At 38.5% G+C, this 576,716-nt stretch overlaps 2 protein-coding genes and 1 long non-coding RNA gene across 5 annotated transcripts; 1 reads left to right on the forward strand and 2 right to left on the reverse strand.

Moving 5' to 3' along the window:
• Positions 1-121,212: 121,212 nt before the first annotated feature.
• On the reverse strand, positions 121,213-293,622 carry LOC109447443 (uncharacterized). The gene is made up of 7 exons (XR_012498336.1): positions 293,147-293,622; positions 280,355-280,449; positions 276,800-276,876; positions 242,730-242,805; positions 136,578-136,676; positions 133,077-133,226; positions 121,213-123,338 (listed from the first exon to the last, which is right to left on the reverse strand). It is a non-coding gene; the product is annotated as an uncharacterized LOC109447443 (long non-coding RNA).
• On the forward strand, positions 213,978-341,846 carry PHYHIPL (phytanoyl-CoA 2-hydroxylase interacting protein like). Of its 3 annotated transcripts, XM_074339442.1 has the most exons (6): positions 213,979-214,127; positions 279,713-279,774; positions 325,948-326,144; positions 327,955-328,129; positions 331,471-331,588; positions 333,486-341,846. In XM_074339442.1, the coding sequence occupies exons 3-6, from the start codon at positions 325,980-325,982 to the stop codon at positions 334,018-334,020; spliced, it is 993 nt and encodes a 330-aa protein (XP_074195543.1). In that variant the 5' UTR covers positions 213,979-214,127; positions 279,713-279,774; positions 325,948-325,979; the 3' UTR covers positions 334,021-341,846. The 3 variants fall into 3 exon arrangements, with proteins under 3 accessions (XP_019587393.1, XP_074195543.1, XP_019587392.1); XM_019731834.2 differs by lacking the exon at positions 279,713-279,774 and having other exon boundaries at positions 213,978-214,127; XM_019731833.2 differs by lacking the exons at positions 213,979-214,127; positions 279,713-279,774 and adding an exon at positions 293,440-293,819.
• On the reverse strand, positions 334,527-444,032 carry FAM13C (family with sequence similarity 13 member C). The gene is made up of 14 exons (XM_074339443.1): positions 443,865-444,032; positions 437,471-437,527; positions 433,262-433,457; positions 402,231-402,349; positions 384,819-384,882; positions 371,460-371,544; positions 355,631-355,841; positions 354,379-354,517; positions 349,551-349,632; positions 347,904-348,115; positions 342,331-342,426; positions 340,836-341,035; positions 339,258-339,359; positions 334,527-336,111 (listed from the first exon to the last, which is right to left on the reverse strand). Exons 1-14 carry the CDS (start codon positions 443,924-443,926, stop codon positions 335,988-335,990), a joined length of 1,749 nt encoding a protein of 582 aa, XP_074195544.1. The 5' UTR covers positions 443,927-444,032; the 3' UTR covers positions 334,527-335,987.
• Between the last annotated feature and the right edge of the window lie 132,684 nt (positions 444,033-576,716).

Raw genomic sequence — 576,716 nt, forward strand, 5'->3', positions numbered from 1 at the left:
TGTGGTTCTGCCCGAACTCATTCTCAAGCAGAACTGATACCATATTACTAATCCTGAGATTTGTCTGAACCTCGAGGAAAACCTAACCCTCCACCCATTACGCACCCAGAAATATCTCCACTTCTTAAACTTTTTTTCCTAGCACAAGAGTTCTTTTCATAACTGAAATCTTATCTGGGAACCCAATGTTAAATTATCATCCATTCACTGGTTCTATAAATATTTAATGAGGGCTTAGTAAGTTCTGGGACCTGTTCTAGCAACAGCAGGGAATGAAACATAAACCCTCGTCCTTACTAAGCTTTCATTCAAAATGGAGAAAGGTACAGCTGAGGAAGAGGGGTTGGAGGATGGAATCTCCCCCTCCCTTCAACACAGCCTCCGTGTGTTTATAGTATTCTGAGGAAAATCAAGTGCTGTCTAGAAACCCCACTTTAAAAAAACTTTCAATTAAATGTATTGGGGTGACAATGGTTAGTAAAATAGGTTTGAAGTGTACAATTCTGTAATACAGCATATTATACATTGTGTGTTATGGTGATGAAGAGTCAGTTCTCCGTCCATCACCATATATTTGGCCCACTTTACTCTGCTACCTCCTCACCTCCTCCCCTACCCTCTGGTAACCAAAACTGTGGTCTGTGTCTGAGTTTTTGTTTGTCTGTCTTGTTCATTTGTTGCTTTTAGTTTTATATCCCAATGAGTGAAATCATATGGTTCTCGACTTTTTCTGTGTGACTTATTTCACTGAGCATGATAATCTCAAGATCCATTGTTGCAAATGGCAGTACTTCGTCTTTTCTTGTGGCCAAGTACTATTCCATTGTATATATGTACATCTTTAGCTAATCATCTATCGAAGGACACTTTGGTTGTTTCCATGTCTTGGCCACTGTGAATAATGCTGCAATGAATATAAAGGTACATATATCTTTATGGATGTTTTCAATTTTGTGGGATAAATACCCAGAAGAGGCACTGCTGGGTTGTATGGTGATTCTAAATATTTGCAGGAGCGTCCATACTGTTTTCCATAGTGGTTGTATCAATTTGTATTCCCACCAGCAGTTCCTTTTTCTCTACAACCTCTCTAATGCTTGTCACTGTCTTGTTGAAATAGCCATTTTTACAGGTGTGAGGTGGTAGCTCATTGTGGTTTTGAGTTGCATTTCCCTAATAGCTAGTGAAGTCGAGCATTTCTTCATTGTATTGGCTGTTTGTATGTCTTCTTGGGAGAAATGTCTGTTCAGGTCCTTTACCCACTTTTTAATTGGATTGTAGAAACCCATTTTTGACAAAATTCTTGAAAGTACCTATCCCACAGAAACAGGCCTGTGCTTTCAAATGCAAAATATTCACCTGCCAGGCCTCCTTTTTTTGTTTCAGAGCTTAATCACATTTTCAACGGCATGTGTGGACTAAAGGGTTATGATTCACAGCTTTATAGTTATAACTACGTGACCCATCCTTTCTTAGATTTGACTCCAGGTGACTCTGCAGTGTTTATAAATCAGGTTTACCTTGAAGCAACACGAGTTGTCTACCACTGAGGATATGCCAAGAATGCAGTAATAGAGAGTAATGGCACCAAGATGGTGACATAGGTTATTCCTGACTTGGTTCCCCCTTACAAGAAGAACTAACAACTATCATGGACAAGACACTGAGAGAATCCTAGAACATGGGAGTGAGGGTTCAAGTAACCCCCTTCATCACAGAGGCCAAGACAGACTGCAGTAGAAGGGAACAGGGAAAGGTCACACGCTGACTTCATTGCCCTCCCCACCCCCCAGGCTGGTGCAGATAGGTGTCCCCTGAGCCTACAGTTTCTCCAGTGGGAAAAGAGCCCAGGGTTGAAGTCCAGCACGCCCAGCATTGTGGGTCACTTCATTGGAGCCGCTAGTCTGGTTTTACCCCTGGGGATTGCAGGGGAATCTGCAGGGCTCAACCACTGAGAATCTAACTCCTCAAAAAGGGGCAGAAGCTTCTAGCACTTGTCTTGGCAGACAGATGTCCTTCCCACAGAAGCCAAGCAGTGGCCAGAACCAGTGGCTTTGCTCATCTGCAGAACCAAGTCAAGGATACAGTCACATCAGGGAACTTGGTGGCATGCAAGCTATGCCTGATATGCCTCCAATGAGTTTTGCAGGCCCTGAGCCTGTTACGCCCATACCCAGGCAGAAGGGCTAAGTCATAGCCCCATCGTTTGCAGAGCATGGCTTCCTTCTCCTCCTGATCAAAAAGCATGTTTGGGAAAATTTGGGAGTTAGCCGCAGTAAGCCCTCCCACTCCCTCCCAGGCAGGAGCATGGCCTTAGGCCTATCCGACAGGGTTTGCTGGAACCTGAAAGCCACTTCATAACCAAGTAATGCTCAAGCCAAGATCATGGGAAGGCAGAGATGACTACACAGCAAGGCCAGTGACCCTGTTCAGCCAAGGAACTTGGAGCATGGATCAGCTAGAGTCAAGTGCCAAAGCGCCTTAGTGGCCTTGGAGCTGCTGCTTCTGCTATGCAGGGAAGGAAAACTATTTCATTGCTCCACTCCTTGCTGAATAATGGCCCTAGGCCCACCCACCTGAGGTACCTTACCAGAGCACCCGAGAATCTATACAGACCCTCCAACAACGATGCTTACAGTAGTCTTGAAGAGTGAGTACAGCCTGCGGCTTTCGCAATATGCAGAGCCAAACAGTGGCCTCATCTGACCAGGACATTCAGTGTACATCTTACCAGATTCAGATCCCCAAACAATAAGCCATGCAGGTCCTGGGCAGCATCCTACTGCCCTGCCAAGGCAGGAGAGCGAATTCACAGCTCCACATACTGCTGAGGCCTTTGGTCAGTCCTGACCATCTAGCAAGCCTGACCAAAGAACCCAGGCAATTTCAGAGCCCTTCCTCTAGTTTCACATGGGCAGGAAACCAAGTCAGCTGTCCTACACAACTGTTCTCAGCCAGTGGCAACCCCCTTACCCTGATATCAGATCTCGAACAGTTGCCTTATCTAAAAATAGGCCTTAATAGCAGGCCCCACTTGCTCAGGGACATTATCAGCAGACACATCTAGGAAACCTAACTGAGCTGAGTAGTGAAGGACTGTCTCTGCCAAAGTGAACCTGCAAACTCTAGAAGAGGAGACGACTTGTTCAATGAATGTGCAGATACCACATAAGGAATAAGATCATGAAAAATCAGAGAAATATGACACAACCAAAGGAAACTAATAATGCACTAATAACACCCTAATGAAATGGAGCTCTATGAACTGTCAGGAAAAGAATTCAAAATAATCCTCTAAAATAATTTGATGAACAAACTGACACCTAAACAAAATAAGGAAAACAATGTATGAACAAAAGAAGAAGTTCAACAAAGAAATAGAAACCATTAAAACAAAAACATTGAAATCCTAGAGCTAGAAAATACAATAACTGAACTGAAGAATTCAACAGAGAACTTCAGAAGCAGATTCAACCATGCAAGAGAGTCAATGACGAGGAAGATGAGACTTATGGAACACAATGAGAAGAAACAATATTTATATTATGAGAAATTCAGAAGGAGAAGATAAAGAGGACAGAAAGAACATTTAAAGCAATAATCGCTGAAAAATTCCCAAACCTGAAGAGAGAAATAGACATCCAGATCCAAGAGGACTAAAAAATCCTGAAGTGGTTGAACTCAAATAGTGTTACACCGAGACACATTGTAATTAAATCATTAGACGTCAAAGACAAAGCAATAATTCTAAAAGCAGCAAGAGAGAAGTTGCACTCAAGGGAACCCTCCTAATACTATTTGTGGATTTCTCAACAGAAACTCTTCACACCAGAAGAGAATGGGATGACATAGTCAAAATATTGAAAGAAAAACCAAAAATATCATGCCCAGTGAAACTGTCCTACAGAAATGGAGGAAGACACTCCTGAACAAACAAAAGCTGAGGGAGTTCATCACCACTAGACCTGCCTTACAAAAAATGCTAAAGAGAGTTCTTAGAGTGGAAATAAAAGGACCCTAATTAATTAAATAAGGTAGTGTATAATGCACAGGTAATGGTAAATATGTAGTCAAAGTTAGTCTGTAATATGATAATGGTGGTGCTTAATTCAATTACTAATCTAGTTTAATAGTTAAAAACAAACATAGTAAAAATAATAACTACAACAATCTGTTATTAGTTACAATATAAAAAAATATAAAAATTGTAACATCAGTAACTTAAAATGTGAGGGGGAGCAGTAAAAGTATAAAGCTTAGGAATTCTATTGAAATTATTAATTTGAAATAGGGTGTCATGATTTTAAGATAGCTCATGTAACCCTCATGGTAATCACAAGAGAAAAACCTGTAGTAATTACACAAAAGCACTGATAAAGAAGTCAAAGCATACTGATACAACAGGATGACAAAACACACACAAAAAGAAAGCAGGATAAGAAACAAACAATGGATCTACAAATCAATTAAAAAACAAATTTTAAAAAGGACAATAGTAAGTCATTACTTATCAATAATTACTTTAAACATAAATGGATTCTCCAATCAAAAGACATAATGGCTGAGTGGATAAAAAATACAATGACATGCTGCCTATAAGAAACTTAACTTCATCCTTAAAAACACACACATTCAAGAAACTAATTTTGTCCTTAAAAACACACACAGACTGAGACTGAAGGGATGGAAAAAGATATTTCAGCAAATGTTAACCCCCAAAAAGTAGGGATAGCTATACTTTTATGAGACAAAATAGACTTTAAATGAAAAATGTTAAAAAAGAGACAAAGAACGTCATGATATAATGATAAAGATGTCAATGCGTCAAGAAGATGTAACAATTATAAATATTTATGTGTCCAAGTCAGAGCACCACAATATAAAAGCAAAAACTAATAGATTAAATAGCAGTTCAATAATAGTTGGGGACAATGAAACAGACATATACATAACATTTTATCTAACAACAGCAGACTATTCCACACACACTTGAGAAGAATGTGTATTTTCTAGGATAGACCATTTGTTAGATAACAAAACAAGTCTTAGCAAATTTAAAAAGAGTGAAATCATACCAAGTATCTTCTCTGACCACAATTGTATAAAACTGGAAATCAGTAAGAAGATGAAAAGTGGAAAATTCGCAAACACATAGAATTTACAGTGTTCTCCTCAACAAACAATGGACCAAAGAAGAAATTAAAAGGGAAATTAAAAAGTATCTTGAGACAAACAAAAATGGAAATACGACATAACCAAAATTTATGGGATGAGCAAAAGCGGTTCAAGAGGGAAGTTTATTAGCAATAAATGTCTACATTAAGAAGAAAAATCTCAAATAAACAACCTAATTCTATGCCCTAAGGAACTCGAAAATAAAGAACACACTGAGCCCAGTGTTTTAAGAAGGAAAATAATAAAGATTATTACAGAAATAAATGAAAAAGAGAACAGGGAAACAATAGAAAAGATTATGCAAACTAAGAGTTGGTTCGTTGAAAAGATTTTTAAAAAATTGACTAGATGAACCAAGGAAAAAAAAGAGAACACAAATCAACAAATTTATAAATGAAAAAGGAGACGTTATAAATGATACCACAGAAATATAAAAGCATCATAAGAGGCCACTATGAACTACTATGAGCCAACAAACGTAGTTCAGTACTACCAAGAGCCATCTACAGAGTCAATGCAATCCTTAGTAGCATTTCAATGGTATTTTTGTAGTAGAAAAAACAATCCTCATATTTATATGGAATGACAGAAGACCCCAAATAGCCAAAGCAATCCTGAGAAAGAAGACTAAAGTAAGAGCATCACACTCATGATTCCTTGAAGAAGTGGAAAAATTCTTAGAAAGATACAAATGACCAAGACCAAAACCAGAAGAAATAGGAAGTCTGAACAGACCAGTTACTACTGAGATTGAATCGGTAATCAAAAATCTCCCAATGAAGTAAAGCCCAGGACCAGATGGCTTCAATGGTGAATTCTACCAAACATTTAAAGTAAAATTAATACCAGTCCTTCTTAAACTCTTACAAAAAATTGAAGAGTAGGGAACACTCCCACACTCATTTTATGAGACCAGCATTACCCTGATACCAAAGCTAGAAAAGGACACTCCCAGAAAACATTACTTGATGAATATAGGTATAACATTTCTCAATAAAATACAGCAAACCAAATTCAGCACCAAATTAAAATGATCATTTAGCATGAACAACTAGGACTTATACGTGGGATGCAAGGTTGGTCAGCATACACAAATCAATCAGTGTGATATATTACATTAATAGAATGAAAGAAAAATGACCATATGATCTCAACTGAAGCAGAAAAAGCATCTGACATAATTCAACATCGGTTCATGATGAAAACAACAAATCAGGTATGTGAGTATAAGGACGGTACTTCAACATAATAAAGGTCATATATAAGAAGCCCACAGTTAACTTCATACTCAATTATGAAAGGTTTTTTCTCTATGATCAGGAACAAGACAAGGGTGCCCACTCATGACTCCTATTCAACAGAGTCCTGGAAGTCCTTGCCAGAACCATCTGGCAAGAAAAAGATGTAAAAGGTATGAGTTGGAAAGGAAGAAGTAAAACTGTCTCTATTTATAGATAACATGATTTTATAGTATAAAATATTCTAAAGACTCTACCACAACAAAACAAGACAAAACTTAAGGTTTAAGTAATGAATTCAGTAAAATTGCAGGAAACAAAATTAACATACAAAAATCAGTAGCACTTTAATACACTAATAACACATCTGACAAAGAAATAAATAAAACAATCTTATTTACAACAGCATCAAAAACAATAAAATAATAATAAACCTAATTAAGGAGGTGAAAGAGCTGTACTCTGAACACTACAAAAAACCTGATGAAAAACATCAAAGAACATACAAATAAATGAAAAGGTATCTCATGTTCAAGGACTGGAAGAATTAATATCGTGAAAATGTCAGTATTACCAATAGCCATCTACAGATTCAATGCAATCCTTATTAGCATTTCAATGGTATTTTTTGTAGTAGAAAAAACAATCCTCATATTTATATGGAATGACAAAAGACCCCAAACAGCCAAAGCAATCCCGAGAAAGAAGAACAAAGTGATAGCATCACTCTCATGATTCCAAGCTATATTATAAAACTATAGCAATCAAAACTATGGTACTAGCCTAATCTATTACCCCTCTGACATTGTATATAGCTGTTACAATTCCATTGACTCTGTTCCTATGCTGTACTCCACATCCTGTGACCATATATATATATAATTATAGTTGACATTCAATATTAGTCAACTTCATTTTCAGGTGTACAGCACAGTGGTCAGGCATGGAGGGGGGTTATCACTTTGTGAGGGATGTAAATGTCTATATTACATTGTTTTGTACACCTGAAAGTAAAACACAAACAAACAAAGAAAAAACTATGGTACTAGCATAAAAACAGAGAAATAGATTATCGTAACAAAATTGAGAGCCCAGAAATCAACCCAAGCATATATGATCAGCTAATATTTGACAAGGGAGCCAAGAATTCTCAATGGAGAAAAGACAGTCTCTTCCATAAATGGTGCTGGGAAAATTGGATCTTTACATGGAAAAGAATGAAACTGGATCCCTATGTTACACCACTCAAAAATTAGCTCAAAATGGATTAAAGACGAATGTAAGACCTGGAGCCATGAAACTCCTAGAAGAAAACAGGAAAGAAACTCTTTGACATAGTTTGGCAATGATTTTTTTGGATACGATACTGACAGCACAAGCAAGAAAATAAAAAAAAGTGGAACTAAATTAAACCAAAAACCTTCTGCATAGCAAAAGAAAACAATCAACAAAAGGAAAAAACAACCTATGGTGTGGAGAAAAATATTTGCAAAGCATATATCTGACAAGGGGTTAATATCCAAAATATATAAGTAATTTACACAACTCAACAGCGAAACCACAAATAATCCAGTTAAAATGGGGCAAAAGACCTAATAGACATTTTTCCAAAGAAGAGATATGAATAGCCAACAGGTACATGAAAAGATGCTCAACATCACTAGTCATTGGGGAAATGCAAATTAAAACTACAATGAGATATCACTTCTCTCCTGTTAGACTGGCCGTCATCAAAATGACAAGAGATAACAAATGGAGTGAGAATGTGAAGAAAAGGGAACCCTTGTGCACTAATGGTGGGATTGTAAACTGGTATGGGCACTATGGAAAACAGCTGGAGGGACCTCAAAAAATTAAAAATGAGACTACCATATGATATCGCATTTCCATGTTTGGGAATATACCCAAAGGAAATGAAAACCCTAACATGGAAAGACATCTGCGTCCCCATGTTTGCAACAGCAGTATTTATAATAGCTGAGACATGGAAACAACCCACATGTCCATCGATAGAGATAAATGAACAAAGAAGTTGTGGACTTCTGATTAAGATGGCAAAATAGGTAAATGCTGTACTTGCCTCCTCCAATGGCCACATCAAAATTACAACTAAATTACAAAACAACCATCAATGAGAACCATCTGAAGATTAGGTGAACAGAAGTCCTGTAACTAAGGATATAAAGAAGCCACTAGGAGACTGGTAGGAGGGGCGGAGATGCGAAACAGGTAGTTCCTACACCCACACATGCAGGAAGGGATACGTGTGGGTGGGAGGGATATCTCTGCTGTGGAGCTCTCTGAGGTACGAGGGGTCCCAGACTCACACCCGGCTCCCCATCCTGGGCACCAGTGCTGGGAAGAGGTGTCCCCATAAATCTGGCTGTGAAAAGTAGAGGGATTGCATCTGTGTGAAACGAAGGGCTGCTGGAGTCCCAGGCATTCCTCTTGAGGGACCACGCATGGACCCCCTCACTGACATTCACTCTGGACTCAGAGCAGGGGAAACTCATTCACTCTGGGTCCCGGTGCAGGGGAAGCAGGTTGAACAGAACCCGGGACATAACAGTGAGGAACTGAATTGACTAGCTTCAGGGCAGGACTGGAGGAACGGGTTAGGGCAGCTTTGTCCAGGGACAGAAGTGCTGGCAGGCACTGTTGCTCCTTTTTGAGCCTTCCCCCACCAAGCGGGCAGGGACAGAAAGACACCAAAGCTCAGCTCTCCATTAATTTGGATAACATGGTTAGCCCTGTCCTGGTGATTCCCTGAGCTCCTGCATGACTCAACACACATACTAGGCTGGAGACCCTTTCAGTAGCTTTTCCACACAAGATGCCTGTTTGGCTTATGCTGCATACTTTCCTAAAAATATCTCAAAGGTCCACAAACAGCAAACAAGCATCAGCTAGCCTCTGCATGCCCTGTACCTCTTGCTAAGTGGCCCTAAGCCCAGCACAAACAGCGACCGACCACAACTTGTGTAATAATTCCCATGAGGTGGCCCCAAACCTGGCATAAGCTATAGCCAGTGTTTGCTTGGAAAGTAGCTTCAACTAAGCAGCCAGAAACCCGGCACAAGAGGCAGCTGACCTCAGCTCACATGGTGGTGCCCACCAAAATGTCCCAAGCCTGGCACTTGGCTGGCTCCCAAGTGCCAGCTAGTCTCAGTTCACAGAAGGACCTCTCCGATGTGCCTCCAAGTCCAGCACAAGTGGCAACCAACTGTGGATCACTTTGTAGCCCCAAGCTGAGCATACACATCAGCTGACCTTGGTCCCTCCCAAGAGGCTCCAGAACCAATACACACCTGGTGGCCAGCTTCAGATCACACCACAGCACCACCCAAAGGGTGAACTGGCCTGGCATCAGAGACCCATATAAGCAACTCCTGCTCCAGGGGTTCAGCCCCCATACAACTTGTCTGCTGTAGTCACAGCCAGCCCTCATAGCCCGTCAGCCTGAGGATCAATCCCACCCACTGATGTGCCAACAGCAATCAAGGCTCAACTACAACAGGAGGGCACACACAAACCACACAATGCAGACTTCTGGAGCACCCAGCTCAGGTGAACAGGGAGACTGTGCCACTCGGCCTCACAGAACACCTGCTGGAAAAGGCCACTTTGCCAAGAATGGGAGATGTAGCAGCTCTCCCTAATACATAGGAACAAACACAGGGAGGCAGCCAAAATGGGGAGACAAAGAAATACGTTCCAAATGAGAAAACAGGACAAAACTCAAGACATTGAAGACAGAAATTGAAGAGGATACAAATAAATGCAAGGATGTGTTCATGGATAGGAAAAATTTGCATTGTTAAAATGTCCATACTACCCAAAGCAATCTACAGATTCAATGCAATCCCTATCTAAATACCAATGGCATTCTTCACAAAACTAGAATAAATAATCCTAAAATTCATATGGAACCACAAAAGACCCTGAATAGCCAAAGCAGTCTTGAGAAAGAGCAAAGTTGAAGGTATCACACTACCTGATATCAAACAATAGTACAATAATTAAAGAAATCAAAATAGCCTGACACTGCTATAAAAACATACATAGATCAATGGAACAGAATAGAGAACCCAGAAATAAACCCACGCCGATGTGTTGAATTAATCTATGACAAAGGAGGCAAGAATATACAATGGGGTAAAGATAGTCTTTTCAATAAATGGTGCTTGGAAAACTGGACAGATGAATGCAAAAGAATGAAACTGTATCACTTTTTTATACCATATACAAGAATAAACTCAAAATAGATTAAAGATTTACATGCAAGACCTGAAACTATAAAGCTCCTAGAAGAAAACATGGGCAGTAAACTCTTTGACATTGCTCTAATATATATATATGTTTCTTGGATATGTGTCCTTGGGTAAGGGAAATAAAAAATAAACAAGTGGGACTACATCAAACTGAAGAGTTATTGCACAGCAAAGGAAACCATCAACAAAACAAAAAGTTAACCTACTGAATGGGACATTTTGTCAATGATACATCTGATAAGGGGTTAGTATCGAAAATATATAAGGTATTCATACAATTTCACACCAAAAAAAAAAAAATCAATCTGATTAAAAAATGGGCAGAGGACCTGAAGAGACATTTCTCCAAAGAGGACATTCAGATGGCCACTAGACATATGCTCAACATCACTAATTATCCGGGAAATACAAATTAAAACTACAGTGAGATATCACCTCCCACCTGTGAGAATGGCTATCATTAATAAATCAACAGTGTTGTCGAGCATGTGGAGAAAAGGAAACCTACTGCATTGTTGGTGGGATTGCAAATTGGTGCAGCCACTATGGAAAACAGTACGGAGGTTCCCCCAAAATTAAAAAATAGAACTACCGTGTGACCCAGAAATTCCACTTTTAGGTATTTATCCAAAAAAATCCAAAAAACTAATTCTAAAGATATATGCACCCCTATGTTCACTGCAGTATTATTTATAATAGCCAAGAAATGGAAGCAACCTAAGTGTCCATCGATAGACAGATGTATAAAGAAGATGCGGGACATATATACAATGGATTATCTCTCAGCTATAAAAAAGAATGAAATTTTGCCATTTGCAACAGCTGGAGGGATCAGAGGTTATTATGCTAAGTGAAATAAGTCAGACAGAGAAAGATAAATACCATATGATTTCATTTATATGTGGAATCTAAAATAAATAAGTAAATAAATGAACAAACAGAAGCAAACTCATAGATACAGAGAAGAAATAGAGTGTTGCCAGATGGAAGGGGGTTGGGATATGGGTTGAAAAGATGAAGGGATTGAGAGGTACAAATTACCAGTTATAAAAATGGGGATGTAAAGTACAGCATAAGAAATGTAGTCAGTAATATTGTCAATAACTCTGTATGATGTCAGATGGGTACTAGACTTACCAGGGTGAATCTTCATAAATGATATAAATGTCTAATCACTATATTGTATATCAACTGTAATTGAAAAAAAATTAAAAATTAAAAAAAAGAACTTGTGGTATATACATACAATGGAATATTCAGCCATGTAAAGTGAGGACTTCCTATCATTAGTGACAATATGAATGGACCTTGAGAGTATTACACTAAATAAATCAGACAGAGAAAGACAGATATGGTATGATCTCACTTGTATGTGGAATCTAATTAAGAAAAAAGTAAAACAAAACCAAACTCACAGAAAGAGAAATCAGATTTGTGGTTACCAGAGGACATGGTGGGAGTGTGTGGGGTGAGAGTAAACTGGAGGAATTTGGTTAAAAGGTATAGATGTCCCTTTATAAGACAAATAAGTACTAGGGATATAATGTACAACGTGATGACTGTAGTTACCCCTTAGTGACATACATGAAAGCTGTTGAGAGTAAATCCTAAGAGTTCTCAGCACAAAACATTATTTTTTGGCTTTTTAAAATTCAATCTGTATGAGATGATGAATGCTAACTAAATTTATTTCAGTAATCAATATATACAGAGGGTGCCAAAAAATGTATACACATTTTAAGAAGGGGAAAAAAAAACTATTAAAATTGTAGTACTCAATATATACCAATAACAAAAGATGAACATAAGTCATGTGCATACGTTTTTTTGGCACCCCTGGTATATATATATATGTTAAACCATTATGCTATACCCCTTAAATTTACTCAGTGCTGTATGTCAATTATATTTCAACAAAACTGGAGGGAAATGTGTTCATACTTGGAAATTAATTCTAAAAGTACAACCCCCAAAAGACACTCAACAGTGGAATAAATGGAGTCTGCTTAAATGACTATTTCTGAGGGAACTTCACGCTCTTTTGTAATTCAACCCTGGTATGCATTATTAAATTAGCTCGGGATTTGTCCTGTCTTGAATACTTCTTAATTACACATATTCAAATATGTTCAAGTGCATTTAAACTAAGTTTGATAATAAACTAATGTGTATTCAGTATTATATAATTCTAGTCATTGCCAGAAGCCATGATTCTGTTTTCTCCTATACGCCTGCTCCAGGTAAATCAGTGTTCTTTCCTCACCTTGAATAGCCTTTCAGGTAACTTTCAAGTAATCTGGCCGAGAGGTGAAGAGGTTAGACTTTGTAGTTTTCTCTGTGCCTCAAAGTCCTCATCTGTAAAATGGGAATAATGTCCTTTTCCTAGCATGGCTGGAAGGATAATGAGAGGCCGTGTGTAAGTTATCCCACGTACATAGTAGTATAAGGCACATAGTGAGCAGTGCATCAGACTGATTGCTATCTGGATATTCCTTTCACTGCACTGTGCTCCTTTGCCCATCAGGAATTTTCACTGTGTTCAGATGACTTATGCATCAAAAGAAGCGCCCATGTCCTATGCCAGAATGTTAGTCCTGAGGACAACTGTAAATTCCTGTGCCAGGGACCTGCCTCCAGACCGATATGGTAGATATCAGAACACTTTCTTGAATGTTGAAGGTTAAGGGCTTAAACTTCGTGTACAGAAATCTATATTGTACTTGATTACTTTTTATTGTGATTCTTTTAAATTTCTGACTCACCCGAATATTGATAACGGGTTCTGCGTATGGGTAGGGAGAGTGAGTAGCTAATTTTAACAGCTATGTATTTTGTGCATAATTGTCATATTCCCAGAGAGTTCTCATTACTTCCAGGAGGCTTTATTTTCCCCTAAAGTCACCTCAATCCCACCCCCTTGGTTTTGCCTAATTTCTCCCACTTCCATTGTTGTGGACCCACCACCACTTTGGAATTTAATACCAGTTTCCTTTGTGTGTGTATAATGAGCTTTTATTTTCTTTTGAAGGAGCCATTTGCCTATATTTGTGCTAAGTTTAGTAGTTTTCCACTTTAAGAAGTTAACTGAGTTAGATAATATTTGACCGTTCTTATGGATGTGGCCAGGACACATCAAAAACACTTCATCAATGGATTTCACATTTTTGTTGCTTTTTAAAATACCTTGAGTCAGTCTTGAAGTTCTCTTTCTCAAGGGTTAGGCCATGAATGTGTTTTGGAACAGATTTGGGGAATTGGATTCTGAATCTGACTTTGGATGCAGAATTTCAGTGTGAGAACCAGAACCTTTAGGAAAAAATTACAGTAATTGAAATGTTTCAACTTCATAATAGAATGTTTGGATGCGTTACATGAGGGAAAAAAAGAGCAGCTTAATAATTTGGTGTGTGTGGCCTTTTTTCCCCCAAAGGCCAGAGAAAACAAATGACTCTGAACTCACTGTGTTCAGTAGTTCTTAATCCTTAATAGAGAGGCTGTGGGAATTAGACATTAAAAGAATTTAGCAAAAACATCTAGAAAACAATTTATGTTCAAACAAAATTTTCACTGAAGCACAATTGACTCTTTGTCCAAACTGCTGATGCAATTGGATACAAAGTCACTACGGATAAAATTTTCCAGCTTTTTAAGTTTCGGAATGTGGGTGGGTGACACTTCCTATTTCCAACCCCCACCCTTTGCCAGATCTTAAACTGACATTAATAACAGCCACATGAAATTGCTCTACATAAATTCTTCCTATGGATTGAAAAAGTTCCCACAGTGAAAAGTTATGCTACCTTCTGTTTCACAAATCTGAGTTAAATTCTTAAAGGAGGGGAAATTACATTCTATTACTTTCTTTTTATATTCAAAAGCTGGAAAGTTACAGCTTTACCTGTCATGTAACATTTTAAATCAGGCATTTCAATATAAGGAAGACGTCTTTAAAAAACTGACTTGTTAAAAAATATCAGAGAACACAGAATTGAGTTAGAAAAGAGTATCATGGGAATCATAAGGGTAATATTTATCTCCCATGTATTTTTATTAAACCTAGTACAAATACAAACTTTTTGGAATATCCATGTATTAGGAAGTGTAAATATGAAAAATGGATTCATTACTGTCTGGTCATACTACTTTCAAGGCAATGATCAATTAACAGAAGTCAGTTAAAGAGTTAAAGAAACAATTTAGAAGCAAAACTTTACGTGTCTAATTTTATGTCCTTCATTCAGTATTTCTCTATGAAGTATTCTGTATTTCTGTCAGTTTGTTACAATCAATTAAATCTAGGTGATGCATGACCATGGGTGCTCGGCCAGTGCTTCTCAAACCATATGTGATGAAAATCCAGTTTTTTTTCCAATTTCTTTCAGACTAATACATTAGTAAGATAGAGTAAAAATGGTGTGGCAGTATAAAATTGTTATAAAAGTTTCTAAATGCTTACTCTCACTTTCTGTATATATCAGAGACCAGGAACAAACAGTTCTCAGTTTCACACGTGTCCACAGACTGCTCTTAGAGGAGTATTCAATTCTAAAATTTTCATAATACAAAGCTTAAAAATGTACTAAAATATATATACAGGGAATGATCAAGTGTCGGCTGCATGTCTTATGAGATGCATCAGCCTAGAAGGAACTTGACTGTGCTTTCACGTGTCTTTAGCATATAGTAAGTTGTATAAATCTCCTAGAGAAATATCAAAATGTGCCTCCCATGTGCGCTTAATGTCAATGTACTTTTTTGATTCCTGTTCTTTTGCCAGCCCTGTGGCTACTACTGCAGCTTCCTGTGTGTTTAATGTATCAAATTCTCCCTCTTCTGGTTTCTCCATCTCACGCTGTCCCATTTATTTATGCTTTCCCACAATTGGGAGGAAATAGCATTTTCAGTCACTTGGAGGAGAGTTTATTTTGTGTGGCAGTACCTCTAGGATCTGGCATGCTCGAGAAGTGGAAAATATTTCCTTTGATGTTCTCAAGATGGTGGTGTGTGGGGTTCCAAGGCAGAGGCCAGCAGGGCGCGCACTTACATTAGTACAGCATTTTGGAGGCAGGCCTGTGGCCATTTTCACCCTTGCAAGGCTAATCCCAGGCGACTTTGTTCAGAGCCAGTCTTTCTTAGCAGATGTTAGAACTTCACCTCTTTCGGATGCTCTTGGAAATTGATTTTAATGTTCTGCTAAAGCAGAGGAATCATCCCAATACTGACAGCAGGCAGTGATAAAGATACACTTTCAGCAGCTAAGAGGAAAACCAAATCCCCAAAAGTGGCCACTCCAGCCTGCAGCCTAGAGAAACGAGTTGACAGCCTATGTGAAGAGAATGTCCAAACCAATGTGCCTGCTGGGGCCGAACCGAGCGGCCATGTGGAGTGACGGTAACAAACCAACTACAAGCTGCTTGGGAATTATGAGGACCAACTGTTCACACAGAAGGGAAAGGAACCAAATAAAATACTCCAAAAGGAAAGGGAAATTGGGGAAACATGCTACAGGAAGGCCTACGGGCCACAACACGAAAGAATGAAATCCCTGGGTTTGTGTCTGTGGACCTTGGATGTGTTCTGCTTTCAGACCCTCCAGCCATGCAGTGGGAACTGCTTCCGCCCAAAGAGACACCTGAGATGACAAGGCTTGTGAAGCAGCTTCCTTTCCAAGGGCTGCTTGGGCCTTCTGGGATTTCTCCCGGGAATTGGCAGGAGAGAAGGGACAAACGAGCACTACTGTCCCCATGGTGGGAGGAATGGGGGAGACCCTGTGGAAGTTTGAAGATGAGCCATTGTTGAAGTCTGCACACAAAATCTTCCTTTATAAATCAGTAAGTACACACCCACAACCACACCTACAGAGCCCTGCCTGGTGTGTGGCCTGTGTGTAGCATGTTTGTGCCAGCTTGGAGGGTCTTATACAATGATACCTTCAGTCCTGGCTCTCAGCCCCAGGTCTGCCTGGGTATACAAACATAATTTCAACTTTGTGCTTGGCTTTTTGACTTATGGTGCTTTTGCCCAGATGTTTATTTTTAATGTTTATTAAATCAAAACCAATACATTTTTATAGAAATACAGATTCCCCAGCTCTACCCTAATGACTGAAAACATTTCTGGGGGAAGGTTCATGTAATCTGTATTTCCTGAAATCTTCCCAAATGGTTCTGTCGCATCAGGGCTAGAAGCCCAGTCTCTGGAACCATCCGACCAGACCACAGTTAAATGTTCATTTCTAATTTAACTCTTTTCTATAATTCTAAATTCAAGTCTAACTCCATCTTTTAAATACTATTTAAGACTCTAGGTAGGGGATGCATTGTAATTTTCTTTGTTTTGGAAAATCCACTCCTCAAAATGTAAATAAAAAGGGAAAAATAAGGGCTCTGAATGGGGCAATCGTGAGGAAAACCCACTTTAAGCTTCTGTCAAGCTTTAAAAACATCTACTATCTGTATATCAGTTGCAAGATAGTACAAAACCAGTAACAGATTCCTTCAGGATTTGTATAAGGCAGTGGTTTGAAGAATAGATTTGCAGCTTGTACACCATACTTGGAAGCATAAAGTTACATTATTGGAATTCTGCCTTTCAGACGGGCCTCCTTTCCCCCAAATAGTGAAGGCCCCCCCACCCCACTTTAAAATCGAAGTCCACGCTACTAAAGTTCCTTTGGTATGCCAAAATCTACATCTCCATGTACTTAAATTCATGATAGAAGCAATGATTTGCCACGTACTGTCACAGCCATAATCTTTCTTTCCTGTTTATGCACCAACAAATTTCTTCTGACAAAGAGAAGATGCTAGTAGTGACCTACAGAGAAAGTGGCCTCTGGGAGCCGAACACAACCAAAAGGCAGCTCCCATGATGGGAGCCCGCCCTCTGCTGGGACTTAAATATTTCTCTTTCTGGACTGTCAAGGTACAGAAGGCCACCATTAAATCCGTCTCTTTGGGCTAAGACAGGTGTGTTCCCTAACATACAAAAACAGGACGTGGAGATGGGAATCTGAACCATCGTGCTTCTTACCATACTGGATCCCTTCATTCCGGGCAGGGCCAGCGTCACGGACATGGGACCAGTGCAGCTACTGAGGCTCCTATGCTTACATCGACCCTGCACTTGGTTCAACGCTCTGCTGTTGTCATCTTGAAATTCTTAATTTTGAACGGAAGACCCCACATTTTTATTTTGTGCTGGGCCCACACATTATGCAGCTGTTCCTTCCGCTAAGGTTGATCCAGCTCCCTAGGAAGGTTCAGAGACACTTGGCCAGTGCAACTTCCTTTCCATTTTTGTGGCTGTCACATTAAACTGTTCAGCAAGATGAGAGGAGAGGTGGCCTGATTTGGGGGATTAGACATAGGTCTTCTCACTGGCACAGCGGTGGGGAGAATGCTTCCTTTGGCCCATTGCCCCTTCTTGGCAAGACACACAGAGCTCCCTCCGAGCCACACACTTGGCCCACAAACTGGGCTCCCTTCAATAAACAGCCTATTTGGCATATAACTTTATCATTATTGTTTTTGTGGAGAGTTTTAGGGAATGCAGAATATCAATAGAATCCTTTCTCCCTTGCCTCCTGCTCAGGCTGGGCCATGGTATGTGAGTGTGAAGTAAATGATGGACGTCAGGGTTATGTGGTCTGGCCAGCGACTGCCATTCAGCTCTCGTGTCACTCTGCCTGCCTTTGTCAAGGAGACTGCAAGTGTACTGTTCCTCCTCCTTGGATCATCTGCCTCGTTGTGACCTTTACGCTAAAACTCACTTCTTTTCCCCTAACCAGCCTTATAGTCCCACCAAATGGGACCTCAGGCATAAAATTAGAGGTGAGAGTACAGGGAGAAAAGAGATGTTGGACAGGACAGAGCAGATCAGAGGAGAAGGAAAACTGTTCCCTTTTGCCCAGGGCATCAGGCAGGAAGGTGGTCGAGTTTTACGAATCAAATGGAGGTTAAAACCCCCACCCAGAGTTACTTGCTGAATCCTCTCACGAGCCCACAATTTATGTTCTAAGATATCCTGGAGTTGGCATGACATGTGTCAGGGAAGAGAAAGGTCCGATGAAACAGTCAATGTGAGACACGGCATTGGGAGGAAGTACACCTAGCTAAATTCTGAGAGTTGCAGCGATCAGAAGCAAGTCAAAAGAGGAAAGGATGATGTAGCTGTCTTGGTATTTACCAAGTAATGGCCTGCGAAGGGGAGTCAGTCTCTTCCAGGGTGCTTTGCACTCACCAGATCTGAAAATGGGCTGGCAACTGTCTATTGAGCTCTTGCCATGTACCATGTGTGCTAAGTACTTTAGGTAGATTGTCTTATTCTTCACGATAACCATAAGAGATATTAGTCAGCACTTCAGCACTTTTTAGGTTGCAAGTGACAGAAACTCATCTCAACTGTGTTTAAGCCAAAAGGGGAATGCATTGGCTCAGAGAACTGAAAAGACTAGGAGGCGTCAGGCACGGCCCAGCCCTGTATTCACCCATCAGAGGAACCTATTTTTCTCCAGCCCTCAGTTTTGCCTATCTTTCTGTTGGCTTTACTCATCAGCTCTCCCTAAAATGGCCATTAGCAGCTCCAAGCTTATAGCTTATGGAAAGAAGATGTCTTCCACAGTATTCCAGCAAAAGTCCTGAAGCAGACCTATCCATTTACACTGGATCATATGATGACCCCTGACCCGGTCTTTGACTCTGATTAGCCAGTCTTGGATTACATGCCCACCCATGAAGCCTCGTGGTGGGTGTAGCCCAAAGAGCCACCTAGTAGGGGAGGAGTAGCTCCCCAAAGGAAAAAGAGGGGCTGTTATTTGACAAAGGTAGAATAAATTACAGTAGGGAACAAAAACCTTCCATTGTATGGAGGTACTATTGTCATCGTTTCTTACGGATGGTAAAACTGATGCAGTCATGTTACCTAATTTGCCAAAAGTCATACAGTCAGTGGGAGATCAGCTGGGTTTTAGAGACAAGCTCTTTGACTATAGAAGTAGAACCCACTATGCTGAGCTGCAAGAGATCTGGGGCAATGCAGACTGATTTGGCTGGTCACAAGCGGTCTGTTGGTTTTTAGAGGGAACTGTGGTGAGAAGATTGGAAAACGACTTGAAAACAGAACCTCCTTCTGTCTCTCTCAGAACAGATAGGAGGGCAGCATTCTGTGCAGCCTGCCTACTTCAGGCAATGCTGAGAAGTGTTGATGAGAGCACTTTGTACAGGTGAGGGTGGTAGCTGAATGTACACAGCGTAGAAGTGGCAGCATCTCTTCCCGACTGTGTGCTGAAAACCCTTGACCTGGGAGAGTCAGATATGGAGTAAATGTGGAAATGTGCTCTCCTGGCCCTTCAGCCCTCTTGGGGGATTTGCATGCTCTGATTTCTCTAACTGTCATGGAACCTGAAGAAGCCTTGACATGGAAAACAATGTAAGGGCGGTGGCTCCCACGTGTACTGTTTTCAACCAGTGGAGAAAAACTTGTAATTACCACAGGAAGGAAGGAAGAAGGTAGGAAATGAGTCAGGTCTCCCCTGTCCCACTTCTATACCACCCTCAGGGTGGGGAGAACATGCCTCATCGTCTCTGAATCCCTCCAGTAGCATTGCTAGGAAAGTGATCACAAATATTGTGCTGTGCCCCTCCTAGACAGCAGATGGGATTTAGCTTTGCTACTGACTAAATACTGACTACTGGATTTAGCCCACTTAGCAGGTCTTCATCACTTTGGGCAAGTTATTTGGCTTCTCTGACACTCAGCCTCCCTGTCTGTAAAATGTAGTTAGCTATCTATTGCCCAAGGTTATCCTGAGGATTAAGTAAGACAATTTGGGTTGTGAATTTCATCCAGTGTCTTTCAATTAACATGTGCTCAGTAAGTATTCATTTCTTCTTCCCTCCTGCCCTAGTACAATGATCTCTCTAGGGCACCATTTAAAAAACTGCTGGGAAAAAAAACAATTACTAAAGTTATTTGCATAGAAATGGCATGTTTCATAATCTGACCTACAGGGTTCCTTGCCTCTTCTGAAGTCAAGTTGCACATCAGGTGTTGACGCCCTCCAGCCATTGTTGTCTGGAAACACCCCTGTAGCTGACAGCCTGGGTTTATTCCCCACAGCAGGGAGGGAGAACACAGAGGGGGAACCACAAAGGCGCCTCAGGAAGTGGGGATTGGAAAGGCCTTTGAGGATTTAGCCTGGTGTTAGGTGATTTGGAGGATGGGTTTAAAGGAAGAGAGATTTCGCTCTGTGTTGGATGCTCTCAGGAATCAGGTAATTCTGACTGGGTCTCTTAATACTTGTAATCTAGAAGGATGTAGGATCAAGCTGTAATATTTAAAGAAACAACGAGCAGTCACCCATATTAGCTAGGAGAGGGGGACGTTTGCAATTTTGAGGTTTGGACACTGTTTAGGTTTTGTCTGTGTTCAAACATGATTAGGGAATAGTCTCATTTTTGTCTTGCTCCATTACAGTCACATAGAGGCCTTGTCTGATATTGTATGCAAAACTGTTTATGTCCAATATCTGAGAGCTTCACAATACCTCTGCTAGGTTAGTATTTTTGTTACCCCCATTTTACAGATGAGTAGACTGAGGACCGGAGAGGTGAAATAGCTTGCCCAAGGTCACACAGATCCTGGGTGGTAGAGCTGGGATTCAATGCTAGGCGATCTGGTTTCTGAGTCAGGCCTCCTAAGCTACACTATGGCAGGCAGGACTGTGTTTGTCCTCGAAAGCGGCTATCAGGGTCCTTCTCAGTGACCTTCCTCCCCTGTACTACCCCTCGAGCTTCACCTGCTTGCTCTTCGGATGGCTAACACAGTATGTCCAGGAGGGAAGAGATTTGTGAGGTGGCATTTCTTGAGTGCCCTGACCTTTGGGAATAACCCTTCAGAACCAGTCCTGCAACAGCTTTGGAGAGAGAGACCAGAGAAGGACAGGAGGAGAGTCAACCACAAAGAGTTCTCATGGTTCACTCAGGGTTTTTTAAAGTTATCCTTTGAATTTTGCTCCTCTTGGAGCCTTCTCATTCCATCACTGAGCCTGGATCCTCTGCATTTATTCATTCAAAAATCTTGATCGAGTATATACTGTGAGCACATGGTGTGTGTGTGTGTGTGTGTGTGTGTGTGTGTGTGTGTGTAGTCCAGATGTTGCCAGGCCTTCTGTGGGCTGTCTCCCTTCTCTGCTGCACCCATGTCGAAAATGTACACCCCAACACCTGATTATGTCGAAGCAAGAGACAGGTCACTGTCTTGTTTAGTTGTGGGCAAGGTGGATAGTGAGTCTTGGGGCATGACGAGAAACAGACCCCTGCCAGCACTCTGCTGTGTTGCCAACACCTGCACACTGGGTTAAAATGTTCACGTCCCAGAAAGCACTAGCCCAATTCCAGGTGTTGCTCAACCACAGCACCAGAGTGGAAGATGGGCTGATTAGGATGGCTGATGCGACGCTCACTGCTAGTTTTGTGTTGGGGTCGGAGACAGTGGAAAGAGGCTGTACAGCCTTCCTATGCGCTCAGTTAATGGGCATTTGCCTGAGATTTCTCTTGGCAGTGCACCCCCAAGGGAATCAAAATAGAGACTCCTCCTCAAGCTAAGACCACCAGCATCTCTGTTGTTTGCATTGTTTCTCTGGAACAAAAAATGCAGGCAAAGACCCAGAAGAAAATAGGAAATACATGTGGAAATTGGAAAGATAAACTCAAAGCTCGTCAAGATTCAGGATGTTTGCTTCTAGGGGGTCAAATATCCGTGAACAGAAAGCTCACTCTCCCTCCAGCAGCCCATTTTGTAGCAACTACTAGAGGGAATTCTTCCTTATATCCCACTTAAGTCTCTCATGCTATAGTTAATTCATCACTTTGAATGCTTAGCCCTCGGAGAGAAACAAAGTTATCAGTGGGAAGAACTGTAGAACAAATACTTAATTCCTGATCAGCTCTGCCCTCAGCTTTCCCTCAGTCTTCTCGGAGCCTCCAGTTTCCCCTCCTAGATCTACTTTCATAGGCTCCTGAACCTATGTTCCCTTCTTCAACAAGCTAGTTTTGCTTTCAAATCAAACAGGCACTTGGGGGAGATGGGGGTGGGGCGAATCCTACTTAGGTGTCAATGGCAAGAGACGCGTTTAGTTTTCAAAGTGACTGTAAGTATTTTGTCTAGAAATACTGACAATCCACTGGGTTGAAGGACTAATGGTGGACAACCAGGCATCAGTTGTTGTTTTTCCTAGAAAAGATTTTCAGTCTAATTTTCATAACCTTTGTGTGGTTCCAGGAAACCGGGTACCTACTCGGTCTCTAAAAAAGGTGTCTCCTGTGGAGAATTGATGACCATCATTAAGTGAAATAATGCATCTTCAAAGTACTTATCAGAGTCTGTCTCATGGTTAGTGCTTAATGAAAGGAAGTCATAATCATTATGATCTACTAAATTGCTTTTCACCTACTTTGGCTATTAGTGAAATGGGCAGGGTGGTCTCAGGCAATTGAATCTGCCCCTTGAGGTCATAATCTTGTAGAGGAAGAGATTCAATTTGGTTTTGGGGTCTGGGAATGCCATCTGCCCCCTTCCACTCTAGAGTATCCTTTCCCACAGGACAACTGAGTGTATATTTGGGCCTTGCTGTGCTTTTTGTAACAAACCATGGTGATCCAAATTGCTTGTTACGGGGATATGACCCTGATTACTTACTCTCTGGCAATCTGAGCTGTAATATTGTGGGAACGCCATCCAGAGCAGAAGTGGACAGAGCTTCTGGAACTCACATTGGACACACACCAAAGATGTCTGGAACCAGACACTTCTATGGAGAGTTGTGGGGGTTTGGGCCAAGTCATGGCCCAATTCTGACGTAGTTATTAGGGATGTGAGGTTGTCACAGGATCACTCGGGGGGAAGGGAAGCCCCTCTCACAGCTCTCCTGGGAGTTGGAGTGCTAACCCTGATCATGGCTCTCAGGTCAATCCAGAAGGACGGGCTTAGCTGCAAATTGCAACATGGAAGCCTCCTGGGTTAGACCTGATGCTATTTGGAACAAGTTCCTGCCGAGTAATTGTGCTCCTCATTTAAGCTCCTACTTGAGGGTAAATGAAGAGTACTCCGAGAAGCATCATTAGGGATGTGACATGAAGACATGTACGCAATATATTGATGACTACAGTAAGAATGATGTAAAATTACAAGTCAAAGAAGGGCTAAATTTCCAGTGGTGGTTGTGGCTCCTTTCTTAGCTTGGGGTCACTGGAAATTAGAGGAAAACCTTTTGTGTTAACACTTTACTGGGAGTGCATTCACAGGCAAGAGGGAGTGAAGATAAAAGGGTAGTGAGTCAGATAAGACAAGACAGTAAAGCTAAGGGATTCCCAAGCTGACCACAACTTTGTGACAAGATGACCGCAAGGTCTAGTAGGAAGTCTTCCCGGAGGCCATATGGATCTCTTGCCTCTGTAAACCAGCCTTTGGAGACGGGGCAGAGAAACAGAGAAGAGCTCATCTTCGTCCTGTATGCTATTGGTCAGATTTATGCTCCCTTGAGCACCGACTCCCACATGCTTCTGGGTTGCACATGCGTGGTTGTCAAGAGAGTTCCTCGGTGTCTTGTACCTCAGAGGTGACAAGCAACACCACACAGATGGTACACAGTATAGGCATGAGCAAGACATGGTCATGACAGACTCAAGAGAGACAGAAAGATCAGGACAAGCCGACCCAGCAGGACCTGCAACGACAGCAGGACAGCTGGCGGCAGCAGAGGCCTGGCTCCCTGACCACCGGAACAATGCAAGCAGATGTGAGAGCCCCTCAAGCCAGAACACAAGACAAGGGCACATATCTGGGGTGAGGTGTTTCCCATCTTCTCTCAACACTCTGGAGGGCACTAAAATGAAATGAAAGCAAGAACGTTTGCCTTTCAGCTCCTAGGTCGCCAAGAGTCAAGAAAGCTTAAGTTTAGAAGAGGTGACCCAGCAATTAAAAACACTAGGGACAATGGCAGTATTTTCATTGCTCAGAACAATGGGATAAATAAAGAAATCAAAGCCATGGAAGCCAAAGATGGCGCTTGCAAAGCAGCAGAAGAGTCCATGAAAGATGTCATCATTTGGAAGAAGGGGTTGGGACAGTTAATACTTTAAATAATATCAGAATCTTCATAATTCTATTAGTAGTATATTTTGTTTACAATGTAACATGAGAGAAAAAAGACAACAAGAGGAGTAGAAAGGAAAGATATCATGAATGGCACTTTTTTGGAGAAAGCTAAGACATTTAAGGAAGACAGGTGGGGGCTCCCGAGAAGTGAGTATTGATCAGACTGATAATTCTGAGTTGGAAGGGGAAATGTACAGGGTTAGTAAGAAGAAATACAATGGGTTGATTCCGAGTAATCTGTACAGATTACAAAAGACCTTGTGGAGAAACAAATAAGGACAGGGCTGTGCAGAAATGTTGAATTATGTAACCACAAAGTAGAGTAAGCCGAGAACACTGTGAAAGTTAACAGAATAGAGGTACTTGTGCTGGAAGGGAAGGGCATCTGACAACGGGGCTCCTCTTCATGTTACCGACATCATCACAAGAATAATGCCCACATGCAAATGAAGTAAGTCATTATTAAAGGTGTCACCACAGATGGGAATTCCAGTGATGGATTTGACAGCTGTTTATCCACAGATAGGAAGAATGAGGTTAAGGGGAAGAATATGAGTTCTGCAGAGTTAGATGGAGCCTGTGTGATCATGCAGTCCCTAGGCACATCTTATAGCCCTTTTTTTAAAAAAACAACAACCACTTCATAAAAATCGGGTATGTATTAAAAATATGATGTAGTTGCATACCCATATAGCTTCCCAGGTCTTCTTCAGGTCATTGCTGCCTGAAAGAACCATGGGACAAGAAATTGATGGAAACCTTCTCTCCTGGTGTGTGGCCGAAGGGGAATGAGAATTACAGAGGCTGGGGCATAGATTTTCCCTGCTTTATTATCCCCCAGGAGGATGGTTTGGCCCACCCAGAAGGGAAAGTGAGAGCAGAATAGGAAGGCCTTGGGGAACAGTACCTAATTGGAAATGAAGTGTTTCTTCTTATTAATAGCTAGGTACATGTCTAACATAAACCCCAATTTCCCTTTCCAAAGAGGGCTTCTCTGATAAAACTGAGTTTGGGAACAAGTTTGAACCAAGAAGTAGAGTGAGGCATCCCCCTTGACACTGGATGGCTGGGTTGATGGAGCACAGTCTACGTTCATTCCCAGGGGCCAGGCCCTGGGTACTTATCACATGGACACAGGAAATAGGAAGAGGAAGTGGAAAGAAGGCCCAGTGGTTAGGGACCAGAAATGACAGGAAACAGGCTAAAGCCTGGCACTAGCCTCCTAGGAAAAACAGATGAGCTGAATGCTTTAGCTCTGCTAATTAGATGTGTAACTTCTCCTTTTGTTGAGAGATGTCATAGGGAGGGATACATATATGGGAAAGAACACCCATTAACACTTCTCCCCTATACGTGAGCCTATCAAAAATGTGACATGTCCCCACCTCCACCCTCCCCAGCTCCTCAGATCAAGGACCAAGTCCCTTATCATAATTTTGAATACCATTCGCATTCCATTTCTAGCCTTATCTTCCAAGACTGATGACACACACCCTCTGTCCAGCCTAATTAAACTGTTAGACTTTCCTTAAGCACATTCTCCATGCCCATGAGTTTACTTACACTGTTTCCTCAGTGTGGAGTGCCCTCCCTGACACCCTCTGGTGTAGAAACCTTATCCATGCCTGCAGGTCCAATTCAAAGGGCAGCTCAACCATGTAGCTTTCTTGATTACCCAGGGAAACATATCTTATTCCTTTCTTGAATTCTTGTAGTTGTGTGTACCTCTCTCACATGGTTCATCAATGCTGCTTTGTAATACAGTCAGAGGATATATGCTAGCTTTCATTCTACTTTCTATTGCCTTACAGGTATTAGGTTGGTGCAAAAGTAATTTCGGTTTAAAAGGTTAAAAATTGCAAAACCTGCAATTACTTCTGCACCAACCTAATATTGAAGATATTGATTGTGGAATAGTAAGAGTTCAGCAAATATTTGCCAAAATAAATTGAGTTCAAGGGTACTTGATGGAAAATAAGGAGAGGGTGGAAAATAAAGACAGACAAGCAGAAGTGACCAGCATTTTTCTCTTCTGCCACTGCTTAATAAATGTCACTTCATGCTCAGGCCTAGTGGAGGAGGTCCTGGAGGTGACTGAACTGAGGCAGGAAGTGGAATGATGGAAGACATATGAGATCCAATTACGTTTTTTCCAAATGCAGAATCTGTTTTCTTAAAATGGGCAACAAGTGTGCTCTGCTGCAACCCAGAGTCCTTCCACAGCATGACCCATCTCTTATAATTGCTCTGTGCCCATTTGTTCTGATATTTGGTCTGATGTGTGTCAAAGTCCAAATAATGAAACCAATAAGAATTAGTGAGAATAGCCCCAAACTGAAAGGAGGAAATGGCACTTAGAACAAAAATGAAACATACGTGGGAGCAACTGGGGAACTAGCTGGCAGTTGAAGATCATGCGGGAGTGTATTGGGAGTCAGACTTGCTAAATAACACTTAGCAATGAAGACTTTCATTGGCCTCAGGGGAGGTTGAAACTAGAAACCAGGAAGTCTAAGTTCTTTTCATAAATCTAATCTCTAGCAAATAGTTTCAACTGGCCTCCAGTTTTCCATCTATGAACCAGTTCTGAGATACTGCAAAGCATCTATCCTCCAGAGAAGACAGAGCACACAAAAGACACTCCTCTTCCAATTCATGTCCTGAGCACCAGTGGCCTTTAATTTTGTTAGAACAACAGCTCATCCAGGACAATACATTTGTGTCCATGCATTCCAAAATTATTTCATAATCAGCTACTGTGTGACAGGCTCTGCAGTATGTTTTGGGACTAGAAAAATGAATAAGACAGAAGCCATTTGAGTCCAAATAGCAGTTGATGTGGTTCTAGCCAGGTTTGTTTTAGGAGTGCGACCTTGAGCACCCTGCTTTTCATCTCTAAGCCTGTTTCCTCATCTGTAAAAATGAGATGACAACAGAATCCAATTCAAAGAATTGCTGTGTGGGTCATATAACATTAAGGTGTGCCAAGCTCTCAGCAGAAAGTCTGACGCATAGAGGCCACTAGCAAATGTGAGCAATGATGACCGTGATGATAACAATTTGTGTACATCGGCGAGACAAAGCAGCTGCAGGTTAGAGGGAGGCATACAGACCAGTCTGCATCAATCACATGGCAGCTTTTTAAAAAGCAGATAAACTGTGGTGTGTTCAGACAATGGAATATTATTCAGTGATAAAAAGAAATGAGCTGGAGACTGACGTCACCAACATGGCAACATTGGTCATTCCTGACTTCGCTCTCCATCATAAGAACCACTGACAGTTATTCACGTACAAAACGCCACTGAGAGAATGAAAGCTAGAACGTGGGGGTCAGGCTGAAGCACGCCTCTGCACCACAGAGACCAAGACAAACTGCATTAGACGGTAAGAGAAGGCGCTGCACGCTGACTGCATTGCCCCTCCCCCAGGCCGGCGCAGCACCATGCAGAGAGGTCTACCCTGAGCCTACACTTCCTCCAGTGGGAAAAGGAGCCCACGGGGTACATCCAGCAACCCCAGTGCTATGTGTAGCCCTGTGGGAGCCCCTCGTCTGATCTCGCCCCACTGGGACTGCAGGGAAGTCTGCAGGGCTCAATCACGCGGAATCTGACTGTGCTGGAGAAGAGGGGAGGGGACTTGAAACAATTGGATCTCGGCAGACTGAATTCATCCCTGCGGAACCCAAGTTGTAGTTCCTATCGGCAGCTTTGCTCATCTGCAAAATCAAACAAAAGCACTAACTCAAAAAGATATCTATATCCTCATGTTCATAGCCGCATTATTTACAATAGCCAAGACAGGAAAATAACCTAAGAGATCACTGATGAATGAACAGATAAAGAAGTTGTGATATATATATATATATATATATATATATATATATATATATATATATATATACATACATACACACACACACACACACACACATTCATACATACATATACACAATGGAATAATACAATGGAATAATATATTTATATATTTACAATGGAATAATACTCATCCATGCGAAGTAAGGAAATCCTGCTATTTGACAATATGGATAGACCTTGAGGGCATTATGCTAAGTAAAATAAACCAGAGAAAGACAAATACTGTATGATCTCACTTATATGTAAAATCTAAATAAATAACCTAAAACCCCCTAACTCACAGAAAAAGAGATCAGATTTATGGTTGCCATAACTGGGGGTGGGAGTGTGGTTGGGGGAGGGAGAATTGGAAGAAGGTAGTCAAAGGTACAAACCTCCAACTGTAAGATAAATATTAGGGATGTAATGTACAACATAATTATAGTTACCACTGCTGTAAACTATATATGAAAGTTGCTAAGACAGTAAATCCTAAGGGCTCTCATTAATTAAAAAAAGAGCTAATAAGCCACAAAAAGACAGGAGGAAACGTAAATGCATATTCCTAAGTGATAGCGGCCAAGTTCAAAGAGCTACCTACTCTATGATTCCAAATACGTTACTTTCTGGAAACGAGAAAATTAAATAAAATGATCAGTGGTTGCCAAGGGTGGAGAGGAGGAGGAAGGGATGAACAAGCAGAGCAGGGAGGACTTTTAGGGCAGTTAAAATACTTTGTATAATATTATAATGATGGAAATACGTCATCATACATTTGTCCAAAGCTACAGAATGCACGCCACCAAGAGTGAACCCTCAGGTAAACTATTGGATTTTGAGTGGTTATGTGTCAATGTTGGTTCACCCTTGGTAGCAAAGGTCCCATTTTGGTGAGTGATGTTGATCATGGGGAGGCGCTGCATGTGTGGGGGCAGCGGTATCTGGGAAATCTCTGTGCCTCCCTCTCCTTTTTGTTGTAAACTTAAAACTACTCTAAAAAATATAGTCTATTTTAAATAATTCCAATGTCCTGAATGAAATCCTTTTCTTGGGTTTGGTGGCTTAAAAATTCTCAATGTGTACACACTTGCAGCTGTTCTGTTCAATGTTCAGGAGTTCCAAGATTCACCGCTTTGGTGTTGAGTCTCCAGCTTCTGCTGTTGGGACGCGGAAACCATGACCTTGGTTCATGACAGCTGCCCATCGTGCAGAAAGTTGGGGAAGGGTGAAGAAGTGAGCAAGGGCATCCCATGGGGGATGCTTTTATTTTCAGCTTCCCCAACATGCCATTTTCTGTATTTGAGAATAATATACAGATAACAGTGACAGAAATTGAGATTCAGAGAGAGTAAGTGACTTACCCAGGGTTCCTCATTAGTGCCAGTATTGGGATTGAAAGTAGAGTCTGACAACTCTAACTCTAATGCTCTATTGTGGCACCTTACACTGAGTTTGTTGCATCGTGAATGATGGAAAAGGACCAAGGAGAGTTTGGTGGCCTTAAATCTGTATCTCTCTTGATTAGTTCTTATCAACAAGTGCAAACAAGTTGTGAGGTTAACTTTGCATAGCATCCAAGATGGTATGGTCCTACTCTGCATTCTGGAGGATCAGCCCCTGTGTCCTTCTGTATACGCCAGAAGTACTTGTGCTTTTCTTTCCATGGAGCAGCAATGTGCTAAGGGAAGGTGGGCCCCTCCACAGGAGCAAGGAATGACCCATGATATGTCTAAAGCCAAGTACAATAATCCTAATAATTGGCTTAGTTTTGGCAAATGAAATACAATATATTTCTTGGGGACTTGTGGGAAAAAAATTTCCTCTCTGACAAAAATAAAAAGGCTTCTAATTAAATTCCTTCTTGTGAGAGAACAGGGAAATTCTCCTTTACTTCCTACCTTTGGATCTTGTCATGATGATGAGATGCTGTGGCAGCCATATTGTGACTATGAGACAAAAACCAAGAAATTAGAGAAGTCACTGAGCTGTTCAATTGCTCAACTCTGGAACTTTCTATCTTCAGACTTTTTTCACGAAATAAGACCACTAATGGTTTTCTATTGTTGTTGGTTTTTTTCTTTTAACTCTATTACTTACAGTCACAAGCACTCTAGATGATGGAGGAGATGAGAACTAGCCCTTGAAAGGTAGTAAGATTAAGGAAATCATAAGTGAGGTGGGCAGATCTTCTATTGGAGGATAAGCAAAGTCAAAGGAAAGGAATTAGCCTGGCCCATGTGGCTGGTGGGAAGGGGACTTCTCAGATTGCTGTGCAGAATGTCAGTGAAATAACTACCTTTCTCTGAACTCATAGTATTTACTTTTAACGTGTGTATACGGATTTGCAAATATTTATTTGCTTACAGATTTTTGTCACTAGAAGGAGGAAAATGATTGGCTCAGGTGCTCAAGATATGAGAGGCCAGCACAGTCTTTTCCCAGTTCTTGGTCCCTGGCCTGGCTCCACAAACTTGTGTTTATGGAATCTTATGGAGAGTGACTATACACAGAAACTAAAGGAACTTTTCTCACAGGGGATTCTGTGAGACTGACCAACATTACAGCTTTGGTTTCCAGGTAACTTGACTCCACAGAGCTGTGGCAATGTTTACACTGTGAGGCCAGTGTTAGCCAGCTCGAGGGCAACAGGGGGCAGGGCATGGGGCTCCATCAGCCTGCCCTGGAGGGCATGAGCAGCTGTACAGGGGGAGCCACTGTTCCCAAGGGACTGCTCTGAGTTGTCACAACATGGGCAGGAGCCAAGCGAGAAAGCCTACATACACCACATATGAATTAACTTGAGATAGCCCCTGAGACACAGAAATGACAGTAGGACACTCTGCGGAGAATAAAGCACTTCACTATGCAGTTGTGGGCCTGATTCTACTATGAAATGGCAGTCATTGTAGCTAATGTGGCTCTTCTGGAGTCCTCTGTCAAGTGAGGCTACATCAGGGTTTCTCATGATCAGCACTATTGATTTTTTTTGGCCTGGTGATTCTTTGTTGTGAGAGTTGTCCTGTGCATTGTGAGGTGTTTAGCAGCATCTCTGGCCTCTCTACCCACTAGATGCCAGTAACACTTTTTCTCCCAAGCTGTGATGACCAAAAGCATCTCCACACATTTTGAGAGCAATGTCTAGAAAAACAGGGAAGAGTGTGTGTGTGTGCGCACGTGTGCATGTGTATATGTGTGAATGTTTTGTTTGCGAGAGAGAGAATATATCTGTTATTCACTTACATTTATATTTGTTGATCATTTGGATTTTTACCTTTTCACTTTAAAAAAGCTTCAGTGAATATTTCCTTAGTTTGTCAATATCTTTAATTATTTTCTTGGAATAAATTCCTAGACATGGAGTTGTTTGGTGGAAGTGTGGCAGCTTTAAGGTTTTTTTTGTTTTGTTTTGTTTTTAACATATATACATATATACAGACTAAATGGCTTCAAGAAATACTTTTCCAATTTAGATTCATATCAAATTTGATACATTTAAAAAATCTTTACAGAGTTTAGGACCAAATTTTGCACATGGTGGTACTCAATAAATTGTTGCTAGTTAGTTGATTGAATGTTGGTTGAAAGTCTCCACAAATAATATCTGGGCACGGTGGTTGTGGGGACAGAGCCCCAGAAGGCAGTTTCCAGGCTCTCGGCCTCACATAGAAAGGTGCTGGCTCAGGTAGTAAATGGTCATCAGCTGTGACTAGTTGGCCATTGGCTGTTACTGGTTAGCTATTAGCCACTGATATAACTGCCGTGGCTAAGCTAGCAAGGTGGTGGTGTGGTGGTGTGGTGTCCTTGCGTGGTGTGGTGGAGTGTGGATTATGGATTGCAGAGAGATAGATTACAGCTAACAAGAGAGGTTGGTTGGCAGAGACAAGTGGACGGCAGGTTGCGGCTCATGTGGCTCCTGCCTCCTGTGTCTCCAACCCAGCCGCCAGTGAGACTTTAGTGGTATGACTCCCCTACCTATGGCTCCGTGGGTGTTCCTTTTTGGCCTCACCATATCCTGCGTTCCTATGTGGGGAGTGGGACCAGAGACCCCACGTGACATCCCACATGACAGTGGTATATGGCATTTCACAATAATTTACAGTTTGGGACTGCAGAAGGTACTGGTTTTTATATAACATTTTTAAATTATATATCTAAATATAAAATACACTATTATATAGAATTATTTCCTGTAGACCCATGCCTCTCAAAATGTGGTCCCTAAACCTGTGGTCACAACCTGGGAACCTGTTAGATGTGCAAATTCTCTGGATCCACCAGACCTACTCTGTGTTTTCAAATCCCTTCAGGTGATACTCTGAAAGCTCATGTTTGCGAAATACTGCAATAGACAATAAAAATGAACGAACACTGCTCTCACAGAGTGGAAATTACTGTTCCCTAGACATTCCCTCTATAATAACATCTTCTTTGTGGGAGTTGACCAGCCTGCCCTTTGTTCATTAGAGGGTATGAGCCTTCACAATCTAAATATGTGTAACTCCATCTGGTGCCTGGTTGGTCTCTGAGACGCATTTCCCATGACATTTACCTTACACCAAGGCCCAACTCTGCCTGCCTGATGGCCCACGGCCTGTGAGCCCACAGCTGGGATGTTTAAATCAAGAATGAAGCGTGCGTGTTCAACCTCATTTGCTAGATTGCTTGTTAGCTAAATAATGCCCTGTCTTGGCCAGATAGGAAGTCCACTGTGAGTGGTGGCCATCTGTTCAGGGCTGGGTCCTTGTGATATCGTCAGAGACTGCAGGGCTCTAGCAGGCACCTCTGCCAGAAAGAAGAGCAGCGAGGTCCCTGAGGCTGAACCACGTGGGTGGCTATGAGCGAGGCAGCGGAGAAGGTGGGGATTGCACACATATTGGAAGGCTCACAAAGCCTTTCCTCCATATGGGACAAGCCCAGGGCCCCCAGATGCCTTCCCAAAGAAGGTCAGGAGGCCAATTTGGAAGGGAACAGCTGCAACTGCAGAGACTTTGGTGCTTGAACACACACCTGGTTCCCCTCCTCTGCTGTGGGTCAGAAATGAGTTTCTGTACTGAAAGTTTCTGACATCTGTAATCCCTGGGGCTTGCAGGATTTTGTGTGTGTGTGTGTGTGTGTGTGTGTGTGTGTGTGTGTGTGTATAGGTGCAATTCCCTAATTAGATTGCAGCATCTCTTAGACAGGAGCTGTGCCTCTCACCACATGCTCAGCCTTGCCTGTGATGGGGATTTTTAAATGGGACTGACTACACTTCCAATGCTCATGAATTAAGGTACCCCATCTTCAGGTTTCCCAGAGTACTTGGAGGTCCTGCCCGCAAGGCACATACTTCTGAGAAGCTAGCTATGTAAGGGATTGAAAAACTTAATGTAAAGCAGTTAGTCAAAACTCTTCATTGTGGCCAGTTCCAGGTACTGCTTTCTCATTGAGAATTTGTTCAGTTGGTGAAACGCATCAATAGCAGCTTATCTGGGGACCAATTCAGAATTCAGCAGCTCAAGGGCATAGGGTTACATTCCAAACAAGGTAGGAAACTACCTCTCCTCTGGCTGGGAGGAGGCAACTAGGAAAGTAATTTCACTGGATTTAAGCAGACCAGGTCAGTGAATAAAGCAGTCATTCTAAGGAAATGGGTGCTGCGGTTACAGCAGTAAGAGCTGAAGTGGGAGGCCAAACAAAACGCTGACGGTCAGAACACGTTTGCATGACTGGAGGCCTGCATCGCTGCAAAGGGCACTACTTTGCAGGAATGGAATGCACTGGAAGGAAGGGAAACCAGGCTTCCACAGTGGCATGTTGGCTAGTGGCTCTTCTTGCTCTTATTTCTTGGCAGTACCTAGCTTTCAGGCTCGATCGCTCACTCCTGAGCAGCCAAGCAATGAGACCCTTCTTGACCCACAAGTAAGATTCATGCCTCTACCACGGTCCCAAGGAAAGTCCAAAGCTGTCCTGGGGCACCCCTGAAGCATGAATGAAACCTACGCTGCTTACACTCAGGAAAGGTCAATAGCATATCTTTGTCTTACATGTATACTTTCTTTTCACTAGCTTCCTTTTTTATCAGAAGGCCAGAAAAAACACATCATGGATTCTAGACAATTGTTCTAAGCCACATTCCTGAGTCTTTCATAGAGCAGATCATGCCCAGGTGTATCATTCATATCTTTTCATTAAACACTTCATACTGCTGGTTATGTGCTAATAATGTAGAGCTCAAGAAACAATATGGTTGTTTCGTGGCTATGAGATCATGCCTCTTTACCCCACTGTTTGAACATTAATTAGCCACCTACAGTATGCCATGCCTGTGCCAAGCCCTGGGAGAGCAGATCAAGTAAGCATAGTCACATGACACTTGCATTATGGTGAGAGAGAGAGAGAGATTTATCAATGAAGATAGGACCGCATAGTAGAATCTATGACAGAGGCATGCTAAGGGAAGCACGTGGAGTCCCAGTGGAAGCAGGGGAAGAGGGGGACATAACACAGCAGGAGCTTCTGGAACACAATCACACCAAGCTGACTCTGGAGCGGTGTGTCAGCCAGATAGATGAAGAGTAGTGGGAAGGAGACCTCGTCTCCCGTCCCTTCTGATGTTGTCACTGCAGCCTGTACTTTATCACTGCAGACGGTAATTTAGCCCTGACCTATGCATTAGAAACTCTGAAACTTTCACATGAAGGAACACAAATCCCTCAGTTTCTCATAGTGCAATAAAAGAATGTGGAATCTCTATGCTTCACAAAACTGTGACACCATATCGGGTGGTTTTGCTCCACCCTATATTCAGGCATGACCTGTAATTTTACTTTTTGGCTTGTTCCCCACCAACCCCTCATGAGACAAGGTTTGCAGCTGGAGTGGATTACCATGGGTCTCTGAGATTCAGAAGACATACCATTTCTATGATGCCCACACCCTCATCTTTGGCCCTGACCAGGGAGTCTACAATCACGGGAACAGGGGAAGCAAATTTCATGAGAGAGGAGTTTTCTGCTTGGAGAGTTCAGGCCTGTGTAAGTGGCAAGAGACATTGCTGGACAGTCAGGGAACAGTATAAAGGTTTGGGATGTCAGGGGAATACAGGAAGAGAATAGGAGGGAGCCGATAAGGGAAACAAAGGGAGCTCCAAATATAAACTTGTCCTTGCTTGGGGCATTTTTTGTGGCGTTGATTATGTCATTAACTAAGCTGTTCTGGTGAACAGGAAATGAGATATAGCTTCTCTCAAGAGACAAGAAGGCCTTCCCAACATCAGCACTTGGAGCCGAACTGCAGGGACTCCCATCTCTTTCCTAGCGAAGGACCCTATTTTCTGGAAATATTTACTGTTCCTGGAAAACTGAAAGCTCTCTGCAATATTCTAGGCCTGGTCCTGATAGGGTCTGCGGTTTCAGTGCTGCGCAGCTGCAGGTAAGGATGGATGCTGTAAGATGGGCCTAGTGGCTGAGGTGTGGGGCGCCCCTATTCTCAGGGGTTCAATTTCACGCAAAGTTCTTTAATACTAGTTTCTTGCCCAGGCTTCACTGGATGCCTGTGATTCTAACCAACCATTATCTGAGTCTCAGGTCCTCATATAACCTCACCCCAAATTCTGAGCTGGGATGGAATCCTGTGTCCAGCATTAGAATTTCAGACGAAGGCCAATTACAGAAAAACGTTGCATCATCCCTCAAGTTTATGCTTCAGGGAAGTCCAAAACAAAAACCACAGACTGTTTGTGATTATTTAATAGTGTTCTAGTACATGGCCTACTCAAAAGCAAAACAAAATGCAATTTATTCCATTATACTGAGAAATAAAAAAAGCACTTTGCAATTATTAGCAGAATATGTTAGGAGAGAAGATGATTTGAAGGAATTTTTTTTCTTTTAGTCAAAGTCACCTTTTCCAATGTACGTACTTCAAAACTATGTAACTGATACCGATTCTAATTCTTTTAAGCAAAATGGTGAATGAAAAAGTAATTTCCCTTTTGAAGAATAATCCAATCAGAAGAATGTTACACAATGTTGATAGTAACTTTGAAATCACTTGCGATGATAAATTTAAAGTGCTGTAAATATAAGGTGGTATGACTATGCAAGAAGAAAATAGAAATGAGACAACTAAAGAGTAGGCAGCGTATTTCTGTAAGGAATTCTCAAAGGCTGTTTCAAAAAACAGAATCATAGTTATCAATCCAAGGGAACAGTTATAGCTGACATTTCACCACCTCGAGAACTTGTTCTGCCCTGCTTTTTCTTCCATCCGAGTTTGTCCTTGAGACTAAAGGATTCATTTCCTCTTCTAATTATTTATTTACTTGAAGAGGAGCCTAGCTAAACATTAAGAACTGAGGGTGACCGCCACAAGAAGATGAGTCAGGAAATAAAATGGGCAGCACCTTGAATCATGACAGAAATAGATTGATTGAGGAAATTTAAGCAGCTCCTGCTCCGTCGTGGAAAACAACAGGCCCTTATCTGTTATCATTGGTGAAGCAGTTTCCTGAACAGACTGATGGATCTGGAAAATCACTGGATGTTCTCTTTCCTTCTCATGTACCCAGAACTCCCTCATGGGCAAAAACTACTTTCCTTCTTGGCTGGTGACCTCTGGTGATTACAGACACTTGAGGGCAAGGCGGCTGTGGTGCCTGCCACTCATTGCCAGGCTTCCTGTGACTGATATGGAGGGCAGGTCCTCTTCCTCAGGGTTCTTCTAAGTATTTTCTTTCTGTTTCGTTTTGGATGGTCCCTATTGTTATGTCTTCAAGTTCACTGATCTTTATATCCACAATGTCTAATCTGCTATTATTTCTAGGAAGGGCGTAGTTCATCTCCTGCATTATAGTTTTCACCTCTAGAATTTCAGGGAGGATTTTTTTTTATGTCTCCCATGCTTATAATTTTCCTGTATCTTTTTGAACATATGGGACAGTTATAAAAGCTTTTTAAAGTGCTTTTAGGCTAACTGAAACATGTATGGGTGGGTCAGTTTCAATTTTTTAAATTTTTCTTCTTATTCAGGGTTTCTATGTTGTTTCTCTTTATTAACTGGCAATTATTTAATGGGATGACAGACATTGCAAATTTTACCTTGCTTGTTGCTGTATACTTCTGTATTCTTGTGGGAATAATTTGATCATTTTAGGTGCTGCTTTTAAATTATTAGGTGTGACCATAACAGCATTTATACTAGGGATAATTAATATCCACTGCTGAGGTCAGAGCCTTCTTCTATTCTACCCAATTTCCTCTGAATTACAAGGTTTTCTAGTCTGGCTGGTGGAAATAGGATTCAGGAAACAATGCTACATAAAACAATACGACATGATCAGGGTTTTCTGAACAAAGATTGTTGGTACCTGGATTAAAGGATATTTGAATGACAAGCCTTGGGAGTTAAAGTTCCCTGGTGCTATTTAATTGAGTTAGGGATTTTAACCCTTTATCCCTCAAATAGCATTTGTTTATATTAAAAAGCAAAAATTTCTTTCCTGGTCTCTGGAGGCGGGGCGGGGGATGTGTCATCTCTCTTGTACAAACCCCATGTACACACAGGTCATTTATGCCCCCATTGCATTGCTCTTTGTGGTACTGGAGCATGAGGGACTGACAAAATATATTTGCAGAGTAATTAAAAATTTGTCTCTGATATAGGAACCTCATGTTTTCTGTCAGAAAAATTAATAAATATAGATCTAAAAACTTAATAACAGGCACTATTCCTAGTCCCATGTGAAGTCTACATTTTTTCTAATCCTTTTGCCTGGTTCTTTCCCTAGCTGGGCTGTTTTCATCACAAGCACGTGGTAATCAGTACTCTGCTGCAGCCCTTTGCAAATCTCCAGAGTTCTCTCTCTCGCTCTCTCTCTCTATTCCTCCCTCTGTCATTCTGTCCTGTGAATTTTAGTTACTTAGAATCTTCTTGGATCCTAAACTCTGTTTCCTCATCTTAGAGAGCACACCAAGTTACCCCTTACTTGTGCCACAGCATGAAAATTCTTTAAAGGCAGGAAACAAGAACATTGGAGGATCACCTCGTTTTGTGTGTGTGTGTGTGTGTGTTTTTGTTTTTTGCTTTTTTGTTTTTGGTCTCTCAGGATCACTGTTCTTTGTTGGCTGATGTCCAATGTCATATATTGTTTCATATATGTTGTCTAGTGTTTTACTTGTTACAGAATGAGGATAACTCCAGTACTCCATCTTGGGTGAAAGTAAAAGTGATATTGCATCATATTTAATAGAGAAAATTGTAAAAAGAACCCACTGCCTATGTTAGGATAACAAATAAATACATTTTTGGATAATCTTACAGTGATATACAATACAGTTTAAATGTTAATGAAAAATCTCACATATAAAATAGTGAGCTCCAGACATATACCTGGAGCTCACTATTATATATGTGAGATTTATATATACAACTGCCTCCTTAATATCTCTACTTAACAAAGGTGCAAAAGTAAGTTGTAGAAAATATATTTTATTATTAGAGATTTATCATACAAGATAAATCTGATTTAGAAAGAGCAAATCAATACTATATATTAATTTTGAATACATACACATGGAGAATAAGTATACAAACTTCTATTAGAATGATGAATCCAGCAAAGATATCCTTTAGATATGAAAGAGGAATAAAGACCTTTCCAGACATACAGAAGCTGAGGGAATTTTCTAACACACGATCTGCACTACAAGAAACACTGAAGGAGGCTATTTGACCAGCATCAATAGGGATAATTTGTGGCAACCAAAACATAAAAGGGGGGAGAGTAAAGGCCTGAACTGGTATATGGGAATGAAGAAAGTAAGCATGCTGAAGAAAATGGAATACTCTAAGTATCAAACTTTATTTTATGTAAACTAAATGGTAACCACTCAAAAAAAAAATAAAAATCCAGAACTGAAATATATAACATAATAAAAGAAGAAACAGAGGGAAAAATCATAAAATACCACCACACAGAAATAACAGACAACAACAAAAAGGCAAAGAAACAATGGAGACACGGTCTTACCAGAAAACTACAGATAGAACGATAGGAATTTCTCACATATCATTAATCACCCTAAATGTAAATGGACTGAACTCACCAATAAAAAGGCACAGAGTAGCAGATTGGATCAAAAAACTAAACCCAACCATATGCTGCCTCCAAGAGACACATCTCAGCTACAAGGACAAACATAGACTCAAAGTGAAAGGGTGGAAATTGACACTCCAAGCAAATGGTACCCAGAGAAAATCAGGTGTATCCATACTGATATCAGATGAAACAGACTTCAGGATAAAAAAGGTAACAAGAGACAAAGATGGACATTTCATAATGGTAAAGGGGACTATACAACAAGAAGACATAACAGTCATCAATATTTATGCTCCCAATCAGGGAGCACCGAAATATACCAAGCAACTACTAACAGAACTAACGGGAGAAATTGACCAAAACACAATTATACTAGGGGACTTAAATACATCATTGACAGCTATGGATAGATCATCCAAACAGAAAATAAAGAAATAGCAGCCCTAAATGACACATTAGATGAAATGGACATAATTGACGTTAATAGAGCACTTCATCCTAAAATGTCAGACTATACATTTTTTTCTAGTGTCCATGGAACATTCTCAAGGATAGACCATACACTGGGACATAAAACAAGCCTCAGCAAATTTAAGGAGACTGAAATCATACCAAGCATATTCTCTGATCACAAGCTTTGAAATTGGATATCAACTGCAAAAAGAAAGCAGGAGAAAACACAAATACGTGGAGATTAAACAACATATTTTAAAGAACGACCAAGTCAAAGAAGAAATAAGAGGAGAGATCACAAGATACATAGAAACAAATGACAATGAAAATACATCCTACCAAAATTTTGGGGATGCAGCGAAAGCAGTTTTAAGAGGGAAATTTATATCATTACAGGCCTATCTCAAGAAACAAGGAAAATCCCAAGTAAATAACCTTACATTACACCTTAAGAACTAGAAAAAGAACAAATGAAACCCAAGTTCGGCAGAAGAAACGAAATAATAAAAATCAGAGCAGAACTAAATGAAATAGAGAAAAAAAGACAATAGAAAAAAATAATGTGACAGAGCTGGTTCTTTGAAAAGATTAATAAAATTGACAAACCCTTGGCAAGACTCACTAAGACTAAATGAGAAAAGACACTAATAAACAAAATCAGAAATGAAAGAGGGGAAGTTATCACCGATGCCACAGAAATACGAAGGATCATCCAAGAATACTATGAAGGACTATATGCCACCAAATACAATAACCTAGAATAAATGGACAAGTTCTTAGAAACATATAGCCTTCCTAGGTTGAGTCATGAAGAAATGGAAAATCTAAATAGACTGATCACCAGTAAAGAAATTGAATCAGTCATCCGAATCCTTCCCCAAAGCAAAAGTCTGAGACCAGATGGCTTCACTGATGAATTCTACCAAACCTTCAAAGAGGATCTAATACCTGTCCTACTCAAACTCTTCCAAAAAATTGAAGAAGAGACAATACTTCCTAACTCATTTTATGAGGCCAACATTACCCTGATACCAAAACCTGGTAAGGATAACACAAAAAAAGAAAACTACAGACCAATATCTCTGATGAATACAGATGCAAAACTCCTAAACAAAATTCTAGCAAAGTGAATGCAACAATGCATTAAAAAGATTATTCATCACGACCAAGTGGGGTTCATCCCAGGGCCAAAAGGATGGTTCAACATATGCAAATCCATCAATGTGATATATCACATAAACAAAATAAAGGACACAAATCATATGATTATATCAACTGATGCAGAAAAAGCGTTTGACAAGATACAACATCCATTTATGAGTAAAACACTTAATAAAATAGGTATAGAAGGAAAATACCTTAACATAATAAAGGCTATATATGACAAACCCTCAGCTAATCTCATAATTAATGGTGAAAAACTGAAGTCCTTTGCTCTACATTCGGGAACACGACAGGGCTGTCCCCTATCACCTCTGCTTTTCAACATAGTGTTGAAAGTCCTTGTCAGAGCAATCAGGCAAGAGAAAGAAATAAAAGGCATCCAAATTGGGAATGAAGAAGTTAAATTGTCACTCTTTGCAGATGACATGATGCTATATATAGAAAACCCTAAAGACTCCACCAAAAAGCTATTAGAAACAATCAACAAATACAGTAAAGTTGCCGGCTACAAAATCAACGTACAAAAGTCCATTGCATTCCTATATACTAACAATGAAATCTCAGAAAAAGAAATTAAAAAAACACAATTCCTTTTGCAATTGCAACAAAAAGAATAAAATACCTAGGAATAAACTTAACCAAGGATGTGAAAGACCTATATGCTGAAAACTATAAGACATTTTTAAAACAAATTGAAGAAGACACAAAGAAAGGGAAAGACATTCTGTGCTCATGGATTGGAAGAATCAATCCATGTTAAAATGTCAGTTAAAATGGCCATATTACCCAAAGCAATATACAGATTTAATGCAATCCCCATCAAAATCCCAATGGCATTTTTTAAAGAAATAGAACAAAAAAATCATCAGATTTGTATGGAACCACAAAAGACCACGAATAGCCAAAGCAATCCTAAGAAAAAAGAACAATGCTGGAGGTATCACACTCCCTGACTTTAGCTTGTACTACAGGGCAACAATAATCAAAAGAGCCTGGTATTGGCAGAAAAAACAGACACACAGACCAATAGAATAGAACTGAGAACCCAGAAATAAGCCCATATAAATATGGACAGAAAATTTTTGACAAAGCGAAAAACATAATGGAGAAAAGACAGTCTCTTCAATAAATGGTGCTGGCAGAATTGGAAAGCCACGTGCAAAAGAATGAAACTGGACTGCTATCTGTCACCATGTACCAAAATTAATTCAAAATGGATCAAAGACTTAAGCATAAGACCTGAAACAATAAACTGCATAGAAGAAAACATAGGTACTAAACTTATGGGCCTTGGGTTCAAAGAGCATTTTATGAATTTGACTCCAAAGGCAAAGGAAGTAAAAGCCTAAATAAATGAATGGGACTATATCAAACTTAAAAGCTTCTGCACAGCAAAAGAAACCATCAACAAAATAAAGAGGCAACCAACTGAATGGGAGAAAATTTTTGCAAACAGTGCCTCCAATAAGGGGCTAATATCCAAAATATATAAGGAACTCATACAACTCAACAACAACAACAAAAAACAAACAACCCAACTGAAAAATGGGCCGAGGACCTGAAGAGACAGTTCTCCAAAGAGGACATACAAAGGGCAAATAGACATATGAAAAAATGCTCAACATCACTAATCATCAGAGAAATACAAATAAAAACCACAATGAGCTACCACCTCACCCCAGTCAGAATGGCTATCATCAACAAGACAAATAGTAACAAGTGTTGGAGAGGCTATGGAGAAAAAGGAACCCTCATATGCTGTTGGTGAATATGCAGACCGCTGCAGCCGCTATGGAAGGCAGTGTGGAGGTTCCTCAAAAAATTACGAATAGAATCACCGTATGACCCAGCAATCCCTCTCCTGGGTATCTACCCAAAACATCTGAAAACATTTATCCATAAAGACACGTGTGCTCCAATGTTCATTGCAGCTTTATTTACAGAGGCCAAGACACGGAACAACCAAAATGCCCTTCGATAGATGAATGGATAAAGAAGTTGTGGTATATATACACAATGGAATACTATTCGGTGGTAAGAAAAGATGAAATAGGACCATTTGTGACAACATGGATAGATCTTGAGATTATAATGCAAAGCAAAATAAATCAGACAGAAAAAGCAGAGAACCATATGATTTCACTGGTATGTGGCATATAAACCGAAAACAAACAAGACAAATAACTGAAGGAAGAAAAACTCAGACAATAGTTCAGGGATTACCAGAGGGTAAGGGGAGATGGGTGAACGGGGCTCTAGAAGAGGGTAAACGAGGTCTAATATATGATGATGGAAAGAGAACTGACTCTGCGTGGTGAATACACAATGTGAGATATAGATAATGTATTACAGAATTGTACACCTGAAATCTATGTAACTTTACTAACTTTACTAACAATTGTCGCCCCAATAAACTTTAATGAAAACAAAAAAGAATGACGAGCATCTAATTGAAATGTGTTGATCAGTTACCTTTTGGGAATAGCACATAGTTACAGTTTTATTTCCTAAGATACTTAGTTAGTACACAGATATCTGATTGTGGCCAAAGTAGCAGCTCTCTTCAAAATGTAGCTCTGTTGTACTTTTTTGGAAATTATTTAAGGAAGCTAGATTTTAATCTGTTACTTCAACAATGCCTTTGTAATCCATGTAATATCCTATATAAATCACTTTCTGCTTAAACTAGAGTAGATTCAGGTCACTACCATTAAAGCTTGACTAATACAAAATATCATTCAAAAAAAGAAATGGGCTATTAATGATGTACAAATTTAAATAGAGATGGGGGTAAGATATTGTAGGTAGAGAGAACAGTAGAAACAAAGGAGCTGGAACATTTCCATTCATAGTTAAACGTTTTCAACTCACTCACATCTTAGAAGGGTCCACTTTCCTCTCTATATGCATACACCTGTCTTCTGCCAATTAACCTCATTCCATTAAATTACTGGACAATTTTAGTCTTTAACTTACTTGACCACTAAGTATGTTCATTATTCCACTTACAACATTCTTTCCTCTGGGCTTATAATATTATACTCTGTTAGTTTTCGTCTGTCTCTCTGGCCTTCTTAGCCTTCAATGCAGAAAGCAGGCTCATGTATTGGGCCACTTAATGGGGTTCCTAGAAACCTGGCAGTGGGTTGTTTCCCCACCTTACTCTATACTGTCTCCCTAAGGAATCTAATTTATGTTTACATTCTCAAATATATTCATGCATAATAAATTTCAAATTTCTATCTCTTGCTATGACATCTTGTATCTCTCTCGCTCTCCCGCTCGCTCACTTGCTCGCTCTCTCCCTTGCTCTCACACACACACACACAAACACACACAAAATTACCTACTTAGTAAATGTCTCCACTCAGTAAAGGCTCAACTCAGCATGTCAAAAATTGAAAACACAATATTTGATTTCAGCCAGCTATGCAGTAAGGCCCCAATTTTGCAGATGAAGGTAATGATACTTGGTGAAATCAAGTAGTTTGACAGTCACATGACCTAGTAATTTAATGAGGAAAATAGATCTTAATATTTGTCATCATTGGTTATACTGTGTTTCCCGAAAATAAGACCTAGCTGGGCAATCAGCTCTAATACATCTTTAGGAGCAAAAATTAGTGCAAGACCCAGTCTTATTTTACTATACGACTGGGTCTTATATAATATAAGACCAGGTCTCATTTTACTATAATATAAGACTGGGTCTTACATAATTTTTGCTCCAAAAGACGCATTCGAGCTGATTGTCTGGCTAGGTCTTATTTTCGGGGAAACACAGTATATATCATGAGTGTATAGATTACAACCTCATTCAGAACTGATGATCACCTGATAACAGCACAATTATTGGTACAATGATGAGAAATATTGTTGAAATTCTAATTTCTATGAATGAGTCTGGTGGGAAGTATAATATTTAGATTAGTGAAGGCAATTAAGAGACATACATGCATACATCTTTATAGAAACATATCTAGGATGCCCACTCCCTCCACTTTTACTCAACACTAGTATTGAAAGTCCTGGTCAGAGCAATTAGGCAAGAAATAAAACACATCCAAACTGGAAAGAAAGAAGTAAAACTGTCATTATCTGCAGATGACATGATATAGAAAACCCTCAAGATTCCACCAAAAAATGGTAAGAATAAACAAATTCAGTAAAGTTGCAGGATATAAAATCAATACATAAAAATCGATTGCATTTTTATACACTAATAACAAACTATCAGAAAGAGAAATCAAAAAAACAATCTCATGGTCAATTAATGTATGATAAAGGAGGCAAAAATATACAATGGGGTAAAGACAGTCTCTTCAATAAATGGTGCTGGGAAAACTGGATAAGTACATGCAAAAAATGAAACTGGACTACTTTCTTACATCATATACAAGAATAAACTTAAAATAGATTAAAGACTTAAATGCAAAACCTGAAACCGTAAAACTCCTAGAAGAAAACATAGGCAGTAAACCCTTTGATATCACTTAGTAATATATTTTTTTTCGACATGTATTCTTGGGAAAGGGAAACAAAAGAAAAAAATAAACAAGGACATCAAACTAAAGAGTTTTTGCATAGTGAGGGAAACCATCAGCAAAATGAAAAGACAGCCTACAGAATAGGAAAAGATGTTTGCCAATGATATATCCAATAAGGCGTTAATATCTAAAATTTGTAATGAACTCATAAAACACCAAAAAAACAAACAATCAAATTAAAAAATAGGCAGAGAACCTGAATAGACATTTCTCCAAAGAGGACATACAGATGGCCACTAGGCATATGATGAGATGCTCAACATCACTAATCATCAGAGAAATGCAAATTAAAACCACAATAAGATATCACCTCACACCTGTCAGAATGGCCATCATTAAACAAATCAACAAACAAGTACTAGAGAAGATGTGGAGAAAAAGGAACCCTTGCACACTGTTGGTGGGATTGTCAATTGGTGCAGCCACTATGGAAAACAGTATAGAGTGTCCTAAAATATTAAAAATAAAACTACCTTATGATCCAACAATTCTACTTCTGGGTATTTATCTGAAGAAATACAAAACACGAATTTGAAAGATATATGCAGCCCTATGTTCATTAAAGCATTATTTACAATAGTCAATGTATGGAATAAACTTAAGTATCCACCGATAGATGAATAAAGAAACAGCACATATATCCAACGGAATATCATTCAGCTATGAAAAAATGAAATCTTGCCATTTGTGACAAAATGGATGCACCTAGAGGGTATTATGCTAACTCATAAGTCATACAGAGAAAGAAAAATACCATATGATTTCACTTACCTGTGGAATTTAAAAAACAAAAGAACAACCAAAATAGAAACAAACTCATAGATACAGAGAACACATTGATGGTTACCAGATAGTAAGGGGGCTTGGGGGAATCAGTGAAAAAGATAAAGGGATTAAGAAGTACAAATTTGCAATTATAAAAACAGTTACTGGGATGTAAATATAGCACAGAGAACATAGTCAACAATACTGTCAGTTACTACGCATGGTGTCAGATGGGTACTAGACTTATAGGGGTGCTCGCTTTGTAAGTTATTCAAATTATCTAATCACTATGTTGTACACCTGAAACAAATATAATATTGTATGTCAACTGTAATCTAAAAATAAAAAAATAAAAGAAAATTTGTGGGGAAATAGCCAGGAGTGCAGTTTCCAGGCTCTCGCCCTCACATGGAAAGGTGCTCACTTGGGTAGTAAATGGCCATCAACTGTGATTGGATGGCCATCAGCTGTGGCTAGTTGGCTGTCAGCTGTAACAGTGAGCCATTGGCCACTAATATAATTGCTGTGGCTACGCTAGCAGAAAAATGGGGGCTAGCAAGAAGATGGTGGCTGGGCTGGCAAGAGCGGATTGAAGTTAGCAAGTGAAGTTGGTTGGCAGAGACAAGTGGATGGCGGATTGCGGATCGTGTGGCTCCTGTTCCCTGTGTCTCCAACCCAGCTGCCAGCGAGACTATAGTGGTATGACTCCCCTGTCTATGGCTCCGTGAGTGTTCCTTTTTGGCCTCAAAAAGGAGGCCTTTTTGGCCTCCTGCACTCTTATGTGGGGAGCGGGACCAGAGACCCCGCATGACAGCCTGCATGACCAAATCCCTTTTGTAATTACATCAAAATGAATAAAATACCAAAGAATAAATTTAACCAAGGAGCTGAAAAATCTGCACACTGAAAACTATAAGATATAAAAGAAAAAGAAATCGAAGAAGACACAAATAAATGGAAAGATATTCCCTGCTCATGGATTGGAAGAATTCATATTGTTAAAATGTCCATACTACCCAAAAAACTTTACAGATGCAATGCAATTCCTATCAAAATTCCAATGGCATTTTTGACAGACGTAGAAAAAACAATCCTAAAATTTGTATGGAACCACAAAAGACCCCAACTAGCTAAAGCACTCTTGCAGCATCATGCTCTCTGATTTCCAACTAAATTACAAAGCCATCAAAACAGTACGGTATTGGCATAAAAATATACACATAGATCAATGGAATAGAGAGCCCAGAAATAAACCCACTCATTTATGGTGAGTAATTTATGACAAAGGAGCCAGGAATATACAATGGAAAAAGGACAGTTTCTTTAATAAATTGTGTTGAAAAACGAGACAACCACATGCAAAAGAATGAAATGGGACCACTTTCTTGCATCATGGAAAAAATTAACTCAAAATGGATTAAAAACTTGAACATAAGATCTGAAACCATAAAACTTCTAGAAGAAAACACAGGCTGTCACCTTCCTGACATAGGTTTTTGGTGATGATTTTTTGAATCTGACACAAAAAGCAAAAGCACTAAAAGTAAAAAATAAACAAATGGGAGTATCTCAAACTAAAAAGCTTCTGAATCACAAAAGAAATCATCAACAAAATGAAAAGGTAAACTATGGAATGAGAGAAAATATTTGCAAATCATATATCTGATAACGTTTAATATGCAAATAACTCATACAACTTAGCAGAAAAAAATCTGATTTTCAAAAAATTGGCAAAAGATCTAAATAGATATGTATGCAAAGACGACATACAGATAGCCAAAAGGTACATGAAAATGTGTTCAACATCACTAATTATAAGGGAAATGAAAATCAAAACCACAATGAGGTATCCTGTTGTACCTGTTAGAATGGCTATTATTAAAAAAAAAAGAAAAGTGTTGGCAAAGATAGGGAAGAATAGGGAACCCTTGTGCACTGCTGGTGGGGATATAAATTGGTGCAGCTACTATGGAAAATAGTATGAAGATTCCTTAAAATATTAAAAATAGAACTATCATGTGATCTACTATTTCTACTTCGTATCTCAATAAAAGAGGAACATCTATAGGGTGGGTTTAATTTGGGGAAATTACTAATAAATTAGAAATAGTACAGGAAAAATGAGAAGACAGGTAAAAATGGATACTCGTATTATTTAAGATACTTCTTAAATATGGGCATGTAATAGTTGTTTTCTCTGTTGGGCTGATAAATAGCTTTTTGTCATGAATGAATGTTTAATCTGTGGTAGAGTTATAGAGAACTGACATGTTCCATATAAATATTAGATTTTTTTCAGGAAGAAAATTAAAAATTAGAAAGAACAAAACAATATTTCATAACATGTAATTAACAATGTTTCATATTTGCTTTGTCATTTTTAAAGCAATTAAATGTAGATAAAACTAATATAGCTATGTATGTCACTGTTCTTTTTGCAGACAACAGAATCCACTCTACTGGGTTTAAGCAGAAAAGGCTTTTTTAAAGGGTAATAAGGTAGCACATAGCATCTTGAGGAGGGCAGAGAACCAGGCTTGGATGCTACATAACCAGGATCAGTGCAGCTAGAAGCCTTGATCAACCATACCATGGGGTTCTTCTAGCAGAAACACCACTGCTGTTGCCACCCATTACCCAGCACCTATGATGCTAGGTTTTGGAAGCTAGAACTTGGCCACAATGCCTCAGAAAAATCAGACGCTTTCACCATCATGTATTTCTCCAGGCAGAACCACCATCTCACAATGCTCACTTCCCTGTTGCAATCGCACACAGGGTCTGTGCATGGAAGAATCTAGGCCATGTTAAGAATCCTAGTTGCAAGACAAACTAGAAAAGGATAGCATGAGTGTGGAGCAGCCAGTCAACAATGTTTCCTCCGGTTACTTTGACCATCACAACTGGTCTTTTTCCTGTAGCCCTTTATCTTCCCACCCCCTTAAGTAACCAACGTACACATTTATCTGTAAACAACATATAACTTAGTTTACACACATTTATGTTCTTTACATGGTTCTGTAACTTGATGTTTATTTTTCACATATTTGAGACCTATTCATTCTGGCATATTATTCATTGGTACCCTCCATCTGAATTTATGCCTTTTTTTTTCATTCACTTCTGATAGATATTTAGTTTAATGTTTTACTATTATAAAGACTGGTTAAGTTAATATCATTATACATATTTCCTTGGACACATTTATACAAATTACTCTAGGACAGAGTTTTACAAAATTCCCTGGATATAAAACCACCTGAAGGCACTTATTACCAATATAGCTTCCAGGCTCCTCCATAACAATCAAGGGCCAAGCAGGGCACCAGGAAAACTCAACGCAAAATACCTGCTTAATATTAGGCTTAATTACAAGGGGACTATCTACAGAAATATGGGTATAGATCATGGGTGGGAAAACTTTTTCTGTAGAGGGCCAGCTAGTAAGTATTTTAAGTTTTGTGGGCCACACGCAGTCTGCTGCATACTCTTCATCACCATCTTTTTTATAACCTTTTAAACATGTGAAAAACATTCTACAGTAAGGGCTATAGAAAAGCAGGCTGGTAGTTTGCTGACCTCTGGTTTGGTAAAGCAAGGAATAGGATAGTCATGCAAAGCTTGTAGCAACTGAGATTTTACTACCCACACCTGAAGGGAAGGGAGAAGTTACTGGGACTTGAAAGGAGAGAGGGTGTCCTGTAGAGTCAGAGGTACACCTTGAGGGGAGCAATGAGAGAGCCAGCCTGCGGAAACTTTCCAGGAAGGAATTAAATAACTGAACCCTTCTCCTGTGAGTTCCTGCCAGGGCTCCCCGTTTGCCTAAGCCAACCCTGACGCCAGGGGAAATGGAGCCCTGTTATACCACCATGTAGTCCACCCTTCGGGGACGGAGAGCAGGGTGGGCAAGGTGGAGTGTGGGTTTGGAGTGAACAGAAGTTATCTGGGAGGCTTCAGTTGGAGATACAGAGATAGGACAGCTGGGATGGAACCTAGGAATTTGTGCATTTAACAGTAACTCATTGTTGATACTGGCCAAAGTTTGAGAAACACTGTTCAAGCTCAAAGTCAAACTGCTGAATCATAGTGTATCTGAATTATCCATTTTAGAGCTAAATTATTCTCCAAAGTAACCACATCAATTGAATCTACACCAGCAGTATACAAAAACAACGAATTTTCCCCTCAAGCTGACCAAATACTTGATATTATCAAACTTTTCCATTTTTGCTAATTTAATGGATGAAAAAGGGAAATTTCTTTTTCATTTTGTTGTAAATAGCATTCATCTGATTTCCAGTGTAGATGAACATATTTTCATTTATTTGTCATTCCAATATTCCTCCCTTTCTAAATTTATGTTCTTTGCTCATTTTAGTACTGTATTATTTTTCTTGTCCTTATTAGTCAGAATTCTTTATATATTCTGGATATAACCTATGTTTAATATATGCTACAAACAAGTTTTCCTAGTCCATGGCTTATTGCTTTTCATACTCTGTAATCTTTTGCCACATAGGATTTGAAAATTAAACAAATGATACATATTATTAGTTAACACCTGCCCATGTTTAATTTTTTAAGTTAAGACATTACACCCATTTAGGCTAGGATATCCAGGAACCTCCAAATCTCATTCTTGACCAACGACTCTTCCCCAAGAAGCCACAGAATGAAGCTTGCACACAGGAGGCAAAGGAAAGCAAACAGAAGGCAAAGTAACGCTTAAATCCTAGCTGTGGTCTTACCTGGCAAACCAGGGCTCAATACAGTGACACCAGTTATCTGAGCAGTTGACATACTTGGTAGCACTTCCTTCCTTAAAAGGCCTGGGAGTTAGTCAAGTAGGCTGGGAGGCAGGCTTGCTCTATTTTTTCCTACCTATGCCAGAATCATATACACACTGACGGGATGGAAGTCCAATCGCAAGCCACCCTGCCATCACCAAAGAACTTGAAACCTCAAAACAAAGCCCAAAAGAGAAATAATTCCTCTCCTGCCAAACTGATGCAGGGAGGAGAAGCTTACCCAGGGAGAGTGAGCGGCCTGTACCTCTTCCAGTTTGAATCAGTCCCCGGCTTTTCCAGTTTCAGTCGCAAGGAAACAAACAGAAGAGACAGAAAACTCCCACCTACATGTGCTGACATTTTAATACAACGGTTCTCAGCCTGGCTTTATATTGAAATCACCTGGGAATCTCTAAGACTCCTAAAACCTGGGGTGGCATCCACAGAAATTGATGTAATTGTCTTCAGGTGCCTTGAACATTAGGTGGTTTAAAATTCCCCTAGGTGGAATATAGATGAACAATTCTGAAACTGCTTTTTCTGTGTACTGGAGACAAAAGTTAAGCAATGGATGGTGGCAGGCAGTTTTCTCAGTTACAGAAGTTACAACTAAGCAAGAAGGGATGGCTTGAATGAACCTTGTGCTGCTGAAGTTGGATATATTAGTATGAACTTGTGTTTACACACACACACACACTTACAGCTATGTACTTATACACAGGCTAATATATAAATGTATATTACCTAGCTCTGTTCACTGAAAGTAATGACACGCCAGTAACAATAAGCATTCCCAATTCCCAGATCTCGGTTTCTTTTTACCATTCCCTGAAAAAAGGAACCACCTCTCTTTGGAGCAATGGCTGCTTCTGGGCCTGGGTAGGGAAAATACAAAATAAGCCTGCAGCATCTTATACTACTCAAAGTAAAGCAATGTTCAAGACACTGAAAGGATGGGTTCACGTCAAAGGGACACAGGAACCAACTTGAAAGAGCTCCCAATGGCCAAAGCTGGCAATGTTTCAGCAACAAAATAAAGAGCATAGTTGTGGGGACAGAACCAGGAGTGCAGTTTCCAGGCTCTCGGCCTCACATGCAAAGGTGCTGGCTCACATGCAAAGGTAGATGGCTCAGGTATTAAATGGCCATCAACTGTGATTGGATGGCCATCAGCTGTGGCTAGTTGGCCATCAGTTGTAACCAGTGAGCCATTGGCCACTAATATAACTGCTGTGGCTACGCTAGCAGAAAATGGGGGCTAGCAAGAAGATGGTGGCTGAGCTAGCAAGAGCGGGTTGCAGTTAGCACAGCGGGTTGCAGTTAGCACGGCAGATTACAGTTAGCAAGTGGAGTCGGTCAGTTGGCAGAAAAGCGGACAGCAGGTTGCACATTGTGTGAATCTGGCCTCCAGTGAGACTGTAGTGGTGTGACTCCCCTACCTATGGCTCCGTGGGTGTTCATTTTGGCCTAGCCAATCCTGCGTTCTTATGTGGGGAGTGGGAGCAGAATAAATGGCTTCCACTGGCCAGAGCAAAAGATTAAAAAAAAAAGTCTTGATCCTGAATCACAACATTACTTATGAGATAAAATGGCAGTATACACTTTAAAATCTTGAAAAGTTGTACAGTTCTGGCATAAGTTAAAAAGGTATGATAATGTCCCATTTATATTACTTTAACCACCCTTTGCAATTATGTTCTGTACCATGAGGGAAAGAAGAAATGCTCTTAAGATGGAAAAAAAAAGCTACTTTTTGTTTCTCAAGGATTTATTTAATTTCACTTCCTGAGGTACAGAGGTATTTTCAGAAAGCACAACTTTCCCTCTTTACATGTCAGTGAAAAATACATTTTCTTAGATCTCAAGAATTTTTGCCATCCCCTGGGAAATGTGGTAGGGCACTTCAAAACTTTATTCCTAAGGCCAAATCCATCCTGGCACATGATCTCATGGCTTACGTTTTCTGTGGGAGAAACAAGACTGAAAATGTATCAGAGAGAGGAAAGAAGAAAGAGGAGGGAGTGTGATTAGGACTGAGTGGTGAACTGTGAAGCAGGAAGAACCAGATGGTTCCTGAGAGTCAGCCTTTACTTCTTCTGTCGGGGAAACTGGTCCTGGCCTGAGAGGAGGTCTGAAAGGACAAGGGGCAAAGAAAATGCCTTGAGAAGATTTTGTCCAGGACCTCTCCAAGGAAAATATTTTGGAAAAGTTAAACAGCTGAGATTTGTCATTCCCCCTGGGGCCTTTCATTTTGTTGTTTTGAGCTGAGAAAAAGAGGATTGAGGCAAGGTAGGCTCACCACAAACAGAAGTGCTCATATGCTGCCCACTCCCAAAATTCCTGAGCACATAGGGCAAATGTGGGAAGCTGGAGTGATGGGAAATGTGACCCAAGGATGAACTGAAGGAATGAAGGGTGTTTATCAACTTCAAACTAAGCATTGTGGAATTTGTCTTCCCAGATCCTGACCATAATGGAAAAATCTTTCATTATAAAAAATAATATCTAATAAGTGGTTCCTTTTTTTTTCACTTATTGGCAAAATTTTCCTTGACATACAAAAAGCTGTACATAATTAATGTATGCAATTTGATGAGTTTGGAGATAAGCGTCCATCCATGAAACCTATCCACTATCTTCAAAATCGATGCCATAAACCTATCTACCATCTCCAAAGGTTTCCTCCTGCCCGCTTTAGTATTATTTTGTGATAAGAACACTTAACATAAGATTTACCCTCTTAGCAAATTTTAAAGATAAGTGGTTCTTTACAGGGAAGTCAACTGACTAGAGGGCTGAGGGCTAAATGATACTGTTAAGTGCATGGTCGTACTGGTGAAATCTGAAAAGCAATATGAGAGTCCATTGGATACGAGTCAACGTCTTTCAAACCAGGAAAAACTGAGGAAAGGTAATTTCTTTCCTAAACAAAGCTGAAAACTAAACTCCTTGGTTCCAAGTATCCTATCAGCCCTTTTTAAAAGGGAATTTATCATGCTTAAAGATTTAAGAAAAAAATTATATTAAATCACAATGAGGCTTAAACGCTACCTGAATTTATTAGGCTTCATTAATCAATAATTCTTCACTGAATACCCACTATGTCTCAGGCACTGGGTGAGGCACTGGGGAAACAAGGGAAAACGAGAAAGAACATCACCTCTGTTTTCCTAGCTTATAATTATCTCCCAAGTAGCAACAGATTCTTTGAGAATGACATGAATTTAGTTCTCATTTCAGAATCTATAGAAAGTACAGCTCCGGATTTCTGGTAATACATGCCTGGGGTTCTGACACACAAGGATGGAGACAAGTGTTGTATTCAGAGAGAAGGACCGACTTCTAAAAAGATGAAACATAGGCCTCTATCATCATTAAGAACATAGACATTTAGGATTTGTGCAAGTGGTCAGAAACTTGACCAGTCTCTGACATTTTAGAGTGAGTATGTCACTGTTGGAGTTCACTCCTGTTTTAAATAAAGTGGTGGGAACTTGTGAAAGTATTTACCCTCAGAGCCTCTGTTTCCTCATCTGTCGAATTGGGATAATACCTACTTCACAGAGTAGTCATATAAATAATTATAATATCTGTCTAGTGCTAAGTACACAGTTCATCCTCAAAATGGTTTATTTTTCCCTTTTTCATTTTTCACAATTAAATGGCTGACTGATGACATGGTAATTCCTCTGTATTTGGAAATGTTCATACCTTAGAGGCTGAAATGGCTAGTAATTGACAAAGACGACGTAGAGACAAATCATTTATTGGGAAGAAATGGTGCGCCTCTGAACCGTTTTCCAACTCTGAGATCTAGAAAAGCCTTGATGAGACGTTGTGATGGAACTGTGCCTTCCCTGTCCTTAATAAGCAAGTTCCGGACACCCAATCTATGTTAGATCTATAGCTGAGTCCAGCTGTTTGTTAAGCATCTCATGTGGGAGGCACATTCCAGGTGCCTCCAATACGTTACAGCATTCAATCCTTTCGACAACTGGTAAGAAAGGGATTTTAAAGGTGTGACGACAAAAACAAAACCAAACCAAACAAACAAACAAACAAACAAAAGCTCAGAAAGGTAAAAATTCAGTGTCAATTAAATATAATCACATTAATGTAAAAATTCATTATAAACTCAATGAGTGAAAGAGTGAGGATTTGAACTCAAGACTTTCTGTTAATTCAAATCCACATCTTTCCCCCTCTACAATACTCAAGTTAACATGCAGTTAAATTGGAACTTGATTTATTTGGCAGAAGGGTCCATAAGCAATGGGTATTTTTTAACTTTTTGCCCCTCGTAACCAAACTCTGCATATTCTTAGCTAATTTCACTACAGCAAGGGCCAACCATTTCTCCCCATTGCTGAGGCGGCATTTTACCCTTTAGGTTGTGGGAGCACAGGTGTGGGAACAAGAGTAAAGCCAAAAATGTAACGATGTTGAACTCTCAAAGCACCGGGCTCTGGGCTCTCAAGCCCTTAACTGAAGATATAGTGGAAATAATGACAGGCAGCTGTATCATTTTCCATCTTTTTTAGGTTTTAGAAGGGTGCAGGGCAAAGGAGGTTATTGTAAGTCATGTTTATTTGTAAGTCACTGGCTTATTAGAAAAGACCTTTAAATATTTTGTCATGTCAGAGTTGAATGTGAAATGTGAATTCCATTTAAGTTTTCTCATCAAGCCTGAAGAAAACAATTTTGCCCAGAGGCATCCATCTGCAACTTCAGCAAACCAGGCACCAGCTATATTTCATGACAGGCTGGAGAGATACCCTAGGAAACATGGGTGCTCTGGCAGAAGTGCTAATTCTTATTAAGTCAACTGTGAATGGCAAGAATTCCTCCGTGAACCTGTGCAGCCCATTTATCCAGGAAAGAACCTCATTTTCTTTTCCTTAGTGACCAACAGAGGCTAGGAGAATTGAAAACAGAGGAAACCAGCTCTTTTTAAATGTCTGCTGCATTCTAGTTGTTAAACCGACTGCATCTAGCAGATTATTTAGACACTATCTTGCATACTGAACCCCAGCTTTGCATTAAATATTTGCAGCCTTGGAAGGTTTTATATGTAGACAATAAAATCCCCCCACCCACATCCCCACCCCAAATTCTCTGCTGTCTAAGAAGTAAATGAATCCTACTCCAGGATTTGCTATGACCTTTGTGTTGTTGGCATCTTGTGCAGTTACTATGGCAATGCCAGGTCTAAAAAAACGGCTATAATTTCTGTTAGTACTGAAAAAATGACCCCACTTAGCACTGTGAATTGGTTGAACCCTGCCCTATAATTTGGTAGAAGACCCAAAGGTCTCCAATCTCGTTTTACTGCTCTTCTTATGAAAAGCAGTTGGCTCAAATGTCTTGAGTTAGAGAGTATTAAAGAAAGGCAGTGGTTTAGCTAAAAGCTAGACCATATATTTAAGGCAGCATATTTCATTAGAATTATAATATCAAATGATGATTGATTTATACTGGAAGTTTAGGAATGTGAAATGGTTAGCCAACCTCAACTGATAGTATGCCATTTAATTTTACTTCGCAATGAGAAATTATCATTTGCTATCCATTGCAAAGTTATTCTGAGTCTCCAAGGTAGGCAGAGAAAAAAAAAAGTTTAGAGTCTGGGTCACATTTGAATTGGCTAGGAAATCACAGAAACAAAATAGATGAAAGTTGTTATCAGACTTGCTATTTTTATCATTTCAAATATGTCTAAACTCGTTACTGTTCAGACTATACATTTCATGAAGGGAATTGACACATAAATATACACCACGGTGATTTGAGTATTAGAGAGTTGAGATTCATGCTTTCCTATTTGCTGATGGGAGGTGAGCAAGCTGTCAGGGAGGCAAAGAACCCTGTCAGGCAACTAGGGGAGAAATGTTTTGTTTCGAATTGTATTGTTTGTTTCCACACCTGGGCCACCCAATTACTCTCAGAAGCCTTCAACCACCTTCCTACTTGTTTCAAAGATGTGATCCTTCTTTGCCCTTTGTTTCATCTCAAGGCCCTCACCCCCATGCACCCAACACAGACCTATTCAAATTCTACTCCTATACATCCCAGATTGCAAGTTCTTTGTGATGCTGTCTCAGCTGCTCCAGCCAGCATCATTAAAATTTCTACAAATAAAACTTTTTCTTCATACGGCTAAGCCATTTATACTCTATAGCATTCATAGAACTTTCCCCCAATGAATCCAACAGCCTCTTGTTAGTTTTCAGTCCTGTCAATGTCTCTGCATCATTCAGCACCATTCACCAGACACCTCTGCCCATGCTGTGATTCTGTCCTCTCTTGGTTGCCCCTTACCTCTCTTAATGCTCCTCCTCAGGCCCCCGCTGTCTCACCTTTCTTTACACATTTGTTCATTTTTCATTAAACAAACATTGTTCGTTTATTCATTAAACACACATTTATGGGGCACCTAACAAGTGCTGAGGATCTGCAGATATAATGATGAATAAAGGTGTTCTCCTACATCAAGAAGTATGCAGCCTAATGGAGAAGAAAGGTCAGCAAACCAGCAACCGTGGCTTAATCAATGATTTCTTTTGCAGACGTGTGTAAAGTCCATTGCTTATGAGAGCATAGAGGAAGAACTCCTAAAATCCAGGTAGGAGAAGGAATCGAGGAAGGCTTCTTGGAGGAGCTGACCCTTGAGCTGAGTCTTGATGAAGGGGTAAAGCTTATTCAGATGAAGGAGGGAGTGAGTTTTTTAGGCAGAAGGGACAGTACGTGACATGGCATAGACACACAAAATTGCATGTTTGGGGAAAACAAGGAGCTTGTGGATTGACAGGCAGTGTAGCATAGTGGGGAAGATTAAGTCCCTGAAGTGAGATATGGGATTGGATCTTGGCCATGTGACCATGGACAAGTTGCTTAATTTCTGAGAGCCTCAGTATTGTCACCCATAGAATGGGAATAATAATATCTACCTTGTGATGTTTGGGGGGATAGTTTAATAATAAATAACATAAGGCACCTGCATGATATCTGGCAACGTGGTATATACCCAGTAAATTGTAATTATGGTCATTATGGTAATGATGATGTGATGGTTAATTTTATGGGTCAACTTGCTGGGCTACAATGCCCAGATATTTGGTCAAACATTATTCTGAATGTTTTCTGTGAAGGTATTTTTTTGGATGAGATTAACATTTAAATTGGTGGACTAGAAAAAAGCAGATTACCCTCCATATGTGGGTGGGCCTCATCCCATCAGTTGAAGGCCTTTAGAGAATGAAGACTGACCTCCCCTGAGCAAGAAGGAATTCTGCCAGCAGACTGCTTCTGGACTTGAATTGAAACTGTTCCTTGGGTCTCCAGCCTGTTAGCATACCCCATCAGAGTTAGCATACCACATCAAGCCTCTATATCTTGTGAGCCAATTCCTTAAAATAAATCTCTCTCTCTCTCCCTCCCCCTCTCTCTTACACACACACACACACACACACACACACACACACACACCCTGTTGGTTCTGTTTCTCTGGAGAGCCCTGACTACTACACAAGGCTTAGCAAAACCTATATCCAACTGCTCATTCAAAATCTCCACTCAGATATCTACTAGGCATCCCTAGTTTAATATGTTCTTAACTGAGCTTCAGATTTACACCACACCCCGCCCCCGCCAAACCCTACTCTTCCTGCAATCTTTTCCATCTCAGTTAGTATCAACTCCATTCTTATAGTTGTTTGGGCCTCAAACCTGGATGTCATTCTAGACTCTTCTTTGTCTTACACTCTACATCTGATTCATTGCCAAGTCACATTAGCTCTACATTCAAAACACATCCAGAATTCAACCATGTTTCACCACCTGCACCATTATCCCCATGGTCCAGACCACCTGGATTAGTGGAATACCGTTAGAAATCGTCTTTCCTCCTCTCCTTCTCAGAAGCCAGATAGCTCCTGCCATTCTCTGCTCAAAACCCTCCAGGGTGTCTCTGAGAGGAGAAGGGCTGACGCCCTTTTCTGGCCCACAGGGCCCTACACGAGCTGACCTCTTTTCCTCTGGCCTCATCTCCCATTACCCTCCTCTTGCTCACTGTTCTCAGCCACTCTGTCCTCCAAGTTGTCCCTTGAACTCACAGTGCATATGTCTGAGGGCCCTCCCACTTGCTATTCCCTCTGCCCAGAACGCCTCCCCCAGATTTCCACACGGCTCTCCCCTCCCCTCCTCCAGGTTTTGGCTCAAGGCAGCGAGGCCTTCTCTGAAAATTCTAAAACCGCAAGCCCCTTCTCTCAGTCCCCTCTCCACACAAAATTCCTATCCTTTGTTGGCTTTCTTTTCCTCCTTAGCACTTATCACCATCTAACCTACACGATTTTACTTATTTCCTTCTTTATCCTCTCCCCACTAGAGTTAGGTCACATGAAAGAAGGGGTTATGGTGTTTTTCATTCAGCGCTGCAGCCCCAGTGCCTAGAACAGAATGTGGCACATAATAGGAGCTCAATAAATATCTGTTAAATGGTCAAATGCTCAAGATAATGAGGAGGAGGAGAAAGAGGAGGAGGAAGAGGAGGAAGGGGTGAAGGAGAAAGAGAAGAAGTAGGATTACCTAAAATAGAGTCCAGAGCACCCACTGGGGTCCTACTGTGCTCTTTGTAATATGGGAACACGTCTATGTCTCAGATCTCCCACTGTCAGAAAATCCAATACGTCAATGTTGGGTCACGGCCCCTTCCATTTCCACCAAGAATGCTTACTTCAAAGTGCTAATCACTGGGTCTTCTGGCGATTCTGATTCAGCAGGTCTGGAGGAGGTCTGTAAATCTCCGTTTAAAAAAATGACATTAATGCAGGTGGTCCTTGGACCAGACCTTGGAGACACTGACGAGGACTGAGTCCCAAATTGTGTAAGCCACGTCTGGCTCACAGATGTATTTTATTTGGTCCAGAAAGTGTTGGCTCACAAAGTACTTATGAAAAAAGTACATTGCTTTTCAACATTTAAAAATTAAAACATTTTCTATATCATCCTTACTTCCAGATTTCTATTTTAATTTGATGACTTGGCAACACGGGACCCATATTCTGATATGGCAATAATTGGCTAACAGTGGCTGGCAGCTGCAGATTGCTTTTAAAATGGACATGTGAACCCCAGGTTACCACAGATGCCACCCCTTCTGACTAGGCCATACACACAGCAATCATTAACATGACTCAAACATCCCCAGAAGGCATTGGACCCTGGGACCTTTCGCCTCACCACACCAAATTGGATGAGAATGGTCTCAAGTAGGCACAACTGCATCTACTTTCTCAAACTCAGAAAGGCTGTTGCCCACCGCCTGAAGCCAGGAATCCTAGAGCAGCAAACACGAAGGCCATTTCTGTGAGACGCATAAGAAAATTGCCTTTTTGTTATTTTGCTGGTGGTTCTGTGCTAGAGGGAAAATAAACCGTGGGGGCAATTTCTATACCAAATGTTTAACCCCTTAGTGAGTAGTTTTGTTGGTAAGGAGCAATTGGTTTTGCATAAAGATGTAACAGGTGTACATAAAGATGTACACTGAGTTTCTCCTCATTCACCCATAAGAAATAAGTGATCAGTTCTTGGCTCCTCACTAGGACCCCACTCAGCTCCCCAGAAGAAAGCCAGACACACTCTGAGAATCATGCTCCGAAAGGAATATTCTGACTGGATCAGGCACCTGCTCTCAGGTACCAGAGTTCTCTCCCCAGACACTCTCTCATAGTCAGTTTGGCAGAACAGTTTTTGTTGTGATCTGGGCTGTGCCACTCAAATATAATCCAACCCAGTCCTAAGTAAACTTGTGCCAATTGCCTCCAGAGTGGATTAAAATAAAACAGGCAAGTACTCTTTGGAGAGTCCAATACAAACACCCAGAAACCCCAGTCTGGGAGTCTTAGCCTTTGAGGGACTGGCGGTCCTGCAGCAGTAGGAGCCACAGCTGTAATATCGAAGGACCGTCATTGGCAGAATTGGCAGCTCACCAATCAGGCCACCGGCAGTTTGGTGAAATGGGACTTTGAGGTACCACAGGTAGACAAAGGTAACGGGCTCTCAAGTGGCACACGGAGGCAGTTGGAGCTGTCCTAACGGAAGGGAGGACACTCTAGATAGCAGTGACTGTAATTTGTGGAGACCTACGCAGAGATATTTTCCATTGTCATTGTCACCCCTGGCTTTGACTATCTCCCCCCAGCTTCTAAGGCCTAGGAACTAGTGGCTACGTAGACCATAGAGCCAGACTCAAATATAAGTTCAAATATCACTCTTTTCCTATTAAAGGTAAAAACCCTGAAGATCCTTGTTCCTTCATTTTTACAGGAGTTTTAAAACACCCTTGGTCCATGCCAAACCCACTGTATTAAAATGGTTACTTACGTTTTTACACATGTCTGTGTAGGACCGACACTGCTGAGTGCATTGTTTGGGTGTGGTGCCCGATGTGAGCCCTGGCCACAGCTGGCAGCCCTACCCCAGTCAACTGATGCGCTGATGTGTGCCATTTTATATTATTATTGGTCACGAAAGGAACTCAACAGAAGAGTACAGACCAATGAAAGGAAAGACATTCCACTCCTGGAAAACCATCTGAGGATGAATGACATTTCCTGTTTCCATGTGAAACAGCAGCATGTTGGAAAGGGCCTATGTTCTGAGGTTTGAAGGACTCCGGTTAAGATTCAACCTCTGCCACTTCCTAGAAGTATAGCCTCTAGCACTTTATTTGCTCTCCTGAGCTTCAGTTTTCTGATCTGCAAAATGGGGTAATAATTAATACTATATGGGGTTTCGGTTGAAATGAACAACAACGTATGTAAAGGATCTCGTCTACTGCCCGACTCACCAGGGCTCCAGGAAGGGTCATTACTTTGGTTGTTGTAGTTGTTCCTATACAAAGAATATCACAGGGAATCAAAGACCCATACAATTTAAAGGGATATAGTTTTCTAATCCTACTCTCTTTATGAAGCACAAAGTATTTCAGATAAGGGATTATCCAGCCTTTGCCTCAGCTTGTCATTTTCATCCATTAACATTAATGATAATATCACCTAACATTGAGTCCAGACTATGTGTTAAGCTCTGGTATCTAATGCTCACTCTGAACATATGACATGAGTACGATCACTATTATCTCCCTGCTCTGTAACTGAGGATTTGGAGGCTTAGGGAAGGTCCATCACTTGCCCAAGTCACAGTGCTGGCTCTGATCCCTGAGGCTCTCATTACTTTTCTATGTTGTCTCCCATGTTCAGTTTTGCCGCCCAGACAAGTCCTTCTTTTGTCTTTCTGAATAAAATCCAGACCAATGGAACACACATATCTTGTAGGCATACAAAGCCCCTGCTGACACGAGAACCACAAAAAAAGGAAACACATCTGATTCATCAGCCTTCTGTTTTTTGACCTCTTTTCATTCTAGCTCTGTCCTACCAAATTCAGAAGCTAAAACAATTTTAAATGCCCTTGGCTTTTTCTGTGATGACATGAAACGGGGCAGCCTTGCTGAAATCTCTGTCTTAGAGACTCTAGTTTAAGGTTCCACTTCATAATTTTACATGTGGAGGGGCTACATGATATATTCAATTGGGGTATTCCAGTGTAGGTTCTAATGGAGACAGTGTTATAGGTGCAGCGCTGAAAAGGTGGACAGAGAATCTGAGGGACAAGGTGGACTTGGCAGAGCCCTTTCGGATAGAATCTGGTTAGAGAGATGCTAGGGGTCAGATCAGTCCACAGGGAGGTAGCGACATTCACTTGTGGATCTGTCGCTGGTGCACAGGCAGAGGCTGGGCTGTGGAGGGCAGGCCGCTCTTCTGTAGGGATCCAACCTCTTCACGTCTTCAGCTGCAGGGGTTCAGATTATCAACAGGGATAGTGGTCTGGCTCTTGAGGGGAAGAGTGTCTGGCTTATACCAACAGTAGGCACTCTATTCGTATTTATGGGATCAATGAATAGAAATAGCTGATGAAAGGAGAGAAATGTGAAGACAAGGAGAATGATCTCATTGGCAGTGGCAGTAAAAAAAGGGACACTTGGGGTGACAAGCAGAGAAGGAGGCGACTCTTCAGGTCAGGTGGCCAGGCTTTAATGAAAGTTTCACTATAAAAATATGACACAAAACACCATAGTAAGTTGTGGATGGATAAGTGGACAGATCCATTCATAAAAAGTTTATATTGTTTATAACTGTGGGGTGGGGATTAGGGATAGTTTTATTTCCTCCTTGTTGTTTATTATTGTTTTATTATTTCATTTTTTTCTTCAGGTTTGTTAGTGTTTACCTAAACACTATGCTTGGGTCTGCCGCATGTTGCAATTAACTCTGATAAAGACTTTGTCCTTTTCTCTCAAGGGGAACTGCCTGAAATCTATAGGTTAGTTGAGCGTTAATGAGGAGACTTTTTCTTAACTTATCTAAGGTTTGCTTAACTCTGTTTATCCACATCATCCAACAGTTGACAAATGCACCTTTCTTTTTTAAATTTATTTTTAAATTTTTAAAAAATATAGTTGACATACAGTATCATTAGTTTCAGATGTACAAACATAATGCTTTGATATTAATATTCCTTTTGAAGCGATCAACACGATACGTCTAGTACCCATCTGTCACCATACAACGTTATTCCAATATTATTGACTGTATTTTCTATGCTGTGCACCTTTGTTAATGAATCTTTTGGTCAGTTCTTCACATCCCTTGTTTTGAGTGCTTTTCTCAGCTCTCCCAGACATAAGTTATGAAAAGGAGATTTACACTAACTGCTTCTCTGCATGAACAATGCCCCATTTTATTTTCTTCTACACAATTCCATGGATAATAAAACCTATTAAATTTCGGTAGCCATTGCAGATACTTACAATGATATAGTATAAGAAAAGCTGTGTTCCCAGCCCAAGTGATTTGAGAATAAATGCCATTGGCTTTGCTGATGAAATGGATCAAGCACAAACCTTGTCTTCGGTATTTTCTTCCTTGTCTCGCCTTCCTGATTTTAGCCTAGGGATGGTGTTACCTGGGGCTGGAGGCCAACGCTGTGGTGCTTGGCAGGATAAAAAGGCCTGAGGAGAATGTTGTTTGACATTAAAGAATGTTTAAAGTTTATTATTTCTGAATGTGCTGCTGTGTACAGAGCAATTATGCTGCACCCTGCTGTCTCCTTTTTTGCTTGGATTGTGTCTTGGCTCTGACCTGTCTGATGTTTATCTACATTAAGTCTCTCTCTTTCTCTCATGCTCACACTTGTTTCTTTCATAAGAAAAATGTCTGAAGAAAACAGAGGTGAAGAATGGGAATGGGGAGGAACGTGTCTGGAGATTTTTCTGTGTAATTACTATAATTTGAGGAACAGATGTGGGGGAGGATTCTACTGCTTTCTGTTGAACCTAAAATTCAGGCTTGTGTGTAAACAGTTTGGAATCCACGGAATTTCCATTTTTTTAAGAATAAGTCCTGGTGTGGTCAATAGCCACATTTTATAGTGAATGCTCCATAATCTGGATCTAGGAAAGACTAGACTTCAAAGGATGAAGTACTGGGTTTGGCTGTTCGCTTCCTCTTGGTTTTCCCTTTCTATCCCATCTTTTTTCTCCGAGGGACTCCTACCCTCATCAAGACCTGTCCCCTGGAAGGAACTGCTATCAGGCATTTATACCTTCATGTGAATGAAAGTCTCTGTGTTAGCATTTGTGGACATGTTGAACCTTGTGTCTCATTTTGTATAGGTGATGGTATACTGAGAAAGCATTTAGGAAGAGACGCGTCAAGTCTGATGAAAGTTGATTAACTCCTCAAGACCCTGTGTTTGTTAAAGTGGCATTTAGCAGAGGTACCAAGGGAGCAACGGATAGGTTCTGTTCAGGCATGGATAAGTGAGAAAAGCAAGGTTGTAAGGTAGTTTTTTGTACACAAAAAGAATTATATATTAAGAAAAGGACACATGTTTATTAACTTAGGTTTCCTAATCACAAGTCAATTGCAAGAACAAGAATATAAGCACATGTAAACCTGACAAAGTAGAGTTTTTGTTTCTCTTGTTTTTTTCCTACTTCAAAGTGATAAGCAACACCAAGCTAATTATTTTTTATACCTAGAAGAAAGTGATTACTATAGATACATCTCTGTATCTCTGTATTTATTTTGTCAGGGATAATGATAATTAATATGTTTCTCTTTCCCCTCACCTGATAAAAATTTTTTTTGATATTTTCCCATGTTCTCTCTTGCCCCCTCCCTCTCCCCCCCCTTCTCTCTCACCAGGCCTCTAAGAAAAATTCTCTTTGAGTGCTGAGTTTCTGGGTCTTTGTAATGCAGAAAGCAATGCCATCAGACATGGCCAATTTCACTTTCAAAAGTAATGATTTAAAGAAAAATATCAAAACCCAAGAAAGGAAAAGTGAGGTAGACTGGGGGAAAAAGGGAGAATAGGGAAGGGTTGAGGAAAAGGTTTGGAAGCATAGAATTGGGAAAGAGAATTTTAAGAAATAAATTAGTGTTATATATTGATGTCCTTTGAGAGACGAGAATAAATATGTTGATTCATTTTGACTGCTAGGGTGTTTTCCTTTGAGTGAAAAATGTTAATAAGAAGGGACCATGATAAATCCTCCATAAACATAAAACAAACATAAAAAAATGCAATCAGAGCTTCACAAATGCATGCATATATATTCTGAATTTCATGTATCAGAGATGACCCTCTAATCTAGGACATTGATTTTAAGATGCACCATTATTTCAAGTACCAACCTTTGAGAAAGAAAAAAAAAAACACTTCCAATTATTATTTTAATAAATCATCAATTATAAGATGGAGCTGTTTCAGAGATGTTAAAATGCGAAAAATATGTGTATTAATAATAGAATATGTAATATTCTGGAATAAAATACACCAAAATATTAAGAGTACTTATTACTAGATTTTAGAATTGGAAGTTATTTTTGTTTTCTTTACTTTTATGTATTTTCAAAGTGTTTCACTCTGATTATGAATCACTTTCCTAATTAGAACCCAAAACATGGTTCAGATGTAGTTTTGCCAGAAATTCACAAAGAATGAAGCCCTTCAGTTCTGGGAAATTCTGGTCTCATTGGCAACATCCTTCAACTGCTACCACCATCAGATAATTTTGTTCCAAGATCCAGCAAAGAGTCTTTGAAATTATTGTTACAGTTTGTTCTCTGGATTTGCCAGGACCTAGTGAGTGTTCCTGCCAATAAAACAAAACAAAACAAAACAAACACACACACACACACACACACACACACACACACACACACACAAACACCTAACTTTACTTGGCATAATTTATTTGTGTGCATCGATCAATGTAGGCGTATCCATTTACAAAACGCAATAGTGAGTCAGTTTCTAAATAGTACAGTACACAATTCCTTTTCAATGGCCAGTAGAATGTTCAAGTCTGTCAATGTTCCTTAGGCTTGTCTGCCTCTCTTGCTTTCTTTAGCTCATCTGATGGTGCTGTGGATTCGAGGTTTGAAGAGTCTGCCATGTAACCGGGGGGTTTAACTCCAGCCCCCATCCACACTGATGGATTCTTCTGGAAGACTAGGATCAGGGGGTTAAAGGGTACATGTGCCAACTACCGCTTTCTCTTAGTGAATAGCCCAATGTAAGAGAGAAGCTGAATCAGGAAAAAGCTTTCATATTTCCTATGGCAGGATCTCCAGCTTGAGCCAAGTTATATTTGCCTGAGAATACCAATGAATTGGAGTTAGAAGGGTAGCTTGGGAGACAGAAGGATAGTGACTACATTTCTGAAAAGCATTCCCCCAAATCACCATCTTTTAATGATTTTTAAAGATCAAAACACCTCCAGAAAAAAGTATCTGAAATATGCAATAAAACATTAACAGTCAGTGAGGTACGCAAAGGGTGGTGGCGGTTTTATGTGCTTGCTCCCGACCCAAAGTGTTCTCACTCCCACGACTGTCAGAACCTCAGTTTGCTTATGGTCTGGGCATGTCTGGAGGGCCTGGAGGGGTGATTCCTGGGGGAGCTGAATAGGAAAGATCCATCCATCTGGAAGAGGGAGTCGGGTTCTCACGTTCAAGCCAAGAAAAATAGGTTGGAGTCAGAGGGGAGAGGTAATTTTGAGTACAGTGTAGTGTCTTCCTCTCAACATGCCTCCGGATCATCCCTTGAAGAGTCATGGATTGTTTCTGGAAAGAAACTACTTCAGTAAAGAGGAAGTTTAAAGAAAAAATAATACTCTAATGAAACCTCCATAAGACCAGGAAAGCCGAAGGCAGTGCTGTTTAGCAGAGAGTGCCCGTGGGGATGAAGGCATGCGTCTTGACTCTAGGATGCCTTGGGAACATGGGACAGACAGTCTCACATTTCAACTACAGATGAGAAGTCAGGCAGCTGAGCGCTGCGGCAGCCTCTGCTCAAGAAGCTCTGCCATACAAAAGAGTGCATCTCAAGAAGTTGAACAGCAGAAGAGAGGACAGAACTTAAACTGCAGCCTAGAGGGTAGGCTAGTGAATATGTGATGCATTCCTTAAGGAAATTTGGGGGCAGTCAGAGGTGGTCAAGACAAACTGACCTTACATACAAACCAGAGGGCAGAACCAGAGAAATACTCTTTTAATGAGACTGTCGTGACGTATAGAATCTTTTTAATATTTCAATTCTTAGCATAGTCTTTTGAACCTCTACTTTCTGGCTTATCTTTGAGATCATGTTTTCTGTATGATCATCCACAGTTTCAATCTAGAAAAGAGTTTATCCAGATGGAACTAGTCAAAACTATGTAAATGGCTCTCTAGGTGGAGTTCTCCAATTTCATTATCCTCAGGACATGAAGGGAACTTCTGAGGTTAGGCCACCTGGACCCCTCATGGCCTTGGAGAAAATGTCTCAGCATCTTATTTTCATTCAGTCTCTTAAATTTCACTCTACATCCATTTTTGTTCTCCAGGTTCTCTTTCCTTTCTCTCATTTTTGCCTACACCTAGACAATGATATAGCTCTTAGACAATTATTATATCTCCTAGACAATTATATAGCTGCCCAATTTTATTGTATTAAACACTTACACAATGTTTTGCTCATTTCCCTTTCTTCTTTCTTCCATCCTTTTTTCTCTTCTTTAACTAGTAAAGACCTCTGAAGACAAGGGAGGCAGCCATATGAATGCATAGCTGGTGAGAAAGCTTTCCAAAGAGGAAACAGCAAGTTCAAAAACAGCATGGTATGGCCAAGGTGGATTGAGCAAGGACAAAAGATGGAAATAATAAAGTCAGAGATCAACTAGACCTTTATAAGCCATGTGAGGGCTTTGGCTTTCACCCTGAGTGAGATGTGACGTCATTGGACAATGTTGATCAGGTTTAACCTTCGATATTCAGATGACCACACAGGTAGATATGTTGAGAATATACTATGAGCAGCAAAGAAGGAAAGGTACAAGAGTGGGAGCCAACTGAAATAATCCAGCAGAGGGACGAAGCTGATGCAGACCAGGTTAGTAGCAGTTGTGATTAAAGAATTGTTTGGATTCCGGATATATTTTGAAAGAAGAGCCCACAGGTTTTGATGACCAACAGGATGTGTGGTGACGACAAAAAGAGAGATATCAGGGATAGATCCAAGATTTTGGCATGAGAAGTTGGAGGAAAAGGGGTTGCCACTAACTGAAATGGGAATGGCTCAGAGTAGTACAAGCTTGGGAGCTCAGTTTCTTTGGATATATATTCACATTGGATTCCTAATATATATCTGAATAAAGATGTTAAGTAGCAGGTAAATATATGGGTCTGGACTTCAGGGGAGTGTTCTAGATTGCATGTACAAATATAAGAATTCTTATTATGCAGATAGTGTTTGAGGATGAGAGAATGAAGGAAATTACTAAAAGAGTAAGCGTATAGATAAAAAGGAAAGGCGGTCCATGGACAGTAGCCTAATGCATCCAAGTGTTTTCATGGATTATGTCCCATTACTGTAAATATCTCACTGGCATAGTCTGTCCTTTCTTGAAGGGAAAATGCCCAGAGAATAAACATCTCATCTGGGTTGTTGTTCTTTTCTTTTTCTTCCATAGAGCCTACCTATTCACTGAAAATGATCCCAACACAGGTGTGTTTGCCTGTGTATCTTTTTGTGTTTGTATACCTTTTTCTTCTAATTTTGAAATACGTTGAGTGTACTGGATTGACTGGAAGGATAATGTATTGTAGGAACAAAATAGATCAAGATTCGTTAGAAGGAATAAAGTAAGTTAACTGCTAAGTCTAGAGAAAAGTGCACAGTCCCAGGATCCTGTGGAGAAACTAGTGACATAGGAGAGGGATTCAGCTGACTGTGGACTCCCTGCCGTGTCACAGGAGTGAGGTGAGCAAGAACCCTGTTACAGCCTGACCAGATGGAGGAAACGCTTGGCTGACTGCACAGGCACCACTCCTGGTTGCCTTGGTTACAGGCAACTCATAACATGCAAATGAAGCAAGTGGTAATTAGCAGTGCAGCCACAGGTGACTTAGCTAGTTCTGCCTTGGGGCAAGGTGGTCTGGCAGGAAAAGAATGAGGACAGGAGACAAGGAACTCACTGAAAATAACAAGAGCAACGTGGGGGCGGCCTGTTCAGGAACCTCCTCAGGGTTATAGAACTTTTTATATCTGCCGTGAACTTCAGTCAGCCCCACTGTAGATAACCTGCAGCATTGCCACCCTGGTCCTGTCTGAGGCCATTGCTGAATAGAAGGGCACCCTAGGGAGAACAGGGTAGGTGGGTAAACAGTTATTTTTATAAATCTTTCTTCTTACAAAATGGAAAAGAGCATTCTGAAAACACTCACAAGCATTTTAGCATGAATTTCCTTGGAAATTTCTGGGAGTGGGTGCATACTCCCAAATATTAGCTATGCATTATTCCAACGTAAAATGAAATGGAAAATAAATCATTTAATAGGATCTATGCTCATGGTTCTGAGTGCTTAAACCTTCATAATAATTCAAATCTCACAAGTAACACAGGTAAAAATTTAAGGAATGAGAATGTTACTCCCATTTGGTAGGTTGATGTGAAACAACTCTGAGTGTCTCTGGAAGCCTAGGCGTGAAATTAACTCCCTCTTTTTTTGCCTCAAGGGCCTCCTTGGGTTAATGAAACCCCAGGAAGAAGCTGACACACTTGCTGGGAGGGTCATGACACAGCTTCCCAATTTGGAGTGATCAGAAGCCACAGTGAGTATAACAGTTGGGGCTCCTCCTTGAAGCGTTCAGAGCCAATTTGATTTTTATTCTTCTTCCCGGCACAAAGGTACTTTGGAAGCTATAATTTGGACATTCCAATATTGGATTTATAGGAATCTTAAAATGCTTTGAGGGTTGGATAGAGGAAATGAAGGAAACAAGAAGCCGTATTTCTGTTTTTAATGTGATCTTCTGCCACCTGGATAGAGCGTTCACGAGGGGGAAAGGATACATGCTGCAGATTTGGGCCAGCAAAATTGGGAAGTCGATGATATTCGTCCATGTGGTTTAACCAGGGAAGGAAGAAGATGAGCTAGTGAAGGAGCATGAGAAGAGAATGAGGTGTGAAACATGCATCCACAGTGATGATTGCACTGGCCCGTGATGGGAGCAAGGGCAGAAGCTCCAGGTTTTAGCACAAACAGATGCCATTTCAATTTCCATTCTTGCCAAAATAATAAACTCAACATTTCACAGCTTTAAAAGCTTTTCAAATTATTCATCTTCGGGTACTGACCTAAACATCAATTCTTCCTGTTTAACGTTTGTGCCGATAGGAAGTACCTTGTTGCTAAATAAAGCCCACAGACACACACCAACCACAGTGCATTATGGATGCTCTGTTTAGGGGAATACTTGCAATCAATGGTGTATCTCTGCCATGACACAACATGGTTTTTTCCCCTGTACAATCTGAACAAGAATACCCACAATCTGCTGTTTCAGAAATAGCATTAATAACTGCTTAAAAAAGAAATCGATATGTGTGGAAACTAACTGCTTTAAGAAGACTCTTTCTTAGTCAAAGCAAAAAGAAAAAATGCATTGGGAAATCAAAGGCATAATCTTATTTTATTTAAACGAGATGGAAGGAAGCAGAGAGTATTTATTTAAAGCTTGACTTTGTTGCATATACACTTTCAAAGAGAAAATGTTGAAAGACACCATTTCTTTGTCAGGACATTTTTTTAATAGGGATGTTACCCTCATGTAACCCATACATTCTTTTTATGCAACAAGCATTGATTGGCTGCTTATTATTATTCTCTTTATTAAGAGTCTGTACCATTCACTTTATAATATGGTACCATCCACTTTATCATCAGCTTTCATGCTGAGTGCCTTGTTCTACTGCTTGAGAGAACTTAGCACAGTTAGTTTTCTGACTCAACTCAAGGAGAGAAACTTATACAGATGTTTCCAATTTAGAAATTACTGTAGCTTACTACTTAGAAATTACTGTAGGTACTTGTTATTTACATCTTGTTGTTCAGATCTCTATGTGGGCCGGCCTTGCTATTTAGCATATTAAACATATATCACTATATCTTGAATTATGTTTTTTAGATATCTTGTATTTGACTAAAATTGGATTCCTTTGTGATTTTACATGTTATTTTATGTATTTAAGGACCTTATTCTCAGAAAGTGTCCATAGGTCTCAGCAGAGTGCCAGAGGGACCAAGACACAAGAAAAGGTTAAGAACTCTAATAGTCCCCCCCCTTTTTTTTTTCTGTTTTTGTCTGAAAATGTTTCCATCTTGCTCTTGTTTTTAGAAGACTTTTTTTTCTAGATATTAAACTCTAGGTTGCCTATTATTTTCATTCAGCATATTGAATATATCTATCCATTGTCTTTTGACTTTCAATATTGCTATTGAGAAGTCACTATTAGTCTAATTGTCACTACTTCAAAGATATTCTTTTTTCTAACTGCTTTTAAGATTTTTCTTTCATCGTTCACTTTCAGTGTAATGGATTTATATGTGTTTTCTTCTTTTGTTTGTTTCTTTTCTTGAAGCTATAGCTTGCTGTCTTTCAATAGTTCTGGCAAAACTCTGAGAACTATCTTCAAATTTTGCCTCTGTTCCCTTATCTCATTTCTTTCAGGGACCTTCTCACTCTATGCTCTGTGTCTCTTACTCTTTCTTCTGTATTTTACATCTTTTTGTCTACACTTGCATTGTTTGGTTATTTTCTTCTGGTCTATGTCCCGGGTCTGATTATTTCCTCAGCTGTAGCTAATCTATTGTTATCATTATCCAATGAATTCCTAACTTGGGTTATTGTATTTTACAAGTCTTTGTTCTAGAATTTCCAATTGGTTTATTTTCAAATCTTTTGTCACTCCAGTCCTTGAGTTACAGCTTTTTTTCACCCTCCCACTTTCTCTTTTCCAATCATGTTTTCTTTCCCTACATTATTGATCAGAATCACATGTAGATTAAAAAGCACAATTAAGCTTTACTTTAAAAAATTAGTTTAAAAACACTGAGATACTACATTAAGCAGAACTTGGGTTAGTGGAACTTCTCTCTGGGCCTCAATTTGCTCATCTGTAAAATGAGGGGATTGGGAAAGATCAGTGCCTTCCATAAATTTTGAATTTTACAGGCAAGTAAAATTTCTAAAACAAATTTGGTATGCTTTAAAGGGTTGTCAAATTTTTATGTTTCTAAATGAGGATCTTAGCAAAGCCACCATCACCATTATTTCAGAAAACAAAAAGCATTTAATAAAAATAAATTTTAAAATAATGACTGATCCTCCCAAAAGAAAATCAGCTGGTATCTATTACTTTGTCCTTATTGTTCTAATTTTTCTGTAGATCAATCCTGGAAAGAACAAGTCCTTAGACCCAAATTTTGGAATCACGGGAACTAAGGATGTAAATTTCCTTCTAGAATTTACATTATCTAATTTCTAAAATAAAGTAATAATTATGTAGAATTGCTAAAGCACATAATAAAAGATCCAGAAGGGAGAAAATATGGCTTAACTTTGATGAGGAAAATTTAATCGCAAAGTCAAGACTTTTACTGGAACTGGTCTAGTTTGGACTAAGAATGATCTGGAAAATTTTTTAAAATCTCAAGGCTCGGGCCAATGTCATTCTAATTTAATTAGAATTTTAAATTAGGGGTGGATCCCAGATGATTCAAATGGGCAGCCTGTGTTGCGAACCACTGAGGAAACCTCATGGGCTTTGAAATCAGGTTTGAACTTTAGGCCTAATCCCATTACTTATTCGGTGACTTTGGCAAGTATATGAACTCTCTGGTGCTTAGTTTCCTCATCTGCAACATAAGAATTGTAAAACCTATTTCACTGGATCAAATAAGATCAAATGCGATAATATATGAAAACCCTTTGTAAACTACAGACTATGGTGTAATAAATAATATGATGATGTTATTATCATTCATTGCCTCAGTGAAGCCAGACAGGCCGGAGAGAGTCTGGTGTGTGTATAAGGCTGACTGTAATGGGAAATGGTGAAAAATAAAGACTGACTGATCATTGAGTATTTGGCAGAGAGGTTTCAATGTAAAGCAAAAGTTTTATATTACTCACTACAGTGAAAATTGTTGTGTATAAGAGCTATGATTGGGTACTTTTTTTTTTTTTAATTGGGAACTTACTACCCAATTTGGTGCTAGGTGTATTACTTCTGTTATTTGCAATCCTCAAGACAGCCCTACAAAAAGGTCTGATTATCATGATTTTACAAATGAGGAAACACCCCAAGAAGCAAAATAATCACCCAAAGGTTACCCAGCACATACCGTGCAGAACCAGGATTTGAAGTCAGGTCTGTCTTGCTCTAATCCTGCGCTCTTTGTGTAGGTCAGGACGCCAGAGAGGCAACTCAATTCTGGTGTGGTCAACACTCACTCTAACACCTTATTTGGTAAGTTGGATTGTCAATTCTTAGAAGACAGAAATGTATTTTAAGCCAAATAATGCAAACTAGGTGGATGTATTATTCACCCGTGGACACAGCCCTGGGGTTGGTGCGGCCAAAGTTATCAGAATGGGGCTGATTCAGGAGAGTCCTCCTTCCCTCCCCCATCAGGTAATCCTCCAATTAGGGAGGTTTTCTTCATTTCATTTTCAAGAGATTCACTAGAAACTAAAACAAAATAAGGGATTGTTGGGCAGCAATTCGAAATGCTCCCCTTCCAGATGGACTTGCATTTTAACAGGTGATTTACCAAGCTTGAAATACCTTTGGGATCCAAACAAATGGGATCCCTGTCATGAAATTCAAGAAACTATGGTCAGCAGCTGGGGAAGATACTATAGGACAAACTACTTTTATTGAGAGACTCTGGAATCATAGCCCTGAAATGTACAGGAAAATGCATAGTTTATGTCTATAAGTGGTGGTTTGTTGGAAGGAAACGAGGAGAGATGAGAAACATTTCAGGATTGAATAGTTAGGCTTCAACAAAAGCAAGGATGTCCCTCACAATTACAGACACAGGAGTGGCCACAGGAGTCTGAAGTCAGGGCCAAGATCTAAACACAACTCGGATGTCTAAAACAAAGTACTAATTGTCAGTCAAATAGTGTTCAGTGCTCTGGAGTGAACTCTTCAATCTCTGCTCCTCTCCATAGGCTGCTTACCAACTAATTTTCTCTTGATTCTCTTTCTCTCTGCTTGTCTCCACCTGCCACCTTCTCTCTCTCTCTGGGATTTCCTACTTGGTGCTACTCAGCTTACTTTCACTGTAAATCCCTTTTGAATACTCCAAAAGATAACTGATTAGAACTGCTACCATCTGGTATGAAAAGGCCCTGCTGGGCAGAGGTCTCAAGGTAGACCAACTCAGAGGGACAGATCATAGATAACTGTCTCTAGCTCAGATGTCAACCACTGGTCAAACTGGGTATGACCAGATTAGCTAGAACCCATGATACAAAGTGGGGTCACTTTTGGGTAAAGAACCACTAAAAATGGACTTATAAGAATGACAGGTACTTAGTATGAACTGATAAATACATACTCTGTGTAGGCACCAGCCTGTTGCACCTATTTCATAGTTGATTCCTGTTCAGATGTCCTACTGAGCAGGGCTGCGATTAGGGGGAGTCAATAGAGGCCTGGGTGCAGACTTTTAGGAAGCACTTATTCTCAGGGTCATGCAAGGGCAGAGTTGGCATCTAAGAGTGAATGTCTCCTTACATTTGGTACCCTAGGCACTTCGCTTGCCTCACCCTAGTCCTAGCCCTGCTACTGAGAGGCAGTGTCCTTTGTTTTTATTTCCTTTTACCTCTATTACATTAATTTTAGTAGTGTGTCTACCCTAACCCTGTTATTTCCAATATGAAAATCCACAGGCGCTCCAAAAATCTGTCCATAGGTTTGCATTTTCTACTGAGAAGGAGCATTTAGAAGCCTTCCTTAAAAAAAAATCAAATATGATCAACTACAGGTTTTATTTTACCTTGATTAGAGTTAAATAACAATAGTAGACAGTTTGGGAATTTTACCATCAATTTTGCTTCCTCTTGTATTTGAAAGCAATGTGACAGACAACCCATGTAGCTATTTTCTGAGCTGAGCTCCAGTGAACTGTACAAACTTGAACTTTTCACAGGTGAAGAATGAAATATCTTGTGGGAGAAGGGTCAACTATTCTTCACAGAACAGAAAAACAGGACAGTTCCCCCCCCCCCCCCCAGTGGATTGCTTAAAATATTTGAATCATGTGGTCTGCAGCTAGAATTATTTGCATCCAGGCTATAAGCTGTTGTCAGTAACTGCTGTATTTCTCCAAAGATGAGCCATTATATGACAGCTGAAGGGGCAGTTCTTAAACATACGGGACTTGGAAGTAAACTAAATGGCAATTACAGAGCAAGCACTAAGGGCAAATGACAATTTCTTCCCTACTAAATTAAATGTGGTTCATAAAGCTTTCTGTGGTCAAATATAGTAAGACCTGGAGTGAATGCACCAACTAGTCCCTCTGTAGACATTTGTTCCTCCAGCTGGTGGAGTATTAGCTGCTAAAGGCTCATGACTATGTTCTTATTTTGGGAATTGCTCTCAGCCTACCGCAACTGCCTTGCTCAAGGTATGTCTCCTCCAAGGGAGCAGCCTGCATTCAGTAACTGGCCAATGCAGGGAGACAAAAGCCTGAACCTCTTGTGCCTTTTACAGGTATCTCTAGAGGGTCATCCCATCTTCTGAGCTCTCTGTAGGATCTACTAAGGGCACTGCAATTGCATCACAGTTCAACTTCTCCCTCTGCCCAGTCTTCACCTTACATCCTCAGACGTGTTGTTCCTGAAAGCATGCCTCAAAAAAATCTCTCACATGTAAACCTCAGAATTTCAGTGTCTGTTTCCTGGGAACCCTGATCTGTGAAGGTTGGGGCCATAAATGATCCTGCGAGGTAGACTCTGAAATTAAATTTTGAGCTGATTAACAAGCCCCCCTGCCTTCCCCAACACACAAACACACACACACCCAAGTTGAATAGCAAGCAATGAGAACTCCATCACTGGTAGTGGATGGAGGAAGAGTAGTTCCTGACATGCTATAGAAATGCAACTGTTAATGTTTCATTGGTGGGGAACTGTAATGTGATACTGGCAGAAGAAAAAGCATTGAGAGGTATAGTATTTTATAGTACAAGAGATATGTGGTATGGTGTCTTTAGAACATTGCAGGATTTTTAGCAGTATCTCTGGCTTCTACCTACTAGGTACCAGTAGCAATTCCTTTCCCCTAGTTGTGACAAAGAAAAATGTCTCCAACATTGCTGTGCTCCCTGGGAACAAAAGTCAGCCCCACTTAGGAACCACTCCTTCAGATATATCCAGTTCTCAGCCCTTTAACTAACTCCAAGATGTCTGAGTCTTCCCAGCTTATATTCCAGACATCGTGAAGAAAAGCAATTCCTCCCTACAGTACCATGTCCAAATTCCTGTCCTGCAAAATCTGTAAATATACAAATATTGTTATTTTACACCAGTAATTTTGGGGGTGTTTGTTTTTAATGCAGTAACAAAGCAAGGGAGAAATAGTTATAATGACTATGGAATTGAATGGCAATAGCTGGAGGCAATCAATATATTGAAGAAGATAATGAAAACTGAGGATGTCTAATCACCACTTAAAAAGTGATCGTAAAATATGGAGGAGGAACACTGAGATATGGCATGGGGTAAGCTGGGTTGATAACTGTCCAAAATCTTGTATCGTCAGATTCTCCTTAACCCGCTGGACCTGAAAAAGTAGTCTTATATGCTCTGCTAAAGTTCTGTTTTCTCCAACTGCTTTAAGGTGATGTGCAGTCCTCTGCTTTGTCTTCAGTTCCCTGCCTAGTCACCAGGTCAGTAACTAGGGCTAAGCCACCACCCAGCCCAGCTGTGAAAGTCTTGGGACTGATAAGAGAGGAAAGGGCTATCCTCTGAGGCGCTGCAGGTCCTAACCAACATGTGCCAGAAGGAACTGGGAAAACATGTAATGAATTGAATCCTGGGATTGCTGGATCAAGCAGGAAAGATGGGAGAGTTTACATAGGAGCACTTTGGGGTAATACAGGACTTAGCACCTTGAAAGTACCTTAGGAGATAGTGTTAATGCTGCCTTTGAAGATGGTTCTTAGAAGCTTGGAGGAAGACAGCAGCACTAAGTGAAAAATGCCATAGTTACCACGGCAAATAGAGAAGGTATCAAAAAGCCAAGTTAACTGGACATGCTAGAGTGGATATGCCACATAATTCAGGAAAACCTATCAGTCCACTATGTTCTGTGGGAGGACCCAGAAGATACTCTATCTACCAATGACATAAGGAATGTACCAATGAAAGGGGAAGAGCATTGATGAAAAGCTTAGTTATGATCCTCCTCTGTAAGCCATAGGTAATGATACAAGATGCTGTGTAGAACTGGGCCCCCTGACAGCAATGGAATTGATTGGAGAGTGATAAGTACAATACTGGATTCCACTCAATGTCAGTGATAAGAATTACCGTGAGAATTAAATTAGATAAAATATGCCAAATTGTTTCCTAAACTGTAAATGCTATTCATATAAATGTCCAGGATTGTTACCTATTAACTTATGAGACTAAGTCCTATTAACTCCGCATTTCAGTCAAATAGCAGAGTGTGTGAAACCTAAAAGGAGCTTAATAAAGGTTTGTTGATTAAATTATTATGAAAATTTACCATTAATGTGCCAAAAAAATCTGATAGGTTGATGACATAAAAGACATAAAACACTTATATTTTATTATTAATGTTACTTGGCAACAATCAATCCACATGCTTATCATTATAGAGTCAACTCATTCAATAAAAAATAAACATGCAATTTTTAATCTCTCCCTTTGAAGACAAGCTATAGTTGGAGACTATAGTTGGAGAGACAAGGCTCAGCGCAGAAACAATAAAAGAAAACATTAAACGTTCTGTAATTCAGAGACGATGGTGATCACTGCAGGTTGAACTAGCCATGAAGGATTCCAGGAGGAAGTGGGATTTGGGTTGGGTTTCAGTGAGAAGGGAGGGCACTGGGCAGAATGAGTGAAGTTGGGGTGCTGATGGGAAGAGGTGGGGTGTGGGAGGTTAACCAGATGGAAGACCTAGAGGCAATGCTGAGCCTGGTGAGCTTATGGACAGAGGGAAACAGATTCCACTAAAACTCTGGTAGAGTGTATGCTGCAGAGTAGCGGAGGATTTGCTGTGGTAAGAAATGAGGAGTCATTGAAAAATTTTAAGCAGTGGAGGTAGCCATGTGCTGTTTCTAGCTCCTCAATCATTTACCCGTCACTGTACAATACTTCTCAGCAATTCCAGTCACCAAGATAAATCATTCAGTGCATTTTAAGATTTCTCTGTATTTTTATAATAATGCTTAGTCTTATATCATTTGAAGATAAAATTAATGTATTTTCTCTATTTCTTCTGTATCTTGCCGCTCATCTATAAAGATGTGAAGGAAATGGCACTTAGCATCCATCTCTGACCTGCTTCCCCAGATCTTTCTCACTGGCTGGGTACATTCCTATTTATAATGATCATCACTCTGCAATTGCAATGGACTCATTTTGATCTAGTTATTCTTTCTTTCTGCGCATTTTCACGAAATGTTTCTGGGGTCAAGCATTAGAGGGCTTATTGAGATTTAGAATGGTCAATGTCTAAAACAATTATTTGAAATTATAGAAATTATTTTATTAGCCAAATTGGTTCTTTAGCATATGTTAAAAATATGTACCCTATTCATTCAATTTCCCAGGCTTGCATATTCTGTAGAATATATAATTCATGAATAAAAATATGCCTTTATAAATGTCCTGAAACTTAACAGCAGGTTTTGCTTAAAGGAAGGAAGGAAAGAAGAAGAAGAAGGAGAGAGAGAGAGAGAGAAAGGGGAGGGAAGTTGGGGGGAGAGAGAGAGAGAGAGAGAGAGAGAGAGAGAGAAGGGAGTGGGAAAAGAGATAAAGAAGAGTCATGTCTGACATGGGATCTGTCAATGTGTATTAAGGTTGCATTTAGAAGATTTATCTTTAGTGGCTAGTTTTGCTTAGGCAATATTCATGGAGTTTGGTTAAGAGACATCTGGTGGAAGAGTCTGTCTTTTTAGGGTAGGACAGATTTCTCTTTCAAATTATTCCAGGCATGAAAGGTAACTGACAGGTACCAAAGCGTACTCTTCTGTGCTCAAGTATATCTTTAAAAAAATTAAAATGTAGCCCTTTATTGTTTGAATAATGATGAAGCTTAGAAAAGATGGAATGTGATTTAAACAAATGCCATTAGGAGGCACAAATTGGCATATTCTCTAATCCCAACCATTTACATATTGATTATCTAAAACTGGAGTGTCTGTGATCTAAGCTATAAACTACCATAAACTGAGAGTTCTGGTTATTACTCTCTGGAACAGGTTTTCTTCAATGGGTGAGTGACAGATTTCCTTCCAGCTGCTTGGTTACTTGCATTTCATTTGTTTACTTCGATTTCCTAGTTTGGACCCTATTTATCTGTGTCATGTGACTGTGGGAATGCTCGTGGTTTCCTGAAGAGAAATGCATTTTAATGAGGGGCCTATTTCTACAAACTCTGACTGAAATTTGCCATTTTGTAGTTTGCCCCTCAAAATAATGTGGTAATCCAGAGAGGGAGGCAGAGAACAAGGAAACACTAGAGTGATAAAGACCTTTAGACATCTATAGTTCATATCATTCATTTATAATGATAAAAAAGAGACCAAGATCTGTAGATCTACCCACAGAGATTGGAGAAGAACTCAGAGTTCTTAACTCCTGGGTTATTTTTTATGTTTTGTCTTTAGCTCTCTTCTCCTTACTAAATGTTTCTCTCTTCAACTCACTCTTATCTGCTTCCCCCCTCACAAATAAACATCACCACTGGGATGTTCTGTTAAAACATTCATCTTGGCACATTCTAACTTGGCCTTATCAAATATCAATGGCTCAGATAAATTTCTATCAGAATATTTTCTGAAAAGGGTGTCCCTGGCCACCATAATTCAAATATGTAATATTAATAAACAATATGTAATAATATATGAGGGGTTATATGTGGCCTTTCGTGTTTTTTTAAACAATAGTCTACTCATAGAAAACTCTTAATGTGGCTTTTGATTCTTACACCCTCAGATAACTTTTTCTTTTTTCTTTTGTGTGTCCTACATGAACTAATCTTTAGAAGCTTAACATTTTTTAAGTTACCAAAACTAAAGTGCTCTTTATTTATTTGCCTCCCCCTGATGTGACCCTTCCTTACCAAGCATCAAATTTGGATCGATTTTTGGCTGTCAATTTCCTTTTGTAAAACCTCCTCCCCTCAACTTTAACCATTATTTAGGGCTGGTTAAATATATGGATCTTTAGAATGTACTGCCAGAAAACAGACAGCTTTTCATTAACTCCACTGTTGTCAATGAGGAGAATGAGGAACAAAGAAGGTAAGTAATTTACCCAAAGTAAGTAAGTGGCAGTCAACATTTGAACTCAGGCCCTGCCTCTAAAACTCATGCTCTTAAGCTGTATGTTATTCTGGCATTTTATATACACACATACCCAAGACACACCCTTGTGGAAAGTTGTTCACAGTATCTTCCTCTATACTATATGTTATTAATAAATATGTTTTATTATTAAAATAAAATTAATAAAAAGGGTCCTTGTTGGAAAACTTTTCAGCAATATTTTAAATTACTTTACTTTAATTTTAATTCTGATTTAAATATAGACATTGAAATATATGCATATGTATGCATAACTAAAATTTATAATGTGCACTTGGGGTTAAATACCAAGTTTCAGAAATATAGATTTTAACTTTCATAAATTTAGATAGTTTAGGCTAAGTGTTGAAGCCTTCACTAGAAAACAAAGCCTTTTATTTTTTTTTTGCAGACTTTTGCCCACTGATGAGCTTGTTTTCTTTTTTCCTAAGTACCTGAAATTTCAAGCTGAACTGCTATTTCTTGAGATTTGAACTGCATACCAAGAGCACAAGATTGAATATATAAAACAAGTTTCTGCTTAACAATATTTAAATGCACAAGCAAATGTGTGTGTGGTTGGTGATACGTAAGTAATGAAAAGGTTGCAAACATGAATGACACAAAAAGTCAGAATGAAAAATTACTTAATGCTGGCTTATGGTAATGAGGTTTAAGAAATGAAAACACTTTTGATGTAGAAGACTAGCCATCCAACAAACACCAGGAAATACTACTGCTTATTGACACTAACCCAGTACAAGGTAAAAGACCTGAATTCAGATGATCAAACACCTCCTTGTCTTTGACAAGATGAAGTCATACCGCTCTGTCATTCAGGCCTCACTGAGTGCATTAGTGCTTCCTACACTCCTGGAAATTGATCTTTCCTTTGGGTTTAGGAGGCTTTAATCGCACCTCTTACTCACCTTGATGGGATTACTGTTCACTGTTAGGTATAAGGGGGCTCCAGTCTTTTGCGCCAGTGATGCTTCATTTTCTAAGTTTGATTTATGGATCTGAGGAAGGCAGCAGGTGATATCTTTTGAGTGCAAAACAGTAGGATATTTAACCTACAGTAAATCTATGGGTAGGTCATAGTGCCCTCATTCATATAAGAGGACACTCAGGTTGGAGAGATGAGGTCCCTGCATTCAAGGAGCACAAAGAACACTCAGGAGACTGACAGGCACTCCCTCTCAGACACTCCTTCCCCTCCCCCCATCCTGCTAACGTCTTAAATACTTAATCTTAAAAAGCTCGGTCACAGGAATGTGATATAAATATCTGTAACAAGAAAAAATAAAAAAGACAACTCCACTGATACCCTTGGAGATATTCTCATTATAGGACAGAGGAGGTGAATAATATGCAAGGACTATAATTTTAAGTTCGCAAACTTGTTGCAACGATGTTGCTAACCTTTTTTGATATCAGAGGGATTATTCATTATGAATTTGGACCAACTGGACAGTTAACCAAGTTTACTGTTTGGAAGTGCTGAAAAGGCTGCATGAAAAAATTAGACGACCTGAACTTTTCACCAACAATTCATGGCTCTTGCATCAGGACAATGCACCAGCTCCCACGGCACTGTCTGTGAGGGAGATTTTAGCCAGTAAACAAATAACCGTATTGGAACACCCTCCCTACTCACCCGATCTGGCGCCCAATGACTTCTTTCTTTACTCAAAGATAAAGGAAATATTGAAAGGAAGACATTTTTGATGAGACAAACAAAGAGTTAACGGGAGCAGGTTGGAAGCTAGCAGGATAGGACAGGCAAAGAGTTAACTGGAGCAGGCTTGTAGGCTAACAGGAACTCGCTAAACATTAACCGCTTGGCTCTGACTCCCCTGGCTAGCACTGCACCTGCAAACTGACAAGCACCTGACATCCATCATAGGTAGGAACAGAGCAGTTCCCAATCACAACAGCAAGCCCCTGCAAGCTGATAAGCACCCTACATCCTGCTTTGAAAAATGTAAAACCCCAGCACTCCTTCTCATTGGCGCAGCTGTCCCCATCGTGATCTGCCCTGGCAAAACTTCCCTTTGTCAGAACTGTCTCTCTTTGACTTTCAATAAATCTTTTCTTACTCTTGCACACTCTTGTAAATTCTTTCTGTGAATGACTAGTGGTTAATTTTATGCCAAGACAATTTTGATGACATTCAGGACATCAAGGGTAATATGGTGACAGCTCTGATGGCCATTCCAGAAAAAGAGTTCCAAAATTGCTTTGAAGGGTGGACTAGACATTGGCATCGGTGCATAGCTTCCCAAAGAGAGTCCTTCAAAGGTGACCGTAGTGATATTCAGCAGTGAGGTATGTCGCACTTTTTCTAGGACGAGTTTGCGAACTTAACTGTCAGATCTCATATTAGCTTTTATATTGTCTGTTTTTCCCAGAGCACTAACAGTAACAACAAAAACCAAGATATATATAGTACTACTCTATGTTTTAAAGGCTTTATTTATATATAACTTCAAAACCCTTTCTCTAGTGAAGTTCTTGGGCTCCAAATAATTCAATATGCCAGAAAAGCATTATTAAACGGTTATTGTTAGCTGGCTAGGAATCCCTGGGACAATTCTAATCCCTCCTTGTTCTGGCTATGGATTGATGCCATCTGGGAACAATGATTCTGGGTCCTGAAAGCCTGGCTGAGGATTCCAGGAATCTCCCAACTAGGTGACACCACTGGGATATGTGGCTAGAATTCTAGGGACATGGCTGGGCTGTGAGGATGGAAGTGAATCAGGTTATGTGTGAATATGCATTATCAGGAGAAGTGACATCCCAGAATATTTTTTTCTGTATAAGCGTACTAAAATCCTAAGGTAAGTATTATTATGATTATGATGATGATGATGATCCCCATTTTTCAGATCAGGAATGTGAGACATTGTTGAGAAATTGGCTCACACAGCTAGGAAGTGTAGAAGCTGAGACCCTAACCCAGGAAGTCTGGCTCTGTTCTCCTGCCCCTTTGATCTTCGTCTACCCTGTGACACCCAAGGACAAACCATGTATCTACTGTATTGTGAATTGTTACCCAGGACCCACCCACCAGTGTTCTTCAAGTGTTTTGGGAATGGCACATGGATTTATTATTGATTTAGGCAACAAAAGAAGATGATTGCCTCTCTGAGAGAGGAAGGAGAAGAGGGAGAAACAGTCACGTCCCTGATGCTAATTCCTGAATGGAGCTTCCGGAGGCCTAGCTCTCTGGTGAGGACTGACTCCGGAAGTCTGGCAAAGCTAGTCTGCAGTGTGTGGAGTCATGATCCTGTCAGTGGTTAGACCAAAGTCTCCCACAGTCAATCCCATCAATATTCCTGCAGCATGGCAAACCCAGCAAGGTTCCAGAGTGCTAACTTGGTAATAATTACTGTGCTAGGGCTATTCTGGTTTTCTTTCTTTGACTGAAAAACATAAATGAAATTACGTTGCCATTCCTTTTATTCTTTATGTCTTCTTACTGTTAGATTCTGTCTTTCTACTCTTTCCCTGCTGTTAGCAAGATGAAAAAGGCTGTGTATTCTAAGGCTTTCTGTTGACCTTTGAAACTTAAAAGTCTCCCCACAAGGGAAACAAAGCGTCCCTGAAATAAAGGCGGATTCACAAAATACCTCAGGCTTGTGGAGGAAACCAATGCCTGGGTTCTTTTCAACTCAACTGGCACACAGCAGACAGGAAAGCAGCAATTTGAGATTTCAGTGAGTCTGGGAGTCTCAGGAGATAACGCTGAGGGTGGGCAGTCACAGGTCCTGTGAAGTGCCAGTACTGCAAGTTTAAAATGTTCAGACTTTGCAGGGTTTGAACCAACAAGGCCTCCATCGTTTATTAAATTCAGGCGGTCGGTGTAATTTATTTTTTAATTTATTAATTTGGGGGGGATTTCCCCAGTTTTTCTTATTCTAATTTGGCAAGGGCACACCACCGATTGCACACATTCATAAAGAGTTCTAGAGAAATGAAAATGCTCCGCCGTAAAGAAGAGGCAGCATAGTGTAGTGCAAAGCTCATCAGCTTGCAAGGAAGACGGGCTTGGGTTGAACTGTGGATTGAATGATTCATAATTCTATGTTCTTGGGAAGTCACTTAATGCCATCACTGTTCCTGAAGTAGTACAATGCACTCCCAACTTGTTTTCCTTCATCTACTCGCATCTGTCACACTGAGGAGGAACTCTAACGGTAAGTATGAAGTCCTCACTATGGCCTACGAGGTTCTACTTCTCCCACCTTCGTCCTGATTACCTCCCTGCTCCCTTCCTCTGCTCTGGCCACACTGGCTTCCTTGTTCTTTACACACACCAAGCACAGATCCACCTCGGAGCTGTGGATTTGCTGTTTCCTCTGCCTGGAGGTTTTCACTTGGCTGGCTTCTTCACTGCTTTCTATTCTTTTCTCAATTTCATCTTTTAAGAGCAGGCTTCCGAAAACTAGTTATCTACAAAGGTCTTCCTTGTCATTCTCCATCCCCTAACTGTGCTTCATTTTTCTTCTCAGGTCTTATCTATGTCTAAACCTGTGTTGGTTTCCGTGGTTGCCCGTCTCCCCACTATATCATAAACTCCACATGTGCTTGTATCTACTCTGTTTGGTTCACCACTCGATCCCAAACGTCCAGAACAGTGCCTCGTACATGAAAGGCACACAGTAACTATTTATCAGATGTTTCTTGGTTTCTCTCTCTTTAAGGTGAAGATAGAAGAAAACCTTCTTGCAGTGTTTGTAAAGGTTAAAAATAATGTATTAAATGCAATCTCCAAGTCCCCTAGCACATTGCTGTGGAGTCGGTACTTCCTTCTTTTCCCCAGACTTTACCAACTGGGTGTGCTCTAGTCAAGTCCAACTGCCAGCGTATGCTGCTCTTTGCCTGAGAGCTACTTCTAAAGTCTTGGAAGGACAGAGTGCCTGGGAAATAACAATCATCACTCAGAAGCCCTCAAATTGTGACTCTTGGGTGTTGGTGCATAAGTACCCTCGATTCTCTCTACCCCCTCAGGATAATTCTGAGGCTTGTGTTTTGCATCCTTCCCAAAGTTTCTCCATAGGATCAAGCTCTAGCCAATCACTGTGGTGGCTAGCTCAATAATACGTCCTTTATTGGCTGCCTTTCATGTCCTTTATCATTTCTCCACTCCCCTACTCTTGATTCCCAGTAAAATGACTGCATTAAATTATTGTCTCAGGATCTGCTTCTGGGGGAACTCACCTGAGCTATTTAAAAAATGGTAGTTATTAATATCTAATGACATCTATTAGGTAGAAGTCAGACCTTTTAATGTCAAATACTGGTGTCTGTGAAAATGTGTGCCATTCTACAGATCTTAATAATTGTTAAAAATAATAGTGTATTTCCCTAATATTTTATCTTACATTGCAATGCTCACTTACATTGCAATGCATATTTATTTTCTTATGCTCCTTCCACAATGATTAAGAATGTATCATTTATATTTGGAATATTATTATGTGGCTCTCAAACCCAGCCCTCTTCTAAAATAATTAATATCTTTGGGGTTGGGGATCAGGTATTGATACTTTAAAAAATTTCCTGGATAATCTCCTGTGCAACTAATGTGGTCAACTTACCAAAGTCTTCCATAATTTTCCCCCCTTTTCACAATTTTAATAATTTTCTTTTTTCCTTCAGAGCCTTTGAAGTTCTGTATAATCATAGAGCTTTATTTTTATCTTAAAGGCCTCTTTTCTCTATTTTGTTAGCATTTGTTTATGGGTTATCAGAGTTTTAAATTTAGCAATATTTAAAATGTTACTTTAATCATTTAAGTCTTTAAGCCTTAAGATTTTATAACTCAATAAACTATAGATTTCAAAGTATGTGAAATACATTTAAAGTTAATTTATAGACATTTTAACCTTCATTTAAAAATATTAAGCATTAAAAAATGTTATTGGCATGAGGATAGAAATACAGATCAACAAAAAAGAATAGAGTCCAGAAATATATGGGAGGGGGTTTGGGGGTACGTGAGAGAGGGGAAGAGATTAAGAAGTACAAATTGGTTGTTACACAGTAGTCATGGAGTGTAGGGTATAGCATAATTAATATAGTCAATAATATTCTAATAACTATGTGTGGAGTCATATGTGTATTAGATTTATCCAGGTGATAGATGGGCGGGGGGTTGGGGGGCAGGATGAAAAAGATGAAAGGATTAAGAAACACAAATTAGTGGTTACAAAAGAATCATGGGGATATAAAGTACAGCACAGAGAATATGGTCAATCACATGGCAATAACTATGTGTAGTGCCAGGTGGGTACTGGACTAGTCAGGGGGATCACCTTTTAAATTATTTAAATGTCTAACCATTATGCTGTACACCTGAAATTAATATAAAATAATATTGAATTTCAAAATAAATAAATAGTGTAAAAAAAAAAAAAGTCCTGGGTAAGAAAAGCATCTCTGAGAATTTTCTTTGTTTATGTGTATTCTGTAACTGAAAACCAGCACGGACATTGAACTTCATCAACGCAGACATTCTGAGGCAAAATAAAGCTTGCTAAAATATAGGGGGAGAAAATCTAGCTTTGAAAATGAGCCTCCCTTTCAGTGACTTTTTTCTTTCTTTTTTTTTTTTTTTTTTTTTTGGTAAATGACAACTTCTTCGAAATGACTCCTTGGAGAGTTATCATGCGTCAAGTATGATAATAGTCATTAATATTCTGGCCACAAATGCAATTCATTTGGTAAATGCCAGGCTCTTTGAAGCATGAAGTACCTAATGTAATTGCATTCTGCAACCAGGATGTGGCAATGGACCCTTGGGTGGCCAAGTGGATTTCTCCCTTGAAGCACTGGATAGAAAGCTTCATGTATGGCCCTGAAGTGGACCTGTTTCAGTTTCCATCCCTTCTCCCACCCCATTTTCTTTTAGACTACTGAATTATAGTCAGAATCAAAGAGGAAATAATATTTTTTTTCTGTCTTTTCATCTCATGGTCCTGACTGAAGGTGAAAATATTCTGGCTGTTGAGAAGGGCAATGTAAAAAACAATTTAGTTTCTCACATGTATTAGCAATTATTATAAAAGCAGCAAGGGGTAATGTGAAGGCAATTAGGTTATCACCACAGTATTATATTGCCTTTGCTTTCTCCTCAGATTTTAGCCTTTTCTTTAGTGATGGACTGTGGGGATACATTGTCAATATATCTCACCCGAAAATACTTTCCCCATCAAATGCAGTTTTTATTTTATTTTTTCCTTTATTTGCCATTTAGCTTTTGTTAAGTACAGCTGGGAATGGCATTCTGCTCTCCGATAATAGAAGAGAAATTAAATGTGTTGGAAAGCTCTCTGTTGTCTTTTCTAGAAGTGTGAGGCTCACTGTCATGCATGAGCCTACTGGTTGACTTCTGAGGAAGACACAGGAGTGTGATTCCAGAAAATCCCATTGTGAGTGTTGGGAGCTCAAGACAGCCGGCCAAATGGCTGCTGCTGCTCAGGCATCCCATCCTCTGCATTTGTTAAATTGTATTTCTCATTAGAGATAACATTTTTAACAAGCCAGAGGAAAGTAGGTCTCGCTGCGGCTTAATTTGAGGAAATTGAGTAAGATAAATTTAAGATGGTGCCCATCTTAGAGAAACATGAAATAACTCATTATGAAAAGAATGCAGTGCTTGCTATTATTCTGATGGAGAGCAATTTAACAAGAAAATTTATGCACTGTTGAAGCCAACTTCTTGGCATTTGAATTTTGCTTGGTGGTGCCTAAAAAAAACAATTAACTCACATTAGGAGGGGATCAGATGTTGACAGAAAAATTTGGAAAATACACAAAATTGTTTAAAAAAAATAATTTTATTGTTAACATTCTGATGCATGTGCTTCCTATGTGTGCATGTATAGACTTCTGGCATCACATTTCATACACTGCTTTATATACTGCCCTATTGTCACCTACTCTTAGATTGTAAACATTTCCCAATGCTACTAAAATTTTTTCTCAAACATATTTAGTGTTTGTATAATGCTATGTTTATTTATGCACTATACTTAACTATTCTTTTATAATTGGACATTATTAAGTTTACCTATAATACTCTAATAATCTTGATCCATCATAGAAGGCCTAAAATATTTGTGGAATGTCCCATCTTTCCACAAATAAATAAATGGCAGGTGGTGGCTTCTGATCTCCAAATAACAAACTCATTTCTTGAGAAAATGCAAAATGTTGACTAGGAATAAGAACTGGTTATTTGGGGAATGTCTTTGTGTTACATTTGGGGTTGATTGTTGCCAGAGTCACCTCCACATATGACATGAGTGGATTACAGCAGTTCAATCTTTTCTGCACCAAGGGCAGCAGGGAAGACATGGAAGAAGGTTTATAACTCCAAGTGTGCCAAACTGTGGAAATTCATTGGAAAGTCTGAGCTGGGTTTTGAGTAACTCTGGTCTCAGTAACTTCTCTGGTCGGGTAGGGAAAAGGAGCATTGGTCTGTGGTGAGAAACACAGAAGTCAGTGAAGTGGCTAGGGCTTGACATAGAGATCCTTTGGGAAGAGAAGTAATAAAGTCAACTTTTTACCAGATAAAAGTTTCAGATCGTCTCACACTGTAGATTTTGGCTGGTCATCTTAGAGGCTAATTTTGGAGTGGTGAAGACTCAACCAGAGTTGCAAACTGAGAGTCTAAGTAAAGGGTTGAGCATCATGGATGAATGAATGAATGAATGAATGAATGTCTCTGATTCTTCAATTCTCTGACACAAACTGCATGTTCAACATTTCAAAATTCAGACCCCACAGGTTAAGCGTTCAGTTTCAAAAGACTGCCCCCCGCCCCACTTCAGATGGCAGTTGTAATGAGGTACCCAGGCTATCTGAACTTCTGTCCAAATTTGGGGGTTCTCACAACCCTCCCCCACCTCCCATCAGATTTGATAATTTGCTGAAATGACTCACAGGACCTAGGAAAATTCTATACTTATTATAGTTTATTATAAAGGATAAAAATAAATAGCCAGATGAGGAGGTACCTAGGGTCCTGAGTGCAGGAGCTTCCATCTCCATGGAGTTGGGGGGCACCACCGTCTCCACCCCTCGATGTGTTCATCAACTTGGAAGCTCTCAGAACCCCATCATATAGAGGTTTTCATGGACATTTCATTATGTAGGAATGATTGATTCAATAATTGGTCATTAGGGATTGAACTCAATCTGCACCCTGTCTCCATCCTTCAAAGGGATTTTATTTTAATTGAGAAAGCAGCTTAAGCTAGGTCAGCTTCACCCTATAAAAAGTCCTTGAGACTGCCCTCCAGCTATGGAGGGGAACTTTTCAGGCTTTGTCTGCTATCTTCTCTCCCAAATCCATTTGCTCTGCCCCAGTTCCTTCTCTGAAGCATCTCAAAGAGGCCTCTTGATAGTAACATTTTGGTCCCAGTCGATCTGCCTTTGGTCCATACTCTGCTGCCACTGGCAAGCTCTGCTCCACACTCTCTCCTATCTCAGACTCCTAGAGCTCACCCAGGTCCAACACATGGGGCCTTGTTTGTTCAGGACAAGAAGGGAGCACAAAAAGTAACGTACAGAGTAAGTCCATTCAGTTGCAAACTGGCACTTTGCCATAATAATAATAATAATATTAATAACAACATTAAAAGCTGATAATATTTATAAGATCTTACTAAGTGCCACCCACTGCTGTAAGCACCTTATATGCATTATTTTAATTAATTCTTACAACAGCCCTATAAGTTGTCATCATCATTTTACAGATGAGGAAACTAAGTTACAGAGAGGTTATTCAGACGGTAGGTGGAACAATTGGATTCAAACCCAGACATTCTGACTCCAGTGCCAAGGCCACGTGAGATTACACTGATAGATCAGAAAAGGAAAAGAATGAATAAAAGGTTTCCTGGAGGAAGGTTTGTAATTTCTCTAAGCAGATGAAAGCCTGAGGACAGGATGGGAAGGGGTATTGCACATTAAGGAAACACTGTGTACCCATGTTCCCAGAACCTGCTGTCATTTCTCTCAGCTTAATGTCTTTGCATGTGCTAGTTTCTCGATTTGTAATCTTTCTCCCTTTTATTCACTTGCCTAATTCCCATTCATCCCATCAAACTGAGCTCAGGTACCACCTTATCTTGAAGCCCCCTTTGCATGCAATACTCTTACTTTATTGCTCCCTACTATCCCTGGGCTGACTTCTGTTAGAGCTTGTGGTAGATTGATTATAAAATATGTCCCCAGCTTTCCACCTCTCTCTGTATCTATGCACTTTGCCGTGTAACTTTGCAGTCTCATCATGGGTGGTATCTCTTCCCCCCAACTCTTGAGTATGGGCTGGCCTTGTGACTTTCTCTGGCCAATAGAAAGTGGTTGGAATGATGATGTGCCTCGTTTCAGCCTAGACCTCCAGAGATCTGATGACCCCTGGTTTCTTGGAGCCCTGACTCCCCTGTGAGAACAGGCTAGGATGCCCTGCTGGAGGGGAGCATAGCTGAGCCAACTCCCTTGAAACAGAGCCCTTGGCCAACCTGTCAGTTGATAGTAGATGCACGAGGAAATCCAGAAGATAACTGTCAAGTCTGGCTCAGATCAGCAAAACTGCCTAGTCAACCTGGAAACTCATAAGAAACAACAAACCTTTGTTGTTTGAAGCTGGTAAGTTTTGAGATGATATATTGTTCAGTAATTACTGACGGATACAGAAATTGATGCCCATAACAGAATCCTAAAGTATGTGGCATTAGCTTTGTGTCTGAGTGGTGAGTGGAGGCTAGAAAAGTGATGGGTAAACTGTAAGCTAAGGCTGGAAAAAATGGTGAGGAGTTTTAGGGGAGGCTGGAAAAATGATAACCCACGTTATATAGTAATGAAATGACTAGCAAACTGTCTGTTGTACCTTGGAGGATGGAACATGTCCCTAACTGACTTTTGGATTTCTAAAGACAGCTCTAGGCACAATGCTGAAAGTATCAGTTAGCTGCTGCCTGATGAACATGATAAGGCACAGAAAGAAGATGAGCTAAAAGAGAACTGATCGGCTTGCAAATGTGAAAGTTGGAAAATAAAAATGTTTATTTCAAACCCCTCAAGTCATTAAAAGATGAAATACAGAGTGTACCAGAAAGACATGCCCTTGGGGTAAATATGGATATGGAAACAGAGACGTGATATATAGAATCTAGGTAAACATATTTTGGTCAACTAAAGAAAAGAACATAATTGGTTAGTGGTGAGAAATTAATATGCAAGAAATCTAGACAGCTCTGCGGTATCTTTAAAAAGTTGAACATGCACTCATTTCTAAATCTGCCGACTTCTTTTCTTTTATATATCCCTCTAAGTGTCACCCTTTCTGCTTCTCGTTCATTTGCTCTGTTTCTTTTTGCTTACTCCTTTCCTATCTCTCAATGATGGGAGCAACATGGCAAGGTAGATATAATGACCTTTGTAACATTTCCCCAAACCATCCTTTTTATGTAACAGAATGCTTGATGAGTTTTAAATATAATTGTGCTAAATAAATACCTGGTAATTTGTATCACTGAATAAATTTTTACATTTAATTAAGAAAGTATAACTTAATACCCGGATATTATCGTGGTGGGCAAATACTTTTTAAGTTAAAACCTAAAGGTGAAAAACAATTTATCAGATCTGAGGTGTCAACTGAAAGTCCCTTAAAATGGAACATTGTGAATTTATTTTTCATTTTTTTGGGTAAGTAAAAGAGTTTCAGAGTACTTTGTTTTTTTTCAAACACTTGTGGAACTGGGTATAGTTTGAAGCCTAACTTTTTGGACTCTTGCTTTCTACAAGTCACAGGGTGGGGATGTTTCTGTTTGCCAAAATTGAAAAGGCCAGAATGAAAAAAAATCCTATGTTGCAATATTCAGTTCCCATTGCCATAGCAGGCTCAGCTCCTTCCTGGTTAGATGAGGTCAAATGGAGACCTCCTGAGTCACTTCCAGGAAAAGCTATTTACAGTCTCCCATATTTTCAATGAGCAGATGCTGCTGTTGCTGGTAATGATGGTGATGATAATGATGATTAATAATTAAGACTTTTCTGAATAACTCTTGGAACACAGTTTCCCGTTGCACAAAATAGGTGAAAGATATGATCATTGCATTAAGAATAGTACACCAGTGTGGTGTGGTGGCTTGCAAGCCAGAAAGCAACATAGGATGCATCTACAGAAGAAAAAACAGTGAGATATGATAAGCAAGTGTCTCCTTTCATCTGAACTTTCACTGCTAAAAGTTCACCCGAACTAGCACGCAGTCCCAAGTCTCTGTGCTCAGGAAGTTGTCAATATGTTGGTGGGGTATAGAAGCAAGCAGGCAGAGTCAGAAGTTGAGTCTAGAAGGGATTTAAAGGAAGGATTGAAGAGTGTCTAAGACTACTAACAGTATTTGAGTATCTGCTGGTCGCAAGCATTGGGTCAGGAACATTTCCTGACCCATTAGGACTTCTGTTTCTGGCGTGATGGAATGACTTGTATCAAACTAACTTTCCTTACAAGACAAACTATGAAAGTTGAATAAAACAATAATTCGAAAGCACTGAGGAGCAGTTAAGTCAGCCAGGACTTGAAGGGCCAAGACCTCGGACAGAAATGAGGTGCACTAGGAGAGCTCACATTTCCTGCCACATATTCCCCTGGGTCATTTGCCAATTTTTAGATCAGGAAATAGAAACCTAGCAGGTAGAGGCAGCCTACGGTTTTGACATTCTCGTTAAAGTAGGGAAACAGATGTTGAAGCTTGAGGCTGCCAAGGAAGCAAGGAATTGAAGACCCAAAGTCCTGGAAAGGGGGAATCTTGGAGAAATTAGTCTCAAATTTTGTGTGAAATTTCCTCTGAGGCATCTACTAACTCCCAGCTGTGCTCACATGAGATCAAGTAAGCCAAATCTCTGAAGAAAATGGTAGATTGGGAAGCAATTGGGAAGCTAAGTAATTGAGCAAAGATATTTGGCAATCATCTAACACTGAATAGACAGAGGTTGGGGTTCAGGCCTCAACAAGATGGAGAAGCCCGGGGAAATGCCCTCATGCTTTTAGCTGGGACTCCAGAAGGAAATGCACTAAGGGTTTGAGCTAAGCCATAGCATTAAAGGCAATTCTGAAATACACAATGTTTCCATTATCTATTACTATTTTTGCAAACCATATCAAAGCTTAGAGGATTAAGATAATAACTTATTAGCTCTCACAGTTTTAGAGGTTGACAGACTTTGTTGGGTGGTTCTTGTTTGAGATCCTTTATGTGTAGCCAGGCAATATTTGAGGTTGAACTCATTTGAAAGCTTTCTCACTCCAGTATCTGCAGCCTGGGTTGGGAAGTCTGGAATAGCTGGGGAGTGGTTGAGATGAGAATTTATTTTTGTAGGCATCCTCTCCACCTGACCAGTCTGGGCTTCTTCATACAGAGAAGTCTCGGTCAGTTGGACTTCTTACATGGCAGCTGGCTTCGTGCAGACCGAGCATTTAAAAGACAGGAAGTAGAGCTGGATGTCTTTTAAGACACGGGTTCAAAAATGGGACAACATCACTTCTGCCATATTATATTGGTCAAAGCAGTCTCAGAGCCCACCCAATTATAAGAGGAGAACTAAACACTTCAGCTCAAGGGGAGGAGTGTCAAAGATCTTAAGAACGTCTTTAATATGACCAACTAGCTTTAATAAAGCTTTAAGCCCAGCCTTGACTGGGTGAAGTAGATCTTCACACACTCACCTTAAATCCTTCAAGGGGAAAGATTACTTCATCCAGATCCTACAAGTTGTTCATATACAATGTTTAACATTCAATGAAAACTGACGAGGCATGCCAAGGAATAAGACCAGACCAAAAAGAAAAAGAAAACAATAGAAACAAGTTCAGATGTTAGAGTTATAATATAGGGAATTTAAAATAACTATGATTAATATAATCCAGAAAAATTTTTTAAAAGATGGAGAGTTTTACGTGAAAACTGGTATCTATAAACAAGAATAGAATCAAATGGAAACTCTAAAACTTAAAAATACTGTATCAGATATTATGAATTCAGCTGATCCAACATGGAATAAGAATGATAATTAAACTAAAATATAGATCGATAGAAAACATCCGTATCTAAATATACAGAGAATAAAAGAATTGGATACAGAGAATAAAAGAATTGGATACACAGAATGAGTGTAAGAAATATATGGTAGATAGTTAAAATGACTACCATATGTCATTGGAGTTCCAGGAAAAGAAGAGATAAAAGGAAACAAAAATAATTCATTTGAAGGAGTACTGGCCAGAAATTTTCCATAAGCTGGAAAACATCAAGCTTGCAGAGTCAAGACGTGCTATAAAACACAAGCAGGATTAACACACAAAAAGGAGCACATTTAGATACATAATATTCAAACGGATAAAAACAAAATATAAACAGAAAAATCTTTAAAGTAATGAAAACTAGACATCCTCCTTCAAAACAAGACTGACAGTTGACATTTCAACAGAAATGCTGAATGCCAGAATTTAATAGGTTGATTGATATCTTTAAAGTACCAGAAGAAGATAACTGCCAATTTAAAATTCAATATAAAGTGAAGCTATCCTCATAAAATGAAGCAACATAAAGACAGATTTATACAAACAAAAAAAAGAGAATTTGTCTCCAGAAGGCCTGCATGAAAAGAGCTACTAAAAATAAAATTTTATGCAGAAAAAGAAATATATGATCTCATATGGAAAATGAAATAGTGCAGGAAAGAAATGAAGGTCGCTGTTGATAGGGGAGATAGTGGGCAGATCTAAATAAATATTGATAATTAGAAAAATAGTGACAAAATACATAGTGGTTTAAAACATATAGAGAATTAAAATTCATGAGAACAATAGCATAGGAGGTAATGAGGGATCAGAAAGACAGTTGAAGTGCTGTAAGATTGCATTCTCGGGGAAGCGGTGAAAAAAATTAATGTTAGAAAGACTCATTAAAATTAAAACTTCATCTCGAAATGTCTAAGATAATCACTAAAACCACTACTAAGCGAAAAATAGAAAAATACTTTTAAAGATACGTGATTGATTCAAAAGAAGACAATAAAGGATAAAAATTACAAAAGCCGATGCAATAAATGGAAAATAAATAATCATTCAATTTAAACCCAAATATATCAGTACTTACAGTAATGTAATGTAAATGAGCTAAAATACTAATTAAAAGACAAAGATTGCTAGCGTGTATACAGAAAAACAAAATTTAACTAATTGTTCCTTACAAAGTGCAAACTTTAAAACACAGAGTAAAAGTATGAAATAAGAATATTATGCAACACTAACCAAAAGAAAGTTGATATAACTATTCCAATATAAGACAAAGTAAACTTTAAGGCAATAGCATTACTAGAGATAAAGAGCTATTGTATCATAAGGAGATAGGCACACATATAAAGCAAAAATTAATAAATAAAAGAAGACTTGAGAAATCCAAAATTATAGTTGGAGATTTTAACACAATAGTCTCAGTGAAAGAACAAGCAGACCAAATATCAAAGTAAAACAAAACCAAGAATGATATAGACAATCTGAATAACATATTAACAAACTTGAACTAATTGGTTTATATAGAACAGTGCACCACAAACTAAAAAAAAAAATTTAAAAAATGTACTTTTCAAGCACACATGGAGTATGTGCCAAAACTGACATACGTTCAGTCATAAAGAAAGTCTTAACAATTTTCAAAAAGATGAAAATTTAATACTATATACTCTAACAAGAGTGGAATGAAGCCTGAAATCACAAACAGAAAAATAGCCAAAAATCCCCACCCAAACTTAGGGAATTAATCAATACATTTTTAAAAACCTAGGGGTGAAAGAAGAAATTACAATTTGTTAGAAAATATAGTTAACTGATTAACAATAAAAATACGGTATATCAAGACATAAGGGTGTAGCTAAATCAAACAAAAAAAGTGTACAGCCTTAAATGCCTGTCTTAGAAAAGAAGACAGGTTGAAAATCAATCATCTAAGCAAACATCTCAGGGAGAAACAGAAGAGCAAACAAACTTAAAGAAAGTGAAAAGATGTAAATAAGAAGGAAAAGACTAGAAATTAAATAAACAATAAACAAATACACAATAGGAAAAATTAACAAAATCAAATATTGAATCTTTGGAAATATTAATAAAGTTGGTAAACCTAGCAAGACTGATCAAGAGAAAACAAATTATCAGAAACAATAAGGGAGACTCAATTCATATCCTACAGACATTCAAATATAATAAAAGAATATTATGGCAACTTTATGCTGATAAATTTCACAATATGTATAAAATGTACAAATTTCTTGATAAAAAGGAATAGAAAATCTGAACCTTCCTGTAACTAGAAAAGAAAATTCCAGAGTCCGGTGGCTTCACAGGCAAACTCTACCAAACGTTGAATAAAATTATCATTGTTGTTAGCCAAACTCTTCTACTCTGTTAAATGCTAAAAACACAAAGAATAAGACAAGGTCCATTTCTTCAAAATTAGTAAGGTAACAGACCTGCAAATAATTACAATAGAATGCATATAGCACCATTGGAGAGGCATAAGAATAGTTTTTGGATTGTATGCAGTTGATTTATTCTGGACCAATCTGGACAGCTTTGCAGAGAAGGTACAGTTGAGTTGGGTCTCTAATGCTAGGTAGCAGAACCTGCCAGAGAGAAATAGGGAAAAGAGCTGGCATTCCAGGAAGGGAAAATAAAGAGAACAAAGGCACAGCTTAAGTGAGCATGGTCTGGTATGTTAAGGTCAGGGTGAGCAGCTTAGTGTAACAGACGTAGTAGCATGAAGCGGGTGGTGGTAGTGAGGAAAGGTGATCAGTGAGCCACCCCAACCTCCCCACCGTCTTATTTCCTTCACTTGTACTTTCTAGACTCTTACAGTTAAGTTCATTGCTTTTTTCCTCTGTGCCAGTTTGAGGTGAAGCAAGCAAGCAATATTTAGATAACCTTGGCTGGGTGTAGGGAGCAATAAAGGGATGAGGGTGGAAGGATTCTAGGAAGTAGGGAGAGGGAAAACAGTTAGTATTTGCCGCTGTCCCAGATATGTGATTCTGCTGCCCCCGTGATGACAACTGCACTCTAGCATTGATGCAGAGTCCCAGCCATCCTCAATCCCATATGCTCCAGTTCCTGCAATTTGGCTTCCAATTTTGTTCTTCGTACTGATTCTTGATCTTTTCATGCCCAGTCTCCCAAGAACTAGGCCACAATCTGCAAGGGTTGGGCTAAAATTGACATGTTATTGGATGCGTCACTGGGATGACAACATCAAGGCCTCCAAATTGGACCAGGGTATTTTCACCTTATCCTTAAGTCATAATGGAACAATCAGTTGTGCTGGCAAGACCAGACTAATAACCATTAGAGGACAAAACAATGTAGCATATAAATAAGCTATTATAGTGTTGGTATAAGATCCAGCCATGAGGAGCAAAGTCACAAAGAACAGCCTTCGGAAGTCAGATAAAGCCTCAAATGGGTGACGTTTTTATCATTACCACCAAGGAAAGAACACAGCTTAGACACTTGTTTTCATAAAGAAATAGTTATAAAACATGGAGAAAATACTGGGAGGGGAAAATATTGGCTATTCACGTCACTTAGACTATATCAATAGGAAACCAAAACAACCAATCCATGTAGTTGAGGTAATGTTGAAAGAAAATATCAAACTTGCTGCTTAATCAATTTTGTTATTTGACTGAGTTTGACATGGCGTTGAAGAATCTCTTGTCTTCAGAAAATTGGGATAGGTTCAAAAGCCATTCAAAGAGGTTAGTTTCAAACAAATAGTTTGAAAATCCCAGAAGTGAGGCTAGAAGTGAGGCCAAAGAGCTTGACTGCTCTCGGTGATTTTTCCCTTGATTAATTAGCCTCAGCCAGACTTTTGTTGTGTTTTTGTCTGGGGTTATTTTGGATGACATTTTGCTTGTCATATATCAAGACTTTGTAGTGGGATGCTGCTGGATTCTTACTAGTATCTCCTCAAATGCTTTGTATTTGACATAATTTTTCTCTTCCTCCCAAAGATGAATTCAATAAGCCAATTAAAATGTCAAGAATACTCTGTGTAATTGACATGAGGAAACGCTTGGCCTCTTTTTGACTAGTTGGCACTAAGCTCTGGACCAAAGTCGTCTAACTGCCTACAAACATTTTGTTGACCTGAGAAAATTTTGTTGACCTGAGGAAAAATAGGTTCACGGAACCAAGTTACATTTTCTGATAGAGAAACACTGTGGTGAAAGATGTGGGTTGGTCATTTTGGAAATTTTGGCTCTCATTCACCGGTCCAGTGGTTATTGAGCACCTACTATGTTTCAGGTATGATATGCTTTATGGGAATATTTCTCACAGTGTTTTCCAAACTGAACATCAAGATGTTAACAGATGTTCCTTTGACAAAATGGTTTCTGGCTAAATGAATTTTCAATATAATAAACTGTCGTCTTTGAGTCATAGACCATATTAGAATAGTAAAGTTTCAGAGAAGTCTTGCAGCAAAGAATCTGCTTATTTTTTTCTTTGATTAACCCAGTGTTTTCTTAAATTATTTCTGATCATGGAACCCCTTATTTTGGAACAGCCATTAAATCTCAAGGGACACAGGGAATTCTTGAAAGGGGATTGGATTAGCCCTCTCTGCTTCCTCCCCCAGAGCTGTATTTATTGGGGGATAGAAATTGAAGAACTTTCATGATACTTCACACATTAGACATGTGCCCAACAGAAAATGGTTGTTATGAAGAAATTGTAATAAAACATGTGTTACTAGCAGTAAAAGATCCATGTAAACCTTTAACCAAACTTTTTTTTTTTCTTATTTTCTCTGTCTCCTTGTTTTAATCTCTGTTCCCTTTCGTGGGCCTTAGACACGGAAAGACAGTAGTTCCTTTTTCTTAAACTGTCTTACTGAAAGCCGTACTGCTCCTTCTCTTTCTACCAGTTTTTTACATGATTTTTGATGCTAAACCTACAACCTATGTTTAAAAGAGGTTTGGGTTTATCTTCTCATTCATGATGCATGACCAAGCCTCATCAAGTCAAAAGCTGACTAACAAGTATGAAGATGATTTTGGAGACAGATTCCCACTACGGTTGGTGGGTGTGCAGCCAGAAATCTGTCCCAATGATGAAGAATGTCCTGAGAGTAGGGAGAAGAGCAGAGAAGTGCCCCAAGTGCAAGACCAGGTTAGTTCTTGCTAAGGTCAAAGGGACCATTCAAATCTTAGGGGTTGTGGGTCAAATGGTCTGTTAAGTGTGGCAGCACCCTTGGGAACATCGGACATATTGAATGGAGAAAAAAGTCTCAGTTGAAAAGAAGAGCATTGGTAGCTCTCAGAATTGTGTAAGAGTGAAAACACTTCCCTGCGAACAAAAATGGCTCAGTTTAGGTTTGTTTGTTTTGTTTGTTTTTTCAACTTTGGACTTAAATATAAACTTTAGGAAAGCATCTGCTTATAGGAATGTGCTCTTTCTGTGAATGTTCAGTTGCCTCCAGGCATGAGGGTGGTGGTATCTTGTCTTCTAATGGAGTTCAAAGCCAAATAGAGCTGTATTGAGCAACTGTTTTGAAAATGTAAAACAAAACAAAAAAAAAAACAACCCACTCAACTAATAAAATGTAGTATTGCTAGTAAATTGGGAGTATTTAACATATGATCTCCCGTTTGGTTTGAGGAGCCAACTAAAGACATGTCTTTCTCCAAAGCTTGGTTCTCATTCAGGTTTCATCATGGATCTACTGATGGGCAGTTTGCTAGGATCCCAGCTCTGGAAGGGCATCCTTCCTAAGAAGAGGAGACAGACTGTAAATAGACTCTGTCAGGATACTGCTATAATAGGAATTTGTACTTGGTGTGGTGGGAGCATAGAGATGGGAGTGATGGAGTCTACCCTGGGTTTGGGGAAGAGACAGATAGTTTGGGGTATTCAGAAATGGTTCTCTAGGGGAGAGGATGCTTAAGCAAAGTCTTAATAGAAGAGTAGTTTAGACCGCAGGGGTGAAAAGAAGAGATTGGGAAAGGCACTCTGGGTAAAGGAGGCAGCATTAATCAAAACATAGACGCAGGAAATCTAGCTGTCCTATAAGGCTGTGCATAGAATACAAGCGGTTCTGTGGCTCAGGCAGTGCTTAGTTTTCTTATCCTGCCATGACAAAGCCTCACAAATTCAGTGGCTTAAAACAACACAAGTTTATTATCTTACAATTCTGAGGTTCTCACTGGACTGAAAGCAAGGTGTGGCTGGGCTGCACTCCTTTCTGGGGCTCTGGGGGAGAATCTCTTTCCCTGTGTTGTCCAGCTTCCAGAGGCTGCCCACATTCCTGGGCTCGTGCCCCCCTTCTTAGATATTCAGGGCCAGCAATGTAGTATCTTGTGACCCTGATTGTTGCATCTCTCTTTTAGTAACCAAAGCTGGAAAAGGTTCCCCGCCTCTAATGAATGCATATGATTAGAATGGGCTTACTTGGATAAACAAGGATTATATTCTTATTTCAATGTCTGTAATCACATCTGAGAAATCCATTTTGCCATGCAAAATAACATATTCACAGCTTCTGGGGATTAGGATAGGGGCACATTTGGGTGTTGGGGGGTGGTCATTACTCTGCCTACCACATCAAAAAAATATGACAGTTCTACATATATTCCCTTTAACCGACCTAATTATATAAATTTATAAAGGTGAAATTGATCCCAAACAGTTCTTTAAATTATTTTATTCTGTATCTTATAGAAGACAGCTTTGAGAAAGTCCAACATATCTCAAGGTTTTTTCCCTCTGATGAGGTGGCAAGGACCACATAGTGGGTGGGAGGTCCGGTGTTCCTTCCGTGCATTGGGGCGAGGTTCTGATTTCTCTTTTCCAGTTTGGATTATCTCCCTTGCCAGTGCTCTGCTATCTGGGGGCTGAAGCTGATCTCTGATCTCTGTGGCTCACTGACAAAGGGAGTGATTGAGGACTGATTGCTATTCATTACCCTCAGTGGTGCCCTGACCCTCTCAACTTAACCCCTGTACAGCAGTAATTAAAAAGCTATTTGTCTCCTCTTCACCGTTTATCTGAAGACAAACATCAAGATAACAGGGACTTTGATTTCTACAGATTCTACGGAGTTTTTGTTTCTACCAGCTATTGCCATCCTTTCCCTTATATTCCATTTTCAGTTAAGTGCACATACAAAAGATATGACAGATTCTACATATATGCCTTCCAACTGACCTAATTATGTAAATTTATAAAGGTGAAATTGGTCCCAAGCAGTTCTTAAATGTTATTCTGTATCTGATAGAAGAAATCTTTGAGAAAGTCCAATATTTCTCAAGCTTTTTTTCTTTTTCTACACTGTTCCCACGCTCAAACGTCCTCAGTAACATGTCCCATAAAAATGAGTGATTCTCAATGGAACATAATCCACAGTGTGAGAATAGCTGATCTCGTCACTCTCTATAATTTTATGAACTAGGAAACTGATACTCAGATAGGTTAAGTGCAACTTGACTAACATCACATAGCTACTTAGCTGAACATCCAGGATCTGACTCAATACTTCTGTGTACACTTCAAAGCTTTAGACTTTATATCAACTTAGTTTCAAATTTAATTTTATCTCAGGCTTTCCAATTATTCATTTGTTAAAAGCAAAATAATGTTTGCATTTTAGTCTCTTGAGTTATTTTTTTCTTAGTTCTATATTTTAGAGGCTTTCCTATCTTGACCAGAAAAGTTACATTCAAGGTCCAAACATGGACACCCAGTCTCTTTTCATGACCCATCCTTTCCTTTTCCTTTTTTCTTTTCTTTTCTTTCTTTTTTTTTTTTTTTTGACAAAGAGAGAGATTAGCTTTGTTGGCTCATCTTTCTTTTTTTATCTTGTTCTTTTTATCTTCCTCGTAAAACTCACACTCTTTTTTCCTCACTACTTCTAGCTCTCTTCCCTTTAATAGTATCTCACACTGCACAGGCCACTTTGTCTCCTCCTGGGTCTAAGATTAACAACGGGGAGACACAAACAGCTGCAGCAGCGAATGTTGATTTAATTGTTTGGCCACATTTTTATTTGGGTCTTCTCTGAGTCTTTCCTCCAGATTCTTATCTAATTTCTTTTTCCTTCTAAAGAAAATGCACCTACCTCCATCCACATCACAGTTTTCTGTCAGCATAGCCGTGAAGTTAGCTTCCCAAAAAAGATGACTATATTGAGCATTTATGTAGCACCTTCCCCCTCAGCAATTGAAAACCTTCAATAGGGGAGAGAGATGCCATCTCTATTACATTGCCGACGAGAAATACAGGCAAGGAGTAGGAGGAGAAGGAGGTGGGAAAGAGATATATTGTTAGTTACACTTTACAGATGGAGCAACCAAAATGCAGATTAGGTCCATCCAACTATTTCCCTTTCTCATTTGGGGTCTTAGGGGAAATCAAAATGTTCGAGCATCAATCAGAAGATTGGCTTGTCAAGAAATGAATCCATTTTGTTGCTGAAAAATGGATTCTTGGTATCATCACAGGAAAGAATGCAAGGACACCCCAAATAAACCAAGCAGGCAATGGAGTTTTTAAAAGAAATAGGATAGCTGCAATGAACATTGGAGCATATGTATCTTTATGGATAAATGTTTTCAGATTTTTTGGGTAGATACCCAGGAGAGGGATGGCTGAGTCATATGGTAATTCTCTTCTTAATTTTTTGAGGAACCTTCATGCTGCCTTCCATAGAGGTTGCACCAATCTGCATGGCCTGCCATAGATGATTGGATAAAGAAGATGTAGTATATATACACAATGGAATACTATTCAGCGAAAAGATGAATTAGTGCCATCTGCAACAACAGGGATGGATCTTGAGATTATTATGCTAAGTGAAATAAGTCAGATAGAAAAAGTTGAGAATCATATAATTTCATTGATATGTGTATTTAAAACCAAAAACAACAAAGGAACAAGACAAACAAATGAAGAAACAAAAACTCATATACACAGACAATAGTTTGGTGGTTACCAGAGGGTAAGGGGGTAGTGGAGTCATAGATGAGGGTAAGAGAGATAAAATATATGGTGATGGAAGAACTGACTCTGGGTGGTGAACACACATGTGATATATAGATGATATATTACAGAATTGTACACCTGAAACCTATGTGACTTAGTACTAACAATTGTCACCCCAATAAACTGTAATTTTAAAAAAAAGAGGATAGTGCACCTCTGACATAGTGGGAGTGGGCAGTCCAGGAGAAGATCAACTGCCCTGAAGAGCAAAGAGGCTTAGGATTTTATTCGAATAATGGCGTGAAATATTCAAGATTTAGTGGTGGCATGATAGGCATTTCCAGGCGGGTCCTCGCTGACTGCTCCTTCCTGATGGGAGGTGGGGTTCCCTTGCCCTTATTTGGCCCTTGTCAGAACTGTCATGGCAACACAGAGGGTGGAGATTTTCCCTGCCCTCATCAATGCTAGTAGTATTATAATCCATTATAATTAGCTAAAGTTCACCTTGAGGGGCAAGATGGCGTCCTTGGTCTCCTCTCCGACACCAAAATCTACTTCTGGCTGGTCTGGTCACTGCACCTTTTCCTAAGAATGACCTCATCTCCTTCTCGCTTTGTCTCCCCTTACTTCCTCCTTCCTTTCCTCCCCTTTCTCCCTGCAGCCCTATTCTTTCTGCCTACAGTAACAATTCCCCTAGTGAAGATACCTAAAGTAGAGAGATGTACATTTGGAGCACAGGGCTTAATATTTAGGCAGAACCAGCTGCTACAGAACATACCATGGCATCATAATGAAAGGCATTGGGTATGATGGCTGTAATGTTCTGGGTTTGGACCTTATTCAGTCCCTTCCTCCTTAATCTCCATGAGCTTCCATTTTCTCATCCTTGAAATGGAGAAAAGCAGACACACATTTCAGGCTTGTTTGCAGGTTTAAGTGATGAAAAAGTCTTGAGCACATTTAAAAGCTGATGGGAAAGAGCCAGTGTAGAGCAAAAGATTGAAGATACAAGAGAGAAGATAATTCATAAGGCAAGGTCCCTTCCTGATACAGCAGGCAGGAGAGTGGTGGAGGGGTAAGCCTTAGTTAAAAAGAAAGGCCTCTCTTCTGTAGCAGCAGGTTGCGAGATGGAAGAATGGCTGCATAAGTGCACGGGTTTGCAAATGTGGTGAGGGCGAGTTGAAGGTTGGCCCCTCCGAGGGCCTCTGTCTTCTCTGTGAAGTTGGAGTTGATGCCACCTGCTTTGAGTATTGAGGGATGCGAAGAAGTTGGAGGATTGAGGACAGTGGAGAAAGTATGGAATCCCCACCGTGGGGAACAGGAGAGAGAACTATAACATTCGGTAGAATTCCTTGGCAGTGCTTCATATCCTGTTGAGAATGCAGACTATGAACACAGAATGACCACACTGCCTGGGTGGTTTCTCTGCAGTGACACTCAGCAACGCTGGTTAATAGTTAGATTCACTTGATCAAGTTCAGTTCGGTGTGATGAAAGGAGAGTGGGGCAAGGGAATTGAAGAAATAGCTGAGAGTGGTTGAAATAATAGGATATTGAATATAAGTAGGACAAGGAAGGCAGGACACTGACAAGTGAGACATTGTGAGGTTGGTCAAATGAATTCGAGCAGCTGCTTCATAGAAATAACTGAATGAATCACCTGGAAGAATAAGAGGTGTGAGGTATCTGAGTTCTTGATTTTGAAGGTAGAAGAACTGTTCTGGGTGATAACGAGATCCAGAGAGTGGCAATGAAAACACACAACCAAAGTTGGGAGTGGAGGAGAAGGTATAGAGATGAACAGTGCAAGGAACCCAGAGGCCAGGTTGTTGGGTCTTAATATCCAAGTTGACGTCACGCAGGCTGTTGACATTAGAATTGGGATATAGAGACTAAGAGTTGGTACGTCACCGTGACAAAGAGGAGCACAGGAAGGTAGAGTCAAAAGCATGAGTCTTGATGGGACAGGAGTTTTTACAAGAGAGTGTAGGTGTAATAGCGTGGAAATGGCTGTGTGGGACCAGGACAGCACTGCTCCTGCCTCCAGCCTCTGGGCTATGTGCTTGAGCAAAATCCTTGAGAAAACTGTGTAGAAAGTTGTATCTTCAAGAGAGAGCAAGCATTCTACAAACTTGGGGCAAAATACCTATACTGTGGAGTTAGCAGGATTAAATAAGATAGTGTTATGTTGAAATGCCTGCCATATAAAATGACTGTTTTGTATATTTAAAAAAAAATACTATGTGCAATGCGCAAGATACTATATTAAGTACATTGCGTGCATTATCTCATTTAATCCTAACAGTCTGATAGGGCAGTGCTATCTGTCCTTTATACAGGAAAAGGCGGAGTTTTGGCGAGGTTAAGTAACTTGCACAGGTTTCCCAGCTCAGAGGTGGCAAATGTGAACCCAGGAAGTCTAAGGCCGGAGCCCATGCTTTGAAACACTATTATATACTGACTACTTTTGTTTTGAAAACTACTGTATCAGGTTGTCCATATGAATGAACTCAAGATAGAAATTTATTTTGAAATCATTTAAGGTAAGCCTAAATTAAGTCAGGAAAACATTTTTTGGTAAATAGGAAAATTCTCAAGTGTGTAGTATTTATGTTATTTTTACCATGGAAATCCCATTACTGTCATATCCTACTTGTAGGGCCAGTAAGGGGGATTAAGGCCAGTAAATAATTTTTTCAAGACTGGTGGCTCGAGGCAAGTCTGCAAGGCTATTTTGGATTGTTTGATTTTGATTGATGACTATGAAATAACAGGGTGAGTCAGGGAAGAGATGAAAATGGATTTGGAGTACATGTAGCTAATAGTAGGAGTAGATGGAAATAAAAGAAAATATGTTGGCAGGTGTGGAATGACGGGAGGACCAGAAAGGGTGAGTCAGACTTTTCACCTGCATCTCCTTAGAGAAAGGATGGTGGAAGGGGCTGAGTGCTATTATGTCTCTCGTGGGTCATGGGTCATGCAAGGGAAGAATGGTCACTTGCATTGAGCTGTGTCTCTAGGCTATCAGGAAAGTCAGTATAATTTAGAGTCCAGAGAGTCCAAGAACTTGGAGTTCATTCCTAAGGGGGAAATGGGGGTGGTGGTAATGACCAAATCATAGGAAACTTCACCTGGCCTTGGGCACTCATTGGACCTCCTGGTTCTCACCCCATACTGAAATTCTGGATAAACATTCTCATTCTTTCCTTCTCTGAGGAGCATACTTCTACACAGTGCTCTATTATTCTGTCATGGGGATGGTACAGTTGCCTTCAGCCATGGGCAGTGTTAAGGTGAAAGGGGAGCACAGAGATTCAGGGTCAAACTAAGGACATTCTGGATCACAGCAGAGGGTGGGCTGATGGTGAGCATTACTCCCACTAGTGGTTGAGAGTGGAGGAGAAATTATCATGAGAAATGATTGAGTGAATATTATTTCTTTTAGTGTTTTATTACTTTTTTCAATGGTAAGATTTTTTTTTTTGTCCTAACCCTGAAGGGACTATAATAGTACCTCAACTGATTCCTAACCCATTGGGACGTTCTACTATTTTCCTCATCAGGTTTGTTCCAGAGGTATGAAGTAAATGTAAACGTGTTACTTTTCCAACTTCTGAAACAAAATGACCAGCTTCAACGTGCTCATTAGCTGGTGGGACCATCTTGAGTAAAGAAGATTTCTGAAAGTACATTCGGAGCCGGAAAGTTCCAGGGAAATTTTTCTGAAGTACCCAGTGAGAAATTTCAGACAGCCACATCTTCTTTCCTCTGTTTCACAAGCCATCACTGAAGTGCTAGGTTCTGAGAATCGTTAGAGAAAGATGAAACTCTTCCTGGCAGGTTCTGAGATGTTTGGTTTGTTTTGACTTTGCATTGACCCCAGAAACGTCAAGAAACATGTTTTCATGCAAACCACACTTTAATAAAAAGATGACTACGGTTGAATCCAGTCCCATGGGGCAGCTAAAAAATAAAAATATGCATATATTGGAAAATCTAGTGCATCTGTAGCCAATTCTGCCAGGTTCACAGAGGGGGGCTTTTTGGAAGGTTTTGTACCAATTCTGTCTATTCTGATTAGGATGGCAGTTCCCAGCTTTTTCAATTATGGTTTGTCAGTTTTTCCATTAAAGATCACGGCTTCTCGGAACACAAACTTCTGGTGTGTTTCTAATCCCTCCAAGACTTGCTGATGGCATGCAATCCCATGGCATGCAACACACATCCTGCACCATATCTTTGCCTAAAATTTTGGTGTGAAATTCCAAGGTTTGTAAGTCTAGTCTTTCCCACATGATCCCGTACAGCTGTCTTCAGCTCCAGGAAATCCTTGGACAGAAAGCAAAAATTCAGATCCTCTGCTTTTTGGAATGTGAAGAGCTTTCTACAAGGGGGTAAAAGATTCCTGGCATGTAAACTGGAACAAGTCTCAATAGTTCCATTTCATTTTGGAAAAAGCCAGTATTGTTAACCAGATGCACTCTTGTTAGCATCCAGAATTACAATAAAAAGTAAAAGCCTGATTTTGTCAGGAAGCCTAGATGACAATTTGAGCCCCTCCGCTGACTAGCTGCATGGCCCGGGGTGATCACATAACTCTCCGTGGGAAATGGCTTCCCCTTTGGTAAAATGAAATGGTTGGTTGTGCTGGAATCTCAGTGCCTCTAGCTTTCAAATCCAGAAGATTCTGGAGAAAATGACTTGTCAGAGCTTTCACAGTACTACCTCATATTTCCAGTAGATGGCAGACTTGCATTGTAATCTGAAATGGATACCACGACGTGATATTGGTACGTCTCAATGGTGATGAAGCTTACCGAGGTAGGTGTAGAATAACGACCGTTTAAAAACATGTTGGTCCTCATCAGCAGATAGATTCATGGACCCCAAGGCAAAGATTCTCTGTTTCCATTAACCTGACAGGGTCTCCACACTTTTATAAATGACATTTAAAGGCAATATATCCACGGGAGCAAACCATGCATTTCTTCTCTCATTCATATTTATTAATTAATTCAACAACTATTTCTCAAGTCCACTGTGTTCCAGATCCTGCGATAAGTACTAAGGATACAGAGATACACAGAAAAGATAAATCCCAGTTCTCAGGAAGCTCAATTGTCATTGTGATGGGAATCTATAGAGGAGGACGCAGTAGACCTTGTGACATGGGTACTGAGAGGGAGAGGGGTGTCAAGAATAGCTTCCTTGGTGAGGTACTGAATGTTCAAGATTGAGTGAAGTTTGGTTTCACAAACAGGAAATTCTTTGGGGAAATAAGTCCAGGCAGAAGAACAGCAAGTGCAAAGATTCAGAGGCAAGAGAGGGTAAGGGGCATTCCAGGAGCTGAAAGAAGCCAGAATGACTGCGGCACAGAACCAAGGCAGAGAATAGTATGAGATGAAGAGACTAGAGCACATGGAGCCTTCTAGGCCATGAAAAGGAGAACGCTGTTTTCACGGAATTCTTGATTTCCCCATTGGCAAGGGCATTGACTCCTTTGGCAAAGGCAATTTTATCAGACGTATTAGCTGACATCTTGGTGGGCAGAGAAGCCTGGTCCAACAGTAAAAGAACAGGCTCATTCTGACTGGGAAGTAGAGGGGAGGCACACCGAGATCTGAGAATCAAAATTGGCTTGGACCGGTTTAAAGCAAAAGAATATTCATTGCATTTCTAGGGTTAATTAACCGATCCCTTGCTGGCCAGCCCTCAATATGGCAGCAAGGAGCCTGTCCAAGTGATGCAACAATCTCTATCACGTCTGTGTGACATTTGTTTTTTTCTCCTTAACACGAAGGAGCTACCCAGTGTGCCAGATACTGAAATTGCTACTTTCACTGCAAGAATCTGCAACACTGTGGGACCACAGAGCTTGGCTCAAGAGGCCTGCGCCACCTTTTATGTGCCTCCCAGGCCCTCACTCATCATGACTCTGTATCAATTAAGCAATTGTTTTTCTCTGAAAAATCTCAGCTCTTCAATAACATGGCCGCTCAGCAAATGACACTGTGAATTAGCCCCTGGAGTGTTTCCACACAGTAGAGGGAACAAATAGCATGCCATTATGGATTTTCTGGCCATAAAAACCAAGGCAGGTATTGGATCTTAAAGAATTATAGGCTGAAGACAGGTCATCACTTAATTTTAAAAGCAAAGGTAGGTCTGTGATCTGCTATAAATCTTGGAGTGCTGATGAAGTTGACAGTAAACAAAATGGTATCTGTGAACTCAAATGACTAGTCCATACATACACTGCTCTCTCCCCCCGGTTCTGTTTTAAATGCCCAGAGCAGTCACTATTGTGTACCTAGACATTTGCTTTACAGCATGCAAAATTCAAAGTCAATGACTCTTTTTCTCACTGCCTTTATGTGAAGCTAAGCACATGAACAGAATGGAATTTTGAGTGTGAGAAATCAGAGATGCTTTGGCCAACTGGAAATGTTTCATTGAGCTTGCCGTGACATTCTTAGACAGCCCAGCCAAAACACCAAGCACTATTTCTTTTCAGGGCCTGGCTGAATACAGTGGCAGAGTACAATGGCCAGCCATTTATTTTCACCTATCTCCTTGCTTGATCTAACCAGATGTCTGACTGTAGGTTACTATCAATATATTGAGGAGCTCTTTGGGGAGCCCAGAATCTCAGACAGTTTTATTAGTATTCATAAATATTTATGTTCCAGATATAATCATATTATTATAGTTTTGTATATACTCACACACAAAATTCATGAGGCTACTTATTTTATCAACTCAGCCATGCCCTCACTCCTAGGCAGCAAAATATATTAGAATGATAAAATATATAAGAACTTGACAGTAGCTTGGCCACACTGCTTCAAACAGAACCCATCTTCCTAGAACCATAGCGCTTAGGGTCATCCTGACCCATTGGTGGGTCAATATGCCCTCCCCTCCCCTTACTCTTCTGTCCTTAGCCTGAAACCCCCACCTTTAGAGACAATCATGGGTGGTACCATCAGTTAAGAGACTGTTTTCCACTGGAGGAGACATGGGAAATGACCTTCTCATGCATTACACACAACCATGCGCTATCTAAAGTTATGTATAGCTCCCAGTGCATTAATTAAACACTACCCTCTTCCTTCTGCATTCAAACAATACAACTGTATCTACTCTAATTTATATAAAAAGTGAACTGTTAGCAAACCAAAACATAAAGTAGTAGTAGTAGTAACGAATAATCTCTGATATATCTTGGTGTTCAGGAGGTCCAACGAAAGATTCCAGAAAGGAGTCTAAAGGGCTTCACGGGCTACCTGAAGAATCGTGAACTTCACAGTAGCAGTTTCTGCTCTAGGATGCTAAGGGGCAGGGAAACACCAGCCCTGGGAAGTTTCTTAAAAAGTAGAAGTGAAGATCGAAGCACTTTCCCAACAGAACTTGTGAGTATCAAGACAGTGGATTTTTCTCTGCATATGTCCAGGCACCCCGAGCTGGACACAACGGGGGGCACATGTATTGACTCGATGACTTTGAAAGGTCAGATACAGGAGGGACCATGAGAGCCATTTTCTACGTCTTGTTCCACCGAGAGGCTGACAGAAGGTTAGAGCTAGAAGACACTTATTTTAAGAAGTCTCCCTCAGTTTTCAGGTAATTGAACCAAATCCAGAGAGGCTGAAAGTCACATAGGAGTTGTGACACAGCCCTGCTAGTCCACTCTTAATTACCAGTGAGGTCCAATTTTTCCACACTGCATAGAAAAACAAGCTGGAGAAGCAAGGTGAATAAAGAAACAACAGTTTAGTTGCATGCCCAGGAATTCCTTAGCTTGCTGAAATGGATACTTTCAGGAAAGCAATTCCCCTGAGAAGAAACAGTAAAATGCTATCCTCAGATTACCCTGGACTAAGTGATGTAATACACTCTGAGACTTTGGTGTTTAGGTCTGCTGGGTACAGTCCTATCCGTCAGATAGTCCGTGGTCAACGATCTGTTCTCTTTGTCCATCTGCTTTGTACACACACAACCCTGGACCCTATGTGCCTATTGGAATGCTTCACCCATACCTAATCTCCTCCTTCTTTTTGGCCAAAACGAATAGTTGCTTCCAAATGAAACACATTTTTAAAGTATGTTCTTCAAGGCCAGAAGTCTTTTGTCCAACAAGTCTCTAGCTATACAATCTGTTAAACCTACCACGTCATTATGCTGAGGGGGTCTAGAAGGCATTCCTAGAGCCGTCCTCCCCTGCCTAGCCACCATGCCCTGCCCATCTTCTCTAGCAGCATAACGGGAAGCCGGACAGGAAGACAGAACTTGAGGTTTAGCTATATGACCTTGGGCAGGACTTAATGTCTTTGAGTGTCAATGTAAAACACAGATTAAAATCCCCACTGTCTGTACATTACAGAGTGGTGAGGTCCAAATGTGGAGAGGTATGTTAAAGAGCTTGATACACTTAAAGCACTTTGTAAATTCAATGCACGGTTAGTAGCCCCGAGGAGTGACACTTTGGTGGGAATCTGAAGGCCAGTACGGAGAACTCCCAGGTATTCTTAAGCTCCATGCCCTGCTTACTCCCCGCTCAACCTGCTCAGAGAACCAGGTGGGCCTCTAGGTTTATCTAAGAGAATCTCCATCTTCATGAAGATACAGAAATTTACATCATCCTTTATACATCATAGACATAACCTCTTCCCACTGCTACTACTAACCCAGAAACAGAGGTAGTTTGGGAAAGAACAAACTTTTTCTCATTATCAGGCAACCACGTGAGCTGTCCTTATGGTATTTTTTGCAAAAGATGTTTGTCTGAAGCCTCAAAACCTTCCTTGGCCTCCCTGACTCTCTTGCTAATTCCTTGACAGAAAGTTCATCTGATATCCCCTTTTTCATTTGTTGTGTACACTGTGCAATAGAAAAATGTTTTTTTGTTGTTGTTGTTTGTTTTTTTCCTAATTGCCTTCTGAGGCAACAGCACCAAAATCTGGTCCCTGCATTTTCTGAAACTTTTCTCTGAAACAAATCTTTGTAGTAAATCTCTCTTGAACCTGGCACATCCTTTTCTTTTAACACATTTACCCTATAAATTCACATCTCCGTTTTCTCACCTCTCTGACATCCTGACAGACGGTATAATTTACATAGTGAATTAAAGCTGCTCTGCCTTTGCCCTCCACCGGATGCCATCTGAACACAGGCCAAGCAGCTGCCCTTTCTCACCTGTGACGTTTGAGGCAAGAGCTCCATCCGTTAATCGTGTCCGCCCCCTTTCACATCCAGTTTATGCTTGATAATCTTGGAATACAAATCAGATCAAGTGTTGAGTATTTGGCAGATCATTTGAACTGCCAACTCAGCCTGTGCAGAAACTTTGGGAAATAGGTATGTTCAAGTAGGCGAAAGGATTTGAAAAATATTAAAAGTTTAGGTAAGTGGGAACATTTTGTATGTCCAGTAAATGTTACAGGGAACCTGGTAAAGTTCAGGTAGTAGCCCCAAAAATTGCTGGAGACATCTCATATCTCCTACAACCTTTGATCAGAGTTCTTCTGAGACTATGATTTTTAAATTTTTTTTTTTTGCCTTGTCAAAAGGATACGTTGAATAGTTAAACACATTCCATAATGAGAACTCTGTAGAGGGATTGGATATTTCTACATATAACAAATGAGAGAGAATGTGCAGTGGTAGTCAATTTCAGTTTCCCTTACCTTTTATTGAAGGAATAGTTATTATTATTATTATTGTGATTTATTTTCACATCAACTTTTTATTTTGAAAAATTTCAGGCCTACAGAAAAGTTTATAAAATGTGCAATGAACTACTTGCTATCTGTCCTTCACCCAGATTTACAATTGTTAAATTTTGCTGCATTTGCTTGATCTCTCTATATTTCATCCTTTTCTCTGAAAATGAGTTGCAGACATCATCATGCTTTACCCACAAATACTTTAGGGTATTTCTCCTAACCACCATATCATGATTATATCCATGATTTATTATTAATATAATTTAAAAATAATTTTTTATTGAGATATCATTTACGTAAGAGAAATACTCAGATTGTAAGTGTACAATTCAATTGGTTTTGACAAATGCATATCATCCATGCCCCTATCAAGACAGGTTCTGTGAAGATAAATGGCATTTGCATCACCCCAGAAGACCCACTCATGCTCCTTCCCAATCTTCTGTACCCCCAGAAGCAACCACGGATCTGATCTCTGTCACCATAGAGTCGTTTTGCCTTTTCTAAAACTTCATGTAAATAGAGTCATACAGTATGTATATTTTAGTTTAACTTTTTTTCTCTCATATTAGATCTGAAATATTCATTCATGTTGTAGGGTGTATCAGTAGTTCATTTCCTTTTTTTATTGATTAGTATTATATTTTCTAAATATAGCAATTTGTTATCCATATCATCTAGGCTATTTTGAGTTTTAGCTTATTATCAACATTGTTAAATAAAATTCTATGGACATATTGTACAATAATATTGCCTCATATACAGTCTATATTCAGATTATCCCAATCGTCCCCCAAATGTCCTTCATGGCTTTTTTTTTTTTTAATTCCAGGATCAAATCAAGGATCACACATTATATTTGGTTGTCCTTTCTCTTTGGTGTTTTTAAAATGAGAATAATCCCACTTTTAAAAAGTATCTTTTATGACTTTTTATGAGCACCGAGACAACTCTAAGCGTGTAGTCAGCACAGATAATGCCCACTGAACGTAACTTAAACCATTTTGTGTGATGATAACTAAATTGACTGACTATACACGTGGCTTGTTGTAGTATTACATAGGTTTTTTAAATTTTATGTTGAAGGTAAAAATCCTACCCAAGCCTAGGGTCGTTTGAGGCTTCTTTCCTGTATGCAAACTGCTAATTCTAAGCAATAAAGACTATTGAACCCTTTCTGTTTTGTTTAATGATTTTGTCTCGATACCGTCTTTCACCTTTCCTTTATATCAGTGGTTCTCAACTGGGGGCAATTTTGTCCCCAGGGGCCATGTGGCAAAGTTAGGAGATGTTTTCAGCAGCATGACTTGGGAATGCTATTAGCATGTAGTGGGTAGAGGCCGAGGACGCTACCAAACATACTGCAATGCAGGAGACAGCCACCCACAACAAGGCATTATGTGGTCCACATGCCAGGAATGCTCAGGATGAGTGACCTGCTCTATACACTTGGTCTAAGTCACCCTCTAATACAAAAAAGTGCTAACCTGAGTAAAATGGGGAGTTGGGTAAGTGATGATACCTGAAAAGAGTCCTTGAGTAACATAAGCAGTATTACTAGTAATGGTAGCTGAATCAAATTTCAGGAGCAAATTAACAATACCTGGGTTACTGGGAGAACTGGATTCCACAAAGAATGATCTAGAATGGGTATGATTATTTTGCTGCTCTCTATAGGCTTTTTAAGGGAATTCCACCCCTCCACCTGTGTTCCTTCTTCACTTGGGTACATCTGCGGGTGAATGGTCCTGCGGCCCAGGAAAAGATGCCTTTATCCTCTCCTTGCTTTACAGAGCCTTTGTTTCCATACCTGGCTTGACCTACCAGTTCTCACCTTTTGGGTCATAGAGTACTAACTCCATTCTTGAACAGTTGTCACTCCTACTCTGCTTGAAACCCTGCTTCGTGTCACTAGGCCATCAGCTGCCTCCAGAGGCAGTGAGCAAGTGAGGTCACACAAACTGTGGTGGCAGAGATTACCCCAGTTCTTTTGCATTTGGCCTGGAATCCCATGGGGCATTCAATCCCTTCTCCTGTGGTGTCTTTGTGGGTCTTCCCCTAACAAATGCCTACTTGTTCTTCCTCAAAGCTCACAGGGTGTCAGAAGCCAAGGCTGAGCTCTCGTTTGCATTCCTGGCGCCCACTGGCATGACCTCAGGAATCCTGCAGCTGCAGCCTGAATGGGACCATTTGATGGTTTAGCTGAGGGCTTAAGTGGAGTTGGATGGCACAGAATCCTCCCATTAACAGCACTGTCAAATCTGCAACCAGACTCAAATTAGTGCTCTTCGGAAAAATCACTGGCTTGTCTGAGTTCCCCACCTTGCAACTCTGCAAAGAATGAATATCTGAGATCTGGATTCTGCTCCCCCAGCACCAGCACTGGGCTTGGGACAGAGTGCTCAGTCAATATGGGTGAAACCAAACCATGGAAACCAAAGTGCTAAAATGAAGTCTTAGAGATTGGTTGGTAATATAGAGGAGGAATAAAGATAAATAATCGTTTCCTCTACCCATTTTAGCTTTTTTGGCTGGGGCCCTGTGAATCAGACTGACAAAAGACAGATTCACAAGAGAAAAACCAGTTCATTAACAGGTGTCTTATGCGTACACGTGGAGCACTCAGGGATGACTAACTCAAATGGGTGGTTAGAAGTTGGGCTTATATAGCATCTTAACAAAGGAATATTACATTTTTAGAGAAGGGACAAAACAAGGGGAAAAGACTGAGTTTCTAAGGGCAGCAAATTGTGGAAAGGCAAATATATGGAGAAACGAATGATAGACAGGGACTAGACTTAGTAGATTCTGGCTCTGGGCTGATAAAGGTCTAGAGTTGTCTCCAGTGATTAACTTATGTCTTGCTTGGCAGAGACTGGAGTGGGGGACCCCTTTTCCAAATTATGTCTTACTTTTAGGCAAACAGGGAGAGGGCAGAGAGCTCTTCTTGTACCTGCTTTTTCTCAATTGCTTTGCAATTACTTAAAATAACCTTCATGCCAAAGTGGCATGTTGAGGTGACATATCCTGCTACCCGTTAGTATTATTTTTATTTATCTCCACATCCATACTTTTGCCTCAGTCTTTAGTTTAAAGAGCAGTCTTTCATGAGAAGAATAATTTTCAGTAAGAGCAATAATATTTTTTTATAGTCAAGGAAATCCCAGCCTTAACACCAGGCAAATTGTTCCCACACCCCAAAGCTTATTTCCGTAGGACCAACAAACTGATGATTTTTTAAAATGCAAACTGAGTGTGTCCAACCCTCAAGGAAGACCCACAGACCTTAGACAGGTTCTGGAGTCTTCTACCACTGGTCTCTGTAACTCTCTAGCCTCAAAGCTCGTCACTTCTCCTCTCTCTCTAACACCCATGCTCTGAGCTCACTAAGCCTCTTTCCATTCACTGAACCCATTTTGTTCTAACACTGAGCCTTTGCACATTCTGTTGTTGTTGTTTTTTTTTAAATTATTTTTCAATTACAGTTGACATTCAATATTATTTTATATTAGTTTCAGCTATGCAGCATAGTGGTTACACATTTATATAATTTATGAAGTGATCACCCAATTAGTCTAGTACCCACCAGGCACTATACATAGTTATTACCATATTATTGATTACATTTCCCTATACTTTATTTTATATCCCTGTGACTATTTTGTAACTGTCAATTTGTACTTCCTAATTCTTTCACCTTTTTCACTGCCTCCCAATCCCCTCCCACCTGGGCAACCATCAGTTTTTTCTCTGTATCTATTGTTTCTTCATTTATTTTGTTTTTCAGATTTCACATATAGGTGAGCTCATATGGCATTGGCCTTTCTCTGTCTGACTTTCTTCACTTAGCACAATACCCTCTAGGTCAATCCATATTGTCTCAGATGTTAACATTTCATTCTTTTTTAATGGAGGAGTAACATTCCATTGCATAAATGTACCACATCTTCTTTATCCAATTCTCTATTGGAGGGTACTTAGGTTGCTTCCATATCTTGGCTATTGCAAATAGCTCTGCAGTGAAAATAGAGGTACATATTTCTTTTCAAATTAGTGTTTTGGATTTCTTCAGATAAATACCCAGAAATGGAATTGCTGGGTCATCAGGTAGTTTCTATTTTTAATTTTTTTGAGGAACCTCCAAACTGTTTTCCATAGACAGATGCACGCAAAAAAAAAAAAATGAAACTGGACCACTTTCTTACACCACATGCAATAACAAACTCAAAACAGATTAAGGACTTAAATGTAAGACCAGAAACCATAGAAGTCTTAGAAGAAAACATAGATAGTAAACTCTGACATTGCTCTTAGTAATATTTTTTCATATATGTTTCTTCAGGCAAGGGAAACAAAGGAAAAAATGAAGAAATGGGATTACATAAAACTAAAGAGTTTTTGCACAGCAAAGGAAGCCATCAACAAAACAAAAAGACAACCTAATGAACAGGAAAAGATACTCACCAATGATACATCCGGTAAGAGGTTAATATCCAAAGTTTATAAAGAACTCATACAACTCAACACCAACAAACAAACAATCCAATCAAAAAATGGGAAGAGGACCTAAAGAGACATTTCTCCAAAGAGGACATACAGATGTCCTCTTGTCTGTTTTCAATAGACATGAAAAAATGCTCAATATCACTAATCATCAGGGAAATGCAAGTTAAAACCACAATGAGATATCACCTCACACTTGTCAGAATGGCTATCATCAACAAATCAACAAACAACAAGTATTGGCCAGGGTTTGGAGAAAGGGAAACTTACTGCACTGTTGGTGAGCCTGCAAACTGGTGCACATTCTGTTTTCAGTAACACTCTTCCTGCTTTTCTTTGTGGGACTATTACGTAGGCTGCATTTTGCTTAGGCCTGTGATTCTCAAAATTTGCTGCATATTAGCATCACTTGGGGGAGCTTTTCACACCCTATCCCAATAAAACCAGAATCTCTGGGAGTCGATAGGCATCACTGTTGTTTTCATTGCCCAGATGATTCCAATGTGCAGCCATGTTGGAGAACCAGTGGTTCAGAGAAGTATTTCTCAAACTTGAATGTTCACAGGTATCATTCTGACTCAGTAGATCTGGGGTGAGACCTAATATTCCACATTTCTAGCAGGTTCCCAGGTGAGGTCCATGTTTTAATGCTGTGGGCCTACAGACCATACTTTCAGTAGCAAAGGTGGTTCCCCCAGAAAAGTGGCTCTCCAAGTGTGGCCTCCAGACCAGTGGCATCAGTACCACCTGGAAACAGGTTAGAAACGCAAACATTCAGGCTTGACCCAACACCGACTGAATTAGAATCTCAGGGGTGAGGGCCAATAGTCTGTTTTAACAGGACTTCCAGGTGATTCTATGCACACTCATGTTTGAGAACTGTTATTCTAGAAAGTATTCCTGAGACCACAAGACTAAGTTGTTTTAGCTCCATCTAGCCTCCTCTGCCTTTCCAGAGCATTCTGTGCTTCCCTCTACTGTCGTATCTTTTATATGTATTGTTTAGTTGTCTGTCCATTGGCCTATATCCCAAACTAGAGGGAAAAGTCTCTGATTGTTGGACCCAAGAGATCCCCATGACCTAGAACAATGGCTGGCACCCGATAAGCAGTCAGTAAATATTTGCTGAATGTATTAAAGAAAGACAGAAAGTTAAACTGCATCTTCTTGCATGGTGCCTTCCAGGTTATTTCCTCTGTGGCGAGACATAAAGAATGGGGAAAAGAGAAAGGACAAGGTCATAAAATACCATGAAAATCATCTTAGTTCCTGAACTTTGTCCCAAAGAGTGACCCGTAGAGGGCAGGGTCCAGGTTTCTCTGATTCCTCTTTCTAGCAGAGCAACAAATGGCAGTTTAATAAATGCCTTTCTGTGAGGAGGCTGAGCCTTGCAAAAATAAAAATTGGGGAAAGGGGAGGGGTAGTTGTCTGATAGATATTCTGCAGAATTACCTGTTCTTCCCTGTTATGCTACCCTATTTCCCCAAAAATAAGACCTAGCCGGACAATCAGCTCTAATGTGTCGTTTGGAGCAAAAATTAATATAAGACTCAGTGTTATATATTATTATATTATATTATATTATATTATATTATATTATTATATTATATTATATTATATTATATTATATTATATTATATTATATTATATTATATTATATTATTAGACCCAGTCTTACATTATAGTAAAATAAGACCGGGTCTTATATTAATTTTTGCTCCAAAAGATGCATTAGAACTGTCCGGCTAGGTCTTATTTTCGACGAAACGCGATACAACATGAAGAAGAGAACGTAATTCAGATTCCCTTCACCTTCCACTCTCTCAGGTTTTTTCCCCTGCCTGATGGGGTCATCTCCCTGATACTCTTCTCAGTAGCAACATCTCCATTTCTGTTAGGGAACATAGGCGAGGGCATACTGATCGCTAGCGCTCATAAACACCACTGTTTTAGCAGTAAGATAAAGGGAGAGAGACTCATGCCATCCCTCACACACAGCCTCAAGCAGGTTCCAGAGTGTATCCCTAAGCAAATTCATTATGGGTGGTATCATTCTGTTGGAAGATGTAAAACTGCTTCTAACCTACCAGGAGAGGCATAGCAGGCATCCACAATTCTCTTCCCTGGAATCACAGAATCCCAAGGCAAATGTGCAGGCCTAACTCTAGACCAATGAAATCAGAATCTCTGAGAACAGGGCCTCTGGTATCTGCATTTTTAAAGTGGCCCAGGTGATTCTAATGTGCAGCTTGAGACCCATTGGCCTGGTATTAAGACCGAGGTGGGGCTTAGAAATTACCCCACTCAATACGTTGGTTAAAATGAGTGAACTAGATCTCTACACTGAACAAACCATCACAGTGTGGAGTGGAAAAAAAACAACAACAAACAAGTTGCAGAATAGAAGCGCAGAAAGATACAAATTATAAAATGCACCCTCAATATTAATATATTCTCTATATTATTTATTTATACGTGAAAGCCTGCAAGAGGATTAGAGGCGAGTGCTTTAATTTCTTTCAAGCCGTTGCCTCTCAGGGAGGGGGAAGGGGCTAAGGAGGGAAGATAAAGGTGCTAAAAGAGACATCCATCTTGTGTTGAACTTGGCTTGTATTTTAAAAATAAGTCTTCAAACAAATATTACAAAACGTTAATAATGGTCAACTTTGGCTAGAAGGTATGTACATCATTATATTCTCTTGAGCTTTTTTTTTAAGTTCTTAAAAATGATAACATTAAAAAAAATAAAGATCTAGCACCTGGGTTTTTCTAAATGTGAACTGAGGCCCGTTAGCCTCTTTGGAGCGATAACCATGTGAGGGGCGGAGCCTGGAGCTCTGGACTCCCTCCCACCTCTGCCATTGACCGCTGAATCAGAGGTCTCCCTGCCGGGAAGTCCTCAGCGCGCCCTCGCAGCATCTCCTTGGGTCCTCCTGACAGAGGTTCACAGCCTCCGCCTCGCAGGGGTTCTCGGCTGGCTGGCGGCTGCAGGCTGCGTTCCCTGTCTCGGTCCCTTTCCAGCGCTGGGGGTGCGGCAGATGCTGTGCGCGCAGTGACCCGCTTGCCCCCTGGGCACCGAGGCGTGACCCGGTAGGCTGCTGCTGCGTTTGACTCTGCCGAGCCTGCGCTCAGGTGGGCGTTCCCAGGCGGGAACCCTGCAAGGAAGGCAATCAGTCGGCTTGTATCCATGCTGAAAAGCCCCCTCTGAAGGCAGCGACTCAGACACAAAGCTTGAATGACTGTGCTTCGCTGCAGAGGGTACAGCTGGATTATTGATTGGGGCTGAGACAGGCGTTGAAATGAATTCGGGAGACTCAGGAGATCTGCTTTTATGATTTGGGCTCTCCCAGGATTTTGCAGGCCCCAGAAGGATTTTGCTTTGGTCCAGAGCAAAGGATCTCCCTGTGATCCTAGCTAAAATTTGGGGGAGTAATCTGCACAAATCATTTTCTCTTAATAAAAAGCAAACCCACAGTTGCACATGCTGGGTTTCTCCCCTCCTCCCATGTTCTGATGTGGCTGGCTCACTTGTCACTGAGCTGTTTGAATGAGCTGTTGTGTTTTTACCTCTTTCCTAGCAAGCCCTGATGTAAAAGCAAGCCAGTGTCTGAGAGCAGTTGAGGAGCCATGTTCATAGAGTAGGAGTACAGCCCGCAATTATGCCAGGCAATCAGAGGCTTTAATGGATGAATAGCTGTCAAAGCACGTTGGGATGTTTGATAACCTCTAGGGCTGCTTATTGTGAGTGGAAACCACAAGGTGAAAAAAGAGACAGGGATGGATGAGCTTGCGTTTCTTTTCCCTCCTTGCCTCTGAAGAGTTTGACAATACTGCCAAGTACTCCCTGGGGAGAGTGCTCTTGGGGGCCCAGCAGGATTCTGGTTTGAAGAAAGAGGAGGAGAGGCACATAATTAAGGAAGAAAAAGCAGAAATTGGGGGCAAGAATGTACATTTAATGCAGGAATTCAAGCACAGAAGTACCATGGAAGGGAAAGGGGAAGAAGCCTCGTTATCCAGTATCCCAGAAGAGGAGCTGGAGACAGTTAAGATGAGATGGGAGTAACCCACCCCCACCCCAAGTCTCCAGCCAGAAAATAGAGAGATGGAAGCATCTGCCTCATTTTTGAATCAGTCTCTCCCAGGATTTTGCCAGCTCCAGAAATTGAACTGAAGTTGTGTTCTAGGCATCAGAGTGTTTTTTTGCTGGGTTGCAGTATGAGGAATTTTCCTTAATGCCTGGAAACAGGAGAGCATTGACTAATGCAGGGACATCGGACGGAGCTCCATTTATTTGCCAGCTCTGTTGAATGGCAGTGGCTCGCTGGCACATTCAGTTGGGAAGGGTTTTCAGGCCAGATCCAGGCTCTGCGGCGGAACAGTGCTTGGCTGATTAGTGATGTCTTTCTTGGACGAGGAATGGTAAGGGAAGTATACTCAAATGAGTTTCCTATTTGTCATTTCTGCTTGGGGATGCTTTTCCTTCTGCAGGGGCACCACCACCACTGACATCGATGTAATGATCTTTGATCTTTGCTGTAGACTCCTCTGCTAAGGAGCTTTCAACCTAAATGGGAAGGCAAAACAGGTCAGCAATGACATTTTTTTCTAGGTTCTCTACGTCCTATGGAATTGGCCAAATGTATGACTCAAGCGGCATCGAAGTGCTCTTCCCCTGGCTTGCTTGTTACCAAAATGCCTAGAGACCACATACCAGAGTGAACAGACCTTTGTTCTTGGCTTTATCCTCTGAAAATTAAACAGATCTCTATACTTAGGCTCATCTCCCCAAAATTAAACAACCAGAAATATGCAATTAATTATATGACTAAAATAAATGTTCAGTGACTATCTCCTTTCCAGGGTCTGACGCAGGTAGTTTTGCGCACAAATCCACTTATGTACGCAATAGGTCCTTGGGCTTCTCATGCACTAATGTTGCTTATGTTGAAATAAATAAGGAAGGAAGAGTAGCTGGAACAGAATTCTGACACCAATGTCTTGCTGCCTGTGGGAGGAACAGAGAGCCCAGAAAAAAGGACTCAGACTTTGAATCCAGACAGAGCTGAATGGAAGGATAGGAGCGGGGTAGTAGAGAGAGGAGAGAGAAAAGAATGTGAGAAAGACTCAAACCCTTTTTGCAGACAGTCCCAGCTCGATACACATGTGAAATATTCATGTTTATCTTTAGCGCCTGTGGTGGGCTGAATAATGCACCCCCCTCTCCCCCCAGCCAGATGTCTATACCCTCATACCTGGTCCCTATACGTGGTAAAAGGGACTTTACAGACGTGATTAAATTAAGGTTCTTGAGATGGTGAAACTGTCCTGGACTACCTGAGTGGGCCCAGTGTAATCATAGGGTCTTTATAAGAGGGATGCAGGAAGGACCACATTTGGTGAAGGGGGTGTAATAATGGAAGCAGAGGTCAGAGGGAGCAGGGCCAGGAGCTAAGGAGCATGGGCAGCCTCCAAAAGCTGGAAAGGCAAGAAGGGATTCTCCCCTCGAGTCTCCAGAAGGAACACAGTCCTGCAAACCCATTTTAAACTTCGGACCTCCAGAAGTACAAGAGGATAAAAGAGTGCTGCTTTAGGCCCATAAGCTTGTGGCAATGTGTTACAGAAGACATAGGAAAGTAAGACGGGAGCCCCTGGCTGACTCATGAAGTGTCTCCTCCATCCCCATAGCTTTTAGGCTTCCTGAAGTCTCACTCCCACAAACAACTGTTCTTAGGAGAGAAGTCCCCATTGCGTGTTAATTATAATCATTTTATTCACACATTTCAATCAACCTCGACAGTGTTTGACTATTGGCAAATTGTGTCCATGTTAAAGGAATTCCAAGCACGAGCATCCATTCCTGATACCCTCTACACGTCAGGCTGCCAGCTTAGCACCAAAGGAATATCTACGTCCTGGATAAGAAGAATCTTTAAGGTGGGAAAATCCCCCAAATCCTAGCTTGTGAGATATGTTTGCCATGATAAGGTATCAGAACCTCTATTTTGAGTAATTTTTTACTGTTCTGTGTCAGTTAGGAGGCTACAAGACCTATCTTTATATCACCCCTCTATCATCACAATGAGGGAAATAATTACTTCAATTGGGCATATGGACTAAAAGTATCTTTTGAGGCTAATTACGGTGAAGTACACTGAAAACGTCTTTCAGAGAAATAGGCTGTAGGTTCCATGAGGCCAAGACCAGAACCCATCTTTAACTGTCAGTGAGTTCCAGCAACTAGCAGAGCACCTGGCACAGAGGAGACATTCAAGCAATATATCTCAGTTGAATAAATGAATGAACTAAAGAGTAAATACTCTTTGATGGTGGTTGTTCACTAGTGAATTTCCCTAAGGCTAAATGATACCTGTAGAAAACGCTAAAGGCTATTGCTGATATTTGCAAGAAATATAGTGGTCTTTAAAATGGAAGAAAAAAAAAAAAAATTTTCCTGCATATAACCCTTGGTGTAATTACAGGAGATTTTAATTTTCTCCTTTATTTTTGTCTGTGTTTTTAAATGTTGCATATTGAATGTGATTTACATTTATTATCACAAAACCAGTTAATTACAAAAAAGTAGGTTCTTGAGGAGTCTGGTTAGTTGGCTACAGTTGGATGACTTTCCTTGGGGATGGTTTTAGTTGTCAGAAAGAGGCATTAAGTTCATGAATATAGTTGATTATTGACCTCTGGTTTTCTTACCAGGGAAGTGAGACGTGGAAGTAGTATATTATGGTAAGGAGCAAGGACTTATCAGACTTTGAGTCTGTCCCCTACTAGTTCTTCAACAGTAAACAAGCTACCTAGCTTCTCTCAGCTCTGCTATTCTTATCTGTAACATGGAGTAAATATATCTCACAGGACTATTTGGAGGTTAAGGGAGACATAGGTTATAAAGCATTTAGCTCCATTCCTAGCACATTATAAGTACTCAATACATGTCAGTACTTATTTTTTTTATTAGGAACAAATTGGACATCTTTGGCCTTGATGCTGATTTTCCCTGCTGATACGCAAACTGATTTTTCAGTGCCCACAAATGGAGGGCGTTGGGAATTCCTGTGTTGTTTTTTTTTCTAGCAATAATTAGAAGTGACAGAGTCATTAGGAGGTGAGAGGACATAATTAATCTCTTTGGCGCTCAGCACTTTCCTTTGTAACAGAAGGAGATAGAACTGGAAGACCTTTAAGAATCTTCCCTGCTCTAAAATATTGTGTTTATAAGGTTTAGTTTTGCATTGGAAACCTTCATTTGAAGGATAATGACTTTTTGTAAAATTCACTTTTTTTAAATCAACTACAGTCTAGTTAGTCCCTTCTACAATCTGTTTTCCCAGATAAATATCTCGGAACAGAACAAAGATCCTGGTATCTGGCCAGTTGTCTTTGTATTCCATACACAAGGCTGGAAGTAGATTCTAACTTTTTGTTGTTGGGAAAAATTAAATTATATTTGTCTTGGCAATGGACTAGAGGGTGCCAAAGGCTAAGAATTTTAAATAACCATGTACTGTTAAAGAATATGAGAGCTAACCATTTCCACGTAAGCAACGGCTAACTTTGTAATGAAAAAGTCTCAGATTACACCTGACTAAAAATGAGTAGTAACTTTTTGTTTTATAGATGACTGCCCCATGGCTGCCCAGGGCTACCAATTATGGTGCCACCTCATCTAGCCTCTCATTCTATCCCTTTCCCTCCTCATCAAAATTTACCTGCCCAATGTTTCATTCCCTCCAGGGCCTTGCTTCCAGTTGCTATGGCAACAGCTAGCTAATCCAGGCTTAATGTGCCCTTTCTGCCTTCTCAAGCAAGGGAGACTTCTGGAGACAATCTCTTCCTGGAAGTGAAATGACACTAATGGGGGAATCTCAAACTAAGACGTAAGACTAACATTTTGAAACAGGTAGCCTGCTGTCTCTCTCAAATTACAACATGGAAGCAGTCTTCCACCCTACCTACCTGTACAGTTAAGCTGGTACCTTGTTATTCTTGTTCTTTCCTTTTGCTAAATATCTATGTCCTGTCGGCTGTGATAACAGTGACATGCTGACTGTGGCCTGTCCTGTGAAGAACTACTGAGGGCTGTGACTGCAGAAGTGATATTCAAATCCAACCAGCCAGCACCTTTTCCTGAACTCTCACTAATGCAGGAAGAAAGGATACTGTAGAAAACAAACAAACTAAAGAGTCTGGCAATTTCTCAATTTCTCATCTTGTGTCTGATTGACCTCTTTTACACCAGGGGAAGTATTGTCAAACCACCGACCCCCAGAGCTGTGTTGTCTTGGAGATGCTAAATTGCAAAGGAAAAACATCGCAGGGTTAAGGAGGAAGACAGCTCTGGGTGTGGAATGTTTACAAGGGGGAGTAACCTTCGCCAAAGTGCTGTTCTAGATCATTAGGCTTACACACCAGGGTCCTGGTTCTAAGATGTCCTAGTTGACATGCACCAGGGAGGGTAAATGACAACAACAGTTTAATGTTACCCATCCCCAGAGGTATTAGCATTTTGACATGAAATAGAGAGGCAGTTCAAAATACAATAGAGTTTAAGCATAGAAGCAGGAGGGGATGGAAAGAAATTGGAGATGCAGATGATTTTGTAGATCAATAACCTAGAGTGTGTCCCATCTGCCCTTCTGTCTTTCATTAAGTTACTTAATCTCTAAACTTCCATTTTCTCACCTATATTAGGGAGTTATAATTGCTCCTATCTCATAGAGGATGTTCAGAAGATTAAATTATATTATCCATATAAAAGGTTGAGGGATTGAGTAAATGCTTAATAAATGAAGGTTTCTGTTGTAAATAAAGCTTTAAGGGAAGGAAATTAAAACTGGTTGTGGGATTTAAAACAGCCTTTCTTCAACAAATACTTACCGAGCCCTTCTCAAATGTATCCAGACACTGTTCTAAATGTTGGGCGGGGAGAATAGCTGTGATCAAGACGGACAAATGCTCTGCCATTACTGAGCTTACATATTACTGGGGGAAGGCAATGAATACACAAAAACATACATAATACAACTCGAAGTAGCAATAAGTACTATGAAGAAAAGTAAGCAGAGTAAGGGTTTGATAAAGGGTGATATGCAGGGGGCTATTTTAGATGGGATCATCAGGGAAAATATATGTGAGGAGGAGACATATGCACAGAGCTTTAAACGAAATTAAGAGAGTGAGTCAGGTGAGGCTCTGTCGGAAGGAATCAATAAACCAGTCACATATTGATGGACTGTTTTTTCTGGGTATTTGCTGTTACCTCTAAAATTCTATCAGTAGATGGAAATTTACATAGCTAAAGGTAAGATCAATCTTGAATCTGAAATTAGGACTAGAGGAAAGAAGGACACCAGAATTTGCTGAGTTCTTATTATACGCCAGAAACTGTACTCCCTGCTTTAAACAGGTTCATTTTTTCCTCTAACCACATAATCACTCTGTCATTTTTCATAACAGCCCATGATGTGATTATTCCTCTCCCAATGTGGAAACTGAACCTTGAGAATTTTCAGCAACTTGACCCCAGATAACAAGAGGGTGAAATGGAATTCAAACAGATTTCACTGATCACAAGTAAACTCTCCAGGTCGTATTATGACACAGGAGGACCAGCGCGCCTTAGAACGCCTTGGAAAAGCAGCCCTCCACTCTGCACCCCCACCCCACACACACACATAAAGCCTGTTGGTGGGGGGTAATTTATTTTAAATGATCTTAATAATTTTTATTTTTCAATTCGAGTTGACATAGAATATTATATTAGTTTTAGGTATACAAGATAGTGATTAGACATTTATATAACTAAGGAAGTGATCACCATGATAAATCTAGTACCCATCTGACACCATAAATAGTTATTACAATATTATTGACTATATTCTCTATGCTGTACATTACATCCCTATGACTATTTTGTAACTACAAATTTGTACTTAATCTCTTTCCCTTTTTCACTCATCTGCCCCACCACTCAATCTGGCAACTATCAAAATGTTCTCTGTATACATGAGATTGTTTATGTTTTGTTTATTTATTTTCTTTTTTTCTTTTTTTAAGATTCCACATATAAATGAAATCCTATGGTATTTGTCTTTCTCTGGCTTACTTATTTCGTTTAGCATAATACCCTCTAGGTCCATCCATGTGGTTGCAGATGGTAAGATTTCATTCTTTTTTATGGCTGAGAAATATTCCATTGTATATATGCACTACTTTTTATTTATCTATTCATCTATTGATGGACATTTAGGTTGCTCCCATAACTTGGCTATTGTAAATAATGCTGCAGTGAACATATAGATGTATGTGTCTTTTCAAACTAGTGTTTCGGGCTTCTTTGGATAAATACCCAGGAGTAGAATAACTGAGTCCTTGTCTCTTGTTATAGACTTTTTTAAAGGTATATTTTGTCTGGTATAAGTATTGTTATTTTAATTTCTATTTTCATGACATTCCTTTTTCTATCCCTTTACTTTCAGTCTGTGTGTGCCTTTAAAAGTGAAGTGAGTCTCTTGTAGACAGCATACGTAAGGGTCTTGTTTTCTTATCCATTCAGCCACCTTATGTAAATGGTGCATTTAATCCATTTACATTTAAAGTAATTGTTGATATACAGTTATTGCCATTGTTTTGTTTTTAATATTTTTGAGCTTTTTCTTTTCTTCTTCTTAAAGAAGTTCCTTTAACATTTCTTGTAATATTGGTTTAGTGGTGATGAACTCCTTTAGCTTTCACTTGTCTGAGAAGCTCTTTATCTTTCCTTCCATTCTAAATGATAGCTTTGCTGGGTAGAGTAATCTTTGTTTGTAAGTCACTGCTTTTCATCACTTTGAACAGTTTGTGCCAATCCGTTCTGACCTGTAAAGTTTCTGTTGAGAAATCAGCTGACACTCTTATGGGAACTGCCTTGTAGGTAACTAATTGCTTTTTTCTTGCTGCTTTTAAGAGTCTCTCTTTGTCTTTAACCTCTGGCATTTGAATTATGATGTGTCTTGATGTGGTCCTCTTTGGGTTCATCCTGTTTGGGACTTTGTGCTTCCTGGGCTTGTATATCTATTTCCTTTGCCAGGTTAGGGAAGTTTTCTGTCATTATTTCTTTAAATAGGTTTTCATTTCCTTGCTCTCTCTCTTCTCCTTCCGGTACATTTATGATGTGACTATTGGTATGCTTGATATTGCCCCAAAGGCCCCTTAAACTCTCCTTATTTTTTTTCGATTCTTTTTTCTTTTTGCTATTCTGATTGGGTGTTTTCTGCTACCTTATCTTCTAAATTGCTGATAATCCTCTGCTTCAACAAATCTACTGTTGATTCGCTCTAATGTATTCTTGATTTCAGTTATTGTATTCTTCATTTCTGACTGATTCTTTTTTATGTTTCCTATCTCTTTGCTGAAGTTCTCACTGAGATCACTGAGCATTCTTACATGTGTTGTTTTGAACTGTGCATCTGATAGATTGCTTATCTTCATTTTATTTAGTTCTTTTTCTGGAGCTTTGTTCTGGTCTTTCATTTGGTACATGTTTCTTTGTCTCCTCATTTTGGCTGCCTCCCTGTGCCTGTTTCTACATATTAAGTAGAACTGCTATGTCTCCTGGTCTTGGTAGAGTGGCCTTATGTAGTAGGTGTGCTGTGGGGCTTAGTGATGCAGTCTCCCTGGTCACCTGAGCTGGGTGTTCCAGATGTGTCCCTTGTGTGGGTTGTGTGTGGTCTCCTGTTATATAGTTGAGACTTGGCTACTGTTTGCATGTCAATGGGAGGGACTGACTCTCAGGTTGACTGGTTGTGAGGACTGGTCCTGACTACAGTGGAGGAGTTGTTATGCAGAAGCTGACCCTATGGATCAAGATTTGCTTTAGTGGGGCTCTGGTGCCTGCCAGTCTGCCCTTTGGGTATGTCATTTGTGGAGGTGGCTGGGTGGTGCTCTGCTGTGTTCTGAACCTGGCTACTGGGTGTGTTGATTCTGGGGCCTTTGGGGAGGAACTCTGGTGCAGTCCAAGGTCAGCCGCTGTCTGTACCCTGCCCAGGGCCACTTGGTATGAGCTACAAAGTGATCTGCAGATGGTTGCCATTTGTGTTGAGCTTGGAGGTGACTGGGAGAGGCTAAGTTTGTGAATTGAGGCCAGATGCTGCTAGTGTCAGGCTTGGGGCTGCTTAGCAATGCGTATGGGGCTTGCCAAGGCCAGATACTACTTATTTGGAGTTTCTGAACCATTGAAAGGTTTTAGGAAAGTCCACAGGATGAGCCAAGACATGCTGTTTGTATGGAAAAGCCAGTGGAAACAGCTTGGGTGGGAATGCAAGTTGAATTGGGTGGGGTTTCGGAATCATCAGGGGTAGGGCGAACGGTGTTATAGGTTGATGGAGACTCAGATATAGTGTCCACCTGAGTGTGCAAGCTGGGTGTGGCAAGGGCTCAACAAAGGAACAATGGCTTTTGCCAGCAATTCTGTCTGGGAGTAAGCTGCCCCTCCACCCCTCACCTTGAGGCCAGACAATTCAGTTCCTCCCCAAAGCTTTTTGAACTGCTGTTTCAGCACTGGAGCTCAGAGTGAGTGAGTCTGTCAGCAAGTAAGTCTGTGCACGGCTCCTTTAAGAAGAACGCCTGGGACTCCAGCCACCCTTCATCTAACTCAGCCACAATCTCTGCTGATTTTCAGAGTCAGAAGTTATGGAGACTTCTCTTCCCAACACTGGAACTCCGGGCTGAGAAGGCTGGTCTGGGCTGGGACCCCTCTCTCCTCAGTGGGGATTTCCACATCTGAAATATTCCTCCCAATTTTTAATCGCCACACATGGGTGTGGGAACAGCCCATTCCTCATCTCCACCCCTCCTACCAGTCTCAACGTGGCTTCTTCTGTATGAGGTCTGATAATTAAGTTCATGAACTTGTCGCCATGATGTTGCTAACGTTTTTTTGATATCAGTGGGTTTATTCATTATGAATGTGTACCAACTGGACAAACAATTAACCAAATTTACTATTTGGAAGTGCTGAAAAGGCTGCATGAAAAAGTTAGATGACCTGAACTTTTCACCAACAATTCATGGCTCTTGCATCAAGACAATGCACCAGCTCACACAGCACTGTCTGTGAGGGAGTTTTTAGCCAGCAAACAAATAACTGTATTGGAACACCTTACCTACTCACCTGATCTGGCCCCTAGTGACTTCTTTTTTTTACCCGAAGATAAAGGAAATACTGAATGAAAGACATTTTGATGACATTCAGGACATCAAAGGCAATCAATGGCCTCATGGCCATTCCAGAAAAGGAGTTCCAAAATTGCTTTGAAGGGTAGACGAGGAGCTGACATAGGTGCATAGCTTCCCAGGGGGAGCACTTTGAAGGTGACCATAGTGATACTCAGCAATGAGGTATGGAGCACTTTTTCTAGGATAAGTTCTTGAATTTAATTGGAAGACCTTACATGTCCTTAGTTATAGGACTTCTGTTCAGCTAGACTTCAGGTGGTTCTCAATGATGGTTGTTCTGTAGTTTAGTTGTAATTTTAATGTAGTCATGGGAGAAGGCAAGCACAGTGTTAACCTACTCTGCCATCTTGACCAGAAGCTGCACACGTAAGTCTTTGAAAGCCATTAGCCCCCATATCATTAAGAATGTATCTGAAAGCCCCAAGCCTAAATTCTCCCCTCAATACAAGCATAGATTACAGTATCCTGGCCTTCAGTCATCTATGAAAAGAGTATGGTTCCTACTTGAAAGCCTAGAATTGCCCATTTCTGGATTCACCCAGGGCAGAGCTGGAATGTAGGTATTCTACTGCAACAAGATGACATTCTATTGTCACCTTCCAGCCACAGTATTTGATATTAGTGGGCTCAAAATAATTCCACAGGAGAGCAGCTGTGGGGAGTTTTCAGATGAGTTAATGATTTTTTGAATGTACAGTTCAGTGGCAAATTGCCCACATATAGGTCGTTGGTCACCTATCAGAGGCATAACTATAAAGAATATCACTTTTTTATTGTGTAAATGAACATACAAGGAAATAATGATAAAATAGAAGGTTAACTCTTGGCAGACTTTACACTTATTTAAGATACTGCCTTTGCTTAAAATTGTCTCCCTGCCATTTAATCTTACCTATTTAACCTATGAGGTAGGTGATTTTCATCCCTTTTATGTAGATGGGGAATCTGAAACTTTGAAATATATACTGAGTTTCCTAATATTAGCCATCCCGCAAGCTTAGATTTGAGCTCCTATCTGTCCAGAGGTGCCAAAGTCTATACTTTTTCAATTAAAGCAGTTATCTCTTTTGGAATTTACCTTTAGAATTAGCAGCATATTCTTTCAAATAACCTCAGTGTAGTTGACCATTGTCCTTTCAAAGTAGATTTAATTTTGAAGAGTCAAATTCATTTGAAGTCAAGACTGAGTGGATGACTTCACTGCATGATGTCATTTTTGTTATTTTGACTAGAAAAAATGAGAAAGAAGGACAAGGTGACTTCTCATTCATCTTTGCTTTCCTCTAGGACAAGTATTGTATTTTACATAACCAGTGTGTATTTTTTATTTAAAATTATTTGTTGAAATGTTACACATTGGTCTATCATTAGCCATCTATACCTAGCATGAACTTATTGATCAGATTTTCAGTTAGAAAGAACCCTGAAATAACAGAATATAGAGTAGGTTAAGTTTTGATGGTGGCATTAGGATGTGGAAAGGTCAAACCACAGTGCAGCAGTTCCAGGAAAGAAGGTAGGCTAGGTAGGCTAGGGGGTGAAGGGTGAGGAGGCTACAGGGAGCTGAGTGTGGAAATCTGGGATTGGTGGAGAGAGGGGAGGCTAGGGGCGGCAGAGGGTGGGAAGCTGGGAGTTGTAGGCGAGGAGGCTAGGGGGATGGAAGGTTAGAGAATGGGGATAGAGGGTAGGGACCCTATGGGTGGAAGTGGAGGGTAGGAAGGTTGGGAGGTGGTGGGTGAGGAGGCTACAGTAGTGAAGCCAGAGGGGTGAAGAAAGGGGAGGCTGGAAGTGGTGGAGGCTGAGAAGTCTATAGGTGGTGGAGGATGGGAAACTGTGTGTGATGGAAGGTGGGAAGGCTGGGAAGTGAGGGTAGGGAGGCTGGGAGGTAGAAGTTGGAGAGACTGGGAGTGAAGCTTGAGGGGTGGAGGCTGGGGAGTGTATGAGGGGTTGAGGCTGGGAAAATGGGGGTTGTGGAGGTTAGGGAAGCTGGGGGTTGGAGGTAAGTAGTTTGGGGAGTGGAGGTGGGGAGTGTAAGAGATATGAATGCTAGGGAAACCTGCCTTTAAAATCTTGTGAAAGAAAAGCACTCAGGGAATAAAATATAATAAAATGTTACATAAAATTATACTTTCAGGAACCACTTAGCACCTTGGACGAGGTCATGGTAACCTCATTTGCCTCAGGGGTAGCTGAGTATTTTTCTCACTTGATTCACCACGGAATTAACTCCAGCTGAAATATAAATCCCTCTGTTTTTTGAGAGCCTTAATTACCTCCCTGCTTCAAATGTAGTTATGGCCATTGTGGAATGATGATCTACCTTTAACTTCATCCATCACCAATAATCAGCAAGGGAAAAGTAATTAATAAATGTCTGAATATGCTTTAATTAATTCAGGCTATTCCGCTTTACGAGGTAGGGTTGTGCAGACTTCTCTTTCCAGTTAAATATTTACTGAGAGCAACTAGGTCTGTGTTAAATCATAGAATTCTAAAAACATATATATGGAAACATGTGCATTTTACCTTAAGTAGGGGATAATTCTCGGAAATGGAACTTCAGTAACATAGCTACCTTCATTTGTGCATCTATAAAAAGCAGCTCCAATTTTAGTGAGACACCTAGAATATGTTATAAAATATCGGTGTATAATTAATTCAAAATTCTGTCATTAAATCATGTAATGATGCTTTGTGAGCATACATAAGCTTAATTGGGAGTAATGAAACTAAGGAGATTGAGATCCAGAGTGCCGTAAATAAAATAACAGTTAGCAGCTCCTGTAGTATAAATTTAGTTCATTGGGTAATTTTGTACAGCTCCCAACATTTGTTCTGGGTTGACAGTCTCTCTCTTCTATAGGAAGACAAAGAAAGATGACTAAGTCTCCTAACTGGAAGATCTGAAGAGTTCCAGGCCTGTGGGATCGCTCTGTTATTAGCTGGCAGAGGATGAGTATGTCAGCTGACCCAACAGTCAATGAGCTCCTTTCAATTTGCAGTGGATGAATGGGTAGAGCACATTCAAAGGGCAGGACATTACACTGTCGTGAAAAGAGTTTTGCAGGTTCAAGGTCAACATCTCTCACTTCAGTAAGTTCAGTTTCCTCATCTGTAAAATGGGCAGAGTGATACCTGCTTTGCGGAGATTTTTGAGGATGAAATGAAAAAGCTCATGGAGTGCCTGACACAGTGCCGAGCATGAGGGAAGCATTCAATAAATGCTATTGGTTTTCCTACACCCCAGCACAGAGTGTACTGCACGGTGTAAAAACAATAGATAGTTGTTGACGTGACTGAACTGTGCCCATTGAGATGAGTTCCCCAAGGGGATGGCCTATATTTCCAGTCAGGCACTGAACAAACAAATGGAACTCCAATCAGATTTAAGACCCAGTCAGACTAATGGCAACAGAGAGGACTGGAAAAATAAAAAAATGACTGCATCAATATGGTAGCAGATCAACAGACTGATTTTTTGTAATTTACCAAATACAGGTAAATATGGGAAAAAACTAAAAATTAGATGGAAAAATTGGAAAAGATATGAAGAAATAGGTCACAGGAAAAGAACGTGTTCTTAAGCATATCGAAAGATGTCCAATCTCACTGGTGAGACAAATGTGTATTAAAACTACAGTGATATTCCATCTTCACCCATCAGAATGGCAAAGATAAAGTAGTTTGACACTGCACTGCATTAGTGAGATATGAGAAACAGCCCGCATCAGACATCAGTGTTGGGACAGTGACCGGTGCAATTCTGTGCAAAGTAATTTGCAATATCTTTCAAAATTATAAATGCATATTCCTTCTACCTCAGAAATTCAACTTCTAAGAATTTCTCCTGTAGGTATACTAACATGCACAGAGCAGAATATATAGAAACATTCATTCCATGATTACTTATGATAGCAAAATATTGAAACCACCCAACTGTCAGTATGGTGCTGGTTAATTAAACTTAGTAGATGCATGTAATGAAATACTGTGTAGCTATTAAGAATTAAAACTAATGAAATTTAAATATTAGCTCTGTTTTGACCATTGCAGAGCTCCAAGATCTCTTTTCTTTTTGGCAAAAATCTCAAAAAAAAATTGTCAGAAAAATGGAAGGGACTATGAGTGGTGACTTTTTTCTCCAGTCAAATTCATTATAATAAAGAATAATTTATTGGAAGGATAACTCATTAAATTTTAGACAGAGTGAATAGATTGTGGCTGCCCTCTAATGTACATCCCTGAGCATGAAAACAAAAGGATGAAAAAGACAGTTGTATGTCATAGGAATCTTCCTGGAAGATCCCCAAGGAGACAGAAATAGAAAATTCCTAGGTCCAGTTGTACAAGAGGTGTAGAACCTGCACCAAAGACACAAAACAAGAGGCACATCTCTAATAAGGCATAGCAAAATGTCAGGACCAGGACCCCAGAAGTCAGGCCTGGGGACTTAGGCTTGCTGAAAGCACAAGACTCGCCTTCCTGGTCGTCTAAGATGCATCCGGGTGGGAGAAAGGGCAGGGAGTAAAAGTGTGGGAACCTGTTACAAAGAGCTTCTCAGCCTTGGTGGACTCCTCACCTCCCTGCAGCTGTCCACTGTCACCATGCTGCGAGCATCCCTGGGAGAGGAACACAAACTCATTTGGATTTCTCATCAGGCTTAAGATGGAGAGAAAGGCTAAGGCAAACAAAAAGAGAGAAGAAATCATTGAAATGAAAAATCTGATGAGATATGTAAAAGAAAAAGGGAGTGGAATTGAAAGGGAAATGTTGAGTTCTTTACCCCAGAACTCACTCCAGAATCTTGGAGCATAGGACCTAAAAATCTTCAGAGGCTTATAATCTTGCGAGTTGACTTTTATTGCAAACTTTAGGTTTGAAAGCTCTGATCTGTTGGGAGATGCATTTAAATTAGTCAAGGAAAGAGCAGATGAGGACCATGTGCCGACTGGTGAAGGGAGATGGAACAGAGGATTGCAGCATCAAGGAGTCTTGGACAAAGCAGAGGAACTTTTGTAGGTTGCTTGGATTTTGCAAAACAAACCTGTGAAAAGGGGGGCGAGAGGGTTCTACCTGAAAATCAAAACCTAACTGCATCCACTTTTCAATGGCAAACCTAGCTGAGTTGGGCACTCAGAATGCAGCTGCTCGATGACATCTGTCATTGGATGTAGGACCCATTCCAATCCAGCACGACTTGATCTTAACTTGATCACATCTGCAAAGACCCTCTTTTCAGGTAAGCTCACATTCACAGGTGCTAGGGGTTGGGACTTCAATATTCCTTTCTGGGGAACACACTTCAACCCATTACAGACACCTCGTGCAAAACCGCTTTCATTTTGCGTAAAGCCATTTTACCCAGGAGTCCAGCAGTGGCCACACTTTTGAGATCTGTTTTTTTCCACCTCTTCATGTACAGGCCTGTAATATTCTTTCTAGAGTTGTACTTTCACTTGGTAAAAGTGTAGCTAAGAAGCAAGGGATGGTGACACCTCATCACTTTTTCTGTCACCAGACTGATAGGCATTAAATTACACTGACAAGACAGATGCCCTGGGCGCAAATGGCCAGTGTGTAGAGAAAAAAAGAGTAGCAATCAAAGTACCCACGAAGACAGCTCATTTCAGAGCTCTTTCTCCTGCCCACGCATTGGGGTACTTATTTGACAAAACAACAGGAAGTTATTTGGCTTCACATAGCCATCCGTTTGCTCTGTCCCTAGTACCTGAATGTCTGTGAGAAAGCACAGCATTCTGGAGAGGCAGGCAAGTGACCTCTTGGGATTCCTTGGAAACATTTTTATTTTATTTTATTTTTTCTGTTAAAAACTAATGGTTACAAGAGAACGCTCCAAATCCAGTTCCAACCCAATTGCTTTTAAATCCATGTAAATACTCAAAACAAAAACACCGTTGCTATTTGGTCACTGAGTAGTAGAACACTGTGTTCTTATTCAATGAACTTTTATTTCCATTGGGAACTGTAGGCATGATGCATTTTAAGTGGACAACTCTAATTCCTAGTTGTCAGTGAAGACAGCCTTTAGGACCAGCTTGTCAGGATCTAGGGTTAGGATCCTGGAGCTAAGGATGTGCAGAGGAGGGGAGCAGCAGAGACGAGGAGGAGGCTGGGAGCAACAGCCATCACCATCAGAGGGCAGGGGAAGCTGAAGGCTCTGAACTGGATGGAGGCAGATACCCTCACTGAGAGGAACTGCCAGTGCCTCCCACACCTGGCTGCACCCACGCATCTCTCTGTCCCTCTTGTGCTCGAAGGTGGCTCCTGCAGCATCCTGGCATTTCACTAAGGCCGTTCGTTTTAAGGGAATCCTCATGTGCGCACTAGAGTCATGCTTGTATTTAAGGGAGATGCTGTAGGGTTAGGGAGAGGGGAAAGAAGAGCCAGGACGTCTGTTCCCTTGCCGTTCCCATATTCTACATAATATGTAAAATTCTTCTGTTTCTGAATGAACAGATGGTAACTTACCACTTTCCAGCTCTACCCTATAAAAGCATGATCCAGAATTATCTTTTTTCTCATTTATAAATGTTGTAAGAGAAGTTCCCTAGAGATGGAGAATAGAAGAAGCATTTCACTGAATGACTGGAGAGTGAAGGCAATCCAAATATAATCTAACTCTGGCTGCAGAGCCAATGTTATAAAGAAAAGGATCCATTTTGCATGGCAGCTTTCCCCCTCCCAACAACAGGCCGTGCCAACTGCTAACAAGAACTCATTGGGCTGCTACGTGGACTGGGACCTCTGTGCTGACGCAAGGCTTAGAGTAACCTGGCTTCTGCGACTGACTCATGCTACGAGACAGAATTATTTGACTCATATTCCTCTATGGTCTTAGAGTTGTGCATATGAGTCTAAAATATCATTGATTGTTGGAAAAAAAGAAGGAAAGTGATTGAACTGTCTGGGAACAGGGCATATACGTGACCAAGCACCCTCATGCCTGTATGACTTACACGGAATGAAATACTCCAAAGTTTTAGGATGTAACCATGTTGGCATTTCTTAAAAATTGGAAGTTTTTTACATATTGAGATTTAAGGGGTCCCAAGAAAATGTCTGCCTCAAAAAATGTTCCACTAGGACTCCATAAAATTCTCACAGCCGGCACTTCCTTATACAAAGGCAGGGCTCCCCAACTAGGCGATGTGTGGCTACCAATGAGCTTTGCACCCACAAGGCAGACCTCCAAGCCAGTTGTCAGCACCATCTTCTTCCTTGCTGTTCTGTCTCCTCTGGTATGAAATCCTGGGGAATGTCATGCAGGAGCAGCACTGCCCTCTCACCTATGAATATTCTGACCAGCTCTCTGAGGACACTGTCTCTCTAGGTTTCAAAGAAATGAATAGAGGCTTCTTCTACACAAGAAGGTTAGAGCCCCTTGAGTGAAAGCATTCAAGTCATCTGCTAACTTCATCTGAGACACTGAAGTCTTAGCATTCTTTAATTATGTTAGTGTAAATTTAGAACTGACATAGGAGCAGGTGAATCTAGACTTGGACTGAAAAGTCCCAAATTTTAATCTCAGCTCTTCATATCATGGCAGTTATGATATGGGTCAAGTTATGTAACTTTTTGAGGCTCATTTTCTTCATGTGTAAAAATAGAGTAATAATATTTATGTTATAGCATTGTTCTAAGGATGGGATGTTAAGCTATGCCTGGAACATAGTAGGGAGTTAATAAATGTTTATCTAATAAATAGATCCTTACTTTATACTTATATATATATTATTCAGTTGTTCTTCTAATACCCTCATGAGGTAGACAGGGTAATGAGGGCAGAACCAAAAATAGAACCCAGGACTTCTGACTTCCCAGGAGTGGATCTGGTGTTTCTCAAGAGTACAAATCTAAAGGAAATAATGGGATAGCATATCCATCTACTTAATTATTTAGGACTTTAAAGACTCAGATTGAAATAGTCAGAGGATGAATGGACTTGCTATTTGAATAAAATATTCAGCTGTCACTCTTATTTGGTAAGTAAATACATTTGCTCCCAGGTATTGGGCTACATCTTACCACTGTTCAATTCAGGAAGCTCATTTCAGGAGCTTAGCACAGCAAGTTTCCCCTGTATACGTCCCAAGAGGCCATCTGAAGAATGTAAGCAGCATAGCTCGAAATGAGGGCTGTCAGGCCCCTCTGGGGCAGTTGACAAAATAACTGCCTTACTCATTGCCAGCTCATCTGTATCAAGTCACAAGTTTTCTCGAATCCCAAGATGGACTCATTTTTTTTTTCCCTGCAGTAAATGTGCATTTGAAATAGTTCCTTTGGGTGGATGCTGGTCCTCTTCCTCACCCAACAGATTCAGAGAGAGACACTCACTGGCTCCAACCTGAATTGTTGTCTTTGCTGGAAATGGTTATTCTCTTCAAATGCCCTGGTGAGCAGCCAGAAATAACACTGCTCTATTTGGGATATCTGATAAGAGACAAATGTGCCTGTCCTAGGGAAAGTTCTCTTCTATCTTTACATTATAAGAATTTACATGAGTTCATGAACATAAATTAATGTGCCTATGAATCTAGCTTTCAGAGTCTTTAGTTATTGGAGATAAGGATTTATCACGTAAACCCATAATGGCATCTCAACAACAAAAACAAAAACAATGGGGGTAGTTAGTTTAGGTTTCTGAAGAGATTCTCATTTTAAAGACCATCTAGCAAAAAATCTTAACATAAACTTTTGTTATTCTCTTTGAAATGGTTCTAAATAGTGCTAGAAGTGTTTAACTTATTTCAGAGATGCTAATTTGAGCCTCAGACAGCTGCAGTAGTTATTAATATGAGCACAATGGCTGACAATTTGGTAACAGCCTCTAGTTTTCATTTACTGCTTTCGTACTAAATGTCCCTTTTGTGAACAGGACATAAAAACCATAGTCAGATGAGTGACGTGGGAGACATGCCTGTAGACTGATCAGCATCTGAGAGCTCTTTTTCATAAATTATGTTTTTTAAAGAGAGTGACACTACTCTTTTAATAGGGGACTTGATAGGGTATATCTCATACTAGATTATAAATCGTTAACACATCATTAATGTTTCCACAGTGCAGTGAAAATTCGAGGAGATGAAACTGATTAATAAACTTTGTAGGAATTATGTGTTCTTAATACATATTTACTCTAGATAAATTGACACAGAAAAGCATCATGGGACACTGACCTGGAATTAAAACTAATAAGCAGTGCTTGGTCATTCAGCTGAAATGTGATAGAGGTAAACGTTTTAAATCAAAATTTTTTTTTTGCCTGCTTATTCTTCATTATTGTCCAGAAAGTAATGCTGTCTAAATGAAGAAACAAAAAACAACAACAGAAAAATATCTGACAGCATGTATTTAAACCCAACCCTTAGTTGGGTTTTATGAGTCTGTGACAGATTGATGCGTATTTGTATATGGTCTGTGGGTTTTCTTACAGAGCACCATTTTATTTGGTTGATTTTTATTTTGTAAATGCACAAAGGCTTAAATCATCCTGTGGGCATCTCTGCATGTGTCACATTCACCAGACAACTTGTCTAACTGTGAATGTGTTTCTTTTGAAGGATTCAGCTAATCCATTGTTTGAATAAAAGCAAACAACCAACTAAATGCTGAAAGATGTACAACTTATTATCTCTGACCCAGGTGGAACCAAAAGCAGAATTATAACTACAGGAATTTTCCTATAGTGTGTGCTTGCACAATTAAAACTGAGTATCTTTAAAAAGTGACTATAAAGAGACTGATTAATTAGGAAACACACCTAGCTTCAAGCAGTTCATCTCCCCAGCCAGAAGATAAATTGTATAAGGCCAGAAACAGTGTCTGTTTTTTCATTCTGAATCCTCTGTATGGTGTCACATCGATAGATGAATTAATTAATTAATTAATTAGTTCTTATACAACTTGAATATTGATATAGGACTTGAATGTAAATTGTTTAATTTAATCCTGAGCACCAATATGCAATGTGGGTATTCTAAGCATCTAATTTCACAGAGAAATATATTTAAGCTCAGGTTGCAATGATTTGCCCAAAGTTATCCAGGTTGGGAGGTCAGAGGTAAAACTTGAATCCCTATCTTTTCACTCCTAAGTTTAGGCAATTTCTAAGTCCTCATAACGTCAAATCTCTGTCCTTAGAATTGACTTCTGTTGCTATGTTGCTCTTATTATAGAACATCCTTTATCCTTTAGGTATAGGCAAACTTTCTATGAAGTACCAGAAAAAAAATATTTAAGGTTTTGCAGGCCATATGATCTCTGTCACACCGCTCCTCAATTCTGCACACAAGCACCCACAGACTACATATATAAACAAATGAACATGTAGGTATTCCAATAAAATTTGGTTAATAAGACAGGATGGGCCGGATTTGGCACATGGGCTATAATTTGCAGTCCCTTCATATGATAGAGCAGAGGAGCCTTCTCAGAAAATATCAGAGGATCTAAGTTCTAGATCCAGGCTATATTATTAGAAATGGAAATACTAGGACAATAAGAATACCAGCAGCTAGCATCTGTTAAGCACTTCAGGAAATATAATGGGCTTTATTCAATTTATCTCATTTAATAAACTTATGCACACAAAGGGTTATGCCACCTAGTCCAGCTCACTGAGGTGTCAAGATTACCGAGCTGGGTTTAAACCAGGCCTGCCTCCTTCAGCATCCCCTCAAGGTTCCCGAACTATGACAGGAAGCTGCTGCTCCCACCAAGATCAAACAACAGCATGGCAGGGTCTGGAAGACTTGAGCCCAATATCTTTGATGACACGAGATCCAAGAAGAAATGACGCTTTGTGTTCCCACAGGCAGGAGCATGGGGCCACTGGCTGCTTCGCATCAGCCCACGACCACATGCCGCACTCACTGACGGCACAGGACCCTGGAGAGTGCAGGCTCTGGGGGATGCCCGCTGCTCCTCAGCATTTATAAACTACATACTCTCTTGGGCTCTGCTTTCTAAGACAGCAATGTCAGGGTTTTCCTTTCTTCGAATATCTAATAAAGAACTCATTTAGCTAGAATTATGTGAAAATTGTGTAAGATGGAGGAAGATAATGCCACGGTGCCTAATTCACCGCTCTGCAAACCTGCACCCTCGGCCACAGCTCCTTTTCACTGTCATCTTCAGTAATGTGTGTCTGGTGCCAAGGACAGACGACTGCCCTCAGTGGCCACGGCCACCAGGTGGTTTCCCGGACTGGGAAGTTAACACTCTTGGAGATTTGGTAGGGTGCTGTCATGAGGCTGCAGTGCTGGAATCCTGGTCAAAGGAAGGTGATGGGTGGCAGAGTGAGAATTTCAGACAGGCATGGTTGATTTTTCAATAAAACAATGGTCCAAATTATGAGTTTCCCCTAACACAGGCCAAGTATACAGGTAAGTTTCCGGCAGTATAAGAACTAAATAGTCTTCTCCTGATTTTCTTACATTGGCAATGCAGCATTTGTGCTCGAAATCATTAAACTGCAAAGTATGAACAACTCAGGGAATGTGGGATCCAATGAGGTAGAGAAGCATTTCCTGAGTGGCTCAAGGAAGAATACGAGTTGTTGAGCAGGAACCAAAAGTACTAAACCTCTGGGCGTGACGAGATTAAGGGAAGTTAAACACAAAATGCGAATCAGGAAATCTGATCTGTCTTCAAGGACCGTGGTGGAAGTTGGGGACCAGGTTGGTGAGAGCTATCAGTAGTGTTTACTGAGAATTCATATTCACTTGGTGCTCAGGCAAGGGAATTCCCCTTCAGTCTCCTGCCCAACAGCCTCAAGTTTAGTCTAACATTGGCTGTTCTGTTATAGAGTCAGGGAAAGATCATAAGTTCATATTTGATAGAAATATTCCCAGGGTTCTTCTGGAGTCCGGAGGCATAAGACATCGGCTCATTTATGAAGAATGGATAGGAGTTTTTGCGATAAGTAAGTTGTTATGGAGAATGAGGAGATGAGGCAGGTCAGGCAGGAGAAACAGCTTGTAGGAAGGCCTGGAGGCATTGCTAAGGTTGTTTTAAGTCTTGTGATATGGTGAAAGCGAGGCTCTGGTTAGAAGACTTGGGGGAGAAAGAGCTGGCAAGTGGTCAGGGGCCAGGTCGCGGAGGGTCTTGGGTACCAAGCCAAGACATTGGCGCAGCATCCTGAAAGCTAAGGTGAGCTGTGGGAGGAAACCCAGAGGCAGCTCAGAAGCTCCTGTATCCACATGGTGTGTCCTCATCCTGGTCCTTTCACTCATAGATAACCACGTCAGCTCCTCCCTAGGACTTCAGCACTTCATTTGATTATATTTTACCAGATTTGGTGCCTACCCCCAACCCCACTGCAAACGTGGACCTCTGCTGCTCCAGTTTCTGTCGCTCTAATGGTTTTCTTTAGAAAAGGTTAGTAATGCACAAAGAAACAAAATTGATTAGTCCAAAGTGGGGCCTCTCAAAGGTTAAGAAAAGCTCCAACAGTTTCTAATAATTGAATCTCCTGGTTTTATTTAAAAAGAAACACAATATTTATGTAGTTTTACTCCATTGGTCTATGTGGACAGATAATTTTTGACAAAGAAGCTAAAAACATACAATGGGGGAAAGACAGCCTCTTCAATAAATGGTGCTCAGAGAATTGGATAGCCACGTGCAAAAGAATGAAACTGGACTGCTATTTGTCACCATGTACCAAAATTAATTCAAAATGGATCAAAGACTTAAGCATAAGACCTGACACAATAAACTGCATAGAAGAAAACATAGGTACTAAACTTATGGACCTTGGGTTCAAAGAGCATTTTATGAATTTGACTCCAAAGGCAATGGAAGTAAAAGCTAAAATAAATGAGTGGGACTATATGAAACTTAAAAGCTTCTGCACAGCAAAAGAAACCATCGACAAAATAAAGAGGCCACCAACTGAATGGGAGAAGATTTTTGCAAACAGTGCCTCCGATAAGGGGCTAATATCCAGAATATACAAGGAACTCATGCAACTCAACAACAAAAAAACAAACAACCCAATTGAAAAATGGGCAGATGATCTGAAGAGACATTTCTCCAAAGAGGACACACAACTGGCAAATAGACATATGAAAAAAATGCTCAACATCATTAATCATCAGAGAAATGCAAATCAAAACCACAATGAGATATCACCTCACCCCAGTCAGAATGGCTATCATCAACAAGACAAATAGTAACAAGTGTTGGAGAGGCTATGGAGAAAAAGGAACCCTCATACACTGTTGGTGGGAATGCAGACTGGTGCAGCCACTATGGAAGGCAGTGTGGAGGTTCTTCAAAAAATTACGAATAGAATTGCCATATGACCCAGCAATCCCTCTCCTGGGTATCTACCCAAAAAATCTGAAAACATTTATAGATAAAGACACGTGTGCTCCAATGTTCATTGCAGCTTTGTTTACAGTGGCCAAGACATGGAAACAGCCAAAATGTCCTTCGATAGATGAATGGATAAAGAAGTTGTGGTATATATACACGATGGAATACTATTCGGCGGTAAGAAAAGATGATAGAGGAACATTTGTGACAACATGGATGGATCTTGAGAGTGTAATGCTGAGCGAAATAAGTCAGACAGAAAAAGCAGAGAACCATGTGATTTCACTGATATGTGGTATATAAACCAAAAACAACAAAACAACAAGACAAAAAGGAGAAACAGAAACTCATAGAAACAAACAATAGTTTAGTGGTTACCAGAGGGTAAGCGGGGTGGGAGATGAAGGTAAGGGGGATCAAATATATGGTGATGGAAGGAGAACTGACTCTGGGTGATGAACACACAATGGGATTTATAGATGATGTAATACAGAATTGTACACCTGAAATCTATGTAATTTTACTAACAATTGTCACCCCAATAAATTTAAAAAAAAAAGAAACACAATTCAAAATAAGGTGACAAAGTTTTTAGTATATTTTAAATATTCCCTTGAATAAATTAAAACTTTTACCGTAAACACCTATACTGAAAGCAAATGCTATTCTAAAGTTAATTATAGTTTCTAAGCAAAGAACATTAGAAACAGAATGGCCGTAAAATTAATGCCTGCTTTCAATTCTGTATCTCCATAATTGTACACAAAACCTAATTTATAGACAAAAAGTGACAAAATTAGGACTTCTGTCAAGTGAGGCTAGGCCAATCTTCCACCTCCACTCCCCACCCCCACCCGTCCATTCTCATAGGCCCTAATCCAGGAGCGTCAGAGATTCTGTTTTCTTGTTTAATCATTGGAGAAATAATTCACTAGACCTCACAGAGAACAGCACTGCATTGATGAAAGGTATGCAAGGTGACCAATTACCAAACATCAGTGACCTTCAAAAGTCACTTTGTAGGCCGACCACAGAACCCACCATTTGTTCTAACTAATGCCAGCATGAACACAGACAAAAACCACTGAAGAGGAAATGGGCATGTCATCATGTGAAAGACAGACTAACGGGTCCTCTCCATCCATCATTACCTCACCCTCTTTTTTTTTTTTTGCTTGGCTTAGTGGAAGATTTCCTGATTTGAAGAGACAGGTTTATTTTGGAGACAGTGAAACACAAATGAATGCACAAACAAAAGGCATATCTGACAGCATACAAAACAGTCTGCAGTTTAAAACATAATGATACAAATCAGATTTAGCTCCCGTTTCCTGAACCAGCCGAAAAAGCACCCACTGCATGTGCCCGGCAAGCCTTGTGTAGCACACCTCGGGTGCCTGCTGACCCTGGACACTAGGAGTGCAGACTTGTGTAGCAATCATTCCTGTGCTTTAATGATTTTTGTTTTGGGAAAAATATAATACAACAACATCTGGATCTACATTGAGTCCTGTCAGAGAACTTACTGAGAGGAAAGAGCTGTATTGTGAGTTATAAAGAGCAAAGGTGCATCTCAACAAGGAAACATAATTAAACTTTAGTCTAGTCACTTGGATAAATTAAAATTGTCCAGTCTGAGCAAAGATCTGACTGGCCAGAGTTAATTCTGTAGTGAAATTTTATAGTGATGTCTCAAAAGCCATGTAAATGAGCAAGCATAAAGCTGACAGGACCTTGTAGGCTTCCGCAAGAACACGCTGTTCCTTTCATTTATTTCAGAGAACGCTGTCCCTGCTCAAAGGCCTGCAGTGAGCTGTGCCAGCTCATTTTGGCTTGGGCCAGGAGTGCACCATGCAGTCTGGTGGGAGGGTGGGGGTGGTGCAGTGAGCCTTTGAATGAAAAAGGATTCTGCTCTGGAGAGACAAAGAAACAAAGAGCCATAGACAATGGACCTGGAGGATTCACCATTTGCTGCCCTTTCCAACAGAGCCACAGCATTGCTGGCATAGCTGAGAAGTTCAACCTCTTTCCCTGAGAATTGTGAACTCCTGTTTTTGGAGTTATGTTTTCAGGGCCTGACAACGTAGGGTGAAATCAATCAAAGTAGGTTAAATCGATCATTTTGATACATCTGTGATTGAATGTCCTGTAGGATGTAGAGATGGGTATCTGGTCCAGAAGAGGAAGAAGATGGTTGGAAACCATGGTTGAAGTGGGAACAGAGAGCTTTGTAGACAGTGAGGATGTCAGGGCAGAAGAGACTTTAGAGGTAACCTGACTGGGTGCCCTCACTTATACAGACAAGGCAATGGAAGGAGCGACCCCCTGTGATTTTCATAGGGTTGCACACGATACATTGTTGAGTGGATATTTCCAGAAAGTAGAACTTCTGAGTCATGTGAGTTTGACAGATTTACTGCAGAATTGGCTCCAATTCTTTTCCTCTCCTTATCTCTCCCTGTAACCAGAGAAACACCTGGCCAGGCCTGACCAAGATCAGCAGAAGCAGCCAGCCAACTGTGGATTTGTGAGTAATGACAATGGCTATTGTTCTGAGACTCTCCGATTTGCTGTGGTTTGTTTGTGGCATTCTTGAGGCAGTATGTAACTGGTCAGTGGTGCTGTGAGGAGAGGTCTGTCATTGAAAGGAGAAAGGAGCAGATAATCTCCCGACATGTTCAATTCTTCAGTTTCTATTATCTGGGAATAGCGGCCAACACAGAGGATGAGAATACATCCTGGAAACGAAATCCTGGAAAAATCTCCTCAGAATCATTGTGGCATTATGCTCCCTACATGCCAGACCATCCTGAAGCATCTGTACTCTGGAGCTAAAATGATAGTGGAAATCTTCCAATCCTGAGTTTACAGATAAGGAAACAGGGGTTTGGCAGTGTTCAGGCAGAATCAGCCACATAATTTGTAGGACCCAGTGCAAAATGAAAATGTGGAGTCTGTGGTTAAAAAATTAAAAATTTCAAGACGATGACAGCAGAGTACTGAACCAAGTGCAGGACCTTTCTGTGACCACAGAGGTTGTACACTCTGAAGCCAGCCTAGAGTTAAGCAATTGGTCTTAATGACCAATTAAGGTCATTAAGAAGTCCCTTTAAAAAGTGCTATTAAGCCCCTTCAGAAGTCCATCTGGTTAACTTTTACCAAAAAAATAGAACTCCGTATGTTTGTTAACAGCTAGTTCAAGATGTAAGGCAAGAACCTACGTTCCACTAGTTCCTAGTCCAGTGATTCTTTTTCTTCGTTTTTAGACATACTGATAAAAGAAATCTGAACCAGAAACAATATGGCTGGCTTGGTATCTCACTCAGGGGGAAGAACTTAGAATTCTTCATAGGATATGCTGAAACATAAGAATTTGGATTCAAGCAAGTAAACTCTGAAACTGGAATTCTTACATCAAGTATTTGCTGTGTCCAAATATATCTCTCTGATATTTTCTTTGTTGAAGTTGATTGCTATTCATTACAATAAATTACTTGAATTGTCTCTCTCTTTTTTTAGCTCTTTCTTGTCTTTGCTTTCTTCTTTTTCCTTTTTTCCCTCTTTTTAATTTTTTTTTTTTGTAAGTAGAAAATGCTCAGGTGCTAAATAACAATAATTTAGGTATTGCCTTACTTATGACATGAATAACTTTTCAGCAACTCTGAGCTCTTTCCTTCAGATTTCTGGAAAAACAATAGCATATTATGTGCATTACCCCATCCTTAAGTAACTCTGTCTTTATTTTGAACACGCTTCTCTTTCTTGACTTACCCAAGACACTGCAGTTAAATGTATTGGAATCTTTGTTTCTGTAGGAAATCGTTCTCTATTATTTTATCGATAATTAACTAAAAATAAAACGGAATTCTGGGTTTCCTTAAGGTTTTCTAAGTTTTTCTCATTGGTTTATGGGAAATTTAAAAAGGGCTTCTTTGGTAACAGAGATAAGTTTGTGGATTTTTTTTTTTAAAAGTTACTTTTAGAAAAGACGAGGTTTCTGTGACCTCCTTTTCAAAAGACAATGAAAGTGACAAGGCAAGATTTTGAGATGATAAAGAGAAAGCCAGCACTAAAGGCAAAAGCCAGAGATGAGAAACAACTGTGAGAACTAATGTAAAAGCCAGTGGGGATGTCGTGAGGAACAGAGCTCAATTTTACATCAAAGGTCAAGCTAACCTGAATGCTAACGCTTGATGCCAGGCAAAGTTCTTGCTTGTAGAGGGTGGTTGCTTTCTGCATTAACACTGGCTCTCCTTGCTTTAAGAATCACATTTGACCCTTGAACAATGTAACGTGGGAGTTAGGAGTATCAATCCATGCAGTAGAAATCTGTGTATAACTTGGGACTCCCCAAGAACTTTACTAATAGCCTACTGTTGACCGGAAGCCTTACTGATAACATAAATAGTCGATTAACATATATTTTGTATCTTGTATGTATTATATACTGTGTTCTTATGATGAAGTGAGCTAGAGAAAAGAAAATGTTATTAAAATCATAATAAAGAGAAAATACATTTATTTATTGAAAAAAATCCGCATATTAGAGGACCCATGTAGCTCAAACCTCTGTTGTTCAAGGGTGAATGGTACTTGCTAACTCTCCAAAGACACATGTTGGCCCTGCTATGTGCATCATTCCTTCGTCAAGGCTCCCATCCACCTGCTTTCTCTATGCAGTTACATATGAAGACCAGTTTCTCAGGGCATGTGTCCCCTTCGCCCTTCCTTCCTTCAAAAATCACCATTCTGGGCTTATTTTCACCCAGATCTCATATTTGGCCAAGGATCTCTAAACCAGGATTAATAAAAGGTCTAATTTAATTTGTAACCGTGAGCCTAGATTCTACTTTGGCTTGTCCGGGTTCTTACCGAATCAGAATAAATTTTCATAATCCCTAATGGAAATGCCTATTTTCTCTCTCAAGTTGGCAAAGGACTTCCATTACCAAAGAGATTTTCAGACCAGTTTCCAGAGGAGGTCCCATACTGGTCGGGACTGGTCAGAGGACTACGTGTCCTAATGATGGCGACTTGGCTCTGGTTATTACCTTTCAGACATGGTTTCTCTTTTTCTAGCTGTAGTTTCTACCCAATCTACTTCTCACCTCTCTTTCACTTTTCTCCCCTATATTTCACTGCAAATGCCAAAGCTGTGATCCTTCTTTACGTTTGCCAAGGTCACAACGGCACAGAAATCTTTCTTTAGGCTTCCCTGGAGGGCAAAATCAAACTGGAACTTTATGCCCGTAAGCTAAAAGCTGTATGAACCTCTAGCTACTTGGCTTCTAGCTGCTTAGCTTTACTTTTCTTCCACTTTTACTGATTCTTTTCCCTCTTCTTCTCCCAAATCCCAAGGACCCTACATTCCTGTCTGTCTCCTGCTTTCTTTCAGTTCATCCTGAAAGACAAAATGCTGGTAAGTTCCCTTTCTTTGCCTCGTTAAAAGATTGCCGTAAAATCTGTAGTTGGCGTAGGACAGCCATCACTCATCTTCTTGATTTAGTTACTGCCAAGAGCTGTTTTATGGTTACACACTGACCTATTTACAACAAACACAACAAAGTCCTTGGTGTTAGGAGACTGTACAGATCTCATTTGATTGGAAAATAGACTGGGTATTGGAAGTTCCCTGTGTTGGTTTGGGTTATGGGTTATGTGACTTGCACATGTTGTATGGGAAGATAAAATCCCTACGCCTTTATATGTAATAACATCAAGTCATTTTGCTGCTACATAGAAAATGTGTATCGCCCTGAGACAACACAGGAAACTTTCCAATGCTCCTTCAAGCATTAGTTTCAGAAGGCCATTAGTGAGGCCGGTAATTGCAAACAAATTGTGTAGGTGATGTCAAAACTGTCTATTGGTGGAAACTGTTTAACATCTAAATGTGACGAGGTTAATTGATTATACAAAAGTGATTTAGAAGCTGATGTAATAAACACCAGTCTTGAATCTATTTGAAGGATGAGTCGGGGCAGGAATGATTTATATGTTTGAAACATATAAACTGTTGATTATTCAGTTGGGTATTTGAAATACATGGAAGTGATCTCTTTTCCCTGTAAACTCCCCTCCCCCATATCACATTGGTCACTACGTGAGTTTAAGGTGTTTGATAGTACTCGAAGCTCTCTAACAGGTGATGTTTTGTCCTGAACAAAGCTGTATTTACCTGGAATATGTCCATAAAGAAGAGTTCTGATATGTGTTTCCAAGGAGAAATCTCGGTTGGATCTTAAGCCAAAACCATGGTGCCAGTGCTTGAGCACTTCACTGTCATAGACGGAATCTGATTTCTGAAGAACAGTTGTCTTGGTCTGCCTTCTCTAGTCACTTTCCCCAAGTGGGCTAAGGCTAGGGATCTGGGGTTAGTGGCAATACAGACTGAGTGTCTAGCACTGTACTGTTGACTACTGCACGTTCCTTCAATGAGGCCAATGCTATTTTGTGGGGAGTTGCTGGTGGAAAAGAGCTTGGTAGTGAAGGTAGAAGAATAAAGGCTCAGGTGTAGTTCACCCAATACACACAGAAGCCAGGAGGAAGAGTGATCACGCCATGGCAAATCTGTCACTGCACTGTTAGAGAAGTGACACTTGATAATTCAGGAAATGTGGCTGCATGAACCAAGTACAGTCTGGAACCCACATGGGCCAATCTCCACATGATACTCCATTAAAAAGCACAGTCCAGAAGCCACAGTAATTACAACTGAAAGCTAATCATTACTTTCATTTCTTAAATATCATGAAAGTAGATTCAATTTATAATCCACAGCAAAGCACCTTTAAGAACTCCTTTTATTTCCTTCTCAGTTTCTCGGACTCCAAAGCTGCTCCAGACCCCCACCCCCACCCCCAGCCCCAAACACTTTTCTCACATAACATGTGGCCTTTTATCCCCTACCCCACCCCATCAGCTCTTCATTTTGTAGGTCTACTCAGCTCCTCTGTTTTGTTTTGTTTTTCCCCTTTCTTTGGTTTTGTTTAAAGTGTTTCTGCTTATTCTTACAGAAAGGTTAGAAACCAGTTTGGCAAAACTCTCTTAGAGTGAAAGGCAAGGGGAAGGGAAGAATCTGAGCAGATAAAGAAAAAGTTCTCTTACTAGCTGGGCTGGGAGCAGGAGTCTCAAATTACTAAGATTATAGTTAAGCTATCTTCTTTCTATCATAACCTACAATAAGAGCCAACATTTATTAGTAGTCAATATGTTTCCCTCATTTTGCTAAATGTTTTTACATTGTCATAATGACATATTATCTTACAAATTTGGAATGGCACTGTACAAATAAGGAAACTAGCTTAGAGAAGTTGAGTGACTCGTCCCAGGTTATACCAATGGTTAATGGCAGAATTAGGATTTCTTGGCCTCAGTCTCCTTCTAAAGCCCCTGTTCTTAACCATTACAGCTTTGGGTATCAGCATTCCCTATGGCTGAAGTTACACTGAGAATAAAACAATTATTTAAACACAAGGACACTAGTTTGTGTGTAAAAAATACAATTTAACTCTACCCTTTAATTTTTTTTTTTTCTTTTTACACACTTTTTCAACTGAATGTACCATTTTGGACCCAGATCTGCATTCACATGCTGGTTACCAAACGTTGGACACTGGTCTACAAGTTAGTATTGGAACTTCTCAACTATGAATGCTTGTGATTTGGGGAGGTAATTCGAAATCTACATTTCTGTTAATTTTTTTTCTTCTAAAAGATCAGGAGGCCCAGGGTTATAATCTTGAGTCTTTTCCCTCTGAGGTCACTCCTCTCAGAAGTTGATTGAGGATTGAGGAGGGAAGATAGGAATTCCTCAGAGCGTGACAGTGATGAGTGGTACACAGCACCATGTAATGAGCTCCAAATGCCGTTGTCAGCTCCACTACCGAATATACAACCTTACAAATTATCTTCGTATTCAAGTTCAACTTTTTAAACAAATTTCTCTTTTGGTATAAATAGTGCTTTGCTAGCCTTGTGTCCTCATTGAAAGTGAAATGTTATGCCTCTCATGAGAGTCATCGTTAATTCTTTGGAAGATAGGTCTTAAAATGACACTTCCCATTTTTCTCTTTTGGCAGATGCTTTCAACCTGGAGTGTATGTCTTGAGTCAGTCACTTTAATTTTCACTGTCTGGAATCCGTGTTAACTCACCATCTTTGCAGTGAGTCTTATGTCAACTCCCTTGTCTGCTGGTCAATTTTCTTTCTATTGAAATTAGAGTTTGAGCTAATTATTCAAAAGAAATGGAAAAACAGAGGGAGAGAGAAGGCTGAATGTAAGGCTCTGCTGACCTTGCATTCGGAGACCCAGACCTTTGAATTTACAAAAAGAATCATTCTAAGTGACCTGTCCCCGATTTTTTTTATCATATTACAGAAAGGGTTAATGGGATTGTTACAAGAAATCTACACATCCCTATGTATATAATACATTTTATACATACACGTAGTATTAATTTTTCACATGTAAATAGGTGCTACTGTAATCAATAAGATACAAATTTTTCTAATAATATTAATTTTACCAGATTTATTTGATAGAGATTTTCTTAGTCAATATACTAATATAGGTAAGAGATCTGATTTCTAGCATGAGAGTTTTATAAGCTCTTATGTTAGCAAGGAGTTCTCATTTTTAAAATAGTTGGGGACTACTAATCTAAGTAATGGTGGTTCCCATGTGGTCAGCAAAATAGGAAGGAACATGAAAGAGGTCAGACACGTGAAGGCACTTCCCCAAGCAAAAGCAGCAGGAGGCCCCTACCCAAGGCTATCAATTCCTGTCAGGGATTTGGCTGACACATCCTTTCTTTACCTTGCAGCTGTGGAAACCTGCTGCTTGATTTAGCATGGGTATTAAAGGACACTGTGTCAGCAAACTCACAGGAAGAACTTGTCATTTCTACCGGTATTCTGTCTAAGTTTCAAAATGGCACAGCAATCTGATGCCCTAGTGTATCATAATGTCTTTGACATTTTCCCGAGGAAAAAATCATGGATTGTGAGTCAATGTGCAGAGGAGAGAATCAGGGGCTATCTGGTTGTGAAATTTCAGCTTTTAGTTGATGATCCAAAAGATCATCCAAAGGGCATAGTAGTTCACTTGTTTTGTTGTTTTTTTAACCTGCACCAATTTCATCTCTTCTGCTTCTGGTAACAGAATCTCGGTTTTCCTTTAAAGACTCACCCATATCCATGGCTGGGCACATTGCCGAGATCTGGTCTCAAAACTGCTGCTAGAATTGTTGTTGAGAAGGAGGTGAACTTCTCTGGATGAGGTTTTGAAGCTGGTTAGGAGTCAGTTTAGTGCTGCTTGTGGTCGTATTTGCCTTCACTGGCTAGAGCCTGCCTAAGAATAAAGCAATACAGGGAAAAGCTGGCCAGCAAATAGAAAAAGGGTCCAAAACACATTATTTGAACATTCGATCCAGATATTCCTGATTTTGAGCTTTGGGTTACACGAGCCAGTCAAGTTTCCTTTGTTGCTTCCATGTTTGAGTTAGGGTATTGTTACTAACATTATAAAGAAACCTGATTACTACAGGGATATCTGATGGAATTTTCCATCCTCTTTGCATTGTTTCTTTCCACATTCCAAATTCCAAGAAAACCACTCTGCCATGTCAGGGCTGCCATAGCCTCACTCCATATGGACACTGCCAGTGTGCACTAGGAGGACTTTTCCTTAGCACACCCGCTGGTTTCTGGGGAGAAGGCATTCTTAGCCACACTGTGAACATCCGATAAAAAAGAAAAGAAAAAAAAGGTGGGGAGAGGCAGAGACCCTGTAGTTCTCCTGAGGAACTTGACTCTCAGACGAGATGGAAAAGTTATCTCAAACTAGAATGTTCTAAAATGCAAACTGAAGATTTTTTTTCAAACTGGCAATAGTGCGTGATGCACGGCAGTGTATACAAGCTGCCAATTTTGGATACAGCAGCCTAGTAACTCAGCTGGTGATTCTCTAACAGGGACGACTACAATAAGCATTGTTTATGGAGATGGGTATTTTGATGCTGACCATTTTATATTGCATCCATTTCTTTTTTCTGTTCCTTTCGTCATTCTTGTTTCCCCTATTCTGTCCTTTTCCATGGTAACTGTCTGAAGTTGGACCCACAGAAATGAGTCTGTAATAAGGGGACATGAGAATCCCTTAACTGCTCTCATTTTGATTTTCTTCTTGATTAATATTTCAGTTTATGAAATATACAGGGGGTATTTTAGTTCACTGGCCCTTCAATTTAGTCATGCTACTACCTAACGCATTGCATGGAAAATGTGAATATGCATCATAGCATGTAAGACAGACATTTCTAAATCTGTTTGTGGTACATTGTGTAGGGAATTACTTCAATCTCACTAGTACTTGAGAAACCTTCATCATACATCAATCCAACATCCTAGAAGAAAAAGCTGGTGGGGAGATTTGTCTGTAAGGGAAAAGGAAGAACAGCAATATTGCAACCCTTTGATAAAAATTAAATGGGCTTCTTAGCCTAAGTGAGCATGGCGTATCTTTGATTTTTGTGTTTCTTTGTGCTGTTTACTATGCAATCAAATAAGATAATTGTTCTTCAATAATCTTTGCATAGGAGTAAAAGAAAATCTGAGATTAAAGTCTTTAAAAACTTTATAAAGTTTAAATGATTTTCTCCATGAAAACATTAAAGTCTGAACTAATTCAAGTCTTTTTTATTTGGTACATTTGATTGTAGAATGTGGTTTTACTTTTATCCTACACATTATTTTACAATATACTACAGAACCCCTGAGACATGATGGTGGAGAACTTACTGCTTTAATTGTTATTGTGTGTTTGATATCTGGTTTCCCCAATGGATTATAAAGTCTTTGAGGGCAAGAACTGTGTCATTTTTTTTTTTTTCACTATTGAATCCCCTGTCCCTAGTATAATACCTGGAACATAGTTAAGAACTTGATAAATATTTGTTAAATAAGTGAATACATAAATGAAAGAAATAGCTTAAGTTAAAGTCACTGTCACTGAATATTAGAATGGATCAGTAAGTAATTATCAAACTACATGTGACCAGGTAAATCTAAAAACAACAGTGACAGCAACAATAACATAATCCATGCCCTTAAGGAGAAAACAATACACATACTGCTTGGAAAGGGAAGACAATGATCCCTTATTGAGAACCTGTTACTTGGAGAGAGTACAATGTATGTGAATTTTTTTCATAACCTGCAGAAAGAAATAAACTCTACAGCAAGACCCAGTACACATGTACACACAACTAAAACGTTTCACAGAACATTTACCTTTACTCTGTGGGGCATACTGATATTTCTATTCTAATCTAGTTTATGCTTTTTCTTCTATTTCATTAAAAAATGCTGGTCATGACCCACTAAATTGATCTCATGTTTCTCTCATGGGTCTGAGGCTCTCCCTACAGTGGTGAGAAGTATAATGCTCACTGGCTCCGCCACTTAACTGGGGGTGTGATATTGGTCCAATCATCCATCATCGTTAGCCTCCTTGCCCTATCTACACAATGCAGACGGTGTTAGTGACTACATCATAGGGTGGTTGTGAAGATGAAATAAAACAACGAATGGAAAGCACTTCCCATAGTGTCTGGCACAGAGAAAATCCTCAATAAAGAGCCACTAGCATGTACCAGACACTATATGCATGTTTCTTGGGCATCTCCTTTTAGCCTCTGAAAAGTACCATGATACAGTGTTATTATTATCCCCATTTTGTAATAAAGGAAGTGAGGTTTAGAGAGGTTACATGAATCATCCAGTACCAAATGGTCAATAAGTGGCAGAGCTGATGTACTCAAACCAGGTCTCTCCTACTCGGAGGCCCATGGTTTTTCTAGAAAATAGCAGCAAACACTCAAAGATGGCTTCATGGAAATGGTGGGACTTGAAGTGGCTTTTGAGAGATGAGTGACTGGTACAGAACAGTATACCCAGAAGCACGTGGTTGAAGGAAGGAAGGTTTTGGGATCAACTAATCCGGGTTCCCTCCTTGATGCTACCACTTACCAGCTTAGTAATTACGTACAATTTTACTTAGCCTCCCTGAGCCTCAGTTTCCTCAGCTCTATGCTATTGTTAATACCAAACTTGCAGAGTTCTTGTGAAGAATGAGCTACCCATAGTATCTTTTTAATTGTGTGACAATTAGGTGCCCAACAAATGGAGGCTATTTTTATTAGTTAGAATTTCCTTATAGGGTATGTGAGTCAGAACTTAATCTCTTAACCCAGGGCCTAATTAAATTTGTAATTTATAGGCTGCAATAGATGTGATTTGCAGCCATACAGAGAGCATGGGTAAAAATATACTGTACAGATGGGTCTGTTAAGTTTTATTTTTAGTCATCTCATGCAGTTCCAAATGGAATGACTATGGGTGACACTGAGATTGCAGTTATTGATTATACTTCTAGGAGCAGAGTTTGTCCAACGTAATCTCTTCCAAGTCACTGCAATACTGTTTGGCTTCCCAGGGTTAAATGTAAATACAGAATATTTGCCTTACCTAGGAGTTATCAGAACTTTCCAGTGGCCTTTTGACAAGTATTACAGAGTATCAAACAACAATGGGGCCAACTCAGTAGTCTTGTTCATTTCCATCTCAGCTTAATCACCAACTGTGCTGCCTGCTCTTCAAGCCTTGGGTCTGGAAATGGATCAAATACTGGAAATATAATATTAGCTTTGGTTCCTGCCCCCTCTCATTTCTACCTTTGTGGAATTGAAGACAGAGACAGCCAAATTTCTTGCTCCCTAGGGTACCACTGAAGGTATGTGTTACGACTTAACTGGGCATATTGCTTCAACTGCTGTTCAGCTCCGGTGACTCTGAAATCATTCAGTTTAATATTTTCCCTGTGGACTCCATGGTGTGTTAGGTGGCTGCTGAACCCCTGGACATCAGAGGTGGAGCACAGCTGTGATCCGCAGATTCACTCACAGGTGGAGAAATGGCGATGGCAGAGCTTATGAAGTTGGGAGGCCCTGTTAGGGCTGTTAGCTGCCTAACCAACCCTGGACAAACTCTATCCTGGAAGTGAATTATAGAGATGCAGGGAGAACAAATGTTTTAGTTTCTTGGGCAATTAAACTACTCCTCAGACAGAACTACCAGGAAAGTAGAAACTGCCAGAAAGAATTTTATACACATTATGTTTTCTTAAGTAGGGATGTGATTCCACATAATCAAAGAAGACCGTGAGGGGGTGGCTGGATGGCTCAGTTGGTTAGAGCACGAGCTCTCAACAACAAGGTTGCCGGTTCAATGGGATGATGGTCTGCGCCCCCTGCAACTAAAGATTGGAAACGGCAACTGGACTTGAAGCTGAGCTGCGCCCTCCACAAGTAGAGGGAAGGACACAGACCTGTAGCGGATGGGCCCTGGAGAAACACACTGTTCCTCAATACTCCCCCATGAAATTTATATAAAGAAAGGGAAAAAAAAAACGTAGCCTAAGCTAGTTTTAAAAAATAAAATAAAATAAGGCCCTGAGAAGTTTTAGTTTTTGTGTGTTTGGTGATAGAGCAAAAAAATGTTTTAGTAAAACATATCCCCTCAAACAGTTTATTTATTAATAAGAAGTGGTAAAAAGCCCTGAAATCAGGAGAACAGAATTTGAGTCCTCATCCTACTGTAATGGTTTGTGTTGACTTGGGTAAGTCACTTCCCGGTTTTGATTTTTTCCCCCTGTAATTTGTAAAATTCAGATTTATCACCATGGAATATAGAGTCCAGTCCTAAGATGATTTGCCTGAGATTCTGAAAGTCCAGTGTGATCAAGCGAGATTGTTTTTGAATGGGATTAAACTCATTAACCTTTCTTGAAAAAAAGGAATCTTTTGCACTATGCTAAGGGGCTCTACCCACATAAGTTAGCATGCGACCTGCCAGATAAAAGAACTATGTATGGAATACTTCAATAAAATATATCCCTTCAAATATTGTATGTATTAATGAGTAGCAATAAAAGAATGAAAACTAGAGAGTTTTTAAGATTTTCACACTATATCTCATTTGATCCTCATAAAAACTCTACAAGGTAAGTCATCATTCCAATTTGAAAGATGAAAATAACGGAGATTTTAAAAGGATTAATTTCTTACCCATGTTTACATAATTAATAAGTAGCAGAAATGGATTGTAGCATTCATATTCTTGACTTTTACCCCATTTGAAAAGTGCCAATGATCATGATAATACTAGGAATCCTTTTGTACCTTTCAATTTTTCAACCAAATGCTCATGACCATATACACTTTGGGATACCTAAAGCAGAAGCTGGTCATCTGTAAGATGCAAATCCTTGGGGAGGTGGTTGGAAGGTTATTTTTAAAGGCATTTGAAGCCTCAAGGACACTAAGCTCTACCTATTCACCAAAAGTCTTAGTTGGTGTGGGCTGTTATAACAATGTACCACAGACTGGGTAGTTTATCAACAACAGAAATTAATGTCTCACTGTCCTGGAGGCTGGAAGCCCAAGATCAGGGTGCACGTATGGTTGGGTTTGGGTGACGGCACTCTTTTGGGCTGCAGTCTGCCAACTTCTTGTGGTATCCTCACATGGAGAAAGCAGAGACAGCTCTCTAGGGTCTCTTTTATAAGGGCACTAATCCTACTCATGAGGGCTCCACCCTCATGACCTAATTATCGCCTAAAGGCCCCATTTTTAGTACCATCACATTGAAAGTTAGCAATTTTGATATGAATTTTGGGAGACAAACATTCAGTTCATAACACCAAGTAATACCTCAAATGTATGTGAACAGTTCTTCTATTACTCAAATATTTCAATAGTTGGGATTATTAAAATTACTAATTACATAAAAATATTATTGAATTAGTAATAATTTTCTGTCAATATATATTTTCTCAATCAATGAGTACTGAAAATATACTAATGCTGCATGGACTCTGTGAAACTTTGGATAATAAAATGAGACCCTGTGAACCCCCTGGGGTTATGGAAATGTGCTACATCATGAATTAGGGGTTGGCTACATGGATGTACACATTTTTCAAGATGCATTGAATTATTAGGATCTATACATTTCCCTACTGAGAATTTTACTTCAATTAAAAAAAGGGAGACCTTGGGTAAGTGGAAAGTTGAGAATCCAAGTATACAGCCACCTTTCAAGACCTAGTTAGCTTTCCCTTTGTAGGAGGTATTTGGGGTGTTAGTGAGGTGCTCTTTACTGTGTTGCCCTCTGTGAGCTAAACTACTAAAAATCTCCCTCGGGAGGTGAGATTTGCCACCTGTGAGTGCAAACCAAGAAATTTCTTGTGTCTAGAAAATGTGGAAACAGCTGTAATGTCAACCAAGGTGATTAGGATATAGATTTGTGGAGGCAAAAAGAGAATGTGATTGCAATTTAGGAAATGGAATCTAATTGAATGTTTGGAAAAAAGAAAGTGTCAATATAAATGATCAGGTTCTGTGAACAGAAGACGGATAGTCAACCTGAAGCATAAAAAGGAAGTCTGAGGATTATCAAATGCTGCCCAGAGAAGAAATATACTGAATCTAGTAGATTCAAATTCAGATTTTAATTCTCTCAGGCAGCAATGTGGATCATAAGACTTCAACTTGGCCCATATAAAATAGGTCCAAATTAGCTACCATTCTTTGTTCTGATATCCAATCTTGAGACAACGTTTTGTTTACTTATTAGCCTTTTCAAATAACCTAATTCTGGGAAGTGAGTGCCCTAGGCAGAAGATGTGAATATTTTAGATAGCTAAATCTAAATATTTTAGACTTGCTAAAGTCTATTAAATTAGTGTTCTAGATTATACGTCAGTCTCTTTTAAATTTGGTTAGTATAAATCAATTCCTTTGTGTCTGATCATTTCTAAAGACCTCAATTTTAAGTTTATGGATCTTTAAGACTGTGATGACTCCTTGTATTAATCAAGAATTTTTCATTTTCAAGTGACAGAAATACAACTCAAACTTGCTTAAGCAGAGGCAGGGATTTACTGGCTCAGTTCAAGGTCACACAGCCTTCAAGAGAGCAGAATCCAGAGGCTTGAATAATTTGCTTAGGAATATTGCATTTTCCACTGCTTGGCCTATCCCGCCTCCTCTAGTTCAGTGAAACCAACTATGGTTGGGATATGAGATTTTTTTGGTCATGATAAAAAAAAAATAAGCAAACAAATAAAGATTGCTTTGTAACCATGGGTCATCCATTCATTTTTTCACTCTACAATTGCTTATTAGACACCTACTGTGCGCCCAGAATGGGTCCTAAAAGGACACAGTATCACAATTCTATTTATGTGATTGTTAACTAGAGATAGAGATAGAAATAATTTTGGAAGTCATTTTGTCAAGGTCCAACATGATCTATTCATAGTTAAAATAGTCAGGAATGGAGCAGGCTAGAAAAACAACCAATATTTATTAAACACCTGCTATGTGAGCTATAAGCAAGGGCACAGAAATATGCCAAGATTATGGAAATACAGGTTGTTTGGCATCTAAGGTAGTTGCCTGTATTGGTTCCTATTGCTGCTGTTGACAAATTACCACCGAATTTGTGGCTAAAAACACCACAAATGTATTTTCTTATAGAGCTGAAAGTCAGAAGTCTGAAATGGGTATAAAATGTGGTGCTACATTCCTTTCTGGAGGCTCTAGGAGAGAATCCTTTCACCCCCTCCCCATTCCAGCTTTTAGAGGCTGCCCACATTCTTTGGGTGATGGAAGGCCATCTTCAGAGTCAGCAATGACATTGAGTTTTTGTCACATCACATCATTCTAGATCTCCCTCTTCCACTTCTAAGGACACTTGTGTTACATTGGGCCCATATGAATAATCCAGGATAATTTCCCCATGTTAAGGTCAGCTGATTGGCAACTTTAATGCCATCTGCAATCTTGATGCTCCTTTGACGTGAAATCTAACATAGTCACAAATTCCAAGGACTGGAATGTGGCTATCTTTGAAGGGGGCATTATTCTGCATAGCACAGCATCCAATCTGGATTGGGGGATCAGAAAAAGCTGTCTAGGGAAATTGATGCCTAAAAAAAGATTTAAAGGATTCACAGGAGTACCCACTTCTGGAGAGAAGAGGTGTTTTTTAGGCAGAGTGCAACAGCTGGGAGTACATTCATTGGTCCTCCCTTCAAGAAAGAACTGGTTCAGCTGCAATGTTGTCTGAGTGTCCAGCTGTAGGATCTTCAGGATCTGCCTTAGATCTTGAGGCCACGCCATCCTTTTTCCAGACACCCAGTCAACGACTCAGGGCAGCAAGAGTCCTGGGGTCTGACCACTTCTAACCAACACGGGACTCCTCTGACAGGCAAACTTTGCTCTGGAGCTCCCCAGTGGGCTGGCCAAGACTTTGTCAGACCTCAAGCCCTACTGGCCCAGTCCCATTTTCCTTCATAGGTGTCGGATCAGCACTATGGTCTGAGAGCTTCCTCTGTTCACTGCTGCTTCCTCCTCCTTTATCATTCACAAGCATTACCCTCATAAACGGCTTGCACTCATATGTTGGTATCTGTTTTCTGGAGGACACAACTAAGACACAGAGGGGCCACAGTAGCAGAGGATCATAGGTGAGAGAGAGCAAGACCTGCTTGCAAGTAGTTCAGTATAGCAAGAACACAAGATTCAAAGACTGACCTGGGCTTGGAATTACACATGGCCACTGGGGCTTGTATTAGTACAGACTAACTGCTATAACAAAAGTACCATATTTCAGTGGTTTACACAGAAGTATTCTTTTTAGTCCATTCAGTAGACCACACAGGTGTTCCTGGTCAGATACCTGTCTTTGGGGCTCTGTTTCAAGCAGCAACTGTGGAAATGAAATTCCTTCAGTCCTTTTACTTGGCCCTCTCTAGGATCTCCCTCTCCCTGCAGCCAGTGGATGGGAAAATAGACTGGGAGGATCAAGTATGTGAAAGTTTTATGGATGAGGCCAGAAAGTGGTCCATCTCATATTTTTGGTAAATCACACCATAGATCCTTGTGGTCACATGAGTTAAGTAGGCTTGAATGGAGAAGGACCCAAAGCAGCTATAGGGGAAGAGGGGTATTGACATAGCATAGTACAACAGATACCCCGGAACCTTGAGGACATTCAATAAATATTTGTTGAATGAATGAATTTGGAGCCAGACAGACCTGGGTTCAAATCCCAGCAGGCTACTACTTAGCTCTAAGACTCTCTAAGCCTCATTTCTTCATCTGTGAAATGGCTATAAAATGTCTATGGCATAAATTTGTTATGAAATTTCTATGGGCTTGAGCATATAATAATTATAACTAACACTCACTGAGCGCCAAGCATGTTGAGAAGATTTATATGTATTACTTCATTTGATTCTTACTAAACCCTAAGTGGTGGGTAATATTGTTTGCTCAGTTTATAGATAGGGGAACAGGCTTTAAGGTATTAAGTATCTTGCTCTAAATAACGTAACTGATAATTGGTAGACCTACAATTTGAACCCCACCTTAAGAATCGGTGTTCTTAACCACAATATTATATACCACTTGTAGTAAGTTAATTGCTAATTTTGGTGTCTGGCACATAATTGATGCCCCCAAAATTGCAGGGCAGAATTATCAGCAGTAAGTCCAGCAGCAGGTGACGTGCAGTAATCTAGGAAACAGGCTAGTCATTGATATTAGCACGGTTGGAAACAAAATCCCAGGTATGTGGTGAGAATCTAGTTCTTAGGAGGATTTAACAGGAATAAAAGTGAGCCTCCATCTTGGAAAACTGCTACAAGGTATAGATTGTAAGCACAAAGACCATAGCACAGGGGGCCAAAATAGGGGCCCAGGTCCTGGAATAGTGTCACAAGGTAGAAATGAACAAGGCAGAAACCAAGCAACTCAATTGTAGCTCATGGGCTAGCAGGAAGCACAGCAGGATTCCCTATCACCCAGAGAGCTCTGACCAGCATGGGGTCACCTAGGAGGAGTCTGGGCTACAGCCGACATCAGGAGGCCCAGCTAAGAGGACCAAGGGAAGGGCAGTGGGAGCGGGCAGCAGGCAAGTCATCCCATCCATGTTGACCGATGACAGTAAATGCTGGCTTGGCATATGCGTGCGTGGGTGACGTGTGTGCATGCGTGTGTGGTGTTCATCTTCTAGTGTACATTACTATTTTCAGAGTGCACCCTTCATCAGCCTCCTTTGGATTCCTAAAATATTTTTACAGCCACCTTATCAAGATGATTCTTCAGAAAAATAGGCTTATTTCTTGCAAGCAAGCAAATAATCAACAACCATAAGAATAAACTTAAAAACTCTCAATGACCATAATAAAAATAAGCTTTTCAAAAAGAGAGACTAGATTTTTCAACCAAGTACCGATTTAGACATCACCTTTAAAATTTGTAGGATCTTCCTAACCTTTCACCGTATGAGAAATAAATGCAGCACCAGATAAGAGTGACTAACCAAGGGATATTCTTAGAAAGATTGTGAGGAAATCAGTCAGATAACAATAAAGGGCTCTCCTTCCCCCATTTTCCTTTTTCTTTCTTTTTTTCTAAATCCAGAATTTGAAAAGAAAAACCTGGCCTGGACTTAGAAAACGGGCACTGGATCCCAATTTCTCAGGCTGTTTCTTCTCTCTTTCTTTGAAGGAGAATGTGGGACTGAGCTAATACTATCCGTTGGGGGAAGGATGGCTTCCTTTCCATTCAAGTTTGTGTCTGTTTCAAAGTCAAAGCACAATCAAATGTGCTTCTTGGGTATCTTACTAAAACTGTGGCTCACTGAGTCTTATGTAAGTTTCCCACAAGCTAGTTATTAAGGAAAGAAAAAATCCAAATTCTGGTCTGCGATCTATTTTGGCAAGTATTTTAACTTTTCTGGGCCTGTTATTTCCTCTGCAAACCAAACAGTTTTGACAAGATCCAAATTTTCAAAAATCTTGATACTTTGGCAACATGGGAAAGTTTTTACACTCATACACTAAATATAGAGAACATGCCCACATATGGCAAATTATAATGAAACAAGAATTATACCACTTTGGATCCTATCATCCATGAAGTAAAAAAAAAAATCTTCAGAAATGATTGTGAGACTCCAAAAATAATAATAACAGTGTTAATGAAATACTGAAAATAGGATTGGGGTGGATATTACAATATTTTTCCTTCCTTTTCACGTCATTCCTTTTCTGAGGCACGTCAAATTAGGCATTAAGTTTCCACCTCCATGTGGCAGTGCATACTAGTCTGGCTCAGACCCTGAGTAATAAAGGAGCCAATAGTACTGTAACAGTAGATATTTCTTACCATACGGCAGGCACTCTTCCAAGCAATGATTTCACTTAATTCTTAACATACCCTCCAAGCAACACGCAACTATTTTACAGATGAGAAAACTGAGGCCCAGAACTACCAGCACCAGACTAATGAGTGGCAGCCTTGAAAATGATGCCTGGCTTGTTTGGCTTCAAGCCTATGTTCCTTCCAATACGTCATACAGCTTCAACCCTGCAAATGTCTCCTGCACTGAAGGAAAAGTGAGAGTGTAATTTGGAAATTGAAGAGGAGAATGAGGCTGCAAACAGAATGAAAGCTTTTGCACAAATACATAATTTATTAAAAATGTGTAACTTCACAAAAGCACCCAAAGCATAAGTCTTTTTGCAAAACAACGTTCAGATCCCCAGCAAGCATGCAAGGAACCCTGAGCGCCGTAAAACAGTTTTGAAAGTTCTGGTCTAGATGATCCTTAATTAAGGACCTTCTGGTGTTAAACCTGCGTCTGTCCTTTGCTTGTCCTTAATTATTAACATAAGATAGTCCCTATTTTTAGAAGGGCAGATGTGTTACGCTTATTATTTTTCTTCTAGGACTTACCCTTCCATTGGAGGTTTGTCCACAATGTAAACTCATGTGAGATGTGGGGCGGATGAAGCAAGGGGAGGATTTAGCTGTTAGCCCAGGGGTGAAAGAGGGGTGGACTAAGCAATTGACCCTCCAACTCAGTCTCCCTTTGGACAGGGGAGTTCTCCTGTGAGGGACTTAGCCTACCCATAGGAGGTGGCTGGATCCAAGGCTGAAAATGAGATTGAATGTCTGTCTGAGATTCCACTAGGGGCTGTGCTTGAGGGAGTAACCAAACCTAGCAGACACTAAATGCTCCCCGATCCCTGAAGAGGAAATCTGCTCTCTGGGGCCTGGGCCCTGAAGGTTTTACGTGATGCCAGACGACTTTATTTGAAAGATTAAGTCCTAAGAATTGCTTCTTGATCCTATCTTCCTCTTCCTAAATCCCAGCTCCATCATGGGGTAAGGCTGACAGGGAGTCAGATGTTTTGAGATATTTCTGGCATATGGAAATGTAGACTGTTGTATTATCAAGGAGGAAATATATGTATGTATGTAACAATACATGCATACATGTATGTAATTTCTCTCACTCTCTTTTTTCCTCTCTTTCTACACATACTTGTGCACGCGCGCACACACACACACACACACACACACATTGTTTTTTCCTAACACTCATACGTACCAAAAGCAACAAGGGAAGGAGAGGCCCAAAGGTAACATGGAGCAAAGGTTTCCAGACTCATTCTGCCATTCTAGTTATTATGTGTGGCCTTGGGTGAGTGTCTCTGAAAGTGACTTCCTCTTAGTGCAGTATGTTGTATGATCAGAAAGATTGGGTGTTGAAAAATTGTAAACCCCAAATCTGATAATACTATTTTACTGAGGAGCCACCATGAACACAAAGTACCTGGGAAAGGGAGGGATTGGAACCTTGACCTGGGATGGTTTGTTTTTTCTTAGGTCTCACGATAGGTCCATTATTTCTGCTTGTGAAATAACCTGTCCGAGAGGCATTTTTGAACTTAGAAAGTGTAATTCAATAGGCGATATCGCTAAACAGAGATAGTCACTGGTAACATTTTTGTCTTTTCCTAATCATTTTTCAATGCACACGTGTGTGTGTGTGTGTGTGTGTGTGTGTGTGTGTGTGTGACTAACTGTCCTCTCTACAGAGTTGGAGCCTGTCTGCAGCCTGTGGCTTCCCCCCACCCTTATTGTAGCATCCCACACACAATGAGCAATTGCCATTTTACTGATCATTTTAAGTAGATAAGAGAAAGAGGTAGAAACTGCCTCAGAGAGCACATAGCATTTTGCTTTCAAATTTTCTGTTCCTTATTTAGCTCCTGGCCAAATCCTCTCTCTTACTGTATGAATTTCCCCCACATAGGCAGTTCTGTTTCTCTTCTCAGCTTACAAAAACCACAATACAGAAAAAAGAAAAGAAAAGAAAAAAAAGCTGCTACCTTGCTGAACATGTGCCATGTAAAATCCAGGTGAAAGAAAATTATTTTGCCAAAAAGTATCACATACATTAATGTATAGACATACATTATTTTCTGAAAACTGTACTCATACTGTATGTTTTATTTCCTTTTTTTCACTGATACATTCTGTTCATTTCCTTATGTCATTAAATATGCTTCAAGAAAACATGATTTTCAATGACCTCCCAATAAGAAAACGAACTTTTGACACAAGAAAAGCAGTGTGGATATGACAGAGACTCTGGAGATGTAAGATGACCTGCGTTATAGGAGACCACGTGGACTTTCATCACCTACGATGCTGCATGAGGAAACTGAGCTTTCCCTGGGAGAGAAAGGAGAAAGGGAACCTAATACTGAACACGGCTGTGTGCTTTATATTCATTATCCCAGTTAGTGCTGCAAAAACCTTATGAATTATTATTATCTTATTGTACATCTAAGGAAACGAAGGCCCAGGGTGATCAAGATAGCTAATATGGAGTACATCTTGGATTTGGTACCAGAATGGCATGAGAGTAGACCTTAGTTCTTTCTACTTCACTACACTGCACCTCTGAAAGGTAAATGGAGTTTTAAAATCAAGCCAGATAAAATTCCTCATAGAACCACATAAAGACAATTTTTAAAAACTGTTATGAGTGAGACTAGGACATTCAGTTACTCAGAATCAGAGAGACACACAATGTCAATATGCTTCATATTTAGTTCCCTGAAGCCTAAAATAGGAGACATGTGGCCAAACAAAGAAGCCCTTTCTCCTTGGGTGGTCTGGGAGCAAGGGGACTGGACAAGGGTAGAGAGCTGTTGAGATGATGTGTAACTCAGCTTGGGAGAAGTGCAGCCAGCTCACCTCTCTATGAGCCAAGTATTGGAAGGGACTGAGAATCTTTGTAAACTCTGTATCACTTCTAAAAAGTAGACTTGCTCATCTAGATAATATCCCAGGAATGGAGGGTTGAGGACATGAAGGCAGGTCTTCTAAAGCACATCAGCCAACTGTCTTTGGCAATATTTAATAATCTTGGCAACAAGATTCTGTACTCTATAAAACCATAATTTCTCAAGACATTAAAATTTTTTATTTGCTTGGTTTGTATATTTCCCCTTTGTCTCTGTTGACCTGCAATTTCTAGCTGGGTTTGACGCTCTGACACAAGGAAGGAGCAGGACAGACAAGTGTTGAAGTAAGTAAGCTCCCAAGAAGACTGGCAACCCAAGCCATCTGCCAGAAGCTACCAGCATAATCAGATCCTCCGCTTCACTCCAGGGTTTCTGGCATCCAAGGACGGTGGCAAGTGGGACAGACAATTACAACACCACTGTACTTCTGTTCTTCCTTAAGCTGATGGAGAAACAACAAGCATGGTGCCCAGAAGTCTCAGTGCATCCGTCTTTTGTTCACAGCCCCAAATGTTCTCCATCACCTCTCAGTAATGGGAGCCAAACTCTCTCCAAGCCCAAAAGCTCTTTGAGTCCTCTATAATTTCCTCATCTTTTAAGAAGGCTGTGTACCTAGTATAGGCTGGGGGAGACATTCTTCTTACTGATGAGCTCATTTTTGCCTAATTCTACAACTTTCATGTATTTCAGTCTACCAAAAAATACATCATAAAATATTTCTAAGTATGAACAGCCATATGAATTATGCCTTTTATAGAACTTAATAGAAGGTATTTTTCTCATTCACATTGTTCAGAGTAACCTCTCTCTCTACCAGGATACAATAAACAGCACCACTACATGGGCATTCATTTTTACCAAACTAAGGGGAAAGGTCACTATGGGTCAGATAGACCAAAGCAGCGTTAGGGGGTGCAGTGCCAATGTCCGGTGACATTGGAGCAATTCTTGACGTGGACTTTCAGTGTGAGGTGGGTGGCTGGGATGCCATGACAGGAACTTCCTCCCCACCTGTGAAGGTCCTTAGCAATGAACAGCTTTGTCCCACCAACTGCATTCAAATCTCTCCTTTACTTTTCCCTTAGAGGCTCCTGCTGGCCGTAATGATAGCCTTAGCAGCTGGTAGGTCAAGAGATGTGCACAGTTTTACAGTCTCCCTTTCTGAGCCCTGACATAACTTCGTAGTCTCTTGAGCTGAGACTCCTGTCAAAAGCAGGAGGTAGAGAAAAGGAGTCAAAGAAGGGTTACAAGACAGACTCCCTGGTTCCCTGAAGCCTTGTCACTGATTTCTGTGATCTAACACCCCGTTTCCCAGCCTGCCCTCCTCCAGGGGCACTCACCTCTCTATGGCCCAGACAGCAATTACAATGAGCGGCAGACATTCGAGTCAAGGGAGGATTGAGCAGATTAGCCTCACGTCATGAGGACATGGTGTGAGAGAGATAGCAGAGGGCTTCCTTTCCTACAAATCAGCATTTTATTTCTACTAAAAGATCAGTTACTCCAATTTTACACCTAGATATATACCCAAAAGAATTGAAAATGGATTCATACAGATACTTATATGTCAATGTTCATCGCAACATTATTCACAAAAGCCAAAAGGTAGAAGAAATCCAAGCGTCCACCAACACACGAATGGATAAACAAAATGTGGCATATACATACAATAGAATATTATTCAGTCATAAAAAGGAGTGAAATTCTAATATATGCTACCATACGGATGAACCTTAAAAACACTCTTCTATGTGAAATAAGCCAAACATAAAAGGACAAATATTGCAATGGTTCCACTTATGTAAAATATCTAGAACAGTCAAACCCATATAGATAAAAAGTAGATTTGAGGTTATCAGGGGCCGGGTAGAGAGAAGAATGGGGAGTTATTGTTTAATTATTAGAGTTTCTGTTTGGGATGATGAAAAGTTTGGAAATTGATACAAGTGATGGATGCACACATTGAGAATATAATTCATGCCACTCAATTGCACAGTTAACAATGGTTAAAATGGCAACTTTTAGGCTATACGTATATAGTGCCACAAAAAAACCAACAACAAACAAACAAGAAAACAGTTACTCAGTGAGGATTTGCTTTTCCCCTTGTTATTCACAGTCTTTAGATTCTACCAAGTTGCTGAAAATTTTTTGATGTCATCAAATTGGCACATATTTTCTTTTCTCTTTCTGTATTTCCCCATTGTCCATTGTCTGCTCCTCTGAGCAACTATTAGTAAAATTAACTACTCAACATTATGGAGTCCCAGGCACTCTTCTGTTCTCCATGAATTAATGAATTTAATTCATGTGAAAAGTACTATTATTAATATTGTCATCCTTATTTTACAGCAGGAGAGGTAAATATCCTTCCCAGTGTAACCCAGCAGTAAGTCAGGGCAGAGCCAGAATTCAGTCCAGGACAGTCGGGCTCTAACGCTCCCCTTCTTAACCCTCACTCTATGGCATCCTTAGAGCACTGCAATAGATGAATTAGGGAACTTGTGAAAAATCAGACTCATGGCCTACCCCATACTGATTCAATCAGAATCTTTGGAGGTGGGGCCCAGCAATTTACATTTAAAAAATAATTCTCACATGTTCCAATTTCAAAATTTACTACTAAGCTATAGTAATCAGTGCCAGTGTGGTACTGGCATAAGGTTAGACATAGATTCATGGAGTAGAAGGGAAAGTGCTCTACACTCTGGCAGAGCATAGAGGATGGATTGACTATGGTTGGAGTTGCTGATATGATACTGTAGGAAGAAAAATTCTTAGGAAAATATAGTAAATAATCTAACTGAGAGACGATGGGATCCAAATTATGACAAGGAGCCAGAGAGAAGAACCATTTGAAAATAACTATGGCATCTAGCTTGGGTGACTGGTCATACAAGCGTGCCATTTTCTAATAGAAAACATGGGAGAAAGAACAGATTTTCTTGAGATGAGGAAGCGAACAGTGAATGATTTCAGATATTTGAAGCTAAGGAGCCTGTGAGGCCACCCAGAATGGCTTGGCAATACTCGTCAAGAGGTATGGGCTAGAGAGAGAGGTTTGAGAGTCAAGCGCTTGTAGGTATTAACTGAAACCGAGGGGGAGTTGAGAGTCTCTGAAAAGGTCAGAGACAGAGAGGTGGGTTGAGCACAGGGCATTAGGGATTACCTATATTTAAGGGGCAGACAGAAAAAGAGGCACGATTAATGGAGGTTGAGAAACGGAGATGTAGGAGAGGAACTAAAAGAGACTTTAAGCAAACATTTCAATGAGAACGTGGACCCAACAGACCAATCAATGAAGTACTTATGATATTTTTAGTTGCAAGTAGCAGAGATTCACTTGACCTAATTTAAGTGGAATAGGAGATTTTTTTTTTAATTAAAGTTTATTGGGGTGACGGTTGTTAGTAAAGTTACATAGGTTTCAGGCATACAATTCGGTAATACATCATCTATATATCACATTGTGTGTTCACTTCCCAGAGTCAGAAGAATTTAATAATAGGATTCAGGAGTGTTTCACTCAATCTAAAGGCAGACCATGTGGTTGGGCCTCACAGAGGGCTAGAATCAGGATCTAGACAGCAATCAGGAACCAGGAGAGATACCTGCTCAGTTCTCTAAACAACTGCTTTATTCATCTCTCTGTAGACTGTCTCTTTGCTCTTGCATACCTCACAATGCCTGATTTACATATTGAGTAGTTCATTGAATCCCAATTCCACATCATTAGAGAATCTGGTTGGCCTTAGCTGGGTCAGGTGTCCACCCATGATCCCAACCATGGCCATGGTGGGGTTGGGGAAGCCACACAGAACAAATATGGCAGCCATGATTCACTGCTGTGAACAAAGAAGCAGTTCTCAGAAAAGGACCACTCTAAATTGGGCAGATACCCCCAAAGAAATCTACTACAAGATTAATCAAAATGACTGCACAAAAATTTGGTAGCCCTTTCATGGAGGCATCAATTACAAGGAAAGTTGTGAAAACCCTGACTCCGTTTCTCTCTTCTCTGTTCCTATTTCCTCTAGTAGCCCAGAGGGAAAGTTGCATTAATATCTATGTTGATTTCTCCATAACAGAGACAAGAATAAGTTGCTTGTGAAATGCCTTGGCATCATCAGATCAAAGGATCTCAACAAATACAAAGGATTTTTGATTATTTTCTAGGGAGAGCTAGAGCTTTCCGGTTGTTTTTGCCTTTGCCTAGCTCTCATTGATTTTCCAAATTGTACTGGCTGCTTTCTGGCTTTCATTAATCAAACTGCCACCTGTGATAGACTGCTGGTCCCTTGTCTTATTTTAATTAATTCCATTTTCACATTCATCTCTCTGGCATACTTTGCAGTGGATGATTTGTTAGGAGTTAGGAGGATGGGAGATGACTAGAGATTTGGAGCAGTGGAGTCATCTCCTGAAGCTGACTGAGTCTAACATTTAACAGAAATATTTTTCCCCTCATTCCTTCCAGCTCTAAGAATAGCAGTACCAGCTGTACTCGCCTGAGCCATATCTAAATTAATAAAATAAAGTGGGATTATTGACATTTTCTTGCTTCAACTAGCAAATGTGCATCTGAATTTTTGTCAACTAAAATGCTCTTATAATGAAACATTCACAGAAATAGGCTTGACATAAAAATGATAACGCACACTTTACTCATACTAATTATGCATTTGTATTCCTTTTAATTATGTTGTCCTTTTATCTATTTTGCATTTCACAAATCAGTATTAAACTGGGGCAGCTGAAGGAAAGCAAGGTAGCTTAGTAGTCAGGAAAGGGGTATTTGGTCACAGTTGTGTCTATTAGCTCTATGAATATTACCTAAGTCGTGTGTGACCTTAAGGATAGTATTTAACCTTCCTGGGCCTCCATTTTCATACCTACGCAATTATGCTGTTTTGATGATTAAATGACATGTGCAAAGGCTAATTATTATTAGTTCAAAAAAGGCATTTTGGTGGGAAGAGAGTGACTTCTCAGTCACACTATTCAGAATCACTGTTTCAGACACTGAGCTAGAGGAAGAGTTTAACATGTGAATAAACTCTGAAGAGATCTAGAAGCCTGACTTAAGAGGTGAGAACAGTGGACTTCTTGCTAGTGGGGATGGGGTTGTGTTCTCTTTTGTATCCACAGTATCTCCACATCCCATAGGAGAGCATCACAGATTGACCGTTTGAGAACATGTGTGTTCTTTACACTCGGGGTTGAGCACATCTGGACGGACTCTGGGGCTGGTCCACTGCTGTCTATTTACATGAAGGCCTAGAGAACTTCCCGGGCAAGCGCTCCCCCAGGTTTGAGTGACGGGAGGCCACAGGCCAGGCTCAGTAAGGAGGGCAACACTGAATACATCTGCTACTCAAACGTCCTGTGGTCCGGACTACGGGTCTCATACGTGAATTAAGATGAAAAGGGAAATAAACTTCATTTACACCATTGTAGGGCATTCAGAGCACAAGGCCACAAGGCTATGTAACCAGTATAATATTACAAATCAGGGTGAACTAAGCTTTTCTCACTTAAGATAACTCCTAGAACCTAAAATTTTAGGACAAGGACACAGCAGCCTGAGCAGCACACCTGATTATCCAGAAGATGAAACAGCTCAAGAAGAAACAGCTAAGGGCCCTTGGTGGCTGGGAGGGACTAGCTCACAAACACAAGCGAGACCCAGGTGTGTGTGTTTGTGGAGGGGCAGGTATGGGCAGAGTAAACAAAATGCCATTTGCGGCTGCTGCTGTGATGCTAATTTTACCCTCTTGCGTTGTAGCCTAGGAAATAATCAGTACCTGATAAATATTTGTGGAACAATTCCTGCTAATTAACTAATGCATATGCATCATACTTGTGTATTGTCCTTTTTTTAGAATTTATTTTGCATCTAGGGATTAATATTGAAGATAAAAAGTTCAAAGGAGCCTGTGTGGTAGAAACACAGGTTTTGATGTCTGAGAAGGACTTGGGCAAGTAAGTTCTGTCTCCATGCCTTTTTTTTTTTAATTTCATCTATAAAATAGGATTATTGAGAGATCTAATTGGACAATGTGTGAATGTGTGCCTGACCCTAATAATGGAGTTTTCTGCATAGCAATAATCAGCCATAAACTGCTTAGAGGAATTCATGTATATCACTGCTTCCCCTTATTCTCATAGTTAAAGTTAGAAACATAAAAAGGAACATTCAAAATTAATGTAAAATTATTGAGGAAAGGCATCTGCAATGAGAGGAACAAATTGATTCATCTGTGTTATAAATTATAATTATTTAATTGTAAAGACTGTGTCTCATACTTGTCTCACACTTTCCAAAGTTTGGAGCACAGCTCTAGGTCCACCTAGGTAGGTGCTTAGTAAATACATATTAGTATATTGATTTAGGGTGCCCCTCACAATTTTGGATAATAATAATGTAGCAGTAAAGCCACTGGACTAGGAGACTTGGGGCAAGACCCAATTTTGCCACTAATTATAACAGCCATGTAACCAGGCCTCAGCATACTCTTCCTTAAATTAAGGAATTGCCCCCAGATTCTTTCCAGCTCAAATGTTTTATATTTTTACATTGGCTCTAAGGACCTAGGAGAGTCTTCTTCATGAGGGATAGGAGAAGCATAGCAATGGCACCTAGGAGGGCTCGGATATGAAAATTCACGTATTGTGGACCCTGAAACTATGTGAGAATCAGAGAAATAAGAACAGCATTAACGACAATTTGAGGGCCTATCAAGTTTCAGGCACTGTGCTAAGTACTTTATGTACATTATTTCATTGAATCCTTACATTAAGCCTGTGAATTAATTATTAATATTCCCAATTATAGCTCAGGAAACTGAGGGTTATACAGGCAAGTTTTTCATTATTAAGTAAGCTAGCATTTCAGTGACCACTTGCCTTATATACTAACCTGAAAAACTGGTCTGCCCTTCTTAGTAACAAAAAGAAATGGAATTCAGTATTGGGATTATATCTATCGCCTTGGTTTATTTATCATAGTTCTTGACCTTTATTGAATTTCATAAGTCCTTTGGGAATTTGATGAATGGCGTTCAGATGGCAGCAGAAGTCATAGACCCTTTGAAGTACATTCACAGTTTACAACATCTTAGATAAACAAGTCAAATTCTGCCCACAATCTTCAATGGCAGCCCAAGAGAATCTAAGAACATCTCAAGTAACTGTCCAGAGAGTGCTTCAAAGGTCCAGCAATAGAATAAAAATCCCTTCCACAATTATCCTGTCAGGATATCATGTTTTCTCATTTCTTAAGTCTGCATCCATTCACCTATCTGTTTCACTGAGGCTAGAGTACTTGCCTTGGAGCAATAAAAGGTGACCCATTTGTCCTAGATTTCTGCATTGCCTTTGATCTACTTCTCCCTGGGCTTCCATTCTGGATCTTCATCACCCACCCCCTAGGTTTGGTGGGTAGAGGTAATCACTGAATACTTACGGGGTATTTGTGATGAGCTTGGTGATAGCACTGCAGTCTGCTTATCATGTCAACTGCAATCTGTTCGGGCTGAGTTAGATAATAAGGGGCTGCCATCCTGCCATTTAAAGATCCTTCAAATAAAAACGGTCCAGATGACACAGGACCTTGTTTGTCTTCATTAACAAAGAGTTTGAATTATATACCGAGGAACACCATTAGAGAGTGTGAAGCAGCGTAAATGTGACATGATCAGATCTGATTTTTCAAAATGGCACCATGACCATAGGAGGAAAAGGCTTAGAGCAGATTAATAACAGGCATAATACAACTAAGTAGGAGACTTAAGATTATCCCAAGTTTCCCTGTGAGCTCCTTGAAGGAAAGACCTTGTCATTCTTTCTCACGAGGGTGTCCACATCACCTCGCCCAGAGCCTGGTACATGGAAATCAGTCAGTGAAGAATGCTGAATTAATCAGTAAATGAATAAAGGACTAAAAGCTCCTTCCAGGTAAGAAAAGTTCTTTGTCACTGAGCAGTCTGTGAATGCTACTGTTTACAAGGAGTGCTCCTGCTGCAGAAAGCACAAAGTGGCACAGCGTCTTTTTCAGTAAATTATAAGCTACTGAGAGGCAGCAGCTGTAACGATTTTTCTTTGCATCTCTGCTTGCCCTTCATCCTAGTACCTGGAACAGTTATTTGGACATAATAGGCCATTAACAAATGTTTACTGAATTAAAAAATTCTATTTGTAGACTAATGAAGTGTTTTTGTTTTTGTTTCTTTTTTTTTAAGCAAACTGCTGAAACACCATTTTCAACATCCTTTCTATACTTACCAGTGCCTCTTAGTGGGACTGATTCTGAGAGTTATACTTATGAACAACTGAAAGAAGTAGAAACAAAAAGTGCCCAAGTTGGAGGAGGCTTTACAGGTCACCTGACCCAACTCCCTGTACTGTGTCTGCAGCAGTAAGACTGCTGTGGGTATTGCTTTCTATTTCGGTCCCATGCTTGACCCTGGTCTGACTTTTCTGAGCGTTGTCCTCATTTCCTTCCAGCCCTGGGTAGTACACATTTGCATGGCATTACTAAAGCCATTTGAAATGTAAAAACAGAATGAATTCTTGGTGTGATCCAGTGAGTGTCATTCATCCTGACTCAGATGAACTTCTTTATCATTACTTACAGGAGGCCCTTCTGGGCCAGGAGGTGCTGGGAGTTCTAGGAATAAGAATGCACCACCACTAAGACGTTTGGGGCATCTTAGTGGAATTTTGCAGCATGCCACTTTCCCCTCTCAAGCACCTTAATAAGCAAAGCAAAGGGAGCCTGGGTGGATGCTGGGATGACGTAAATACACTATTTAATAATTTTATCACTGATGTAGCATTCCTGGGGCTGGGATTTTTATACCTCTTATCTAGTCACAAAATGCTTTCATAGATTTAATTCTCTTTGTCAGTGCTTGTTTATCCATTTAAGTTCTTCAACTTAAGAGTTCATAGGTGTCCTCATGAATACCTACTCTGTGACAAGCACTGCGTTTTGTGTGGTGGGCCATACAAAGAAGCAGAGGATTTGCCCCTGTAACAGCATGCTGTGGTTGCCAGCAACAGAAAGAATGGCTAACTTATTGCAAAGCTATCAGGTAGTTCAAAGAAAGGCTAGAGTAGCAGGTTTGGATCAGAACAGAATCTGTCTGATCCAGGTGGCCAACGCCGCAGAAAGTAGACAACTTCCCCAGGTCATTGCCACTAGAATGAATCAGCTGTTTTCCCTATGTTTGTGATACTTTGTTCAAGTTTCAAAGCCCTGAAAGACAAATTCCAACTAGCCCCTGAGTCACTTACCCTTAGGAAAAGGAAGGACAGAGAGTTTCGAGGGACTGTCCCATCAAGACTGCACACAATGGAAGGAGATAATTTCCCAAATCAAAAACAAGCCGCCATTGCCAAAGCAGCAAAGTGGATACTGAATAGCCAAAAATCCAACATGACTACTACAGCTGGTCCCCTGAACATTTTACAATCAGGCTTAGAAGATGTCACATATGTCCATGAGGAGTTAAATAAATAGAGTTGAATAGCCAAAGAAAACAACAGAAATGCCTCAAAGTAATGATCTGATTAAGTAAGTCTCTTATGAATGGTATTGAGGATAAAAGCTATGAGTTTAGAGAAAAAGAAACAACTAGTCAGACAGGAAAGTCAGGCATCTCTCATAGAAAAGGAGCAATTTCTCTTGGATGTGGAAGGGTGGGTAAAATTTGATTAGGTAGGGTATTGTACATCATGCATTGACTCCTGGGAAGACTTAAAAGGTCCAATATGTGCCTGGATTAGAATAGTTCATGTAATTACGTGCAAAAGCTAATTATTGAACAGCAAAAGATACATAACATACTTAGAGTCTTTCATATAGTAAGTATTTAATAAATGTTAACTATTGTTAACATTATCATTATTGTTATAAATCTAAAACTATTCTTCCATTATACATCTCATTAATTTTTGTAAGTGTGTCTTGAAAAGGCTGGGCCATAAATCTCTCCTGATAAGTTACAGAGCCTAATATGAACATCTACAAAAGACTGAGTCTTGGAACTGATTGAAAACTGACCTCTGGGACTCAGAGTTGAAAGGTCAGCCAGGGCAGCCACAGGTATAATAGATTTTTCCCTAAATAAGCCAGGACAGTGTTAGATGCACCCAGGCTGATGTAGTCATACCCTCTCTAGCATGTTGTTTTAGTGTTGTCAGTCTCCCTGACAAGACATTCTTATTGGTGTCAAAGCAAGTTATTTTGCTGTAATATTTACGTGTGCTAACTCTAGAGAAATGGAAAATAACCTGTCAGCCTCCTCCTCATAGTAATTCGTACACTTGAATGCTCCTGTCACATTTTGACTTCCTTTCTTCCAATCTAAAACCACCCTAGCTCCCTTCATTTTTCTTTATAGCTCCCAGCTTTTAAAAATGACTTTGCTGTTGCTTTTTTTCAGGATCATTTCCAGTTTCCCCACATCTCCTTTTATACTCTCTAGAACCAAATTCTATAGACTAGATGATCATAGGAAGTTCCAATGAACAGAGTCAAGAGAGCTCTGAAGAAATAATGAACACTTATGGAGGGCTTATGATGTGCTAGATATTGTGCTGAGCAATTTACATACATTCTTTAATAGTCAAAACACTCCTATAAATTATTAATTCCATTTCACACTTATCCAAGGTGTCGGAGCTAGTAAATGGCACAGATAGCACTAACCAGGTCTGTTCAGTACGGAAGCCTGTGCTCTTAACCCCCTGCTACGTTACAGCCCACTGAATTTGGGACGATGGTAACAAACAGATGATTAGATGATGAAGGCCCTAAACCTCAGAGCAGTGCTTCTCCAGTTTTCCCACCCTAGAATTCAGAAGACATAGGCAGATCGCACTGTAGTCTATCGGAAATGGAAGAGATTCTACAGGAACACAACTTTATCTTAAAAACTTCACACGTTTTTCATTCCATTAAAAATATACTCATGTTTATTCAAACATAAAAAAAAGTTAAAATTACAAACCCCAAGTAAAGCTGAATGTCCAAAAAGTAATACCATATTTATTCTGTTACTTTGAGTTCTCTATTTCTATGGGAAGCCCAAATTGAGAATTAGAGCTGTAGCAATGGCTACAATAACTTGAGAGTGGGAAATATTTCAAAGGAGTTGTGATACTGCTCCCTAGAACTCTCTTCCTCAGATTTTCTTAGTAAAGCACCATAAGAGATCAAGAATCACTCAGAATTACATCCTGATATGCCCTCTATCACACAGTTTGCAAAATGTCGGTTAATATAAGTCAGTATCTATGGTATGGGGTTATTTAGAATAATCCAGGCAACATTTTTTTGACACATACCAAAAATCACAATTTTCATTTTAAAACCATTGATCTGTTGCCTTTCATTCTGGTAATAACTAAACAGAATAGAGGAAGTTGCTGTGTGTTGGGATGATTCTGAGTTTGTAACAATAGATGATGTCACCTGCATTTAAGAGAAGGCTTTTCCTTCTATTCTCTTATAAGAGTGCGGTGGGGAGGGTGATGGTACATCAAGCTTATCCTAAAGTGTAATCAAATAGCTAATCAATGTGAAGTTAAAAAGAAAAGGAAAATGTTTTCTGCTCCATCAACCTAAGCTTCACTGTAGTTATTAGTGGTATCGATAGCTCTACTATATGAGTGTCAGTTGTTGGAGCAGGGAGAGAAGTCTGCAATGAACTCTTGAAGTTTGGCCCAAAGCAAGGGTGATCCTATAATTTATCACTCAAACTGGGCCACTCCGGAGAAAGAAAGGGGGCACTGTTAATAATTAAGCCTAGACAACAGTAGGCTTAATAAACTGGGCCTGTCCTGGGCAAACTGGGACACACAGTCAACTCACCCGTAACCAGTTCCTCACAAGGATTCAAAGAACAAGGATGGGTGATTCTACTAAAAACCGAATGCTATCCTATCTAGCCTCAGGTTGCTGTTTTGGTGGCACTCATGACTAATTCTTAGATGTGGGTGAGAGATAGAAGCTCTTAAATTTAAATAAAGCCCCCTACTTACCCCTACCAACTTCCGTACCAATGTGAGATACTTCTTCCTGTACCTTAGGTATTTGTGTATATGTCTATTTATCAACAATTATTTACATCTAAACTTGCAACATTATTGCTTCCGACATGTTTCATTTTGATCATGTTTTTTTTTCACAGCAATAAAGTGGTTAGTAAATTTCTCATATATCTGAGTTTGTTTCTAACTGTATTCTGCATAGTTATTGAATTTCCATTCCATTTTTGAAGTTTTCTTCCCACAAACTTAGAGTATTTGATTCTTGTCTTTAAAAGTGTTAGCAGTGCTCGCCAACTTAATCTAGCTGCCACCTTAATTAATGGTTGTTGATATCAATCACAGGACTGCTTAGTGTGATACATGAAAAAGGCTTCCAAGGTCATTCTAGCTGTCATAACAGATAAACTCTCAAATCTCAGTGGTTTAACAAAAAGAAGTTATTGTTTTACTCAGGTCAAAATAAAATGGGTATTCCTAACCAGCTGAAAGACTGTCATCTGACCAATGATTGAGAGACCTAATTTCATTCCATCTAAGAAGAGTGAGAGCTCTTAGGCTAGGCCTGGAGATGGTACACCTCACATCCATCAATCTTCTGTTGGCCAGCATTTAGTCATATGTCCATACCTCACTCCAAGGAGCTTGGAAAATATAATTTAGCTGCGTTCCCAGAAGGAAGAAGAAATAGGTTTAATGAATACCTAGGCAGTTTGTGCCATAGAGGTGATTCTTTCATACCATTTGCTTGGCTCATTAAGCAAGAATTATACTTAGAACAATAAGTTCAGAACATAGTTAATATTGTATCTCATTGGTGTGCAGATAGCACAGACCCTAAAATTCTCTCAAAGCCCTTGGCAATAGGTGACATAGACTCGGATATGACCTTGAGTAACTCACCCTTTATGAGCCTCAATTTCCTCATCTGTTAAGTTTAGTGCCTAGCATCATTCCTGGCATGTAGAAAGCTCTGGTAGCTGAGATGATTTCTTATGGCTTCCTAATGGAATGTGCTATGTACCAGTATTTGATTACATTGTAGTTTTATTTTGTATTTGGAGTGTATTTTCTACTAAGGAAGATAAATGAACTGCTGGTTAATGGATGTGTGCATGTTAAGGCATGATATTCCTTTTCCCTATGCCCACGGCTTCTTTCAGTCCTCTAACAGTTACTGAGCGATAACTGGTAGACCTCGTGCCACGGTGACACCTGTGAAGTCCTACTGAGAATCCATCTCGGTTCTCAGTTGCATGCGTCAATTAGTTCTTTTTTTATCCAAGTCAGGCTTTCCATTTTCCCTTATGAAAAACACTTGATTCTGAGCTATCACAGTGTCCCTTCATCAGATACTTTTATAGGATACAGTAAATATCAGTTTAAGAATTACTGTCCGTAACAATCGTAAATTGTTCAGAATCAAGAGGTGTCTTCAGGTCAGAGTCCTAACCGATACTGTTTTCTGGCACTGTATACGTTTTCATTTTTATTTTTACATTTATCTTTAGAAAAGAGAATGTCGTGGGCTCATACATGTAGCAGAAGGAGGGAAAAACACATGAATATAGGCTCTTACATACATTAACTATTTGTTCCAGTTTTACTGATATATAATTGATATGTAATAGTGCATTCATTTAAGGTGTACAACATGATTGTATATATTGTATATAAACACTAACTTATTTTATTCTCACACATTTAATGCTTTTAGACAGGTATTGATATCCCCGTTTTAATAAAACGAATAGGCAAAAATTCAGAAAGATCAGTTGACTTGTCTAGATTTGAGGGCAACTTTAGGCTCCACAGAAGATACCTGTAATTTTCTAACCCAGAGTTTCTCAAGGTGTGGTCCAGAATCATTAGAGCCCCAAACAATATCTACAGAACTCAAAACTCTAATGGTGGCTCTCAGAAACCTGCATTTTAAACAAAATCATCACAGGTAATGTTGGAACCACAGTACAACCCAGCTGGTCTCCACTGGGCCTGCCACTCCACAGAAATCAATCGAGCTGAGCTACGCCATGACCGGCTGCTACTTACTCCAAAGGGCAGTTTTCTCCGAGTCTTAATGCATCTCTCAGCTTCATTCAATGTTATTGATCACTCCCTTCTTGAGAGTTTTTCTTGGCTTTTGTAACAATTCCTGCTTATGGCTCTACATGCTAGTTCTTTTTCTATCCTCTTCACAAGTCTTCTTCTTCTGCCCGCATTTTAAATACTGATATTCTCCAGCGTTATATCAAAAGCCTACTGCCCTCCTCATTCACACGTTCATCCCACAGGGTCACTAAGACCCCTTACCTGCTGTTTCTTTTACCTGCCTGAGATTAAGGACACATACATCCAATGATCCATTATGTGTCTGACTGTCTACTTCAATATTCAATATATCCCAACCAGAACTGGTCATTCACACACATGCACTAGTCTAGTTTTGTGAGGGACGTATTAAAATTTTTATTGAAGTTTGACATACATACCAAAAAGAGCACAAATCACAGGCTTGATAAATCATAGAATGATGAATTTACAGCAAGTAAACATACTCATGTAAGCAGCACCCATATCAAAATACAGGCCATTATTGGCAGCCGTCCTCATGTCTCCTTCTAATCATTAGCCTCCCCACTTTAAGAGTAACACTGTCCTGACTTCTAATACCATAGATTGATTTTGCTTGCTTTTGAATGTCATATCAATGGAATCATTTACTATGTTCCCTTTGTGTCTGGCTTCTTTAGTTCAACATCATGTTGATTAAATTTATCCACGTTTTATGTAGCGTTAGCATGTTCGTTCTCATAATTATGTGATATTCTATTGTATTAATAAACCACAATTTATTTTTCCATTCTACTGTTGATGGATGTTTTCATTATTTCAAGTTTGGTGCTATTATATATAGTGAAGCCATAATATTGTTGTGTATTTTTTGTGTACACACTTCTGTTAGATATATAACCAGAAGTGGGACAGCTGGCTCAAGGTTATACGTAAGTTTGGCCTTAGTGGATATTTCCCAACACTTTTCAAAAGGGTTGTGCCATTTTATATTACTATCAGCAGCATATAAGAGTTCCAATTTCCCTTCCTCACCAACACTTGGTATTATTGGTCTTTTTATACTTTAACTATTCAGGTGGGTATGTGAATTTAATTTGCATTTTCCTGGGAACTAATCACTAATCACTTTCACATGCTCTGTTTCATTGAGTTGGTACCACCATCCACCCAGTCACAAGCTAGAAATCTGATCATTGCCTGCTCTCTTCCTTTACGATCACATTAAGTTTACCCACATGTGTATTTCTCAAATCCCTGAGCTCATTGCCATCAATGAATGCCAGAACTTTCATTCCGAGCTTCATTATTATTTCTCAATTCGTCTACTTCCATGGCCTCTTATATGGTTTCTTCACCTTCTCTTAGTCCCCAAACAAATGATCCACCGAGCCATCAGAATGATCCACCCCAAATCTGCCATGTTTAATCATTGCCATGGCCTTCCCTCCCATGGCAAGGGAAAGTCTAAGTCTCTTAAAATACCACAGAAGATCCACCAGCACCTGACTCCCAGCCTCCCAGGGGACCTCATAGCTCATCTTTTTTCCCACTACCTCCACACTCCAGCAATATCAGATTCCCTGCTCAGTGTCTCTTTTCCTCAAGAAATGCTAGTCTTACACCTTCTCACTCCATAATCCTCATAAAATTTAAAAATTTAAAATAGAATTACCATATGATCCAGTAATTCCATTTTTGGGTATCCATCCAAATGAAATGAAAACGATATCGAAGAGATATCTGCACTCCCATGTCCATTGCAGCATTACTCATACTAGCCAAGATTTAGAAAGGACCTAAGTGTCCATCAATAAATGAATGGATAAAGTTGTGGTGTACATGTACGCAATGGAGTATTATTTAGCCGTGAGAAAGAAGGAAATCCTGCCATTTGCATCAACATGGATGGATCCTTGTGGGCATTATACTAAGTGAAAAAAGCCAGACAGACAAAGACAAATACTCTGTGGCATCAATTGAAAGTAGAATCTTAAAAAAAAAAAAAAATTCAAACTCATAGAAACAGAGTAGAAAAGTGGTTGCTAGAGACCAGAGGGTAGAGGAAATAGGGAGAGGTTGATGACAGTATATAAACTGTTAGCTATAAGATAAATGAGGTCTGAGAATCTAATGTAAAACATGGCTACTATAGTTGATAACACTGTGTTATGTAACTGAAATTTGCTAAGAGAGTAGAACTTAAATGTTCTCGCAAAAAAGAAAGAAAGATAAATATGTAAGGTGGGGAATGTGTTAATTAACTAGGTAGTGGGAATCCTTTCACAATGTATACATATATCAAATCACCACAACGTACACTTTAAATGTCTTGCAATTTTGTCAGTTATATTGCTACACACACACACACACACACACACACACACTCCATCCTGCGTTGCTCTTAGATAAGTTTCAGTTTACACTGAATTAAAGAAATGATTGCCAAACCTTGAGCTATTTCCTCTCCATAGGATGTTTATATTTTAATGGAGAGTGAAAAACCAGGGTCTAATTGTGGGATTTCTAGCATTAATGTGCCTGTGGAATAAATAAAAGGGTACCCAGTGAAGCTGGCTTGCAGCCTATGCAAAAACAAAACAAAACAGTCCTTTGAATTAACAATTCTTAAGTATATTTAGGAAAGAATAAATCTGTATCCTTATGGAAATCATTACACTAAATTAAATTCCAGATGGATCAAAGGTGTGTGTGTGTGTGTATATATATATATATATATATATACAATTTATCCAAAAGAATGCTAGAAGAAAATATCTTTTAAAATAATTATAGAATAGGGAAAGCCTTTCTAAACATCATAAAAAAGAAATTATGAAAAAAAGATGGATAAATTTGATTTCATGGGAAAGAAAGAGTAAAACATAAATGTAAAAAAATCAATATAAATATGGTTGAAAGGCAGTGGTAAACTGGAAATGGGGCACTAGGTTTTCTATCCATAGTTACTGTCTGCTCTAACTGGTAAGCCTTTGTGGAAAACAGTGTGGCATTTTGTGCCAAAATGTAAGATGTGCATTCAAATGAGCAATCTGATTTTGGAGCCATTAACATGGTGATATCTATTGACAGGATGTTTATGGCTTATTATTAAGGAAAGAAATAAGTAGATTACAAGCTGATTTTTAAAGCAATTGAGATTATATATGATCTAACACATTTTAAAGCTTAACTAAATCTGTATCATTGTATGTACGTATATGTTTATGCACAGAGAAGTGAAGATCTTAAAAGACCTTTAGATTCTAAGGCATGAGATGGTTCTCTCTTGCACACACCTTTGAGAGTGCAGTACCGGTCACACAGTAGGTGTTCAATAAATGTTTAAGGGAGGAAAGGATACAGGAAAGGAGGGAAGGAGGGAGGAAAGATGATTTGCCAAATTGTTTACCAGTGGTTTATAAGCTTCCAGGTTGTTTTTACTTTTAACATTGTACTTTTCTATACCTCCTTGATTTTTTTTTCCCAGAAGGAGCATGAATAGTTAGAAAAACAATAGCAAAGCTATTTTTAATAAATAAAAGCTTTGTGGCTGGATATATATATTGGTCAGATTTGAGCATCTGTGAGAGATCTCAGAGTAGTCCAAGACTGAGGAGAAAGGGCTTTCACACAGCCAACCAAAAACAATGGGTTTTCATTTCAATTGTAATTTCAGTGCTGTTTGCCACCAAAAAGGTAACCATTTTATCTTTAGGTAAATACAGGAGACTTTCCTCCTAAACGTGGCAAGCAGGTCCAAAGCCTGCTTTCTCGGGCCCTCGAGCAAGCCAGCCCCATCTCAGCCTTCCCCAGAAGCCCTTTGTCAGTAGTATTAGCCCTACCCATGGGATCTGCATCCTCATCTAAATGGAAAGTCCTCTCTGGCCTCCTTCCTCTGTCCCTGTCCCCTTTACATAACCTTCTCTGCAGTTTTTCCCTCAAGTCACTGATTTCCATCTTTTAGGTGTCTTAGGCACATGATCCAGTTCTAGTTTCTGCAACAGACAAAAAGAAAAATGTCTGCCTGCCAGCAGAGGAAACAGGACGCTAAAGTGGTGCCTCCTTTGCCCCACATAAAGTGCTTCTGTCTGGATCTTCTCCCAGAATTCTTGGGAGAAGAGGCTGCCGCCAGTGGGGTATGCTTTTTCAGATGAGGTTTGGCAAGTCAGAGATAGTCTCACTTCCCTCTGTGCCGTGGGAACACTCAGGCTAGATTACAGGAATGTGGTCTCTTTGGGGTTTGCCCTCGAGAAGCTGAGGCCTGTGCTCAGGTGTGTTATCTGCCCAGGGCCGGAGACAGGCAGGCTCCAGTCGGCTCAGTTGGGTAACTCAGCACTTTGCTAGCAAAGGCCTTTCCAACCTGACCCCTAATGTTGACAGAGACCACCTATTTCTTTCTAGAGGTACAGAAGCCAAGTTTAGTACCAGGGCACTTTTTCAAGCAATTGGTCTTTGGCCGAGAGAACGGATGCACTTTGGCTTTGAATTGATATCTTAATATATATGCTGAATATTTATTTCTGTATTGGTCTATTGGTCAGTTTTTTTTTGTTTTGTTTTGTTTTTTTTGGAAACAAGCATTTTTTCCCCCCTCTCAAACTACTTTTTAACTAAAAATTTCCAGCTTTATTGATATATATATAATTGATACATAACATGGTTTAAGGTGTACAACATAATGATTTGATAAATGTCTATATTGTGAAATGATTACCACAGTAAAGTTAGTTAACAGATCCACCACTTCACACGGTTAAAATTTGTTGTGAAACCTTTTAGCATCCACTCTCTTAGCAACTTTTAAAATATACAACACAGTATTGTTAACTATAGTCACCAGGCTGTACATTACATCCCCAGAACTTACTCAGCTTCGAAGTGGAAGTTTGTATCTTTTCACAAGCATAGTTTCTAATTCTTCTATCCATGCACTGGATGAACTCACTTTATACTGTGAAAATGAATAAACAGAAACCCCATTTTAAAAATGGAGTCAGGAAGCTAGAAGAGAGAACTTTCAAGCACGTGTCACTCAATCCACAGTGCTGACCCCCACAGGAAGAGACATGCCTTGCATCTCCAACAGGAAGTGATACAAGCAAACCTTTTATTGTGCTTTGCTTTATCAAGTTTCATAGATGTTGTGTTTTTCGCAAAATGAAAGCAGGACCCTCCACTAGCAAAAAGATTACGAATTGCTTTATTGCTGAGGCCTCTGACCAAAATCTACGTAACAATATGTAAAATTAATCCCTCTGTCTAGTTGCTAATAGAAAAGAGGCATGAAAGTGAAGGCACTAAGGAACTGAAGGGAATGAATGAATTTTTCCTAATTTGAATCTCTCAGCCTAGTAGAAAAATCTGCTAATACCAGGCAGAGAAAAGCAAATCTATGGAAATTATTAAACACGGTATGTTATCATTTAATGATAAAATATCAGGATATCGCATTTTATTGAGGAACTTAATATCTTAATTAATGTTCATTTTTATGAACACCTATTGTTTCTCTCTGTTTTTGCTAGACTTACAGGAAGCCTGGCTCCCAAATCAAAAAAATTAATTCTCAATGTTGATATTTTTAATTTTAGGGTAAAAAAACTTAAAACAGTGCTTCCTAATCCTAGATGATCTTTTAAATCTACTTCAGTGATACTCTGCTAATTTCCTACCTCCTGTTCTTTCTAGATTCTGGCTCTAGATGGCTCTGGAATGGAACCTCTATGAAGGCTTTTATGTAAAGCATTCCAGGCAGTTCAGTTAACACGTTGCGTACGGATCACGAGAATCTTCACGAGGGATTTAAACCCCACCGTACGCAACGTGTTAAGAGGATTGAGCTTGTAAACTAGAGTTTCTTAGGATATGGTCCTGGTCTAACCCAATCAGAATCATCTGAATGCTTAAGAGAAAGCTGACTCTCAGGCCCTGCCTGGGACCTATTGAATCAGAGCTTCTGGATGGAAAGGTCAAGAATCTGCATTTTAATTATCCTCAAATAATTCTCAAGCATACCTATGCTTGGGATACACAACTAATAACGTTCTGATTTAGAATAAATAAAAAATTGATGACTGCTAACATCTACCTAGTTATATATCTATCAGAATGCTCAGAGAATTGGGAATTCTAGTAAATTTAATTTCGTGGTAAATTCATCCTTAACTGAACTAGGAGAGCTCCCATCTTCTGTGCCTAATGACAAAGTCTGAAATTTCCAGAATTTCCAGAATAAGCCTACCATGCTTCTACTCACAATCAGGACCTGTGAGCCTCCTGGAAAAGATTACCCTAAAGGAAGAGAAGTTGAAGAACATATACGTGGACCAAAGTCAGTGGGCTGATGCCAGCTGGGAAGGCAAACAGGGAGAAGGGGGAGGTAGTACATGTAAGAACTTTATTCACCAAAAAAAAAGAAAAAACTAGTAAAACCCTAGTTATTATCTATATCACAGGCCACACACAAAGGGAAGGAGGGATGATTTCCAACGTTAAGATGGCTAGTTAAATGCACACTATAGCACAAGGAGAATGGTGGCTTGTGCTTGCCCAGTCTTCAGCGAGATGTCAAAGTGGGAGAGGACTCACACATATGAGCACTGAGAAAGTCAGAAGAAGTCCACTGTGGCTAGAATTTAAGGGCAAGAGCACGAGACCTGTGTGATGTGCTGAAAGGATAACTTCCTTCCTAGCACATAAGATGCAAGTGCTGAGAACTTCCTGAAATTATGAGGAGAGATTTTTGGAGTGGGTGGTTTTCTTATAGGTTTTAGATGTGCGTGCAAGTAGGGAAATATTCCTTTGCTACTGTTTTTATGTGATTCATAATGCCTAAGGAAATAGCGATTGTATATGGTTTCCTAGATGGAAATCATTTTAAAATGCTATGCTCCTGCCTTAGCAATTGAAATAGAGAAGGTCAACTTGCAGTGATAAAAAAATAACGACTAAACAGGTCATCAGAGGCCCAGTGTACTAATGCTGGGGCTCACGCTCTGCTGTACGAATTTGAGCACCTTTTGGCTTCCTTTTCCATCTACCACCTAGGGTTCTGCTGTGATTGAATTAAATAATAAATGGGAAAGCGCTATACAAAGGTTAGGTAGACTGACTGTAATTGAATTTGCTCTTGATTGAGGAGCCTTGGTGATTAGTGTACAGTTCTCAAGTTGCACCTAAATGCCTGTAGGATTTTAAAAAACAAAATAAACCTTGGCCTTGCCCCTGGATTTTCTGATGTGGGAGAGGGAAGGCATCAATATAAGTATTGACAATTCTTCAGCTGAATCATAGGGACACCAGAAGCTGAGAGCCACTGCTTCAGTGCGGAGGTTGGTGGTAAGAGCACAGAGCCCTGGCAACCCGAGCCCTGACTTTGCCTCCAACAAACGTTTCTGTAATGTGGGAGGAAACTTGTTAGGATCTTGAAAAGGTCACTAAATTCTCCATGCTTCATTTTCTCCATTTGGAAAATGCAGAGCTGGAGTCAAAAGTGAATATCTACCTTTACAAAACCACAGACTCCTTTATTCAATGAGAATTATACTTGGAAGCTTTAACATACAAGGGGGGGAAAAAAGCAGAATTGCTTTGATTTCTGTTTAGCAGCCCCCCACAGGATTTCAGAAACCACTGGTGGCCTGGATAGTTGATAACATCTCTTCTAGCACTAGAATTCTATTCAAGACAGAAAATTTTCATAAATTTGTACTGGCTCTATTCAGGAGGCTAGAAGTTTCATGGTATATGTATTTTGAGGACTGCAAATTAAGGCAAGTAGGCAGGTAGAGCTGGAATTTTACCTGTTTGCTATTATAACTTGTCCCTGTCCTACTCTATTTTTCAGAAGCTCTTGCCATTGGCTGCCAACTACTAGATTCAGCCAAAAGGATGCAGTGGCAAAATAATGGAGGACAGGAGAAAATGTAAACCAGAATATTTCAAACCTTCTTTCTCTGAGTTGGGCAATGTCTCTGGCAGAGAGCCTTTCCTCCCTCCTTCCAGAGCTGGCCTACCAGGGACAAGATTGTGCAGGTACTCACTCTTTTCCAGTGTCCCACCAGCCCTAGGGATGGAGGTAACATCTATCTATACTTGTGTTCCAATACCTACTGTGTTTCCCCCAAAATAAGACCAGGTCTTATATTAAGGTTTCCTCCAAAAGACACATTAGGGCTTATGCTCAGGGAATGTCATCCTGAAAAATCATGCCAGGGCTTATTTTCCGGTTAGGTCTGATTTTCGGGGAAATACGGTATGTTGCCTCACCATCACCCCTTGGCCTTTCAGCTCTTTCAATGCCTGTGTAACATGTTCCCTGTATTAATTTCCCTCTCTTGAACTACCCGGCAGAGACGCTGTTTTTCTGACTACTTCCTGGCTGATAGTGGGGTGTTGGGATTACATTATGAGTACCTTGAAAAGCATGTTAAGGAGTCTGCATTTTATGCAGTAATGTTGGGAAACTTGTGTTTAAGGAAAATTAGTGGTCCCAGTGAGGATATTGCACTAGAAAAACAAATGAGAGGACACGAGGAACAAATGTTAACATAATACAATGGAACCGTTTCACTATTCAACTTTATCATGAAATGTTTTATCCATTTCCAGCTATGTTTTTTCTTGGGGAAAATTTTTTCTAGCACCTTGGGAGAATTCTGCCTACAAATTATCTCTTGGCTACCTGATCTAACTTCCTTTTTCATTTTGATTTCAAAAGGAGGAGTCAGATGGCACACAAGGTGACCTGGGTGATCATTTTAAAGGAATTTCATGGTAAAGGAGGTGAGAATAACTTAAGAAAAGCAATTCCACTCCTTGATATACAGAAGGTGCCAAAAAAATGTAAACACATGACTTGTATTCTTTTGTTATCAGTATACAGTGAGTATTACAAATTTAATACATAGTTTTCCTTTCTTAAAATGTGCATACATTTTTTTGGCACCCCCAGTATACCCAAGATAAATGAAAGCATATATCCACAAAAATACTTGTAAACGAATATTCTTAGCAACATAATAGCCCCAAATTGAAAACAACATAAAGGTCTAGCAACTGGTGAATGAATGAACAAAATGTGCAAATTCATATAGAGGAATACGATTGAGTAATAAAAAGGAACAAACTACTGATGCATTCTACAATGTTGATGAATTTCAAAAACATTATGCCAGGTGAAAGACACAAGACACAACAGACCACATACTGTAGGATCCCATTTACATGAAATGTCCAGAAAAGGCAAATCTATAGAGATGAAAGGCAAATTAGTGATTGCATGGGGTAGGGGTGGGTGGGGACTAGCTCATAGAACAGCCTGAGCAATCTTATTAGGGTGATGAGAAGGTTCTCAAATTGAGGTATGGTGGTCACTGTTCAACTTGGGAAATGTACTAAGAAATCACTGAATTGTGCATTTAATGTGAGTAAAAATATGTCTTAATAAAGTCATTTTTTAAAAGGACAAAGGTAATAGGCAGCAGCACTGTTATTAATCTAGGCCTTTTTAGAAACCAATTAGTTACTACATCACTTTCAGCTACATTATCCATGTATCTACACTGTTTCCCCAAAAATAAGACCTAGCCGGAAAATCAGCTCTAAAGCATCTTTTGGAGCAAAAAGTAATATAAGACCCGGTCTTATTTTACTATAATATGAGACGGGGTCTTATATTACTTTTTGCTCCAAAAGACACATTAGAGCTGATTGTCCAGCTAGGTCTTATTTTTAAGGAAACACAGTATGTCATTTTCATGGGCTTTCATCCCAAAACAGTACTGCGAGCTTTACTGAAGTCTGAATTGATTATCATCAGTATGGTGCTCTTATGTACCATCAGTTCCTTCAAAAGGGATGATATGGTTTGATGTGGTTCAGGCTGTAAAAAGCGTGTACTGACAATAAAAGGGAGGATTGTTTTTTTGGAGGTTCAGGACTTTCAACTCCCACCATCATCTAACCCTGAAATTGGTAGTCTAATACCAATTCCTACCAGAGGTTTGGGGAAATATTAACTGGTGCCGCCGGATAGTCTGCACTCAGAAGTTTAGGAGAGAATGCTTGCCTTTGTTCTCTGCACCCAATAGCTGGGAGATAAATGACAAACAAATGCTTTTAAAAACAATTTCTTCCCAACATGGTAATAGCATTAATTTCTGTGATCTGGAGAATGAGAAGTCCTGTTTATCTTGTTGCGTTGGGGGAATAAGGTGCTTGCTGTGAAAGGCCGCTGCTCATAAGAAAGCTCAATGACTCACATAATAATCTATTGATTCTTCCCACACTGGGTTTGTCATTACCTTCCTATTAAAGCCCCCTTTTCTGATTTCAGTGTTCGCAGATCTGCCATCAACAGCCCAGTGAGTATCAGACCACAATCTTTGGAATGACTGGGCTGGGTATTTAGTTTCTTAGTTTTATTATGCTTTCATGCTTTCTCTCTGGGAGGGAAAAGAACAAGTCCTCACCTCGTCACACCCAAGCCTGCACCTCAGCTTGGCTAGGAGACGAGAGATTTCACTCAGTCATAGCTCTGCCATCATTAACTGACGGACCTCAGGAAATGACTGGATTTTGGACTCTTCGTGTACACAACAGACTTCTCCCAGTGCCCATCTCCTTCACAGCACAGTTGTGAAGAGGAAGGGAACAGATGTAACCATCTTTTAAAAATATTTACTGGAGGAGAGATTCAGAGACATTTTGATTCTGAGCTGAAATCAAGCTAGGCTGCAGAACTTTGGGGGTATATAGCAGGAAAGCAGACTACAGAATTAACCTGAAATTGTCAAGTGCAGCATCACTTTCAGATGCTGAAAGCTCCCTGTTTGGTGCTCCTTGTGCTAGGATCCTTGCAGCTGGCTGGAGTAAATGAGAGACAGCTGCAGGGCCTTTGATAATTAAATCTTAAGAGGGCTAACAATAGATACCACGACCTCCCCCTCCAGCCACACATTACTCCCACTAGCAAGACGTCCATCCCAATCAAAACCCTGTCCCCTGCCCTCCGCTCATTGCCTCTCCTCTGCCTTACCACATCTAATATTCTTTTCATCTCCTTTTAATAGATGCCTAAGTGTCTGACATGTAATTCCTGTTCCCATGGAGCTGCTGCTTTCAAGAAAGCTCGAACAGGCAGACAAGTCAGAAAACGGTCTCCTCGTGGGAGATAAAAAGCAGCTGCCCTGATGAGGAGATCTGTTCCCAGCTCCTGTCACCAAAATTCCCCATTTCTGCCTCTGTTTTTCCTTGCTGTGCACCCCGAGAAGCAGCTGCTTCCTCACAAGGCAGCACAACACACAATAGAAGAAATATTGATTCTATAACCTGATTTTGATAAATGCCACCAAAGTGGAGAGAATGATCTGATAGGACCTCCTGATTACTTTACGGCTTAGGTTTCTTCTCCCGTTGTGCCTTTATATTGCTGGGAGAACAATAAAAATCTAACAATAAAGGTTTAGAATCTTTCAGAAGAAAACAACCATGACCTGTGTCAGCTTGTGCAGTGTGTCACATACCTGTAACTGTGTCTGTATCAGTTCATTAGAATCAATGCATTTTCAAGTCACTAACACAAGGGGGTACTTTTTTCATCAGGTTAAGATAGTTGAGTTTTTTTGTTTGTTTAGAATCTTCACTTAAAAACCTGAGAAAGCCTTTATTTTATCGCCATCAGAATCTCACTTAAGGTAAACTTCTGAACAGTTACGAGTTTCTGGTTTTGTCAGCTATCTTCTTACTCCAGAAATAAAAATAAAACGTTTACTATAAAAAAAAAAAGTAACTAATACATGTCAGATGCATTCAGGAAATGAAAATGACAGGAGGGCTCTGCTCTTGCCTTCCAGGAGCTCACCCTTTAGAAAGGTAGGCATATGAGTAACTATCTGTAGAACATTGTGCTAAATTATTTACAAAGTGGAATGGAAACCCAGATGAAGAACTGTGGGGGGAAAAGGAGTCTGAGAGAAATATATAGAAGGAATATTTATGCTGGCTTCAAAAGATGAATTGAAAATTTCCTGGTTAGACACGAATGGACAGGGTATCTCAGCAGAGGCAAACTGAACAAAGACCTTAAGACATGGAAGTGATTGGCACGTCCAAGGAACACGTAAATGCGAAGGGTTAGAATCCTAAGAGTGGCCCTCAGCCTCACCACCGTTTGCTGTGTTTTTGTTTCCTGAGCCCCAGCCCAAATCAACTGATTCTGAATATCTGAGACCGGGGGCCAGGAATTTGAATTTTATAAGTGCATGTGATAAATAAAGGTTGAGAACCACCTGACTTAGCCTATTCTAGGTAGGGTGGGGAATGCAGGGAGGGACAGACTGGCTCAGGCCTCCATGTTGTACTGTGGTCATGCGCCTATATACTATCAGGAAGACTGGCAAAATCCGTTCCAAACATGCTCAGTCAAATAAACAGAACCTATTGTGAATTTAGTATCAATTATAAACCTCCTGTGAACAGAATCACACTTATTGTAAATGGAAAGAGTCAAAAGGCAAAGATCCAACTGAGCCTGCTCGAAATGGGAAAATGTTTTCCAGACGGTTCTCAGCTCCAAACAGAATCTTCTTCTCATATGACACTGGGGATCTTGATTAAAATCTCTCCCTGTTCAGCAGCACGAAACTCTTGCAAGGATTCTCAAAAGAGGGTCATCTCAGGGTTGTTCCCAGGAGTCCTTGAATCCCAGCGCTTACTGGTATCACGGTGCAGTCTTGTGTGACAGCAGAGTCTCTGGGAGGAAGACGAGACAGAGAGCAAGCTGGGAAGTTGATGGAGCCCTTGTCTAAGGTATGGAGCCTGGACCAGAAGGACCGGATGCTTCAGAGAGAGATGGGCCTCTTTTCAATGGGCACAGCAACATCAGTGCCAATGGATGACCCCACAGTAGTGGTAGGGAAAATGACTCAGGAAGAGCTGTACAATAAAGCCAGAATGAGGCAAAATAATGGTAGCTATGCAGAGCTCTGCACTTTCCCAACCTGTCCTTAGGGTGATTTGCTGATTTCAGAGCCGTATCACAGTCGTAGCTACCTACCAGCCCAATAATTGCACACACAAATACCTGCAATTAAGTTACGGGCTTAAAATTGATACGTAATTCAGTCAGCTTTGACTTCATGTTTTAAAAAAAACCTTTTTGCTTGCTCTAGGGTCATATTTCTTAAAGTGGGCAATGTACGCTTCCAATCAGACTCTTAGCTAAGCTTATGACAATGCAGAGCCTTGGGTTCAGACTCAGCCTTCAGACTCAGAGTCTCTGAGGGCAGGGCCCAGGACTCTGCGTTTTCACAGCATCATGCAGGAGATTCTTAAGCACATGAAAGTTGAAGAACCTCTACTCCAAGGTCCTTGTTTAAACAGCCGTCTTCAGGTATTTTTGAACTAAGAGAATTGAACTGGGAGGCCTCACTGGGACCAATCCAATGGAACAGAACTGGTAGGGAAGTCGAATGGAATTAGCCCTGACCCAGGTGCAGTTCATTAAGGAAATGAATGGAACAGTCCAGCTGGGAAAATATCTGAAGACTTTGTTACTTGCATTGAAAGAATCATCAAGTTATTTTGACATTGTGAAAACAGTCATAATTCAGCTCATTTCGATGCCTGTGCATCATTGGAGTGGAGTGTTTCGGGGGGATTAAAATAAATCAAACATGGCTCATAAAGACTAAGTGGAAATCAGAAAATAATGGAGCTTGAAGAGACTCTAAAGACAGCTTGGCCTGGTGTTTTATTTTACAGACGAAGGAACCGAGCCTGAGGAGGCCTAGTGATCAAGATCATACAGCTCATTAGTGCCTGGGAACCAAAATTTCCTGACTTCCGGCCTGGGATTCTTTCTATGGTGCCTCTCCTGAGACCAGAATAAATTCCCACTACTAAAAAGGTAAAAAACAAACAAAAAAAACTTTGTTTTTTTCCCCTTAATCTTGTTATCCTTCTTGTTGAATGAAACAGTCACTAAATAAAAAGTACAAACTAAAACGCTGACTCATGGACCAAAAAGGAAACGTAAATGATTTGGTGATCCAAGGAAACAGTCTTTCTGTCATTTATTCATTCCTTCAATAAGCACTGTGGAATGATAGACCTCTTCAGATCCAGAGAGACCAGGAAAAACTCTTGAGAGAGAGGCAGTGCCATTTCGGTAAGATGACAGACACTACAGAGAGCTTGCTGTTTGGTTGCCAGGGCCGCCCTCACCTGTCTTCACTTGCCTCATTCAATCTTCTTTCTCACTGTTTCTCCAATTAAACTGTCCACCCCAGGAGGCCAGGCTCATCTTCCCTCTTCACCTTTCCTCCCACTCTGCCTAACCTTGCATGCCTGCCCAACCTGCTTCTGCTCGTCAAAGACCACGTCTGAGCAAAAGTCTTTGCCTCCTTCTGCAGGACTGTTCTCTCTTCTTGGATCTCAAAGGCGTTCCCTAGAGTGAACTTCTGATATATGTACTCTGTACTGAATAATATACTAGGATTTTTGTTTTCCATTAGTTCAAATTTTGCTAGAGTGGCCTTGGTAGGCAACAGAATGTAGCTGAAAGGGATTATAGCTACACTGTTAGCTAATTGCTTGGGTTCCCTGTGACATGCCTCACAGGTATCTCCATCTCAGCAACTTCCCACCCTCAGTCCACTCCTTGGCAAACCTGCTGCTCTTCCTTTGTTCTCTGCCTCACTAAATTATGTGCCACATGTAGCCAGAAACTGGGGGTCAGCTTTTACCATTCTCTCTCCCTCACACAGTAACAACCCGAAAGGATAATCTCCCCTCCTAAACATCTCCAGAATTTTGCTTTACCACCACTCCTGCTGCCGTTCTTAGGACCGCCACCCTTATGTACCTTGATTATTATAATAACTTCCTAACTCCGACCTTACCCCTTCAATTTTGCTCCATTGTGCAACCAGGACAATCATCCTTAAATTCTCATATTGTCACTTCCCGTGATACTATCGCTTCCCTGCTTAAACCTTTTCTTTCTCAGAGTAAAGTTCCAACCGAGTCAAAGCCCTTTCATGATCAAGACTCTTTCCAGCTCTCCAGCCCCATCTCTTTCTACTTTCTCACCTTGAACTTCATTCAGATCTCCATTCAGACCAAACTGCTTGCAGAGTACCTGAGAATATGACCTTATTTAGAAACAGTGTCTTTGCAGATATAATCAAGTTCAGGTGACATGATTAAGATGGGCCCTAATCCAATAGGACCAGTGTCCTTATAAAAACAGAAAGATGCCGTGTAAAGATGGAGGCACAGAAGGTGAACACTCTGTGATGACAGAGGCCTATATTGGAGTGATGTAGCTGCAAGTCAAGGAAAACCAAGGACTGGTGGTCACTGCCAGAAGCTAGGAAGAGGCAAGGAAAGATTCTACCCAGAGTCTCAAGGGGAGCACGGCCCTGCTGACACCTGGATTTTAGACTTCCAGCCTCTAGAACTGTGAGAGAATACATTTCTGTTTTTGAAGCCACCCAGGTCACAGTACTTTGTGATAACAGCCCTAGGAAACTAATATACACCTATCACGGTACTTATCACACTCTATGATATTGGCTGGGCATTTTGGCTTATCTTCTTTCTTCCTCAGGAAAACGTGGTATTGAGTCTTAGACATCTTTGAAATCCGGTGTACATCTCAGTCCCTAGGACATAGTAATTGCTCAATAATTAGGGCTGAATGGTAAGTCCAGTGTTATACAAGTGAATTAAAATATTTTAATACCTCTAGCAAAGGACCTCACATGGAGAAGTACTTGGTGAATGTCAGTTGCCTTCCCTTTCATCACCCTAATGGCCAATATCTTCTCAGGAGCAAGCATTTAGCCTTCTTCTTTGTGCCCCTTCTCAGCACCTGGAACAGTACAACAGAGAACACCGGAGCGCCCCAGCCGTCCATGTGCTCCCCCACATTCTCCAGCTTTCCTGGCATGTAGGGTTAGGGTCATGTAATGGATTCTAGGCAATGTGCTATGGATAGAAGTGATATTAGTCAAATCCACCCTACTTAACCCTCCAGGGGCTTCTTCCCATTGCCATGACAACCTTGGGGGCCCCACAGCAACTGTTGTTGCCCACAGACTGAGTAGCTACAAGATGGAGGGTGACCCAATCTGCAAAGGATTCTATGAGTAGGAAATAAACCTTTCCTGTGTTAGACACTGAGATTTTTTTGGGGGGAGAAGGGGTGTTTGTTTATAATCACAGCAGAACCTAGTCTATTTTTACTAATGCATAAAGCAATGAGGACACATGGGAGGTGCAGAGAAGTGCCTGTTGGTTGGCTAATTAAATCATCACAAGAAATAATGATAGAAGAGTGTCCTGACAAAAACTGTTCAAGAAATACAGGCATCTTTATGTTTTCTCTTGGCATGCTTTGCTAGTTTGAAACAGTGTCTGGGGCTTGAATGTTGTGATTGCAAAGAAGCTGCCCAGCCAAGACAGCTGCTGTGGGGAGGCTGTCTCGCCATGACACTGGACTGGTCCCCGTGCTTGGGCTTTAAAATAAATTAGTTCAATGGGACCAAAGTTAATTGAATGCTGCTTGCTTCACCGTTCTCCTCTCTGTGCAAGGGAAAGAGGTATAATGTTTATATTATCAAGCATGTTTTAGTGAGAAATTATTGTTATGCTGCAGCTCTTGCCATAAAGTTAATAAGTATAGTTAATTAAGACATTAAAATCTAAGCCACGGGAATCATCTGGAAGTAAAGTAAATGTTTAGTAAGCTAGAAAACAGAGCATCACCAATAAAAGACATAAATTGCGCAGACATTCTCCAGTAATACAATTAAAATTTCACAATGTAAACTGGTTAGCCACTTGTAACTAAAATGGGAATTAAAGCTTTATTTGCACGGAGACATAAACCCCTGACCATTCAGGCTAAAGTGCCAGTGCCTATTTGGTGAATTGCATTCACTTTACTTGACTGTACATCAGATGTCCCTAGGATCTGACCACAGTGACCACAGTGGTTCATTAATGCCCAGAGCGTCATCGACATTCATTTATTACGAGACTCATGAAGGGCAAGTATGAGTGTATCCTGCTATCACTAGCATTGTAGTGATATTTGTCAGTCCAGCTTTTTTTCTCTTGCCCATTCTCTCTGTCCCACACACATCGATTACTAACCTATACCTTCTCCTTTCTCTTCAGCCTCAAACACCTCCTCCCCACCTTCACTCTTAGCTAATGACAATGGTTCTTATTTCACTGGGGGAGCAAACACAACGGCAAGAGAATGTCCGCACATTCCCAGAACCACACTAATTCATCCACCTGCATCTGTTCCCATATCTTCTGCCTTCTCTTACTATGGAAGAAACGTCTGAGACCCTGTACCTATGCACTGGATGCCTGCCCCTCTGACCTACTCAAGGCCTTGCTCCAGAAAATTTCCCCTCTCTCTTCTCTATCATTAGGTTTTTTTTCTTCTCTACTAGATTGTTCTTACCAATACACAAGTGTCAAGAAGTGTAAGGGGTCTGAGATTTTACCCTACTTAAAAACCACAGGTATCCTGCCACAGTTTCAGGGATGGAGCAGACACTATGAGAAGATTCCTGGGTCAGAGAAAAAGGACTTCATTGCTGACAGTAACAGCCGTAGCCAAAGGATCAGCATTTCATTGTGCTGGTTCCCTAAGCCTAATCTCCACGTGGTGGTGGTAAAAGGGCCAGGTGACACCTGCACACTCAGTGAATTGCATTACAGGAGAGGAACCCAAGGCTTAGGGAATTTGAATTATACTGGACGGTAAACATTCCCGACCTTTGTTCTGGAGGGAGATACCCTCTTTGTCTTTGAAAGCTGTTCATCATACAAATATCCTTGAAAAGAAAGTCCAGAACAGAGGCAACCAGTATCTCTGCCCACAAGACATGCAGAAATGAAAAAGGGGCGTGGAAAACTGCCTTCCAACAACAAGCATGCTTTAATTTCTCCCATCACGAATAAAAACTTCTTTTTTGACCCCACAGCCTCTCTACCTACCATCCCATTTCTGTGCTCCTCTTTGTAGCTATAATCCTGGAAACACTTGTTTGTGGTTGCTAGCTCAAATTTATCTCTTTCTGTTTCCTCTGGAATATACTGCCATCAGGCTTTCATCCCTACACTGCTTTGTCAAGGCCACCGATGATCTTTGTGTGCTAAATCTAAAGCTCAATTCCCTTTTCATATGTCATTTCCCACCTGCAGTATTTGACACAGCTGATCACTGCCTCTTCCTTGAAACACTTTCTTCCCTGGGATTCCAGGACAGCATTGCTTTCCTGTTTTTGCCTTCAACCTCACTTACTGCTCCTTCTGTTTTCTTAGCTGTTTTTTCTTCCTCTTCTATCATGTTGGAATGCTCCCAGGGTCAGAACTAGAGCCCCTTCTCTTTTCTAGCTATCAGGATAAATATGAATATCTATGAGGTCAGACAATTAAGTTCATGAACTCATCCTAGAAAAAGTGCTACATACCTTATTGCTGAATATCACTATGGTCACCTTCGAAGTATTCCCCTTGGGAAGCTATGCACTGACGCCAGTGCCTAGTCCACCCTTCAAAGCAATTCTGGAACTCTTTTTCTGGAATAGCCATCAGAGCTGTCATCGTATTACCCTTGATGTCCTGAATGTCATCAAAATGTCTTCCTTTCAATATTTCCTTTACCTTTAGGTAAGGAAAGAAGTCATTGAGGGCCAGATCAGGTGAGTAGGGAGTATGTTCCAAACAGTTATTTATTTACTGGCTAAAAATTCCATTACCGATAGTGCCATGTGAGCTGGCACATTGTTGTGATGCGAGAGCCATGAATTATTGGTGAAAAGTTCAGGTCATCTAACTTTTTCACGCAGCCTTTTCAGCACTTCCAAATAATAAACTTGGTTAACTGTTTGTCCAGTTGATACAAATTCATAATGAATAATCTTTCTGATTTCAGAGAAGGTTAGCAACATTGTTGCAACAAGTTTGTGAACTTAACTGTCAGACCTCATTTATCCAAGATATATAACCAGGATTGGATATATAGCACCAGTTTTCTATCCAGGATTATGTCTTTAAAGCCATCAATGGGATGATGACTCTATAGATTGAGCCTGTCCTCTGAAATCCAGATTAATATAATCTACCTGCCTATTCCATGTCTCCTCTTGAGTCTTTTAGACATCTCATACCTAGAGGGTACAATACAGAACACATGATCATCCTACCCCTAAACCTGTCCCTCCCACAAGCTTGCCCATCTTATCAAAAGGCAACTCGATATTCCAGTTGCTTAGGCCAAAATCCTTGCTTCTTCTCTATATTTTATATTCCACATTTCATCAGTAGCAAATTCTGTTGGCTCTACCTTCATAATACATCCAGAATCTGATCACTCTTCACAACCTCCACTGTTAACACTCTGGACTAAACCACCATTATCTCTCCCTGGCTTATTACATCAGCCTCCTGGATGGGACGCCTGTCTCCACTCTTACTTCCTTTCAGTCTGTGCTCAACACAGAAGATCCTGTTAAAACATGTCAGATAATGTTACTCTTCCCACTCAAGACTCTGCAATGGCTTTCCACTACATTCAGAGAAAAAGCCAGTCTTTATGGGAGTTTTTGCGCCCTGTCAAGTCTTTGACTTCAGCTTCTACTACTTTCTCCTCTGCTCTGATGGGCTTCTTTCTGTTCCTCATCCCCAGCCACGATCCTGCCTTTTATCCTTTGCACTTACTCTTCCCTGCTTACTACGCTCCTTCTCCCAGATATTATCATGGTTTCTTCCCTCATCTCTTTTACATCTTTGCTAAAATGTTACCTGAACACATAATCGTAAATGAAAAGCACATCCCCACCCTGAACACTTTCTATATACCTTGTAACCTTACTTTGCATTGATAACATGAACTAAAATCTGATCTAACGTATATAGCCAATTCTCATTATTGATGATAGCTATGTCACTTGTGAATGCTGACTTAACAAATACTGACCCATTGCTCTTACGGTGAGTCTCGGTCACAATGTTTTCTTCAACTGCCAATGCATGGCCTTGTTTTATGTGTGTTTCTGTTTAAAGAGACTTCACTTAATATATATTGTTGATTCATTAACACTCAATTTATTATAACTTATGCCTGAACAAAGCTTATCTAACATGCATATATTCGTCATAAGGGACATCACAGAGTTCTTGCACTGAGAAATATTACACAGCACGTTAGCACTATTCTTGTGAACCATTCTAAATAGTGAAATCCTTAACACCACCAAACATTGACAAATGTGGCGCTAAATAGACCAAGAAAAGAACACTTGTTAGTGAGACAGCAGAAACAAGAAGGTAGAGCATTGCCTCACCGCTCCGGCATGCTTACAAATGGCCAGAGCGCACGTGTGATTTGCTCAAACGTGTGGCCGAGTAAAGACATGGCTGTCTTCCATTTATCGATCAGCTGGGATCATTCATTGCTCTGGGCAGTGGTTCCCAAACCTGGCTGGGCACAAGAATCACACAGTACAATGGTGGTTACTGGTGTTGGTGATTTAAAATACAGATGCTCAAGGCCAGAACCCAGAGACTCTTATTCACTAGAGTTGTGGTAGGGGCTGAAGATATACCTTCAAAAACTCCCACGATTATTCCACACAGCCATGATGAGATCCACTGCAGTAGAGGCCAGGACCAAAAGTGTCCATATTTAAATAATTCGACAGGGTGGGGACAGCTTTCCTTGTGGACCTGGTCCCAGAAACAAACTGTAAGTTAAATATTACAACAAGCTTGGCTGAGAAAACATTTTCACTTATTAACCTTTAGACTCCTCTTAAAAAGGCAAGTAACAATTTAACACATGTTAATGTTTTACTTTCACAGAAGTCAGTGAAGGGAAACATAACATGAAATGGATTGAATTTCAAAATGGAGCATCAGCCATATAAGGGCCAGAGTAAGATCCATCCTAGAACTTCCTATGGTATGAACACAGCTCCAAGCAACAGTTTGATTAAAACCAGAAGGACTCAGTTAAGAAGCTGAGCAAAATCCCAGAAGGAACAATGCTGCCAGGAACTCCAACTTTTTAGAATAATATGTTCTCCCAACACCAAATAAGAACAATTCGAATGCATCATTAATGCTCAAAATCTCCTCCAGTTATAGACAGAGTCTTCGTTAATTACTTTTGTATTGATTGCTCTCAAAATTATGAAGAGATGCTAAACAGTCAATATCTAGTACCAAAGTAAACCCACAACCATATGTACCATTTATACAAGTACAGGCTAAAACTAAAACCCTGAAGGAAGTTTTACTATTATTTTATAAGACATTCAGTTTAGTTGAACAGTCGCTTATTTGGTACTTACTTATGATACAAATGAGATAATGTACATAGAGCCCTTAACATGGTATCCAAGTGTTTTATCATCCTAACACCTTAGGATTCTGGAAGCTTATGAAAAGTCTGATGTGCATGAAACCTCCCCAGTGACTTTGGACAAGACTTTACGACTGATGGCCAAGCTCCTAAATACTACAATTAAAATTCTTAAATGAAAGAGAGATGCAGACTGCCCTGATTTCTATCCTAAGGAGATGGAAATTTTTTCTAAAGTATGAGTTAGTCACGGCACATTATTTCCTATCTTAGAACACAGATCTAGTGTTGGGGAAAAAGGCTCAAGTAGTTTCAGACTATTCGTCCCAAAACCCCAGGAGACGTGGTACGAAGTACCTACACAGAGAGAAATGTAAATCATAAAAGGAAAATATCTGAGCCCCTCACTCCCACCCCCAGATTTGTCTGTAAGAATGTCACCCTTGGAGGAAAAAAATCTCTTGGAAATCTCTCCAGGCTTCTTCACGTCTCATTCCTGGTTTTCATTAGAGCCCTTCACTGGCTTTTCTCCTACCCACCTCCGGTCCTTAGAACTTATTGCTTCAGGCTCTTCTTTGCTTCCTTAATTCTCATCACCTAAGATCTTGCCGTGGCCTTGCTCTGAGCAATAATACCACCTCAGACCTACTGAATCAGAAGCACGTTTTATCAAGAGCCTCGGGTCATTCACGTGTGTTCAAGTCTGAGCAGCACTGGCCTAAGACACACAATTGAGTGCCCCTTGGCTTCCTGTTGCCCATGGGGAATTTTCCATTGCACATTAAGAAGTTTGTGGCTAATTCAGTAAACAACAGGGAGCTCTGGAATAATTTTAAGCAGCACAATAAAAGAGTACATGCCTGCAATGTATTCATCTTGATGGCCAATGGTAGTTATTGCATTGAGGTTTTTAAATGACTATACTTTGCCTTGTGAGGGAATTTAATAAAAGCTGAGAACTTTATATTAGAGCAAATATCATGCACCTTTAAAAAAAATTAACTGGCTTAGAATCTTATAATTGAGGAAGAATGCAGCTATGTCAAGTCATGCATTCCAGTTAGCCAACATCAGCCTTCCTGCCAGAAGAAGAGTCCTCACAATAGGGTGTTAATCATTTTCAACTGCAACCTGAAGAGGTCATAATAGTTATTTTTTTCTGACATGCTTCTAATTTAGTGTTATGAGTCATCCGTCTTAGTAAAACAGAAATTGGATCCAGAGCCGTGGAATTGTACAGAAATAGCTCATGGTTCAACTCCCCAGGTCTCTCACTCTGTTTTGACTTTGATTATGAAAAGCGAACTCTAACTTTATGATTTTTGACACTAGGAACCACCAGGTTTAGATCCACAGCATTTGACCTTTTCTTTCCAATGAACTGGCCCCATCAGTTCAGCAAACAAAAGTCAAACCTACCAACAGCAAACACTAATAGAAGGGAGACAGAAATGATACTTATAATCAATGTGAAGAATAAGAACCAAAAGATGAAGATGTGAAGACAAACGGGGTAAGGACATGTCCGACCCAGTCAAAAGCTAGAGCAGGAGCAGTGGTAATAGCGTAAGTGAAAATTCTCAGCCTCCCTAATGTAAAATTAGCAGTTATAACTGGTGCTTAAGTACCAGATACTTTATATATATTTTCCTTCCTTCCCCAACAACCCGGCAAGGTAGGTATCATTATTTGCTCTTCATAGATGAGCACACCAAGACCCAGAGTTTACCTAACTTGCCTGAAATTGTAAACAGAGCAAGGGCAGAATCAGGATATTGTTCCAGGTTTGACTGTCTCTGCACCCCATGACCTATTATCTCCTGGATCAGGATGCTTCCTTTGTAAAGGGTCTCCTTCCATTTTTCTATCTGCTAAGAGTCTCTCACTGTGAAGAGGAAGAGTTCCTGGGCCTCCCAAAGGAGCATTTCCCAGACTACTCAATGGAACACCAGTCCTGAGAGATCAGTTGTGAAAAGGGCATTCTACGGCCAAGCAAGGTAGGAAACAGGGGTACTTAGAGGATCCCAGGGCACATGTAAGAAGGCCTTGTGAACTTATTTCTTGAATTACTTGTCCTACCTATATTTAGTATTTTAAAGAACACTATAGGAAGTCTGACCTTAACCTCTTTGAGTTACCTGTGTCTAGGTATTTAATAACAAGACAAAACAAACAAAAGAGTTTAAATATTATGGTAAAACTATGGCGCACTATCCTGAGAGCCGGATAAAGGACTCACACATCTGTGGAGGAACTTTATGCTAATAACTAACTCCTGAACTCTTCCTTCTCCCCTTTCTCCCACTTTCTGAAACTATCTGGACTCTGGATTCTGACCTCTCTGTGACCCTCAAGTCCGACCTCTTCAACACGGATAAAGTATCCCTGTTGCAATTGCTTTGCTTCAGAACCTTCATTTCCACATTTCTTCTTCCACACTTCATTTTCCCAGTCAACTGCATTTTCCATACTTCATCTAGAAATCTTTGCACAAAATTAAATCTTAAAAAACAAATCTCCTTGTGCCAAATTTTGTTTTAACACCTCCACTCTCTGTCTGCTGCTTCCTAGGTGAAGTTCAAACCTTTCAGTTGGCACATGAAAATGCCACTCTTCTGGTTCCAGCATGTATCTTGATACTTTCCAATCAAGTTGAACTCAACCTTGTACCCAACACATTCCAAGTCCTCCATGATTCCTTAGTGCAGGGTGTTCCTCAGCCCAGAATGTTCCTTCCTCTCTTCTTTGCACAGCAAATCCCATTTCTCCTTCACACCCAGTTTAATTACTACATTTTTATTAAGACCTTTTTCAGCTCTCTAAGGCAAAGCTTGCTTTTTTTTTTATGCTCTTACAGACTTTTGTTCCTTTCTCTACAGGTTTAACATGTAGCTTTTACATTTAATTGCTTTCTTTGTTTCTCATCGTCACTAGACTGTAAATTCATTGAAAGTAAGAACTCTATCTTATTTATTTTTGCAGACTTGTATTTAGTAATAGGTATTCATTAAATATAGCAAAAATTGAGAGCTTGTTACAGAACACCCCAGATATAAAGATTTTGCTATAGCAGCTGCTGTGTTTTCTCTCACACACTCTCTCAGTTTGAAGTTAAGCTTCATCATATTCTAAATCTCTCAGATTTTCCTAACTTTCCAACTTTCACAATTATTTCTTTAGGCCTCCTGCCTGAAGCGTGACTGTCTATCACACTATTTCTTTGATCACGCAGGGACTCTTGAACCAGGCTTATCATTCCTTGCACAAGTGTTTATGATCCAGACCTTGTTTTTCATGTAGAGAAGCTTTTCCTTTTGAGAGGTGTCCAAGCTGTTTCCCAGGAACTTGAAAGTCAGTGAATTGGTCACAGCTCCTCTGACAGTGACGCATTTCTCCTTTGCTTATCTTGGAAACCCTCAACCAGATACCATCGTGTATGTGTAAGTAAGTCAACAGTTCTCAAAGTGTGTTTCCTGGAGTAGCATTGGCAGCACCACTTGAGAGTTGAGAAAAATGCAAATCCTCTGGTCCCACCTCTGACCTACAGAATAGAAAACTCTAGAAGCGGGGCTTTGTAAACTGTGTCTCAACAAGCCCTCCAAGTGAGTCTGATGCACACTCGCGTTTGAGAACCACTGCTGTACAAGCATGGGCTTTGGAGTCAGACTACTGGATTCAGATACTCATTGTGCCTCTGCATCTCGTGTGCTTCCTGCCACCTCTCGTGCTCCATCTCACATCCTTTCAGCTGCACTGTAACTCCTGCCATTGCTGTGATAACTATTTTGACCACACTTTGCCTTGGCTGCACTCATCTCCTGCTTTCTGCTCTGTCATCACCACATGGGATGTCTGTAGAAACCTGTTTAACATTCTAATGCGTGTGCAAACCTGAAAGTGCAGGGGAGCTGACCACTTGTGGAGCAACTTTTGACCCATGGGAGGATGGATCAAAAAAGCCAGTTATTAAACAGTCCCTTCTTCTGTCTCTTCAGGACAATTTTGGCCACTCAATGATCATGTCAGCAGAGCTTGGACTGTCCCTGCTTCCCTCTCTCACTCTTCTGAGTTCCCCATTCTAGTACCTTGGGGTCACTTCCCCAAATAAACTAGTTGGCAGGCAAGCCTTTACCTCAGGCTTTACTTTTGTGGGATCCTAGGTTAAGACGTCAAGCAAGTTCCTTTACGTCTCCAAACGAGCCTCAGCTTCCTAACCTGAAGAAGCGTAATAATTGCATTTACCTTAAAGCTTTTTCAGAGTATTAAATGTGATAATGCAGGGGAGCGAAAGTTGAAATAGAGGAGATTGTAGTTTAAAAGCACTGAGTTCAAATCTTGGTTATTCATAGCAGTGGAATGAATTTCTGAAAGTGTTACCTCTTATGCCTTTCCTGTAGACTTGAAATAACCTTATCTAATCTTCAAGGTTGTCCTGAGCAGTAAGATAATGCATGGCAAGGTCAGGCACCTGATAAATGCTCAATAAATGCTGGTTCTTTCCACCACTGAAATATGCCTTTTTCTCTTCATTTATATTATCATCACCCTCATCCAAGACCTCATCACCTCCTCACCTCATCTCTTGTGCACTTTTACAACAGCTTTTGCTTGCTTTTCTCCTTGTAATCTTTATAGTCTTCAGTCCATATTGTGTACTCCTACAGATCCTTCTAGAAACATTACTGAATTTTTACAGCCTTTGACAATCTAGTCCCAACCTACCTATGCAATCTTATTTTTCACTACTTCAAATTCTATTTTTCATACAGTCTCCATTTCCTATCATATTAGATACCCACATTTTGTATGCTCACTCCTCCCCACCCATGTTTACACTCCTCCCAGACACTTTCATTTCTAATCATTCTTTTCTCAAACTCCCTAATCTGGAATGTGCTCCCCTTTCCCTCTCAAACTATAGTGTTCTCATTTCCCAATTACTGCCACCTCCCACTACTGCTCTCATCTCTTCCTCCTGTTACTTCTTCTGCATTTGAACTCAATGACACACAACTGGGTACCTAAAAGTCCACACACTTAAGACCCATTCTCCCAGGGCTCAGAGACAGGGCACTGAGACAGCACCGAGGAACAATGATAAGAGGTCACCTAAACGTGGGGGAGTTAGAGTAACTTACGAGTAAATTCACTGTCATTTTGATTTCACACAGCCATTCAGTCTAACTGCAGGATTTCAAATAAGAAATGATTGCTCACCAAACAAAAACATCCTAAGGAAAACTGTCCAGGCTGAAGGATATGCCAGCTATTGCTCTCATTTTACTTCTGCGTATCTCAGAAGCAGTTCTAGAAACTGTGCAACTGTCTGTATTCATTTAAGCTAAAGCCACAGTTTTCTGCTTCACTTTTCAGAGGGAAAAATGTTGAGATGGACAATTTCATGGCGCTCTCTCCATGGTCATGCTGGGTCACCAGCTCTGAACACTGTACAAAGTACAAACAATTTGTTCATGGGTCACAGCTATAGCAGCTTAGTGTTTCTTGGCATTCCTTCATGGCCACTTATGTTTTGATGGTGGGTTGAATGCATATGGTAGGCACCTGATAATTGCTTAAATCTTAATGCCAAATTTGTGTAATTCATGACCATCATCCTTCAAAAAGTAATTTACCGTCATCCTTCCAAAAGTAATTTCAAGTATCTTACAATAAAAATCAGTGTATACTCCTACACAGAGTTTAAAGTAAATAAGAAAAAGACATAGAGGAAATTGCCAAGTCTCCAAGGACTTCTATGAGAGGATTAAATCTTCCCCAAAATGACTGCCATTTTCAGGATCTTGGCTGACTCCTAGATTCAAGCAGAGGATTTCTCCACAGATCATCACCAGTCATCTGGGAAGTTAGTGGGAACAAGATAAAAAAGCAGAGAATTAAACCAAGGATGAGCAATTGAAAGTAATTAAATATTGAGTTAACTCCAAGCTCCTGACAGGCAAACCAAGAAAGAAAGAAAAAAAAAGGTGTGTGTGTGTGAATAAACAAAGGTAGATAGACGTCTCATTCTAATAAAAAGGGAAAATGACTGATCTTTAGAAGAGATGAATTTTCTTTCTGATGTTGAGTTTTGGAGAAATTAATCATAAGAATAAAAGGCATGAAGCTAAATCATGGGACGTATCTTCAACAGCAATTCTTCAGAGGATGCTTTTTGATGGCCATTTCTCGTATGAACTCCTTTTTTTTTTTTTTCAAAAGAATATAGTATTTTGATAAATTGGAGTTCGATAAAAGCATTTCTGTAGGGAGATGTCTAGTACGGTATGTTTTGGTGCTACAGGCAGTCCCTGAGTTAGGATGGTTGTACTTAATGATGGTGGGAAAGCGATATGTATTCAGTAGAAAACGTACTTAATAAAGTGAGTCTTCATCCTTTTTTTGGTGGAGGGTCTTGTCTTTAATTTGTGAAAGGAAAAAAAAGCAATATCTGTGAAGTGCAGTAAAGTGAGGCACAATAAAATGAGGTAAACCTGTACTTGTCAGTTTTTGCTGCTCCACTGCTTAGTGTAAGGTAGGGTCCTCTCTCTCATTACAGAAGCCAAAAGTCTTGTACAGACGTTACTTCGACCATGGATAGATACTGGTTACCACTGTAGATACATGATCTGGAGCTGTTCCTGGCTCTGCTGCTTTCTGAATCATAATAATCCATGTAGTATTACCTCCTGAGGTGTGGATGGCAGTCAGAGAGACTCATGCAGCAGCCTCATACATGTCCCACACTGTCCCCTTGTCTGCCCAATGAACAGGACAGTATGGAAACTTGAAGACTCTGCTTGCTTTGCCTCTGGCGTGGTAGTAGGTGCTGACAGAAATGAATATCCCACTTGGCAGAAATGCCACATAGATCAATGTGAATTGTGATCTGGATACAATGAGTTTCTCAGTGAAGGAATAAAACATGCAGAGGTTGTTCCTCATTTGAGGTACTCTGTCTAGCTAATTTCCTGTTTCTTGCAGTTGCAGCCAGATCTTATTTTTTCCAAAACCCAGAGATGCCACAACTTGATGGGATGATCCTCTCCATTAGTCATCAGAGACCCCAATTAACTGTGGAGTCTGCCACAATCAGAAGCAAAGTTGGCAGCCTCTAACGAAAGCTAAAACTTCACTTATGCATTTTCTCTTTCAGAGATACAGGTGCAACATGAAAGGGTATTCTAGTTACATTTTCAGAATCCAGTTTATATAAGGCATCATTTCTTTGGGTGTGCAGAATCATTCAGTTCAGGGTTCCACCACAGCAGCTGGATATTGTGAAATTGAAGTAAAAAAGGAATAAGGTGGAGTGTAATAGGACCTGCTGGGTGGGATCTGATGTTGTTCTCAGTATCTTGTGGCTTCGATGGGTCATTAGGAATGTTCAGGCCCCAGCTGTTAGCATCTGTTTCCAGATGAAACCAGGTTACAATAAGGGTCGAGGGCAAACCCTCAAAGGCAAAACATTTTTCCAAATGTAGTCTGAACAGTGTGGAAGGAGGAAAGGCCGTCATGTGTCAAGTTCTGGAGGCCACAGGCAGCGCCTCCTGGGCATTATCTGAAGCTCCGGGCAGCCCATGTCTGTGGGCTGAGGAAATAGACCTAACTTTCCATCCCCTGAGGCAGCTCTGAGTCCGAGTCAGCGTGACTGGGAGAGGGCTTTGGCAAATTGTCTAACGTGAAAAAACACTGCTTCTGCGATACTAAACTTCCCAGCTCAAACAGGGGAATACAGAGTCCTGAATCCAGGTGTGTTGTTCCCCCCCACCCCATGTTAAACAGTGAGATGTTGGGAAACAGCCATCTCTTGATTTGTGTCTTCTAATTTTTTATCCAGCTGTGCGCCAACACCGAGATCCAGCTGGAAAGTCTTACTGCAATCCTCCTTCTTCTCCTAACTACTCCGCAAATGCCGGCAGCGAAGTAAAGTGATCCAAATGGCAAGACGTAACAGTAATATGCTTTGAAAACCTGAAACGGGACACTGATCACCTCTGGTCTGCCGTGACACCTTACAGGAGAGGAAATGCCCGGGACGCCTAAATCCACGGAGCTTCCTTACTATAGTCAGAAGCTCTTTGGGACACGTAATCTCAACCACAAGATTTCTGAGACACAATCACCTAGAAGTTCTTGTTCAAAACACATGTTCCTGGTCCCTGCCCTTAATATATGGAATCAGAAGTTCTGGGCAGGGAATCTGCATTTTAAACAAGTTCCTGGTATGGTTCTTATGTACTCCACAGTTTGAGGACTTCTAAGTATGTAAGAATCTAGGCACTACGTCCCAAACACTGTTTCACTCAACTACTTAACCACCATAAACAATATGTTTTAAGTCAGAAAACAGCCCCCAGGTCACTGTCCCAGCAGGCTCTCGATTCTGCCAGCTCTTACCCCTAAATTCCAATCTGCTACTGCTAACTCTCATTCACACACAATTCTTGGTTCTTGTTCAGCCTTCTTACTCGGTTTCCTAACTCTACTTAATTTCATGAATAAACAATCCTAGAATATCAGAGCTAGAAGGGACTTTAGAGATCAACTGTTCTGACACCCACACTCCATGGAGGTTGGGCCTTGGTGGGATCCCACGGAATCTTGAGAGAAATTCCTATTGGGGGAAAAATCAGTATATCCTGAATAAAACCCACATTTCTCTAATTTGACAAATAGATACTGAGAGTTGAGCATTTTTAAAGGGGATATATTCTTCTTTTTATTGTTCTTCTGTTGGTGACCCGTTCTGCGTGCAGGTTTTATGTTCTGATCGGCATTGACATAGGCCAGTGTATTATAGGCTCCTGGCAAATATCTGTTTAATGATGGAAAGAAGAGAGAAGATGGGGAGGGGGAATTCTTCTCTGAAGCAGCATTCAGATCTGCTCTTGATCTTGAGCTGCCACCAACAGTTGTCATGTGGTTAAGACTGCTGGCGTTCATCAATATTCATGTTCTTTCCTTCCTGGGCCAACAGCTATGCTTTCCAGTCTCCTCTGTGGATAGATGTGGTCCCATAAGTGAGTTATGCCCAGAGGAATGTGAGTAAACGTGATAGGTACCACATCCAGTTTTGGCCCATGAAGACCATTCACACAGGATTCTTATTCTTTTCCCCCATCTACCAAGTAAATGGAGTCACCTATAAGGCTCTAAAAGGAGGCAGATCAACAAGTGAAGGGCCTTTGATCTCTGACTGACTATGTGGAACAAAAGCCCCACTGCCCTTCACTGGACTGTGGTGTGGGCAAGAAACTTCTATTGTTTCCCTGCCCACTGAAATTGTGCAATGTGTCTTACATCATTTAACCCATTCAACTAATCATGCTTGGAAACAATCATGCTTATTCTCACAGTTTTTGATACTTGCTGTGATGTTTCATTAGAGAGGCATCACTGAAATCATGTTTCTCTGAGTCTGAAATTTCCTGGTTCCAGAGAGTCTGTACTTAGCAGATCTATGGTCATCAGCCAAAGAGCCATTATCTTCCTGTCTTCCAAAGTTTATTTATGGGTGAATAATGCAAGAGTGGATCTGGATTAAGTAGAGGAAGGTAACACATCGGCCAAGTTTCACCATTACCAAAGTGACCCGTCATCAGGGCCAACTTCATGAGCATGTGCTTAGTTCAATGCTTGGTTGTTGTCACCTTGAAATTCTTAATACTTTGTGAACAATGGGCCTTTTCATCTTGCACTGGGCCCCCAAAACCATTTAGCCAGTCCTGCTCATCATCCTTAAGGGAAACAAGGAGCTGCCCTTTGGCCCGCCTTGGACTTCTGCCTCCTGGATGAATGGTCCCAAGGCTCCCTGGACTACAGAAGTACGGGCGTAAAGCCTAGACCTGGCCCGCAGCTGCCTGTGTACAAAACCTCACCTCATATCTGCCCTGCAACATGGACAGCTCTCTACACTCTGACCTGCCTTACTCTCTGGAAGGCACCTGGATGATGGAGGTGATGACATATTCCAACGCAATTCCCCAGCAAGAAAAGAGAAGGCCTCCTTTATAAAAACTGGCAATAAGGTACGTTACCATTTTAAGGGCTTTGTGTTTCTTGCTTTGCCTCGATATAATTTTCTCCTCATCTTTAATGTTAGAATTATCTCCTATTCTTGTGATGCTCCTGGTTTCTGATTCCTGGCCTAGAGATTTATCTTGATTGCTCATTACTGACTAGCAACCTCAATTACCTGCTACCTACGATGTTTCAGATTCTCCTCTCTGTGCCAATGTATTTATCCATCTTCGGCTTGCTCCTTATAGATGTCCTATTGAATCTTGTAACCTGCCTTTCATTCAGATCCTAAAATTTGCCCTCCAGTTCTGGTTTGACTGTCAGTTCTTGGTACAGGTTTTTTGACTCAAGTCTCACCTCACTTCTGCCAGTTCTACCAGAGATATCCCTCTCTTTTTAAAATGGCTTTAACCAATGCAGCTGGTAATTGTTTAATAACCAGCTCTTTGGGGGATGAGGGGGTGGGGCAAAAGTCTGATTGGTAGTATTTGACAATTTCTATGGTGTAAATACTCCCCCCATGACCAATTTCAAGCTACCACTATGATGTCGCTGAACTCAGAGCTAGGAAGAAACGTGTGCAATTGATTCGATTTTCACACACGTGTGAGAGGCAGCTCCAGCACACCATTGGCTTAAAATTTAATTTGCCTCTTTCTGAAGTGTAAGTGCACCACAAGTCACCCAGTTGCCCATGTTAAAACCCTCCTGCTTTCCAAAGTTCCCTCGAGGATAAACAAGTCATTTTATACAAGAGAAAGTCAGGATTACACAAAGATATTAAAATTGATGGTGGGGCTATGATTCTTTTTCTCCCTCATCCTTACATTATTTGCTCACTGCATCATATGTAACTTATTTCCTTAATAGCCAATAAATTCACAGTACCTTCTCCATTTCTTCTGACACTGCCATTTTTTGGCTGCCTTACTTGTCACTTGGATTGCTTACTTGGTACTTCTGTCTCTAGTCTCGTGCCCCTTCTAATCCCTTCTCTATATTACTTTCTAAAATGCAATGTGATCACATTATAACCCGAGTTAGAATCCTTTAATAGTATTTCAATGCCTATAGAAAAAAAGTCACACATGGTCTTTGGTGAACTGGTCAAAATTCACAACTTCACATCTCATCTTTCATCCTCCATCTCTTATTCTAAGCCCTAGCTGAGCGGAGAAACTTGAAGTTCCCCAACAATGTGTTTACCTTCTTGTTTGTGAGCCTTTACATATGGTACTCCTCTGTCTGGAAAGTTCTCTTACTGATTTTTTCATATTGTTAACGCTCATCAAGTTCAGGTAGTCCTTTAGATATTGCCTCCTCCAAGAAGTCTCCCTGACATCCTCCAGGATGGTTTCATATTTTTGTTCTTCCTCTGATCTCATAGCATCTTGCTATCTACACTAATAGTGACATGTATTTATCAGTGTCTCATCAGGAAAACAGACGGCACACATCAACTGGGCAGTTTGAGGACAGCGTACTAGAACAAAGGTATAGGCAGAGTTTGGAGGAAGCAAACTGCCAGCCTCAGAAAGTGTTACAACCCTGAGCCTGAGGGAGGAAAGAGAAGGGGCAGTTACCACAACTCAGAGAGAATACCTGATGGAAACTTCACCTTATGAAGGCTGTGTGGCCTTTGGTAGAAATAGACACAGCAACTCCACAGGGAGGAAACCTAGGAAATACAGACCCCAACCTCATACCCCTGATGCCTTCCAATCTACTGCCAATGCCTCCAATTGGCTGAATCCAACCAGAAACCAAAGGACAAGTAGAGGAAGATATAATCTGTATACGTAACCTATAAAGGCCAGCCTCCTAGTTCACAGAAAAGGGTTGAGAGAAGTAGAGTGTGGATCCAGATATACAAACACAAATTATCCAGCACAGCCAATGAACACTGACTTTATTTGGAAAATGGTATTTCTAGTTCATAAAAGTGCCCTAATTATATAGACAGTTATCTCCATTTACAAGTGAGAAAACAGAGTCACCTAGCTAAGCTAGCAAACAGGTGGCAGGGCACGGATTCAAAATCCAGTTCTGTCTGGGTCTGAAGGCTGTTTTCCCGCTTTCCCATATCACCATTGTTGTAATATTTTGTTTCACCCACTAGACTGTGGTCTACTCGAGCACGTTAACATTTCATTTATCTTTGTATCACCGGTGCCTCGCACAGTGGCTTGCCTATAGGAGATAATAGATATTTCTGTCATTGATTAACAAAATTAACAGAATGATTTAGTAGTTTATGTGAGTGGGGATTGGCAATGGCACCATGCCAGGGGATGTTAGTGAACTACATCTGGCACTAAGGTACCTCTTTGTAATTGTCTTTTATAAATAATTGCTCTCCTCTTAGCTTCACAGGGAGAAAGAAAGTTTATCTGGTTTCTTAACGACGATGAGAGTAACAAAAAAATGACAGTCAGTGGGTTCTCTGTACACTGATCATCTTTCATCTTTCCTCTGGCTTGGCTAAGAGCTGGGGGTAACAAACAACGGATTTTGCTCTCCCCAGTCCTTCTTCTATGACTTTTCTTCTGAGCTGCTATGCCCCTTTATCATGGCTCATTTCTCTTTTACTTTCACTTAACTCGGTTTTTATATATCTGCCTATCACTGACCTTTAACTACCAGCTAGGATGGCTGGGCATTTATTAATTTTTTTTTTAACTTTCAAAAGAAGCCGCCTGCTCTGCATGTGTGATGCTGGAGACTGGGTTTTGGTTAAGTCCTCAAGAACAGTTGTTTATGTCCTTTCAAAGGCTGCCAAGTAATAGTTGTTTGAAAGTGAAGGGTAAAGTGGTATTTCATCACCCTGTTCTCTACAGCTCTTGTGATGGCTCAAATCATAAAACACTGTTTCCACCTTCACAGGAAGAGCTCATCAGCCTGGGGTTACTGAGTGGGCAGAGACACTTGCTTCCCTACTCAGTACCCAGGGCATTACTCAATCCCAGCCCAGTTGGAACTCTGCGGGTTGGACCTTTGAAACTCAGGGGCTGATTGAAGCTTCTGAGCCAACAAAAGAGGCAAAGGGCCTTTGTACTTCAGCAAGGAAATGTTCCAGTTCTTTTGCACTTTCATAATGAAGGCTGGCCTAGCAGCCCTGGTATCCTTGGTGCACAGAAGGGGGTTGTAAGAAATAAAGACAACTTGACTCTTTGGGGTCATTCCTCTTCCCAGGGACTTTTACGGATAGCCTTCCAGCCATTGAGGGGTTTGCTACTCATTCAGATTTCACAGCTTTGGATCTGAGTGAAAAGGAAAAAAAAAAAAGAAAGAAAGAAAAGAGCTATCTTTTATATTGCTGAATTTCATCAAACATTCCAATGTATGAACTCTCACACATGCCTTGTCTTATTTACATTAGTCCCCACCTAGCTTCATTCATTTAGGCCCCCTGACCAGCTTTGTAGGGATTTCAGTTTGCCATCCCAAATTGAATTTGTAAATTACAGGCCTATGAAGATGTAAAGCATTTACTACTGTTATTGTTGGATTAAATTAAAGTGCTTCGTAGTATGGATTCAGATCTTAACCCCAGTACCATGTAATGTGTCCAGTAAGCTGAGTGAAGAGTCTTTCCTTCTGACACAAATTTAGAAAATGTGAAATTTTCAAAAGCCCAGGACCCAAATTCCAAATTCCATGTGACCTATTGTGTTATACATCTGGATATGGAAATTGAGGTAAGTAGAACTGCAAATCGCAAGCTTGAAAGGAACTTTAGAATTTGATCCCCAATCCTCGACTTTATAAATCAGCTATTTGGGACTCAGAGTGATTATTGGACATGAATTAGTGTGTAAGATGATAACTGTGTGCTACTGGTCATCAATAAGCAATTTCCAAATTTGCCAAATCCCTCAGCTTAATAATGATATAGCATGTGAGTTTACAATGAAAGAATACAATGTAAAAGATGGTTGTGATACCACTAATCAGAATCCAATTTTAGACTTGGTCCTATCTCAAGTTTCCTATAATTTATTACATCAAAAGATTCAAATAGTTATTTTTATGCAGAGAAAATTGGGCTCAAGTAAAAGTTATTTTCATCATGTCATCTAATTACAAAGCTGAGCACAGAACTGTGACTTTTCAAACATGTTACAAATATTACAGAGTGAAATACCAATGAAAAATGATCTTGACTAGCTGCCAAGGTAAGCAAAGATGGGGCAAATGTCTCATGATTGGAGGAGAAAGTCAGAAAGCATTAATTTCTTTTCTGAATGTTTATATACTCTGTTTAGTTAGGTATTTCAAGAGTTCATGTTAACTGTTATTGATTATTCCTTAGTAGCATGTAGCTTATCCCAGAAATAAAGTGTGTTTGTATTGCAACTGATTTCCAGAAATATGGTCTGCCCTGAGAAAAAGAAAGAGATAAACTTATGGCAGGGCCAGGAAATGTTAATTTGAGCAATCAGAGTCTAGATTTAGGATAACACAAAACTACATCAGCACTGAGGAGAGAAAATTTAGGCAAAAACTCCTCAAAAAACCCAAAAACCTTGCGCTTAAAAGTGACGCAAAAGAAAATTTAGCATGAGGGGGAGAGCTCTTAAGTTAGTCAACTGTCTTCAATTCTTAAAGGGGAAAAAAAAAAAAAAAGGGCAAAGAACTGTATTTGGTCCAGAGAAAAACTTTAACTTCCTCTCAATTCTCAATTACTTCTGAGGGGATTAAATATATCAACTTATTTCATTTCCTTCTAATTAATTGCTGCTAAGAAGCAGTCTGTGTACAAGTCTGAGAAACCTGGAATTTATTCCAAACCACATATATACGTCTACAGGACCAAATCATAACCTCTCTAAACCTCAACTTTCTCATCTATTAAATAGTAGCTATTTTTAGGGTTGGCCTGAGAGGGAAGCGCAAAAAGACAAATCTCAATACTAGTTTTTAATTTCTGATGAACAGATTGCTGTCTAAGTCTCAGCAGTTAGTATACTTCCATTGTCTCTGGAAGTGACTGGAAAGGAAGTTATTTTCTTATTCACTTAGTTACTCTTGCTGCCCAGAGACCAAACGACTTGGAAAAAGGATATCTCTACTCAAGATGGGGGTTTGCATTAGTTCAAGATATATTACTTCCCAGAGAATGGAAGAGGTCAGAAAGAGGTGGAGTAGTAATTTTCAGGCTCCTGTGAGCTAAAAACTTGTGTTTGCAGTCTGGCAAATTCCCACGATTTCAGATACAGGCGTATATAAATATATTGTTATGCGAACATAAATGCTAGTGTGTGGAAGAGTGAAAGGCCTCTCTCCATTATTTCACTCCATGAGCATGGACATTTTAATTTTGTTTTAAATTCTTGTTATTGAGCATCCACTATGTGTTTGATACACACATAGTGCATAGGTGCTTTATATATGCCATTTCATTTAATTCTCAGTATTATCTTATGGAAAACATATTATCCTCATTTTGCCCTTGAGGGAACAAACAAAGGGGTTAACCTGGATTTACAAACAGTGGAGGGAAGGCCAATTAAGACTCCTTTACAGTAATCTAGTTGAGAGGAATTGTTGGTCTATGAGAATGGAAAGAAGTAAATCCTTTGGAAAGAGTCTGTGATCTTGTTTTTGCCCCAAGGGAATACTATAGAAATCAAATATTAACTCAAACAACACAGGGGCTAGGGGCACTGACACCCTGCATAGTAGAAAATCCACATATAACTTTTTTTTATGTAGCTATAACAAGGAATAATGCCTGTTCTTATCGTGGCACTTTTTAAAAATACTTTTTTCAATTACAGTTGACATACAATATTATATTAGTTTCAGGCATACAACAGTGATTAGACATTTATATAACTTACGAAGTGATCACCCGATAAATCTAGTACCCATCCGACACCATACAGAATCACTACAATATTATTGACTATATTCCTTATGCTATGATTTACATCCCCCTGGCTATTTTGTAACCCCTTCTCCATTTTTACCCACCCCCTTAAACCCCTTCCCAGCTGGCAACCATAAAAAACGTTATCTGTATCTATGAGTTTGTTTCTGTTTGTTTTGTTCTTTAGATTCTACATATAAGTGAAATCATGTGGCATTTGTCTTTCTCTGTCTGACTTACTCCACTCAGCATAATATCCTCCAGGTCCATCAATGTTGTCGCAGATGGCAAGATTTCATTCTTTTTTATGGCTGAGTAATAGTCCATTGTATGTATGAGCCACTTCTTTTTTATCAGTTCATCCATTGATAGACACCTAGGTTGCCTCCATATCTTGGCTATTGTAAATAGTGCAACAAACATATAGATGTACATGTCCCTTCGAAGGAGTGTTTTGGGTGTCTTCGAATAAATATCCAGAAGTGGGATTAGTAGGTCTTTCTTTGAATCTTGGTACTCTTGGTATAGCCTTTTTTTTTTTTTTTTTTTTGAGGTCTATTTTGTCTGGTATAAATATTGCTACCCCAACAGGGTTTGTTTTTTTTTCAATTTCAATTTTTATGAAATATCTTTTCCCATCCCTTTACTTCCAGTCTCTGTGTGTCTTTTGATCTGAAGTGAGTCTCTTGTAGGCAGCATATGTAAGCGTCTTGTTTTCTTATCCATTCAGCCACTCTATCTTTTGAATGGATCATTTAATCCATTAACATTTAAAGTAACTGTCGATAGATATGCAGTTATTGCCATTTAATTATTCATATTTTGATCTCCCCCCCCCCTTTCTTCTTGTTGAAGGTGTCCCTCTAACATTTCTTGTAATAATGGTTTGGTGTTGATGACCTCCTTTAGCTTTTTCTTGTCTGGGAAGCTTCTTTAGCTCTCCTTTAATTTTAAGTGATAGTTTTGCTGGCTAGAGTAATCCTGGTTTCAGGCCCTTCCTTTCTCATCCTTGTTGGGTTATAATTTCCAAGCTGGCACCATAACAGGTAGTTCATCACTCTTTCAGACTGGCATTTCTAGGATGGTGCAGTATGAAACAGGACTAGTAAATCCCATTGTATGTGCTTATTGCTGTACTTCCTTTGCTTTAAAATAGGTCCCTTGGTCTGTGCAATGTTATATGGTCAATAGATCAAACAGCTTCTAAGCCTACAGAGAGTGGTGTTGACTGAGGACCTCAAGGCAAGGAAAGGCAAACTCATACCAGGAGTAATAGCCAATCCCCATCAAAATGAAACTCACCACTCATATTCAACATTGTACGGTAGGTCCCAGCCAATGCAATATGCCAATAAAAAGAAATAAAGGCATTCAGATTAGGATGGAAGAAATAATACTATTTGCAGAAGACATTCTTATCTATGTAAAAAGTGCTAAAGAATCCACAAAAATCTCTATGAGAACCATGAAGTGAATTTAGAAAGTGAATTTACATGTACTCATCTATATAAATTCTTAGTTTATGGCACTTATATAACAATGGGATCAAAATACATTTACAAATTCAATAAAAATATAATAGAATTAACAGCATCATTTTTATGTGATAGGTCTTTTTTTCGTTTAACATGAATATGCAACCCACTAAAACATCCTACATTGTTTCAGATGAGCGTTCCTATTATGATTTTGTTCCAGGTGACAGTTCAGATTCTTCACTCTATTTCAACTATTTATACAGTCTTCTGAAGTCACTTTGCATTTTAATTGGCTTAAATGATTTATGTATTTGTTAATTCTTGACAAGTAAGCACAAATAAAAGTAATACAACTTGGACTCCACACAATCATAATCACAACTACCAAAATAAACTTTAACACTGAAACATTGTGGCAATAGTTACATGTTATCACCAAAATCATCCAGAACATAATTATGTTAATTTAAAAATATTTTCATAAAAAAATGGATCAAAAATTAAGTAGGGATCTTCCATAATAATACATCTATACAAAGACTATACAAAGATTTAAGGATCCCAGTTTTGAGAAACACTGGTGAACACTAGTTATTTGGCAGTAAACCAATATGAAGTCTGGTAGTACCTCTTTGTATTGTGTCCTATATATTACATCTAAGAACTTTTCAAGCTTTTATGGTACAGAAAGTATGCACAGCGAGGGTTTATTTTTTATTTTCTAATACACTTTAGGTATTTATCTGATATTTATGAATTAAATTATGCCCCAACTCCTCTTTAGTGGACAGAATGCCTTTGAGCTATATAAAATACCTGGCTTAATTTTTTTTTTTTCTCTCTGGTTGTAGAAAAGGGGGCATTTCATATGTGACATCTAGTTTAAGGAGATGCTCAAATTAATATTCCCTGAATACAAAGTATTGAATGTTTTTATGTATCTCCTGGGAATATGAGTTTTATCTCATTTGATCCTACCACAGCCCTACAGAGGAGCATATGTTGTTATCCCCACTTATAATGCTTAGGAAAGCATAAAGCCCTGAGGCTGGAAAAGGGTTATCAATTTGCCTAACATCCCCTGGCGACTAAGCAGCAGAGCTGGGGTTTGAACTCAGGCAGACTGGGGTTTGAACTCAGGCAGACTGGATTTTGAACCGGAGCACTAGACCCCCAAGATCTAATGCTCAGTGATTCCTGGAACTTTCTTGGATATCCTTAATGACATTTGCCTCCTGAGTTCCACAGTTTGCCCTCCAGCTGATTAAGTTGCTCCGAATGACTGTTACACACGTGTTAACAGTGAGGAAACCTCATCTTTAGTCCATGAAGGAAATGATTTTATTTCTCAGTGGTGGTTTAGTAGGTTTATTTGTACTCTAAAGTTTTATGTATCTTTTATTTTATTTTTTATTTTTTTTTTTAATTATTTGATTTGGGCAGCTGTGGCACTAATGTGTTAGGAGCACTAACATACTTATGTGAAGGAGTCTGGCATTTTATAGTAAAGAAAGAGATGATTTTCATCTTGTTTGATACTCAAAACTTACCACTCCCCTTTAAAATACTCAAGGAAAGGAACTGCTTCTCTAGACTCTACATTAACCCATCTAGATTTAATTAGATAGTGCACTGTATGAATATTCTGGTTTCTTTCTCTGTCACTAACTGACCTCCCTCATTCTATATTTTTCTTTTATCAAAAGAGAAGACTATCTCCTCTGCTACCTCACTGGGCTTTTTTTACTTTAGAGATCAATAGTAAGTCATTCGGAAATGTTTCAAAAAGCACAAATCACTGAAGAATGCAGATTCTTTTGTTTTATTATAATACTGTGGAATTTAAACCATGGTTGGTTGTGTGTGCGTGTGTGTGTGTGTGTGTGTGTGTGTTTGTGTTTACAACTTTTATGACTGTATGATAACTAACCCTCTTTCTCATTTGTGACTCCTTATTTGGACCAAAGATAGGGAGCATGACATTTGGAAGCTCTAATTTTGGAGTCCACTATCTCTGTATCACCTCCTTCAGCCATAGAACCCCTCTATCATGCAATTAGAGTTTGCTTTTGTTTGCAAACTTCCCCTCCACTTCCGATTTCCCTCATATTTCAGAAGTTTAAATATAATACTCAGGAATGTTTGCAGGAATTCAAAGAGTTATTATTGATTCCATACTGGGCTGAGGATTCCAAAATAGTCTGAATGAGAGAAAAATAATCAACATAGAGCTTGCAATTAGCCATCTTAGCTGGGGGGAAACAGCTTCCATCAGGGGAAACTCCATCTGGATTAAATGGTAGCAGCATTTGGTTCCCTGATTCTGGCCCCAGTTTGGAAGTATAGTGACTCTGAACAGAGTTTACTCTTATAGAGGTATTTGTGGCTATCCTTATTTCATGGCAAATATTTGGAAATTTGGGATAAGGTGTGTGTACTTTAAAAAATGTCAGCTGTTCACTAGGCAGCTCACTGTAGGAAGGGTGAAAAGATTCTGTATCTCCACTTATATAAGACTCAGCACCAGCTTTCTTCCTTTGCGGAGTCAGAGGAAGATAAACACACATAAAAACACACAAAACAACAATCAAGCAAACAAAAACCCAGCACATGAGCACTGAAAACCTAGGAAGCATCAAGGGTTTTTTCCCAAACCAATTCTTCCAGGAGGCTTAGTCTTATTTAGTAGGTGGAATGCACATTTTCATTAGTTTTCTTCCCCAGCATCAAACTTTGATTTTGTACTTTTCTAATTTCTTTTAAAAATATTTTAATGTATTATTACAAAGATGATATGTGGTCTCTGTATAAAAATTTTTATATCTATTGAGAAACAAAACCGAAATGAAATGAAAAGAAGCAATCAACGTGGACAACTCACGGGGTTAATCATCATTCTTGCTGAACTTCCCTCACTGGATCAATGAAGACTCAATCAGAATAGGTGAAATGACAGTTCTTCAAAAGGGTCCAGTGGACATAGAACAGGAAGAGCGAACCCTCACTGAGAGCTTACTGTGTGCAAGACACTGTTCTGACGCCTGTGCCAGTGTCCTGCACACAGCGCCAGGTAGGTAGGTAGTGTCATCCCCATTGTAGAGATAAAAAACAAAACAGAACAAAACTCCAGAGGCCAGTAGTTAGTCAAATCAACATCAACATGTGTTTAGTAAGCCCTGCTCTGAGAGCTATAAAACAGATATTAGAAAGATGGCATCACTACTTTTAAGAAGCACACAATTTTTCTGTATTAAAGATAAAGTGAATTCTCTTCACCAACAAGGTTTTAGGACAGTATATACTCATATGCATTGTTTCAAGCACACCCTTCTGAGTTACTCCACACTATGGGGTCTCTGAATCTTTCATTGCCTTTGAACTATTTTACACTATTAAGGTGTAGATACGTGATAGCAGTGTAAAATAATTCCATAGCTATACAAGTAAATTATGTCCAGGAGAAGTTTAAAGACTTGCCTCCTCCATTGTGGAAGCAGTCAGTTTGGTGTCCATTGGCAAAGTCATTTCAACATTCCTGATTTAGAATCACGTCTGTTCTTTGGATACTCTTTTGAACTGGTTTTCTCATTTATTTAATGAATTAAATACAATCTTTGACACATGTACATTTTATTTTTCTTAAAAATTATCCTTTAGCATGAACCTAGGCTCTAGAGTTAGCCAGGCATAGATCCCAATCCTAGCTTGGCTATTTACCAGCTATGTAATATTAGGTAAAATCTTAGCCTCTCTATTAATAACTGCCTCATTGATACAGGATTACGTGACATGTTATTTGTATTCTGAAACTTCTCAGAAGCACTCTATTTTTTTTTTTTATTTTTTTTTTAAGAATCAGTAAAGCCAATGTGTGGAGTGGCTAATGTGTAACAGCAATAAAGTGGACCCATTCAATTAACATCCAGGCAGTACAGTGAATGTGTCTTCTTTTTTTATACCTCTAAAGTTCCTGCCTTCAGTTTTATGACTCAGCTATTTAAATAGAACCGAATGATTTTCAAAGCCATATGAATGAAACAGGCTCATGACTTTCAAATTCCAGTTAAGCATATTTAATATGCAAAGGTTAATCAGTGAGTAATCTTTGCAATCATGTTTATACAGGAAGACACTCATAATAGTCGATTTCATATGTTTTCTCTCTAAATAAGTTTTCCTGAAGTTCATGCTCTAAAATGCAATTCTCATCTAGTGAACATTAACTGAGTTCTTGGATTAAACAGTCAGTGGATTAAAAACACAGGTTGCCCTCCAAAGACTAGTAATCCTTAGCCTCAATTCTAACTCAAATCACAAATGTTACTAATTCCTCCTACAATTACACTTGGCCTTTTACATTTAGAAATATTTTCAAAAGCCCCCCCCCCCTTTTGAAATCAGAATAAATCATTACATACTTTTTTAAGTGGTAAGGAGCCAACTGATAAAACTGAATATATTACTGTGTAGTATTACATGCCATTTATGTAAACAACCATTAATTCCAATTTGAGTCCCCTGTCAAAATCCTTCAGGGACTAAGAAGATCTCTGGATTTTAGAAGCTTTATGACCAATCTTCTGAACTTCTGGAACGAAATTATTCCACCCACCCAACTTCAACGTTCCCTACCGATCTAGTCAATTCTACTATACAAGCAGTATTTCCTAAATGAGAAACATGAGTTATCTCAATAAGCTCTGTGTAAAAGTAACTTTGGAATACAGTATACAACATCCCCCTTGGGTATTCACGAAACATTAGCTTACTGAAGATTGTGAGAAAGCCTAGAGCGAAGAAACCTGTTTTACTTTTTTCAATCCCTGTTTTCCCAATGCCAGGCCTCACCTCACATGCTGCTCTCTCTATGCCATCTCCCCACAGCCACATTCACATTTTTTTTATTTCCTTATATGTCCTACCACAGAGCCTATATAAATGCTATTTTCCCCCTAGACCCATACTGGATCTCAACTCTGGGGCACATTAGAATCCCAATCCCCAGTCTAAAATGCATCGGTTATCAGTGTTTAGTTAAAGTAACCCGGGTGATTCACATTCAGCCAGGATGAGAACCACTATCCTGGGCTCCAAGCTCCATGACGGCAGGGCCTGCATCTGATTTTGCTCACCATTATTGTTCACATAGTAAACAATAAAAACAATTGTCAAATAAAGGGTGAATGAATGAAAGCGGCAAATAGTGCTCCTTGGGAAACAATCTGTAGGGACACATTTGCTGAACAACCCTATTGCTCGGCACACATTGTTTTGTAGGTAGGAGGGACAGTCCAACTGTGGCACTTCCTGCTGAGCTTCCTGCTGAGCTTCCTGCTGAACTTCCTTCTGAGCTTCCTGCTGAGTTCCGGTTTCAGCTCAAGTTCAGGGCAAAGTACCATCCTGGTTATTATCCTCTGGGGATGAGAAACTGACACTTAGAAGAGGTAAGTGACAGCTTTAAGGACGTGTGGTACATCTGCAGCTGCACCCTGGACTTGAGGGAACAAGCAGGGAACCTCTGAGGAACTCATCTTCAGGCCACTTGTCAATGTTTCTCAAAATGCCAGTTTCCTTTGGCCTTGTTGGTCTTTTCCTGGGTCATGCAGGAAGGACAACTTCCCCAGAAGTAGCTGGGCAAAGCTCTCGTGGCCTCATCTCCTGTCTAGCAGCCTGTGGCCTCCTTTGCACATGGTATTGAAATTAGTCCTTGACTACTCCTGTGCTCCTCTCAGTAAGAACCAGTAATTTCATTTCTACTCATTTCAACACTGCTTCTTTGCTATTGGATGTAAGATTTTTATACAGGGGGAAAAAAAGCATTGAAATTAATGTACATTTTGTCTCCTTTCAAGAGTATCTTATTTTACACAGGGAGTTTGAGGTATCTAGACTTTCATTTCTGAGAATCACACCTCTGCAACACTTTAGTCAAAAGAAACTCATTAACGTTCCCTAATGGAAATGTTAGAGGCATCACATGCTTATTTGAAGCCAAAGTTTTATTCTAACAGAGGACACTGCACATCATATGCTGATCAGCTTTAGATCCATTTTTTAGGGGGGATATGCTTGAATACTGACCCCAATTACTGGCTTTTTTTTTGTGCTTCAGTGCTCATGCTTCAGAATAAAAACCAATAATACAACCCTACAGAGAAGCTATTTAAACTTCCCCAGTGAGTCTGTAGCTCATTTTTTCTTTTTTTCATGGTCACTGAATTGATTTTTCCTTGTTGCTTGTACATGGTTTTCAATTACAGTGAATTGCCAGAATCAGATAACAATCAGCTATCAGAGAAACTGTAGAACTTGAGGGAAAAATATGAATTTGTAAGCCTCCACTGATAATATCCCACCATTTGGCTTTCTCACCTGGAGAGCTTGTCACCGTTTTTAGGATGTTCTATCAGGTGGTTTTGATTTTGCCTTTGGGGAGAACAAATCAGTTGCCAATATTAAGAGCAATGTGTAAATTCGTTTACTTTTCTATTTTGGGGTATCTCTAAAATATAAATGGAGCAATTGTTTTTTCAGGGGTCTTTTGGAGATGATCTTAAAACCCGGCCATTAAAAATGAGTTAGCTTTTACCAAAACAAAAAAAGGACCACAAAAAGAAACCAGGGGCCCTGGTTACAGGATCCAACACAGGGGAATGACAAAAGATAACAACAGCTGTGCAGTTTTCTTTCTAGGAAACCAGTTCAAATGGAAAGAGGAGGCCCAAACTGACTCTAGGAAGAAAGTAGCTAGAAAAAAAATGGAAATGAGAAATTATCTGACAGTTTATATTTGTGAGCAATTCTATTGAAACGCTGGCTACTGGAGGATGTAGAAAGGCTTAAGTGTAAATACAGAGAAAACCAAGTGAATTCTTTAAAAAGATGCAATGAATAACAGTGAGAAAAACAAAAATTATGTTCAGCAAAGGAAATAAAATTATGTGCATGACCTGAACCAGTAGTGAATTAGATTTAATAGTTAAATGAAGTTAAATCTAAAGTGAATCCTTGAAAACATGGAGATAAATGCCAAAAGAAACAGGTATCTGAAGGTAGTTGCCTTTGGAGAATGGGGTTAACGTGGCTGGGGCTGGGGGAACACCTGTCTTTTTTAGTATGAGCTACCTAGCGCTATTTAACTTTTAAAACTTTGTAGCTATATAAGTTTGATAAAGATAAATTTTAAATATTTAAACATGTAAGTTTTTATTTCTAGCCCTTTTTAGTATAAGTACAAGCTTGGCATGTTTTCCCCACTGTTTTGTGGTGCAGTGCTAACAGGGAGATGGCTTTTTAAGCAATTACTTTTTTTTTCTTTCTTTCTTGAATCAAGTTTCAAAATCTTATATCAGCTGGCTTTTGTACCATGGCTAATTATATGCATGCATCGATGTTCCGTCATGCCTTAGTCACTCAAAAATAGCAAAAATATTTCTGAGACTGATACCCAGTCATTTGAATTGAGATATGTGATTTTTTTTTTTTACAACTTAAATATGTGGAAATGTTTTTGCACTGAGGTTAAGAATTAAGGGAGAAACACATTCTAGTTTAGGCTCAGATTGAGAAGGAACATGGTTATGTTTGGGGAAAAGAAACTAACATTAGTTAAGCATCTACTACGTACCAGGCACTTTACATTCATCATTTTATTAATCCTCACCAGAAACCCTGCATTATTCTTATTTTAAAGAAGAGATACAGAGAGGTAACATGACTTTTCTAAGGCCTTCTAGCTAGTAAATTGTGGAACTAGAATTTTAACCAAGGTTTACTAGCAACAAAAATGGAGAGAGGTTGAGCAATTTTTATCAACATAAATCCACTTGCAGCAAAATCTCTTGTAAAACTTGTTAAAAAGTGGAAATTGTGGGGCTCCACACCTGATCTACTGAATCAGAATATCTGGGAGAAGGGTCAGGGAATAATACCCTGTAACTTTTGTGTACTCCAGTTTGAGAACCACTGCTATATCATAATTATAAATGATGTTCCAATTATTTTGTAGAATACATAGTATTATCCTGCAATTCAACTTCCTTAAAGTTTAACATTGTTTTATCACCTACTATTTCTCAATCCCTATGGATACAGTCAGAATTTCTGAAAACTCTACATACAGGAAATGTCAGAAGATTAAATTTTAGACTCAAATTGGGCCACGAAGAATTAGCATTTGCTCTTTAGACAAAGTTTATGGAGTAGTCAGAGAAAACAGTGTGGAATAGGAAGAATAAGAGCTGACACATTTTCTGTGTGAATTCATGACAAGAACCACGACTGGCCTGCATCTGTTTACTGTGGTTTCTTAACGACTGATACAAATTTTAATTGATACATGCATAGATTTCCCCCCACCCATTCTGATGGCTTAACGGCTGTGTGCTCGTCCTTTTCTTTCTTCTTTTTTTGTAGTCATTATGCATAATTAATGCCTTGAATAGCTTAGAATTTGAGAAGACTGAATGAATGTTCCCAGAATCCCTGGAAAGGTTATTATCAGAAATTTAATAAAAAAGACAGAGATAGACAAAAAATCAAGTGCAATAAAACTGAAAAAGACACACACAAAAAAACACAATGACAGGATGAAAAGAGATGAAGACTGTATGCTCTTCCTACTGTGAGCCTTCCCAAAAATGGAAAATTGTTCATGTAAAAAAGGTGGGAGGTATAGATTTTGTTTTTTTCTTTTATAATATCTCAGTATATTTTAAAACAGGAGTATATAAGCTCACCAGTTCAATCTGAAATATTCATTCTGAGTTTGACAAATATGTATTGAATAGCCTCTATATTCAAGTCCCCTGAGTTTTGAAATACTGATCTACTCAGGGAGTCAGGAGACATAAATTCTAGTCTCAATTAATTGTGTGACTTCAAGCTGGTCACATTTCCTCTGACACTCAATCTCTTTCTGTAAAAGCATGCCAGATATTTCTGAGGTCCTTTCAGGCTCTGCGAGTCTGTATATATGTTTGCAATCATGCCAAAAGGAAAGTCTGAATTTTTCTTTGGTGGGCTATTTGAGTGAAGTTATCATAAGTTTATTTCATTGTAATGTAAAATTACAACTGTAATTTTACAACAGAAAGATACTTAAAGCCAACATAATAATCACAATTTTTGGATAATATATTCAGTTACTATGAGTCCAATCAAGGTCCCTAGTTAGCGCATTTGCATGTTTCTGAGACAGTTATCAAGTTAGTGCTAATGTTTAAGGTTTAAAATGGAGAGGAGAAAGTGGTAAAACATTTGCATCCTGAGTACCCTGCATACTATTGTATTCCACCTATTTCTGAACAGCTTGATTGAGGTATAACTGATATACAATAAGCTACATATATTTAAAGTATACAATCTTATAAGTTTTGACATAGGAGATATGTCCACAAGTTCAGTATGACCTATGAATGTTTAATCATTATGTTGTTTTGTATACCTGTAATGAATAAAGAAAAAACAATATGACCTATGAATTCATCACCACAATAAAGATATTGAACATATACAGCACTCTCAAGAGACTTGTGCCCTGTTGTCATCCTTCCCTTCCACCCCTGCCCACAATACCCCTCCTACTCAACCTCTTGGCAACCAATTATCTGCTTTCTGTCACTAGACATTAGTTTACAATTCCTAGAATTTTATATAAACAGAATTATGTAGTATATGTTTTGTCTGCTGTCTTTCAAATCGAGCGATCATTTTAAGATTCATCCACATTGTTGCATGCATCAAGAGTTAATTCCTTTTAGTGTTAAACACTATGCCATTTCATAGATATACTATATTTTGTTTAGCCATTCACCTATTTATGGATACTTGGGTTGATTTCAGTTTGGGGCTGTTACAAATACAGCTGTTATGGACATCTGTATACAAGTCTTTATATGGACATATGCATTTCTATTGGGTAAATAAATACCAAGGAGCAGAATGGCTAGGTTATATGGCAAGTGTATGTTTTAAATCTGAATTTCCAAACTGTTTTCCAAGGGATTGTTCCATTTAACATTCCCACCAGCAATGTATGATCCCTTTATCATTACATGATAGTGTTAGCATGGCATATCTTTTTCCATCATTTTACTTTCAACTTATTTGTCTTAATATTTGAAGTGGGTTTTGTGTGGGTATTACATACTTGGGTCTTAATTTTTTATTCCATGATAATCTGTGTGTTTTAAGTGGGGTATTTAGACTATTTACATATCATGACTATTAATATGGCAAGATTTAAATCAGCCTCCTATTTGATTTCTCTTTGTCCTATATGCTCTTTGCTTCCCTGTTCCTCTTTTTTCCACCTTCTTTTGGATAAACTACTTTTTGTGTGATTCTATTTTATCTTCTTTGTTAGCTTATTAGCTATAACTCTTTGTTCTGTCATTTTGGGGGATATTTTAGGATCTATAGCCTCCATCTTTAACTTATCAAAGTCCTTTCAAGTGTTAATGTATCATTTCAAGTGATGATATAGGGACCTTACAGTAGTTTACTACCATTTTTGCTCCCTTGGTCTTTGTGCTGTCATTGTCATACATTTCACTGCTACGTATCTTATAAACCCACATCCCATTGTCAGTATTTTTACTTATGTGGTCTGTTATATTTTAAAGACACTTAAATTAAAAAAGAATCTTTATTGCTTTTGAGTAGATTCAAATTTCCAACTGGTATCATTTTCCTTTTGCCTTGAGGACATCTTATAACATTTCTTATAATATTGATACAAAACTATTAATAAATTCATTCAGCTTTTAGATGTTGGGAAAAGCCTTCTTTATTTAAATAAAAGCCTATTTATTTTTTTGAAAGATATTTTACTGGGTATAGATGGACAGAGGTTTTTTGCCCTTTCAGAACTTTAAAAATGTTGCTTCACTTTGTTTCCACTTGCATTATTTTTGGCAAAAATATCTGATGTTATCCTTATCTTTGTTACTCTATAGTTAATGTTACATTTTTCCCTGGCTGCTTATAAAATGTCCTTGTTACCACTGGTTTTGGGCAATTTGGTTATGATGCACCTTGGTGTAGTATTCTTTACATTTCTTGTTCTTGGGGTATTTGAGCTTCATAAAGATTTATAGTTTTCACGTATTTGAAAAAAAAATTGGACATCATTTCTTCAACTTTCTCGTCTGGTTCCCACCTTCCTTTGGGAGCTCAAAGTATACATACATTAAGTCACTGGAAGTTAACCCACAGTTTACTGATTTTTATGTTCTTCTAAAAGTTTTTAGTCTTTTTTTTCTCTCTGCGTTTCATTTTGGGTAGTATATACTACGATGTCTTCAAGTTCTCTAACCACCTACCATGTTTAATCTATTATTAATCCTATTAATAATGTCTATTTCATCTAGATTTTATTTCTAGGACTCATTTTCTGGTTTTTGTCTCTAGAGGTTTGACATGGGTCTTTTAAAACTATTATTAACTCACAAATAAATGGGAGTATATAGCATGTTCACAGAGAGGAAGAATTAACATTGTTAAGATGCCCACGCTACCCAAAGCAATCTATAGATTCAGTGCAACCCCAATCAAAACACCAATGGCATTTTTCACAAAACTAGAACAAATAATTCTAAAACCCTTTATAAAAGACTCCAAATAGGCATGGTAATCTTGAGAAAGAAGAAGAAAGTTGGAGGTATGCTATCTGATATCAAACTACACTACAAGGCCATAGTAATTAAACCAGCATGGTACTGGCATAAAAACAGACACATATCATGTTTCCCTGAAAATAAGACCTCACTGGAAAATAAGCCCTAGCATGATTTTTCAGAGTAACAACCTCTGAACATAAGACCTAATGCATCTTTTGGAGCAAAAATTAATATAAGGCATGGTCTTATTTTGGGGAAACATGGTAGATCAATAGAACAGAATAGAGCACCCGGAAATAAACCTACACCTATATAGACTTTTAATCTATGACAAAGGGAGCAAGAATATGCAATGGGGTAAAGACAGTCTATTCAATAAATGGTGTTGGGAAAACTGGACAGGCCTGCAAAAAATGAAACTGGACCACCTTTTTACTCCATATACAAGAACAAACTCAAAATAGATTAAAGACCTAAATGTAAGACCTGAAAACATAAAACCCCTAGAAGAAAATATAGGCAGTAAACACTCTGACATTGCTCTTAGTAATATTTTTTTCTGAGATATCTCCTCGGGCAAGGGAAACGAGAAAAAGCAAACAAATGGGACTACATCAAATGAAAAAGTTTTTGCACAGCCAAAGAAACCATCAAAAAGAAAAATGCGAAAAGACAATCTACTTAATGGGAGAAGATATTTGCCAATGATATATCTGATAAGGGGTTAATATCCAAAATTTATAAAGAACTCACACAACTCAACACCAAAAAAAAAAAAAAAAAAAAAAAAAAAAAAAAAAAAAAATCCAATTAAAAAATGGGCAGAGGACATGAATAGACATTTCTCCAAAGAGGACTTCCAGATGACCAAAGGATGCTCAACATCACTAATCATCAGAGAAATGCAAATTGAAACCACAATGAGCTATCATCTCATACCTGTCAGAATGGCTATCATCAATATATCAACAAACAACAAGTGTTGGTGAGGATGTGGAGATAAGTGAACCCTCATGCACTATAGGTGGGGTTGCAAATTGGTGCAGCCAATATGGAAAACAGCGTGGGGGTTCTGGTCAAGGTGGTGGAGTAGGTAAACGCTGTGCTTGCCTCCTCTCATGACCACATTAAGATTACAATTAAATTATACAACTATCAACGTGGAGAACCATCTAAAGACTAGCTAAACGTAAGTCCTAAACTAAGGATATAAAGAAGAACTCATATCAAGACTGGGGGAAAAAAAGAACAGTGTGGAGGTTCCTCAAAAAATTAAAAGTAGAACTACCTTATGATCCAGCAATTCTACTTCTTTTTATCAGAAGAAACCTAAAACACTAATTCGAAACGACATATGCACCCCAATGTTCACTGCAGCGCTATTTACAATAGCAAGATATGGAAGCAATGTAAGAGTTGGTCAGTAGACAACTAGGGAAAGAAGAAGGGGTTCATATAGAATATTACTCGGCCATAAAGAATGAAATCTTACCATTTGCAACAAGATGGGCAGACCTAGAGGGTATTATGCCAAGTGAAACAACTCACTGAGAAAGACAAATACCATATCATCTCACTTACATGTGGAATCTAAAGAACAAAACAAACAGAAAAATAAACAGACCCATAAATACAGCGAACAAACTGATGGTTACCAGATGGATGGGGGAGTTGGGAGGCAGTGATAAAGTTGAAGGGATTAAGAAGTACAAATTGGTACTTACAAAATAGTCACAGGGACGTGAAGTACAGCATAGGAAATAACAGTCAATAATACTCTAACAACTATGTATAGTGCCAGGTGAGTGCCAGACTTATCGAGGGGGTCACTTCACAAATTATATAAATGTCTAAACACTATGCTGTACACCTGAAACTAATGTAAAATAATATTGAATGTCAACTGTAATTGAAAAATACAGAAACAAAAATATCGTTCTCTATTTGGCATGTTCAATATTACATTTAATTTTTTGAACATATGAAATACAGTATAATAATTTTCTAAAGTCCTTGTCAGTTCTGGGTCAGTTTTGTCTGATTGATTTTTCTCTTCATAATAGGTGGTAATTTCCTGCTTCTTTGTACAATTGATTAGATGCATGATACTGTGTATTTTACCTTGTTGGGTGCTGGATATTTCTGTATTCCTATAATTACTCTTGTGTTTTGTTCTGGGACACAGTTAAGTAATTTGGAAATAGTTTGATCGCTTCTGCCATTGTTTTCAATACTTATTAGGCAAGTCCTGAGCAGTATTTTGTCTAGGTCTAATTATCTCTACCAGAAGCAAGACTCTTCTTTCTGATTACTCTATGCAATGACTCAGGAATTATAAGGTTTTCCTGTGTGGCAGGGGATTTGGCACTATCCCCATCTCTACATGGGATCTCAGTACTGTTGTCTCTGATCTGAGTACTCTTCCCTCAGCCTCAGACAGTTGCTGTACATATATACCCTGATCATTTATTTGGCCAAATACTTGAGGAGGACCCTCTGACTGTCTCCAGAGTACTCTTTCTTTGCAGTCCTCTCCTTTCCAGTACTTTGCCTAACTCTAAGTGCCTTAATCGCTCCAGGTCCTCAGTTCTATCTTCTCAAATCAAGTTTGCCAGGCTCTGTCTGTGGTTCTCCTTAGTGTGCCATGGCCTAGAAACTTTCTCAAAGCAACAAGTTTTGGGAATCACAGGGTTCCCTCGTTTGTTTGCGATCTCTTAAAGATCACTGTCCTCCATTGCCTGATATCCAATATCCTGAAAATGGTTTCCTCATTTGATTTTTTTTGGTGTTGTTTCAGCCAAGAGGATAAATTCAATTCCTGTTACTTCTTTTTAGCCCAAACCAGAAATCTGCTTCACTTTTTATTTAAAAACAAACAAACAAACAAAAAAACCCAAAAAAACCAGTAACCTAACAATGTTAAATAGAAGAGAGGGTGAGAGCACAGAAATCACTGGAGGAAAAACGTCTATAGCATTTTGGGAAAAGAAATAACCCTAATGAGTCTGACTGAACAAATTGTTATTAATAAAAGAAGTTCTTAGTCTTTTAATCCATTTTGCAGAAAGATTTAAGAGTATCTTCAAGAAATACATCATTTATGATCATACTTTGTAAATTCCTTCCCAAGATCAGTATTTTAATATAGTCTCAATGCAAAATATCACTGCAGTCATAAAACTCTGCAGTTTTAGAACATGTGACTATTTCCTCTACCCCACGTCAGCTGTGCTGATTCATTTACTGTGCATTGGGTAGCTTGCATCTGAGGACACTGTAGAAGGCAATGAGGTTTTGAATGCTTTCACGTAAGACTCAAGTCTCATCTTTGCAGGATGACGCAAATGATCATTACCGTCGATGAATTTTAAATAGACTAATCATTTTGATTGCTCTGCTGAAATCTGACTCAGTAAGAGAGCAAAAACATTTTCTCCATCACGCAGAATCCTAAGCAAATCTCAGATTTCTACCAGACAGTTTTTTTTATGAGAAAACCTGAAAAATGTCCAGAGTTTCACATAGTATTACCAGGTCAATGTGACCCTTTGTTCTTTGCCATAGTCGATAGATATTAGATGGAAAGAGAGAATAGAGTGGTAGAGAATAAAGTTAGGGAGATTAAAATCAAACGTCACATTTCATAGTTGACTCTCTCTTCTATATTTTACTCTCATTTCCCCATCTCTTTTGTGAATTCCTTTTTTAGCTTTTAAAAGTTATTTGTTGTGCCTCAAGTACTTTTGGAAAGGAATGGGCAACAATACATTTAGTATAGGTAAACAGCAATCTAGTTGGTTATAGCAGGAGGCTGACCTGCTTGGATGGCAGGCACTTCACATCTTCAGTAAGTAGAGAATCAGTCATAGCCTGATGTGATGCTAGAACTGGAAGGACCTTGGCAACTGCCTGGTCCAGGATGGCAAACATCTGGCCTGAGTGGCTTCATTCCTCTATCCCATGCCTATGGGTAATTTATCACAAAACACTCTCCCAGTGCATCAAGATTCATCTGAGCCATCTCAAACTCATACCCTAGGCAGCCACTACCAATTACTCAAAGTAGGACTGTAAGATAAATCTTATTTGCAATTCAGCATCTAGTCCATTCTCTTAATTTTATAAATATGGGAACTGGGGCTTCGAATCAGTAGCAGGGCTCAGACTGGGACCAGATCCCTGAGTGCAGTCATTCCAGAATGTCTGTTTACATAAATACAAGATGACAAAGCAGCTGTGTAGATACAAGATGACACAGCTGACCTGGAAAAAAAGATTTAGAGACTTTCAACCTGTTTTGCTTATTGCCAAACTGAACTCAGGTATGAAATGGAAACTTTTACCAAATGAACAAAACAATTTTCAATTGATTTAGAAACTAATCCTGTTTGTCAAGCAACCCAGAAGAAAAGAGTAGCATGAGATTTTTGTTTGTTTGTTTTTGGTTTTTGCCTATCCAGCTTTATATAGAGCCGGTAAAGAAAAATATCCATATAAAATAATTTCAGAGTCATTGGAAGTCTCCACATGCTTCAAAACCCTTCTCTCACATCAGTTCCTGAAAATGTAAAGTTCCTTTAGTAGCCCATCAGTACCCACTGAATGATTATATTGAAAAATAAATTACTGTAGAGAGAAAGAATTCTTGATTAAGGTGTCAACAATTATCAAGAGATTATTTTTTAAGGGCAGTTTGTGATAAAGAGAGGGTGGGGAAAGTAAGTATACAGCAAGAGAAAGAATGTGAAAAAGGAGGCTGGGACAACACAGGGTATTTTTTAAAAAAACACTATTCAGGATAAGTGAGGATTAATTGAGTTGCCCAAGCTCTTTCAGGTGAAATCGAATTTTGACTTTGATTTTCCTGAGCTAATTCACATTAAACTGTACTGCACTGCAACCTCTGGCTGTTCCTCAGAGACCCTCTCCATGACCAAAAATTATCTAACAAAGTTCCAGAAAATCACTAATATTAAGTGAACACTTATGATGTGCTAGGCTATACAGGCATAACTCATTTTACTGCTTGTTGCTTTACTGTGTTGTGTAGATACTGTTTTCTATAAACTGAAGGTTTGTGACAACCTTGCATTGAGCAAGGTACATCTGCCATTTTTCCAATGGCATGTGCTCACTTCATGTCTCTGTGTCACATTTTGGTAATTCTCACAATTACATTTGTTATGGTGATCTTTGATCAATGATCTTTGATGTCATTATTGTAATTGTTTTAAGGTACCCTGAACTACGCCCATATGACAATGAACTTAACCAGTAAATGTGTCTGTTCTGACTGCACGGTTGACTGGCTGTTCCCCCCTCTTTCCCTCTCCTTGGGCCTTCTGATTCCCTGAGAAACTAGGATATTCAAATTAGGCTAATTAAAAACCCTTCAATGGCCTCTAAGCGTTGAAGTGAAAGGAAGAGTCACACATCTCTCACTTTAAATCAAAAGCTAGAAATGATTAAGCTCAGTGAAGAAGGCATGTCAGTAGCCAAGACAGGCTGAAAGCTAGACTTCTTGTGCCAAAATTAACCAAGTGGTGAATGCAAAGGAAAAGTCCTTGAAGGAAATTAAAAGTGCTACTCCAGTGAATGCAGGAATGATAAGAAAGTGAAACAACCTCATTGCTGAGATGGAGAAAGTTTTAGGGGTCTGGATAGACAATCAAACCAGCCACAGCATTCCCTTAAGCCAAAGGCTAACCCAGAGCAAGGACCTAACTCTCTTCAGTTCTCTGAAGTCTGACAGAGGTGAGGCAGCTCTAAAGAAAAGTTTGAAGCTAGCAAAGGTTAGTTCATGAGGTTAAGGAAAGATGCCATCTCCATAACATAAAGTGCAGGGTGAAACATCAAGTGCTATTGTAGAAGCTGCAGCAAGTTATCCAGAAGATCTAGCTAACATAATTGATGAAGGTGGCTACACAAAACAACAGATTTTCAGTGTAGACAAAACAGCCTTATATTGCAAAAAGATGCCATCTGGGAGTTTTATAGATAGAAAGGAGAAGTCAATTCCTGGCTTCAAAGCTTCAAAGGACAGGCTGATTCTCTTGTTAGGGGCTAATGCAGTTGGTGACTTTCAATTGAAGCCAATGCTCATTTACCATTTGAAAATCCTAGGGCCCTTAAAAATTATGCTAAATCTATTCCACCTGTGCTCTATAACTGGACCAATCAAGCCTGTATGATAACACATCTGTTTACAACATGGTTTACTGAATATTTGAAGCCCACTATTGAGATCTACTGCTCAGATCAAAAAGATTCCTTTCCAAATATGACTGTTTATTGACAATGCGCCTGGTCACAGAGATGCACAACATTAATGTTATCGTTATTCCTGCTAACACAACATCCATTCTGCAGCCCGTGGATCAAGGAGTCATTTTGACTTTCAAGTCTTATTACATAGGAAGTACATTTTGAGCCAAGACATGGAAACAACCAAAATGTCCTCGATAGATGAATGGATAAAGAAGTTGTGGTATATATACACAATGGAATACTATTTGGTGGTAAGAAAAGATGAAATAGGACCATTTGTGACAACATGGCTGGATCTTGAGAATATAATCCTAAGCGAAATAAACCAGACAGAAAAAGCAGAGAACTATATGATTTCACTGATATGTGGTATATAAACTAAAAACAACAAAAGAACAAGAGAAACAAATGAGAAACAAAGACTCACAGACACAGTGGTTACCAGAGGGCAAGGGGGGCAGGGGTCGTAGATGAGAGTAAAGGGGATCAAATATATGGTGATGGAAAGAGAACTGACTCTGGGTGGTGAACACACAGTGGGATTTATAGATGATGTAATACAGACTTGTACACCTGAAATCTATGTAACTTTACTAACAATTGTCAGCCCAATAAACTTTAATTAAAAAAAAAAAGAAATACATTTTGTAAGGCTATAGCTGCCATAGACTGTGATTCCTCTGTTGGACCTGGACAAAGTAAATTGAAAACCCTTTGGAAACAATTCACCATTCTAAATGCCATTAAGAACATCTGTGATTCATGCGAAGAGGTCAAAATATCAACATTAATAGGAGTTTGGATAAAGTTGATTCCAATCCTCATGGATGACTTTGAGGGGTTCAAGACTTCAGTGGAGAGAGTAATTACAGATGTGGTAGAAATAGCAAGAGAACTAGAATTAGAAGAGGAGCCTGAAGATGTGACTGAATTGCTTTTTATGGATGAGCAAAAACAGTGGTTTCTTGAAATGGAATCTACTCCTGTAAAGATGCTGTGAAGATTGTTGAAATAACAACAAAGGATTTAGAATATTACATAATTTAAGCAGCAGGGCTTGAGGGGATTGACTCCAATATTGAAAGAAGTTCTAGTGTGGGTACAATGCCATCAAACAGCATCGCACACTACAGAGAAATCATTTGTGAAAAGAAGAGTCAATTGATGTGGCAAACTTCATTATTGTCTTACTTTAGGAAATTGCCACAGCCACCCCAACCGTCAGCAGCTTCCTCCCTCAGCAGTCAGCAGCCATTAACACTGAGGTAAGAACCTCCACCACCAAAAAGATCAGGACTCTAAGAATTCTCAGACAATGCTAGCATTTTTTAGCAATCAAATATTTTTAAATTAAAGTATGTACATTTTATAGACATAATGTTATTGCACAGTTAATAGATAATGGTACAGTGTAAACGTAACTTCTGTATGCACTGGGAAACCAAAAAAAGAAAAACATTGTGTGACTCACTTTACTGCATTATTCGCTTTATTGCAGTGGTCTGGAACCAAACCCACAGAATCTCTGAGGTACGCCTGTATACTTACTGCTTTTCATATGTATTACCTCACTTAGTACTCATAGAAAACATAAAGTGAATTCTTTTATGATTTCCGCTTTACGCCTTAGAAAATTGAGTCTTACAGAAGTTAAGTAATTTGGCTAGGGACTTCTGGCTAGAAAGTGACAGAGATTTGAAGTATAATCTTTCTCATTGCAAGCCAAACTTCTAATCACTACACCAATGTGCTTCTAGTCTTACCAGAACCAAATAGAAGAACCTTAGCCCTTGTTTTGTATGTTCCTCAGAATTGAGAATGCAACTATGGGACAATATATAAGAATTCTAAGGAGTTTATATTCTTTCTCCACTTTTGCTAAAAATCAACGAAAAATGTAAAAGGATATCTGATGTATGATTTTGAGAAATACCCAATTTCCGAAATCTACCACCAAACCAATGCCCTTGACTAAAATTATGACTTGTTATCTTTAAAAAATCTCTGTTCAATGATACAGTTGAACATTAAATGTACTTGTTATAAACCTCATATCTGTTTACAAATATATCTATTTACACACACAAGTATAACGCCAAAAATATGCAACAAGCTTCACAGCCCAAAGGCCTCCTCACAGAACTATGTGTGAGCTTTTTTCTGGGTAGCTGAATAGGCAGAAATCCTCCTGGGAGCTTTAAAGGGCCGAGGATGACATGCAGCTAAATGTTTCACTGAGGCTAACATCTTTGGGATACTGGTGGTGATTTTCTCTAAATGAAAATTCTCAATAAGTCAGCTGTTAGAAACCAGAGGAAGTCAGAAAATCTAGATGCAATAATGAGCAGGGTTTGGAAATGAGGAGCTGGAACCTGGGGCGCTCCTGTTAGAAGAATTAGCGTTACTTTTATTTGTCCGATGGAAAGGTCAAAAACCTCTTAAACTGAGTAAGTATCAATAAAGGAAAGCTTTTGAGATACACCTATTTCTCTGTCTTCATGACTTAATCACCTCCCAAAGGCTCCAGCTCCAAACACCATTACATTGGGGATCAGGATTTCAAACTATGAACTTCAGGGGGATACAACCTTCAGTCTGTAGCAAACCCTAAGTCTTCTAGCACTCTGGGAAAGCAAGAGAAAATAGCCATAGAGGGTTTAGGCAGAGGACACATCTGTTTCTCTGGTCCAGGCAGTGTTCCGAGGAGAATGAAATCACATGGGGCAGAGGGTGAAGTTGCCACCCATGAAAAGGCATTCCTGAGTACCTCTGGAAGTTGGTAAAGGCTATTCTTATCTATGGGGGCAATATTAAGACCCTAAAGCTCAACTTAGACAACAATTAAAACACGTAAATTGAATAATCTCGGGTCTCTCTCTGTGAATTACTATAAAATCACTTAATATTAATATCTTGATCATTTGCTAATGCAGGATTTCTGGTTCCTTGCAAGATTCCACAAAAAGGTGATGGAAAATGTGTGGAATTAGACAGTGATGACTATGAATATACTGAAAGTCACAAGTATACACTTTCAAATGATTAAAATGATAAATTTTACATTATGTGACTTTTATCTCAAAAACTAAAAGATTCCCTCAAAGTATTTTCGAAACACCTCAAGCCGTGTTTTACAAATGTTTGCAAAACCAGCCCAAGACTCCTGCTCACTTCTGGCTTCTAGTACATGCCACTGCTTTTTAAATTTTTTAAAATAAATATAATAAAATATTTCAAACCTGTAGAGAAATGCACAGACTATCTATAATTCAAAATCATATTACCTCACAAAATCAACAAATATTAACCTTTTGCTATATTCGGATTATTTTCACTTCAGATTGTTTTCATTAAAAATGAAATGTAACATACAGTTGAAGACTTTTCCCATTTCATTCTTCTCACTCTCCAAAGACAGCAACTCTTCTGAAGCTGTTTCACTTCCTTTCTGTAACATATTTAAAAATATTTACCACTCATATATTTTTTGTAAATTGTATACAATTATTATTTCAATGCTTAAATTTGATAAATAAATGGTAATATCTTACTACACACATTGTTATTCTATACTATATTTTCAGGATTTTTGTTGAAACATGTATGTGTTTAATTCACGTTAACTGCTGTATATTATTACTCCATCATTTGTATATACTATAATTATTTATCCATCCCCTATTGATGGACATGTACATTGTTTCCAAATATTTGCTGATACAAACAAGATTACACTCATCATCAGTGTTCATGTCACTGTATACAAATTTCTATGAGTTTCTCAAAGATATATATATAACAGATATGAAATAAAATTTATGAGAAACGATCATTTTCCTCTCCAAAGAGGCTGCTGCTATTTTCTCACATCTTCCCCCACATTTGGTATATTTGTACTTATTTTTGTTTCCCTCATGGATGAGAAATAGCATCTCCTTATTTACATTTCATTAATTATTAGTAAGTTTGATCATTTTTCCTTAAGTTTTTTGGCCATTTGTGTTTCTTACTCTGCAAATTTGTAGTTTATACCTTTTGTTAGTTTTCTACCTGGTGTTTGTCCCTCTTACTAATTTGTGGAAGGTCTTTATGTAGCTTGAGTTCCACTCCTCTAGTGATTATACATCTCCAAGTTTGAGATGTATAATGAAAAATTTTAATGTACATAATCAAGTTTATCAATCTCTTCTTTATGGTTTCAACCTTTGCATCTCGTTTAAGAGGTTTTTTCCCTGCCTTGTCACAAATACACTATTCTACATTTTATTAAAATACTTATTTTTTGCTTTTAACATTTAGGTGTTTGTTCCTCATGGTAATTTTTTGGCAATAGACCTAATGTTTTTTCCCATGTGCATAGAAAATTGTCAGAGCAACTGTTACCAAACAGTGAATTTTTTACCAATTTAATATGTCACTTCTCATATACCAAGTTGTTTCTGCACTCTTTTTCAGTTTCATGTCATCTATTCATTTATTCTGAAGTTAGTTCCATGCTATCTTAAGCACTATAGCTTTATAATAAACAGGTTTTGATATCCGAAAGAGAAAGTCCTCAGTCACGGGTTGGATTTCCAAGGGAAGAAACCCCTGAGATAGATATTAGCAGGCAGGAGGTTTACTAGGGATTCCTCTTGGGATTAACATATATGGAAGAGAGAAGAAAAATGCTGAATTGGGCAGAAGGAGAAGCTGAGCTGTGATGCAGTCTCAGCTCTGGAGCTGGGATAGCCTTTCAGAGTTGTCCCAAAGTGGGACAAAGGGCTGGGCCTTTATTCCCCCAGCATTGATCAGAATATTGCCCTGGACAAGGGGTATGGCCTTGGGCTGGATGGCTCTTTTCAACGAGGGCAATATCCGAAGGCAGTTGACAACTAAGAAGTATCTATCAGCAGCAGTGCTCCCAGCATTTGGGGGCATTAATTCTTTCACTCCTAGAGACGGATCTGTGCGGCACATCACATCCTCCCATTTTTTTCTTATTCAAAATTACTTAAACTATTCTTGGCTCTTTACTACTGGGCTATGATTAGCATTCAGACTTCATAAATTATTTCCAAGGTGACATTTATTATACTGAGTTTTCCTATTCATTGACCAGTCTTTCTATTTATTTAAGTCTTCTTTTATGTCCTTCAATAATATTTTATAATATTTTTCATGATGGTCTTGCACGTCATTTATTAGATTTATTTCTAGGTATATCAGAGTTTTTCTTGCTATGTCAATTGTTATTATTTTTATTATTATTACACTTTAAAAATTCTTTGAAGTATTAGGTTGGTGCAAAAGTAATTGTGGTTTTTGCAATTGTTTTTAACCTTTTAAATCACAATTACTTTTGCACCAACTTAATACATAGTATATAGGAATTCAACTAATGCCTCTAATTTGATCTCATGCATGGCAATTTTAATGCACCTTTATTATTTCTATTTGTAAAGTCACTTGGAACTTTTCTGAAGAGAAAAATACCATTGGTGCTATTTCTTTTTTCTTAGCTATCACAATAAAGTGCAACACTGAACAGATGCAGTAATAGTTGGCATTCTTATTCTGTTCTTGACTTTAAAGAGGATGCTAAATAACCTTAATGGCGTTAGCTTCTCCACACGTCATAATTTTTTCCTAAAATGATTTTTTAGATCAATATACCCAACATTTTAGAGGTAAGATATTCGTAAGTTAATATTGATGAAGTAGGCACTATTATCTAATTTTACCATTGAGAAAATTGAGGGAGCATTTGAGATCTTGCTTACTCGCAATGCCATCAGTTTGGCTCAGATAAACTCTTATAGCAATTAAAAAAAAAAAAAAAAAACCACCACAAATTTAAGGAAGTAACTTGTCCAAGATCACACAGCTAGTAAATAGTAGAGCTGGGATCTGAACACAGATATCTGTCTCCAGAGTACATGCCCTTAGCTGGGACACTGACTGCCTCTCTCTCAAGCTCTCTAGCAAGCTCACCCAACTTCCTTGACATTATTTCCTAGTATTTTGTTTGTACCTTAATTTTGTTCCCCAACTTTCCTTTTTACCCAGAGTCCCAGACTAATAACATGATTCCTTGCCATTTTCAGATTCAGGTTTATAGAGGAGGCAACCCTTGTGGCATCTTATCTTTGAGATTTGTGCAAGAATCTTACTTCTAGCTCTCAGCTTGGGACAGGGGCAAGGCTACATTTATGGCCCTTGCCTGGGCACTAAAACCCAACTTCCTGGCCATTCGGATCATATTTAGGATCAATACCCCACTGGTCAGTGGTCATGGCATTAGCTCATAAGCTTACTATCCTGTTTTCATGTTTCTTCTTCATTTTTAATATCTAATATTTTTCTTTTTGATTATATGGCATTATAATTTTTTCTTATATTGTTACCTAGCATTTCTGTCTTTGGAGCCTTGGCAGTGGGAGTGGCCCTCAATGTCATCTCGGTCCCAGTGTTGCTGGAATCCCCACCTCTTGTTTTGTTCCTTCTAAGCTCTTAGCATTTCCCTGGTTTCTGCTTCCAGTCACTTTGTTACCCTGGCTCAGTCTCTCCAAATTTACTTAATGATGCTCAGCTTCACAGTCACTTATGAAGCCAGAGAGAGAAGGTTCTCTCCTTTGTGTGACACTTAGGTGCTGGTAGAGGGACAAAGCAGTTACCTAGGACTAAAGATGGCCCTTTCCGTGTACTCCCCATTGGAGTAGGTTTCAGCCATTACTCTACTCCAGACCACTGCTCCTCTCCTACCAGATTTTTCTTCTCTAATGATGAATTGGATTTCAGTGGCGCTGTCGTCTCTTCCAGCCATGCTTCTGCTGGCACCAACCCTCCACCTCCAGAAGACTCAATAGATGCAAATAGATATTTGAACAGGGACAAGGGTGGGGTGGAGACAGTTGTCACCTCACTTTGCCCTGTGGACTTGCTCAATCTCATCTCTGGCCCACCAAGACCCACTGTTATGTACGAAAAACAAAACAAACATGTGATGTGAATTTTGTTTTAAAAGAATAAATTAAAACTTTTGTTTCAAATGGAGCTGTTTTCTTTGCATTAATGACATTTCCCATCAGTTCTTCCTTCATGAAAGAGAAGTAGGATGACTACAGAAATCCTGATTCTAGGTCCCACCTCTAAAAGGCTTTACATCAGCATTTCAAGACCAAATGTTAAGTCTAACTAAGGTGTGACTATCCACAACTGAGGAGCTCATCTGGATGGGGACCAGTTCTACTGCCTTAATAAAGACAAACGTCTTCAACAGTTGGTTTGTTTGTTTATAATTTTCATTCATTAAAATTCACCTATTTTTGAGCAGTATACAGTTCTGAGTTTTAACACAGGCTGAGGGTCATGTTACCATGATCACAATCAGAACAGACCATTCCATCACTCCCCAAATTCCCTTTTCTGCCTCTTGTAGTCACACCATTCCCTGATCTATAACCTCCAGCAGCCACTGTTACGTTTCTGTTACTATAGTTTTGCCTTTTCCAGAATATCATATACAGCAATCATATAGTATGTGATTTCTTGAGACTAGCTTGTTTCACTTAGCAGAATGCATCTGAAATTCATCCACGTTGTTATATGTATCAATAGTTTGTTCCTGTTTAATGCTAAGTAATATTCCATTGTATGAATTCACTATAGTTTGTTTAGCCATTCACCTGTTGAAGGAAGTTTGGGTTTCTCTGCATGTGTGAATGTAAGTGTTCATTTATCTGGGGTAAATACATAGGACTTGGAATGCTGGGTCATATAGTAAGTCTATGTTTAACTTCATAAGAAAGTAGTAAACCATGTATTAGAGTGGCTATGCCACAAACAACGTAAGAAAGTTCCTGGGGTTCCACATTCTTGCCAGGACTTGTTAGTGCTAATTTTTGTGGGGGTTTTTGCTTTATTTTTGATATTTAGACATTTTATAATAGGTATATAGTAGTACGGATAGCAAACAAACACACAAAAAGATGCTGAACATCGTTATTCATTAAGAAAGCATAAATCAAGTTCTTTTATAACTCTTATGAAAAGGATAGTAGGCTTTATACTAAAGAGACAAGAAATATTTCTTCCTGGGAGGTAAATAGTGTAACAGTGTACGAATCTCACTTAGATATAGCCTATGGATGGGGGAAGAAAAGGAAAATAAAGAGTCTGGAAGAGTATGTCCTGAAAGTCACTTGCTGGCTATCTCTAATCTGTTGTGAGAAATCAGTTGTAGAATTGATTTTCCAATAATGGACTTTTGACAGTTGTTTAAAAAAAAAAAGGTATTACACCTGCAGTTGAAAAGTGCAATTTTTCTGTGCTGTCTGAAAACTCAATGATCTCTTCACTACAAAAACAATGTGTTACATACAGATAGAGGGAAACTGAATTACTGGGCAGCTTTCCCACCAGTGGGTTCCATAAAATTGAAACCCTTCAGTGGTTTGTATAAGTGCCAGAAACCTGAGGTGAAATTATAGCCATAGACTTAAAATTCTGCCAGGACTTGCCCCCTACAAGTTATCCTCCCCAAGAGCCTCTGTTCTCTTGGCATTCAGCAGTTTCCCCTTAGCATTTTGGAATTGTGCACCTTTCCCTCCAACTTACTTCTTCCTGAGACTTGAAGGACACCCAAGTCCAGGCCTCCTGATCTCTGACCTTCTTTTGTGTCTCATCCTGCCTCCAACTCTCCCTAAACATCAACCCGAGGCTTCTAGCCAGGGACTCTTCTCACTCTTTCAGCAAGGCAGCCTTCCCAGGGTGGAATGGGGCTACTTTTCTCTGTGGTGCTGCTGAAGGCTCCCACACAGCTCCTCCAGTTTTGCCTTCCTACAATCATGATTTCTTCTCCATGTTTGGTCAGCCCTAAAGACAGCTTTCTCTACTTTGAGCTTTGGCAGTACTGTTAGCTCAACTCCACAACCCACATTCGAGTCTTCCATGACTTACTTTTCTTTTCCTTCAGATTGCAGTGAGTTTTCAATTAGTTTCTTCCTAACCTATTTCATCCCTTCTTATGAGCTTTTTTGGACCACCTCTGTGCCGATACACAGTTGATTATTTATTTAAAGTCATTTAAGTCTGATCTAAATTGAGGGCCGCACTGTTCAATGAATGATTAACACATTAAGAATGCTTATATTTTCCATTTGCTTCATTATAGAACCATTTCTATGGCACATTGCATCAGGAAGTTACTTTGGAGTCAATTATTTTGATCTATTCATTCTGGAAATAAGAGATAATATTCTTTGAGAGAAAGTATGGCCTGAGAGAATTTATGACAAGAGTTTTGCACTTCAGGCACAGACAGATTCTAATCCTTATTCTGTTGTTGACTCATGATAGGACCTCGAAAAAGCCATTTAGAAGTATGCTTGCCTGTTAAGTGAGGATAAACTGTGTCACAGGTTTCAGATGAGGAATAAATTGCTAAATCACTTTCCTAACACACTGTGTTCTGCAGCTCATCCATCGTCAGGGACCTGAGCCAAGAACCAGGGAAATGTCTCTCTGGATATCATTACACATCCCTCATGGGTGAGTTAATTCTTTTAGGTGATAGAACTCACACATGGAACCTAGAAAAAAATGGTGTGTTTTTGTTGTTGTTGTTTTAAGTCACAGATGAGTCAATTCTTTCCAGGCAATGGAACTTAAACATAGAAACTTTTTAGAAAAATCAATAAAAGTCTTATCTAAAATGTGTTAGCCTTAACTTCAGTTTAACATAATTTATGATGTTGCAAAATTCAGTTAATCTAGCCAGGAGCCCAGAAGGCCAAAAAGAACTTAAGGATATTTCTCCTTGTCCCACTGAGTAGCACTGTAATGAATGAACCAATGATTTAATACCTATCTTGCTAATAGACTATAAACCCCATCAGAGCAGAGTTGTTGTCCTGGTGCATTCAATATATGTATGTTAAATGAATAAATAGGTGACTAGATCATTTTTAATTAAATATCCAAAATATGGTTTAAAAGTGAAACTGATGTCAGGATTTTGTTATGTCAGGTTTTCCGAGATTCTCAGGAGTTGAACATTTAGTTCCACTTATCAAGTGTTGTTGGCACAGTGGACGATACCATTTGCTGCGTGTACGCAGGCATAGACTTTTAGATGAGGTTGATCTAATTTTTAGTAATTCTTTCTCATTTATCGTGTGTGTGTTTAAGCTTCCTGGTGGAATTTATTTAATGGCCCACAAATGTTGGACCATAGGTATAAAAACATAAAAGACTTACATGAGAAAATTAGATTGGAGGTGTAAATTGGGTTGTGCACAGAATTTAATCATTTAATGAAGTATACCTACTTCCATCAACTTGACCTCTACTCAGTTCTGTATGTAGAAGCATCTAACTTATCCTAATGTGTACTTGAGTATACACAATTACTACAGTCTCTGCCTACCTCTGGAGTTTTGTTGTTTTGTGCCACTGGAACTACAAAGGATGTGAGCTGTCGCTGTTCAGCTCCCTCTGGACACAGCTGTGGCTCTGCTGGAGGAGCATCATTGAGCCCAAAGATCAGAGCTACGCTTATTTATACCTATTGCTATAGTGGTCACTGACTTGGCAGCTTAGGGAATAACCTCCTCCATTGTAATCTGCAATGGCAATCCCATATCAAAGCAGAATCCTCACTTTGTTGTATACTGATCTCTGGGAAACTCTCTCCCTTTCCTCAAATGTATTTAGCAGCTGGCTGGTTTTCCTTCTGCCAGCCATCATCCCATTCATCTTCAGATAAGTTTTAGTAATTCTTCCAACTCTCTAGTCTAAACCATCTAAATTGTAATCCCCAATTTAGAGATCAAAACTACCCACGACTGCTTCAGATTCTGAATCTCAAACTCTCACACATGAGGAGGTGTCACTCATGTGGAGATGGAAAGAATGAGTAAAATCAGAGAGGCAAAAGGAAGAATGATTAAGGGAGAGGAACGCAAATGTCTAAAGGACAAACAATGAGTGAAACAGAGTCTGGCTCTTTTAAGAAGCTGAAAACATTCAACATGGCCAGGTAAACATGAGGATGTAGAATCAAGAGTTTAAAGAAGCAGACAGTGCAGGGAACTGAGAACCTTGGAAGCCACTAAGGAGTCTGGACTTTATCTGAAAGCTATTGAAGGATTTCCAGCAGGGTTGTAACAAGATGAAATGTGTGCTTTGGGGAACATCTATCTAGATCACCTGTAGAGATTTGAGAGGGGCAAATTATGTAGTCAAAGGACCTGTAGGAGGACGTTGCAGAAAGCTGGGAACGAGACGATGTTGGCTTGAACATGGGTACTGCAGTGGGAATGGAGAGAAACGGGTGCATCAGGGAGGATTTCGAGAGAACTGGCAAGCTTTGCTGATAAACATAATCAAAGGGTGAAAGGAGAGGGACTTGCTAAGATCGATTCCCAGATATGTAGTTTAGACAGCTGGATGGTGGAAGAAGGTGGTTCATTTAATTTTATTTTAGAGAAGTTTGAGGCACCTGTCAGAAATCCAACTAGAAATACTCAAATCACTATATCTGGGTATTATAAAGGAGAGATTTGGGTTAGATATGTAGATAGGGAATTCGTGTGCACATGGAGGATGCCTGAAACCAAGGGAGTAGATGAGATTACTAATAGTAGAAAAGAGACAGAGACAGAGACAGAGAGGGGAAGGAGGAGGAAGAAGAGGAGAAAGAGGAGGAGGAAGAGGAGGAGGAAGAAGAAGAGGAGGAAGAGGAAGAGGAGGGGGAGGGGGAAGAGGAGGAGGAGAAGGAGGAGGATGGGGAGGCGCGTTTGTGCTGCTACTATGTTAGGGTGTACAATCCAATGGAAATAGAAGGTGAAATAGGGAAATGAGTCAAGGGAGAGAGTAGGACTAACAGGAGTCTGCTTTACCCTGCTGGCTGCTGCCTAATATCAAATTTTCAAGAGATCTGAGCTCAGCACGGTATGGGGGAGGGGTCAGAAGGGGAAAAGAATATATGAGCCCCAAATCATGGTTCCCATCTGCCATTGGTCAAAGGTTTGCCCAGTGATGTTAACTTTCACACATCCCCTCCACTTCTGGGTTGTTCTTTGCATATGTGGCCAGTAGGATCTTTGGGGTATCTTATGAGTCATTGGCTGTCAGAAAGCCCCAAATTGGGAGGCAAGTGGCACACAGTGAACATGAGGCAAAGCGCTGCAGGTGGGACCCATGTGAAGTCAGTGGGGCAGCAGCTGGTGAAGCCCACCCAGAATCGGTAGCTATGGCAGTGTCAGGGCTAAAACAAGTGGGCAAGGACTTCAGAGACAGGGGAAGCCAAGAAGGCTTAAGACGGTTCATTAAAAGTGTCTGTACACTCTAGGATAGGATGTAGCAAACACTAACACTTAGGGATGCGCAGAGGAAAAGAAGTGGTAAAGGAGACTGAAAAGGCTGAAATGAACTGCTGGAAAGGTGGGGGTGGGGGAGGGGCTGAAAGTGACGAGTGGCAAGCAAACAGATACGTGTGCTGCATTCCAGCAAATAAGTTCTCCACTCTGCACTGTTGTAAATAATGTTCCCTCTTCTTAAAGTGTCGTACCCCTCAATCTCATTGTTGCCAAGTCTAACCTTGTAATTTTACCATTTGTTTGGTAATGAATTACTTCTGCACTCAAAAATTATTTTCTTACCTTTCCCCATCCAAACGAGAGGTCGTTTCCTGTCCTCAGCCCACTTATTGCCCTTATGACACGTTTCCTTTTGGGCTGTTGCTACCTATATATTTGCTGCAAACTCCTGGTTTTCTCCTCCCGTACTTTGCCAGTCATAGAAGACTTAGGGATCCTTGTTGGTTGGAAGTTATCTAAAGGACGAAATTGTTGTTGAAAACCTGCACTCAGAGGTGAATGTGGTTAATGCTTCAAAGGACTAAATTTCATAATGAAAATTGCTCAAAGCCCAGACTCCAAGTGGGTGTTGTCTGAGCCAGAAAGTGAAAATGAATTGGGCTTTCTCCCTTCATCTTCCTCTACCTCATTTTTTGTCTGTCTCCTTTTGCCGCCGTCTCTTCTCTACCCTTTCCCCACATATGTATGCATTCCCCATCATTTTCTTTCTTCATTCTCCATGGCGACTCTCATTTTCTCTTTACTTCCTTTTCAACCCATCTGTCCTTTCTCCTTCCCCTTTACCCTCCCCATGTTTTAAGTTTATTAAACACCTATTATGTATAAGGCACTTAAGAGAAACCAAATTACTGACCTCAAGGAAAACAATCTAATTAGGTAAATGAAACACACGCATCTTAATACAGTCCTCAGTCTGGAACATGCCTCCCTATTCCTGTTGCTGCTTTCCCCTCTCCCTCCCGTTGCCACCCTATTCTTGCCTGTAATACCTAACAACAGAAACTCATTGCGAACCGGTCACTGAAGTGCACTAGAGCTTTAGGTTTGTGACTCTGGCCTTCAACCTTAGTATAAGGCCAGCTCTACCACTTGCCAGCAGAGTAACCACGGACCAAGTAATCCTCAGTTTCCTCGTCAGAAAAGTGAGAATAGTAATACTATTTCTTTCTTAGGACTATTGGTAGATTTAGAGATAATGTATGTAAAGCATATAACAGAGTATCTGGTAAGAGGTACTGCTCAATAAACAGAACTATGGTAATGACAATTATAATACATTGAGTATTATTGAGTCACAGTCTTCATTTTATGTTTAAAAACTAGCTTTGAGATGAACCCCTTTTAGCTATTAAACACACAACTAAACAAAGTGACTTATGCGTCACATGGCTTTTGATGGGGTAGCGGTAGGCAGGGGAGTTATCTCACTCTATGGGAACCAGCATAGTAGCAGTTTGCCTGAATATGGATGGTGAGGGGCAACAGCCCACCCTTTATCCTCCTAACCTCACCCTTCCCCTTCCAATGACTAGGTAAGATGTGGCTTCGCAAATGAAAAGGGATAGAGTTTCCTTTATGTTTAAATTTAGTTCCATGCTATAAAGTTCTAACTCTATCCAGGGACATAGGCTGCTTTCTGTAAAGAAGCGCCCATGAAAGGGTCAGGCTGATGTTCTTCCAGAGCTGTGTTTTTGGTATGCTGTTGGCACTGGCAGTCCCTATGGTTACACACTCTGTTAGCCAGAGCACTTCCCGCAGCAAGCAGAGGAGTAGGGACCAGAATGGAGGAGGCAGCAGGCAAATGCCCACCAAGCAATCTTGTCAGGGGAAAGGAACAGGGTAGGAATGATAGATGAAAGAATGGCTTGTGAAACAGACAAGCAAAGGCAGAGGAATAATAACTGGGTTGAAAAGAACTCTGGATATAAAGGGAAAAAAGAAAGAATTTACCACAAAAGAATACAGGTATAAAAATATAATAAGTATTAAAACAAAGATCACAATAAACTTTAAGTTCCTGTATCATTACATAGAGTAGAAAGGATATTTATTTTGTGAATTTAAGGTAATTAGAGTTATTTTATACCTCCAAATAGCTTTTGCATTAAAATTTGGAAGTCAAACTTTTTAATGATGTTAAATCCCCCACACTCCCAGCTCCAGAGAAATGGTTCTTCACCTTGATTTTTGAAATCAAGAGACAGATACTTTTATAAGTTTGATGAGAGTTGTAGACCCGCCTGCCTAGGAAAAAATACACCTACAAACAAAATACTACAAGCATAATTTTATTAATTCATGGATGTGCTTGAAGCTTATGCATGGACTCCAGCATTCTCTGATAAAAAGACTGGAATAAAATTTTTTACCCCCATGTGAGTGATGCCTTAGCTAAGAGAAAGCATTATTTTCAGAAAAAGAATCATGATATTCTCAAATGGTAATCACTAGAAAGGACAGAAAGTTATTATTTAGTCCCATACCTTAAGCAAAATATTAAAACTTTTACCATTTATGTTACAATACAAATTAAATACAACATTAACAAACCTGTCAGATTGACTTGACAACTTCTGCTTATGGATTTTCTCTAACAACCCGAATTATGAAAAGGAAAATGAAAATTGTACATTTCAGATAATTTACTTTATATAGACAGCTTGTCTGGTCAGAGGCAAGGGGTCTTCAGAAAAAAAGAGGCAAGGCAGAGAGAAAGGGGGCCAGAGAGGGACTGTGAATTGGAGAGAGATTTACGAAACCTACTGTGTATGGGGAACAAATAATGAACACAAGAAGATAAGAGAATTAAAATCAGGAATTGGCCAAAACATACAACTGACTTGATGTAAAAGCTCTGTAGAGCATACATCGTTGTAAGACTCACGGCACTGTCGTAAGACTCAAAAGTGAAATTTAAAGAACCATGAATTGCTAGATTAAATGCAGAATCCTAGGTTGGATCCTAGAATAGAAATAGATCATCAGTAGAAAAGCTGGGGAAATTTGAATAAAGTCTATCATTTAGTGGATAGTATTGTAGCAATGGTAAAAATCTTAATTTTCATAAATATTATGTTTATGTAAGATGTCGAGATTGGGTGAAGTTGAGTACTATCTTTGTGACACTTCTGTAAACCCAAAATCATTCCAAAATAAAAAGGTTAAAAAAATTTTAAGACTTCTGAATAAACTAAAATAGATCTTGAAAATATCATCAAATCATCAAATATGATTTCAGAAAACTAAGTGCTGATCCATCCAACTCTGAAGGAAAGATTCTACCAGTAAATCTACCTTCCCACTTCAACTCCTTTATTATCATAGTCTTACTTTACTTTTAACTTGGTCTCGCTGACCAGGCTTCTTTCCATTCATGAGGAAAGGAAAATGCCTGGTTGACTACACTTTAGCCTTTCACATTCTTGAATTAGCTCCTCTATTTCCTGGAGCAAACGGATTCCTCTTTAGCCTTTCTCACAGACAAAGGTAACCCAGCAATGAATCATTTCCGTACTATTCAAACTCGCCTGAAAATTTCAGTTCCTTCTAAGATCCTATCTACGCACACTCGTTTTAATTAAGTGGGAAAATAATATGTAATGTGTACTATTAAATGGATACCTTGGTGTGTGAGCAGTAGGAGAAAAAAATACTGATTTTCCAATGTTTAAGCAATTATATTGTCTGGCTTAATAGAAACAGATCCCCTGAACATTTTTATGTAATCAAATATAAAAACTGTTTAGTGAGTGCCTTGTATAAGCCATGTGCTGTGCTAAATGAAAAACAAAGCTAAGATGAAATTCCTGATTTCAAGGAGATTCCATTTGAGGAAGGACATGAACAGGGGAAAAGGTAATTTCAGTGTATCTGGTGCTATCAGAGAAATATGTATAGGGTCTTATGGGATTGTACAAGAAAGGCTTTGGGACTATGGCCAAATGCATGCTTAATCATTATTTTGCCCAGTGTTAAACACCTATAAAACAGACTAAAATGGTGTCTTTCCCATGGCTTTTAAAAAAAAAGATGCATTTCCCTACACACAAAAGATCTTTAAATTGTTTTACTCTAGACACAATGCATCTGTGACACGACATTTTCTGTGAAACACATTGTTGCATTTTGTCTAACACGTTATTTTCCCAATGACTATTTATCATCTACTCTGTGTTTGTCTAATGAACAAAAAGTGTGAGGCGATGAAATAAACCTCAGCAAAACAATGAAAAGGCAACCATATATCATCGATTTAGCAGGGGCAAAAAAGGAACAAATAAAAAAGAGCACAGAGACTTGGTTTCTTCTAAGTACCACGAAAAGGCATCTGTGTTTTGAAACACGTTAACAGCACCAACTGTGCCAACTATTTGAAATCACTGAGGGGAAAAAAAAAAAAAAAAGCCACCCAGTTTTTAATACAAAAAAAAAAAAGAAAGAAAAACTATTCAACTATTCAGCTGTATTCAGGTGCTCCAATAGTATGCAACCAATCAGGAAGCCAACAAAGCAGCCATAAGATTTCACACGTCCACACAGTTATCTTTCCTACCACTACCACTAACTCAACCAAGGGAAATATACTAATATCTAGAACTACTCATGTATCCATGGTATGTTGTTATGGCCACTTGTGCTGCCCTAACAAAATAGCACAGACTAGGTGGTATCCACTGGCAAAAAATAACTCTCCAGATAAATCCACAAGAAAAACGGTTTATTCAGGGGAAATAGGAAAAAGAAACAAAAACCACTACCACAGTGGGGGAACATACACCTCCCACCCAGGGCTCCCACGTGAAGAAGGAAAATAAAAGCCCGGCTCCAAGATGGCAATTCTATTTATTAGCATCCCTCTCCCTGAAGTTACCACAAAGTTCAACAGGAAGTCAAGGCTAGAGAGTCAACAGGGGGGGCCCAGCTCTACCCACAGTCCTCCCAGCTCCATGGTTAAGCATCCCAAGACATCGGTTCACTTTTATCAGTGGCTTAAACAGAAATTTATATCTCCTAGTTCTAGAGACTGGGAAGTCCAAGATCAAGGTGCCAGCAAGGTAGGTGTCATTCTGAGGTGCCTTCTGTTGGCTTGTGGGTGGCTACCCTCTTTCTGTATGCTCACCTGGCCTCTTCTTTGTGAATTGGGGTCTGGGGCAAACTCTCTGGTATCTCTTCTTATAATGACACTAATCCTATCAGATCAGGGCCCTGCCCCTATAATTCATTTAAATTTAATTATTACCTTAGGGACCTATCTCCAAGTATAGCCACACTGGAGGTTATGGCTTCAACCTGTGAATGGGGGGTGGGGAGGGGCAGGGAATACAAACATTCAGTCCATGACAACTCAAAAAGAAGGTGAGGGGGTGAAGAGTGCAAATCATCAATTGAAAACAATATAAAACCACAGGTTAAAATGCTAGGTTGTGTGTACACAACTTCTAAGGGCAGTGTCAACTACAGCAGCATTTCTAGAGATGTCAGTGCCTTAAGCATACCTTCCTGATTGTCAGAATGAATAGACTGTCCTGGGCAACCAGCATATCACACATGATAGGAAGTGATGTAATGGTTGGGTTGGGGCTAGAAAAAAGGCAGTGGATGAAAGAAGGTGCTAATAAATGAATAATATTCTCCAAGAGAATGCATTTAAAAATCTGAGAAATAGTAACTTTTAAAACCTACGTTTAAATTAAAATAATGTGTTTATGAACGTAGATTTAGAAGCATGTTTACAACGTTTTGGAAGCATTTTTAGAGAAACTGTGGGGTTCTGAGGTGTGTGTGGGGGGGGGGGTGGGGGGTGTGTGTGTGTGCATGCGCGCGCGCTTTCCCAGTTCTATCCTGAATATGTGGAGTGCTCTCAAGTAGAACATTTCAACTTCTGTGTCTAAGCCTCCATATTTATTATGTAGAATTGGTACTGACAAATATTTTTCTATAACTTATCACATTTAGACAGAGTAACATATATATATTTTTTTAATTTTGGGAAAAGGGACTCTTAAACACTCAATACAGCTCATAATTTGAAAAAATGCACTTAGAATTACTAGTCATCAGATTCTTCAACTGTAAAATAAGGATGTTAAACTAAAATCTGACCCCTAAGAGTCCTTTGAATTTTAATACTATGTTTCTTTTTATATGATCAAACTTATAGGTATAGAAACATTCCAGGGAATCTTTATTCTTAAGTAAAACTTTAAACCTATTTTCTTATTATTTTAATTTAAAATGCCATTTTTCCTTTGTACATTTTAGGCTTTATAAAGAAATTTATCTGATTTTATATTTTCTTACTACATGTGGTGAGAAGGAATTCAGTCTCCATTTTTCAGACAAGGTGACAGTCCAGAGAGGTGAAGTGACCTGCTCAAAGTTCTATCACTAGCAAATGGCAGAGACTCAATACATCCTTTTGATTCTATATCCAGTATCCTTTCTACTTCACCTGTCTAATAATAAATTCTACTATTTAGTCCACATAAGTAACATTTTCAAATGGAAAATGAAAAATTATTCTTCAGTCAACCATATTCCATAAATATTCATTTATTGAATATGAAATCTGACAATTAAGTTCGCGAACTTGTTGCAATGATGTTGCTAACCTTTTCTGATATCAGAGGGATTATTCATTATGAATTTGTACCAACTGGACAAACAGTTAACCAAGTTTACTATTTGGAAGTGCTGAAAAGCCTGTGTGAAAAAGTTAGACGACCTGAACTTTTTGCCCACAATTCATGGCTCTTGTATCACAACAGTGCACCAGCTCACACTGCCCTGTCTGTGAGGGAGTTTTTAGCCAGTAAACAAATAACTGTATTGGAACACCCTCCCTACTCACCTGATATGGCTCCCAATGACTTCTTTCTTTGCCCGAAGATAAAGGAAATATTGAAAGGAAGACATTTTGATGACATTCAGGACATCAATGGTAATACGACAACAACTCTGATGGCCATTCCAGAAAAAGAGTTCCAAAATTGCTTTGAAGGATGGACTAGTTGCTGGCATCGGTGCACAGCTTCCCAAGGGGAGTACTTCGAAGGTAATCATAGTGATATTCAGGACTGAGGTATGTAGCACTTTTTCTAGGATGAGTTCGCGAACTTAATTGTCTGACCTGATAATGTCCAGGGATATAACTTTCATACTGAGACTATAAGAACAAAAGCTTTATGCAGAGAGAAGTGCAAATAGATGGAGAAAATACCTAGGTCCCTAATGCCCTAGCTGAGCTGCTACATCAGCTTTGAATGACTACCTCTAACTTTCATATTAGGTGAGAAAAACAGCCTGGTTTTGTTCAATTCACTGTAATAGTATTTCCTGTTAAATGCAGCCAAATGCATTCTGAACTCATGGAGACATCCAGTTGTGTATAGAGATTCAGAGAAGCTTCTTGGAAAAAGTGATGATTAAGCTGAGTCTTCATCAATGAGTAAAATTTAACGAGGTATAAAAAAGACTTTTAGTCTGAGGTACAGCACTTCACAGTAGGCAGTTCACAGAATGATGAAAACGCCAATATAAAAGCCATAGCCTCCAAGTCCAAGACAGCCACACCCACTGGAAAGTCACCACGTGTGTGAGGGAGGTGAAGTACATAATTCGACAAAGGAGAAAGACAGAAAATATTGAAGGCAGCCAGAGGGAAATGACGTATAAACACGGGAAAACATGATTCAAATGACTTCACTTCTCCTCACAAACAATGGAGATCAGAAGATAGTGGAACAAAATGTGAAAGTGCTGAAAGGAAAAAAAATCTGTCCACCCAAAATTCTACATCAAGTGAAAATATCCCTCAAAAGTAAAGGTAAAATAAAGACATTTTCAGATAAAGGAAGATGATTGTCAGACAACCTACATTACAAGAAATGCTCAAGGTAGTTCATGGTATCAGATGGAAGATCAGAACTTAAAGAAATGAGGAGAATCTGAAATTGAAAATATACTGATAAATATAAAGGGCTATATTTCCTCTTACTAAAATAAATGACTGTTTTAAAAAATTATACCATGGTGTTGTAGGGTTTCATTTTATACATGTAATAATGATGACTACAGTATAAAGAACGGAGAGTTGCAAAAAATGCGTCCATACAGGTACAAGATTTTTACATTTTGTTAACAATGTTAACTCTAACCTCACTGTTAAATGTTTACTGTGTATATTTAGACGTATAGCTAAAAAGTCAATATATGTATTAAAATGGAATTCTAAAAAAAATTCAAGTAATCCAAAAGAAGGTAGTAAACGTGGAACAAAGGGAAACAAAACAGAAGGGAAAAGCAAAAATCAAATAAAACATGAGCTCTGAATCCAACCATAATAAAAATTACAACAAATGTTAATGAACTAAATGCTCCAATTAAAAATAAGAGGTAATCATAAAAGACTGACAAAAAAAGGCCCAAATATATACTCTCTATAAGAATGAACTTTAAAATACAGACACAAATAGGTTGAAAGTAAATGGATGGAAAAGATATATTATGCAAACAGTTAAGTATAAGAAAACTGGGGGACTCAATAACAGATAAAATAAGATGCCAAACATAATACAATCAGAGATAAAAAGGATCATTTCATAAAGATAAAAGTTTAACTACTAAAAGAGAAACAGTAGTCATAAATATGTACGTACCTAATAATAGTTTCAAAATATATGACAGATTTAAAGGGAGACATAGACAATTGCATTATCTTAGAGCTATCTACACCTCTCTTGGCACTTGATACAAGATCTAGGCAAAATTCAGTAAAAACATAAATGATATGAATGGCGCTATGAACCACCTGGGCTTAAACGATACTCCCAACAACTACAAAATACACATTATTTTCAAGTGGACATGGTATGTTCACCAGCAAAGAAAATAAATCAAAGTATGTTTTCTGACCATAGTGGATTAAAGAAAAAATCAGTAGCTGTAAGATATAAAAGAATTTACTGAAGGGAGATCAGAAAGATACGAGAAGACAATCAGGGTTAACTGAAAAGATAGCACCGGTGATACTTATGGTCAAATATTGTCACATGGAATTATTTATCAAGATAATATAAAACAAAAGAGTTATTACAAAAGCCCAAACTTCAAGTTTTGGGTAAAATCAAAGTCTGCAAAGGATACCTAAGGGTGAAGAGTCCCAAATTAAATGTGGAAGGAAAAGAAACAAACTATTAAATAGATTAATTAGCACAGAGTAAAAAAGCACATTTCTAAGACAGGTCAACAGTGGCCATTTCATTCAGAAGCCCTTGTAGAATGTCTGTATTAAGAAAAAGGAGCTGCACAACTCTGGTTCTTGTTCAATTTGGGGAACCCAGAGAGCATCAATTCAACTCTTTGTATTTTAGTTTCCTGTTTATTCTTATCAAACTTGGCCATGGGCTTTTAGAGGGATTAATGAATTAACAAGCTGTAACCACCTGGGGTTATTTGAGAAGATGGTGTTCATTTAGGTTTTATGGTCTGAGAGTAGAAGTACTACTGGATGTGTAGTGGTTATACTGTATGCTTTTCTTCTAGAGCAGAAGTTTGTGAATACAATTCTTATCTGATCACAGTCTCTTCTATCTGATGGTGCATAAAACTAAAACTAACATTTACTCTGAGAAGTCTAAAAAAAGGGAAACCCTGGGGATCAGAAGCACAGCCTTTAATCATCCCCACAGCTGACAGACTGGGAGCTATACTTTAATAAGAGCTGCGCAAGTGAGTGGCAGTGAAATTTTCATATCTAGAACGGGTTCCTCCCCACCATGGCCCTATCTCCCCAGGCATCCTTGTTAACCAGTTCTTGACTAAAGGCTACAGAGTATGGAATCCTGATCCAGTAAATGATGGCACTCTAGAGGCACACAGTGCTGGGCATAGAAATCAAGCAACATTTTCATTTCCTCCTTGGAAAACTAATTTTAAAAATGTAAGAGTTGTTTGAAAATACTTATTAATTCCTTAATGTACCACCATATTTGGGTGAAATATCTTCATAAAACAGATTTAAGCAAGGTAACTGTGCAATTTGTTTGTCTAAAAACCTGTAATCAGGATTAATCGGACTAGATAAAATCGTTCTTCTATGTTTTCATAGTACCACGTTCCTTGCATTTGTTGCAATTTTACAGTTCTTTTGCGATTATTTGAATGATGCTTTTTTTGTCTACTAGATTTTAAGTTATAAGGGCAAATAGGATGTTTGTTTTGCTAACAATTATATTTCCAATACTTAGCATAGTGACTGGCACAAAGTGGATTTTCAGTAAATATTTTAATAGAAAAAAATTATCAAGTTGTAGTCTTTCAGCCCCATCCATATTTCCTCATCCACATAATTAATGTAAATAAAACATTAGTATAAAAAAGATTAAATTAAATAACATATATTAATGTTCCTTATAAACAGCAAATTGCTTTGCAGATTTTATGCTACTTTATTATTTTTATGATCCTTATTCATCTTACCTCTCTGTCTTTACCAAGAGTTCTTATCTTTTTATTCCTTCCTCTACACCTCTTCTTTCCTCCTTTGCTATATCCCCCACTCTGTAGCCTTTTCTTTTCCCTTTGGGTTCACTACCTCCCACTCAGGTTCTCCTTTCTGAAATGAAGATTAGGGTGATGATGATGATGAGAACCACCATAAACACAGCTAAGAATCTAGGATTGTGTGACATTTCATCAAGATAATATTGGTGGGAGTACAGGAAATGAAAGTACACATGGTCATAGTTTCCCGAATCTATAGATATGTATTTTGTTTTTTATTCTTGGAAGTTTGTCTACATCCTATGGTATCATTTAATACCCACCTATTTCTCTTTTTGAGAAAAAATAATTCATCTCATCATTTCAGCCCATCAGAAAGAGAAGACTATTTAATAGCTATGTCTCTCTTCCTCTCAAATATGTGCTATTGTCTAAGACTGAAGTTTAACCCAGTTAGGGACCATCTCACTTACTCAAGCCCAAATGGTAACTCTTTGCAGTGTCTTTGGGTTCAGGGTTATGGCTATTTCCTCAATCTTCCTATATGTGGAGTTAGTGGGATGGTGAAGCAAACTCTTATTGGTCTAATACATACTGTGTCCAATGTCTTACGGCCATTTTTGTGGGGTTTAAATCAGGCTTAAGCATAGGTTAAAGACTTACAGAGGTCAAGACTACATCTGGTTGTTTTATCCTGTGTACACCAGGTTATCTATCACTGTATAACAAACTGCTCTCAAATTAGTGACTTAAAGCAACAATCATTACATTTGCTCAAGAACTCAAGAGTTAGCGTTCAGTTGAGTAGCTCTTCTTTACCATGTGGTATCAGCTGGGGTCATTCCCTTGGTTGCATTCAGCTGATGGATCAGTTGGAAATTAGGATCAATTGCAGCGCTGAAATAGCTGAGGCTTGAACATCTACAATGGCTTCACTGACATATCTGGCCACTTAACTGCAATGACTGGAACAATTAGGGGATGGATGGGCAACTTGTTCTTTTTCTATGATCTCTCTCTCTCTCTCTCTCTCTCTCTCGGTAGCTGGATCTCTTTACATGGTGGTTCAGGGATCTAAGAAAGAGGAAGCAGTCACTCTCTTAAGGTCCAGCATCAGAAGTTACACAACCTCGCTTTCACCACACTCTGTTTGCCAAACCCAGTCACAGGGCCAGCTCAAAATCAAGCATCAGAGAAAGACACTTCACTCCTTGATGAGTGAGTGGTAAGGCCTCCTTGCAAAAGAGCAGGTGGAATGGGAGATATAGTTGTGACCATCTTTGGAAACAAAAGCTACCATACTTGGGTACATGTCCCATTGGGTAGTTTCTTTTGATTAACTTTGGGATTACTATTGTCAAGAAGAAAGGAATCTTAGAAGTTGCCTAGCCTAACATGTCAACCAATTAATAATCCTATATATAACATCCCTGGCATATTGTTAACCTCTCTATGCCCAAACACAGCATTTCAATAAGCAGTTCATATTTGGACTAATTTCCTCCAGTTTCCTTAATCAGGATTTAAGTAAGATCTACAAATTGCATTTGGTTGATAAGTCTCTCAGATATCTTTTAATCAGTAACAAAAATCTGTTTTACCCTATTACTTGCCATTTATTTGCTAAAGAAACTGGCTCATTTATCTTACAGAAATTCCCCCATTCTGGACATGGCTTATTGCTTCCTTGATTGTAATTTAGCATGTTCCTCTCTCATTCTGTATTTTCTGTAAAATAGCAATTGATGGCTAATTGAATTTAATTTTCTTGGCACAAATACATCATAGGTGATGCTGAATACTTTAGATCAAATCATGTCAGGAGGCACAAAATGCCTGCATGTCTCTCTTTTTGTGATTTAAAACTTAACAATAGGTTCAGGTTCTGTCTGCCTAATCTACCAAGTATGAAGTTCCCTATGAATCATTCTCTTAATTGTATCAGCAGTCAGCATGCATTATTTCATTAGGTGTTGCAACCTGATCATTTCCTGATTCTGTCATTCTGCATTTATTAGTTGAACTTTTTCTATTAAAAAGATCTTTTGCTCATCAAGTATTTGGTTACACAGTTTGTATAGCAAGAGAAAAACAAATGCTTTTTTCCCTTTTATTTTCCAATTTTTTTGTATATTTGGTGCCCTAGCAACTTTTAAAGGTGATCAATGAGTTCTCTTTCATTTTTAATTCATGCATTTTAATGTGCTTGCTTCAATCCATTGGGGTCATTATTCTTTTGAGGCACAAATACCCATCTTTGGCTTGTAACAGTCCTTTGAAAGTTGTCTCCTGAGTCCTCTTGACACAACCACAGTGGTCTTTGGTCACTTCCATGAGTCCTATCATGGTAAGATGTTCCATGTTCATCTTGTACATTTCTTGCCAGAACATGCCATCAGTCATTTCTCCACAGACAGTTGGTTCCTTTCAGTAAGAGTGGATATTTACAGATCTCAATCTGGCTCAGTGATTATTGCTACTGTGTTGACATTACTGCCAGGAATTTTTTCCATGGGTAGAGCTAGGAACTAAATATTTTTAAAAGAAAAAAATGTGTCATGAATTTATACTGGTATTAACAATTCAAATTTAAGATTAAGGATTTTTCCTTAACTCTGTGACTTCAGTATTATCTCTTTTCTCTTTTTACTTACTCTGAAGTAATAATTCCTAAAAACATTAATATAATTGTTTATGGGTAAATAATTAAGTTAATGAATTACATACGAACCTAATACATAGATATATTAATTATAAAATAGCAATATTAGTACAATTACTAAATATCTTTTACTTTTTTTTGTCTTTTTGTCTTAAGGATATATCTTCTAGGAGTGTACATTCAAATTACTGAGAATTTTTTCAGATTACTTTGATCTAGGTTGATTATATACACCTTGTTTATATGCTGATCTTTGTAAAACAACTTTGAGATATAATTCCCATGACATACAACTCACCCATTTAAAGTGTACAATAAAATGCTTAGTGTATTTGCAGTATTGTCCTGCTTACCACCACAATCTAAGTTTAGATAATTTTTGTTCACCCAAAAGGAAAGCCTATGCTCATCAGCAGTCACTCCGCAGTCTCCCGCACCTCCATGCCTTCAGGCCCAAGGCCACCACTCATCTACCTGCCATCTCTATGGATTTGCCTATTCTGTACATGCCATATACATGGATCATACAACACGTTGTCTTTTGTGACTACCTTCTTTTACTTAGCATAATGTATTTAAGGTTCGTCCATGTTGTAGTGTCAATCAGTTACTTTATTCCTTTTTATTGGTGAGTAATATTCCATTATATGGATAGTCCATTATGTAGATATTGCATTATATGGATCATATTCATCCATTCATCGCCAGTTGATGGACATTTTGGTTGTTTCTGCTTTTTGACTGTTATGAATACTACTACTATGAACATTTGTGTACAAATTTTGACATGGACAAATGTTTTTTTATTTCTCTTGGATATATACCTAGGAGTGAAATGTATGTGTCTTTAAAAGGTACATTTGTTTCTTAGTAAAAAAACAGTAGTGATACTATTGTTTGTCATGTTATATCCAACCTAGTACTAAGGACTTAATGTACTACCTTATGTAATTGGTCAGGAAAAAGAACCTTAGAGAAGTTGTGCCCTATTTCTCTTATTTAGTAGATGTCCAAAGGAAAGGTGCTACCCCACAAAAATTACAAAGGAAAATAACCCTCAGGTTTCAGTCATATTGCCTCCTTTAGTTTCCTGCTGATACTTCACACACACACCTCAACTCAAGTTTTTGACATGATTTTAGCTTTTTACCCACAGCTCAGCAAAACCTTTCATGGATGTTAATTTGTGTATCTTTTCCTGATTTACCCAAACTATCAAAGGGTACTTACTGAAATAGGTAGATAAAATGGAGAATTATGTAGTGGAAAAGGCATGAGGTTGAAAATCAGAGACCTGGGTTCAAATCATAATTCTGCAATTCAGTAGCAATGTGACCCAGAACAAATTACTTAGTTTCTCTGTGCCGGGGTTCCTTATCTGTAAAAAGAAGACAAATAACACAGACCTCGCTAATCTTGTAAATATTAAATCTAACTGTCATAAAGTACATAGAATGCCTCACATGTTCTATGTATCTGGCAAATACTGGTCATAATTATTTTTTATTGCATAATTTCAGTTTAAGAGTATAAGTGATATTAATACTTAGTGAAAACAATTTAGTAACTGCATTGAATTCTTATTCTCCAGGCTACATAATTTATTATCAACAATTCAACAAAGGTTTAAAACTGGCATGGTAGTGGGCTGTGCACTGGGTTGCCTTGACAAACTATTGTGGGAAAGTTGTAAAATTTGTTTTCCTTTCTTTCTTTCACATGCCATTAATAAAAAACTTAGAACAGTTAAGGGGACAGATGAGCAGAAGGTGTCCTTTAAAGTGACTACAGATAAGACTCAGGCAGCTTGGCTGCTGCCCAGAGGTTCCCATTAGTCAAATGTAAATACCGCCATCCAGCTTTCTCCATTGAGAATTAAATCTCTTCTAGTGATAATATCTTGTATGCCTGTTACCCTTAGGAGAAAAAAATTAATTTCTCTAGGTTGAGTTCCTATTAATATCATCATAATAGGTCCCTGTATTCAAGTCACTGAATCTAAGTCAGTTGGTCATGACCCAACTCCACTTGTTTCAAATTATAATTATGTTTGCCAAGTTAAATTTATTTATAAATCTTCCCAGGTGTCCAAAGGTCTACATAATGCTCACAAATTTGTTAAGAATTGGAATGCAAATTTAAGCTTACCATCGTTTTAGATTTTATTTTAACATCGTGCACTGCAGAGCTGACAATAACCCAAAATATCTTTCATAATTCTGACATAATCATTATGTTTTACTAATTTGCTCTCTAGTTGACATCTCCTTGTTTGATAATGGAAGATAACATGAAATTTTCTGAAATAAAAATGATTCTATAGCAATATATTTTTCAGAGACCTTATCACTATTGTTTTCAAAATTAGAAAGGTAAACCATCTGTAATGCCCTGTAACTGGTCCACTGAAAGAATCATTACCTCTTACAAATAAAATATCTAATGTGAAAAAATAACATTTGGCAATATAAAAATGCACAATTGTAGCAGGTTTTTTGAAGTATTAGTCAACATACAATAAATGTACATACTTGAAGAATACAATTTTATACATTTTGACTTATGCACATATACTCCATGAAATCATCAATGCAATCAAAATTACAAGCACTTCCAGCAGTTTCATCACGGGTCACTGTAATCCCTCCCTTCCACTCCTCTCCCCATTCTGCCACTGCCACCTCATCCCTTGGCCATCAATGATTTGCTTTCTGTCCCTACAAATTTATTCGTAATATAATTGTATTATGTAAATTAAATCAGTAGGTACTCTTTTTGTCTGTTTTCTTTCAATTAGCATAATTATTTTGAGATTCACTAATGTTGTGATATATCATACTTTCTTTATCCATCAGCCTATTCATTAATATTTGTGTTATTTTCAGTTTAGGCTATTACAAATAATGCTTCTGTGAACATTTGTCACAAGTCTTTATATGGTCAAATCCTTTTGTTCCTCTTAGGTAATTAAGAGGAGCAGAGTGGCTAAATCATATGGTACACAAATGGTTAACTTTTAAAGAAACTGCCCAACTATTTTTCCAAATGGTTGTGCCACTTTACAAGGTAGGACAATTAAGTTCGTGAACTCATCCTAGAAAAAATGTATATACCTCATTGCTGAGTATCACTACAGTCACTTTTGAAGTACTCCCCCTAGGGAAGCTATGCACGCACGCCAGCAACTAGTCCACCTTTCAAAGCAATTCTGGAACTCTTTTTCTGGAATGGCCATCAGAGCAGCCGTATTACCCTTGATGTCCTGAATGTCATCAAAATGTCTTCCTTTCAATATTTCCTTTATCTTCGGGTAAAGAAAGAAGTCTTTGGGGGCCAGATCAGATGAGTAGGGAGGGTGTTCCAATACAGTGATTTGTTTACTGGCTAAAAACTCCCTCACAGCCAGTGCCGTGTGAGCTGGTGCATTGTGGTGATGCAAGAACCATGAATTGTTGGAGAAAAGTTCAGGTCATCTAACTTTTTCATGCAGCCTTTTCAGCACTTCCAAATAGTAAACTTGGTTCACTGTTTGTCCAATTGGTACAAATTCATAATGAATAATCCCTCTGATATCAAAAAAATTTAGCAACATCATTGCAACAAGTTCGAACTTCATTGTTAGACCTTTGTACATTCCCATCGGTAGTGTATCAGAGTTCCAGTACATCCACATACTTGTTAATAAGTCTTTTAATTTTAGTACAATAAGTACACTTAGTACAATAAGTCTTTTTAATTTTAGCCATTCTCACAAGTGTGCCGTGGTAACTCATTGTGGTTTGAATTTTCATTTCCTAATTCATACTGTTGAGTATCTTTTTAAGTGCTTATTTAGCATCATTATATCTTTACTGAGTTGTTGGCTTTCTCATTATTGAGTTTTGAGAGTTATTTATATATGCTGGATACAAGTCCTTTCTCAGGCATATGCATTTTAAATATTTTCCCACAGTCTGCAGATTTTATTTGCCTTTAAGTGCCTTTTAAGAGCTGATGTTTTTGATTTTGATAAAGCTCAATTTTTATGGATTGTGCTTTTGGTGTCATGTTGAAGAAATGTTTGACTAACATGATATCACAAAAATTTTTGCTATTTTCTGTTAGAAGTTTAGCAGTTTTAGGTTTTATACTTAAAATTTATGACCCATTTTGTTTTAATTTTTATTATCTAGTACAAGGTACAGATTGAAGGTCTTTTAGGGACTGGATATAAACTTGTAATTGTGCCAGGACCATTTGTTAAAAAGACTATCTTTTCTTCACTGAATTACCTTTGAGCCATAATCTAAAATCAGTTCTCCAAATGTATGTTTCACATTCTGTTAGGAAAAATGAGACAGTTCCTCGCAGTCAATCTTTTAGCTCATAAATTTTCTGATTTCCCACTTGGTCCTCTTTTCCCTAGGTAAACATACCAGTTATTTCAACTGCTATCCTTAATCATGATACAATGATAGACATTTTTTCCTGGTCGGGAATGATAAGAATGAGAAAGAAACAGCAATCTACTTATTGTGAACTTTCATTCTGTTCCCTTTTGGTACTGTTTGCTATTTTATTTTATTATTTGTCTTTATAAATGTAACAATTTGGCGATTCTTGCCCCTATCTGTATCATTATAACTAAGGCACTGGGTACATCATTCAATGTCAGTGAGACACCAACTGAGGCAACAGAAGCCCTCTTGTATACAGATGACATCTCTTCAGAAAAATAAGGCCGATATGGCAGGAGGGCACACATTTCACAAATCTTTTTACATGTCTGCTTCCTGAACCAGCTATGCAGATGAGTCCTCTCTTATCAGGACAGATCAAAAACATGCACGGAATTGAAAGTCTGGGGACAGAAATAGGAAGGAAGGTGCAAAAACAGAAGACAAAGGCAATAGGAGGGGGAAAAGAGGAGCGATGTGGCTCTGCTAGAGCACACGTTCCCATCAAGCATCTATCATAGAGGATAAGCAATCCCCGAGATCATATGCATATGGTCAACTTCTAACAGGACAATGACAAGATCCTGGGGCTACTGTGACACCATTCAGAGTATTCACCTGTATGTGTGAGCGCATGTGTCCGTGCCCACACACAGACATACACCCAAGATTGCACTTCTAAAACAAACATTTCGCCTTGACTCACAAGAAAGCTGTTGAGTAGCTTAAGATAAAACTCTAATAATGACATTGAACTGATGGTTAACTCTGGTTTCTCAGGGCCTTTGCCATACCCATATACTTTATTCATATTAAAAAAGTACATATTTTCTCCCTTCATTCAAATGCTACTTTATGAGGGATAAATAAATAATAAATAATTAGAGAGCCCTACAAGTGAAGCAAATTAATTTCTTCAATTCTGATTATGTTTGCTAAACGCCTGATAGAAGAGAAGAGACTCCATATAAATAAAATAACTATCACTTCCCTAAGTCACCCACATGAGTCATACTGGCTATACCTATAAATTCAGCCCTAAGCTAGCGTAGTTTTTCTTATCTACGGTTTCCATTATCGCAGGTATTTTTGTTCCTTAACACTAAATGTTAAGAGGTGGTGTCAGAATAAAAATTCTTGTATTACAAACCAATAATGATAATGAGTTGGCCTCTATTTTTATACCTAAACTTGATCAGGTGATAGTTATGTGATTGGAATAATAATGTATGACAATCATGTTTAGTACAACTTAGTAAGCCAATGTCCTATGACAACACATCACCTAGGAAGCTATATATACATTCAAGGCATGCTATTAATCACAATCTTTGCAAAGAAGAGAATAAAAACAGATTATAGTTGCAGCCAATGGGTTTCTTAATAGCCTAGAACAAAAGTAAATATTAATAGTACATTGCTACTGTTATTAGCATTTCATAAAGCACCACTAAATTTGCCCTTTGCTTTACATATATAGTTTTTCATGTTGTTAAACTTTGGTTACATCTAAAACCTCAAATCAAATTATTCTCACCCATAAATACTTCTAAGTCACTAGATAATAGAGAAATGTAAAAAATAGGGACAACTCCACTGGGATCCTGTATATTTAATTATACAACAACTATTAAATAAAGATTCACAGTTCTTTAATTATATTTTAAAATATTAGCACTATACACTATACACTTTAGGACAAGTCAACTGTGCCCTTTTGGGTTTTGATCCCAAGTAGGTCATCCCAACGGCTTTGTCTACATATGAGCAAACAGTCACCTGCTCACACAGGATGTCAAGTTGGCTCTATTACTGATTCAAGTAGGTCACTGCACAATTGATTTGTAGGCAGTGCATTAAATAAATTTGCCAGTTCCATTATGTTTGTCCACTTTCCAACTGCAAAAGCTCATGTAATGTGTGTATAATTAAAAATTGAAGAATAGCCGTTTGGGCACACTAACCCCAAAGTTTAAATTTTTCTATAGAATGAATATAATGAATATGTAAGCTATCTTAGATATTATTACTGATACAAAGTCCTGACTGAAAGCATGTAAGAAATGAAAGACCCACCTCTCTATTGTTTTGGGGTAGAAAACTCCTGTCTTTTGTTATAAAAAAAGGAATATCTACAAATACTGACATAATACATATCACGTACCAAGTAATTTTCTGCATGTTTACATTTATTACATTCATTATTGCACAACAACTATATGAAATGGATCCAATTATTATCCCCATTTTATAGAGGTGAAAACTAACACACAGAGAGGTTAAGATCTTGCTCACATCTCACATTAGTAATTGGCAAAGCTGGAATTAGGACCCTAACAGTTTGACTTCAGAGTCTGTGCCCTCAACGACTAGGCAATAGTGCCTTTCCTTCCTTTGGACTTCTTCTTATACTTTCCCTCTTGCTAAGTTGAAGCTCCACTGCAGTTTCCACAGAGACTTTTCACCACTGCTGTCCCTTTATCAATGTGCTCTCTTGCACATAGGTTGTGGTGCGGATGGGCCACAAAATAGTTGAGTTGAAAAGAAATGAGTTCAGTGATCAAAAATAATTTTTATGAATTACTAGAAAGATAATAAAAAGTGAAATTTCAATGAGTAGAAATAATAAAAGTTTCAAGAAATCAAACGTACAAGTTGAGACCACCTCAGGGATGATGTAGATGCCTGATCACTGTACTGTACACCTGAAGCTGAAGTTGAACAATAATGAATGTCAACTATAATTTTATATATATATGTATACATATACACATATACATATGTGTATATATACATACATGTATATATACATGTATGTATATGTACATATAGTTATATATGTATATATACATATATACATATATAGTACATATATACATATACATATATATACTTACAAGAAGCAGAGTACAGCGTTAGGAATAGAGACAGTGGAAATGTAATGGCTCTGTGCGATGTCAGAGGGGTAGCAGATGGGAGGAGGGGGGTTGTCACTGTGTGAGGGGTATAAATGATAAATGTCTAACTATTACATTGTTTTGTGTACCTGAAACTAATAAAAAAAAAAGGGAAAAAAAGTACAAGTTGATGATTAGTTTCTCCAAACAAGAGGAAACATTATCTCTCTGGATTTGAAAGAAAATAAAATGGGCATTTTAATGTTCTATTTGAGATCACTGAGATGGCACATAAGCCCTCATTAAGCAATGTGGGTCTCTAATAATGCTAATTACTGGCAAATTAATGTTTTAAATATGTTTCTGGAATCCTACAAATGACAGTTCAAGGGATAGTCCTAAGGTACAGGATTAGCTTTTGGGGAGAGTCTGTTAGCTTTGTAATGATGTGCTGATAAAGGTTTAACAACCAAATGGGAGGGAACAGGGGGAATCCCTGATTTATAGCATTAGTTAACTGATTTCTGTGAAACAAATGTTCCCACTTTATCCAGTTTCAACTACCAACTTGATGTCACTGAACACGGAGTTTAGAAGAGACACGCAACAGCACACTGTTCTTTGGTGTTTCCTCCATCCAAATAAAATAGATGTCAATGGCCTCAAGAACATAGATGATAGAAAAATGGGTTTTTAGTATTTATAACCTTTGTTTATATTTTATTTGTATGTCAATATAATTTAATTTTTAATAATAGTTGTGTTTAGAAACCAGCTTGCAAAATTCCTAAAAATTTAATCATCTCCTGAGAGCTGATATTAACTGACTATAATATTCTGCCACCAAAAATGTTTAAATAACTTTACAGACTATAATGTCAAAAAATAAAAGTCCATTAAATTTCTCGGGTCTAGTATCAAGTAACTAATTATAGGCAGGACACATGCCCCAGTTGTCTGACTCTGGAGTCCAAAAGCAAATTCTATATTCTAATCAATCATTGAGAAGGCAAAACTGTTTATTAAGAACGTTCTCCTGGCCAAGAATACTCAATATAGAAGATGTTGCCTGGTAGAAAACTATTCCCCAGAACTGCCTTAACTGAACAACTCAGTGTTTAGAAATTATATAGTCACCGAAAAAGGAATACAGATTCACTGTCACAGACTAAATAACTGGCTGATGACACACCACTGATTCTAAAAAAGGTGAATGAAATATAGCATAATATTAAAAACCATGAACACTAGAGCTACCGTGCTTCCCCGAAAATAAGACTTAACCGGAAAATAAGCCTTAACATGATTTTTCAGGATGACGTCCCCTGACCATAAGCCCTAATGTGTCTTTTGGAGCAAACCTTAATATAAGACCCGGTCTTATTTTCGGAGAAACATGGTAGATAACTTGGCTTCGAATCCTGGCTCTTGCAATTATCATCTTTGTGAACATGGGCAAATAACTGCTTTGTGCCTGTTTTCTCATGTGCAAATGGGAATCAAAATAGTGTCTACTTCAAAGGATTGTTGTCAGTATTAAATAAGGTAATACCTATAAGTTTTGAGAACAGCACCTAGCACATAGTAAGTGTTCATCTAGTGACAGTCTATTGTTAAGAATAGGAAATATATCCTTTTATTATTTTTTCAATTTCTTTTTTTTAATAGTCTAATCCTTTTCCTTCACTATTATCTGGCAGTAATAGTGGCAGTAATAACAGCCGCCACTTATTGAGCACTTATTTTTGCTAAGTCTTTTATGTGTGTGTGAACGAGTGTATTTGGATTTGATTGCTCATAATTTACAACCAAACGTGAGAAAGACACATATTACCCATTCTTTATAAGTGAGAAAAGTGAGGTATATTGAGGTAACACGACTTTCACAGCTGACATAACTAGTAAGTGGTGTAGGTAACATTTAAACTCCCTGCCTTCAAAAACCGAATGTACTTTTCCCTAACACTGCCTCTCTATGATCTCCCATCAGTTGATACTCTTTGTCACAAACTATCACTTGAAATGCTCTTTCCATGGTTGCTGTGACACTTCATTTTGCCTGATTTTCCTAATTCTATTTTTAATCATCCCTATCTCAGTGAGTCCTAGCCACACATTATACACCATCTTCACATGGCATTTATTCACTCTGTGTGCATGTCTGTTTGTGTCCAAATTTGTCCCTTTTTGTAAGGACACCAGTCATATCAAATTAGGGCTCATTCTAATGACCTCATCTTGACTACATCTGCAAAGACCCTATTTTCAAATACAGTCACATTCTGAGGTACTGGGGGTTAGGACTTCAGCATATGAATTTGGCAGGGAGGACAGAATTCAACCCATAACGGTGCTTACCCCACACTCATTTTCTCATAATGAGAAATTTCTGTTTGCTCTTTTATTGTCTACTATGCTTTTCTGGGCTTTCCTTTTACAAATGTTTAGATTTGAAAAAAAAGTTAAATTTTCAATTATTTATTTACATCCTACCTCTTTCAAGGGGAATTTGCAGTTATTTACAAAATATAAACAGTGAAAAGAATAAACTAAATATATAAAACTGAGTATGGAGATAAAATATTTCTAGATTTAGAAACATAAATCTAGAAGATTCTGTTTATTTTACATGCCATATGTCCTGCACAGTAACTAGAGGTGAGTTGCAAGTATGGATTATAACAATTCATTATTTTAAAGAACTTTCATGATGATAAAAGTAACATGTATATTGTAGAAATTTGAAAAACACAAATAAGGCATCAGACCTATTCTTAATACCACCACAATGAACATTCTGGTATGTGTCATCCCAACTATTATATCGATAGACAGACAAAGATCTGTAGTTTAGAAATTAGTGGTATATACGATTTTGTAGGTTGTCTTCTTTATTATATTGTGAGCATCATTTTATAGATTATTAACACTATAATTTATTTAACTCATGATTTAAATTTTATTATAAATGAGTGACTAAGGGCATTGTACTTTTGTTGAATTTGACTAAAGACTACAGAATCAAAAACTGGATGTTAAAAATCACTTTTACCCAAACAGAATGGGCAGAGCTGGATATAATTTAGCAAGACTCTACTGAAAAATATAAATCACCAAAGATAGAGTTTCGGTCGAATTCATACAGAAAAGGAGCACTAATAATGTTTGAAAGACCCTCACTCCATTTAATTCACTCCATTTAGTTCAGTAGCTTTTTCCTGACATGCACTATTTCATTCTACTACAAGAACTGTTTCTTATGAACAAGATGTATCCCTCTATTACTGTCAAAAAGTACATAAAAGGTCTGAGGTTTTACCCTGTTAACAAGCTAGTAAGCTGGTCTGTTAGTGTGTCATGGATGCTGGCAGAAAACATGAGATTCCTGGATCAGAGAAAAAGGACTTCACTATTCATGACAAAGCGGTAGCCAGAGCTTCCTGCTTGTTTGCTTTGGCTCTTCCAAGTCCCGCAGAAATAATGTAAGTGGGCCTACATGGTTGCCTTCATAAGCAGTGAGCTACATTTCAGTAGAGGAACGCTGAGCTTGGGGAATTTACAACTTTCATAGCTGGCAAAAGGAACCCTGCTCTTTGTCTGGGGAAAGACATCATCTCACCCCTCAAGGCAGCTCACTGCAAACACAAAATTTAGCAATGGCCTGGGCAAAACGCAGTCAGGGTCTGGCATTCTTGGCATACCAAGCCAGAAACTGCAGGAACCGCCATGGGCCACCACTGATTGCTCTCCCAACAATCCCCATTTTCCAGTCACAGTCTCATCAAATCCTGGTATTTAACAGAATATTTTTTCCCTTCTTAGTTTAAATATTAGGTTTACTTTTTTATAGGCCTTGAAAGTATAGGCATTATTTTTAGTTTTCTGTGGCCATATCTATTCATTTATACAATCTATAAATAGTTATTGAGCTCCTATGATGACAGGAAATGTGCTACATGTTGAACTACCCTTTTTCCTGATTCTTAGTTATTTTCGCTCAAAAATTACTAGACGTGCAGTATGATTGTTTTCGTTTGGTATTTTCCAAAGTATCTGATTTTGTAATGTTTTCTTCGTATTTTCATCCTCAAATTTGAAGTTTCTTAATCAGACTAAATCATTTTTAATGTATGCTCTTCCCAGTCTTTCATTGCCTACGATTCCATGCCTTATCAGGAATTCATTATAGTTGGGTAACAAATCATCATAAAGAAAATACAACCCTATTTTCTAATAGCATCAGCATAAGCAGTTTTAAACTTTGGCATCTGCTTTTTGTGCCAAAGTCACAACCTTCAACTTGAGATCTAAATCCATCTGCCTCCCCCTTAGTCTTCCAGTTTCCCTCCCCAAACCTCCAAGTCACTAAAATTATGTTCCAGGTTTCTTTTGGCTCCCTGTATCCTCCTCTGTGGATCTGTCTCCGTGGAGAACAGTTGGTATGCTTCACCTGTTTTGGCAAGCTTGCTGATGCATCTTAGGTGCATACTCCAAGGACGGAGCACACGTTCCCAATGACAGTTCACTATGAGGCCTATAACGCCTACCATACTCCACTTTTCATTAAGGGGCTACATCCTACCTTATTTGTCTCTTCCTCCAAGAAGCGGTCACTTGATTCCAAACACCTGTTGTTGACCATGGCCTCTTCTTCTTGGTCTGTGAAGAAATGTTGTACACATCCGCAATTAACTGCACGGAATTTCTACTCCTCTTTCTACTCTGTGGTAGGTTCTACTCCATGTTAACCTCTTGGCACTGGTTTTGATAGCCTTTCATCTCCTTGAATCATTTTTCTTTCAGACTTACTTTCTGATTGTTCTTCTCTTATCTAAGAAGCCTTTATCCTGACTGGTAAGCCAGAATACTGACAGGCATTCCTCATGTCCCTCAGTTTCTGCCTTAGCAGGAAAGCTCTCTCACATGAATATGCTTGATAGGGAGGCAAATGCATAAGATCCCTGCTAGCAATTTAAACAGGTCCCCGAAAGTTATGCTTATGGGTCCCAAGTTGAAATTTTCTCCTTAGAAGCTGTTAGAGTAATGATTTGATGGGCCAGTTTTCTGGAGATTAAAGGGACTCCTACAAACATTGCTTTAACATTGTTTGGCCACTCTGCTCCCTCGCAGATAATCTCTGCTAACATTAAAAAATAATTATTACAACTAATTTCACCAGAACATCAACCTCATTTTTCCTTAGTAAACAAATAGCTACCTTACATGATATCATTTCATGAATACCTACTGTGTGCCAGGTGCTTTATTTCATTTATGAGATTCTAGTATAGATAATTCTTACAATGTTTGCTGTAAGTGAAAACTTTATAATTCTAAGTGCTTTCAAATATTAAAATGGTGGAGCTGAGAATCAACCCCAGGCATCAGATTCCAGATCTGTGCCCTTAATCACCGAGATGTGTGTGTGTGTGTGTGTGTGTGTGTGTGTGTGTGTGTGTGATCATAAGACTGCAACAAAGCAGCATAAAGAAAATAAAACCCTACTTTTCCAGTAGCATCAACAGTTTTTAATTTTCTATTTACTTAATTTTCACAATAACCCTAAAAGGCTAGTCATTCACAATTTGAAAATGAGAAAACTTAGGCAGAGCGAGGTTAAATACATTTCTCAGGGCAATCACTTATAGATGGTAAATCTCAGGTTCAAACTTAGGCATCACTGATGTTTCACAAAGCACACTGCCTCTTGTATAAATTCTCTTCGTCTTAATTAAACCCTGCTAAATAATAGCATCCTTGTATCAGTTATCTATTGATGAAATAATCCTACATAACAAACAACCACAAGACCTCAGTGAACATATTTTTAAAATGTATTTATGTCACATGTTCCCGTGACTCCACTAACTTGGGCTGGGCTTGCTCGTGCATCTCTGTACTCATCAGTGAATCAGGTAAACACCTTTCTGATTCTGGCAGGGCTCACTCACATGTCTTGGGATTGGTTGACTGTCAAATGATTTAGGGTGGTATTAGCTGCAATGCCAAGAATGATTGGGCTCTGCAAGCCTGAATATGTACTGACAGCAATGGCACGAATTCAAAAGAAAGTGGAAATATAAAGGTCTTTTTCAAGCTTTCATTTGTGTCATGCGTGCTAATATCCCACTGGTCAAAGAAAGTCACTTGGCTGGGTCCAGAACATCAATGGAAGGACACTACAAGGTTACATGGCAAAGGGTGTGGATACACGGGGGATGAAGCATTGGGACCATAATACAATCAGTCTACTGCAGTCATTGTCACTGGGGCTCCATAGCCAAGTCATAGAATTATACATTTAGTTGTGTTTGAGAACTGACTACTAAATTTCCAGGAATTTTGTGAGCCAGTTGTTAAACCATTAGTAGCTTGAAATCAGCCCACAGTGAAAGTATTTATACCACAAAAACTGGTCAATTACTGTAAATCAAGGCCTTATATAGTCAGTTTATCAACATACTGCTGTATGTATCTCAGAACTTTCAAATATTGCCTTACTCAGAAAATTTCAAATGATTAGGTGACAAAAGTACTTTCTGTTTTGCATCAAATAAATAATATGGGTATTATGTATGATCAGGTTGCTATTTTGTTTTGTTTTCCTTATTTACCTTCTATACAAGCAAACAGCCTAAATTAACAGTTCTAAAGATAAATGGCTCATCATTTCTTTAATAGGTAAAGAATAGTAATTACGTAAAAATCATCAGAGAAATTACGTATGAGTCAAAAGATTCCAATTTGCTATTTTTAAGAGTATTTTAATTCTCATTCATTCTGTCTGTTCAGCAAATCTGCTGTAGCGAATTCTGGGGGAAGCATTAGGTTACAGAATATATGAATTTGTTGGTGTAATTTAGGCTGACTTAGAATCACAGATCATATGTGGAGTTCCTTCTATCACTGAAAGGATTTGAGAACAGCTGTATCTTTTTTCATAAAAAATAGATATTCATTTTATTTTAAACATAAGTAAGTGCTCCACAAACTGCGACTGATGAAGCTGGGGGCACAAGAAATGCAAATCTTTCTAACCTTTTAGCAATTTCCCCAAGTCTCTAGTAGTCCGTCACCATCAACAGCAAAACAAACAAAGAAACAAAACCAGAAAAGAAAAAAAGTAGCCAATAGGCCATGATTCAAGAAATTATATATTACTGGAAAGAGTTGAAAATGACAATGTATTGGTGTTTTTCTTTCCTCAGAAAGGGCGAGGAAAGAAAAGGGGGGGTAAGGAAAGTGTAAAATGATTCTTTTTTTTCTGTGAAAATTGTAATTATAGCAGTAAGTTGTGAAATTGTACCCATTATTTCTTTCTTATTAAGAAAACACATATCTGAGCACATACACATATATTCTCTCCATCCCCCCTCTCTATATGTGTATCTATCTATATATGTATATGTGTATATATATATATATATATATATATATGTGTGTGTGTGTGTATCTATATATAGATACACACATATATGTAATTTTACTTTTGCAGAATATAAAGACCATGCCTGGAGCCAAATTGTCTTAGTTCACCTGTAAGCTCTGTGACTTTGAGTAAGTATTTAACCTCTTTGTGTTCATTTTCTCCATCTGTAAAATGTGGCTAAAAACAGTATCTATCTCATTGGGTTGCTTGTTATGAGTATTAAAAGAATTAATACAGGTAAAGTACTTAAAAATGCCTATAAATTCTCAAAAAATGTTGCTTGCCATTATATGAATCCCAAACCTTTTTAAGTAACTTAAAAAAAACTAATAGGTTAACTGAGAAAGCTTACTCGTTATTAGTTGTCAGTATTTAAGATATTGCTTTACTTCTCAAGAATTACTGTGTCACATCAGTACAGATCAGGTGTGAGGAGACGCGGTCTGAGGAGGGCATCCGCAGCTCGGGCTCTGGGTAAAGAAAAGGACCTCCCACTTTAGCTTTAAATACCAAATATAGTAACACATATGGAAGCGCACATAATAAAGACCTTATGGAAACGTGATATCTTTGTCACTTATAATTCCTTATCACCTTTAATTCCACTGAAATTATAGGACATAGAATATATCTGAGTGCTTAATAATCATCCTTGCTTTAGGTATCTCTTAACTAGGATAAAAACTTAGAAGTATTGGAAATATTTACCTGTATTTTTATCTTTTAATAACTGTGACTTCACACTGGGGTCAAAGTTAAAATGTGAATTGTTATCTCTTGATAGTATATGCCTGGCAAAAGCCCTGAAGACATAATGGGAAAAGGGAAGAGTGAATAGTCCTGGTAATGAAATATAAAATTACTATAAAAGATGACTTTACAATTGTTTAATATACTAGGCTGAGATGCAAAGACTGTTTCATATTTTGGAAGCATGGAGTTTAATTATACAGAATAGATAACTGGAAACCTCAAATGTACAGACATGCATATCTCAATAAAAACCCACTGAGGTAAAAACTGAAAATTGAAGTTGTATTCTATAAAATGGTTTTATTATGCAATGCTTATAGGTAGAGCAAAATAGGTACAGACTAGTTATAAACTAGCTGTTTATAAATCTGGGAAATCAGGTGCTGTTAAGATTAGGCGGCATCTATAAAATTGGTCCTATTTGTTTTTCTAAGCTTTATTTGAATATGTATTCTCATGCAATATATACTTCTATCTTGTTATAGAACATCAAATTATATTTATATTTTAATTAAGAGAAATATAACTCTATATTTACAGGAGATTAAATAGCCTCCGACACTTTCAATATAATAGTCATAGAATATGTTGTAAGGAAACAATATTAAACAACTTTAATTTTAATTTAAAAATTATAACTTATGGTATGATAGGTGATCACTCAAAATCAACCAGAGTTAAGTCAATATTCAGAAGCCCAGATTTTCAAAGACTAGCACTGCCAGACCAAACTGGGTGGTCCTTATAGATGAAACAAGAAAATAAATACTTTAAATATTAGCCTTTATAATATGGAAGTGTTTTATAGAAAACACAAGTAGATTCATTATATTAAATGACATTAAGGTTGTCTATATAACTGGTCTCACGATTCATCATTGTTAAATGGTCTCTGCACATCAAGTACTAACACTCTCCGCTCATTAAAAGAAGCCAATCTAACTGGTGTCAGATGGGTACCAGATTTACCAGGGTGATCGCCTCATAGTTATATAAACGTCTAATCACTATGTTGTACCCCTGAAACTAGTATAATATTGTATGTCAACTGTAATGAAAAATAAAACAATTAAAAAATAAACAAACAAAAGGACCCAATCTAAAAGAACATATCAGATATGTTTTATTATAGGGCCATTTAATGAAACAATTTTTTTGTTGTTTTGTTTTCCGATACATCCACAGAAGAAGAAAAACTGTTTTCAGGGATAAGATGAATGCTTTTGTCATCCATCTACAGGTTAAAATGGTTGACTCGGCAGCACTTTTGAGTACAATGTAGAGCCTACAGGAACAACCTGATGGCACTTTAGTTTATTGTACTTAACGGCACTCAGGATGAGTGTTTTATTCACACAGATTTCCCCTAGCTGAAATTAATTTCTCCCTTCTTTGTGCTTGCAGAGCACATGCTTTCTTCCTCTCCTACAGCACTTGCCACATTTTGCCTTACTCTAAGCTCTACATTTTTGTGTAAAAAGGTGAAACATCAATACTTACAAATACCTTCATAAAATTTAAAAAATTTTTTCCTCCTCCATATACCCTTCTTCTACATCAATACTCTAAGTGCATGCTTGCTACACAGAGTGCTAAGTATCGGTCAAATGATACCACTATAAAACAAACTAACATGAAAAACTAAAGAAGAGTGACTAGGATGAAGGCACAAAGTAACATTTTATATATTTTTAGTCTATGCACTGCAACAAAACTATCAGTTTCCTTCTGACCACAAAATATTTAGCGTGTATACCACATCATAAAAAGGAAATTGTGTGAACTTAAGGTCTACTCAGTGGCAAACGACTGTTATCTTCTCTTGGGCAAATTCAATCTCAGAATAAAGCCTTATATTCCTTTGTCCTAGACCACATAACAGGTACTAAAAATCTTTGTTAAACTGCATTCATCAAGTGAACAGAATTTACATTTGTTGTTCTAGGCTTTATGACACTGATGTGGCAAACCCCTGCCCCCCCATTCTACTCAGTATCTACAGGCCACTATTATCATGAATGAATGAATGGGAAAAAGAAAAAGAGAAGTTTTAACTGACTTAGCTATAACTGTCTTCTTTGTAGTCTGGGGAATTGAGGAACAGAGAGCAGATAGATCTAGTCAAGGGGTCAAGGATAAAATTTAAAAGCTTTAAATTATCTTATACCTCAGCTGTACAAACAATTTCACAAGTTTACCCTTTCAAATCATTTACAGGCCATTATCTTGATTAAGGCACTGAAGCCTTAGGAGTGAAAAAGAAAAGTCTTTAAATAGAAACTACTAAATCCAAATTAAGTCTGCACGTGAGGTGGCAGAAGAAAAAAGATCAATTATAGGTTTTGATGTGTGAGGATTTTGCTGCTCATCCATGAGAAGGTGAAAGCAGCAGGACGATGAGATCACATGTGCCATCTACTATTACAGATTCACAGCCTCTTATGAAGACACAGACCAAGGTTCTTACGAGCTGTGTTTTAAGAAATTCGTATTTAAAAAGTATTTTAAAAGTATAAAACAAATGAGACGCTTGATTGGCTGATGTGACACCAGACAAATTAATTTGACTGAATACATGCTGATATATTTCCGGAAGTAAACAGACGTTTGGGGTCACATATAAAGATATCCTTAAGAGAGAATAGAAAAGCTAATTAGGGCCTATCATGGTTGCATTGAATGTCATATTTGTTTTTGTGTGTGTGTCCTCTTTTCCTCCTCTGCATCCCAGAAGGGCAATTGGCTATTATGATATAAAAAAGAAAGAAAAAGATCTAGAAAGAATGATTTATTCATGGGTGTAAGACAGTGAAATAACATGGAACAGAAATCAGGGCAACAGAATGTAGTGTGTGGAAAGAATGAAACTAAATGTGTCTACTCTGTCTTAGAAATTTTGCCAGGTGATGACTTAGAATTTAACTTTGTACTTATCAGTCTGGTTCCTTGGAATAGTAGGACCTTTTCTGTAAGCTTACTGACTATACAGTGTCTCTGAAGACTTAGTCTCTCTTTGTCTGTGTTTGATTAAGGGCCCATTATTCCTTGGTTTTGTGATATCTTACACAGTCAAATCATCATTTTAGCTGAGCAATCTTTTTATGGAGGAAAAAGTAAATGCAATGTGGGACTGAGCAGTAGTACCACATGAGACCAAAGAAATAATCTCCCTTATCATTACAGCAGCATCACCTAAACCCCTATAAGGCTGTCAGGTTTGCTGTGTGAACGTCTGAAATATGACTTCATTGCATTTCATGGACTGTCAACACCGGCCACACCATGGAAGATTAGCCCATGATCTGACCCACAAAATGTGTGAATCCACAGATACTATGACACTTATCATAAAGAGAAAATCTTATTATCAAGATTCATGACATACCCTGATTTAAAGGTTTTAAGGACCATAGAGTAATCAAGAGACTACATAAAATGTAACTAGACTGCAGTAGTTATTTCATTTTTGATATGTTATGCATAATTAGCTTTAATATCATCTGATTTGTAAAAATGAAACCTGTAGTCCTTTCTTTCAGCCTAGAAATACAAAAGATCAAGAAGGTTGTTGTGACGAATAATAAATGAAAACTACTATAAAAGGACTATACAAATATGAATAGCCATACACTGTCAAAAAATAATCAAAGAACCTTTTTAATGTGAATGTACTGATAAATTACGTCAAAGCACTTACTTGTAACCAAACAGTTCAGATGAGTTACTTTAGTGTGATCAGACCACCCCCATTATGTTGTGTTTAGTTCTGGGCATTATATTCCAAGAGGGAAGCATACAATTTTACAGTAGATTCAGAGGAAGACAAGGACCCAATATCCTGAGGCAAGCTGCAGTACGTGGGAAGATGAAGACTAAAGAAAAGGCAAGTCAAAAGAGATACGATGTTTTCAATCATATATATGGCTGCCACGTGAAAAAGAATGAACTGTTTTCTGTGTCTCCAAGATAAGTGGGGAAACACTGACATTGGGAGGAAGTTCTTGATTCCATATGATGTTGACTCTGGAGAGTTCTGTAGATAGAATAGGCGACCTCAAGAGGAAAGTTTTCTAGTTGCTAGACATATTCACATACAAGTTGGTTTAACTATTGTGGAAAACTTTCAAACACAGGAAAGGCAGTAGTTAAGAAAACAACTTCCAATCATTAAAGCATTTGACACCTTTATGAATATTTTACAATGAATGAACACATATTGGAACGACAGTCTAATTTATGTGACCTAATGATGGGGCCATTAGGAAAAGCAGAAGGTGATAGTTACCTGTCTCCATGGCCCTCCCTCTTGCTACTTTCTAGTTGAAGCCCCTCCTGTGAATGGCTGCTATGCTGATTTTTATGATGCCCTTTCCTCTTGATAAAATTAGTTATCCAGAAACAACTCCATTTCTTTGCAGTCTAGAAAAATGGCAGTAACTTAGGATAGGGATAGACGTTGGCATGGACAGTGTCTCTCTTTGTATCATCACAGAAAACCTAATGGCACCTCAATAATGTGCACTGATTTCATTCATACATACATACATACATACATACATAACATTGAATCATCATGGATGTTATTAACTGAGTAATCTCTTTAATGAGCTTCTATGCACCCTGAAGTTGTTTTTTTCCATTATGGGATCTTGGAGCAGGCCTAATTTGGATGGAGTTGGAAACATTAAACTCTAGTCGAATGCATTGTGGTTGTTTTGTTTACACAAATATTACAGAGAAAGTCTCAAGGCAAGATATGGTTGTTGAATTAGGCTTCTTATCGTACTAATGAGCGTGTGGCAAATGTAAGGTGTATAACATCACCAGTGTTGCAGCACAATTTGAGAGAGGGTTGGATGTTTAGAAAAATGAAAGGGCTTTTAGGGATCCTGTAGGCATTCTTTAGCCTAGAAAGAACTTTGGCAAACTAAAATGTGCTAATCATAAAAGCCACAGCTCTAATTCTGCTGAGATAAAAATCCTAGAAAAGACTCATCAGGAAATTTCTGTGGTTAGATTTAAAGGGACACTAACTAAATCAGGGTTTCAGGAGAGCAGTTTTGAGCTGTGTTCAAATGGAACAGACTATAGATCCTGTTTATCAGTAATATAAAGATGTAAGTGAATTTGTTTTGAGCCTTGTAAAAAACTCAAAACTAGAAAGATACATCTGTGAAAGCAAGAAAACCAAAACTTGTGGCAAACTGATTGTGGCTATATTCTGACAATTCTGATCACCATATATAATTTATTTTCCAGATTCCCTGTCGTGGTACTTATGGAGGGCTGTGAAAGTGAACACATTCTGAAAACATTCTATTGTAATACATACCTTATCGAAGGGCTTCCCCAGAGAGGAGAAAGGTTTTCAATCAAAGTGGTCCAGTCTGCAGAAAAGTGCTTTCTTTTCCACCCCCACCCCAAGATTTCTTCCCCCACAACACCAGCTCCTTTTAAACTTTGACTAGTGACAGCACAGGGTATAGAAGACATGCTATTCTGAGAGCAATTTTTAGTTGAGCTTTGCTTATTCACAAATATAAAGACTGATGTTGCTTTAGTTCTTAAGGTCAATCTACCTGTGTATCACTGGAAAATAACTATTGGATTTTAAACATGGAAAAAAGTATGTGTAATACATTTTTCTTGCTTCATATGCCATATGATGCTGTACGGTAGTATTAATATTTCTAGTATATAACCATCAGTATTTTGAGTGAATCTTTCAAAATACCAAAATATTCCAGGACCTCCCCCTTTTCTGATTTTTTTAAAATCTCAAAAACAATATTGTAACATCACTCTCTGAAACCAACTGCTTCCTTTCTATTCTCAATTCTACTGTCTTCACCTATAATATCTTATAACTTCTTGCCAGAACTATATATAATAATCTCCTAAACTCCTGTCTTCCTCCATTCCATTCATCCTATGCAACATGGGCAGATTAATCTTCCTATAACACTGCAATTGCCACATACCTGCCTAAAAAGCTTCAGTAGCTCACCATTAACTATAGAACAAAAATAGGAAGCCATTGTAATTAATTGAGCAAATTCTGATTAACAAAGTGTTTTAAAGGGTTGATTTCAGTAGCAGCATTGATTAAAGAAGGGAAGTAGAAAGATTATGTACATGATAATTTCAATAATCTGGTCAAAATGATGGGAACCTAAACATGGTATTAGTACTTAAAATTCAGGGGGGGAAATCACATATCCAAGAAATATTGCAAAATTTTAATTGTTCTGAGGACAGTATGATTTAAAGAGGAAGAGAAAACCAGAAAGTTGGGTGATCCTGGGTGACTACGAGGGTACTGCTGCCAGTGACTGTAAGGACGGAAATTAGAAAAGGCAACCATTTTGGGGGATGAATTGATTAATTAGAAATGGTTATAGGAATGTAAATAAAAATGTTCATTATTGGAAATAGGACAATAGCTTTTATTTATAGTTGGGGCTTTGAGATAGGGATTTGAGGATAAAGGTGAGAATCTGAACATTAAGAAGACATTAAAATTCAAGGGAATGCATGCCTTCTCAGCGGAAATGGCTTTAAACAGGGAAGAACATAATGTCAGAGGTTGAACTTTAAAGAACACCTACGCTCTGGAGGGCATCTTAGAAGCTACAGTTGATAAACATTAGGCACACATGTAGGAAGAGACCCAGAAGAGTTCAGTGCTACAGAAATTCAGGAGAAATAAACTGTTAAAATATCAAAGAGGATGCAGATGATAAAAGGCCTTTGTATTTGGTGATGTGAAAAAAATCTCACCAGATCCAAATATGACATATGAAGAGTAAGCAAGAATCAGAGTGGTACAGATGGATGACAAATTACATGAAGATTAAAAGGTAATGAATAACACTTATAGTATTAATACTTCACAATTTATAATGGACTCCTTACATACCTTAGGATGTTAAGAAATTGGATAGAAACTGTTTGGTTCAAGTAAGATAATTTTTTAAATTAAGGAGATTTGGCAAAAAAAAAAAAAGAAGACCGAAAAAAAAAGACAAAAAAAAAAAAGTCAGAGGGGGAAAAAAGACCAAAGTAGCTAAAGGGGATAAAAATAGGAAGCTAACTCTAGTCTGCAGTACACAGGTACTGAATAGACAATACATACGGGGGAAGAAAAGTAGCAAGTTTTACCATGATCTACTGAGCTAAAAATAAGAATGAGAAATCTTACTCTGCCTTCATTTTTTCTTTTTTTTTAATTAAAGTTTATTGGGGTGACAATTGTTAGTAAAGTTACATGGTTTCAGGTGTACAATTCTGTAATATATCATCTATATATCACATTGTGATTTTTTTTCCAGTAGAAAGAGGGAATGATCAGTTTTTGAAAGTTGGAGTGGAGCTGGGGGTTTCAAAGAGAAAAGTCTACAATAGCTATTGAATTGTCAAGCAAGCTGAATTTTTACAGCATAAATTTGTAATGGATCAAGTCATCAAAAGTCTCCAACTTCTCCCATCTGTGATGACACAGAATTAGGAGTGTAGAAATCAAATACTGGGGAGAGATTCAATATTGAGTAGGTATTTGCTTATGGGCTTGGCAAAAATCTACCATTGAGATAAAACAAAAAACACACCTAACTTGATGCAATTTTTAAGGGCCCCAACACACTAAACTATACAGATATTCTAAATATGGAAGCTCTTAATGTTCTAAAATAGCTTTTAAAATATTTCTAGAAATTTGCACTGTAAAATTGACCAGATATCCTTTCTTAATGGCATTCTTAGTGTTCTATAAAAACAATATTGAGGTAACTTACAGTTCATACAGCACTTTCATATGTACTATCTCATTTGATATTCACAAGTCCAGACACTACTCAACCTGAATCAGGGTAAAGAATATAGAATATCTGAGTTGCTTTCAACTTTGTCTCTGTCAATCAGCTTTCTCTCACCCTACCATTGATAATAGGGGCTTAGGAAAAGTTATGGTAATGAGAGGGGGGAAAAAAACACATTCCATTTACTATGCATTTTTGGAAGTTTGCTTCTACCTATGGTTTTGGTTCTCACATTTTGCATTCTGCCTAGATATAAAAAGCTGGGTTGCGCCTAGGGCTGTGGTTCACCTAAGAATGACCTCTGCACTAAAGAACTTAGCAACCTACTTTTCTTTGGGTTTGATAAAATTCTAGGCTAGGTGCAGCAATTTAATTAAATACGTTCAAAGTATTGAAGTTCATTCAAATAATTCAGCAAAATATACTGAGTATCTTCTCTATGCAAATACAAGTATGTGCTTAAATTTTACAATATTACAGGGAAAATAAGATATTTTCAGGGAAGAAATATAGGTTTTATGTGATTGCAAACTCAAGATGTGTGCATAGTGATATCACTGTCAGAAAAGCTAATGTGCTCTTGGGCTGTGTTACAAGATGTCTGGAATACAGAGCAAAGATAGTGATAAGTCTACTCTGTTTTTGTTTTATTTTTTCAAAACTATTAAATTTACTATTGATAGACTACTGTAATCACAGTCCACATTCAAATTTTGATAATCACTCCAATTGTGTCTTTTATAGCAATTACTTCCCCACTTCACAGTCATTTGCTGCATTTTGTTGCCATATACTGTGTTTTTCTTTATAATCTTACTATATTTCCCACCTGGTGTGTTTACCTTAGAAAAATTAGAGCTATCCTGAGGACTGTCCAGAGTGATAGAGGGACTCAAAGCAATGTGGTATCAGAAGTATTTGAAAGAACGAGAAATATTTAGCCAGAGAATTGAATATATATGGGCAGCAGAAAAGATTATCATTACTGTGGCTGACCAACAGAGGGGAAAACTGAGGCCTTTCTATTGACCTGACAGGAGTCAGTTTTGGGCTCAGAATGAGTGAGGTTTTGGGTTACTTCATGAGGGTTTTAATTTACTATTTATTAAAAGATAAACAGCTTCTTGTCAAGGGCTTCAACATCGGACAAGAGATTGAATTAGGATATATTTAAGGCTCTTTTCAAATTTTAGTCTTATTTCTAATGTGTACTAACTTTTAAATCATAGTGTGATTGTGTCTGTGTATAACTATAAACAAAGCCCCATGGAATAAAACAAAAAGAGACTTTGGCAGAGAGAATAATCTACAGAAAATGTACCATTTGAGTGGAAACTTGAATGATTGATAGGATTTTGACTGTAATATTGGGCACCTTATGCTAACAATTAAATGATTTAAGTGCATGAAGATTGCAACTATTCACACTGCAACTTAGGTATGAAAAAATTTTTCATTTTATCTAAAACTGATTTGGTCATCTTCATGAAATCTCATTCACTGATATATAAGGGAGGGGGTGTGTGTTTTTAGTCTAATCCAGGAACTGGGTTCAATCAGTATTTTAATTAGTTCCTGTAGGTAAAGTTCACCTTTTTTAGGTAAGATCCTCAGTCTTTCAGATTTCTACCTTTTCCCCGACATCTTATTTCAGATTGTATTTGGGAGTATCAGGAGAGGGGAGCTTCCATTAACCTCAGGTATTGGAACAAAGAATTACTGGATTTGAGTAATGTCTTTTGCCCCCTCTGATCTCTGTGGTGACATCCTTTGTATGCCTAGTTGCTTCTGGTCTTTCACATGAAGATGGTGGCTGGAGGAACTCATGGTTTGTGCCTTCTCAGTTTGGTCAGGGCCTGATAGCCATCTCTAACAGGTTTCATCTTCTTGGTACTTTAGACATCCCTGGCCTAGGTCCATCCTGCAGTTTCTGATACAGTATCAACTTACTCTTTATTATTATTATTATTATTAAAGTTTATTGGGGTAACAATTGTTAGTAAAGTAATATAGATTTCAGGTGTAAAATTCTGTAATACATCATCTATATTATCACATTGTGTGCTCACCACCCAGAGTCAGTTCTCTTTTCATTACCACATAGTTGATACCTTTTACCCTTATCCACCACACCTCCCCTTCCCCCTTACTCTCTGGTAACCACTAAACTATTGTCTGTGTCTATGAGCTAGATAAAGACGATGTGGTATATATACACAATGGAACACTATTCTGCCATAAGAAAAAATGAACCAGTGCCATTTGCGCAACGTAGATGGATCTTGAGATTATGCCAAACAAAATAAAACAGACAGAAAAAGTCGAGAACCGTATGATTTCACTGATATGTGGTATATAAAACTGAAAATAGCAAAAGAACCAGACAAACAAATGAAGAAACAAAAACTCAGACACCTTGCTGTTTTGACATCAGACTTCATGATAGGTCTGCTAGCTCTCAACTCAGCTACCTTCTGAGTACACAGGAACTTTCAGCAGTTCTGGAAAGTAAACTCCTGCCCTCCCTCCATCTATAATGCCCTGTTCAAGGTTATTTGAATGTGGTAACCTCAGCCTGGTTAAGTGATATCCTTCCAAAGATTTAAGAATTGGGGCAGAATTTTTTCTTTCCTTGAGTTTTCCCATACCTATCTGGATATTTCTAAAGCTATCTCAATTCAATCCTCAAGGTGAGAATGAGTAAAAATGTTGGTTGCCTTTCTTGAGCACTTCTCTTTTCCATAATTCTGAGCCAAAGAAAACAGAATTTTCTTGTACTTTACCTACCTCATAGCCACTATCTTCCTTATATAATCTCTGGCCTGAGCCTTTATGATGAAATAGTATATCTTGTTTTCACTATGGGAGAAATTCATCATTTGGACTTCTAGGCCTGGCCTTGATATGTTAAGCCATAAACAAATTTCTATTTTGTCTCTTGACAATGCCTTGATTTGAAGCCTAACAGCTTGCAAAAAAAAAAAAAAAAAAAAAAAAAAAATCTCATATTCAATGTCAAAAGTCAAACATTAACTCTTTCTTTTGTGTTTCTTGTATAATTTAAATCCTCAGCAAAAAAGTGCCTTGGATTGAATAGGTCTTATACCCAGAAAGTCACATTAATATTTCTCAAAACATTACCCCCTTTTCCATTACACAAATATTCTGGCCCACAAATCTGATCATGCTAATCTGCCATTTAAAGCCTTTTAATAATTTTCCATTCTCTTAAAATAAAATCCTTTAGAGGCTTTCCTGACTAACCAGACGAGGTCAGGACCCATGTGTGTGCTTCCACAAGTTCCCATACTTCTTCTTTCATAACAACTGTCATAATTTTACTTTTTCAATGTGTTTCTTTCCTAATAGATTTGAACTCAACATTTCTAGTATCTAGTATATTGTCCTTGGACATAGCAGGTGCTTAATAAATATATGTATGAGTTACAGTTTTAATTATAAGCATGAGTTATATTTTTCACTTGTAAATCAATAAATTGCTAATCTAGTTTACACAGCTCCTTTTGAGATTTGTAAATTTGATACTAGTACTCTGAAAGATGAACCCATTGTGGTTGGGCTGGCAATAGCAATTTCTAGTCCTCCAGAATCAGGGTTTAGTACACAGGAAATTTACCAGTTAAGTGCCATCTTGTCATATTTCTTGACAAGTAATAACTTATCTTCTCCTTGGGGACACCCCCACCTACCACAGGAATTCTCTCAAACTACAAAAAGGAGATCCATCTTCATTAATACCTAAGTTCATAATGAGGACACTTCACTTTAAAATACCCAATTATCTTCCACAGATTTTTATCAACTTGCAGTTGTGCCAGGTTTTCTCTCAGGCTTATTTTACCTTAAGCTGGTCCTTCTGTTTTATGAGGCTCCCATTAACCAGATTTAGTCATGTTAAGACTACATGGATGTGGCTAGAAAGGGTAGCATATAGCAATCTATTATGTAAATTGCTACTTTATTGGTTAACATTTATGTTTGAAATTGGAAAAATCAATAAAAAGGAACTTTAATTGAGAATAAATACACACACTAAAAAGGGGTGGTGGTGGTACTATTTTTGATCCTGAAATAGCAACAAAACTAAAAACCTATTTTAAAGAAGCAAGGCAACAGAGGTCAACAGGCTGCGATCTGTATCTATTTTATTTTAAATACATTTGCACCTCCACTAAGTGTAATACAGAATCTTAAATGCCACTAAAAACAATGGGCAGACAAGTTTAGGGTAACTTGAGGGAACAGAAAAGGTTCCTTCTATGTCCCTGAGGGCATGCAGGCTACTGTTTTCCTTGCCCCCTTCACTGGCAGACAGAAGGATGGAAGGAAGGGAAGAGGGAGGGGGGGATAGAGAGGGAGGAAGGGAGGGAGGGAGGGAGGGAGGGAGGGAGGAAGGAAGGAAGGATGGAGAGGAAGGATGGAGAGGAAGGATGGAGAGGAAGGAAGGAAGGAAGGAAGGAAGGAAGGAAGGAAGGAAGGACGGACGGAGGGAGGGAGGGAGGGAGGAAGGAAGGAAGGAAGGAAGGAGGGAGGGAGGGAGGGAGGGAGGGAGGGAGGGAGGGAGGGAAGGAAGGAAGGAAGGAAGGAAGGAAGGAAGGAAGGAAGGAAGGAAGGAGAGGAAGGAAGGAAAGAAGGCGGGCGGGCTGAAAGGAGGGAAAGAGGGAAGGATGGTTCTGCCCCTAAACCTTGCCCCTCCTCAATTAATGCATTCATTTCTCACACTGCTCTTCTCACACTGGCGCAGCTGTTTCGGAGGAATGTCAGGCTGAGCAAGCAGGATATGGGTGTCGAGCAGCCCCGGACCTTGTTGGGGCGAAAGTAGCCCGCTGGTTCCAAAACCCCGATACAAAGGGTCTGAACCCTTATTTTCCAATCCGGATAAACAATCAACCTGCTCACTCTCACCTACCCGTGTAGACGCCGCAGTGCCAACCTGGGCTCCGACTGACACTGCGAGGAGCGAAAGAGCGCCAAATCGCCCTCACCGGCAGAGAGGGCCAGGCGAGCGCGTGTCAACCCCGGTCGCCTGCAGTTCCTGCGCGCTCTGCCGTCCAACGCCTCATGCGCGGGGTTGCGGGGGCCATGGCGCGAGGGCAACCGGGGACGCGTGCGCGCGGAAGGGCGGGGGAGGGGAGCGCCGCGTGCCAGCAGGTGGGCGCGTCCTTTCTCGCGCGTGCGCGCGCCGCGCTTTCTCCCTCCCGTTCTCCGCGCGTCGCGTCCCCTCCCCGCCGGGAGCGCGCACCTCCCGCCCTCGCGCGGGTCTCTTTTGGTCTCTGAGAGCCGCACATTACCCGGAGCTGCTGCCAGGGCCGTCGCCTCCGCCGCGGCTCTAGCGCGGCGGCTCAGCCTCAGCTCCTCAGCGCCGCATCTCAGAGCAACTCCCATTCCTCCGCCACTCCCTGTCCCTTTCCCGCCCTTCTCTCCCACCGAGAGACCCTGGATACGAAGCTAGCGGGCTTGAGAAGGGGGCTATAAAATGGAGGTGCCGCGCCTGGATCATGCCCTCAACAGCCCCACCAGCCCCTGTGAAGAGGTGATCAAAAATCTCAGCCTGGAGGCCATTCAGCTTTGCGACCGGGACGGTAAGAGCGACCGGGACCTTAAGGAGAGGGGTGCCGAGCCCGCGGCCAGGTGCCGCGGCGGCTCTGGCTCCGCGAACCCTGCCGGTCCAGGTGGCAAGGTCTTTTGTTGTCCCCTCTGTGCAAATTAAAGCAGGTGGGGGTTCCCTTCAGCCTACCCGCCCTCCTCTCAAGCCCCAGAAACAAAAGGACCCCGGAGCTAGCGCGTTGGCACGGAAAGTCGCCATCGACCCGGCCGTGGCGCCCCTCGCCGTCCTTGCCCGTCTGGCCCCGGCCGAGGAGCTGCCCCGGGAGGGCGCCGTTACTGCCCGAGGCTGCTGCCCGATACGAGACGTTTCTGATCTTTGCCGCAGTCCGAATTTCCTGGGTCTCCCGGCACCAAAGGGGAAAATGCCCTCTGCGTGTTCCCAGCACCCCCCCCCCACGACCATCACACTCCTCACCCCCCATACACGAACACTAGTTAGCATTCTCAGCTCAGAAACTTATCAGTTCTTTTTTAAAACCTCCCATCTTCAGAACCCCTCGCCTCCCCTACCCCACCCCACCCCCACCATTTAGAATTCTTTTTCATCCTCTCAAAATGGGATTGGGACGGCAGTTGTTTTTTTCAGTGAAGGACCAAGAAAGAGTGCGTTTCAGCACCAAGGACAGCCACAAGCTTTGTGGTTTGGGGCTGTTAATTCCGAAACTGTCAAAAATCTGTAAAGGAAGTGGCCTGATATATCTGCTGTGATTCAGAATATGTGGCGAATATGTGGCGAATATTCACCGTTGTGTCTTGATATTATATGGCTTAGTCTATTGTTATTAAAGTTGTCAGTCTCCTAAAGAAGGAGACTGAACACAGGTCTGAGCGATAGAGGTAACCTAGTACTATGTGCAACATGGGTAGTTGTAGTGCTTCTGTGTTTGTTTGAAGTAGTTGGAGAGTCAGCGCTGTTACAGTAATGGGGAATAAAACTTCATTTGTAAAACAGATATCTGATTAGTAATTGGCCAAATAATTGTGAGACTGTATATCTGACAAAGGAAAAACAATTTGTATTGTCAAGATGATCCTGAAAACTTTTGGCTGTAAATAAAATTAATGTTTAACTGTATATAGCGACGATGATTTTAAAATGCTTTTTTAGGAAAGGTTATACTAAGGAGATACCAATATGCTTACAGTAAGGTTGTAAAATTTATCAGTATGCAATCCAAATAAAGAGTGAAAGGTCTTGTTTCCAAAGTCATTTACGTGGTAATAACTTGGTTAGGCGTTGCTATGTAGTACAGTTTAGGTCAACTGAACACTGAATTGCTGTTTATTAATAAATTTAGGACACAGACTAATTGCTCTTTGAAGCCAAAGTCACTTTAAATAATTTCTGAAACAGGTGTAGCATGGATAAATAAATACTCTTGCAAAAGCTGCTTATATTTCCTTTATCCTTGGACTTTTGGTCACCATAGTAATAGGTGCACATATTTATGACATCTAAAAAAATCATTATTTGGGCATTCCATATATAAGTTTGCATTATTAGACTACAAAGATTATTTTTAATATACCACTTAGTAAGTCATTTGGCTTTAGCTTATACATTTGTGAAATGACTTTTTATAATCTTACCATTGTAAATATTTTGATTTTCCCCAATTGACTTGAGAGAAAACCAAGAATCTAATAAAAGTAGATTTCATTTTCATTTACTTCAATGATATATCAAAAGTTCATTACTGTAGTTATTGGAAATAGGTAATTCATGGTTGCTCCTCAGAACCCAGTAATCTTATTACTTAAAATTACCTTTACCACATGTTTTAAAGATATTAGTAATATTAATAAAGATATCACTTTTTTATGAACTTTACAGAGTTAATAGTGTAGGGTGCAAAAATTAATGCTGCATTTATTGTGGTTTCTTCTAGAGTGGTGGCTCTTTTATTTTGACAATATTTTTTAGAAACCTGCAAAATATTCTAGAAACTTGCAAAAGAGTAAATTATGTAATATTTAATGGGGGGTGCTGGCACTAACCAATATCTATGAAAATTACTACTTGTTTGCAGACTTTCAATTGATTAAACATAGATTAATTAAATAGGGTTTCATTTTATAGAATAGCGCATACCAACAAGTACAAAGAGACAAGTCTTCTATTAAAAAGATGTGTAAAATTTGGAAATAGCTTATGCAGAGAGGTTGTTCAATGTTTAATTTTTTATTTTGTGACTACATGTCAGTTTCAAAAAAAAATGTTAAGTTGACATCATAATTTAGAGGAGATAATATAGTTGTTTTTACAGAACAATTTTAAAATGTTGCTTTAAATTTGTCAAGCAGGTCTTATTTATCCTAATTTTATATTGAGAAATAGTCAGCTACATAGATGGTATTTGCTCCCTTCACGTCTTTCATTTTACTTCCTCCCAGGTCTCATTTTACTTCTATAAATATGTACCAGAAAGATTAGGATGTGGCAGAAGATCTATTTTGTGCTTAAGTACGTAATAAGTGCTATATTTTCATAATTTTATGATGATATAAATATATCTGTCTTGTTTGCTCTTTACTTTTCTCACTTTATTTTACTGTACTATTAATCTGACGATAGAAAAAAATGAGAGCAACATGAATTCCTTGGAAGTGGGATAAAATAGAAAAGGAGAAAATATGATTGTTAAACATACATTTCCTTTTATTCTCTCCACTTGTAGGTGTTTTTAATTTTATAATGTTGTGTTTATTGCATCAACTAAGAGCTATAGTTGTTGGTAAAAATAACTGTTATATCTTTCTGTGTTTCCTTGGCTCTCCTCTTAGGTTTTTTTCTGTCACTTGCCCATTTTCTTATAAATTAATGTTTATACTGTTAGCAACAATGTACAATGTTTCTTTTTTTTCATAGATTCTCAAAGTATTTAATAGTCTGTATAGAATATGAAACAGAGTCCAAGTGGTCACTTAATTGAGTTTTTTAATTAAGCAAAAGGATTCTTATACATACACATTATCTCATGAATGCTTTTATCCTAGGCATGTATGCTTTGGTTGCTAGTACATGGTCCTGCCTGGATGTTACTTGTAGTTCAAAATGATGATTCTGGATAGACTTCTATCAGGAAACCTCTGCAAATGTGCTGTAGATGTAGTCTTTTGTATAAACTCTGTTGCAAGTAGAAGAGTATTTCTGTTCCTGTATCTCTGCTGTGCTGAAGTATCCTCAGTTTGCATATATAATGTACTTTAATTGTGGCTTCTCAAAAAAATTGAAAGAAAAGATTAATGTCTCATATGCAAGCATCAGTAATATGGGGAACCATTTCCACTTTGTTTCTTTACATAGATACTTCATACCCCAATTTATCCTTGATAAGACAAAACAGCTCCAACCTCACACATAAAATTGTACATTAGTTTTCATCTTTTTTATCATGCATGTGTATATAGAAGTTTTCTTTTCTTGTTGAAAAGGAAAAATCTACGGGGGGTGCCAAAAAATGTATGCAAGTGGACACCGGTCAACATTGCTCAAGCAGTAGTTTGCCATAATCAGAAGTGTCTGGACGCTGATGGTAACCATTTTGAGCACCTCTTGTAATTGCAGAAGTCAAACATGACTTGTATTCATCTTTTATTATTGGTATATATTGAGTATTACAATTTTAATAGTTTTTTCCTTTCTTAAAATGTGTATACATTTTATTGGCACCCTCTGTATATGTTGCTTTACATGCATCCAAGCTCCCTGCACTCTTACTGTAATAGTAAGGAAGAAAATACAAAATTAATTTGTTGTATAGACTTAAATCCATCCCCAAGGTTTACAAGCTTTAACAAGTATTGTTTCCATAATCAAGGCATTTTATGAGTGCCGTGATATGATTTATGGAGTTTATGATGCTAGTCAGCAACAAAACATGTTTTAAAGAAATTGCACAGAAGCTGACAGATTACCTACCCTCTCTTTGTCTCTAACAATAGTTTTGTGGAGGAAAAGAAAAACGTTTTTTTCCTTTTTACACAGTTAAAAATTCTTTGAATTTGAACATTAACCTATCTATTTAAATTATAAATCAGTTGGGACTTCCTTCTTTATGCTTATTGACATGTGAATTAAACAATTTTAACTTTGGAAACATAAAGTCACATGCGGATGCTTAGTAGCACCATGCTGTATTAGCTAATCCATAATGACATTTTCTGAAGCAGACATCTAGGAGGAGTGCCCATAACTGTTATTTTGATAGTACAGGAATGTAAGATAGTCATTATTCAGTCTCACTGACATGCATATAGCATAGTGGTAATACTATTTTAGAATCAGAAAGACCTCTGACATAGTATTGATTCTTGATAGATATGTTTGTTACCTTAAGCAAATTACTTAACCTTTGTTTAGCTTCAAACTTTCTCATGTAAAATGGATATAATGTTGATCCTGTAGTACTGTTAAATTAATTAAGTGAAAAATTAAATATCATTTCTCACAAATCTTAACATAAAATAGATAATAATTATAATAAATAGAATATTATTCTCTACATACATTCTTGAATTGAACAGCTTTTGATTTTTCTTTTTTGCCAATGTTTAGATCTTTGTTTTTTTATTTGAATTGTGTTTTATTTACTTAGTAAATTCTTCTTATGCACTTCAACTTGAGTGGTCAATGGAAACTATAAATTCTGAATTTTAAAAGGACAGTAAGTTTTATAATCACAGTTACAGTACTCTGTCCTTTGCTTATGTGTATAATTTTCTATCCCATCGGTAATATCCTTGTCAGACTTAATCCTACAAACTGTTTTCAGCTTCTACTTAAAACCCACTGTTTGTTGTGTTTCATGTACCTTGTGACTTTGATACCTGCTTTGGGTAGGCATTTGTATCAATGCACTTCTCTGTTCATGGTTTAACAGTTTTTTTCTTTATGATTTTTTTTTCTAAGGATAGGTTTTTACTAGCATATGTGACCTTTGGATTCATTTCTTAGACCCAGATATGACTATAGAGATACTGTAAAATTTTATTAGTGATTATGAAACAAAAGAAAAAAAACTAAAAGAAACAAAGAAACAAACATGAAGCTTGAAAACCATCAGCTTAAACCAATTCATATTCTTGGTAGGGGTTCTAATTCATTCCCCGTGAAGAATAGGAAATTATTACAGTAAAAGTCACATCAAAGAATATGTGACCAGACTCCCTCCAGTGGTAGAATGACTGATGTGTCCTAAGTAGTAACACTGGCAACTTGCTTTGTTGCCTAGGTGAGCCAGCAGAACACTGTCTAAGCAAATTTCCAAGTCATATTGTTTATTACTGCTGCTATTTCCCCCTCATTTACGCCCAATCTTGATTTTTCCTGTAACTTGCGTGAGTATAGTTTTCTGATTACTTTTATATTTTATTCTGGGCTTCAGTAATAACAGCAGCTGCAACAATTACTGCAGAAAGCGTAATCCTTCTAATTTCTGGTTTTCCTTCTCTGCCCTTAATAGATGCATAATTTAAGTTTTGCCTTATAGTATTTGCTTCATTCTTGGATTTGTTTTACATTTCTGTTAAATTTCTCTATAAGAATCTTTTTATTGTTTATTAATTATTTAAATTCAGTTTTTACTACCGGAAAGCATTTGCCTCATCTGTTAACTATCTGAAATATTTTATTATTGCTAGTTAGTAGTTAAACTGTCTTGTTGATCTGTCTATATTTTATACACGTAGATTTGAAAGTAAAATTAGTATTTGGGAAAGACCCCTAGCAGTAAAGAGTTGAAGAATCATGACATGAAAACAGGATAAGCAGGATCAGCTTGTTCTCCATATGGAAGGATAGTGAGCGGTCATAGTATCAAAGAAATAAACAGTTACTAAGAATTTGTGATTGAATTTTCAAGCAAAATGGAAAGGATCAGGAATAACTTTTAGAATTTAAGTCTGGGAAATCAGAAGAATCATTGGGGGGAAAAAGGAGAAAGGAAATAATGTTTAGATGCCATGATGACAATTTTTTACATCTCAAATTTTGAGTCTGATTGGACATCCAAATATGTCCTATGCCCTTTTACAAGGGCACTTCCCTCTCTCACAGAGATCACATTCCCAGAACAATGTTGTATACTGCCATCTCACTGTTGTTCACTGTGGATCCCCATTGGAGAACCCAGTTACATACTCTTCTTTTACAAATTAAAGGCAAGATCCTTCACAGCAAAATGGTTATGACTCGCTTTATTGCAATTCTCACTTTAGTGTGGTGGTCTGGAACCAAACCTGCGACCACTCTGAGGTGTATGCTCTGCCTGCATGCAGTGTTCAGTTAGTTGCAGACAAGACTCAGGTGCCTGTGCCTGGCCTTTCAGGTCATGTTAAGTAGAAGGGGCTTACTATGAGTTTTGCGTACTTCTCTAATTATATTTGTGATGAAGTTATTCTATATTTGGGATAGAGTTATACTTTTGCCAGTATAGGTAATGGAAATAATTACCCATAAAACTAAAAATGGATCCCTAGTTAAAATGAGAAATGTTAAAACAATAAAACGAGATATGCCCGTACATAATGTGTTTGTAAATTTTTACTTGAGCATATACTTGCTGACTTGAGTTAGAAAAACAAACAAACATGAAACATGAACAGAGCCCTAACCTTTTTATACATTGTGCCATTTTTTTTTGCCGTGAGATAGCAGGAAAAGTTCTGTTTTGATGTCTACCCCAAAATCACATAATACAGAACAATATAATGTGTGATGTTTGTATTACAGTTTTAAAAATAGTTTAGAAATAATTAAAAAGGAATTTAAATGATAATGTTTGCGGAATCCTTTAATGAACTCTGTATTAAAAAATTAAATCATTGCTCAGAACCACTTTAAACCATTGGTTCTCAAAATTTATCACCTGCAGGGCTTGTTAAAACAGATTGCTGGGCTCCATGCCCAGAGTTTCTGATTCATTAGATCTGAGGCGGAGCCGAAGAATTTGAATTTTCTAGCAAATTTCCAGGTGATGCCGATGTTGGTGATTCATTTGGAGAACCACTGCTCTGGTTCCTTACCAAAGAAGTTCTTAGGTAAGGGAGAGATATTACACATTTGGTTTAATAAATAGTATTCTGGCTCCATTTGAGGAATGAACTGGAATGTTGAGCTCAGGAGTTTAACCACTTATAAGGTAATTATAGATACTAGGATTGTTAAGAGATTAAAATGGGGGGTGGAATTGAACATTTCTGACAAAAAACATTCGTTGACTTTGTCATTAAACTGGAATTGTGAGACAGATAAATTTACTAGCATAGGAGACTGGGTACATTTTGACACCAGTAAATAAAGTGGTAATTGTTGGTTGAAGGGAATGTGAAGTAGTAGTGTTGATAACCAGCTATTACTAAAGTGTTTTGGAAACAAGTTAGGTTTCACGTGTCTGTGACATTAATGAAAATGTCAAGATGACTGTCAGAAATATCTACCTGTGTCTCATAGGGAGCGAGTTTAAGGATAAAGGTGAAAATTTGGTAATCCTTTTGAGGCTGTTTTTCTGCTGCTCCTATTTCTCCTTTATCAAGTGTTCCTCCCTTTCTTTACCTTTTTAGTCAGTCTTCTTTCAGACCCATGTCAAATTGTTGAACTGCTCACTAAAGTGAGTAAATTCAAATGTTGGTGTCTTTTTTTGTGGTATGTAAAACCATTTGAAAATTAATTACTTTTGATATAATAAATTTGACTTGGATGTGGTTATTTGGGGAAGTTAACATGGAAGAAATACAATTGACCTAAGCTCTGAACTTGATAGATTTATCCTGGTTATTTTGACTGGAAAGAGTATTAAGTATATGATTTTCTGTGTTTACTGTGGAAAAACTCTGGTTTAATTTTTCCCTCCTTGGCAACATAGTCTGCAGTACATAAAATAAATGAACTGTTGGAACTCAAGTTAGCAGAAAAATAATGAAACTGTAGCCTAAAGAAAAACTAATCTTCACCAAAGCTATTTCTAGGGCTTACATACTGAACATATATTTCCAAGACTTTCTTTTGACTGTGAACCTACTAATTTTAATGTTTACTAGGGTATCTATTGGAAGCTAGTCTAAATAATGTGTAGTCTTTTTACACTTAATTTTTGTTTTCTGCAGATTCTTTAAGCTTAGATAAACTTTAATCATTATAATTTTATGTAACTTTTTCAAGCTGTGCTAAGTCTGGGTATTTTAGCCTATTTTTGTATATTTTCTTCTGATGCAGGTCAGTATATCCAATATTAATTTCCCTGGGACTTGATATAGCTTTTTTGGTTATTACTTTTAGTGATTTCTTTTTTTTAAAGGAAACCCTAATGACTAACAAGCAGTGAGTGGTTCTCAAATTTGCTGTTTACACTACTTGTTTTGCTAAAATCTTTACTCATTGAAATTCTAATGATAAAATTTACAGTAATAAACTCAAGGTTGAAATAGTGATAAATGTGCCAAATACAATCTGGCCACCTCTACCAGAATTTTATTCTGCACCATGGATTGTAGAAGTATACCTACCACTATATAAATAGTTCTAAGAGCTTCACAAATATTTCTAACAACTTCTTATGGATCAACACTTGATGAACTTTTCCTTGCCCTCATAATAATTTGAAGAATTTTCCCCCAGTTTTTTTGCCTGTAATATTAATACATTACAATTTTAATTTTATGACATTCAAAGACCATTTAGCTTCATTATCATGTACTAATAGTTTAATGAAAATCTTAAATACATTTCTCTGGATACATGCATGATGCTATTTATCATAAATAATGTGCGTGTATTTAGTTATTTTCATTGCATTTTAAAATCTAGATGTGCTGTCCTTTAAGAAAATCTGAAATTTCAAATCTGAACTTACAAAACACATTAATCAGGGAATAAGTATTTTCCCTTCAATAGTGTTCTGTCATTTCTCTAATGTTTTAATTGTTTCCTTAAGAATTTGACAGGCAAAATGGCTATGAAATGTCATACCAACTAAATTTTCTTAAACAATGGTTTCTTAAATTATTTCTGGAATTTTTATGAAGGGAAGTATATATTAGTTATTAGGAAGTCAAAGATTTAACATTTTTAGCTTCTATTTATAGGCCATGTCAAAGGTAGCTAAATTATAATTGTGCTGACAAATTTCGAAAGCACTGCTGAATTTGTATCATTTGCCTATAGTTTTGCAAATCTTGTTGCCCAACATTTCTTTCTTTTTTTTTAAATTTGAGCACGTAGAACTCTTGTGTAGTGTCAAAAACATCATTTTGAAGTAAAAAAATGATTCCTAAGAAAGCAAAGTGTGATGAATTAAGAAAACAAAAAGGAGAAAAAGGATTTTACCCAGAATAGCTGTTGTTAAACGAAAAAGTAGTTTTGCAAATTTTTGAATAGACTAGTATGATTATACTAACAATATATAGTATTGTTATTTTGGTAGCAGAATTTACTTTGCTTTTAAAATGATTTTAATTCCCTCATATTATCACTACAGGTCTGTGAATGGCTTACTTCCACTTTCCTGTTGTAGTCTACTGCTTTTTAAGGGGAAATTATATACTTTGTTTTCACAATGTAAGGATGTTCAAAAGTGTTGTGTAAAAGCCATGGGTATATTTTGTATGAACCCAAGGGCACATAAGATAATCAGTTGGGGCGAAGAAATAGAACTTCTGTTAGTATTTATTTTGTCTTATCTAAAATAAGAAAAAATAAGTTTCATTAATCTTATCTATATAGTTTAATACTTAGTATTAGGTTGGTGCAAAAGTAATTGCAGTTTAAAAGATTGAAAATAATTGCAAAATCGCTTCTTGGCCTTTTGGATAAGGTCAAGTGAAAATAATTGCAAAAACCGCAATTGCTTTTGCACCAACCTAGTATGTCAAACTACCATGTATACTGTATGTACATGGGGTACCTTTATATAATTAGTGTATGAAATTGAGAAATGACAAATGTTAGTGTTTAGTAAGGCACCTAATGATGCACTTTCTCCATTCTGATGTATCCGTTCTTGTGTGATATCTTTTCTAACTGCGCCCTTAAAACCAAGTATCCAAGTAAACGAACTTAGAGCTGGTCATTTGAGTTGCTGTATTACAAAATGTTACACCAAGTTTATCAAAATAAAAACACTTATTCATATACTTATTTTAGTAGTAAGGAAAAATAAATTATTTTAAATTGTGTATTTTATCATTTTGAATTTCTATTTTGTCTGTAGTCTATAATGTTCATAATATTTATTTAGTACAGTAGTTCATGTGTATAATTTATAAAGAAACGACTATTTATAAGTACACTCTCAACATTTTTTTATATAGAGGTACAAGGTAAAAAGAGTTTTAAGAATGAATTTTTATAATATTCACTCTTTTTTTTACACTTCTTGCTTTATAGAGCAAGGTATATTTGTAATGAATAAATCCACTCAACATTGAAAGGTGCTATTATGGTAACATGACATAACTATATACCCCTTTTCATCAAAAACTTAAATGTGTTTTTTATTGAGGTATAATTGACATAACATTTTATTAGTTTCAGTTATAGATTATAATGATTTGATGTTTGTGTGTATTGCAAAATGACCACCACAATAAGTCCAGTTAACATCCATCATCATACATAGTTATAAATTTTTTTTCTTGTGATGAAAACTTTCAAGATTCACTCTCCTAGCTACTTTCAAATGTGTAGTATAGGATTAACTATAGTCACCATGTTTTATATGGCATCACCATGACTTACTCATTTTATAACTGAAATTCGTAACTTTGGACCTCCTTCACCCATTCTGTCCACCCTATAACCACTGCGTCACGTAACCATCAATTTGTTCTCTATATCCATGATATTGGGGGGGCAGTGCTTGTTTGGTTGTTTTAGATTTCACATATAAGTGAGATCATATAATATTTATTTTTTTCTGTCTGACTTATTTCACTTACACTTAGTATAATGCCCTCAAGGTCCATCCATATTGACTTTCTTTAGTGGTATGCTTAGATTCCTTTCTCTTTATATTTTGTGTAACTACTATAGGTTTTTGCTTTGTAGCTACCATCAGGTTTACATATAACAACTTGTATTTACAACAGTGTATTTTAAGTTGATGCAACTTAAATTTGAGTACATTATTAACCTTTATAGTTTTACTCTCACCCTCACCTGGTATGACTTTGATGTCACATTTTACATCTTTCTATCTTGTATATCCTTTAAGTAGTTGTAGTACCCTTTCTTTTCAGCTTAAAGTTTCTTTAATATTTTTTTTTTAAAGCCAGTTCACTGGTGGTAAAAAAAAAAAAAAAAAAATCCTTCAGCTTTTATTCACTTGTAGTATTAATTTCAAACTCCCTGGATTAGTGCAAATTTAATTTGGTTCCATTCTCATGTCAGCTGGGGGAACTCAAGGACCAGATTCTCACTTTACATAGATTTCTTTCTCTTATGAGTGTGTATCTTCTGTATGATTTTTTTATTGGCTTTTATCTGAGATTTTTTTTCTTAACATACTAAGTATTGCCGTCCTTGTTAGGGAGTGCCATCTCCAGAACGCATTAGTCATATATTCATGTTTTCATATTCTTCATTCATGCATTTCTCATTCACTCAACAAATATTTAAATATTTATTAGGGATAGGCACTCAGTCAGGCTCAGTAGGAAAGAGTCTCATAAAGTTATAAAAAACAAAACAAAACATGAAGTCTATCTTAAAGTTAGACAGCAAGAAGATGTCCCAACTCCTTATGGACATTTTATTCACATTATCCTGATGCCGCAGCTCTCTTTTGCCCCTGCGACATTCTAGGTAGATAACTTTCATTAATGTAAGATTGTGCAAGTGTTGGCCATGGGACCAAACGGGAAGCAGTTGATCCATCTATTTTCCATAGAATTTTCCCTGATTTTTTTCTAATTATAACATTGTACTCTTCTCACCAACCATGAGATTTCTCAATTGCTCACATTATTAATTTATTTTAACTTTATTCTTAAAGTCCTTAATATAGTTACCTATTTTGTCAGTTTACATGGAGAATATATCTGTGAATTTTACCATGGATTTATCTTCATATCCCCTGCTAAAAGAATGGTGTGATATCCTAATTACCAGTATACTAGAGAATTGCAGAGTTTTAAATAACCTGTGTCCATAGTTCTACTTCAGCTAATTTGTTGTTGTTGTTGTTGTTGTTGTTTTGTTTGTTTTTTTAAGCAAAGGGAGCATTCACACTTAAAGCTTGAATTTTGGAGTGACATTGAAAACAAGGGTTTGAATTAGTATTGACTCATAGACTTTGCCCTGATAATTCTTCTATATTTCACAACTTGAGTTCTTTAATGCCACATTTAAATTTAGCCCTTCTCCAATCACTGGTCACGATGCTGTATTTAAGAATGGATACTGTAAGGAACTCAAGGTCAGGAGTTTATGACCTTAGCATCAACTCATTCTTGGCATTACTATGTCTTACTACATTGATTCTAGTAATTAAGCTCTTGCTTTGACCTCTCTGATCAAGCCTTTTCTTATATCTATCTATAGCAACTGAATCCCTGTGTTTTCATCTACAAATGAATCTATGCCTTGTTTTCTTGAACATTATCCTAGTTTCTTCTAGCCTAAGATGCTATTTTTGAATCCTGGGATTTTGCCTTCCATGATTCCTTAAAGGTAGAATTAATTCTACAACTTTCTGTTAGGCCTCCCTGGTTCCACAGTGTGATCACCTGTATTCCTTCCTGCCTCCTCCTTCCTTCCTCTTACTCTGTGTCATACTTTGCCTACTGAATGCAGCTTTGGCTGTTTGTAGAATGCTAAATTTCTCTGATAGTCTGTCTGGATTACATCCCCCTTCCTGCTATTTGGAATTTCCCTGATTGGCATCTCCACTTTAAACGTCTGTCAATCTCTGTGTCTGAATACTATCAACAGTATTACTCATCCTTAATCTAATCCAGTCTCTGTTTTTACAGTAGTTACCAAAAATTCTGTGTAAAGATGGGCTAGTTCTGGAAATCCAGTAGACCAACCATGCCTGATAAATACAACTCCGTATTGTGTTTTGGGTTAGAAACATTCAGCAACACTTTTATTTGAGTCAAACTTGTATACTGCATAAACCATACAGAAAGTTTTAAAAGCTACTAAGTAACTAAGAGCTGCTCTGGGTTTGTTTTTGTTTATTTTTTTAGTAATTTTCTGAGAACTAAAACCAAAGAGACAAGAAAATTACTTGTAAGCTCATGGTAAGTTATTACATTTTAAGTGACTAACCATAGGTGTGGTTTATCTCCTGTAGTAGTCATATTTTATGACTCTCAAAATTTTGGAAAGAATAACATGATTCATTAACATAAGAGTTAACATTTCAAATAAGTAAAGATGGGCTTCTGTAGAAAAACAATACAGCAAGAGGGTCCTTTTCTCAATGAACCATAGGCTAACACAACAGATATTTTACTTAAAAAATACAGCATAGCTAAATATACCTTACTTAAGAATATCACAAATAGCTCTATTATTTAGTTAAGTGTAAATTTAGCTGCCTTACAGCACAGCATCTGAATAAACCAAAGTATTTCAAGTCAACTGATTTTGTTTATAGTTTGTCTTTAATAAGAGCTGATTCCTTTCTTAAAGTAAAACTTATATTTCTGATTTCATATTTTCCTTTTTCAAAGAACTTATATAGTTATTTCCTAATTTAGTAATACCAAACTGTGAATGACGTGTATCCCTAAATAGCTATGGGCCCTTATATAATAAATTAGAATCATCCCAGTGTAACACTTATATGATAGACAATCTGTATATATTCCAAATGGTACAGTAATTCTCTAAATGCTGATTTTATCTGCTTATCAAGTTATGCATTATACATAGTAAATTAATGATAAATTATAATTCAGTCAGTGATTCTATTTGATTTCATTAGAAGCCATATTTGTTGTGTGTGACATTTTTAATGACAGTTTAGTGGTTGCTTATTGTTTATATTATTAAATATTAACTCTCTAATATAAAAAACCCCAACTCTGTGATTTGACCCTTGTCTCCTAGTCCAGCCTTATTTCCTGCCATTTATCTTATCTTTTTCTAACCAAATCATTCTGTTCGCTTTGCCTTTAACATGCCATACTGTCTTTTAAAGTTCTAGAATATTTTTAGAAAAATAATACTTAAAAGAGAGAGCTTTAAGTGTTAGGATAGCCAACTATAGGTATAGTTACCCATGGAAATGAAACATATAAAAGTAATGAGTTGATATGAGCTCATGGTTAGTGATTCATGTTAGGAATCAGTTACAAGAAATGATAATGAAAATTCTAGTAGTTGCAATCATGGACATGAGTTTCAGCTGCAGAATTTAGAGCAGAAACCCAAAGACTGTAATTTTGGGAGTGCTCACCATTGAATTGTAGGAGAAAAATCACATTGTATAAGTTAGGGTTCTTGGCTGCAAACAGCCAAGAGTACTTTGATTGAAAAATAAGCAAAGAATATATTGGAAGAATTTCAAGTGGCTGTTAATCATCGTTAAAACTAGAAGACCTTGGTTGGGTAGAAAACAAAGGATGTAAACAGCCAAGATTTTGCCACTGGAATGCTAGTCTACTTCAGGTACTGCCATTAGTGCCGTTGCCAGTAAATGCTCTCAGCTATTGACACTGACCCTTCTGCCACTGGAAACTCCTGCCATGACATGAGTCTGGACTCCTAATAAATGATGATATTCCTAATCTATAGGAATAGGATGGATTCTTTAATAAATGGTGTTGGGACAACTAGATGGCCATCTGGATTTTTAAAAAAAGTTAAAATGGGTTTCTATTCTGTACCATAAATTCCATACAGATCAAAGTTTTAAATATTTAGAGAATGAAACCATAAAAGCACAAGGAGAAAACATGAATGAATATTTAATAATATATACTCTTGGATTGCAGGAGCTAGATGCTCAGGGGTGACACAAAACCAATAAATAACAAGAACAATTAATAAAATGTACTACAGTAAAAAAAATTTAAAAAGAAAGATCCCTAAAATTTTAAATGAATAAATTGAACCTCAAAGTATATCCAATTGGTGGTATAATCACACAGAGAGGAAGTATCTCAAGTGACTTGAAAACGTAGAGATTAGACTATACATCTCTAGTGACACATACCCTATAGAAAAAAGCACTGAAAAAACTTTATAAACTATTTATAGAAATCATATTGTTGGTAGTAATGTTAGTATTGTTATTATGAGACTGTTATGTGTGGGTTCTGGGATTTTTAAAAATGAGTTAAATAACTAATATTCTAATTTTATCATCCTGGTCCCCTTGAGAACCAAGCATGGGGGAAAGGAAATATGACTATAAGATGAAGTGGTTCAAATAAAACCCGATAGTACTGAATTTGAATTAGAATTATCGTTAGAACTCATGATGATTTTACTCTTTAAAAACCAAATAATTCCTAGCTCTGTCAAATGAAAACGCCTACAAAGATCAACCCACTGGGAATGAACATCCTTAGTGCCCAGATCATGGTCTTGAAATGCCATTTTCCATGAAAAACAACCAGGGATCCTTAGAGAAATGAGATTCCATATCTGGAAAGGACAGATAACAAGACATGTGTATAGAATATTCTGGAATGAGATATAGAAAAACTGAAAATGTTCCTGGGTAGAGGACTTGAGTGGCGGGGTAACATGGTAGGTAGTATACTTTTTACTGATAACACTTCTTTCCTTTTTTTGAATATTGTGTATTCTTTGTTTTTAGAATGATAAACTCAGTAAAAAATTATTTTGAGAGATAAATTTTTGCTTATTGTTATAATCTGTGCATGAAAAAGAATATTATTTGGAGGTTGGGTTGGCAGGATTTACCCATATAATATGATAGCAAAATGTTGTAGTGTTATAGGTGTGTCTTAAAGTATAGTTACTAACTTCTTCATTTAACCTACAAAAGTGAACGTTGCCTTCTAATTGGTTACCACCTGAGTAGTACAGAAAAAATTGGATAATTTATCATGAAGCTTTGGAAATCAAATGATTAATAATTAAAATTTCCTTTGCCAACTCACAAGAGGGTATTTAATAACCATAAAAATACTGTACTTCTGAATTTAAGGAATATATTGGTTCTTTTACTTAAGAATTCATGTATTCAATAAATTTTTACTTTTTTGGACACTATAGAAATGTTGGTGACAAGGTGAATATGATCCCTGTATTCATATATCTTGTGGTCTAAAGGGAAAACAGATTAAAAGACACAAATAAACTAATATAAATTATATAAGTGCTATGAAGAAAATAAATGAGCTTATGGAGAATATCAGTAGTAGTAAGACAAACTTAGGTAGAATAGTCGCAGGAGTCGTATTTGGGGTAATATTGTCTGAAGGATAAGGAAGAGGGGCTTTCAGAGAACTGGAAGTAAAGCATAATAAGAGGAGAAGCAGCCTTCAGGGAGAAAGGAGCTTGGATGTTTGAAAGACTGAAAAAGATCAGTTAACCTATGTTAGTTGTTGAAGTCTGAAATTTCTAGATGGAGCATCTGGGTGCATGATGATGACATTTACTAAAAAGGAGGAATGCTGGATTGTAGCACAGGTTTAGGAAGGAAAATCAAGAGTCCCGTTCCAGATATTTTTAATTTGAGGTGTCAGTGAGACATCCAAGTGGAGGTGTTAAATACACTTTAGAGATCTTGAGATAAAATTTGGGAACTATCAACCAAAGAATGATATCACTTATAGGAAGAAGTAAGCAAAGAGGGCTTTCTGTGCTGCCCAATACAGTAGCCATTAGGGTCAAGTGGCTATTTAAATTTAAATGAACTAAAATTACATAAAATTTAAAATTTAGTTCCTTAGTCACACTAACTACATTTCAAGTGCTCAATAGTCAAATGTGGTTAGTGGCCTATACTAAACTACATATAAAAACATTTCCAGCATTGCAGGAAGTTATTTTGGAGAGCACTGGTGTAGACCCTGAGAAACAGTAACTCTTAGTTATGCAAAGGTCTGGAGAATACGAAGGAGAAGTCGATGAGCTAAGAGAAAACTTAGCATGTTTTAAGAAGCAGCAAATAGTCATCTGTGTTAAATGTTGTTGAGAGACAAAGTCGGGGGAGAACTGAAAAGTATCCATTGGATTTGCTATCATGGAGTTTATTGGTGACATGACAAGGAATTTTGTGTGGTAGAGGCAGAAACTAGATTTGACTGGGTAAAGAATGAATAGGAGGTGAAGAAATGGAGATAGCATAATTTGCAGGTATTCAGAGAAGTTTGTTTACGAAGAGAAGCAAAGAAATATATCATTGTCTGAAAGGGTATATATGAGTAAGCACTTTAAAAATTGATATACTATAAATGTATATAGTACATAAGCATATATATGTGTGTCTACCAGACTGTAATGTAAGCTCCTTGAAAATATGAACTCTAGTGTCTCATTAATTCATCTTTGAGTCCTCTTGCACTTATTCAACAAATGACTGTTGAAGATGTCAGTTAGCCTTCTAACTGGATTTGAGAAGAGTTTATTTTTTTCATTAATATTTATTTTGCTATTCTTAGAATGGGAGTCTAACCCTCAAAATTTATATAGTTACCTATTGAAAACTGGTTTTGCCTTTTCATAACCTCAAGGTGACAAGTGATATATGCTAGCTTACCTTTTCCAAACATACATTATCTCCAATAATTATTTTGCAACCAAGATACTTTTTTAGTCTTCAAGTATAAAGGGAATTGGAAGCGATGGGGGAAAATGCTTTATTCTTATTTAGGAAAATAAATTTTTGTGCTGATCAATTCTATAACAATGCTCTGAATACAAACAGAGTCCCAGTTTTAAAACACTTTATGATTCAGTAGCGTCTCTAGTGTTTGCAAGTGTACTTGCTGGTGAAAACTGTCACAAAATGAAATGAGTTGTCAATAACATATTAGGTATGTTTTGAAATTCCAATTTTTGAATTTCTAATGGAGAGAAAAATGTATATCTTTTTTCCTAATTTTTCTCTACACCATACAATTGTGGTATTTGTATTTCAAAGAAATGTTTGCTCATAAAATCTTTTAACTGTTTCTATGCATACTATTATCTGTGATGTTACTGTGAATGTATTTTGCATTTTTAAATTATTTTACATAAAGTTGTGCATCACAATGAAGGGGCAGATGTAGAGAAAATATCTAAAATATGGTACATAATAAATTATATCTTATAAATCATTCAATGTTAAAAATAAAACTTAGATAACTTTAATGTATTTATGATGTAAGTACAAAATGTAAGGAAAATAAATGTATATCACTTGCTAGTAAATAGATGTAATAGCATTCAATCATTCTTACCTGCATTTGAGAAACCATTCTTTTTAAGGATGCAGACCAGAAAAAACAGAGAGATTCAGGTATTGTGTCAGCATAAAACTTTCTGACCGTGGATTTAAGATTAAACATTTATTTTTTTCCCTAAGTGTTAGCTTCTAGCTGACCACAGAAAGAATAATTTTCTAATAGTATAAATTTCATTGAAATCAGACTCAAAGATGCCACTGCTAGTTCTCTGAGTCATCCTGTCTCCAAACTAAGGATTTTTGCTTAACTAACTGTCTTTGTTTTAGAACATGTGGGCCTGCATATATATATTTATTATAGGCAGGGATGGATCCAGATTTTGTGGTCTGAAGTTTATACATTTTGGGATATCGTATTAGAGAGAAAAACAACACAAAATTTAGGGTACAAAATCAAGTACTAGAAACAAGTACAAGTGAAGGGCACTTGAAGCTTAAACTTAGTTCCCTAAGCTTAATTTCCTAACTAATTTCCCCTTTCCTGATGTAGTAAGCTTCATTCTCCCCACTTTTAGTGTAAATCACTTACGTACAAATAATTTAAGTAATATCTCCAAGATCAGACAACTTCAAATGGTAAAGATATCAAAGTCTTGTCTGATTTCAAAGCCCATGTAATACAGACTTACGATAAAATAGAAGAACCTGTGGATTATACAGTACTGGCCAACAAAGTACTATAAGAGTTCCGAGAGAAGCTTCCTGTAGACCCTGGAATCATCAGGATAGGCTTTCAGAGATGTGACTTGAGATCAACGTTGAAAGAATGCAGTTTTTGAGGAACCTCTATACTGTTTCCCATAATGGTGGTACCAATTTTCATTCCCACAAACAATGTGTAAGGCTTCCCTTTTCTCCATATCCTTCCCAATGGTTTTTTTTCCTTTTTGATAATAGCCATCTTAACAGGTGTAAAATGATATCTCATTGCGGTTTTGATTTGCCTTTCCCTGATGATTTGTAATGTTGAGCACCTTTTCATATACCTGCTTATCTGTTGGCCATTTGTATGTCTTCTTTGGGAAAATGTCTTTTCAGGTCTTTGCCCATTTTTAGTGGAATTTTTTTTTCTGTTGAGTTGTAGGCGTTCCTTATACATTTTGAGTATTAATCCTTTATCAGACATATTGTTTACAAATATTTTCTTCCAATCTATAAGTTGCCATTTTATTTTGTTGATGTTTTCACACAAAAGTTCAAATCTCTGAAATCCATGAGAATTATAAATTAATTACATTCAGAGTCTTTCAAATATTAGCTTTTTGGACTTCAGAGTTTGAGGTTCCAGGGTGGTCATAGTCCTCTGTTTTGATCACATAGATTGCCTTTACAGGAAAGGTTTAGATGGAAAGGTTTTCATTAATATTCAAGTGCCAAAGTTCCCTGTAAAACCATTTTCATAATATTGTGACAGTTGAATTTTTGTGTCCTCCATTTGTAACTCCTGACCTCTGGAGTAATGAGAAGCTACGAAAAGCATTGGTAACAGGAGGTTTCAGTACTCTTGCAACTGGTTCGATAAATGAAGTTTCATCATTGGTGAAGAATAAAATAGTGCCTCATAAAACTTTCTTGAAAAATGAATTGGAATTCCCGTAGTAAAGAAGTACTATCACATGGATTTAAAACAAGCCCAGGACTCTTTTTTTTTTTTTTCTCTGTGGGAGCCACCCAGTTGAGAGGAGCACGGCTATCTCCTCTCCCTGCCATGGTGTGTGCTCGTCCACTGTTATCGGTGCCCTTCAAAAAGTGGGAATCATCTGGCAAAAATGCCACTTTGCCTGCGGTGTTCAGGCTCCCACTTGACCGCATACTGTGAACTTTGTTCATACCAACTTGCACAAAAAAAGTGATATAAAAAAGTGATATAAAAAACATCATTTTAATTAACTGTTTAGTTTATTTTCCAAAGGATATATACACTGACATTAAACAGTTGACTTCAGCTTTTTAACTTAACTGATTGAATTGATTAGATATTTTATATTATAGACCGATGAAACTCCACACTGTAGACTCACTAGATTCCAATAGTACCTCCCCAAACGTGTTGATCAAAAATATATCCAGACATTGCCAAATATTCCCTGTGTAGGGGCTGAGGGATCAAAATCAGTAAAAGTGTAGACTAACATACATTTTTACTAGAAAATCATTCGATTTAATTCTAGAATTTAGGAATTAATGAATTAAGTGAAAGTGTCAGAGAAACAGTACCATGTGAAATTTTAAAATTTCAGTTTGAATTATCATTAAGCTGTCCAATTAAATTGCCAATATATTAAGGTCTGTTATCATCTTTTAGGCTTTATACAATGTCCAAATTGTGAATTTAATTGATCTGACCACTGGCATCTTTTCCCACACTTCTTTGATTACCCGTATAGCACACAATATTCAAAATAAAAACCCAATAAGAAACTAAACTGGGAGAGAGAACACAATGTAATGAAAAATCCATGGACTTGGAAAGAAAAAAGACATGGATGTGCATGTGTTTCTTTTAATTACCCACTGTTTAACTCTAGCCACATTATTTAGTTTCCCTGAGTCTTAGTTTATTTATTTATAAAGAAGGGTAATTAAACTATATCAAATTGTTTTCAAATACCAGTCCTTGGAACTAGTACCAAGCCATAGAGAAGCTTTCATCAGTTTTCTATTAAATGAGATAAATACTCATATACAAAATTTAGTGAGTTCTTCATAAAGTTAAATTTATTCAATTTTATTTTTTATTCAATTATAAGACTGTCTTTTTTGAGATTAAGTACTTCTACATTTGATGTTAAAATGTAATTTATAATTGTGACTGTAATAAGATATGCAAATATTAGTTTAGTTATGGAAAATTATAGTTTTATATTTACTCTTACTTCACAAAACAAAAATAGTCCTTGGTTTTGTTTGAAATTTTGCTGGTCTGTTGCATGAGAAGATCTAAGAACTATTGACTAAGTCTTGATCTATTGACCTGAACTATTGACCTGATCAGAAAGAGTAGTTTGTATAATTCTAATAAATATAAATAGTAGCTCTAAAAATAATAGCTCTACTATTTACTTTTATCTGATAATATTATAATAAACTGCATAAGAGTAATCTGGTCATTGTTGCCAGAAAGAGTTCAAGTGAAAAAAAAAAAAAAGTTTGATGAAAACTTAATACTTTTAAAATGGATTAAATAATCTCAAGTAAAATGGTAATTTTGAGCATAAATATCAAACTAGTTCCTTTTACAAGATCATGGACAAAATGAATAAGAAAAAATGAAAATAGAAGGAAATTGTCCTTAACGACAAAATTTATGGCAGACATTTTTAGGTCTGCTATAGGATAGATCTTTTTACTTGCTATAAGAGGATGCTATCAAAATTTTCCTTTGAAATCTTAATCTGAACTAAACAGTTAATTAAACTGATGTTTTTTATATCACTGAATTTAGTCATTATTTTTATCATTTTTGCTACACATTACTTAGTGGTATCTCATTTACACGTTTTACAGATTTAATATAACTAAAATTTTGATTTCCAACTTTCAGAATTAGTTTATTTTTGTAAAAAATTAAGATATGTTGGATCTAAAATCTAGAGTACACCATCAGAAATTCAAAAGTGAAAATTACCTGTTTCTTCATTTAATATATGGAATGTTTTAATGGATACTTATTTCACCCTTGATACTAAAGAAATATATCTTCTGGTAGTATAGAAAATGGAATTTATAACTTTCAAATTTCTAGAGAAAAGAGATTTCAAAGAAAATAGAGCCCATATAGTGAAAGAACCAAATGAACAGCAAAGAAGAAAAAAACATATAAAATATAAGATCTCATAGGCATGAAGAATCATACATGTGAATTAAATACTTCTATTAAAAGACAAATTTTCTCAAATTGAGTGAAAATACAAAAGATACAGCTAAAACAAAGTTACCCAAAAAAGATTTAAAGCAAAAAATAAAATGCAGGAATAAACAAAGGTATTCCACACACACACACAAATTGAAATAAAGCAGAATACAAATTATTTCAAATTTTAGTTAATATTTTACACTTATTAATAAAATGATCATTTTTAATTGAAAACTATAATCCCCAATAAGATATAGCAAACATACACACACACATATGTACATGCACACACACATACTGTCACATAAAGATCTAGATGGCAAAAAGTTTTAGACACATAAGGAGAAATTAGCTGAAACAATGGTAGAAGGGAACTTCAAGTAGGTGAACAAAATAAGGATCTGAATATTTTTCCTTTTATGAATCATACTTAGTTCCCAAAGACTTTATGTGTTTTTCTCCTAAATGCTTTTTTTTATGTTTATGTTTTATATCAATTTTAGCAAATTTTTGTGTAAGGTGTGAAGTGTAGGTCGTCTCATTTTTTTGCTTTCTTTAAGATAAAACAATTTTTCCCATCAACACATATATTTTTTAAATAGCAATAAATGGAATTGATAAGGGTGAAAAAGTAGGCACTCTAAAATGTGTAGCTGGGATTACAAATTGATGAAAACACATGTGATTCAATATTTGCACTTCTTGGGATTTATCCAAATAATCATAGATATGAACAAAATTCACATAGAATAATGGTGACTGAAGTATTACTCAGGAAAAGACTGGAAACAATTGACATGTCCACTATTAAGATGACTGATTAATAGAATAGAATACATCAAGATTAGAATTATATATAGTCATGGAATAATTTTCACAATGTATTAAGGAAAAAACACTTAATACATTACAAAAGGTTACAAAACATATAGGTTACAAAACACTATGCACATATGTGAATAGTATAGATATTACAAATGATTTTTATTCTCTTCGTATTTTTTCTTTAAAGTTCTAACAATATTCAGTGTTACCACTAAGATTATTTTTATTTTGAGAGTTTATTGTAAATAAAGCAGAGAACAGTTTCAGGTTTTGTTGTGGTTACTATTTTGAATTTTATTACTGTTTTAATTAGTTTTTCTTTCATGAAGAAAAACTAATTTCTTTCATACTTTAAAAGTGTTGCAGCATTTTAAAGTTTTTATGAAGAGGAAAGTACTTTTGTACCAGCTGGCTATATTTCTTACTTTGTAATGAAAATTATTAAAATGTATATTTATTTAAACATATATATATATGTATGTATGTATATATATATATATATATATATATATATATACACACACACACACACATATGTAATTTTAATTATAAAACCAACCCTCTTATCTGTACTGTGGTAGTAGATTTTTTAATCATTAAACTTTAGGAAGGAAAATAGACATGAGAAAATTGATCCTGGCTGTTGTTTTTAAGTGAGGTGAATCTAACACCTGCAATTTTTTTCCTTAGAAGAACAGCTGAAGACTTATTATTAAAAGTAACTACCTTTATTAACTTTTTAAAACACTCTTTCTCTTACTTTATTCAAAACTAAGTCATTTACCCTTTTGAGTACTGTAACTAAGATTTTAGATTGGCTTCTATTATAGCACTCTAGGGACGATAATACGAGGAAGAAAAAATTATTCACTTCACAACAAAACTGGTGACGCTAAGGAACAGTGGTGCAAAGAATATGCTGAAAACAAAGAGGTCCTCAATACATAGAAACATGCTGTATTGCGGTTTTTGCCAGAGTTTATTAAGTAGGTGACACTTTTAATCTTTATTCAAGATAAAACTGCTTTTTTTGATTAATCAAACTGGAGAGTATACTTCATGAAATAATCTTGATAACCAAGTAACTTTTTTCTCTGGTATATCTTTCAAAAAGATAAATTTAAAGAACACATTTCAGGTTCTAAGGAACTTAGCTAAGGACTTTGATAATCAAACAATTTAAAATCTATACAAAGCTATTAAAAGTATTGTATCAGTATGTGTGTATTGTGTATTTACACAGATGAATATACATACATATATATGTATATATGTGTTTATATACGTGTGTGTGTGTGTGTGTGTGTGTGTGTATTTAGTTTTGGGAATTCTATTCTGGAACATGGCCCAAAACTAAAGGAGTAAGATTGAATGGGTAGTGTTAGTTTAGAATAGCTTTTCTAATTCTTGAGGGGGGGGGAGGGGACATGCAAATTTTAAGAATCTCTATTTCTTATAAAATGGATAATTTATAAAATATATTGAACGTCTTTTACTAACATATAGAAATTCATAGTGCTGCAACACTAGTTATTATATGCATAGATCAAAGCATTTGATACTGAAAGTAGATGTGAAATGGGGTTATTATTTGGTACACAAAAAAGTTTTAGTCTAGATCCTTTCAAGTTCCTTTAGATACAGAGCTTGTATGTATGTACTTCTCAAGGATCTTCTTAAATATGTGGAATTATACTGGATGCTTAAAAACTGCTTTTTCTTTAAAATCTGCTGTCTTGGTATGTTTGAAGAGCACATTTGAGCTGTGAGTCTGAGGATGCATTTTAATGAAATTTTATCTTGAGTATTGTACCTGTTGAACTCCCTAAATCAACCTAAGTGTTTTTCCTTAGAAATAATTTCTTAACTTTGTTGACATATTTGTAGTCTTTTTTTAAGCATTCTCACTATGTATTTTCATCCTATACCATGTGCTGAATTAAGCAAAATGCACTGTTTCCTAATACTTTTTCTATGGCCTTCATTTAGAATGCCATGTCCTCAACTTTTCCAGTACTGTCTTCACCTGTTGAAATTCTGCTTCTCTCACAGCATTATAATTATAGTTAGCAATACTGTATCATATACTTCAAAGTTGTTAAGAAACCAGATATTACATGTTCTCACCACAAAAAGGAAATGATAATTATAGGATATGATGGAAGTATTAGCATAACTGTATGGTGATAATCATATTGCAATATAGAAATATGTACAGAGGGTGCCAAAAAATATATACACATTTTAAGAAAGGAAAACTGTATTAAAATTGTAATACTCAATATATACTGATAACAAAAGATGAATACAAGTCACATTTGACTTCTGCAATTACAAGAGGTGCTCAAAGTGGTTACCATCAGCATCCAGACACTTCTGATTACGGCGAACTACTGCTTGAGCCACGTTGACCAAAGTGTCCACTTGTATGCATTTTTTAGCACCCCCAGTATATTAATATACATGTATCAAATTAACCCAATTGTACACATTAAACTTATGCAATGTTATATGTCAATTATATCTTAAACAAATTTTTACTTCTACAGGAAGAGTGTCACGTGTTTTGTGAAGCATTTTCAGTTAAGTTATGTAATAACTTTTATTTCAGCATTTTCCACATTCTTCTCCATTTTATATCCTTGGGGCAGTAGCTAATTCACACATCATTGCACCTCTTTTATTGCATCCATTTGATATTTAAATAACTGGTACTTAGTAAAAGTCATAATAACTGACAAATAAATATGACGGGACACATGACTAAGTAGCAGTGATAATGATAAGTATCTTTAAGTAGCTTTACAAATCTGAATGATTTATCAAGGTCAATGTGAGAAACCACTCAGTGCAACCACCTGATAAACGTATAGCAACATTCATCCAAGATAGAGATTTTATTTTAAAATCTTCCAAGAAGATAGATATCACATTCTGATTTTTAGTGACCTTATGAAAGTTTCCTTGAGTTAATATACAGATCCCAACAGGTCGTTTTCAGGAAGTTTTACTAAAGTTAAAAATACAAAAAGTGCTTTGTGACAGTGATTAAATTTAGCAAAGGGTAAATATTGTTTGAAATGAATGAATCTGATTTCTATGTAGCTAAGGTTATGGCAGCCACCAAAATCGGAATCTCCCAATCCAGAAATTTTGTAGAAATTATCAAGAAAAAAAAAATACTGTGATCTAAATCCCACATTTTCAATGTAACTTTAAGAATGATAATATAGACCATCTGCTTACCTTTAAGTTTACATACCTCACAAAGTGATTGTCGTGCGGGAGACCCTGCTCGCTGCGCCATTTGTCATGCGGGGCGGCCTGCGGGTTCTCTGCTCCCGCTCCCCACACAAGAACGCAGGATATGGTGAGGCCAAAAAGGAACACCCACGGAGCCATAGGTAGGGGAGTCATACCACTATGGTATCACTGGAGGCTGGGTTCACCGGACGTGCGACCTGCTGTCCGCTTTTCTGCCAACCGACCGACGACGCTCCTCCACTCTCCTCGACTTTGCTCATCTACTCTCCTTGGCCTCCTCCATAGCCGCAGCAGTTATATTAGTGGCCAATTGGCTAACTGGTTACAGCTGACGGCCAATCAGCCACAGCTGACGGCCATCTACTACCCCAGCCAGCACCCTTCCACGTGAGGCTGAGAGCCTGTAAACTACTTTCTGGGGCTCTGTCCCCACAGTGATCACCCCAATAAGTGTATTATTCTGCTGACACTATATGTAGTTATTATAATATTGACTATATTCTCTATGCTGTACTTTAAATCCCTGTGTCGATTTTTTTTCAATTACAGTTTGCAGTCGGTATTATTTTATATTATTTTTTATTAGTTTCAGGTATACAGCATTAGTTGTTAGACATTGAAGTGATCCCCTGATAAGTCTAGTGCCCACCTGACACCATACATAGTTATTACCATATTATTGACTGTATTTTTCATGCTGTACCTTACATCCCTGTGACTGTTTTGTAACTACCAATTTGTGTTTCTTAATCCCATCACCTTTCTTACCCAGCCCCCCAAACACCTCCCATCTGTTCTCTGACTGTATGGGACTTTCTGTTTTGTTTGCTCGTTAATTTTGTTCTTTATATTCCATATATAAGTGAGATCAAAGTAATCTTGAAAAAAGTTCAAAACTGGAGGACTCAAACTTCTCAATTTTGAAACATACTACAATGCTACTACAGTAATCAAGACAGCGTGGTAATGGATTATGACTTGGGATGTAGATCATTGGAATAGAATTGAGAGTTTAGAAATAAGCCTTATGTTTATGGCCAATTGATTTTGACAAGGGTGCCAAAGCAATTAAATGAGGAAAGAAAAGTCTTTTTAATAAATGATGCGAGGACAACTGCATATCCACATGAAAAAGAATGAAGCTGGACCCCTGCTTCACACCAAATATAAAAATTAAGAATAGATAAAAAAAAAACACCTAAATGTAAGAGTTAAAACTATAATGCTCTTAGAAAATTTAGGTGTAAATCTTTGTGACCTTGGATTAAGCAGTGGTCACTTATATATGACACCAAAAGTACAAACAACAAAATTAGACAGTTTATAATAAGTGTGGGTAAGGATATGGTGAAATTAGACTGTTGTACACTGCTGGTAGGAATCAGTGCAACCACTTTGGAAAGCAGTCTAGTAGTTCCTCAGCAAATGAAACATAGAGTGACCATATGAATCAGCAATTCCATTTCTCCTTATACACCCAAGAACTTGCACATGAACGTTCATAGCAGCATCACTTATAATAGTTGAGAAGTAGAAACAGATCAAATATCCATCAACTGATAAGTCGATAAAAGCTAGTGTATCCATACAATGGTATATAATTCATCAATAAAAATAAGTACTTGCATTACATGAATGAACCTTGAAAATATTACGTTTAGTGAAAGAAGCCAGGACAGTATGAGTTGTATGATCCATTTATATGAAGTGTCCAAATAGATGAATGTGAGAGACAGAAAAGAGATTAGTGGTTGCCTAGGGTTGAGGAGAAGGGATGAGTAGGGGTTGGGGTTGAAGAGTAATAGCTACAGTGTGGGATTTCTTTTGGGGGTAAAAATATGTTCTATGATTGTGGGGATGGATGCACAACTCTGTGAATCTACTACAATAGCCATTTAATTGTACACTTTAAATGAGTGTATGGTTTGTGAATTATATTTCAATAAAGCTGTTTTTAAAATCTGATTATTCTTTTGAAAGGGGATTTAAGTTTAGTGAGAGACAAGCCATACATATCCAATATATTTGTATAATTTGGCAGTGTTTTCAGCTCACGTTTCAATAATTGCTGTTGTTAGAAAAGTACTTTTGAAATGCTCTGAAAAGAAATTTTCATATTTTGAACAGATAAAAGTACCATTTATTCTTCATTCAGTATTTCCATTCAGCAGTAGAGCCAAAGATATTAGAATCATTTGGCATGCAAAGTAGAGAAATGTAGCTAGAATTACCCTTAAGATGAAGTCTTACTAAGAAAGAAAGGCTGCAAATTCAAAATGGATCAAAGACTTAAGCATAAGACCTGACACAATAAACTGCATAGAAGAAAACATAGGTACTAAACTTATGGACCTTGGGTTCAAAGAGCATTTTATGAATTTGACTCCAAAGGCAATGGAAGTAAAAGCTAAAATAAACAAATGGGACTATATGAAACTTAAAAGCTTCTGCACAGCAAAAGAAACCATCAACAAAATAAAGAGGCCACCAACTGAATGGGAGAAGATTTTTGCAAACAGTGCCTCCGATAAGGGGCTAATATCCAGAATATACAAGGAACTCATGCAACTCAACAACAAAAAAACAAACAACCCAATTGAAAAATGGGCAGAGGTCTTGAAGAGACATTTCTCCAAAGAGGATACACAAATGGCAAATAGACATATGAAAAAATGCTCAACATCACTAATCATCAGAGAAATGCAAATCAAAACCACAATGAGATATCACCTCACCCCAGTCAGAATGGCTATCATCAACAAAACAAATAGTAACAAGTGTTGGAGAGGCTGTGGAGAAAAAGGAACCCTCATACACTGGTGGTTGGAATGCAGACTGGTGCAGCCGTTATGGAAGGCAGTGTGGAGTTTCCTCAAAAAATTACGAATAGAATTGCCATATGACCCAGCAATCCCTCTCCTGGGTATCTACCCAAAAAATCTGAAAACATTTAGAGATAAAGACACGTGTGCTCCATTGTTCATTGCAACTTTGTTTACGGTGGCCAAGACATGGAAACAACCAAAATATCCTTCGATAGATGAATGGATAAAGAAGTTGTGGTATATATACACAATGGAATACTATTCGGCGGTAAGAAAAGATGATATAGGAACATTTGTGACAACATGGATGGATCTTGAGAGTGTAATGCTGAGCGAAATAAGTCAGACAGAAAAAGCAGAGAACCATGTGATTTCACTGATATGTGGTATATAAACCAAAAACAACAAAAGAACAAGACAAACAAATGAGAAACAGAAACTCATAGACACAGACAATAGTTTAGTGGTTACCAGAGGGTAAGGGGGGTGGGGGGTGGGGGGTGGGAGATAAAGGTAAGGGGGATCAAATATATGGTGATGGAAGGAGAACTGACTCTGGGTGGTGAACACACAATGGGATTTATAGATAATGTAATACAGAATTGTACACCTGAAATCTATGTAATTTCACTAACAATTGTCACCCCAATAAATTTAATAAAAAAATAAAGGGAGACTGCATTTGGAAGTATATTTGATTGTACATTGATGTTGGATCCCTCTCTCACCAATTTTATAGACAGCATCATTGTCTTCTGTCACTTATCTCCAAATGTCAGTTAAATATTGATGATCAGAGTGTGAGGAGGAAGGATGTTACACGTAATTAAGGACGAATTTAAGCAAAATTCTTTACCTGTTCTACCCAAGTAAGAAAGCTGCATAGAGGATAATCTAGTGGCTTTGTTAAGAACTGGGACTATGATAAAGAACTTGAAAATGAAGGTTCTTAATATAACAAATTCTTTATCGGTTAGAGCTTTATAATCTGAATGGAAAAATGATTTTAGCAAAAGTTTCCACATGTCAATAATTTTTCCCCTCAAGTTTTAATAAAAAGAAAAAAATGTAGAAAACAAAGTATTGTATTCTAGGAAATAAATTAGTTTTAACTTTAAGGTTGACTAAGATAATAGTGAAAATTTAAATGGCAAAATACAGTATTTTATGTAGTGTTACTATACTGAAGTTTTCATTAAATTGGATCCAATACAAAATAGCTTAATTTTTCTCAATGATCTTAAATTATTTTTTTCACTCAGTTGTGAAATTATATGGAAAGTCATAATGTAGATCAGTTCTACAGAAATTTCTACCATTAGAGTCGAGAAATATATTTCATTAGTGTTGTATTTTAAACATAACTGTAACCAGAATAGGTAAAAATGTGAGCTTTTCTAAACAAAACAAAAATTACTATTGTTTGTGTATGTATTGCCTTTCCCTTCCCCAAGACCATTAAAAGCATTCCACTTGGTATCTTCCCTTCCCTTGACTTTTGAAAGACTTTAAGCCAGAAGCAATTTTGGGATTCAATGAGGCTAGGTGGGAAGGAAAGAAAAAGATGGGGGGTAATTTTTTTGGGAGTTTTATTGGAGAGAGAATCTGGAGAAACAGGTGTGTGAGGGAAGTACATAGAAGAACGAAGGATTTTTAAAAGTATTATTCTAAAAATGATAATAACGAACTTAAGTTATTTTGAAATTAATTTTCAATTGCCATTGGGTTCTGGCTACAACAAAGATTAAGATAAGACAATATGGGTCAAAGATTTAATAATACTGGGAATAATTAAAAGTTTTATATCAATAATTGGGATGGGAGTGTGTGGGCAATGACTACAATCTAATCTAAAAATGGAAAGTGACATTCATTGTTTTTAACTTTTTCTGATGAAAACTTGCTATTTTATCCTGTTATTAAACAAGTTATGTAGCTGATTTATAATCTACCACTTTTTATCATTTAAGTAACAATTTTATTTTTTTTCCTCTTCTGGGGCACTGAATTTTATCTTGGCTTGGGGGAAGGGAACATAGGAAGAAGTGGAGTAAAATTTAATCCAGAATGTCTTCCCCATAAACTTGGCTAGACCATATATATATATATATATATATATATATATATATATATATATATATATTCATCCATCATACTCTTAGCCAAAGTGATAGAATTTTCCCTAAGTGGAAAAGTACAACACAATCTTTAAAGTAACCAGATTTCAGATAAGTTCTTCAAAATTTTAATACCAATCAACATAGCAATCATTTTTTTCTCTTTTAGCGTTATCTATTGGCTTAGCACTCAAAATTAAATTTATCAAGATAGGACAGGTAAAAAGATTCCTAGAGTAATCCTTGACATAGTAACTTGTAAGAGAATGGTCTTCAGTATTATTTGTATATGTGATATAACCATTATATGCTGTTTCTTTATACAAATTTCAAAAAGGGGAAAGGAGGAGCAATTTTTACAGACTGTCTCTAATACCTCATAGATCTTTTTAAAGAACCATTTCCTTTATTTGACTGGACTCTTCATTATCAACATTTCTGACATCTAGGCCCAAACACCTGATAATACTTTGGAGCAGAATTGATTGGTTATATAGGAAAACTGGTCTCTTGTTGTTTTTCAGATGGAACCTACCATGTAAGGCTAATCTTCTGTAGATTAGAAAGATGGGTCATCAGTGTTTTTGTTTTCATTCTGTGAAAGTAGAAATTGGAAAAGTAAATTGAAAATGTAGACATGGTGTGGACTAATTTAGTTCTGCTTTTTATTGGTAATGTGACCTTGTAAACGTTGTTTTCTATCATTAACACTGAAATTATTTCATGAACAAAATGAAATCTCAGATTTAGTAATTACATAGTTGAGTTCAGAAATATGTACCCAGCTCCCAAACTTGAAAAATTCATTAGTTGGAAACTATCTGTGCATTATTTTCTTGCAGGGAACAAATCACAAGACAGTGGCATAGCAGAGATGGAAGAACTTCCCGTACCACATAACATCAAAATAAGTAATATTACATGTGACTCATTCAAGATTTCATGGGAAATGGATTCAAAGTCAAAGGACCGTATTACACACTATTTCATTGACCTTAACAAAAAAGAGAACAAGAACTCCAATAAATTTAAACACAAGGTAAAATCCTAACCCATACTTGTATTTGCATCTTAAAAACTTTCTAAGTAGGAGGACATTTTGAAAGAAGTAGTAACATTGTATTAATTACTTATATGATGTATTTGACATTGGGAAGAATGAAAATTACATATCATTTAAAAATCGTATCCCTCTAAGAAATTTTGTAAGAAAATGAAATGCCAAGTATATTATTAAAATACAATTTTTCCCAAAAAAGTTAAAATCATGACTCTCATACAGACATGAGTTAAATGAACATGAGTTAAAGATTTAATTTAACTCATTAATGAGGTAAGTGATGAGGTATTACAACCAGTTCAAAGGATAGACCAAAGTAAAGACACAGTTGTAGATCAGGATATTGAAATAAATGAACAAGTGGAGGCAGAACTGGTTTGGGGTGGAGGAGGGAGCAAGGGAAGGAGGGGAGTGTTGTCCTTCTACTGAACAAAATTCATTTGCATGTATTTAGAGAAGAATAACTGAATTATCAGTTATCTACAAATTATAGTCGTAAAATAGCTTCCACAGAATCAGAAGATAGTCAGAATAGTTTGCTATATGCCATGCATAGTTTTCTATTGAAGCACACATTTTTTTTCCCTGTAACTGCCAAAGGAGGAATGTGATACAGCTTGTAAACTTGAAGGTATTTGTTAAAATACATTAAGGTTGTAATCTTTCATTTTGTGGTTTGACAATGAAAATTAACCTTTAGATGTCTAGACATGTAACAATTCTCTGATATTTATTCTCATGCTATCTACTTAACCCATACTAGTTTCCTGGTTTAAGTATTCTTTCTTATGTTTCAGTACTTTCACTGATGATGGTCTAGTTTTTTATATTGATGCTAAATTTAACTTGACAAATCGTTTGAAAGAACTATCTTGTCTGGAAATTATGTGTTTTACTAGATGTACTGTTATACATACTAACTGTAAGTGAGGGTTATACATACAGATAAGTGTGAGAGAGAGAACAAGATTCATGAGTCATTATTTTTTCTATGTTCCAATTTTGATTATGCTTTCTGGTGACTTCTTATACTGGCTTTGACATAGTTAACATTAAATGATGTCAAGATTTGACCGCCTTTCTTTATTCCACAGTTAGAATACCATATCTTTGGATATGTGGTGAATATTCAACAAACAGGTTTAAGTACTTTATTAGTTGTTGTTTAGAAATACCTAAATATTTCTGGACACATAGGCTTCATACTTGAATACAAATGAAGTAAATATTACCTCTTTTATATGTAAACCTAATTCAATTATTTTAAAAATGTTCTCTCCCTTCACATATCAAATATTTAGCAATGGGCTACTCATAAAATTATTGGGTAGTATAAAATAAATATATTTTTAAATATTAAATCTATTTCATTTTACTTCTTTCATGTTTCTGTTTTGTTTTGTTTTATCATTTAGTATTAGAATGTTGCTTTAAGGAGCATATAAAAGGAATGTACAGAGAAGAATATTATACTGGAAATCAAGGAACTAAAATCCAAGTACACTTATGTCATTAACTAGATGTATGAACTTGGTCATGTCTCTTGATCAAGTTGGGCCTTAGTTTTACATCTGGAAAATAAGAGATTCGAATAATTGTTAAATATCTTTAAACAGGAAAATTCTATTATTAGCTTGGAATTTAATAAGTTCTCCTACATTGTTTTCAGTTCATTCAAGTTATACTGCTAAATTAACTTATTTCCTTCCTTTCTCCCTTCCTCCCTCCACTCCTTCCTTCCTTCCTTCCCTTTTTCCTTTTTTCCTTTTTCCCTTTCTTCCTTTCTTAGGATGTTCCAACAAAATTAGTGGCAAAAGCTGTTCCCTTGCCAATGACTGTCCGTGGGCACTGGTTTTTGAGCCCAAGAACTGAGTATACGGTAGCAGTACAGACTGCCTCAAAACAAGTTGATGGTGATTATGTTGTGTCTGAATGGAGTGAAATTATAGAATTCTGCACAGCAGGTAAGAGAACTTAGGTAATAGAAAAAAATCTTATTTAATAGTTCTGGGAAGCTCATTACAGAAAAATATACATATAATTCCTTTATGTAATTATAAGATGTTGTGTGGCACATTGGTCATTTTTGCATTGCCACTAGCATTGTGTAACAGAACAGTGCTGTACTGATTGGAAGGAGCTGAAGTTCTCAGCAAAATCTGGGTAATGGCATTAAATTACTTCTATACTGCAGGCATAGTTTGATTTTCCAAAATAAAAGCATTCCAGATAAAAACTGATGCAGTTTGAAAATATACTCAGCATATTTTGAGAGATAGCTTTTTTCTTCCTTTTTTTTTTTTTTTCCATTTTTTCTTTTCACCGGTATTGAAAGGAAGAAGCCAGAAACATCCTTCTCTAATTAGGGGGAAAGCAACAGATTTCAAGACTGTACCTAACCAGAAATGTTATTGGATTTTTTTCACTTGAGTTCTGAAAATCTATATGTAAACTAGTGTCCTCTGTGTGTATGTGTGTGTGCATATATGTCTTTGCTTCATTAGCAAATACCTCATAGCCATTTGGCATTGGGATATCTGATGTGGAGAGCCCATCCCCTTGGACCTGGAACTGTACTTTAATACCTATTAGATTGGAGATGTTCCCATTCATCTCATTCATTTATATGTTTGTTTATTCATTCAATCAAGAAACAAATATTTATTAAATAGATGTTGAAGAGATACAAATATAACTCTACCTGAATACATCTGTCATCTCCTCCTTTTTTCTCTTAGAATGGTGCTTTGTTTCCTCTTTATCTAGGTAATTGTTTCCTCTAAAAAATTGTAGAGAGTGGCTGAGAGTTTAACATAAAGGAGCTTGTAGGAAAAGCCTTAGAAACAATTCCCCTCACCTGTTGCAGATTGCTTAGCAACTGTCTTCAGCTGTGGCATCTTTCAGATAAATCAGCTTTTTCCACCCACAACCTCATACTTGTATTATTTTAGACTCAGTATGTGCTTAGAATTAGCTACTGCTCAAACTCAGTATAAAACTTCTCCTATGAAAATGCTGAGTGGGTGAAATTTAATTCTGTGTTATTTTGATTTTATCTTCAACCCTTTTTGTTTATTCTGTGAGAAAGTTGCTAGGGATTACACAACATCCTTGATTGCTAAGGATTTCAATTTTTAAAAGCAAGGAAAATAATCTCTCTGGTACCATATTTCTTCCTATCTAAGATGTCATTGATTGTAATATCCACCATTTTTTGTATCATTAAGAAAAAATACTGCCAATTAAATTATGAAACCGTGTTTTCTTATCACATTTATTGCTAGACTCATGTCAGAGATGTTAAAATGGTAAAAAAAAAATACATTTTAGAATAGATGAATATGGTATTAATCATAGACCAGTAATCAGTAATGAAATAGCTCAAGATTTCCATATTGTATTAGTAATGAGTAAAGAATTCTCATTGACATCACTTAAATTTGAAGTATCATGTTGGAATTAATATATTTCTTCAATTTTTTTTTTTTTTTCCCTGAATTAAAGCTCCTCTTTGGAATCTACCTCATGTTTCCTTCTCTTACTGCATTTCTTTCCACCTACTTTCATTGTGCCCTCCCAGGGAGATTTAAGACAGTCTCTTGTGACATTGTTTGAACCCAAGCTGTTTTCCATAGGACTGCATCAAACAGTATTATAGTGTTTTGTCCATTAAAATGAGCTATAATTTACTTGCTAAAACCCTACTTGACATTGGGGAAAGGTGTGAAATATTATTTCTTCTTTATCTTAAAGAAGACCTTTGGCATTTCTAGTTCATAAATTATATCATCTATCAGTCTTATCGATATACATATTTACTCTCTTCTACAATCTATTTAATTATGTGAGTACACTTTTTATTTCTGTGTATATGATGGAAACCCTTATGTCTTCTTACTTTAATTTAGAGTAATCTCCCTATTGCTCTTTTATTTAACTATACTCCCATAATTCTTCTAAGGAAGTTATAAGGTAAATAATAAGGAAAGTGTCAGCTTTTAAATGTGCCACAATATTTTTCTATAAATTAATTTGCATCTTTATTTCCATGAGTAAAATCTAAGAGGAACTAAAGCTGTTGAAAGCTTGTTTCAGTGTATCAAAATAATTCAGAGATTATTTTACCTAAGCTTTATCAATAATCTTGACTCTATACATTTTGAGAAAGCTGTTTTGTATAAATTGCCTTTTAATCTGGACATTTCACTCACTCAACACTTATTGAGCACATACTGTGTGTTATTTACTGTGCAAAGTATTGGAAATAAAATAGAATGTCACTGACTAATCTACTTCTAGCCTAGTCTATGACAGTGATAAAACCCTGTGCTTACCCCATAATGAGTCATGGTTGTCTGTATATTTATCTCTTCCCTTAGACTGTCAGTTTTTTGAGAGGAAGAATAATATATTTTTATCTTTTAACCTGATCATCTAATTTTGAATGGCACCTTGTACATCATATGTTCTAATCTGAATAAATGTTTGTTGAGCCAGTGAAGCTGTGAGTAAACAAACTATGAACAATTAAACTAGGTTGCTTATATTTGGAAAGTCTTATAATCTTTATAGACCAAATTTTTGCTTAGATTCTTGTACAGGAGCTTGACAACAATCCTCAATTTCAAAACAAAAAGCTGGTGAAAAAAATCAGGTAATTTTGAGAGACGCTTTAGACTTTCAAGAGCCTTGTGTACCCGAAAACAATCAACTAAGAGACAGAGACCTAGTCTCTAAGATATTAGCTGTATGAACATTAGGCAAATCACTAAACTTCGACAAGCCACAATTTCTGCATCATTAAAATGGTCATAGTTAATCTACCTTGCCAACCTCATAGATTTAGAGAGTAAATTAAATGAACATTATTATTATTGCTACTCCTTTAAATTATTTTTGTTATTTAAATTAAATTTGTTATTGATTGCAGGTTATAAGCTTCTTTTATTCGATTTATCAGCTGATTGAAGAAAAGTTTATATGGTACTATTGACATTACTTGAGTTATGCAAAGTCTGTATTCCTTATTTAAGTTTTGTTTCAGGATCTTTCATTTCAAAGAGTAAAAAAAAGGGTGCAGTAGTATCCTGAAAACAACCATAAACCATAAGAAAAATATTTTTGTACAGAGAAAAATGTGCCAAACAAAGACAAAGAATGTTTTCTTTGTTAAATGCAATTTCCTATTCACTAAGATGAATTTCCTAAAGATGAATTTTAATAGTCTTCGATTTATTAAGCATGTAGTTGATATTATACTTTCTGTATTTTTAATAACAGGCTTTTTTGTTGTTGTTATTTTCAGACTATTCAAAAGTTCATCTAACACAACTGTTGGAGAAGGCTGAAGTGATTGCAGGACGGATGCTAAAATTTTCTGTTTTTTATCGTAACCAGCACAAAGAATATTTTGATTATATTCGGTAAGCATCAAGAAAATACATATAGTGATTGGCTTTACTAAATGCCATTCCAAATTCTAGGCTTAGGTTTTTCTTGAGTCTAGTTTTATGAAATAGCAATTTTAGTTTTCTTTTCAAAATAGTTAATTATACTCTGATTTTATTTCCCAGAATAATTAAGTAGAAAAAGTCAGATCATGGGATTTGTTTTCCACTTCATTCAGGTTGCTTTCTATAATCATTTGTAATACCAATTCCTCTGTTTGAGAAAGATCTTAAACCTCCAGGTTGATGAGCGTTTCATGTACATACTCCTCTAATTCTCAGTAGCTCAGTGCCTTCTGTCTCATATCAACTACTAAATTCTCTTCCTCTTGTGGGTCTCTTTAAGACATTAAAAGTGAGAGAATAAAAGAGTGATTATATCCTGAAATATTAATGGTGAATTGGGTGGGATTTTCAGGCTTCTGCCTAAGTGGAAATCTCTCAACCATTATCTTGGATTAATTATTCATGAGGACAATCTCTTTTGTTTACTTTTGAATTCTAGTGCTCAGCTAGTATTTCTAAGATAGCCTATGTTTATCCCTGGGAGCAGCTTCCAAGAATCCAAAAGAATTTTATGCCAAAGGTAGTTTCAATACTTACAGCCCTTTCATATTTGTAGAAGAAAATTTCAGGAGGGTAAATAGGCAAATGTGTTTTTGAAAATGAGACTAAGTCTTTTAAAATGATAAATGCTCTATAGATTCTAAAACTTATACACAGTAATTCCTATAATTTGTCATTTTAAAAGGCTTGGTCTCACCTTAAACCCTAAAGGATTATTAAATTAAAAGGATTGTATGTGAACAAATTTTAGGACTCTTTTCGTTTTTGTTTCATACTGCTAGTTTTTCTTAAATCAAGATCATGTTTCCAAATTTACATCAGCTCTAAGCTGTGGAAAACACAAAAGGACTCATAGAGAGAGACATGAATTTAGACATCTATGTTGTTCAAATGAAGTACTTTGCAATATCATATATTTTGATAGCAAAAAAACATTCTTATGTTTGAATATCCTATGTGTATTGAGTTTAGTCCATAACTCTTTTAGCTGGTAATTATCTACCCGAGACTATATAATTCATGGTGGATGCCATTCACCTAATTTAGAGTACAAATGGAGAGAAACAACACAAATTATTGTACCTGTCAGCTATTGACTGGAAATGACCGTGTATACTCAACAAGAAAGCTATTTCTTTATATTTTTAAGCATAAATTTGAAAACAAAACTACCATTGCTATTTCCTTTAATAAGAAATGCAATAGAATAAATAAATACATGTTTGGTATTAGGTTTAGATTTCTGGAATATTGCCAATGTCTACTTTAGTTGGCCACTGGAGGTCAGTATTTCTCTGCTTTTCTCTGTTACTTGAGTGGGGACTGGCCTGTTTTCAGGTCCTTACTCTAAAATTTGCTTCATTTGTTTTCAAAATTCATCCAAAAGAAAAAAAGATAGTCAAAGAGCATGGAAAATGGAAAAAAGTTATTGTATATGTTGTGTGATTGATTCATTAGTGTGATGATACAAGTATGAAAGATGTATTTACTAGCAAATTTATTTTTGTTGGATTTTCCATGATAGTTGTAAAATTCATGTTAATTAGTTTGTTTTTTCTGACCAGGATATTTATTATGTTCAAGACCTCCAAGCTGTGCAACGGCACATCCTTACCTTAGAGTCAAGGCTAGAACTTAGCCATCTATAGGTAATGTCAAAGACGCTTTCTTCTTGAAGTGATAGTAGGATTAGCATTCAGGCTTTTAATAAAAGATGTTGACTTTTAGGCCCCTCACCATTCAAATCCATAAATCGGTAGCTTTACAACTATTGTGCCAAGCACTGACCATTTCTCTTCTCTTGCAGAGAACATCATGAGAATGCTATGCAGCCCTCTGTCAAGGATAACAGTGGTAGCCATGGCTCTCCTATCAGTGGAAAATTAGAAGGCATCTTCTTCAGCTGCAGCACTGAATTCAACACTGGGAAGCCACCCCAGGATTCACCTTATGGAAGATACAGGTTTGAGATTGCTGCTGAAAAACTTTTTAACCCCAATACTAACTTATACTTTGGGGACTTCTACTGTATGTACACAGCTTATCATTATGTGATTCTTGTTATTGCCCCTGTGGGATCACCAGGAGATGAATTTTGTAAGCAGCGCCTTCCTCAGCTAAATTCCAAGGATAATAAATTTTTGACCTGCACAGAAGAAGATGGGGTGCTGGTTTACCACCATGCCCAGGATGTCATTTTAGAAGTCATTTACACTGACCCTGTGGATCTTTCTCTGGGCACCGTGGCAGAAATCACTGGTCATCAGCTCATGAGTTTGTCTACTGCAAATGCAAAGAAAGATCCCAGCTGCAAAACCTGTAATATCAGTGTTGGACGTTAATGCCCACTTTTCTTACTCAGTCCTCTTCCTTCTCTTAGGAGCTTTGATCCTCTGTTGTCCATTTTCATCACCAGACGTTTTCCACTGAAGCATGCACATGCCGCTATCACCAAAAGCAAACGGCCACTTTTCAAATTTCATTCAGAGCCGTTTTAGTGTTTCCTATTCCCTACCCTTCCCATTACATTCTACGTTCTACTTCTGACACTTTATTGCCTAGATGCTGCAATGTTTTTATTTTCCCTCTATACCAAACATAACAAAACAATTATATACCGCTTTAGCAAAATACAAAATAATGGCTTATAAATGGTGTTTAAATATGCATTCATTTTAATCTACTGGACAAATATTGGGATAACTCCAACTCGCATGAAAGGGTGTAATTGCAGCATGAGTTAAATCTTGAAGCCTAGAATTGTCAGCACTTCCAACTTGTTGTTTGACAGTGTTATTTATGTTATTTATATTAGCTAACAGGAAACAACTACTGTGTTTCAACATAATAAATATAATAGAAAAATATTTTATTTGTATTGTTGTATAAAATATTTACAATCATATAGAATATATAGTTACATTTTAATAGCAATTGTATACATGTCACGAAACCATTTCCCTTATCAAAGATGTAGTTTGTAAACCTCAAATAGTTGTGTATCTGTCCTGTTACAAGTAGATGACTTTAATTAAACAGGTTTATGAAGGACATTATTCTGCTTCATAAAAGTTACAAAATATCAGGTAAATACAGAAAAAACAATAAGCCTCTGAAATAGTCAATATTCTTCCTGTCCAAACTATATGAAAATGTGAATTTGTTCAACATGCTTAAACATTACAGAAAATAGAAATACAAACATGGCTGGTACAAGAGAGAAAACGACCTTTTACTTGTTTTTACAAAAGCAAAAATAATAAACGTGTATTTTAGTACAAAATAACAAAACAATATACACTAAAGTTGATGAAGCAAATAAAATATTCTGACTTCTTTTCCAAGGTATCATAGCAAACAATTTTCAAACCTTTCATTTTGTACAGAATGAAGATTAACTACAGCTTACGAGAAAGCTTTTTCTTCTTTACAAAGTATAGACCTTGGAACATTAAGAAAAATGCATATTCCCAATGGAAAAATAGTTATATAATCTTAGTTATAGTAAACAAAAAGATTAGCAATCATAACTGTGATCACATTAGATTATATACTGCAGACACTTATCTATCCAAAATACCTATTTTCAAATTTTAATACAATATTTTAATATAAACGTCTGTCAGTTATAGACAAAGATAATTCACAAAGTACATGCTATCAGAATGAACTTTGGTAATCAGAAATGTAAAATTTCAATTAACAGATAAAATAATGTGCTATTTTTATATAGAAATAAAAAATTAGCAGTGACACATTCTAGTATATTTTCAGGTACTGAAAGCCTAGCAGACAGGGGACAAGGTAGGAGATTTTAATCACTTAAAAATCTATTAGTTTCAAATAAGTTACATTCTTACTATCTGTATTCCTTCCTAGATAAAAAGAAGAGTTTCTTTTCCTCCTATTTTTTTAAATCATGCTTTTTTCCCCATACATCAACATAAGCAGTCTTTGGACATTAAGTAGACTTTCCCTAATAAGTGGCCCATTGCGCAAGTGGATGCTATGTGTTATTTAGATTTGATAAAATATTAAATGTTTTCCAAAATAATTATGCTGTGAGTTTTCTCCTTGGCATGGAAGAAGTTGCATTTTTTTTCCAACGATACTGTTACTTAGTATATTCCCCCCATCTAAATCCCTCCTCCTCATTTATAACTACATTTGCCATCCCTTCTTAAAAACAGCTAACACTACTACTAAAGTGCTTCAGTTTTCCGTATGTCAAAACTACTTACTTAGCAAGAATGGCAGAGGAACATAAACTTTACGTTGGATAAAAGGAATCACAAGTATGTCTTGAACTTCAAATAGTCTTGGCCACATCCTGCTTGCTGATTAGGACCTCCAGGAGTCTCAGTTTGGCTTTTATGTGCTTGTACTCAGAGTACTCATCTGCCATTGGTATCCTGTCTTCCTTTTGTGGAGTTCTGCGAAACAGAAAGTACCACCTATCAGTTCACAGTGAATCAAGTCATTAAAAATCCTTTCGTAACTCTAACTTGAGAAAGTACAGGGCAGCAGTTTCCACTTGGATTTTGCATCATGTGTTTTTTACCTTCCCTTTCACCTTCATTCACTTGCTCTTCCATGTGTTACTAGGTTTCTGTATAATAGTACCCTTTGAGTACTTGAATGTCATAGGTGTTTTGCAAATATATGGTCCAGTGCATAGATATATAACAATAGGACAACTGAAAAGGTCTGAGGGAAGAAAAAACAAAAACCAGAACCTTAACGCATTCTTTGTCTAGTCATTCTCCCATTATCCATGCTCCAGTTCCCTGCCTATGGAGAATGTTCTGCTTTGTAGTGATAGTTGTTAAAAATAGCAAGTAAAAATACTACAAACACCATGTTAAAAATAATTTATAAATTTATGGTGATAGGAGAAAAAAAGCTTAATAGCTACCTGACAAACATGAAATATTTCCAAGTTTTCATGTAATTATAATACCTGTTTCTGCTAATGTATAGTAGAGTCACTGAAAAGTTCCTTGATTGAAGTAATTTTTGAATACATTTCAATGGTTCTCTTGACACACTAATTCTACTAAGACGAGACGTATGACAATGCATAGATTTGTATAAGTATGAATTCAAATACACATGTTCTTGCCATTTATTTGTACAATTGGGTAACATCTGGAGTTAAAACCATTTGCCTTCCCACAAAAATATGTTGTCAGGACATGTTCTCTAAAGGGCAATACTTGCTTTATGATCTCAAAGTGCCCTTGTCTCCTTGGTTGATAAGTTGCTTTTAAGACATTTCCACCCATGACTTTGAAATACAAGGGGTAGAAAATAGATAAAGTCACCACAATTGCTACTAAACACAAATACTCTCCCATATCAGTATGGCTAAAAATGGGTAAATAGCAAACATTTAATGTATTGCCTATACCCCCTTCTATTTTCCCAGTACTGATAAAGATATAGCTCTTAAATTAAAAAAAGCTAATCCCTGAAAATAATAGTTATCTACTTGTATTGTACCACTATACACTGCCCTGCAATTTCTAGTATAGAACTCACAACAGCACAGAAATCTACAGATAGGGTTCCTTTTAAATGTCTAAATTATACGACATAATTCCTTTGCCTCCATTCTGTATTATGGGCTAAACTTATCATAACTTGGTGTCTAAATGCCACCTTAATTTGTGTACACAGATCTAAGTGAAGAAATGGTCTAATTCATAGGGAAACATGAATCCATGACGTAACTTTTCCCTGCACACTCTATTTTGGCTAATAAACAAGAGGTCATTGGCCAGAATGAAAACCTTTGGTACTATTTCCTGAAGCAGTTTTCTCGTTAAATAAACCATGCAAAAGTGCTTATTAGCATAGTTCTTGGCTCATAATTGTTAATAATGTCAAATCTATATGATTATGCCCCTTGCATGGTAAATATTACAAGAACATTTACAGTACCTTAAAATATTTAGTAATCCATTTGCATGGTTATTTTACATTATGGATAGTTAAGCCTTCCTAATAAAATGTCTTAGGAAAACAAGATTAAGTTCCATATTTTACAGCCATTCAACTATCTGATTTTGCATTTAGTTTAAGTATATTACCTACCACAAGAGGGCATATAACCTCAGTCAAATATAAGCATATCTCAAGTGGGTTGAGGACTCACAGCTACAATAAAATGCTATATGTAGAGCATAACTCACTTCCCTGTGTGTCAGAAAGCATGCCAGGTACCACTGCAGATCCATTAGGCAGGAGTACCAGTACCCTGGCAAGTTCTCAGACTCTTTAAAGTAGACTCCTGGGATCAAATAGATCAAAATGTAAATGTAAAAGTAATATGGAAATTTATAAAGGAATAAATAGAAATGGAAAAAGAAAACGAGAAATTATGTTTATATCCTAAGTTGAACAGCCACATAACAATAATATTCTCACCAGATTAGTTAACATTAGCAGAAAGGTAAGTAACTTGGACTGGTAGCAATCAACTGGAAAGGAAGATTCCAGGCAGAAAACTAGGTCGGTTACATCTGTATTTGCTGAATGCAAAAAGTTTCTGACTTTGTAGGTCCAGACTTACTGAACAGCCCGGAAGGGCTGAAATGGAAAAGCTGCTGACTAAGAGGTGAGTGGACCAGCCTTTCAAGATGCTTTAGAAAATAGTCTCTCTCCATCAGGGCAACCCTCAGTCTGCTGAAATGAAAGCAGTTCAGGAAAGGCAGGTACACAGATGGGGGGAACAGCCAGGAATCAGTTCATCACTGACTCTCACCTCTGCCACCTTAATAACCTTGTGACTTTGGAAAATTATACCTTTATTATTTTAAGACTGACATCCCGCGTGGGTAGCTATAGCTTCCCAAAGTATCCTGGGAAGTCGAATCATTCCATCATGGAAACAGACTCAGGATAGCTAAATGATTTGTCTGTCACTGTCTCTTCCAGAAGTGAATCAATAACCCTTATCTCATGATTTTATATGTACGACTTTGCTGATGATACACCAAAATTTAGAGGAAACTCATGGGTGCATAATGAGACACTTGGGTTGACAGAGAAAAAGAGAATACAAATAGAAGATATAGCTAAATATTTATTTAAGGGATAGAAAAAATAGCTATGAACTTTTGACCAAATCCTGAAATAAAATAACTAAGGGCAGATCCTGAAGTTTTAAGGGTATATTTCAAGTAAAGGAAGGATTATTTAACCAAGTAGAGAATAACTGTGGAACTACATAACCAAGAACAAAGTTCTGTAGGCTGAAAAATCAGATTTATTTTTAAAGGTTTAGATAAATTCACTAGTTACAGTGGTATGTATTATTTAAAGGTAGGGATTTGAGGAGTTCATCTTTTATTTTTTAAAACCTCAATGTCATACTTGACAGCTACAGCCTCCCATAAAACATACCTAATAATGGCATTATCACAATGTTGCGTGAGACAAATCCTGGGTCTAAGTCACTGTGGAAATTATTTATACCTAATATAAAGTCACTGTTCCTCAAAAAATTCTAGCTCATACTTAAACAATAGTTCCCTAGGAAATAACTAACTTAAAATATACCTCTGCCCACACTTACCTTCCTGTTTGTTTAAAAAACTGCTCTTCAAATTCTCTTAAGGCTTTCCGAAGTCTCTTCTTGTCCGCCCTCGTTTCTCGGAGATGGTCAAGAAGTACAGGCCTACATCAGGGAAATGTATACTTGCCATTACTGAGCTCTGGCATAACAGAGATCGTGAGCAGATTTATCTATTCAGCAAAAGCATATGATGATACAGAAGTGTTCTGTCTAAAAGGGTGTCTTTGAATCAGCACAGCCTGAACATAGGGGAGCACATACACGGGACATGGCCTGATGATAATGATGTCACAGGAAAGGAGACAGGACAAGGAAAGAAAGAAAGCAAACAGACTGAGTCCGTTGTAAAAGTGGTGAAGGTAAAGGCCGTATGAACGGATGAAGGACAGATATTTTGAAGGTATTTGGTGATAGACTGCACATTAGACACATAAGAGGAAGAGATTTTAAAGAAAAATCTACCCTAAATCTAGAGTATGGGGAGAATGGCAAGACCTTTGGCAATGAAACGAAGACCCAAACGATAGCTACACTGCAAATTCTACTCGCTTCATTCTACTAAGACAAGAGAGAAAAATCATGTACTTTAGAGCAGGGATTTTTATCTGGAGAACTTGTGTACGGTTTCAGAGACTGAGACTCTGAACTCCCTGAAATTATACGTGAGCATTTCCTTAAAAAAAAAAAAAAAAAAAATCTATTGCTTTCAAAAAAGTCCACCCAAAATAAGAACAGCTGCTTTAGAACTAACAGAGAAAGAGAGAGAGAGAGAGAGAGAGAGAGAGAGAGAGAGAGAGAGAGAGGGAGGAAGGAAGACTGATTTTCTGCTTCCAAACAGGTCACTTTTCTGTGAGCTGAAATTGAGGTACCAACTGATTCTACAAGCACACTAAAATCTCATTTTACAATTTAGCCCTTGATCTCACATCATATTATTTGTAGGGATTCCATCCCTATCTTGAGGCATATAGTCACCACGCCGTAATCATGTTAAAAATCTCATAACCTGGCCTGCAATACACAAACCAAAGGAAGGCCAACGATCGAGATGAATGCAAGCTACTGAGTGACGATAATGAGAACACTGATGAAAATCCATATAGCTCCTGACTTAGGGGCCCTTAGGAGAAAAAGGGAGGCTCATTGACTTAAGGCCAAGGGGATTCTCAAGCTGGAGAAATCATCTTATCTAAGTGGAATAGACTGGGATAAAAGCCCTGACAGGACCTTAATTCCTTTCGTCCAGCATTTTCAAAGGCCAGCTCTGCTTCCCACAATGCCAAGAGTTAGACTGGTGCCAGGCCCTGCTGAGAGGAGGTGCAACTGTATGTCGCCAACTGAACATCAGCATTTACAGCATCTTTAGGACCTTAGTGGGAGCCGTGGTTCCTCACGGCATCGTCTTCTCAATTCTCCAGTTAAGAACACAACCAGATTATGCTTTTAAGGCTACTCTCTGGTGGATAGCGTTTGTTTTTTAGAGAATCTAATAGGTCTTCTGAATTCCGTATGTACATATGAGGTATCACAGACCCGAAGGTGTTAAAAGGTGATTCCACACTTAGAATGCACACTTACATGGTGGCCTCATGTAAATTGGACATGGAGAGGGCTGGTTGTTTGAGTTCTTTCTTTTCATCTGGTAGCAGGACCCTGACAGGCTCGGTCTCATTAGAGTAGGTGAGCTGAACGCCACCGGGAAGGTGAGATGTTGGATCTGGCAGAGAAGGTGCTTGGCTTCCCCGTGGACAGTCTTCATCCGAGTCCTCTTCCTCCTGCTTATCATAGGCAAGAGTTAAACAAAGTCAAAAAACGCGAAGTGCCTCTTGAGGAAGCAAAAACAGGAAGGGGAACCATAAATAGACACCATGAAAACGGTAGGTGACCCCTATCTATGCCTACTGAGAACAAAAAGTAAGCAACCACGAGAAACTCTTCCTCCATTGCATCAGAAAACTTGCAGAAGTTAATGAGCAAAGACATACCCATCCTGGGCTGAAATGCTCACCCAAGTTCATCTCTGCTGGGCCAAAGAAGGCATAGACATCAAGTAGTAGTCCCATCTGGGCTGCACTGCTAGTAGTTTCTCCCTCTTACCCAGACCTTCTGGGCCCCAGCTTTGAAACAGTTACTTGGGTTAGGATGAGATGGATTAAAGACCTTTTGTCATCCCGAAGTAACCCAAATCACATCCTAGTGTGGGCCACATTCTGATAGAGAGGATACCCAGAAAATTGACACATTCAGGGGAGAACTCTACAATGGCTAGAGCGAAATGGAGTTACTGTAACCTATTCTGCTAATGCTTATCACAACCAAAAGATTTTCTTGCAAGAAATCTGAAAATCATACCCCATTTTTAAATTATGCTTCCTTAATGGGAAAATTTCAAAGATTATGAATCACTGTTGTCTTTGTTGTGGCAGTATAAATGTACTCAAGTATATTTAAATTTATATTTGTTAATATTTTTTAATATTGCTATCTTGAGCAAGTGACTGTTTGAATATTGATGGAGTAGGAATTGTGGTGCTCTTCCAGTTCTGTATTCATGTAAATCATTCTTTATTAAAAGTAGTCTAACCTCCATCTCAGTGTTCATGTTTTCTATTGAAATGAATCTACTTATATCTTGCATAGTGATGGTCAAATGGTACCAAAAATCAAATGTTGCATTATGTCAAGTAACATACTGTCAATTTTATTAAAGGAAAAATTAACTAACACACAGAATAAAAAGGCTCTGTTTTGTCTAGCTATGTTGTAAATTAGAAAATGCCAAACTGAAATCCATTGTTTGTTCTCACGCAAGCAATGGAAGCAGATGTTAAAACTGGCTCTAAAAATACAATTGCGATATATTTCTGTGTCACAATAGTTTTAATTATCAGCCACTGTATAGTATTGGGGCTGAGGGAGACCACATTTCTACTTTTTTGAAAATAACTGGCTTTGTTAGCAGCATATATTGCCAAGAAGGCTCCTTTGAACTCTCAGAGTACTGGCTCCCTAACTACACGTCAATACAAAGCCCAAGTACAGGTTTCTAGTTAACACAAGCATCCTCACTTACAATTGTTGGAATAAGGGAAGGAGTTGACAAGATTTGCTTAATAATTCTGCATCGGTCATAAAGAGGCTTTATGAGGTTCTTGTCTTGCTTAGTTACCTGAAAAACATGAAATTAATTATTGTTTCTTTCTCAGACAAGAATTAAATTGGTATTTTTAGCAGGCAAAAACTAAAAGTTTTGAATCCTCAAAGAAAGAGATTATAACACTATAATGCAACAGTAATCAGAAAGAGGGAAGTCATTTATAAACTACTGTATAAAGCACATGCCAATTTTCTTCTAGGAAAAGTTTCTTAAAGGATAGATCCAAGTTTAGAAAGATGTTTTTAAAGCTTTCTGGAGAAGTCCTCAATGTGTAAATGGTAAGGAGTCTGTCCTTTAATTACTTCTTCATTCTTAAAAGAAAAAAAAAATGGATGATTGAAATCTGATTTTTCTCCTGAAACATACTTTATCTGGACTTTCATGATTATATTCACAAGTACCAACCTCATTCAGGTCTTCACGACATGCTTGGAATATATACTAGCTTACTGGGTAACTGTGATATAAACTAACCATTTTGGATAAAACAATTTCTCTCAATCCTCAATTTCCTACCTATACAGCAAGGAGGTTACAGTTTCAAAGTTACTTCCATATAAAATTCATAATGTCATGGTCCACTAACACATTCTATTACCCCTCTACTGTCTGTCTGACCTGTCCCTAAGCACGATTTTCAACAGATATAACTGTGCATAAATTTAAATAGCTTCCTATTTACCTATGAATCATCCATCTATCTATCCACCTACCTACCTCTCCCATCCAAAGTAACCAAACCCCTCTGCTTGCTTTGGCTTTCCTCCCTGTTGTGTATCCCGTGTTTATTTACTACATACCTACTACACACAACCATCCTTTCACTCTAGTCCAATGGTTCTCACTCAGCAGGTGGGAGGAGGAGAATGGTAGAAATACCACATAGTATAATTGCTCAGGTATCTTTTATCAACGTACACAGGTATGATTAACTGTGCTATGTGGCTCTGCCTTCCAGACCCCCTTGAATCTTCAGGGAAAAGAAAATGTCTCAAGCATGCATATTTGTAAACCTTTTTATTTATCCTTATGCTACCCGACCCCCATCCCAGATGAGAACCATCCTGGCCCATATTGATATCCCTTTTCTCTGAATTTCTCTATTTCATTATTGTCCTTAACTGTTGTCTGTGTTATAGTCTTGTCTCCCCAAACAAATTAGAATGAGGAAAAGGGTATCACTTATCTCTTTAAATTCTCACCGTATCCAACACCACCCCTTCCCTAGGAGCAGTCTATCAACCCAGGTTTATATGCCAAAGTACTCTAATTTTTCGGGATCTTCAGGTAATCCCACAGGCTATAACCGAAGGCTCTCTTATTTTTAGTAGAAAGAAAGCCCACCTCTCCCTGTAAAAGCCTTTTTAAGTATTGCTTAAGTAACCCCAGCAGCCTTTTAGTTTCTAGCCCAATCATTCCTTAAACATTTTTCTTAGTCATGACACATCTTTACACACACACACACACACACACACACACACACACACACACACAACCCCTTCATGTGTTCCATTGGATTTGAATAGGTGATAAAGAACAAAATCTAAGTTCAGCAAATGTTGAAATAATGTTTTTTATGTTTAGTCTCTCACTGGGACTTACATTCCATAGAAAGCACTTCAAAAAATGATGCGTATTACTATTATTGGCATCTCTCTGGTGCACTTAGATTTTTGTGATTTTATTATTCTACGTTCTCCCGATTCTAGAAAAGCTAAACTTAGTCCTAAAAGATAAAAAGAAAAGACTGACCAAAAAAGCAAGTCTGATGAATGACATCATAGAAAAGTATCTTTCACAGACACTAGGTGAAAATCAGGGTACATGTACAATGTATGTACGTACTTGTCTTTCATCCTCACGATTGCACGATTTTACCACCAAAGAAGAGACATGAGGGTTCAATGCCAGGAAGTAGAAGCCAAGACACAGTCCAAACTCTAATTCCCTAAGTGTTCATCCGCCTGAAAAGGGGTCAGTGGTGAAGCTGTGTGCTAGGAGCTGCCTCCTACTCACTGGCCTATGGAGAGAAGCTGTAGGAGGCCTGTAAAGTCAATGTTCATGAAGGAAACTGAGGCAAGACATAGGTAGGCTCTGCTGGGTGGAGACCCCAAATCTAAGGGGCAGAAATACGTGAGACTGCTATTCCTCAGCCACTTTCTGCCAAGAGTCAGACAATTTTCTCCTCTGGGTTCAATGACTGTTTCTGAAACGTATCCTCCCTCCCTATTCTGCATATGTGTGGCTGTCTATGGTACGGTAGATGTATCTAACTTTTTATTAAACAAGGACCACATGGAGTCACCTGAAACAGCCAGAGAGAGATATTCAGAGCATGAATGGGTATTCAGGTTTTAACGATAAATACAAGGCAACAAAACCCCAAAGGTAATTATCCTTACTTCCTGCTCGTCTGTTTTTTTATGGCCTCCGAAAGAGTGACCCTTAGAGGAGACTGAGCAAGAGAGGACTGTGCACAAAACATAATTTAATATGATTTGCTGATAGCTTGGCACATGTGCCATAAAAAACTCCTGGCCCTCTATTCAGTAGGTTATTCGAATCATCGAGGTCTGGAATAGTAGCCCCCAAACAGCTGGCTTTCAGAGATAGAACTGCTGCTGAGGGGCCAGCGCAAGTGTATTCCTTTCTGTCACCGGGTCAACACTACACACTTTTTAAAATGGAAAATTCTGTAATCTCTGAACCTTAGATTCTTAATACGCAGAAAGAATGAGGATCGCTTTTAATTGCTTATCATACGTAAATGTGCCTGGCAAAGTCACGTGTACTAACCATTACTTAAGCTATCAAACTAGTTGACTTGAGATTACTATCAATGCTGTATATTACTAAATAAAAGAATATCATGATGCTATTAAAGAATACAGTTTAAAAATAGTAAAAAAAAAAATGAGAAACTCTCTGCGTCTTGATATGAAAAGCTATCCAGAGGACATAAAGTGAAAAAAGAATATAAAATTGTATAGACTGCTATCTTTTGTTGAAAGGGAGCACATTAAGAGTGTACTCGTATATTGATATTTCTGATATATGCTTTACATAGAAACTCCAAAAGGATAAAGAGGTTAATAACAATAGTTACCTGCTTGGGGTGGGAGACCTCAGAGCTTTTGCTGACGGGTGGGATGGGGAAGAAACTTATTACTGTGTAGCCTTTTATATTTTCCTTGTTGAACTATGTGAGAAAGTATTGCCTATTCAACAAATTAATTTAAAACAAAACAAAACGGGTAAGTAGACAGAAAAAGTTTGTGGGATCTCCTTTTGGTGCCCTTTACCTTTAAAAGCCTTCCCTCTCCCCAATGCACAGCAACCCACCAGTCAGTTATTAAACTTTTATTTGATGTTAAAAAATAAAATGAATTATCCTTTTTAAAAATCTGCTTCCCTCCTTGAAGATGCTGCACTGGTAAAGGGACAGGAGAAGCAACTGCCTTTGCTCATCTATTTGGTAATGGGTTCTGTGCACCGGATCCCACCTATGGTTCTCTGAAAGGGCAATAAAATGGGTCTACGTGCCAGCACCAATTCAAGATTTTCCAAAGAAAAAAGGACATAAATAGGCACTGATATCAAACCCCTGGGATGATCCATTAATTCCCAGTGCTCAGTGGATTCCCTGAGACCCAGAAGTGATTACCCTATTCCTCAAAGATCTTAAAATTAACATGTCTAAATCGGACCTCTTGAGTTTTCACTCCCACCCCCAATCTGCCTCTCCTCTAGTTTTCCCCCTCTCAGTAACGGACCCCTGACTATCCTTTCCTTCACTCCCTCCCACCCAGGGATTCAGCATGCCCTTTTGATTCTATCCAAAGTATACTTTGAATAGGTCTATTTCTTTCCATCTTCAAGGCTACCATGCTAGTCCAAGCCACCCATTTTATCCTCTCTTTCCTCCTATGATTTACTCTCCACACAGCCATCAGAAAGATCTTTACAATGTAAGTCACACCATGTCACTTTCCTGCTTACAGCCATGCAACAACTTCCCAATGCTTTCTGCAGCCTACAAGGTCCTGTGTGATGGGCCTGGATCTATCTTTCTGACTTCACGTCATGCCGTCCTAGGCTCCAGCCCTCAGATCTGAGAAGTCCAAGTACACACAAGTCTCTTCCTTCCAGGCCTTTTATACGTGCAGTTCCATATGTCTAGAACGCTCTTTGCTACTCTCTTGGCCTGCGGATTCTTCCTCATTAAATGTCATCTTATTGGCCTTCCTAATCACACTATATAAAGTAGAAGCCATATTTATTAGTTTCTATGACATCTGTTTAATTTGCCCGGTACTTATCAGTCTCTAATAATTTTATTTGAGTTGTTTGCTGTATCCCAGCTCCCAGAAGAACATGAGCTCCGTGAGAGCAATGACTTCTGTATCTTGTTTATTTGTAATATCCAGCATGAATCACAGTTGTAATATATAGCAGGCACTCAAATCTTTTGCAAAGAATGATCATCCACCAGTCACCAGGCATCTCCCTTTATTGTCACCATTAGATAAGTAAAGTACTATCTGTATTTTACAGATGAGGAAGTTGAATCTCAGAGAATTAGTTCACTTGCCAAGTGTGCATGGTTAGGAAGTGCTGAATCCTGCTCTAAGTCCCAACTCATCCCCACCTGCCCGAGTCAATTGAGTAGAACATAGAATTAGGACTTCGGTATTAACCAAGCTGCTTTTATAGATGTGGGCAAGGTGACCATAAAATACAGGGAAGACCCTTAGCGGTACTGAAGGGTGGAAAACCACAGATGCGCTTGAATATGGAGACATATAGACACAGAGATTATCCACTTATCCACTGGCTATCACAAAAGTCGAGAATCTAGAAGGTTCCTTGATGTAAGTGAAATAATGTATCACAGATATGAAAGATGAGAAGGGATTCACCAGGTAAATGCTAACAGCTCTCATGTTCTTCTTTGGAATATGTAACAAATCATTTCTTTGAGCTCCAGGCTCATCTATCCAAATGCCTAACTGACAACTCTATCTGGGTGTCAAAACGAACATGTCTAAAGCTAAAATCATTAGACTTCTTACCTAACACTCCTCAAGAAACTCCACCTCTGTTTACCACTTTCCTTACTATTTATACCTCATTCCTGCTTTACTTTTTAATGAAACATAGCAAGATGGGATTGTAATCCTCGTCTTGGGTTCATTTGCTAATTTGTCAGGGGAAACGGGGAGAAAGGGATATGATATACTGTCGTGTCTGCCTTTTGCATCCCATCAACAGGCAGCACTATAACCTCCTGTCAGCACATCCTGGAATCAGGTAACAACACCCACAGATCATGGACAATAGCCCACTAGGAACTCCTCTGACTGAAATTTCAGAGCCAGCCTCCTAAAGATGTTTATGTGGTGCCAAAGTGTTCTGATAAATTGGTCAAAACAATGACCTCGCTGGCCCTGTGTGGAATGTTGGGGCACCGTGGAGATGTGGTAAGATACCTTAGAATCTTCCTGAGAGGGAAGCTGCTCTCTCTTCTCCTTCAAGCATGTCAGTACAGCATCCGGAGTCTCCTCTCCAGAGGAGCTCGGCTCAGGGCCCACAGCTTCCGGCTTCCCATTCTCTCTGGGGACCATGGTTTGCTCACAGGACAGGTTTCCCGGTGGGCCTTTGGGAGCACTTCCTCGTTCCTCCGATAGCTTCAGCTTTAGTTCTAAGACAAATGCCATGAGTTACCATGAGCAAGGAAAACTCACTGGCCCTAATAAGAGCAGAGAGTCTTTCAGGAACTCCCTCCCCTGATGCCAAGTCAATGGAAATAAACAGTGCTGATGATGGCTTTCCATGGGTCAAGGGCAGCCTTAATAACGAGGGCCAACAGCATAAGCTCCCAATCAGATGTGAAACTAGAGGGATTTCATGGAGGCTGGGATCTCGTGGACATGGAGGATCATGTGTGGAAGTAACTCAGTGGTTTAAACTTTAGAGTAGGAATTCTGGAAGAAGACCAGTGGTACCTGGACCCAAAGTTTTACCTGTTACCTACCATCACACCTGAAATCCTACATTCAAAGATTCATTTCCTTGGGTTTTGAAAGTTTTGCAGTCATTAAGAACCCCTGTAGAAATGCAAGTCCTTCTGGAAGGCATTATACATTCAGACTCAGGAAATACAGGAGAGATGGAAAAGGGGAGATGCAACTGCCAGTCCCAACTTGACGGATTTCACAATTCTGTCTAACACAAGCTTTTAAAATCCAGCAATCACCATTATTGCAATGTGGCTTTATATAAACCTATGTAATTTAAAAAGCCACCTGGGACTTATCAGGAAACGACATTTCAGAATATGTTAGGGGACTGGTCATTTCAGTGAGGTTATTTATCTTGATTTCTCAATTACATCACTCATTTTGTTTGACGTTTGGTTTTGGTGAGACATGGTGTTTAAACACTGCCTATTTTATAAACCTGCTACATCATTACAGTTTAATACCACTGAATTAATATCCTCTTCCAGTTTTTTAATCACCATTGTTCTAGAAATCTGGGGACATTCCCATGTTTGTAAGTATTGAAATGAGTGTGGAGAGAGGAGGAAAATAAATTGTTATTGGTAAATAATCATAGTCCTTTAAAATGGATGTTAGAGTTAATTAACACTCACACCACCACCTCCAGAGAGATAGAGAAAGAAGAACACTGGATTCGGAGGTAAGAGAACCGAGTATTACACCTAGCTCATCACTTCCCAGCTACGCAAAGTGTCCCCCTCTCTGGACATTATGTCCTCATCTGTGCAATGATTGTGGCGTGAAGGGCTTCTCAGACATCTTCTGTTTCTAACATCCAAGAATCCAATAACGTGGGGGAGTTAACACTCCACATGTTGAAATGTTCCTGGCCCTGAGGTAAATCAGTCCACTTGGGAGTCTGGACTTCCTCAGTCTCTTTATAAAAGGATTTATTAAATGGAGCCAAACAATGAAGGGGGCCCAGGACCCTTTATTTCAAGACAGGGCCTCCAGTCTAGGGGGAGACAAGGCGAAAGAGGGCATAGGTGGGAAAGAATCAGAAACACCCTGGAACACATTATCATTATTTTAGCTGCTTCTTTTCTCAGAAAAGAGACCCTTGGCTGGCTTTACCTTTGAGCTGTTTACGACCTTTAGCCAAATCATTCATCCATTTCAGGACTTCAGGATTAGAAGTCTTGTCACCATGTGAAGGCTACAGAAGGAGAGGAAAATGGGGGTAGACCGGAGGGATGGAAGGGAAGGGAGGGAGGGAAAGAAAGAGAGACAAAGAAAAACAAAATGTTTAAACAGCTGAGGCACACAAAGATAGTTCAGGAACAAAACATAAAAAGCTGGGAGAAAAACTGAGGCATAAAAACTCTAGCTGATGGATCTGCTTCTGAAATACAAAGCAGTCTTGACATCCTCCACACTTTCATACTTGTCATAGACATTGTTTCTAAACATGCCTGGTCACCCACCACGTTTCAGAGTCCTAACCATGTCAATACCCCTTATAGTCTCACCCTCAGTCACTTCGTGGGCCACCGCACCCCACACCTCATTGCCAGGCTTTTCTTTGCGTGGCTACAGATGATGGCACTAATACTTGCCTGTGCTCACATGCGTGGCTTATGATCACCTGCCTGGGGAACAACCTGGAAACTTAAGCTCCTGTCAGTCATATCCTCCAAACTGAAGCTAGGCGACCCCAGGATTTCTAAAACCCAACAATAGTCTGAGAAGTCAGTAAGTTAGGGGGATACCCAGACTTCCAATCCTCTCCCTGTTTACACACGCAATATCCTACTGTACGGATGTTAACATGAAACTTAATTATATGTGTGTGACCTCGAGCAAATCATTTAGTCTTTCTGTGCCTCCGTTTCATCTATCAAATAAGGATTATAATAGCATCTTCCTCAGAGGGTTGCTGTAAGGGATAAATGGGTTGATATATGCAAAACACTGAAAATAGGTCTAGGCATATGCTAAACACCATAGATGTGTTAGCTAGAATTACAAATATTATTGTTGTTATTACTGGCAGTGATGATACGTAATAGTGTTTCTACCAGACCTTCAAAGGATCACTGAATAGATCTTTGCCAACAAACGTGTAAATGTAGACATGTCCTACCAAGTAGCTAATCTCACTGAGATAGCTGTTGTGGCAATAACAATAGATTTTTACATTTTAGCAGATTTGTTAATACAAATCATTCACCTTGATTTCTGCCTTTCCTCTCCCAGCATAAAAGCGAATTTTCTACAGAAAAGAGAAACTAGGAGAGAAGGATAGCCAGACATACTTAGCCTCTACCTGCATAGATCACTAAGAAATTTTCTTTAAAAACTTGAGGCCACCCCCGTACCTTAAATGCAGGTTCAAGAAGATCAGCGGTTACTTTGAATTGAGGTTATACAAGGGACTATACAGTAATGCTTAAGATGACACAATCATAAACATCATACTAACAGCCAGAAATGTGTGCACTGTTAGGGACCAGGTCTAAGGGGTCTGCCATGTTTCTTGAAGGATCCACTAAATCCATGTAGCATCAGCAAGGTATTGGTGAGAGAGAGGCACAGGGAGAGGTCAAAGGGAAAAACAGGGCTTGTTTGACAGGATCATCAAATATACATGGGATTAGATACATTAATTGTGAATCATAAGACATGGTTCTGTCACTTCTAGCGTGATGTAAAAACCATACACTTTAAAATCAGAATGGAAAAGACGATGGAAGGAAAATGACAGTGATGTTTTTCCTAGAGGAGCTCAGAGAGGATGCTAGGACAGCCCTGTTTTCAGGACCATCGACAGTGACACAAGTGAGCACACCTCCACCATATGTAGCTTAGCCTGCTCCTATCCATGGTGTGCTAGAATGATACATTACGCTCCTTCCTTCATATACAGTCGAGTACTTTGGCTTTGGGTAACAATCTGGTTGTACGGACAGTCCATGTTTTACATTTGGCTCCTCTACATTCTCACAGAATTCTCCACTCTGGTCTGAAAATACATCAAATTCTCTGGAACGTCTTTTTCACTGCATGTGCTCCACATAGCTAAGGCCATCTTTTGACACACGGTTAAAAACAATAACAAAAGTCTAAGACCCTAAGCAATGACCTTTCACTACTATGAACTGGACTTGGAAATTTAAGGCTGAATTTTCTGACAAAATATTTTAAAGACTGAAATTTTCTGAAATGATATTTTTTTTTAATTTCCTTACTCCTAGGGGAGTGCTCAAGAGAGGTTAAATCAAGCTCACAAGGATGGCAGCTTTCACATCACATGGAAAGTTGTCCTACACAAGCTGTGGATCTTCAAGCCTTCTAACTTCTGAACTGAATAATTCCAGTTTCATAGACCCCCAAGGGCTATACACCCAGAAACTGCACAGTGTAGGTTTTGTTCAATGCAATTAAGATGGGGCTCCCCAGTCATATAACTGAGGATAACACGGGACCAGATTTTTGGTCTGCCAAAACGGTTCAAAAGACACTTCAGAAAGATTCCTGGATTAGGAATGCAAACACCTGAGCTGTTATCTTGGCCAGATCAATTCTTTGCTGTGTGATCCTGTGCCTTCCATGGCCAAACAAGAAATAAGACTGGCTGACCCCTTCTAATCTAAGATTCTCGAATTCCGCTGGAAGTGGACGTCTGGCCAAAACAGCCTTTTTCAGATCCACGAGTTTAATGATAGTTAAATGTAAAATCAATTGAAGGGAATAAACGTGGTTTGGGATAGGAACGTGAAATGGTTACATTCAACAGAGAGGGAAAGATGTATGTTGTACCAGAGCATCACACTAGCAGAGAGGCCTGGCAGGAGCTCAAATTTAGAAATTAGCAGTAGGTGCTATGAATTCCACAGTCAGGCTGCCAGAAAGGGAAGCCTTACACACAGCAACAAATTAAAACCCACTGACCTGTCAAATCTTTAAGGGCAGCCTGGCACCCTGACAGGAAGGGTGAGGAGGAGCCCTGTTTCCTGAGACATGGAAGGTTCTGATTACTCCAAAAACTCCCACACACTGAGGCAGTGATGACCATGAAGCCTTTTTTACCTACTGATCCTGGATCAATCCATTTGCATGTATGAGTGTTTAAGTGTGTGGGCATCTGTCTGCTCTGGCTGTAAAGTTTCTCTTGACAAGGGAAAAAGGTACCAGGAGAAATTCTCTTCCAAAAGAGGCAGATGATGAGTGGCCATTAGAGCTAAGAAAAGTAAGGTCTATGGCTGCAGGCAGAAAAGTCCAATGGAGAATTAATGTACATGTGTATAATTTCCCTTCATTTTCTGACAAGGCAGAAGCTGCCATGAGATAGCCTGTTCAAATAGCACTCAAAAAGATTCAAAGGTTAATATCTAGGAACCCTTACTTTGTTTGTACCAACACTCCCTCATTTAATACTCACACATTTCAGAAGTCACTACTAATATTAACTCCACTTTACAGATGGGTAAACTGAGAATCAGAAAGGTAACATGACAAGTCCAAAGTTATAAAATTCCTAAGTGGTTGTGCTGGATTCAAATCCATATCAATCCGATTCAAGAACTGCTAGGTGAGAATTATTAACAGGCCTTTGGAATGGAACCCGTACTTGTTACTCTGCCAGTTTGAAATGTGAGGGCATCACAGGTCTAGCAACACTCCAGCAGCAGACAGGGAAATTCAGCTTCTCTCAGGGTACCTGGAGCTTTCAAAATGTAGACACTTATGAATTTTATTTCTGCTCCTCCATTGCAAAACCTACTCATCTTTAATCTACCACCCAAGCTTGAGCTGATACAACATAACTACCTTAGGCAAGTTATAAGTTTTCCCTGGGCCTCAGTTTCCTTACCTGCTTTCCCAATGTGTAGAGTACCCTCCTGCTCTGTAAAGAGAAGAATCTTCAACACCCTAACTTAGGCTGTCCTGAACGTCAATCTGATTTATCCTTCCATTTCGCAGTGCTAAAAACTGCTCCTGAAAGCCCTGCTTTTAGTGAATTTGAAGCCACTGTGGGAAACACACACCAGGAGGAACAGGAGAGAGGTATATTACCCACTCTCACCTCCTGCCTCAGAACTTTCCCACACTCACCCAGCGACTTGCCCATTACCCCTGTACCAAGTGCTTAGTGAGCCTTTAAATATTTCAATATGTATGAGACATTATTCCCTGTTCTCTTTTATTCTAATAACAAATTGTTCTGGGCCCTCTGCCAAAGACCCAATATCTTTGTGCAATTCTACATGAATATGATTTTTCTCCTTGCCATGGTCACCATTAAAGGAAATACATAAAACTAGCATTGGCTATCAAGACACGTACCTCTGACTCTATTGTTTCTTAGGTAAGAAGAAAAAGGTTCACTACTGCACACTTCAACACCAGCGTGAAGCCAGTGTCTCTCTGACAGGAAAGGATGAGTCAGGGTTTGTTCTTATGAGTGGCATGAGCAGAGGTCACTTGAGAGGTCTCATCCATCAACCAGGGAGTACTTTCATGTCAAAGAAAACTCCCTCTCCTCATTTTGTTCTGTAGTTAGAGATTCTGCCCTTTGGGTGCTTATTAGGTTGTTATAAAAATGCAAATGGGAAAGGGTTAAAGAAAAAATAAGACCATAATTCAAAAGGTTTACAAATTTCAGTCCTCAGAACACTAGGGATGCTAAGGTTCCTTGGGGAAAAAAGGGGGTGGGGCGAAGATCAATAATCAAATCAATTTGGAAATAAGAGTTGTAATTAATTACTAGGAAATATCAACGGACAGCATGTGAAAACAAGACAGACCCAGGACGGGAACTCAATTGATGATAGGTCCTGGGTTGGCCAATGGGAGCACAGCTATCCCCTGGTACAGAGGGGCACCCAGAAAGGAAGGACAGAAAAGTCCACACACCTCTTGACACAATCCACACTCTTATTTAAAACCCCACTGTCTTTACCCGGTATTTCTTTTCTTGTTCAAATTTTTCTTCAAATTTCCGAATTTTCCGTTTGAGGCTCTGGATGTGCTTGGTGAGCTGAGCAATTGTCTGTGGCTCCTTACCATCCCCACAGCTGCACCGTGAAGAACTTCGGGGCCTGCAATGGTTACAGGGCGGGAAAGAATCATCAAAAACCATGGTCTTCCAGTAAACACTGCTCCCTGGATTACCAGAGAAGTCCAGGGGACGGTTCATTATTTGATGAATCTATGATGGTAGCATCTGCTCATTAATGGAGACCCCTGATCACAGAGCTCCATTATGGGCAAATGCGATCAGGGACTTTAGTGTACAAATGTCAGAATATTAGTCCAGGAAATGCATTTCCGAAAGCTTGGAGACCAGTTTAAGACTAAAAAGAGACAGCCTTGTTGTAGCATTATCCTCAATAGATTGCACACCTACCAACGTTTTCAAGGAAGATTTAGATGAGTAATTAATTTGCCTTGACATAACAGAGCCTTTGCAAATCTGATGAAAGGAATGGGCCTCCTCTCCAGAAAACGCATTTACCCTCTCACATGACACACACTTTTCAATAGCAATAATATGCTAACTCCCGTAAGTCTATCCATATAGAGTCCATGGACCCAGGTTTGAACAAGTTCATGGGTAGCAGCAGGAGCTATTAAGGAGAAACTAGAAATTTCCTGCATGTATTTAAGCCAAGGGTATCTCATTTTAGCTACGCATCACAATTACTTGTAGAATTTACAAAAAAGAAAAAAGAAAAGAACATACAGTTCTGCACTTTTTCTTTGTGGGGTCAGCTATTGTAAGCTGACGCCTTTCTAGAATCTAAGAAACTGAGGTAGACGACTACGAGTTGCCACAATCCATCCACTAGGGACAACTTGTTAGACATGGGAAGAATATTGAGCTCATCAAGAACAATATTCCCAATATTTGCACATACATATGCTTACTTAGGACTCTGGTCATTTCACCAAAAAGGTTCAAACATTCAAGCCCTGGGGTAAGCTTGTATCTCATGACCATTTCCTGCTGAGATAATAAGGCCCGAAACAGCATTCCCAACCAGAAAGTACACTGAGTTTTGCCATTTATTGTTCGGGTCTTGGCAGCTGCATTTAGTAGGCATGTCTGCAGTCTTTCAGACACACACTTCATTGTAGTTTGTAAATGCAGTATTAAAAAAAAAACCACACAACTATGAAATGAAGATAACAGCAAAACAAGGTTTTCTTACATCATAAACTGCTGAGTGCTGGGTGGAGAAGGGGCTGATTCAGGGTCTAAGTTGAATCTCTGGCTTTGGCTGAAGATGGAGCATCGTGGTGACAGCAGTGGGTTGTCACCATCAGTGATGTGATAGAAGAGCCTGCTGGTCCCGACAGATTGGAGGTCTTCTGGTGCGCTGTCTGCGCCATTCTGCCCGTCACTGTGGACTGGCGCAGGGTCTGAAGAAACAAGACAAATCATCAAGACAGAAGTGACAGAGGGCTTGAAGCTGTCATGTTCCTAAATAAAGATCATCAGCATTCATTATAATGTCTTGCCTCTTTGTCATTTCTTCCTTCTGGGGATGTGAAAGGCTTTCAAAATACTCTCATATTTGTTCTCACAGAATCTGGATTAAAAAAAAAAAAATACAAAGCCACCAACAAAAATAAAATGGAAACAGATTATTTCAATATGAGTTATAGGGTCAGCGTAGCCCAAAACTGCAAACATTTTATTTCATATTATTTGCATAGGTTGGAGAGTATATTACAAAATATTAAGTGGGAAAAAAAGGAAACAATAAAATGGAGCTGGAGCAAAGATAGCTTGTGAGAAAGAAAAAACAGAATTGCCAGTGAAGGGAGAGAGAGGCGAAAATGAAGGAGGAAGATAAGAATCCCTAGACAGAAAATTATTCAGCAGTCATTAAAAATGATGTAGAATTTTTCTTATCAATATGGAACGATGTGCAGAATATGCTAAACGAAAACAACAGATTTTAAAACAAAACAGCAATGATTCCACTTTGTATAAAAAAGCAAAGATTTATATGAACAAATAAATACACTAAAAGATCAAAGAAGCTACAAAGCATGGTAAAATTAGGAATGATTCTGTTTCTTCTCCAGAATTTTATGAAGCATTTTATTTTGGACAAAAACGAAAAACAAGAGCATAACCTGCTCCAAACGCTCTGCCCAGCCTAGGGAGCTCTGTGCCTAAATTCTCACTGTGGTCATTCATTCCCCTTTTAAACGAGCTCATTAGCTTCCCACCCCGGGGTCAGTCCAGAAGTGGGTACCCTCTGCTACAGAGGTGAGGGCAGGAACGTGAGGAACATTAGGACACAGAGTCAGGGTGGCCAGGATAAGAGTCTCTCCACAGGGCGCTCTGTACAGAGTTATTCAAGAAGCAGCCAAAACAAACTTCTCCTCAATTCTGCCCAGCAAACAAGTCAGGACAACCCAAGGTTTTCTCTTACTCCTGCTACCCCAAAGAGAGGAAAACAAAGATTTTCTGGGTGAGTAAGCAGAATCTGAAAATACTGACAATCCACTTTTCCAAAATAAACATCCAGCACAATTTGGTACCAGATGAATCTTAAGTAGGTTTGGAAATGGCTCACGTTCTCTAGAACTTGAAATGCAAGTTGCTTTGTATAACATCAAAAGTCTGATTAGGTCCTTGTGTGTGTTCAATTGACTTCTTCCCTGTTCAGTTATAGATTGGGAGGGTGGATAACACCTTCTGTTGTATCTCTAAAGCTCACTGACACCATTCCTGGCTGGTCAGAAATGAACAGGAGGAGGGCTGGGGAAGAGTTGGAGCTCAGTGAACGCCAGGGCCCAGGCCCACAGGCAAGGGGTGCTGCTGCAACTGAGACAACTCACAAGGCAACACCCTTGCTAAGAATAATTTACCCAGAAAACACTGCAGTTTTGCAGGAGCCCTCAGGAGTAACAGGAATAAGGGTGACTAACCAATAAATCACAGCATACACTAAAAGTCACCTTTAAAACCCACCAGGAGACATACAGGTTCCTTACCAAATCCTTTTCTTAGACCATTAGGCTTAAACCATCTAAAAAGAAATGCATGTTATTCATTACCTGTTTCTGGGCAGTACCTTTTGTTGACAATAATAAGGAAGAAAAGAATCTCTAGCAAGCACCTGGGACTGGCATATTTTTCTTGAAATGAGAAAGGTCTGAGGCTTTCAACGCTTCAGCTCGACTGTGGCCCCGAGGTGTAAACCAACATGAGTCTCTTGGTGTTGTTTTATTAGGCCCAAATGGAGGCACTTTGGGTTCCCAGCCATATGACTGAGATGGAGGCGAGAAAAGAGTTCAGCTTCTGAAAGCCAGAGTCCTGAGGTGTAACTTCACAGAATCACACATCATTAGGAATAGCTCTTTTTGAACTGCACTGCAATGAGAACTGTAAACCTGCGCTTACATGGCATCTGCTTCCGCAGGGCACTCACATAATTTACTAGCGCTGCCTAATTAACCGATCCCCCTTTCCCCCAACTCACCACTGAAGGAAGCAGTGAGCCAGAAAGATCCCAAAGCGACCGGCTGCAAACCAACAGAGTCAAACACTCGTAATTTGGTAGCGCCTCAGTTCTTTTTTTTTATTTTATTTTATTTTTTATTAGTTTCAGGTACACAAGACAAAGTAATACTTAGACGTTTATCATTTATATCCCTCACACTGTGTGAACCCCCCTCCCCCCATCCACTATCCCTCTGACATCGCACAGAGCCATTACATTTCCACTGTCTCTGTTCCTAATGCTGTACTCCACTTCTTGTAAGTATATACATACATATATACATACATACATATATATATATATATATATATATATATATATATATATATATATATATATAAAATTGTAGTTGACATTCATTATTGTTCAGCTTCAGGTGTACAGTGCAGTGATCAGGCATCTACATCATCCCTGAGGTCGTCTCCCTAATGAGACAAGTGTCCATCGGATACCCTACAAAATCTTTACCACATTATTGATTACATTCCCCAAATTAATTTTCAAAACCCTGTGGCCATCTTGTGGTTACTGACAGTTTTCTAATCCCCTCGCCTTCCCCCTTATCCCCACGCCCCCGCCCATCTAGCAACCCTCAGTTTTTCCTCTATGTCTCCAAAACTGTTTCTGATTAGTTCATTCACTTATTCTTTTCTTTAGATTCCACATATAAGTGAGATCCGCAGTGTAGTGGTTATCATGCTTGCCTCACGTGCCTCAGTTCTTTGTCCAAACTCACCATTTGAGCTGAGAAGGGCTTAATTAAATCAGCGGGTACATGTGTATGTGTATGTGTGTGCCTCTGTATAGACAGAATTCTTGCATCCCTTGTTCAGAAGAGGCCAGCATAGATTCAGAGCCAGCCATTGCTGCTGCCATCCTGGAAACAGAGCCCAGGCCACCACTTACAGACCCTGCTCCCCACCAGGGAGAAGCTTATGGCAGTATTAAACTTGGGTGACTTCTGAGGGTTCCCTGGCGACACATTACTTCTTCCAAAGGAAGGAAGAGCTTGCCAGGGCCCAATCTGTGATGCAGTATGGTTTTAAGGAAGGGGACTGGGAGCCAGGGGTCCTGACGTGCCTGTATTCTCTTGTGGGGCTCCAGTGGGTTCACCGACCTCTCTCAATGTCCTTGTTTGGCCCGTCTTACAGGGCTGTGATAGAAAAGTAAAAGACCTGCTGGTACATTGTGCCTTGTACATTTAAAGAGTGGTTAAAAACATAGATTTCATTTAAGTGTTCTTACCACAACAAAGAAATATTTTTTCCTTTTTTTCCCCTCCTTCTTTGTATTTTCTAAAATTTCTGGGACAAACACGTCTTTGCTTTATAGAAAGGAAAAAACAATAAAAGTTCCATACAAAAACTCCTTTTAAAAGAAAATAAGCCTTCCTGAGGAAAGAAGTGAGAAACAACCTCAGGTGTGGCATAACAGAGAGCAAAGATGGTGAGTTTGAATCTCTCAGGTCTACCACTTGTTAAGAGAGCCTTCAGAAATGATGAACCTCTTTAAACCTCAGTTTTTACAGCAGTAAAATGGAAAGAATAATGGTACCCACTTCATAAGACTGAGAATGAAATGAAATAAAACTGTTATCTCTACAAATTTTTTACCACATCCATATATACCTTTTCCCCTATACATTTGTATGTATATTAAAGAAGTACATCATATATATATATATGTATATATATATAGTTATATATTTTAGATACATAGATAAATTTCAACCTACATCTTTTTTTAATTTCAGCTTCATCCTAGGCCATGATGGCTAAGAAATCATGAGTTTAACGTGCAAGATATATATATATATGTACATATATATACATATATATATTCCTAATACACGTTAAAATAAATTATTATTAAGACTAACACTCTTCAAACTTGCATTCTTTGTATAGCATATGTATTTGGGAAACATTGAGATAAAGCATAGAAACAACTAAAAAAAAGTAATCATAAAAACCATCATTTTAATAATTAAAATCAAAATAAGAAAGCTGAATATTATCTTCTCTTATTGAACAACAATGAACAACAGCTAGATTAGAAGTCCTATAGGGTTAATATTTGAAATGAGAACCAACATGCCCCTCTGTGTATTGTCCCATCCAGTTCTTAATTACAAAGAAAAAATAATCATATCTAATATTAACAGAGTGACTCACTATGTCCTCACACTTGTCCTAAGAGTTTTTGCATGTACTTAATCTTCATAACAACCACATGATGCTGGTCATTATATGATCTCCATTTTCAATTTGATAGGGAAGGTGGTATGACTGTATTAACTCCCTTTAGGGAGGGTCTAAACAGTGCTCACGGTGGAAGACTCCACATCTCTGACCCTGGGAGCCGCAGAGGGTTTCTGGCAGCCCACGCACTGAGCAGCAGGAAACATAGAGAAGAGAAATAATCATCATTTAGTGTGTGAAGGCCAAGAGACTACTTCTGATCTGGCTACAACCCCAGGCAGAAGCAGATGCTGTATTGCAGCTGTTAAATGAGTCAGTCAGATTTAAAAATATCTCTTTCTGATGTGAATTTTCAAGTTTTTCAAAATTTAAGTAAATCTCTATCTGCAACCACTTGAGATGGACTGCTGAGATCTAACTAAGTAATCAGTTAGCCATAGTCTTGTGGATTTGTTAATTTGCACTCTAGGGTTTGCTCATCGTGGTGGGCTCACAGGTCGCATTCAAGGTACATTCCGAAATGCCACACATCAGCCTTTGTTGGTTTTAAAAGTGAAATGAGCCAAAAGCATGTTTGTGATTCTAATGAGGCTCAAGCATTTGAGTTCTCAGCCAGCCTCACACAGAGAGCCACCAAAACAAAAATAAGGAACAACCCCAAAACATCTGATGGATACATGGAGGTTCAGTTTGGGGTATGTAGAATTTGAGCTCCTGAAGGCATTCAGCGGTTAGCTATGGGGTCACAAGAGAGAAAGAACACAGGTAAGCCTGAAGTCATCTCAATAACTAAGCCTGGGGAATTAGATGGGCTTGCTTGCTCAGAGACCACAGAGACAGGAGAAGTGCTATCTCCAAGGTTAGGATGGACAGAGTAGAATGAGGGTAAATGAAGAGGGATTCCAGGTTGAGCTAGTTACTGAGTGGGGGGAGGCTGGCTCTTCCAGCAGGCTTCTGGGTTCCAGCTTCTGTGGATGGCCCCCAGAAACATCAGGGAGCAAAGAGGGGTGGGAAATTTATCACTGTGAAAGCAGGGCTGGGCTTGATGACAGGCACCCTGCTGATCCCAAGAGGCAGTTTGATCATGTATAAAAGCATGGGCTTTAGGCTCAGAAATATGTAGATCAAAATCCCAGTTTTATCATAAGTGTGACCTGGGACACATGATTCAGTCTTTTTCAATCTGCTTTCCCACCTGTACAATAAGATTTCATTCATTCAACAAACGTGTATTGACTATCTACTGCATGTTTCAGGTGAGAATAACAATAGTATCTACCTTGTAAATTGTTGGGAGGAACTTAAGAGGGGAGCTGGCTGTGGGAGGGAAAGACAAGTTCAGTTCTGGATCCTTTAAGAGGCACTTTTGGTTATCCAGGTGGAGGTGCCAAGTAGGCCCTGGATATGTATACAGATGGAGCTCAGGAGACAGAGTCTAACTGGGTTCAACGTCAGCAGCATGCACTTCCCCAACCCCCACTTCTGGATTGGGTGTGTGTGTGGTGGGGCTGGTAACAGTGAGCCTTCTTTTTGTTTTGAGGGAGCCGATAGATGCAATGGCTATCTATCGCATCAATAGATTAGGGCACTGGGTTAGCTGAGCAATGAGAAATCCCGAAATACTGCCTGAAAACCAGAAAACTAGTAGGTTGGTGTAAAAGTAATTGCAGTTTTTGCAATTATTTTTAACCTTTTAAACCGCAATTACTTTTTCACCAACCTAATACATGGATCAAGAAGCTTCACCTCAGATCTAAACTTATTCCTTGTTTCTGCATTTTTTATTACAATCTTCTAATTAAATTTTCATCAGTAAATACAGATCCAGGTTATAGGTTTTTGAGTAGTTCTGAAGGTAAATTCAACCCCATCACTCCTGTTTCCTAGAGAATTATAGAAGGATAATTTTGGAATTTATTTTTTCTTGAGTCACTGTTATTATAGTATGCCTAACATATACAACACTTTTTACCGAGTAAACATAACATTTAAATTGCAGAAATATACAAATCCTCAGGGTATGTTGTAACTGATTATTTTAAAAACCCAGTAATAACTTACATACACTTTCATAAAAGACTTTTAAAGTTCTTTTTAGTACTTTCATTGTTTCAATGATAAGGAATACATAACCTCCAAAGACCTGAACACAGGAAAATTCCATTGTTATTTGCATAGCATATTACTTACAATATCATTTTGGGAAGTGAACTCACCCAAGTTTTCAGTATTATAACAATATTCAATAAATTTAAGCATCTAGGTGAAATTCAATAAATATCTTAAATATGCCTTAATTTCACACTATCACTAGCTTAGCAGAGGAAAGTCCCAGAGGAAAAAAGGAGGCAGTCAAGACCACTAGGTACAATGGGGACAGGAAGCCACAATGGCAGGTAGTGGGTAAGGAAGAGAGGCAGCCAGAAAGCTGTAGGGGGAAGAAAAAGAAGAAAAACAGACATCTTGGGGGAGGCGGAGGGGGAGAAGAAAGGAGGGTCAAGGTAACAAAGGTTGAGCCTGTTCTGAGGGAACATGCAGTGGAAGTGAACTTCTAGCCCGCGGAAGACTGAGGTCTTCACACATTAGTGACTTCTACCCTAAATCAGAACCGTGCTGTGGGCTATGGTAACATAACATTCTGAGCGCAGGTGTGCGATCTCCAGATCTCTGTTATACTAGGAGAAGGAAGAAATCCATTCTTTGTATTGTTTTGTAGTAAAACATTTGAGGCAGGGAGGGATAAGTCATATTTTTAAAGGCAGTTTTTATATAGCACTGAACCAAATGCCCAATTTGGGGAGGAAAGAAGGCGTAATCTAGACAAATCTACCAAGTGATTAGATGAATCTTTTCACTTCCTTCTGATTACTCACGACTTATTCCTTTGCCTCTCTGCACAGCGTAAAAAGAACAGTCGGGAAATAACCAAGGAAAGTGGCCAGTGAACAGTGTCTGATCTCCGAAAACATCTTTTTCCCTCCCTGTGACACAAAAGTGGAGCAAAATGCTCAGATTACAGAGCTCTGCCTGAGCTGTGGACCAGGGACAGAGTGAGCATCATCCATGGCAGTGTCCAACATTTAGAAGTGCCACCCTGGTATACACAGAGAAAGCTGGGTGTCGTGATGTTGATCATTTTTCAGCCTAAATGACTCCCCAGATCTTCTAGTCAATTCCTGCACCATTGATCATCTCAGTAGTACAGCTGATATACATCTGCTATTAAGATGACAAAAGCCATTTTGCAAAAGAGGGTTTTCAATTTATGAGCAGATGTGCTTTGCAAAGCAGAAGAAAATTTGAATATACAAAGCAAACAGGAAGACTACTGAATTAAATTCCAATCTTCAGTGGGGGCTGTATTTTTCCTAGGCTTCCACATTAATTACAAAAAAATTAATCAAAGGCATTGGATCCCCAGAGCCACACAGACAGAGCTACAGAAAAGCATAAATCTCAGGGAACTGGACGAGACAGAGAGGTTGTCGACCATGGACTTGGGGGAGGGGGGACATCTGGAGCAGTGTCAGACACCAAGTATCATGGCATGCCATCGGGTCACTTCTACACTATACTCTTCATAAGCATGGAAAAACGAATAACCAGAAACAAAGGTTTAAAATGACTACAATATATGGGAAACTACATGCAGGGGAAGATGGGCATATGAGAACTCTGTACTATCTGCTCAATTTTCTATAAACCTAAAACTGTTCTTAAAAATAAAATCTTTTCATTAAAAAAAAAAATACACGACTATAAGGCTACTCGTTAAAAGCCTAGGCTCTTGAGTCAGAGCCACGGGCTTGGTCTGAGATGCCACAAGCTCACTCTCACGCCCTTGGCCAGGAGAGGCTCGCAAACTCAGAATCCTCATTTGTAAATAGGCGTAGTGAGGAAAATGGGATAATCCATGTTACCACAGTCCTTGGCCTGCCTTAACAACTGAATTTCAAAAGTTTTTAAAATAATCATCTGGAAGTTTCAGCTGTAGGACTGATTTTCTCCTTCCTACAAGGCAGTTATAGAAACGGCCTCAGAGAATTACATTGCCATCTATGAATTTTGAAGTCATTTTAAAAAATGCTTTCTTTGGAGAACAAGGGGTGAATGTGAAGCCCCCTCTTTCAGAGATTATGAAGATGGTTATAAAAGCATCAGAGGAAAATTATTAACAGTAAAGATCTTTGCCAGCCAAGTTATGTCAGTTTTAGCACAAGATAGATTTTATGGTAACAAATATAGTCTCAACTGTAATAGGATGTAATTACTCAGCCATCATCTCTATAGATTATTGCTGTTATAAATATGCTTTGCTTAAGGAAATTAGTACAATGTCAACCATGCAAGATCCTAGACAGGACTTAGGCAATGAACAATATTAATGTCATACCCACAACTTGAAAGTAGTTAGAAATTATGATAGAGCAGATATTTAAAAACATATATAAGCAGTTAACTGGAGGAAAGGTAACATAGGCTCTAAATATGGCAAAAATGCCCAGCTTTTTAAATGTTAGCTGACATTTATTGAGCATTTACCATGGGGGATATGCTAAGAGCCTCATATGCAGTTACTTATATCATTCTCACAACAGTCCTAAGTAGATAATATTCTTTTCCCCATTTTAAAGAAAAGAAGACTGAGGAATAGAGAGATCAAATAACCTGTTCAAGATCACCCAACAGGTGCATCAAATTCTGCAAGTAACTATGCTTCTGAACAAGGCAGAGTCAATGAATATAATTTACTTGGGCTTTTAAGAAGTCTATGGTATGGTTTTCATATCAAAAATTGTTTAAACAACAAAATCAAGTGATGATTGGGTTAAATGTTTTGCAGTGGATACGAAATGCACTTAGCAATATGCAGCCAAGAAGAGGGTTGAATTAGCATCTTTATGATGGACATGTCAGTATTAATCCTTGCAAATGGATCCTGGATTAATTTTATTTTACATTTCAGAAATGACGAGAATGAGGGAGTTGAGTCATGAGTCCGACTTTGCAGATGATGTTGATATTTTTCAAAGATAAACGCTAAGCAACCACAGAAAAAGCTCACAAACCATGAGGAGCCTCAATATGGCAGATAACCTTCATTGTGGGCCAATAGACTGTGCAACGGGGGAAAACTAATTCATATACTCTTAAGTAATAAGCACTAAATTATTAGTTTGATAGAGAATGGAATTTTTAAAGCTCTTATGGAATACACTGATATGATTTTAAAAAGGTCAAGAAAATAGTGTGCATCTCCAGGAAAAGTTTGGAAAACAATCCAATAAGCATAATTGTTTTGAATTATTTTAAAAAACACCCTCACGCCCATATCTTTTTAGGTATTAATTCCATATTTTTTATGTATTAATTCATTTTTATAGAGATCATTGTAGTTTCACAAGTAGTTGTAAGAAACAATAAACACAGCACTACTTGTACACGGCCCAATTGCCCCCAATGGTATCATTTTGCAAAAGTATAATACTTGTGCCCATATTTACAAGTAAGAGTCTACTAGTATTTGACTCCACCTGGAATCCACTATTCAGGTCAGGTAAACGCACATCCAGAAAGGCATGGGGGCCTAGAGATGGTTTAGATCAGAAGAGCTGACATGACTCTGGGAACAGAGGGGCTGTTAAACAATTACAAACCTAGCTTTCTTCAGTCTGACAAAACAAAGTCAAGGATGGCTAAAGAAACAATGACTTTCAAAACACCTTCATTATATAGAGGGTAGAAAGACTGACTATGGGCTTAATTTCAAATCCTAATATATTGGAACTATGGGAACTTAACACTTAGGCTGGATGGCAAATAGAACAGTATAAAAAGCCCTTAAACTGTGGATTCTGACTCGGGAACCCTCCAGCAGCTCCGCTTTCCTCCCAACCCCCATGCCTCAGTAGCTGTGGGAACTTTGGCAAGTTATATTAACTTTTCAAGTTTATTTCCTCAGCTTTCATCTGGGGATCATAATGGCACATGCTTCATAGGACTGTTGAAGATAAAATAAGAAAATCTATGTAACAATGCCTACCACAAATGAAGAGGTCATCGTTGACTAATGCTGATGTTATTCATTTAAAAGATTGGAAAAGAGGATTTCCAAACTATTGACATTTTGGACCAGATAATCCTTTGCTGGGGCAGTGGAGCGGGGGCAGTCTTGTGCACTGTAGGATGCTCAGCAGCATCCCTGGCCTCTACTGACTTGATGTCAGTAGCACTCACCCTCCAGTTATAACACCAAAGATATCTCCAGATATTTCCAAATATCCCCAAGGGGGCAAAAAAAAAAAAAAAAAAAGAGAGAGAAAAGAAAAGAAAAAATCAACCACTGCTTTAAAGGAACCAACTTAGGACAAAAAAAAATGAAGTACTACTTTCCACAGTGGTAGCCATTTTTTAGCTAAAGCAACCAGTGGTGCATACTGTAAATATAAAAAAATTCAAGAAAGATTTAGAAATAACACACACACATACACACAGACCCATAATGAATAAAGTTCCTAAAAGATAGTTGGAATTCTGTGCACTTCCAAGGTTGAAGTAATCGAGACCCCTCTTAATGACTTTCAAAGACTGTCTGGGTCTCCTGCCAGATATAATGAAACCTTAAGTTATGTGGATCATCAGCCCCACCTAGTGGAATAACTGAGATGCTCCCCGGCTCCAGAAATCCAATTATAGACTGCACCTGCAGCAAGAACACGTTTCTCAGCACCCCTGGAGGAACACTATGTTCTAGAAAGTGTTCCTGAATCTCCCTGCACCTAAGAATCACCAGGGGAGCTTTCCAAGCATGGAGATTTTCAGGTCTCATTTTTGTATTTTAATTTTGCATTTTAGGGTGGGAAGCCCATGTATATGTAAGCTTATTAAGCACTTCCAAGTGATTGGGAATGTCTAGTCAATTGGACAGTGTCTTAAAATGCGAGAGAGAAAGTCCTCTTTGACTCTGTTCCACCTCAATTTCAACTTTAAGAAGAGACCTACAGACCATAGAGAATTCTTTCAGGGAATAATTATTGACTGTAAATAGATGTACTACATTAGTGCTCTCTAATAATCAACATTAACAACAAGGCTCTTGCCCAAATAAAAAGTTCCATTTGAAAATCAAGAAATTAGAATAGAAGAATTAATTAGGTACTTCTGTGGAATTATTATTTCTAGTAATAAGTCTTCAGTTGTCTCCAGTGACAGCTTTTGCTACAAGCTCCATGCCATCAATCACCCATGGTCAGACAGAACAGGGGTGTGGGGACAGAGCCAGGAGTGCAGTTTCCAGGCTCTTGGCCTCACATGGAAAGGTGCTCACTCGGGTAGTAGATGGCCATCAACTGTGATTGGATGGCCTTCAGCTGTGGCTAGTTGGCCGTCAGTTATAACCAGTGAGCCATTGGCCACTAGTATAACTGCTGTGGCTACGCTAGCAGAAAATGGGGGCTAGCAAGAAGATGGTGGCTGAGCTAGCAAACACGGATTGCAGCTAGCAAGTGGGGTTGGTTGGTTGGCAGAAAAGTGGGCGGCAGGTTGCAGATCGTGTGGCTCCTGCTTCCTGTGTCTCCAACCCAGCCGCCAGCGAGAATATAGTGGTATGCCTCCCCTATCTATGGCCCCGTGGGTGTTCCTTTTTGGTCTCACCATGTCCTGCGTTCTTATGTGGGGAGCAGGACCAGAGACCCCACATGACATCCCACGTAAAAAGGGGTTACTATGCTTAGTCATGTGAAATGTCAGGAAGTCCCCATGCAAATGACAGGCAGTTGAAACAACAATCCTCATTCCATTTTCCATCCGACAGCACCAGAATGGACGCTTACTAATGCCACAGAGGAAACATTCGCTACAGCGGGAAGAGGCTGTTGATTCAGTGAGAGGAATTTTGAGCCTAAGTATTGTGTGAGTTTCTATGTCACATTATGCAGTTTACCACCGACAGGTAGGGTGACTAGGTGTCCTGGATTGTCTGGGACTGGGGATGTCCCAGCATCTGGGACTTTTAGTGCTAAAAAGTGGGACAGTCCTGGGCAAACCAGGGCAATTGGTTACCCTATGGACATGCCCAAAGCTACTTTTCAGGTGGTTCTCTCTCTATCACTTTTCCTTAAGTGCCTCTAACCCTTCAAATCTGTCCCTGTCCCCACCCTTGTCCAGGACACCATCCCACTCATTTCTAGCCAGCAGACTTGGTGCTTGAACACCTTTCTCCTCCTGATGTAAATGGACTGAGCCAACTGGTCACAGACCCTGAGTTCTAAGTCCATGTGGCCTGTGAGACGTTGTCCATTGATAAAACTGAGGTGAAGCAGAGTCAAAGAGAACCTGAGAGAATGCAACCTTCTCTCTCTTAATTCAAAACACTGTCCACTTGTATAGTGGTTTCCAATACTCCGAAGTGCTCATGACGTAGGCAGATTCCAGGACTTCCACCCCAAACTGTCTAGAGATGAATACTGAGAATCACCAAGGTTAAAAACTTCCTCGTAATTATTATACCGTGTGCAGGAAGGTTCAGGAACACTATCTAGAACACAAGGCCCATCCAGGGCTGCCATGAAATGTGTTCTTACTGCAAGCGCAGTTCATAATTGGATTTCTAGAACAGGGCAATGTTTTAGGCATCTTAAACAAGATGGGACTGAGCTCTGTAACCCATAAACCAGAGTTAAAACCTACTATTTTTATGCCAAAACATAGAGACTACAATACTTTGCTCAAACCATCATTTCAGATACTCAGTGCGAAAGTGAAACTTTACTTAAGTCACATCCTAATCAAGTCTAAAGTAAGTTTGAAATCTATTTGAGTGACATCAAGTTATATTTATGAATGTTTGCTTTTAATGGTTAATTGGTAGCACATTATAGCCAGATATTCCTGTAAAAATTACCTATTGGATTTTGTCTTTGTTAGACCACTTATTGACATCAACAATTACTGACTGAATATTTATATACATGTAAAGCTCAAAGCTAGATGCTAGACTTTAAGAGAAAATGTTAACTTACTATCATCTTTTATAGACGTATCCCATCTGTGCTAATATTATGCAATCACAGTCTCATCAGGAAAAAACCTAAAGTTTCCAGATGTTCAAAGATCGCTCCAGAAATGTTGACTGTTGAAACTGCTGATCTAATATGAGAATAAATTTCTTCCTTCTGAGTGACACATGGATTAGAAAATGTATGGTCTTCTTATAAGTGTGTCTTGGAAGCCAGTGAGACCAACCCTCACCCCATAAATTGTGAAAGTCTCTTCCAAATGCCTGTCACTTTGGCAACATCTCTGCCCAATGAAGAAACTCCCGAGGTCTCTGAGAACACCTAGTTTCCAGATTGTATCAAAGGGTTTTATTTAAAAATTAAAGAAAACCATGCATCAAATAAAGTATTGCAAGGTTCAACACAGGGGCTGGCATTTCTTCATTTTTTCCCATATCAACTCCCATGCAGTCATTTTAGCTAAAGGAGACTCCTGATTCATAAGCTCCACAAAGACGAAAAACATGAGGATGTGTTTTATCTTTGGAAACTTGCAAGAGCTGTTGTTGCCTAGTGCATAAACACACACACACACACACACACACACACACACACACACACAGTGAAAATCTCTTTTTCGTAGACATCTCAGATTCACCTACATTTTGGAAAACCCAGCATGCAACCCACAAGCCTCCGCTGCAAAGAGCCTTCTATTTCTGCCATGTGACACTTAACATGGAATACATTGACGGTTCCCTTTTATGGGGAATTCCTACATAAACTCAGTGTTCCGATATTGTCAAGAGCATTAATAAGTTTGTTCAAAATCCTATCCATCTAGAATGAGAAAATGCAAAACTATTCTTGACTTTTCCAGAAAATAAGACACATAAACACATACCTAAAAGTCACTATTAAAAATATATATACATATACCCATATCCAATACTCAACGAATATTTTATTAAACTCTCTTTGCCAGATACTTGTGTAGTATACAAAACATCAGATAACTCAAAAGTTCATTTGAATTTGGCCTGAGGCTTCTCTGTGTGTTTTGTATGTTGTTTGTTGGGGCTGGTGGAAGAAGAAGGGCATTGTCTAATAATCTGACTTACAACCCTAATTGGATTGACATTGGTTCCTGCCCAATTTTACTTGTATCTCATCTGAACACAATGGCAATCAGAGCAGTGGAGCTCACCCGGCAACAAGGACAGCCAGCTGGCCACCTGCATCCATTGGGGGGGAAAAATGACAACTTCCTAGCACGGTTACAGTAGGGCTCAGTGTCCTTACTATGAATAGTATTATTTCACAGGTGAGCTTAAGGATTTACTATAATAGATATAAAGTGCTCAGACCAGTGCTTAGCTTACAGAAAGTCTTCAAAAATAATAATAGCTACCATTAGTAGTTATTAGACACTATTATAAATAAACATTCAAAAACTAATGATGCCTATTTTGCCTGCTTAGACCATATGGGTCTGTTTTAAACAGTGATGTCTAAATGTACTATCACTAATGGTACTGAAATAGATTACTTTTGTAAATCTCTTCCTTTAAGGCCAGGTCATGAAGCAAGCTCACCTAAGCCTATTTTTACCATCGATCCGGAAACCAGTCTGCAAACCTCTGACCCATTTGTGTTCAAAAAGATAAGCTGTGCTCTCATGTCTACTCGTGTAAGTTAGGGTTTCTTTCCTGCCTAAGTCTTCTGGGACCTAATTTGCCTTCTGCTTGCTAGCCAACCTATCATCCTCTGGATTAAAACTAGAGAAACTAACAGACGACTAAGACCCAATTTTGAGACTTTTCAACAGAAATTAATGCTAAAAAAATGAGACAGAACAAGACAACATGGAATCAGAACGAGCTTTACCAATCACCTCCACTTTCCCTGTGCTGATGGACCATCTTACAAGCAGTTAAGAGAAGAAAGGAAGTAGCAATGATGAAACTCCCCCATCCCTCAATACCTCAAAAATACCATAACTCTCAAAACGCATGAGTTTCAAGCACAGATTATCTAAATCCAGTGATATAAGATAAGCACACCATTTGTTTGTCACAGGAGACCAAATAGGAAAATGAAGACTAGGAGTTGTGATGGGTGCTTTTCACCTGACACCCATTTTATGTAAGCCTGACTCTTGGTCCCCAGCTGGATAGAAGGATCTATGTCACAGCACATCTTACATCCTCCCGCTTCCTCTCAGCTCTCCTTTTCCCACAGAGGGACAGGTTTAGGATGAAGCAGCAAGTTCAACTATCTTTGGAGTTCAAATAAGGACCTCCCCCAGAGCCAGCCTCTTACCTGCAGCATCTGCTTCTTCAGCAGGCGCATTCTGGGGGGATGCTGGGGCTGGGTCCTTGACTCCATGCACCTGAGCAGCTTCTTCCTGGTTTGTCAAAAATGCAGAGCACAGATCAGTTTCAAGGGCTTGGAGCTTCAGCAAGGAATTCTGCCAGCAAAAGCAGAACATCGGGCTGGCTAAGTAGATGCCGAACACACAACGGTGGGTCTGCAGCTCTTGTAAGCACCTTTCTCCAGTGCCTGGAGGAAGAGAGTAGCATCCACAGCTGCTTCAGGCAGAGCTGGTTGTCCAAGAATCAGCTATGCATTATTCCACATGCAGCCTCAGTTTCTGTCTCAATTAAATCCTAACGTACATGGATTATATGTGACACATGGGGCTAGTGATTCCGTCAGCAAGAGACGCTGCAGCCAGACAACCAATCTGAGGAGGTATCTGTTTCCCGGGTATTTGAGGCTTTACGCTTTGCAAGTGTTTCATTCATTGTGCTGACATCAGGAGCAGATGACATTAGGCCCCTCCCAGGCTACCATTCATGACAGGCAGTGTGTCTCCACTGCAAAGACTGCAGCAGACTGCAGAGCACAAAGAGTTACTGCTGCAGGGGCCGCCTGGAATCTGGGAGGTGCTTTGGGTTCCCTTATCTACATCTGCGTGTGTGTGTGCACATTCATGTGTGTTTTCTGAAGTTACTTCTCTCACATGGAATGTTTGCAGCTTTTATCAAGAACAGAGGAGAGGGAGTGAAGGAGATGACCTTGGTCACTTAGTGTGACCCAGCCACTGAGGGAGAAGCAATTTATCTTTCAGAGCTCCCAACATAACCTTCCCTTCACCTCCTTCATTTCTCATTTTAAATTTCTCCCATGGTTCTTAATAAGGACAAAGTCATACAGACTGACGCACATATCCTGCCATGATGCAGATGCCCAGCAAGTTAATTCCCCCGACCAGGTGAAAGTGAGTCATGTCTGAGTCCCTGGCAGGGAGCCACTCCCCTGCAATGGGAAGGCTCTGCAAGCCTCAGCTGCTCCTCCACCCACCAGGCTCTGGCAGTGAAGCCATTGGTCCTGTCCCTACTGTGGACCCTCCAACATACACACACACGCACTCTTACTCACGCCCTACCTTCCACATATCCCATTCCCCACACATCCTCACAGCTAACTGCCACCCCCTCACACCCGACTCGTGCACACCCCATCCCCATCTTATACACACCTCACACCCTATTCCACACAGACTCCTAGTCCCTACACTACACATACTTTCACCCACTGTCCTCCACACCCTTGGCCCATGCCCCATATTTTCATACTGTACTGCACACACACCGTAACTCCCAAATACCCCCGCCTCCACCCCCTAGCGCTCTCCTTTTCCTCACACTCATCCCTTCTATCCCCTACACACATATAAACACCTTACCTTATACACTCTCCCACACCCTACCTACTGCACACCCTCGTATCCAACTCCCACTCTCACACGCTATTTCACACACACACACACACACACACACACCCATTCATACTTTGCCTCACATAAACACCTACCCTCAACATCTCCTCACACCCCTGCCCTTCCCCTCACACAATACCCTCTGCCACACACATAGCCTCATCCATTCTGTTGGTGTGAGTGAATATGAACCCACAGCAGTGTTAAAGCTACTTATCGAGGAATATCTTAATCTGTTGTCTCTTGGCCATTTTGAAAGTGCCAGGTGCCTAAAGCAGGCTCAGACATGGGGCAAGATCTGGCACAAACCTCATCTGTGCTCAGGGGCTCCTGCCAGGCAGCCCACAGCTTGGAAGAAGCATCTACCTTAGAGCAGGCCTTGTTTTACTGTTTCCTCCTCCTTTCTGGGATTTTTTTCCCAGCAGCGGAGTGTGGAAGCAAGATCCCAAGGTGGCTGACAGGAGGTGCAGAAGGCATCAAGTTTCTAGAAATGAAACATCTGGGAGGCAAAACAAACAATTCCAGGCAAGCTTCCTACGGGAGGACCTTGGAAATCAGAGTGACTTCTTAAAAAGAGCACAACTATTCAAAAAACTTAAAAAAAAACACGCAAGTCCATGAGAATTTAAAATGGTGTAGCTGCTATAATACAAAAGAACAGTATGGTGGTTCCTCAAAAAATTAAAACTAGAACTATCACTTGATCTGGCAATTCCATTGCTGGGTATATACCCCAAAAGAATTAAAAGCAGGGATTCGAATAGTATTTGTACACCCATCTTTATAGCAACATTATTCACAATACCCAAGAGACACATATGAACTAAACTGTGTCTCCCTTAAATTCATACCTGTTTCTCTGAAAATAAGACCTACCCCCAAAACAAGCCCCAGTTAAGATCATCAGCCAGATGAACGCATTTAGTACATTATGACGATGTTCCAGAAGAAGATGACATGACTGTATTTGAATAAATGTAGATTGTTGTACATGAAAAATAAGACATCCCCTGAAAATATGCCCTAATGCATCTTTCGAAGCAAAAATTAATATAAGACCCGGTGTTATTTTCAGTGAAATACTATATAAGGCCCAGTCTTATTTTGGGGGAAAACATTGTATGTTGAAGCTCTAACCCTCCAATATGACTATACTTGGAGATGGGGCCAGTAAAGAAGCAACTAATGTAAAGTGAAGTTATAATGATCCAGTATGATTGCTGTCCTTATAAGAAGAGAGACAGAGTCACATGTGATGCACACGCACAGAGGAAAGGCCATGTTAGGATTCAGTGGGAAGGTAGCCATCCATAAGCCAAGGAGAGAGGCCTCAGGAGGAATCTGCCCTACCAGCACCTTGATCTTGGACTTCCAGCCTCCAGAACTATGATAAAATAAACATGTGCTGTTTAAACCACCCAGCCTGTGCAACTTTGTTATGGCAGCCCTAATACGGTATTAGCAGACTAATACAAAATGGAAGCAACCCAAGTGTTCATCAGGAGATGAATTGATAAACACAATGTGGTGTTTATCAATATATATACAATGAGACATTATATAGTCTTAAAAGGGAAGAAAATTATGACACATGCTTCAACATGCATGAACCTTGAGGACATTATGCTAAGTAAAATAAGACAGTCACAAACAGACAAATACCTAGAGAGGCAAAATTCATAGAGATGGAAAGTAGATGGTGGTTACCAGGGGCTGGTGGGGTGGAGAGGAAGAGGGAAAGGGAGTTAGTGTCTAACGCGTATGGAGTTTCACATTGGAAAGATGAATAAAGTTCTGGGGATGGATGGTGGTGACAGTTGCACAACAATGTAAATTACTTAATACCACTGAACTGTATACTGTAAAATGGTTAAATGGTAAATTATACATAACTTATAAAATTATATATATATATAATTATAACAAATATATATATATATAACATAATATGTATATATTATGCACACACACACACACACACACACACACACACACACACCGGGGGTGCCAAAAAATGTATACAAGTGGACACTTTGGTCAACGTTGCTCAAGCTGTAGTTCGCCATAACCAAAAGTGTCTGGATGCTGATGGTAACCACTTTGAGCACCTCTTGTAATTGCAGAAGTCAAACGTGACTCATATTCATCTATTGTTATCGGTATATACTGAATATTACAATTTTAATAAAGTTTTCCTTTCTTAAAATGTGTATACATTTTTTGGCACCGTGTGTGTGTGTGTGTGTGTGTGTGTGTATGATTTACCACAATTTAAAAATAAAAGAAAAGGAAGGAAGGAAGGAAGGAAGGAAGGAAGGAAGGAAGGAAGGAAGGAAGGAAGAAAGAAAGAAAGAAAGAAAGAAAGAAAGAAAGAAAGAAAGAAAGAAAGAAAGAAAGAAAGAAAGAAAGAAAGAAAGAAAGAAAGAAAGAAAGGAGGAAGGAAGGGGGGGAGGGAGGGAGGGAGGAAGAAAGGCTGCCAGTTCCTCCTACATTTAGAGGAAGGCCGTGGAACCAGCTGCCTTTCGTAAGCTCTGTTTGTTCTTGTATACTCTCCAAAGCAGAAGACGATGTGGCCTTCGCATAGAACTAGAGGGCCTGGCAGCTCTGCTGATACTATGGTCACCTGACTTTGGCCCAGCATCTTGGCTAGTCTAAGCCTTAATTTCTTCATCATAAGAAGAGGCGATAATAACAGTGACAATGGCACCTGCTGTAAGAATTAAATGAGGGCAGGCATGAAAAGCGCTTTGTACAGCACCGATATGTGGCCAACACTCAATGACTGGATGTTGTGATTACTATGAATAGCTCTAAACCTCCAGAGGCTGCTGGGCCGAGCTCTGGTCATGTGGGAGGTCAAACTCTATACAAACTCTCAGGCCTTGACTCATCCCTTTACCTCCCAGAGCCTCACTCTCTGCATCTGCCTAGTACAGACCTGAGACTAGAAGACTTCCAAGTGTCCTTCCAACTTTAAAGGAGAGGAAAGCAAACATGCATGCATCCATGTTGCACAGAATCTGGTACAGTGTTTGTGGAATTGAACTAAGTATTCATACAATACAAATGAACAGCAAACAACTCACTGCCTAGGAATATATCAGTTCACATTAAGAAACCTCTGAACTCTCACAGAGAGTGAGGTACAATGTTGAGACCCAATTATCGCTAAAAGTAATAATAGGTTGTTCTCCTCCATCTTCCCCTCCCACCTTCTCCCTCATTTGTACTCATACTGAAGCAGAAATAACACTGAGCATCAAAGGAGATCTGTTCGCCTGGTTGGTTTATTCTTCTCTGAGATACTAGATAGGAGTAAGCTAGAAGGAAACAGGAGAGAGAAGATGAAGGTCTTGAGGGACAAGAATATACAATGGCAGTCACTTTATGGTTGCCTCCTGTTCTACTACCATCTCCACGGGAGAAGGTTAAACATCAACTGCTATATATTGAGGAAGGGAAGGCAGAATGGAAGACACTCTGTCCACCAGCTGTCATCAGCTATCTCCTTTCCTCATGCCAAACTGACCCATGACCTGAGCACACCCTGCTGTTTCTCAGCACACAGACAGAGGGTGGGGACCTGGACACCCCGTGGGGGATGGGCTCGTAAAGAAATATTTCTTTTGATGACTAGGGATCTCAGGAGAGGGGGCTTTAACTATGAGCACATACATGTCCTTCCCATGGGCAATGGAAGACCATCCTATCCCATCCAGCCTGTCCCGTCAGGGCTGAGCCCTGAAGAGCCACCCCTGAGAAGGTCCATGGACAGCTTGTACGACACTCCAAGATCATGCCCCCACGCGGATATAATACCACACATGCCACTCCCAGGCTCTGGCCGCTTTCAGAGTACAAAGAGCTGCCCTAGGCTCTGGAGTATGAGACTGATGTCAGCCCCTTCCTCATCGGGCTTATAGTCTAGTGGGGAGACAGCGCATAAACAAGCAAACATATCAAACCATAATGACAGTTATAACTGTCGTAGGGCTGTGGAGGAAAGAAACGGTGAGCCCAGGGAGAGAGGAAGCCGCTGTTTCACTCTCCAATCATGCCTGACAGTGACGTTTAGTGAGGGAACATGGTTTTCTCTACACAAAAACAAAGGGCAGTAAATTCCCTGGTCCTGATGCTACCTCACTTCAGCCTTTCTCTTACTGCTCCCTGGAAGGCTGCCCCCAGCCCATCCCCTGGGAGCCAGCCTGCTAGCACTTTTCTTGTTTTACCTGCGGCCTCCTTGAATGTGTCTCTAAAATCTGCAGGAAAATTGAACAAAAGCTGATGAATCCTCTAAAGAACAACAACAACCTCTGCTTCCCCAACTCTCCCATCTAGTCACGAAAGAAGCCAGAGAGAAGTCCATGAAACCTAGGTGTGGTTTGCTAAAGGCTAATTTTTCTCTTTTACATAATGGAAAATATGCTGCTCTTTTAGAAAATACGCCACTCATTTTCTCTCCTCTACAATTACCAGGTCCCACTTTAGTTGGGTTGGAATGGAACACCCAACTAAACACCCACACAGGCTGGATGGTTAAAGACTATTTTAGGGTGTGTTGGTCTGCAATTCACCAGGTGCAGAGCGGGGACAGTTTACTTTGAATTTCTATGAAAAGGTTTAGTGGCACTCTCCCATCCCTTTATCTATTACAAAACTGAATATAGATTCTCTACAGTGATATGAAGCAAACTCAAATTGGAAATCTGCTCAAAATTTGGGCTACAACTCAGTCCCTAAACATCCCCTTTTCTACTTACCACTCTTCTTCCCTGGGTTTTCATGTTTCCTGTGTATATGGGGAGTGTGTGTGTGCACGCACACACACTATCTTTCCTTTCCATCTGTTCCCTTCTTCCATCTCCCCAGGCTTGATACAGCTGTAGTTGCTTCAGGGTCAAATTTCCATCAAATCATTGAGCCAGTTCTGATTACCTCATCTAAACGGGGCCCCCCAATTTCTCTGTTACCACTTTATTTCCTTCCTAACACTCACTATAATATGTAATTTTATTTGTGTACTTGCTTATTGGCTCTTTCCACCTCCAGAAGGGCTGGAACGATGCCTCCATTGTTCACTGCTGGACCTAGCACAATGAGAACAGGAGGCAACCAATAAAGAGACTGCCATTGTGTATTAATTTTGTTTCCCTGGACCCTTTAGGCAGTACCCAATGTGAAACCCCCTGCTGCCCTGGTTCGGAAATGTTACAACGCTTAGGAATCACTGGGGAGTTTGTTAAAGATGTACACTCCCTGGCAGGGGCCTCTCCAGAGACTCACATTCTGTGGTCCAGGGCAGGGCCATTTAGATGCAGGAAGTCCAAGGTCTACACTTTGAGAAATATTTCCCTATCCTCTAGGGCCTTGACTCACTCTAAATGCTGCCTTGCTTGCTTGCAGAGCTCCACCTGTCCCAGGGACAATAGCTTTTCCCTGACCCCCAGCTCTCTGGCACCCTCATTAGCCTCCTGCCCTGGCCTCCTCTTCAAAGCTGAAGCCCGGCACTAGGAAAGATGAAGCAGGAAGTGCTCAGAAGCAAGGCAGTGTTGTGTCCTGGCTTGTGGCTGCTGTATTCTGAATATTTTTGCCAAAAGAAGTAGGACCACTTCCAATGGTGATGGCTACAAGAAAATGCCACATTCACCATGTCCCTAGGGACAGTGGGCTTTTGGCTATTCCTTGTGGGGCCTGTGTTGTCTATGCCCCAGCAGGCTTTCCATCCAAGTCTACCTGAAGGATGGCCCATCTCAGCTTCCTCTGCTTGCGATGATCAGCCCTCACTGTCCCGCAATATCCAACGGAGAAACTCAGTGTGAGAGAATAAGCTCTTCACTTCAAGGAGCCCTCTGCTGACAGGAAGACCTGGGTCCTGTTCTGGTGTGAGCAGCGCTTCTTTTTAAACAAGGACAGTACACTGTAACCAAAACCAAATTTCCTTCTAGCCAGTGATTTCAACCTGGGAAGGGGGAGTCCTGTACTTAGTTTTACCTCATTGTGATAGTCTCATTATTTTCACTTTATTAAATAAACAATAAAAACAAGATGTTTGAGAGAGAATAGTAGTTTTATCAACTCACATTTTAATTCAGGACTGAGCTTTTCTAGACAACACATTGATTTTCTGGAAAAAAAAAAGTGTGTCTCATTTTCAATGAAATTGTTGCACAGAGTGCAATAGTTTCTCTGGACTTTCTAATGCTTAAACTATGCAAAAGCACAGGTATCAAAATGGACAGACCCTTAACAAATCATTTTTTTCCAGATCATCAATTATATCCCACAGGCTAAGTTCACAAATCTCGTCCATGTTGTAGCCCATGTAGTTATTATTTGTGGCTACTTAAGTTCCAATTTCTTTTAGCCCTGATGCACATTCTGCTTAAAAACTACACTCAGTAAGATGTGTGCACAGTACAGAAGCCCACTGGGGCTTTTAATCCGAAATGTACCATTGGCTCCTTCTGTGTCTGTGGGCAAACCATCCAATTATAATGGCCCATAGGCCATTTCCTGATGACACAACTTTAATTTCCAAAATTCAATGAATATTAGAAATCAATAACCATCCCACTGGATATCATAAAATCACACGCCACATGATACCATTACCTATCTAAGTCTCTAAAGATGGCTGGTCATACTAGAAAGCATTAGCCACTTCCTCAAATACTAACATTTTGTTTAGAAAACAAGAAAGTTAAGCTTTTGCCTGCCTTAAAATATGAGTTTCATAGCCCTAAGTAAACCAACAACGTCCTGAAAACGGTAAAAGATAAAGATACCAACACTAGCAAGGCTAGACTCTAGGATATTGAGTTGATATGTGCCACTATATCCCTGGAAAGTGGGCATGACAAATTTAATTCTTCTAATGCAGCCTCCAGTACCAAACCTGGAGCTGGGTATATATTGGCCTCTCAACAAATACTGTTGAAAGAAAAATTTACTCCTTAGAAAAAAATATCCAAAATTCAGTTTTCAGGCAAAATTTTGGTCTAGGACAAACAGAAATATATATATTTTTTAAGTTGCAAAGGTGGAGGGAGCAGAATACATTATGAAAGTTGTCAGCTTTATATTTTGCCAAGTGAGAACATATGGAAAATAAACAAACAAAAAAACCCCTTCCCATCATTTTTGACAAAATGAAAAAATTAAGAATAATCTCAAAATTAAAGAGTATTTCATAGACGTTAGCCTCACGGAAAACTAACTACATTATTCTTATTTTTCTCCTTTAGTTACAACACAGACTGACACCTGGGAGCCACTGAACTACAAACAGCTCCTTTCAGCCTTCTAAGAGAGATCAGGAAAATAATACTGTGAAGAGGATTAAATGAAAGAAGGTGTGACAAGGAAAAGGATCGAGATGCCACACCCGAAGAAAGAGCAGGGGCCAATGGGGCAAAGCTGCAGTGGAGTGTGGGAGATGGGGAAGGGTGGTAGGCGAACGGCAAACACAGGTGGGTCAGCTCTGGTAAGTCTTGCCACAACTTCTCTGCTCAGTCCAATACCTCTCAAGTTTCTCCCAGTTAATTCTCAGGAAGAATATGAACTGCTGCTGGCATGGCTTCTGCCTTTTCTGCCAGCACCACTCTAAGGAGTCTCTGGAGGGTGACGACGACAGACCTGATTCTGCTGGAAACAAGAAGCCAGACTGGATAGTTGCCTCTGAATGACAGTGCAGAATAAACCAGGCCTGGAAACAGCTGAGAGTTTCTATGCCCTGCTGTTCATTCAACCGGGAATTAAAACCAGGGTTCACACCATCACTATGTTGGCCAAAGGCTGTCCTCACTGACAGCGAGAAGAAAACTTGGCTAAACATAAATGAATCATAGGACACCATTCCAGCTTCCAGATGAGGAAGAAATATCGGTAGGGAGGCAAGGTCACATTATCTCAGCCCAGAAAAACCATACCAGAAAAATGCCAAATGACATCTTGCAGTGGTCCAGCACACAGGAAAATTACCTTGGATATTATGCTTCCAGAGACCAGTATTATGCAGCCCAGCATCCACATACCCATCTTCTGATAATATCCCTTCCAGATCCAAAGTCAGAAGTATGGCCTACGTTTAGCCAAACAGCTTATTCCAAACCCCAAGGTCACAGTGACTGGGTCAAGAATGGGCTACATGCCCCAAAGCAGATAAATGAGACTCACATATGGAACTTCTCAGAGGTAGAAAGAAGTACTTTTTCCACTGGGTGGTAAGCAGAATCCTAGAGACAGCCCCCGGCATTCTTTTCTTTAACCATTTTTTTTTTTTTTAACTTTTATTTATTTTAAGTGTTTTTCCAGGACCTATCAGCTCCAAGTCAAGGAATTGTTTCAATGTAGTTGTGGAGGGTGCAGCTCACAGCCTCCCATGTGGGGATCGAACCGGCAACCTTGTTAAGAGCACAGAGCTCTAACCAACTGAGCTAACTGGCCGCCGCACCCCCAGGATTCTTATACCCAGGTTATTCAAACATTAATACAGGCACTGCTATGAAGGGATTTTGCAGATGTAATTCAAGTCCTAACTCAACTGACCAAGAATACAATTTGGGTGGGCCTGACCTAATAAGCTGAGCCCTATAAAGGCAGAGAGTTTCTTCCAGCTGGTGGCAAAAGACAACATCAGAGAGATTCAGAGCACAGAAGGATTTAGTGTTGCTGGCTCAAAGATGAAGGGATCCACGTAAGGAGGAATGCAGACAGCCTTTAGAAGCTGGGAGCTGTCCCCACCTGATGACCGGCAAGGAAACAGGGATCATAGTCCTACAACGGCAAGGAAGTGAATTCAGGCAACCTGAATAAGCTTGGATGTGGAGTCTTCTCCAAAACCACGAGCCATTGTGGCCAATGCCTTAATTTCAGTTTTGTGAGACCTTGAACTGAAAATCCAATTGAGCCCACCCAGATTTATGACCTACATAACCGTGAACTGACAAATGTGTTTGAAGCTTCTAAGCTTTTGGTAATTTGTTACACCGTAATAGAAAACTAATAGGCACTGGAATTGCTGGCTATAAGAATGCACCCTAGAGAGTAGTTGACCTAAAGATAAAGTCCATATAGGAAGGCAGAGACAAGAGATGGCATTTACATGACAAGCCTTTAATCCCTGGATCTAGTCACGCATAGAGCCTATCCTGATTCTAAAATTGCAGCTGTGTGAATCAACAAATCCTGTTATTATTAAAACCAGGTTGAATTGACTTTCAGTCACAAGGAAAAAAATCCTGATGCTTGCAAAAAAGAAAAAGAATCCTCAATCAATCCTGAATTAAGGCCCAACCCTGTAGACTGGGTTTACATTTCCATAGAAAAGCACAGCTACCTATTCCTACAGGAAAAAAAAAAAAAATGCCCTTCAGCCAACTCAGGAGTACCAAAGAACTAAGAAAGACTCTTGCAAAACCATTTTCTCAACATTAAAACAATTTTGAAGGAGAAATACATCTTGGACAAAACAGTAAGTGTGATAATGGCTTGCTGCCCAGATATCTTTGTGCTAAAACTATGGATGGTAATTAAAAGACAATCAAATCCTTCACATGTAGACACACACATGGACACAGGAATACAGGCTCAAAAAGGGGCACTGTAACTATGCAAATTGGTCTACTTTTTAAAAAATTAAAGTATGAAAGGATTCCTCATAGACTTTAAAGAGGATGGTATCTTTAATGTCAAGGGTAACGTGGAGCCATTTTGATGAGCATAATTCAACAAATAAGGGGTAATAGTAACATGCGAAGGAAAAATGGATTTTTCATATTGATTTTAGATAGATAGTCTCTTTCTTAGCCAGCTAAATAAAATACAGATGTCCCTTTTATAGAATAAGAACTGTGACTACAAATTCAAGGTTGAACTTCTTGTTATTGATAGTAGGTCATTACTGAGCATTTGTTGCATGCTAATAATTTATCACATTTGTTTCCTATAACATAGACCCTTCCTGAAAATTCCAATGGCATTCCTAAGGGTTTTGTTCTTTTATGGTAGAATCTCAGTCAGAACGCAGGACAGCACGAGACTAAATCCAATCTCACTGTGAGCAACTTCCTCTGGTTCTTGATACCAATCAATGAGTGATACCACACACAAATCTGAAAATGCCCCAGTTATTTTCGGTAAAGTCAAAGAAGCCAGAGGGGTAGAACACATCTCTAGGGTGCCCTGTAGGGTCAATTAACACCTAAAATGCATGACCTTGGACCCACTCATGCCGTCCTGTTCAAGCATTTTCTCTGGCCCCCAAATTTTACTCACAACAGAAACTGAATGAAAGAATGTGGATCTGCACACACAATTTACCTCGATTGGAACAAAACCATTTTGAACACACACTCACTATCGTCAGTCTGTCTGGGTCAACAGCACCCCTTTTTGTGGAAGAATTCACATTTACAATGTGGCACTACCTGCACCTCTCCATTCAGTGCTCTTGCACCCATGCAAACCCAGGGCAGTGAGCTAGCACATATATCATGTAATTTGCAAACACAATTTAGTGAAACAATACAGAAAAGCAGATTTTTTGAATCAAGCTTTTGGCAACTATGATTTGAGACTATTCAAGTAATTTCATGGTTTCGAGCTCACGAATCAGAGTTTATCCCAAATATCTGAAACCTATCACAAGTTGACTCTTCCAATCACCTCGTTTTGCTAGTCACTTAGGTCAAAACAAACCAGTGCTTCTTTATTTGTTCACGGTGGGGCAAACAGCTGTGTTCATTGATTCAGGTTCCTAAATCATTTCTCCTCAATTCTTTTTCACTTTTGTTGACACAAGTGAGATTGTGGAATTTGAAGGCTGTCTCTATGCACAAGGTAATAACAAGCAGTGTTCTGTATTATCTTTAGGACATTATCCACAACTTTAGTTATTTATTTAACTTGATTTAGTCAGGCAGCTAGTTTACCTTGAGCTAACCATTGCTGCCAAGTTCTACCGTAAAAAAGTAAATCACTTAAATTCAGTTAGTTACCTTTTTTTGGATGGGGAGGAGAGATGCATCTTAAAATGACACTTTGCCTGAAGCCCATCATTTCTTTTCCTGGCATCTGAGTATCAAGTCTTTTCATTCTTTTTGCTACGATCCTAATTAGATATACCACCCACTGCTCCTTAATTATACAATGAGGACAAGAGAAACTAGACAAAGTATTCCAAACCAAAGCCAAGGGATTCATAACAATGATTCTAATTGTATATTACATTGATTTCCAACAGAAGAATTACATATTTCAAAGACAATCTAGAACAAGCTTATTAACATTGTGATGTCCAGCTCAGTGAGGAACTATTTGGATTGGAAAATATAGCTTCAATATCTCAAAACGTACTAAGGTCACCTTGCAAACAGCACACTATATCATGCTCCATGGATAAATGGTAAACATGATTATACAAAGGGTGCAAAAAAATGTATACACGTTTTAAGAAAGGAAAAAACCGTATTAAAATGGTAATGATATATACTGATAACAAAAGATGAATACAAGTCATGTGTACACCCCTGATATTTGAGACTGCAAAAGCCATGAGAGAAAGAGAGAAAGAATAAAATGAAGAGAAAATTTTACGAATGTAACTGTCACAGCCATGGTTATACAATCATGAAGTTGAAAAGAGTGTAATGAAATAACTGCTGGACTTGGTTTAGGTCCAAGACATAGTGAGCAGTCTCACAAATAGTATTTTACATGCATTTGCTCCAGTGATAGGTAAAACATTACCCAAAGAAGTACAAGGAAAACAAGTTCACTTAAGGGCAAATATACTTAAAAAGTTTTAACCAGAAAGAATTCCTACTACTAGAAAAAAGAATAATACATTTCACGATGGGCTAATTCATGTTCATACAACCAGCAATGATTGCACCTACCTCATTTAAATCCTGCCGAGTATCAAAAGCATCCTTTGGCAATATGGCAGCCCTCTGGTCTAGTCTATAAAATACAAAGCAAAATGATTTCAATTTAAAAGAAGCCTTTCAACAAAGTACAGCTACAGATCTGCTGTACCCCTGTTAAAAACCCTCAGTGGTAGCCAGCCCACTGGCCGTAGAATAAAACCCAGCTCCTTATAATGGTCTGCAACATATTACAGTGTTTGAATTCTGCCAGCCTTCCTGGTCCCACCTCCTATTACTTTCACCCTTGTCGCCTACACGGCAGCCCTTCTGGCTTCTGTCTGTTTCCTCAACACATAGGGCTGGTTCCCCGTTCACACCTTCACACTTGCTGTCCCAGATAGCTCTTCCCCCAGATTTTCCTTGAGCTGCCTCTCCTCAGCATGTAAGCCAGTTCAGCTCCTCCCAATGAGGCCTTCCTGCCTTTCCTAACTGGAAGTAGCTCTCCCCTTCCCTCTCTCTCACACGGTCCTTAGATTTTCTTCTTAGTGCGTATCACTATCTGAAGTTATATTACTTATTTACATTTCCACATTAAAATGTAAGCTCCAAGAAAACAGTGATTATTATATCCATTTCTACATTACTAAATCCTCAGTAAAAATCAGCAATTTTTTTCTTTCATTCAAAAAAAATGTTTCTGAATGAATGAATGTGATCTGATACAGTTGTTACCAAATAACACCATTTGTACACTGAAGACAGCTTTTGGAAATTTCATTCTATCTCTTAAATAACACAATAAATGTCATAGCAATTGCTGGGTAACATGGTAAAGCTGGCTTTTGCTACTATCGAGGTCCCAATAGAAGGAAAAAGAACTTAAAGCACACAAATCTGCTCCAAATCTTTTTTTTTTTTTTTTTTTTAGTATAGTTTAAAAACCAAACACAATAACAAAATTCTACTACTGGCAGATATTTAGCTCCAAATCATGACTTGTCAAATGCTATGGTCCAATGGCATGTATTACATAACATTCAAGTTTTTCTGCAGCATTTTGCAGGCTATTATATAATAAACATGTTAAATTATAGTTATTGTCCTTATAAAAAAGGCCTGCTATCTTAATGAATAAGAGATTTAGTCAGTGTTAAGTCATTTATAAAAAGACTTATTTTGGGACATAAGTATTTACAGTTATCTGCCTCAATTTGAGTTTTGAAGAAAGCATACATGTCCTTTGAATAGTCAACAAGATCAATGATTTCTAAAAGTCAAAATGCACATTTAGAAATGCTACAAGCCTCATTTCTTCAAAATATTCTCAAGAACGCATGGTTCTTTCAGTCCACAGGCATTGCTTGCTGTGCAGACAATTTATTTCTGATGAGAAAAGTAAGGAGCTGGTAAAACAAAATTATGAAGGTCACACTGATACCTTCCATCTCTGCCCAACCCAGCATGTCCTTCCAGGATGTGAGAGAAGGTTCAGTGTCCCAAGCATGAGCTCAGGGAGGGATCAGTCAAGCGAGATGAGAAAGGAAGTGAGGATGTAGACCTCTGGCCGACCCACCTTATGCCCACCAAATCCCGGAGCCACAAACACAGTGGTTCCAGGGTTGCAGAAAATACGGAGTTGCTCTTTCCCGCAAGATGGGGAAACCCTCTTGAGGGTAAAGATCAATCCATCTTATCCAGTAATATCAAAAAATCTGAATGGCTCATCATTTCTTTGTAACTGACAGCGGTTCTCAAATTGTGTTTTTATAGTTATGGTAGCACCAGAAAAAATGGAAGAGTGGCATTTAATGGAGGGAATATTTACCAGTGTTCAACCATAATTTTCTCTAGGGCTTTTGTGTCAGAAGATGGTAAAACAAATACACAGTAGCAAATGTTAATGGAAGAAAGCAGATATAGGCTTGGTTTAAAAATACAGTATATGTTATTGAGATGCACAAAACAGCATATAAGTAATATATTCACATGATCTTCCAGGAAAATTACTTATAATCTCCAGATATACTTCCAAATCAAGTTTGAGAACAGTGGTCTAAGCATCAAAGGTACTTTAATACTCATCTGAATATCTCCTATGTGCCTGGTACAGTATTGGGGAGATAATAATTAATAAGCAGCATCTGTGCCTTTAGGAAGCTTACAATCAAGTGAAATCTTAAGCAGAGAATAAAACCAAGGAACATGCAGCCTTGATGCCATTTCAGTAAGTCAAGCATCATCATACAGCAGTGGATATTAGAATGGTGGAGAGGAACTGGAGAGGTAGAGACGGATCAGAGAGACATTTTCAAGGATAAAAACAATCAAGAGATCTTGGCTATGGATTCAAAGTATGGAATAATCAAAATGATTCCAAAGTTGTGATCTTGCATGACAAGAAAAATGACAGTTTGTTTTTCTAATGGAGATAGAAAAATATGTACTTTTGGTGAGGAGACTGAGGGAATGGGCATAAAGAGAGGTAATTCATGCATTTAGATTTAGATATTTGAAGCTTGAGGCAAGGCTGAAACAGGGAAGTGAAACTACCTGAGCAGGGCTCACCCCAGAACAGGGCACTCACTCTACAGTGTGTGCATCAGAGCGAGAGTGGTGACCATAACACTGATGCCCGTGGTCACAGGTTTTGCATCGGTTGTTTTCCTCATTGCGTAGCCAGAGCCTAGCATGGTACCTGCCACATGTTACACACTCAGTACATGTCTTTCAGATGGATGGATAAATGAGGAGACAGAAGGAACCAGAACTAAGAATGACTTCCTGACCTACCACTTACTAGGGATATGTACCCATGGGCAAGATATTAACCGCTCCACAGTTCAGTTGTCTGATCTCTAAAAATATAGATAATAATAGCTACCTCATAGGCTATTCATGATGTGAAGGACAGTTCATGAATAATGCTTATTACGACCGTTAGCTACATTAAAAATAACACATGGATTCTATAATCACATAAAAATATCATAATAGAATTATATAATAAAGATAATTAATTGCATATACATTAATAATACCATGTTTCCCCGAAAATAAGACCTAGCTGGACAATCAGCTCTAATGCGTCTTTTGAAGCAAAAATGAATATAAGACCTGGTCTTTTATATTATATTATATTATATTATATTATATTATATTATATTATATTATATTATATTATGTTATATTAAGACCCAGTCTTATATTATAGTAAAATAAGACCAGTCTTATATTAATTTTGGCTCCAAAAGACACATTAGAGCTGATTGTCTGCCTTGGTCTTATTTTTGGGGAAACAAGGTAAGAATTGAAGCCTTCTGAATAAATAAGCTGAAGGTGATAAATAAGTTGGGACATCCTTAACTCGGGGCCACTAAGCAGGTCTCCAAAAGTGGCCCTGTTAGGGTGCAGAAGAAAGAAAATGGACACACAACTAAGGAGGTAAAAAGCCAAACAGAATAGCACTCCAAATGCCAAAGAGAAAGCAGTTAATAGAAAGAAGAGTCAAGAAGAACCTAACAATTCACCAGCCCTTGCCATGCCAGGCTGGGATTGTGAGGCATTTTACTTATACTATTGCATTTCATCCTCATGGCACCTATATGACATTCGCCTTATTATACCCATTTGACCTAATAATACCCATGTGACCTAATAAGAGACAGTTAGGGCAATTAAATAACTTCATTCATTAAACAAATTTTAAGCCCCAACTCTGTTCCAGGTACTATTATAGGTGTTGGGAATAAAACAAAGTCTCTGCCCTCATGGAACTTGTATTCTTGCAGAAGGAGAGCGAACCTAAGGAAATAAACCAGTGACCTACAGCGCACCAGATGCTAAGTAATGCGTAGAAAAAAAAAGAAAGCCAAGAGAACAGGACGTGCAGCAGGAGTGCCCAAGCTCACTCATACTGCTACAAAATTTCAGTCATCTGGAGATAATGAGAATGAAAGCATAGAAATAAGAGGTTACTGGATTGAAAAACAATAAAGGTCATGGCAGAAGAGGAAACAGAAACAAAAGCTTCTCTCTAGAGAAGTTTAACAATGAAAAGAGAACTGAAACGTAACTAGGTGTCTCAAATGCCCTTCTTCCTAAAATCTTTAAAGACACTGCTTGAACCATTTACAGTCCTGGCTGAAAGGTGGCCTAAGCACAAAAACCGGGTCACATTGAAACAGTCCCTCCAATTCTCTTGCCTCCCTTCACCCAAAACAACAAAATAGACCAAGCACATGTCTATCAAATGCATGCTTCTAGAGAGGGCAATGATGAGTAGGCAGTCAGAGCGCTCTGCCAACTTCATGCAAGCCTGCCCCCACCCCAGGCCCAAGCAATAGGAAATGCACCCTGAATTCCTCAGAGCCTGATTGTGGCCCTCAGTACTGATCAGAGTGCAATGCTTTCAAACACCACCACAATCACCACCATGACCACCACCACCATTGTCATCACCACCAGCATTACCACCACCATTCTTACTACTGTCATCATTATTATCACCCCCATTATCACCACCACCACCACTCATCCAACCCTCCATCCTCACCCCTATCACCACCATACCACCCCCCCATTGCCACCACCACATCACCACCCCATTTCCACCATGTCACTGCCACTGCTGCCACCACCACTGCCACCACCATGATATAATTCAAAATGAAATCACTTCTCAACAGAGAAACACAAAACTTATTTGTTTGCTGATATTAAAAGAGCTTTTTCCTGGATTCTGTAACTGCAAAATTATGGATAGCTGATTGAAGTGCAGCTTTTCTAAAAATTGTGGTGTTCCCACATTGTTGGAACCCTAATGCATGTGCTGAGCCAGCATGTAGGGTCATCCTGCAGTGGCTTTCCCCCGGGAGGTGGACTGGAATTCAAAATCGCACAATGAACAAAGTGTTAAAATGTTTTTCTTGGCCTAAGAATAATGTGAAACCAGAGATGTGACAATTTCTGAAGAAGCAGTATTTTAGCGTAGGCTTTTTGATTTATACCACCATTTCAACTATCCATAATTGAATTAGCAGATGACATTATTCCCTATCTCAGTGAAAAGCTTCCCCATCTGCCTGACTGCTATGGAAGACATCTGAGAGTTGGTTATCTGACATTTCCTCACCCTCAAACCCAACAGCCAATTTATTACTAAGTCCTTCAATTTCTTATCCCAAATAACTTTTAAATTTGTCTTCTCCCTTCCAGCTCCGCCACTACCACCTTAGGCCAAGTCGCCACAATCTGTCTTCTGGACTATCTCCCTACTTCTCTTCTACGCTCTCGAAACCATTTCCACACAACCTTGTCACTACCTTTCTGCACACTGAATTTATAATAAAGACCCAAATTCTTAACATTGCCTATGACATCCTGAAGGATTTAGCATCTGTCCACATCTTCAACCTCCGTTCATACCACTTTCCCTCTCTGTGCATCCACTACATGCATTCTTTTAGTTACTTGGATGTACCATGGCCCTTTCCACCTCAGGCCTTTGCATATGCTGTTTCTGTGTCCATTATGTTCTACTCTCTCCACTGTCTCATCTCATCCATCCTTTAGATATCATGTATGAGACCAACAAGGTTTCCCTTTTATGTCTTACTGTATATGTCGTCTCCATCAGCTGTGTAACATGTCTCAGTCCCTAACCATGTATTCATATAATTATTTGATTTGCCTCTTTCTCATGATGGTAAGCTCCGTGGGACAGAGACCAATCAGTCTTGCTTAACATTTTATTCTAAGGCTAGTCCTAGCATCTGGCACATAGTAGACACTCACATGTGCTAATTCTGGTATATGCCTGAGTGTGTGCAATGATTATGATAAAACTCATGCTTCCTCCTCCAACTGTAGCGTGCCAGCAAGATGGGCAGAATGGATGACTCTCATTGCCACAAGCAGATACATTTCTTCCCTGAGGAGACCTGCTAAAAATTAGCAAGTGTCTTTCTAACTAAAATCTGGGCAGAGAGAGTAAAAGGAGAGCATTCAATACACTTTCCAGAGGGCTTCATATATAGAGTCAGAACCTTAAAGCCAAGCATTGCATACCATGGATCACAACTAAGAGTTCCAGAAATTCTACTGCATTAGATGGAGCCTGTGTATTGGAAAGCAACATGGAATGCACTATGTATACCCGGATGGCTGTCAGCTGGCTGTACGACTGTTGTTTCCTGAAAGTCTTTTGAAAACAAAAGGTATATCCCAAGAGGACAACCCTCTGAGCAAAACATTCTCTATGAACAAACAACAGCTCTATAGGCAGACCCTGACAAGATGTCAATAAATTCCAGTAATATTATTAGCAACAATAACAACCCTCAACACCAGTAAACATAAAGTTCCTTTCTCTAGGGAGTCTAAGCTCTATTAAAGACATCCTCTTACTGGGTTTTCCCAAATGTCTATGCTAAAGGACCAAGGTTAAATATTGGGCAGCCAACTTCAAAGATAAAGAAACGGAGGCACAGAGTTTAAAACGACTCCCAAAGAGACTACTGACAGAAAACAGAACTAGAATTCAAGAGATGTTCATGAACTGACTTTCCAATCCAATGTACCTACTGTACAGGTCAGTAGACTCCCAGAGGGGTGAAGGATGTCATGGCTAGAATGAGAACACCGAACACCTCCCAGGAGCTAGAGCACGAGCCCCACCTCACTTCCCACCTTATACTTCTCTGAAGATTGCAATTAACCAGTATTATTAAAGAGCTGCACACTGACTGAATCAGAATTTCCCAAGGAGAGGACTGGTAATGTATATGTAACAAGCACTCCAGGGGATTCCTAATTGGGAAACATTATCCTAAAGGTCCAGGCCCAACCACCTAGGACGACACCAGTGGCTAAAGGGCACAGGTGAGGGACTTGTGCGAGTACAGGAGTGACCTGGCCTGGCCTCGCAGGGGATGCATTTCAGAAGAGGGAAGGGCTGTAACCCTGGAGACTCTATGAGAAAGTCCAAACACAAGGCAGTCCAGCTGCGCTGGAGTAGATACCGCTCCTCATCTTGGTGGGCTATACCAGAGCCCAGAAACAGCCAGAACCATGTCGTGCCAGAGAATGGGTGAGCACTGAGTCGGGCCCCCAAGGCTAGCATCAGGACTGGCATAGGAAAGGACTACTCACATGTATGGCTCAAAACACCCTGTGAACCAGAAACGAAGAGTTTGGGAAGGGATATTGAGGACAGGGGATTTAATGGGAGGTGAGGTCCTAATAATACCTTTTTTATTAATAATAATGGCAGCACCTGGTTTGCTGAGCAGGATACAAAGCACTTTGCTTGCATCATCTCATTTACTGCATTCACTTAATAAATTATTATTAGACACCGACTGCTGTGCCAGGCAGTGCTCAGCCAGGAGGCAGAGTGGTTGTCGCAGATGCGTCAGCTCTGTGGACAGTTCTGCCCACTTGCATTATCCCTCCTGAAGCACCTGCCAAGACTCTTCACTCTTCTGCCTCAAGGTTTTTGCCAGGCAGAGCTCTCTCCCTCAGCCCGGAAGTATGGGGGAGTAACCTCCCCAGAAGGTGACGGAGAGGGCATTTTTGTGGATAAACACTGCAGCACCCAATTTTCAGAGGGATACATCTGAGAACATCCTATATAGTTGCTCAGAGAGGTCCCCGGGGACTAATTGCAGTCACCAAGAGAGTTCAATGACACACCTGCTGTCAGCTTTTCCTCCTTCTCTATTTCCTGCTTCCCAGGGTCACCTCCCTAGTTAAGGCCTCCTTTGAGGCTCGGCTTTCTGAAGGAACCTAACGTAAGAAAGTGAGCAATGTAACAAAGTAGATGTGTCTCTCTGGAGCTTACAGCCCAGGACAGAGTAAAAATAATACACATACAAAGATTTAGTTCAGGGATAGATGGAGTGAAGGATACAGGGGATCACAGGTAATGGTGGACGGGGGCGGGGGGAGGGTAGGAGATTGGCTAATTTGAATGACAAGTGACCATTTGATGAATATTAAATACTTATTGCACTGGGCACTGTGATATTACATCTGATACCCAGCCTTCCAACACTTTAACCTTTAAAGCATGAATCAGGATGGCTCTAGAAACAAGGAAAATTAGAAAAAAAAGCACAGAGGACTGGAGTAGACATTAATATTAAACAAGCCTCAACGCTGTGTGTCTTAGTAAAGGTTTTCTTTCTCTCCCAAAAGGAAAAAGTCACGAAGTCTTCTATCCTCATCTCTCCTATTCCTGCCATCTTCGTTGCCACCATCACCTGCATAGATGAAGCATCAGCCTCCAAGATGTCTTCCTATTTCCCCACAACACACACTACCTAGAGTGGTCTTTTAAAGATGTAAAGTCTGAGCGTGTCATTCGCCTGTTTATAACCTCCAATGGCTTCTCTCTGTACTTGGGACACAATCCGAAATCCACACCCCGGCTCCCAGGCCCTGAGCAATCTGGCCACTGCCAACCTCCCTGACATTACCTGACACATTCCCTCTGCAATTCACTGTACTCCAGCTTTACAGACCACTGTCTATGTCTTGAGAAAGCCAGCACCTCTGTACTTGCTGTTCCTGGAGTACATATGCTAGTTAAGAGTCTCATTTCATTTTGAAGCAAACAACAAATGCTATACATGCCTTCAACACAAAGACTGAGATAGTCTTGGCGCAAGATGAATAAAACCTGGGTCAGTGTTGGTCTGAAGGGCAAGGATGAATTAATGATCAGAGGTTAAATCAGAGGGGCCTGGCCCCCTCCCATGCTTTTGTCTCACTCACATTTGACCAGGCACCCAGACACTTTTTGCCTTCACACTGGTTCTTAATTCTCTTCTCCCATCAGTTTCAACTTGTTCCCATGCCTCCAAGTCACTCCAACACTGTACTGATTTCCTCCGCTCAGCACATTTTATCCCTGATCTACTTCTGACAACACCCTCCCTGTCCCGAGGGGAACTAGCCCTCCACATGCACATCCCAAGGGCTCCATTATGTGTGTTTGGATTCATCCAATACGTTGGGAGTGGTCAGAATTATTTGTTTATGTAGGTGTTAAATTTAAGGCATCGTATAAGAAGCCTTTGAAAGTTGACCTTGTTTCTACTTCCACCCCTGCTCAACCTTTCTCCTCTTGGACCCCGACCTCATTTGAGTGGGCCCTGCTATTTCCTTTATCCCTGGCACCTGCAGGGTCATAGGGTCCATCTTGGTAAGAAGAACTCTGTGCTATTGGATCCCTGAGAGCCTTGTTCTGCTCAAAGGGCATGAGAAGAAACTTTGTTTCTTCAGCCTTTATCCCCGGAATAAAACACTCAAAGGAAGAGGTGCTTAGGACACAACTGCTGGTTTTAAGCATCACCTGGCCTGTAAAAGTCACCTTTCCTATTTCCTATCTTATCCCCGCTAATCCCAACTATAAAAGCCACAGGTGCCATTGAAAATGTCTCTTAATTTTCCTCCAGTTCACAAAAATTAAAAATAAATCCATTCTCTCCTAACACTCTCCTAATATTCCCGTCTACCTCAAACTGAGATAAGACAGTTCAAAATAAAAAAAATAATAATAATAAAAATAAAAAAACAGAGAAAATGAAATTTCTTTCTTAATATGATTGCAGAGATTTTAACAAATGTATTATGGTTCCATATCCTGAGCAGTGTGTACTATCTTTTTTCATTTATACACAATTTTCTCATTTAAAAACTTAATAAGGGCTCAATGGGGGAAATTTTGGAAAACAAAAACACAAAGAACATTTTTAAATCACCCACAATCATCCCACCTGAAAGTAATCACCAATAAAATATTGACTTTCGTCCTCCAGTGTATACTTCTGTACATAATTATACAGTAAGCAAAAATAGAACCACACTGTGATAGCGTTATGTATTTGCTTTTTTGCACATATAAATAAATCATAAACAGTTGCCCATGTTAATAAAGACTCTCATAAAACACAGTTTTAAATATCAATCATGCAGATTGGTATTTGTCCAGGGCATGGCGGTACATCCCTAGAGAGCATTTAGGAAATTTGGGGCCCTTTGTGACTGGGTCAGAGGCTGGGGGTGCCTGCTGGCATTTGGCAGGCTAGAAGCAAAGCTGCCGGAGGCCCTGAGATGTATGGGGCAGTCTCACGCAACAAAGAATTGCTTCACACCTCACATGACTTCCAAATGTCCTCTGGGAATGTTAGAGCCAGAGGCACTCTGCCCTCAGCACAATCTGAACCAGAAAAGTATGAGGGCTAGTGGATGAATCAGAAATATCTAGAATATACAAGTAGGAAGGAGGGGACTGGATTGAATTGTTCAAAAGTTCCACCCAGAACCACTATCCTATGATTTCATCACATACAGAAACCCAGCCACATGACTTTCCAACTGGCTCTCAAAGTTATCAATTATCCATTGTATCTTTATCTTCTTCTGTGATCAAATAACTGGGAAATTTATATCTTAAAGATTTCAGTTAACCATTTCAAATCCGATGCCTAGACAGCTTTTACCCTTAAGTACAAACCAAGGAAACTATAATGGATATACATAAAAATATCTTTAAATGATTCGTAGAACATACAATGTCTACAAATATAAATCCTAGCAGTAACCAAAACTGCCAATAATTTGGAATTAGTTAAATAAATGATGGTCTACCCACAGAATGGAATATTTCGCAGCCATTCATATTTTAGAATATTTCCTAATATGGAAAAATACATTAAGTAGGACAAAAAAGTTACACAGAAATGTGTCTCTAAGATTTCATATATATATATATGTATATATGTATATACATATATGTGTATATATATATATATACATATATATGTATGTATATATATATATATATATATATATATATATATATATATATATCATCATACAATGACTATATATGAAAAAAATCCAAAAAAATGTTTTTATCTAGCATTGGTTAAGGTTAAAAGAAAAAATATAGAGGGGGGTGGGTGAGAGCTATGTATGTCACTATATATGCCGTGTGTGTAGTATTTAACATAAGTCCTGAAAAGGGATAACCTCTTGACGAATGCTATGGCAGAAGCACTGGAGTAGCCATCACCTCATTGGGAAGGTGAAGAGTAAGCTGAAGAATAGCCTCATTCCTGTGGCCTCACTAAACAGGTAACCAGCTCATCAAAGTTCCACATTAGATTTAAGTTTACACACATTCTGTCCCCTATAATCACTATTGACATTTCCCTCTTAAGTCTATTCCAAGTTAGGTCAGGAAGCTTGCCAAGACATTGAGATGTGAAATACAAAGCTTTTTGTTCGATCTTCTCGAAATATTATTTCTAACACCGGGCTATCATCACACCAAAATTCATAAATAGGTTTCTTATAGAAAATTATATGTTAGACTAGTTATTATGGAACATCAAATTTGTTCACCTTAGCCATAAATGAGCTCACCAGCCTTGTGAAAATTAATCCACTCCTCTATTATACAGCTTATGTGTAAAGATTGTATAGTCAGAATGCATTCTGATCTAGCTTTATACTCTGGGGCCTGCTTGAAATAAACTGTGCTTCTAACAGATTCAAACCCTAATGCATCCGGAAGCCCTTTCAGACACAATTCTTTTTCATGCCTACATGAAAACAACAACAACATAAAAATGTACACTTCATTGGTAACAAGGGTTACATCTGGGTGGTAAGATTACAAGACATTTTTATTCCCTGGGAGTTTTCTGTATTTTCCAATATAACCATGTTTCACTTACTTTCTTATTTTTCAAATAAGAGAATATCTGAGTTTCCCTTTTATCTTTATGCCCAATCATTGTCCAATGAAAGTGCTAACAATTTATCAAGTGACCAAGTGTGGCGGGAGGGTTCATTCCCAGAATATTCAAGTGTGGGCTCTTTGTAAAACAGCAGTTCAAAGATTTGTGGGATTTTGTTTGTTTTCTAAAAACAAAACAACAAGCAAGGAGGGGGCAATCATTTTTATCTGTGACTACAAGAGCTTGTATTAAGCTGAAGTCTTTCCGTGTCTAATCCTTTAAACATCTAGAGAGTTGAGCATTTTCAGTGTAAGACTCAGAAAGGGCTGTAGAAATCATCTGACCCAAGCTCTTGTTAGAGGAGGGGACTTAGGGATTTGAGTCAAGTGACCAAGGTCACCTGATAGACATGAGAATTTGAATGTGCTTTCCATTTCAAAAACCAGATTGTTTCTGCGCCCGTGGAGGTGGAGACAGGATGGGGGGATGAAGGACAGCCCTCACTATATGGCTCCCTTCCTATGCAGTATAAGCAAAGTAAGCTATTCCAGAACGTACTCATTACCCAGCTGTATACCAGAGAATCTCAAAACATTGTCAAGACAAGCTATTTGTTTTCATCCCCTGCTCTCTCCTTCCCCCCTTGAAAAAAAGGCAAGAACAGAAACCTTAAGAGCACACTAATGAGAAAGAAGAACATGCTGGCAGCGTGCAGAACTCTGGTACAGTTCAGAAGGCAGACCTTGTCTTTCATATTAAATACCTCTGGGTGCTCACTCTTACTCATTTTTTCTCTTTTCAGCAGAACTCATTAAGACTGCTTACTTCTACGAACAATATTTAAATAAGAAAACAATTAGCTATTAAAATACACACAAGGTCTCTATCTCAAAAACCAAAGATAAAAGGATTTATCCCCCATGGGAAAGTGGCTGCCAGCAACACTTCCTCTTTCCATAGAGCAACAATGCTTTTTCTTTCACGTGGAATGTCACAAAAATAGTCAAAGCCATCAAAGGCCATTATCCTTACTAATACCCCAATCTTCAACCCCCTTGAACTGGGGACCCCTAGATGAAGAGGCTCATGAACTCCAATTCACGAATGTAACCACTGACTTAATTTGTAGTAACAAAACGCTACTGAAGAGCTCCTGTTTATACAGGCAAGATCTCAATGACATTAAAGATTTAATGCTGCTATAAATTTTAATATTTTAAACACAAGTGAGTTAATAACTCTCAAAAGTGAACTTATTTAGCTGGGAAAGAAGTCCCCAACTTCATTAGTATTCTCTTACATTCATAAATTCCCCTTTGTCATATCTGAGGGTTTCATAAAACACTGGCTTTAGCTATAAAAATCAATCAAACTGATACATATTCATCAAGTGACTGCTCTAAACAGATTGATGGTATTTGTCTTGGTTCTATTACAAGGGGAGTGAGGGCTCAAGCAAATCACAGCCTCACTGAGTGTTAAACCAGAAAATGAGAAGGTTGAGTTAAATGAGTATTGAGGTTTCATTCTTGCTCTAACTAAATGCAGTTCTATAATTTTACATGTTTTGAAACGCTCCAGGTACTGAGAAGCATGCCAGAGCAGTGTAATATGCAACCCTTCCACTCAGATGTACTGATAATAATCCAAGTTAAAATGTAAACACACCATCTTGGAAAAGAAGGCATTAAGACCTTATCAGGCATCACCTTATTAGGGCTTAGCTCCAGGCAGCTAGAGCCCCCAGGATGAGCAGTTGCTGGGAAGAAAAGGATTGAAGCAGGTTTTATTAATCAAATACCTGTAAGACAAATACCTGTAAGACAAATACCAGACAAAGAGTACAAACCACTGGGGAGATCTCGGTGGAAATTGCGACAAAATGGAGAGCTGCTCCTCAGCTCCAGCTAATTGTTTCCTTGTGAGAATGAAGGCTCTGGGTTACCCCATCTTCAGATTTCACAAAAGATTGCCAAAAATCTGTAAAACCTTCTGATTTTAAAATTTTGAATCAGAATATCCTAAAGCCAAATATATTTCTACCCTAGATACACCCAGATGTGAGATCTCTGAGGTGGGCACTGTATCTGTGTCATATTGTACCTCACTTTGTCATATTCTTTAGCAAAAAAATATAATGTAGGGGTGAGGGGGGCATGGTAAATAGGAGGAGGGATGCAAAGAAAGAAGATGGAGGGGGCTACATTGATATTTGAAGTTGGCTCTGTTGAGGGAATTCAGAAGAGCCAGCAACCTTGGAGGTAGTAAGAAGTTCGGACAGTGGTTCCAAACCTTTTTTGGAGTCCTGAGTATCATATGAGATTCTGATAAATGCGTTAGAGGTTTATCCTGGAAAAATAAACATGTATGTAACAGGCAGAATAAACATATATGTAATAAGCAGAATGCCAAAGATATCCATGTCCTTCTCCCCTGCCCCCTTCACATGTTATCTTACATGACCAAAGGCGTTCTGCAGATGTGATTAAGGACCTTGAGATGGGGAGATCATCATGGGTTATCTGAGTAGGCCCAATGGAGTCACATGAATCCTTAAAATCAGAAAATCTTTCCCAGCCGTGGTCAGAGGGGGACTATGGATGAATGCTCAGAGAGATACAACATTGCTAGTTTTAAAAATGGAGGAGCCCTGAGCCAAGGAATGTTAGGCAACCTCTGGCAACAAAAAGGCAAGGAAATGGATTGATTCTCCCCTAGAGACTCCAGAAAGGAATCCAGGCCTGCTGTCACCTTGATTTTTTAGCCCAGTGAGACCCATGTTGGATATCTAGCCTAAAGAATCTTAAGGTTATACATTTATGTTAAGCCACAGGTTTATACTCATTTGTTACAGTAGCCTCTGTAAACCAATATGTATACATACACCCAAACTTCGGCAAAAACATTTCTAGTTCTCCCTGAAGCTCATCCACAGACATAGATAAAGGCTTCTTGTGCTCAGAAGAGCTGAGAATACAACATGCTCCTAGAGCTGAAGGTATGGAGCTATTTCTCTTTGGCATGCATGGAAAGATCAATGCCCACCCCATGACATAATCAGCTCCAAAATATCATTTCTACACGGATGGATTCATTCTCTGAAGACTACTCCTTTAAGTCTCACTTAAATGACATGGATGTGAGACACCTGTCACTCTCTAGACTGCTCCATGCTGCAGAAAGATGTCTCTCCCCTTTCTCAAATTGTTCATTATGCTAATAACATTCTTTCCCCATCCCCAAGCAGGTGGCATTTTACACCTGCTGAGATTTGGTCTGGCTTCTTTCCCCACTTTGAGCCGGACCCAGGTCTGGCGTGTCCTATTACAGTATCATGTCTCTATCAAAATCCTATTGGGCATGATATGCCTGAACCTGGCCATATGCTGACATAGAACAGAAGGGGAAGGTTATCAGGAATGTGAGCTACCTGACTCAAAGTTGTTTTTAGCCTCAGATCTCATTTCACCAGTTCATCAGATTTCATAATCCCTACAATATTTTGAGACATTTTTTTTTTTTTAAGTTCCATTAGAATGTCCCTGGATGACGCCACCATGGTTGTGACAAATAACTGTAGTTTAAAGGTTACCAGCCCAGTCAAAACACTAAATCTACTAGTACCAGACATAACTGGCCTAACGTAGCTCCTGATCTGCATCTTAACACCACATCCTTGATTGTTCACACTGGTGCATGAATATTCTGGAGTTCTGGCAGACCCTGTCAGACTAGCGCATGGGGGCTAGAGGGAAAAAGAAAACAACAAGGTATTTGGGGTCCTGTGGAGGTTTACTTAAGTGTGGAGGAAGAGAGACCAGATCTGCCTTTGCAATAAGTGGCCAATCTGTTGAAAGACAAGCCTAACTTAAGGAGGAAGGTAACCAGCTAACCTTCCCTCTGGTTCTTTTATCCTGACACGCAGAGGAGGTCTAGGAACCTCCTAAAATTGGACACACACTATTGTGTGTATGTGCATCTCTTTGTTTCTGAGGAAAGGTGCCATAGATCTCTGAGCATAGGAATAAAACTAACTCCTCATCCCCAGATGTAAGCCTTGCTTCTCTATGTATTACCTCATCAGGGGGATTCTAATTCAATACTCTTAATCTTACTGACCATATGTGAATGATTCCCAACACATAATGCTATTTAATTTCTGACTTGCCCTCTGATTAACAGTAATATCACCATTTCCTTTCCCCATTGAAATAGAATATAAAATGGTTTTAAGTTTACCAAATATCAAGCATCTTTGAGAAGGTTAATTGCTGATATCATTTTTCCCCATCAGCCTCTGTGGAATAGTCACGCCAAAAAGCCACCATGTATTCCATACACAAATAAGAATGATTTAGTTTCATTTTTCATTAGTTTTGTTTTGTCCCCCCACCCCCTTTTTGTTTTTACTTTTTTTAAAAAAAATATACAATGAAAGTAGTTGGCCTTATTTGTGTGGAGACAGGGAGTCACCAGTCCGGTAGGGGGAGACAGGGTCACTGCCTAAATTGATCTAGTCAACCTCAAACAGCTTTATTGAAATAAAGTCTCAAATAGGAAGGATGTCCTCATCAGCAGAGAAAGGACAAAGTTGCATTTTACCTGACCTGAAGTCAAGTAAGAATAGACAGACAAGAGACGGCAACTTGTGAGGAGGGTGAGAAAAGGTGCCCATGAATCTAACTTGATAGTGGATCACCTTACTTTTGGGGTTCCTTCCAATCTTTGGGGGTTCTATGATTCTAAATTTAGTCTGTTGGGTATTTTAAAGCATAATTACGTAACACGACCTTCTCTGGAGTTGTTGATTCATTTAGACTCTGCTACCTTAGAAAAAAAACCTTCTAAAGGTCATGCTCAGAAGCCCAGCACTCCCTTTCCACTGAGTCAGGGCTACGGTTACACTGTACACAAGATCCTACAAAGACATCTGACACAACTAGCAGTTGAATTCTTTCTTCTGTTTATTTCCAGAAGAGACTTTGCATAGACAGCTGCAATGCCAGGCTCCCATCAGAATACCATGCCAACCTTGCTGTCCTTGCCCTTGACCTATGGCTGTCTCCAGCAGGTCTCGCCGACCAGCAAGGCCAGCCTGGGTTACTTCAGGGCCTAACTACGCCACCTAGATCAGCAGAGAACCACATCTGTTAGGCAATAATCAGACATTTGTGGGTTCAAATTCTGGCTCAGCCCTTTTCATTTGGGCAACAGCAAGAAAACACCTTCACGTCTCTCAGTCTCAGGTTCCTCCTCCATAAAATGGGGCCATGAATACCCACTTTATGAGGAAGTGATGATGGCTATATGAGATAATATGCATATATGAAAAGCAACTGGCTTGATGTCTACACTATCACTACCAACATCATCATGGAGGAAAACCTAATCATCTCTGGCATGGAATGAGAAGACAAAAGGAAATCAGCATTTCTCTCCAAGGGCAGGACTGTCATCACTCCTCTCTGAGCCTTAAAACTCATTCTCTTCAAACTAAAGATACAGAAAGTAGGTTATTTACATTTCTCTTAAACTCAGACTCAATAATACTCGTTCTAGGCCCCTTTCAGCAGCTTCTCAGACTATAAGGAATGCCAACAAAAGTCAGGAAGACTTGACTCTTGTGTGGGGATGGCAAGCAGAGGGAAATGCACCCGAGGCACAGTGCAACTTCTGACACCAAAGGTCCCACCTTGGTTGAAGCCGCACTGTTTCTTGGCCCCTGAACGTGTGGTTTTGTGGACTCTCGTGAGCTGGCGTTCCTGCTCTCCCCCGACACTCCAACTGGCTGGACGCCACATGTTCTGTCTCCTGCAAGAAGAAACAGCAAAAGTAGATGAGCCATCAGCTGCAGTCAGTTCCACAGTGTTCTCTGGCTGGTGGGTAGGTCTCAGGACAGGGGAGCAGCAATATACAACATACTCTACTGATTGTAGTGGGGGAAGGGAACTTACGAGTGACCTTAAATTCTAAAAGCCTCTTTCTATCGGTCAGTTGCTTCAAGATAACAGAATAAAGAAAAAGGAAAAATAAAAAACCTAACGTTCAAAAGATATGATATAGTCATACCATAAAAATTTTGCAGACATCAAAAATGGTATTATAGAAGAGTATTGAATGAATGGATCTGAAAATATAATTTCTAGAATAATATTTACAGTACAGGCTTATTTCTGCAAAAACAACCATATGTATGAATGTTCACATGTGTACGCGCGCGCACACACACACACACACACACACACAGATTTGAAAAATATGAACCAAAGTCTTAACAGTGACTAACTCTGAGATGACATTCCCTTTATTTTTTTTCTTTTTGGGATTCATCTGTTTTCTACAATAAACATACATTATTCCTGTAGTAAGAAATTTAAGTTAATCAGAAAACTAAGGAACAACTCATTCTTATCAATTCCAAATCCCAAGCATTCTCTCTCTCTCTGTCTCTCTGCCTCTTTTACACACACACACACACACACACACACACACACACACACTTGCCATTAGCTACACTGCATCCAAAGAAATAACTACACTGGTCATCCCATGATACAGTGTATTCATTAATTTAGAAAAGCTCCAGAATGCTAACTCTCTAGAGAATGTCATAAGCACACCCAATCGAAAATGAATCTGGATTCAACACAAGGATACACACCAAAACCGAAAGATCTACATGCGCTCAGCAGTTGAACCACTGAGCCACAGTCTTTGAACCAGGACAAACCTCTGACCAATTTCCCTTAGATTGAATTAGTCCCTCTTTACCTGATAAATGAAATACTAAAACCAAAATCAGTGAGAAATTCGGTAAATGCAGATGGCGACAATCACGCAGTCAAAATATTCAAGGGACACAGTGAGTTTGGGTTTGTGCAGTGTACTGTAGTGGCAATATAGATGAAGCCCCTCAGTTAGGGGTGAATTGAAGTTAGTACGAGTGCCAATATGTGAGGTGTCTCGAAGTCTTTTTCCAAAATACTAGAATAATCTGCTGGGGGGCTAGTTGCCAAACAGTCATTACAAGCTTCTAAAACAAAATTATGTGGATGTTTTTCTGTAACAGCACTAAAATTGGGAGGGGAAGCAGAGCTGAGAAAAAGCAATGAGTTAGACCTACCAAGATCCTTTCTTTAATTCCACTTTTCTAAACCTCCAACAACAGGCAGAAATGCACTCCACATGGCAGGTTCCATTAGTAGCACTAGTTCCCTAGACTTAGTAGCTGCTGTGAAAAATCCTACAGCTACCCAAATGCTGGCCAAGTTTCCCCCAACAGTAGTTTTTGAGCAAGATAGTTCTGCTTGCTACTTGCTAAGTAGACCTCAGTTTTCTTGTCTGTAAAATGAGACCGACACTTTCAGCTCACAAGGTTGAACAAGCCCTTTCATTAGAAGCCCTTTCAGTGCCTGCCAGCTAGAGGCACACAGTAGGTGGGAAGAGCTATTGATAATGATAATATTCCTTTTATAAAAATCCCCTGAAAGCCCAATATTCTGAAACTAATGTTATGGAAGAGTTCAGCAAAAACAAAGCTATTTTTTTATGGTGGAATGCTTATTTGAAGTTTCTATATAAATAATGATATTACTGTAAACATCAGATTTAGAAGCTTCAATATTTGCAGGTCTAAAGAAATGGCCCTTCTAATCTTTAAAACATTTAAACCAGAAATTTCCATTTTATTAAAACTTTAGCCTTTTAGAAAAGAGTAGAGTTTTTTGTTTGTTTGTTTTTTCAAAGATAGTATTTTATCTAATCCTTCAAACCCACAAGGGATTGAGAAGGGTTAGAGACCACAAACTCCTGGATTTTACAATTTATTTTAGAGATGAACAAGAGGGGCTCTGTAGAAAGTGCTGCCTTAATCTGCTCAAGTCAGAGATCTCAAGGTATTGCAACAAGAGAACATTTCTTTGGCATGGGTAGATAAGGAGTATTTGGGGACAGCTGATAATCAACCCTATTCAAATGATGGAAAAAAATGGCATTGCCAACTATGCTTCTTGTGCCCACTAAGAATTTAAAATTTCAAGAGGGTAGGGAGAGTTGGGGAAGAGTACGTAAGGAGTTTGGTATAAGTTGTCCCGAATACTAACCGATAGAGCACACTCTGATACAAACTACAGGCTTAATTGTAATGACAGATGCTGCCCTTTTCAATGACAAAATGTTAGGTCATGCTCCAAAGTGCTGATTTCTAAAACCCCTGAGATCAGAACCTAAATCCAGCCTCTCAGAAAATCCCAAGGAAGTTCTGCATGCTGAAGCTCCTATGAGTTTGGAAGTTCAGTTGTTCATAATAAAAAGAATCAAGATTTTCAATTTAGTCCCTTCCTCTCCATTAGCTCTTCATGGAATAACCCTATATGAACCAATAGCCCCAGCAAAGCCCACATGGGAATCAATAAGCCTTCAGATGATTCTAACTTGGAGGGTACATGTCTTCCAGCGGAGGCCCCAGACATCATGGAGCAGAGACAAGACTTCCCTATTGTACCTTAAATGAATTCTTGATCCACAGAAACCCTGAGAATAAATTATTATTTATTTTAAGTTTTAGGGTTATTTGTTACACAGCTATAAATAACTAAAATACCACTACCGTTCCTCTCTTCTAAGATACCATCAATTATAAAATCCACCATCAGTTTGATTAAATAACAGCTTTTCAGGAAAAAAATAATGCCACCTCATATGCATCCATCAATTTTAAGGTGCACTCAGGTATGAGAAAGGTGAAAGTGTGAAAAGCTATGTGTGTTAGCATCAAGGAATTACAGAGCCTGCCCAGTAAAGGAAGGTACTGTGAGGGACCAAAAGAAGTCTTGTCAGGAGCACACATCAGAAAAAGCAACTTCAAGAGTCTAATCTGGAAGGCTCAATACCTCATAGGAAATAGGTGAGAAAACCGCAATCCCTATTTGCCCCAGTTTCTAAAAATAATTTCATGCTTTCCCTCAAAGGGGGAAGGCAAACAGTAAGGGCAAACCACGCTTATTGAATTAATAGAACAGCAGCTCTCAAAAGTATTGTGTTGCTGGCAATCATTTATGTGTAAGGATATAAAGAAAAAATACAAAATAGGACAATAATCATCCTATTTATCTGGTTCTATAACAGAGATTTAGCCACACAATTGAGAAAGTAGGACTCAGCCCCTTGGTGAGCTCCCATCTATATTCAAGTTGAACTCCACCACCTGGCTAGTGACACAGTTAAGTAGGGCTGCCAAAGGAAGTCCTTATAATAGATAATGTACTTGTGGATGGTTGAGAGTTAACGTGTTCTCCCCATCCCCTCACCCAAGTTGACAACATCTGGACAGGAAGTAAAGAAAATATGTGACCACCTTTGTCCATTTAAGCCTTATTGTATCTTTTCTTTTTTTCGGAATCTACTATAACAGACAGCTAAAAAATTATAGAACATTAAAGCAGGGTGTTTATCTTAAAATAATTAAGATCTATTTTTACTGAAAAAGAAATCACCTACTACATACCAAGAATGTTGATAGTTAAGGGGGTTATCTAAAAGTGAATACAACATCCCTGCCATTAAAGAAATTTTAAAATCTAATGTTTGACAAAGACTAAAGTGTAAGAAGGCAGACTCTAGCTTGTTTCCTTATGTATTAATGCATATATCAAATGGGCAGGTCCAAGCTGACCAAGGTGAATAAAGATAGGAGAAGCTAAGACCCTATCCTCCAGGCTTGTCTTCTTGCCATCTGGCCATGAAGAGTCATCCTAAGTCTTTTCCTGCTCCCAACATCCTCCTCCACCTTTTGACCTCTGCTCGCATGTATTTCAAGTCCAGCCTCAGTGGAGTGATTTGCGAATTCTCTGCCATATGCAAGAGTAATCAAGTTGACTAAACTCTAAGATATTTCATAAGAAAGCTGCCCATAAAACAAAAGTTATTTAGGTTATTTTCTGATTCATGAGCAGAGGCTAGGAGAGTACGCAAGATGACAAGAGAGAACATACTATGTTGAGAGGCTCAAAATCACAGCTGAGTTAAGGAAAAATTAGCTGCCCCCAAGCAAAAATGGTGAAATACATTTTGTCCTTATTGGGATTTTAGTGAGTTCAGCTGACTCTTTGTAGAACTTCAGAGAATTTAGTTGTTTTGTTTTTATTAGCTTCAAGTGTACAAAACAACATACTAATCAGACATTTACATCCCTCACAAAGTCCACTGCCCATCTGACATCGTACAGTTATTACAATACCACTGACTATATATAGTCCCTCTGCTGTACTTTACATCCCTTGATCCTATACATTTATAGTTTACATTCAACTAGAGAATTTACTTTTGATTCAACAACATGGCCCCTACTTTCAGGCCCTTCCAAGATCCCCAGTACATACAGATGCATGACCCAGAAGAAAGGAAAGAATTTTCCATCCTAATCCCAGTTCTTGCCCATCTGCTCCAGCTTGTGCAAATCGTGTTACCTTTAGGTTTCAAAGATACACACATCCTTGAAGTTTTCCTTCTAAGATATGGTCAACCAAAACATTAATTTTTTTTCATCTTCTCATCTTAAGATTTTACCTATTCCAAACTGATAAAATTTCTATTCCAAAACTGATAAAATTTTATTTTCTTCAACTGCTGACTTAAATTTTTAAATGGTTTTATAACTAATCACTCCATTGCTAATAACAATGCCTTGCATTTATGAGACCATGTTCTTCCCAAGACTCTCATTACTACTCAATACATCTCATATCTCCATAGTTCAGAAAAGTATATATATATAATCATATATATATACACATACATACACACACATATATATACATATATACATACATATATATATATACACACACACACACTATATATATATGAAACTATACATATATGAAACTATATGTATATATATATATATAGTAATGCAGGGACTCAGCTCCCACTCCTCGCACAAGAACGCAGGATATGGTGAGGCCAAAAAGGAATAACAACCGAACCATAGAGCCATAGGTAGGGGGAGTCATACCGCTATATTCTCGGTGGTGGCTGGTCGCAACACAAAAGCAAACATCCGCCTGTACCCCAACAAGGGGTTTTCCTGAACCCCAGTCTCGCTGGTTTCCTGGCGAGACACAGGACGTAGGATCAACACGATCCGCAAGCCATAATCTGCTTGCTAACCACGCTTGCTAACTGTAGCCACGGCAGTTATATTAGTGGCTAATGGCTACCTGGTTACAGCTGACGGCCAATCAGTCACAGCTGATGGCCGTCTATTACCCAAGCCAGCACCTTTCCACATGAGTTCGAGAGCCTGGAAACTGCTCTCTGGGACTCTGTCCCTACATATACAGATACAGATACAGATATATAGATAGATAGATAGATAGATAGATAGATAGATAGATAGATAGATAGATAGATAGATAGATAGATAGATAGATATCTATATATATTCAGCTCTTAGGATAAATAAGGGGAAGTGTTGTAAATCTACCCTATCCTGTATCATTCTAGTGTTCCTTTTAACTTAAACCTGCATATATCTGTAAAAGTGACTTAAAGTCCATTTGAATGTGGGGATTTTAAAGACCTTTACCCCTGACAAAAATAAGTATTGGAGTATCACATTCATTTAATGATTTGAAGAAAGGAGACCCTCAAAAAGGTGATTTAAATTTCCTTTAAAAATTATGTATCTGTTTATTACAGGCATTCCTTGGAAATACTGTAGGTTCAGTTCCAGACCACCTCAATAAAGTGAGTGTCTTCATAAAGCAGTTAGTGACCTTTTGCTGGTGGAGGGGCCTGCCTTCTATTTGTAAAACACACAACATCTGTGAAGCGCAATAAAGCTAAGCCTGTGTTTAAAATATTCTGGCCCTTTAAGAAATAGGAAACCAAGAGAACTGTTTCTTCAGACTATTTTTTAAATAATTTCTGCCTACCTTAATCATTGTTTCAACACAGAAATAAAATAAACCATGGAGGAAGACAGGCATAGGTCCAAAATCCACACATATCCACAAATTAGTATCTTATCCGATCCTATTTCCTTATCTATAATACAGCAATTCCCCCCTAGTTTACTGCTTACAATTGTAAGCATTTCTAGTAGAAAAGAAACATTCAAGTTATGTTGTCTATCTTATCCATTTGTCAAATCAAGTAGCGTTCACTGAGTGCCTGATCTGTACCAGGCACTAAACTACATAGTTTTAACCTCTATTTCCTCATTTAAAATTAGAGGGTGGATTTAGTCTTTATCAGTTTTCCCCAGTGAGAATAATCAAGTGAAGACAAAACTGATGGCTTACCAAGGCCAGAAAGATTGTCTTTTATGCAAGAAATGGCTTCCTGAAGACCCTGCAAAATCTGTCTGAAATTTATGTCTCTTCAGACTATTCCCATGACAGAAGATATTGGGTATTTCTGTTCACCAGCTAACGTGGAAATATTTCAATAAAATAAACACAGCTTATATTTCAATAGGCCTGAAGATCTTAGAACTTATGCAAATCTTGATAAATTTGGGGGGAATTGCATTATTTCAAATTGTTTGCATTGAGACTTATACTTTATATTCAACATTTAATTTAAAATTGTGTAAAATACGACCACACTGTATCATTCCATTGAGCTACAGAACTCAGATCCTAATTCCAGTCTTTAAAATCCAAATTCAGTTCTTTTCACTCTGTTTCAACATCCCAAGTTTACTTGTCAAATGTCAAATGACCAAACTAAAACTTTTAGTAACGAGTTTTATGTCCTTTATTCAAGGGAAAACAATCCATGGATTTGGGGCAAGTATGGTGCCGCACAAGCAGTGTGGTGCTCTTCCCGAGCAATGTTGGGATTTCTGGAGCCTCTCACACCCCAATTTCCACTCAGAAGGATTAGGACAAACAAACTCAAAGAGCTCAGAACACAAAATTAGCAGAGCTCCATCCAAGAGAAGCTTACCAGAGAGGCAGGAGGGCAGCCAAAGAGGCAGCGAACTGAAAGACTCCAAGGGCACCTTCACCAGCATCGAAGGGCCGTCCCTGGAATCTTCAGCATCTGTCTTTGAGTCCCATCTCCTTGCCAAATGGTCAAATGACAAAACTAAAACCATTGAGGAAAGAGTTTTCTGTCCTTTATTCCAAGGAAAACAATCCATGGATTGGGGGAGTACAGTGCCTCACAAGAGGTGGAGAGCTGGGGCCTGTGAGGCAAATGGATTAGAAGGTGAGGAGGGAGAGTGTTAGGAGGGGGGACAGGTAGATAACTAGAGCGCCCCAAACAAGGGATGATTGGCATCACAGAGGTGATAGTCAAAATGTAGAAAAAATTAATGGTTTAAGATATGACAGAGGTGGAAACAATAGGCCTGGTGATTGACAGGACGTGGTTGAATAAGAGGAAGAAATGAAGATGATGACAAATCCCCAGCTTGGAAATGGGATGAATTTCCAGAGATGGAGACATGAAGCCTTCAGGGATAGTTGAGTCTTAGTGCCCATGAGGCACCCACGTAGGCAATGACAAGTCAACGGGCTGGAGTCCTAGAGAAAGATCAGGGCTGGGAATATTTGGGAATGAACGTGAAGGTGACTAAAACTTCATGATTCACAGTGTGCAGAGAGAAAAGAGAAAATCTGGATGAGAACCCTGAGAAACACCCATAGTTATAGGACTGATAATATATTGTTAAACTAAAAAGCAGGCTGCACAGTAGTATATATATATTAAGAGCCAATGGGAAGAGGCAGAGGGGAAGATCAAATATGAGTGTGTGTAATTGTATACTTGTTTCTGTGGGACATCTTAATTTATAAATGACTCTATTGCTTGAATTGTTTAGCGAGTATGCATTGCTTTTATAATTTAAAATAAGAATGCTTAATTTTAAAAACATTTCAGACACAGGCAGATGGAAAAGAGATTTCAAAGAACACCAAGAAGGAGAGACCGGAAGAAAATGCAGAGAGGAAGCTTATCATCTGCTCTTATGTCTTATTTGAATGGAATGCTAAAGGATTTTAACTCGGGTAAAATAATAAAAGAAACATTAAATAAGTGTTCATTAATTGTAAAAGTGCACTTAGCCACATGACTTCAGTCTGAAGATATTCAAGTGTTCTTTAAAATAGGTGCCACTGTTTCTTACAGTTGGCTTATGTCAAATATTAATAAAGAGAGAGAATTTTCAGCAAGGAATCAAAAATCATTACCAAATGGGACAACTGCAGCAGTGAGTCACCGTGTTATTTTCTGAAATTATAAATGTGGCAACACAAGCTTAAGCCTTCCTGCTAGGACGTGGTCGTATCCACACAGCAGAGGCACGAAGGAAAGGCAAGCGGCACCTTCATCACGTCTGTACTCCCTACCCACAAGCCTCTCAAGCCTATTACGGAAGCAAGTAACTTATTTTGACTTCGAGAAAGATTACCATAATTGTAAGAATCAGAAGTGCTAATTTCCGTGATTTTAATATAAATTAAATATTTATATATATTTTAAATCATCTCCTTTTGAGTTGAGATTGAAGCCCCTTTAAATACCACTTAGTATACAGGATTACCTTCCCAGGAAAAACCACCTTTTAGACATTTTTCCACGAGAAAGAGAACGACCAGTCTATGAAATCTCTACCTTGTCATTTTCTGAAATTATTAAATTAAGTCTGTTATTCTTTGCTTTCAAAGATCCTTCAATGTTTTATTTCACAAGCTCCCTTGTTTATTTTATTTAGTTTACCAAGAATCAAATTATTCTTCTATTCCCAAGACAGTCATGAGAAAAATCCAAAATTACCATAACAGCAATTACCCCTGCTCCTCAAGCTTCTCCACGAAGGTCAAGAACAAGGAGAATTAGGGAACCTCAAACTTTTAAAGCCCCACACTCAGTGAGCAGCTGGGCAAAGGGGGCCTTCAAATTCTAATTATTAATAAACTCTGTGGTTCCTTGGTGGCAACTTATTAAAATATTTACTGAATAGTTTCTACAGTGCTGTGGGACAATAGTGACAAGCAAAACAGATGGTCACTCAACAACAAAGAAGAAAGTTCTAGGTTTGTTGCTAAGTCAACACAGATTCCTCCCCATTTCCTACCTTCTATAACAATAATGGGTGATTGAATCAATAAGCCTAAGAGCACCACAAGATGCAAAATATCTTTTGAGGAGATCCCTCTGCACCCTGACTTCCCCTCAACTGATACCCATAGCTCTCTCAGTGCAATTTCCTCATTCTGGGATGCCTGCCTTACTCCCATCTTATTTATCCTATCTGAGTCAGTTCAGGATGCTATAACACAAATACTGTAGACTGGCTTAAACAATACAAATTTGTATCTCACAGCTCTGGTCTCTGAGAAATCCAAGATCAAGGGGCCAGCCAATCCAGTTCTTAGTAAGGCCCTCTTCCTGGTTTGCAGATGTATGCTTTCTTGACATATGACAGAGAGAAAAGAAGCAAGCTCTCTCTTGCCTTTTCTGATAAGGGCACTAACCCATCTCCCAAAGGCCCCATCTCCAAATACCATCACACTGAGGATTAGGTTTCCAATATATGAATTTGGGGGGTACACAAACATGCAGCCCATACCTTATCCCATAGATCCATGGCGGTTCTCCTCAAATCTCATCTCTGATAACTTGAGGCCACATCAACAGGTCTGTCTCTCTCCTTCTGAATTCTCACTCTCTGTGTTTAATCCTGTACATCTGGATTAAGTTTTAGAAAACATACAGAATCTGGATGTTTAGTTTATACCCCCCAAGTTAAAATGTAAGCACCTCAAGGGAGGATGTCTGTGTCTTGCATTTTTTCAACTCTCTCAAAGTGCTTCAGCACCTTACAAAATACTGTGGATTCATTCATTCAGTCATAACACGTCCACTGAGCACTAGTGCCTGACACTATGGAGAGCATTTTGTGGTTTTGAGAAACACACACACACACACACACACACACACACACTTCCACAATACACAATCTCTATAGATTGGGACTCATTCAAGGAAAATCAAGGCTGAATTTCTGGAAAGTAGGAACCACAAAATATTTTCACTGAAACGCCACTTTCTCATTGCTTGCATGCTCATTTGTGTAACTAGAATAAAGCTAAGAGAGTTGGCCTAGGGAAGGGCCTTGAACAGCTGTTCTGCTGAATAAATAAGAAACTGCCAAATACTAACAGCAGCTTACATTTGCAGTATATAATCTTTTCAAACTGCTTCCCCATCCATTAGCATAATTTATCAAGAACATTTCTTAAATGAGGGCATCTAAGCACTTGGAAAGGATCAGAGTTTTAAGTGCTTCTCCTCTCTACATTATTATGATGTCTCACAATTTTTCATGGATGATAGTCATGTAAAATTCAACCCAGACCTTTCCATACAAATTCTGAATAAATGAAAGCTTCTGGTCTTCCTATGGCACAGTGAACTCCATCCAAGTGCTGAACAAAACACAGTATTGGACAAGGGTGTTTCATAGCTTTCCACGCGGGTTCTAAACATGTTCTTGTATTAACAAGGGACATGAGTCATTCATTCTGTTGAACCAGTCACTGAGGACTTAAAGGAAAGTCTAAATGTTCTCACGTATGTGGAACAGTTAACATACAGGAGAATCATGTCATTCCAACATCCTCCTTTTAAAGACTTTGGAGAAACACCAGATCTTTTCCATCTTCAAACCTATGGTTCTGTTTTTGCTGTTTTGGTTTTTTTTTTTTTCTTTTGAGGGAGGTTACAGAAGGCAGTGGAAGGAGGAAGGGAAATAACATTATCTCAGAAACCAGAATCCCTAGATAAATTTTAATTTCACAGAAACTTACTTTAAAAAGCATTTTATAACTGGAATTAAATGGAAGACAAAATGGGATGTGATATACTACACTGTCTCAAATTAAAAATAAATTAACAGCAGTAAGAAAGTAAATCCTGGCAAGAAAATTATTCTATGATATTTAAAGAGAATAGACACATAAAAAATTGTATCCTGTAAAAGCCTAACATTTGCTTGCATTATGGTGTCTCATCTATTTTAATAGTAGTTAACAGATGCCAAGTCTTTGATGTTAGGTGCCCTTGGTAATACTCCAGATACTAGACTCTGGGGGATTCCACAAAGGTGTAAAATAATAACTCCCTCTTAAGAGATCCCCAACTACAATGTTAGCACAAACCAGGACCAACTCTCCAGAGGCTACACCTTGTGTTACGAAAGGCTGCACAAACAACCTCTGTCTCTAATTTCCCACTTAACAGTGATTAGAATTGTTTATCTCTTTTAAGTCTTCTATCAGACTCTTCAGCCCCAAGTAGACTATGTAAAGTTTTTACTTCAAAGGGGATCTCTATTTAGAAAGGATGTTTCCTTCTACACAAAAAGATCAGATAACACATGGGGACTGAATATTCCAAGTAAAGGTAACCCACGAAAAAAATTTTATGTGGACATGGGAAAAGTCTAAGATCTATTAGACCCAACTACTAATTGTAGTACCACTCATGCTGAGGAAGTTTATAATTTGGAAAGCCAGCAATTATCTGGAATGAAGAAAGAGCTTAACACCCAGAATATTTGAACTCAACAGCATTTGGAGCTTGACAGATATCTGGCATCTTAAACCCAAAGGCCACGGCTCCCTACTCCAAACTAGTTTCTATAGCACTTCATGGTACAGGAAACCCTGTATGGGAGACAGGATTCCACCGAGAGAATAAGGATGAGAATAACTGAAGAAAGCCCCTAAGGAGTGAGTTTGCAATTCAGGTCACATCACTTTCTGAAGTTAAAGGATCTACCAGCTCTCCACTGCCGCACTGTGCTTCTTACCTGGGGGTCAACTCCCTAGGGGTAGGACTGTCAGGCATTAGGTGCTGTGCCAGGGACAGGCAAGCCCGCAAAACACATATTGAAATCAAAGCTCCATGAGGGCCATGCTTTCACTGGACTCATTCTCCAGAACATCACAGAGATTCCCAATAAATATTTGGTGAATGATGAGTTCATTAACATGGCATAGTTTCTTGGGACCTCTAAGTGAAGATTTTGTGGGGGGAGAAAGCATTTTTCATTAAAACAAATATATTAATGAAGTGCAGCCTTCTAAAGACTTTTAAGATGACTTGCATATATCAGTCAGGATTCTAAGCGTCAATTAGTAACAAACTCTAACTAATTTAAGCAAAAAGTAAATTTATTGGGATGCTTATAAAATAACCCAAAGGACTGGAGAACCAGATGTGGGGCGATGAGGCCAAAATTATGCTCAGAACTGGTTCTACATGGTCACTTCTGCCAGCATTGAACACTGCATTTCCAATGCCACTGGCTCTAAGACCATTATGCTATTATTTTATTTTTTAAGGGAAAAAAGTAGATAACGCTGTACATCAAACTCTATCACAACATTGATTGTAAGGGCACCTTGATTTCAGGGTGTTAAAATGTTGGGAATCAGTGAATCTTCGGATTGATGAAAAGCAATAGAGTCTGCAGCGTGCCTCAGTCACAGTCCTCGCTCACAACCGGCGCCACCGCCACAGCCCAGGTCTCCTCTCTTGCTGTATCCACCCCCACCCCAGGCTGTGCCCATGTCTTAGCTGAAAAGGAGACTGAAAAAGCTGGCATTTTCAGCTCTACGGTGGGGAAAAAAAATATTCTGCTTTTTGCCCCCTATGGGAAACTATCCAGGCACCAGAACAGAGTTCAGATGCTGGGCAGCCAAAACGGAACGACAAATATCCCCTATAGGGAGATTTCAAGGAAACTCCCTCTTCTCGTAAATGTTCAGTCACCTCTGCAGTTAGGACTTAGAAACTTGGCAAAATGTTTGAGAAGCACCAGAATAGGAAAACTCCTTGGGACAGAATCCAAGGCCCTTAAAATCCACCCCCTCCAGACTGTTCCAGGGTAGCTTCCATCACCCCACCCTTTGCACACCCTATAGTTCAGGAATGGCAAATTAGGTGGCAGCTCTTCAGCTGCCATTATCACTCACGTCTTCATTCATGGTGAATTTCCTCGGATTAGAGGAAATTAAAAAGCCTCTTCCCCCGCTCCCAGAATTTTTCTCTACTTAAATAACTCCCATTGCAGAACTTGGACCAAAAATCACCTCTTGTGTGAACTCTTCCATATACTCCCATCTTGGTGATCCCTTAGCACTTTATACATCTCCACTTTTGATATTTCCACTCAGGATCAAAAAGCTGAACAAAAAGCCAAATTTATTTCTTGCTAAGCAAGGGCTAGTTGCACTTTTAACTTTTTCTCCTCAAGCAAGAAGAGTGAGTGAACTGATCTTATAGAGGGTTTGGAGACCTTTGAGTTCAGTGGCTGGGAGACTTCCAAAAGCTGGAATGTTTAGGCCTTCGCTGACCTTTAAGTGCAGAAGCAAAGCTAGAGTGAGAATATGGTTGACTGGCTGACTTGCAGAAAGAAGCATCCTCACTACAGTTAAGCTATGATAACTAGAGTTGCTGACTGTCTGGTTTTACAACTGTGTGTGTTGGCAGGTGTGGGGGCTCCTCTCACTGATCAGCGAGGCTTATAGAAGCATGAATGATTGCTGCTATTGTTCAAGTTAAACAGGCATAAAACAGGTTCTGATCGATACTGGTAACCATGGCCACAGAACAAGGAGTCTTTCCCTAGAAGGAAAGGAACTTTTCATTCTCACCATTATGACAATATATGAAGGCATAATGACTATATTAATGAGCTAGTATTCTAATATTATTGCGCTCTTACTATGTGCCAGGCATTAGAGTAAGTACTTTACAAGAATATGGTATTTAATCTTTGGAACAGCTTTATGGGGAATACTCTTATCCGCCACTGCACAGACGGGTTGGCTTAGGGGCCTCACTGAGATCCAAGCACAAACAGAATGGGAGGTTGCCTCTCACTCAGCTCGTGATAGGAACTCCTTTGGGTGTTCCTGTCATTGTCTCCCCAGTGATAACATGGTCACTTCCAGCACAAGCCCCAGATCTCCTCTCTCTGCGCCCACAGCTACAGTGGTTCAGCACCTCTCATACAGAAACACCCTCAGCGTCCACGGTCACTGTAAGAAAGAGAGGGTCCCGCATCACCCTATTAGTTCAAAACCTGATCTGAAGGTCAAAAGCTCTGAATCTTGCCATCCAACCATGGCCAAAGTTGACAATAAAACCAACATCCAGTACAAAGTGTCAACGACATCAGTGGTTTGAAAAAATTCAGGCCGTAAGAGAATGTATTCCACCTGGTGTCTAATTACTTTGTAGCCAAATCTCCATCTTTGATGATGCAACTACTAAGCCTAAAAGATTGGTCATCAACCTGCCTCAGCTTCTCCAAAGTGGCAAGGTCCCAGGAATCTAAAAACAAGCAGAAACACCAGCTGCAGAAAACCCACAGCTGGTTATTTTGCCACTTTCTGCTCACATGCTTACACCTACACAGGACTGCCCCAATCGCCACTCCTAAAGGAAAGCTCTCCCAGACCACATGAAAGAATTAAGTCATATGAGACACACCAAACCACATCCACACCACAGCACTCACCCGACAAAGCCCTGCCATTAATCACAAAAATGTGTCATTAAAATCTCTCTATTTCCCTCCCATCACTCCACAGTAGGTGCCAGCAAATCTCTTTGTAACTCACTCCTTTATCAATAATGACATATTCTTCTTATCGCTAACAAATAAGAGAGGTGTTTGATCCCTCCTTCTCCTGAGGCCAGTCAGGCCTTATCCTCCAAAGCCTGAGAAACTTTCAAAATCTATGGTAACCTTTTTGGTATGTGTACTGAGGGACCCACCTATGGTGAATCCACTCCTGAAATCAATTTTTAATACAACCATAAGTAGTACCTATTAATAGCATTCAATTTTTGTGGTCTTGAGTAAGTTACTTAATTGCTCTGTGCCTCAGTTTCCTCATCTGTAAAAGGGAATAAGCGTAGCACCACCTTACAGGGTAGTTATGAGAATTACATGACTTATTAAATATCGGGCATTCCAGAGTAGGCTGTGCACATGGTGACGATAGCTAATAATACGGTATCGTATACTGGAAAGCTATTGACAGTAGATCTTAAGCTTCTCAGCACATGCATGAGTGTATACACACATACACACACACACAAGCCAGTTAACTATATGAGGTAATGGATGTGTTAATTATCTTGATCTTGATAATCATTCTACAATACACATGCATATCAAATCATCACGTTGTACACTTTGAATGTTTACAATTATATTTGTCAATTATTCCTCAATAAAGTTAAAAAAAAAAGACAAGGCCGTGCATGGTCATTACCATAGAAGTAATATTTTCATAATTAGTACAGCTCTCCAGGTATAACGCAGAAGGTCTGAAGCAGGGCCACAGCAGTAAAATGGATAAGAACACCTGGGAGAGGTATTCTGGGGTTGAGGATGAAAGACTTCAACTCATAAACCAGCGATGTCTAAAAACGTATGTAATCGACATGACTCGAAACCACTGCACGAATCGTGAACACTTGATTGTACATCCAGAAACTGCCATTACCCAACTGTTTCATGCAATAAGCTGCTTGGCCCCCTTGCTTCACCCCTAGCAGAGGCCATCTGACCCTTGGCCTTCTGCCAGGATCTGGGGTGAAATCTGGCGTCTGTCAAAGGAAAGGAAAGTCAGCACAGGTAACACAGGAACAGATCTGCCTTGCTGCAGCTGCCACTGTGAAGTTTTCCTCTGAGTGTCTGCCCGTTCCTGTGCCCAGGTCCCACTCTGGACCCCACCATGGTAAGTAAATCCCAGTCATATCACCCCACACCCACAGGTCTCTGCCCTGACCATCCACAGGTCGGTGCCCCACTCCTCCTGGACTGGAATCCCATCCGGCTCTTGCCAGCTCCCCTGGAGCATGGAGGAGCCAGCCTATACACAGTCTGACTTCAGGAAGCCCCCGTCTTCGTTTCTCAGGGTTGTTGTAATGAACTACCATACTTGGTGGCTTAAAACAGCAGAAATTTATTTTTTTCATGGTTGTAGAGGCCAGAAGTCCCACATCCATGTGTTAGCAGGGCCCCACTCTCTCCAAAGGCTCTAGGGAAGAATCCTTTCTTGCCTTTTCCTAGTCCAGGAGGATCCTTGGTTTAGGGCAGCATAAGTACAATCTCTGCCTCCATCTTCGCACGGCTTTCTTTCCTGTGTGTCACTGTCCTCTCTTCTTATAAGGACACCAATTACAAGGACAACATAGGGTTGGCTTTAGGGCCCACCCTAGTTCCACGATGATCTCATTTGAATTCTTATCTTAATTATATCTGCAATGATCATGCTTCCAAATAAGGCCACAGTCTGAGGGTCCAAATGGACATGAATTTTGGGGAGACACTACCCAAACCATTATACTCCTCAACTAACAAGAGGGTAAACAGAGGCCTTATCTGGGACACTCAGGCCAGCATAACTGATGAAACATTAGGTTACTGAGCCTGGGTTGGCAAACCAAGCAAAACTGATGGATGGCTCACCTAGGATGGAATTACTAGTGAAACTGACAGTTTGGGATGTGAACGAAAAGGCCAGGTCAGTGTGCATAAAGCAGGACATCTTTGAAATAGAATGTAGTCCCCAAAATCACTACAGCTGAAAAAGGTGACATTAAAATCATCCATTCTGATACGACTTCGGGTGATGAACACACAATACAATATATAGATGATGTATTAAAGAACTGTGCACTTGAAATCTATATAATTTTATTAACCAATGTCACCCCAATAAATTTAATAAAGAAAGAACCATATGATTTCACTCATATGCAGGATATAAAACTGAAAGCAACAAATGAATGAGACAAACAAACAAAAGCTCATAGACACAGAAAACAGTTTAGTGGTTACCAGAGGGTAAGGGGAGGGGGGTCAAATATATGGTGATGGAAGGAGAACTGACTCTGGGTGGTGAACACACAGTGCAATAGATAGATGATGTATTACAGGATTGTACACTTGAAAGGTATATAATTTTAGTAACTGTTATCCCAATAGATTTAATAAATTTTTAAAAACAAATTGAATTTATAGAATAGATCATAATTACAATTAGACAATAATTAGAATTGCCATTCTATTACTAATGATTATTGAGACAGTTGCAGTTTTTAGCTACATGAATAGTGCTGCTATGAACATACTAGTTAAAAAACACGGTGTGCTGGAGCTAGTTCATACTGGTTCATGAGAGCCCATTGTTAAATTTTCAGGAATTTTGTGAGTCGGTTGGTAAACAAAACCACTATTAATAATTAGATTATGCAATCTTACAAATAAATACAATGTACTTAAAAATATCCATTTTGAAATAAGGAAACAGAGGATAACTTGTATGTATGCTAAGACACACTCAATCTTGTTTGCAATGCAAAGAACTCCTTCTAAAGACTACAACAGCAAAAGGCTCTGAGATAAATCCCAGTTAGCAATTATCTGACAAGTAGGAAGAAGCCAAACTAAACCAACTTCAAAACTACCCTACTCAACAAAAAAACGTGTTCAGAGCTATGGCATTGCAATCAGGAACTGTAATAAATCTAGATATGTCATTTCAGAAAGTTTAACCAAATGATGAAAATTTCAATGACAGGAAAATAAAATCATGCCCAAGTCCAGTTGCAGTTGCTGCGTTTTCCGATTAAAAAAAAAAAAAAAAATCCTTTAAGATGGCGTCTGCAAAGACTCATTATTTTATGATTAGAATTGTATCTCCATTGCCTAGAGATTAGATCCTGTCTTTTCCAGCATGAGCTCGCTGCTGCCCCCTCATTCTGATGCCTGTTTTGATGCATTGAGTTGATTACCTCTTGGAGGACTATCTGCCTGGGCCCTTCAATTTGCCACTAAACCCTGGAGACCCAAGATTGCATTGGTTACATCAGAGCTCACCAAATACCTGCCCTGTACCTGGTACAGAGATGGTTCTAACATCCAGACACTGATTCTTCCAGACTCTTCACCACATTCAGAACCAACCCCTGAGTTACCATCATGATTTTTAGCATAAGGTGGAAGTGAGATAATTAGAGATTTAATAGGGTGTTACATTTCATTGTTTTTTCTATTTCCATCTCGATGTTTCACATCAGGTAGAAAAGGTTACCCTTGTCACAGTCTTTATAAGTAACCAGTAAACAAATAAACAAAATAAAAAAGAAGGAGCCTTAAATCATTAGTATTAGCCTGTTTTGGGTTTTTGTTTTTTTTTAGTTAGAGCTAAATTAATTCAGTCTTTTTGTTCAATCCTTTTGTCTTGTAGATAGAGCAACATCTGGGTCTTCAGAGGACCAGGATCTCCCGGTTTCTAAACCAAATGTCAGTATTGATATAGCTCAAAAGACAGCTGGCAACAGGGAGGGAGAAACTAACAGAGGGAAGAGGTGGGAGGGAATGATGCCCACCTATGGATCCATAAGCAAAACACACAATTTTCCCCTGCTGGTTTTTTAATCTGGTATGTCATCCCTGACGTGACCGACTGTCACACCGCAATACAATCGGTGTTTTCTGGATTAAAACACACTAAAAGACAACCATTTACCCCCACCACACTGGCAGATTGATTCAGAGAGCTTTAAATGTTGACAGTATCCCTTTCGTTATATAACTTTTGTTATAGCTGAAAAGCCTAAAAATCTAACGTTGGGAATGACGTTTCCTATTGAAAATTTCCCTGGCACATGGCAACATTACTAAGCCAAGCAGGCCTCACATTGTAGTTCAGCGTGACAGGGAACAAAAGAAGCAGAGCTGAACATATATTTGTTCCTGCAAAGATGCCCTTAAATGTGGCTACAATTTATTAAGTAGTAAAGTTGCAGAGGGCTCAGCTATTTAAAAAAAAAAAAAAAAAAAAAGTCATAACAAAACCAAGCTTTGTTGATTGGGAAGGCAAAGTTCCATCGTGACTCAAAGACCAGCTACCTGTGGGGAGTCAACTACATAATAAAATAATGCTTAAAATAGTAAAGCCATCCTTGCATGTAATGCTAGCATCAGTCTAGAGCAGCAATTTTAAAGGCAGCAATCTTCTGTCTGGCCGCTTATCTCTGGTAGGATTAATGCTCAAAACACAATGTTATTGTTCTGTCTACGTCTGGCACCAGTTGTGTTGTTTTTGATCATTTTAACACAGAAACAGGCTCATCAAAGTCGACCTTTCTATTGACGTGATGGCAGCCACTGCTCGTGGCAAGAAGGGTCCAGTGGGATAAATGCTCTACAAACTTCAAGGGCCGACTTTCAAACTTTTTTGCACTTCTAATCAATTTTTAAGGCTTTGTCATCCCAAGAGAGTGGGCTGCATTTTCCAGAATGTTTAATGCCATTTGGACATGAAAGATGAAACATAAATACTGCAATAAGACTCCTAGACCTAGATAAGCTGTCAACTTCCCTTCCTATGCCTTCTTTAACTAGCGTAGAAGGATCGAACTTAAAAATAAAAATCCCAATGCTCTCAGGCCACATGGGTACAATTGTTACTTCTACCTTGGAAGAGAAGGTGAGGGAGGTTAAATGTTCATGCCATTCATTCTTGATACAGTTGCCAAACTTAGTAAATAAAAACATACAATATCCTGTTAAATGTGAATTTCAGATAAACATGAAATAATTTTGCAGTATAAGTATGTCCCATGTAGATATTTGCCTATCCCTTATACTACAACATTATGCTTTGTTTGTCTGAAATTCTCATTTAACTGGGCATCCCATCTTTTATCTGGCAATTACATCTCTTGCAAAACACGGAGGTTAAAATTGCAGGCTTGAGGTTGATATGTTATGTCTCAGGCCCTAAGTGATATTTAACCATGTTGATAGAGTTTAGATTGGTGATTCTTAGTTACCCGAAATGTCAGTTCATTATGTTTCTGCTTCCCAAACAGCTTCGCTTCCAAACTCCAAAACAGGCTAAGTCCTTGCTAAGCTGTTTTCTTTGCCTAAAGAACACTCTGCTCTTGGATAAATATCACCAAGTACATGAGGATGTGAATTTGCATATCTGTGTGTATGCGGAAACCCAGCTCCCATATCTGACAAGATCCAAATTGTCAAACCCACTTTCTACAGAAGCATTATTTTTGGATCAAATTTTTAAAATGCCTGTTAATTACAGCCTCACTGGTTTAGCTAGCATAACCCAAAATCACTACAATCTTCTGGCAAGAGTAAGACCACAGTTATTCTTAATAAAATAAAATTAAAGAACTCCGTAGTTTCATTTGGCAATAGAGAAGAAATCAATAACTCACCCCACTTCTTTTTTCCTGATAATCGTGAAGCAGGTGTTTAACTGAAGGGATGCTTATATAAAACTCCAATTCCTGTTCAAAACAATAATGCAATGGCATATATAGCCTTTGTGATACTTAATTAGCCTAATTAATGTTCTTTTTCTAATCCCAGTCCTTGACATGAATAATATTAATATTTTAGTATTGTGAAGGACGAGAAGAGAACAAGACCAATTAAGTTCTTGCGTTAGGTTCTATGCCAGTTTGAGTAGGAGATACGGAAGTCATTAATGTTGTTGGCCGGGATTGCATTCTTCCATTTAGGGCACGTTGTAAGATGATTCTTCCTGGTCCCTGGTGTTATAGGTTGTGGTTATGGGGGAAGCACATGAGCAGCTCTGCCCAGTGAGTGGAGAATGAAAATACTACATGTTGCTTCAGGCCTGGAACTTCTAATGATTAGTGCAGAACTCTCCAGAGCTCTCTTTTCTCTTCAAATCAGAAACTAGCAACATTCGAGACTGTGACTGCTAGGTTAGCCTGGGTCCTTAAGTGACCACCACGAACCAACACTTGGCCTGGCCTAACTCAGGAGACACGCAGATATTAAGGTTTTAGTGTATACCCAGAGAAGTGAGTCTATGAAACGTTCTATGCACTTTTTTCAGTCCCCTGAAACTTGCTGAATGTTTAAGGTTATATCATTATCACTTTTAATTCTCAACAGACTGTGAAGGTAGATATAAATTATGTCCACTTTACAGATAGGAAAACTGACACTTAAAAAACTGGGGAACAGATGCTGGAAGTCACAAACTGGCTGAGAAGGAACTTGAACCTATCTTTCTGGACCTACAGACCATCCTCTTCATCACCTCACTATACCACCATTCAACTATTTAGCTCTGGGATTTATTAAAGGAAACCTCTCCATAGTAGAGAGAGCAATGCCTTGGAACCCCATAGAGCAGAAGCAGGTGCTAATAGGGGCAAAGACATCCCAGGGGTGTTACTAAGTCCCATGAATTAGGGCTGAATTTATATGGCTATATAACGTCAGAAACTGTGGAACTATGTAGGGGAAACTGGAAATTCTTTAAGTGAGAATTTATTTGTGGAGAAGACACAGAGGAAGAGGAAAAGCAAGACAATTGTAAGAGCCATCCTGTATGGAAGCCGTCTGCATCTCTGTTAAATATTCCAGGCAGCGTGTAAGTAGAGATCAGTCCTTGTAACACTCCATTGATTGTCAAAAGCACGAATACCATGATATGTTCTTGTTCATGTTTTATAGAGAATTCTTCTGTAACTGCCCTTATCGGTGAAACATCAATTGGTTAATATGGCTCCAAGCATCACATTGCCACAGTTTCAAATGTCCCATTGCTTGTAAACTTGTCTCCAACCAGTTAAGTTGTTTTGAACACAAACAACCTCAGAGTGAATTTTTTTTTTTTTAACTTTTGAGATTTAATTTCCAGGCAAATGAGTCATACCAGTTAATTTTAAGATTCCATCAGGTCAGTATTTAAGCTGAAAATATTTGTTTGTCTCCAAAAAAAAAATAATAAAGTGATACTACAGACATTTCAGGTTCCTTCTTAAAAATATCTTTCTTCACCAGGTTAATCACTTAAGAACAGGTTGGTTAATTCAAAGAGGAGTATCTGAATCTGATATACCATGAGAAACCAGGAAACCCACATATTGACCCAGATGGCCTCACTTTGCAGGAGCTGAATTTCTCAGAGCTCTGTCCCCCTGAGTCCCAACCGTTTTACTCTCGGAGGAGTGCAGGGAACTTGAAAAACAAACTCAGAAGGCCACCTTTCTTCCTTACCAGTAACAAGTCTTCCAAAACAGCCCATGCCTAAACAGAAATTGAAGTAAAAGCTCTACACTGGAGCTATGAAAGCAGGCAAGAGAAATAACGCAACACAAACTGATGTGTCAAAACAATTACCTAACTAAGACCAATTGTTACAATCACAGTGACTTCATGCTCTTGACACACGGCAAGAAGCAAGCCCTTACAGGCATATTCAGAACCTAAAAGTCTTCCTCTCACTGAAAACCAAGTGAAATTCTATTTGAAGTTTATTTTAGCTTTTCAGTGCTCTCAATTTCAAAGTCAGTCAGCTGTAGTGATTTTCTTGTTTTTACCAGTTGTACTTGTTCAGTAGTTCAGTAATATATTAATAAAAATGTATATAAAGTAGGTTTATAATGGGGAACAAAATCTTAGCTCGTTTTGGGGGGAAAATATGACCTGGAATTAGCTATTGTCTTTCTTCTAATTCAGAGTCTTACACAGTCAGAATAAACATTATTCTTATACAAATTAGAACCTGCCAAAAACAGAAATATAGTAAACACTTCATAGTTAAGTTATTGTGCCTAAAAAGTGTTTAGGGGGTTTTTACTTCTGCAGAATGACAAAAATGTAAATTTCACAATCAGACCTGGATTCCTTTCCAGCCTCCTAACACATCTATTAGAGCCAAATGGAAGAAACCTAATGCTGATGTACACCAGACCAAACAGCTGGTCTCTCCAAGGAAATGGATTAGCAGCAGCATCACAGAACCAGCTCACTGCAGAAAAGCTCTCTAGATAGCCTCCTACTTTTTGTCTCCTGCTAAAATAGCCACCAGAGGGGAGGACAGAAGGAAAAGTGCATAGCCTGATGCCAGATGCTAGGGAGTGAAGACGGTAAGACTTGATCTTACCAATGCTAATTCTAAACATCTTCTGGAGAGTTATGAGGCCCAACACAGGAGGTTGGTGCTGTTAGTTAAGTGAATCATCCCCAAATCAGGTTGTTAGGGATTAATACTACAACAATACAGAATCACCTTTAATTTTCACAAAATATTACAACATATATCATCTCTTACCTTTTTTTAACCAGGATATGTTATTTTAATTAGTAGGGGAATATCAATAAATAGGATTTGTAGATTAAATAGTAAGTTTATACATCATTTTTATTGTATAATCAGAAAAGTGTGAATACAATAAATTAATGTAAGACAAATAATTCTGGGAAAAGGTAGAAACTGTACCAAGAACAAGAAAGACTAATGGTGGTCACATACAATAAACAGATAGAAAATATGTGTGCAGCAGGGAGTCTTACAGTCAATCAATCCCAAAGTTTTACGAGATGAAGAATTACCCTCATGTTCTAAAGGGGAGAGAGGAAACTTCCAGATCTCGCTGTTAATCATAATGAGATATGACAACGCACACATACATTTTTTTATTGAGACATAATTGGATATAACATTATATTAGTTTCAGGTGTGCAACATAATGATTTGCTATGTGTATATATTGTGAATGATCACCACAATAAGTTTAGTTACCATCATCATTACACATAGTTACAAATTTGTTTCTCTTGTGAGGAGAACTTTTAAGATCTACTTCTTTAACAACTTTCAAATATACAATACAGTGTTTTTAACTATAGTCCCCATGCTGTATATTACATCCCCAGGACTTACTTATTTTATATCTGGAAGTTTGTACCTTTATTATCACCTTCATCCAATTTCACCCACCCCCCATACTTTGTGTATGTTTTCACAGAATATTGCAACATATGTAATCTATTGCGTTCAGTCGGTTCTCTTCCCTACAAAGATTATTTGCTATACAACAAGACACTCCAGAAAGTAGCAAACTGTTACTGGTTCTGCTTTGACAAGGAGTTTCTGCTTAGTATAAACGCACAAATCTTGCTTTAACTTCATCATATCAATGAACTCTAGTATTAGCATCTATAAAACCTGACTCTTCAGGAGACAAGTCACTAAATGGTCCTTATCCAAACCATTCTTTTACAAAGCCCATTGTCTAAGGAAGCTAGGGACAAACAAGCACAAAGGAAAACTACAGTTGTTTCTGGTTCAAATAAACACACTCCTTATTCCAAATCTCTTAATGTCTTTGAGGACATTCCTGCATTGCCTTCCTAGTTCCTGGACTTCTATGAGATCAGCAAACATACCAACAGCCTCCGCTTTTAAATCATTCATAGTGGGTGCACAACTGGAATCAATCATCCAACGTGTACACAGAAACTCAGATTCCGCTACTCTACTTATGGTTCCTTCCCAGAGACATGGTTAAGATCAAGATTTTTTTTAAAAAAGTTGCTTGAAGTAAGATTTGAATCTGACTCTCCCCAAAAGTGAAATTTCTGATATTCTGATTTTCGGGTGATCAGAAAAATAAGAATGATAGAAACTTAAAGGGTTGCTATATGGCCTCTTCTCACTTGCTCATACTCCCATTTCCCACCTAGTTAGGATCAGACTGAAAATCCATTCTGGGGTTCTGAACACAAACTTTGTGACAAGAGAAACCGGAAATGGCAATAGCTAAACTCTTACAATGGTGCCCTTCAGCTTCCAAGAGCGTTGTTTTTAAGTTCATAAAGGTTGTGCCCATTGGTTTTTCACAGGTGCTTCTGGGGAATGGTAATCTCATAACAAACCAGTTAGAACTGTGTCTGCAAGATGGCAAGAGGTATCAGGCAGGATTCACATAAGATCAAGTTCCCCAGATAAATCCAGCTTCACAAATAGAACCACTCTCTTTACCACAGGGCGTGGTAAACCTGGCTAATATGACATTTAGCCAGCGATCAAAACGCTTATGAAATAGTTCTCTCAGCTTCATGATATGTGTTCCAGTCTTTCTGGAGCTTTGCTTAATTATGATATTACACAAAAACACTACAACATTTTCAGTAATAGTTGGGATTATTATCTAAAATGTTGACTTGACCATAGCCTTACTTCCTTCATTTGAATCTAGTATCATCCAGGCCCGCGGTTTTCAATCAGAATGCACATCAGACTTACCTACAGAATTTAATAAAAATGTCTAGGACCTCTACCAGACTTAATGAAATTTTTACTTGATATTCTTGGCATATTCATTTGGGATTTTTATGTTCTATCTCGAGATTTTTTTTCATCTGTAAAAATTATAGTTGTCCATTTTTGTAAAATCAGCAATACATTCCCTGACTTCTTTGAAAATAGGCTTATTTGTAACCCTTTGAGACTTTTTAATTTGAGGGGAATAATTTTATTACATTGTTTTGCATTTCACATTACACATTATTCTTATTATGAACTCTCATCAGACTTCTTCACATATGAAAAGTATTAGTAGTAAATTAACCACAACCACTTTCCGTTTCTGTCATCTATACATGTTTGTTTTCCTCAGATGCCTGCCTGAAGTTTCTACTATCAGTTTCAGGCCAGAATTTGTGTCTTCAACAAAGAAGAGTACTCTCAAGAGTCCCTTGGTAAAGTACCAGGTACAGTGAGCAACTGATATTTCAAAGAAGAGATTCTGGGTATAGGTGTCTGATGATATCAATGGGCTGAGAATTTACAGAATTTACAGAATTCTGAGAATTTACAGAATTCTAGCCCAGAACCAGACGGCTTCACGCTACTGCTAACCCAAGATCAAGTGGAACAAGAATGAATTACATAGCACTGAATGGACTCATAAGGGAAATTTTACTGTGGTTATTTGTTGGAAATGTTGTTTTAATGCTCGAATTCATTACTGGATTTATAAGAAAGTTCTTTCTCTGTCTACTTCAACTATCTGTAACCCTTACAACTTAGTAGATTCTTGTATTAACTACATTTTATTATTTTCTCCATTTTTAATGCTTTGGCATCTGGAGCCTCCCTGACTGACTGGGGAGAGACCTCCTCGCTCAGGGCTCCCCAATTCTTAGCGACAGGAAACATAACAAATGACTTGCCCAGGAGCCTGCCTTTCATATGCAAACGAACCACCCAGTGGCATACTCAGAACCACCTTCTTTAGCTGACTTATACACTTCAGGAGGCAATATTTCTCAGCCCTAATCGTCCCAGAGCCAGGTACCAGACTAGAGACAACCCCATACCTTCGAGTCCACTGAAATTATTCAAACTAGCCAATCCTAAGGCAACTTACCCTGTTTGCCTTGCCCATGGAAACCACAACAATGGCTTCTGTTCTTGCTTTCCCCTCCCCTCTTCTGTCTCCTGGCTAACCCTGGTATAGTCCCTGTGTGACCCTGCAATGCACGGTATGCAGGAATTTTTTCCAATGGCAGTCATGAGCTGATCTGTCAGCCTCACTACACCTGAATAATAATAATAAAACCTACATTTCAAAACCATTCTCTTTATGCAAACAAATATGAACATTTTAAAAATGATATCTGCGTCTCACAGATCCCCAGAGTTCAAAAACTCATATCAAGTGTCCTTACTTTTCATGGCAATAGGGTTGTTTGCATATATTCAATAATAATCTGTTTTCCTTTTTACCAATATAGAACTGGGAAAATCTGATATGCAACCAAAGTCTTGCCTGAAAGTCACAGTGAGAATGATGTTTATTGAATCAGGTAGAAACAAGCCATTTTTAAGGAGCTACTGTGGCTTTACTTCTGGGGCCAATGCCTGCAAAGTCCTCCTAGGATAACCAGCCTGCTATCTAACTCACAGTGTACAACCTTACAGGTGATAAGGACCATCATTTCCTGGTAGGCCTTACCACCTGTAAGGTTATTTGGGGGACGTCAAGAAGAAAGGAATTCATCCAGATGTATAGGTACTGCAGGTGAAATATGTTGGAGAGAGTTTCTTGACCATGGTTACCTTTGCCTTGGGATAGCAAATAATAAGGCAGTAGAAGTCCAACCTGAGATTCCTAATGGAAACTTCAGGAGAGAGAAGATAATTTTGTAATTATTCAATACTACATGGCTCTAGATTTTGCAAAACATACTTAAGAAGACCTATATGGTAAATTAACGTTACTACACCTAGGTAAATAATCAGACCAAACCTAAGGAGACTAGCCTTATTTTGTGATCAAGAATCATCTTATTATGATCATAGGGAGAAGGAAGGGGGCAGGAGGAGACTATATGGAAAAATTACAAGAGACTTTGAAATTTAGTGGATGTCTTGGCTAGCTCATCCACCTGGATAACCTCTGCTTTTGTTTGTCTATAACTAGGCTTTTTTACAAGGCTATACTGTGGAAACTGATGGCAGTGTGAATAATTCCTCTCCACAGAAATGCAAATTGTGTCCAAGGGAAACTAACTGATTATCACCCTATGGATATTCCAAGTTTTGCCAATTTTGTGTCCATTTGTAAATTGATTTCAGCATTCCTTGTCAAACCATAAATGCATGATCCTTTGCATCTCTTTTGAACTGGTTGTAATATCTTATTTATTCCCTCATTAATTAATGATTTAAATAAAATCAATTATGTCTTTATTTCATAGCTGTATGAGAGTAATGATTATATTCTCTTTTAAAAGATAATGTTTCACAACTGAATAAAGATATGCTTACATTCTACCCCTAAAAATGATACCAATCATATATTTATCTTTGCAGTTTTGAGCCATTTAACAAATAATACTGAGTGACCCCTCAGTGCTAGAGCTCCAAAGATACACAAGGACTGAATCACTGACCTCAAGGAACTTACATCCTAGTGGAGCTAACATTCACTGAAGCATTTATCTAGCATTAGTGACCAATATCACAAAGCTTTCATGAAGAGAAGAAAAACACACTTATAAAATTCTCTCAAAGTAATCCTTTTTAAATAATTACTGCTTAGCAACACAATGTATCACCGAAGGAAAAAAATTAATTCCTGGGGGAAATCATAGGTTTTACATAAAAATTAAAGTGTGATTCTATTTATCCAAAGAAACCCAAAACACTAATTTGAAAAGACATATGCATCCCTATGTTCACTGAAAAATTATTTACAATAGCTGAGATATGGAAGCAACGTAAGTGCCCATTGAGAGATAAATTGATAAAGAAAATGTGATGTGTATACACAATAGAATATTACTCAGCCTTAAAAAAGAAGGAAATCTTGCCATTTATAACAACATGGATAGCACTAGAGGGTATTATGCTAAGTGAGTAAGTCAGACAGAGAAAGAGAAATACCATATAACTTCACTTATATGTGGAATCCAGAAAACAAAATAAATGAACAAACAAAACAGAAACAAACTCATAGATACAAAGAACATTTTGACGGTTGCCAGATGGGAGGGGTATTGGGGAGAAAGGGTGAAAAAATAGGAAAGGATTAAGATCTGCAAATGGGCAGTTATAAAAAAAGTCATGGGGATGTAAAATACAGCACAGGGAACATAGTGAATAATATTATAGTAACTATGTTACTGTAATGGGTACTACGCTTGTTGTGGTGATCACTTTCTAAGTTATGTAAATGTCTAATCACTATGTTGTATACACAAAACTCATATAATGTTGTATGTTAACTGTAATTGAAAAATTTTTAAGTATATACTTTAAAAGACTGCAACAAATAAAAGATCTCCATAAATAAAAAATAATAAAAAATATAAACATTAAGGTGTGAATAGTATAAAGGGGTCGGTTAATCATTAGACTCACAGTTGGAAGATCTGGGTACTTCTTGACCTCTTTTTAGAAATACTGTGCTTTTATGGAAAAGACATCCTGCTCAAGTTCTTCTAAACTGATTATAGACATGTAATTCCCCTAATCCTTAGTTTTACCAGTTGTACAAAAAGATAATAATATTAATTCCATGGGATTGTGGTAAAACATGGTCCATGCCTGGAACACAGTAAATGCTCAAATAGTGTTAGCTGATTTTATTAATAATATTATTTATAGATGCTTAGTTCTTGGTCAGTACTCAACCAATGTTCATTATTCCTCCCCCAAGAAAAGAGGAAGAATGAAATACGTTTCAAAGTTCTCCCAAATATGGAAGAACTAAAATAATATTATCAAAGTTCTCTTAGTCATTGGGGGCGGGGGGTGAAATCTCATTGTGTAGACAGAGCTGTTAGGAATGAAATGGAAATTTTACCTGCAGTCCAGGATTCTAATGTTGTATTATAAGTAAAGACTATACAACCTTGTGTCTCTCCCAAAATCGTCCCTGTATAAGCAACAGGTGGGGCATTACATGCCCCATTAGCACCTTATTACAAGTGATGGCTGTGAAATTTCTGTGAAGCCAAACTACAGGATGACAAGAAAGAGGGCACTCTAGGAGAGATGTCTGGTCACCCAAGCCCACAATGTCCCAGATGACCCTCAGTAGGAGGTTCAAGGCAAGAGCCTCCCTGGGATCAGCCAGACTCTGGAGGCAGCTTTTTGGGTACCTGTGTGTATCCTCCCCAGCACCACATTCCTAATCAAACGAGTGCTGGGTGTGTTCAGTAACAGGCAGGGTCTCAAGTTGATCATAATTCAAATGCTATTTTACACTCACCCCTCTCTGCAACTCAACTCGATTTAAGATAATCACAACACAACTTCGTGAATGCAAAAGGCATTTGCCTCTCACCACAAAATTAACTGACCAAATAAAAGATCATAATGCTAAGAAAGAAATGGGACAAAAATCACAAGGCAAATAAGAAACTACAAGGTCAAATAAACTGTCAAGCCAAAGTCATTCAACAGGAAGGTCACCTGATGCCCATTTGCTAATAGGACTGGACTTAACGTTATTATATAATTAACCTATTGCACTTAGAGCCTCCCCCGTTACCTTTAAGGTTAACAGTTAAGTGTTAACAAAAAAGCAAAGTCAACATTAATGGAGCATGTACGTTCCAAGCACTGTGTTAAATGCATGACAAGTATAATCTCATTAGTGTAACCACTGACCTCCTAGTAAGATTAAAGTGGATTATATTCATGTAATCTCTTTTAAAAGCATCATAAATTATTTGAGGGGTTTTTAAGATTTTTGAAAAACCACATTCTTTGTCATATCCATCTACAACTAGAAAAAGTGGGGGAAAAACGACTAAAATATAAATGTATTACCCAAATCAAGTCGGAAAGCTGCATCATTCATTCATTTACTTATTGACCTCAAAAACTAGATAGTATACACACACACACACACACACACACACACACACAGGCAGAGACACACTTGAGTGTTTATTCAAGGCTGCTAAACTGTAGCCTCAGAGAATAGCTCCAGGTAAACCTGCGACTTTTGATTTGCTGAGAAGAATCTCCAAGTTTGGGACAAGAAATGCATGTCCTGGATAAATTAGACAATAAGAGGTCCGCCTCCACCCTCACCCACAAGAGTGAGGAAGCTTCTCTAAATCAATGTCAAGATATAGTATTTAAGAATATCCCTTTGAATAGGTACTAAATTATTAGCCTGCCCAGAGCACTGCACTATCAAGAAACAAGAGCACCTACGCGTCACAGGCCGGAGGTACACGCAATGGCAAGTCAGGCTAATCGCTGCCTGCAACATAACCCACTCAAACCATCTGCCAGAACTGTGCCCTCGCCTGAGAAGCACCCATCTTGGCAAAGGCCTGAGGAGTGGACCCACTACCTGACTGTCTCCGTGACTCCTCCCGTGCTCTGCTTTGAAGATGGACTTGGGCTTCCTGGACTTGAAGTTGCCCATGCTTGGCCGCAGGACGCAGTCCACCAGCACGGTCTGCTCTACATGCTGCGGCTCGCGGGAGGGCGCGGGCTCCTCTAGGAGAGCCCCGGCGTCGGGGTAATTTTCTTTATTGTCTTCATCTCTAAAAGAGGAAAGACTCAATTTAGAAAGCACCTCAAGAAGTAATCCACGGCTGCAGGAAAGAGGGGCTGGCGATACCCACTGCTGCTCTATTTATATGGAACCTAGCAACGTTCTTAGTTTCCACTTACAGGGTTTCACAGGAACAAGAACGTTAAAAATGTGAATTTCCCTCTTTGGACGACTCCGCATTCCCTTCCAGTCTTTGCTAATGAACACAGACTTTTGTAGTTGTAACTTTGCACATACTATCATGTTTGTTTTCAATTTTTCACTTCAAGAAGCTATCACACACATATTTTTTTCTCACAATAATAACATGAAATACTCAGGTTAGACATTGTCATCCCAACTTTATAGATTAAGACTCTAAAACCCAGAGATTAAATAAAGTGCCTAATAGAAGGGCTAATTCACCCAGACCTGGAGTGATCAGATATGTCTCCAGTCTCTCATGCATGTGTCCTGGGTTCAGGCATGATGCTTTCCCCTCACTGACAAGTCTGTAATCATCTCCCTATAACTTTCAGAAGCAGTTGGTTTAACAGGGTCTATTTTAATAGGATGCATGCTATCAGATAAAATATAAGACAAGGGTCAAATTTTATCCAATCAGGCCATCTCAAGCCAACAACATTATCAATGCAAAGTCGGAGATCCCATTGTCTGGGTTCTGTCTGTGTGGACTTGCCGAAGACCAAATGGGCTAGTGTTACCTTCGTACATCCTGCTGGGATGGCACTTTTAATTTTCACTCACCAATCAAATTCAATACAATATTGCCCCCACTGTGTCAATTTCCTCAAAAATGGTGACCTAATAACACTCTAATTTGAAGTCAGTTATCCCAGTTAAATCCAGCTGCGTTTTATTTTCTTATGTTGCTAACAATCCACGCAAACACCATGACATAACCGAACGGGGCATTCTCTATATACAATCAAAACCATCATCCTGAACCCACTGGCAGCCATCTGGTACTAGATTAGGAGTGGCCATTTCCCCCAGATTGTGTTTTTCCCTCCTGCTCCCTGACCAAAAATACCTGTAAAAAAGATTTTGGCAATGTTAGCTAGGAAGAAATTCCTCATAACTCAAGGACACATAAAACCAAGAGACAAGAACAGAAAATGAAGGATTTCCACCCCACTGCTCAAAATGTCTTCCGCTCCCCTCCCCAAAAAAGAGGTTAAATTCACTAAACTAATATTGGGAGGATGAGCTCCAGTTAGTCTTTAGGAAAAAATCAAAGTAAACATCAGGATTGGAGGTCTGGAACACGATCAGGTGCAGGTGGGCAAGGTGTGGAAATATAAGTATGTGAACAGTGAAACTTAAGCCTCAGGACAAACTTAGTGCTATCTGGTTAAGGAGAACCCAAAAAGTGAAATAATTTTTAAATATTAGCACCTGGGAAAAAAATCAATGCCAGTGACACTGGTTAGTATTATCCCTTAAGATCACGCATAAGTAAAAAAAAAAAAAAAAAGAAATCTAAGTCACTAATGGGTTTGGAAACCAATATCAAACCATGAGTTGGAACTACATTAGTTCATTTGAAATGCTTTTTTGAGGGAGAGCAGAACACGTGATCCTATAATCTACCACTTTGGCATATGGATTATTTCAAACTAAAGATAATCAAGGCCCAACAGACTCAAGAAGAGCATTATACCCCACCCCCCTTGTCTTTCTCTACTTCATTTCTTGACTGGTTTATGCCTAAAAGTATTTATATAGGGGGCCTGTACAAGGAGAGAGCTAATACCAAAGATGACTTTTTATATCAGAAAGACTTATCTGTGTGGCCTGGCAAACATTTGTTCACTAAACAGCTGCTCTTGTCATCTTCCTGGGACTTGTCTTCCTCCCCTTTAAGAACCCAGAATCCTACCCTTTCTCTTTTGCTCAGAATAGCATATATGCCTCCATTACCTGACTGCTGAAGAGTCTTATATCTCTGAGGCTCCCATATATACAAAATTAAATTTGATTTTCTCCTGTTAATCTATCTTACATCACTTTAATTATTAGACCAGCCAAAGAACCCAGAAAGGAAGAAGGGAAAAGCTTTTCTCCCCTACATCTCACTAGAAACAAATAACACTCACCCACATACTCTGTGTTCTTAGGTGAGAAACAAAAGGAAGAACAGCTGCCTTTACAATAACCTAAATGTTTCTCATTCAAGGAAGATTATAGAACACTCAAGAATAAGAAAAAAGAGTGATTTTTCAAATCTAAAATGACTCTTTTGATAGATTCATTCCTCAAATAATACCTGGACTTTGTTTTTATACCATATTTTCAAGGTGCCCAAAATTTATTCACGTCATCTCATTTACCTCCTTGACTTGAAAAGCGAAGAAGGTGAGTGGGGGGGAGCAAAAAATATCTTTCTCTCATTAGACAAATATAAAACCTAAATACAAAAGTCATCTTTAGAAATGGATTTCTATTACTGGTCCCTCAGAATTCACAAAACAGTACAGGTTATGTAATTTATGCCACTGCTTATCGGGATCAATCATCACTGAGAATGAGCATGGCGTTCTGAAAAGAACAACGGTCTGAAAGATCCTCTCACTTATTAGTTGTGTAGCCTGGACCACACCACTTCACTTCTTTGACCCTCGGCCATAAGAAGGATGTTATCTCCACCTTTCAGAGATAATATTAGGTTGGTGCAAAAGTAATTGCGGCTTAAAAGGTTACAAATAATTGCGAAAACTGCAATTATTCTTGCACCAACCTAATACATACAGTCTCTGTGAAATGCCTACCACAGAAAGCTGGCTCCAGGCCACAACCCAGTATTTGACTCTCACGGGGACTTAGGCAAGTGGTTATTTGCAAAGAAAAACCTGAGGGTTCTTTTTAGTCTTCCCTTACCTCCAGGATACAAACCAAACTTCTTAGCAAGATACACAAACCCTCTGAAACTGGGCCTTTGTTTATTTCTGGAGTTTCCTTTCTTACCACTCCCGGCCTCCTCACTCCCACCTAACTCTCAGGATTCCTGCCATCCTGAACTGCTTACTGTTCCTTCAACATGAACAATTTATCTACCCTCTGTTGGCTTTCTAGTAAGTTGCTCCCTCTGCTTAGCGGCATCATCGTTTTCTGGGCCTTATAGCCTACCAAAAAAAAAAAAAATGTCATGCGCCATGTGTAATTTTCTCCAGGATTCCATCCCAGAAACCTCTCTGGGCTATTCAGTCTTTGTAAGTGAAACCTCTGTTTACCTCTAGTAAAATAGCACTTAATGCACTGTAGCATCATCATCCATATTCTCGTCTACCTCCTCCAGTGGACTGAATTCTTGGGAGCAGGGATTGCTTTGTCTTTCTCTCTTCCATATCTTGACTGGTTTCTGGCACACAAAATAGGCCTTCAACCAGTGTATATCATCCAACAAGAGGACTTGTGAGTCAGACAGACCTGAGTCCAAATTCTGCCTCATAGTGGCTGCATTATACTGAACAAATTAGAATCCCTCTGAGCCTCAGTTTCTCCATCTATAGGATGAGGAGGGAAACATCCGTCTCCTTTCAGTTGTTTAGATTATACAGTAATCTATGTACGTGAAAGTGCTCAAAACAAAGCAAACGTAGAAGAAATGGTTAACCATGAAGGTTTTCCATCGTACCATGAACACCTTGATGACAGACCATACTTCAGATACTCAATGACATGTTTGGTGAATAAATATTGAACCTCTTCCTTAGGATTTATGATGAGAACATTGAGATAGGCATATCAATGTTTAATTCAATTTAGGTAGGATTAAACATTGAAGGTATTTATCGAGCCTTCCCCATATAAAAGACACTGTCCTGAATGCTAGGAGTGGGTATCCAAAAGTGGATAAGACAAATCTTCCTTCAAGAGCTGATCATCTATTAGAAGTAAGACATGAGAACAAATTATTAGAATTCAAAGAAGAGACTAAAGACACTTCTAAGGATGGTTCCTGCCCTTCATAATTAAGACCCAAGCAATGGTGGGACATACCTGAGACTGGAGCAATCAGTCTGGTCTTCATGTAGAGAGACCGTATCTTCCTCACACCTGGGGAAAGAAACAAAACCACATCAGATCCAACTGTCTGCTGCAGTAGAAGCAGCAACAGTCTAGGACTATCTTAAGATTCCCACAGTAAACTAAAAAGAGAATAATTTTCACTGTTCCCCTAAACCAGCTCTGATTCCCAACATGTCTACCAGTCATGATATGTCTACCTCTTGTTATATCAATGTTGTTGTTTCAAGTGAGTTTAAAAGCTCAGAACCAGAGGTAAGCTCCTTTTTTCCCACTGCTCTGCCTCACCTAAGCTAACAAGATTTTAGCAAAGACCTAATTATTCACAGCAGGTGAAGGGACACCTGACACCAAGATTGGTGGCTCAAAAGAGACTCCACCTTGTCATTTCCTCTGCCCCAGGCAGTCCCAAACCACACTACATTCCTTTTGGCATACTCCATTGTCCTCTAGATTTTCTTGACCGTCTTACTTTTTATAAAACTTCTGGAATAACCATGTGAAAATTTCTTGGCTCTTCCATAATGAAAAATCTACAGTACTCCACACTGCCTAAGGGAATCTACAGTAGAACAATTCCCTCACTCTAGTGTAGAAGGGAACCTTTTCTCAGCCATTCCCACCCCACCTGACTCCACCCCACTCCAGTCTGAAATGCTTTTCTCATCTTTAACTCCTACTCATCCATCGCTGCCCAGGTCAAGATTCACAAGCTCCGTGAACCTTGCCAGTCAAATTCACCCACATGCCACGTTCCTACTTTAACATTAATACACAAATGTTTACTCTTCATTCTGAGGTTTTGGTAACCAATTATACCTTGCCTCACACTGCTATGTCGTTCCTTTGTACCTCTCAGATCTTTTCAATTATTTGTTAATTCCATGAAAAGAAATAACCGTAATTTCTTTCTCCAGATACACTACCATGGTGCCGACACTGCTACCCCGGACTATACACTCAATAAATACTTTAATTGAGTCACTGAGTCTGGCCCTCAGCAAGTCTGGTCCCTGAAATAATTTAATAAGCATTTATTGAGCATTTATTGCTTCCCAGGTACTGCGTTAGGCATCCAAGCTGTGATTCTCAAACTCTTTGGGATTCAGGACTGACCAGTTTATTTTCTATTTCCAACCCACTGTGGTTAGTTTTGTAAAAATGTCACAGGAATGTCAAATTCCAATAAATGTTATTAATTGCTTACTTCTTATCTCTATATTTTTCTTGTCTCAGAGAAGTTATAAACAATTTGGGAACCCACATTTTGAGTAGCAGTACTTTGAAAGAACACAAAATTGAAAAAGCCCTGGACCCTGCTTGCTTGAGAGATTCACAATGTAATGAGTAGATAAAAATAAATAAATATCTGCATACATAAATAGAACCATAACATAGTATTTATACTATACAAAATATTTAACATTTTTTTAACATTCCTTACCCACAATGGTGTATAATTTATCTACAGAACAAATCAATGGAAGCTTCCTTCTCTTCCATTATTATCACTTTTAAATTATGGTTTTGTACGAAATTAAATAAAGGCCACCTACAGACTCTAGACCTCTCTACTGCGTTTCCCCGAAAATAAGTCTTAGCCAGACCATCATCTCTAATACACCTTTTGGAGCAAAAATTAATATAAGACCTGGTCTTATATCAATATAAGATCAGGTATTATATTATATTGTATTATATTATATTATATTATATTATATTATATTATATTATATTATATTATATTATATTATAAGACTCAGTCTTATATTAAAATAAGACCCAGTCTTATATGAATTTTTGCTCCAAAAGACGTATTAGAGCTGATCATCTGGCTAGGTCTTATTTTCAGGGAACCACAGTACCTGCTGAAATAATTTGTTCCCACTGGCAGTTTAAAAAAAAAAATCACTTGACTTAACAAAATGCTCTTCTTAACAAAATCAACTAAACTTTCTTGCTTTCTCATATTTTTGACTGCCAATAACCCACTCTGCCCATCACATGGAAAACAAGTTAAATTCACAAATACCATGTTGTTCTCCTCCTTTAAAGGCCTTCACTTAATAGATCATCTGAGCTTTGTGACGTGAATAAAAATGTTTCCCAATAAAAGTAACCTAGCTAAGTAGAAAAATCAATGTACCAAAATTTAGAACTGTTGCTTTCAAAGAATTAGGGTTCAACCAGGGGTTCAACTCTAGAGCTCAACAATACCTATTGTTTGGGAATTTGGCAAGAACTTATTTTTCTCCCCCTCATTTGATGTATTAACCTTTCTTCTCAAAATACAGTTAGTTAAAAATGGAAACTCAGCACCAGAACATACAAAGTTGCAGATGCTTTCTGAAGTACGAGACTGGACCTAATTAGCTGATCCAGTTTTAAGGCCTACTGAATAACTCCAGTTGCCACTCAAGGACACCCAATTATCCTAGCTCAAGATACAACAATGAAATAGATCTCCCTATGGCTTACATGGCACATGTATACAAGCTCTTTCAGTTCAGTAGGGTTTCCATTTGCTCTGCTGAAGACCATCAAGTTCTACTCAATTAACTTCTCCTTTCTGACTGCTCTGCTGATTCCTTGCCCAGCAGCCATGAAAATGTACAACTTTGGCTCAATTATAAAACCAGATCCCACAGTGGGAACCCATATCTAGATATCCCCACTCCTGGAATACAATCAGTTCAAATCAAGTGTCCAGCTGGTTTGGGGCATGGTATCCTCTTCCACATTAGAGCTCATTACAGGGATGTAAAGACCAATCTCTTTAATGATCTCCTTCTTAAATATTCAAAGCTGGGCATCTTCCAGTGCAATGTTTTTCAAACTGTTAAGTTGTGACCTACTACTGCATCTTGAAACCACATAGCAGCTACCAGCATTTTGTTGTTATTGTTGTTAGAGAAACAGAATGGAAAATGTCCTTATAGAAAGAGTTAAGTGTTATTCCATGAAACTTATTTAAGTAAATCATGTATATACGTGTTTTTCTTACTGTTGTTCACAGTAAAAAAAAAAATGTGAACAGCAATTCTATTAAATGACTTCCTTTGAGGTTCTCGTCTACTAGATTCTAAGTCCCAGAATTGTTCATTTGTGGTTGCCTAGATAATATGTAGATAATTTGTCCTTTCAATCATTTCTTTGTGAAATGATCAGGGTTGCTCCCTTTTTCTCTATTCAGACTTTTGCTCCCTCTATTGACCACAAACAAGAAAGTGTGGATGGTACTTCATAGCTCACCTCCTCTTCCACATTATCTCAATTAAGCCTGACAATGCTGTGAAGTAGGAATTACCTTCGCACAAGAGGCTAAGGAATGGCCTAGGATTCCAAGGTGTAAAGCAGTGAATCCTGTTTAGTTTCTGCTCCACCAGACTAAGCCCACCAAAAAGTCTCTTCAGTCAACATTCCCAGAGGCTCACAAGAGAGGGAGAATAACTTCTTTCTTAGAATAACCATGGTGAAAGAAGTGTCCATGGAAGGTTCTTTTGTTTGACTTGGGGCAAATGAGAAGAGAAGCCTCAGACTGGTTATTAGGTCAAATGTAGTTGTGCCCAGACGGGGACTGTCATTCACCCTGTAGTACTGTGTTCCCAGAAGGCAAAGTTGCAGAGGTACAGCCTGAAATCCTGGAGTATTTCTCAAAGCGTGTCCCCAGCACCACTTGCATTAGCACTACCTGGAGTACCTGATTGAAATAGCAGACCCCACTAGATCAACTCTTTGAGGGTGGGGCCCAGGAATGTGAATTTTTAAACTACACTGCCCTTCCCCCACACATAACTAGTATGCTTCTAAAATGTTTAACACTGACATAAAGGTTTACAAAACCCGGACCAGCACTGGGCTGACTTCCACACCATCACCCATTCCACTTTGGGATAAAGCCTGGGAAACTGGATTTTTCCAAGCCCCGATCCTCTTCCCTAGTTGATATCAATGATCAATTGGTTCAGAGAAGCATTGTTTCAGACGATAACTAACTCATTGATAACTAAACCAGAATTCATTGCTGGCCAGGCTTCATTTCAAACAGCATGTTAGCCAGGACAACATAGGAAATGACCGTGGAAGAATCATGGATGAAAGAGCACTGCAGATACAGAAAGGAAGTGCAAGGCTGTTCTGATCTTGGAAGACTGGGGAGAAAAAGAAACTGAATTGGTCCAGAGCTGCACAGAGAGTGCCAGGCCTGGGAATAACCAAGAAGAGAATAAAATCTGTCCTTGAGTTTCCTCCCAATTCCCCTTCCTTATGACTCTTGGAAGACCCCAGCTGGCCTAGTGGAACCCTATTAGGTTAGACGATCTGATAACATAATTTATAGTATTAATTATTAATAATTAATGTATTAATGACAACTCCCAGGTGCCTCCTCTATGTATGTCACACCCCCACATTTACTGAGCACCTGCTATATCTGTGTATCAGGATAGGCACCCTGGTCCTGCTGGCTTTGGGGTAATGCCCAGAGAACTAAGGAAAACAGTTCATATTACTGAGGGGAGGGAAACATGTTATATTAGACAATGACTAGTTTTAAATGACCCTAGTCTGTGTTGAGTGACACCTATGAATCTTTTGGTATGTTTTAGATATGTTCCTAAGAGTTTTTAGATTAGCCAGATGGCATTTTAATTGTCACTCAGTGCTTTTTAAAATAAATCACTGTCACTTCTTTGAAAACGATAACAGAATCTTATGCCATCCCTTGGGGAGGGGCCAAAGACAAGGTACCAGACTTTCTCCAGGATTTAACTATAAAAGCTTTACCCCAAAAATTGTCCATATGACACCTGGAACTAAGTGTCTCCATTTTGAAGCTGTTAAGGCTTCGGGCTGCCTCTAGCGATTTGGCTACACAGAGCTCAAGAGAAGCAGGCCCAGAAAGCACTTGGTGCTTGCTTGTAAGTGCAGCAAAGAGAGGAGAGCAGTACCTGTGCACCTGAACCAGGAAGTCCCAGTCTCATCTTTGGCCCGCATCCTTTGGCAAGCATCTCTCCCCTCTCTCAGGATTTTAGAAAAAGCAAAGTTGTAGCACAATTAACAAGCAATCTCATTAACAGGATGCAGGTCCCAATTAGTATTTTATATTGCATCTTCCAAACAACATCAACCATGGTTTGTTTGTTTGTTTGTTTGTTTGTTTGTTTTTAAGTAGCTCCACTTAAGTGAGCCCAAAGCTCAACACTAAGAGAGCAACATATATAGCACATCCAAACAATGTGGGAAACGAGGGCCTCAGAAGTCCTGCAGAATCTTATCCCTCCATCACTAAGTTATTGTGACAGTGGTAAGACTTGAAACTCACAAAATACCTATTCCCATGTTTATTTGCCTTTTAGAGAACTTTATCATACAGCTCCCCAGTTATTGGGTTTTCTCTATTAAACTTGCAGCATTTTCTTAATGTAGTTAAGTATATAACACCTTATGTATCCCTTTTTCCTAAAAAGCTGTTTACTTCTATCAAAAGGTCCCAGAAGTAAACATTATACATTAGCCTAGAGAAAGATTGCTAAAGTATAGCTATTCCATACATATATGTACATATGTAAATTATATATTTTTTACATGTAGTATTAGCATAATATACTATCAATTTTTAACATATTTGTATAATATAGTATTAGGAAAACAGTAAGGACGGGATGACCAAAAATTTAAACTATGAACTATAAATATCTAATAAAAACGACTGTGCCTACTAGCCTTGATTGGAATATTACACTCCTTTATTCTATGCTTAAATGTTGTTTGTCACCACAATCAACACTTTAACCATTGGACAAGATGACTCATTCCTCCTATAGCCAGATCTTTGAGGTCAGAAGACAAAAATGACAAAGGGCGTGCAAGAAAAGTTTACTCTACTGTGTCTTAAAAATCTGTAGACAAGAGGGTGAGGATAAGTTTAGCCTGTTTATCACATGCTGGAATTCAACTCAAGTCATTTTACATCCATCTCCTATTTGTTGTAAATGTATACATCGCATTCCATGAAAACTGACACCAATGTTGGCAAAATACAACAAAGCTTCCTTTATCACATGTCAAATAGATTTTTTTTTTTTTTAATCTGAGCTCCAAGAACACATATATTGGAGCACTGAGCTTCTGCTAGCAATCAGCCTGTTTTAATATCTCTCCCGTAGCTGCCAAAAGGCTGATTTCAACCTGTGAAGATATCTGGGCTCCATTAGTCCCCAGGTCTCGCGCAGTCCTCCCAGCCCCAGATTACAGGAGACAATGCATCTAATACGAAGAGTGGCTGGGGACGGTAGAGGGTACCTTTACGATAGTTGCTTCCAGGGAAAGGCATGCAAGTCTTATTTTAATGGCAAAAATCACTTACTCTGTTACAGCGGTGCTGCTGAAGGAATTATCCTGAAGGCTGAAACAGAAACAAGAAAACATCAGCCAAGCCCGGCGTGGGAGCCGTCTCCCTGATCGCTCTCGGGGAGTTAGAGCACATACACAAACATGGCATTGCAAGGCAATCTCAGGGCTCGCCCGGCACGCTCGCTCTACCTTGGGCTGCTGTCTGCACATGCTCGTAACGACACCCCCCAGCAGGGGCCCAGCCGCACAGCGAACCACAAAGCCCAGCAGCCAGCGAGGCTGCGGGGACAGAGCTGGGAGGGGCGGGGCACGCGGCGGGGCCGGGACCCTGGGATCCCAGCAAGGAGCACCTGGAGAGTTACCGCGCGACCCCAACCTTGCCAGCCCCGGGACACGTTTAATCCAGGCCTCTCGGTGCCAGCCACCCCCGGGGCTGGCAATAGGAAAGCCCAACTGTTTCTGCCTAGGTACCGAAATCCCTGAGGACTGCTTTCTTCCAGACGTCTCCTACCGATTTTACAGAGCTACCCCCTCTAGAGATGGAAGCTCGCAGAGATTCACCCATCGTTCAGAAAAAAAAAGGAAGAAAAAAGCTGGGAGGGAACGAAAAGGGGGAGGGGACATAACTGCTGTTTTTTGTTTTAATTTTTTGTTTGTGTGTTGTTTTATATGGCCAGGAAAAGAAGAGCCTCTGAAGGAGGGTTTGCTGCATCACACCCAATCTGTGTGCAATCTGTTATTTCAATCCATAAGAGGAAGCGCCCAGGCCGGGATCACAGAGCTGTGAATGAGCCCACGCAGGGCGAGTGGAGAATTTATTCCAGGCATTAACTAACTAGTGACTGAAGGGGACCATGCAAGAGGTGAGACGTCCTTCGCCTGAGCTCCGCTCCCAAGCACCTTTACAAAGGATGAGCGATCCAATCCACAAATGCTATCCTTTTACTATTTTTTAAATTAAATTTATTGGGGTGACAATGGTTAGTAAAATTACATAGGTTTCAGGTGTACAATTTTGTAATACATCATCTATATATCACATTGTGTGTTCACCACCCAGAATCAGTTCTCCTTCCATTACCATATATTTGACCCCCGCTTATCCTCTTCTACTATCCCTTTTAAATAAAGGCAGCCCAGTTGGGGGAAGGGAAGGCTGTCAGCCTTGCTTCACCCTGGGAATATTTGTCCTGCCCTCTTTCCATTGTTCATTTCTCCTGCCAGCTTGACCTTGATACGAAATGAACAGTAATCTGTGAAAGACACTTATTTTGAATTAAGAAGATCCCTTCCCCGCTTTTTAATCTTTCCAGTCCCACAAGCAGCTAAAATGATGATTTTTATTCCAAACTATATACCGGATGAGATAATTTATAACAACAAAAAACCCTCAAATTTTTATTTTCAGATAATTAGAAAAAATACCCAAACCTCTATAATAAGGGGAAACACATGACCTTTCAGTGTGACACTGAGACATTGTTTCAGAGGTCCACCCAAGGACTGCTTAATTATCTTGGAAAATGTGTTTGACTTTGCTATTCACTGTTGGTTAGATCCCAGACACTGTGGAGTTACAGGTTCACTTGCAGTTTTTGTCCAAACTGTACAACTTTAACCAATTTTGTGTCTAACCTACCAATCTGATACTAATATTCTTTCCAAATGCTTGTAAGTGTCCAGATCTTCAAAATGCTCTTGGAACTAAGGGAACTAAGAGCATCACCATCTTACAGTTTCCTTCATTAATTAGTAAATAGATCTCTGATGTGAGCCTATGTTTGTATGAGAGTCATGTTTCACTTTTTTAAGTTATACTTTGAAAAATCAAAGTTGAGTTTTCAAAAAAATAAAACAGGTTTCATTAAAGTCCTTTGCAATTTTACTTTCCTCTCTTGGAATCTGTTTTTAAAGTAGCTGAATAAAAGCCTAATGTGGTCTTAGACCTAAACTTTATTGACTGAAGTTTAGACATACTCACCTGTTGAATGATTTAAACTAATGTAGAATACCTGAACTACCTACAGCCTCATCTGAGCTAGGTTCAGGAGTGTCAGGCATGACCTCTTCTTTATATATGTGTGTTCATTATTTAGCCATCACAAAGTGAGGTCTCTTCTTTCTATTTTATTGAGGCTGATAAAAGGCAAGTCTATATTCAGCATTCTTGGATCTAAAGATTCCAAGGTAACCAGTTTTCAGAAATTTCTTTTACTCATTGTCTATGTTACTGATTTTAAATGCCCTGATGCAGAGAGAGAGAGCATACTTTTCTCATTTAAGTGTTCCCAGTGACCCACTTGGGATGGAAAAATGTAATGCTTTCAACTTTGAAACAGGACTTGGACAAGTACATGAAATAATGTGGTCCCTTTGAAAATAACATGAAATAACAACTATATAAAATAAATGCAGGTATTCAATAATGTCCGCAGGAGGGGAAAAAGAATTCTCAGCAGCTCATGAATAGTATAGACCAAACTTAGAATTTAGGTAATATTCATATGTAATGAAAATAATTTGTTGATTTAACTTATTACCATTAAAAAAAATGTCCCATGGGAAAAAAAAACCAGTTACTTGGTAATATGTAAAAAAATCAACTATTTTAATTTTTACTCCTCCAGCAATTTTCCTGACATTATTATTTTCATATTAAATCAGGTTTAGACATTATCTTTATGGTATCCAGGGTCTTGTTTTGTTTTGTTTTGTTTTGTTTTGTTTTGTTTTGATAATCTGTACTATTCAACTTGGAACAGGACAATATTGATGAATAATCATATAACATCTGGTTATTTTAAAGATCCTGTTTGACTAAATAGCAGTTCAAGGTGAGTTCAAAAAGAGAAGCAGAAAAACGAATATTGGGGTTCTGGAAGAAGTTCTAGACCAGTGTTTCCCAAAGTGTCCTCAGGAATTCTAGTCTCCCAGATGGTCCAAGAACAGAAAAAGAAAAAGAGTTACATGGTCAAAAATAAGTTTTTGAAAGGATGTATATTATAAATTTACAATGCACGCTAGGCAGCAAAGAAACATGTTTCATTATGTTTTAATCAGTGTTTCTCAAACTCATTGAAGACCAAAACAGTTTTTTTGTTAAATATATTAACATCATGTTGAACTGGGAATTTTGAGAAAAAGAGTCCTTATATGTCAGGGGGAAAATGAAAAATAGATTAACTGAATAATCATTTTCAGTTGAATAAATCAATGATTATTCATTGAACAAATGAATGAATAAACAAATGTTGATACATGCTTGTCACTATTCCATAGCTATGAACAAGACAGACACAGTTTTGTAATCATGTTTTCACAATAATTGTGTATGTATGTATATATGTATGTATATGATATATAATTTCTATATATAATATGTGACCCTCTTTTATGCAATACAAATAGAATAAGAGAAAATGAAGATGCTAGATATATAGTTAATTTACTTACATGTTAAAAGTTTCAGTGTTTTAGTTTACCTATCAGCACTCCTAAAACAAATCTAAATTTCATATTTAATAACAATAGTCTCTTTATTATAATTGAATTTTGTTTTACTCTAATGTATTGACTTGGCTATATGTAAAATATAAAGCAATAATGTAGTAGTCAAGAAAGAAATTTCTAGAGTTGCCAGGGTTCAAGACCCACCACTTACTAGTTGTTTGAACTTGGTCAACCACTCCATGCTTAAGTTTTCTCACCCGTTAAATGGAGATAATAGTAACCCATCTCGTGGATTCTAGTGAAGATTAAATGACATGACTGAAAACAACAACAAAAAGTCAATAAATACGATTATCACTATTATCTCCATTATTATAATAAATAAGAACGTATAAACATAAAGTTTAAAACAGGATGAACAAAGTGCGTGCTTAGGTAATAAGCTTACAGATGATATTTTCTTTCTATTTCCCATAATGTCACAGTGTTTACCTACCCGTTTCCCCCAAAATAAGACCTAGCTGGACAGTCAGCTCTAATGCACCTTTTGGAGCAAAAATTAATATAAGACCCGGTATGATATTATATTATATCATATTATATTATATCATATCACATCAAATTATATTACATTACATTATATTATATTATATTACATTACATTAAAGACCGGGTCTTATACTATAGTGAAATAAGACCAGGTCTTATATTAATTTTTGCTCCAAAAGACACATTAGAGCTGATTGTCCAGCTAGGTCTTATTTTCGGGGAAACACAGTAGTTGTTTTTCTTTTCAGAACAATAAAAATGAAAACTTTACTAAAAGTAGATGGGAGACTCTTAAAATAAAACGAGCTCAATCCAGAATGGCTCACTTTACAACTCTTTGATTTAAAATACTCACACATCCCTGGAGGAACATCCAATTCTGAGAAATCACTTTCTGCAAGATGCTGTGGCAAGGAGCCAAAATCTTTACAATGCCAGGAAGTCAACAGAGGCCTGCTCTACTGGTCTGGACACAGTAACTTGTAACTTCCTGCCAGGAGCCTTGGGAATGACCAGGCTTCCCTGTGGAAAAAGGAGACTCTTGCCTAAAAAGATAATTTTCCAGAAAGAAAACTATCCTTGACTCTGTCCTCTAATCCTTTCCCAGACCAGCCCCAATACCTGACTTCCATAACTGGAAAGCCCTCATTATTTGAGTGGTCAATATCTGAGCTCCTAAAGATTCAAAGATGCACAAAGAAGTAAAGTTGTGTCACCAAAAATATAAACTGATGGAAAACTGGTTATGATGTTGGTCTTCATTCAAACATCCCTCTTAAATTAATGTTAGTGTATAGCAAGTCTCTGACAATCTCTCTGATTTCTGACAACAAAACACAGATATAATATAAATTGATTGCTAAATGAAATTTCAATTTTGGGGACAGATTCAGGATTTCATAAAGTCAATGGGAGTGATGTTGTAGACCAGTTTAAAACACATTCAAAACCAATGACAAGAGAGGTTTTGGAAGTAACAACCAAAGAATAAGAAATTGATAAGGATGGTGACATATCAATTCTAAAGGTGATGAATTAAATATCAAAGGATTAAAAGTGGACCTTGGAAAATTTTATGAAGCCCTTAATTAATTTTGTAAATCTTACTGTTTTATAATTATTTAGCAAGTACCAAATGTGAAGTGAAGGTTATCATTTTGAGCTAAACTATAAATATTTTTCAGAAAAATTATGTGTGTGTGTGTGTGTGTGTGTGTGTGTGTGCATGTGGTGAGAGAGAGAGAGAGAGACAGACAGACAGAGAGATATATGTATCCCCTCCAACGGAGATGGTTTATTTATTCTTTAATGTTTCTAAGAATTAGCTATTACAATCATATCCATAATACAAATTAATAACATTTTTATAATTTCTTTACTATTTACCATGACCTACCAGGCCCTATGTGCTCTGGCCCTGGAGACAACTCTGAACTAATCTCCAACCATACTGGCCTCGCTGCTGTTGTTGCAACAGGTGAACTTGATCCATCCCTAGAACTGTTGCACTTGCTCTTCCCTTTGCTGAGAATACCACCCCCAGACCTGTTCACTTGAGGTTCCTCAGGAAAATGTCCCTGCCCACACTCCCTAAGGTAGCAGCTCCCATCACTTTATTCTACTTTATTTTCTTTGTAGGACATGTCACTACCGGATATTTAATATGTGTTCATCTATTTGTATTATAATTGCCTCCTGCACTACAATGGGAGCTCTTTGAGGATAAAGATGTGTGGGTCTTATTCACTACTGTATTCTCAGGGATGAACGTGGTACCTACCTTGGGAGATACTTAGTAAATATTTGTAAAATGAAATGAATAAGTGAATATTTAGTTCCATTTTTTTTCTTGATAAAACTATTCATCCCTTGTTTTTTCTACTTACTTTGAAATACTAGCTCCTGTTTTAAGTGCCTCATTTTAAGTGGGCTTTTTCCAAGACAAGTATCTTCAGATAATGAGGCTTTCTTTTATTAGACATTACTTCTTTTGCTTTGTGGGAATAACAAACAAATATGCTATTATGCCAACTCAGTTGATGATACTGGCTCCCCAAAACATTGCTTCTGAGGTTTGGTCCCAATCCAGCCAAAAAGAACACTGGAATTGACCGATCAGCAGTGTTTGCTATGGGACAGGATGGGGGCATGGAAAAAGAATTATGGACCTGGAGCACCCTGTTAAAGCCAAAGTTTTCTTGGGAAAAACGTACATTTCATTATTAACACTTTCATTTGAATTAATTTTCAGATAACCAAACAGATCTTCCTACTGATGTGATTGTTAGGAACTTCCGAAGTTATCTGCTCTAATTCTTTTTGAATACCTAAACATGTGCCAAGACACCCCCAACTGCTGCTTGAAATCTTCAGGGACCAGAAATTCACATCTCACAGATTCGTTTATTAGACTCCACTCATTCTTGAAAAAATGTTTTCCACTTGGGCCCTCCCCTGCCTCTTGTTACTTCCATCAGCGGCTGAATGGCCCTAAGAATTATCTACTTCATCTTCTGATCTTCTGGCCAAATAATCCCAGCTCCTTCAGTAAATGATCACATGACATGTCTTAGAATCCCTTCAGCATCCTTCTTGGTTGTATAGCACTGGATAAAGTGTGATAATGTTCTCTTGATAGTGAAGCTGCTACACTGGACATATTACTCTAGGTATGGTTTGCAATAAAGAGTGAAATGGGATTTGCACCTCCTCCCTTACATTATACTCTTGGTTATCATCCAAGACCATTGTGAGTGGTTTTGGCAATTCCATCCCACTGGAGACTCAGATTGTTGGAATCAACTGCTACTCCCCATCTATAGTTGTGCCATGGAGGAGTGCAATTAGTTTATTGAACCTAAGTCCCAGCTTTGCATATATTCCCATGAAGTCCTATGTTGTTTGACCGGACATTTTATGCTATTAAATCCAACCTTTCAGACATTTCAGAATATATATTTTAACAAAAACATTATGGTAGTTATCACTCCACTTTCTTACCAGTACTCTGTGGCTACAGTCCTCCCCCAAACTTGGAGCATCCAATACATATATTCAATGCATAAGTTCTTTCCTTGTATAATCAGGGGAAATGTAGTAAAGAATTATTTAATATATTCAAACTTAGAATATTCGAAATTATTTTACCTTAGGGGTGATAAGTGGGAAGAGAAGAAATGAGAAAAAGGACTTGGGCCAAATATTGGGGATGCTGCTAGGGTGAGAGATAGCAAAGCGGGGGGACCCAGGGTTACCAGGTGGCAGGTTGAAGGCACGAATCAATTCGAGGAGGGAATATCCTCTTCAGCACGCTCTTCCTTCCAGCAAAGTGGTGCCGCTGAAGCTCTAGTCAAACACAGATAGCAATTTAGTGAGTCATCCAGTTGAACAAGGACAGCCTCACACTTCCTTGGGCTCATAAGCAGAACACATCCAAGATACCTGGGGCCGCCTCAGCAAAGCCTCCTCTGTTCTATGAAGAGGAAAAGGTATTTTTCTCCCCCATTAGTTCCTCCTTCAGCTTCAAAATGTTTTTGTTTTGTTTAAGTTTTTATTCTGACTCCCACGGTTCCATTTAACTACTTCTCTGTTTTTAAATCTTGATAGCATTGTGCTATCTAAGATTGGCCCAGATCAATCTGTCCACATTTCAGCTGGCAATCACCTTACATACATGCCTTTGCTCCTAACATCTCATTCTGCGTCTCCTTAAAATTCTCAACCCATGGACGTTGTTCTGGTTACCTATTGTCTGAATGGCTTAAAACAATATTTCATTTTGCTCTTGATCTTGAGAGGTAGGAATTTTGGAAGAGTTCAACTGGGCAGTTCATCTCTGATCTGTGTGGTATCAGCTGGGGCATGTGGGGCTGGAGGATCACCTTCCAAGACGGCTTCTTCGCTCATATAGCCAGTAACTCAGTGCTCCTGGACCTCTCTCTCCACACAGCATATTATCCTTCAGGGCCACTCCCTGTGGCTTGAACTTCTCACAGCATAGTGGTCTCAGGGCAATCTATCTTCTTATATGGCAGCTGACTTCCAAGAGACCAAGACAGAAGCTGCCAGTCCACTTAAATGTTTGGCATAACATCACTTCTGCCGTACTTTGTTGGTCAAACCAGATATGAGCCAGCTCAGAGTCAAGGGCAGGATAATAGGCCCACCTCTTAATGGGAGGGGTATCAAAGAATTTGTTACCATCTTTAGTGTGCCATAGACATTTACATTGATGCATCTCGGAATAATTATTTTTGGTTTCCTTATCCTGAGAGTCATGACAGCAGATAGTTATACTTCTCATTTCAATGGACTATTAATCTATACTTTTTAGCTAGCTAGCTAGCTAGCTAGCTAGGTAGATAGATAGATAGATAGATAGATAGATAGATAGATAGATAGATAGACAGACAGACAGATAGATGGAAGATACAGCTATTAAGAAGAGAGGTAAAATTTCTGCTATTCGCAAGAAACAAAAAGTCTGGCTACTTAATTTAACTAATTCAAGAAACAATCCTTGACATTGCTGTTTCAACACTCTGACATGACGTGATTAACTGTGAGGTATATTGCAACTTTCAAGTCCTTTGTCAAATACTGACATTTGTGAATAATGCAATTTCTAAATAATAAATTAGAACAAATGCAAGTTTTTTTGTATGACAGCATCATCCTCTCTCACATGCATTCCTAATTGCATTCTTCCACGGAGAGTAAGGGGTGGAGTTGTTGCCGCTCTTCCACTGGGAACAGCTCATAACCCTGGCACACTGATGGGAAAATTCCACACCACAGCCATCATCCATCTTGTATGGCTAGGAGGAGAAAAAAAGAAAAAGAAAGATTAAGAACTCCTTGCTTAGAGCATGTTGCTAATGAACCCAGTATTAGCTAGCTAGACGAAAACTGGGTAAAATCCAAATATGAAGCAATTTTGAAGTTGATTTTGCTCAGTAGCAATAGAGAAAAATCGTATAGTTTTTGTCCTCCCTCTCCTCTTCTGCCTTGACCTTCTCTCTTTTGCCTTTCTCTCTTCTTTCCCCAGCCCTTTTTCCTCAGTGGGCTCACCAGTGGGAGCTAATGAAACTTAGTGAAATGTTTATCAGCCACCAATCATACTGGAAAAATAACTCAAAAGTCATACGTTGCTAAACTTGGGCAGGAATACTGCTTACTGAGACTGAAAAGAGCAGATGTATTTATAGATCCAAAAGCATAATGTCTCACTCCACAACTATTTCTAGTTACTAAGTGTATATTAGTATAAAATAAAATTTGCCCTTATCACCTCGAGGCAATGATTTAGCTCCATTTTCCGTGGCCCTTGTGAGCTGCTCATCATTTGTAGGTGTTTATGCACATCCAGAGACAGCCAGTTGCCCTTGGCCCTGGAGCAGTGAGGGCTGCTGCGGTTCTATATTTGGTATCAATCCCTTGGTGCAGAATTCAACTCAGATCACTGCTGAGCCTGTTGTCACTGAGCTTGACTTTGCACAGAAACCAACTAACTTCTTTAAAGGTCCTGAAGAAATCATTAAAAAGTCATGGGTGATATTGTAACTTTCAACTAAAATGGTGACTAGCAAGTCCTAGAGCCTATAGGACATACATTGCTGCCACAAAACTGATCAGAAATGGTCAATCTAGTGAGCAAAAATAGAATATTCAGAATCAACTTAAAAAGAAAGATAACTTTTTAAATGTAAATCATACATTAAAGATACTTTTTATCTAATAACTAACGTACTGAAAGCTCAAAAGCCTAGAGAGCAGCATAATATATGAAAACATACAGACAGGGACTTCTGGGGCCCGGAAGCTGCCTCGGTGCTACTATTAACATATTCGACCTTGTATAGTGAGTGGCTAAATTTTTCCAAACCTCAGTGTCCTAAATTATGAGGCAGCTAGATCTGATTGCCATTAGTGGCTTTGCCGGCTTTAAAATTCTGTGGTTTGGGGGAAATGTAAAAATAAATGTACATGGTCCATTTTTGGAAGGGGGGAGGAGGAGGGAGAAAGAAAGAAGGAAGGAAAGAGGGAAAGAGGGAAGGAGAGAGGGAGGGAGGGAAAGAGGAGGAAAAGAAAAAAAGGAAAGAAGAGAAAAAGAAAAACTATATATTGGGGGAAAACTTAGAAGTTAAAACTCTATCTAGGCAATGATCACATCAACATAATTAATGACTTAATGAAAGGGGTAAAGAATTGGCCAGTGGTTAAGTATTTGAATTGACAGTATTACAATACTTTTAAACATTGATTGGCTTGTTTTATAGATGGTTGACTTATGGGTTCTACTTGTGAACTTCTAAGAAGCCTCAATAACCCAATTGGAAAATTGTGTACTATTTTGGGGACTAGAATAGGATTATTTCAATACTGTTTGCCTCTGTTTTCCACTGAAAGTGACTTACATTTCTGCTTCATTATGGGGAAATTGGCTTCTGTGGTCCAGCCTGGCTACCTGTGACTCTATCATTCATGAAGTTGTTTCAATGGGAGGCAGTCCCATCCCACTGCCATCATAATCACTGAAGGTCTGGGAGTAGAAGTGGAAGAAGAGAAGAGTTTAGAGGGTACTGAGGTCAGGGAGAAGGGTCAGAAGGAGAAAATTAAGGATTATGAAATGCATCAAAGGAAGTCAGGAAACGGCAGGCAAAGTATGTGTAGCTATTAAGAGGCAATAGAGGTTTCTGGATTTCCAATCATTCCGTGGCATTCTCCCAACTGCCTGGCTCCTATGATGTTTCATACACTGAGGAGCCCCTGTCTTATCTATTTTTTTTATCCACCCTCTTTCTACCATGATGAGAAATAACACAGTGGAAGAGGGTTCACTTTATACTCTCCAAGCACTCGAGTGGACACCACCAACAATGGATAGCATGCTCATAATAACAGTGTTAGAGCCTGTGGTCTGCCTTTCACGAGTGGGCAATGGGGCTTTGTTGTGCTGTATATTGGGTTGGGAATTTCATGTCCGCACTCCTCAAATTGAAGGAGACCATGTGGCAGGGCTACAGGAAGCTGATACCAGGGCTACATTTTCTAGTCTACTTATTACATTGTCTTGAGTTGTCATCGCTCACTCAGCAGCTCCTTTTCTTGGCCTTCCGCCCACCTAGGTTTCAACTCAAGGATTTTTGTGTGCGTTTTTTAACGTTTCCAGTATATACAAAAGTAGAGTGACGAGTATAATAAATCCATATGCCTATCACCAGCTTCATTAATTGTCAGTATTCAGTCATACTTCTTTGCCAAAGGCTGGCTCCCCCAAAATATCATCAAAACAGCCTATTGATAAGGCAAAGTTGAGTTTGTTCTTACCTGAAAATACTACATCATCAGAGTTTAATACTTTTTTAAAATGAAGATAGCAAAGTTGGAGTATATATGAGATTTTGGAGTCTGGTTTCAGGTGAATCTCCCAATGGGAGGAGGGTGTGATGAGGATTAAGCAAGGACATGATATAATAATTTATGATGCATGGGCACAGCAGGGTGAGGATTTAGAAGCAAAGGGTTCAAAGAGTCTTGCGGCATAAACAGTGACCTCTGCTATCTATTGAAGAGTTGAATAGTTTGATGTTCATTTAAATGAGCTTTATGGGAATTTCCTGAAACAATCAATTTATCTACAATTTTTATCTTCCTGAGCAAGGGTACCATGGAATAGTGAAATCAAATTGATGAAGGCAGTGGAATAATAAAGTTATACTGGAGAAGCAGCCAAATAGTAGTCATGTTAATATACACAGTAGTTCAGTGGATGTATAGCGTTTGAGTTTCCAATGTCATCTGTACCCTACTCATTTCTATTGTTGTTACTTGCTAGAGTATTTTAAATGATTGCTTATTTTTTAAAGTTGCCATCTATTCAGCTCGCATTCACAGTCTGTAATTAGGTAGCCTCTAATAACCAAAAGCCGCATACGTGCAATTTTTAAAACTTTTTTCAGTTGTTCTGTTGTGAGCTTTATTAGGAAAGCCAAGGACATAATTCTCCTCTAGGAATTCACTGTTACATTCTGGAATAAAAAATGGCCAGGACTATTCAGAATCTCAAGAGCTCTGAACAGAGACAACAGCCGGTCTAAACCGTGATAACAGGAGCAGAGAGAACCAACAAGTACAAATTCAATGGGGGCTTTGTGCGGAGCATGTTGGGTGAAGTCAGCTCCTTTTTAGTAAATTAAGCCATTCTTCTGTAGGAAAAAAACTGCATAAATAAAATATATTGTGGGTTTGGACATCTACTTCATTAGAGTTCTGGTAAAAATATAAGTGTAGTCAGGCTACAAATATTAATTGAACACGTTTAAATGCAGGGTAAGGAGGGACTGTGCAGAAGGGAAACGCCGTTTCTGGGTTTTTGAGAAAAGCCTGCCTTGGTGGAAAACTAACCACCTTTGGAGCCAGCTCTGGATGAGAATCAATTTTGAAGAAATTACTTAACATCTAATTTAATGGTTCTAAGTTTCAAATTCTACTGTAAACAATCTTGGAAGCTTCTAAGGATGTGAAGAAATATGTACACATATCAGCTGGCATGTAGAATTTGTTTCAATAGCAATTTCTGCCCTTGAGGAGCCTGTTAAAGGCCAAGAGTAGGAGGGAAGCCCAGCAGGTCATGATGGGGTCTGACAGGAACCCCAATACTATGTATGACTGTATTCTGTGCATCTGTGAATACTTCTGTATAAGATTAGAGCCATGTTTCAGGAGTATGAATTTGACAGCCAGTATCACCCTTAGACTTGGGCAAGGGGAGGCTTTGGGCTAGGCCTGTGTTTTAAAGGAATGTTAGCGAACACATGGTGACACATGGGTCCTTGGGGACCTGGTGCTCAGCACTGACTAACCAGCAGTTAAACATTCACGCCTCTGACACCACTTCAGACTCAGAGCAACACTTCTACACATCTCTTGCCTTATATTTCTTGAGAAGAAAAGAAACTGTGTCCAAAGGCCCTGGTAGTTTGGGTGTTTTTCCACAGACACTACTCCAGAGTACTGGACAGATTTGAGTGACAGAATAGCTTGAGTAGGAGAAAAGACAAATTAGTTAACCCATCAATCCTTCCTCAAAGATACCTCAAATGCACTACTAGACTCTAGCATAACAAAGTATTTCCCAGGAGTGTCGAGCACCCATTTTTGTCTCTTTCTTATTCCTAATTCTAGAGACACTCGCAAATTAGTGAGGTCTTGGTAGCTGAGGAATATTTTACAACATGAAAGAATTCATGTAACTTCAATAAATATCAGGCTAAACCATATAATATTGTCCCTTTTTTGGTAGATTGACCTGCATGGTATACACACACACACACACACACACACACGCACAAACACACACCTCTTTCTAAAGACATGCATACATTCATGGTAGCAATTCATTATTTTACTGTATGGATCTAAAAGTGCTTTAAGATAGGATGAAAATTAAGGAAAAAGTGTTATAGATTTATATAACAAAATTAAAGTATCTTGTAATATTTATGTGATCATATTTTACCATATGTGATCCTATTACAGTGTTTGAACATGGTATATAAATTCATGACTTGATGTGATATATAAAGTTTACGATTATTTCCAAATTGAAATATTGCTTTAAGCGGTTTTTTTTTGGACTATTCAAATTGCTAATGCTTTAGAAGAATGAAGCTTCTCTGAAATTAAATTAATAAAAACACTATCTAAAAACCACAATAACTCAACAAGATGGCATTGCTGAGAAGAGACCACAGATTATTTGAAAATATTGATTATAACAACATAAGTAATTGTTTTGCTAAAGCAAAAGCAAGGAACATAAATTTTATGGGATGAATATAAAATAATTTATAAATTATGCAGGTCTTTATTACTCCTCCAAATATCATTAGCCCATTCAGAAAACAACCATATGTGCAAACATAATTAAATTCAGTCATATTTGGCATTTTGCCAGATTTAAGAAAATTAAAACTGTAAGTTTTAGGATATTCTTGATTTATTATTATGAGATATATTTGCCACAATAGGAAGATAGAATAAATTTTACATAACAGTGTGTTAACTTGTTTTATTACTTTTAAATATCTGTATTCTTGCTCCAGTTCCCTCACATGTTAGGAGCAGGTCTCTTTCTAGCAATATCTTTATTCATTAATTACAATTAGTCATTGGCATCTATGGTGTGCCAAGCAGATTAGAGAGAATAAATATTTAAAGGCAATTACACCATAAAAGATACTGCTGCAAGAGTCTTCAACTCAAAAACCCAAAGAGGCCAGGCAGGTGTCATAAGCCAGCAAAGTAGGTGGGAAAGTAAAATAGGGCGTGGTGGTGATTGTGATGAACGGGGTAGTTTATGTTCTACCTAAAGGAGACATCTATTGCTCAACTGCAGGCCACTGCTGCCATGAGAGAAAGTGGTCAAAGATGGCCAGATATGCTTTTTTAAAAAGTTAGGAATATGGATTTTTTAATATAAAATGTCTCCATTGGAAATTAATTTTTTAGATCAAATGTAGATCAAACAAGATATTTCTGTGGGCTGGATATAACCAACAAACTACCACTTTGTAATCTTTACTTTAAAATGGAGGCAACAAGGACGTAAACTAACACTTGCCTTGTACTCTTCTGCCATTTCTCATTTGTTTTCCTCACTGTTGAATACTGTACCTGTTTCCTCCCCTTCCTCTTCCTCCCACTGCTTCTCCCCCCTTCTCATACCTCCTTTTACTTTCCTCTTCTTCCCTCCCTTCCCCTCTCCTCTCCTGTCTCTCTCCAATTAGGCTTTCTCTGTTCCCTTGTGGAAATATGGCTGCCACACACATTGTCATTTCACTTACACTTAGAAACTAGCCAAGGAGAGAAAAGTCTCTCCACACCACCTATGTATGAACAGGGAGAGGAGTTAGTGCCTAGAGAATGTGGTTTGGAATTAATCACATAAATGTATCTTCCACAGGATGATGGCAAATTGATCCAAGATTGAACTGCCTTGAGAAGACATATTGGGATTAAAAAAAAAATCAAAGGAATTTTTTGCACCCAAATGACCAAATATTTCCTGCTTCTCAAGTGTACTATTTTATACCAAAGTTACAAAACTTATCAACATCATACACTCTCACACTGAAATAACAAAAGCCAACTTAAGATATTAATAATGATTACTCATATATGAGTATGTATATAATCTATGGTATAATCTAATTATAATTGTTGCTTATCCTCAGACCTGATAATAATTATCTGAGAAGATGTATTCTTGATGTTGATACCTGGCGGAGTTCAGTACATTTAGAGCCAGATTCTGAGTGCAAACACATTTACTCCCACACAAACGCAATGGGATAGAAAGGAACTGGGGCAAGAAGCAAAGGTGCTAAGAGAATCATCACAAAGAACACAGCAAGAGAATTGGCAAGCTAGATATCACTGGTCTTACAATGTAGACACAAAAGATTGAACAGGACAGGAGAACAACATTTTGCTTAATGTTCCAACAAATGACCTTTCCAAATCTATTTCCCCAATTTCTTCTCTAATATCTTTATTTTCATTCCTTTGCTCTAAGCAGGTCCTTCTAGGAGATCAGACATTTAAAATATCAAGTAATATTTAAGAAAGCAATATTTTAACATAAAATATCAATTTGTGGAATTACTCACCAGGAATTACAGCGACATCTTGAAATGTATGTCCAAATGACCGGCCCTGCTTTAAACAAAAAGTATATAGACTCAGAAAGCAGGAGTATCATTGTCTCCCTAATCTTCTCCAGTAATTCATTTGTCAGTCTGCCTTATCCCCTTCAGTAAATCAGGAGGTTTTCCCATATCTGACATAAATCTATCTTGCCGCGAGTTTACAAGGATTTCTGTGTTTGGCTTTAACTGTAGGTGGAGTCTAGCCTCTCAACATTTTGTAACACACCTTTGCTAGGTGTGTTCTAAGACTATGTAATCAGCAAATGTTATAGCTGTAAAGTCTGAACGTCCCCTGGGTTAAAAAGCTAATAACTGGCAAAGCCTGAGCTTGAATTCAGAATTCCTTAGATTTAATACCTTCCTACTCTTTCACACAGAATTTTCTAGTAAGAGTGATAGACCCTTATGATGGTTAATTTTCTATGTCAATATGACTGGGCCACAGGATGTCCAGATATTTGGCCAAACATTATTCTGTACTTCTGGGAGGATGTTTTTGGATAAGATTAACATTTAAATTTGTAGACTTTAACATTAGAGGAGATATTTTAATCAGTACAGTAACCAGATGCCTTCCATAATGTGGGTGGGCTTTCTCCTAATCAGTTGAAGACCTAAATAAAACAAAAGACAGGCCCTCCCCCAAGTAGAAGAGAATTTTCTACCTGATTGCCTTCAGACTTCATTTGTGACATTAGTTCTTTCTGCCTGACTCATGTTCTACCAGCACACTTGCAGATTGTGGACTCACCAGCCTCCGTGATGGTATAAGCCAATTTCTTAGAATAAATCTCTGCACATATGAGTATGTGTATATATCTATACATATGTGCATACATATATACATATATACACACTTAATATATGTATATATACATACGTATATGTGTATATGTATATATACATGTATTACATGTGTGTTTGTGCCTGTGTGTGTGCATATATATGTGTATACAAAATATATATACAAAATATATATATACAAAAACATATACAAATATATATATATACACATATATATGTGTATACATATATATATTTCTGTTGGTTCTGTTTCCATGGAGAACACTGACTAAAACAACGCTCTTTCCCTAAATGTTTCTGAATAGGTCTATTTTCGTTAAACAATAATAATTTTCATGCTTCTACTTTTATCTTTTTACTTTTTCTAAATTTCTAACATTACAAATTGGACATAGGATTTTGTATCCAACGCCAAATGGCTGCTTGCCCTGTGTTTTCTAAGACAAAAGCTACCTCCTGGACCACACCACCACTGCCACTTTCACTAAGGTTCCCAAGATGGAAGGTGTGACTTAAATTCTCAGGTCTCCATGGCTCTCATTTCTTTCATGCCAAATCACCCTTGCCCTTCAGGACATGAATGCCACGCAGTGCCTTCCTAAGCTGCCAACGGAACCAATGGCACAATCCAGACGTGTGGGGAACTGAAATACCTGCAGAGTGAACTTTGACCAGTGGACAATGGGGGACAGGAGGGAGCCAGACAGATCCATCTGCCCTCCTTTCCCACTTCCATGGACCACACGGAGATACCTGTTCTCCTCACAGCCCCTCTGGAGAGTCCTTTGCTAAGTCAGCCTGTCTCCCCAATGACCTGCCATTTCTCTTCATGGTTCACTGAGCCATGATGGCTAGCACAGAACTGTGTCACATCACATAGCTTCACATCTTTCTTTTGGACTCACTTCCCTTCTTCTTTACCCTTGCCACCCGAGGCTTATACCTCCCAAATAAAATTTCAGCACTTTAATCCTTGCCTTAAGCTACGCTTTCTTTAAAAAAAAAAACAAACCAACACACAACTGAAGAAAAAGTATTTATTTATCATTTTGAATTGCAACAAACTTACTTCTAGAGAACAATTCTCTCCATTTGGTTTAGGTTGTCATATTAACTCTGAGCTTTTAAATCTTTGTGGCTTTAGATATAAAATATGAAACACTCAAACTTCAAGCTTTCAATAAATCTAAATTCTTATTTACATCCCCCTAGTATATGAACTTAAAATGGTCCGTCTGCCTTTTAGCATTCCTACAGTGGTACCAACTGCCTTTTTCTTTATAACTGCAAATCATACCATCTGTGAAATTTTTTCTTAGATAGCTAGAAATTAACTGGAACAACAACAAAAAAATCTGTAGAAATGGAAAAGAGAGACCATGATTTTCACATGAAAGAGAGCACTGTGTCCATGGGGTAACCGTTGGGGAGAAAATATATTAAACAGCTCTGCTTTCTAATGGATCAAGGAAAAGACACATCTTCTGAGTTAGGATTGATGACTACTTAATAATAGATTGGTATGGGAGGTAAAGAATAGTTATATTTGTCCAACAATTGGCTATTTGAAAAATTAAAATGAAAGTTGTACTGTATATTGTTATTATAGCCAGATAATGTCTTGATAAAATATTGAAGAAACAAGGATACTTTTTACATAAAACTCCTAGCTTGCTTATAATTAAAATCTTCTCACTCCAAAACAAATTGAAAACCTTTATACTTCATGAGTCCAGGTTTATAAATTTATACAGAGAACACAGAGGTGTTCCTTGGTATCCATGGGGATTGGTTTAAGGACCCCTTGCAGGTACCAAAATCCACGGATGCTCAAGTCCTTTATATAAAATGGCACAGTATTTGCATATAACCTATGCACATCCTCCTGTATACTTTAAATCATCTCTAGATTACTTATAATACCTAATCCAATGTAAATACTATATAAATAGTTATTCTACTGTGTTGTTTAAGAAGTGTCACAAAAGGTCTGCCCGTGTTTAGTACAGACAAAACTACTATAGGCCTAATTACATAGTACCTGTCAACAACAGTGTAACTTTTTTTTTTTTTTTTCAAATATTTTCAATCCGCAGTTGGTTAAATCCATTGGCTTGGAACCTCTAGATAGGAAGGACCAACTGTACTGCGTTATGACTCTTCAGTCTCTAAATATTTTTCAGTGTTTTGAGCAACATTCCCACCATTAGTCATAATAAGGTGATACCAAACATGAGGATACTATGGGAAGCTGGTGATTGACTGTCCTGGGACTGGTTGAGATCCCTTTAACCAAATAAGTATCTCCTCTTAAAGTGACAAGTTGAGGGTTACAGTCCGATAAGTCCCAACTAAGCAATATTTTCCTGACTATTATGGGCTGAATGCTTGTGTCCCCCCACCCCAAATTCATCTGTTGAAGCTCTAACTCCCAATGTGATGGTAGCTGGAGGTGAGGTCTTTGGAAGTCACTAGATTTAGAAGAGGTCATGAGGGTGTGGTCCTCATGACGGGATTAGTACCCTCTGAAGAAGAGATCAGAGCACTCACCATCTTTCCTCTGTGAGAAGACAGCCATCTGCTAGCCAGGAAGAGGGCTCTCAACAGGAATGCAATCTGCCGGCCCCTTGATCTTGGACTTCGCAGCCTCCAGAATGATGAGGAATGAATGTGTGTTGTGTAAGCCCCCTAGGCTATGGTATTGTGTTACAGCAGCCTGAGTAGACTAATACAGGCATCCCTCATTTTATCGCTCTTCTCTGTATTACGCTTTACAGATAATGCGTTTTCATCAACGCTGTAGTAAAACCCTCCACCAACAAAAAAATAATTTGCTGAAGGCTCCGATGATGGTTAGCATTTTCTAGCAATAAAGTATTTTAAAACTATGGAATGTACATTTTTTTAAGACAGAATGCTATTGCACACTTAATAGACTACGGTATAGTGTAAACATAACGTTTATATGCACAAGAAAACCAAAAAATTCATATGACTCACTTTATTTTCATTTTCGCTTTTTCTGCTTTGGCCTGGAACTGAACCCACAATATCTCTTAGGTATGCTACTGATAACAAGTAGATTCAACCTTGCTACTTGTTTTTCTCTAAACCAGTTGTTGTGCGGGGCAGCCTGCGGGGTCTCAGCTCCCGCTCCCCACATAAGAACGCAGGATTGGCTAGGCCAAAAAGGAACACCCACAGAGCCATAGGTAGGGGAGTCATACCACTACAGTCTCACTGGAGGCTGGATTCACACGACATGCGACCTACTGTCCGCTTTTCTGCCAACTGACCAACTCCCCTCACTAGCTGCAATCCGCCATGCTAACTGCAATCCGCGCTTGCTAGCTCAGCCACCATCTTCTTGCTAGCCCCCATTTGCTGCTAGCATAGCCACAGCAGTTATACTAGTGGCCAATGTCTCACTGGTTATAACTGACGGCCAACTAGCCACAGCTGATGGCCATCCAATCACAGTTGATGACCATTTACTACCTGAGCCGGCACCTTTCTGTGTGAGGCCGAGAGCCTGGAAACTATTCTCTGGGACTCTGTCCCCACACCAGTCTACAAAAATCATCAGAATTAGTGGAGAGAGTGACAGCGAGGAAGTCAAATGATGAATGAAGGGTTCAGAGTGAAGTTGAAATGCAATAATTCCGTCTGAAATCGTCTCCAAACACAAACCATTAGAGATATAAACTTTCTCTGAATCTCAGAATTGCTGACGTTGACCTTGGTCTCTCCAGATACCTTAGGACATCAGAGCTAAACACTCTGGATTGAATCCCATGGTAACAGAATTTAACAGCTTCTTCCAAAGTCACAAGGCATCTTCTGGTCAGCAAAAGGAGCAAAAATATCATCTGCAGCTCCTTAATTATATGTCCCCCAAGAGTTAATTTAAATTTGTTTAGTTTATAAAGGGAAAAAAACATAATCTAAAAATCCCAGCCTTTCATAAAGCCAGGGATTGTAGAAGTCAAACCACAGATTCAGCCACTTAAATCACCAATAATAGAGATTCTATAATTAGAGATTAGCCAGCTGCAATCATTTCTGATGTTCAGACAGCTGGATCAAGCTGATATCATCTCAGTTGTGTCAAGCTTGAATGTCCCATTTTTTTCCTTTTTTAAAAGACATCAGCAAAATGGTGCGACTCAGAAATACAGACTCTCTTTCCCCCACCCAAATCTCTAACAAAGTATTTTCTGTACCTATACATTTTTTTCTAGCTTCACACAACTCTTACTTGAAACATTTTTATTGCCATGTCGCTGCTGAGTGAGATGCCCAGAAAATCTTCCATCTAGACTTTAAATTGACAGCATTAGGGATGGTAGTTCTGAACTAAGTTCTATGTTCCATCCCACAGAAAAAGAATCACCCGGTTTATTTTCTCCAGCAGCAGACAATTGAGAAATTGTAAGGTTAAGAACCAGGGCAAGAGCAGTGACAATAATAACATCAATACTTTAACGCAAAAGTGAGCATTCTGGGCCCAATGCTCCTTCCTCCTAATTCTAACTCATTGAGAGTTCCCATCCAGCTGGCACTCTGTGCCTCAAAATCCTTTTTTCCACTAACAGCTGGATCTGCTGAGGCCATTTTGACCATTGTCCTGTCTTATGAGATGGGAGGCTGGCTTTACATTTTAATATAAATGACAAAATAAGAATGTAGTAATACAGTATTACTCAATGCTGTTTGCTTCTAAGATGCAAAACACTAAAGTTCTTCCACAATTTAGCAATTTCCTATTTCACAATTGTTAGCATCAGGGTTTATAGGAATAACGAACAGCATTCTAAAGAAATCCAGGAATATTCACAAAGAATATATTCTTCCCTTCCTTATTACACTGTCAATAAAATATTTACCAGTTGACCACCTCCACGAATTAAGCAAAGAATAAAGAAATATACCTTGACCTCAGGACACAAATATTCCAGGAAAAAGAATTAGTCTAATCCAAATTATTTAAACAGCTGACAAAATAAATGTGTAACCTTTGAGAACACAGATTCCATCAGTTGGCTTATTGTTTTTAAAGACTCTTTCACACAAGAGCAAATGTTCCAATTATCTCATCAATATGACTTTATCCTCCCTCTTCCATCAATAAAATAGCTCATGTTTGCTGCTAGGACTTGCATCCACGATGTGATTCAAATGATACTGAATTGAATTATTAAAGTTGAAGGCATGTTTCTTAGCATATGAGTTAGTGCTTCCCAAACTTTTTCAAGACCAGGAGTTCCCTTTATTAATTTGCTCCATAAATTTTATATTTTTCAAGATATTGTCAATCCAATAATATATTTTTATTAAATAACTAATTTTCCCATTTTTATTAATCAAAGACATACCTGTTGTCACTCAAAGGAGATGGGGTCAGCTCTATTTAAATGATGTGGACTAAGAATGGGAGAAAGAGAGAGTTCAACTAAAACACATCCACCACAAATCCCAAACTAAACTCCCCCCCTTTCCTACAAAATTCCTTTTTACCTGCTTTGCTTTTTCCTTACCCACAATTCCCTTGTTTTTCTTCAAGCATGCCTTCTCTGGCCTTTGAATATGTTGTCTACCTCGCCAAGAAGGATCATTCCTCATTCTTTGCATGTACATGTATTCAAGTGTCACTTTTTGTGACACCACTACCAGTCAGAATTAACTGCTTCCTTATCTTTGTTCCCTCAGTAAGATGTTTGTTCTTCGGACATAAGATTGTGCTTACTCACCTGTTTCCCACACCTGACTGTGTGCGCCTCATGACCAATTTCTGTGCCTTATTTACATTTGATCCCTAGAGTTTTGCACAGTACCTGAAACACAGTAGGATTTTATTTAGTGAATAACCGAATAAATAAATGAATGAGTAAATGTATACTGTATAAATCCATGGCTGTTGCTTACAAATATAAAATTTCCACAACTTTCTAAACCATTGCTAAAAGTGGGCAAGATCTAAAAGATGATTTAAGTACTGCAACACTCACACATCTTTCCCTAATGGAATAGAGTATAGGATTTGAGGCTTTCGTAAGAGTGTACTAATATTTCTTTTCAGATGCTCCTCTCTCCATTTTCCACTTTAAAAAATCTTTAACTTCTTAATCAATAATGATACAGTATTTAACAGGTCACATTTTGCTTTTCTTGTCCACTATTCCATTTAAGCCACATACTAACCCTGTGAAGTAGGTGTTATTAATTCTGTATAATAGGTCTGGAAACAAAATCTCCTTTGCCCAAGGTCACAGAGTTAATAGATGCAATATGGAGTGTAAGCTTACATCTGCCTTTTCCACGAACCACAAAATATACTTTATGTACCACCTACTTCATTATTGCTACCGAGTTATATGACTGGGCAAAGTGAGAGGGCACAGGGCAAGAGATGGGCACAGAAAACTACAGAGTAATTCATACCCCAGACGTGAAATAGATACCTCCAGCACTGGTCGCTGTAAGATGACTTCCATAAGCCAAATGCACACATAGTATAAGTTTGATTATGTGGGGGAAAGCACAAATACGTACATTAAACTGAAAATACAACAAAAAGTTAAGCACTGTATCGTTAATAGATTATTTTAACGCTTACTTTCTTCTTCAGAATTGCCTGTCTTCCATATTTTTGCAATAAATGTGTTCTCTATATAATCAGAACATGTTAGTTGAATAACAAATAAGATATAAAATTGGATAAATGGATAGCTCTGTCAAATAGCTTAGAAATAAACTCAATATCTAAGAAGTTAGCACAGAAGCTCCTCTGCTTATGAGTGTTTAGCTTAGAGACCTAGACAGAGACCAACAAAACCACAAGCCAGAGCAAGGTGCCTCTCTTTGCCTGCCACCAACAGATGGCACTTGTTCTTGCTGGTCTCTTTGGACTTAAAAACAAATGGATTTACACATAATCTTCAGAACTAACCTCTTTGTAAGTACAAAAGTCTCCAAATATGATGAAAGAAGTGACACAAATAAATGGGAAGTTCTTTTTAAAAAGTACTGAGTTGTATGAACAAAAATATTACAGCATTACTTATAACAGCAAAAATGTGGAGTTCACCTAAATATCTAAAAATGTGATAATGGTGAAATATAAAGGGTGTATTTAGATTATGGATTATTACACAGTCATTAGTTATGCGTATTAAGAATATTAATGACTTTGAGAAATTATCACGATGTGACGTTATTTTAAAAAATCAGTATGTAGAATTATATACTGACTTATACACATAAGCTCAATTATATACATATATTATGCATAGAAAAGAAATTCACAGCTAACATGAGTGCTTCTGTATAGGAGAGTTATGGGGTAAATTTTATTTTTTAAGAATATTTTCAACAGCTATATACGATATCAGAGGGGAAGTAGATTGGGGGAGGGGGGTTATCACTTTATGGCGGTGTACCTGTCTAACTATTACATTGTTTTGTACACATGAAACTGAAAAAAAAAGTATTTACAGGAGACAGGATGGTTTCATTACTGTAAAGACAGAGTGTTTATCCAAGCGTTCTCCTTAATTTTCCATGACTCTGTGGATCAGCAAGTCCCACAACACATTTCTTCCTCTCCGTAAAGTTGCAAGTGACACAGACCCAATTTAAATTAGCATAAGCTAAAAGGAATTAATAGGCTCACCATGAAATTACCAGAAGAAAAGACATGCAGTTGTGCCTCAGAAACAACTAGAACCAAGGCCTTAACCACAATCAGTACTCTCCCCTTCTCTCAGCTTTGCTTCTCAGAATATGGCTTTATTCTCTCAGACTGACTACTTTTGCTTAGCCTAAATCCTGACCACTGGCAACTAGTGGATGATAAAGGTCGTACCCTATGACCTCATTTAAACTTAATTACTTCCTTAGCGATTTCTTCTCCAAATAACAACCTCACTAGAGATTAGGGCTTCAACATGTGAATTTGTCATGGGGGTGGAGGGAAGACTCAAACCTTCAGTCCATAACAGGGTGGGTCCGTAATTTTCTAATGAGATGGCTGCTACTTCCAGAATAGGAGCACAATGCTTGACAGACAAAGCAATAGATGGCCCGGGGCTTGCTGTCAAGACCTGGATTGCAGTTCCTCTAGTTAAACTTGGAGCTGTATTGTTTTAACAATAAATCAAGATGGAATGAGGCTGATTTCTCTTATGAGAATGTGGAGACTGAGAAGCATATGTCACTCTACGTCTGAGCTGAGAGAGGATCTATACGCTGGCCAAGCAGCTCCTCAAAAGATTGTAGTATTTCTTCTTTAGTATACATGAGAAAAGGTAGCTGAGCCCCCAAACTCTGTTCCACAGATTGTAGCCTAAAATAGTGACAGTGTGGAAAACATCAAAAGCATCAGATACCCACCTGTGCAGTTAAAACATAACTGTAAGGAAAGCCAGAGAATATTTAAATTGTGCACTCTGATATACCCTCTAAAATAAACCAGTTACAAAATATAACACAACATAGCTGAAGAGTTAGAAGTGTTGGCTAAAACAGTTACATATTAGTGTAAGTTTCAATCTCCCCAAACTATCACTTTGGTATTAAAATATTTTATCTGGATCATTTCTTTTTCTCAGTAGTAACTGAGACGATTTGGTTATTTCTTAGGAGCACAGCTGGTTCATGACAATAAAATTGTGATGTCTGCATGTGAAAGAATGTTGATCTTTCTGTAGTTTATGGAGGAGCGGTATGTCTCTATCTCAAGCAAGGGTAGTTTCAGGACATGAAGCTTTGAATGAAAAGAAACAATGGAGAGAACATACTTCTGAGATGGAAATTGTTGTGTGATTAATCAAAATAGAACAATCAACCCTGACACTTGCAGTCACGGAGTTTGTATGCATATCAAGGATTTATTTTAAGCTAATCAACTGAGCCTATAACTGATATCTGTGCATAGACTCAAAGGCTGGGGAAAAAGTGGATAAAAGCACCAAACCTGCCTCAATTAGTCCTAAAAGAATTCTCATTCAGGTGATGATGAATACAAGAGCATTTATTTGCTCCTTGATTGGAATTCTGGCCGCCAAAGCCCAAACTTGCAATCAAGAGAGAAACATATTTAGATGAATTGTATAGTAAGTGAATAAAACTTTCATTTTTGGAGAATAAAATATGTCCTTTCAAAAAATGAAATGCATTATTACTTTACAGCTTAAGTAATATATGTATTCTTTATAAAGAAAAGAAATGGATAGTGGGCCCCTAGTGTTGACTCAGGTGTGAATCATGAACCAGGCTACTCTGTACATGTATTTTAATATGAAACTGTATAAACGACTACAGCCTCTCCCCCTTAACCCCTCACAGTGCTTGTGGTGTTGAAAGATGAAAGAAGCACCTCCCCTGTGTGTGTGTGTGTGTGTGTGTGTGTGTGTGTGTGTGTCTGTGTGTGTGTCTGTGATTCACAGCACAGCTTGCTGAAAATACTCAACATTTTCTCAGTGAATCTCCATTATTTCTATCCTTGTCTGTCCTCCACCTAGATGAAGAATCCAAAAGTCATATCCAGTTCTTGAATATTTTCTTTGAAAATCTACATATTGGGTTTGGTCTCCCTACCCCTTTTATAGCTGACATCTCAGTGTAATTTCCAATGTAGCTGCCATGGGACATTAACATAGGGGTTAACAGGGCACCGAGCTCTCCTGAGTCTCCTTGGTGAGTGCGGATATCACTCAGATGAGCCACACAGCGATAGTAAGGGCTTGCTTAATTTTATTTTTAAAAATTTCATTGAAAAACATACAAAGTATTTTTTAAATTCTCACACAAAATGTATGGACTGCCTAGGTCATGTGTCTGCACATAGTTTGAGAAAGACTGGAAGAGACCACATTCTGGATCTAGTAAAAGGAGACTTTGCCATTCTATTGATAACAGTGAATTCATTGGCAAGACATCTTCCCACGGTCTTTTATTTGGTTTGTAAGATTTTCTGTTCGTCTGCTTGTTTGTTTGGTTAACTATGTAAGGAAAGATCTGATTAGCAAGCAGCTTCAGATTCTCCAAGTTTGAAGTGTTGAGTTTGATTCATGACGTTGAGAAACTGAATGCCTCCTGCCAAGTAGCCATCGAGATCTTGGCTTCACATACCCAGTACTCGCTCCCCTGGCCAACTACACTGTCCAACTGCAGTTCTTCCTACCTCCATTTATTTAACCTCAGGTTTTCTAAGGTGATAAGAAATTCATAAGATTATTTAAATTTGATTTAAGTCAAAAGATTTGATGATCTTTTCAAGTCATTCTAAACTGACCAAGGTTTGTTTTCAGACAGGCACTTGGATAACTACCATGTTTGCTGTGACATAAGAAAATTGACCTATTTTAAGCTCAAACCTTGATAGAAGGGGGAGGAATAAACTTCCCATTGAGGCATTACAGGCAGAGTTTTAAGCAGACTTTAGACACAGTTTTAAAGCTTTGTTTGGTTCACCACCCTTCTCTCAGCTCTCTCAGCCCTAATCTGAGAATGAGTATTGGACTCTGGAACAGTTGGGCTACCCATTAAAATGTTGTGTTTAACTTTCCTGGGGGGGAAATTATACTGAAGATGGTGATAAGTAGAGAGAGTAACTTGACACAATAGATTGTGCTCACATCAAAATTAGACATTTAGGTCACTGGAGTCACACAAGCCCAGGAGACGCTAATTACATAATAGCTTGTGTGGATGACACACCCTGGAATTCCGCAATGCGGTGGCTGGAGGAGGGAAATTCTCTGGAATGTTTTCCTAAGTTACCAATATACACCACTATCATTAGTTTATAGGCATATTTTGTGAGAAATTTTTCATTTAAAGTAATGCATCTGATTCTAAAAGAATGTTCCTACACTGAATCTTTGGTTCTTAAGGTTTCTTGTAGAGAGAAAAATACCATTCTGGTCTGGTATAATTTCTATTAAAGACATCAATTCATCAGTTAAATAATATATTTCAAACTGAAGAAACATTTACTGACAAAATCAGTTGCTGTGTGTTTATGTCTTTTATTTCCATAGGCTAATTTTATGTTTAATACTAAGCATCTGCTTTGTTTCTATAAGCTATTTCTGATTCTAAAGCTAAATTCTGATTCTAAATTTATTCTTCTAATCAATATACTTGTATATGCAATTTAACTTGATATGAGTTTTAATTGGCCAAGAAAAAAAGAAAGGGAAATTTCCATTGAGAAGTTACTATAGTTTATATATTACGCTATTCATTGTTACATAAATTTTTCTTATTTAATTTTCATTGAAACTGTATAGAGCTGGCATTATCATCCTTATATTTATAGCTGGGAAAAGAGAGAATGAAAACAAGGGAAAAACAAAATCAAGCAGGAAAGAAAGAGAGAAACTAGAATTGTTTACTTTTCTGATAATATTGCATCCAGAAGATCATATTAAATTTAAAAACTTTTTTGTCCAAATTTTCATAAATGATGAATTGCACATTAAAGATGGAATAATTGAAATAAATAAATATTAATAAGGGAGTGTTCTCTAGGGAATCAATCTTCTTGTTCCTCTTGATTCTAAGTGGGATGCCATAAGACCATTGCTAATACTAAAATTCAGGTACCCAGAGAAAAATAACTCCATGGTAATAAATGTATAATAAAAGAATAATAAACACTCTTATGAAATCATAAGAGAAAAAAGCTAAACAGTCCAGGAGAAATATGGGCAAATGATATTACTAAGAGGGGATCTGTAAAGGCAAGGTGCACAGAAAAAAAAAGCTTCCAATTCCCCTATTTCTCATATAGGTCTTCTGTGTACCTACAACCTCTAGGATCACAGGCCTTGTCAGCCATGATAAAAACAATAAAAATCACGGAAATATATATGATCGCTTTATAGTAATTAAAGAAGAATGGGAGATTAGAAAGATAGTAACATTAAAACACTGCAAACAAGAGAGAACAAAAAGAAAAAGGAACACAATACAGATTAAAATGGGAGAATGAAAAGCCCAACAAAGACAAAAAGTTAACAGTCAAAAATAATAAAATAAATGGTGGTTAAAATAAAGTATAAAAGGCCAGAGGTCAATGAGATTAAAGACTAAAAATCCAAAAGCAAAAGAGATAAAGGATAAAAATCCATGAAATAAAATTTTAGACAAAACCCATATAAAAATTGGAGATTAAGGATTAAGAGCAGGAATTAGGAGTTTGAAAGGGTAAAAGTAAAAAAATGTATTTAAAACATCAATATAAAGAGGAGAAGAGGTGTCATGGTCCCTATAAAATCCCTCCCTCCTTTTCAACTTTCCCTCTCTCTTCTTTATACCCAGGGAATAACTGACCTGCTTTCTGTCAATATAGGATATTTGCATTTTCCAGAATTGTATATAAATATAATCACTGAGTATATACATAAGGCTCAACTATAGCAGGAGGGAACATATAACTCATACAAGGGACACACCTGCAGCACCCAGCTTAGGTGACCAGGGAGACTGGGCCACTGCGCCCTGCAGGACACCTACTACATAAGTTCACTCTACTAAGGCTGGAAGACATAGCAACTCTACCTAATACATACAAACAAACACAGGGAGGCAGCCAAAATGAGGAGACCAAAAAAAAAAAAAAACAGGTTCCAAAGAAAGAACAGAAGAAAGCTCCAGAAAAAAACTAAACAAAATGGAGACATGCAACCTACCAGATGCAGAGTTAAAAACACTGGCTATAAGGATGCTCAATGATCTCAGGGAGAACTTCAACAAAGAAATAGAAAACATAAAAATGGAGAGAGAAAACATAAAAAAGAACCAGTCAGAAATGAAGAATAAAATAACGGAAATAAAGAATACAATAGAGGGAATCAATAGTAGATCAGATGGAACAGAGGACTGAATCAGCAATTTGGAAAATAAGGTAGCCAGAAACACCCAATCAGAACAGCTAAAAGAAAAAAGAATACAAAAAAAAAAAAATGAAGAGAGTTGAAAGAGCATCTGAGACAACATCAAGCGACCAACATTCGTATCATAAAGGTACCAGATGAAGAACAGAGAGAGCAAGGAATTGAAAACCTATTTGAAGAAATAATGATTAAAAACTTCCCTAATCTGGTAAAGGAAATAGACATACAAGCCCAGGAAGCACAGAGAGTCCCAAACAACATGAACCCAAACAACATGAACCCAAACAAGCCTACACCCAGACATATCATAATTAAAATGGCAAAGATTAAAGACAAACTGAGAATCCTAAAAGCAGCAAGAGAAAGTTAGTTAGTTACCTACAAGGGAACTTCCATAAGACTGTCAGTAGATTTCCAAACAGAAACTTTGCAGGACAGAAGGGATTGGCATAAAATATTCAATGTGATGAAAAGCAAGAACCTACAACCAAGATTAGTCTACCCAGCAAAGCTATCATTTAGAATCAAAGGACAAATAAAGAGCTTCCCAGACAAGAAAATGCTAAAGGAGTTCATCACCACAAAACCAGTATTACAAGAAATATTAATAGATGTCTTTAAGAAGAAGATGGTGAATATATATATATATATATATATATATATATATATATATATATATGTGTGTGTGTGTGTGTGTGTGTGTGTGTATAATAAAATAGCAATAACTGTGTATCTATCAACAATTACTTTAAATGTAAAGGGATTACATGCTCCAATCAAAAGACATTGGTGGCTAAATAAATAAGAAAAGATCTTTACATATGCACATATGCTGCCTACAAGAGACTAACTTTAGGTCGAAAGACACGCACAGACTAAAAGTAAGGGGATGGAAAAATATATTTCATGAAAATAAAAACAACAAAAAATCTGGCATAGCATACTTATACTAGATAAAATAGACTTTAAAGCAAAGGCTATAACAAGAGACAAAGAAAGACCGAGTAATCCCAGATCTGGGTATTTATCCAAAGAAACCCAAAACACTACTTCAAAAGGTCATGCCTATCTATATGTTCATTGCAACATTATTTACAATAACCAAGATACATAAACACACACACACACACACACACACACACACACACACACAAAATGGCATATTACTCAGCCTTAAAAAAAATAAAATTTTGCCATCCGCAACAACATGGATGGGCCTAGAGCATATTACGATGAGTGGAGTAACTCAGACAGAGAAAGACAAATGCCATATGATTTCACTTAGATGTGGAATCTAAAGAACAAAATAAATGAACAAACAAACAGAAACAGACTCAGATATACAGAGAACATTTTGATGGTTGCCAAATGGGAGCAGGGATGGGAGAATAGGTGAAAAAGTAGAAGGGATTAAGAAGTTTGAATTGGTAGTTAACAAAATAGTGACAGGAATGCAAAGTATAGCATAAGGAATATAATCCGTAATATTGTAATAACTACGTATGGTGACGGATGGGTACTAGATCTATTGTGGTGATCACTTTATAAGTTATGCAAATGTCTAATCACTATGTTACACATCTAAAACTAATACAGTACTGTATGTCAACTGTAATTTTAAAAATTTTTCATTATTATAAATAAATTATAAAATAAAATAAAAATTCACTAAAGGATTTCAAGAGAAGACTCAATCAAGCAGAAGTAAGAGTCAGCAAACTTGAAAAGAGGTCATTTCTATCACAGAGACAGAGGGATTAAAAAAAAAAAGAATAAAGAAAAGTAAAGAGAGACTAAGGGACTTAAGAGAGATCCTCAAGCAGACCAATATACACACCATGGGAGTCACAGAATGAGAAGGAAGAGAGACAATAAGGCAGGGGGCATATTTGTAGAAATAATGGCCCTAAACTTTTTTAAATTTGAGGAAGGAAAGGGACAAATTCAACAAGCTCAACATATTCCAACTATGATAAACCCAAAGAAATGCACAAAGAGACACATTGTAATCAAATTTTCAAATGTCACAAAGGGAGAATGTTGAAAGCAGCAGGAGAAAATGACACACATACAAGGGAGTTCCTATAAAATTATAAACTGATTTTTCAGCAGATGTCTTACAGTTCAGAAGGAAGTGGGATGATATCTTTAAAGTACTGAAAGGAAAAATGAAACTGCCAACCAGGAATACTATATTAGGCAAAACCATCCTCCAAAAATGAAGGAGAAATTAAGACTTTCAAGTTAAAAACTTAGGGAGGTCATCACCACTACATATGCCATACAAGAAATGCTAAAGGGAGTTGAAACAAAAAGATGCTAGATAACAAAAGTAAACTATATGAAAATATAAAGCTCTCTGCGAGAAATAAATATTAGACATACATAAAATCCTCCAGTATTGTAATATTGATACATAACTCTTAATTTTGATATAGAAGTAATAGACAAAAGCATAAAAGATAACTATAAATCTATGTTAATAGATATTCAATACAATAGTTACCATTTGTGGCATCAATAACATAAAGTGAGAGAGGTAGAGATGTAAAGGAGTAGATTGAAATTATTAGTTTACAATGGATTGTTAAAACTTTATGTTTTATGTGTATCCACAGTACCTACAAAGGAAAATACCTATAGAAGATATATAAGGAAATGAGAAAAGAATCAAAGCATATCACTACAAAAAAGATCGACAGAACACAAAGGGAATGAGAGAGAAAAATAAACAAAATAGCTACATGACATACAAAAAAAATAAACAAAATGGCAATAGTAAGTCCTCGTCTATTAATAATCACTTAAAATTTAAATGGATTAAACTCCCCAATCAAAAGACATAGATTAACTGAAGAATGGTTATAAAATCAAGACTCTTGGCTGTCTAAGAGACTCTCTTTAGATCTCAGGATCCACATAGGCTGAAAGTGAAAGGATGGAAAAGATATTCCATGCAAATGGTAACCAAAAGAGAGAAAAACTGACCATACTTATATCAGATGAAATAGAGTTTGAGTCCAAAATGGTCACAAGAGGCCACCAAAGATACTACATAATGATTAAAGAGTCAGTTTACCATCAAGCAACCAACCAATAGATACTCGTACATCATGAGAGTCACAGAATGGGAAGAAAGACAAAAAAGGCAGAAAGCCCATGTGTAGAAATGATAACAAACAATGTCTTAAATTTGAGGAAGGAAATGGACAAATTCAACAAGTTCAACAAATTCTTATATATGTATAACAATTATATGAAGTAACTTGTTCAATCTGTATAGATAGAGTCTTCAATTTTGCAAGATGAAAACGTTCTAGAGATTTATTTCACAACAATGTGAACATAGCACTACTGAACTGAACACTTAAAAGTGGTTAAGATGGTAAGTTTCATGTTATGTGTTTTTTACTAGATTTTTAAGAAAAATTCTCTACGGTGTTTGCTTTCTTTGGAGAGTGTTGAGTTTCTTTCTGGCCGACAGCGGCTCTGTTTGACCCTCTGGGGGCTGGTTTTCATCTTTGTTTGACTATGTCCAGAGGACCCCTTGCTCTGAGGCAATAAAAGAAAGCCCTAAGGCATGGCTTTTGGGGCATATTAACTGAAGGCCCAATGCCCGGCGTATTCATTCAGAGCAAGTTCCCTTCACTCTGGCTCATGGGACCTCTAACGTGTCTCAGCACTATTCAACCTCTAAAATCTCCATTTGTCTCATAGTCCAAAGTAGTTCTCTGCTGAGCCACATGGAGTCTTGCCCTGTGAGTGCAGAGATTTGTACTCAGCCAGTGGCTCAAAAGGACCTTGGTAAAGATTTCTGAAGCTCCATCTCTAAACAGCTACCTTTGCTCTACTAACCTGCTTTGCAAACTTCAGCCACCAGAAATATCTTAATTCCTATCTTGGACACCATATATGTTTAGGTTCTATTTCACTGTGCTATGGTTTGGAAACTTCTCCTAATCAGAAAGCCAGGGTAAATGTGTTCCTCACCTCAGATGTTTCTTTCCTTTTAAGGAAAACAGCCCCGTAGGGTCTATTGTTGGATACCTTAAAAGATTATCTATCTATCTATCTATCTATCTATCTATCTATCTATCTATCTATCTATCTATCATCTATCATCTCTAAAAGAATGTATACACAAATTTTCATTTATATATAAATTTGTTTGAGTCTTAACATTTGTTTATGTCTGAAGGATAAGTCTAATACTCATAACTGTCATTGGTAGGACTGAAAATTTCTCATTTACAGTCCACTTTTAAATTCTATACCTATCACTCATCATTACAGAATAATTTTTGTTTCTTCATGAGGTTTTGATTCCTCTGCCTCCCCCCACAATAATGTAACCTCCATGAGAACAGTGACTGTTCGTCCTAGTCAGTTTGGATCTCCACCACTTATGACAGGCCTGGTGCTAGTGATCAAACAATAAATATTTATGTAATAAAATGAAATAAAACAAACAAGTGAACTACTAAATCATCATGCATTGCCAAAATTTGTTTCAGAACATGTTAAACATTTTACAATAAAAATATAAAGGATAGGTGAAAAGATGGTGAGAATGTATGCTAAACCCACAATGTTGAAGATGAAAATAAGGAGCAGAGAAAGAAGAAGTGAAGGGATTAAAAAAAAAAATGAATGAAGAAAAAATAGAAAGGAAAAGAGGAAAGTTTGTAGAATTGCAAAGGGAAATAATAGAGTCAATAAAGAAAACTGAGAGAACAAATGAAGGAAATACGTAAGGGAAAGGAAAGAGGCAAATATTTTGTTTTCTAATACAGCAAACACTGTGTGTTTTAAGACAAAATCCTAAGGGTACAATGATGAAAAATATCTAGTTATTTTCCTCAAACATCTTTGTCCTCTAGTAGGAGAGATGATGTAAAAAATATATGCATAAATATAACCCAAAATAGATTATAATGAGTGCTTTAAGGTAGTGCTGTAGGAACACAATATCAAAACACTGCCTGGGGATCTGAGAAAGTTTCTTAGACAAAGAGACTAAATTTGAAGGACAAATAGAATTTCAGCAGGTGGTGTGAGAGAATATGGTTTGAAGTTTGAAGGAGCAAAAGCAAAAGGGCATGAACCAGAAACTGTGAATTTTTCTGATAGGCTGTTTTAACAATGTCTGAAGGGCACTGGTGGGAATACAGGTTGGAAAGCCAAATTTAAGTCTCATTGGAGAGCTTTAAATATTGTGCTAATATTTGAACTATGTTCAAACTTTTACCCTTTGGGAACCCCTGAGAGTTAGGGGAAGCAATAAGATCAGAGCATTGATTTTAGAGCATAAAGTAGAATAGAGTAGGGGAGAAATAAATAGAAAAGAGAGAGAAGGCAACTCTGGGTAAACTTCTTGAAAAAGGACTTTAGGCACTTAGGTCTAGAAATGATAGAAAAGCAGAAAGATGTTTGTACTGGAAATTATTTTATCACTCTGTTCTCATCCTGCTTGAAAGGGCATACCTATTATTATTGTTATTTATTACCTATTATTTTTATTTATTACCTATTATTATTATTATTATCAATCTAAAAATCTCTTTTACTGTGAGCAATCTTCATTTGGAGACACTACAACCTAATATTACTGATGTCTGCCTCCCCAAGTCCCTTTGCCCCAACAGGTATTAAAACTTGTAGGTCTGAGTGTCTGAAAACTCCGCTACTCTAAAGTAAAAACAATCAAATCGAAACGAATGGAAAACCACCAAATGTCAGGAATCAGCCCTTCTCTGTAACAAAAGAAAACAGAGGACCACATTCTTCCACGCTGCTTTATTTATGGGAATTATTACTAAGTTTGATCTGGTGTACAGAATATATCTATCTCAATAAAATTCAAGTGTTACACAGAAAATAAACAGTGTTTATTAATACTTGCAAATGGAATTGCTTTTCATTTTGGTGTCAGGGTTGATTGGGCATTTAGGCATGTTTGCCTCTCTCTTCTCACAGAAAGTCATTCTAAAGGTATATTTCAGCTAAGGAGCTCTTCTATATGAAAGGAGGACCTTGGGGTTAGCTCTTGACAATTACTTTGAAGCATCTCAAGTATTTGAAACGTCTTTCAATTATATTCATTCAAATTAATTTGGTAATACATGGGCAATAATTATTTTGGATAATACTTCATAGTATTAAAAAATAATCATTATATACAGAACAATTTGAAAAGAGAGCAAATGGGATGTTAAGCTATTTAATTTATGAAAAAATTCAGACTTTCACATGCCTGCAGATTATCTGAAAAACTTAGTATTTTTTTAAAAGATTTTTTTTTTTTAATTGGGGAAGGGGAACAGGACTTTATTGAGGAACAGTATGTACTTCCAGGACTTTTTCTAAGTCAAGTTGTTGTCCTTTCAATCTTAGTTGTGGAGGGTGTGGTTCAGCTTCAAGCTGTTGTCCTTTCAGTCTTAGTTGTGGAGGGTGCAGCTCAGCTCCAGGTCCAGTTGCCATTGCTAGTTGCAGGGGGCACAGCCCACCATCCCTTGCAGGAGTCGAGGAATTGAACTGGCAACCTTGTGGTTGAGAGCCCACTGGCCCATGTGGGAATCGAACTGGCAGCCTTTGGAGTTAGGACCATGGAGCTCTCACCACCTGAGCCACCGGGCCGGCCCCAAAAACTTAGTATTTTTTTTTCCTGTCCTTGAACAACCTTCAATTGGCATTACTTAATTTACTAACTTATAAAGATGTCCACATAATTTCTGTATATATAAAAATACATACATAATATATAAATAAATATACATAGAATATATGTGTAATAAATAAATCACTCCTAGCACATAGCTATGCATACAATAAGAGAGTGTTAATGATAATGATAATGAGCACTTTTCATTGGTACATCTGATATTTCACATCTGATGTAGAGTTCTGTCACATTTCACCTTCTTCGTTTAGCCTCTATCATTACTGATCATGTGTTGACCATAAATTGGTCCTATCATTCTTCCCTACGGATAAGAACTCTTCAATGTATTCTCTAAGAGGCGGATTTTATTGACCACATTAATCTATTCCTTAACTTGTGGATCTCTTCAATTTACTGTCTGAGTAGATTATGTAATTTAAAATGTTCCTTAGGGAAAAATATGACTCAACAAGTATATAGAAAACCTAATGGTTGGGACACTTAACATTCAAATCAAATTCACTATGTAGCCAATCCTATCAACTGGGAAGACATTAGCTGTGAGGAGACCCAAATAAAACAAAACAAAAAACCCAGACTCACTGAAAAATGAAAAAATGATCGATCTAGTGATTGAACACAGGGCTATAAGAGTTCTTTGTCAACTGAAATATTTTTTTCAGAAAGGCAGTTGCTAGGATTCTCACAATCAACTATTTCTGTAGAGCAAGTGTGAAAAAACTATTGCATACCTCTTGTTTTTGTACTACAACTGGTTTTTATATTTTAAATGGTTGGGAAAACTCAAAAGAATAATATTTCAACATATGTGAAAATTATATGAAATTCAAATTTCAGTGTCCATTAATAATATTTATGGACAAACTATTAATTTCATCTATATAAAAATGAATGTGTAACACAGCCATATTCATTCCCTTTTGTATTATCAATGACCACTTTCTTAGTGCAACAGACTGTAGCCCACAAATGTTGAAATATTTTCTTTTTTTTTTTTTATTAAATTTATTGGGGTGACAATTGTTAGTAAAATTACATAGATTTCAGGTGTACAATTCTGTATTACATCATCTATAAATCCCATTGTGTGTTCACCACCCAGAGTCAGTTCTCCTTCCATCACCATATATTTGATCCCCCTTACCCTCATCTCCCACGCCCCACCCCCTTACCCTCTGGTAACCACTAAACTATTGTCTGTGTCTATGAGTTTTTGTTTCTCATTTGTTTGTCTTGTTCTTTTGTTGTTTTTGGTTTATATACCACATATCAGTGAAATCATATGGTTCTCTGCTTTTTCTGTCTGACTTATTTCACTTAGCATCATACTCTCAAGATCCATCCATGTTGTCACAAATGTTCCTATATCATCTTTTCTTACCGCCGAATAGTATTCCATTGTGTATATATACCACAACTTCTTTATCCATTCATCTATCGAAGGACATTTTGGTTGTTTCCATGTCTTGGCCACCGTAAACAAAGCTGCAATGAACATTGGAGCACATGTGTCTTTATGTATAAATGTTTTCAGATTTTTTGGGTAGATACCCAGGAGAGGATTGCTGGGTCATATGGCAATTCTATTCGTAATTTTTTGAGGAACCTCCACACTGCCTTCCATAACGGCTGCACCAGTCTGCATTCCCACCAACAGTGTATGAGGGTTCCTTTTTCTCCACAGCCTCTCCAACACTTGTTACTATTTGTCTTGTTGATGATAGCCATTCTGACTGGGGTGAGGTGATATCTCATTGTGGTTTTGATTTGCATTTCTCTGATGATTAGTGATGTTGAGCATTTCTTCATATGTCTATTTGCCATTTGTATGTCCTCTTTGGAGAAATGTCTCTTCAGGTCCTCTGCCCATTTTTCAATTGGGTTGTTTGTTTTTTTGTTGTTGAGTTTCATGAGTTCCTTGTATATTTTGGATATTAGCCCCTTATCGGAGGCACTGTTTGCAAAAATCTTCTCCCATTCAGTTCGTTGCCTCTTTATTTTGTCGATGGTTTCTTTTGCTGTGCAGAAGCTTTTAGGTTTCATATAGTCCCATTCGTTTATTTTAGCTTTTCCTTCCATTGCCTTTGGAGTCAAATTCATAAAATGCTCTTTGAACCCAAGGTCCATAAATTTAGTACCTGTTTTCTTCTATGCACTTTATTGTGTCAGGTCTTATGCTTAAGTCTTTGATCCATTTTGAATTAATTTTGGTACAAGGTGACAGATAGCAGTCCAGTTTCATTCTTTTGCATGTGGCTATCCAATTCTCCCAGCACCGTTTATTGAAGAGCCTGTCTTTTCTCCATTGTATGTTTTTAGCTTCTTTGTCAAAAAGTATCTGTCCATATTTATGTGGTTTTATTTCTGGGTTCTCAATTCTATTCCATTGGTCTATGTGTCTGTTTTTCTGCCAATACCATGCTGTTTTGATTATTGTAGCCCTGTAGTACAAGCTAAAGTCAGGAGTGTGATACCTCCAGTATTGTTCTTTTTCTTAAGATTGCTTTGGCTATTCAGGGTCTTTTGTGGTTCCAAACAAATCTGATGATTTTTGTTCTATTTCTTTAAAAAATGCCATTGGGATTTTGATGGGGATTGCATTAAATCTGTATATTGCTTTGGGTAATATGGCCATTTTAACTATGTTGATTCTTCCAATCCATGAGCACGGAATGTCTTTCCATTTCTTTGTGTCTTCTTCAATTTCTTTGAAAAATGTCTTATAGTTTTCAGCATATAGGTCTTTCACATCCTTGGTTAAGTTTATTCCTAGGTATTTTATTCTTTTTGCTGCAATTGCAAAAGGAATTGTTTTTTGTATTTCTCTTTCTGAGATTTCATTGTTAGTATATAGGAATGCAATGGACTTTTGTACGTTGATTTTGTAGCCAGCAACTTTACTGTATTCGTTGATTGTTTCTAATAGCTTTTTGGTGGAGTCTTTAGGGTTTTCTATATATAGCATCATGTCATCTGCAAAGAGTGATAATTTAACTTCTTCATTCCCAATTTGGATGCCTTTTATTTCTTTCTCTTGCCTGATTGCTCTGGCAAGGACTTCCAACACTATGTTGAAAAGCAGAGGTGATAGGGGACAGCCCTGTCGTGTTCCTGAACGTAGAGCAAAGGGCTTCAGTTTTTCACCGTTAATTATGAGATTAGCTGAGGGTTTGTCATATATGGCCTTTATTATGTTAAGGTATTTTCCTTCTATACCTATTTTATTAAGTGTTTTAATCATAAATGGATGTTGTATCTTGTCAAATGCTTTTTCTGTATCAATTGATATAATCATATGATGTTTGTCCTTTATTTTGTTTATGTGATGTATCACATTGATGGATTTGCAGATGTTGAACCATCCTTGTGCCCTGGGATGAACCCCAATTGGTCAAGATTAATAATGTTTTTAATGCATTGTTGTATTCGATTTGCTAGAATTTTGTTTAGGATTTTTGCATCTGTATTCATCAGAGATATTGGTCTGTAGTTTTTTTGTGTGTGTTGTCCTTACCAGGTTTTGGTATCAGGGTAATGTTGGCCTCATAAAATGAGTTAGGGAGTACTGTCTCTTCTTCAATTTTTTGGAAGAGTTTGAGCAGGATTGGTATTAGATCCTCTTTGAAGGTTTGGTAGAATTCACTAGTGAAGCCATCTGGTCCCGGACTTTTGCTTTTGGGAAGGTTTTGGATGACTGATTCAATTTCCTTACTGGTGATTGGTCTGTTTAGATTTTCCAGTTCTTCATGGTTCAGCCTTGGAAGGCTATATGTTTCTAAGAACTTGTCCATTTCTTCTAGGTTATTGAATTTGGTGGCATATAGTCCTTCATAGTATTCTTGGATGATCCTTTGTATTTCTGTGGTGTCCGTGATAACTTCCCCCTTTTCATTTCTGATTTTGTTAATTAGTGTCTTCTCTCTTTTTATCTTAGTGAGTCTAGCCAAGGGTTTGTCAATTTTGTTAATCTTTTCAAAGAACCAGCTCTTTGTCACATTAATTTTTCTATTGTCTTTTTGTTCTCTATTTCATTTAGTTCTGCTCTGATCTTTGTTATTTCCTTTCTTCTGCTGACCTTGGGTTTCATTTGTTCTTCTTTTTCTAGTTCTTTAAGGTGTAACATGAGGTTATTTATTTGGGATTTTCTTGTTTCTTGAGATAGGCCTGTAATGATATAAATTTCCCTCTTAAAACTGCTTTCGCTGCATCCCAAAAATTTTGGTAGGATGTATTTTCATTGTCATTTGTTTCTATGTATCTTTTGATCTCTCCTCTAATTTCTTCTTTGACCCAGTCCTTCTTTAAAAGTATGTTGTTTAATCTCCATGTATTTGTGTTTTTCCTGCTTTCTTTTTGCAGTTGATATCCAATTTCAAAGCCTTGTGATCAGAGAATATGCTTGGTATGATTTCAATCTTCTTAAATTTGTTGAGACTGATTTTCTGTCCCAATATATGGTCTATCCTTGAGAATGTTCCATGTACACTAGAAAAGAATGTGTAGTCTGATGTTTTAGGGTGAAGTGCTCTATAAATGTCAATTATTTCCATTTCATCTAATGTGTCATTTAGGGCTACTATTTCATTATTTATTTTCTGTTTGGATGATCGATCCATAGCTGTCAATGATGTATTTAAGTCCCCTAGTATAATTGTGTTTTGGTCTATTTCTCCCTTTAGTACTGTTAGGAGTTGCTTGGTTTATTTCGGTGCTCCCTGATTAGGGGCCTAAATATTGATGACTGTTATGTCTTCTTGTTGTATAGTCCCCTTCACCATTATGAAATGTCCATCTTTGTGTCTTGTTATCTTTTCACCTTGAAGTCTCTTTCATCTGATGTCATTATGGCTACACCTGATTTTCCCTGGATACCATTTGCTTGGAGTGTCAATTTCCACCCTTTCACTTTGAGTCTATGCTTGTCCTTGTAGCTGAGATGTGTCTCTTGGAGACAGCATATGGTTGGGTTTAGTTTTTTGATCCAATCTGCTACTCTGTGACTTTTTATTGGTGAGTTCAGTCCATTTACATTTAGGGTGATTATTGATATGTGAGGATTTCCTGTCATTCTATCTTTGGTTTTCTGGTAAGACTGTGTCTCCATTGTTTCTTTGCCTTTTTGTTGTCTATTGTTTCTGTTTGATGGTATTCTATGATGTTTCCCTCTGTTTCTTCTTTATTATAGTATATATTTCAGTTCTGGATTTTTTTTGAGTGGTTACCCTTAAGTTTATGTAAAAGAAAGTTTGATATTTAGAGTATTCCATTTTCTTCAGCACGCTTATTTTCTCCATTCCCATATTCCAGTTCAGGCCTTTACTCTCCCCCTTTTTATGTTTTGGTTGCCACAAATTGTCCCTGTTGATGGTGGTCGAATAGCCTCCTTTAGTATTTCTTGCGTGTATTAGAAAATTCCCTCAGCTTCTGTATGTCTGGAAAGGTCTTTATTCCTCCTTCATATCTAGAGGATATCTTTGCTGGATATATTATTCTTGGCTCATAATGTCTCTCTTTCAATAGTTTGAATATTTGTTTCCACTCCATCCTGGCTTGTAGAGTTTCTGCTGAAAAATCTGATGATAATCTAATGGGCTTTCCTTTGTAGGTTACCATCTTCTTTTCCCTAGCTGCCTTGAGGATTCTTTCTTTGTCGTTGATTTTAGACAGTGTCAATACAATGTGCCTTGGAGAAGGCCTGTTGGGATTGAGGTAATTAGGTGTTCTATTTGCTTCTTGGATTCGAGGATCCAGTTCCGTCCACAAGTTTGGGAAGTTCTCATCAACAATTTGTTTGAATATATTCTCTGTTCCCTTCTCTCTTTCTTCTCCTTCTGGTATGCCCATTATTCTTATATTGCTCTTTCTGATGGAGTCAGAAAGTTCTTGTAGAGTTCTTTCATTTCTTTTAAGTCTCAAGTCTCTTTCTTCTTCCATCCATGTCATTTCCAGGTTTCTATCTTCGATGTCACTGATTCTTTCCTCTATCTGGTCAACTCTATTACCTAAGTTGGCTATTTCATTCTTAATTTCTTCTATTGAGTTCTTAATCTCCAGAAATTCTATTTGGTTCTTTTTTTAAAATTTCAATCTCTTTCATAAAATGCTCATGTTGTTCTTGTTTGTGTTTTTGAGTTCATTAAACTGCCTTTCTGTGTTTTCTTGCATCTCGTTGAGTTTTTTCAGAACAGCAACCTTGAATTCTCTGTCATTTAAGTTACAAATTTCCATATCTTTAAGTTCCTTTTCTGGAAACTTTTCACTTTCTTTCTGAGCTGTCTTGCTGCCTTGGTTATTCATGTCAATTACTGATTTACTATTTCTCTTCCTAGACATCTACAGGAGTGACTTCTGCAACAGGTTGTTAGGAAAAGGTCTTTCTTTTGTTTTCCAGTACTTATTGGTAGAATGTTTTATTTTCTCTCCTACTGCAGCCTTTTTCTCTCTCTCACACGGTAATGCTGTGTTTTCTCTGCACTATTCCAGCTTCTCACACAAGCCCTGGGAGACGGGCTTCTCCTCTGTTAATAGTTTGCCTGGGTCACAGGGTGCAGTGTCCATGTGGGTATATGGAGAGCTTTTGAAGTTCTAAAGCTATTCCTGTACCAAATTCAGAGCCTGTATTTTTCAGCAGTTCTATTTACTCCTGCAGGGATCCGCCCAGATAGGTGGGTCAGGGGCAGGGTGAGTTGTGAGAGGTGGCCCAGAGCAATGGCAGCAACCACCACCACAGCTGGTCCTGCTTCCACAGCTCCCTCTCCTTTGCCAGAACTAGTTGTGCTGCGAATCTGTGTCTGCGGTCCACAGTTCTCAGAACAGCAAATATTCTGTTATTTTGATCTGACACTGCTACTGTTCCGCTTCTAGCACCAGGCAGGTGGGGGCAGGGCGAGCTCTGGGAGGGTAGGGAGGGTGCAGCTAATCTCAGTGCCTAAGGATTCCGTTCTCTGCTCGGCAGTGTGGGCTTAAACCACCATTTTCAGCCTTCTTCCCTCAGTCTTTTCTCCAAGGTCTCTGCCATGAGCGTTGGGTTCAGCCATGTTATATGCTGTCCCCTCAGCCCTGTGGGCTATAAACGGAGCCCTACCAGTCCAAGTTCTTCCCTCTCCCGCAGCTGCAGTAGTTCCGGAATGCAGTGAGCTCAGAGCACTGAGCTAGGTCTGCATCCTGCGCCTGCGTGGCTCCGTCTCCGCACTTCTCCCTTCCCTCTTCTCCCTCCCCTGAGCTACAATTTGCCCACCTTTAGATGAATTCAGTAGTGGGTCTCTTTGTCTTGCCTGTCTGCTGTGCAGGGAGTCCTTTGTGGAGTTATAATTGTTCGATTAGTTGTAAATTCCAGGGGAGATTTACAGAGGCTCACCTCACGCTGCCATTTTGATGATGTCTCTCCATGGATTTCTTTTTATTGCTCTACCAGGATGGTTTCATTGGAACATTCTTGTCTGTAAGTGACAGAAACCCAACTCAAATATGGTTTAAGCAATGAGGAGGATTTATTGGATCATATGGCTTAGGAATAGATTTGGCAGCAGGCATGGACAGATTCAAGGATGGTCTCCTACCTAATCGGGTCAACCAGTGACCTTTCCTGTAACTGACAGTCAGATCCTGAGAGAAAGATGCTGGCCACATTCTCTTGCTAAACTGGAGTGTCTTAGGCTTGTCACTCTCCCCAGGTGTTGATAAAGAGGACCACTTGATACTCTAAGTTACCAGTGGGAAGAGCTCATCTGTTTTCTACCTACTAATTGCAGCAAAAGTTCCCAAGCTAACTTTAACTGTTCTGGATTGAGTGTGTTCCAGCATACCATCAAGAAAAGCACATAGACTGTGTGTGGGGAGGGGTGTTTGTGCAAACTAAAATCGGGAAGGAGGAGAAACATCTGCCAAGCAGGGAAAACCACCACATGACCACTGTGGTAAGAAAGGAAGGCATTCATTCTTCCTTTTTTTTTTTTTTTTTATAGGTAAGAATACCTAACCTCAATAAGTTAAAAGCCTTATTCAAAATTACCCAGATGGAAAACACAATCTGTCTAACTCTTGGTCCATATTCTCTACCAAACGGTGATGCCTTTCAAAATAGTGATTATTCAAGTGCCAAGTGTAGATATATCAGCCAGATGCAAAGTTTTACCTTCCATAAATTAGGTTTCTCTGATACTATATAAGTATCTCTAGTCAACTTCTCTGCCCAATATGCAAATCTATCTTTATCAAATTAACTTTAACCATTTACCAAGGCCCAAGGGAGAGGGACATAGAGAACAGATTACTGTGGCGCAGAGGGAGGGAACAAGAGAGTGGGGAAAATTTCAGAGTGGAAGGTGTCATCCAGGGAGAAAACCACAATACCACAATATACCCCTATCAGAATCCAGGAAATAATTGTGTGTGAGAGAGAGAGAGAGAGAGAGAGAGAGAGAGAGAGAGAGAGAGAGAGAGAGAGAGAGAGAGAGAAATGGGGAACAGGGAGGAAAGGAGAGAGGAAGGGAAAATGCTTGGTTCCTGAGAGGTCGGGGTAAATATACACTGAAAGGGGGCTTGAAAAGAGCTTCTGGAAGACAATTTCTGCCTATTTCACAATTTTGCCCCAGCAGGATCCTGGAACACTCCCCAGGTGTAAATTGGTCTCTATCCAGAGTGTAAACTGGGAGTGGAATCAATATGGTAGATATTTCCATTTGCATTAGGCAAGCAGTAAGATGATTTCTTGATAGCTTTCTGAGGATAATAAAAGCCTGTGGCTCAGCAAAGGTGACTCACTTGGTGAGTCAGTTGTTTAATGCTGTCTTTTTATAAGTCATCACTCAAATCAAGTTCCAGTGTTATGCCAGTGATTGGGGCCGCATCTCAGCCCAACTCAGGCAACGCACTGGCTACCTGCCAAGTTCATCCTTTACTTTGGGAGGAGGTACTTAGCATCTGAACATGACAATCTTGGGTACTACAGCCAAAAGAAATGAAAAATTGTCATCTTTGCAGTTTTATATTCAGTTTCCAGATGAGCAAAATGCCTTAGCACCTTCATTGTGAATTCAATTCAATTCCCAAACATTGAAAACAGCAGGAATGTAACAAAGCAGACATTCAGCTGAACATTGAGCTGAATCCTGGTTTGCACAGAAAACATGAACTAGATGTTAAATAAATGTCAATACTCATCAAACAGTTTTCTATTTCTGGCCTTGAGAATTTCAAGTCCCCATAAATTCTTAGGAGTGAAAGTATAACCATAAGCAGAACTTTTATTAATTCAGCTCCTCCATTTGTTGTCTCATTTGATTTCGAGCTCTGACATTTCCTAAAGGGATATAATTCTTGTAAATCTAAGAAAAATGTTTCAACATCTATTAGACAACGTTAAGTCTGGCACATCAGGATTGTAAACAAAGGTAAATCATGCTTCCTACCCATATATAATTCTTTAGCCACACAGTCTCTTGTACTTATGTCAATAGCTCCATGCGGAAGGGGGAATTAGACTTTCTGAGAAAATGAAATGTAATCAACATGAATTCCTATAATATGTTAGGAAGAAAAATCATTTTTTCTGTTCATTCTCTGCTTCAGTTCTTTCCTCTCAGGTTTAATATTGGTGTACCCCAGGCACGTTGGAGAAAATGGTTCTCCTGAAGACTAAGTGGGCTGTAATGAAATCAGCAAGGGGCAGAGTTGGGGCCCAAGACTTGATTAAGATGGAGGCAGAGGAGAGGCTGTTGACAGGAGAAAAAGGGGCTTGCAGGATCCGTTTTGCCCCTCAAGAGTATTATCATTGGACAATATTCTCTGGGCCCCAAGGAAGAATTTTGGATTCAAAAAATAGTAACTGGCAGACTATGCAGTAAATGATTGCTTTTGCTTGCCCATCTCTTTTCCAGTAACAGAAAACATAGATCTCATCCCCGACTGTCAGTCCTTGTGGATCACGTAGGCGGATCAGCCTGGCCATTAACATAATCTATTCCCTTAGCTTCCCTTAGATTGATTCAGGGTTGGGTGTACAACCCAAGGTGGTTCAATGGGAGCCCAAGTGCTCCTTTGCATTATTTGAGAAGTTTCAATAGTATTTTCCCCCATTTTCCTTAGATTGCTCAACTAGCAAATTGGAAATTGGGTGCAGTAATCTTTCTCACTTCCATGGAAGAGTCTGCCTCAAAATGAGACCAATAGAGGGAACAGCAGACCTGAATGGCAGACACACAAACATACTAGCATCCATTGAGTATCTGAACCAAGCCATTACTGGTCCCCCTTGAACTTCCCGGTTAGATAAGCCAATAAATCATTCCCTTTTTTTATCTTATTTGAGCTGAATTTTTGTGGATTTTTTTTTATTACTAGTAGCTGACCTGATTTACACAAGTTATTTATTTTCATTTCCATCCTGGATTACACTAGGAAGCAGACAAAAGGAAAAAGATATATGAAGAGAATAAGGAGAGATTCTGCATTGCTGTCAAATAACAGGTATTCTTCAAGTAATCTCTTATTGGGAAACCAAGAGAAGATGTATTTTCTTGCAGTAAGTTGTTTTTCTTTCTTTTCAAACTGTTGGAGGAGGATTATTATCTCAAGTGAATTTTCTCCTGTACAATTTATTTCTCCTCCCATCATCTAGTGCACTCTCAGTTTGAATGATTTTCTGATACTTTAAGATACCCTCTCCAATGTGTGTTATGACAATGTAATCTTGAAAATACTCTGTAGTTTCTGAAGGATACTTGGGTTAAGATTGAGTCATAGCAACAGAAAAGCCTATAATGAGTAATCATGATCCGTTATAGTATGCCTCTAACTCATTTTTCAAAAGCCTCTCATCTGTAGCTATTCTTTCCAGAAATAATTATTGTGGGTTTTCTTCTATGTATGAACACAGCAAAGAAGTTCTATTATTGTGCAATTTAGGTAATGAAGATTTACATATTGATGCTTCTTGAAGGGATCTCCCCGGCTAGAGTATTTTTGTGGTTGTTTTTCAAAAAGAAGGAGAGCAAAGTGAATAAAACAACTGACCAGTTCTAAATAGAAACTAATATTTCCTTGGAGTCTTGTTCTTTTCCAAGAGCTATGAGTCATAAAGCAAATGAGCTTATGAATCACTATGCCCAACACAGAGCACATTTATAATAAGGTTGCCTTTAGTTGCATTTATTATCTATATTAAAAAGGTTTTCTTAGAACCATCCAACACGCCTATCTACTATTCTTAAACATTCATTTAATTGGCTTGGAGGAAAAATGAGGCTAGTTAATGAAGAGAATATGGAAATGTAGATTCAACTCTTGGTTCTGGACAAATTGCTGCACGTCTCTGGACCTATTCCCTGTGTGAATGTGATGTAGGACCAAATTGTACATTGGACTTTGTGTCCGTGATAAAATCAGATGTGGCTAATGGTTATGGTTGGCCTGATTTTTGTGATCAAAATAGTGGTATTTAAATATTACTTGTTGAGGAGCTGGGTAGACAATTCAGTAACTCATATTTATTAAACCTATAGGCTTTGTCCACATCATGTCAAGCATCTAATTTAAAAGTGAAAAGATATGTAAGTTAATTCAATTGGTTTTCACACAACCCCTATTTAATAAAGTGACTGACAGTTTTCTTGAACACAGTGAATTTAATTAGTAATTAATGTTAAGGAGACTATTTTTTGGTTGGTGAAGGTGAGGTCCTTCAGTGTCAAGCTTAATATCTGCTTAGGCATGGAATCACAACCTGAGGGCTTTCCAGCTTTTTTCAGACTTTCTCTCTTAAATAATAGAAATGTTTTGATTTATCCCTAATCTTCTACTATTTAACCTGATGTCTTAGATGCTTCTGTATGTCTTCTCTGTCCCTCGTGTGAATCTTTGGCATTCTGTACCTCTGTGGTGTTCTGTCTTACCCGTATTCTCCTATGTAGCTTTATGACTTTGCTTTTGGACATGATCAAATCCTTTTCTCGAACAAATGCTCTTATAATTAGAATAGCATAGGATTTAGGACAAAGGGCACTGGAGTCTTACCCTAGCTAGAACTTTGCTCCTTATTAATTTTGTGACATTAAGCAAAACATTTGCCTGATGAGTTTTCAGCTTATATATAGAAAATAGGGATAACAATGCTATTCACCTTGTAGCACATTTAAAAGTGTTTAGCAAAAATATGTTATATTGCATTAACAATGACTGCTTGGTTGACAAATGCTAAAGTCCAGTTCATTGTGCCCCACAATGGGCTGATACTACCATCTTGCAATGATGCAACACTATTATTTAATAAATCCTCCAGTATTTTTTTTTTTTAATCCAGGGTAGGAGCAGTTGGGGATGCTGCTATGCCTCTGTTGCTTAACATATTTATCTTCCAAAAACTATAAGGGGATCTCAGGAGGACTAGTTTGGGGGAGCATATCTTCTCCTACATGAATCTCCCAGAAAGATTTATGAGTCAACTCATATGGGCATGATTATTACGTGCTTTGAGTGCAACTCCATGTGTTAAGGAAATTATCCTTCTGCCTCCCTGATCTCAAAGCTGATTTCTATCCTATATTCATCGCCATAGGATAGTTGTTTGAATGTTTCCTAGTAGCCATCTCCCCCTAACTCAGTGGTTTTCAAATGGCTGCACATTAGAAATTACCAAGGAGCGTGGGTCCCTGTATCTCTTCCTCAACCTACTAAATCAGACTCTTTCAGACTGCAGCTACCATGTATAATAATATCTTTGGTTCATTTCTCAACTTTGGGACTTACTCCTTTTCCCTTCAGGTCAAAAACCCATTTACTCTCTGATTACCATCCCAGTCTGACAGGTACACAGAGTCCATGAACCAGAACCTAGGGCATTGTTATTGTTATGTCTATTCTGCAGGTATGGAAACGGAGATTCAGAAATGTTAAATGAATTGCCTCAGATGGATCAAAGACTTAAATATAAGACCTGAAACAATAAACTGCAGAATGGAAAACATAGGTACTAAACTTACGGACCTTGTGTTCAGAGAAAATTTTATGAATTTGACCTCAAAGACAAGGGAAGTAAAAGCAAAAATAAATAGATGGGACTATATCAAACTAAACAGCTTCTGCACAGCAGAAGAAACCATCAACAAAACAAAGACGTAACCAGCTGAATAGGGGAAGATATTTTTAAACAACACCTCTGATAAGGGGCTAATATCCAAAATATATAAATAACTCCTATAACTCAACAATGAAGAAACAAACAATCCAATTAAAAAATGGGCAGAGGATCTGAACAGACACTTCTCCTAAGAAGACATACAAACAGCCAACAGATAGATGAAAAAATGCTCAACTTCACCAGCTGTGATGGAAATGCAAATCAAAACCACAATTAGATACTACCTCACACCTGTTAGAATAGCTATCATCAACAAGACAAGTAATAATAAGTATTGGAGAGGTTGTGGAGAAAAAGGAACCCTCATATAGTGCTGGTGGGAATGTAAAGTGGCACAGCCACTATGGAAAACAGTATGGAGGTTCTTCAAAAACTTAAGAACAGAATTATCATACAACCCAGTAATCCCTCTTCTGGGTACCTACCCAAAAAATCTGAAAACATTTATCCATAAAGATATATGTACCCCTGTGTTCATTGCAGCATTATTTATGGTGGCCAAGACATGGAAACAACCAAAGTGTCTTTGATAGATGGTTGGATAAAGAAGAGGTGGTACATATATACAGTGGACTATTACTTGGCCATAAGAAAAGATAAAACACTGCCATTTGTGACAACATGGATGATCTTGAAACTATCATGCTAAGCAAAATAAGTCAGACAGAGAAAGTTGAGAACTATATGATTTCACTTATATGTGGGATATAAGACTAAAAGCAACAAACAAGGCAAACAAACAAACAAAAACTCATAGACACAGACAACAGTTTAGTGGTTACTAGAGGGTAAAGAGGGATGTAGAAGAGGGTAAAGGGGTTCAAATATATGGTGATGGAAAGAGAACTGACTCTGGTGGTAAACACACAATGCAACATATAGATGATGTATTATAGAAATAAACACTTGAAACATATGTAATTTTACTAACAATGTCACTCCAATAAATTTAGTAAAAAAATTTTTTAAAAAAGAACAAATAAAAAGTAAGGGGCAAAGTGGTACTCAAATCCAGAATTCCTCATTCCACATCCCTGTTCTTTATGTCACAGGGTCTTCTTCCCCTATCCAAGGCATCTGATCACTCTAAACTGGTTGATAAGTCCACACTCACTGTGCTCTGATCAATGGGGGATTTTATCTTTTCTCCCTAATACCCGCTCTTCACTTACCATAGATGACCAAGGGGTCTCAAGGCCATCAAGTATAACATCAGAACATTGTGAAGCAGGCCAAGGAAAAGAGATATACTGTCTACTAGCTTTTTCTCAAGGACCTCCCCACATGTCTGATCAAGATTGTTTTTCTACTGATCACTTTCATACCAGTTGGTCTAATAATTTAGAAGAATAGTGTGCTGTCCTATTTTGCCTTCTTTATTACATTTTTAGGAAAAAGACATTTAAAATGTTCTATCACCTTTGCTTGTGCTGAGTTCATGATACTTCTGGAGCTAACAAACATCTCAGTTGGTTTCGAGATCCTCAATTACATAGCCATATAGTTAACCTGTAAAGTCAAATTAGTTAAATAATATATTCAGTAGTTAGCATAACCTTTTGCACAGATTTGTGATTTTACTTTACCTTAAAACTCTTTCCCACTAAGAAATATTAAGAAGTCAATAATAGTCAATATTGCAATGATAAATATTTAGATAAATCTGCAGGGAGTAAGGCCCTATTTGAAGATTACTACTAGTTATAAAAACACATGTAAATATGTAAAAATATGTAAGTAATGAATGAAAAAAATCAGTCCTTAAAATCACATAATTGCTCAGTGATTAATGAAAAATTTTGCCAGCAATCTAGATTCACAAATAAACTGTTAATACCAATTAGGGACTAGGATTGATCCTGTACAATATCCCTCATAGTTTTTAGTGCAGAGCAGGTAACATGGAAATTTCTCAATAAATAATTTTTTAATTTATTATTTGTTACTTTACTTTTTATTTGTTATTCTATAGATTGAAAATCTGATTAACTGAACTTTTAATTCTTTAGCTGAATAGTACACAAGTGAGACTCATGCCCTGAGGAAAGCAATGTATTTGATACGCTCTGCTGTCTGTTCAGCCCTTCTCTTGGAGGAGTTCTTTCCCATTTATTCAAAGAAATCTAGGTCAGGTCTTATGACTTTCCTGGTGACTATCAGAGGACAAGTCATCCTCTGGTCACTTTTTCAGTCCCCAAAGTACTCATTTCTGGCATTAAAATGCCCAGTTCTAGCAAAAGTAGAAATTCAAAACTGTATTCAAATGTAGAGCCTCTCCCTTCCCTCAGCTTGGGGCTGCGGCAGATGGAAAGCCCTCATACAGTGGGATTCTTCTATTTCCCAGGAGGGTATTTCTACTCCTCCCTCCCCACCTACAAGGCTGCTTTTGACACCCTAGGACCCAAGTAGGCTGGGGGGAAGTCCAGCAACTGCTGTCATTGCCCTGCCCATAACCCCTCAACTCAGTCCAGGTTACCTATGGCTTCCACGTGCAAGTGGGATGATACCACAATGGAGGACATTCTTTGGCCACTGGAGTCCACTCCATGTGTATCTGGAGAAGGCCAGAACTTCTGAGGAATTAATGCTCCAAGGAGCAACCCTCAACAAATGGCTATCAAGAATTGACAGAGACCCAGCTCTCGTGGTCGACATAACTCTGAGGTACATTCTTTATATATCCCAGAACAGAAGGCTTGAGCTTCAGTTCCCATAGCAGTAACCTACTCAATTCTTATGTGTTACTGGCTTCCTTCCCTTCCTTATCTCACTACCCACTCCCTACTTGTGCTTCTTGGGATCACCTCCCAAGTAAACTATTTGCACTCACATATATGTCTAAGAATCTGCTTCTATGGGAACCCAAACTAAAAGAAGGAAAAAGGGGCAGGCAGTGTCTCACTTGTAAAACAAAGATACTAACTATTGGTTTTCTCTGGCTGTAGCAAGCAATGTAAGTAACTATCTCCAAGCTTGCACAATGCTAAAGGGATGCTCTTTCTTAGAGCCCCTGCACAAGATCTTCAGAAACCCCTCCATTTTTTGGAGCAATCTCATATTTTATTTGAAGTTTCTATATTTGGGCAACACTCCCCAGTACCTGGCTGCTTATTATTCTGTATTAGTCTTGACTCTCCAGAGAAACAGCACATATATATATATATATATATATATATATATATATATATATATATGTATATACCTATAAATATCTATATATAGACATATATATTCATGATATAAATACATATATATATTCATATGATATAAATATATATATTATACATAGTTATATAATATATGTTTATTATATATGTATAATAATAGAGATTTACTAGAAAGAATTAGCCCACAGGATTATTAAGACTGAAAAGCCCTACAATCTGCCATCTCAAACGGGAGATTCAGGAAAGCTGGCAGTATAGTTCTAATCTGAATCTGAAGGTCTGAGAACCTGCAGCAGTGATAGTGTAAGTTCCAGTCTGAGGGTAGGAGAATACTCATGGTCCAGCTCAAGATTTAAAGCACAGAGAGAGAATTCTACCTCCCTCCACATTTGGTTCTATTCAGACCCTCTGCAAATTAGATGATACCTAATGGCAACAAGCTTTACTCAGGCTATGAGAATTCAAACGCTAATCTCTTCCAGAAATACCCTCACAGACACACCCAGAAATAAAGTTGAACAAAATATCTGGGTATTACGTGACAGCCCCTTTGTCAGTCCTTGGCTTTTTGGTGGAACACATCATGCTAAAAAAGGTAGAAATGCTTGTCCCTTGAATGCTTTTCATGTCCAAAGTCCCTTTAAAATGGCTCCAGGCCTGCTGTCTATATCAAGACATCCATTTCTTACACATCTTTCATTTTGACAAATCCTGAGAGCACAGGCCACTCCCAAGACAATAATCTCTTTTCTAGCCAACTTTACTTTCTAGAGTTCTGGCTTTTCCCAGTAAAGGTTTTGCACTAGCCTACAGTTTAATGGATCATAGGTGAAACTTTTCAAGTCATCTCCTTGAAATCCTCTAAGCTTTTGTGGCTAGAGAGGTTCAACCTCCTCCCCTTCCTCATGGGAACACACTGTGTCTCCCTCTGAAGATATCTTATTTTGAATTTCCCATTCCTTGGCCACTTTATTTTAAACCTGTATATATCTCAAAGAGGTGAGCTTACTAGGCTTATAAAACTGATTTTCAGCTGCTCCTTTTCAAGTCCAGCACTGGTAATCCAGGAATATGTATATGGGCATTTTTATCAACTATTGCCTTGGAGCCTCAGCTAAAACTGACACAGAATGAACCTCATTTGAACATTCTGTTGTGTATATATTATAATTAAATTATTATAAAGTTCAATAAATTTTGGTGCACATATTATGTTTAGGCATTGTGCTAGGTGGAGAATAAAACACTGTTTCTGTCCTAAAAAACCTGGCTTTGTAGAATACAGATATGTAGGCAAATGAATAAAGTATCACAGAAAATATAGAGGGTGCCAAAAAAATGTATACACACTTTAAGAAAGGAAAACTGTATTAAAATTATAATACTTAATATATATCGGTAACAAAAGATGAATACAAGTCACGTTTGACTTCTTCAGTTACAAGAGGTGCTCACAATAGTTATCATCAGCGTCCACACACTTCTGATTATGGCGAACTACTGCTTGAGCAACATTGACCATTTGTATACATTTTTTTGGCACCCCGGTATAAGATAGTAGAGTTTTACAAGACACAACATTATACAAAAAAATTAATGATTAATTCTGTCAGAGAAGAGTAAGGAGTCAGGAAAAGCAGGATATTTGATAAGCTAATAAAACTTTTCTCCTGGTTACAGGTCCAGGCCTTTCAGGTCCCTGGAGGCAACATAATAAGATACCCCAGGGAGTTTGTCTTTCTGCCCTTCCTGGCTTGTGTTGTATCAGTTCCCACTGCCACTTCTGGTACACTCTCTCACTGTGGTTCATGACTCTTAGCTGGAGTTATTTTTGGTTGTCAAGTGCTAGTTGCATGGATTCTACTGGTACTGTGGTGTCCGTTTCTTAGATTCTCTCTAGTTACCATCAGGCTATTATTTCACATTCATTTTTAGAATTACACCCAGAGTAAAACCGAGGCTTGTGGTTACTCTTTAATTCAACACGTGTTAATTGAGCATTTATTATGTGCCAGGTATTGTGTTTGGCAATTCATTAAATGTTTTTCTTCATTCAACAATTATTCATTGAGCACCTTGAGAGGAAGAATAACTTGCAAGGCTTTCAGGCACATACAGACAGACACACACACACACACACACACACACACACACACACACATGCATCCTTTTTACACAGCACCACCTCACCCTGTTACTATTTGGGTGCCCCTCACCCAGAACCTTATGCATCATTCTAATTATGTTTTTATTCCATATCTACTAAAAAGGGATTATGCCCACCGCCAAAGGACTAATTCGTCCTTCTCAAGGAGTTCTTGACCTTTTAAATTTATGGTGAATACAGACTGTTTTGTTCATCCCTCATTTCTTCTGGAAACACCACTCTTCCTTTTCCTAAAAGTTTCTATAGAAGCTTCTATATTGTCAGGTGACCCAACAACATCCCTACCTCAGCCAGAGTTGAATAGAACTTGGGGATGGGAGTACCTGAGCCAAGCTGGGTTAAAAAGCCCCTTCCCTAAAATATTTGAACTTAGAATCTGAGGAACTATCCAGGCTATCTCTACTGAGAAAGTGAAGTTGTAAGGTGTCAGACTGGGGGGGGGGGGGGGTTTGGCAGTCGTCTGGGAAAAGTCTACCCATGGAGAAAGAGAATGGCACTCAAGTAGAGGGAGAATCAGAAATAGGAGTTGATGAGAGAACATTCTGGCAACGTCAGGATTGAGGGTCCCTGTATTAGGAGGTGCAGCTGGATCCCTGCTCTTTCTCCTTCCTGATTATTCTACCCTCCTACTAGTAAATTCCACTTTTTGATTAAGGTACTTCAAGATGGATTATGAAAAAAACCATAATTAATATATATTTGTTCCTTATGCACACAGACCAGGAAATAAACTCAATGATCATCTAGATTATAAACCTAATTTTAAAAGACATAATTAAAATAACAGCAATAGTTATTATTTACTGGACATCTGCCATGCGGTGGTAACTATACATATATGATTTGAATACAATAGGCATTCAAGGTACATATTCCTGTCTCCAGTTTATAGGTGAGAAATTTGAAGCCCAAAGAGGTTTATTATCTATAGGTCATAAAGGCAATTATTGGGAATTAAGAAGCCTCAATAGTTTCCATGGGTTATTGTTTCTGCTGGGTCATATTAAATAATGAAAGTTTATGATAAGGTCTGGAAAAGCCAAATGAGTTCTTCACAAAACCACATTCAATTCACCGTAAAAATAGTAGTGATTTAAAATAGATGATAGAAATGTAGGTAAACATAATATTAAAAAAATTACTAACCCCACATCAAGCTGTAATTTTACATCTATTAAATTGTAAAACAGAACAAAACAAAATTCTACATGAATACAGTATAATATAAACACATTATATTCTGGGGAAATCACCTCATACATTGCTAGTTGCTGTAGAAACTGCTAAAAGCTTTTTTGGAGAGCAGTTTGGAAAAACATTTCAATAGCCGTTAAGTGCTCATATCTTTTGACACATGTGATTTTGCTCCTGGAAAAACAACCTTAGGAAATAATCCAAAACGATATTCACCAAGATATTCACGAAAGCTAAATTTATAACAAGACAAATGGACACCTCTGAAATGTGCAAAAATCAAGATCTGTTTAAGGATGAATTTGAGGATTTATTAACTCATTTAAGCACCAAATAATGAAATGCCCACAGAATGCCAGACACTATGCTAGACATTGAGGTATAGAAGGGTAAACAAGGCAGACACCCAGATCTGCCCAGTGCAAATTCTATATGTTTATGTGAACACAGAGAAAACTAGAACATAAAAAAAATAACTTTTATATTTTTATTTATAACTCTTGTTCTTCCTCAAAGAATGGGAAAAAGCTTATAAAGCTATAAAAGAGAACAAATAAATGTAGGACCAAAGGAAATACATATGTCCATAGAAAATCAAGTTCAGGGAGGAAAAAGTACAGATATACAGGGTCCTACTTGGTTCTTAAAGTTGGAGCTCAAACCTGGCTCTGGGCTTCCAGGCAGGTAAAGGAAAAGGGAAGTATTATTAGTGAGTGATTGACCTTGTTAATGAAAATAAAACACAAGAGTCTCTTAGGAGAAAACAGTTATTCTTTGCATTTTGGTCTAAAAGATCTCTCTCTTTTTTTAAATGGTCAGTATGTGATGTTATTGGCATCTCTTGAGGGTTTGGAAGATTTTTAGAAATAAAATATTTCAAGCACATGAAAATATATGTTGAATAATGCAATAAGTTTATGTGTATCCCACTCATGGCTTAAAAAATTAAAATATTACAACTAAAGCCCTTGTGTGCCTCTCCACAATACTATTTCTTGGTATCCTTGTCTAAACATAATCATTCTCCTGAATTTGGTGTCTCTCGTTTTCAAATTAAGGTACTCAATTTAAATAAAATTTATTCAATTTAAATTTGATAATTTAATTTAAAATGTATTCAATTTAAATTAATTTAATTTATATGTATGCATCCATCCATTGACATATATAGCATGGTTTTCATGAAATACATAGCATTTCTATAAATGAGAGGTGTTAGACCTCTAGTTCATTCACTTTTTACCGACAAATAATATTTTATTCCATAAATATGCCACAATTAAACAATTGTCCTATTGTTAGACATTTAGGTAATCCCTCCGCCCTCCCTTTTTTTTGCTATTACAAAGCTGCAACAAACTTTTTTGTATGTATCTTCTTCTGTAATGTATGAAAGTTTTCCCAGCACTCTATCTAGAGCGAAATTGCTGGCCAGAGGGTATGTGTATGTTTATCTTTATGCAATACAGACACATAGCTCTCCAAAACTAGTCATATAATTTTAAAGGAGGATAATTAAATGTGAAGGTATTCAGTGATAGTACAGCCAGAGATGCAATAATGCTTTGCTGACCTCCAACTCCCTCCTGTCCCTGCAAGGCTCCGATTCAAGGAACAAAAGTGGGATTGAAATTTTAAAAGTATACTTCGAGCCAGCATCTGATGACCCCTGAAGCAGAAGTACAGAAATGGAATTGGAGCAAAAGGCATAGGTCTTTTACTTCTTCCTAAACCCTGAATTCTGCCTGACACATGTGTACAGAGAGAGCTTGTTTTCAGAATAGAGCCAGAGCCCACACTACCTGGAAAGAGAAGTCCAAGTCTGGAGAGCAAATCCTCTCAACTCACCTACCCATCACCTGCATGGAGTGGAAGGAAGAGTGACAGAGAGTCTGCAGGATGGTAACCCTTTGGTAAATGTGGTCTAACTGATGATGGCAAGATATATATATATATATATATATATATATATATATATATATATATATATATATATATAAAAAGCTGTTCCTCCCTGAAAGGAGAGCTAGCACTTAGGGGTATTGGGAAAGTTGTTGGAGAATTGGGCAAGGCAGAGTCCCCATGTGACTGTGGATATTTTATTTTGTCATCACACTGATAGTTGAACAACCACTGTTTTAAAATTTTTTCCTTAAAGCATGATTTTCCTTAAAGCTAAGATTTTCCTGTCTTCTTCCCTCATGACATAATAACCTTCAGTCCTGGAAGGGATTGACTGCAAAGTTTGGGCAGCGGTGAATGCCACACACAGACAGACAAAGTTTTCTGCTCTGAGAACCTTCCTTTTTCAAGTTATAGTGAAGAGTGGAATTAATGTTTAGTGCAAACTTATTGATAATCGTAGAATACCTTAAGGGTAATTTAGTCTATTTTTCCAAACCATAAATAACTTGGTTATTTTCAGGATTATTTGTTTATGTCTCTTACTTTTTTATAATTGCCAGCATTCAATCTCTTCTTAGCTGAATTTATAACTTTACCATATCGGCAATGTCATTTCTGCTGTAATCACTACTTTAAAAAGATTTTCAGACAGTTGTATATAATTATAAAGGAAGAACATTTGTATCAAAAGGCTTTTTACTCTGCTTCCTGCCCATTTGTGGCCACCAAAGATGACGTAGAAGACTCTTCTTTCCTTCTTCTTAAGATGTTAGAGAAAGGAGATACAGTCATTGCCAAAAATCATTATATTAATAGGCACTAAATAACCATTACAAAGTACATGTCCTATTCCTCACACCTTCCAACTCCAATTACAGATACAATCCATAGACAACAAAGGGTTTGAAGTCGTCTGAGGCTGCGAGGTTTATGTGGCTTCTGGCTTTATACTTTGCCCTCTCTCAAGGTCATTCAAAGGACAGAAAGTACCTATTACTTATTGTGAGAAACACTTGAATGTTCCCAAGTTAAATATTCTACTACTCCCTTCCCTTTCGGAAAGAAAACATTGCTTATTTTGTATTTATGTCTATCACTTCTTTATTTTAAAAAGATTGTTCTGACTCCCAATACCCCAATACTCCCATTTGAATTTCGCTCTAAGAGCGTAGGAAAATTTGCTTTATGTGAATTCACAGCCACTTACTTTCAGTACCCATGTTATAGAAGAAAAAAAAACTTATTTTCTTTAATTATGTTGGAATTTCCATGCCTTATAGAACTAATACAATCAATCTTAACAGACATACCCCCGAATCGTGATTCAACTATTACGAGTCACTATACATGGTCAGTATCCACCAGATTAACCTTTTATCAAAACCCCCTATAATCGCTTCTTACCCATAATCAACAGTCTTTAATAGTTCCTCATTAGGTTAAGTCTGAAAACCCAGCCTGCTATTCAGTGCACTCAGCAATGGAGCCCCAACCTGCCTTTCCACTCCATTTTCAACCATCCTTAATGCTGTGTTCCTTCAGTCCTCGCCTAACAATATAGGCAGGGTCCCCAGGACACATATCTTCATGCCTACCTTTGTACCTTTCTTCATGTCCTGACTTCGATTTGGCAAACGCTATGCACCAGCTGCTAGGTGTGGAGAGCGCAAAAAAGAATAAATTTAAGTCCCTGCCTTCTCCTCTAATTCACAGAATCATCTATGGCAAAAAGGTCTTTGTAGACATGATTCAATTAAGGGTCTTGATTTGGGGATATTATCCTGGAATATCTGGGTGGGCCCTAAATGTACTCACAGGAATCTTTATAAGAGGGAGGTAGAAAGATTGGGCTGAAGAGGGATGGTGGGGAGATATGACAATGGAAGCAGAGACTGGAGTGATGTAGCCAATAGCCAAGGAATGTCAGAAACCTCTAGAAGTTGGAAGAAGCAAGGAACAGACTTATGCCTGGAGGAAACAGCCCTGCTAACACCTTGATTTTAGCCCCATCAGTCTCATTTTACACATTTTATCACTCCCATAACATCTCTCACGCTCATTTAAAATTAATCCCTGTTGCATTCCCAGCTCCAGGAACCACTAATCTATTTTCTGTCTCTATAGATTTGCCTTTTCTAGTGTGTCATATTTCCTCTTACTCTTTACTATCATGTGAGGAGTATATATCTGAAGACCTCACATAATTCAAAACTGATGTTTTCATATGAATATTCTCATACAGGAGTTGTATACCTTTAACATATAATTTTATAACCACTCTACATTTACTTTAATTCTGCTTCTGATTTTTTCACCATTATCTCTTAATCTTTAGAAGAAATTCTTGGAGGGTAGGGGTTGCTTTAGCTTCTTTCATGTGTTTTATTCATTATCTTCAAGTATTGTTCCAAAGATATTGGTTTCTGGGAAAGTTTTGTTTTTCTTTTTCTTTTTTAACATTAGCATAAACACTTGTACTAGCATCACCACATAATGAACACTTACATGACTTTGTTACAGAAAAAAAAATCTTTTCAAACTATAATAATAGTATTAAAATAGTACAGCAGTCATCAAAACCACTTGTATATAAACAATACTAAGCAACTCCGACAAAGGATTCTGGGTATTTCTATTTCCCAACTAAAGTAGACCAACATTTTGCCACCATCAAAACACAAAACACAATATAGAGTTCACCCAGACAGCCAGCTTTGAAATTTGGGCATTTTTTTTTTTTAATTTGGAGGATAAAACATAAATGGTAATACTTTTGCATTGTTCAATTCTAAATTAATGTAAAATCTGATCTCATTTATTCTCTTTACCACTCATTTGACACATAATACAAGACCTCGATTATTCTAACTGCCCAAACTTTTTAAGTATACTAGAAACTCCCTTAAACCTTATATGTTTCCTCCCTCACTACCTGCTTCCCCTTCCGTCACTTCCAGCATATATGCTCTGTCTAGGCTATTGAATAGTATTTTGCTCAAAAACTATTCAATCTATTGAACACAATTACTTCTTTGAAGCTCTACAAATAGTCACTCTAAGCAAATGGCAATTTATGTTACAGTAAAATAAAGTTTGCTTATTTCACTCATGTGCTTCTAAGAGTGGAAAGAGGGGGAAATGAATCAATGTTAACATAAAATTTATGTGACTCTGCTACCCTAATTTGGAAGATGATTTCTAAATATTATCCCATCTCAGTTCCCCAAAGTTCTTACCTTTTTCTGGTATGAAAAATCAATTTCATAAAAACCTAAGATTTCTTTTCCTTAGTAATGATAATGATCTTAAGCTGATTCTGGTTCCTTTAGGACATACCCAACAAGGAATTAATTTTTTTGTGAATGGAACTATAAGCTTTATCTCAAATTAAAATGTTCCCTAAAGACTTTACTTAGTAGATCTCAAAATAAAAATGAAAGAGTCAACACGGTTATGTCAAGCAAAGTGGAGAGATGGCACTTTAATTCACATATGTGGTTCCCCAAAGATAATGAATTCATTTAGTATTGATTTATAGGTGGAACTTCAAAATACTAGTGCAAAGTGCAAGAGAATGGTTGTCATTAGTCTTTTACATGCTACTCCCAATGAAACATTTAAAGGTGGTATATCGTTTCCACAGCACAATTTTTTTTTCAAATAATTTTGTTCTATAAAAGAGGTAAAAATAAGGTTACAAAGTTACTTAGATGCTAAATTATGGCTTTTGGCTTTCAGCCTTGAGTCCAACTTCAAAGGTCAGATTGTTACACATCCTTAATTGATTTCCATCTGTTTCTGTCCACTAGGTCACATAAAGTGAACAAGCACAAGGGAATACGTTGCTATGCTTTATGGATTTAGCCATCTTGATTAAAACTTAATTGTAATTTGTCATAATGGGGTAATGGAAATAGGATAGAATAGATTATCTTTGAAGCTACAGTTCTCAGATACAAAGTTGATTTGGGGGAGTGTTTGCTTGTTTATTTGTTTGTTTGTTTGTTTGTTTGTTTGTTTTTTAAAATCAGGCATCCAAAGAAGAACAAGTTGCTTTTTTAGAAACTCTCTCTAATGAGATGGGATTCTTGAATTATGGAGTATGTGATGTCAAAAAGTAAATTTTCATCTCCTCCACCCTCATGGCTGAAATAGCCAGAAAGAAGATTTGGGGAGGAAAAAATACAAACCTTCAGGTAAGGTTTTGTTATTTTTTAAAACAAAAACATCTAACTTTGCTTTGGCTCTTATTAAATGCCAAGCACTTTTACATGTGTTGTCTCATTAAACCCAGACTGTAACCAATGAAGTGGGTAATATTGTCATCATCCTCATTTTGGTTATATGGAAATGAAATTAGAGAGATTAGACAACTCGAACAGAATCATAGAGCTGAACATGGAAGAGCTGGAATGTGGTCCTTGGCTGTCTGCCTACAGAGCCTGAGCATGTGCTCCCTGGGCCACACCTGGGTGAGGATAAAACAGACATAGATAGAGCTGTATGTCCAGTGATCAGATGCCATCCTCCTTTCTGCTTTTGAGATTTGTCTTAATGTTCCCATAATGAAGTGATTGGTTCCAAAAGATTCATAGTTCTATTGCCATTGTGAATTGTAGCATTTATCATTATAAATTCATCTGCTAAGGGGTATTTTTGAATTTCCACCTTATAGATGAGGAAACAAACTCAGAGATCTGGCAATGTACATGGCAGGGCCAGTTCTTCAAATATAGAACATCTCACTCTCACCTCAGTTCTTTTCTGGTACATCAACATGGTTTAAAAATCAGGTTGATATCCATTAGGAACACTGAATTTATATTTATTTTGGTTATTATAAGTAATTTAAACAGTTCTAAAAGCTTACTCAATATAGCCAGTTGAAAATGAGCTGAGCTGCTACAGATTCTGTAGATTTCTTTACCTCAATACAGAGCAGAATCTCTTTTCTGAGACATATATTCTCTTTTTGTTAGCTTCTCTGTAAGGAAAGATGAATGTTTCTTACATCCTCCACAGATGTCACTGTGCATTGACCAATGAGCCAACAAGCATTTATTGAACATGCCCTATAGAATAAAGGAATTGACCCCAAATATACTCACATGTAAAAGAAAAGCAAACCATTAGGAACTTGAACTGTAAACAGCTAGGAAAACCCATAGCACTAGCCAGTGCCTTTGGGTTCAAAGTGTAATCCCTAAGCCAGTCCTTATTGCGGTCCAGTCTTTAAGGGGAGTCATATTAAAAAATAAAAAGCATTTGATCTCCAGAGGCCCTGAAGAGCAATGTCCATCATTAGAGTAGTTTTCCTTAAAGAAGCAGAGTGGGAATTTTATAAGCATCCCCAGAAAAAGGAACCCTCATACACTGTTGGTGGAAATGCAGACTGGTGTCGCCGCTATGGAAGGCAGTGCAGAGGTTCCATTAAAAATTAAGAATAGTGGAAGGAGCACTGACTCTGGGTAGTGAACACACAATGGGATTTATAGATGATGTAATACAGAATTGTACACCTGAAATCTATGTAACTTTACTAACAATTGTCACCCCAATAAACTTTAATTAAAAAGAAAAAAATTAAGAGTAGAATTACCATAGGACAGCTGATTATGGCAATGGCAATTTTTTACTGTTACCAATTCTCTTTCTTCCCAACATGAAGGATTCAGGTTTCTGGATAGAAAGAAATCTGGATTTATCTTTCAGTGCCAAGGAAATTTCTTTGGGATTTATGTCCTGCCGTTTAGCATCTACTTATTTTCTTACTCCCTATGGATTTTCACTGGTTATAGATTCTTGGCTTCTTACCATAGTTTTCATATGATTATTTGTTTATATTTTGGACTAGTCCTTTTTTTGGTTTTGATTATTTTGTTTTGCTATTGTCATTTCTTTACATACAAGTGCTCATTGAAGAACAATTGTAATGACTAAAAAAGTAAAAGTTTTCACTCTACCTAACCAAATCTCCAGTTAGACACAGTTAATAGTTCGGGGTGTATCTGTTTATAGACATCTATACACACACACACACACACACACACACACACACACACATAAATACTTAAAAGCAATGTGTTTTTTAGGTACTAAACTTATGGACCTTGGCTTCAAAGAGCATTTTATGAATTTGATTCCAAAGGCAAGGGAAGTAAAAGCTAAAACAAATGAATGGGACTATATCAAACTTAAAAGCTTCTGCACAGCAAAAGAAACCATCAACAAAATAAAGAGGCGACCAACTGAATGGGAAAAGATTTTTGCAAACAATGTCTCCGATAAGGGGCTAATATCCAAAATATACAAGGAACTCATGAAACTCAACAACAAAAAAACAAACAACCCAATTGAAAAATGGGCAGAGAACCTGAAGAGACATTTCTCCAAAGAGGACATACAAATGGCAAATAGACATATGAAAAAATGCTCAACATCACTAATCATCAGAGAAATGCAAATCAAAACCACAATGAGATATCACCTCACCCCAGTTAGAATGACTATCATCAACAAGACAAATAGTAACAAGTGTTGGAGAGGCTATGGAGAAAAAGGAACCCTCATATGCTGTTGGTGGGAATGCAGACTGGTGCAGCCACTATGGAAGGCAGTGTGGAGGTTCCTCAAAAAATTAAGAATAGAATTACCGTATGACCCAGCAATCCCTCTGCTGGGTATCTACCCAAGATATCTGAAAACATTTATCCATAAAGGTATGTGTGTTCCAACGTTCATTGCAGCTTTACTTACAGTGGCCAAGACATGGAAACAACCAAAATGTCCTTCAATCGATGAATGGATAAAGAAATTGTGGTATATATACACAATGGAATACTATTCGGCAGTAAGAAAAGATGAAATAGGACCATTTGTGACAACATGGATGATCTTGAGATTATAATGCTAAGCGAAATAAATGAGACAGAAAAAGCAGAGAACCATATGATTTCACTAATATGTAGTATATAAACCAAAAACAACAAAAAAACAAGACAAACAAATGAGAAACAAAAACTCATAAACACAGACAATAGTTTAGCAGTTACCAGAGGGTAAGGGGGGAGGGAGGTGGTAGATGAGGGTAAAGGGGATCAAATATATGGTGACAGAAAAAGAACTGACTCTGGGTGGTGAACACACAATGGGATTTATAGATGATGTAATACTGAATTGTTCACCTGAAATCTATGTAACTTTTCTAACAATTGTCATCCCAGTAAACTTTAATTAAAAAACAAAACAAAAACAATGTGTTTTTTATTAGTAAGTAAACTTTTTATTTACTAGGAAATCATGCACAGCTTTCTACTTTAGTACTTACAGATTTATCTCATTCTCTTTAGTGACCTCTTGGAATGGGGCACTTTGTTCAGTCTCCTTGGTGTTAGATTCTGTCTTGTGACGCAGACTGTTTTTATTCCCTCATGCTCCAAGATCCTGTGATGTGGTTAGCCCGGTTCTGCTCCTTTCCCACACTCAGCTCAAGGCATTGCAAACTGTCAGGATAGGACCAGTAGAGAGCTGGACTTGGCTTTAACTGTTTCACGAGGGCTAATAATTAAAATTTGAGGAATTTTGGAAGCTGATTGTTAAAACTTGGCCATTTTTTAAAAGTTAAATTACACAAACTTACAATTAAATAAATTAGATTAAAAATAAGGGTAACGAATACTCACTTCCTACTTATTTTATTACATTTTACTGTATTTATGTTATTGAAGTTATGAATTATATGTCTATTGTTTCTGAATATTGAGGACACCACATAATAGTGTGCTAGCAGGCATCTCTTCCCAACATCTGGCTCAGTGAGATTTCATTGGCAGCTTGAAATCAGCCATGATGAGAATATTTACACGATATAAATCGATAAGCGCTACAAATCGGGGCTTGGCTTACAGTTTTATTGGTTATTTAAGCTTTAAACAAGTGATACAGAACACGTTAAAAATGCAGATTGAACTGAAAAGTGCGGGTGTCTATTGTCATTAGATTGTCAATATCACAGTATTTGAAAAATATCATCAGTTTCAGCCAAGAAATCACTTACTCCACTGTCGAATGAGTTCTTTCACCTTTGCATAGTCAACATTTATGTTGGAACTACACCTGATTGTCAGTGAGGTGAGTGACTTCTTGACTGAACTCAACAGTCATCACAATTTGGTTTTGTGACACTATTGTTGGCAACAGAATTATAAAAACTGATAGTAGATTTTGTAAGAAATAGCAAGTCACACTGAAATTATAGGTGTATGGGATTTATAGTAAAGTGTATTGTACTATTTTTATTATTTGTACATGGTGTGATATAGTTCCTTTATATTAACAAATGTTATAATAAAGTTATGCATGTACACATATGCGTACTCTTTTTTTTTTTTTTTTTTGGAGAGCTGGTTGTTAAACATTGACCAGCAGAGTAATGCTCAAAATACTGGGCTCTACCTGCCTAGAAGGAGAATTTAGGAGGGGCGTATGGCTTCTACTTTGCTACTAACTAGTTCTCCGATTTTAGGTGAGGTTTCTGGATTTTAGTTTGGTCCGAAATTTTAAAATGAGGACTTTCAGCGATTTTCAAACATTTTTTTTCCTATCATCTATTCTTTTGGGAATCTAATGAAAGCTTTGGACATTATCTACAAGAAATACACACACACAGACACACACACACACACACACACACACACATTTGCAAATTATTTCTGGGGAATTAATGGACTCCTAAAGTTCATTCAAGTAACACAAGTGAAGGATCAATGTTCTTTCTAAATTCCTTCTACCTCCAGAAACTAGAATTCTGTGATGTCAAAATGCAATCTGATAAACTAATCTTTCCTTCTGTTTTAGCAGCAAAATCAAAGTAATGCAAGTTGGAGTTAAATCCGCAAATGGATTTATTTCCAAAAAAAGATAATTGAAGAACAACCCACAAGCTGAACCCACATGGCAAATCCTCCTGCAGAAAAATCCTTGTTCCTAAATTTGAAATGTCCCACTCCTACTGCACATAAGATACTATTATTATTAGCACAGAAAATTCATCACGACATGCATTTCAGCAAACATTTACTTGGTATATCTAAAAAGTGAAATGTTTCTGCAGGGAAAGTAAGAGCTATGTTGATAAATGTAAAAGGATTTCCAATTCCTTCAGGGTAAGCAGGATATAAATAAGGGGTGGAAAATAAGACACACAATTTTCCAAGCTGCCTGAAAAGCTACTTTCAGTTTCTCAGACAGCACTGACCTATTTATGAAGAGCAGCATATTCCTTCCTGAATAAGGGGGGACCTGAGAATTTAGATAGCTCCTACAATCAGATTCAGTAGCAGCCCAGGCCCAACATATATGGTGATCACTCAGCTATTTATATAGTTTTTTCCTTTTTTTTTTTTTTTAAAGGAGGGTGCAGCTCACAGTGGCGCATGCAGAGATCAAACCGGCAACCTTGGTGTTATTAGCACCAGGCCGTAACCAAGCTCAGTTATTTATAAAGTTCAAGCAACATCCTCACTTCAGAGGCCTGAAAGCACATTTTGGAAGCAGGTCAAGAGCAAGAAGTTTCAACAAATGTTATGTTAATAGTAGCAAAACTATAACAGCATAAATGCCCATCACTCCCCGTAAACTTGTGTCATGGAATTTCCATGTGACCATTTAGATTGCTATCTATCAACAGGCAAAGCCAAGTACATGTAGAACAAAAAGGTAAGTTACAAAACTGTGTTTTATAACAGTTGTAAAATTTTTTAAAGGATATACATGCAATATTCATCAAAAAAAATGAAAGGCCACATAGCAAAATACTGTGGTTATTTCTAGATGGTAAATATTAAAAAACAAAACAAAACAAAAAAACATTTTCCTGTATTTTAATTTTTTTCTCCAATGAATACGTTACTTCCACAATCAGAAAGAAAGATAATAAAATGATTCTCATTAGAAGGATAAAAGGTCCTATTACATCAAAATTATCACTGTCTAGGTTTTTGTTTTGGTTTCTGTTTTTTCAAAAGGTTAAAAATCCAAATTATTTTTAAAATGCATTGATTTATAATGCTCTTAGTATACTCTATTTTGAATATGTAAGGTTTAACCCAAAATGATCGTCATTATCTCTGATAAATTGAAAGGAAGTAATCATTTTTGGTTTATTTGTACCTGATATTTGACTTTACACAGACACAAAACTGAAGACAGACATATGAAGTCTCTAACAATTCAGTGTGCAAACTTGTTGCAACAATTGTTGTGAAATTGTTGCTAACTTTTTTTTTATTATCAGAGGGATTATTCATTGTGAATTTGTACCAAATGGACAAAAGTTAACCAAGTTTACTATTTGAAAGTGCTGAAAAGGCTGTGTGAAAAAGTTAGATGAAAACAACCTGAACTTTTCACCCACAATTCATGGTTCTTGCATCATGACAATGCACCAGTTCACACAGCACTGTCTGTGAGAGAGTTTTTAGACAGTAAACAAATAACTGTATTGAAATACCCTCCTACTCACCTTATGACCCCTGATGACTTCTTTCTTTACCCAAAGATAAAGGAAATGTTGAAAGACATTTTGATGACATTCAGGACATCAAGGGTAATACGATGACAGCTCTGATGGCCATTCCAGAAAAAGAGTTCCAAAATTGCTTTGAAGGGTGGACTAGTTGCTGTCGTTAGTGCATAACTTCCAAAGGGGAGTTTTTCGAAGGTGACCGTAGTGATATTTAGCAATGAGGTATGTAGCACGTTTTCTAGGATGAGTTCACGAACTTAATTGTCTGACCTTCTATTTCTCTTTGATGACCAGAGCAACCACTAATTGCTTTTATTACCCTCAATCATAGACACTTCCCCACCCACCCCAGGACTGATTCAAGCCATGGAAAGGTTTATCAGTAAACACTTGCTTTTTAATAGAGAATAATGAATGCCAAAAATGACTAGTGGTTATTAAGATTTACCTGAAAAGTGTTGTGGGTGAGTAGAGGAAGGGGAAGCAATTGTGCTGTCAGAGCATTGCACTTATAGATGCTTAAGGAATATTCACTGAATGAAAGAATTCAATAGATGAAAAAATGATGCCAGTCTTGACAGTGGTAATATTATTAATAATAATAGTAATAACCACTTTGAAATGCAAAAGTTTAAAGATCCACAAGTTGATTTTCATATGTCATCAAATTAAGCATATTCTTACCTTTCAAACTCATGTGTTTTGAAAGAGTGCATGACACGCCAGCGATTCCTAAAGGAAATAGAAACCTAATAAACAAATCAAAATACCAAGTCTTGAACACTTGCCTCTATCTTTGTTATTTTTATCTGCTCTCTTTTCCAAAATGAATAACTACTGACATTCAGGGACATTCAGAAATTGGCCTAGAGCTATTATTTCCACTGGTTGACCTTAACATGAATCAGAAGCAACCAAAGTTTTTTGTTTTTGTAAATTACTAATTTTGAACTGGTCGAAAACTTCATTTGAGTCAAGGCCAGTTAGTGCAAAGTATGCAACTCAGACTTCAGTGAAGTATTTATCAGAAAAAAAAAAAAAAATGCATTTCTATCACAGTGACATTTAAGTAGAGGCCCATCTTCTATTTAAGAAACGTGCTTTGCACATGTGTCAAGCAGAAACCAAGTAACTCAAACCAGAGGACCTGCTAAATTTGAGACATCTGGAAAGACTGAATCTTAAGAGAATGAATGAATGAATGAATGAATGAATGAATGAATGAATGAGGCACTCTCTTAGTGAGGTCTCCAAACTTTTCCAAGCCAGTAGAAAAGAATAGTGGTGGATATTGTGACTCTCCATCATGGATTTACTAGGAGAGCCAACATTTTAAATTCTCTCTCATTATCCACAAAAGTATTATCACATTTGTCATTTCTGAACTCCTAATTTGGAATTCAGAAAAAAAAATAGCCCATTATTTATGGATCAAGTCACTTCCTGACAATAGCTCATGATTATAGAATGATGCAATAGAATTGTTAGTTTGGTTTAAATTTATTATATAAACAGAGGGAATGAATCTGGATGTTAACCTACTTTGTTTCACAGACTGAATGTTAAATCCTAAAATATCATTGACTATGACTCTCTTTCTATCTGACCATAGTTCAGGCCAAAGGATGATAGATAAAAGGAATACATTAACTAAAATACTAAACAATAATGGAACTTTCATGTTAATTGGATTTTCTGATTACCTAAGGAAGAAACAGCTTTTGCAAAAATAAAGTTTCTGGAATGTATGAATCATTCATAAATGTACAAATATAATGAATGGAATTGAATCTCTTTTTATGGGTTCAGGGTCGTCATTCTAATTTTTCAGGAGTTATTTCTGAAAATGGACTGGCAGACAGTGAAAGTCATTGGACTAAATCTGGACTGACTTTAAAACAGTTTTCTAAACAGAACTTGGGGCAGTGAGTTTTTAAAAATTATGCGCAAAAAAATAATAGCTATTTTGTTTTTAACTTGTTTAAAGGGATTTCCGTCCTATTCAGGATTGGAGGTTCTATTTAGTACGGTGCTATCTAATAAATTTGCCTACTTTCTATGTATCCAATCTTTTGCTACCTGTTATGATCAGTTGATCAAAGTTTTACTGCCATTTTTTCAGATAGCTTCTCTGAATTCTAGATGTTTATTCTTATTCTCATTTGAATGCCTGACTATATCTTTGTCTGGTGTTTGTGGGAGGTGTTTGTGAACCTTGAATAAGAAACACCATCTGTAGTTCATTTCTTTGGCATAAGTGTCCATTTAGAGGACCCATTTCAATGCTTTTTTGGCATTTAAAACCAAACTGCTGTGCTGCCCCCTGGCTGCTTCTGATAAAATCTAACAGAAAATTTCCCTACTATGTCTCCCTACAGGTCTTCCTCAGTCTGGAATCTCATGGTTCTATCACTGCCTAGTTGAAGATCCACTATTCTCCTCATGTGGTCATGTTTTATTTTTCACTGATAGGACTACAGACACATTTTAAAACAAATTAGAGCAATCTTGCTTTTTGCTAAAGTCCTCTCTAAGACTGCATGTGCACACTTGTGGTAAATTTCCAGCCAATACATTCTAGTATATTTCCTAACAGTTCAGATTTGCTGTTATTTTCCATTTTCACTTCTCTTTGTATGATGCCTGCAGTCAGGGAGGGACCAGGAAAAATCTCACTTTATTTGCCAAAGAATTTTCATGGTTCCTCTGCAAGGTGCCAGAGGGGGGAATAAATGACACTTACAATCTAATTAGGATAAAACATCACATCTTTCTAATTAGCTTCACCTCAGATTCAGAAGGCTAAAATATGATCTGTACTGAGGGCATATCTTTATCAAGCCCACCCAGACAGCAGAAGGAAATCTCTTCTCAAACAGCAATTCCTTTCTTCTTTTTCCAAGATGACAACAGTCTATCAAATTTACAAAATTCTAACAATACTTGTACCTTAGCTACAATATAGAGGCCACTGGTCAGAACTTCTTATTTGGAAATGTTTTTAAAATCTAAAAGTTGCATGTTACGAGAAATCTGGTTTTAGCTCTGACACATAAAGAACATAGAAATGGTCACTTCTACCCTTAGAATAAGAAAAATCTGAACAAATTGAAAGTCAATGAATTTTCTTGGACCATCAGAGAATTGAGATGGCAGGGCAGAGATCCATTCTGAAATCTAGAGGGACAAGAGAACACAAAAAAACACAGCCAAGATCAGCTTATCCAGAGCAAAAGCCACTGGAGCCATAAATTGGTAGGAACACTTAAATAGTTATTTTGATGAATTGCTGGAGTCTGAGTGTAGATGAGCACAAGAATGAGAAATTCCTGTTGTAGGCACACCCCTACAGTTTTCACAGATTTTACCTCTAGGAACCAAACCAGGTTCTCACAATGAAGAGCCAAGAAAAGTCGCCCTGGATCTTTGTCAAGGGTAGGTGAAAAAGAATCATTTAAACATATGCTCAACCTTGTTAAGGTGTCGCTTTTTCCCAACTTCATCTATAGATTTAATACACTTCCAGTAAAAATCATGGCAAACTATTTTTTTTTAGATATGGACAAGTTGATTCTAAAGTTTTTCTGGAAAGGCAAGATCCAGAATAGCAAACACAAGACTGAAGAAGGAGGAGAAGGAAGAGGAACAAAGGAAGGAAGAAGACGACAACAGTAACAAATTCTGAGGACTGACTACTTAATTTCAAGACTTACTATAATGCTATGACAATCAAGACAGCATAGCATTGTCAAAGAATAGACACATAAATCAATGGAATAGAACAGAGAGCCCCAAAGCAGATCCACACAAATAGAAAAAAGTGAACTTTAACGAAGAAGCAAAGACAATTCCATGGAGAAAGAATTGTTTTTTCCAAAAATGATGCTGGAAAAACTGGACACTCATATGCAAAAACAAACAAACAAAAACAAGACACAGACCTTGCACCTTTCACAAAAATTATCTCAAAATGGATCATAGGCCTAAATGTCAAACACAAAACTATAAAATTTCTAGAAGCAAGCATAGGATAAAATCTAGTTGACTTTAGATTTGACAATAATTTTTAGGTACAACATCAAAAACACAATCTATGGAAGAAAAATTGATAAATTAGTTGGCCCTTATTAAAATAAGGTCCAATTGTGTGTGGATGCACAACAATGGGAATATGCTTAATGCCACTGAATTATATTCTTAAAAATTATTAAAATGGTAAATTGTATGTTATGTGTGACAATATGTATGACATAGTAAACATTCAATAATAAACATTTGTTGAAAAAGGGAACAAAATGAAATGAGCTATCAAGCCACAAAAAGACATGAATAAATCTAAAATGCATATTGATAAGTAAAAGAAGGCAGTCTAAGTCTTTATAATTCCAATTACATGACATTCTTGTAAGGCAAAACTATAGAAACAGAAAAAGATCAGTGGTTATCAGGGGTTGGGGAGTGAGAGAGAGATTTAAATAGGCCAAACATAGGGGATAGAATGCTCTGGACCCAGGCCAGAGAAAAGGGGAGGAAGAAATGTGTTGTGAGACTTGGTGATCCACAGAGTCATGGAAAATTAAGGAGAGTTTTTGGATAAACATCCTGTCTTCACAGCAATGAAACTATCCTGTCCCTCCTGTAAATACTTTTACAATGCAGATACATTGTAAAAGTATTTACAAGGGTCTGAGCCATTGAGCCCAGAGTAAACAGAGGTGTCCAGTGTGGTTTTCCTACACCATATTTGCAAAAAGGAAGATAACTAAAGCAGCTTTCAACAGTTTGCATGCAACGGTGCTCTAGCGGACATAACAGATGCTGGACTGAAAGCACTGAAGATAATAAAGCCTCTAGACTTGGCAGCAAAAAGTCTTTTGTTTGTGCTTTTGATTATTCTGCCCTCCCCTTCTTCCCCACCAGGGGGCAGGGCAGAGGCAGGCCTCAGTCAGAATCACTTACCTGCAACTACCTGACACTCATACTTCGCCTTTAACCAGATCACTAGGAATCAGGGATGAGGACAATTAACAACATATAGCCTTTGATGGAGTGATTTCACTGAGTATTCTAGAGCAGAGGTTCTCAAAGTATGGTTCTCTGGACCAGCCATGCTTTAGCATCACCTGACACTCATTAGGAGAGTGATTTCTTGGGTCGTGCCCAAGACCTACTGAATCAGAAACTCAAGGGTTGATGGCCCACCAATCTGTGTTTTCACAAGACCTCCAAGTGATTCTGTACATGCTAAAGTTTGAGAACTACTGTTCTAGACATATCCTTGTTCCTGTGTGATAAGATGTATACAGAAGTATTTTTGCAATGCTAATTATAATTGCAAAATAAAATTTAAAAAAAAAGAAAAAAGCCTAAGTGTCCATCAAAGGGGATACATTAAATCAATAAGGTACATCTATGCATTGGAATAATATGCAAATATTAAAAAGAACAAAGCAGATTTATATGTTCTGTTATTAAGAGACCTCTAGAATACACAATTAAATGAAAAAAAAGAAATAACAGAACACAGTGTATAGTGTCCTACCATTTGTGTTTAAATATTTAGATATTATGATATTAAATATATATTTAGAAATTTATATTTAGATATATATCATTTAAAGTAAGTTTTGCACCATGGACCAGAAACTTCTAGAAGGAAGTTCTAGAAACTAGAATTCTAGGTTCTGGAGGTAAAGTGATGTAGACCCTGAGGTCCACACAGGAATTGGGAAGAAAATGAAATTACTTTCTTTCAAATGTCTTCGGATTGGCTGAGAAACTGTTGATACCATGCATCTTGCACTTCTCCCTGCCTCTCTGCAGCAAACCAGGAAGCCAAGCAGTCTCAGACATGTCGTATTATCAGCTCTGATGTAAAGGATCAGGGTCCTTCTCTGGCTACAAAGTCAGTCAGAAACTATATGAAAATGGTCACATACGCAAAATACAACCTGCTATCACCTTAGGATTCTTTAATTAAGTGTAAAACAATTAAAGATGCTTCGCTGGAGAACAGGAGACTTAAGGAGACATGACAGGTGACTTTAATTATCTGAAAGGAAGATGGATTAGATAGATCTATGTTTAGTCTCAGAGGACAGAACTGGGATCATAAATTTTAAAAAGTTACAAAGACACAGATTTCAAATCAATATAAAAATGGTTCTAACTGTGAGAAAAAAGTTTTAAAAATAGTCCTGGATACCTCATCAGATAGTGAGCTCCTTGTTACCAGATGTGTTCAAGGAAAATCTGGGGTTGTCTTACAAAGAATTAAAGTACAGTAGCCCCCTTTTATCTGTGGGGATACATTCCAAGATACACAGTGGATGCCTAAAACCAGGGATAGTACTGAACCCTATATGCTATGTTTTTTCCTATACTACATACATATCTATGATAAAGTTTAATTTACAAATTAGGCACAGCACACTTATTAACACAACTTTTTATAAATTAGGCACAGTACACTTATTAACACAACTAATAATACAATAGAACAATTATAACAATATACTGTAATAAGCATTATGTGAGTGTGCTCCATCTCTCTCTCAAAATGTCTTATTGTACCGCACTCACCCTTCTTCTTGTGATGATGTGAGATGATACCATGCCTCCATGATGAGATGAAGTGAGGTAAATGACGTAGGCATAGTGATGTAGCTCTAGGCTACTAATGGTAATGATAATGTATCAGAAGAAGGACCATCAAACAATGAAAGGGCATTAAATTTGTGGGTATAATGATGTCATGCCTTGTACCCACAAATTTAATGTCTTTTCCATTTTAACGAAGCATTCATCACTCACTGTGGTCATACCTTTAGCAATTTGAAGTGTGACAGGAGAATTAGCACAAATTTCTTTTCCTTTTTTTACAATACCATGAATGGAAGACTCATTTTTACCATAGATCTTAGCAACTTCAGTATACAATCTTTTTTCTTTCCTTATTAAGTCAAGAACTTTCATCTTTTCACGAAAAGGAAGCACTTTACAGCTTCTCTTTGGCATATCTGACTTGCCAGCATCACTACTCTTGTGCTCTGGGGCCACTGTTAAGTAAAATAAAGGTAACTTGAACACAAGCGCTGTGATGCAGGGTCAGGGGATCTCACAATCAAAACGGCTACTAAGTGAAAAGCGGGCAGGTACAGCAGGGACAAAGAGATGATTTATGTCTCAGGCTGGACAGAGCTGGACAGCACGCGATTTAATCTTGTTAGTCAGAATGGCATTAAAACATCTGCATTGTTTATTTCTGGAATTTTCCATTTAATATTTTTGGACCATTGGTAACTGAAAGTGCTGATAAGTGGGGACAGCTATATTGGACAGATGATTGGATTATGACAGCTTCTAGTTTCTTTCATTTCTGAGATACTTTAATTCTGCTGTATGCTGTGGTTATGGCCACAAAATCGCCGGTGTAAGCAATAAAATAAAATAAAAACATTTGCTAAGTAGAGTAAAAACAGCTTGGTCATACTTATTTTGGATAAACCCTTGCTTTCTCCTATTCTGATAGCATTGAAGGTGTATCATCATCAATGATTCATAAATCTTCCAGCCAACAACTACTTTGATGCTCAGCTTCCCTAAATACTTGGGAAACGTAGCTCTCCACTGAGGGAAGACCCCGAGAAACTGTTATTCAACTTATAAATTGAACTTATCCAAGTTCAATTCAACTTGTCCAATGAGAGTGAGAGCTCTGTATAAGCAAGATATGGGGTATTTTATTATTTTATGTTGAGGAATAAGGAGACAATATGAAAATATTCATAGGGAACATGAGTGAAGTCTTAGAGTATATGAAGGACTACGACTTATGAGAACTTGAGTGGTCCCGAAGGCTGAGCTGAGGCTCACAGCAAATGTGGCAAGAAGATAATTCTAGGAGCGAACTTTACAGCAACTAGAGCTGCCAGAAAAGGAATGGGGTTGTTTGTGAAGTAGTGAGTTCCCTGTCTTCACTGAGGATGTTTAATCCAACTATATAACCACGTATGAATCAGAATCAACTTCTAAGGCACTGGACGAGATGGTCTCCAAAGGGTAGGTCCACAGTTCACTGGTGAGCTAGGAGGGTCTTTCTGACTGCCTAAAACTGAGCCATGCACACAAGCCCTCTACCCTCATCTATGACAAATGGTGCATAGCTTGTTTTGTAAGTACAGTTAATACTAAGAAAGTTATGAAGGATAACTACGCTTTAATTGCTCTCATAACATCAAACTAATTAAACAGCTAATACTCAAACAAATTTATATTGATTTTCTATTGCTGCATAGCAAATTGCTACCAACACAGTGGCTGAAAGCAACATCCTTTTATTATCTCAGTTTCTGTATTCGGAAGTCTGTGTGTGGCATGGCTGTGTTCTCCTGGTGTCTGAGAATTAATGAGAAGTAAAACATGTAATAAGTTATGTACATTTCAATGCTCAAGATATCTTAAGACTAAAGTCAGGGTATGGGCTAGGCTGCTTCCTCATCTAGAGCTCACGTTCCTATTCCAAGCTCAGATATTTGGGGCAGAGCACAGTATCTTACAATTGTAAGACTGAGGTTCCTATTTCCTTGCTGGCTGTCAGCCAGAGGTCATTCTCAGAATCTGAAAGGCTGCCTGCATTCCTTGACACGTGGCCTCCTTCTACAACGCAAAATTTCTCAAGTGTGGAATTCTCCCTCTTGCTTTGAATCTTTGACTTTTTCTGCTTCTGACCTCTAGACCCAGATGTTAAGGTCTCATAAGGCTAGGTCAGGCCCACCTGGAAAAATCTTCCTTTCTTAAATCAACTGTGTCATAGGACAGAACCTAATCACGGGAATAAAATCCATCCAATTCATAGCCCTAGGGATTATGCAAAATGTGTACCCTAGGGCCCAGGGATCTCAGGAGTCATCTTAGAATTCTATCACATTTTTTTTGTAAAGCTGAAACATTACAAAAAGACTTCAGTTCTAACTAACCAAAAGCCACAACTACCAGAGACACCCACTTTATCAATTTGACATTTACCTTCTAAATCTTTTGCTGTGAACTTATATACATATATATGTATGTGTAAAGTATGTGGTGCAGCTGTTTAAAGAAAATTATCATACTGTTTTATAGTTGTTATATAGTTTTAGAGTTTACTATTCCCACTCAACAGTATATTTTGAGTATACTTTTGTGTCGGTACATACAACTCGACCTCATTCTTTTATGCATTATATTGCTAATCATCCTTCTCTTGATGGACATTCCTATATTTTGCCACTTTTAATGCCTGTGAACAATGTTGCAGTGAGTATCTTTGTAGGCAGTGCCTGGTGTCTGAGTATGAATAAGAAATAGTATGTCCAAGTCTTAAATTATGCACATTTTAAATTATAATAGACACTGCAAAATTGAGTGGCAGTATTTTTAAATGTAAAACTCTGTATTAAAGGTTAAATTTATTTCTTATAAAGTTATATATATATATATATATATATATATATATATATATATATATATATATATAATGTCTTTTTTATTCTTATTATCATTAAATTCCTTTCCACTAGAAACTGAAAGCATGAGGTTGGTGGGCCATAGGACTCTGCCCTGCCTAAATTGCCCAAGATTCTACAAGTGACCAAGGAGCTTACAGCATAACTAAATGCCTGGGCTCTATCACACACTTAATTTGCAAGTTTATTGAAATGTGTGTGACTTGGGTACAGACAATCATTGGCGGCCCTTAAAATGTGGGAGGCTGGCTGTCCCTCTGGGATGTGGCAGGCAGCCTCAGTGCACATGTTTTCTCCCCATACCTCTGGATACCAGATGCCAAGTCTTACAGTGGTTTTCACAACCCAAGGGGGCCTCCAGTGAGACTGATAGCTTATTAACCATGTCTTAATCATGACTTATTACATGCCAAAATTTTCAAGAATTCACCAAAAAATTGTTAGAACTAATTCAGTAAAGTTGCAAGATACAAAATCAATATACAAAAATCAATTGCATTTCTATATACTATCAAGGAAACATAAGAAAGAAAAATTAACAAACCAATCTCATTTACAATAGCATTAAAAAGAATAGGGATAAATTCAACTAAGGAGGTGAAATATATGTGCACTGAAAACTATAAGATATTGATGAAAGAAATGGAAGAAGACACAAATAAATGGAAATATATTCCATGCACATGGATTGGAAAAATTAATATTGTTAACATGGTCATACTACCCAAAGTGATCCATAGGTTCAATGTAATCCCTATCAAAATTCCAATGGCATTTTTCACAGAAATAGAAAAAATAAGTCTAATATTTGTATGGAATCACAAATGACCTTGAATAGCCAAAGCAATTCTGAGAAAGAAGAACAAAAATGGAGGCATCTCAGTTTCTGGTTTCAAATTATATTACAAAGCTATAGTGATCAAAGCAATATGATATTGGCATAAAAAAACAGACACATAGATTAAGGGAACAGAATAGAGACTCCAGAAATAAACCCACACATATACAGTCAATTAATTTATGACAAAGGAGCCAAGATTATACAATGAATAAAGAATTCTCTTCCATAAATAATGCTGAGAAAACTGGATATCCACATGCAAAAGAATGAAACTGGACCCCTATCTTACAGCATACACAAAAATCAGCTCAAAGTGAATAAAAGACTTATATGTAAGAACTGAAACTGTAAAACTTTTAGAAGAAAACATAAAGGGTGAGCTCTTTGACATTGGTCTTGGCAATGATGTTTTTGTATTTGATACCAAAAGCAAAGACAACAAAAGCAAAAATAAACAAGCAGGACTACATCAAAGGAAAGAACCCTCTGCATATCAAAGGAAATCATCGACACAGTAAAAAAGCAACCAATGGAATGTGATAAAATATTTGCAAACCACATATCCAATAATATCCAAAATATACAAGGAACTTATACAACTCTATAGGAAAAAGATAAATACTATGATTAAAAAATAGGCCAAAAAAAAAAAAAACTTTTTCCAAAGTAGACATAGAAATGGCAAACAGGTACATGAAAAGGTGTTCAACATCACTAATCATCATGAAAATGTAAATCAAAACCACAATGAGCTATTACCTCACACCTGTTAGAATGGCTATTATCAAGAAGACTAGAAAACAAGTGCTGGCAAGGATGTGAAGAAAAGGACCCTTATACATTACTGCTGGATGTGTAAATTGGAGCAGCCACTATGGAAACCAGTATGGAGATTCCTCAAGAAATTAAAATTATAACTACCATATGATCCAGCCATCCCACTTCTGGTTATAGTTTCTAAATTTTCAGTTACACAATGAATAAGGTCTGAGTATCTAATGTATAACATAGCGACTGTAGTTGATAACACTGTATTGTATAATTGAAATTTGCTAAGAGTAGAACATAAATGTTCGCACTAAAAAAAAAAAATCTGTGAGTTGACAGATGTATTCATTAACTTGATGGTGTGAATCTTCACAGCACAGATACATATATTAAATAATCACGTTGTATACTTTAAGTATCTTACAATTTTATTTATCAATCAAACGTGAATAAAGCTGATGGGAGGAAAAAAAGAGAAAGAGAGTGAAACCCAGAAGAACTCTCTGAAGAGAAATGATAAGACTGTATAGCCACTTAAAAGAAGAAAACATAATTTTTCCCCCCAGAGGCCACAAGAATCTCATAAACACCCATTACCATATGAGGCAAAACTGAGGAAGGGAAAGCAAAAACCTCTGATAACATGACCCAATAACCAGACTGCATACAATTTCATACCCAGTCAAAGCTACATAATATGTAATTTTACCTCTTCAGAACCTTACAATTAAACGCGGTCCCAAATATCGACACTCCCTCTACACACTGATTTACTATAAATGCATAGAAATTGCTAGCTTAAGTCCTTTTGAATGAATCAGGCCTCCACCTTCAGCACCATCATTCCTTTGTGTATAAGTGCATAGCAAAGCTCGAATGACCTTGAATTTCACTTGGGGCACGTGTAATTTTCTACAGAAGAAACAATAGGTAGTCACTGTGAATGTTATACTCTAAGTCTCTAACAATGGTGCTCAATCTAAACCAATGTTAACTTTTCATAATTTGTCATTTTAATACTTCCCTGAAGAGAAAGTAATGAAGCCAAAAGAATTCCACCTCTGAAGCTAATTAGGGACTGACTGTACGACAATATTCAAAGACTGCTAAACATCTGATCATTCTAAACATTAGCTGACCCTGTTGTAACATAAAGAATGTGATATGTTACTTAAAATAATAAAATTAGAAAAAGAAATCACTTGCTGGTGGTGAAAAAAAAAACCTATTTTTTCACTATCTTATACATAGCATTTGACAGAATTTCAAAACTTTAAGTTATTTTCTTTTTCCTGCAGAGACTTCATGAGTAGGAGGAAACAAATGCTGAATTATGAATCAGTAAACCAGAAATTCATATTCCGTGGGTGAGACACTTAACTTCTCAGGGGCTCCATTTTCTTTATTGAATTGTCAAATTAGGGAGTAGTTACATTTTTTGAAGTTATTTTTCAGCTTTGATAATAAAGGAAGAAAAAAACAAAGCTTTTTAACAACGGAAAAAAAATATGTTTTATTACCAGTATGTGCAGAATTTCACTGTGATATGCTCCAGACAGCATTCCTGAATGGTTGATGCTAAACCTGAGAGTGTATCCCAGTCGTCTGGGAAGCTTTTCTAAAACACAGATTCCCTAGCTCCACTCTAGTCCTGCTCTAACTCAGAACACGTCAAGTTTGCCAGAGCATCTCTCTGCTTATTTATGCTGTTGTTGTTAAACTGCTTTCCAGGTGGTTAGGATACAGATATGGGATCTACTGGGACTTGGCTGAGACAAAGAGTTGTTCCCAGCTGTGGTGCTTAATGCTGTATGATTTTGGATCGATTTCACGTTCTCATTTTACAGTCATGTTTTCCATCTGTAAAATAAGGGAAGCAAATGACCTGCCTTTCATGATTGCTCCAAATTTAGCATTTTGTAAATCTAACAAAGTCAGTAATCAGGATGCTAAGGAAATTAATTGGTGCCCTTTAAAAGAGCAGTGCATGAGGTAATTTAATGAGCACATTTTCAGTAACATAGGAAAATAATTAAAAAAGAAATCATTAGCAGAGTAGGGGGAGATTGATTCATCTACATTTTTTAAAAAAAACTCAATTCAATTGTATGTTTGTACAAGGTCTGACAATTAAGTTTGTAAACTTGTTCCAACAATGTTGCTAACATTTTTTTATATAAGAGGGATTATTCATTATGAATTTGTAGCAACTAGACAAACAGTTAACCAAGTTTACTATTTGGAAGTAAAAGGCTCTGTGAAAAAGTTAGACGATCTGAACTTTTCACCAACAATTCATGGCTCTTGCATCACGACAATGCACCAGCTCACACAGCACTGTCTATGAGGGAGTTTTTAGCCAGTAAACAAATAATTGTATTGGAACACCCTCCCTACTCACCTGATCTGTCCCCCAATGACTTCTTTCTGTACCCAAAAATAAACGAAATATTGAAAGAAAGACATTTTGATGACATTCAGGACATCAAGGGTAACATGACAGCTCTGATGGCCATTCCACAAAGACTTCCAAAATTGCTTTAAAGGTTGGACTAGGCGCTGGCGTCAGTGCATAGCTTCCCAAGGGGAGTACTTCGAAGGTGACCATAGTGATATTCAGCAATGAGGTATGTAGTACTTTTCTAGGATGAGTTCATTAATTTTTCGACCTCATATGCATGTGCATAAAACACAATGCAAATCCATTGAGTATATGGAATTTGCATTACAACTCTGGCCATACATTTGTCTTGTTAGAATGGATGAATTTTCTATTTCACAAAGGTATATGTGTTATCTTATAAAGCAAGAAAATTTTGGATATTAGCACTAAAGAGGACTCAGACTGAGAAATAATGAACTTATTTTAGTATGAGTTGTGATCAAAAAATAAAGTGAATGTTTAAATTTAAAAAAAATATTGCTGTAAAAGGCACATTGTCATTAACCCCCCTCAAAATATCCTGCTTGCTGTGAACACACTTATCCCATCGTTCTTGCTACTTTCGGAAGCAGTTCTGGAAGTCCTCTTCGTGTTTTTACTTCATCCTCCACCATGACAACACTCTGTGTAACACATTGCTTCTGATATGGCAATTTCTGTCAAATAAAAACATTACAGTGTGTCCTTACTCACCAGGTCTTGCACCATACAACTTCTGGCTCTTCCCCAAAGTCAAAATGACCATGAAAGGAAAACGTTTTGAATCGACTCAGGACATGGAGGCAGCCATGACAGTGCAACTAAAGACATTCACAAAAGACAACTTCCAGAAACACTTCAGAAAGTAGCAAGAACGATGGGATAAGTGTGTTCAAAGTGAGGGTGGGTATTTTGAGGGGGATGAATGGCAATGTGTCTTTTACTGTAATCATTTTTTTAAATTTTAACATTCACCATATTTTGTGATCATACCTCATAGGTTAGTGTCTTAATTTTGAATATTCAGAAGTCCTGCATAGAGAACTAAGTAAACTTAGAGTTAAGTGGCCAGCAAAGGGGGTTAGGTGGTGTTTCTGCCTTACTGGGGAAGTTCACAAGTGTTAAGCGTAAAGGGAGTCAAGCTTAGAAGGAATCTAGAGTGAGATGATGACCTTCTCAGGGTAAGAGAGCCAGAACTTACTGGGAAAATAAAGCAAGAAAAGAAGGAAAGTACTTGAAATTTGGCCTCATATAAGAGGAGCAATGCAGGAAAGAAGTGGAAAAAAAAAAAGAGCAAACAGCAAGCCACATTTTGAGGCATGGACAAAACAAAGGGGTTATTTAGTACCACCCACTAAACCACCCCGTTCATTATGCACACTCCAGCAGAAACTCCAGGACTAGGTGTGGAGCCCTAATGGAACCAAGCTGCCAGACAGACTTGGCCATGGCCTTCCCATTTGGGATTGGAAAATAACACAATAGTCTGAGATAAAGAACCCAAAAAGGTAAGTGAAATTGAACTGAAACAAATGAAAAATCTTACAGTTAGATCAAATCCTACAGCTGCAGGAGTACAGAATGGGAGAGACAGGCCATGTGAAATCAGCTTTGGTTTTCTGCTGAGGATGATTGGGGATGAAAACTTCACAGGAGTGCTGCCTCTTTGCCAGTGAACTTGGGGAAACCAAAGTCCATGGAGAGTCTGTACTGACACATTATAATAATGGCTACTATTTATTGGGTCCCGTTGTGTGCCAGACACTTGACATCATCTCATTTAGTCCTCTGGGGTAGGTACTGTCATTGGCCCCATTTTATATGTGAGGAAGCCAAGCTTCTTGCTCAAGATGACACAGCTTGTGTGAGGTGGGGCAGGGTTCAAGCACAGGCCACTTGGCTCCAGAACTCATATGCTCATCTGTCATGCTTTCTTGACTTCACTGGGCAGGAGTAGTAGAGTTGTGAGAAAGCAAGCTTCACATGCTTGAGTATGTGACCCTAAGCACCCTATCCATCCTAAGAGTGTGTGATTCTGGGCCCTGCTCTACCACCAAATTGATTTGTGGATTCTAAGTCTTTTCTCTAGAACTTGTTTGCATTTCCTGCAGAACTAGAAAGTGGAGGAGTCATAAACATTTGCTACCTGCTGAATTCTTCAAAGTCCTACTGCAGCCCAATGTATACATCAGATGAAATCACGGCTGCCTTGGTTGAAACAGAGGTGGGAGCTCCCTCTGCTCGATTTAGAAGCCCAAGTTCCCTCCTGTGGCTGCCCCGAGGCTCCTGCTCTGCAGCAATAGATTCTACCGAACACATTTGAAAACTGTGGGGATGGAATGTTTCTAGGATCTCTTCCAAATGCAAGATTCATAGACCCATGACCTAGATATCATCAAAGTCACACAACTTCAGCAAATTAAAGTTGGCTTTTCAGTGTTCAGAAACGCTGGGTGTGAGTCGGAAAGGTTACTCCCTCCATTCTTTCAATAGCCTGGGAAGAAAGCAAATGGCGCGATTTATTCTGAGAGATACTTGGGGAAAAAAGATTGTTTCGCAACCTAGAAAGGTGGCTTACTTGGAAGAACAGCCAGGTGCCAGAAATGTATGACAAAGAAGCATTTTCATTAATGAAATGTGACCAAGAAGATGACATTCACTTCCTTGACAGTAGTGCATAGAGTAAGCATCAGCAAATCACCGTCAGCACCTTCTTTTTTGGTAACAGTATTATTGAGCTATAATTCACATACCATACAATTCACCTATTTAAAGTATACGATACAATAATTTTTTAGTATACTCAAAGAGTTGTGAAATTATCACTGCGATCCATTTTAGAGTATTTTCATCACCCCAAAAGGAAACTCCTTACCTTTTAGCAGTCACCCCAACCCTCTCAGCCCTAGGCAGCCACTAACCTACTTCCTGTCTTTAGAGAGCAGCCTATTCAGGACATTTCATTTAAATGTAATCATACGATCTCAGATCTTCACGACTGGTTTCTTTCATTTAGTACCATCTTTTCAAGGTTCATCCACCTGGTAGCACATATCAGTACGTCATTCCTTTTCATGGGTGAACATATCATTTACATTGTACGGGGTACCATATTTTATTTATCCATCCATCAGCTGATAGATACTTGGGTTGTTTCCATCTTTTGGAAATGGAGCAAGTGTTCATGGCTCCATGCTGCCCCTCCCCATTTGCTGTCACTGATGCCTTAAGAGATCATATGAGGGAAAGAGGAGTCACCACAAACAAGCAGGGTTTCTGTGCTCTCTACCCCGAGGAGGGTTGTGGTAAAAAAGAAAGCAGAAATGGCCTGTAAGATCCTTTCCTTTCCTGGCAGTTGTTTTCAAATGCCTAAACTCATGTATCAGATATGCTGTGTATTCTAGGGAGAGAGAAACCCAAAAGTCACTGAGGAAAACACAAGGGGGAGGAAGGTAATTCTCCCTGTTTCTTGGGATGGAGAGGGCAACGTGGAGAAAGTGACTCTGGGTCTGGGGGTCAGTGGGGCCCCTCTCTGGCAGTGCCCTGGGCTCTCAGCAGGAAATGATTATCATTCCCCCAAATGAGCCCAGGGTCAATGAGCAATTCCTTGAGGAGAGAGATCCCCAGCAGGGACTGAAGCTCAATTCCCCCCTGACAGGAGGCTTAGAGGCTCAGCGTTAACACTATCTTAGTTTAAAATGTCATGCAAGCTGAGTTTGTGGACTGAGATTCATACTCAGGGCACAGACAGAAATTAGTTAAGAAGGAGACTAACTAAATTAGTAATTAGTGCTCAAATGTGTAGTTAGTCCTCAAAAGACCCATGCCTCAAGCCTTGAGTATTGGAGGTAAGCAAGAGCAGAAGAAAAGCAAGTAATTCAGACAATCCAAGACCTGCAGACACTCTCTGGTGCTTCGAATGAGGTGAGGCACAATATGGGAGGTAGAGTCTCCAATAGATGTGCAAAGATGAGACCACTAGGAACCCTGAGCATAACCTTCCCGTTAATTTCTCTTTGTGCTCTGTAATTTATCCTGAGCTCCATATACAGAGGGTGCCAAAAAATGTATACACATTTTAAGAAAGAAAAAATTATTAAAATTGTAATACTCAATATATACTAATAACATAAAATGAATACAAGTCACATTTGACTCCTGCGATTACAGGAGGTGCTCAAAGTGGTTACTGTCAGCGTCCAAGCACTTCTGATTACGGTGAACTACCGCTTGAGCAACATTGACCAAAGTGTCCACTTGTATACCTTTTTGTGGCACCCCTGTGTGTGTGTGTGTGTCTGTCTGTCTGTCTGTATATATAAAACCTTGTGATCATACGCAATTCCTTTCCTCTATTATAGTGATGAAAATTTATAGTCACAGCTCTTTCACTCTTGCCAAAACCTATTTCACAGCCAGCTTGCAGCCACTGAAAACTAAAAGTGGGTGGATAAATGTGAATTTGAATGTAAATTTCAATAATGTTTTAAGATGTGCTTTTAACAGAAAATTTCTTCCCCACAAGAGGCAAAGTCATTACTTTTTTCCTTTCCACCAAAGGAGAGTTTATTTATTTGTAGTTTAACCACAAGTCTTACTTTTCCAGCCATATTACCCACGTTTCCCCACCACCTATCATTTGTCAGCAAAACGGACCTGCTTAACATTTCTCACTGACATACTAGTCCTCTGTGTCTTTGTGCAGAATGTTCCATCTGTCTACACAAACCCTCCCTTCTAGGTTCTCCCAGAGCACTTTATAAGTATTTCTGTCTAAGTCTGGTAAAAGTCAAATTCTCATTTCTTAAAAATGTACTTAATTAAAGACTCAAATACAGGCCCAATTTTAGGACAGTTGTAAAAACAAAGCAATTCTAAAAAATGGAGCTTGGAGACTGTGAGATCTTGAGGGCAGGTTGTTACTCTGTCTTGCTAATTGCATCTCCCATGCCTAGAACAATATCTGACTCATAGTTCAGTAAGTATTTGATGAATGAGTGAATGATTTAAGACCCATGTTTTACTCTATTCTTTTTTTTACCCTTTCAGGGTCATTAAAAAATCATATTTTATATTTCCTTCATTCTAAGCCATCATCATAGATGTTTTCCTTGACCCACTCAGCCCCTTTCTCTCCTTGAGGAAATCTCAGGAATCTTCCATTGTGCAGATGACAGGTAATACTTGGAAGCTGATTGTTATTATAAAAATGTAAAGTTCAATACCATTATCAAAGAGGACAGAAAAAGCTATTGGGAAAGCATGCCTTTAACCTTCCTGACCTCAGATTTACTCATCTCCTCTTCATTCGTGTCACACTGATACAAGTTTGTTTCCATTTCTGTGGCTTTTCTCACAGCTCAAATTATCCTTCATTACTGAGAGACCCATCACCCAACTAATGCACTTTATTAACATGCAGCAAACCAAGAAGAATATTTTAGCTTTTTGTCAGGCACCTGGAAGGGGAGGAAATAATTTGCAGTCTTCAGAGCAACCCAGAGGCATATATTGCTTTTCATTAGAGAAAGGCAATTTTGGCAGGCATTATGTTGGCTCAACATTCCTTTAAACAAAACCTTGATGCTAATTTCTCTCTGGCAAGCAAATCCATCATGACAATGAGTCTGCTCAGCATTTCACTTTCCAAATAGCAAATAGCAACACAACTTGAGAATTCTCCTAAGAATCCTGAACACAGAAATTCTGGCAGGCAATTGGGCTTGGGGATGTGCGGAAGGGTGACCCTGAAAAACAGGTGGCCTTAATAGTAAGGGGGAGGGGGGGTGCATAAGCAGCTTTCTAACTCTTTTTGGCAGGTTTAGTCCCCCAACCCTTCACCCCACTTCAGAAAGGGTACCCCAGAACTATGTTCTTTCATGTCCTTCCAACTTTTTACCCCAAACCCCACTTACCATTCTCTAATCCAACAAAATGGTCAAAGAGTGGGTTTGGTGGTCAGTAAGGGTGGTATCATTCTCATTTCCCATGATCCTCTCTCCTATAACCCTGAGACCCTGAGCATTGCACTTAAGTTCACAAATAAAGCAAACCTCCTGAGATGGTGATTGAAAATTGAGATCCTACTGACCTCAGGACCAAGGCAAGAGGGAGCAGTGGGAACCCTGGGTAAAATTCACAAGACCTGTGTTCCCAAAGATAGTTCATCGATTTCAGGTCTAGCGTTAGTCTGCAGCCAGAAAGCCTCAGGAAAGTCACTTCTCCTCTCTGAGCCACCTCTATTTCTCATCTATAAAATGAAGACAGCAAAACATAACATGGCCCTTTTGTTATGAGAATCACAACATGAAGTTTATATTATTTTTATTGTTAAGATCATTGTTATTAGTTTAGGTCCCTGCTAAATGTGGCATCTGTAAATTTCGTGGGAGCTCAAGAAACGATCCTCACTCTGTTCTGTATAGTTCATTTGTTATTGAGCTATAATTCACATACCATAAAACTTACCATTTTAAAGTGTATGATTCAATGGTTTTTAGTATATTCACAAGGTTGTGCAACTATCACCACTATTTAGTTCCCATCTGTTTTACACCATTTAATTATAGTAACTTTTAAAAAGAAACCTCGTACTCCTTAGCAGTCAGTCCTCCAGGCTTCCATCCCCTCAGCCCTAGGTGACCAATAATCTACTTTCTGTCTCTATGGATTTTCTTATCATGGACATTTCATATAAATGAAATCATATAATATTTAGTTTTTGTGTATGTCTTTTCTCACTTAACATAATTTTTTCAAGGTTCACACATTTGTTTATTCGTTTATTAGTTGATGGACATTTGGTTGTTTCCCTTTTCATCTGTTATGAATAATATTGCCAAGAATATTCACATACAAATTTTGTGTGCACATGTTTCCATTTCTCTTGGGAATATACTTAGGAGTGGAATTGCTGGATTATATGGTAGTAACTGTGTTTAACTTTTGGAGGAACTGCCAAACTTTTTCACATCTGTAGCATTTTATATTTCTACCAGCAATGTATGAGGATTCCATTTCTTATTTGCAAGCAAAGGACAGCTAACTTTATCTCTATGAGAAATGATGAGCAAGTAGGATTCCTATCATTTTTATAGGATTAGGAAAATGTAATGCTGTGAAAATTCAGCATATACTCTACTAAGTGTTCTCAAAACTAGGAATAATCTTTAAATTTTTCTCTGTAATTTTATCTGTTACTTTAGATTATACATTTTAATTTTGTTTGGACTTTTATTTCATCTATTGCTTTTTTTTTTAAATGTTCTAATACTTCCAATGTTCTTTCTCTTTTTTAACTCAAATTAAAGCCAGAAAGATGCAGTCATATTTAAAATTACGTTACTTCTTTCATCATTTTCTTAGTTCACTTTCCTTTTGCCTAAGCAAGAAACCAGCTGGCAGGATTTTAACCATGGGAGGGAACATTAATCAAACCCTAAAATTTGAGATGATACATTTATAATGTAACCACAAATTATTAATAATATCCTTTTCATGAAGCAGAGTAGGACATTAACATGAAAAAAAGTTAATGAGAGTAATATAGAGAAAGAGTCTGGTTATACAGAAATGGAATGTAAAATTAACTTTACTTCTTAGAAAATAAAGAACTTTCACTAAAAGTTTATGTCTTTCATCTTTAATCGGCATCTCCTAGAACCTATATTGCCCCATGTTTTCATTTAGTGATTAAGTTGTAATATTTCCTTTTCTTTCACTTTGAATTTTCATCAGCTCTTTTCTGGGAGTTTATAATATGATGTCTTCCTCATGTTTATCCGAGGAAGGGCAGAGATTATAATTGGGGTTTATGACACCTGATGAGAAGAAATCACTGGATGAGGACACTATTTAAACAATTCAGTTAGTGAAATTCCCAATAGAAATCTATCCCAAATTCTTTAATTATATAATGCCATGCAATGGAATGATCTTTATAACACCTTCCAAGGAATGGTGAATTAATCAGTTTTAAGTAACAGAAACCTAATTTAAAACACATGAAACATAAAAGAAAGGGTGAAAATTTATTGACCCATGGAATTGAGAGGGTAAATTTCTGAGGTGAGTAGACAATTTTATCTTTTTGTTTCCTTCTTCTCTTTCTTCATTCCTTCCTTCCTTCCTCCCTCTTTCTGCCTTTCTCTAGTTTACTATAAAATCTTTTCCCAAGTGTTAAAGATGAATGTTTGTGTCCCCCTAAAGTTCATATGTTGTAGCTCCCTGACCCCCAATGTAATGGTATTTGGAGATGACACTGTTGGGAGGTGAGGCTTGGGAGGTTTAGATGAGATTATGAGGGTGGCACACACATCATGGCATTTGTGCCCTTATACAAAGAGGGAGAGAAACCATATCTTCATCTCTACCATATAAGGACACAGAAAGAAGGTAGCCGTCTGCATCCCAAGGAAAGAGGCCTCACCAGACACTAACCCTGCTGCCATCTTTATCTTGGAGTTCCCAGCCTCCAGAACTATGAGAAATAAATGTTTGCTGCTTCACTCACTCAGCCTATGGTATTTTGTGACAGCAGCCTGAGCTGACTAAATCACCACACTAAACTAGATTTTATTACAGTAGTCATTGAGCAGTTGATATTTTCACTGGATCATAGCTGAAGTGTATGAAAATTAGTGGACTTTAAGGAGCAGAGCAATTTTTGTAAAGTTAACGCTTACAGAATTTAAAGACGAGTTTCAGAAGCCTGGGCCTCAGGAATCAGAAATAGGAACTGAACTCAATACCTCTCTCTTATCTCATCTTAGCTTGTTTTGACATGTTCACCAATCTTATTACCTCCTACTGCAGACAGGCCTTCACGGGGGGACAGAAACATGGCCACTGAGAGTTTGGCAACTCTCCCACAAAGAAAGAATGTTTTTTCCAGACATGAAGAAATCAATATAATCCCAAATAAGCCTCTGATTGGCCTTTCTTGGATCACATGGCCATCTCTGTGGTCAGTCTTTCCCAGAAAGGGGGTTGGAAGGTTTGATGCACAGATGCAATTAACCATCACAGTCCACTATAAACGTAAGGTTCATTTGTTCCCCCCATGGTATCTAACTATAACACATAATTTTAGGATGTGAAGAACCTTAAGTAAAATCCCACATTTCTTGACAACTCACTAGCCTTTATACAAATGTCCACAGTACAAATTCAAGCTCTGCAGTGAGCTACACCACTTTAACAAACCCTGAATAGACTTTCTATGCACTAACTGCCACAGGCCATTAGAAATCATTGTTGATATTAAAATAGCAAAACTTAGTGTAACCTTTAAAAATGTACTAATTTATATCTTTACATATTCCTTTACATTTCAATAAATGCTGAGTATTGCTGCATCTTTTTAAATAAGACAGTACATGATGAGTGCTTAAGCCCCCAGCTACACAAATCATTGAGACTTTCTTTTTTAAGGTTTTTATCACAGAAGTTAATATTGTGAGAGCCCAGCCACTGTCACTTGATTTATCTGCTTATTGTGGATGGTGGGATTAAACAAACCAATAGAAGCAGAAGTGGCTTTTGTACTAAGACACAACTTTCAAGCTTTACATCACACATATTTAATCATCTATGAATTTATGAAATTTCTACCAAACTTTAAAGCAACCTATTAGTTTGGTAACTGGTTGCCTGGCCCTGAACAAAAGAAAGACTGACATTACCACGTAACATTTGGTGGGTTTGGAGTTTTCTATACAACACTAGTGGAGAGTTTAAATTCAAGTTTCAGGTTGGATAAGATTTCTATTTTGGAGTTCGCAGCAGCAGAACATAGCTCAATGGTAAACACTGCACAATGGCATGGGAAATTCAAGGTCACGGGCTATTGGCAATTTTATCTTATACCATACTTTGCTAGTGAGAAACAATACAAGAAATGTTCATGAAATCTGCTCCCATTCTGGGAAAGCAATTTCCATGGAGAAAAGAGCACAGGCTTATTGTCAAAAGCAAGATGAATGATTGAATCTCAGCTCTGACACTTACTAGCTGTGTGACATTAAGTCACTTCACCTTTCAGAGAACCTGAAAGGTAATCATAGTGACTTTACAATGTGGTTGTGAAGAGTAAATAAATATGTGAATGTGCTTAGCCCATTTGTACTCAGCATATTTTAAAGGCACAAGATGTGCTAGTCTCTTTTTAATCTTTAAAACTGAGAAACAGCCACAGGAAATAAAAATGTTCAAGAGACTATTCAAGACAAGCTTCTGCCCTGATGTTTTGATACTATTAGAAAAGCCGTCACTTGATCCAACTTTTGATCCAATTTTTATTGCCCATTTCTTGGCTCTCCCTTAAAGGAAAACACAAAAGAATTAACTATCCTTGCTGTAGCCAACTACTTTCCTCACATTTCTTCCCAAGCTCGCTGTAATAATGCTCCCCCACTAAGAGAAGATACTCTTGGTGAGATCACTAATGACTTTTCATGGCATCCTCCCCTTCTCTATACATTCATGCCCTTGACAATTTCAACCAGTCCTATGGCCGACTTTGTGCTGAGGAATCCATAATTTTTTATCTCTATCTTGGCCCTCTCCCCTAAATTTTAGGTTCTTATGTTCAATTGCTTTGTCAATATTCTAGATGTTATGTAGATGTTAAGAAAGACACCTTAAATTTACCATGTTCAAAATTAAACTCCTAATCTTCCCTTTAAAACCTGCTTCTCCCATAATCTTCCCATCTCAGTCAATAGAAATGTCATCCTTTCAGCAGGTCAGGACAAAATCCTTGAAGGTATCTGTATCCATGTGCTTTCACTGAATTATGTTACTATAACAAAAAACCAAAATCTCAGCAGTTTACAAAACCATGTTAATTACTTGCTCCTGTTATATATCAGCAGAGGCTGGGCTGTTTCCTATCTTTTTTGCTCCAGGATCCAGGCTGAAAGAGCAGCCCTCTCCAGGACATTGACTCTCCTGGCAAAGGACAGATGAGTTCCCACATGGTGGCATTTAAAGATTCTACTAAAAAGGAGCACATCACTTCCTTCCTAATTCACTGGCCAGAGAAAGTCATATATCTAAGCCTGATATCATTGGAGTACAAGGTAGTTCTCCCAGAGGGGTAGGCCCAGTAGGAACGGTCCGCAAATGTTTTTGCAATAATATAAGAGTCTTTGATTTCTTTCTTCTTTCAGACCTCATGTTCAATCCATCAGAAAATCTGGTATGTTCAATCTTTAAAATATCTCCAGAATACCACCATTTTACACCACCTTCACTGCCACCTCCCTGGTAAAATATGCCGCTATCTCATGTCTGGAATATTGCAATAGCCTGCAACTGGTCTTTGTGCTTCTGCCCTTGTCTCCTCAATATCTATTCTTAACACAACCCCCTGGATAATTCTGTAAAAATTCAAATTATGTTACCCCTCTGCTTAAAACCCTCTGATGAGTTCCCATTTCTCTCAAAATAAAGTCAAAGTCCTTACAATGAGTAATTATCTACAAGACTTAACACTGTCTGTCCAACATCCACCATTTCTTTTCTGACTTCATCCGCTGATCTCTCCCACCCCCACAAACTCCAATCCAACCATACTGGACTTCTCGCTGTCCTTCAAATTACAGATACACCCCAGCCTCAGGTGTTTGCACTGTTTCCTTTTGCTTGGAAACCTTCTCTGTTAGATAGGTGCCTGGATCATTCCCTCCTATGCCTTCTTAATGAGACCTACCCTGGCCACCTCATTTAAAATTTCAGCTCCTTACCCTCTGTTAGTTGTTACTCTGAGATGATATATTTATAATGTAACCACAAATTATTAATAACATCCTCTTCATGAAGCAGAGTAGGACACATCACTTTCAACTTACTGTGTAATTTACATACTTATTCAATTGTCACACCCCTCGAAAGTGCAAGTCTCTCAAAGGCAGGAATCTTTGTTTCATTCTCCGATGCATCCAGAGGCATCAAGACCCCTAGATACATCTAGCTGTACTCTGATTAGTACAGTGTTGGACACTTGATAAGCAAGTCAATATTTGTTGAATGAATGAATAAATCTTGCATAATTTTCTTACTCTGACTCATAAATTTTCATCCCTAACATTGTGACGTTTACCTGGTCTGTCACTTAGGATATATTGCAATTAAGTGTCTATAGCTGACATCAAAATTTTTGGTTTTCATTAGGCTTTATCATACCTCTTTAATTTCCCAAAGGAAAAATAAGGTTTGGATCAACTAAAATTGAGATTCATTTTCGCTGATCAAAAATTTTGCTATTTCTGTAATTGCATTATAATAATATTAACAACTAAAACATTTGTTTTGTTTTGGTTTAGATTTGGGGGGCAGGGTTAGGTGGAAGAGGTGAAGGCAAATATTTTAAACCAAAGCTTAAGGCTTAGAGACTTTGAAAACGAAGCCCCAAAAGAATTCATCTAGAAAGATGAATTCTTAATTATAATCATTTGTGAAAACAACAGATATATACAAAATAACTCACTCAGGAAAAATGATAAATGAAAATATTTCCAGCTAATAATATTACTAGGTTGGTGCAAAAGTAATTGCAGTATTTGTAATTATTTTTAACCTTTTAAACCACAATCACTATTATACCAACCTAATGTGTGTTGTTTTTTTGTTTGTTTTTTTGAATAAGGAATAAGACCCTGTAATTAAGCTAAGATATTTTTACAGTTCTGCTATCTGCCTGACAGAAAACCAATTTCTTTGGTTATTGGTTTCCTTTTAATCTTTTCAAAATAGATTGAGCTAATCTTTCTATGCTATTTCACAGGCCATCACTGATAAAGTCTCACCCAATTGCTCCATAAAGTAACAGAAGTCAAAATAACTAACCAGAGTGGCATAAGCTTTAAAGCAAAAAGTGACAGGTAGAATTAGTCTAAGAAAAGTGAAATTGTAGTATTAGCCACATTGGTTCTGCATATAACAAACAAGTCTCATGAATTGATTAGTGAAATTGATTAAGACCAAATATATGTTTTCTTTCATAATCAGAAATAAAGAAAAGAAAATATTTCAATGGAGATGGAGGCAGGGATTGTTGGGCAAAATGTACCAAATCATCAAAATGAACAGTGATCATACTACTAAAAATCTATTAGGTCGGTGCAAACGTAATTGAGGTTTAAAAGGTTAAAAATAATTGCAAAAACCACAATTACTTTTGCACCAACCTACCATAATGGCAGACTAATTTTCCACCCAAAACTCATGGTCCTCCTTTGAGAATGCACATGCAGTTGTTCCTGGGAAGTGTCTACCCAGCCAGGGACTACATTGCCAGAACTACCTGCATCCAGGTGGGGCCATGTGGCAAGTTGTCATCAATGGAATGGAAACAGAAAAGAAGGGTGCCACTTACGGGCCATGTGGTTATAAAGCAAGTATTTTCCATGCTCTTGCCCCTTCTAAGCAGGCTAGAAGCAGACTCAGAGGCCTACGGGATGGGCAGCTACAGATGGGAGGTGCCTGGGTTTGTGAATCACCATGAGGGAAAAGCCTACCAAGAACTCAGTTGGACTGTTATCTTTTTAAAAAATCCAAATTTGAAAAAGAAAATCATGAATAGATTCATTTGAGGTATTATATATAACAAAAATGGAAATAAATTTTAATAGCAAGATAGGTAAGTGAATGATGATGCATTTTCTTAGATTGGTTATTATGTATTTAAATCTGAAGAAAGTTATATAAGATATACCTTAGAGATGCTAAGATGAGATTGTTATTGGAGAGGAATGAAGATAGATAGATAGATAGATAGATAGATTTTTTAAAAAAGAAGGATTTAGGGAGGAAAGGAATGGGGAAAGAAGGTGGAAAGTTAAATGGGCAAATAATGAAAAACCTGAATATAAGGGGAAGAATCATATTATATTGTGAGCTGAGAGAGAGAGAGAGAGAGAGAGAGAGAGAGAGAGAGAGAGAGAGAACGTTATACTGTCTGGAGAGTTTTCAGGCTAAGACCAAAGGAGCTCAGGTTTTCACCATTTACACTTTAGTAACTTAGAAATGAATGAAATTTCCCATAACATGTACCTTTCTCCAGTAGGTGTATTTTATTCTCTTTCCTTCAAAAAGGTAAGCTCCTTGGGAGCAGGGCCATGTTTGTGTACCTCTGCATCCATGCCAACACTAGCACACAGTAGGCTCTCTATTAACTCATTTAGCCATTTATTCTACAAATGTTTACATGCCTACTGTGTGCTAGGGCTTTTTTCTAGGCACTGGGGACAGAGCAGTGAACAAAATCACTGTACTCCTGCAGTTCACGTTTGGGAAAATGTGTTGGGTTGGTGTTACCAGCTTTCATTTTTCATTTATACAGAATCCACCTGGGCTTAAAGACAACACTAAAATATTTTTTAAATAGCTTTAAGGATTTTCACCACTAGGATAGCTATAACTTAAAAAGACAGATAATAACACATGTTGGAGAAAATGCAGAAAAATCAGAACCCTCATACACTGCTGGTGAGAATGCAAAATGGTGCAACTACATTGGAAAATAGTCTTGCAGTTTTTCAAAAGGTTAAACATGGAGTTACCATATGATATAGTGATTCCATTCCTAGGTATACACCAAAGAGATATGAAAACATGTCTACCCAAAGACTTGTACATGAATGTTCATAGCAGTTTTAGTCATAATAGTCCAAAATGGAAACAACTCAAATGTTCATTAATAGATGAATGGATAAACAAATTGTAGCACATCCATACAAGGGAATATTACATAGCCATTAAAACAAGTTCTGATACAAGCTATGACATGAATCTTGAAAACATTATTTTAAGTAAAAGAAGCTAGTCACAAGGCACCATATATTGTATGATTCCATTTATACAAAATGCCCAGAACAGGCAAATCTACAGCGACAGAAGGTGGATTCATGACTGCCTAGGGCTGGCATGAGTTGGGGGAATAAAGAGTGTTGGTAGCTAAGAGGAGAAGGGTTTCCTTTTTGGGTAATGAAAATGCTCTAAAATTGATTGTGGTTATGATTGCACAACTCTTATAAAAACACTTTAAAAAACATTTAATTGTATACTTTAAATAAGGAAACTATGGTATGTGAATTATATTTCAATACAGCTGTTTACGAAGGAAGAAAAAGGAGGAAGAGGAGAAGGAGGAGGAGGAAGGGAGGGAGGGAAGAAGAAGAAGAAGAAGAAGAAGAAGAAGAAGAAGAAGAAGAAGAAGAAGAAGAAGAAGAAGAAGAAAGATGAAAGGAGAAGCAGCTTTCAATGAATAAAATATTAGTCTTGGGTTTGGTGGTTGGGTATTTGGGGCCACCATGAAAGGTTATGCATGAAGCCTGGCAATTATTTTGCAGATCTGAAGCTTCTTTCAATACGTCTCAGTTGTATTTACAAGACAGTGTGATTCATCATCAATTTTAAATCTTTTTGAAAAATTGAAAATTGGCATCCCATGACAATATGCTATCTTTTTTTAAATGGAAGGTAAATTAGAAAAAGTCACCAACTTTTTTTTCAGTGGAAATATGATTTCCAAAGTTGCACAGCTGGAACACAGCAGTCTACTGAGATTTCTGCTTCCCTGACAACTGTTAGCAACAATGAGTCACACAGAAAATAGATCTGTCTTTCTGTCCATCTGGAATACACTCATTGAATAATAGATGAGAAGAGCAATAATGATAGACTTCTTTCAATATAAGCCTTTAAGATAATCAAGACAGGTAAAAAAGTAAAAAACTCCTTTGCAGACTGCAGTATGAATATTAGAGAACCGTGTTTGAGCAAACTGGTCTCTATTATAAAAATGCAAATGAATACATGAATTTGATCATTTGCAGCATTTAAAATTAGTCCATTAGCTGATTTACTATGAAGGTCAGACCAACAGAGAAAGCTGACCATGATTTATATTTATAACATCCTGACCACATGCAACTCCCAAATGGCAGGAAGAGGAAGAACTGTGGCCTGTTGCCTCAAGGGGGCTCAGTCAGTTCAGTTCCTGGCATGGTAGCAGCTTCCTTGCGAGCTCTGAGGGGTCATCTGTTTCATGCCCTGGGTATGCCAGGCTGTGGAACGCTGTGTGCCATCACCACATGCTATCTGATTGCAGCAAGCCCTTGCGGTTGTGTTGATATAATGAACACCGTTTCCATGTTTCGTTCTGACAGGGCCTTCCTCTGGGTTCAGTGTCTGTTGATGTGGACTTCTACATCACTGCAAAGATCTCAAAAATCTCTTTTCAGAAACAAGGCTGCCTGGGCCATCAGGTGAATTTGTTCAAATAACACACTGGCTTTCACATTTAATTTAAACAAAGGGATCCTTTAGGTGTGAGGCTACACATGTGGCATGATTTCTGTACTTTTATTTCTTAGTTCTAGGGAATAAAATCTTGCTCTTGAGACATTCCTATGTAAATAACGGTAGGCAGCCTTGTTGGTAATAGAAGAGTTTGAGAATTGACACACCTGAGTCAGCCCTGGGTGAGCTGCAGATCACCGGCCGCCTTGGGTACCCAACCCACTGTGTTCTCTCAGACAATGCTTTCAACCTCTCTGGTGCCATAAAATAAAGGCATTAAACTAGATGTTCTCTAAGGTCCTTTCTGACTCTAAAGGATTTTCCCTTTAACTCAGCTAAAATCAGCCTCTATAGAACATAATTAATTCTGTTCCTCATTAAGAGGCAAAATTATTATTATATGAGAAACTAGCTCTTGGTTACTCATTCAAGGGAAATAATCAGAATCCGTAGCAAATGGCATTTGATTTATCTTTTTGCATTCAGGATTTTGGCTTTAATTTGAGAATCATTTCCCAAAATTCAAAATGAAATAATTTAAAACGAGAAGCAGCCAAAAGATTCCTGGCCAAGAAATCGCTTCAGCAGCATCTTGATTTCTCAACTCACTATTTAGATTTACCCTGCAGTTGTGTTCTGGCAAATTGGATCGAATCAATATGCCTTTTAGGGCCAGATTATGTCCTTAGGTTTCATCTATCATCTGTTCTAGAAAAAGCCATCAAGTCAGTAAAAAGAAGTTGTGGGAGGTTTTACATTATAAAATGAGTTTTTTTCCAATACAAACACTGACCCTACTGGAAAAGTTTGAATGTAACAGATTCAGAAATCAAAGTCAAAGTCATCTTAACCATCAGCAGAATAAATTGTGGCCATGTGATGTGAGGCGAGCATTGGTCTAGTGAGACTCTCCCAATAAAATCTCTTTCTCACTAACCTTCACCTAACTTCTAACTATAATAGGAAGCATTTCCATTAGATCAGCAAACACGTTATCTTAAAATGTAAATTTGAAAAATTTTTTAGGATGTCAGAGAGGAAAATGAGAGCAGGTGGGGAGCTCAGGGCATTGCTGGGAGTGGTGACACTGGAGGTGGGGATCTGGAAAAATCTCCCAAGAACACCATAGAACACGAAATGAAATAAGTACTGAGACAAACCTCCCACATTCTGGGTTTCATTTCTTTCTCTACAATCTTGACATTTGTGTTTTATATCAAGCCATCTCCTATACTTCTGGGAAGCAGGCAAAGTCTGAAATAGAACTATTGACCAAGGGTTGCTGGCTAAAGCACAAAGATAGATGCCCTCTTCTAAAGTAGAAGTGAAAAGCCTTCATCCTTCCTTATTTGACAAGGTTCTGTAGCTACAAAAGCCTGTTAAAGCCCGGACTTTGAAGAGAATTTTTACGCCACCTTTCCTAGCAGACGTGCCTCTAAACAAGCCAGCATAACAGCTCTTTTTAAGTGGAGGTACCATCTGTCTAGAGTCCACCGCAGAAGACCTAGACTGTGAGCAGTGTAACAGGAAGCTCCGTCTTTCACGTAGGAACTACACGAGCACCACACAATATGAGGCCCTGTTCTGGGCACAGAGAAGCTCCAGTTATCCTGGGGATCCTGTGGATCCTGCGGTATGAGGAGTGGCAGCAGCTCACTGGTTTTCTCCCCTTTCTGAGATACTCCCCTTGGAGAAGTCATTGCTCCAGCACATTAAGCAGGCAGACCGAAACTTTAGCTGTTTGGTCACCAGCCACTGTAATCCCGGCCCATCCCATACAGGGTCAATGCCTGCCCACCATTCACTCTCCTACGGGACCAATGGCTGGCTCACCAAGGGTCAGCTTTGATGTGAAGGACAAATCAGCACCTGAGGGGTGGAACCAATCAACAGCACCGCCCCTCCTCAGAGGTTCCAAGGCTGAAGTCCTTGTGGAAGCACCAAGCCTTCAGCATAAGGCAGCAAAATCTATCACTGGGACAGACCCCAGTGTGTGAACTATGCTTGATGTTCAGATCAATTCACCTTCTCCATGAAGCCTTCACCTTACCTCTGAAATCCACATCAATTTCCATGTGACTGTCTTCCTTCAACTTCTTAGACTTGGAGTAATCATCTCACCTATCAATTCCAGTTTTTCAGTTTGGCTCTTTGGGGGACCAGGCGGGAGAACATCCTGAGCTAGCGTGTGGGTTAGTAGGAAAGAGTTTTCAGACATTGCCATTCTGCCATGGCTGAGTGGCAATGTCTGCTCTGAGCCCAGGAAGTGAGAGCCATATTCCTACCCCATTTCCCAGTGGGGCGCTGCTTACATACTTGTTTACCTTCCCTCCCCAGTGGGGACGATGAAGTCCTTCCGGCCGGACTATGTACTGTGCTTCTCCTGAATTCTCCCGCAGTGCCCAACACTGGGCTAAATACATTTATTTACTCAGCTTGAACCGTCACCACAAACTTCTAGTAGTTCTAGAAACACTGGGGCAGAGTCTGCAGGGCCATCGTATAACTTTACTGTGTAATCTCTGTAATCACCTCAGAACCTCTGAATTTGTATATTCTGTCTCTTCCTCTCTCCCACTTGCTCTTCCTCTGTGTTAGCATAGATGATTGGGGTGATACAAGGACACACATTAGACATTACCATATGGTGTATAGTCAGGTGCTACATTATGTGGCACAAAGTGGAAATTCAGAGATAATGAACCTCAACATGTAGACATATCCAGTTTATGAGTGAATTCTCTTATTCCACAAGTATTTATTGAGGGACAAATATTTATGATCCAGGGACAGTGGCAATGGCTGGGAAATGATGGTGAGAAACTGGCACAGTTTCTGTCCTTATGTCTTTTATAGGTTCTTCCATGCCCAGCTGTGTATACCTAGATGGTTATCCAGTGTTCAAGGAGCAGAGCTTGGAACCTCAGCCACTGCCCTGTATCCCGCAAGGTCAGGGAACTCAGTGTCCAGTTCCCAAGAGAGCATCTACCCACTGTTTTGATTTTTTTCTACCATACATTAGTTTGTCCTATTCTAGAACTTCCTATATATGGAATCATATAGTATGTGCTCTCTTGTGTGCAGCCTCTTTAACTTAGCACAATGCATTGGAGATGCAGACATATCATTGCATGTTGCAGCAGTGTGCTCCTTTGTACTGAGTGTATGCAGCGTGTTTCTCCATTCTGCTCTTCATGGACACCTGGGCTGTTGCCATTGCCTTCTGCCTGCCCATATGGGCTTGCTCCCATTATTAAGAGAATGGTCACAGAGTGAAACTGACAAGAGTTAGGGCTACTTGCTGAATGACTTTGGGCAGTTGTTCAACTTCTCTGATTCTCAGCTTGCCCCTAAAAACGTAATAGTGATAATACTTTAGAGCAGAAAACAGCTGTAAGAGCAGGACCTGAAACATTGCCAGTGCTTAATAACAGGAGCTTTATTTTTTTATGACAGTTGTAGCAGTTTCCTAAGGCTGCTATCACTAAGTACCACAAACCTGGTGGCTTAACACTACAGAAATGTCTTCTCTCACAGTCCTGGAGGCTACAACTCTGAAATCAAGGGGTTGGGAAGGTCATGCTCTCTCTGAAGGCTCGAGAGCAGAATTTATTCCATGCCTTTTTCTCAGTTTCCGGGGTTGCTGGTAAACCCTGGAGTTCTTTGGCTTGTAGATGCACCACTCCAATTTCTGCCTCTGCCTTCTCATGGCATTCTTCTCTGTGTCTTATGTTTCTATATCTCTTCTCCATTGCTTATAAAGACACCAGTCGTGTTGGATTAAGGGCCCGCCCTACTCTTAACTAATTACATAAGCAACAACCCTATTTCCAAGTAAAGTCACATTCTGTGTTTCCAAGAGGTACAAGAATTTTGGGACAGGGGATGCTACTCAACCCATTACAACTATCTCCCCAAGTAAACTGTAAAATCATTTGTTTTACAATTTAGTGTCTTATACAATATCACTGTGTCTTATACACAGTGTCTTATACAATATCACTCTTATACATTCACTCTGTGTCTTATACAATATCACTCTGCATCCCTTGCATACCCTCAACGGTCAATAAATGTTTGATGAAACAGAAATTGATAACGATGATGGGTTTAGGCTATATTCTGAGGATAAGTAAAAAGAAAAGATCCAGCAGGAGGATATAGCATATGTATATTTTTAGCCTAACTTTCTGTAGATTTTGCTGTATCTTTTGGGAAGTTTTAAAGTCAAGAAATGAATATACTTCCACAAGAAATTAGCATTTTCATATAGCTAACCAGAGATCTATGTGGTTTCATCTAGATTTGATTAAAATAAATTTAGAAAATGATTTTCAAATTTTATCCCAGTTATCGTAACACATATCTTTAAAATTTGTTCTCAGATGCAACAGTGCTATGACGTTCTACTAGACCTGGTAAATTCCTCCTAGGAAGCAGAGACTGCTGAAATTTGCAAACACTTCCCTACAGAATTATTAACTTCTCAGTTCCTTAGCTAAGAAGGAAAAAAAAAAAAAGATTAAGTTCAAATTCCTTGTTTACACAAGGAAAGACATAAATAAGGACCACATCTATTTTAATTTCTTTTGTACCTTCTCTGCTGTTTATGTAACTTTGCTTTCATGGCCTCAAGCCATAAGAATAGAGTTTGTCAAGCATCAAAATCACAATGGATATAAGTTAGATAATAAAGTTTCATTGTTATAATTTATGATATCCACCAGTAGGATATATGAAGTCTGCCTGGTCTCTTCTTACAATCTTCAGATATCGTTCCCATCCAGCTCTCTTTCTCATGTCAGTCGGCTTGGTATCCACCAAGGAAGGTCACACCTTTTAACCAAGGTTCTTCCAAGTGGGTGAAAGCCTAGAGGTAGGAGATACTGATAGGTTACCCAGGGGCTTCTTCTATATCCTCTCCTGTCGGTTTGCACCATATGAAATTGCCAATATTTGACAGCTTATAAACTTCATAGGGCTCAACCTAAAGCTTCCATTTTTCAAGGAAACTTCAGGAGATACTTAGGCTTTGACAATTGGACTTCTTTCCTTTTGCAATTTTTCTGTTTCATTTGTAATTTGAAAAAGCTAGTTAGTTCCTAACATGGGATTCAAGATTTGAGGATACATTTTCTAAATAAAGATCATTCTTTTCTCATACTCAAGCACTAACTTGAATCTCGCAAAAAAAGAAAGAAAAGAAAAACCCCACAAGACAGTTATTTTATAAATAGATTAGTAAGGGTCTAGTGTGTAAAATAACAATAACCTCTAGAGGGCATACAATTTGAAGAAAGCACAGACTAGATATTGAATATCGATGTAATCATGACTAAATTTTACCTTGTCCTTAAAATGTTTTAATAATTAAATTTAACCAATAAAAAATAGGATCATACAACAAAAACTAGGACCATAATGCAACATGGGTTGTATACATTCATACATATAACAAATAGCAAATTTGTTTTCTAGCTCTGCCCACTGAGAGGGCCTAGAGTAACATCCCAATAGCAATGAGTTCATTTAGTGCCTAGATCTTGTTATCCAATGAAAAGAATCAGAGATCTTTGGCGAAATAGTTGACTCCAGGGCTGTATCAGGGACAATATAAAAATGAACCTGGAATATTTTGTGATATCAGAAAGCAAGGAAGTGCTTATAAAAAAGCACAGGAGCACAGGAGCTCCCACCAGTCATAGCTTATATAATTTGAACAGAATGAATAATGATAATTTTAGATTAATACACAAATAAGAAACTAAACATTCATGGTTTCATAAACTGGCATTAATACACAACTGAATACAAAATAAGTGGGGGAGGAAGGAATCACTGCTCTTTACAGAAAATTCTAATGAATAAATGTAGAAACTATGAGGAAAATAAGATATCACCATTAGAATACCACAGTACTAATTGCTGCAGATTCAATCCACCAACAGATACTAACATTAGTAGGTGAAAGTTTACAAAGAAACAGGGTTTTAGCATAGTCTCAATGTATCGCCTTCAAAATGAATATGTATTAGTTACAAAAGAGAAAATAGTAACTGGACAGGGGAGAAACCTGGCAGATGCCACCTATGCCAGTAATCAAGCTGACCATCACTAGGAATAATATCATGTGCCCTCTTGGGATATGACGCAATGAGAAGCACACATCTGCTGTGTGGTAAGTATCCTTCCCAATAATGCAAAACTTCAATCTAATCATGAGAAAACATCACACAATCCCAAATTTAGAGACTTTCTAGAAAACACCTGACCAGAAATATTCAAAACTCGCAAGATCTTGAAAGACAAGAAAAAACTGAGAAACAGTCCCAGACTGGAGGAGAGACGATTAAAAGCAGTGTGGATGCTGAATAAGCTCCTAGAGCAGGAAAAAAGGACATCAGTGAAAAAACAGATGACATCCAAATAAGGTCCAAAATTTTGTCAATAGGATATATTGATGTTAATTTCTTAGGTTTGATCATTGCTATACTTTTACACAAGATATTAACATTCGGAAAATCTAAATGAAAGGCATATAAGATTTCTGTGCTATATTTTCAAATCTTCTTTAAGTCTAAAATTATGTCAAAATTAATAGCTAAAAATACAATTGAAAATAAACAAAAAGTACATAATACAGTGGAACAAATTCTATGAATGATGTCCCCATCATTCATATGATGTCCCCCAGACTTGCATTCTAGTCTGTGTAGTGTCTTAATTTTATTTTGGGCCTTTTGACAAATAGTTCCCTTCCCTGAGTCTCAGTTTCCCATCTTAAATGAGGGGAGGAGACTAGTCAGTCTTTAAGACCCTGCAATTAATTCTGAGAGTCTTGTTCATTGTTTCAGGGCATGAGAATGTTGCCAATGCTTTCTACCTGCTAGGTCATAACTTTAATTGATTTTCATTACAAAGAAATGTGGTCATTTTAGAGAATTTGGAAAATTCAGGAAATCAAATCACTGCTATCATTTTGGAACATAGTCTTTCAATTCTTTACGAATGCATGCATGTGAATATGGTGTAATTATTATGAAAATGGGGTCATAGAATACATAGTATTTTTCCTGCTTTTAACATCTTTTCCCCAGCTTTACTGAAATGTAAATGACATATGAGAAACTTTGCATGTTTATAGTATACAATTTGGTAAGTCTTGACATATTTTTACATCAGTAAAACCATAACCACAATCAATGCAATGAACATATCTATCACCCCAATGCGTTTCCTTGTATCTCTTTGTAGTCCCTCCCTACTGGCCCTCAATGCCTTTCCTTTTACCCACCTCTCCACTCCTTTCTGAGGAAATCACTGAGCTGCTCTTGCTATTACTATCAATTGCTTTTCATTTTCCAAAATTTTGCATAAATAGAAACATAAACTGTACTTCTTTCATCTGGCTTCTTCACTCAGTGTATTTTGACATTTATCCAAGTTGCTATGCATATCAAAGGTTCATTCTTTGTTATTACTGAACAATATTTCATTGTGCGGCTGTAACACAATTTGCTCATCCATTCATCTGTTGATGGACATTTGGATTGTTTTGTTTGGGGCTGTTAAGATGGGAGCTGCTATGAACATTCAAATACAAGTCTTTGTTTGGACATACCTTTCGCTTTCTTTTCTCTTGGGTAAATACCTAAGAATGGAATGGGTGAGTCATATCATAGGCATATATTTAACTTGTTAACTGCCAACCAGTTTTAAAGTGATTATAACCTTTTACATTTCCACAAACCATGTATGAGACTTCCAGTTGTTTCACATCCTCAACAATTGGTACGTCAGCCACTTTAATTCTGATCATTTAGTGGGAATTAGGGGTATCTCAAAGTGTGTTTAATTTACATATCCCTAAAGATTAAAATCAGTAAGCCTCTTTACATGTGCTTATTTGCCATCCTTATATCTTCCTTAATTAAGAGTCTGTTTAAACCTTGAACTTTTTCTCTTTTTGTTATTGAGTTGTAAGAGAGCTTTATATACTCTAGGTACACATCCTTTGTTAGATAATATGTTTTACAAATATTTTCTCCCAGTATGGGGTTTATCTTCATTTTCTTAACTTTTTGTTTCTTTTGAAGAGAAGTTTTTAATTTTGATGAAGTCAATTTTATAGATTTTTCTATTAGAGTTCATGCTTTTGGGATCATATTTAAATCTTTGCAAATCCAAGGTCACTAAGACTTTATCCTATGTTTTCTCCTATAAATTTTGTAATTTTATATTTGTCATTTGGATCTATAATCTATTTTTAGTTCATTTGTATATATTCATCAATGTTCTTTTTTGGCTATCTAATTATTTCAATATCATTTCTTGAATCATCCTTTTCCCAACTTAATTGCCATTGTACAACTATAAAAAAAAATCATTGTCTATGTATTGACTATTTCTGTACTCTCTGTGTTGTTCTATTGATCTATTTGTTTATCTTAACACAACACCACACTGCCTTGATTATGGTTAGCAGTACATAGTATGCCTTTATATCAGGTAGTATTAGTCATCCAACGTTGTTCTTGTTTTTGTAATTTGTTTTGACTATTCAAGTTCTTTTGCATCTCCATATAAATTTTGAAATCAGTCCCTCAGCATCTACAAAAAAGCCTTCTGAGATTTTAGTTTGAGTGTTGGACGTGTAGATCATTTTGGAGAGAATTGACATCTTAATAATATTCAGTTTGTCAATACATGAATATGATATATATTCCCCTACTAATTAGGTCTTCTTTAATTTCTCTCAGTAATGTTTCAGTTTTTAGTGTACAGGTCTTGTATATCTTTTGTCAAGTCTATTCCTAAGTATTTTTTGGTTTTTTATTAGTATAAATAATATTTTAATTTCAATCATAAATTTTTAGTATATAGAAATATGTCCTGCAACCTTGATAAATTCATTTATTATAGCAGCTTTTGGGCAGATTTTATAGAATTTTTCTACTGTGTTCATTCAGAGAAAGCCACCCCAAGATGTGCCTCAGTGGTTTGCAGATTGCTTTGAGCTAAAGGCAATTTTAGCTTCAGGCTCAATAGAAACATCTGCCCCCGCTTTTTACTACCTAAGAAGAACTTGAATTAGGGCCTTGCCCATAATAAGAGATTATCAGAGATAACTTTTTTGACCTGTCTATAGAGCAGGGCAAACTTCTATTTACTAAACATCTGTTCTTCTTTTCCCTGCCATGACCCTTTGAAGCCCCCAAGGTGCATTACCTCATCCCTACCTCAGGAGGTCTTACATACCTCAACCCCCCATTCTATCTCTGAACTTGCTGTGCATGTGGGGTCCCTGACTCTCTCATGGATGTGGTGTTCCCATACATATGTATGTATTAAATTTGGTTATTTTATCTTGCTAATCTGTCTCATGTCTATTTGATTATTAGACCAGCCAGAATAACCTTAAAGGTAGAGGAAAGTTTGTTCCTCTCACCTACTACATAGACAATCATGCCATCTGCAAGTCTAAAAGTTTTACTTCTTCCTTTCCAATATGTTTGCTTTTCCAGGCAGCTTTGCTCTGTTTAAATTGACAAAAAAATATGTATGAAGTGTTGTGGGTCACATAGGACATCACTCAAGGGAGCTAGGCTTGAATCATCTTGTAAGGAGCCACCTGGGAGTCTCAACTACAGCATGGAATCACGGTAGCAACAGGATATGAGAAGTTGTACGGCCTGGAGCAGGAGCTGGGAGCAGGGAGATTGGATGAAGTTGTATCAGAGAAAGACCCCTCTATACCAAGGAAACTTCACTGGGAAGGCTTCTCTCTTACGGCCTCTTATGCCACGAGACCCAGCATTTAGACATTTGCCTCACAGTGGGCATCAGTGGCCAGGCAGTTAGTATTAGCCAGAAAAGCACCAACAAGTAACAAAGAGAACAACACAACAAGTCAGTTAAATAAGAGACTCCTGTCCTCTTTCTTCATCCTCCCTGTTCCAACACAATGAAAGGGTTAAAGCCCAGCAGAAAGAGAAGAGGAGCCTAAATGAGCTCATTCTGTCCTCCAATATGAGCATGGAGGATGTGGAATAAAAGATCAAGTCATACTGCCACCTCCCAGCCCCCTCCCTGCTCGCCCCGCCGCCCCCGCCCCCCAACACACACACACACACTACAGTCTCTATGAGAATGAACTATGAGAAGGGAAAATTTTAAATAAGATAAGAGATTGGAATTTCACACAAATCAGACTTCTAATAACCAGTGACCAGGAAATAACTTTTTTTTTCCTAAAATGCCATTAAGGGTTCTGCTATCTAGGATGAAAGGGAAATTTAACAATAGGGGATGTAACAACAGAAAATTGAGACAATGTCAATAAAGCAGATATATCTGGATTAATGATGTCTCTATTAAATTAGTTGACTGAATATAAATAATGAATGTCTAGATAAAACCTGTTAGAAAGACCTTCCTGTATGATGTTAGAACTTCAAAAGTGTTCTAGCAGATCCCATGACCTGGGACCCTTTAGACTGTATGTGTTGGGCTCTATCTCATTGACAGAAAAGTGTAAAAAAATTAGACTAAATACCTTCTGATCTTCTTAGTTCTACTGTTTTTTGCTTTTCCACAAAAGCCAATTCATATTTTCTTCTTGTTTCTAAATATTTTGGATTTATCTCCAAAAGAATCTTCCATCTATTCTTCAAATATGCCATGCCTGCACATACCTATAAATCTGCATATATGTTGCTCCCTCAGTCTAGAATGCCTCCTTCCCACTTTCCACCAGGAAAATACCCCCATCATCCTTCAAGAGCAGATTCTATGAATCCCCCCCCCCCCCATTCCCCAGGTGGAGGGAATGACTTCCCGCCCTTCTCTGACTCCCACTGCACTCAGTTTATTCCTCCACGGTGAAGAGTTAGAAAAGATATTGAGTTGTGTCTGTTCTCTTCTCCCTCAGCCATCTCCCCTTTAAGGAAAAAAACCCAGCTTCTGGACAGTTTCCAATCAAGTCTTCTTCATACAAAATTTGGGTAATGAAAGAACAAGAGAAGGGAAAGCTATCAGAGAGGCTAAGCCCATTTATATAATAAAGAGATGAGCTTGAGGGACGGGACAGCAATAAGAAAGACCTCATGGGATAAGTTTGTGAGAGTTTGGGGGAGCTGGCAGTAAAAGAGGAGAGAGCTTTCAACACATCATGCTGAAACAATGCAAAAATGGTACCTCTGTGCCTTTAAAGCTACTGCAGGTGCAAGTTATATGAACAGGGGGAGGAAGCAGATGTTTTGTTATGGTGCATAAATGGGATTGCCTTGGGCATTCTTAAAGAACCTTCCATACAGTTTAAATTGTTTTTCAGACATTCTACATTCAAGCTATTGTGTCTTTGAATGTGACCTTGTAGTGAGACTGGGGCTTTACGCTTATGCTAGTGACATCTGTCTGGTAAGTCTTAGCAACTTGTAGTCATATTTTCATGATTGTTTTCTTCTCTCACTCCCCCTTTCGCCCCCGCCTCCAGACTCTCCTTGAGAGCAAGACTTGCACCTTATTTATTTGTTTCCCCTGCTCTCATGAATGATTCACCTAGGAGACTTTTTCTGGAACCCTACCCACATGACTCCAGGTGAGTTCTAGAGTCATACAAATAAATTCATATGAAAGGCTTAAGAGCTCTGGGGTCAAGTAGGTTTGGGTATTCATCCCAGCTCATTAACTGTGGAAACTTGAACTTCCTAAATCTCAATCCCCTTAATTGTAAAATGGAGAACACCACTGTACCTGTTATACAGAGTTGTTATGAGAATTAAATGAGGTTACACATGTTAAATACTAAGTACAGTATCCAGCCATATATATTATATAGAGAGCTATATAGATGTAGACATAGGATATCTAAATATATTCAAACATACATAGTATTCAGCTTTCATTCTGAACCTTCCCTTAGAAGTATCCTTATCTCTTAGATATGTATATGTTAAATCTGGCATTTTCTAAAACGAAAGAAACACATTAACAGTAACACAATTATTATAAGTATATTTAATTGACTGAAAGAGAGCATTGTTCACATGAAACCTGAATGTATACTTCACTTTAAATTATTAATATAACTCGTTTTGCATCACACATGCATCTGTCAGGCAAAGGTTAATAGAGAGTTTATGAAATTCAGAATGCAATTAAGTCTCATAGGAATCTCAGTTGGAGGCTATGCCAGTTTCTATGGCAACCCAAGGGCTCAGGTGAAAAATGGGGGGAAGTGGAGTTAATTTAAAGCAAGATAAGCATATAAATATAGCTCTTGACTACCTTTTCTTCTGAGCTCCACGAAGCAAACCTTGCTGCATTTAAATTATTATACCAAGGAAAGTATAAATCAGATGGGTTTTTCACTTCCTAGAACTAAATACATTTTGAAAATGTTCACAAGTGATTCCGGTTTTTAAAAATGTAATCACCCTCAGGATATCCAGTTTAAGAAGTGTCTCAGGTACGAATGTCAAATTCTTTAGGAATAAAAAATAGGAGAGGAGATTACAAGAACAGAACAATATGTCCAGGATGATTAGAATATACTAGGAAAAACCTTCTCAACACCAGCTAATTAGGTTTTATTTATGATCTCACAAGTTGCAATTAAGCCAAAAGGACAAACAGATTTGGTTTTCCTGTCAAGAATTTCACAACATCATTGAATTAAAAGAGACTTTAGTGAGCACCAAGTCAAAACCCTTAACTTTATCACCAAAAATACTTACTTTGGAAATATACTGAGCTTCTTAACTTAGTCAAGGAAGCTAAATAACAGCACAGCCATGGCTGTGGAATCTGAGATTCCGGCTACAGCTCACTCTGCACCACTTTCTTCTCCTTCGCCTCTTTGTTATATGCAAAATTTAGCAATGTTTTCAACCATTTGCCTTCCAATGTACTTTCCAACTCTTGAAATACCTGATCTCTAGATTATTTCACATGGTCTGATTTGTCTTGTCAAACCAGACTACTCTTATTTTGATACACTCCACCTAAACTCTTAATTTGGTTAATATTTGACAAGCAACTTCAGATTTGCTGTAAACACTATTTTATGGAAGTTCTGCAATTACTCATCTGTTTTATGCTGACTGTCCAGCAGCTTCAAGTTCATTGACAGCAACAAGCACCTGTATGTGTTCCACGTAGCCTGTGAAAGGAGAGCCTGAAAGAGAGAAGCCGGAAAAACTCACATAAGAGTCACAAGACATTAATTTTTTTTTATTAATCCAGTCTTGAAAGGGAAATCTTACAGGTGGAAATCTTCCCCATGCTTTTAAAACTGTGTTTGGGCTGCATTTGTTCTAGTGTTATGAGAACCTCAAAATTTTTATATAATAAAGGAGAACAAGTTTCAGAGAGAAAGCACTATGTGTGATGACAGGAGTCAGAGTGAATATTCCAGGCTCATTGGCTGGATCCCTTCTCAGGAACCTCTCATCACTGTCTACTGGTTGCTCGGCTCTCATGAGGCTGGGTTGGCTTGAAAAGCTTCTGCTCTCTGCAGACACAGAGGTCTTTTCATTAGCACCAACATCACTGAATGTTTGAGATTGCTATGGAAATTTTGCTGGAGTGAACCAATCCTTATCTTAGTTAAATTAAGAGTCAGAAACACAGAACAGCTAAAGGCCCTTGAGAAATTCAGGAAACCTCTATTACATAGCCTCAAGTTTTTATTCTGTAACCTCTAGTTATTCCTTTATAAAGAAAAGGGAACATGGCATAAGGAAAAACAGCATCATAAATCAGCTAGCATTGTTAAAACAGTGAACTGCTACTCTCCCAAGAATCTGTTTGCAAAATAAGTCTAGTCTCATTCAACTTGGCCTGATTATTTATATAAGGGTAGCAGGAATAGTGATTGAACATGTAGGCTCTTTTTAAATCTGCTTTGGTGGAAGTTTTCATAAGGAATTATAGATTGGACTTTTAAACGAGTCTCCAGGCTAAGAAGCTAAGCCAAGAACTCACCCTGAGACTTCACCTGGAATACCTGTAGATTTGGGTGAATCCCTCTCTTGTTGAGGTCCCTGAGATATCCTGAGGTCCCTGGGTCTGCCAGGAAGTGACCTTCCTTACTCACATGGTCAAGCTTCCTGGAACCCTGGGCTTAAGGTAGCAGGCTGGTTTTTCCAAGAGGCTTTTATTCACTCCCTGAAGTCAATCTTAGTTCCTTATAATTGTCTGACCATATCTGATTTTATGCATATTCTTGACTATAACATTCCAGTCACAACGTTGGTAATATAACCAACGTTTCCTATTGTGAGCTGTTACAAGGAGAACAGATTCTTATTGAATTTATGCAGATAACTATATTGTCACGAAAATAAGAATACGCAATAAGTTTCTGAAATCTGGAGGGATTGACTAAGAAGAACAGGTAAATGTTTCAATTCACCCTTAATATTTCTAAGTAGTTTTAATTACACATATTGATTGAAATTCTTAAAATTTAGAATCTTTTATTCCTAGTGAAAACAAAGAAGCAATTCTGAACTGATTCTTACATTAGCATTCTGTGGATTTGAAAATCTACAAATACATTTCACAATTTCTAGAAGTATATTCTTGTTCATAGTGATTTTTTCAATGAGGTACAAAACATGTTTACTAAAGACCAAATATATATATTTTTAATTTACAGTTCCTCTGTAAAAGAAAGAAAAAAGTGGATAAACCTATGCTCAGTAATTAATGTTTCAGTATGTTATCTTATTTGGAAATAGTCTATATGTTCAATGAATGTCATTTAATTTATCTCAGTATAACTTCAAGGTTTTGGAAACTATTTTTAAGTAGACATACCATAAAGTATAATTATTGCTGAAAAGTTTATTTATTTATGCATAAACTTTTATCTTACTTACATTAATTTAATTTACTTATTCTTAACAATTATGTTTAGATTACTCATGAAAATTTTATGAGACAGTAAATAGCTAATCACCTTACGTTATCTTTCTTGCTGATAAATTCTACAACAGAGATAACATGAGCTTATTTAACGTTTAATAAACCTAGAAGTTATATTTAGTAAACCTAGAATTATATTTAATGCTAATAAGTCTAAAGACATGCCAATTTTAATTAAACCAATGAATCCAAACTAGCTTTTATTTACCCAAGATTATCTTAGATCATGTGAACTTGAAAAATATGTGAGTTAGTTTCTCTCTCTCTCTCTCTCTCTCTCTCTCTCTCTCTCTCTCTCTCTCTCAAGAATTACCTCCCTACAGTTTGCAAGGAGACAAGGTAGAATATTTACATCTCACATGCAAAGAAAGGATATCGGTTTCTTCCTCTTCGGGAAGGGCTTTTGTTCCCTAAATCCAAATCTTTTACAACATCTGTGAGCCTTTTGAGATGAATAGGGGAAGTTTTGGATGGGTAAAAAAGTTAGATGGGCTTTGAATTGCTTCTAGAGCCACATTTCTGCTCCTGTGAAGATGAGACTTTTGTAAGACAGCACAGTTGTTTATAATTCCTCAAAGAATTTGGTTGCAACCTGAATATATACTCATCAAGAGGCGACCCCACCCAACGCACTACATTATCTTCAATTTGTTTTTGATATCAGAGAGCTCTTCAGCTGAAAATGGAAATCAAAAGATTCTTATGTTTTAGATTTAGAGCTATGTTTCTTTGGAACGTTTTAGTGAATACTTCCACAATGGCTTCAGCATGTTTTTCTTTTTCTTTGGGTACATAGTTTCATTTTAGCTTAGGGTAAAACACCTAAAAAGAAGTTCTTATCAGGCTCTGAATATCAGGTTCCAGTTGGCCAACTTCTGACCACATAGCGGAATAAAACATCTTTTAAAATATCTTGTCAGAAAAAAAATGAATAAAAAAATAAAATACCTTGTCAGGTTTCAGCCAGGACAGACAGTAAATATTCCTGGCAATATTGAACAACCCCATGGGAACAAGAGGCATCCACAAAGAGGGTACAAAATATACTACTGTCCCAAGAACCAGAACCACTCCCAAAGATAACCAAAAGTAAGAAAGACTCAGACAATTCCCCTTAGAGCTGACAACAGTCAGTAGGACCTTAGCTGTAAATGGATTGCCACCCACATTTCCGACTGGTCATATTTTGAGGGTCCCCAAACTGATGGTTGCCAAGATGAGTTCTCAGGACATAAAATGAAACAAAGAATAAGACAATAGCTGTCCCTGGGAGACAAAAGGTAGACAACCACTGTTTTTTCCCTGCTAATCTGAATTTGGAAAGGAAGGGACAAAGGGAAATTTCACCTTCCTCTCTCAACCAGACACCACAGACAGAGATCTGGGAGAGCGAACTTTGGTACAAATTCTCACCGTTTGTCAGCATCTGCCAATTTTCCCAGGATGCCATCTGCAGACTCTGGAGAGAGTGGGGTGTCCCAGAGAGTTGCATCCTAGTCACTAGTAACTGGAGAGGAGGAAAATAATTTTCCCTCTACCCTTTCTAGTGAGTGCCTGACTGAGACCCCTTTTTGTCTAGGGTACCTCATAAATGGATACGCGTATCTACGATGGTTAATAGTTCTGCACTGCAGCCACTGTAATTCAAAATCATCTTTGATAAGGTTAACATACTTGTTCAGCCTTAAAACAAAATTTTATTCATCTGAGGCCTCACATTAGACCCAGTCTGACCCTGAACCCAGTCCAGTTTCTAAGTTAGAACCAGTCCATCTCTGCACCCAGTCTGGTTTCTAAGTCAGAACCGATCTAATTCCAGCCAGTTTCTGGACCAAGTCCAGAAAAAGAAGTGCTCAAATAGTCTGAAAGCTCGGAATGCAAAAGCTACGGAGCTAGGATCCAGAATTCAACAGGGACTTGCCCACGACCTCCAGAAGCAGCAAGAAAGCAGTGAGCTCAAGAGGCTCAACAGGTTGCTCATTGCTCCTGGGGGCCCTCAGGGGTCTCCTTCAGTTCCCTCTTCTGACATCAGAGCTATTAAAAGATAAACTGAGGCATATTAAAATTTTTAAGAGTCTATTTGAGCAAACATTGATTCAAATCGGGCAGGGCCAAACCAGAAGTGATTAGGAATGCTCCTCAACAGAAATTCTTAAACTTATATTACATGAGCTAATTTGAATGGTTCTCTGCAACCAACGAGTCTTTTACATGTTTGCTGTTTAAACTTCACCCTTGACTTAGACAAAGGACTTTACTCAAGTGTTGCAGTAACACTGGATTTGACTGCCCAGACGTGGGTGTGTTCTCCCTTACAAACAACACAGACACACACGCACGCACACACACCTATCCTATTGCCTGGAGTTTCCAGCATTAATATACCTTATGCAGGACAAGGAATTTTTTTTTTCCCCATTTTGGACGGTAACACACTGGTTGTCTGATTCCTTAGAAGGGATTTGCTTATGTGATCAGAAATCCTGTCTGTTTAAACAAAGAGTATACACAATAGTAACTTATGGATGGAGGAGTGGCTCAGTGAGGTTAAAGGGAGTTTCAAGACCAGCTGAATCGTCAACCAACCAAATGAACTTTCTCAGACAGCAGGAGCCTGTTTTTTATTTGTGGGTCAGTTATTCCTACCATTCGCAGAAAAGGCACAGGAGGCATTGTATCAGGTTGGTGCAAAAATCATTCCGGTTTAAAAGGTTAAAAATAATTGCAAAAACCGCAATTATTTTTGCACCAACCTAATAGAATGTTAGACCCAGAAGAGACCTCTGAGGTCATCTATTCCACCCCAAGCTTGCTCAGAAAATGGGCATGACAGGCAGGTCACACGATTTGTCTAAGACACACTGTTATAAGAAGACTTATGAGCAGAATTCATCTGCTTCCCTGGCTGAGAACCTGCTTACTGCACCACACAACCCTTGTCAAAACCCAGCTCCATTTTGCTATCTCACTTGGCCATTGACAAAGTTTTATAAAGGTCCCAAAGACCAACATTTTAGAAATAAGGCTTGCTGAAATAACTGTGAGTGTCTCATCTACTGAGCACAGTGGTATTTCAAAAGCAGAAGCATGCTACTTGAGAGATTTATCAAGACTCACAACAGAGCGTCTGTAATACCACGTTTCCTAGCCTGACCTTTCACGACCAGGGACGCCATTCACGGTAATCTGCAGGGGTTGACATATGTTTACATTTAGATAAGTGATAATGAAATAATTCAGTAATTTATTTTCCAGTGTTTCCACTCCTCTAGCTTCTATCATATCTTATTTTCAGTCGGAGAGAAAAGGAGATAATGATTCTGAACTTTCTGATTTTCTGATTTGAATCTCCCACTCAGTCTCTGCTGATATATTGATAGGTCTTGGCTTTTTTCTCTCCTTTCATTAACTCAACAGGATGGTGACTCCCTGCCATAGTTGCTTCCATTTTTTTGCCTTCTCCATCTTACTCATACAACATGCAAAGAGACTCTCTCACTTTACTCCGCAATCACAGATTTTACAGTAATTGGGTCCCTAAGAAAGTTTTCTGAGTATTTCAGGATACCTCCCAGATGACTCTGTGTGATTCATACTGTTAAGTATTTTACATTTTAATTGTTCCAAGTTTCTCTGCAAAAATAGTTTTAAGAATAATGCTCCAAACTCTGAATTATAACAGCAGCATGACGACAATCATGGTGGATAAACTGCAAAATTTCCAAGGCAAATCCTTTCACTGAGTCCTTAGTACCATTCAATATTTTTCAAGTCTCCTAAAAAACTTTAGTCGACTTTACGAAATTATGAACTATGCAAAAAATATACAAATATTGAACGGTACTTTGGCTAACGGCATTGCATTTGGAAAATTTGTGTTGGGTATGCCTCATTGCAGTCTATTTCTGTGGAAGTTGGTACTTGAAGGAATGCAAAGTCTCCATTAACTAAAATATTCCGTCTTTGTGAGGAGCACCAAACCAAGAGCATGGAGACTAAGCTCCCAGGACCAGCTTTGAGAACCAACTTGCTGTGTGACCTAGGGCAAGAAACTTAACCACTCTGGGTCTCAACGTTGTCATTTTCCAAATCATGAGGAATTTTAAAAGTCTTTGAAGTTTCCTCTGACTCTATAAATCTACCATGATGAGATTCAGAAAGAACTTCAGGGTGATATAGTGCATAACACTAAACATTATTCAATTTAATAAATGTTCATTGTGGACCTCTTAAGGCAGAATATTAGAAAAACTATGAGAGAACAAAAGGCAGGGATAGGACATGATGCCTGCCCTCCAGTTTTCCTCAGTCTAGTGGAAATAAGGATAACGTAGGAAGCCTCAGCCATAATGCTTTGTGTCCCCACTCAAAAGAGCTTCATGGGGAAGCAGCACTGGCGGATATCAGTGTCAGCCTGATGTCTCTGCCGCTGCACCCACCTTGATCTCCAACTTTGCTCAGTTTTGCCAAGATTTCTCTGGATTCTCAGTTTTGCTCAGTTTTGCCAAGATTTCTCTGGATTCTGGATCCTTTACAAATTAATGAATTTCAGAACCTTAGAAATCTAGATGCTTAGGGAAAAGGAAAAAAAAGAGGCCTTCTGTGATTTTGATCAGAATTGTATTCAATCTACAGCTCTGATGTCCAGTATGGTAGCCATAGCCACATGTGGTCATCAAGGGCTTGAAGTCTTGCTGGTCCAAATTTAGATGTGTTGTAAATATTAAATAAACACTGGACTACAAAGACTTAGTATGAAAAAGGGGGATGTAAAATAACTCATTAGTAATTTTTTATAGATTACACTGCAAATAGTAGTTTGTAAACTTTGGATTAAATAAAATGTGATAAAATTAAGGCATAAAAAGAGAGCATCCTTACTATTTTTATGGCCCACTCTAGAAATTCTGTTGGAGGGAAGCAAGAGGCGAGAATCATTAACCATAATGCTCTGTGGTCACTGGAATGGACGTAGTTGTTCCTATAGCTGCTCTAGAAGCTCTTGATAGGTTTATTGGATTCATAAATACTCTGTTACACATTTGATTTACTTTCTTTTTTCTTTCGGAAAATTAGACTACCAAATCTGTTTCCATTTTTAATCCATATAATTGATTTGGCTCTTCCTTTCCATCATTTATTAATTACAGCAAGCAGTGGATATGTTGTCATGGGGGAGGGAGGGAATGGGACTGCTCATGACCCTTTGGGGTATTGCCCCTCCTCTAATTTTACTTCATATGGTGTGAGTCAGGCTCCAGGGTAGACCTGTACCTCTTCTGTCATCGGGAAGCATGTACTTATGTCTCTGGGATCCCTTATTGCGGAGCTGAAAAAAGACTAGAGTTTCAAAGATGAAAAGAAATAAATGAATGATATGGAATTTTTTAAAAACTAAAGATTTAATGGGTTATTTTTGCTACCACTAGGAGAGAGTCTACCTCAATATCTAAAAATCATGGCAAGAAATGGAGAGAAAGGGGAGAGGAAGAGGGAGAGACGGAAGAGAGGAAGAGAAAGAAGGAAGGAAAAAGGGAAGGAGAGACAGAGGGAGGGAGGGAGGGAGGGAGGGAGGGAGGGAGGGAGGGAGGGAGGGAGACAGAGATTTAATGTTATCAATTAAACTCCAGGATCTTAAGCAAAATGCACCCTTGACTTCCCATTATACGAGCCAAAAATATTTCCTCTGTTGCTTAAATTATTTCGAATTAGCTTTCTGTCACTAGCACACAAAAGACTTCTGACTATTACACATCAGTTCAAAACAAAAAAAATTGACAAGAAAGAAGAACATGATATTTATGGCACTAAAATGATGTTTTTAAACATCGTTTTCCTTAACTTCAATAGACTATGGTGAAAGTGGAAGGAGATGATTCATTAAAAGGCCTCTGTTCAAATTAGGCAACTGTGACTCTGCTAAAAGTACACAGACTAGAGTCCTGTGTAACCACTGAATAAGACTCTGGTCTGGAACTCATCACAGATGGCTATGATTCCTCACAACATGTTGTCGACTATAGATCATCCCAAAATATCAAGGCGACGAAGGAGTAATGATTGCAAGGAGCTAGCTCTCAGTGCACGGTTGAAGATCTCAGAAACACTTGGGAGAAAACACACACTTTCTGCAGCAGCTGAGAAGCGACCTGCACCTCCTCTGTCATCTGGAAGGATGCACTTACGTCTCTGGGATTCCTTAGAGAGCAACATGAAAAACCAAGGGCAGCTATAAAATGTACTAGCATCACTTCTTCTCACATAAAGAAAAAGAAGTACTCAGATTATCACATTTCAAAGTACATGGAGGAAAACAATGCAACTGCTCTTTCTTCAGTGACCAGGACCCCTCTAGGGACTGCAGGTCTACAGCAAATCCAAAGGGCCACGGCACAAATTCAAAAGACTGCTCTTAAATACTACTGATGACTTACCCACCTCCCTGCCTCCTGGCCCGGTTCCTTAAAGCCAAACTAACTTGTTGAGCTGCACAGAGCCTCCATCAGATCCCACACTAATCATCCCAATCGTCTCTCTAGCGCTGCCACCAGCTCCTCTTGCCTGGTACTGACTGAAACAGTCTCCTAAATCACCTCTCCATAGGCACGCCTTAGACCCTGGCAACCTGTTCTTCATGCCACCACTGGAGTGATTTATGAATAATTTTATTTTGATACACTGTCCAACTCAAAGTTGCAAGAATAATACTAAGAACTTATATATACCCTTTATCAGACACACTAATTGTTTGTATTTTGCCCCTTTTGTTCTCTCTCTCTCTCTCTCTCTCTCTCTCTCTCTCTCTCTCTCACACACACACACACACACACACAAAGGCACATACATGTGTACATGTTTTTCAAAATCATTTAAAAGTAAATTGCATACCATGTCCCATTATCGCTAAACTCATCTGTGTGTGTTTTCTAAGACACAGACATTCTCTCACGTACCCATAGTGCAATTATAGGTCATTTTTAAAGACAAGTCTGCTGTTGTTACTCTTTCTACCTTCTGCTCTTAAGATAAAGACCAAAATCCTTAACCAGGCCTGCAAGATGGTCATGACCTAGCCTGCTTCTTTCTTTAGCTTTCGCCACTTGCCGTTTGTTTTTTGCTCCAGCCATACTGGCTGTCCGTTGGTGCACGAACAGCTGTGTTCCTTCCCACCTTCAGGATTTGCCTGTGTAAGTCTCTGTATATCGCCATGTATCCACCTTCTTCCACTTAGTTAACCTCTAGTTATTGTTCAGGTTTGCGTTTCCTCATCTGCTTACTAAAGTATGCAATCACTTCCTAAATTATCTTTATCATCAAACCATGAGTTCCTTAGGACAGAGACACATCTTTTGTGTTTGTCCCTGTATACTCCGGGGTCCTAGAGCATGGCTTGGTACATGGTAGATCCTCAAATAATATCTGTGCATGAGTGAATGAAAAGGTCCTTTTTGATTAATGAGCAATAATTATTTATTTACTATCATTCCCCATGAATTGCAAACTCCTTGTGCTGCAGGGATGATTTTTTAATTTGATTTCTTGTATCCAGTGCTTAGTACATGTCCTGACACATGATAGGTGTTCAATGAATAGTTATTGAGTGAACTAATATATGTATTGCATGCTTAGTATGTACCCAGGCTGCACTAGGCATGATGACGGGTAATGTTTTCATGATCCCTGGCAATTTTGACATCTTGGATTTTACATATACTATTTTTTGAAAATTCAGCAAGTTGATAAACAATATTTCCTTCTTGTTTCAGGTTACAATTTTCTCACTGAGGACCTGAACCAAAAGCAACATCAATTCAATGACTTTGTGGAGCCAGCCAAATTTGATTTCTATAACTCTAGTACATATATGGATTCGGCTCTGATTAGAGTAGTCAGGCATCTTGTTTGCAAACAAAAAAATAAAAAACTGTAACTATTTCAGGCAAAAAGAAATTGTCAGAAGCTTGGTTATCTGACATAATCAAAGTTAACTGCAAACATTGTCAGAGTTCAAGTGTATTATGAATCCTAAATGAGGACATTATTTATAAATTTCCCCATCTTATTTGACCATGAAATTTTATTTTGTGGTTGGTATTTTTCCTGAATACTTCTTAATATCTCATAAAACACTGGATGTCGTGGACCACACTATAGGAAGTGCTGTGTTAGAGAGGAATTCCTTCATTATTTCTCAACTTCCCATCCACCTTAAGGTCATTGGTATGTGCTTGGATGGTCTCAAATACTCAGAAGCACACCCACCAGATGGGTAGATGATCTTGTCCCAGCTTGTGTGAGGGCCTAGAACTAAGAATCAGACCTGGAGAACGTAGGATTTGGTGTCACTTGACTGAACAGCATGATATACGATTCTTTTTGTTCCTTTTGTTTTGTTTTGCTTTGTTTTAGGTCATAATAAAAGGGCCCCTACTCCCTGCCTCTGAACAATTTGCATATTGGTAATGAATCAGTCTCCTTCGATAAAGAGGGTTTTGATGGATATGAGGACTTCACTTTAATTGCATATTGCAATGGTCCAAATATTTGTGTCCCCCCCACCCGGCAAATTCATATGCTGAAATCCCAACACCCCCTTATAATGGCACTCATGGATGGAACCTTCAGGAGTTTATTAGGTCATGCAGGTGGAGCCCTCGTAAATGGGATTGGTACCCTTAAAAGAGACTCCAGAGAGATTCCCTCACCATTCTGCCATGTGAAGTTACAGCTATAAGGTGCCATCTATAAACCAGAAAGTGGGCCCAAATGAGATACCGAATCTCCTGGCCCCTTGATGTTGCCCTTTATAGCCTCCGGAACTGTGAGAAGTAAATGTCTGTTATTGATAAGCCACTCAGGCTTTATTACAGCAGCTATAACAGACTAAGACACATACCTCTTGAAAGGTATCAGCATTTTGTGGACTTATGATACAACAGGGACAGAAGTCACCTTCCTCTATGAAACTATAAATAATGTACAAAAGATAAGAAACAATGGTTCTCAAGACATTCACGATTAAGCAACAAAAAACCAGTGACCCCAGTTGTCCCAATTTACCAGCTGGGAAAAGTTTTTAGGCCACAGAACAGGGAGGAGAGATTCAGGTAGAACCCAGCAATATCTATGAGTTGGGAAGACTGAAGTGGACCTGCGAAGACCAATGCAGCTACAGTCTGCCAGTCTTGGGACAGACAGAACAGAGATACTCATATACAGAGAGACTCTAAATACTTAAAGAGGGTGCCTCTCAAGTACTCACTGAGTACTGATTAGTACACTCACGTAGAAAATGAGGCCAGGTAATTCAGTCTACTGAGGTTTGCATGATACTGTCAAAAAACAAGTTGGAAGTATTTAAGAGCTACTTAAGATTAAGCAGGCTTAAGCCTTCACAGAGATGTTTAGAGTTTAAGAAACAAAGACCTAGTTGACCTAGTTGACCAGCTGCCTCATCTCTTCAAAGGAGCCTTAACTCCCTGAATGGGTGATCTTTAAACACCGTGGTATACAAAGATCACCTGAGCAGTTTGTTTTCATTTGTTTCAGGAATGTTCATAAATACTCACTGAAGCATTTTGAAGATGTTGGCTTTAAAATACTTATCAGATAATCCCCAAATCTGTGTCATCTCCATGTTGGCATCTGTTGAGTTCCCTCTCTCATTCAAATTGAGATTCTGCTGGTTCTTGGCATGAGGAGTGACTTTTTTTTTTTATTGTTTTCTGGACATGTTTTAAGGGTGTTATGTTTTAAGAATCTAGATCCTATTTAAATGTTTTGTTTTTGCTAGCCTATGCTGAAGAGGACCGGTTGTAGAAAGAATGCACCAACTCTCTTCCTCTTGACCACTGAGAAGAGAGGGAAGTCCAGACTTCTCCATTCAACTTCAACTGACACCACCATGGTGGGGAGATGGGGAGCCACTCATTACCACCAGATGAAGGTGCAAGTTCAAACTCCTGGGTGGCCTCACTGAAGAGCGGAGGGTGGGGAGTTCAGGGAGAGGTACCTCATCACCACAGAATGGGCGTAGAAACCCAGGCCCTGTACGTGGCTTCCTCGAACACTGCCTGAGCACGGAGAGTGGCGAGCACCTCATTATTACCTCCAGTCAAGTGGGGAAGTCTAGGTCCTCTACCTCAACTTCCCAACCTTTACAGCAAGGTGAGAGTGTGAAACGGTTTCTTCCCTGGTATTTTGCTGAAGTGGGGCATTTATTACCAAAATTTTTCTGTCTTGCTAGGCTGTGCCTCTTCCAGTCTTTTGGCAACAGAAAACAGGCTTTTCTTGGGACTCTGTTTACTTCCACTGCCGCTTCTGTGTTGTGGGGCTTCTCCAGCAACCACTATGACATACAGGAGGCAAAAAGAAGCCCCAGAGAACGCACTGTCACGTCATTCCTTGAATCCTAGGATCCTTAACCAGGCCACCTTCTTCTCTCTACCTTCCAGCGACTTCTTGTGCTTGTTTCACATGTAACATTCAGTTGTTAGCTGTACGTAGTGGGAAGGCCAAGGGGGGATGCATTTATTCCATTTGTTATGTTTTTAAAAATACAGATTGTCAGCACCCATCCAGGAAATTCTGCTTTCATTACATCAGCTTGAAGCTCTGGAGACACTGAAGACGTGAAATCCAGAAAACGGGAAGAGGATCCTGTTTAAACTCCATAAATACAACAAAACTGATTTATAAAAATGACCATAATAATAAAAATCTGTGAAGCACGACCTGTTTTGAAATGATTGTCACATCCCATGACCTTTGGTTCTTATGCTATTTACAGAAGAAGAGCCCAAGGTCATTACCCGTCCAAAATCATATCAATAATCGATAAAGTAGCAGGAACTGAAAACCAATTTATCTGATATCTGGCTCTTTTTTAGCCTATTTTATTTAAGTCTGGAATTCTTCCATTTGTACAGTTAGCTCCAGCACTCCAAATTCTCCTTTAGGTCAACAGTTCTCCGTCTAGTTACACATTGAGGTTATCTGGAGAGCTTTAGGACATGCCTCTCCCTGAGTGCTCTCCTCCCAGATTTCCATCTCTGTTCTAAGTTATAGCCCAGGCATCAGGACTTTATTTTATCTCTTTAGATGATCCTAGTGTGCCACCAAGGAAAACAACCACTGTTTTTGTTTTCCAGCTCAAAGAAGTAATTGTAATCTATCTCCTCTAAAGAGGAACCCAAATGGTTTTGCAAATAGCAACCGGGAGAAACAGCTAGAGGTAAAAGATTGCCTTCTAGGCCCTTGTTATGCTAAGCCTTGGCCATTATTGTGTGATACTAAACTGCCACAGACAGTCTTGTCTCGAAAGCATTCATAAGGATGAAAAGGTTCAGAAGGTATTCATAGTAAAAGAGGAAGCTAAGACAAAGGAGTTAGGAGTTGGCCATCAACTTTGCGACAAAGTGAGTCTGTAGCTGGCAATTGAGGGGGTGACTGCAGCCAGGGCTAAATTGCCCTGGAATCTTCCAGTTTTGTTACTCTATGACTATTTCCACTGAGATGCCCAAATTAACATTTTAAGTTACAAAAAGAACACAGCTGCAGTCAGGAGCACAATACTGACCCCAAGTGGAATGAAATCTAAACAGCACTTGAATGTTCCTGCAGAGGGGGCGATAGCCACAGGTTCTGATGGAAAAGAAATGCCACATTCAGAACAAAGCTGTTCACTTTTAAAGATGCTTGGAAGAAACAAACATGTTGAGTTATTTATCCATAATACGTTTTGATACAAAAGATAGCAGTGATTCATGATTGAATATTTACTTTCAGGTACGTGTCCTACAAGGTCACCATACATATAAATTCCCAATTACCAGCATATACAGGTAAGGGGAATGTTTACTTTAGATTACAATCTGGTTTTTTTTCTGAAAAAACAAAATCAAATTCTGAGGAAATTCTCAGTAATATGCTCTAAATGGAAATAAAGTAAATTTTTACCAAAATATTTAAAAGAGAGTTTTATCATTTGGTTTCTCAAAATTTTGAAACTCACTTCTGGGTTCAGTGTTTATGAGTAATGCTAAAGAGCAGAAAACACGAGTGCTCTGAAGGGGAAAATGGGATTGGGTGCCCCTAAGGCAAATATTGGGGGTGCCTCAGTGTGCCTCTCTATCTCCTTCGTTTGTCACCCAAATATGTTCGTTTTCCTGTGTGTGTTAAATGGGGAGGGGTGGAAATTATGGGAGACTTGGAAAGTGATTGTACATGCTTTTAAGGTCACTCTGAGAGGCTATCGCTCTGCATCAGATTTAGTCCAGCCTCCTGTTGGCTGTCCATTTCTTGGAATATACTCTATGGCCTAGTACCTCACTCAAAACTCTTTTGATCTAAAACCCTAAAACCCCAGGGCTCCTTGAGTGCACAATGTGGAGGAAGAGGGGTGATCTCAGCCATAACAGACTCTACAAACGAAGGTTCTACACCTACCAGCATCATTTGCAGAGACAGGAAGGGAATATTGGGTAAAACGGGTGTGATCAAGGCCCTCAATGAGAAAAGGTTCCTGCTATAAAATCTCCTTATGACTCAGCAGGTAGATATTCTCAACAATCTGCCTCAAAAAAGCAACATATTATGAAAAACGGGCAAGGCTTCCTACAAAAGACATGAAACAAACGCAGAAACTAAACATGGAAAATCCTGTCTCTTCCTCACAATCTGCCAAGGCCTTGCTCCAGACCAACTGAGTTTGAGTCTCAGGGATCTACAGCAGCATCGGGTGACTTTTCCTGTAAGAGTCACCTGGGTGCTTGTTAGATGTAGATATTCCCAGGCCCCCCAGGGCTTATCCCTGAGCCACCAAATCAGGGCCTGTGTGTCAGTAGGTTTCACATTGCCCCAGCTAATCTAGAGTGGAAGATAGACACTTACTAGATAATTATATGAACACCTAGTGCCATAACAAAAAGAGAACAAAGAGTTATATGGGCACTTGACTTAGCCTGAGGAGTCCAGGGAGGCTCCCAAAAGTGTTTTTCGAACAGGCATCTATAAATGACTAAGAGTTAATTAGGTATGGTGGGGGTGGGGAAGGTAAGACATACCTCAGGTATACAGGGGGAAATATGCACAAAGGCGCTAACTAGCTTATAGTCAACGTATAAAAGCAGAACCTTAAACATTGGAAAACAAGGTAATATATTTTGAGTGTCGTGGGGCAAGGGGCCATCCAAAACTCCAATAAAAATTCAGAGCCAAAATAGGGTTTAGGAAAGCATGGAGGTATGGGTGTTGAAGGACTCAAAGAATTTCCATCTGAGGTTTAGGCTTCCTGAGTAGATGGGAAAGGACAAACAGAGACAGGGAGACAGGTGAACTCCAGGACTGTCCATGAGTGGAGGCACAGAAGATGTGAAAGAAAGTGAGCCGAGAGGGGGAAGAAATATACTGAGCTTTGAATATTAGGCTAAGGGACTTTTTTCTCTCCCAAGTGTTGCATCACCTTGCTACTCCATTCAAGGGTCTAGCCGCTGAATAGTTTTGCATTTCATCTAGATTTTTACTTAAAATTTTCTCCTCTTTTTCAGTCTTTGGTACTTCCAGTGCATTTCATAATCATTTGAATAGATTTAATTGTGACAGATCTCTTGCCAATGGTCCCCGGTTTCCCGGGAAGTAAAAAATTATAGCTAGACTTTCATAGGTGTCTGGGCACCCGTGTATAAAAGCAGTGGTATAAATGGCATTTGGTCGTTATTGTCCATTGTTCCTTGTATGTATTCAACTCAGCTTAAATTAACTATGATTTTATTTTCAAATTAGTGTTCTCAAAGGAAAATGTATTAGATTGAGGTTTTCATTTGGAAAACAGTAATATTCTCATTACCATTTCAATGTCCATTTGGTTATTCAAAGTGATAATTCATGCTCACGGGCAGCAGCCCTGAATCAAGACCAATAATGAGAGAGCCGGGCATTCTTTAGGCTTCCAGGCCTCAGCTGCTAACCCCCTCTAACCTCGTCACTGTGAGGGCCTATTTTCTCATAGCACTCGGGGGCCAGTCACACAGATGCTACTGAAGATATCTGTGACATGGTGCTCTTACAATAGATTTTATGATTCAAATGGGTCTTTTGTTGTCGTTTAATTTAAATGAAATGAATGACTATTGGCTTGGGACCCTACTGATTTGTCTGGCTCTTTTATTTGGTTTGCATTTTATTTGGTTTGGTTTAGGCATTTACAGGGAGTCTAATGGGACCAGAAAACATTCAACAATTGAAGTGAATCTTAGGACCAACTGCTCCCTCCGTGCCTCTCGTGGGCCATCCGCCCTCCCTCCTGGTGTCACTGTTTCTCTCTCTGTATGTGCTCTACTTGCCACCCTCTCCCCTCCAGCCTTTGCAGCTGAGTTTCAGCTTCCTCACGTCTCAGTTTTGCTCAGAGCCCACCTTGGCCACAGCCCTCTTCACAAACCTCTTGAAGTTCCAACTCCCAGTTAAAGGTCTCACTATCTTGTCTTCTAAGTACAAATTCTTGAGAAAGAGAATATGATTGGCTCCGCTCATCCCATTGTACCAAAAAAGTGAATGTCAAGTTGGCATGACATTCAAATTACTGGATGTAGCAATTAGCTCTGCTAATTTCACTGAACAATCAGAGGCCTGGAGCAGGCTCCTCTAAATCCCTGAGCCTGCCAGGGGGTTAACTCTTTAACTGCTGGATTGTGGGAAGATGAGGGAAGAGAGGGGTCCACGTCAGTGCAAAGGCAATAGGCAGGCTCAGAGAAGCCAGGATTGCCAATGGATACAGAAATATTTCAATATTTGAATAGCCAATGTGGCTATACTGATGCATCCTGCTGAAAACCCTGCATTTGGGGGTGGGAAAAAATATGAGATGCAGAATATGGTCACCTGAAAAGGTGGTCTGGGTTTAACAGGCATTTGAGACTCAGCCTGTCCAATACTTATGACAGGTTATACTGAAAGAGTTATAACCTTGAAGGCAGTAAGGACTTACGTATTTCCTTCTTATTCAACTCCCCAAATAACTATTCACACTTGCCTACACAGAAAGGTATCAATCCACTGTCCAGTGCTGTCAGCTGACCATTGAGTGAGGGTTCCCCTGGTAGAGTCTTGGCTTTGCATATCTGACTAAGGGGCTTTAGACAAACAGTCTTAGTTTCTTGAACTTTCAAATGCTGTGTTTGTATTGGGTAAATTCTGCAATCCCTTTCCCACTTCAGAATCCTTTCACATTTGGGGGGCTTATTTTAAGATTTGTGAATAGAGATACAGCCAGTGTCAACTTCAGGAGGGGGAGGAAAGGCAGGAAACTCACCTTCTTTGAAGAAATGCAGCACAGTGAGGAAGAACACCAGCTCTGGGGTCAAATCCTGACTTAGCCAAGTATTGTTTGTATAACGTAGGCTAGATTACTCATAGTCTCTCTGCTTCCATGTTCTCATCTGTGAAATAAGAACAATAGTAAGACTTCACAAGGTTGTTATAAAGAATAAATAAGAAAATTCATGTAAAGTGTTTAAATCAGTGCTTGGCACACAGCAAGCAATCAGTAAATATTAGCCAGTATTATTACTGGAAGCCATACAAGGGCATTTCCAGCAATTACATCATTTAATTATTTCAACAGCTGTACAAGAGAGATGCTATTGATACCATATTATTGATGAGAAAAACTGAGCGGTACTTTAATTCACCTGTCAAGCGTTGGTAAACTTTTTCTCAAATGACCAGTTAGTAAACATTTTAGGCTTGGCAAGCCATGCAGACTCTGTAACAACTATTCAATGCTGCCATTCTAGCTAAAAATAGCCACAGACTATAGTAAATGAATGGGTGGGACTGTGTCTCAATAAAACTTCATTTACAAAAACAGGCTGCAGTGTTTTGCCAACCCCTGGCCTAAAGTCACACGGCAAACATTTGGCAGTCAGATCTTAAATCCAAGAAAACACATTCTCTCTCCATTACTCCAGAGATTTCCTAATTCTTCTTTTAGTCATGGAAATATTTTTTGCAAATAAAATTTTATGTAGACCCCAGGAGATAAATTACAGCTTGAAGTCCACTCACACAGTCTCCTCTTAATGATCCCAATTACTGCTCTTGTAAAATCAGTGATCCACAAACCATGTGGGTTTGTAAAAATGCACATAGAGGTCCCTACTTCTATAACCTGTGCTTCAGATGGCTTGGCATGGTGCCAAGTGATATACATTGTTTACAAGTGATCAGGTGATTCTGACTTAGGGATCCTTAGACCACGCTTTGAGAAACATGGATATAAGATATTCCAATAAATGTAAAACAATTTAATTGTTAAGGCTGGCTTTATTGGAGATAGGAGCACAAAACAAGGGGCATCATGACACAGAACCTGAGTTTCACTGGCTTCACAATTTTGCCAAGGATTCATCTATTTTTGTATAATCAGTGCCTTTGCCTAAAAGCTTTGTCAGTGGCCTTGAAAAGCAATGATTTTTTCCTACTTATGTCACAGATTTCCTTAGTACCTGTTCTTATTTATGTAAAGTGCATCCAGAATCCTTCTTAATCCTGCTGTGAATCTAGCAGGAAACTAAAACAGCAGAGTAAGACTTCCCCTAAGACATTGGGATAGAAGATTAGCTACAGGAAATTATTCCACAAGCTGGCCCTTGAAAGGAACTTCCAAGCACTCTCACACACTCGCAGACAGTAAAGGCCACGTTGAGTCATCTGACAGGGATATCAGTGTCTGCCCCAAGCAGCCGGTGACAGCTCTGTGCAAGGAGGGGCTTAAACAGGGTACCAGGCAAGCAGATATCTGAGAAGTGTGGGCTGGTATCTAGTTCCATTTCCAAAAGAATACTGTTAGCTGAGCAAAGCACAAGTGTTAAAATTTAATATCATTGGAAATGCTGGGATGTCCTCATAAAACTTGAAAATCTGTGCATGCTGGGCCCACAGAGAACAGTCTGCACTTTTCTGGGCTATAAACTTGCCACCACCATGGAGTGCCAGTAGGAGGGCGGGCTTTTCTTTAGCAGGCCTTCTCTGCCTTGGCCCCTTTGAGGCCACATTCAGGAAGTATCTCTCACAGCAATGGATACCTCTACCTGGCTTGTGCCCTAGCAGCTGGAGTTGCTAAAGACAGACCCACTAAATACCCACTCCCCAGATAGCTAAAAGCTGGAACCAGCCTGGGATCCTGCCTGTGAGTCTCCCCACTCCCTGCCTTCCTGCCCTGCTCAGACTTAAAGGGACACAGCTCCACAAATACTTTGTCAAAAGGCTCTTGCCTCTCCTGAAAAGCTGTCAGTCTGACTCCCCCTTTAGTGCTGCCTCTGGAGATTAAACGGAGAGAGAGCAATGATGCCAGCAGTTACAATTTATTGGAGGTCTACCACGTGTCATGCTCCTTGCTAAGCCCTTTATCTATACTACTTCATTTAAATCTCACAATGTTAGGACGTTCTTGCTACCCACAATTTGGTCCTTGAATTAGCAGCACAGGCCTTACCTGGGCGCTTGTTAGAGATGCAGAGTCCTGGGCCCCACCCAGACCTACTAAACCAAATTCTGCATTTTTAACAAGCTCCCAGGGGTTTTTTGTGCACATTGCAGTTGGAGAAACACTGATGCAGCTCACAATCGAATAGCTCAAACATCTCCGTTCCTTAGTATTGGTTTTCTTACCTGAAAAAAGGAGGAGGTTAATAAGTGCTTCAGCACACTGCCGTGTACACACTGCCTCGCACCCTCACAACAGCCCTGAAAGGCTAGTACTAAGATTCCTCTTTTACAAATCAGGGAAACAAGGCCAGGGCAGTAAAACGGCTTCCCCATTTGCAAACTTAGTAAGCAGCCAAGCCAGGAGGCAGACCTTCCCCACATCCCCCCAAAATAATACCTTTCCCTCTCTGCCATGTTACCTCTCTCAGATGATCTCAGGGGTCCTTCAGCTCCCAGTCAACAACTGGTTTGACCCAACTGCTTACTCTATGGACATATTAACATGCAGTGCTCCGTGACCTCCTTCCAGTCTGTTCCGAAGTATCCCTTGTTCTTCCCCAGCTCGTCACCTGCCTTGGTGCATCCCATCTGTGCACCTCCGTGAGACCCCAAGCTCTTCAGACCTTGGAACAGCTGTCTGCTGATTAACTGACCCTCCCCATGTTCTCTAAAGTGCTTCAGCATCCCCAGCTAACCACTGATTACTGATCACACCTGCTCCTCTGCAGGTCAAGACCTAGCCTTGAAAACTCCCTAGGAAAGGGCTTGCTTTGTCCCATCCCTTTTTAGATCCCACAGCACTCATAAAGCAGTTTCTCATTAACTAGATAGTCAGATCTAGTTCAGTACATTTTTTCACTGCATCTGACCCATCCCCAGTCAAGGGATACTACTGATACATTGGAAGCCCTGTCACATGTCATGTAGCTCAACCTTTCATTTTACATTGGGGGCAGTTTGAGGTCCAGAAAGGAGAAGTCCTTTTTCTTTCTTCTCCTGGTTGGAAGACCTGTGTAATGGTTGCCCTGAGTCTCTTGAAATGAAATTTTAGTCCCATTATAATCCTATTATATCCTGCCACTTTATCATTCATTTATTATCTACATTCAACAACAAAAACAAACAAACCCTGCAATATGTCCTATTTCTCTAGGAATCCCAATAGAATTATATGAACTTAAATAGCAGATGAAGTGGAAGAGGGAGAAACAGGAAGAAAGATGAAAAGAAGAAACTACAGAAAGAATCTTGAATCCAATTCAGAAAGAATGTTTTCACCTAACCAGAAGGAACGAAGTTAATTAAAATTCTGCAACAGTAATAGTAAGAATAGCTACCATTTATTGTGAATATACTATGCACTAGGCACTCTTAAACATTTTCTTACAACTTTTATAGGGTACGTTTTCAGCCCCAAAAGGATGAAAGTGAGACTTGGAGAGTGAACCACTTACCAAAGTCAGTATGCAATAGGACTGAGATTCAAACCCTAGCCTAAAGCTTGCTTGCACTCTTCACCCTAAAGTGACAGGAACCAGGAACTTTCTCTCCATTGCCACAGAGGTGCCCAGGAATGTCACCCTTAACATGGCCATGCTGAGCGCAAAACCCAGAAACAGCAGTGAGACGTTAAGCAGGAGAGATTTAATTTGGGATAGCTTGACTAAAAAGGCAACATTCCTTCATCTCTTGGATTCCTGTGCTACTGTGGATGCTTTGAAAATAAACATTGAATACTGCTCAGCTCCTGCACTTCCCCCTTTAGAAAACCAGAAGTTTCTCTAGTTCCACATTATCTGGTTTCTCATTATGTAAGCAGGCTAAGCCATCTTCATTCAATTTATTGCTACATTAGTCCCAAACCTGGCTAGGGAAATACATTAACTTTTAATAACATGCCTCTGATGTTGTATAAATCAGTCCCTGCCAGCTCCCTTCTTAAATTTATCCTTGTGAATCAGGGAGCAATGGGGGAAAGTGGCAAATTAAACCTAGTCGACTTTTGCAGCTAAGGGGAGAAAGAAATTTGGAATTCTTGGGTTTAAAAACATATCTAATACTGAATCATTGCTGGACACATAGTAACTTGTTAGCAGCTTCCTGGTACTGCCCGTGACTTTCCTCAGTATCCTGGCCATAGTACCAACTAGCATCAGGAAAAGGGAGAAGCTTACTTAGAATTCCTTTGGGAGTTGCTCTTCCTGTCACAGCCCTGCTCTCCAAAATAGGGAGTAATTTAGGTTTATTCATTGCTGTAATAGACCTGAAATTAATTCAGAATCTAATCACAAGAAGAGCCTTGAGAATCAATCCTTTTTATTTTTTAGTCAACATCATTAGCATCACCATCAACAAATCTTTATTGAGCATCTAGGACACTATATGCTGGGAATACAAAGAGGCCTGAGCCCACCTTC

Source organism: Rhinolophus sinicus, linkage group LG07 (genome assembly GCF_036562045.2).
Source record: "Rhinolophus sinicus isolate RSC01 linkage group LG07, ASM3656204v1, whole genome shotgun sequence".
Classification (NCBI taxonomy): Eukaryota; Metazoa; Chordata; class Mammalia; order Chiroptera; family Rhinolophidae; genus Rhinolophus; species Rhinolophus sinicus.

Bases quoted from the DNA above. Each gene is read 5' to 3' on its own strand.
- PHYHIPL (XM_019731833.2), top strand. From the start codon at position 293,714: ATGGAGGTGCCGCGCCTGGATCATGCCCTCAACAGCCCCACCAGCCCC. The intron at 293,820-325,947 runs GTAAGAGCGACC...ATTTTCTTGCAG, and splicing joins TCAGCTTTGCGACCGGGACG to GGAACAAATCACAAGACAGT. The intron at 328,130-331,470 runs GTAAGAGAACTT...TGTTATTTTCAG, and splicing joins TATAGAATTCTGCACAGCAG to ACTATTCAAAAGTTCATCTA.
- FAM13C (XM_074339443.1), bottom strand. From the start codon at position 443,926: ATGTTTTCTTGTTTCTGTTTCAGCCTTCAGGATAATTCCTTCAGCAGC. The intron at 355,842-371,459 runs GTAAGAGGCTGG...TTGTTTCTTCAG, and splicing joins TGAAGAAGCAGATGCTGCAG to ACCCTGCGCCAGTCCACAGT. The intron at 348,116-349,550 runs GTAAAGCCAGCC...CATTTGTCTTAG, and splicing joins AGGTCGTAAACAGCTCAAAG to AACTAAAGCTGAAGCTATCG.